This window comes from Ambystoma mexicanum, chromosome 5q (assembly GCF_040938575.1).
Source record: "Ambystoma mexicanum isolate Mex_15411 chromosome 5q, UKY_AmexF1_1, whole genome shotgun sequence".
NCBI lineage: Eukaryota > Metazoa > Chordata > Amphibia > Caudata > Ambystomatidae > Ambystoma > Ambystoma mexicanum.
In genome coordinates, this window is record NC_090933.1 from 660,780,072 (window position 1) to 661,356,787 (window position 576,716).

Sequence of the window (576,716 nt, forward strand, 5' to 3'; positions counted from 1 at the left end):
CCTGTGCGAGTGGGGTAGGTGTATTACTCGGGTGCGTGGGAGGTTTCACACGCGATTGGCCCTGCGCGAGCGGGGTTCCTGTATTACTGGGGTGCGAGGGAGGTTTCACAGATTATTGGCCCTGTGCGAGCGGGGTACGTGTATTACTGTGGTGCACGGGAACTATCACACGCGATTGGCACTGTGCGAGCGGGGCACGTGTTTTACTGGGGTGCGCGGGAACTTTCACACGCGATTGGCCCTGTGCGAGCGGGATACGTGTATTACTGGGGTGCGCGGGAGGTTTCACACGCGATTGGCCCTGTGCGAGCCGGGTACGTGTATTACTGGGGTGTGCGGGAGGTTTCACACACGATTTTGCAGTCAGAGCGGGTAACGTGTATCCAGTGTGGTGAGCGGGGAGTCCTACACCTGAATTGGCAGTGTGGGTCCTCCCAGGTGTCCCCTCTATCTCCTCCACGCCCCCTGCAGGCAGTCCACACCACAGGGGACTACCCTGAACCCATGGACATGTCCCGCAGACAGCCTGTCCACCATGGCCATGCCCCCCAGCCAGGCCACGTGTCACGTTGCACTAGTGATCACCAACTCATGTCCCCCAGCACCCCCACCCCCCATCAGTGAGGGCCACCTGCCAGCAGGCCCCCACTCATGTCTCCCAGCACCATCACCCCCCATCAGTAAAGGCCACCTGCCAGCAGGCCCCCACTCATGTCCCCCCAGCACCCCCAGCCCCTAGCAGTGAGGGGTACCTGCCAGCAGGCCCCCACTCATGTCCCACTCATGACCCCCAGCACCCCTACCCCCCATCAGTGAGGGACACCTGCCAGCAGGCACCCACTCATGTCCCACGTATGTCCCCCAGCACCCCCACCCCCCATCAGTGAGGGGCACCTGCCAGCAGGCCCCCATTCATGTCCCACTCATGTCCCCCAGCATCCCCACCCCCCATCAGTGAGGGGCACCTGCCAGCAGGCCCCCACTCATGTCCCCCAGCACCCCCACCCAACATCAGTGAGGGGCACCTGCCAGCAGGCCCCCACTCATGTCCCCCAGCACCCCACCCCCCAGCAGTCAGGGGCACCTGCCAGCAGGCCCCCACACATGTCCCACTCATGTCCCCCAGCACCCCCACCCCCCATCAGTGAGGGGCACCTGCCAGCAGGCCCCCACTCATGTCCCACTCATGTCCCCCAGCACCCCACCCCACATCAGTGAGGGGCACCTGCCAGCAGGCCCCCACTCATGTCCCCCAGCACCCCCACCCCACAGCATTGAGGGGCACCTGCCAGCAGGCCCCCACTCATGTCCCACTCCTGTCCCCCAGCACCCCCACCCCCCATCAGTGAGGGGCACCTGCCAGCAGGCCCCCTCTCATGTCCCACTCATGTCCCTCAGCACCCCCACCCCTGTCAGTGAGGGGCACCTGCCAGCAGGCCCCCACTCATGACCCACGCATTTCCCCCACCCCCCATTAGTGAGAGGCACCTGCCAGCAGGCCCACACTCATGTCCCCCCAGCACCCCCACCCCCATCAGTGAGGGGCACCTGCCAGCAGGCTCCCACTCATGTCCCCCAGCACCCCCAGCCCCCATCAGTGAGGGGCACCTGCCAACAGGCCCCACTCATGTCCCACTCATGTCCCCCAGCACCCCCACCACCCATCAGTGAGGGCCACCTGCCAGCAGGCCCCCACTCATGTCCCACTCATGTCCCCCAGCACCCCCATCCCCCATCAGTGAGGGGCACCTGCCAGCAGGCCCCCACTCATGTCCCCCAGCACCCCCGTCCCCCATCAGTGAGGGGCACCTGCCAGCAGGCCCCCACTCATGTCCCACTCATGTCCCCCAGCACCCCCACCCCCATCAGTTAGGGGCACCTACCAGCAGGCCCCCACTCATGTCCCACTCATGTCCCCCAGCACCCCAACCCCCCATCAGTGAGAGGCTCCTGCCAGCAGGCCCCCACTCATTTCCCCCACAACATGTCAACATGACCCACAATCATGGCCCTCATTGTTAGGCAGAAACCTGTGCAGTTCCCTCTGGGACCACTGCAAAAAGTTTAAGACTACAGGAGTTAGCAGTAAGCCCAATTGGTAGCAGTCCCTACCACCCAGATTTACCTGTAGCTGTGGCTGAGCAGTCAGACTTCTCTCAAGACGAGTGAGGCCATATTTGGAGTATACAGGATCGGGTAATTTACACAGTAGAACAAGCAGACACTGACCAGAGCTTGGGTGTAAAGATATATAATTATTTATTTAAAAACACATCTATGGAAAACACACTGGCACTAATATGGCAAACAACTTCAATCACAGTTACTATAAGTATATATCAATCCCATAACAATATTTTGACAAGTCTAGGTTCAACGGCACCACTTATTTGCAGACAGAGGTGAATGCTTTAACCTAGATGGCACTCTAGTATTCGTTAGAAAGGGAGAGAAAAAGGCAGGGTATGAAACCAACTCAGTACCAACACTTTAACGAAACAAATGCAAGGCGAGCAAGGAAGAGTCTAGTGTAAATCACAAAGTTCAGAGGCCAGGCCCACTCGGAGAGAGGCAAGGCGATATGTTCCAAAAGTACCACAGTGGAAATGCACTTCAAGTCTTTGTAGCAAAATGTCACAGAAAGGTTGGACCAGTTTTAGAACAAAAGTTTAAGAAGGTCTGGAGGCGACCCAATGGAAAGGTAAGGATTTAAGACACCTCACGCTAACCATTTCAAGGGAAGCCAGGCGGACACAGTACCTTGAGAGTGAAGAGACAGCTCCGGCGGGGGCAGTTGTTCCTGGTGGTGGATGCAAGTCGGGGCTTTGCCAGAAGATGAGATGATCTCGTCGTTGAGGAAAGTTGAAGATCGTTGCACGACCAGGGAAGAGACCAGCCGCGGAGTGCTCAATCACAAGGCACCACCTTTTGGTCGCGATACAGTGGTTAGTGGCTATCCGGTTGCCGGGGTGCTCAGCACGGGCAATTCGACCAGTAGACGTCCTGGAAGCGAAGAAAAAGCAATGGACTGGTTGTTTCCACCAGTCAGGGGAAGAAGACTCTCCAGCAGGGAGATCTCCTCTGTCGTTGGGAAGTGGTGAGTCGGTTCAGCAGGGCTCCACCGGAGGTGTCGTCGTTGCAGGTCGGCTCAGCTTTATCCTCGTCGGATTGTTAGGTCCTGTGGCGACTTCTGAAGTTCCAGTCCCAAAAACCCTGTTTTATGCAGAAAACCCCCATTCATTCAGCCTAGCTGTCAATCAAAGATGCTAAATGGTGAGCAGGGCGGCTCACCACTTGGGCCAATCACACCAGAGTGCGACTTGAGTTGGCAAGGCAACTCAGTCCAGGGTGCCTAAACCCCCTCCCACACCCCCTGTGGTACCCAGACAGAATGGCACCACTCTGGAGGGCTTCTGTGCAGAAGCCCGCCAAAAGTGGAACAAAGGGCTCAACCTTTGGTTCGGAGTTACAGAGGCAAACACATACGCCATTTTAAAAACCGAGTTCTGGCAGAAAATACCAACCGGTGGATTTATTTAAGACAAATAAACCGGCGGTATGTTAGAGACTAATGTGAAAAAGTATTAGCCTCCAACAATGGGAAGAATCCCATAGGAATATATTTTCAGTCGAATATAAAAAGTAGTATCCACTGCCACCAGCCAAAACTCGACGAGGGGGACTGGACAGTGCCCCCTCGAACAACAGACCCAGGGGTAGTCGAATTACCCCTACCAGTACGTCCACAATAGGATGATTTGTACTAGTTCTGTTAGTAAATTTAGGTCTAGTAAAGCCAATGGTGACTTTACATGTCCTGGGAGACAGTAGTCAGTCCCAGGGTATGGAGTCTATGGTGGGGATCCTCTAGGACACCCCAGTGTTACGGCATGGAGGGTGCGGTGTAACACACATAGCAAAACACATGAGGCCCTATGGAGTAAAAGACCCCATAGCCCATAGAACACATTGACATTCAAAGAAATCAACCACATTCATGTCCAAGAGTGGGAGGAAAAGAGTCTCACTTTTGGCAGGATGCAAAAAACAAACTCCAGAAATCCAGCAAAGCTGCTGGGGGACTCACTAGGTTAGGAAATTCAGCCTAAACAGAGAATTCTCCCTAACACTCATGGCCACCAAAATCCCACGGCACGCCACCCCTGCCCAAATAACCAACCAAGCATAAAATACACCCACATTCAAATGCCCATTACATGAAACAACCCAAATGGCATGTATATACATCAACACATGTCCCTCACACACACACAATGCCAGTGAATGTGAAATATATTGAACAAAAAATGTGGTGAAAGAAAATCAAATTACAAACAATGGACATAAGGAAAACAATGCAGAATGTCACATAATGATAAAAAAAGGAAATCATAATCCAAAATATATGAAATCAAAAATGTCTCCAAAGTCTCCTTCCAACAAAGCAAATCCAAACAGAAATGAAAAAGTAAAATCCATTGCTCCATGGAAAAATCAAAAAAGAAAATGCCAACAAATCCACATTCCAACTATTTACAAGGATGAAATCCTGGGTCCCTGAGCCCAACTGTCCAAATGAAACCTACAAAGATACACTAACTAATGATGAACTATATAGAAAAAAAATGAAAACCAAAATGAAACCTAACACTAGCTAACTAACTATTTACAATGGCAGCGGGCAAGTCCGATGGCTCACTTTTGGATGTCCCGGGCCAGGGCATCATCGAACTCCCGCTCAATGTCCTGGAGGCGGTCCTCTTCCATGGCCCCGAGGGTTCGATGACATGTTGGCCTCCAACTCCCTGCGAATTGCCTCGAGGCACTCGGTGTGCCTGATGGTGGTGTGCCTGACATGGAAACCCCAGAGGCAGGTGTGGGTGGGCAAGTGGGTCCTGGGGCTGGGCTGTGGAGCGATGGTATCCCAGTCAGGAGTCTTCAGTTCCAGCAGGGGTGGTCACAACAACTGCACCCCTGCAGATGGATAATGTGCAGTCAGCAAATAGCAGGGCACATGGCCAGCAGGCAGGTAGGCAGCAGCAGATGGCAGGTGGGAGTGTGCTCGGGGCTCTGGGGGGCAGCAATTCGGCCTTCTGGGCAAGAGCATGGTGTTCCGTGTGTTGTTGCGTGGCCAGCTTGATACGGAGTGATTTAGCACGTGAAAATCTTGTACGTCTGCGTGTAATCTGAGGAAAGGGCCTATTTGTCTGTGACGTGACATGCGCGGGCATTTCCATCAACACGGGTGCATGTTCATCATACACGTCCAAAAACTGCACGTCCGAGTGTCAGCTCGTGTAATTGGAGGAAAGGGCCTTAGCGCGTACACGCATAAGTGACACTGTACGTGTAGGCCGCTTTAAAAGGTACGTGTACGACCCCATTTCCTTGTACGTGCTTTTCATGGAGAGCGAGTGGGTGAATTCTGTACTTCTTGTCGGTTCACACGTGATTACTTCACAGCGTTTCAAGTTCGTACTCCCTGTTACCTCTGACAGCGTTCATATTTTTTGTTGGGCCTGTTTCCTCAAAAGCGTTCACTTCTTCTTTTGTCCTGTCTCCTCAAACAGCGTACAATTCTTCTTTTGGCGGGGGTGTTGCCAACGCGCACACGCACGTTTTTTTCACGTTCTTTTTCCAGGCAGACGGTGAGTCGCGCATGCATTTACCAACTGTGCTTGCCCCGTGTGTTGCATACCCCTTCAGAGGTCATTGTAGGCTGCATGTAACACGCATACGCTTCTTTTAGTGTTTCTGGGTGCCACAGCGCAGTGTGTGTTCATTTTTCCACGCACGTGGTCTATGAGGGGTTGCGTGCATGTTACTTTTTGTTTTCGGGGTGCCTGTGCGTTGCGTGACCCGTCATCTTCCCCCAGGGGTCACAGATAGCCTTGCTAGAGCACTAGGGTACGAATTCCATCTAGTGCCATACCCCTTTCACCCCCAATTGCCCAGGACAATTGTTTACTGCAACTCCCATACGCACAACAACATCAGTGCCATGGTTGTATTGATATGTGCTTGTGCATCCATGTCTTCCTCCTAATTTGCAGGTTCCTTCCTCATGTCTTCACAAGGCTGTCTCCTTTGCAGATGGAGATCATGTTGTATGCAGTACACTGACACATTTGCGTGGCAGCAACACTCTACAGTTGGAAGGGGTCGATGTGCTGGCTTATTCAGGTTGTAAGACTACCACTACTTTGACTTAGTACTGTCATGTCTTTTCAGTGTTTCATGGTGAGTTGCTGTATTGTGTTGGTGGTAAGTATTTGTTCATGTGTGCTGTTTTTTATTGATTACTGGGAGCATATTGTCTGTGGGCACTTTCCATTTGGGACAGTGCACTTTGTGACACTTGTGTCAGATGTTGTGCATTTCTTTGTTTGCTTTCACATTGCATGACATGCCATGGTGTGTTGGGTGGTGGAGCTGGGGAGGGGTTGGGTGACATGGTGCTTTTTTCATGTTCTATTTTGCAAGGGGGGAGTCATTCATGCAGCATAAATGTGTGTTTTTTTGTGACACAGCATTGTTTGTCTTTCAGCAGGTAGGGATGCACACAATGTAACAATTCCAGGTGACCAATCTCAGGCTGGTATGGTTGTGACAGTTGACTGTACCTTATGTCATCATCATTGATTGGCAGCTGGTATGTGCCAGGGCTGTGTGAACTCCACAGGGGTGTGATTTTAGGTGAAGTAATTAGCCACCAGCTGCATACGGGCTGCCTCACCACGTGCCCTTTCCCCTCCCATGGACAGCGGCCGTGCTTGTGGTTGGGGATGTGGGGGCACCACCATGTCCACAGGCAGGCCCCGGTGTGTTGCAACGTTGTGCAGGACACATGCTGCCACTATGATCCTGCACACTACTGGGGATGCGTATAGCAGCTGCCCACCAGAGCGGTCAAGGGACCGAAAGCGTGACTTGAGCACTCCGAATGTGCACTCCACTATGCCCCGGGTTGCAATATGGGCTGTGTTGTATTTTACCTCGGGTGGTGTGGTAAGGTTCTGAATTGGCGTCATCATGTGGGTGCTCAGTGGGTAGGCACTGTTCCCTGGGGAGGTGATGATGGGTATCATTAGTGGGGTTATGACATTACTCAGTATCTGACATGCATGCATGTGCAGGGGCATTTATACTCACCAAGCAGCCATGTATCGCCATGCCGCCCAGCTTCTAGGTCCCGGTTTAGGGTTGACATTCTGTAAATGGAACTGTCATGGGTGGACCCTGGATAGTTGGCATATACTGAGGTGATGATTCCCTTGGCATCACATACTACCTGCACATTGATGGAATGCCAGTGCTTGCGGTTTCTGTAGATATGCTCAGTTGCGTGGGAGGACGTAGAGCACATGGGTGCAGTCAATGGCACCTAGCACTTTGGGCAAGTGTGCCACCCCGTAAAAATCCTGGACGACAGCCTGCCTTTCTGCAGGTGTTCTGGGCAGGTATATGTGCCTGCAGACTGATGGGCATGCATTCATGATGGCCAACACCTGGTGCAGGCAGCGTGACTTTGTGGTCTCTGGGACCCCCCCCACTTTGGCACTTGTCTGCTGAAATGAACCAGTGGCCAAGAACTGCAGTACATTGAGCACCTTTTCCAAGGGGCTCAGTGCTTGGGAGCACAGGGTAGGTGATGTGCGGTCATCCTCCCACTCACTCACCAGGTCGAGTATTATGTGAGGTGGAAACCTGTACCTCCCATACACTTGGTCATCAGGCATCCCAAAAAGGCTGGTTCTGGGTGTAAAAATTCTGGCCCTGACTATCCTCCTCCTCCTCCTGTGGCATCCCACGACCACTGCTGCGAGGAACGGTATATTCATCTTAGAGTCTGAGCTTGTTTGTTGTTTGCGCGCACTTTTATGCTGTGCGGGTCCACGTACGCCTGCTTCCTGCTGGCGTGCGTGTTTCCGGATTAGCGTGTCTTTTTTGGCGCACGCGTTAGCCCCGTACGATTCCATGAATACGTGTTGTAGGTGCGCGTGTGGGTGTTCCGTGCATTTGCCTCCTGTACTTCCCCCGTGATGCCCACATTTTCACGTGTTGTTCCCCATTCCGCGTGTTACGCCCCCTGTAACGCCTACTTTTGTTGAGTGCGCTTCGGTATGTGCGCTTTCGCTGTGTGCGTAGCGCACGCTGTTTGAAGATGTGTGCGCCAGCGTGCACCACGCAGGATTTTAGCGCACATACATGGATTTACACACGCACGGACTTCCATCACGGACTTCCATGAATCGTTGTGCGCGGGTTTCGCTGCGATTTTCCCACTTGCGCTGCGATTCGCACGCTTTCGCACGCCTGCACGGGTATTTTCAGCGCATGTTAATTTCATGAATTGGCCTGACAATGTTGTTTAGATGAGTACATTCTTTAACACATTAAGTAGTTCACGATAGGTCTCCCGATCACCTCTGACATCCTGTTACCAACATGATAAACATAACCCCTTGTAGAGACTTTTCATCAAAATGATTATCAGATGTGATGTCATCAGTGATGTCATCAATGACATTTGTGAAGTCATCTTTGATGTCCTGAGTGTTAGTCTTAGCAGTGCACTGTGGTGGCGTGAGTTATGGTTGCTTATCTTACCATAACTCGCAAATTGCTGAGGTTTTTTGGTTTTACTTGTAACCATAACGTCCCTTTAACAAAGTTTTTTCATTGAATTTCATAGGTTTTTATCAGTGCAACTTAACCATAACGTCCCTTTAAAAAAGTTTTTTCATTGAATTTCATAGATTTTTATCAGTGCAACTTAACCATAACGTTCCTTTAAAAAAGTTTTTTCACTGAATGTATATATATATATTTAGTTATGGTTAAGTTGGTGTTTGGAAGAGCATTTTTTGGGCGGCTTATAACTTCGCTCCCTCTGGACGAATCCTCACCAAACTTTGTAAAAAAAAAGCATATGTCCCACTCTGAATTTATTTGCGAAGTTTGGAGAGGTTTGGTCCAGGGGGAGCAAAGTTATAGGCGGGGGCCCAAAACTTTTGTTTTTTCCCATAGACACAATGGGAAAAAACTTTGCGCAAGCCTACAGCCCAAACCGCTGGACGGATTTACACCAAATTTGCGGCAGGAGCGGGGGCTTGGTCCCGAAAGGGTGCTTTTGCAAATTTGGTGTAAATCCGTCCAGTAGTTTTTTTTAAATGTTGCTAGACGCTTTTGTTGTGTTCGATTTGTCTGCGGACAACACGGCTGTTCTGAAATGTTCGTAAATAAGCAGAATGGATTCGGTGTCAAGTTGAAAGTGTTCTAAGAGCACTCGTGGGGTCCTGGAATGTTCGCAGGGGGTGTCCTGAAGACGTTGTCTGTATTGTTCGTTGTCAAGCTGAAAGTGTTCTAAGAACACTTGCAGTGTCCTGAAATGTTTGTACATAAAGAAAATGGGGGTGTCCTGAGGACGCTGTCCGTATCATCTTCTGGCAAGTTGAATGTGTTCTAGGAACTTCCTTGTGTCTGCGGACATTAAAATGGTTGCAATGCTTGAATCTATGGGTGTGATATGCTGCAGTGGTTGTGGCCAGGGTATAGAATGTTGGGTGCATGGCCATCTGGCCATGCACCCAAGACTCTATGCCCTGGCCACAACTACCGCAGAATATCACACTCATATGCCATGCACCCAAGAGTCTATGCTCTGGCCACAAGCACCGCAGCATATCACACTCATAGTGGCTTATAACTTTGGGTCAAAAACAAATTTATAAGGAACATTGTTATAAGACAGTATAGGTGTGATATGCTGCGATGGTTGTATTTATCATGTTATACTTACTATTTGGTTTAGTAACGGAGTCCATGTTTTTCTTGTTAATTTATGTGATGAAAGAAAATAACATGTTAGTATTAGTATTTTATAAAGACTTATTACATTGTACAATCAACATTTTCTTTCTTTTTTTTGACCCTCATATTTAGTAGATGACAAACCAGAGTACTGTGCAATTTGCTCAGTTTCTGTGTTTGTTGCTAAAATCATTGGGTCTGTGGGAGAAAATAAAATCCATGTTGGATTAAAATAAAAACCTTTTGTGTTATGCTACAGTTTATTTATTTGTTTGTTTTCAGTGTTTACTTGTTGTTTCTGGCGAATGCTTTATACATTGGATTGTTCCAGTTTTTGGGAGCAGTAAGATATTAGGTATTTGTTTGGGTATTGTAAACTTTTGGAGCAGTTAGATACCAGTAGGCGTATTCGAACTGTTTATTTTTTTATATAATTTCGTAGTATTGATTTATCTGTTTGGATATTTCTAAATTTTGGGACGGTTAGATACCAATTGGCGTATTCTAACTGTCTGTTTTTTTCTCTATTTGAGTGGTATTAATTTATCTGATTAGTTGTTGTAGCATCTTTGGGCAGTTAGATAGCTTTTGGAATATTGTGACAGTTTATATTTTTTTACTACAAGTGTACTTAAGGTTTAAGTACAGTTTAGTTATCACATTTTGTTTTTAAGAACATTAAATAAGCATTTGTAAGATTTGCTGGTAATCTCTGCTTTAGAGTAATGGTACTATCATTACATTCAAACCATAAACATTTCTTTTTTATATATGCAGTGTAGTGTCCTGAATTGGTTGGGGCTCCTGCGTGGTAGATTATACCTATTGTTGTGAAGGTTTTCCTACCAAGTGATATTTGACCATGTGTGAATCCAGTCAGCTTGCAGTTGTTTTTGGTACCATCTGCATTGTAACGTAGAAGCATTAGTATTACGTATTTACTATGTGGTTGTATTGCTAACGTGGAGCGATTATCTGAATTGCAGGTCGAACATAATCTACCATGGTTTGCATTTTGTACAAGTTGCTGAAATGGAACGGATTCACAATTAGGTATTGATATATACACAAAGCGTTCATTGGGGATTTGTTCTTGTGTCACATTGTTGCAGAGAGTGCATGTATGTTTCCACATGTACGAAATCTGGAAGATTTCATTTATAGGTATGTTTTTCATTTCCACTACTAATAGTAAGTACATTAGAAATTCTTGTGGATCTTCCTGTGAGTTTATAGTGAATTTCACCATTCCAGCACAGTAGTCCAATTGTTGTCTTATTCCATAAACACTGTACGTGTTGTCAGGATTGTTTGCTGCGTTTCTGTGAAGTACTAACATTTGCATACACAATGGGTCTGTACTGTGTAAGTAAATGTTCTCAACAATTGGTGGTAATTGAAATAGAATATTCATTGCTACATTCGCGTAGCAACTTACACCAACTATATTTGAGAGTTTAAATGGACCAGGTAGTTCTGTATCTGAATGCTTTTTTTGGAGTTTGTCTTCCTTCTTTGAAGAAGTACCTGGTTTACTTTCCCCAATTGATTCTTTTTTGCTTGTGGCACTTGATGAAGTATTACTTTCTTTTACTCTCTTTGGAGGATTTGCAGTGACATCCTGTTGCTTTTCTGTTTGATTTATTTTTCTTTCATAATGTTTTACTTTTTGTGGAACAGAATATATGTTTAGATGGGGAGTGTATAGTGAATGAAGTCTACTGTATTCTAAAATGCACGGAATATCAGCGTTTATTTTACTTGCATCAAAGTTGATTAGAAATAGACTGTCAAGTGTACATAAGCGTGATAGTGCTACATAGCTAATGCCTTCTTTAAAGACTGTGTTACCAATGTCTATCAATGCTTTGTCTAGGGTAAGACCTTGTGATTTATGAATGGTGACTGTGTATGCAAGAGATAGAGAAAATTGTTCTCTGCGTACATACATGTCTTTGAAGAGAATGAATCGAGCTGTTGAGCATCATATTCTTTTTACTTCTGAAAGTTTGTCAAAGAGAATTTTGACAAACTGAATTTTGTTGTCACATGGGTATGTTTGAAAGAAAAAAAACTGTACCCAGTGCTCCATTAACTAGTCCTTGGTACACGTCAAGGTTACGTTTCAGCATTACTCTGCAATTTAAGGATAATTTTAATATCTTTTCCAAGCCTGCTGTTGTTGAGATTGATTTTTCTAAACTATTTAGTCTTGTTTTGCTTGGTCACACATGGGTAGTGTCATTCCATGTACATCTAGTTTGTCTGTGGCGCTAATTTCCATTATTGGTTGCATTTCTTTACTTAACATTATTTCATTGAATTTGAAACAGCTTGCAAGAGTTGGCATTAAGGCCATACAATTGACATTTTTGTGGGCTAATTGTTCCATAACATCTGTAGCACATGCATTATCACCATAAAGTGCATGAATGTGCCAGGTTTTACATATTGCTTCTGCTACTTTAGAAAGTACACCAACTCTCATACTTTTTAAGATGTTGGCATAAGTGAGAACTGCAGATTGGCGCATGTTTTCTGTTCATTCTCTGTATTGGAAATGTTGCCAAAGGTTGACATTTCCTATGTTGCCAACAGTTTTACGGCATAGTTTGTGTCCTAATGTTTTAAAAATAGGCTCACCTTTTACTGGTGTCAATTGAAGAAGATCTCCGAAAACAATAATGTGTTTTCCTGCAAAGAGCTCTTCATAGTTTGTTTTGGGTACTTCTTGTAATCTGAGGTGAATCAAAGCCAACATTAGGTTGGACACCATGCTCACTTCATCTATTAGTACATTTTAATTTGTTTCAATACTCTGTGTAGTTCATTGCAGCGTCTGCAGAAAGTTTGTAATAATCTAATTTGTTTTGGTGTTCTACTGGCAGGAGTAGTAATCGGTGTAAAGTGACACCACCTATGTTGTAGGCAGCTAAACCTGTGAGGGCAGTGACAACAGCTGACAGTTTGTTGTTTGTCAATTGTTGAAGGAACTTACTGATGATTTTGATTAGGAATGTTTTGCCAGAACCAGCTTCACCACTGACATACAATAGTATAGGTTTGTAATTTTGACAGGTGCATTCTTTGTTTTCATGTTGTACACCATGTGCAATTTCTTTTGTTACTTCTTGAAAAATGCGACATTGCTCATTGTTTAGCTTTGATTGTAGTATAGTTAAGTCTTCTTTATCTTCATACTGACACATGGTGTTTTCTACTTCTATCATAGCTAATTCTGCCTCATTTGTTATTAGTGGGTCTCCCAGTGGTTCTTGGCTTCCTGTGACAGAAGGTTGACTACTGTCAGGAGTGTCCTTATCTAGTTGGGCCTGGAGTTCTTCTTCGTGTTGCTGTTCATTGTGCAACATTGTTTTGTACTGTGCAAAGTTTACATCAGTTATACTGCTTTCATTTGCTTTGAAAGCGTCTTCATATGAGTCATGGTTATCTAGTATTTCTTCTTTTCTCCATGATTTAAAGAGTTGTAGCAGGGACATGTAATATACTTCTTTATGTTAAGGAGTCTTTAGTGACAATTTGATATGATTAATTAAATTTGGTTTGGTGAGTTTTACTAAGCTGCCTTTACAGTTTGTCACTTTGTGTTTACAGTTTTGTTCATCAGGTTTTATATTATTTTTGTATGTGTAGTTTTGGGCTATGTGGTATAGACACATGGTTTCCAAAGTGGTACTCCTGTTTGGGTAGTATGTGTCCAATAAATTGTTTTTTAAAATGTCTTGGCTATTGGGATCATGTTTGGCTATTGTTTCTATATCTTCGTATGATTTTAGGACACTTTTTCTAGATTTAGCTGGACCAAGACTTAGCCATACTATATTTGCAGATTTACCATACAATGCAGTACCAGTTAATCGAACAGCTTCTTCATAGGATCCACATTCTCCATGGGACGGCATTTTTATGGCCAAGCTGTATAATTTCTGAGACACTGTTTTATCTGATGACAGGTCATTCCAGAGGTGTTGGAGCTCTGTCTTTTCTGATTTGGTTAAGTATGCTGTGACATATTGGGCCTCATTACGACCCAGGCGGTAAGTTACCGCCTGGGCCGTGACTTGACCACCATGGCGTAAACTATGTTTACGCCATGGTGGTTGGCGGACTTACCGCCCCATTCCGACCTTGGCGGGGCGGTAAGTCCCCAATCCCCATTTACCCTTCCCCATTCCCATTTTTGCCCCATAGGGCATAATGGGAGAGGGGAAGGCGTTAATTACGCCACCGTAAATTACGGTGGCGTAATTAACTCCATGGTCCCTTAGCGCCATGGATTTTAACACCTGCTAAAAGCAGGTGTTAAAAGCGCCATGGCGCTAAGGGACCTCGTACTCAGGCGGTAAGGGTCGGCGCTGTTAACGCTGCCGTAAACCCCTTACCGCCTGGGTCGTAATGAGGCCCATTGTGCAACTGCAGTAGAATTGTCTGCAATGTACTGCACATCTATGTTTGCATTCCATAAGTGGGCAATGATTGCATTGTAATCATTGATATATTTTTCTTCTTCTTTTCTTTTTATGCAATATGTATTTTTAGGTGACTTACCTTTAACACTATGTCTAACTGAAGACATGAGGTTGTTCACTTGACCTGTATTTGTAACTGATCATACAACGTACATCTCCATGACGTCGAAACCAGTACTCTTTAGTACCACGCATATTTGTTAATAGATTTGTAAGATTTGCTTGTAAAACCTAATCTTTTTGTTGAACTTTTTGTAATAATTGTGTAGCTGTCATATTTTGAAAGTGTGATCCTGATTTTAATATGTGTGCAACTCCGTAACATAAAGTTGCTAGTTCACTTTCAAAGAGTAGGTGGAATATGTATATATATGTATGTATTCCACATTTTGTCGAAATCTGGGATCTTCAGAATATATTCGTAATGAGCGATATTCTGATGCTGATATTTGAATAGGTCTATCATCGTATATTCCTCCTTTGCCAGTCGGAAAGAGTAGAGGAAAAGCACGTGCTTCTATACTTTTTTCCCATATGCTGATTGGTGATCCTTTTGTTTGACGCATTTGGTATGTTTCCAGTGCATCGTCTATGGTGTCATTATAGTGCAATGGATGAATTGTATAATGGTCTAAAGTGTTTGATATTGTAGCATGATCTAGGAACTGAAATTGACCAGCTTCCTGTGTCTTTTGAATTATTTCAGTTGTATCTTTCAAGTTTTCTTCAATAATCATTTCTTTGTAATATTCAATATTCTCCTTAAGATATTGCAGGGCTTCTCTAACTTTATGTAAATCTACCAGTTGTTGCCAAATTGTTTTGTCTTTTGTAGGTACTCCATTTACCAAGATAATTAAAGATTGTTGCATTGGACGTTGCACTCCTAGAGTGTGCACGTTTTCTTTTAGATCTAATGGTAAATACACTACTTTTCCACGAATACCTTTCAGTAATTCAGAGGGAGGTAATTTTGCAGTTTTTGGTTGAAGGCGTATTATTGTAAGTTATTTGTGATAGCATGTAAAGGAGTTTGGTTGTTGTCAAGTTTTGTAGTGCAGTAACTGCAAAGTATTATGGGGTCAGTTATTTCGTATTTATTTTCTGCTATAAGGTAGAGAGCTAATTCAAACCATTTAGATTCTTCATTGTCTTTTATTTTGTATGATAGGTCTACAGTTTTTGTGTTACTTTTATAAAAGGTTCTGCGGCAACATACACACACGTGGTTTGGTACTTCAGCTGAAGTACTTTCAAATTTTAGTATTTCTTTTTTGTATGTGTGTAGTGAAAGGTTGCCATGTGCAGACTTGTTACGAAGTTGGTTTACAGCTAATTCATCTTGTAAGTGGGTTTCACTTCCAAAATATTTTGTCTGGATATAGTCGATTTCTTTTAGTAGGTCTTTTGCTGTACCATGTAGAAGAATGTTATTTAAATTGGCTAGTGCTAAAGCAGGACTTTTAGCATAGTACAGTGTATAAACTAGATTTCTTATACTTGCATGATGTGTTGATATCCTTTTGATATCATGGAAGGTTGTTTTGCAAGTAGGTCCTGTAATGCAGGCCAATGAATGTCCTTGTAGTCCTGTGTACTTGCGTACTGGACAAGCATCCATATTTTGCTGTAGTTTAATTTTGATTTTGTCTTTGCTTTTCACATATTGATTGAGGAATTGGCGTAAAGACTTGAACATTTTTTTGGGAATGTTACACATTGATGTGCATGGCCATTTGTAGACCAGATGTTCTGATTCATTTGAATGGAGGGGTAAATCTACGTTTTCAGGGCATATTTTTGTAGGGAGTACTTCTTGTTCCATTATGGTATTATTAACTTTTTCATAACCTCGACCACTGCTATGTATGGCAATTGCATTTGTTTGCTTTTGTTTGTACGTTTCTTCATTAAAGTATGGTTCTGCGCTTGTAGTGTGACTCCATTCACCTTCACAGATATTTAAGAAGTTATTTCTGTTGACATTTCGTTTATTGAGAAATCTTTTTTGTAATTTAGTTATTAGTTTTGTTAGTGGTTTTATTCTGTTTAACACTAAAATAAATAACTTTCTTTTGAGAAGAATTGCACTATAAACGCTTCTAAGATTACTTTTCACGATAGGTTTGAAGTGTTGAACCTGGTTTCTCTCCTGTTTTCATAAGATTTTGAAGGACTTTGTGACGGAACATTTTGGCTAAAATACTTTTCTTGGTATGCTTACTTTGTACTACATCAAGATTTATAGAAGAAGTTTTATTTGAAGTGATAGTTGATTTTCTGTTAATTGTTTTTTGGTTTGTTTTACTTTTTGATAGAGGAGGCAAAGTTTTTGTACTAGAAACTTCTTCTGTTTCACTACATGACTTTATTAGCTGTTGTGTTTCAACTTTTTTTTTCAAATTCTGCTATAGATGGATGTTTATGTTGGAGAGTTTTCTTTTCATTTGCTCTTCTTCTGTGTTCCTTTCTACGGAGTTGCTTTTTGGTAGGCATTCTTTAGGGTCTGTTGAAAAAAATACAGAAGGTATGGGTTGGGGTGTTCTGGAATGCATGTGTGTTGTGTGCATGAGTGTTTGAGTAAGATGATAAAGATGTATGTAATGGTGTGTGATTGTGCTTTGGGAAGTACAACTACTAGGGATGGGTATTCTTGAATTAATGTGTTACTAAACTGGGGTTCATATGACAGAAAAAAGTAAGCCAGTGGTTTGGAGAAGTAAAAATAGTATATCTAAAGCTATACAATTAAAACAGTTGTTTGTTCTACAACATCTAAATTCTGGCGGCTGAGTTGGGTAATTTGTGTGTCGAAAAATAAGAAGTTGTGGGCCATTCTGCCAGTAAATCACTGTTTAAAACGGGGGGGATTTTTGGTCAGAATGGTGCAGAATCTCTATTTTTAGGCACAGAAATAGCATGAATTAACATTACAGTGTGTTTGAGTAATAATTCAAATATTATGGTAACATTTTACTTTCTTTTTTTCTAAAATGAGGAGTTTGCTTCTTAGTTGTTCTTTGTACTTCAAATTCGGCTGCTTCTTTTCTGGAGAATGGTCTTCACTGCAATTGTAAAAGAAAGAAATTAGTAATTTGGTTTGTATTTAGCACTGTTTTTAATTTAGACATAGAGTTTTTAAATTGAAATGCTCAGCGCCTTCCTCAAAACCATTAAAACTATCTTATGACTAACTATAGGAAAGAAAATATCTTTACTATGGCTTGTGAAATTCATAATGTACCACTTTATACCATTATTCCTGTAACTAAGCTTTTCAACGTGAGTCAATGTCATAGCCTGCTTGTCCTATATAAATGTAAGTAATTATATACATTGAAAAAATTAAAACCAATTATGTGTTTGTACAAATATTATTATTTGAGATTTGATCATAGAGTGTGCATGTAATTTTGTTTGATTATATGTAGTCTATATATTTTATTTAAAAAATGTTGGTTTAACATTATTTGCGTGTGTGTGTGTATGAAGAAATTAAACGGTATAAAGGTTTGTAAGTCACAGTTTATTTTAGGACAATGAAAAAATGATTGTAGATTCATTTTACAGATTATACAAGGTAAAAGTCTGTTAGAACATGTGTTCATGTACTGTATAGAAAATATGCATACCGGTAGTTTCTGTTCATGCATATGGATATGGACGAAGCTGCAAGTAGAAATCTTGGAGACTTGTATAGTATTTCTCGTAGATTGTGCTTGTCAATGGTATGAGACTTGTATTCCGAGAGAGACACCGTACATTTGCAGTGCTGATCTATGATGATGCAGTACATGTAGAGGTTTTGGATTTGATTGGTGGATGGTCATGTGATTTCTTAGCTACATCCAATGAGGGAATGGTACAGAGAGTGAAGTGGAAATGGTAGAAGGGCTGTCCATGTTACGATATGTTTGCGGACATGGCGGTAGTTCTAGGACACCGCGTATTACATCCGGGGAATTTGGGGTGGGGAGGCATGCAAATGAGATTGAATGTAGCAAGGGATTGGTCGGTAAAGTTTAGTGAGTGTGTTGTGCTAGGAGAGGTTTTCTCAGATATTCTTTTTGCTGAGAGAAGAACAGATAGCTATGGCTGAGTGTTTCAAAAAACAGATTGTGTGGATTTTGGGAGACTCATGGATACATTGGTTGAAGGTGCATGCAGAAAGCTGTGGAGTATCTATAGATCTTGGATTCCCACATGTGGAAATGCACTGGCATGGAGTGCGTGGAATGAAGTTGTTGGACTTGCTACCTCTCTGTGCAACTTTGAAGATAGAGGAACATCCAGACATAATTGTAATTCATTGTGGAGGGAACAGTTTAGTACATGTGTCTGGAATTTCTTTGCAATTTGCAATGAAAGAAGGACTTCAGAAGATCATGGACATTTTTCCAAACTCCAAAGTTATTTTTTCACGGATTGCGCAGATACAAATGTGGCTTTGTTCTTTCTCATGTGGTCCACAAATGGAGAAAGCAAGGTGTAATGTCAATAAGGCTGTTTGTGCCTTCCTAAGAGATTTTGGCATGTCCTCTTTTCACAATGAAAATATTATGTTTCGTAGTACATACATTTTTCGCAGAGATGGAGTCCATCTTACTTATGCTGGCAATCAGATTTTTCTGAGTAATGTACAAAATGCATTGCAACCTTTTTTAGAAATACAGCATCCATTTTGATGTAGGTGTTAAGTATTTATAATTTTTGACCTACAAACACCTCCCAAAGGCTCTTTTCAGAGCCACCACTTGCTCCCAGAGAAAAATGCAATGGTTACCATAGGGTAGCACCCCAATTTATTTTATGTTCGCGAACTGTCCGTGGACTTTTAAGATATACAAAGGGCCCTGCTTTATTTATCTTCACTTCTATTTTTTAACTGTGAAAGGCGGCTCTGAAAAGAGTCTTATTTTTATTTTGAATTTCTGTTATTTTGTATTTTTTTTTGGTGTGTTATACACGACACACTAGGAGAAGAGGGGAAAGGAGGGTAAGGGGGGGACACCAACCACAGGGATAAGAAAGGGCAAGTCAACCTACTACGCTCTTCGCAAGATACAACCTGGCGAATGGGCCCAGTGTGGAATGAGTTCAGGTGTCGCTTCATGGTCGTGGTCCCAAAGCTGCAAGCACCATGCCTCCCGCCACTGAGTACCATTTTGCATTCATTGCAGGTGACAAGGTTCGCACGAGCCTTAGGAACATTCCCATGAACGGTAAACAACCGCCACACCCAAGAATCACACCGAGGGCGGGTAGTAGAGATTTCCTCTACCTCATTCTCGTCATCCTCTTCTTCCTCCTCTGTATCCTCACTCCTGTTCCCCTCTTCAGACCCTTGGGGAGATGGTGGTGGTGGAGGGGGTGGGGGTGGTGCTGAGGCAGATGTAGCTCCAGGTGGCAATAGTGGAGCCATGGATCTCATCGTCTTGGAGATGGAAATCTCAAAATCTCCAAAGTATGCAGCAAAATGCAGTGTGTTCTGTGGAATAGCCAGAAACACAATGAGAATGAGCTCTAGGGCGTGGTCTTTTATAGGGGTGCTTGTACGCGGTTCGTGGACATGCGTGCCGTCCGCAAGACAGATCGAACACCAAAGAAGGTTCAAAAAGTCACAAAAACTGAGTGGAAATTTAGGATTAGTATGTGGGATTTGTGGTATGGTGAGTTTTTAATGAGAAATATTGTGGATTACTTGGAAATGTACTTTTAAACTGTTCGGGGATACGAACAGTGTCCGCATCCAGAACACGCGATCAGCGTGGGCGCGGTCACATGATTGCTTCATGAGCATGTTCGCTAAGGAAGCGACCGTCCACAGGACACCCAATGTACGGACATTGTTTTGCGCATGCGTGTTGATGTTCTACGGACAGTGTTCGGGTCCTGAACTTATTAAAAGTGTGTCACATGTAAAACTAACAGTTGCGGACAGCCGTTTCTTCTTAGCACAGTTGAACTTACTTGCGAACAATACGGACAGACATAGCGTCTCCAGCACACCTCCATTTTCGTTTATTTACGAACAATTCAGGACACCAGGAGTGTTCTTAGAACAGTTTCAACTTGCTAGCGAACACTACGAACAGGCATAGTGTTCTTAAGGACACCTCCATTTTCGTTTATTTACGAACATTTCAGGACAGTACGATTGTTCTTAGAACAGTTTCAACTTGCATGAGAACATTACGGACAGATATAGTGTCCTCAGGACACTTACATTTTCGTTTATTTATGAACATTTCCGAACAACCGCGCTGTCCGTGGACACCTAAATTGGTTTTAACACAAAGAACTGAAAGTAATTACAACACAATATAAAAAAGTAACTTTATTTGACATATATAAACAATTTATGACTGAGAAGGTGGGGCAGAAACGGAAACAAAAACAGGAGAATTAGGGATTTCAACATAATTGGGATCAGGTGAAGAAGGGATGGAAATGTCATCAAGACGTTTTGGTCCATGGAGAGGGTTTGGGGTTAAATGAGTGGGATATGGTGAGGGGGGACAAGTACAGGTGGGACAATGGTATGTTGTTGGAAGTTTTAGGTGATCTTCCACAAAGTTCTTTAAATCGTTAAAATTTGCCATAAGTTGGTCCATTCTTTGGTTAATGTGTTCCAGAGTGTTATCCACCGCTTCTTTTTTTGTGGTAGTGGCAATTTTGCATGGTCTGTAAAAAAAAAATGTATATATATATATATATATATACAAAATAATATTTATTAATTGGTTTATATAGTAAAGTGTGTACCATTAGGTGCACTATCTTCTGCCATTTCATCTTGTGGGAAATGCCCCTCTAGCCACTCCAGAGTACTACACATTTCTGTGAGAAAACAAAAAAGTAATATTTTTTTTATCTAATACAGAAAGTTTATAAATATATGAGTAAAATGAAGTGCACTTACTATTTCAGGAAAGTATGTGATGAGTAGTCTGTACGTCTGGTCTTGCTCTTAGTTGTGGAGTGTCTGTGAGGTAATTATGTTGGAAGCCACTTTATCCTCTTTTGGTATATTCCATTTTAGAACATATTGTATTTAAATGAATGGTTAGTTTGTTACATATATGGGTTACATTTCTTAAGTATTACTACATATACTTTGTATGTGTGCTGCTTTGTGAATGTGTTAAATGTTCCTATGTTATGATATAACAATTACACATACCCCCCCCAGAGTTTTTAGGTGATGGTACTGTTGTTCGAACATGTGCGCGGACAGTCAAATTCAGTAGAAAGGGTTCAGTATGTTCCATATTACATGTACATAAAGTCAAAGTTATTATTTTTACGTTGTGCTACTAAAAAACTATGAAATTCAGTAAAAACACTTTGTTAAAGGGATGTTATGGTTCAGTTGCGCTAAGAAAAACCTATGAAATTCAGTAAAAAAACTTTGTTAAAGGGACATTATGATTAAGTTGCGCTACAAAAACCTATGAAATTCAGTAAAAAAAACTTTGTTAAAGGGACGTTATCAATTACATTTGTGATGTCATCTTTGATGTCCTGAGTGTTAGTGTTAGTAGTGCACGGTGGCACGAGTTATGGTTGCTTATCTTACCATAACTGCCGAATTTCAGGGGTTTTTCATTTTTGCTTTGAACCATAACGTCCCTTTAACAAAGTTTTTTTTACTGAATCTGATAGGTTTTTAGTAGCGCAACTTAACCATAACGTCCCTTTAACAAAGTTTTTTTACTGAATTTCATAGGTTTTTAGTAGCGCAACTTAACCATAACATCCCTTTAACAAAGTTTTTTTACTGAATATATATATATATATATATATATATATATATATATATATATAAATATATATATATATATATATATATATTGCCGGCACCGTCTGCAGTCTATTCACTACGTATAATCAGCCTTATGATTACTTGGTCTACTTGCGTTACTGCATCTGTACAATTATAAAATGGCTTTGCATTTTCTTAAGTGCTTTCCCACACGTGCAATCTTTATTTTACTCCCAAAATGTTGCTCAATTCTTTACTTCGCCATCAGATTCCATAAGGTCTATTTACCTTCTTCATTGGCATCTCTTCTGGGTACATCATTTCTGCTTCATGTGACATCAACATCAAATTCTCTTTCATTCATCTTCACACTTCTTCCGGAACTTCCTTCAGAAGACTGTCATTTCTTCGTGGGTACATCATATAGGGTTTTTTCAATGGATACTTTGTTTCAAGGACTCTTCGCGGTATAGGTACTTTACTGGTGGTGCACATTTCACAATTTCTGGCTGCCAACATATAGGCAAAATGGAAGCGGGACTTCCGGTAGAGGCACTTGGCTCCTCCTCTACACTCCCCCCCTCTGGTTGATTCATCAATCACTCTCCCATAAGTATTCACATGTAGACATCCTCGTCTGAAAAAGTGCTTCTTTGGAGTCCATATTTTTATTACTCCTTTAAGAGATAATGCTGATTTCACATGTTCATCAACACTCCAGGTCATAAGACTACATTGTCCATTTGGCTGCAGTAGATCCATCTTCCCACATAGTTCTTGTGGTTTCTCGGATACAGAAACTTTGTTCCCTCAGGTGCATGAATACTGGCCTTTATATAGTCTCTCATTTTTTCATCTGTCAGCTCTTTGGGTCCAAACCCTGACTTGACATCAATCACAATCTTCATTCCTGTTGCTTTCTTTGTTGTCTTCTTGCACTGTGTGATTTTATTATTCTGATCACACAAAATCCAAACATGATCATCACCAACAAGGCTCCAAGGTACTTGAAGATATTCACCATCCATTGTGGAGCCCATGAGAAGATCGATGCAAACCAGCTGTCATCTGCAATATCTTCTACTTCATCTTCCATCTTGACATGCAAGTTTGCCAGCATCGTTATAGCCTCTGTCAAGGTCACATTCTCTTCATCATGAGAAGGTATGAATGTGCAATATTATTCTCCGATTTTGGCACAAACACCTTCATCCATTGCCGTAATCATATCTAAAAAATATCTATTCTGAACAGCCATCAGTCTTATGGGTTTCAGCTCTTCCTTGATAGCATTGAATCCCTTTATGGTAGTGTTGATCGTCTGCAGGAGCTCCCATCTGGAAATCTGTAACCATTTAGCATTCACCATTGTCTGAATCCCTGCCATGAAAATTGTTGTGAATACAGCTGAAATCTGACTGACCAATCTATGTTCATATGGAATACAGTAAAAGGCTTTTATCGATTTAGCTGAGAAATAGTTCTCCCTCTTTGATTGAGGAATCCAACTGATCTCTTCTTTCTTATGTGAGCATCTGCTTTTGGAAACTCTCCAATGGTCAAGTCACTCTTCAGAATCACCAACCATGGAACATGAACAAGTACTATAGACCACAGCCCTCCCCAGTCATTAGGCAGCTTCATGTATGCTCTGGATCCACAGGCTCTGTAGTGGTCCATTATCACTACTGTTCCATCCTTAATTCCTGGTACATCGAAGATTCGACAGCACTGCTGATTTTATCCAATTCTTCTCATGCCACTGTTTCTGAAGCATAGCTCTGCAGTAGCCAGAGGCACTACCTGCAATGGGCCTCCTTTGTCCTCGACCTATGTCAGCAACTTTGCAAGCTTTGGCCGAGAGGTTTGCAGCACTTTTCCACACAATCTACAACTGCTTTGTGATGTCCTGTTACTGCCACAGCTCTGCATACAATTATGCCTTCTTCCCATCCATCTAAAGAAAGTACTGTTACCCAGATTTGCATCTGGCCTCTCTCCTCGCATCTTCGCTTTCTTCATCAGTCTTTGCTTGACAATTGAGTTTTTTATTTATTTCTCACCTGATTCCTGCTCCCTTCATTCTATGCTATTTGTATCTTAGTGTCATGATCCCAGTCAGTGGACATAATCCTCATTCAGGCATTCAGGCTAGGCAGGGAACATTAAATAAACCAGCAGGTCAAGGTTGGGTGGTAGACTGGCACACATGGCATTTACATCATTCTCAGCATACACTTCCATAGACTATTGTGATGTTTTACAATAAATTCCATACACTTAACATGGCCGCTGCACAATCCATTCATAAGTTGCAACACGTTTTATTCATATTGCGGAGGGAGCTATTTAAGCCCTGCCTCCACTGGAACACGTGATTCGTGTCTGATCTGCTGACAGCAGGTAACACTACCAGCGTTCCTCTCACAGAACGTATAAAAGGAGATAATAGAGACATTAGCTTCACAGCAATTTACAGAGTTCTGTAGTAAATAGAAAAGACTTACCCGACCAAGGTTATCTCTGAAGCGACTATCTTCCGTCAGATGTTTTACTCTCAGCCGCAGCATCTTCTGTCAGCAGTCTCCGATAGTAGTCGGAGGATCAACCGTCAGAAGTTTCACTCGCCGCCGCAGCATCTTCAGTCAGCAGTTCTCGACCGTAGTCACAGTATGTTCAGTCAGAAGTTTGTTCTGCATCCACCACATCTTCCTAAGGTATTTTTCCTCCACTTTCTAAAAACCTGCAGACAAAACAAAATGTATTTAATTAACAATATACAAACTTTATAGTTAAAAGATGAACAGGTTAAGCATTACGTGTCTGAAAGTTCTTCAAGATTTCACCTCACAGTTGTTCCGGCACTCATCCCTGAAGGCTGCAGTTACTCCGTATAGGCGAGCTCACATTTCATAAACGTTATCTCATTCTGAGTAACTCTGCAGTCCTTCTCAGCCATAAGCCCTTTTCCTAAATTCTGAAGACCTGCAAAAGAAATAGAAAAAGAGCAAGTTATTAGAAAGAGAGATCTCTCCAATGTAGGAATCTAATTTAAGCCCTCAATGATTACAGCATTTTCACCAGCTACTTACCCCAAGACTCATTCTTAAAAATAAAGACATTTATTTGACAAGAAGCTATAGAGTACCACAGCTACCTAAGTTCCCATTGTTTCTTCATTGCAACGCGCCCCTGAAGAAAAGCAGGATGGAGAGCGCCACAAAAAATAAACACAGGTGAGAAGGGAGGGATTAAAGGAGCACACATGTCATGCAGTAATATTTTAGTTAATAGATGTCATAGTGTTCTATTGTTGTTATTGTTGTTTTAAAACAGAAAGAGGTGTCAAGTACCAAGTCCACAGGTTGAGAAGGCATTATGCTCCCGAGGAGTCCAGGTAATTGCTACAGAACGCAAAGTCAGTACTTAAAATACTCCACCTGAGCGTAATGGAGAACACAGAAATAGACAATTTATCCAAGATTTTGGGAGAGGTAAGGGCAGAAGTCCATGCAGCTAGGTCAGAAACCAATTCTCTCAGGAGAGTGTTGGTAGTTAACAGAGAATGCACTGAGAAATTGGGTTGCTAATTACTACAGTCCCAAGCAGGACAAGCACCACTTCCCGGTGGTGCTCCACAGGGTCAAGTTTCTGCTCCTGGTCCTCTACAGATGGTTTTACCAGGGAACATTCCACTAGCATCCCCAGAAAGGTTTACGGGGGATCCAAGGCATTTTGCAGTTTTTATGAACCAATGCAATTTACACTTTCTGTGTAGACCAGAGATGTTTCCTTCAGATCAGGCTAAGGTGGCATTTGTGTTATCATATCTGGGTGGACATGCTCCTTAGTCAATCGAGATGACTCATTATTGAGAAACTACCCTGGTTTTCAGCGGGAGTTGGAGAAACTCTTTGTCCATCATGCTCAGGGACAGACCTTAGATAATGAGCTGCTCTCTTTACGCCAAGGTAACCAAGAACTATTAGCTTACATCGCTTCCTTTAATTGACTAGTAGCAGAGACTAATTGGCTTGTGGAGAAGAGAACACCACTCATTTATCGAGGATTACGAGGGGAACTCAAAGAAATATTGGCGTAAGTAGTGAACCATCCTACAGGTTGTGCTGAATTCATTGATCTAACTATACAATTGGATCATCGACTGCAGGACCGTAGTTCTGATCGAGCTGGATGGATCAGAGACTAGAGCAATCTATGTGTTTTCAAAAGACAGTGCAACTCGTGAAGTGACTGAACGCCACTTGGAGCCAATGCAGATAAGAGGTGTTCGGGGTCCCATTTCTAAAGAATAAAGTGACAAAAGAAGACAACAGAATGTATGCCTATATTGTGGTTCAGCCGGTCATCACTTGCATAATTGTCCAGTGAAACCGCTGTGAAACCAGTGGGAGCGGTAGACAAAGTGGACAAGAATATAATAAAGAATGAATTGATGGAAAATTCCAACACCCGACAAGTGTAGAGGTCGGCTTGTCGAGCCAGAAGAAAGAAATTCAGATCTCTCATTTCGTTGTTCCCGCTATCTTAAGTAGTGACCTTCTACCTTTCAAGATATATGCTCTGGAAGCATATGTGGACAGTGGTGCGATTGGGAACTACATGGATTATGAACTAGCAGGCAAAATGGGTATTAGTATGCACCCAACGGCAGTGGTGTAAAATGTCACCTCAGTGGATGGTATTCAACTGATATCTGGACCAGTGACGAAGTGTACTAAAGTTTGCACCTTTCTTTGCCAGGAGGGACATCGGAAAAAGATCTTGTTTGACCTAATTAGTGTTCCACAATTTAAAGTAATCCTAGGAATTCCATGGCTAGAGAAACATAATCCACAGATTGACTGGTGTGCCAGGACATTATATTTGCCGAAGAATGCAAGAACTCCTGCTATGTTCATGGCGGAACCTTTGGAAAAGAAGAAGGAACCCTTCACAAGAGTATAGAGATTTTCAAGAAGAACTTGACGAAGATCAGGCCAATGTGTTGCCTCCACATCGGCCATATGATTGTCAAATTGATTTACTCCCTAGTTCAAAAACCCCATGCAGTAGAATTTATGCCTTAACAGAACAAGAAAATATTAATTTGAAACATATTTGGGTAACTATCTTGCCAATGGTTTTATTCGGCCCTCTAAATCCCCCATGGTGTCTCCTCTGTTCTTCGTGCCCAAGAAGGAAGGGGACCTTCGTACTTGTATAGAATATCGAGCCCTAAACCAGATCACAGTTAAGAACAAATACCCCCTTCCACTCATCCCAGTGCTGGACCAAGTTAAGGATGCCAAAGTTTTTACCAAACTGGACCTTCAAGGAGCTTACCACTTAGTGAGAATCAAAGAAGGGGAAGAATGGAAAACTGGCTTCTGCACAAAATACGGCTTGTATGAGTACCAAGTTATGCCTTTCGGCTTATGCAATGCTCCAGCAGCTTTTCAGAACTTTATGAATGATGTCCTACGCAAAATTGCTAGATGTCTGTGCCGTAGTGTACCTCAATGGCATTCTAATTTATTCTAACTCGGTCCAAGAGCACATAACCCATATAAGGGCAGTACTTATGAAACTACGGCAACACAAGTTATTTGTCAATTTGGAGAAATGCTCCTTTCATGCGACCTCAGTGGAATTTCTGGGATTCATCCTGTCACCAATGGGTATTTAAATGGATAATTGAAAAGTTGAAGCCGTTTTGAATTGGCCATCCCCTACATCAGTGAAAGGAGTCCAAAGTTTGTTAGGATTCTCACATTTTTATAGACGCTTTGTTGCAGGATTTTCCCAACTAGTTCATCCAATAACATCATTATTGCGAAAGCACAAGACATTCTCCTGGACTAAAAGAAGCAGAAGAGGCTTTCCAAAACTTAAAAAAAAAACATTTTACCACTGCTCCCATTTTGAGACACCCACAACCTGAGCTACCATTCATAGTAGAAACGGACACATCCAGTCCAGCAATGGGGGGGAGTATTATTTCAGAAAGATACCGAAACCGGACAACTGCATCCATTGGCCTTCTGTTCTAAGAAGTTTTCAACCACAGAACTAAATTACAGTATCACAGATAAGTCATTATTAGCACTAAAACACGTTTTCAAGGAATGGAGACACCATTTATTGGGGGCCCGGCATACCATCACAGTTTTCACAGACCGCCGAAACCTGCAATATTTACGCAATGCAAAGGCTCAATCATCCTGACAACTCCGCTAGGCATTGTTTTTTATGGAATAGGATTTTGCTATAACGTACCGGCCAGGAGTGAGGAATGGTAAAGAGAATTCCTTGTCACGGATTGGAGAGAAAGAAGAGGTCCAAAGTACTTCAGATCCAGTAAACATAATTCCTGGAGAGAAGGTCCTGGGAGTCACTGGATCCTCAGAAGAAGACCTAAAGTCACAGATTCAACTCAGCATGACCATTTCAGAATTAGAGATGTGGCAGTCAAAAGGACCAAAGTTTAGCATTCAAGAAGGCTTACCTTATTTCCAGAGTCGCCTTTACCTACCAAATCAGGAGCTACAAAGGAAGGTCATGGTAGGCTACCATGGAGCCCCTCTAGAAGGCCAACATGGAATCGCTAAAACCACAGCCAAGATCAAAAGACATTTCTGGTGGCCAACATGGCACAAGGATATTATAGATTTCATCCAAAATTTTGAAATTTGTGCCCAAAACAAAAGCTCAAAGCAGAGACCTGCAGGACTTCTTCAACCATTACCTGTCCGACCAGTGCCATGGCATACCATTTCTATGGACTTTATTACTGAGTTACCCCCTTGTTTGGGTTATAACACAACCCTTGTAGTGGTGGACTTGTTTTCCAAAATGGCTCATTTTATTGCCCTCAAGGGGCTTCCCATGTCATCAGTTTTAGCAAAAGTGTTCCTAGAACAAATTGTGCGTCTTCATGGATTCCCATCTGCAGTGATCTCTGATAGAGGGAGTAAGTTTGTCTCTCAATTCTGGAAGAAATGTTGTGAGTTGGCAAAAGTTGAAGTACGTTTATCTGCTAGCCACCTCCCACAAACTGACGGCCAGACTTAGAGAATCAATCAAACTCTAGAACAATAACTTCAATGTCTTCTCCACCAGATAGATTGTTCTTGGGTGGATGTCCTTTGGGTAGCAGAGTATTCTTATAATAACTCCGAAGACACTTCCACCAGTTATACCCCTTTTTACATCCTTAACGGTTCGCATCCTCAAACCTCTACCTTCGATCCAACAGAATCCTTGGAAGTGCCAGCAGCACGGAATCTTCATGAGAACATTACCCAGGTACAAAAGGAGGTCCTTAGGCATTTGACTACAACAAAGGAAAGCCAAAAGAAATGTGCAGATAAACTTTCGAAGAAAATCCCCAGAGTATAAAGTAGGAAACAAGGTATGGTTGTCTTCTAAACACATTGCACTTAAGGGCCCGCGTAAATTCCAGCCCAGATTTCGGGGCCCATTCTCTGTGGAAGCCATTGTTCATCCTGTAGCAGTAAGATGGAAGCTACCAGCTCTCAAGCAGATTAATTCTGTATTACATGTTTCCTTGTTAAAACCAATGAATCCGGGGACCAGACTACAACCATCCCCAAAACCACTGATCATACAAGGTGAACCAGAAATCTTAGTAAAAGAAATCCTAGATTGTCAAAAGGAAATTATTCTACCTTGTGGATTAGAAAGGGTTTGGTCTACAGGAGAGGACTTGACAACCCAGATCAAAAATTAATGCTCCCAAATTGCTTGAGAGGTTTCATCAGACTCTCCCCACTAAGCCAGGGCTGGAGGGTCGATCTTTAGGAGGGGTCTTGGGGGGGGGGACACTGTCATGAGCCCAGTCCGTGGACATAATCCTCATTCAGGCTTTCAGGCTAGGCAGGGAACAATAAATAAACCAGCAGGTCAAAGGTGGGTGTTAGTCTGGCACACATAATATTTACATCATTCTCAGCATACACTTCCATAGACTATTGTGATGTTTTATGGTAAATTCCATGCACTTAACATGGCCAACGCACGATCCATTCATAAGTTGCAGCACGTCTTATTGATATTGCAGAGGGAGCTATTTGAAACCCTGCCTCCGTTGGAATGCACCCTTCACATCTGATCTGCTGACAGCGGATGGCGCTACCAGCGTTTTTCCTCACATACCTGTAAAAGGACATTATAGAGACATTAGCTTCACAGCAATTTACAGAGATCCACAGTTAATAGAAAATACGTACCTGACCAAGGTTATCTCCGAAGAGACTATCTTCCGTCAGAAGTTTTACTCTCAGCCGCAGCATCTTCTGACAGCAGTCTCCGCTCGTAGTCGCAGCATCTTCTGTCAGAAGTTTCACTCACTGCCGCAGCATCTTCAGTCAGCAGTTTTTGACCGTAGTCACAGTATCTTCAGTCAGAAGTTTCTTCCACAGCCACTGCATCTTCCAAAGGTATTTTTCCTCAGCTTTCCGAGAACCGCCAGACAAAACAAAAGGTATTTAAGTGACAATATACAAACTTCATAGTTATAAGAAGAAGACGTTAAATAAGCATTACATACCTGAAGGTTCTTCAAGTTTTCACCTCACAGTTGTTTCCACACTCATCCCTGAAGGCTGCAGTTACTCCGTATAGGCAAACTCACGTTTCATAAATGTTATCTCATTCTGGCTAACTCCGCAGTCCTTCTCAGCCATAAGCCCTTTTCCTAAATTCTGAGGACCTGTAAAAAAAAGAGAAAAAGAGCAAGTTATTTGAAAGAGATACCTCTCCAACGTAGGAATCTAATTTAAGCCCTCAATGATTACAGAATTTTCACCAGTTACTTACCCCAAGACTCAATCTTAAAAGTAAAGACATTTATTTTACAAGAAGCTATAGAGTACAACAGCTACCCAAGTTACCATGTTTTCTTCACCTCAACGCGTCCCTGTAGAAAAGCAGGATGGAGAGCTCCACAAAAAATAAACACAGGTTAGAAGGGAGGGATTAAAGGAGCAGACATTTCATGCAGTAGTAGTTTAGTTAATAGATGTTATAGTGTTCTATTGTTGTTATTGTTGTATTAACGCAGGACCCCGTGCCTGTGTTGATGTCAGCTCAATTTCCCCTGGCCCCGCATGAATAGTTCAATGGTGACCCCAACCACTTTAGGACTTTCATTAAACAATGCAAGCTGCATTTTCTCTGTCAACCGGCCTCGTTTCTGGACTCAACCACCAACAGCATTTGTGCTATCCTACCTCGGGGGTACCATTGCCGACTGGCCCAATCCATTGCTAGAGTCTAACGGCATTGTGCTGTATGACTGTGATGCTCTTATCACAGCAATGAATCAGGTTTTTGATGCCGATACAAAACTCAGGCTACAGATCTAGAGTTTCTCAACCTAAGGCAAGGGGCGCTGCCTTTCTTGTTATATCTGGCTCGCTTCAACCAGCTAGCAGCTGAAACAGACTCGTCAGAGGACAAAAAGGCTGTAGTCTTTTATAAGGGCCTTTCGGACGACCTAAAAGATGTCTTAGCCATCGTTGTGGTTCCCACAGGATTTGCAGAGCTATTGAATCTAGTCCTTCATATTGATGCCTGAAGAATGGAGCGCAAGGGAGAGAAGAAACAGTCCCCTGACATACCCTTGCATTCTGAAACGACAGTTCCTTTGCACACTGATATAGAATCAATGCAAGTTGGAGCCGTTGGAGGCCCTTTAACCACCAGAGAAATAGAGCACAGGAGGAAGAAAAACGTATGTATGTACTGTGGTTCGGCAGAACATTTCCTTTGGAGCAGCCCCAAAAAAACAGTGCGAAAGGCGGGAAACGCCAAAGCCCGGCAATAGTAGGGGTCCCTTTGCCAGATTATGTGCCATCGGACTCCTGTGCTCTTATCGCTTTTTCACCTTTGTCATTATTTTTTTCGCTTAGAGGGCCATCTGGTAAGACTGTCATGGCCGAGGTGGTTGTTCATTTAGGTGCCACCAACAACTATATGGACTTACAATATACACATGAAAACAGCATTCCCTTGGTGCCTAAGCCAGTGCCTGAGGCAGTTAAGGCAGTAGATGGTACCACCCTGATTTCTGGTATGGTTACCAAGCAGAATATGCCCTTACACATGTCAAGTGTAGGCGGGCATACTGAAGACATAGTCTTCCATTTGATCACAGTACCTCAATTCAAGATCATTCTGGTTGCGAAAGCACAATCCTTCTATAGATTGGATTGATCGCCTTACACAGTTTCCGTCGCCTAATTTCAGCGAAAAGTATTTTCAGTCCCTCGGGATAGTACAGAGCTACCCCTGTTTACCACTGCTTGATATGTACCCTCAGTCAAACTGGTCTCAACCGATGTTAGGACCACCGTGCCAACAGAGTACCACTCCTTCCTTGACGTCTTCGATAAAGGGAAGGCAGAGCAGCTTCCCCCACACAGACCCTATGATTGTCCAATCGTTCTTATTCCTGGGTCTAAAATTCCCACGGGCAGAGTCTATTCCCTAATGGCTCACAAGGATGAGGTTCTTAAGGAATATATCGATAAGGCTCTTCAGTTGGGATTCATCTGCCCCTCTCGGTCCCCGGCGGCATCGCCATTGTTCTTTGTTCCGAAAAGGTAGGTGACTTGAGGCTCTGTATTGACTATAGAGTGCTTAACAGCATGACCGTAAAAAAACAGTATCTCCTGCCTTTGATCTCTGTTCTTCTGGACCAATTGGGCACATCTGTGGTTTTCAACAAACTTGACCAGAGTGGTGCCTACAATCTGGTCCGTATCCAGAGAGGGGATGATTGGAAGATGGCTTTTAAGGCACGGTACAGGCTTTACGATTACTTTGTCATGCTTTTTGGGGTATGTAATGCCCCCGTGACCCTCCAAAGTTTTATGAACAATGTCCTCAGAGATATCCTTGATCGTTATGTCATTGTACACCTGGATAACATTCTGATTTATTCTCCCTCACTTCAAGAACACGTCAAGTATGTCAAGACAGTCCTCCAAAGACTGGGAGAATCACCTGTACATTAAGGTGGAAAAATGTGCATTCAATGTGAATGAGATCAAATTCTTAGGGTATGACCTCACAGCTCACGGGGTGAGGATGATCCATTCTAAAGTTAAGGCAGTCCTGAACTGGCCAGTCCCTATGACAACCAAAGCCTTGCAATCCTTCCTAGGCTTCTCGGATTTCTATCACCGGTTTATCCAGTCTTTTTCCTCTATAGTCGCTCCTCTCACAGCCTTAACAAGTTCCAATGTGCCCTTTTGTTGGACTCCTGCCGCACAATCAGCCTTGTCAGCCTTAAAAGTGGCCTTCACAGCGGCCCAGGTCCTCCAGCACCCTGATCCTGAGGCTACCTTTTCTGTGGAGGCTGACGCTCCAGTCATCGCAGTAAGAGCCATATTGTCTCAGAAGTGCCCGGACATGGGGAAGAATTATCCAGTTGCTTATTACTCACGAAAACTGACCCATTATTAAAGAAATTATATGGTTACTGAGCATGAGTTAATTGCAGTTAAAGACGCTTTTTCGGAATGGCACCACCATCTGCTGGGGGCTCATCACCCCATTACAGTCTTTTCAAATAATTGTAATCTTCAGGCATTCAAATCCATAAAGTGTTTAACTGTGAGACAAGCCCGGTGGCATTATTTCTTCTCTCAGTTCAACTTTAACATCACATACCGTCCAGCTCGGATACATGCCAAAGCCAAGGCTCTTTCCCGACTAGACTCGGGTACCACACTGCGTTCCTCCAGCACCATTCACATCCTATATGAACATGCTGTATGCTCCTGATTCCCTCAGCCGTCCCTCAAGGTACTCCTTCAGGAATGGGTTGCCCAGGACCCAAGACCTCCACGATTAAAACCTGGACGTTGTGAACGGTTTACGACATATCCAGGAGAAACTATACATCCCTGCTGGGAAACCATGCTCCAAAGCATTGCAGTGGGGGCACGACTCCTTGGTCGCAGCGCATCCCGGAAGGAAAAATACCTTAGACCTTCTACCAAGAGGATGTTGGTGGCTTCATATGACCAGGGATGTCATTGATTATGTGTCTTCTTGCTCTGTATGTGCCCAATGCAAATCGAATCCTGGATGGCCCATGGGGTTGCTAAAACCGCTTCCTGTGTCACACAAGCCATGGTACATGGTGTCCATGGATTTCGTAGTCGACCTACCTACTGTTCAGGTATTCAACACTATCTGGGTGGTAGTTGATTACTTTACAAAAATGGCCCTGTTTGTCCCATGTACAGGCCTACCTATGGCTCCTGTTTACCGTTTCTTTGACTTACCTTCGGTCCTGGTGTCAGACAGGGGGCCGCAATTCACTTCACATTTCTGGAGGGCCATTTGCGCTTCATTTCGAATTGAGGACTGGTTTTCGAGCGCATACCATACTCAAATGGATGGTCAAACAGAGCGCACCAACGGTAATTTGGAAAATTATCTTAGCTGTTTTTGCTTGCAGTACCAGCGTGCTTGGTTAACAGTACTCTGTTCGGCCTAATTGCATTATAATAATTCTGTACATTCCTCAATGGGCACATCCCCATTCTATGAGCTGTATGGACAGCATCCTTGTTCTCTGCCCTTAGAAGCTCCCTCCGGTCCAGACAATCCCGCCACTCAGCATTGTTTTCTAGATCTGGTCTCGGTTCACAAGTCAATCCGATCCCTCCTTGTCTGCACCCAGGCCCGGGCTAAACTCTTCTCAGGTGCCCATAGGTCTCAGGCCCCGAATTATCGAGTGGGTGCCCGTGTGCGGCTCTCTACCATAAACCTCAGGATTCCCAGTAAGCATTTCCTTCTTCCTAGGTATGTTGGGCCATTCAAGATCCCCGCATGTATCAATCCTGTGGCAATGTGCCTAACCCTTACATCCCACTGGAAGATACACCCTGTTTTCCACATTTCCCTTCTCAAGCCCTGCTCTTCTGCCACATGTCTGCCTGTCCGGCCCGCTTCCATCGCTGTCCATGGTTCTGAAGAATATGAGGTCACTGCCGTCCTTGACATGAGGGAGCAGTCCAGTACTAGGTACTACCTGGTGTATTGGAAGGGTTATGGTCCAGAGGACCGTACTTGGGAACCCTCAAGCACCATCCATGCTCCTTTGTTGCTGGCTTGTTTCCATGACTCCCAGGGTGTGGGGACCCTTTGGGGGATGGTCCTGTCACAAATCTTATGACATGTTCACCGTCTGGCTCTCAGTTGCCCTTGACTACCCATTTGGGGCTCAGAGTACCTGGTTCTGGGCTGGGTAAATGCCTGCGTTTCAGCTCCTGGAAGGTAGCATGGTGGTTGCCATGGTCACAATAGGCTTCCGGTAAGCTCAGAGGGAAAGCCACACTCCCCGCAAACATAACATACACAGTCATGTACGCTATATCCAGGGAACGGCGTACTCACGGATCCTATAAATCCAGAAGCAGCTACTGGGGTGATGCTTCTCATCTTCCTTTGTGTACTTCGTGAGGCTTCACACGCATTCTGTGTTACGCCTTGTGGCTGTTCTGTACATTTGGATTTCCTGTTGCTGACCCTGCATTTCGCTCCTTGGACTTTGCTCTTGGTTCCATCTCTACTGCTTACCTTCATGTTATTTCACCGCCCGCACTGTTACCATCCTCGGCCTGCCTGCTGGTAACCCTTTTGCTGATTGATTCTGTCATTGACACCGCCAGCTCTGTTACCGACCTAGGCCTGCCTGCTGGTTACCCTTTTGCTGATTAATTCTGTCGTTGACACCGCCCGCTCTGTTACCATCCTAGGCCTGCCTGCTGGTAACCCTTTCGCTGATTGATTCTGTCGTTGACACCGCCTGCTCTGTTACCGACCTTGGCCCGCCTGCTGTCAAATCCCTCGGGACTACTGGTAATTCAACACAACTCCCTACTTTTCCCAGCCCTTACCTCCTCTTCCTGGCCCTGTTCCTTGGATTCCTCCAGCACTTGGACTAAGGACGCTACGCATATATTGATGTACAGCAACCCGACACTAGTGCAACCCTCATTTTGCTCAGGTTAGCCCCCATACTAACCTACCATTCCCTTTGTTTTTTCACAAACCCGGATCTACCACTACATAAACATCTGGATGGCAGACCACTTGACCATCCTACCATCGTCCTCACAGTAAGAACTGCTCCTAACGTAGTGCTTTGGTTAGGGGATATTGTAGATTCATTGTCCAGTCTGATTCAGAAGTGGGTTTCTCTTTCACTTCCAGGGGCAGCTACTAGACAGGGGCCTTCCTTGTCTAACCTCCAAGGCTTAGAGGCTCTTCTGGTTAGCGAGTGGTTGCGCTGTTATTGTTCTTTACTACTGAGATTGTCAATTATTGGAAAGTATTCCTGATTTTCTACTTTTAATTCCAGCCTGGTGTCCTTCGGGCATTTTTACGTACTCCCCTTTCAAGTGATTTGCTCATCTATCCCCTGCTATTATTAGGGCAGTAGGGTGTGTCATTGGAAAGGACCTAATCTGGTTGAAAAGGGTGGAGAAGATCTGTATTCAGGGTGAAGTCGTTGTCGCTATATCTAGGAGGGCCTTCCGAGTGAGTACCCAGGTTTATTCCTACCCCTGTGTTAACACCATTGTGAAATGTGGTCTTGCTCTTGTCTTCAAATCTTACACGTAATCATCTTCTTCTGGAGCTGACCACTCGGTCACCCATTCCAAGGATGCTGTAACTGGAACTGATCTCTGGTATGACAGAGTGCAAGGCGAGTAAGGCAATGTTCTATTCCTATAGCTTGAATATTTTGGACTTCCCTTTAGCTCCTCAGAGGTACTTTTCCCACCTCTTTCATGTGTTGATACCACATGTTGTTCCCCAAATGTGCTGTACTGCCTAGATAATTATTTAACTCATAATCATCTTCACTTGTGCTTCTCTTAGGTCTCTTTCTTGCATGGAGGTGAAGAGGAAGTACCAAGCATGATTCGCACTCCTACCGCCTATTTTGAAGTACCAGGATAATTCACGACGAAATCTGCAATGTATGATGAGCAAATAAACCAGCAGAGAGCAGCAGTGGGGCTCTATCCAGTACCTATCAGAATAACATCACCTATTGAAGTACCAACACCTAAGAAAACCTGGACAGTAAGGTACCCATTGAGAAAACCATATTGACAAGTGAGACAGAATGATGATTGTCAGAATGTAATACCCAAAGAAGCTAAGAAGATACTGAAGGAAGATGAATGATGACAGCTTAAGAACTCAGACTGACTCACAAATAGAAGATATAATGACCTGAGAATAACGACAAGAGAGACGAAACACCATGGCCAAGTGGCATCCTAAAGCCTAAGGTGAAACAGTTGATGTCAAGCTGTCAGAAACTTTTGCAATAAGCACGATGAAGATATGCAGTCAGTTTAAACGTCTACATATGCAAAGTAACTGCAAGAACCAAAGAAATCGTGAGGCTTGCTTATGCTTAGTAGTAAAATAGATTGCGGCAAGAGCCACCTGTACATACAGCTACCTCAAGAAAGCATTTTACATAAGTATACTTCCACTACGCACAAGAGTAGAATCAACCAAAGGTTACTAAGGGTCTCAAGAAGAGTTTTGCAGCAAACAAATCAAGAATTGAGGACGGGAGGAACTCAGATGAGGGTAAACCATCCCAAGAAGCCAAGGTTGTATCATTGGAAATAGGCCAATGGTGGATACAATTAAAGAGAAGAGAAGATAGTATCCTGTTCAGGAAAGATCAAGATAAGCTACAGATGGCAGACGACTGGCAGAATTAAATCAAATACACGAAATTGCATGAAGGAAAGGCCGATTTCATGGTGCTGGAATCACGCGACCAGACAAGCAAGAAGGGATGGAACTTTCACACCAATGCATGGACCTTTGCCATGCCCAGACGCCTTAACGTTCCCAGACCAAGAAGTAGACTCGAGGCCAACCACAAGGAAATAATTGACACATGACCACTGAGGTGATGATTGATTGTATCTGTAATTGGAGGGAAGCTGGGGTGCAGACAAACTCCCTGCACCTGGCTGGTTATCTGCACGCTGCTAAGAGCAAGTGGAAAAGTATGAGTGGGGTTGATGCCAACCCAATCATAATGGACCATGTAATCTAGGGTCCTATAGTCAGTAGAACCAATGAGACATCATACTTTTAGTGATGTTTACAGTAACCATTTTGAAGGAAGGGCTTAGTTGCCCCACATGGCATTGTTTATCCATTCCCCTCTCCCCGTTACCATATACATATATAGTACCTATATAAAGTTACCTTCGTAGAACCAATCAAGTTGCATGCTAAATTTTAAGAGTTACACATCAGTGATGACGAGTTTTTCGTATAAATGTTATGTTTTTTCTGAAATTCATTGGAGTTGAAGTGAGAAGGAGGATCGAACGATTGCTGAGATACATTGAACTCCCTGTTTTTTGTACTTGTCATTAAACTGACTCTCTTTACCAAACTATTGAGTTGCCATTATTGATTTGGTGCATGAGTACAAATCTGTATTCCCATCCCATCTCAAGGGTGCTGCTACTCATCTTAAAGTGTTGTTTGGAAACCCCCAGTCCTATGGGCCAGCTGAGATCCCTACTGCACAGAGGGTGCGTGCATAATGCTCATGTAGTACATCAATAAGGGTCCTTCCTACAGGGGGAATCATCGGAACACTTGTCAGCGAAATGGGTGACTTCCCATGTGTCAATGGCGTAGGGGTAATCACATATGGCCTTGTTCTCTTTGCAACAGATAATTCTGAGTAAGTCACTGGAGTGGGAAGAACCAAAGTGACTCCTACCCTTTTGTGAGCAATAAAGTAGGCAGTGTGGTTTAGCAAAATCAGAAAAACAATAATAAATGCTGAGTACATATATATTATGCACCAATACATGAGACCCCACCACTGGCATCTCTCCACACGTCGTTTAGTCTGCTCACCTTCTGTTTCTGGAACTGCATTATTCTCAACAGTCCACATTGTGCCTGTTTATTACTTTTAAGGAAGGAAAAAAACTTTTTAATCAGACAATTCGTTAGATGCTTAGGAAGCTGAAGGATCTGTTCAATTATCGCCATATGTAACCTTCTAATCGCAGTGCCATTTTTAGGATCTTGTAGGGACACATCTACATTAGTACTATGCTAAACAGGAGCAGGATAGGCGTGGAGTATGTCTACAAAGACAGCGATAATTAGTATATGGGCATCGACATTTGATAAAACATGTGGTTTAAGCAAAGAGAAACTCAGTGAGAAATGCATCTGGGTACTGCTCCATTTTCCAATCATTGAACTCAAAGTCACGATCCATCATATGTAGCACATCAGCAGTGTCTAAAGTTCAATTCAACAATTCCTGCGGGTCAAGATCGTTTCTTTTTGCACTCTTGCTAAAATATCTATAACGAGTGTCCGGGGTGAGCCACAATCCAAATGCACAGTTGCATTTATTTAATCAGTAATCTTAGCGTCCTTCTTCCTCATCATCGATCGAGTCTGCACGTGTTGAACTTCTTCTTCTTGTCTTGCTTCCGAATCAACGGGTGCAGGTGCATTGGTCTCATCAGCATACGGCTTCACGGGTGAATCCAGGTGTGCATTTCTTGGACTTTTACTGCTGATGGAGTGGCATTTTCAACTATAAAGGGTCCACTAAAATGGGGCTTGTGCCACTTCCTTGTGAAGTTGCACACTAGGACTGGGTCTCCAATAAATACTTTGGGCACAGGTAATAGTTCTTTACATCCAGTTGCAGAATGGCCTTCATCTGTGTCCTGATGCCGACACCCCTTACGCTTGACTTGATATAAAATGACAGAGATAGCGGTCATACATGTTAAATACAAACGTAACTAATTTCCTAACAATTCTGCAGTCATCTGGGCTTCATTCTCATTCGCCTGCCTGTCACTAACTCGTTGGGTGTGAGGTGGTGGTCCGACCCAGGCTGATTCCTTAATGCATATAATGCAGGGGGCAGGCAATACAGCCATCCCTTCTTTAGTGTCAATTTGAGTTTCGCTATTCAATCTTTGAGAAGACTGTTGAGTCTGTCACATATCCTGTTCGCTTGCAGGTGATAACCAGAAGAAAACTTGTGTTTTATACTAAGCAATAAGCTAATCTCTTCAAATACTTCATTAGCAAAATGGGACCCATTGTCAGATCTCAGCACCTCACATACTCCCTATCTAGGAAAGACTTCTCAGACTAAAAACATTGCTGCTCAAGTGCCATCAGGGTGTGTACATGGACCAGCTTCAATCCAACTTGAAAAGGGCCACACCACCACTATCATATACCTATATCCACTACATACTTGCAGCATATCAAAATAGTCAATACGTAAATGCTGAAAAGGACTGTTCGGTCAAGGAATCACTCCTCTGATTGTTCGCAGTATGTGCCCAGTGGTAAACCTTTGACATAGGATGCAATTTACTATATAAAAGGCAATGGGCCTCATTACACGGATGGCGGTGAACCATGGCGCTATTAGCACCATGGTTCATGCCGGTAAAATACCGGCACTGCCTTGGTGGAAAGGGGAATTACCGCCCTATTCCAAGGTTGGCGGGGCAGTAATTCCACCTTCCACCATTGCCCTTCTCCATTCCCATTTTTGCCCCATAAGGCTCTATGGGAATGGGGAAGGCGCTAATTACGGTACCGCAAATTGCGGTACCGTAATTAACTCCCTGGTCCCTTTACGGGTTGGTTTTTAACGCCTGCAAAAAGCAGGCGTTAAATTCCCCAATCCGCAAAGGGACCTCGTAGTAAGGCAGTAAGGATTTACCGGTACCGGTAAAATACCGGTACCGGTAAACCCTTACCGCCATCCGTGTAATGAGGCCCAATGTGTTCTAACAGGTTCGGTACGAACCAATCCTCCGCAATAGCTGCTGCAAGGCTTTCCATAGTTAAATGCGCAGGGTAGTGCAGCTGTTCAAGTGCTACCCTTAATAAGGCTACAGGCATCACCGGCTTTCCATTGCTGTCCTGTCACCACAATGCATCGGAAGGGGATAAAGAACACCCCCTCTGTTTCAATAATTCATGCTCTTCTCGTGGAGCACTGCTTTGAACCTACATCAACTGTGTTCTTGACAAATGATGAAACCCTTTGTTTACAATAATAATCGTGAGCACTTTTTCCTTTACATCTGGAGTATCAAAACTAGAACTATCTGCTGAATATGCAACCCTTTTGGCCTCTTAGTCTGCAGCTTCATCCTGCATGAGATAATGTCAGTTCTGAGTATGTGCTGCACATTTAACTATTGCAATGGCTACTGGGGGTTGTAGTGCCTTGATAAGCCTGCCCAATAATGCTGCGTGCTGCACTGGAGTGCTATCTGCTTGGAGGGAGCCCCTCCTTTTTCAATGTGCTAGCCCTGCATGCACAGTTGATGTCACAACAGCAGAGTCACTCTACACCGATACTTCCTTCCTTGCCTGTTTCTTGAGCGTGACAATAAGCGCTACCAATTTTGCTGTTTGTGCGGAAAAGTGAGATGGTAGCCTTGCACTTGCTACCACTTCAAATTCCCCATTAGCTCTGTGCCTTACCACAGCTGAACCTGAATGCCTTTCCCCATCAGTTTGATCAATTTTTGAAGACCCATCAATAAAGAGAACCTCCTCCCCTGCTAGAGCATACTCCTTCACTCTTGGGATATCATCCTAGAACTCATCGTAATTTGAGCAAACATGCATTTGCTCACCCTCTGTCACAGGTTCGGCTAAAAACGTGGCAGGGTTCACTATTTTACACCTGACTATTTTAATGGCTGGATTTGATATAACTACCTCATATGCCGAAGTCCTCTGAGAAGTCAATGTACCCTTAGGTTTCTCCAAAACAGCAAACAAAGCATGCTCAACAAATAAAGTCATAGAACACCCCCTCACAATGCTGGTAGACATCTCAATGGCAAATGCGGCTACTGCCAGTGATTGTTCACAAGGAAAGTTTCCTTTCATAACTGTATCTAAAATCTCAATGCCAATGGTTGTACCCTAGTATAGTCCTCTGTGATTCACCGCTATCATAACTGTCCGATTTGTGTGCAAAAATAAGAAAGAATCCCCAAAATAGTTGGGAATTCCTAAAATTGGAGCTGTACAAATTGCTTTCTTCAATTCTTCAAACCCTCGCTCCATTTCCTCAGTCCAATCTATTTTTTCCTTATTAACTTGTGCTTTCTTCAGAGCCTGCAAAAGGGGTCTTGTGTATGAACTATAATCAAATACCCATGCTCTAACATAGTTGCACAATCCCAGAAACTGCTGCATTTGTTTTATCGTGTGCGGATTTGCTGTTTTCATAAGCAGCTGAGCTCTTTCAGGTGTGACTGTCTTCCCCTTATGTGAGAATAACTGACCTATATACAGCACCTCTTCTTGACAATATTGCAACTTCTCCTTGTCTACATCCCTTGCCTGCTAGAATAGCCATTAATTAACTGAATCGAATCTTGCCTGCACTCATCTTCTGTCGTGCTACAAACAAAATATAATCTACGTACTGCAGCACTATACTTTGCAAATTGATATTGCTTAGGTCCATCTGCAGGACCCTATTAAAGATCGATGGAGACTCACCGTACCCTTGGGGCAAATGAGTACTCTTCAGTTTAGTCTGGCGGAGCATAAATGATGTAAGGTCTTGAGAGTCCTTATGCAACGGGATTGAGAAAAACTAATCTTTCAAGTCAATCAACGTGAAATAATGTACCTCTGTGGGATACTACATAAAATCGTTGCAGGATTCTGAACTAAAGGAAGCTGTGCCTCTACAATCTGATTAATTGGCCTCATATCCTGAATTCGTCTCCACAACCCCCCTTTGATTTTTTCACATGTTACACAGCAGTATTACACAGTGACTCTGATGTCACTAAGATACTCTGTTTCATCATGGTTGATATAGTCTTAAAAATACCCTCATCCGCCTCTCGAGACATCAGGTACTGTCTTGCTCGAGGTAAAATTGCTCCTGGTTTCACATTAATCTTAACCTCACCTACCCCCTTCAACAGGCATACGTCATAGGGGCCTGTAGTCCATAAAGAGGTTGGTACTTTTTCCAAATCCTCAACAGGAAATGCAGGGCGCTGCCGCACTATCATCATTCGCTGTAGAATTTCTCTACTCTTTATTCTGATCCAATATGTAATACTCATCTCGAATACTACTTCATCATTTTATGGATCATCTCTGAACATATCTTTGTCTGTGATGTCAGTCAATCTATACCCTTCCCCAATGGCAATCACTGTTCTCTATGGCCTGCCTTCGTCATCGGTTCCTTCGAGCATGGCCAATTCCCCTTGCACTATGGTTGCATTTAAGACTACATGAATAGTCTGTCCCCCCTCTTTGTCCATATGTATCTGTGGTCTAAATAAAAACTCATCAGGTATTCTCATAATCTTTCCCACTAGGCCGGGTAGCCATGTCAACAAAATGTGTACCGATAAAGAAATTCTTCTGGCTCTAATGCCATTCCTCGCAGAGCCATTTCCCTGTAAACGCCATTATAAATTTGCCCAAGTTTAGATAATGTATCCCTGGCATGAAACACACTATGACTTCATCAGTGAAGGAAATTGTCATATTTAGCTTTGTCATTAAATCTTGACCCAGAATATTAACCAGTGTCTGCCTTGAATACAATAATGGAACAGACATGTCACACTCTCCTATACTAATAACTAATAAATACTGGTAAGATTTATGAAAACCTGTGTATTGTAATGCTTAATAAGGTTACAAATAATATATATGCTAAACCTGAACTGTTCTCTAGTGTACTCCTCATGAAAAAGACATACATCTGTTTCACCAAATTGACAGTAAAACAGTGAAATACCCAGGGAAGGACACCCCCATGTATCCATACACTCTCCTATAGAGACTGGTAATTCATCAGTAAAAGGAACTCTACTTATAGCTCCAGAGAAGCCTTGCACATTCATGGCATTTCCCGATAATGGATATTTTCCCTCTCGTATACATGAGCGAGTTGACCCAGTGTCTACTAAAAAAGAAAAAGGGTTTCCTCCTATAGTAACATCAACCCTTGGTTCCTCTTGGGGCTTTGGTGTTACAGATAGTACTGAACACATCAAATCGCCCTGTGAGCTGTCCTATTGTGGGTACATGCTTATCCCCGTACCCATAAAAGGGCTTCCTCCCACCACAGTGACACCCCCTACTCTAGGTGTTAATAACTGCCCCGAGTTTGCATTCTGCTGTATCTGCATGGGTGCGTGCTGTGACAGCCCTTGCGGTAGATTCAATGGTGCTAGCTATGGTTACAATGACTGTTGCATTTGTGGCACTTGTGCTTGATACACTGTCTGATCTTGGGCAAAACAATCCCTATTTTGTGAGCTATATGCTGGAGGATAAGCTGTCCCCCTCTTGATAATTGCACATGCTGTTTATACCCTTGGCTTCCACATGTTCGCGCAATGTGCCCTGTCATTCCACATGTCCAACACATAGGAGGAGCTCTTCTGACTAGCCCCCCCTTGTTTGAATCCTTCTTATATATTTGGATTATCATTCTGCATTTTCTGAAACCCATCTTGGTTATTTTGAAAACCACAATGAATACTCTGAAAACTACCCCTTCCTCTGTAGCCCATTCCTCTACCTCGCGGCGTGAACCCATTCCCTCCTTTGTCCATCTGACGTTGAGTATTCGCCTGCAATATACCTACTGCTTGCTGCATTCCCAGCCCTTCTCCGCTTGTCAGTACTGCCCCTTCTATGGCATACTTCAACAATTTCTTCTGAACTAACTTGACTTCCTCAGGTTTTCTAGCATCTTCCTTCTTCTTATTTTTCTCTTGTAACAGACGGCTGTGATGTGCTATAGTCAACTGTATCTCTGCCCAAGGCTTTGCTTCCATTCCCACTAATTTCCTGAGCTGTATCTGCACTGGTTCTGGCAATCCCTGACACAGAATGTGGTAAAATACTGGCACTGATTTCGCCCACGGCCCCCTCATTTCCAAAATCCAGCGTTCCTGAATACTTTGAATGTAAGCAAGCGGTTCTTCATCATCTTTCATCTTATGTGCCATAATTGCACCCGTATCTGACGTATCAGGATTCTGTACCCTGAGTGCTCACCAGACATATTCTCCACAATTATTAAATGGCACTCAGTCATGAGCTGTGTTCTGTGCCATGACACTTGAATAACGTGCTCTCGTCCAAATATCATCAGCCCTTTCCCCCAGAATGGCTGCTAGAAGAACCTTTATATCCCCTATGGCTAGAGTTTTTCCTCCTGTCATCTTTTCTAGCTCATAAATCAATTTTTCTGCACCTGCCGTTAAGCTGGAAAGTTTAGATCTTAAATTATCATTGTCCATTTGGGGCTAAGGGATATACTGCAGTCCTGCCCCTCCTTCCTCCAATAAAGGGAATTGCATTAACGCAAATCCGCAATCGGCTTCCATCGTCTGCCTATCCATAGTGAGGACAATGCTTCCTGATTGTCTTGTACCTGCCAATTACCTCAGCCTATTCACATATTGTGGCGACTATCCCTTCTAACTATGTGATCATCCCTTAGGTCACTTTGGGTGCACCATGAGATATGGCGTCCTATCCTTAGGCTACTCTAGTTCAGACCATCTCACTTCCTTGTCTGTCCCCAGATATCTCTCAGGCCGCATGCACTTTGCCCTCCTCCTCACAGAAGGTTTCCCTCTCTTCGTCTGACATATGTAGTCTGCAACTAATATGGCTCTCTTCTCTTTCACCCCTGTCTAAGGTCACCCTGTCTAAGGACAAGGCTCTATTCTCAAGACTAAATGGGCTTTCTTCTTCACTTTGTGATCAGGCAACTATAGATGGATCTCCTTTTCATCTGCTTCCTGATTCACCTTTTGACCTCATATCTTGATAGGCTCTCGATCCTATCTCAGATACACCCTATGTCAAACTTCTCCTCCAAGGTTATCCTAGATGGCCCTGATATTGTTCCCTGTGACAGGAGAAACTTCTCGATGTGGCTCCACAATATTACTGGACTTGGTTCCATTAAATCCCTATCATTGCGATCAATATCACGTTCCCTCTGTCTCCTTTTTCGCTCCATTTCTTTGTTAATTCCCTTCGCTTCCTCGCTTCCCGTATAACCCTTTCCTCTTCTTGCCTTTTCTCTTCCCTTCTTTCATCCTCCCTACGCTCTTCCTCTTCCCTTCGTATTTGCATTCTTTTATCCTGTAATTTCTTAGCTTCTTCCTTTTCTCTCTTCTTTTCTAGCCTATCTCATTCTTCAATTGCTCTCTGCCTGTTGTCATACTTCCTTTGCTCCTCTGATCTTTCTTCCTTTCTTTGCTGCTCCTCCTGATACATCTGCTCTCGTCTCTGTCTACTCTTCCTTTAGTCCTCATCTTCTTTCAATCGTTTTTCTCGTTCCCTGTCTTTTCTATCCTGATCGTCTTGATCTTCCCTTTGCCTCACTTCCTCAATACTTTTCCCATCGGGCTTGAGCAATATCTGTCCACCCATCCATTTGTTCTGTACGGGCATTACCATGTCAGCTTTATCCTTTTCTTCTTTCCCTCTCATAATCTCTCATTCTATATCTAGGCTCACATTTGGTCATTCACTTTTATCCTCTTTGTCTTATAAGATCGTAAAATCTCCTCTTTTCCTTTAGTCTTTTCAGAACTATCATTATTGCTGTAAGCAGCTGATTCATGCATTGTATTACTATATCTTGTTGCCCCCTTTAATTCCTTCAATGGATACACTCCTTCATTTTTTGCACTATCGCCATTTACTTCAGCTGAGGTAAGGGGAGCAGAAGTCTGAGCATGTTCCTCCCGACACTGATTAAGCATCCAGTCCTCAAGAGGCTGGTCTTCCCGTTCCTCCTCGTACATCTTCCAGAGCTCTAAAATAGCTAACCTATTTTCCAATGTCTTCCCTGTGTACGCAGTGTGCAAGAATGTGGTCATGTATTGCAAAACCACCTTTGACAGCGATCACTCTTGTGGCCATGGCATGAACATTTTATCGGTGGTCAGTCATAATATCGAGAAAAAAATGTCAAATTACAATAAATTTGAAAACTTAATATCAAAAAACAAATCGAATTCTTTATTTTTTTATTTATATATTTTTTTGGGGTTCTGCATGTAAACAAAAAAGAGGGGGTTTGGTGGGGGAGCCCCCCATTTCGAATAACAAATGTAGTAAGAAAGAAATTCAAAAAATTTTTCGACATTATTTTTTAGATTTTTTGACTTTTGACATTTTTGAATTCGATTTTATGACTATATACCCATTTTATCTGCTGTGCCCTTTAACCATTTGCGCTATACTGTTTGAGTTTGAGTGCGTGTTTTGGAAGTGTCTTGCACAGGTGCATCAGTGGAGTAACATCCCCCATTGTGACAAGTCTCAATTGACTGCAAATACTTACTGTTAATCACACAAATACGTTTCAGAGAAAAACAAAATATGAGCGCGATCCAACACTTGCCACTCAAAGCCTCTACATTTCAATTATCTCAACCTATCTGTTTCAGTAGGCACCAGCAATGACTAAAAAATAGGTAAGAACTTTTTATCTCTTCTTTAACCTCCCAATTTGCTCTTGTCACTATTCAACACTTTCTTTCAATTTCAAAATGCACAAACAGACAGACTAGTCCACTTTACACATATCTTGTCATGATACTCCTTTTTTCTCAGCCCCTAAAATACTCTGATTGGAGTTTGAGTCATTCCCTATCATAAACCTCTCTATGTGCCACCTAGGTACCCGCTTGGATTTTGAAATGACTCCTTCTAAAGCTCCTTGTGTAGGAAACCAGGCTTTACAGAACACTTCTTCTTTCAAACACTTCTCATCATATACTAAACAAACCCCTCTTTACTTTTCTACATTACCATAATCCCCATTCCCTTATTATGCCAGTCCCCTCCATCTACTGACCATTTGTTTTTCAGCTCATGATCCTTGGTATCAACCCCTCCTCCAATCGCTCACCATCTCCTTCGGCCCTCTCAGCACCTATGGAAACCAGGAGGGATTTCTTGAAAGAGGCACCCAACCCACCTGTATCAATTTTCTTGCAAGAGTTCTATATCAGCCACTCTCCACAGGAAACCTTGCGATCCTCCGGCTAGATTGCCAAGGGTGTCCGACTATCCGAAAACGTTAAAGTCTTACTAACCGACGGTGTCCTGTCAATTGGTCGACTGCAATTTGGTGACTGCAATTTGGTCGACACCATTTGGTCGAATGCCAAATGGTCGAATTTTTTTTTTTTAATTTATATATATTTTTTGTAGGTTTTCGTGTGGGGAAAGAAAAAAAAAAAAGAAAAAAAAGGGGGTTGGGAGGGGGGGGACCCCCCCCCAAAAAAAAAAAAAAGGGGTAAAAAAAAAAAAAAAGAAAAATTCGACCATTTGGCATTCGACCAAATGGTGTCGACCAATTGTCCTGTCGACCAAATGTTTTCGACCAATTGACTGGTAACCCTAACCGACGGGTCTGAACCATACTCTTTCTGCTACCAAGTGAACCTGTAGACCCTTTAAGATGAGGTAACAGTATCTGAGATGGATGGGGATGCAGATATTACTCTAACATCAATAATCAGACCGACTCAGTAAGTTGGCAAAAACATAACTGTTTTAATTGAAATTGTCTAAAACAGGGAGTACAATGGACATCAATGGACGCCGCACAAGCATTCTCAAACATGTTGCATAAAAACACAGCTTTATACTAAAAATGTGTCATCACTGTTGTCATACTACGTGCCAAAATAAGAAAACCTAAGGTGGATTGTGGTAGGCTTAAAGGAAACATCTAAGTATACTTTCTATGGGGTATGGGATCGTGATTGGATCTCTAAGGTCAGGTGGACAGCTATGCCCACCGCTAGTGCAAGTCATCTTCCATGTCATGAAAATACACAACCTTTCATAGGCTTTCAAACTATAGTGCCCCTCTACAATTGGTTAACATGCTTGTACCCTTCTGGAATATTCCATTAACAAGCAACACGCAAGCTGGCACCCCAGGTGCTTGAGAGTTGGCGTGGTCATGCCTCTCCACCCAATTAGTCAAACATCAATCATCACTTCTGCTGTATGCCATTCAAATAGTCCTTTGAACTTGGCCTTGCAAAGGATCACTGTGCCTGAGAATAAAAGAGAGTATGAGCATGGCCTTATCTTCTGGTCTCAGTGTAGCTTGCCCCAAGTCTATTTCCAACTTGACCATGTGACAGGAGACCGTGTTTTGAGCTTCTTCTTTGCATTTAATACTATTAAATAAATAAAACCTGGCACTTCTAGTTTTTTTCCATTACACCTCATACAGGATCTCGGCTCGCTTCTCATGTTCATTGTATCTTCTTGAATAGATAACCAGGTTCTTTGTGGCCCCAACTCTTGACACTGGGCCAGACAAACTTTCTAGAATCTTCCTTAGCCATCAGCTGTTTTATTCTACTGCGCCACACATTCTGCCCTTCTATTCACGGTGTCCAAGTTTGCTAAAATGCGTCGTGGAACATCCAGATTCTGTACACATACATATATATATATATATATTGGCGGCACTGCCTGCAATCTATTCACTAAGTATAGTCAGCCTTATGATTACTTGGTCTACTTCCGTTACTGCATCTGTACAATTATAAAACGGCTTTGCATTTTCTTCAGTGCTTTCCGCACGTGCGATCTTCATTTTACTCCCAACATGTTGCTCAATTTTTTACTTCACCATTAGATTCTATAAGGTCTATTCACCTTCTTCATTGGCATCTCTTCTGGGTACATCATTTCTGCTTCATGTGACATCACCAGTCTTCTCTTTCATTCATCTTCACACTTCTTCCCGAACTTCCTTCAGAAGAATGTAATTTCTTTGCGGGTACATCATATAGGGTTTTGTCAATGGATACCTTGTTTCGAGGACTCTTTGCGGTATAGGTATCATTACTGGCTTTGCGCATGTCGCAATTTACGGTTCCAACATATTGGCAAAATGGGGGCAGGACTTCTGGTAGGGGCACTTGGCTCCTCCTCTGCATAACAATAAACAGCGCTATGCTATGTTTAAGCAGAAGATCTATTCCTGAGAAGTGTAATGCAGGAAAGGAATATATACCGGCAAAGACCAGCTGGTCACTGAACTGCTGGCATTGAAGCACCCAACGTTTCGGTAAATGTAGCCTAGAGCCCCCTGGGTAGTGTAGTTTCCAAAGCGTATCTTAACGCTCTTTCACTGTCCGTGAGTCAACTAAGCCCAGATATTGGTTTACAGCAACATTAGACACAAGTCCCAAATGAGAGTGTTTTTTCTCTCTGCTAGGAAAATCAAACCACAGAGTTCATGCACAATAACACACTGAGTTCATGCACAACAACACACTGTACGTGAAGATTTGCCCCCAAGTGGAAACTGAAAGTAAAATTAAAATACACATGCTCTCAGCCTTTCACTCGATACACACAGTGGCTGCATATGAAATGAAGCTCAGATGTAACAATAAACAGCGTTATGCTATGTTTAAGAAGAAGATCTATGCCTATCTATATATATGTTTTACAGCATTTTGTTGTTTGTGCGTAGCCCCTTGGAGCGCTCACCGCTCTGAGTGACATCTCTTTCCACTCACAGCGTTCCTCCTCCGGAGGCTTCTGGTTTGCTTCCCAGATGAGATGGCCATTCTTTGCGGGCCCCACTCGCACTCCACATGCTTGTGGCTCCTACTCGGCTTCACTGGCAAGTGGGCCAGACTCTGCAAGCCCCACTTGCATTCCGGGTGCTTGAGAGCAAACGCCAGCAGCTCAACTTTTCTGCATGGATGTGACTTATGCAGCTCCATCTGCTTTCTCTGGTCAACGTAGGCTCCCACATCTGTGGCAGCCTATTGGCTTGACTTTTGCTCTGGGTGCCACAGGTTGTCTGGGACGTCAGCCGGAGTCCTGGCTTCCTCTCAGGTCCCACCATGGCTGCCTCCTCAAGATAAAGGCCCCTGATGTCTCTCCCAGGCCACCCTGTTGCTCTCTTTCCTGTTCCATGAGTCTCCCTTTATACACCTGCAACCACTTGACAGGTTGCAAGTGTGGATTTCACTCTGGGCTTGCCTGACCATAGTTAAAGGGACATGCCTGACTTTCATAGCCCTCGGCAGGCATCTTCTTAATCCCAGTACGAAAGTGGTGAAATTAAGATTTAGTGTTCATTACTATTAGTCGCCTCTTCCTCCTCCTAGTACTGCCAGATGTCAAATGTGGGGAAATGGGGGGCGAGGTCTTGCATTAGGCCATAAAGGTTGTGCTATGATATGATAGTTTATTTATATAGCACCTATACACAATGTGTTTCAAAGCACTTCAAAGCAAGGGAGGGAACAAGGGAAAACACAAAGACATTCTTACAGGCCATGAAAAGTAAGGATGTGAAATTAACTATTATACTCGGGCCGACAACATTTCAGATAGTGCAAGAGTTAAGACATAGATAAGGAAGAGAGGGGGAGAGTGGGAAGGAAATGGAACAGACAGGCGACTACCGTACTAGGCCTGACGACATTTCTGGTAGAGCCGGAGAAAAACAAAAGGTGAGGGAGAGGGGTGCAGAAAGGGAGGGGAGGAACAAAACAAGTGACTATCATACTAGGCCTGACGACATTTCAGATAGTGCTGGAGGGGAGTTGGGGAGGAAAAAAACAGTAATGGGAGGGTGAAGGAAACAGACGAGGTTTCTATCATATTAGGTCCAGGGACAATTCTGATAAAGTAAGTGCATAGAAGAAAGTAAGGGGAGGAGATAGGAAAAGGGAGAGGAGGAGAGAACGGAGACAATTGCAGAAGTCAGTATTAACACATAATGTTGCAAGCCAGGATACAAGATGAAGATGGGAAAGTCCTATAGAACAGTGGAGTGACGCAACGTATGCAGTGGGAAGTGTCACAGAAATGGAACATATATTTATAAAGTGAGGCATCATGCAAAGGTAAAAGTAATTGAATTGACTTTTTCTAGTCTAAAAGAGCACACAGGACAAGTGACACCTGATGTCTGCACTTACCCTTGCACTTGCCACCAACTGGCCGCACTTCTATTTATTGTCATTCATTTTGCTGTTATCCTATGTACTGCACTCCCCCCTCCTTGTTCCCCCTGCACTTTTCCCTTCCCCTCTCCTCTGCACTTGCACAATCTCAATGTCACTTGGCCTAGTAGGATCGTTGTCTCTGTCTTCCCTCTTACCCACTCCCTTGCCTCATCGCGCCTTGAAAAACATTTGTATAGGCGCGTAATCAATGCCATATCATATCATATCATTTGGCTTTCACAAAATTAATCAAAGTTGCGGGAAAGTATAAAAGGTGCACACCTTTTATACAAATCCATTTTTATTGAAATATTCCGTGCAGAGCAACATCGCAATGTGACATATTCACATAGGTTCATGTAGTCTAGTGGGAAAGGTCCTTGTCTGGAAGTCTAAAGTTTGAATTCTGCTAGCGTAGAATACACACTAAACTATGAATTCAAATAAAGGCAACAGACCAGCATATTATGGCTCGTGTATGGTGTCCATCACTGTCAGACTGTTCCATCCATCATCGTTTAATGTTTCTTCTTGTCAGGAGGCCCCTCCCATACCCAAAGGTGCATGTCTTCATTCCCTGGGACCCAAGCACACTGTCCAAGACAGTAAACGCATGCAGATTTTGAATTAACATTTTCATGGTGCATACGCAATACAATATATGTAAAGCGAATAATAAAGCAGCCAGGGCAGGCAGTTGTGTGGGCACCCTTCCAAGGTGGGGTACATATGTGCCCCCACCAGGATTGGGGCCCTGGGTACGTGCCCTGTTTGCCCACCCATAAAAACGTACCTGCTGAATGACCCGTTATGTATAGGAAAAGCCAATTTCGGGAAGCTTAAAACTTATCCAGTTTTTGTCTAGGCCCCGGATAATATGGCAACTGGCATGGTTAAGTTGCCTTTCATAGAAACCTGTGAAATTCAATGAAAAATCTTTATTTAAGGCAAACCCATGGACTGCTCATACCAAAGATGACAACAGAAATGTCATCATCAATGGCATTACATGTAACCTTACCAATATGAAGGCATTCATGTCTGTCCTTATGAGAAGTGCATTGTGGGGTCTACGAGTATGGTCGGATAGCTTACCATAAGTTGCAAACTTATATTTTTTTTGGCATTTTTCATTGCAACCATACAATCTATTTAGCAGAGTGTTTTCAGTGAATTTCAGAGGTTTTAACCATAACAACTCTTTGGGCCTCATTACGACCCTGGCGTTAACCATGGCGCTATTAGCGCCATGGTTGATGCTGGTATTTTACCAACTCCGCCATGGTGAATGGCGGAATTACTGCACCATTCCAAGGTTGGTGAGGCGGTAATTCCCCATTCACCATTGGCCTTTCCCCATTCCCATTTTTGCCCCCATAGAGCTCAATGGGAATGGGGAAGGCGGTAATTACGGTACTGCAAATTGCGGTACCGTAATTACCTCGAATGTCCCTTTGCGGGTTCCTTCCTTAACAGCTGGTAAAACCAGCCGTTAAGGTGGGGACCCACAAAGGGACCTCGTAATTAGGCGGTAATGGTTTAATGGCGCCGACACCTTTTACGGCGCCATTAACCCCTTACCGCCTGGGTCGGAATGAGGCCCTTTATGTTATGTTATATGGCATTTGTAGAACACCTAATGCCACTGATATGGCCTCGAAACGCTGTAGGTGAATGCCCATGGAGTCTGAAGTCCAAGGTATGAGAATTTGGTAAGATGTTTTTAGAATGCGTGTGTGCATTTTAGGCAGTATGAACGTAGGTGGGGGGCTGCTAAGTTTCTTCTAGAGACCCATGGAGAACTGGCTTGTGGATGGGTGCTGTGAAGGGCTGTCAGGAGAGTTTGCGAGTTAAGGATAATTGATTATGTTCCCAGCTAGATCAAATTCATGTGTAGGACTTATCTGCATTCTAGTGGCAGAAGTGATGTGCGATATGAGTTAGAGAAGTGGATGATTGCATATGTATGCGGGTCGGTGGACGTGCCTTTGGAGGGATTTGGCTATCATCCATTGAGATGGAGTGCGATACGTACCAGTGAGTCATGGCTGATTTCTACTTTCGGTGAGGGAGTGCAGTTCCTACCATGCGGGTCTACAGGAATCCTTTTTGTTCATGCTCGGAATTGTCTTGATGTCTCCCATTGTAACTCATTGATTGATTTAGAGGTTACAAGGACATAGGAAATAGTATGATGGTTCATTAATATGTGGTAGTTACATTAGGATAACATTACAGTGAGCGGACAAAAGGTAAGCATCTTTCAGTTAGCAGGTTCCTTGCGGAAGGAGTGCCGCCAATGACAAATCATGGTTGAAGACTAAAGTCTTGAGGTGTTTGTGGAAGATGGCTCCACCTACCTGTCTGTGGGTGATAGTTCACCCAAGAGTGGATTTGGTCAATCACGATGCAGAAGGGAAAAGCCAAGTCATGAGTGCCTCTATGCGTCGGATGATAAATGGTATAGAGCTCCATATTGTGGGTACTTGGACATAGAAGGAGGATCGCCCTATTCTGGTCGATTTGGTGAAAGGGATGACAAGCAGGAGAGCTATGCTTGATCTCAGTTTTCAGTTGGGTCTGTAGGAGGTGAGCTTCTGTTGTAGATATTCTGGTCCTGTGTTGGGCAGAGCATGATGGGTGCTGCACATAGCCTTGAAGGTGAACTGTAGCCCGACCGGGAACCAGTGAAGGACACACAAGGCAGGTGTGCTGTGGTCTCTGGGGCGTAGGGCAACAAGGGAGCCTGCATCACTTTTGACCCATTGGAGTTTTCTCAGTTTAAGTGCAGGAGCACCAAGGTATAGGGTGTTGGCATAGTCTGGATAAGAGAGGACAATGGTTGTGATTGCAGAAACTCTGTGGGGGTAGTGTGATAGTGTCAGATCGGAGTCCATGGTGCATCCAAGGTTCTTTACTGTGTTGGAGGTAGATGTGTGAGGGCCTAGAGAGGATGGCCAAGGTATGGGTTGTAGTAAGATTGCAGTCTTCCCGCAGAGTATGATTTCAGATTTTCAAGGGTTGAGAAGGAGGTGGTTAGCTGGCATCCAATGGTCGATATCTGTGAGGAATGTAGCGAGATCGGGAGAGGAGTTGGAGGGGTGCTTAGGGATCTTGAAGATGATTTGGATATCATCTGCGTAGTAGCAAGACAGGCCGTGTGAATGGATATTAGTGGGGAGGGGACTCAGGTAGGGGTTTAAGAGCAGGGGTGCAAGAGCGGTGCCCTGTGGCACTCAATTTGTGACAGGGTGGGGAGTCAAGGAGAAGGGAGGAATGTGTGTAATTTGGGATTTGTTGGAGACGAAGGAGGAAATCCACTTCAAAGATGCACCCCTGATACTGAGGGAGTGGAGTATGCCTATGAGGGTGCAATGATCAATGGTGTCAAAGGTCGCTGAGAGGTCGAGAAGGATTAGTGTGGACACAACCTTCTGAGCCTGAGGTTCTTTAGAGATAATCCCAGATGGAGTCTAGGCACAATTCAGTTCCTCTTAGGAGTTTGAAGCGGGACTGGGTGTGGTCGAGGAGGAGGAAAGATTCAGTGAAAAAGGCATAGTTGGGTTTAGGCTGTTTGGTCAATTAGTTTGGAAAGGAAACTGTTGTTTGAGATAAATCTGTAGTTGGCTGATAGAAGGGGGTCAAGGGAGAGTTTTTTGAGGAGTGGTTTGATGTGGGATATCTTCAAAACTGGCGGGAATGTGCCTGAAGTGAGGGATGTATTAATGATCGACCTTGCAATGCTGCCGGCACAGGTTTAGGAAAGGATATCTTTTAGAAGAGATGGAGGGCAGGCATATCCACAAGATCCAGAGGGATGGCTGCTAGCTAGGAGTTCAGGATGGGAGAGGGGAGGTGGGAGAGAAAGAAGAGAAGAGCGGGCAGTTGGCGAGTGAGTCTGAGAGCCCTGATGAGGGTCCAAGGGAACAGGTTGGGAGCAATGCTAATTTAGAGCCAATGGTGAGGTTCTTTTCCATTGAAATTGATGTATATAGTTTTTAGAAAATGAAAAAAGAAAGGAGTTGCTTACACACTTCTTACTTATGTTGTTTTTCTGGGTCAGGTGACGATAATAAGAGGTCCCGAAAGAGAGTAGAGAGGTTTTGTCAAAAGAGTGTATCTTCAAAGAAAATAGGGAAACGAATCTCCCAGGGAGAGGGATTCTGATTGCATGACAATCAGTAAACACAGGGCACCCATTGGATACTATGTATTAACCTAGGGAGCCAAGGGTAAAACCCACACAAACTCCTGCTTCTCTAAGATCACAACAGCAAGAATACATAAGCGAATAGAGGAGTCAAGTGAGGAGGAAGAATGAGAATACAAATTATACAATGCAAAATATGAGCCAAGAGGTCTAAGTGAGAGCCAATATGGAAAGGACAGGCAACTGATGTTTGCCCATACTTTTGAAAGGGGAAAGGCCATTTGTTTAAATAGAGGGAATGTGCTGTTACTTTTGGCACGGATAATTGAGAGCAATTTGCACTCAATACATTGCAAGAGTAGAATTTCCTGATACAAGGGATGTTAATTGCTCCATAGTGCACTTTATCTCTAACCTGGTCACAGCCCTAGTACTTTCTGAAAGTGAAAGGTTGAAGAGCCAAGGATTTGTTGTTATCCCAGTTGATATTGAGAAGATCCAAAAATGGGAGGAGGTGGGGGAAGTATATAAAGGGAGTCAATCCCCTTATAGGGAAAGGGGTAGATAAAGAGGGGCTGGGCACATTGAATGGGTGGGAGTTATAGAAGCCCTTGAGCAAGAGCCAGGTAGCAGACATCAAGCCCTTCGAGGGAACCAGAGTCCGTAGCCCAATGATATGGGTGCCTGAGGTCCGGCAACAAACTCTCTCATTAGTCTCATGGAATATCAGAGGTTTTGGTACATTGACGGGTGACACAAAGGTAACAGACCCTTGAAAGTGTTTTCAATCATTTGTGTGCAAGAAATGTGTGTGATGGGTGAGTTATTGTGGGATAGGTATGTATACTATCAACAAATGGTTGTTAGACGCAAAGCTGGGCAACCATCTGGAGGTCTATGTGTGTTTATTAAGCAGGGGGTGGGAATCAAAGGAGCCATGGTCTCGAGTGAACACAGAGGCATATTGGGAATTCATGTGGAGTTAAGCTTAAATGGTGCGTTTAAGCATATTGTGCTGATAAATGTATATTGGCTCAATACACATTGTGATATGGTAATTATGATGGCTGCCTTGGATGATATAATAGGAGCTTTCAAACTGAATCATTCTGCGTAAGACGTTCTAATGGTTGGCGATTTTGATCTGCCTCAGACTGTAGACTTGGAAGGTGGGTGGAGGGGAGAATCGCCTCATGCATCAACAAAATTTGTCCAAGGTAGAAGGTGGAGAGACTTTTGGGAAGGCTGGGCCTGTCAATCCTGAATGGGCAAATTAAATGAGATATTCCCACGAAACTCACATGGCACAGAAATGATCTCAATACATGGTTAGATTATGAAGTGGTTTCTGAAGGATTATTACATGTAGTAAAAAGTCTCAAAGTAATTGGTGACCATGACAAAGTAACGTTAAAAATAGATCTACAGATTCATAAGCCTGATACCATAAACTGTAAAAATCTGATAGTGAATAATCAAACAAATAGGCTAGGAGGAATAGAAAAGGCATGGATCAAATGAATAATACAATAAGAGATGTCTGTGCCACAACAACATTAGAAACTGAATTTTGGGAATTGCGAGTAGAGAAGTTCCCGATATTTGTAGTGAAAAAAGCTGCTTCATGGCCACAGTCTAGGAGCGAGGCTCGACATGCTAAATGCCTACATGTGTATGCCGAAGAGATTCAAGCAGGAAAAAGGGAGATGAATAGTACGATTCGGAAAATAAAAATAACAAAGATGGAAGGGCCTTTAAAAAAAAGGGCATAACAAAAAAAGCAAAACAAGCCCTAAAAAATTAGATAGAAAACACTAACAGGCCGATTCATGGAATCAACGTGCGCCGAAAAAACGGCGCACGCGTGTGAAAACGTTCGATTCGCAGAGAAACAGCGAAAATCGCAGTGCAAGTGCGATTATCGCACAGAAAACATCGCACATCAATTCATGGAAGTCTGTGCATGCGCGAAATGGGGGATGTGCGCTGAGAAAGTGCGCGGCGCACGCTGGCGCACAGGTCATCGAACGCCGTGCGATAAGGCCACAGCGAATTCGCACATAGCGCGGTGCACATAACAAAAGCAGGCGTAACATGGGGCGTCACACGCAGAATGGTGAACAACTCGTGAAAATGTGGGCGTCACGGGGGAAGTACAGGAGGCAAGTGCGCAGAACGCCCACACGCTCGCCTACAAGATGTATTCATGGAATCGAATAGGGAAAAACAGCGCACGGCCAAAGACGTGCACAGGCCCATACATGTCCGCCACACGAAAGCAGGCGGTAGCGTCCCTGCGCAGGAAAAAATTGTGCGCCAAAGTCCTACACGCGCGAGAAGGCCCACACGCGATCGGGCCTGGGGGAGCGTGTGCGTGTATTTCAGGGGTGCACAAGAAGTTTCTCACACGCGATTGGGCTGCGTGCGGGCATTTCAGGGGTGCGCGCGGAGTTTCAGATGCGATTGGGCTGCGTGCGGGTATTTCAGGGGTGCGCGCAAAGTTTTACACGTGATCTGGCCTGGGGGAGTGTGCGCGTGTATTACAGGGGTGCACGTGAAGTTCCACACGCGATTGGCCTAGGCACGTGTATTTCAGGGGTGTGCGAGAAGTTTCTCACACGCGATTGACCTCGGCGCGTGTATTTCAGGGGTGCGCGTGAAGTTTTACACGCGATCTGGCCTGGGGGAGCGTGTGCGTGTATTTCAGGGGTGCGCGTGAAGTTCCACACGCGATTGGCCTGGGCGCGTGTATTTCAGGGGTGTGCGAGAAGTTTCTCACACGCGATTGGCCTGGGAGCGTGTATTTCAGGGGCTCGCCAGTGTTTTCACACGCGATCGGGCCTGGGGGAGCGTGTGCGTGTATTACAGGGGTGCGTGTGAAGTTCCACACGCGAATGGACTGGGCGCGTGTATTTCAGGGGTGCGCAAGAAGTTTCTCACACGCGATTGGCCTGGGCGCGTGTATTTCAGGGCTGCGTGCGAAGTTTTACACGCGATCTGGCCTGGGGGAGCGTGTGCGTGTATTTCAGGGGTGCGCATGAAGTTCCACACGCGATTGGCCTGGGCGCGTGTATTTCAGGGGCTCGCTGGTGTTTTCACATGCAATCGGGCCTGGGGGAGCGGGGTACGTGTATTCCAGGGGCTCGTGGGTGTTTATACACACGATCGGGCCTGGGGGAGCGGGGTACGTGTATTTCAGGGGCTCGCGAGTGTTTACACACGCGATCGGGCCTGGGGGAGCGTGTGCGTGTATTTCAGAGGTGCGCGAGAAGTTCCACACGCGATTGGGCTGCGTGCGGGCATTTCAGGGGTGCGTGTGAAGTTTCACACGCGATTGGGCCTGGGGGAGCGTGTGCGTGTATTTCAGGGGCTCGCGGGTGTTTTCACACGCGATCGGGCCTGGGGGAGCGGGGTACGTGTATTCCAGGGGCTCGCAGGTGTTTTCACACGCGATCGGGCCTGGGGGAGCGTGCTACGTGTATTCCAGGGGTTTGCGTGAAGTTTTTCATGCGATCGGGCCTGGGGGGGAGCGGGGTACCACTCACCGTCTGCCTTGCGTGTAGAAGAACGCGTAGCCAACACCCGCTGTGAAGTAATAGCGTACCCCAGCAGATGGAGGATGTGCCGGCATCATCAGGCAGGGCACGTGCACGACGGCGTCGGTGGATTCCATCAGCCTGGATGCCGTCGTGCTGGCACAGGCAGTGGCGTCGGAGGCAGCAGCGGAGTCAACGTGGGAGGCATCATGGCTCGGGGCCAACAACATCGGAGGGGCAGGCATCGGCCGGAGGGCAGGAGGACCCAGGACGGGAAGTGTCTTCCGTGTGGCAGCGGTTGGGCCACCATATAGGTGCGGAGCGGCGGCGGTCGGAAGAGGCGCGGCTCACAATGGTCAGGGCGGAGAACTCCATGCGGAGGGCCCTGATGCGGGCCGAGTGCCTCGAGGCAATCCGCAGGGGGTTGGAGGAGGAGACGGCGTCGTCCCTGCGGACCCTCGGGGCCATGGAACAGGACCGCCTCCGGGACATTGAACAGGAGTTCGATGATGCCCTGGCCCGGAACACCATGGAGTGAGCCGCTGGACTTGCCCGCCGCCTTTGTATATAGTTATATAGTTAGTGTTAGGTTTCCTTTCATTTTTTTTTTATTTGGTTGCGATTGGACAATGCGCCACATTTTTGTATGTAGTTCAGTTTTTAGTTAGTTGTCATAGTTAGGTTTCATTTGGTTGGGCTCATGGACCCGGGATTATCTTGTAAATAGTTCTTCAATGGATTCTTTTATTTTTTGGTTTTTTTTCATCGCCATGGAGCAATGGTTTTTGTTTATCATTTACACTTGGATTACTTTTCTGACTGTGACTTTGGACACCATTCATTTTGATTGTGCTGTGTGTTTTTGATTTTTTTCATGGACATTCATCTTCTTTTGGTTGTTTTGCTTTGTGGTTTTTCTCATTTCATTTCCATTCAAGTTGATTTTCAATACATTTTTATTTTCATCCTTCAATGTGTCGTATCATCTCATTGCTTTCATGCATGTCATGTTGGGTGTTTTAACATTCACTTGCAGCCATTTTGTGTGACAGACATGTGTTCATTTGCATTATTTACATTGGGTGTGTAACATGTAATTGCCTTTGATATGTGGGTGGATGTGATAGTTGGTTGGGCCTTTTGGCAGGGGAGGATGGCCATTACGGACATGATTGGGGATTGTTGGGACCCAGGTGCAGGGGTGCATGGATGGGACATGGGCGAGGGCCTGGTGGAGGGTGCCCCTGCACTGCTGGGGGGTGCGGGGGTGGGGAACTTGAGTTGGACTTGGGTGGGGGCCTGCTGGCAGGTGCCCCACAGTGCTGGGGGGTGGGGGGAGGTGGGAGACATGGGTGGGGGCCTGCTGGCAGGTGCCCCACAGTGCTGGGGGGTGGGGGTGGTGGGAACATGAGTTGGACATGGGTGGGGGCCTGCTGGCAGGTGCCCCAAAGTGCTGGGGGGTGGGGGTGGTGGGGAACATGAGTTGGACATGGGTGGGGGCCTGCTGGCAGGTGCCCCGCAGTGCTGGGGGGTGGGGGAATGGGAGACATGGGTGGGGGCCTGGTGGCGGGTGCCCCTGGTGGCTGGAGGTGCAGGGGGACATGCGTTGGTGGGCAGTAGTGCAAGTTGACATGTGGGTTGGCTGGGGGGCATGGTGCAGGGTAGGCCCCTGTGGTGTGAGCCACCTGCAGGGGCCGTGGAGGGTGTAGAGGGAACACCTGGGAGGACCCACACGTGCAATTCACGTGTGGTGCTCCCCGCACACCCCTGTAATACATGTACCCTGATGGAATCGCGTGTGAAACTTCCCGCGCACCCCTGAAATACACGCACGCAGCCCAATCGCGTGTGAAACTTCCCGCGCACCCCTGAAATACACGCACGCAGCCAAATCGCGTGTGAAACTTCCCGCGCACCCCTGTAATACACGCGCCCAGGGCAATCGCGTGTGAAACTTCCCGCGCACCCCTTGAAATACACGCACATGCTCCCCCTGGCCCGATTGCGTGTGAAACCACCCGCGAGCCCCTGAAATACACGCGCCCAGGACAATTGCGTGTGGAACTTCTCGCGCACCCCTGAAATACACTCACGCAGCCCAATCGCGTGTGAAACTTCCCACGCACCCCTGTAATACACGCGCCCAGGGCAATCGCGTGTGAAACTTCCCGCGCACCCCTGAAATACACGCACGCAGCCCAATCGCGTGTGAAACTTCCCGCGCACCCCTGAAATACACGCACGCAGCCCAATCGCGTGTGAAACTTCCCGCGCACCCCTGTAATACACGCACCCAAGGCAATCGCGTGTGAAACTTCCCGCGCACCCCTTGAAATACACGCACACGCTCCCCCAGGCCCGATCGCGTGTGAAACCACCCTGAAATACACGCGCCCAGGCCAATCGCGTGTGGAACTTCTCGCGCACCCCTGAAATACACGCACACAGCCCAATCGCATGTGAAACTTCCCGTGCACCCCTGTAATACACGCGCCCAGGGCAATTGCGTGTGAAACTTCCCACGCACCCCTGAAATACACTCAGGCAGCCCAATCGCGTGTGAAACTTCCCGCGCACCCCTGTAATACACGCGCCCAGGGCAATCGCGTGTGAAACTTCCCACCCACCCCTGAAATACCCGCACGCAGCCCAATCGCGTGTGAAACTTCCCGCGCACCCCTGTAATACACGCGCCCAGGGCAATCGCATGTGGAACTTCTCGCGCACCCCTGTAATACACGCACACGCTCCCCCAGGCCCGATCGAGTGTGAAACCACCCACGAGCCCCTGAAATACACGCGCCCAGGCCAATCGCGTGTGGAACTTCTCGCGCACCCCTGTAATATACGCACACGCTCCCCCAGGCCCGATCGCATGTGAAACCACCCGCGAGCCCCTGAAGTACACGCGCCCAGGCCAATCGCTTGTGGAACTTCTCGCACACCCCTGAAGTACACACACACGCTCCCCCAGGCACGATCGCGTGTGACACCACCCGCAAGCCCCTGAAATACACGCGCCCAGGCCAATCGCGTGTGGAACTTCTCGCGCACCCCTGAAATACACACACCCAGGCCATTCGCGTGTAATACTTCTCGCGCACCCCTGAAATACACGCACGGTCGCGTGTGAAACTTCTCGCGCACGCGTGTTCCCGACACCCATAATACGCGTTCCCCGCTTTGCGTTTGCTGTTTGCCAGTCCGGTAAACTGGTACAGGGTTGGCGCAGCCCTTTGCGATGGTTTTGCGATCTTGATGGCTTTTCCTTGCGCAAGGGCGTTCTTGGGGGCGTAACTGGCGCTGCTGCAGGGTCGCTGCGCCACTCTGCGCCACGTCTGCTTTTGGAGGTGGGAATCCATGAATACGCTGTGTGCGGAAATTGATTTTATCGCACGCGGCTGGCGCAGACATTCGCACGGGCACGCTGTGCACCAGCCGCGTGCGACACTTTTGAGAGGAATTACATGAATCGGCCTGTTAGAGTCTCCCATTGCAGAGAGATGGTGAAGCGATGCTAGAAGCAGTGCTGAGCAAGAATACCAAAAATGTTTAGTCACTGGCAAATTGTAAAAAAAGAACATTTAGCTCAGGCAGTGCCAAATCCCATCACAGAAGTAAGCTGGGTGAATCACTTTTCCCAACTATATGCAGGAGCATTGTTTGAACAACATGAACAAGGGAAAATGAGATGGGATCTAGATATCTCTTTTGAAACAATGCAAGCCATCATAAAAGCTGGGTCAATCTCTCGTGCACCGGGTCCAAATGGACTGTGCAATTTAATCCTGAAACAGGAAGCGGCAGCATGGGTAAAGTAGCGGCACATCTTTTTCCAAAACGTGCTTTATGACAAAACGATCCCCTCAGTCTGGGCTGTGTCAATAATTGTACCAATACCCAAAAAGGGAAACCATACTGACCCAATAAATGATGGACCAATAGCACTGATCGACATTGAAAGCAAGGATGGACATTAGAAGCAAAATATTCGCTAGATGCCTCTTAACAGAAATGGAAGAGTGGGGTAGAGATCAGGGAATAGGTATAGATGCTATTGGGTTGTTGATTCAATCCCTAATCGATCAGGCAATTAAGGTTGGGGGAGACCTACTCTACGTGGCCAGTATAGATCTGAGCCTAGCTTTTAACTCTGTGGATAGAGCGAGGCTGTGGAGAAAGCCCACAGATTGGGGAATTCCATCACACATCTTAGATTCACTTATTCAACTGCATAAGCGAACAGTGATCAAAGTAAGACTCAATCAGAATGGAGATTTCTCAGTACCAATTCGTACCCATTGTGGCTTATGTCAGGGGTGTGTGCTAGCGGCATTCCTTTTTAATTGGTACGTGGCCGATCTGTGGGACTACTTACATAGTGTGGCTTTTATTTTCCCTAAATTAAAGGGAGACAGTTGCTTCTGTATTACCTATGGTGAAGATATATTGTTGTTAGAAAGCACTCAGGTAGGCCTATAGAGGCTCTTCTCGTGATTTGTAGAATACTCAGAACTAAATGGACTGACAATCAACCCAAAGAAGTCTTGTATAATGGGTTTTAAAGGCTTCGGAAATTAATTGAATACTTTTTGCTGGTCACTGAATGGACAATACGTCCCAGTGGTGAGCAACATCAAATACCTAGACTTTTTGCTGGTGAGACTGATTGAAATCAAAATATATAAAGAGACACTGTGGGTTAAAGTGTGGCAACTAGTAACACAAACGTCCTATATTGTGAAAAGGTTTTACAGATCTCAGGTCATTCTGGTCTTAATGTATGCCACAGATAGATTCCTCAAGACTGAGAGACTAGAACTAGACAAACATGAGGGCATGATATGGAGAAAAGTGTTTAGGCTTCCAAACTCTGTCCCCAGATCCTTGATCCGCTTTGAGCTTGGTCTAAATTTGCTCACATCAATTGCACAAGTAAGGACCATTCTGCTATTTCACGAGTTATTAGTTGCTGGGAAAAAACTTGATTTATAGTTTATTGGTGAGCCAAATGGCAATTGGGGCCATGGGAGGTCTATTTATAACCTTTAAGCAGAAATGTGAACTCATAATGGAACAATATGAGTTCACCTTAGACCTATTGTGTACAAATCCAGGAAAAGTAAAGCGGAAAACTAAGGAATTAGACTGGATTGCGATTGGTGATAAAAGGATGCAGTATAGCCTAACCAAGGAAATAAGTATTGAATGTAAAAAAAAATAGGAACGCTTATGAACTATCTCTAACAGTCACTATAGGGACACGTTTTTAAGATTCCAATTTAACGAGCTCTTAACTGCAGAGATTAAATTGGTACCAGCCATACAAGAATCAGCACAGTGTCGCTTCTGAAGTGCAATGGTAGAATCTCTTAAAAACCTAATGATAGAGTGTGGGGCGCTTCAGAAGCTTAGAGAAGAAGACTTTGATAAATGTGTTAATTCAACAGAGTCGCTCAATACAGGAAACTTCTGGACATATATTACCCAAGGCTTTATTGCCTCCCTCGTGATTGCAGTTGTTAATTATTTGATCATAATCAAGATCTCCTGAATGAAAGAAAGTGATGACACTAGTATAAGCAACCGAGAGAAATTAAAAGAAATACGGAATTGTAACATGCTGCTTATATACCTTGTTGAGTCATAAGTAAAAAGTAAAGTTTTATTTATTGAATTGTAAGGAAGGATTTTATCAATGTGAACTTTGTAGGAAATTAATTTGATGATTTTAGTATGAATTGTTTAAGTTCCTTCTGATTTGGATTACGTTATGAACATAATTGTCTATTTATTGCGTAAGTATGACTTATTTAAGATGTATAATTGCTATGAAATTGTTTAAGGTATTGCATATGTTTATTTTATGTGAGAAAGTTGTATAAGGTTTGTAATAAACCAATTTACAATACAAAAATAAAACAAAATTGGTTTATAGTATTTATTTCCATTAAATTTCATGTTTGCATTAATTGAAACTAACAAAAAATGTAATTGAAAAGAAATGTAATAAAATACTGGTGGGCATATTATTTAAAAAAAAATATTTGTTCTAACCCCTAATACCCAACCAAAGGGTTTCCCTTATGTAAAGGAGGTTTCTTTCCATGGCTATGTTGTGGAAGTGGTAAGAGAGAGTGTCACAAGGTGCTTGGGTGTGGGATAGGGAGGATGATGTGCAAAGAGGGTCCTTGAATTATGAGATGAGTTTGTGGATGTTGTTGGTGTTAGGGGCCTTTGTGATTCTGGTCCAGTAAAAGGAATATTTGACCTTCCTAACTTCTGCCCTGTAGGACATGATCTCTTGGGCGTACACAGTTCTAGTCTGTGGTGAAAGGTCAGCCTGCCATCAGGATTTTGAGTGAATGTAGGGCTGGGGTGAACCATCTGTGGCAGGAGTCGTGTCTGTTGCCAGAGAATCTGGCAGGGGTGAGAGGGCTGAGAGCTTCAGTGTACCACTGGTCAAAATGGTTAATGGAGAGCTGACCCACCTGGAGTGAGAAGGAGGGTAGGGAAGCAAGCAGGGAGTCAGCCAGGTCCAGGGTTACTTCGACCTTGTTCCATTGGGAAGCAGGAGGAGGGTCCAGAGTTGGTCGAGGGGGATGGAGGGTCTGCTGTCAAGAGGGTGAAGAAAATGGCTGTGTGGTCCATCCAAATTAGTGGCTGAGCAGGGAGAATGGTGATCAGTTCAGAAGAGCTGAAGATTCCATCTAAGGTGTGACCTGCAGAGTGTAAGGGGCCTGGTACCAGTTGAGTCAGGTGGAGGGATTCGAAGCTGTCCAGGATTGGTCATAGGGTGATGTGGGATGTCAAACCACATATTGAAATCCCTTAGCATGGTGAAGGAGGGTAAGTAATCAGGATGGCTGCCAAGGAGATGCTGAGGTTTCCAGCAACATTTCTGTTGTAGCCCAGTATAGTTGTATATGAGTAAGAGGCTGTGAGTAAGTGTAGGAGTGATGAGAAATTTAACTAGGAGGGACTCGCAGTCTGAGTTGAAGGGTTGTTCCTCAGAGGGTGAAATGGAGAGGCGGAATTTGTAGAGGATGGCAAATCCGCCTTCCCTGCTGGTTCTCGTGTGCATGATAAGGGTGTCGTCTGAGGGAAGGCCTTGTGCGCAATGGGCGTGATGTCCAGGGAGAACCAGGTTTCTGTAATGAAAAGGGTACCAGGGCCTTCAGAGGATATTAAGTCCATTTATGTTGTGGCGTCTTTTTGCAACAGTTCTGGTGTTGATAAGGATGCATGTTAGTCTGATGCTAAGATGCGCATTTGCTGTGAGGAGGATAGAATTAAGACAGGGACTACGGGAACGGTGCTGGCTGTCATGACAACTGTGAAGGGGCACAAGTTGTGCCACAAGCAGGCTTCCACCAGAACCCTGAGGGCCTTAAAACCACTGCAAAAGGGCTCCTGGAGCCAGTCCTGGCACCTTTGGCACCAGGCTCATATGTAGGAAAGAAGGGCTGTTCAAACTAGGTCCCATTTATGTACATGGGCCTTTAAATCCAACATGGAAGCACCCACACAGCCTAGTTCTAAGAACCAAGCCATGCGGTCTGGTGTTTTGGGTGTGGCAGGCCTGGAACTACTTTCCCTGGTACTACTTTACCTGGGCTTTACAAACCACACCCTGACTGCAGAACACGCTTCGCGTTATTCTGCAACCAGCAGCGTGACGCTCACCGTGTCCAGCTCCTGGTCTTCAGCATCTTCCTGTAGTCCTGCAAGAACAAGATTATTCTGTCTTACCTGAGAAAACACCATCCAGCACTCAGCATTCCAAACGGGCTGCAATCTATGGAAACTGAGAGAAGAAGAAACATCCCTCACCTGTGAGTGCTAGATTAAGGACTTCCGGCGAACCGCTACCACAGCTGCTGCTCGAACATCGTAACCTGCAATAACGAGAAAAGGAAAAACAATATTAGAACGCGTGCCCTTCCAAAACATCGAATTCCATCAGTCTTACCTGAATTCCATCGCACTACGCTTTGTTTCCATCCGGAGCACCACAGAAACATCTGCAAAGGAAAAAGAGACATATTCAGGTTCGCTTTCAATATTAAACAACCGCAGAGCACTGTACTTACCTTAACGGATTCCGGGAGCCTGTTTTTCATCGCGCTCTCATCCACTCACAGCACCACAGTGGCCTGCGAGGAGAAGAAAAAGAAAACACAGGTTAGCTTTAAAAGACAATAAAGGCGCTGCGCTTCGCGCTTTCTCTTACCTAGAAACGTGCCTCTCCATCCGGCATGCCAGCATCAAGACCTTCGCACCTGAAAACAAGGAGATAAAGACATTAACGAATTCCCACCATAAACAGAACAAAGACTTACAATTAACAAACCTACCTGCTTAGCAGCAGATTCAGGGTCACAGCAGGCCTGGGCCCAAGGAAGGCATACTGCACCAGTGAAGCAACTCGGGCAGCTCGCCAACAAATGTCAAGCGCCACTGCACAAGAAACGTAGGACGGATAGCTTACCCTACAAATAACTAAGGTGAGAAAAGAACCCAGTGGGAAGGGAATCGGTCAGAGGGAGGTGGGAGATTCACCCATTAGAGACAGTTATCACAAATCCTCCCTTCTGTAATTGCAGATTTATTATTCAGCACTGGGCAACTACGCATCTAGGGTTCCAGATCTCAGAGCCTTCCAGACGCCCCCAGGGATATCAGGTGAGCGTAACAGTGGCTGGTCTCAGGTAGGTGGTGCAAAGGTGGAGTAGAAAAGTGGGTAGGTGAGGGCTGGACCTGTGATGCCCTTGGGAGTGCCCCGTGGGTGATGGTGGAGTGTAGTGAAGGAGGGTTTGAGGGGGCCGGGTGAAGTAGAGTCTGGCAGTTGATGGGTGGTTTATACTAGGGGTGGCCTAATCTCTCTATTCTGGGGAGTGGTGAGGGACGCTTAGTGTTTTGTTGGTGTGTGTGAGAAGAGAACTTGTGAGGTTTGGGTCCTTAGGGAGTTGGCAGGTGTAATGGTTAATAGTGGTAGGGGGTGTTAATGGGCAGCAGGTAGAATCACTGTTCTGAGGTGTCGAAAGGGGTGTCGAAAGGGGCTGTGGCAGGAACTTTTGTGGGAGGAATGGTGTACAGGGCAGCGACTGGGGAAGTCATGCAGGATTCCTGTTGTGAGGGGCATATTTTCTATGGTTGGATATGGGATCGGGGTCTGATTTCCAGAGGAGTAGGGGGCTTGTCTGGTGTCAGTGTCTGAAGTGTTGTGTGATATGCCGGAGAGGGATTTCACTGGGTTGGGTGACTTCGGGGAGGCATTAATGTTGTATATGAGGGGGGAGGTCATGGGTCTGGAGGAGAGATTGGGTGAGGTGTGCAGTGAGAAAAGAGCCTGGGTACTGAGGTGTCTATCTTTTAGGGGGTTCTGGGGCGCCTGTGGTTGTTGTGTGAGGGTCGGTGGGGCAGCAGAATGAGGGGTTCATGCTTGGATGGCCCAGGCAGCATTTAGGGATGCAAAAGGTGGGAAATGACTGGGTGGACGAGAGGAGGAAATGTGAGAGCGGGAAAGTGCATCTGGAGGAGCAGGGGTCTGGTTAGGGGCTGGGTGAGGAGCAGATGGTTTGGGAGAGTTTGGTGAGAGGTCTGTGTAGAAAGGGGGGCGGGGTTGGTCATCTAAGGGTGGGGGATGTGTTCTCCCCAGGGGGCCAGGTTGAGGAGGGATAGGTGGTGAGTAGGGGTTGGGTCGGGATGATGGGGTGGAGATGTTTCTGGTGCACCAGCATGCCCCTCTAACTTTGAAGCTGCTCAGCATAGTGGAGGTCCTGCAGCCTCAGCCCTAAGGGAGGGAGCTGTGCAGGTGTGGAAGGGGAGCCACGAGTAGCCATAGTCGAGTGTGACATCCACGCTAGCTGTGTGCAGGAGGATCTCTTATGCGGTGTACTGCATAGGCGGCTGTGGGAAAGAAGATGAGCAGAAGGGCAGGAATATGGGTTGAGAGAAGCAGCGCCTAATCCCTGTGTAGAAAATATAAAATAAGCAGGTCTACAACACTATGCCTGTGAAAAATGATGCAGCGTAGTGGCACCAAACAGTCACTAGATTCACAATTACAGACCTACAGTACTATCCCTGTGGAAAAAAAATGCATGGCACAAACACAGTAGCCAGATTCAAGATTCCAGACCTTAAGTACTATCCCTGGGGATTAATATGCAGGTTATTGGCACAAACCAGTAGCTAGATTCAAATTTCCAGACCTACAGTAGTATCCCTGTGGAAAAGATGCAGGGTATGGGCACACAACTTTAGCTAAGTTCAGAATTACAGGCATACAGTACTATCCCTGTGGAAAGAGATGCAGAGTAGTTGCACAAACCAGTAGCTAGATTAAAAATGTCAGACCTACAGTACTATCCCTGTGGAAAAAGATGCAGGGTGCGGGAGCAAAACAGTAACTAGATTCAAAATTCCAAACTTCCAGTACTATCCCTGTGGGGAAAGATGATGGGTAGTGGAACACAACAGGAGCTAGATTCAGAATTCCAGACCTACAGTACCATCCCTGTGGAGAAAGATGCAGAGTAGTGGCACAAAGCAGTAGCTGGATTCAGAATTCCAGACCTTCAGTACTATTCCTGCGGGGAAAGATGATGGGTAGTGGAACACAACAGTACCTAGAATTCAAATATACAGACCTGCAGTAGTATCCCTGTGGAAAAGATCCAAGGGAGAGGCACACAACAGTAGCTAGATTCAAATATATGGACCTACAGTGCTAGTAAGGGTACAACAATTGTGGTTAATACAAAATACATAACTACAAAAGAGAAAAGCACACCCTTTTTTATGTTGCCTTTGTTGAAAATGGTAATTTAATTTAAATGTTTTAGAGCTCATATGGCTCATAAGATCACATTCGTCTTTATGGGTGCAGGGGAGAGAAAAAATGACTCTGGTATCTAAAAGTCAACAATAATATGAACACATCAGACTTCCTGTTGGTGATAGGGACTCCCGTCCCCTGCACACCATTCAATAGTGGAAAAGTAATTTTCCCCAAAAATTTAAATGATTCCAATAATTCAGTATATTCTCAATCTCTGATTTTTACAATTTTTACAGGTAAGTATTTCTAACTGCAACAATTTTTCAGAGAAATTCAATTTCACAAGTTCGTTCAAACTATTTTGTGATTGTTTTTGTCTGATTTCAGTGGAAAAAAACTTTCTATATACATGAGTTCCATTCACTCAGTAATTAAATTAAACATTAAAGTCAAAGGTAACACTTTTGAAACAAAATTCCAAAACAATCAAATCTACTAGGAGCTCAACGCGTTTCGAGAGATTCTCTCTCTCTTCTTCAGGAGAAAAAATTATTTCAAAATAGTTCAACAAGGAATATTCTCAACAAATCTTAATTTCTTAAAGGAGCATATTTCCAACAGGTTTAGTCCACAAGTCTTTCTTTGCATATTGTAGTAACCATTCCGTTGTGAAATCATGGAAACGTCTTATATTTATGTGATTATCCCTTCTTAGATGATAATCTGCAAATGGTATAATATGTGTATTAGTAGTATGTAAGTCAAGTGAATATCACGTTCATTATAAGTCACATAAGTACCAGCCATACCTGTGTGTTGTTGTAATTGTAAATCTGTTTAGGATGCCTGTTCAGGATTTCATGAGGAATTTCAACTGCATAAAAGTTTGGAGATCGAGGACCTAAAGAGGTAAGTAATTATAGTATAATTCTCAGAATTCATGAATTCAACGGAAATCATGAGGATGGTGAGGAAACTCACCAGTTCGTAGTTAACAGCGAGTCTCAAGATGTGTGCCCTTATTCTGTGCTGGATTCAGGGTTTCTCCTTAGATCAGTAACATTATGTGTTAGTGATGTCATCCACTGTGTTTGATATACAGTAGTACACTAATCATTCATCCCAATTACCTGTGTTAGCGGGCGCACGCGCCGCCAACGTGTCTCTCTTTCGTCCTGATTTCTCACAGTGAAGCCGGTAGCTTGGCAGCGTTCCGTACTGAATTCAATGTTTTCTCTCTAAATCAATAGTAATGTGTGTTAGTGCAATGTCATAAGTTATGTCTAGTGTGTATTAGGTAAAATAATTATCCCGATTACCTGTATGCGCGGACGCACTGGCCGCGGGCGTGTCTCTCCTACTTCCTGGTTTCTCCAAGTGAAGCCGGCTGCCTAGCAACACTTCAATATATGATCATGAGATCTCATCACATGGTACCATGGAATTCTGGTTATTGGAGTTCTTGTTATCTAGCTAACTGTTTGTGTATATTCTCTCAGTGAATGTTAGAGGTTGTGGATATACTCAAAATAAAGTTACATATAAAAGTGTAATTCTGCCATGTCATCAAGGATTTATTCATCCCGATCATGTGATGTTTGGGTTTTTGGTAGTTGTAGTTCTCAATCTCAATTTTGTGTGATTCAGTATCAGTGCTAGTCATAGTCTTTCTTACCAAACCTAATTGTATTGTAAGATCACCATTAAGGTGTGGAAAGTATACAAATCCATGGTGTATCTATGGATAAGTCAGTTGTTCATATGAGTACATTTTCCCGTAAGTGTATAGTTTGATCAGATACTGCAGACCACAGTATGACCAGGTGGTGATGTCCGTGGTGTTATGAGTACTTGAGCTGTACGTTAAAGTATAGATTGTCTTTCCATCATGTCACAGCGTCATTTACATTTATGTTATGAAGTAATTAACACAATTGTTGTTCTCATCCACCTCTCCAATTTACATTGATTTCCCAATATGTACATATTTTCATATTTTCTTTTCAAATTCTCTTGACACAGAATGTACATATGTTCTATCAATGTTATGCTCTGTTCACTATTATAGATTCACATCCATCGTTTTTATAGGAATACACTCAAGGAGAATTCTCCATTCATTCTTCTAGGCTCAAGGGCGTCTAACTTGCGGACCCAAAACATCTCTCTGCGTGATAGTATTTGTTGTAAATTACCTTCTCTTGCTGGTCGTGTTATCACCTCAAGGATCACAAACTTTAGTTGTGAGATTGTGTGGTGTTGTTCTTTAAAATGTCTGGTCACTGGTGATTTCATATTTCCTGTTCTGATGTTGGATTTATGTTCTGAGATACGATCTTTTACTCATCTTATTGTTTGGCCAACATAGTATTTGCCACATGGGCAAATCAGTCCATATATTGCACATTTACTGTCGCATGTAGCGTAATGTTGTAGGTAAATTTTCTGTCCTGTGTATGGGTGTCTAATAAGCAAGTCTTTTTGTACATTATTGCATTGGCAACAATTTAGACAGAGGAATGTTCCCTTTTTCGGCTTTGAGAGAAATCGTTGTTGTGCTGTGCTTGTTCTTTCTGCTTTTACTAATGAATCTCGAAAATGTCTCCCTCTGTTGTATGCCATTAGTGGAGGTTTTGGGAAAAGAGTGCAGAGTTGTGGATCTAATCTTGTGATTTTCCAGTTTTTTTGTAATGTCCTTTTGATTTGTGCACTCTTTGTAGAGTATTGAGACAAGTAAATTAACGGAGAGTTGTCTTTGTCATGTCTTTGTTGTTGTATTAAAAGTTCAGTTCTTTTCTTCAATTGACATTTTTCTTGAGCTTGTGTTAAGATGGATTGAGGAAATCCTCTCTCTTTAAATGGTGCAATTTGTTCGATCTCCATGTCCTTAAATGTCTCTTCCTTTGAAATAATTCATTTAATCTTTGAAGCTGACTTAGTGGTAAGTTATTTTTTAAGTGTTGTGGGTGATGACTAGTAAAAAACAGACTGTTGTTAACATCCGTGGGTTTCCTGTAAATGGTTGTTTGTAGTTTCCCATGTTCTGGATAGACCTTCACATCTACAAAGTTTACCGCAGGGGTTCCTATTTCTAGAGGGAATTTGATGCGGTTATTACATTTGTTAAGATATTCTAGAAAACCTTCCAACTCCTGTTTCGTTCCTTTCCAGATTGCAAAAATGTCATCTATGTGACGTCTCCACATTGCCAATTGCTTTGACCATGACGTTCACCAATAGGAAATCTGATGTGTTCATACAACAATTGTGGTGCCTTACATGATCGTTGCAGTAGACAGGGGGCACGGCCTGACAGAGGCACCTATGGTGAACAGGGAAACAGGTGATAGAGGAGCCCAGCCCTTAGCCAGCTGCCTGGTCAAGGCTGAGCTCGGAGAGGCCAATTTCTAGCATGGACCATGTGACCTGATGCAGGCTACAATCAGGGGAGGGCTGGCGGTGAGGAGAGCGAGGGGCTGGATGGCTAAGGAGCGGGCTGCAAGGATGCTGTGTGCTCAAACAGGGCCATCTTTTCTGCATGGGACAAAAGACCTGATGCAGGCTCCAATCAGGAGAGGGTGGGCAGGGAGGAGGATGAGGGGTGGATTGGCTGGGGTGCCGGCAGTGAGGATGCTGTGCAATCACACATGGACAGGGGGCTTGTGTAATGTTGCTGGGAGTCCTAGGCTACTCCTTGGAGAGGGTTCCAACCTGTGTGTGAACTAGAACCCACAGCTAAATGGTTGGGGAGCACTCTGCTACAGGCCTACCATTTTTACATGGGTCTCGTGACCCGATGTAGGCTCCAATCAGGGGAGTGTGCGTGTGAAGGAGGGGCGGGATGGCTGGGGAGTGGGCAGCGAGAATGCTGTGTGGTCACACAAGGCCCGGGGGCTTGTGTAATGACACCGGGAGCACTACGCTACTCCTTGGAAAGGATTCTCACCTGTGTGCAAGCTGGAACTCATTGCAAAATGGCTGGGGAGCACTCTGCTCCAAGCCCACCGTTTCCGCATGGGTCATACGACCCGATGAGGTCTCCAATCAGTAGCTGGGAGGTGGCCGGTGAGGCGGGAAAAGGAGGGATGGCTAGGACGTGGGCAGTGAGGATGTAATGGCGCTGGGAGCACTTTGCCATTCTTTGGAGTGGAGTGGATTCTCACCTGGGTGCAAGCTGGAACTCATAGCCTAAATGTTCCAATAGATAGACAGATTAATTGATCAATTTGCTTGTACCGTGTCAGCCAATGTTAATATAAAATGCAATGCTCCAAGAAAGACAAGTTGGTAGCTTAATTAGGTTAATTAAGTAATTTAGTTCCAAGCTGTTGTGATCTTCAGGTCCATCATGTCCTTAGGCAGAGGTAGAAGAAGCTTTCCAGATGGCCTGTCAAATTCCACATCTGTTCATGCCTGTGTTTTTGATTTATGGTTTCTACATGAAGAGGCCTGTAACTCAAGATGTTGTGACACTTGAATCTCTATTAGTGGAAAGAGTAAGCATTTGTTAATTGGGATAGTCACTCATGAAGCCAGGGTGTCTGTTCAATTCATCTGCCACTGTATTTGGATGCATTGGTAATCATGCATTATTCTTGCTTTCAATTCTTCAAGATACCTTCGAGCACAGTGATTGATAGGTCATCAAGGGAATAATTTAGTTCCAAAAATGCTTACCTATGAGGTGTGTGTATAATCTGAATTGTACTTTTATAATGCGCTTAAAACCAGAGATTGGTGTCTATGCACGGGATCAGGATTCAGAACTGTGTTGCACTTCGTTCTCTTGCTTCCAAGACAAATGTGTTGCCCCTGAGCTATCCCCGTCACCATGTCTTCTGATGGCTTGCCAGTGAGGATGCCTTCACTTCTGTAGTTGTTGGCCCATTTCCCCTACATAGCAGCCTCCCCTATAGTTTTTCATACACATAATCAAGTACATATTTGTTGGATGCACATATGAAACCCTCCATAATTCTGTTATCCTGCTCAATGAGGGTTACCTTGATTTTATCTGAAATTTAAATATGTAGCTGTTAGGCAGAATCCTGTGCAGTGCCCTTAGGGACCACTACACACAATTAAGACTACAGGTGGCAATACAAGTTTTACCTTTGGTACAAGCCTGTACTACTATGTTAAAGTGGTAGCAGTAGCGGAGCAGCCAGGCTTATCTCAAGAGTATATGAGCAGTAACAGAGATTACACAAAGGGACCACAATTACTGCGACTCAAGCAAACACTGACTCATGGTTTTAGGTAAAAAATATAAGTACATTTATTTTTAAATCATTTGTTATCAACACAACACTTCTATTAATTCGAAAACCACATGCAAAATATACTACAACTAACCAATTCACTTTATACAGTATTACTCAAGGTAAGTACCCTGTGTTTGAATGGACCGGTGTTATGAAACAGAACATGTTACCGTGGATACAATTGTGATCACTTTTTGACAGTTCGGTCTATTAGATAAATGCGTATCCGCGGCAAGAAATGCTACCGGGGCAAAAACACACTTAGCACCCGAGATACCCAGAGCGAGTTGGGGGCAAAAATCACAGGAAATATGTTAGTTAGGCAGACAGAATCGAAGAACACACATAGACAGGAATTCAAGAGTCAAAGGGCCGGAGCCAAAGTCAAATGGCACCGGGTGCCTGTTGTCGAGGATCACACAGACGGACAGTTCAAGATTCAATGTTGCCAAGAGTACTTTGATATTGTCAATGTTGGAAGCAAAAGTTATAAGAAGGAGGGAAAAGTAAGGACAAGCCTTAAAGTAGAGAAATAGGGATTTCTCCCAAAATTCCTCAAGCAGGACACAGTACCTTTCTCAAAGAACAAAGCTGGTGCCACAGCAGTTATTCCTGTTGGTTTCCCGCAGACCCACGCTTTCCTGCAGCTTCAGCACGAAGAAGGACGATGAAGGGGTCCGCACCACACAGGGATGAGGCCGGAAGCAGGGACAATGAATAAAAGGTGCACTCCTTAAAAACAGGAGAGGGTCTTCAGGTGGCTATCCAGACCACTACAGCAGTGTGCAGTGATTTCGACCACAAAGGCGACCTCTGGCTGAAGGAGATGAGCTGGTTATCCCCACCTGGCTCAAGGGAAGAAGACTCCGGACTGGATCTCCTCTTAGGGTAGATAGCTCAGGACTGCAGCAGGGCTTCACCGGTACGGGATAGTTGCAGCAGTCGACCTCTCCTCCACTTTTCGTCAATTCCTTGTAGTTCCAGTGGTGACTCTCTGACTTCCAGCCCAAGAAACCTGCCTTTTATGTGAAATTCATACAGCCTGGCTGTCAATCACCCAGCAGGGGGGTTGTCCAGCCCGGACAACCACCTTGGCCAATCATGACAAAGTACGCCTTGGGTTTCCTAGCATACCCTGTGCAGGGGGTGACTACACCCCTCCCTCACATTCAGCCCACCTAGACACCCAGTCGCCTTGAGGAGGGCTTCTAGGTAGAAGCCCGCCAAAAGACAGTGAACAAAGAAGGCAAACCTAGTTTGCCGTTCAAAGTAAAACACAAGAAGGAGTTTAAAAAACAGAAATGGCGAATAAACCGCACCGGAGCCAAACAAAAAAGGATTTGGTCAAGCGGGTTTAAGTTTGAGGCTAACACAATAGCCTACAATATTACCACGGTTATATAAGATAACCGCGGTAGAAATTTAGGGTAGATAACACTGCCACCAGCCATGTCTAAATGTTAAAAGAGCAAAACAATGCTCTAGGAGGTACAGATAAAACCCTTCCAGCACTCCATGTAAGATGGTTTGTACTGGATCTGTGGTTACGTTTGACTAAGTAAAGTTAATGGTAACTTTACCCTTTTCTGGGGGACATTAGTCACCTCAGAAATGGAGTCGTGGGAAGTCTGAACAACAACCCTGTGTCACTGCACTGAAGGTGCTGGGTGACACACACAAAGAAGGGGGCTACTGAAGTGGTGTACTTCAGAGCTCACAATCTTAAAAACATGTAAAAGGCACATAGCAAAATAGGTGTAAGAGTGGGGGAAAAGCTGACACTCTTACCAAGTGGAAAGAAATAACTCCAGAGATCCAGCAAAGCTGCTGACGGACTCACAAGGTAACAGAAATTAACCATAGAATGAGAATGCTCCCTAACAGTGGCCAAGTTAGACAGTTTTTATTTTGGCACTACATGGATCTCTTTTCGATACTGCACAGATGTAGTTTGCTTCTTGTCATCTTATCTTCTTTCAGTTTGATTGGTTGTCAAAACACAAAGAGGGCCATTTCAAAGAAACCATCTTGCACTCTTTCATCTTGTTGCAGAATTGGTTCTAGTAACTGAGATATTTTGTGAGGGACTTTCATCTCTCAATTGTATGTGACGACCAATGGCACATCATTGTGGGCCCCTTTTGCTCTGTATACCATGAGGTTACTGCAGAGGATCCTTGTTACTCCGTGGATCTTGTTGTCTACAATTCTGTGGTCGCATTCATCATTCATCTTAGAGATTGATTGTTTTTCAGATATTTGGTTGTTCCTTAGTGTTTGGCTGAATATCTTGGCATGCATATTGAGGTTTATCCCTGAGCGTGACTAAATATAGTATTATACTTTGTGTGCACTGGTTGGAAGCTCTTAAAATAGCTGACCTGTTCTGTTGATTTGTTATATATGGTAGTCTGTAACATGTCACATTTAATTGTTATGGAGGTGTTGAGGAAATTTGCATTTTCAGAAGAGGAGAATAATTTGAGATTGAAGACTGGGTGGAATTAATTGTGTTTACTGTAGAAGCTCATGGGGCCCTGATCCCCAGTGACCCAAATCACGAGGACATCTTCACGTTTGCACACTCTCCATTTGTACCATGAATAGATTTGCATACTGTGGCATCACCCGAGTACCCATAGCCATCCCAAATAATTTGAAGATGTCAGGACCAAATGTTAAAGAGTTGTTGGTTTAGATGAATTCTATGCACCTTCCTATAGGGTCAAGTGGATTGTCATAGCTGATAGTGTTTTTACATGCCTTTGTGCCATCAATGGCGGTAATGTTTGTGAAGAGTGAATCCATATCCCTGGATGCTAGAAATGCGATCCCTGATAGGGTGGCTATTGCATCCAGTTTGTTCTGTGGATCTGTGGTGCCCTTGATGTCACTGTGTGTCTTTCTCATGAATGTCTTCAAGAAGGTCTAAACTCAGCCAGATATGTCTTCAGGTGATGATTGGGCACCCAGCATGGTGCTCTTTGTGTATCCTAGGAAGCATGTAAAATGTTTCAGGTACTGGATTATCTTATAGCAGTAGTGAATATGTTCCTTGATTCATCATTGATTTCATTTGTTTGATTCTTCCTGCACCTTTGTATAGTGTCTGGTGCTTGAAAGTTGCCTTTGTGCTTCCTTTACACAGGCATCAGTGATCATGAAGATAACAGCACATCATTTGCTGGTTTTATTGTAGTACTCAGCTGTTTGGAGGTTTTATAACCTCCTTCTTTTTCCGTAGGTGTCTCTGTGTAATGCATTTAGCCAGTATTGTAGATGTCAAACTTTATTTGAAACCTTCAATGTTTCCAGGGTCTAATGGGAATGATGCTACTTGTCCTTGTTTGTGTAGCAGTTGTGGCCCATTCCATTGCTGTTCTGACAGTGTTCTGGCTTGTCATGAAATAATTCGTTCAGCCTGAGTCACCTGAAAAAGGCTTTAAGATCGATGCACAGTTCTATTTTGTTAGTAGGTTTAGAAAGGCAGAATGTGAGCCGCCATATTAGTACTGAATTACCTGGATGTTGGGGTATAATTTGAGAAATTGACAATGCAGTCCTGTTGTTGGATAGTGTCCCTTTACTCAATGCTCTTAAATTATAGTTTGCTGTAATAGTATTTCTCAAACTTTATCTCAGTGCTTCAAACTTCTTACTCTTGATGTTCAAGATTAATTAGAAGACCCAATTTCACAGGGGAATTACCATTGAAATCATGAGCAGTGGCTGTGTTAAGATTGCTTACGCTGGTGGTGGCACAGTTATTGTTGATTTAGAAACCATACATTGCACATTTTCAGTTGTTTTGTGCTACAACCATAACGTACCTTAAACAAAGGTTTTTTTTCCACTGAGTTTAATAGGGGTTTGGGGTCATAGTACCACCGTGTCCAATAAACAGAATCTTTTACTTATTTTCAAAATGTATAATCATATGTAATATAATATGTAACATAGTCTACAGGCATGGCCTCCAGCCCTGCCTGTTGGGTACTCTGGCTCAAGACTCCTCAAAGTGGCTAATGGGTCTGCAGGTCTGTGGCCACTAGCTATGGCCAGTGGCTACTTTACCCAATTTAAGGTTGGTGGCCCAAGAGGAGTGGCCATTTTGTTTGGGAAATTACCATCTGGTAATTCCCAAAAGTATCCGCTGGGCCCGGCCTCTGGCCAGGCTTAGTGGCCACTTTAACCCATTATGGATCTATGGGCCATGGACTGCAGCGATGACCTTTGGCAGCTTTGTCCAACCAAGCCACCCAAATTAGCCACACAGGCTACAACGTGTGACTACTTTTATCCCAATCCGAATCTGTGGACCACTGATCATGACCAATGTCCCCTTGGTCAGTGCATGGTCTTTGACTATGCCCCTAACCTCACCAAGCCAAGGGTAACGTCCATGTCCGCAGGCTGGGTGCACAAGCCAGATCCACTACTGGCTCCAGGTCTGCGAAAACTTGCAGTAAAAACTGCCTTTTTTAATCAATTTGGGGGAATATTGTACCACTCTGTGATCACACTTATATTGCCTTGGGTTAGGGTGTCGCTTAGGGAGTTGCAGATTGCCCTTTTTCAGGCGTATTGCAGCACAAGTTCTCAGCGCCCTGTAAATGTTCTCCAAACCACAACGGCAGCCTTTTTATACAAATGTCAATCTCCCAACAACCTCATTAGCTGTTTTTCAACTTGCCAAACACGCTGCTCTTTACTGGGTCAGGCAATACTCACGCGTGGCCTCCAGAAGTGTATGTGTGGAACTGAACCAGAATTAGCCAGTTATAGGACAAATCTAACAGCATACTTTTTTTAACAGATTTAGCTCTTTGCTAAAGTTTGGTGGTAGCCTGTCCAACGCTTGGGGCAGTAGGTGGAACAGAATATGTGTCTAAGGAACATGAGTTGGAAAATATATGGTTTGGGATCACTCGCATCAATGCATCTTGATGGTGTTAGGGGGGATTTTCATTTTCTGTGCCAATTCACCTCAACCTGAGAGACCCCCAGCACATTTGCTGGACTCTGGGATTATTTTGATCTGTTCTCGTGAACTCCCTCATTCTTTAAGCACTGACATGGGAACCCTGGTTTACTGCTTTTGTGTTTTATTTTTTACTTCAATGGAGTCAAGCTTTCTCCATGTATTTTACTACAGGCATCTGTAACTGACTTTTGCAGCACACAGTACCCTATGTGCAGTGTTGCTGGGGGTGTCCATTGGATTTCCTTTTTTATTGTATTTTATTTTCCCATGAGAACACATGTTCTCAAGTGTATTAGGGTATCTTTTAGCTTACTCACCTTTTCTGTTGTGGGATCAGCACACACCGGCTTATGTGAGGTGCTGGGGAGTTACACTGTAACTCTTTTCCAACTACTCCTGTAACTTTTTAGTTACAGTTACTGACAAATATAAATATCTGATGGCAGTGGTTAGATGTTCAACCATGTGTATGTAATTCACTCGCAGGCTGCTTTCACAGCTGCAGTGAAGCCTCCATGGGTGACCATTTTCCCAAAATGTCCACAGTCTTCTTTTTTTCACAATGTTTTGTTTGTAAGTTGCTTCTTTGCCCTTCTTCTACTGTTCCAGGTGTGGGTGGGTCTTCTTTTTTTGAGTCTTTTGCAGTATTCCTTTGTGAAGCCCACCATTGCTCCAGTGTGTCTGCTCAGGCAGGAAGTGAGGGAGGATACGGAAACTTTGATGGCCTTTGTCTGATGATATGCCTGGCTGAATCCAGTTTGAACTGGGAGGCAGGCAATACTGGAGGACATGAATGGGTTCCAACATAAAAGGTGAGGCTTTTTGGACAGAAGGCAGAGTCAACCACTGGGACTGAAGATCGGAAAAAGATGACCAGAGATGCCGGCAGCACTTCCAGCATCTGCATAAGCCCCGCGAAAGCACTGATGCTGTCCTGGCCCTGTTCTTGAATTGTCATGGAAGCTCCGCCTAGGATGACTTCCTCATTTGGGATGGTGGGCAGAATCAGCCTCAGGACCACCTTTAATTTGAGCCATACCCCGATGTCCTGCAACATTCCTAGGTTGCAGAACCCCAAAGCATGGGGTACCTCGATTATCTTGGAGTACATCATCTTGCTGTGGACAAATCTCACTGGAACTTTGGTGGCATCCATGTGGACCTCCAGAAGCAAGAATCCTCTCTGCAAGAATCCCCTCACCAGAGTGCAGGACCGAGTCCATGAGAAGATTCCAACTGGCATTGACTGTTCACTCCTGGTGCTGATAAAAAGGCACCAAAAACTCAAATTGACCTGGGAGTAAGACAAATCTGTTGCTAGTGAGTCCCTCTCTTGAACATTGCTGCAGGGTCCCATCCAGAGTCCCTCCTTTTGTCCCCACGACCAAGGAACAGGAGACCGGGTCTGCATCCATGTATCGTGAAATGATCCAGCTGCATCATCTTCTTCACTCTAAGGTACTGTGGGGCCCTTGGTGAACTTATCTTGAGCCATTTTTGTTGCTCCTTTGTAGTTGGAGTGCTGTTTCTGCTGTAGAGGTGTTCACCCAAATTCAGTCGCCCAGGCCTAGCAGCTTGCGCCCCTGCAGGGAGGCTTCTTCAAAGCCCCTGTGACCTTTTTAGACCAACTAACTTGCTACATAACTGTACTAAGAAGATTGTCATCAGTGCTGCTGCATTCCTATTGACTTTGGCAGTGCTAGTTCACCTGCAGTAAATCTTCCATTCCTATAATGCTTGTTTCCCTCCAGAACCTGTAACTGAAGAACTCTTTTTTAGTTAGGGCAAGACTGCCTAAGCCTTACAAAGAATTGATACAGTGTTGCTTACCTTTTTATTTTGGTTCTTCACATTCTTGATTTTAGCTATAACAAAGTATTGCTGAGCTATTTAAAAAAAGTGCTTTTACTTACTTGATTAAATCTGTGGTTACAAGAGTACATTGTAATTTACTCACCTGCTTTATTTGTTCTCATTATCCTGATGTGCATTTGATATTAGTTGACACAGAATGTTTCGACTTACTTATTTGTCTATATGTAAAATAAATTACTATTTTTGATATAACTTTGAGTGTTTAAGTGTTTCTTTGGATCTATGTATGTTCGGCTTTCATTGTACTGATTTACAGTTCACATTCATCTTCCTAAAATAAGCCTGGCTGCTCTGCCACTCTACCAACCTTGGGAAGTGCAGGCCTATGTTAGAAGTTGGGGCTCTGAAACCTAAAGAGAAGTCTTATAGAGTCCAACCCCAATTGGACGTAACTAACAGATGGTGCCACACAAAACATTCCCAAAATGTAAATTCATGTTGATGCGTCCTATGTTAGACATCTATCTTTCGCATTTCCTATGGATTATAGGTTTCACCTTAACGATAGAGTGACTAGCATTCACAAATGATGGCTCTGAAATCAGCCATAACTCGCCCACCACCATGAACTGCTTATCATACCACAAATGACATCACATATGCTATGCATGTACCATCACTTCCCACATAGCACGGGGAACAGCCATAGATAAGGCGTAACAGTAGTATCCCAGACTGTGTGTGTAGAGCTTTACTTATGATTTGATGAACAACATCAAACAAAGCCTAAATGGACACATACGACTATATTAAAGAGGCAGATCCATGTGATCACTGCGACCAGACACAATTGTGATGGCCGAAAATGGCGACTTTTTAAATTCTTTTTAATTTAATTAAACCCCCTTTACACCACATAGATATGCGGGGGAGACCCCCACATCCCCCTCATATTACTATAATATCCCATACCCCCCCACATATATATGTGGTGTAAAGGGGGTGTATAAAAAAGTCATGCTTTTCGGCTATCGTAATTGTGAGGGCGACATTTTGGGCCATTACCAAAGAGGCTATGTTCCTGGCTAAGTAGTGGGATGTGGTTAGTGGATGGTGGTGGCCGAGTTTTACTTGTTTTTGGAACCATAACTGGTACATTTCTGTCATTCTAAATGGTTTCTGAACCACAACATCCATTCAACTAAAGGTGATTCATTGAATTTCGATGTTCTTATCAGAGCAGGTCAGCGTTCTGCAACCTTTGGCTGTCGAGATTGAGGACTGCAATTCCCATCAGTGCTAGCCAGCATAGTCAATGTTCCGGGATCATGAGATTTGTAGTCCAAAGCATCTGGAGAGCCAAAGTTTGTAGACCCATGCAGTAGGTTAACCAGAAGTGAACTTAAAAGAAATGTCTGTACATGTTTATAATACTGTACAATAAAATGGTATGCAGTTATGCCTAGAGGAAATTGTGCTTGTCCATTCCCTGGTAACCTCAAAGAGCCCTGCAGCGGTTAGATGGCACAGTGCATGGAGCATGTCCTTTGACCATGCCCCATGTGCTGGGCATGGTTTCGGGTCATGTTTTGCCCACCTCAATGAGACCAGATGTGCCTCGCTGCCATAGCCTGCAACCACAGACAAATATTTGTGTGGCCGGCACAGCGCATGACCTTCAGCCATAGTCCAATCACCTCTAGGAGATCAGATGTGCCATATGGGCATGGCAAGTGACCATACCCAGGACACCAAAGAGGTACTGAAAATACAAACTGGGCAGCGGTCATGCCCTTAAGAGCAGCCCCCAGGCTCTTCCAAGCCCATGGTGGGCGACTCTACATAGTGCAGTTACTGCACCCCACTTTAATTCTGGGAAATCAGTAATTACGCTTCACTGAAATATACAAAACACATTTTTAAAACTCTAAAGGTGCCCTTGCTGTTGCTTTCCTAACATGCGTTATCGCCCCCATCTAAACTCCGAAAAACTGTACTTTGAGGTACGTTAGGCAATGCTATGGCACGCTTTAAAAACATGACAGGGCCCTCTGTAAGCCTCTCTCACAGTCCATTGGTTTTTGATGCACACCGCTGTGATCCACTGCGAGCCAGCGCAATAATTTGCCGTTAATAGCTACTAATGGGCGGCACTTCGAGAAGCTCGCCTAATCAGACAATCATCGCAGCACCACTTCCAGCACGGCAATCTGCTACCAATAGCTTTTCAGATGTTTTGCAAGCAAAGTTTTCTGCCTTAAATAATTAAACAACGCAGCAGCTTGTGGTATGTTCTGGGAATGACTATATATAGTTGGTGACAACAAGGGGAAGCGCTGATGTGACTGGAGCTTGGTAGCATTAAAAATACTCCGAGCTTCCTCTGTTACCTCGACTGGTGTAAAGTTGGTTCCCAAGGTAAAAACTAAGTGGTCTGCTGGCATATGGTGTCACCTCCATTTGCGCGCTAAAAGCTGGATGCAGTTTTTGTGAAACAGATGTTGTCGAGCGCAGCAATGCACAGCCGAGTCTGTTGAACAGCTGGGAATCCTCGGTGACCCATATAGCTTGAAATAAACATGGCCCACCGCTTGGCAAAGGGGAAAGAAAGCAAATTTCCATTTGTGAAGAGCTTATCAAAATGAAGAATAAATGATTTTAGCCATAAACTGATTTGCGTCGCAGGAACTCTCCTCCCAATAGCGCGTGTGATGGCCTCATATTATTGCAAGCGCCCTTTGCCAGATGAAGGCTGCAGTTGAGTTGATAGATGGTGCAGATGGAAAACAAGCATCTGCCTCAATCAAGGGAGAAGACCACAGACAAGCTTGACGGATATTATCTGGCAAGGCTCTCCTTGCCGGGGCGCGCGCGCAGCCGCCACAGGACCGGAACCACTGGCATCGTCTGGTGTTGTCCTTATGTGGTTACTTATGCGGTTACTGACCATGAAGAGTGATGATTAGTGTGCACTCTCCAAGGAGGAGCGCTGCAGATGCTCCGCCTGATCCGCTTCCAACTCACTCCTGTATGCACCGCAACAGCCGGGATTCGCTAGCAACAGAGCAGTTGGAGATTGTTTTTCATGGTTCAGCGACATTTGCTCTCTGCAAAGTTTTTTGTTTTCACAACAACAAAAGTGGAATGGGTTCCAACTTCTTGAGAGCAATTTTAGTTGCATCTGTTACTTTTGAATGAGAAGGGAGAGTGGGTGCCCCTTTGCACTATGTAGCTTGCATGCCTGGGTGAGTCATCAATGGGGGAGATGGCCTGGGAAGGATGGAGATAGGGTTCTATTATTGACCAAAACAGATGCTGAGCTCCTGACCTGCTCATGAAGTTCACCAAATGTATGTCATGCCTAATGAATTTGACCAAACCAAAAACATCTATTTTATAACAAAGTACATACCCCATACTTTCCTCATTATACAAAAACACACGCTTGCTATGTCAAAGGTGGGAGGTATACACGTTTAGAGAAGGTGAAGGTTAGCATCAGCATGCTATATCATTTTCGGTGAAATAGTGAGTGATATCTCCACACAGTGTCTGCTGAGATTGATTTCCAAGGAAAAGGTCGACCAAATCTTCATCGATAAGCATATATGTAAACTGTATACATGATAATGACATCTGATAAATGTTACTTAATGAGGCAGGAAGGAAGATTCTATTGAGTTCATAATATCATGTCACTGGCAGTGCAGGGAAGAAGTGGGCCTTCACATGCACGGCACTTTCTGCAGTAACTTACTGTCGGTGGCGCATTGCTCTGAAGACTCTGCTACTGGGCCTGCCAGACCTGGGGCTATGCCTGAGTTTTACGGTAAATGAGCTCCACCACCACTGGGAACAGCGGTCACACCGCGACTATGTTCCATAACGTGTAATCTCACAAGATGAGTCTGGCCCTCACCATGTCACAGTGGCTCATTTTCACGGGAAAAAGCCGCCAACATGTGTTTGGTGGGGGTTTGCTTTAGTAGTAATAATGTGCTTATTGAATGAGTGAGTTATGATTGATTGATTAGTGCACCGATCAATGGAATCCCCAAATGTACACACAGTGAGTGCCAAAGTTCCGCATTAAGACTTCCCGCAGCAAAAGTTAAACTGAGTCAGATCCAGGTGGGAGCAGGGTTTATCCATCAGCCTTTCTAAGTGAACCAGACCACGACTGTTAATGCCAGGATGAAGCTGGATCCAGTAGGGTGATAAGAGTACGTGAACAGGGGTTGCAATTTTGAACAGTCAGGAATTCAGTTTACCAAATAAACCGAAAGGGAATCTTTGATTCCGCAGCTCATCTCTTCACAAAGATCCAGCAGCATATTTGTATGGATTGAAGGACCTGGCATGGGTTTGTGGGTCTGAGATACTGTTATGTGTCCCAGACTCAGGCCCCTGCTACAGGATTCTATGTCTGGTTGGGCCAGGAGTGCAATAGGGGTGGGGGAGGAATTTTCGTTTGGGTTGGGTGAAACACCTCCAGGGGTTTACTGGCTTCCAAACAGGCGCCACAATACACACGATAGGGGTTGTTGGCATAAAGAAACTGTTGAAACTTTCTCATACCAACATGAGTTTATGGAGGACAGTATGCACCAGTCCCAACACTAACGTTTGACAGGGCAGGCTTCCACACAGACTAATAAACATTCGAGTTCGTTGAGAACCCTCTGGTAGGCACACATTGCATACATAGCTGAAAGCTCCCCATGCTCACCACCCCAGCATTTTCAGGCACAAACTTTTTGGATTTAATCAGTGAGGTGCCGCTTGATTCCTTGGGCGTAGCAAGCAAGGTACACACGTCTGTGCATATGCACTGTCACCTACGGAGGCAACCTGAAATGGGCTGGATGGAAAGAGCTGAATCTACATAACCGGTAGATTTACTATGGGGAGCCTTCCATTCCATGGTACCCAAATCAGTCTTGGTCCTGCCACCAGTGTGAACAGTCCTGCCCAAACTACTAACCACAAGGCCTAAACATAGCTAGGCTGGCTTGTATATCTATACAGACACGTGTAGAGTAGCCCACCATCACTCAGACCAGAAAAAATACAACCCACTAGGGAAAAAGACCCAGCACACCTCTTGCAAGTAGAACAAGTTTTCTTCTCATAAAAATACAAGTACATGCCATAAAAGAACTCTGCTGCCACAAAAACAGCATGAGTAATGGGTTTTAAAGGTACACAGTGTCACAAATGACGTACATCACATAGGTTACAAATCCAGGTAGATGGTTGGTGCGACCCTATACACATATAGCCTGCTCCAAACTGGATGCCAGGCGATTGGTCCCAGCAGCTTCTGTCCATCTCCTTCCACGTGGGGATCTTCTTCCGTCATCAAGTACGAAGACTCTAATTGGCAATTTGGCAATTGGAAATTGGCTATTTGGTTACACAATTAATTATTTCATAGCTTTACTTTGCACCTGGTACCAAGGACATGAGTGAGGCGGCTACTTTCGAGGGCATGATAACTTCTCTGAACTACATGAACCCCACTCCAACCCCACACATGCCAGAGCCTCCACAACTTTCCCACCTGCTGCACATTTGTTACCTTCTCCCCTGGCACATTACAGCACAAATCACATGAACTGATGGTGGGGAAGCCCGTCCATGACCTCTGATCTTCCTGATCGATTATCCACTTAACACTTGTATGGCCAGGGGCCTTGGACCGATCAGTGCACTCAAATGGTTGTTTCTTTGGCTTGGGGGTCTTGGGATGCTCTAACTTAGAGATCTGGACTGGTGAAGGCCTAAAGCCCCCACCCTTATTCTAGTGGGATAGCTCTTCAAAGGTCCATTCCGGCCCTCTCTTGGCCTTGCAAGGCAAATTCCGTATGGGTTACATGCACTAAGATAAAACACAATAAAGAACTGTGTGTCTTCAGGAAATTATCAATCTGCAGGGCCATCAGGGCTGTGAGCAGAACACACACCCACGACCTTCTAACCCTCAAGACGGCATGTGAGTGTACTGGCATAGCTATGGCACTAGGCCTCAATTTCAAGATGGCGTCTAACTTCTAAAATGAAGCTTCACTACACATGTGATACTAATACCAGAATTAACTATATTTCCACTACAATCCAGCATCTATGGGTGACACCCCATCCCCCTCCATTCTCCTAGCGCACCTACAACATCTCCTTCTACAATCGCCTCATCCTGAAGCACATAGGGGCCTGGGATTTCCGCCCCTGCTCACCAACACAGGACATGGTTGAGCAATTAAGACTTGATTGCACCTTTCAGTGGAAGGACCTGGGCTCACTTTCCTGTGCTGGTCCCCTTCTCCAATTGTACAGTTGCGCTAAGAATGATGGTATTGAAGTTTGCCTAGAGCATTGGTGAGGGGGCATAGGTCAAGGGCAATGCATTTGTCATGGAAGCAAGACAACGCAGCACAACATAAGCTTGAAAATGGTCCTGTGCTTAGGAACCAATCTCTGGTATTAAGCGCATTATAAAGGAACAAATATAATCATAATAATTGATAGTGTTAAAGAATAATTTAAAGCAGTATTTCCATTGCTTTTTTTAACTTGGTTCTTTCATCCAGAATTTTGTTTCTTATACACCACACATATTTTCTTCACCTGCACTCCAATAGGTAAACTCACAATTTTAATACTTTTAATGTCATTTGAAATGGTTGATGCACCTGCTGCAATAATCTCTGTGGAAGACGCAGGTCACTATTTTGGATTTTGGATGCCACAAAGCATTTCATCCTATTGCGACTGATACAAGGAGTAAGCCTGAGATAGTTTATGCTGTTCAGTCTTGGGGTTGGAAAAGAAGTGGCAAACATAGCTGTTAGTCAGCAAAAGCCCTGTGGGAACTTTTTCCCAGTCTGTAGCAGGCAAAAGTGGGAGCAGCAGTGTGCACCCACATGTGCTGGATGGTCGAAGAGAAGGAAGAAAATGTGTGGCAGGTAGCAAATATCCCTCATGACGAACACAAGCCCCCTAGCACTCAACTCACAAACTCGTTAATAGGATGAAACCCCATAGCCAAAGGCCATAGACCAGAGGATGTATACTAGAACTTTCCCTACAGTTAAGGATCATGCCCCAGGCAAGCCTGTCAAACTTTGAAGATCATCACTGTAGCTTCCCACTACTATTTCACTCCACTGTGATTTTCTCGTGGCTGTCTTCTTTCATTGCTTTACTCTGCTGTAATTTTGTGCTACGTGCTGCACCCTTTCTGGTTTCAGTTGTTGCTTTACCCACTACAGGGCATTCTGCGACTTGCCCCACAGTGACTCTGATCAGAGGTGCACCACTTCTAGAACACCTACATGGCTATGTATAAGGCTTTCATACTCTGCCCATCCCTGCCATAGTGGCCTTACATAGGATTATCCAAAAAATGTCATATTGAGTCCTCACTTAGGGTGAATCAGATCATTGGCTGTGGTGGAAAGGAAAAAAGAAAAGGATGAGAATATAACAGAAGCAGGAGTATGATAGGAACAGACACATAAACAGTAGGGTACAAAGGGCTGAAGGGGAGGGTAAATGCTTGTAGCATGGGTGTGAGGAATTGCATTCTGCTCTTCAAGAGTGCAAGGATGCGTAGGGGTAAAGTGGACCACTTAGCCCTCACATTTCTACAAACCAAAACACAATCATAAAGGTAAAACAGGGCCAGTTAAGATATATATCTCCTTTGCCTTTTGTGGTGAGGGAAGGATAGGCCCGTAAGAGGGGTGTGAAGGTGATCCAGTAATGACCCAAACAACACAGTATCACAGTCCAAAATGAAGTGAATGTCCAATCAAGTTTCTATAAAAACAATATCTATACATTAATCAAATGCACCATCTGCACATAGATCATATAGAAAATACTGTACAAAAATCCACCCAAAAGAAGAACAGAGAAGATGCATCAGTCTGGAGAAAGTAGCACTCTGAGCATAGTTCCATGAGTGGCAGGTAAATGACTATCCACAAAAAGGATATCTTGCATGAAAACAGGAGCAATCGTGACATAACCAATCTCTATGGTCCAAGTGGATTTAGGAAGCAGTTCAGAGTGAACAGTACCTGTATTTCGTTCTTGGTGGACTGACACAGTCAGACCCGGTGTTGAACGTAGATGGGAGTGGATCAAGCTCAGTTTGGGCATGTTGGATTGTGGAGGGCACATCAGCAACCAGGCATCGAGTAGGGTCGAAGGCGGGTGCTCTGTGCACTAGAAGGACGACTCTCAAGGTAGCAGGTTGAGGTGGTCCCAGGAATTCTTCACAGTTGGCCAGACATAGCCAGCCTTTAGCCCACGTTAAGGGATCAATAAGTAAGACTCCAGCGGTTCGAGTTGGCGAGCAACAGTAGTCGAAGTGGTGATCTTGGGTGCATCAATATACAACCGATGAGGTGGCAGTTCAAGACCTAGCTGGGTCGATATGTAGTTTTAACCCACAGTCAGAGTCAGCGTGTAGCTCTCCAGTGATTCGGTTTGGGACACAGGGTTGAGCAGTCACTTTGGGCCTAGCAGGTGACTGACAAGCTCTAGCTAGGACATGATGCAGTGTCAAGATGGTTGAAAGTGCAATCAAGTTAGAGGTGGTTGAGGAGTGCAGCAACCAGCGCCGGTGACTATCCTCTTGTTTCAGGGGTGGTCAACACAGAGCGACCGGTTCGGTGTGGTAGAACAGGGCACTTAGACTGGTCTGGCCCTCCGGTCAATGTGAGGCCCACTCAAGGGGACTTGAGGGTTGAATGGTTCTGTTCAGGGTCTGCTCTCCCAGCGCAGGAGATTCTGGTGCAGAGTGGTAGGTCCTGATCTATAGCAGAGGTCACTCCTGATGTGCCCTGGGAGTGGGTAGGGAACAGATATTACTTCTGTCTTGGATTCTTCACTTCAGGCTGAGGGCTTTGGGAAATGCAACTTTCCATGAGGAAGTCCAGTGAGATCTTGAGAGCGAATCTGTAGCCTTAACCCCTTAATTTCTAAGGACGATTATGCTCATTCTGTTTGTATAGAATTGCATAGAGCTCAGCATTTAAGGGGTTAAAGGATCCAAGAGGATCTGAGCGAATCTGTAAAAGGGTTGGGAGACCCCTTCTTTTAAAGGCAAAAGTCCTCCAGTGATTGGACTAAAGCTAAAGTCCCTGCTCTTGGAAGGAGTGGACTTTGCCATTCTGATGTCACACCCAAAGTGCTCTGGTCCAGAGGAAGTGAGGGGACTGGAAAGAGAGAGAGGGACAGTCAGAATCAAGATGGCGGAAGACTTCTGCCAATGACCAGAGCACTCCTGCCTATCATAATCGCACACACTTCCACTCTCACTGAGAACAAAGACCTTTAGAGATGCAGCACCCTGGTGTGTGGCTACTCCTTTTGAATTGGTGTGTTCCTTTGATATCCGGACCGAGGACAGCAGCCTGCTGTGTCGCTGTCTCAGGCAGAGGGTGTTACCTGCCCTCCCAAGTGATCAAAGAGGAGGCCCGGCCCACCAGGTTCTTGTCCTGCCATTTGGCAGGTTACACCCAACTGATCAGGATACACATCACCTTCTCACATGTGTGACATCCATTGGAATGTGTCAGCTGGAATCATAAGTAATACCATGCACTAAGCCTAACTTAATTTTAGTAATTATCCTGCCACTGTCATGAGCTACATATGTTCATAATCGTTTGGGTACAGGGTTGCATATTATAAATGACTTTTTGTCACTGTTACATGGGAAACAACACAGTATCACAGTCCAAAACCTCTGTCCTGCTCGGTACCATGGGTAGCAGATATGCAGTGACTCAGGTTACTGATGCAATAGGCCAACAATACATACTATGCTTTTAGCATGGAGTTGGAGAAAGGGGAATCAAATCAGAAAATGACCCCTTCTGAGATGGAACTCCTTGCATCATTGAATTATTCAATACAAATTAAAACAGCCAGGGAGTTGCACATTTGGCTTGCCAGAGGGCAATTCCTCACAATAGGTGTATGTGTAATTATTGGTAATGGAACAGGAAAGAAGAGATGCAAAGGAATCTTGATCTGTCAAGAACAATATCTGCTTGAAAACCTGATGAGTGTTGAGATTGATCAATCAATTTTAGAAGATGTTAGAAAAGTGCTCTGCCTCGCTTAGGAGAAGGCTATCAAATTATAATAATATGCATCCATCAGTACTGAGAAAATATACCCTGTAGTCCCTATCCGGGCTGTGTTCAGCAGCGTAAGAGAAGGCTACATCCACTATTCCATCACAAAGAAGGAACACATTCTGCTGCCTGCTGAATGTGAAGTCAGTATGTGTGACCCATTTATTCCCCTCTGAAATCCCACAGGTAGGCATTGTTATGGTGACAAATTAACAAGCTTGCAATATTGGCACAGCTGCTACATACATTAAATCACTCCACGCTGAAACCGCTAAGGCTTGTTTTGAACTTGTAGTATTGTGCCCCTGCCCTAAGTCTCAGGACCATAGTCTTCTTCCTCCTTCATCCCTGACTGACTTCTATTGAGGCATGGTTTGCTGCCAATGATCTCTGCTTTCATGCCAGTAAGACTGAGATCCTTCTCATTGGGACCCCTGCTGTGGGATGTTTTTACCCATGCATCTGAGCCCTACCTCAAAAACTGTGCAGTACTGGCATTGAAAACATCATGATGGCCAGAGATTCCCAGAAAATGCCCAGGGAAGTGCATGAAGAATGGGCTGCCACCCATTTTGCTGATGTTATGGGCACAGAAGGGCACTGCCTAAAACCACCATTGGACTACCCACACAGTAGCCTGAAACCATTGGGAATGGCAATGCTGATTGCCAAAAGCAACCTAGAATTGTGGGGAATTCATTTTCTTAAATCCCAAAAATGGGTGCATTACCAGTACTCACCACTATCAGAAAGCCGGCGTTTTAAAACATCACCAGATTTTTTTTTGTGTAAAACTGAATAAATGAACCCAAAGCAGGCCAAAGAAAGACTTACTGAGAGGTGGATACAATGTAAAGTTATATTCTGAAGTGACTTGAAGATTTATAACAAGACTGGCTGAGCTGTGGATTTCAGCAGTTTAAGTAAATTTGGACTGAAAGACACTAAAAATCTAAATGTTTAAAAGAAATGAGTGACCTACTTTGAGTGTCACATAGGTTGCAATTGTTTAAATGTCATAGTTTTAAACTTAGAATCAGCATTCTAGCTGCATATGTAAAAATTGTTAGTTTTATTTGAATGCAGAAAACTAGGTAACTAAAAGTGACATTAGCTGGGGTTTGGCTTAAGGAACTGAATTCTGCCCACCAGCTACCCCCGACAGGAGTTGAGACTTGCACAACAGCTGTGTTCCGAGGCCTAGCTGCTTTTTGCTGTTCCCACTCAAAGGGATATGACACTTCTCTGATTGAATTACCAAGTGACTGCTAGAGACTAAACATAGGACCCAGGCAGAGGGTTTATTGGGGGGAGGCCATAAATGGCTTCCTCTTGAACAATGGGCCTTCCAGGACCCAGGCAGATGCTTTATTGGGGGGACCGTAAAACAGCTTCCTCTTGGCAGAAGCTGGGAGGGGCAGGGTCTCTGAGCTTGGCAGAACTGGAAAAAACAGAAATTCAACCTTGTGCTGGGGGGAAACCACACCCCTTTGGGGCCAGAACATAACTCTAAAAAGATGGATCATTCATAGAGCGGACTTGTGAAAATTTTATAAATGATACCATGATTTTTCTGCCCACATTTTAAGAGGTTTTTAGAACCGGTGGTATGATCTGGGGGCAAGCTAGCAATTAAGAGGGTATTACTTAAAATGTATGCATGTTAAAAATCTGACACTTCATCAATTAATGTCCATACTCCTTGCGCACATGTGTGTAAATTTGGGTTAATGTCCGATATTGCAAAACCAGTTAAAAAGTGCAAAATGTTGCCATTTCTCAATGCAAGCTCTCAGGAAGAGCAGATTTGGACAGGGTATACCTCCTGTGATATGTGATGGGTGCATGTAATTTTAAACAAATGTGTACCTGTGCAAATATGTCTTTTGGGTCAAAATATAGATTGTGTGTAATTTGACAGGGGTGGGTTCTCTGTATCATAAACAAACCTCATCATGATGACACTTCATTTCATTCCCCCAATCAACGGGAAGAGGATGAAGTGGCCAATGACAAGTGGAGAGGGGTAGGGTCTAGAAAGCTAGCCTCTCCACCCACTTTCAAAACACATAAAAGCAGACAGTCAGGACAGATAGGGACATTCAATTCCATTTGCTGCAACGCGCTCTGCCGGACCACACAACATCCAGAAGATACTAGATTCAACACTTAGACTTTAAAACTCCAAAGAACTTGATTCAGAACTCAAAGCAAGGGCCTAAACCCACAAACTGAGAACTCTTCTCAGTGGGCCTCAGCATCCAGCAAACCTAACAACGATAGCAGCATCCAGGAGCCGTGCAGATCAGCGCTGGGTCCAGAGAAAGCTGTGCAGAAAGATCCAGAAGCAGTGCTGTACCCAGAGAAAGCAGAGCAGTATCCAGAACCAGAGGCAGAGCAGAGCTGACCCAGACCGCTGTTCGCAGAACTAGAGAGCTGACCCAGACGCTGTGCGCAGAGACCGTCCGTGGCGAGTGAAGAAAACCTGACCAGATCCGTGGCGAGGCCCATTCTATTTCTAAATATATTGTGAGTACCTAGCAGAACTGTGCAGAACCAATCTCTTAGTTAAAATAATATAATTCAATCTATTTTAATCTAACCAGAACTGTCTCCTAACTGTCACCTGTCATTTGCAAAGCTGTCACCTGTCATTTCTAGTTGCTAGCTGTAACTTGTCACTTTGAACTTTTAAAATTTAAAATCTGAAAAACGACCTTTACCATATCGCTCATATCTCCGTGAACGTTTGTCTTAGAGACTTGCAGTAACTTTCCTCTGAAAGCTGGGAATCTTGGCTTTTCAACGAACCGAGAAAAGCGCATTCCTATTCCCTATACTTTTGCCGCAATCGCGAAAAACGCACTCGCGAATTTTACTGCGATTTGCAAATTTCTCCACGTGCGAAAACAGCAGCTTCCTTGCTTTCATTTGCCAAAAATTTGTTTAACCTGCCAATCATTCCTAGAACATTGCTAAAGTAAGCCTGAACTTATTTAAACCAACTAATCCTCAACCTGAACCTCCAGAGGGAATTAAAATCATTTTAGCACATTTTCCAATATATTGCTATCACATTTTAAAGCATTTTGAGCCTGTGTAAAACTCATATCTATTCTCCTCTAAGCTTGCTGGGAAACTGGAACTCTGTATTACATTGTGATTGTATACCTGAACTGTGTGCTCTTCCTTCCATATCCTTACATTGTATAGGGGGGGTGAATTGCCACAAAGGGAAAGCAATTACCTTGTCTTTTGTGAAACCATATCAGTTTATCTTCTATACTGCATTTCATTCATGCATTTCCTTGAACCCTATAAAGCATTCTCTCCCACATTATTCTTCGGTCCCTATTTACCAGTGTGCTACCTTATCCATTTCATGCCAACTCCTTAGTGATTATAAAGAAGTGGGCTAGTGCCAGATTCTCCGTTGTTAATCTTTATCATATCAGATTAAGTGTGATATTCAATTATTAATTTATTATAAAGTGTGATATATATATATATATATATATATATATATATATATATATATATATATATATATATATATATATATATATTGTTTAAATTCTCAAATAAACCTTTTAACTTGCAAAACAGAACTACTTCTTGGCTCAGTGGGGTCAGGGGGATTCCAAGAGAGGGGTGTTATATAGGGGTAGTCATCCAGAACGCATGAACTGGACATAAAGATATATCAATAAGGGTTTCCATTCAGTATCCCAGACTAGGCATTGACTTAGCTGTAATGTTGAATTGAATCCTCTTACAAATTGGGGGCTCGTAGCCGGGGATTCCGGATTAGATCTATCACTTGTGCCGATTAATACAGTGTGCCAGCTGACCAGATACACATATCCGGTCGTATCATCACGCTGTGTTACGCTGTAAAGCACTCCTCAAAGGAACGCTCTAAGGAAAAGGTCTGTTTTGCAAAAATAAAATACAAACTTCTGTAAGTCAGGAAGGAACTCAAATTCCAGAATGACGACCTTGGTAGATATGAAAATAGCCAGAGAGCACTTCTTACATAAGCTATTTGTGAGAGGTGAGTGGACTCATCAGGACCAGACGGTCTGGTTGCAAGCAATCGCACCCCAGATCACGGAAACAGGGTCAGATATATGGAGAGACAAGGGTACGTTACATGTGGCCCTGAGTGAACTATATATGTCCTCTAAGGCCAAGGATGAGCACAACAAGATTGCCAGGGTAGCGGCATATTTATATTTACATATGGGAGCCATGCAGGACAAATGTGCTGAAGGCCAAGATCTGGCGAGTAGGCAACTGCTGGTATTACAGAAGGCCCAATCTGATCTGGACTCTTCTGAGCAGAGGCTGCAGAGGAGCCAGGAGTCAGAAAATGATAGTAGGCAGTATATCATTAAAATAAAAGAGGACATGGATATACTGCAACAGGAAAAGGCTGACCAGGATACTAGATTTCTGGCCCTGCAGAAGGAGCACCAAGACAGTTTGGACTCCTTACTGCAGAGCCAGAAAAAGCTGGAGCAACAATTAGACTTTAACAGGGCATGCACGGAGCAGGTAGCCGCCCTGCAAAGTCATCTAGATAGAGTGAAGGCAGAGAGCAACAAGCTGATTTTGAAAGACCTGGATACCCAGGCAGAGTTTGATGAAGAACGCCAGAAAGCTGGTGCCTTTCAAAGGCAGAGGGACGACCTGGTGGCACAAATGCAGGCTCTTAGTCAGGAAAGAGAGGCCTTAGGCCAGGAAGTCTCCCATTTAAAAAGAAAAACAGAAGAAAATCACTTGGCCCTCCAGGGGCTGGGTGACCTCCAAAAAGAACACCAGAACTTGTTAGAACACACCAGGAGGGTGGAGGATGCTCTGGCAAGAAAGGAGCAGGCCAATAGGGACACAGCTCAGGAGGTAACCCTCCTGCAGAAAAAACTGGCCCAGTGCTCCAGGACCAATCAGGAGGCACAGAGAGAGAATGAGGCTCTCTGCCAGCACAATGATAGACTCCAACAACAGGTAGCGATGCAGGAGAGACTGATAGAGTCTAGTAAGACCTTAACTGAGGAACTGAAGGCGCAGGCTCTTGCATTGCAACAGGGAGCAGGGGCGGATAGAGATGAGGTTCGCTGGGAAAGAGAAACTCCTGAGCATAACCCCAGGAGCCCTAGTACCAGAGGCCTTTATCTCTCTCAGTCCCTGGACTCTGCCACCCCCATGTCCCCTGGCGCACATGAGCACAGGGCCACAGGGATGGCAGATTACTATCAGGCAGAAGCATGGGGCTCATAGGCCAGTACCACCCAGGAATGGATGGGCACCCAAGCACAGTGCAAATTAATGGGGAACCCCAGGAGAGTAGGCCCATTAAGGGCATCCTGAAAACCTCTGCCCAGTTAGGTCAGTGGGGGGGTACCCATCAAATCCTGGCAGCAAGGAGGGATCTGAAGACTCCTCTGAGCGGTACAGGACACAGGAGACAAGGTCCCCACATTCTGCCAGCCATTACCAGGCTCGCAGAATCCGGGAAAACCTGGAAGAACAGACGGGAACCTCTGGGAGCAGTGCCTCTGAGTCAGAAGATGAATGGACCAGGGTTACCCGGACCAAAAGGGCCAATAAGACAAAAAGGGCCTTGCTTAAGGACCCCTTAAAGCAGATTAAGGCAATCAGGAGCGTCATCACGCCTTATCATAAGAACGCCAAGTATTCTGTTTGGGAGCACTTAGAGTTGTTTGAGCAAATGATGGAGACTTTCCATTTGAAGGACAGCCAAAGCTGTATTCAATATGTAAAGTGGACCTTCTCCCTGGAATACTCCAGTTTCTTTGCGGGGCTGGAGGACCAAAATCATTTAAGATGGTCCACCTATAAGGCGGCCATGTTTAAACATTTTTCTACTCATAGAAATCCGCAAGAGGCTCGCAAGGCAGCCTACAATTTACAATGTGGGGAGGATCAGGCCCCACAAGAATTTGTGCAGGAGTTAAAGCGTGCTTTTGCACAGACCACAAGAAGGGTGCGCACGATTAGCAGAGAATTTATTAATACGTTTTTCCATGCCTTGCCCAAATACATAATGACCCAGCTCGTGAGGGATTTTCACGAGAAAAGATCTTTAGACTGGGTCCTTGAACAGGCGACCCAGATCTATGAGGTGCAGAAGCCAATAGAAAATAAAAATAATGCGCCCAAAAACACCAAAGCCAACGACACCCCTGCTGCTGCCAAGGTGGCAGAGGTAATAGTCACCCCCGTTTTAGATTTGGAGATGGGGGGGCCTAAAAACCTACCTGCACCTAATAATGCTAGGCCCAGAAGGTCTCGGGCCAGTCACAGACAGGGAGCCAGGGAGGCAGCCCCACAAATGGGGTCCCTCGCTCTCCTGATTATGTAAGCCCCCGTTACAAGGGAAACAGACCCATCCTGGGTTATGTGTGGACTCCTCCAGCCCAAGGGGGGGGATCCAGCCAAGCACCTAACCCAGAGAACTTCCATCCCAACTTCTCACAGGAGGGCAGAAACTCACCAAACCCTGGGCAGAACTTCTTCCCCAGGTATCCACCCAACTTCCAGCCCCAAAATCCTCCACCCTTCTTTCCCCAATTCCCTGAGCCCAGACAACCGAATCCGGGAGAGGGGAGGCCAAGGGTGGAGGGGTATCCAAATCTTCCCAACCAGGGGTACTACCAAAGAAGGGATAGCTACCCTTCCCGGGATCAGCCCAGGGGAGAAAACAGGGCCCCGTATCAGCCTGAGCAGGTTTCCCAGTTAGAGCGCCAGGTTCAAAACATGGCGCGGGATCTGGGTCACATACTGAGGGCTCAGCAGAACCCTCAGATCGGCATGCCGGCGCAGAACGCACCCAACTCTGGACCTGGTGCTCCAGAACAATGACGGGGGCAGCACCCCGATAACACACCGGTTCCCAGGGAGGAGGCACAAGGGGAAGGGGGGGTGTAAAGCCTTGGAGGAAGCTTCCTTCCCAACTTGTAAACAGCCCCTGGAAACCCAGGAACCGGAAACAAAATATCTTGCCCCTGAAAGTCTGCCTCCTAAGGAGCAGAGGGGGGGTAGGAGAAACAAAAGACCCAAACAGACTCAGTTTGAGGAGGAGGTACAGATCTTCCAATTTGAGGGAGAGGGATCCTCAGAAGATCCTGGGAAAAGGATCTTCTCCTTCAGAGATGGGGGAACTCCTCCCAAGGAAAAATGGGCCCCAAGGGATTCCAATCCAGACTGGGGAGATATGGAGACTGAGCTACCGCCGCCCATCATCTCATCCCAGAACCCACAATACCAAAATCCCCTGGTTCAAACCCATCCTGGTGACTGCCTCCAAAAAGGGGGGGGGGCGGCCCGGAACCGGAGCCAGGGGAACCCACAATGGCTCTGATCTCCAGTTGCCAATTTTTTCTTTCAGATTCCCAAGGCTCTCCACAGAATTCTGCCCAAATCTCTTCGCTAGCGATGTCCAAAACCAGAATGTTAGCCCACCAGTTGTCCAAAAATGTGCATTATCTGTGCCCCCTTGAGGAGAAGGAGGGAAGATACTATGCCCCGGTACAAGTACAGGGGCAGGGTACAATTTTGGCACTGGTGGACACTGGATCTCAAGCTACCCATCTGTCCAGAAGGGCTTTTGACGAACTGAATGCAGGAAGGGGAGAGAATTACCAAATTCCTCTCACCTCTCTTCCTGGACAACTGCAGAACTTTGACGGGAAGGAAATTCCCGTTGAGGGGATTGCAGACTTGGACATTAAGATCAGGCGACACAAGGTGAAACACCCGGTCATAGTAGTGACTCCAGAGGGCACCCCTTGTTTAATGGGGAATGACCTCCTGAGGAGGTTGTCATCCTTAATAGATTGCGTAAACAAGGTCCTCTGGACCCAGACTAGCCGACCAATAAAATTAAAACAGAGTGTCAACCATGTTAGTTTAAACGGCACCTGCCACATGGTTGAACAAAAATCTGACCAAGTAGAATTTCACTTCCAGAACAACCAAATTCCAGGCGTGACAGTAATAGCAGTAGGACAACAGACTGGTGATGGGGGGTCCTCTCTATTTCTGAAAATCAACCTTCGTTCCAGTTTAAGGTGGTATTCCACACTGGAAGGAAACACCCTGAAATTCTTTACTAATCCACAATCAGAAACTCCCACTCCTATAGTCCAGAAAGATGTGAAATCAGCTCAGAGCCTGATTGATATTCAGCAAATTGGAGAGCAGTTGTTCTGCCCTGTTCAGTTAAATGATGGGAAGGACTCTGTTCTCGCTCGAGTGTGCGTGAACAATGGTAAGAACTTCATCAGCGAAGCCATGTTTCGCCAACTCCCAAAAGATCCAGCCATTCCCACCTTCAAACTGATAGACAAATGGGAAATGGACCTGGAAGCACCTAATTCCAAACATCTGCTGCCAAGCAGGTGTATGCTCAAAATCTCCATTGGCAACAAGAGCATAGTCCACAATTGTTGGGTCGTGCGAGACGTCCCTGCCGCCTTTTACTTAGGCAGTGACATTCTCAATCGCTTTGCCATTAGTTTGGACCTAATAAACTTCAAAGCTTGGTCCCGATTAGCGGATAATCCCATGGGCTTTGATGATCCAGAAAAAGCATTTAGGTCAGCTCAATTGCTACCTTATGCAGTTGAAATTCAGATCAAAGAGGAAGTCACCATCCCAGAAAGGACCTGACAATTCTCCCTGGAAGTGAAAGCTAAAAGAGGACAATATTTGCAAAACCCTGATGCTTACATACATCTAAATTGGATGACCGACATTTTTCCATTGATTTAGGTAATGAACTGTTAGGGCCAATCCCCAAGGACTGCGTTGACAGTGACAGTGAGGACAATACAACACCAGACAGGATTTTTACCCGGCATGGGGGGAACTTCCTGGTGTACACTTCCTGCCCCTATGGTAAGGAAGATGTGACTTGTGACTTCAGGAGGGATGAGGTGATTTTCCAGGTCCATGAGGGCTGCCTTTCCCACCTGAAGCCTCCGGTCCAAATCAGCAATCTGACCAGGGACTTCTCCACCCAGCTGGAGGAGGCCGCGGAGATAGCCAAACCAGAAGTCTTTCCAGGCTTCAGGCAGATGGTGGAAGAGAGAGTCAACCTAGCTGATGCCTGTGTGACTCTGGAACAAAAGCAAAAGTTGAAACAAGTTTTCTTGGATTTCCAAGATCTCTTTGCGGTAGACTCATATGACTGTGGTCGCACTGACATCCACACAACAACAATCCCCACGGACCCTGGCATGACTCCTGTGTTTGTGAAGCAATATCGCTTGCCTCTCGCATCAATGGAGTCCCTTACTGAAATAATTAAGAACCTTTGTCCCGGGGAATAATCCGTCCAGTCCACAGCACCTTCAATAATCCGGTGCTGGGAATATTGAAGCCAAACGGCCAGTGGAGACTCTGCGCCGACCTCAGGGAGCTCAACAAACGGGTCCATACTTCCCGATGGCCTCTGCCCTACATTGACCAAGGGCTGGCCCAGATCCAGGGGTCACACGTATCCACTGCAATAGACCTGACCAATGGATACTGGACCGTGCCGGTCAGTAGGGAGGACCAATACAAGCTGGCTTTTACCTTTGGGGGCCAGCAGTATACATGGACCCGGACTCCCTTCGGATACCTTAACTCCGGTAATGAGTTCAATATTTTCCTACATAAGGCCATGCCCGACCTGGGTGCGAGGGGTAACCTGGCTTATGTAGATGATGTCCTCATCAAAAGTTCATCTGTGGAGGAACACATAGCGGAGATCCGTTATGTTCTGACGCAGTTGAGGGCCGCCGGAGCAAAACTTTCCTTTCAGAAAGCACAGTGGTGTAGAACCCGTGTTAATTTCTTGGGGCATGAGATTACTCCTCAGGGTCTCTGTCCCCAGGAAAAGAAAGTGGAAGCACTTCAGAAACTGAAAGACCCCACAACTCTGCTGGAATTAAGGAGCCTCCTTGGACTGACTAATTACAGCAGAAAGTTCATTGAGGGCTACGCAGAGATCACCAGACCCCTGATTCATCTCCTGAAGGGGGGGGTCAAGTGGGAATGGGGTCCAGAACAAGCCGAGGCAGTAAAACAACTCAAAAGAAGCCTCTCAAAAGCGCCTTGCCTAGCTTACCCTGTCAGAAACAAGGAGCTCTTCCTGGAGTCGGGTGTAACGCTCACCTGATTCCCACGGAGGCGCAGGTCGTGGCAGGAAGGTGTCTGTGACTCGAAAGGTGATGTGCAGGACTCGATGGGCTTCTGGGGTCGAACCTCTTCGCACTGTGTGACGAACTCGTAGGGTGATGTTTCTGCAGGTGAAAGAATATAGGGGTTAATGGTCTGGGTTGTTTAATGTCTCTCTTCCTCTCTCTCCCAAGCTTCTCCGTAGAGCCCCCAGGTCAACGTGCTCACCTTAGATAGGTGAATGCTGGGCTCTCCATCTGCGTCTGATGCAGGGCGCTGTTGCCAGTTCCTTCACTGGTGAAACATAGGCCTCTTGGAATCAGAGGACCTTTACCGTCGTTAATAGCACGAGCAGTGAGTTTCCAGACACCTTTTTAATCTTTATAGTCTTTAGAGTCTTTAGGTGCAAGGCACGTTAACATTGAACAGGACTTCGTATGATGCTTTTCTCCCCTTTTGCTTGCAGGACTCTTGAGGAAGATGAAATAAAGCGCCTGGAAATGCGTGAGTAAATGCAAGCGCTCTAGCTGTTTTTTCCCTTGCAGCGTAGTTCGTGCTGAAGAGGCACCGGAGTATTTGCAGGCGTTCTATTGTGAAGAGCGCGATGGGCGTAAGTAAATACCTGTCTAATGTCTCTTCTTTTGTCTTTCAGAAGCTTGTTTGCAGCGCCGGAGTCCGCGGAAGGCCCGTAAGTAAATACGATGCTTTTATCTCCGCAGGTGGCGATGCAGCTTGAAGAATTCCAGAGTTCACGGAGTGCCGGTAAGTAATGACAATGCTTTTGTCTTCACAGGCGAAAGTACAGCGTGCCGAAATGACCGCAGCCGATGGATCAGGTGAGTAAGCACTGCGAGTTAAGACTGCCTTGCTAACCTGCTGTTTCTTGTCTCTGCAGATGCTGCTGTCGACTGGATACAGGAATGGTGAGTATGATTCTTGCAGATTGTGGAAGAAAGGCTGGAACAGACTCGGTGAGCGTTCTGCTGCAGATGCAGAATAACGCGAAGCACGTTTCATCAATCGGGTGTGGTTTAAATAGCCTTGGAGTGATGAGGCGTCTTCTTCCACTGCCCCGCCTAGGTAAGAAAAGAGTTCCAGTTCCAGAAGCTTTCCCCATGCTGAATCCAGGGAATGGAGCTGCCCCACCCAGGTAAGAAAGTAGTTCCTGTTTACAGAGGACTTCTAAGTGGCTGGTAAGTAAGCAGCATGGTCTGCTGCTGGTAGGTCCACCCAAACATCTGCACACATATTATGAGCGTGGCGCTTCTAGTGCCGGGACCGATGATTCTGATGAGCCTGGTGCCACCGGCGCCAGGACAAGTTCCAAAAGGTCCCCGTGGGGACCGGCTGGTGCCTAGGATTAGGGTTAGGGGCCTGCTTCCAAGGACGTTGGGCTGGTCCTGGCTCCTTGGAAGCAGTGATCATGACAACGGGTTTCTCTAATACGTGCTTGATGGCAGTATTTTACCAAAAGCATGACAAGGTCAATAAAGTAATCTCCTATGCGAGCAAAACTTTATCCTCTGTGGAGGAAAAATTCAACGATTCTGAGAAGGCACTCCTGGCAATGGTGTGGACATTGAAGAATTACCGCCTGTTTATCCAGGGGGGACACATCATAGTGGAGTCTCCACACGAGCCTCTGCAATATCTCCAAAGTGACAGAATCCGGGCCGGAAATGTGAGTAATTCCCGAATTACTTCCTGGATTCTGTCAATGCAAGGCTTTCCTGTGGAGGTCAGATATGGCCAAAACAAGAAGAGTCCCCTTGCGCAAGGTCTGGCTGACTTGCATGATTGTGCCAGAGAAAACTGTCTCGAGGACGAAAGTCAAAAATTAAAGGACAACATGGAGGCATACCTTAATTCCCCCCACAAAGTCTTTGAAGAAGACAAGTGTGAGGGAATGCCCACTGTATATGTGGATGGATGCTCTTACCATGTTGATAGCGACGGGGAGAAAGAACTGGTGGCCGGCGTAGGGAATGCATGGGTGAATGAGTCCCCAGAACCCTCCGCTGGATACAAAATTGGTCCCCGAAGTAGTCAGGTGGCAGAATTGATGGCTGTGCATCAGGCCATCCTCACTGCTGTCCAGCATCAATTCCACGAACTGGTCATAATCACAGATTCGGATTATGTACGGAACGGGTTCGTGGAGCACCTGGTTAATTGGAAAACCAGAGGCATGTTATGTGCTAACAACAAACCCTTGAAACATGGGAAGTTGATCCAAAACATTGATGATCTGGTCACCTCGAATGAGATGACCATCTATTGGAAAAAGATCAAGGGTCATTCCAAAGTAGAGGGACCAGACAAAACTGGAAATGACTTAGCTGATGAGCTGGCCAAAACCGGGGCCATCCAAGGGGATCTAATTGAGATTGAGTCCCTGTTGAGGGAAATCCAGGTCACTGCTATCACTAGGTCCCAGACAAATGCTCACAGTGATCTTTCAACTGCCCAATGGAGCAAGGAGACCCCTGATGCTGATTTGATTACAGCTCAGAAGGGGGATCCAATTATTGGTAAGTTTTACCAACACCTTGAGGACCCTGAGAACTTTCCCCTGACGGATACCGATTACATTGGGAAAGAGGACCTAAGAGTGTTGATGAAGTGTCCAAAAATGTTCCGGACCCAAGACGGTTTGCTGGTAAGGAAATCCAAAGCTGGCCACGATCAGTGGGTGGTTCCTACCTCATTCCGAAGCCTGATGTTAAGTCACGCCCATGATGCGGCCACCGCCGATCATAGGGGGTTTCACACAACACTGGAGATATTAAGAGAGGTTGCCTACTGGCCACACATGGGCCAGGACCTCAACCAATATTTGAAGGGTTGTCTTGTGTGTGCACAATTTCAGCCAACATCCCTCACACACCGGGCGCCTCTCCAAAAGAGGGGGATGACACTGCCATGGTCAGATTTACAAATCGACTTTGTAGGCCCCGTGATTCGCTCTGCTAGGGGGAATAAGTACATGTTGACTGTGACATGCTTGTTTACCAAGTGGGTGGAATTTCTCCCAGCCCCAAATTGCAAGGCAGAAACAGCAGCTGCCCTGATGATTAACCACATCTTTTCCCGTTTTGCTCTACCTCAAAGGATTGAGTCAGACAGAGGTAGCCACTTCACCAGTGAAGTAATGACAAAGATGTGGGAGATACTGGGGGTCAAAAGGAAGTTGCATATTGCTTACCGGCCAGCTTCTTCTGGGGCAGTAGAGAGATATAACCGAACCATTGTGAGCATATTAAAGAAGTTTGTGGCAGATTCTGGGCCAAGTTGGGATATCCGATTACCTCTGGTCCTAATGGCCATCAGATCTACCCCTTCATCTGCAACCAAAATGTCACCATTTGAGTTGATGACTGGGCGCAAGATGGTGCTTCCTCAGCATTTGCTCTACAGGACCCAAGAGCAGACACTGATAAATGCCTCCACAACTCATGAGTATGTGGAGAATTTAAGGAAACACCTTCAACATGCTTTTGCTTATGCTCAGCGGAATCTAGAAAGATCAGCTGATAGCATGAAGACCCACTATGACCTGAAGACTTCCAGGAAGGAATATCAGGTGGGGGACCGTGTCTATTTATACAATTTCCAAAGGAACCAGGCCAAACAGCGAACATTTTTGCCTACATGAAAGGGACCCTTTGAGATTATAGACAAGATCTCCCCTGTGGCCTACAAGATCTGCATCCCCAAAGGCAGTTTGGCAGAGGGGGAAGACAAGTGGGTCCACATTAACCAGTTGAAGTGTTGCCATCCCAGGCACACTCTGCAACAACTGGAGGAATCCTCTGGAATCCTAGAGGGTACTGTCTCAGATTAATTCAGTTCTAACTTAAAAGATCCTACATATCGCCTATCAAATTCTGAGTTTCTCAATGTATACCATCAACTATATCAATGGTGAGGGAAAAATGTCTATGAATAGGTATTGCCGCTCTTCCTTTGTTGTCCAAGGAGAAGGAAAACCTGCAGGCTGGCCAAGGAGGACGATCCGGAGACAGGGAGCAGAGACGCAAGGGGCCCAGTGTACCGCCCAATATTCCCATCAGGACCGGCGAGGAGAACCGATCGATCAGTACCGGATGGAGGAAAAGATGGAGGAAAAGATGCTGAACTGTGCCATCTATTTGAAGAAGATGAGGAAACATCCCAGGTCTTGCGAGTTCCATCAGTGAAACAGAATGGCCATCGCAAGAGGGGGGCTTGTGGGATGTTTTTACCCATGCATCTGAGCCCTACCTCAGAAACTGTGCAGTACTGGCATTGAAAACATCATGATGGCCAGAGATTCCCAGAAAATGCCCAGGGAAGTGCATGAAGAATAGGCTGCCACCCATTTTGCCGATGTTATGGGCACAGAAGGGCACTGCCTAAAACCACCATTGGACTACCTACACAGTAGCCTGAAACCATTGGGAATGGCAATGCTGATTGCCAAAAGCAACCTAGAATTGTGGGGAATTCATTTTCTTAAATCCCAAAAATGTGTGCATCATTACCAGTACTCACCACTATCAGAAAGCTGGCTTTTTAAAACAACACCAGATTTTTTTTTTTGTGTAAAACTGAATAAATGAACCCAAAGCAGGCCAAAGAAAGACTTACTGAGAGGTGGATACAATGTAAAGTTATATTCTGAAGTGACTTGAAGGTTTATAACAAGACTGGCTGAGCTGTGGATTTCAGCAGTTTAAGTAAATTTGGACTGAAAGACACTAAAAATCTAAATGTTTAAAAGAAATGAGTGACCTACTTTGAGTGTCACATAGGTTGCAATTGTTTAAATGTCATAGTTTTAAACTTAGAATCATCATTCTAGCTGCATATGTAAACATTGTTAGTTTTATTTGAATGCAGAAAACTAGGTAACTAAAAGTGACGTTAGCTGGGGTTTGGCTTAAGGAACTGAATTCTGCCCACCAGCTACCCCCGACAGGAGTTGAGACTTGCACAACAGCTGTGTTCCCAGGCCTAGCTGCCTTTTGCTGTTCCCACCAAAAGGGATATGACACTTCTCTGATTGAATTACCAAGGGACTGCTAGAGACTAAACATAGGACCCAGGCAGAGGGTTTATTGGGGGGAGGCCATAAATGGCTTCCTCTTGAACAATGGGCCTTCCAGGACCCAGGCAGATGCTTTATTGGGGGGACCGTAAAACAGCTTCCTCTTGGCAGAAGCTGGGAGGGGCAGGGTCTCTGAGCTTGGCAGAACTGGAAAAAACAGAAATTCAACCTTGTGCTGGGGGGAAACCACACCCCTTTGGGGCCAGACCATAACTCTAAAAAGATGGATCATTCATAGAGCGGACTTGTGAAAATTTTATAAATGATACCATAATTCTTGTGATTTTTCTGCCCACATTTTAAGAGGTTTTTAGAACCGGTGGTATGATCTGGGGGCAAGCTAGCAGTTAAGAGGGTATTACTTAAAATGTATGCATGTTAAAAGTCTGACACTTCATCAATTAATGTCCATACTCCTTGCGCACATGTGTGTAAATTTGGGTTAATGTCCAATATTGCAAAACCAGTTAAAAAGTGCAAAATGTTGCCATTTCTCAATGCAAGCTCTCAGGAAGAGCAGATTTGGACAGGGTATACCTCCTGTGATATGTGATGGGTGCATGTAATTTTAAACAAATGTGTACCTGTACAAATATGTCTTTTGGGTCAAAATATAGATTGTGTGTAATTTGACAGGGGTGGGTTCTCTGTATCATAAACAGACCTCATCATGATGACACTTCATTTCATTCCCTCAATCAAGGGGAAGAGGATGAAGTGGCCAATGACAAGTGGAGAGGGAAAGGGTCTAGAAAGCTAGCCTCTCCACCCACTTTCAAAACAGATAAAAGCAGACAGTCAGGACAGATAGGGACATTCAATTCCATTTGCTGCAACGCGCTCTGCCGGACCACACAACATCCAGAAGATACTAGATTCAACACTTAGACTTTAAAACTCCAAAGAACTTGATTCAGAACTCAAAGCAGGGGCCTAAACCCACAAACTGAGAACTCTTCTCAGTGGGCCTCAGCATCCAGCAAACCTAACAGTGATAGCAGCATCCAGGAGCCGTGCAGATCAGCGCTGGGTCCAGAGAAAGCTGTGCAGAAAGATCCAGAAGCAGTGCTGTACCCAGAGAAAGCAGAGCAGTATCCAGAACCAGAGGCAGAGCAGAGCTGACCCAGACCGCTGTTCGCAGAACTAGAGAGCTGACCCAGACGCTGTGCGCAGAGACCGTCCGTGGCGAGTGAAGAAAACCTGACCAGATCCGTGGTGAGGCCCATTCTATTTCTAAATATATTGTGAGTACCTAGCAGAACTGTGCAGAACCAATCTCTTAGTTAAAATAATATAATTCAATCTATTTAAATCTAACCAGAACTGTCTCCTAACTGTCACCTGTCATTTGCAAAGCTGTCACCTGTCATTTCTAGTTGCTAGCTGTAACTTGTCACTTTGAACTTTTAAAATTTCAAATCTGAAAAACGACCTTTACCATATCGCTCATATCTCCGTGACCGTTTGTCTTAGAGACTTGCAGTAACTTTCCTCTGAAAGCTAGGAATCTTGCCTTTTCAACGAACCTAGAAGCGCATTCCCATTCCCTATACTTTTTCCACAATCGCGAAAAACGCACTCGCGAATTTTACCACGATTTGCAAATTTCTCCACGTGTGAAAACAGCAGCTTCCTTGCTTTCATTTGCCAAAAATTTGTTTAACCTGCCAATCATTCCTAGAACATTGCTAAAGTAAGCCTGAACTTATTTAAACCAACTAATCCTCAACCTGAACCTCCAGAGGGAATTAAAATCATTTTAGCACATTTTCCAATATATTGCTATCACATTTTAAAGCATTTTGAGCCTGTGTAAAACTCATATCTATTCTCCTCTAAGCTTGCTGGGAAACTGGAACTCTGTATTACATTGTGATTGTATACCTGAACTGTGTGCTCTTCCTTCCATCTCCTTACATTGTATAGGGGGGGTGAATTGCCACAAAGGGAAAGTGATTACCTTGTCTTTTGTGAAACCATATCAGTTTATCTTCTATACTGCATTTCATTCATTCAACCTTGCATTTCCTTGAACCCTATAAAGCATTCTCTCCCACATTGTTCTTCTGTCCCTATTTACCAGTGTGCTACCTTATCCATTTCATGCCAACTCCTTAGTGATTATAAAGAAGTGGGCTAGCGCCAGATTCTCCGTTGTTAATCTTTATCATATCAGATTAAGTGTGATATTCAATTATTAATTTATTATAAAGTGTGATATATATATATATTGTTTAAATTCTCAAATAAACCTTTTAACTTGCAAAATAGAACGACTTCTTGGCTCAGTGGGGTCAGGGGGATTCCAAGAGAGGGGTGTTATATAGGGGTAGTCATCCAGAACACATGAACTGGACATAAAGATATATCAATAAGGGTTTCCATTCAGTATCCCAGACTAGGCATTGACTTAGCTGTAGTGTTTAATTGAATCCTCTTACACTGCTCCCTCCTAGCCCCCTACCCTCTGGCCTCCCTCTTTGGTTTCCTACAGTCACCCTCTTGTGAGGCAAAAATCCTTGGTGTCAGCTTTGACTCCTCTCTCTCTCCTTCTCTCCTCACATCACAGACCTTGCCAAGAAGGCCCACTATCAACTGCACCTCCTCAGAGGCATTCTCCCTGTCCTCACCTTCCCCTGGAAACGCAATGTCTCGAGAGCTCTGGTCCTCTCTAGGCTGGACTACTGCAACAGCTTCTTCTTCAATCATTATCCTCCGTTGCCCCCTTCAACTAATCCATACCACATTTCTCCTGCCCTAAAATCTCCCCACGGGCACCCGGTTGCTAGTAGAATCAAGTTTAAGACCCTCTGCATCATCCACAAGGGTTACTGGGGTCTCGGACCCTGCTATATTCAACTCTCTCTCCATAAATACCTCCCAGGTAGAGCCCTTTGATCTTATAGCTCCATCTCTCTACAGATTAGACGCTTCTCTAAGCAGGGAGTGGGGGTAGATCTCTTCTCTCCTCCACAGGAGCCTCCCTCTGGACTGATCTCCGTGCCCCAATCAGGCTTTAACCGGATCTCCTTAAGTTCCGGACACTCCTCAAGACCCTCATTTTCTCTTCTTCCTTCCCTCTCCCTGCTAATACGCCCGTCTGCTGCAGTGATTGGCTGACTAGTTCCCTGTGAGTCCTGCAGGGTACCATCCTCTTCCCCCCTCCTCCACCCCAGTTTCACCTGCATCCTCTCCTCTTTACTCTACATTTCCCTTCCCAACATAACACTTTGCATTTCGTGTAGACCGGCAACCCCCCCACCCTTCTTATTACTGCACTTGAATGATCCGAATGTCACAAGTCCTAGTAGGACCGTTATTGTTATCTTTCTCCCTTATTCCTCCTGCCCTTTTTTGTCTTGTGATGCCTTGAAACAACTTTTGTTGTATAGGCGTCTTACAAAAATCCAATAAATAAAATCAAATAAATACATTAGAAAAAAAACAATTAGGAACTAGTCAGATTAGTCAAGGAACAGCATTAAAATCTTTCCTGTTACTTGTTTATTCATTCAATATAACACACTACTTACCTCCATGCCGACAACATTTATGATGTTACAGAATGTCAATAGGATCTGTAGGTGGCATTCATCTGACATTTTAGTCTCACGGTTAATGGTGGTATGAAAATTAGATCATATGTTATTCCACCATGTATTACCTATTACAGAAATTATAAAGCTGGTAGTGGGTTGGCCATGGGCATATTGCATACTTGATGGGGTGAGTGGTGACAGGTGATGAGCTGTGGTGAGATCACTTATCGTTCTAGCTGCATGTTTTGCTGAATAGGTGTGTTTTCAACTCACTCCTCAACTCCAGAATATACTGTGCAAAGAGAAGGGGTTGTATAGAGTGAATATATGGATGTGAGGTGTCTTCCGCTAAATAATGTATATCTGGATTGCAGCTGGACAACTGATCTAAGATTTCTAGATTGCTGGTGGATCTGAATGTACTATTGTTTGGGCTTTCTGGAGCTTGCAAAGAAGCTTTGCCTGGAGGCTTGGTTATGGCATTTCTGGTCATGATGATACCACTGCTGGTACCAGTGTTGTTTTCTGATTGAAGTAAGACTCCATATTGAGTAAGACTCCATAAATCTAGTCTTGGTGCCGGAAGGACATTTATTTTATTGAGTTTTATTTTGGGGAGGAGGGGATGCCTACTCTGTGTACCTTCCATACTGGCATACTGTATGCATACATCTGTGTTACACAGTTTACAAGATATTAAGCATGGCCCTATGTGAATTTACACGTTCTGCTTGAATGTTACACACAAACATGTATGTCACTTTGTCAATTATCTGAGAAGCACAGACACATGTTTGCTAAACCAGTGTTATTCAATGAGTAAGAGAGAATCCCGGTTAGCACTCTTGGAGGCAGTAAAGAGAAAGAAAAGAAAAGCACCTGCTAAAGGCAGCTGATCAAAATTTGAGAGTGGGACATAAAAACCCACAAGTCAGGATAGGCTGACAGGGATAAACCAATACCCAGCCACAAGTCAAGATTGGTTGATAAGGATAGAAGGGTGATTTAGATGGGCTTGATAGGTTGGCGTGTACACTATATAATTAGGTAAACAGGAGAGCACAGGACACAGATCACAGACAATCCCACATGTACAATTGCAACACAAACAAGTCCCAGTTTCACTGTGCCAAGTATAGAAAAATAAAAATTGGGAGTCCAAGTCATTTGTATGAAAGAACAGCCTTTAAAGTCCAGGTTTTAGTACAAGCAACAGCCTAACACGTGTTTCGAGCCTTCCACGGCTCTTCATCTGAGGCTTAATAGGGATACAGCCCGAAATTTAAGCTGAAGGGACAATGCCCAAAAAGTACTCTGAAGGCTTCGCAATTGCGGTTAAAGCTGGTCGGCTGTTTAGACAGACTGAAGATATCAATGCTCTGGATCCCACAGGTAGCCAGGTTTTGTGCTTTCAATAAGCCATATGGGGCCAAGCGTGGAGGCCTAGCTTAATCACAAGGCTGAACTGCCTGGGTGAGAGAAAGCAATCAACTAATTTAATAAGCTTAACTGCTTTGTTGAGAAGATGCTTTGCCCTACTGAGCCCTTCCGTGACCTTCATATCGACTATGCTGATATGGGAGTAGTGCAACACATTCAGATAATTAATAGTAGTTTTGCGCCCCTTCTTCTGTTGGGTTGAGGCTGGTCCATTTTCACACCCACATGCCAAAAACATGGCCAAAGTTCTCTTATGAGAAGTATTTCTCTGATGGGGAGTGTGTGAAGTATTATGGTCAGATAACGGCACACACTTCTTCAATGAGCTGTTCAAAGGAATAACAGCTCTATTAGGCGTAAAGCATGAGTTGTGTTCTATTCATCATCCCCAGGCCAACAACTTAGTCAAATGGATGAACAGCCTCCTGAAGGCTAAGTTATCAAAATTGTGTGTTAGCCTCAAGAAGAATTGGGTCCATTGTTTTCCCTTGGCCCTTTTCAGCCTGCGGACGCAGCCCTGTAAGGATCACCATTTGTCCCCTCATACAGTTGTGACAGGGAGATGAATGAATATGCAGGTGTCTCCAATTAGGAGTACCTCTGATGCTCACAGGGCTGCATCCATCTTGGAGGAGTTTAAAGAATATCTGTATGTCTTGATGTGCTCAACCAAGCTTATTTCTCAACAAATAACACCACAGTGAATAGAAGATGATACCAGCGCTTCGCCTGATTCTGTGAGCTTGCCGCCCCTCGAAAACATATCAGTCTGTGTCCTGCCCTGGGACAGTCCAGCACCGAAATGCTAGGCAATTCTCCCCTGAACAAAAGTTCCAACAGCAACTCCAGGCACGTGTTTTGGTCTGGTTGGACCTCATCAGTAGGGTGAAGCTGTGCCTCTATAAGAATAGTGAGCAAGGGATGAACATGGCAACAGCAATGGACAGCAAGGAAATCCTCTGGAGTCCCCCTGCCCCCCTGCAGCACCAACACCGCCCTTCGTGCACCGGGTGAACCATTGAAAATCTGAGAAGGGATTTGAAGTTACATCTTTGGCTTCATCTAGTTCACTGCCTATTAATGAAGCTTCTAAAAACAGATATGCCAGTTGAAGCATGAAGTTCAATTGTTCAATTGTGTCATTCATTATGGAAGTTGAAGGGGTCTTGGAGTTGAACATTAATGACATACATAAAGCAGTGATTTCACTGGAAAGAGACATCAAGTATAAAGTAATATTTTACTCTAAAGTGGAGGATAAACATGTAACTGATATCTACAAAAGAGGACAGCAGATTGATGTGTTATATTCCATCACTGAGACTCAGAGGGTCAGACTTTATCATCACAGGGTGTGAACTCTAAAACTAAATTGAAAACTAAAAAGATAAAACCCACCCAATCCCTCATTCTAGTTATTTCTCATGAGTGTGATGTCAACAATTCTAACAAGTCTGCCAGCAACAAAGAAGATAACTGCCATGTTAATGGACTCTCCAAGTTGGACTCCATCATGACAGGTATTGCTGCAATTAGGCAAAAGGTATTGCTAGACTGTGATAAAAGGCCTATCTTTCAACTTCTGAACCCCAAACGGAAACTGAGACCAGACCTTACACTGAGGATTGTAAAGTGAATGGATGAAGCAGAATCTTCCAGCCTACAGGTTGAAAAAGTTTGTTAAATATACCTCCAGTCTGCATACAATATACACTAGTTCTAAAGGGTGCTTCTAGGTTTACAGCTGACAGACTAATTGAAACAGCCGTGCCACTCCTAAATAGGAGCGTGTGTTGGCTCAGAATCTCAAAGGGATGGTCTTCTGTCAAGCATTGCAAAATATTAATGGCAAGGGGGTGCCATGGCTGAGCAGAAATTAAAACATATGAAGGAGATTGTGTGGTGCTCAGTTTCAGATTTCCTACTATGGTGGGCCAAATAAATGATGCCACTTCTGATGATAAAATGTGTGCAATCATTTTGTGGAACATCCTAAGCCTTAGTGCAAAAATGGAAGAAAGGCTGAATTTATCCATCATTATGATATCATTATTTTCCAAGAAACATGACCACTAACTCTCTTGTACCTTTCAGGTTATTTATGTGTTGTTGTATTCCTGCTGTTTCATTACAGCTTGGAAGACCAAGAGGTGCCTTAATGGAATGGATTTCAGACATCCTGTCAGTTATAATGCATCTGCATCCATTAAGTATTTAAAATATTTTTATTTTTTATTTTTTATTGTGCTGTAGCCAAATTTTTACTTTTAGCACACTAGACAACATGATACATACAAAAGGAATAAAATTAAGTCAATTTACATAATCAATTACTCAAATAGAACATGAAACATAAACCACTAAAAGTAAAAAAAAAAAGAAAAATGAAAAGACATCAAATCTCATAGCAAACTACATTTTACAAAAAACCCCAGAAAGACTGAAGATCTCTGGATTCCATCCCTTTCCTTCTCTCGCTGGAAAATCTCAATCAGTCATCAATTTGAGTTCCTTTAAGGTTCTGACGACCTCTACAGACAGACCAGATTCATTGTCTGAGGATAGTCTGCCTCAGATGTCATTGGTGTTTAACCAAGATTCATCATGGACAAACCTGCTAAATCTTCTAACCCGCAAACTCCATGTGCCCGGGCACTTAGATAGTAGGTGTTTACTAGTCTGGACTTCATTGTTATCACACTTATCACAGGTGTGATCTCCCCTTCCTTATCTCTGGTGGCTAGTATCTCTAGAGTAGGGAGTAGATTTAACCGAAATCTCAGAAAAGATATTCTTAAATATGAATCAGTTGAATTTTTTAAGTAGGCAGGCACTACAGACAGTCGCTTTTCCATCAATGTAAAGGAAGCTGATATCTTAGCCTTCCTCATGCTGTCTATAGTGCCGATCCAGTCACACTGCTTCATTTTCTCTTTCACTTTTAATGGATTATGAAGAAGAAGGTCAACACCACACTCAGATCTAGCCAGTATCTCAGAGCATTTTTGCTTAAATTTGACCAAAAAACATTTTTTCCAGATTGCAACTCAAGAGCCACTTCCTCGAAGAGCGAGCTCGTTGGTGGATCTTAAATCAATCTATAGAGTGCCATCCACTTCCATTCCATCCACGATCTGAGTGATGAAAGGCCTAGTTCGTATCGAAGGCAGACTATCGGTACACAGTCCGGCAAACCTAAGGTTCGTTTCCACAGCTTGGCTTCAATTGTGTCCCATTCTATATCCATGGCTATAGAGTTGTAATCCAAGCCAAATAGAACTATTGGAACTACCTTACCTATTTAGAATCTCAGGAGCGGGAGTATAAAACATTTACAGAATTTAGAATTGATTTTTTTCATTTGAGCTCCCAACTTCACCACTATTAGGTCAATAGATAGCAACAGACTGCTCTTTGTTGGAAAAGATCTAAGTGTGCTCCCAAGTAGGTTAATTCCGAGAAAGTTTCTATTGATATCTGGTCCAAGTTCCAGGCATAGTTCTTAACTACCTTTCTCGGTTGTTTAAATATTAATATCTTAGACTTCACAGGATTGATTGTTATTTCGAGCATCGATTTCTAATGCGGTCGAGAGACGCTGTAGCCCAACTTAAGAGTAATCCAGGACTACAACGTCATCCGCATAAGCTAACCAATTAACTTTTGTATTTCCAATAGAAGGTGATATTACGCCCATTTCCTGCAGCCACCTAAATAGATCCGCCATATAAAGAATGAACAGAAGGGGAGCTAGTAGACAACCCTGACAAACACCTCTCTCGATCCTGATCAGGTTTGACAGTAGGCCAGATCTACAAAGCCTCACACGCATAAGCTTATTATAAGGTAACTCTCTCAGGATCGATAATAGACTAGGAGGATTCCGCCAGGCGTCCAATTTCTTCCACAATAGGTTCCTATCAATTGTGTCAAGAGCCTGGGAGGGGTCGATCCAAGCTCCAAAAAGGAGGGGGCCACACTTTTGGAACGAAATCGCAACAAGACAACTCAGGACTAGCCGATTGAGTGATGTAGATAAACCCTTCCTAAAGCCAGTTTGCTGCCTTGGTATTATTCCCTTGACTTTTGCCCAGGCTTCCAATTCCCCTAATGTGAGACCGGTAAAGATTTTGCTGTCGGCATCTAAGAGGGAGATTGGGTGATAATTTGAAGCCAGTAGATGGGTATAACTATGGACTGTTTCCATGAGTCTGGGAATCTCTGTAGAGAAATGATGTTATCAAATAGTTGTTTTAGAACCCGTGCCCAAGTAGGTGGGTCCATTTTAAGAATTGAGTTACTAAGACCATTGGGACCCACCGCTCTGGAGGCTGAGGATTTCCTTATTAACAGTTTGAGGTCTAAGTTGGTAAATTGAAGGGACCACTTAATCGTTGTATTCCTCTCAAAGGCTGATGATTCCGGGGAATCATAAACCTTAGTGAAGTGCTCAATCCAGGCATGTTCTTGTATAACAGAATCCTGATTTTTGCCTGAGTTACTTCATTCATTCCCACCATTGTCCAGAAATGTCTAGAATTTATAAGGAAGAGCGCATAAAGTATTCTCTCTCCATCTTGCTGGAGTACAAGGTGCCTATGTGCTCGGAGCCAGTTTCTGTAGATGTTATTGAGGTGTCTAACACCTTCTCTATAGGATTGTGCCTCTAAATGAGATCGCTTTAGCTTTGCATCTTGTTGTCTTAATTCTTTCTTTTGTGCTATAATTTGAACATTGAAGGTATTTTTATGAATCCTATGTGGTTTCTGAAGGTGAGGTTCTAATGGAGCCAGCTTAGACAAAAAGAGAAGAAAGCCCCCAGGATTACAGCATTCCGACAGTTGTTGGTCAGAAAGTTGGTTCACCATTTTCATCAATTCATGATTGAGCAGTTTTCCCCCTTTATCAAACTTCCTGACAACATTTCCTGCACAGTTAGAAGACAACTCATGATCATAAACCAATGCCCCTAGATCACTATCATAACGCAGGGTAGCCTTTAGCATTACATGATCATCACTATTTCCATCCCCAAATGAAAACTAGAAAAGCTGTCAAAAAATGTTCTTGAGGCAAAGAAATAGTCAATCGTTGAGAACGATGTTCCCCTGTGCCAGGTTGGCTTATTGGAAATATCTCCCCAGATGTTACCATTGAACATACGGAGGTCCCACTCCCGCATGAACTCTACCCACGTTATTCCATTGCTGGTCTTCTGTCGAAGATTTCCCAACTTTGGATCAAGTGCAGAAATACATTGTGAGTTTAAATCTCCAGCAATAATGAGATCATCTGCCAGATCTTGCATGGAACACTCCACTAAACCAAGTGAAAGGGCATGCAAGAAGTCACATAATGAGTGGGCACTGGGATTCCAGTACACATTTACAATTATCCAGCTCAAACCCACTTTGACACCTCTTTTTGTCACTCTCACCATAAGGATGCCCTGTCTTGCATTCGATAGTATAATAGAGGTCTTAACACCTCATTAGTACAAGTCACTAACAGACCCCCCATTAGTCTACCCCCCTCTGAACCCAGCGCCAGCTGCTGAAAGATAGAAAATCCTTCAATCCCCACCAGACAGGTTAACCAAGTCTCTTGAAATATTATTAAATCAAATGTCTTCAATATTTGTGTTTTCCTTGGTTCTTGAGAGAAGGAGGCATAACATCTAGTATTCCACGACAATACATTGATCTGTTTCTAACCTAGAGTTTCTGCTGTGTCATGCCCATTTTGAGGAATACTTGTGAGATTATCTCAGGAACCATTTCCCACATTTTCAGTGGACTTGATGTGTTGCCCTCTATGTTTTTTACCCCTGCTAACTGTTTTTGATTCTCAGGGTGCAAGAGTTGGACAGTTGTTGGTACAGGGCATACCTGGGAGATCCTCAGTCCTTTTGGTCCCATGCCGCTGCCTCTCCCAGGATTAATATTTAGATATTGGCATTTAAATCAAATAACCATACTGTAGGGTGAACCATTAATGTATTTAATTGTGGTGAAATATCCCCCAATAAATTACGTTATGTCCTTCCTGATTTTGTTGGGGAGGTCTTAGATGAGATTGGGACAAACAATAGGAAGGGATTTTTTCTAACTATAGTGGTTGATCGGAAAATGAAGTATGGGGCAGTCTGCAAATATTTCTAGAATTGGAGGAGTAAAATCCACAAGGGAAGATTTTAATGGATTTAGTAGGAAAGAGTGGTCTCTATCAGAACTTAATCGGATACATGCCAGCAAGGGGTATGTTCATTCATTCTTCCAATACACCTATTATTGTGTCATAATAAACTGTGATTGGTGGAGAGTGCACAACTTACTAGACCAGAATGTGAACACTTTCCCCTGCATCTGCCTTTGTCTGTGGAGAAATGTTTTTTTAACATTATAATCACCTTCCTCCCCTCTCATAGTGGCCTACATCCCAAGAAGATGAAAGGGAGAAAACAGTCCCAGAAATGCCAATTGTAACATAGATAAGTCTTGCTGCATTAACATTCACTGTCAACCTCAGACTATGTGATGGTTTTCAACAATAAATCCCACCCTATGAATCTCCCTATGACCCCTTCAAGGAAGGGTGGGCTGACGGAGTAGATTCCCATTTAGAGGATACTCATGCCAGGGGAATTTTAGAAAGGAAATTAAACATAAGAGGTAACAGGCCCGATTCATGTAAAAGTGCGCAGAGATCCTGCAAAGCCGGAGTGCCGAGAACGACTCTGCACGGGCCGTCACGCAGAAGAAAATCTGCTCGCTATACATATTCATGGATTTGTTCACGCAAATCAACCCTATGCGCAAGTCACGGCTGGAACACTCATGAAACGCCCACACGCAGAGCCTATTCAGCCATGGAACCAGTCCTTTGTGCACTCCTTGCGCACAATGCAATGCACCCCAGAAAAACTGCCTTCATGCCCCGACAACCAGGCCAGCACCCCGCTAGGGGTGCATGGGGTCCCCCGTCACTGTGCCCAGCACCCCCTCAAAATGCGTCCCTCTTAACTCCCACATTATCCTTTGTTCCTCCTCATTTTTCGTTTTCCATCCCCTGGTCTATGCAAGCCACACCCATGCTCTGCGAGGTGTATCACGTAAGGCACTCAGCAGTTCGCAGAGACTTGCCCAGCCTGCACAAAGTGTCTGCAGAGTATGAAAAAGTAACACACAATTTCTGTCTTCTTTATCTCCACTCCACTTCATTCCCTGGTCAATCCCCGACCACCTTCTCCTGCCAGGCTGCCTCTTTCCTCTCTGTAACCTCCCCATCACAACGCTCTTCTGCTGACTGAGCTTCCAACTCTGGTCTCCCACATCTTTCCCAACTCGTCAATGTGATTGATATATTACTTTCAGCTGGGTATCCAGGTCCAGAAAGTGTTGTGGTTTATGTTATTTATTTAATTGTATTACATGCTGCAAACACAAAGGCAGGAGGGCGTGATGCATAAACACCACGGACATAACATGAAACACAAGAAAGGATCACTAGAGAGGCCTGACACATGGGTTGTAAGGGGGGCCATTCAAGCAAGTATGTTTTCAGAACCTTACCAAAGCATAGTAAATTGCTCTCTAAACGCAGGGCTCAGGGGAAATAATTCCAAATTGTAACCACTGTAAAGGCAGAAGATTAGCCATTTGCTTTTGCCCTCTTGGGGCGTGGCCGATTTGCCAGCATCCTAATGCTGGATCGTAGTGCTGTGTTCAGCTAGTAGATAGCTTCTTCAGGCAATCTGGTGGTGCACCACAGATCACCTTCTGAACCAAGACATCCATCTTAAAGTGAATTCTTGATCTAATTGGAAGACTAATGGAGTGTTTTCCGGTGCACTGTAATTCCCCTCGGTGTAATTATTTTATCGTACGGATGGCATCATTTTGTAAAATTTTAAGTTTGTGCACATCTTTCTTGCAAGCTCTGCCTAGCAAAGAATTACACTAGTCCACTCTCGATAATATAATAGCTCTAGCTAATGTTTCACTATTTTTGTCAGAAATGAGAGGTCTCATTTTTCTCAGAAGCCTCAAGTGATAATGCGTATTGTGTATTGTCCCACTAACTTTGGCTTCACCGCTCACAGAATCATCAAAATATTTTCCCAGGGTTTTAACCTTTGGTTGGGTTTTGATATCACACCCAGCTAACATAAAATGTGAATATTTAGAATACAGTTTGTCTCTCATACATGTTGATCCAAATATTAATAGCTATGTTTTAGTGTCATTTACACACAACCATGCGTTTTTCATCCTAGTGTTTACTGTTTTAAATACAGCATTCAGTTTTGCAGTATCCTGGTTGTATATTCCCTCCAATTTCAACAAAAGCTGCATATCATCAGTCCAGTTTGTGAAATGAATGCTCTTATCTTCCAACATTTTACACAGAGGTTTTATATACAAGTTAAATAGGGTGGGTGACAAGCATGCTCTCTGCGGAAATCCATAGTTGATAGAGGCAGACTCGGAAGTAACATCACCCCTGTCAACAGCAGACACCTTATCTGTCAATGCCGCCAATATAATGTTATAGTCTAACAAAATAAAGGCCACTGATAAATCAAGTAAAACCAGCAAGCCACATCCACCGGTGTCTACGATATCCAACATATCCGACTGTAGATCGTTCAGGGCACTTTCTGTACTATAGTGTGCTCTAAAACCTGATTGTTTTTGATGGAGGATTTTATTATGATTTAGCTGACACTGAAATTGGATAGTGGACATTTCATCTTTTTAGGAGAAAAGACTTGTTTGTAATTGGGCACAAATTAGCACTGTCCTTGGGGCTTTTATCAGCTTTTTTGACAAGCAGAGTTACCATAACCTTTTTGATGGCTAAAGGAACTTCATCATACTCAAAAGATGAATTAATCATAAGTAGACCACAAATATGTTTATTTTCCAAGATTATTTTAAAAGGAATAATATCTCCCAAGAAAGTGGTTGGGTGCCTACTGCCTATTACTTCCATCAAGTCTTTCATATCAGTACTCCAAAACATAAAAGGCTGCTTCCCTTCATCTAAGTTTCCAATTTGGTCACAGATTGGTTTGAAAGCTTGTGAGGCAGGAAGGGAGTATGGGGGTTCTTAGCCAAAAAGATCCAATCTTTTCTCTAGCAACGAATACTTTATTAGCAAATTATTTTGTATTTGGATACAATCATCTTTAGATGGTGTGAAAGAACGAGGTTGTTGCCTAGGTTTTTCAATTTGCTTTAAGATATTGAATAGTTTTTAACTCCATCATTTGCACAATTTGTTTTTCAAAAAAAGATATTTTTTTGTGTTTTCAATGTATCATTTTTATAGATGTTCTTGTGTTCCTTACATGCATTCTTATGTTCCTAAGCATTTGTTTTCTACCAAAGGTGTTTTTCCTGTCTCTTTAATTTCCTTAGCTCTTTTAGTTCTTTAGTGAACCAATCATTGTTAGACTTTATTTGCTTAACTACCACTGTTTTTAATGGGGCACACAAATCCAAATTTGAGTCATAAGAGAATCATAGGTCATTGGTGTGTCTTTATCTGAAGTATGCTCTATTGCAAGGGAAATTCGCTTATTAAGGTCTGGTGTAGTGATTTTCTTAGTATTTCTTAATTGTATCATATTTAAAGGAGGAGGGTTAATGTTATATGGTTCAAACAGTGCGTAATCATTCATCCCCCAGAACCTCTCCGCCGATGTGACCAACAATAAAAGTCTCATGCTATTCATTGCACCTTTAATCCTTTCGGCGTATTACTCGCAGCCACAACATTCAAAAGTGCTGCGGCTGCACAATATAAGGGATCCTTTCCTGCCATTCAGCCAGAAACCTAACTTCTTCTTGACCGAATGAGTCACAGTTGGAGGCGCGCTCCTTCGCCATAAATCCTTGGAGACACGCTCCTTCACAAGCGAGGATATGCGGTCATCCACATACGTCATTACGCCTGGCCACATTGTAAAGGCCTTTCCTCGAATGCGCAAACAAACGCAGGGAACGAAACGCCACTGACTCAAATAATTTGAAACACGGCTCATGCAAGAATGCACAAACGATTAAAAACAAACTTGCACAGGGATTCCAAGATGGCGGACAGTAGGGAGTAGATGTACTGTCCACGGATCCCAACCTCTGAGGAGCTACAGAGCGGTCCACCACCCCGCTATCTGTGGACGAAGCCCGAGCAGAGTGGCAAAGCTCCTGGGGCCGACTGGGGAGCGTTGTGAGGTGTGAAGAGCAGGGGGCTCTGGGAAGCTGTGCCCCGTTGGGTGGCAGCCCCGGGCCGGATCAGCGGACCAGTGCGGGGAAAAGATGGTGTGCCCGTCTTGCGGCTGACGCGAGAGGCCCGGGCGGAGGTGGGGGGTGCTGGACAGCCCCCGGTGGCAGGTGCTCGGCTGCGGGTGGCTGTTGGTGGAGAACGCCTGAGCTTGGCGGCCTGCGGCGGCTCGCGGGTGGTGGGCCGGGAACGGTGCGGACCTGTGGCTCCGTCCGATTGCTCGGACTGCAGGAGGAGGCAGAGGAGGTGGTGTCACCGCGGGAGGCGGCCGCTGGCGGCCTTGCGGCTTTGGCCGGGCTTCTTCCCCCCGACGGATAGAGAAGGAGAGACAGGAGCGGCCCAGGCGGATGACGGGCAGCGGCCTGGGTTCTGAGAGGAGGAGCGAGGCTGCCTGGAGCTCTGGTCCACGGCAGTGAGCGGGTGCTGCAGTGGACGGCTTGCAGGGGGGCGGGCGGGCCCCTAGGCCGTCAGAAGCAGAGCAGAAGGAGCAGGAGGTGGGGGCTGCTTCGGCTGCTCCTTCGGCCATGGAGGCCCGCAAAGAGACGATAGTGGCAGCCCTGGGGAACCCGGCTCCCCCCCATGAGTCTTACGGGCTAAGAACACCCCTTGTGCCTCATTGACTGTTCTAGCATGTATGACTGCAAACGGGGGCCTTCTGCATACAAAAGACATATATTGTTATGAGACCTGCTGCATGCCTGCACCCGGGAGGGGAGGCACCTGGGGCTACTTCACTAACTCCTGTATTTGATAATCACTGGCGTCGAGTCCCCTCCTGTGGCCTTTTGGTGTGGATACCCAACTGGGACACATTTGGAGCACGGCAGCTTAGTGGTGCTGTGGGAGGCAGGAGGGGAAGGAGGTCCGTGTTGCGGTGCTGAACCACAGGACGCGTGGTGCTGATGGGCTGCCCTCCATGGAGGGATTACCCCAGTGGGCGGCAGGGGAGTCAAGGATAAGGAGGAGCCAGTCCCCACACAGCGGGCTATAGTCTGGACAGATGGCCGCACGCCACAAAGGGAAAAGTGGAAAGTCATTGCAGCACCCGTGGGAGTCCCAGGGCACCTTCTGCTCGCTGTGGTTGGTGCAGGATATGGGTGAGGGCTCGGATGGTGGCACTGAGGATTCGGAAGAGAGGAGGGCAACAGAGGGGGCATAGGAGCTGTCCCCGGTGGTTAGACAGGACGTCCTGGGCGAGATCCAGGTGCTACATACCAACTTGGCAAAGATATTCCAAGATCAGTTTCAGCTGATGAGGGCAGACCTTAATGAGGCTCTCGGGGAGATCAAGCGGGACCTGAGGCAACTGGGAGAAAGGACTGATCTTCTGGAAAGGGGTCTCCAGGAAATAGAGAAGGATACGACCGCCAATAGTGAAGCCATAGAGTGCCTTGAAATGGCGACCTGGAGATTCAGATGGAGGACGTCGAAAACAGGTCGCGAAGAATCAATATAAGGGTGAAGCATATACCGGAGTCAGTCTCGGACAAGGATCTGAAACGGGAAATTCAGGGCATCTTCACGGACATTCTAGGAGAAGCGGGTCCGGATACCATTGAGTTGGATCGCATCCATAGAGTTGGCAGGCTTGTTAAGGGGCCCACCCCGAGACCGAGAGATGTACTCGCCATTGCTAGATACGCACAAAAGGAGGCGGTTCTCCAGGCTGCGCGGAAAAAGGAACCAATAGTGTACAAAGGCCAACAGATAGCTTTATATCAAGACTTGGCAAATATCACCCTAATCAAGAGGAGACAGATGGCGCTGGTGCTGAAGGTGCTGAAAGAGCGCGGCCAAGGATCTGAAACGGGAAATTCAGGGCATCTTCACAGACATTCTAGGAGAAGCGGGTCCAGAAACCATTGAGTTGGATCGCATCCATAGAGTTGGCAGTCTTGCTAAGGGGCCTGCCCCGAGACCGAGAGATGTACTCGCCGCTGCTAGATACGCACAAAAGGAGGCGGTTCGTCAGGCTGCGCGGAAAAAGGAACCAATAGTGTACAAAGGCCAACAGATAGCTTTATATCAAGACTTGGCAAATATCACCCTAATCAAGAGGAGACATATGGCGCTGGTGCTGAAGGTGCTGAAAGAGCATGGCGTTCACTACAAGTGGACATTTCCATTTTGCCTGCTATTAAATTGGGAAGGCTCCCAGAAACGGATAATGACTTTCCAGGAGGGAGCTACTCTGCTGCGGATCGACTTGGATGAGGACCCCTCGAGCGGTGTAGGGCGAGCCAAAGACAACAGGCCAAGGCAAAGGCCGTGCAAGTGGTCCACGGTGGGAGACAAGAGGAGGAAGGGCAAGAGAGAGAACAGCAGCTCCCCACGGGAAGGCGAATGGAGTGGGGTGGAGGGTGCAAATGGCAGTAAGGGGAGGCAGAGGAGCTCGGGGACAGAGGCGTAACATATTGGGATCAGTAAGGACGATGAGGCCCGGTGGGGGGAAAGGGAAGGAGCGGAGGGGGCATATGCTCTGGTTGAGTGGGGGGGGCGGTCTATCCCTAGGTTGGGATGGAGGGTGGTATGGACCGGGAGGAAAGGGGGGCTAGGCAGGGGGGGAGGTGGGAGGGGGTGATCTCACCCACAGTTGGGGTTTATGGGTGGAGAGAGGGGGAGGAGGGATGGGAGGGGGGTTTGGGGACACCGTGGTTGCCAATGGAGGAGGATGGAGCTCTGGGCTGGGCAGAATGAAAAGGAAAGGGGCAGAAGGAAGGGAAGGAGGTGTGTACCCTCCCCAGGAGGGGAAGGGGAGGTGCGGTAAGGGTAAAATGGGGGAGCTGCTGGCGAGCTGCTCCTTAATGCAGTATTTAGGTGGCTAACGCATAAAGTGAGGGGGCTGAACTCCCCCCTCAAACGAACAAAGCTGGAGCTGTTCACTAAGTCTCAAATGCCAAATGTGCTGGTGTTGCAGGGGATGCATTTATTAAAGCAGGACCAGGGTCGCCTGTGCCTGAGGGGCTTCCCACTGATATTGTTTGCATCAGGCCCCACGAAGAGGGGGGGAGTCACCCTGGCTTTTGGGAGGGGAGTTAACTTTAGACCCCATGATATCCTCAGCGACAGCAATGTCAGATACATTATGGTGAGGGGGGAGATATTGGGGTCTCAATATACTATTGCCTCGGTGTATGTCCCCAAAGTGGGCCAGGACCAATTCTTGCGGGATACATTGGGCATTTTAGAGAATTTTGCTAGGGGACAAGTGATATTGATGGGGGACTTTAATCTTGCCTGGGATAGGAAGGGGAACTGGTCCCGACATGAAAGGGAACGGGGCGGCGCTGTTGCATCTCCTCAGTTGAGGGCGAGATGGGTGGAGGCCGGGCTGCGTGATGTATGGCGTGCAATACGGGGTGAGGAAGAGGGATTTACCTTTCTATCAGATACCCATAGAACACAGTCCCGAATTGATTACATCTGGATTTCTGCCAGCCTGGTGGGGGGTGGAGGATGTGGAGGTGGGCCCCCTAGGGATAGCAGACCACAAGGTTGTGCAAATGACTATGCGGCTCGGGAGGCAGAGGCCAGGGGTATGGAGTAGGAGGCTCCCGGGGGAGCTCTTGATGGATGAGGCATTGCGAGAGGAGCTAGGAGACAGAATCCGGGATTTCTTCGAGAGGAACAACAGTTGGGACACAAGCCAGAGTGTGAGGTGGGATGCCTTTAAAGCGACCTTGAGGGGGTAAATCATCGCTATGAAAGCAGAGAGAAGTAGAGTACTGAGAGGCCTGGAAACTCAGCTGGAAAATGAGGTTGAAGTGGCCAGGGCACGGGTACAGGAGACCCCTACTAGGAAGTCACATAGGAAATATAGGTTGGCGCAAGGCCAGCTGCGGATCTTGTGTACTAAAAAAGCAGAAGAGGCTATGCTCAGGGTCAGGCAAAATTTTACGCTAGGGCCAATAAGGCAGACTCACTCCTAGCTTGCCTTCTGAGGGGACAAAGGGAGGAGAAGGTTATAACAGCAATTAAAGATGAGGGGGGAAAGAGGCTCACTCAGGCCGAAGAGATAAAGGGGAGGTTGGTAGAATTTTATGGAGCACTGTACTGTTCACAAAGCCCACACACACAGCCGCAGAAAGAGTTCCTGGGGGGTCTCCCTCTCCCGAGATTATCCAGAGAGGAAGGCGAGGATTTAGGCCGACCAATTACAGAGGATGAGGTTAGGGCCACAATTGCAATACTTCCCCTCAGCAAGGCTCCCGGGCCTGATGGCTACCCAGCCTCCTTTTGTAGGGCTTTCTCCCACCTCTTGGTTCCGCACTTAACGCAATTGTTTAACACATTTGGTGAGGGGGGTGGCATCACTCCTTCGATGGAGGAGGCCAAACTTTCTCTCATCCACAAAGCGGGGAAGGACCCGGAGGAATGTACCTCATACCGTTCAATTGCCCTTATAAACACAGAGGCAAAAATCTTCCCCAAAATTCTGGCGAAGCACCTGGAAAGGCACCTACCCTTTTTGATCCACCAGGACCAGTCAGGCTTTGTTGTGGGGAGGCAAACCACCGATAATATCAGAAGAGTAGCCCACCTGGTGGAGAAATCACGTAAGATGTCCACTCCAGCGGTTATTTTGTCGCTTGACGCCGAAAAGGCGTTTGATCGGGTGGAGTGGTCATTCTTATTTCAGGTGATGGAAAGGATGGGCCTGGGTATGGGATTTATAAAAATGGTCTCAGCTAACTATAGCAATCCCATATCGCGGATCCTTGTGAACGGGGAGATGTCCCAGCCATTTAGATTGGGGTGGGCGACCAAGCAGGGGTGCCCTCTCTCCCCTTTACTTTACGCAATATATCTAGAGCCACTGCTTTTGGCCATTCGTGAGGCGGAGGAGATTCAGGGAATATCATTTGGGGGGAGGCAGCATAAAGTAGCGGCTTTCGCCGATGACATGTTGCTCACCCTTCTATTAGGGCAAGCATAGAAATAAAGACCAAATTTGGTGAGCTATCGGGTCTACGAATCAATTTTCAGAAATCTGAGCTTATGAATTTGTCCCTAGGGAAGCATGAGGCAGAAGAGACACGGGCGACTTCCCCATTCAAGTGGAGCCCCACTGGACTGCGCTACCTGGGAGTCAGGATTACACCTTCTCTGGTGGGCTGGTGTGGGGTCAACTATGAGCCCTTGTTGTTAACAATCAAGAAAGATTTAAGAAGATGGGGCGCTCTAAGACTGTCCTGGTAGGGGAGGGGTGCCGTCCTCAAAATGCTGGTGCTTTCCCGGGTACTGTATCTTTTCCAAGCTATCCCCCTTCCAGTTCCGGAAAGTTTCTTCAAGAGACTAGATAAGGCGGCCAAAGAGTTCATCTGGGAGGGCAAGAGGCTGTGTTTATCCAGGAGGCTGTTAGTGGCTTCCAGAGGTAGGGGGGGCGTGGCATTCCCTGACTTTCGACGTTATCATGAAGCAGCTCAACTAAGGGTGATCAGGGAATGGTTTTCAGAAACCTATCTTAAGCACTGGGTAAAAATGGATTGAGCTGTAGCTCGGCCCCATTTGGGGGAAGTACTGTGGCTCCCGCATAGACTGAGGCCATCTCATCTATATTTAAGTGTGATTACTAAGGGAGTGGTGGATAACTGGGACAGGGCAGTGGAGAAGCGGGGGATCACGACCTTTCGTCTCCGTTCACCCCAATCTTCAATAATGGGGACTTCACACCGGGGCTGGAGCAAGGAGCATTTGTACAGTGGGACAGAGGGGGCTGTAGAACCTTGAAGGATATGTTTAGTGGAGAAAGGGTGAAAACATTCGAGGAATGCAAGCAGGAGTTTGGGGTGGGGGAACGGGAGAGACATCAATACTTCCAGATTAGGCATTGGGTAATGTCTGGGGAATTAAGGAAGGCACCGACGTGGGACCTCACGCATTTTGAGTGATTTCTCACCACTCATGTGGGGTCCAGAGGATTAATCTCAGATCTGTATAGACAACTAGAGCATGCAGGCCCAGTAACCATTTGGGCGTATATGAGGAGCTGGTAGCAGCAACCGGGGTTCAGCATGGGACAAGAGGGCTGGGAGAGGCTTTGGAAGATGATCCCAAGGGTGGCGAGGGCGACTCAGCTACAAGAGGCATGGTATAAATATTTGTATGGTTGGCACTATACTCCGGCTAGCCTGCACGCAATGTACCCGGCGACTGAGGCGAAATGTTGGAGGGGATGTGGGGACGTGGGCTCAACTGCCCACATATGGTGGAATTGTCCCATCATCAGGCCTTTCTGGAGCGGGGTTGCGCAGGCCCTCTCTCAGTCGCTGGGGGAGGGAGCCAATCAGGACCCACGGGAGATTGCACTGGGAAAGAGAGGGTTGGGGGGCGAGGAGGAGGGGAAGGGTAGAACCAAGGCAAAAGTTATCTTCACGCCGGCTGCGATGGCCCTCATCGCTCAGAGGTGGAAGAGCCCCACGATCCCGACGGAGCAAGAGTGGTTAAGGAAAATGTGGGACATAGTCTCGATGGAATGGGCATTTTATGCAGTTAATAACCAGCTGGAGAATTTCTCGGCAGATTGCAGAGAGACACTGGCCTACTTGAAAGGGGAATTCAGGGAGCAATGGTGCCCACAGAGACTCAAACTCTTGTACATTTACGGTTAATGTGTGGCAGGGGATACGGCTGGACGGGGAGATCCATTGGTGCTATGGTATGCTGTTTTTTTTTATTTGTGTTTGTTTCTTTGTCTTTCTCCTGTTTTTGATTATAACGATGAAAATAATAAAAAGAAGTTTAAAAAAAAAAACGAACTTGCACTGTGCGCTCGCAGCTCCATCACAATGCCTCAAAGTTCCACAACGCCATCATTTGACATGGAGTCACTGGCAAGTGTGGATCCCCGCCGCCACTATTACGGTACTGCAGACACGTGTCATTTACGACTAGAAAAGCCTTAATTAAGCGCGCAACGGGCAGTGCGGCTTGCACTAAAGTTCATGCTGTTAACATCCTCTGCGTAGTGCTTCCATTGTACTTCGCCATAAAACAACACTGTAATTGAGCGCTCTCATGCAGCACTGCATCATAAGTCACTGCAACGCCCCAGCATGCCAGCAAAATGGACACAGTACCTCAAACAAATGCAGCCTGCACCTCGACTCAGCTCCCAGCAGTCTTCTGGCTGCCTGCACAAGAATGTGCAGGACTTACACCTTGATGTAGCCCCCATCATGGACAATCTTCATCAATGGGGCTTAAGGATACTTCATCATAAAACAGCTGACTAGCTCTGTATTCATGGCTTGACTTCTCCTGTGCAGTACATGAATCACTGCCATATTTATCCTCTTCATCTCAGGAATCAGCAGGCCTTCTTCAGTATATACCCTCTCATTACTGGGACCTGCAGGCCTTCATCAATATATATTCTGGGACCAGCTGGCTCCTCCTGATCCCACCCTCGTTGCCACATGTAATATTGGAAGATACTGGAAGTCACCAGGAAATATGGATGACGCTGGAGGCTTGAGTATAAAAAAGTAAGTAGGTTTATTATAAGTTACAGGGCAAGTTGGGTGAAGGGAGGCAGGAGCTAAACAGTAGGCATCCTCTCAGATCAGTTCTCCCATTTTGAATCCCCAATTGACATTATTGGAACTCTGATGACCCATGGGGTTCGATCTGACATCACAACATTCCAGTGCCTGCAATGGTGCACACATTGCAGGCAGATACTACAGCTACCCATCTCACTTGTTTCCTATCAAGCTGAGGGCTTTCCGATTCATGGTCCTGGTGAGTTTGAAGGGATTTGCGCATGGGTCTGAATCCTACTGATTCGAGGTCGCCATGATAGACATGGCTCAGAGGCTGGTAATCGATGGATGAGCCTGGAAAATCCTCCATGCACCTTCTTTGGCGCCCGAATCACAGATTGTTGGTGTCACCCAGTCAACAGGGTTATTAGAGTCTCGTTGCTCAACTTTAAAATTGTCTGCCACTTTGACATTATTAATGTGGGTGATATAAATTGTGAAAACACTCCAATGTAGTAGACGAGTTTTGCTACAAGAATATTAATTGAAAGATACAACATTTCAGCAATTGTGAAGCTCAAACATTGTACATTGCACTGTGTGTCAATGTAAGTTGTTATATATTGGTATGAGAACATGATTGTTTACGAACTGCATAAGTGACATCTATCTCGGTTGAATACACTACAGCCATTGCCTGCAAACCTCTGCTCTCTAGACTTTGAAGTATGACTTCCATTAACTCTCATTATTGACTATGCTGGCATGGGCTGATGGGAATGATAGTCCAACACACCTTCAGAGTCAAAGGTTGAAGGCCCATTCACTACAGGCGCTGTGAGTTAATCACTTCATCAAAATGAACCATAGAGACTTTCCTAGTATATATGTACTGGTAGACATTGTATGTAATAGGACAGGGAGAATGAGGTAACAGAAAAAAGCATCTTGTCTTCTCAAAGCAGAACATTACTTTATATTAAAATTTGATATGTCCATGTATGGGCTCACTGTACGAATGGATGGGAGCACATTAATCAAATGAGTAATTCCTCTCGAAATACTTCCAAATTATGAATGAAGCCCTAAGCGAGGAGTGATCCTTGCAGCATTGTACCAAGTGACGTAATGTAATATGTAGGAGGACCCTTTTCCTTTTACATTTATTTTTGGTCATTACCTAAAGGGAAATGATTGAAGGAAACATTCCATCCTGTTGACATCTTGATAGAGAATACACCTGATGATAATCATGAATTATTTTCATACAGTTGTTGTTAGCCAGCAGCAGGAGATGGATTCTGTGTACTCAAACCCATGGCATAATGAGTTCAGTGGACAAAATTGATGCACCAAATAAATAGCATATCCGCATTTTATAAACGTAAATACTAACATATTACTTTAAAGAGAAACCTTTCTAGTGCTTGATGGGTTGATGTTGGGATTCCATCTCTCTACAGGGCAAGTTCTGTTAATGATTAATGTTGACAAATTGGGAGAATGTAACATGATTTCCGCTAAATTAATGTTTCCTTATTATATTGTTAAAACATGTTGAAGAGATTGTAACAACTCCCTTCAGGATTAACTAGGACTATTAAATAGAGTTAGGCAGAACATTATAAAGTAAAGGTAGGAAGATTATGGCCATGCCTACCACTTGCACTTTACTGCTGTGATACAAAAAGTGAAACATGAATTTGAACAATGATTTACCCGCTTTTACATCTAGTTCATAGTGATAATAATATGGGATGTGATAATATTACAGAATACATACATTATGTACAGATTTTCTTTGACATATCTTGGCAGATTTTCCAAAACTAGTGACTGTCCAGTAGATCATTGTTTCATATAAAGGAAATAATGGTGACTAAATCACATTTTAAAATGCACCAAATTCCTTAAAGAAAACATCCCAAATTGGTTCACCTTGAAGAAAGTAGGACATTTGAATGACATAGGCTGTTCTCTAAAACTAGTGCAAGCAACATTGATTGTAGTGTGCAAATATATGCCCGGTTGGTTATTATTGCAAGTATGTGATACTGGGACTGTTTACAAAGAGTGAATGTGGGTGCTTGAGATATGAACTGATGAGTTAGTTTCAGAGATAAACTGTCTGAAATGTTTATGTACCTAGTAATTTGAGAGGGTATATGATTAATACCAATATTAATATTTTGAGAAAAACATGTTGGTCCGATGGTGGTGGCTGGCCAACGTGGGGTTGAATAAGAAGGGTGAATGAACATGGGAACAATGTCTGAAAATAGTGCAATTTGGAAAGTCCAGAGTGGACCCTTGCAACAATAAAAAGAGTATGAGCTTGCAAAAATGCTTTCACTTGGAAGAAGGCTGGATAGCGGGGAAGCTGTAAAAAGAAATGTTAGAACCGGAAAGCTGGAGATGACACATGAAGCCCTATGTGAGTAGAAGTCCAGAAAGAGAAGTGTGCGTTAAGGGAAGTGCAGTGTCTCTGCCAAACCAGAGGAACCCTCTATGAGATGATTTATGGGCTTCAATGTGGTTCGAGCACTGTAAATGGCTCAGTGTTGCTGACCAACCTAGGGAACCAACCAAGAGAAGAATCATGGAAGTTGTGATTCCAGCACTTCAAACAGCATAGAGACACTGACAAACCAAGGCAACCAAGGTACAATTGATGTATGCACAGAGCGTGTTAATGAAGAAAAAGCCCTAAACCAAATAAATGAATCAATGAAGAAATGCTTTATGGAAGATGCAGTTCCAGATTCCAAAGATTGATGTGGCACTGGAAAACCAAAGGAATCAAGGAAGCAGTTGTGAAAAGCAGGACACACTGAACCAATCTTTAGTGACGCATTGATAAACTGGAGCAATATTGGGGCCCAAATGTGTGGTTTACTTTACTTTACTTTACATTTGTACCGCACACCAGGTACCCGCATGCTTACGGGCGCACACATTACAAAGACAACCCCAAAATAGACAAAAACAAGGTGGGTACATTACCACTCAGAATAGAGCAACAATGATAGGTGGATAGCTTTGGAACTAACAGAATAAAAGCGTTTTCATTAATTTTTTTAAGATGTCAGTGGACTTGTGGTCCGGTGGGAGAAAGTTCCACATGATAGGGGCAGCTATACTGTATGCCCCCTTTAGGGCTTTGCTGGTTTTGCAGTGGAGTGTTCTCAGTTGGTTGGTGTTATTGGATCTAAGAGACCTCAGACTCTGTTTCTCCAATACTCACTCCATCAGGTAGTATGGCATGCAAACCATGCAACATTTGTGGGTGATCAGTAGCCTTCTGATTTGAATTATTGCCTTCACTGGGAGCCAATGCAAACTCTGCCTGGCATCAGACACATGGTCCCTCCACTTAAGACCCTTAACCACCGTAACTGCACTATTCTGAATGACCTGCAAACTGTTGATTTCTGATTGAGGAGTACCAATGAGAAGACTACAGCAGTGGTCAATATTTGAACCCACTATGGCTCTAGCTATCGTTTGAGCATTATTTTCCCAGATGAACGGCCTGATGTGAGCAAGTAGCTTTATATAGTAAGTTGATGAGGATACCAGATTGCTCACCTGTGATTTCATATTCAAGTTCTGATCTAAGATTATATCTCAAGTTTGAACTTTCCTTTTCACCTCTATCTTGCAATTTGCAATGGTAAAGCAAATGAACAGTGGTCCTAATTTAGCCAGCTTATTGTCTGTACCCACAACAATACGTTTTTTTTATTATTAAGAGCTAGGCCATTCTGTACCATCCAAATATGGATGATATCATAGGCCTTATTGATATTACTCTCATATGTACTGTGTGACCCCATTAGTGAGATGGCACATTGAGTGTCTCCTACGTAGTTAGCAAATATAATGCAAGAGAAATTGAGAAACATGCACCCTGAGGCACCCCATAAATTAAAGATACTGGTTTGGCCTCAGCTTCCCCACTTGCTACTCTGCACTGTCTTTCACTCAGGAATGACGCAATCCATTGTGCGGCATGACCTGATAATGAGGCAACATCCTTTAACCTGGTGATCAAGAGTGATCCACCAGGTCGAAGGCCATGCAGAGATCCAAGATCATGAGAAGAGAGGCTTGACCAATATCCATGGATTCCAATAGCTTAGATTTCAGATCGAGGAGGGCCGTCTCGGTCCCGTGGTTTTGTCTAAAACCTGATTGAAACTTGGTCAAAATCTGATAGCTATTAAGATGTGAGGAGATTTGATTGTAAGCAACCCTATCCAGGATCTTTAAAAGAAAAGGTGTAGTTGTGATCGGCCTATAGTTTATCGGTGTCAGTGGACAACGGTCTGGCTTCTTTAGAAGGGGGGTGATCCATGCTTTCTTGAACCCTTCATGGACATAGTTTTCTGCAAACAAAGTGTTCACAAATTTGGTGAGAGCCAGTGTTAACATATATGAGCACTCTTTGATGATCATAGAGGAGCAGATATCCCCCTTACATCTAATTGTTTTTTAGCTGCATGATGAACTTGGACAACTCTACTTCCGAAATAGGCGAGAACTTGAATACATGCTGAGCACCAGACTTACCATGCGTCTCGACGTAGTCAATCTCTGGTTGCTTATTTATGGTAAGTTTTTTAGACTCAATAACTTTTTTTTTATTTTCTCTAATTTGCCCATCAAGGCATCCTGGATTGAAGCACACCACGCCTCATCTTCCTGCTCTCTTAACATTTTAAAGAATTCCTTACCTTCTGAATTCGAATTTACGATTCTGTCATTAAACTTTCTTTTTTGGCCAGCAAAATTGCAGTTTTATAAATCCTAACCACTTTTTTATACATTTACAAGCTTGGGACTCTTCTACCAGGCGAAGAAATATTATTTAATTTTTCGCTTTAAGCTCTTGAAGATCTGCATTAAACCACTTATTGTGCTTTTGCCCTTCATATCAATGTGTTTTCTTTAATGGCACTAGAGTGTCTGAGATTTTCTTAAAAGAGTCAAGGAAAGAGCTAGCCATCTTTTTTCAATGTCTTGGATTCAAGGATCTCTGAGGTGAGGGTTATAACCCACGGTTACAAAATTTCTGATGTTAGTTTCTTGCAGTTTCTTACTAACATCAGGACCTTACCATAGCCTATTTTTCTTGCAAAACATTCATTTTTAATCTGGAAATAAATACATGAATGATCCAACCAGGGATATGGCAGAACTTCAAGATCAGAGAGGTTCACATTGTGGGAGGCGTCCCAATCCAAAGTGTGTCCCTTTAAATGCGAGGGGACTCTGACCGATTGTAGAAACCCAAGGGTGCCCAACGCGACCTCCAAGGCCGCCGCTGTGGCGTCCGAGTCACTACCGAGACAGAGGTTAAAGTCACCCAATATTAACAATTTCATACTAGTTTAAGCAGTGGTAATAAATGATTGCTCAGCTGATCGGGGGAAATCGGTCCCTGCTACAGGTGCTCTGTATCAGAAGTAGGTTGAGGGTCATTTCAGAATGAATGCCAATTTTCACCAGTATCAATTGAGAGCCTAGTATATCTTCAACCTTGGCTTCCCTGATCTTTAGGTCTGATTTAAAAATCAGTGCTCCTCTCCCCTACTACCCTCCCGTCTATCCTGCCGCAAGATGCTATAACCTTCAGCAATGGCCAATCCTAAAAAGGGACCAGCTGCATCAGGGTTCCACGTTTCCGTGAGTGCGCAGATGTCTGTATTACATTCCTGAATATGTGTGGCTACTTCCAGAGCATAGTTGATAAGTGAACTAGTATTTAACTACATGATTTTTAGTGTGCAGGTGGATTGGTTAACTTTCCCACCAGCATTGTATCTAGGAGTTACCGGACTGAGCTCCCCCACAGAGAAACACTTGTGGTGCCATTATTGTTCTACATAACTGATTGCTGTATAATAATTTGGCTCTGCGCTCCAACGGGGGCATCATCTCCCGTGCCTCCCATGGCTCACCTTCCCTAACTCTCAGCTCGCAATGGTTATGGGCCTTCGAAGCAACCTCATAAGATGCATACGAGTTAGGAGGCATGGGTGGTGACGGGGTGCTAGCACTGTTAGAAACAGCGCTGACCATATGCAATCCCAATGGTAGTGTATCAGCTATTCACAGGATCAATGTGGTAGTACCACCTCGCGAAACAAATAGGTGGCTATTGGTTTTCAGCCTAGCAATAGCAGCATTAATGGCTTCCACTAGCTCCAGGATGCCCATGTATTTTCTATAAGATCCAGGGAGCAGGAAGTAAAATAACTTACCTCCTTCACTACCCTTCACAGAACGCCACAGACTGCTGGGGGTTCTTGTGCCGGCGCTCTCATGCCTGATCTGCAAATAAGAAAGGCGCGAGAACTACCAGAGCTTGTGGGGACTGTAGTTCAAAAGCCTTTATTTACGGGCGTCACGTTAACTTCAACACACACACTAACAAATTGATTTCAAAGTAAAAACCTGTCTAAAAACTGTAAAAAAACATGTGACTGATATTATTTCTTAGCGATCAATATTCACAACAAATTGCTAGTGCTAAAATGCACTCATGCTAAAATGCTAGAAGGGCAATTGAGCACTAAGTAAAATCAACAGAATTACAACAAAGCTCATTTATAGGCTACAAAGTTATCAAAGCCAAGAAGAATGTCTGCTTAAATATGGCCACAGACTGCTTGGTCTGAATACATCGATTAGTATCATATCAGAGACGGGGCCTTTCCATCCTTGTGATGCTCCATTGTGTTTTTCACATCACTCAGGGTGAATTTTAAGGTCAACTGATCTTCCTGTTTACTTTGTGACTTCCCAATTAAGATTCTATGATCCCTGACCATTATTTTGTCATCTAAATTGGTTTATACCTTCTTCGAGTGATTTCGCCATGTCCCCGGTGGAATGCTTCGTTGTATGACATTGCTGTTGCTTGTATATGCTGCAGTGACGTTTTTCAAAATCCTGTGCTATCCTTGTTTTCCATGCCTTTCATGAGTTCTTGCCACTTCTTTCTTGTATATGTGTTCCTATTCTTTTATCATGATTGCTTTATATAGGCCCCTTAGTTGTTTGATTTGCTCCCTACCATAACTTTCAATATTCTTTTAACCCATTTGTAAGTGAGCTGTTGGCCCTCCTGCACTCCTCATCCTACGGTTTAGTTTTGTTTACCGCCAAAGTCTTCATTGACTTATTAGATCTTGTAACCAATGGATTCACTTCATTGTTCATGTCTTCATAACATGAAACAATATCTAGATTGTTCATGCACTTGTTTGATAGGAGATTCTCTAATAATGGCAAAGTATTCTCATAAATTATGGAAAAATGTAACCCTTTACCCCACACCAAATACATTCACTATAAATGTTTTCAATATAAAACATTTGATATATAGGCATTCTAAATAAAGGATTCGATTTAAACGCTGTATACCAAATTATGAGGATGGTGCTAGTACCAGCTACATCTGCCCATTTTAACGATGTCTTTGCATTTCCCTCAATAGTTATTCTCGACTTCCCAGCTGTGTGTTGGACTTTATCACTACTGATGTTTATAATATTCAAGCGGGGTTCTCTGATCACTTTCTTCATGCTCGATGATATGAATCGATTTAACTAGATTCCAATTTTTTGATTGTGCAAGGACCTATTCAATCTGTTCATGGGGTCTACCATTTTGTGTGAGTATAATGAGTAAATCATGGCATTTAGAACATTTCATGGGATGTCTGATTACCCAGCTATGCATTTCAGGTTATGCAATGCTTCTGCTGCGTTTCAGCATTTCCTGAATTAAGTTCTTCAATGGATTTTGGATGTTCATGCTATTGTCTATATTGATGTTATTCGGATCTTAAGAAGAACCTGTGTTCCAAGTCAAAGTACTGGAAACGCTACAGGACTATCAATTATATGCAAAGCTAGAGAAGGTAATGTCCTATGTAACAGCTGTCGAGCTTTTGTGGTACATCCTAAGCCCTGCAGGAATCCGCTAACAATTGAAAGAAGGTAGAGTCAATATTTGAATGCCCAGTATAGAGCTCCATAAAGATAAACAGTCCTTCCTAGGCTTCCACATTTTCTATCGTTTCATTACTTGGTTTTCATCCATGGTCTCCACAATCACTAATCTGTTGCCCAATAAAGTATCTTTCCATTGGTCCACCCAGGGTAATACTGTGTTCACTCACTTAAAAAAAGCCTTTCCAATTGCACAGTCTCAACTCTTCAATTGGGATGACAGACACTTCTAATTTAGCTTTTGGTGAAATTCTATCACAGCAAGACCATGCCACTAATGTCCTGTGGCCAGTGCCCTTTTCTCACATACTTTGATTGAGGTAAACCAATCATAACTAGTTGATCCAATAGAGAGTTATTAGCAATAAAGGTGAGATACTGTAAAATGCTCTTATGTAGAGCTCTTCTGCCAATATTGTTTACTTTGCTGCTCATGGCTCTGTTGTAAGAAAAAATAGGTGGGAGGTGTTAGTGAAATAGTGGGAAGGCAGATGCAGAGATATATAAGTCCTTCAGTGTTGATGTGTGCAGGTCGGATGCATGTTAGCCATGAAGTCAGTCCACTGGTTGTGAAATACTAAAGGAAATGGTTGTTGAAAGAAGATGGAAGGCTAGGTGCCTGATAAGTATAATAGAACTGGTTGATCGTCTGATGGGAGTGTGTGAAGTGTAAAGCTTATGGTAAACCAGAAGAAGGACTCAGACTACATTAGGTCATGTTATCAGAGTTTTATTAAAATAAACAGGAAAAATGCCTAACTGGCCCTATGGCTATGAAGGAGTTTCCCTGCCTAGCAAAACAAAAGCTAAGGGTGCTTGTCAAGTCCAAAGTAAAAATTCTTCTGCCCGAATCCTAAACAACTAACTGCCCTACCACTTTAAAAAATGCCAAACTAAAAGGAAAAAGGTGAGGTTAAACAATAGCCTCGGTAGGGCTCTGCCTAGCCTGGCTCTGTTAGACTTGCTTTCAGTCTTCTAAGTTCCTTTTTCACTACAGGATATTCTTCCCAGCGTTTGTATTAAGTTATGACTTCCAGTCTATCCTTTTAATAAAGAAAACTGTCTCTTGGTGCAAACATTTCCCTCCCTCCAGGATTGCTTGGAAAGAGACACTTTTACCTTCGAGGCATTGGGACGCGCTCAAAGTCCTCAAGTCCTTAGATAGGTTGTTTTCTTTCACCCAAGTTATTTCACATAGGGCAGATGTCCGCCTTGGCTTGTCAAATTTTTATTGCTACCATGATTTTCTCAGCTCTAATTCAAAGTGTTCATGGCCCTCTTCTTTTCCCCTTATGTAGGTTATTCGTGCTCTCTGGTGTCTCAGGCTCCTGTAACTTTGATAGCTTTCACAGACATAATTCACAATGTTCATATCCCTCTCAATGCCCCTTTCATAAGGTGTTTGTACACTCAGGTTTCTCAAGCTCCTGTAATCTGGATAGCTTTCACAGCCATCATTCACAATGTCTTCATCTCTCTCAATTCTCCTTGCATATGGCATTTGTTTGTTTGGATTTCAAAGGCTCCTGTAACTTGAATAGCATTCATAGCTGTCAATCACAATTTTCAAATCTTTCTCAATCCCCTTTGCATAGGATATTTGTATATTCAGGTTTCTCGAGCTCTCATAACCTGGAAAGCTTTCAAAGTAGTCACTCACAATGTTCATACCTTATAGTAGTTTACCGTAAACTCGTCTGCTTTCCCTGCTTCTACTTGGCTCTGTACGTCTGACGTGTGTGGAGCTTGGGGACTCAGACTCCCTCATATGCTCTGGTCTCGGCATATGGTCTCATCCTCCCGGCCCACCACTGCAAGCTAGTGGTCAATCTACCAGATAAAACGCAGGGGTTCACATCTCAGCTCCCTCTCCGACCTCAGTTCCTCGGTCGGGGAGAACACCAAATCTTAGGTGTCCAATCGCCACTTGTTTGCCCTCCTTGCTGCCACTGGATCTGCAGCCTAGCGTGCCTCGCCCATCCAGGACATCAATGATGTGGAGGCTCGCCTCTGCATAGTGGTTCTCTCTTCCCCATAGGCGTTTCCTTGCTTATACATGTCACAAGAATAAACAGAACAGTGTCCTTCTTTGCTGATCATGGTGTTCAGGCTGTGTTCAGAATTGTCTGTAGTCAATACATGTAAAGAAGGATCTTTGTAAAATATAATCTTTGCAGGAGATATTAAAGTCTTTTCCACATCCATAAATGCAGACAAGATGGTTTGCACCGGGGGTTCCGCTCTGGAATGGGAGTCCTTGTCCCCAAGAGGGGAGTCACTCCCAGTAAGGTCCCACTTGCCCATACCCCAAGGGAGGGTTCTGCTTAGTGGGATCACCTCCATAGCCTCACATGGGGTGGCTCCCATCTGGGGAGAAGAGATGAATTGTCCAGATTTGTCACAGGCTGCAATATTTTATTCATGACAAGTCAGTTGGGAGATGAGAAGGGAGGGAGGGGGCTTAGGGTTTTCTCACTTCCTCATTCTTGGTTATAGATTATTTTGAGAGTGAAGAGTTAACACATATCATGCTCCACATGGTCACAGACTGGCGTGAAAACTCCTGAGTGGTAGACTATACTCAAATTGAGTGTTAACACTAGATGGGTCAAACAGTTGCTTTTCCCTAATATAGAGATCAAGGTAGCCTTTGATTAGTGTAAATATTACCTCATAGGGATCCATCATCGTGTAGCAGTATTTATACAATGCAGACATTTGCCATTCTTGAGATCCAGCCAGACATTATGTGTAATGCAGATGTGCTGATCTTTGTATTTCACAGGTTTATTTTGTGGTCATGTATCGGCCAAGTACTGCCAACAAATAGGATGCATTCTGTCCAGGGACCTTGAACCAATGTGTATGGAACCTTAAGAAGAAAGGGAAGTTACCATTCTGCAACCTAAAAGAGTCATGGGGGACACATACTCATTAGAACAAGTGAGTCAGGCAATGGATAAAGAAGTGCTCCCAACTGGTTCATAGGAGCCATATTGCTCTATCAGGAAAGCAATCGGTTCCGATTCAGTGAGGCCAGGCAAAAGACTTCATCGGGTGGAAGGGCTTTTGTGAAGCAATCAGCGTGGAAATGTGGCTATTGTGTAGTTACCATTCTGAGCCATACGGGCAAACAGAAAGGCGTACCACGTCATAGAGTAATACCTAAACGTTTTCCAGCGCACACATTTATGATCCATGCCTAGATTTAGTCTGGACAGCTGAATTTGCCAATAATGACAATCTACACAGATCCACCCAGGCAACACCTTTTTTCTCTCTTGTGAGTACACCCCTTGCATATTGCCAAACACAGCACTGTAGGACCGTGGCTGTGAGGTACAGGTATGCCACATTTATCACTCAAGCCCTGCACGTCAAGACAAAGCCAAACTGCAGTATAAACAATTTACAGAAAGAAGAAGGGCAGATGCATTTCATTATCAAATAGGAGATCGGGTTTGCTTATCCGTGGGAAAATTACAATTACTTGGTTGCTGAACTGCAACCCCAGGTTAGTGCATCATTCTCTGTGTTAGCTATGGTAGGGGCACGGGCCTTTAAACTAGAATTGTTCACATTAAAGTGTATGCATCCTGTTTTTCATATGTCCTTTATAAAACAAGTAGCTAGTAACCTCCAGCAGTCCTCCCACCCCCACCAAAGAGTGAAAGGGAGTATGATTTTCAAAATATACTATACTCAAGACTGAGAAACTGAATCTTATGGTATTTAATAGACTGAATAGGGCCTGAACCAGGTGTCTCTTACCCCGAACCAGCTCACTTTTTACACCTTACTCGGCTTCTCTGTACTTTCAATCACTTGCTTCTAACTAAAGCCAGCTCTCAGGGTGGGGGATACCCTTTTAGGGAAGTTACTGACAGGATTTTGTAGCTCAAAGGAAAGGAAGTGGGGACACCAGAAATTGGTAACATGGTTTATACACCGTATGGAAGGATATTGAGGGCTCTAAGGGTTCAAAAATGGAGATAACTAAATAACGACATTTCCCAGAATGCCCAGAGAATGAGGTGGCAGCAATGTTGGGCATGGCCAGTCCTTCGCTTTGCTGCTCATTATTCTAGGAACTCAGAAGAGCAGAAGAGAGAGAGCGAGAGAGAGAGATAAAGAGTGGTCAGAAAGCACAAGGTAGGGAGCATGGGAACAAGGATTGTGGTGAATCATCACACAACATCAACAGAAGGGTCTGCACACATGCCCCCGTCCTGGTCTATAGATAACAAGACTCCTCAGATCAAGCAACGAAATAGACCTGGAAAAAAACATACCTTAAGAAAAAACTAGGGGGCTCGTCCTTCTCCCACCTAGCCGCAAAAACCTGGAACAACATCCCGAAAGAAATAAGAAACACCAAAGACCACCTACAATTCAGAAAACTACTAAACACCTGGCTCTTCAACATCACAGATTCAAATTGAAAAAACTAAACAATCAAACAGGAAACGCAAAGAACAGTATGACAGAATTTAGGATGACATTAACAACACCCAGAACCGACTAAGGGAAACTCCTACTATAAAAAGAGAGACGACTCTAGACCGAATAGGACACCAGCAACACCCCATGGGGACAGAAATTAGCATCCCTAGCCAACTCCATCCAACAATCTCACCCACTCCACAATCACTACCAGGTACCATATTTGAATAGAGTTGTGTGAATGTTAGCAGTTGCCACACTTGAACCATGTTGCAGACATTGGCACCGGCCGAGCCCGGATGGAGTTGTGAATGATGGGAGGTGCCGCACCTGGACGTAATAGCAAGCGGTGGCATGTTCCATGCTTCAAAGGGTCTGTGAGCAGTAGCCTGCATGAGCAGATGGATAAGATAGTGAATGCTGACCACTGCCTCATGTGGATGGAGTAGTGTTGGTTGACCGATGCCGCACACTGACTAGATTGGGAATGCTCTCTGGGCTAGATTTGGATGGATTCACAAATGCCTGCTTGCCCCGCATTCAGACAGGTTTGGCGAAGGTGGCTGGGGCCTAGCTTGGACACGGTTATGATTGTGGCGGGGCATCAAGTGTGGAAGGGACTGTGGGTGTCGGCCAGTCCCAAATCTTGATGGAGGTGCAGAGATGCTTGCATGCCCCACCTGAAGAGAATATGGAAGTCTAGCACCTTGCTTGCGGACAGCAATGCCAATAACCAATCCACTAACAATTTCACCCCTCTGCATACACCTCTGCATCCCACCTAGCCGCAAAAACCTGGAACAACATCCCGAAAGAAATAAGAAACACCAAAGACCACCTACAATTCAGAAAACTACTAAACACCTGGCTCCTCAACATCACAGATTCAAATTGAAAAAACTAAACAATCAAACAGGAAACGCAAAGAACAGTATGACAGAATTTAGGATGACATTAACAACACCCAGAACCGACTAAGGGAAACTCCTACTATAAAAAGAGAGACGACTCTAGACCGAATAGGACACCAGCAACACCCCATGGGGACAGAAATTAGCATCCCTAGCCAACTCCATCCAACAATCTCACCCACTCCACAATCACTACCAGGTACCATATTTGAATAGAGTTGTGTGAATGTTAGCAGTTGCCACACTTGAACCATGTTGCGGACATTGGCACCGGCCGAGCCCGGATGGAGTTGTGAATGATGGGAGGTGCCGCACCTGGACGTAATAGCAAGCGGTGGCATGTTCCATGCTTCAAAGGGTCTGTGAGCAGTAGCCTGCATGAGCAGATGGATAAGATAGTGAATGCCGACCACTGCCTCATGTGGATGGAGTAGTGTTGGTTGACCGATGCCGCACACTGACTAGATTGGGAATGCTCTCTGGGCTAGATTTGGATGGATTCACAAATGCCTGCTTGCCGCGCATTCAGACAGGTTTGGCGAAGGTGGCTGGGGCCTAGCTTGGACACGGTTATGATTGTGGCGGGGCATCAAGTGTGGAAGGGACTGTGGGTGTCGGCCAGTCCCAAATCTTGATGGAGGTGCGGAGATGCTTGCATGCCCCACCTGAAGAGAATATGGAAGTCTAGCACCTTGCTTGCGGACAGCAATGCCAATAACCAATCCACTAACAATTTCACCCCTCTGCATACACCTCTGAAACTCTAACCAAACACAACCCCAAGCCTATAAGCAACTATCCGCACAAACTTCACTACACTGCAACAACAAAACAAACCACACATAGACTTGCACAATAGCACATGGCGGCTACCTACCGGAAAACACCCCAAGCCCAGCCAACGGTGTTAACCGGGTTGAGGTGGCCAACTGCACATCACTGCTCTCTGGCACTTTTCCAGCTTATTCCCACTAACTCACCCCCCCTCCCTTTTCAGAGCTACCAGAGGGCCAAGGGACCACTCCAGTGGTGATAGTGTGCAGTACAAATATCCTTTAACATTAACATAACATAAATAACTCCCTGCTTTTGGCCTTGGGTTTTAGCATAATTGCCCTCATTACAAGATCAGCAGTCCAGTAAATAAGTTGCGTTAATGCCATTACTGCCAATTCCTTTGGTGGTAACAGAATTACTTCTACTTTTACTGCGCTGCTGAGTTTTGCACTAAAAGTGAAGGATTTAGGTCATATTTACCACCAAACTCGTAATGCTGGAAATATATTCGAACAAGACTACAAGTCTTGATGGTGAACCCTTATCTGTAAAAAGAGAATAGACATAGAGGACGTCTATTAAGTCAGTTGTTTGTAAAATATTGAAGAAAGGGTAATAAGCGAAGGGTCACTTACAGCAGTTAGCAGTTGTCCAGGTTGAGGTCTTAACCGGAATGAAGATCCCATGCTAGGAGGTAGTGGTAGTATTTTGCAAAAAAGGGGTCTAGGAGGTACTCAAAGCTAGATCGCTAGGTAAAAAAGAAGAAAAAGAAAAGAGAACAACTCAGAAAGAATAATCAGAGTGATAACGCACAGTTTGCAGAGGAGTTCTGGGGAATCCTGAACCAGGCGGGTTTAAGAAGTGGCACTTACCTAATGCTAGACAGCGTTGCAAAGTGGAGACCGGAGACCGACGGGTTACCCGACTCCATTTGCAGCGCCGCCGCTGTTTATATGCTGAAGGATGGTGTGACGTCATCACGCGCATGCGCGTGATACGTCATAGTCGTCACCATGTAGGAAGTCTAAATTAAACTTTAACTAGAATACCTTATCTAGGTCTCATGATGTTAAAAAAAAAAAAAAAATTAAATTAAAAAAAGGGGGGAGAAAGAAAGGGTACAATTACGGAACCTATTCAAACAAGAGGTGCTAGTAAGGAACCACGGTGTGTTTACAACGTGACATCATCACGCTCACGCGTGCATGACGGCATATGTAAACAAACCGGGTTCGGTGGTAATGGGAACCTCTGTCCGAAAAGGCAATAAGTAAAGGTATCAAATGAAGCATATCATGCACATTAATAAGAGGATTAGATAGGTAACATACCATGGATAAATGGATCCATGGCTCCAGGAGCAGTTTCCATGAGTCTGCAAAATCGGACTCCGAACATATAATCTTACTGGAATTATAAGAGGTGACAGATGATGGTGTGACAAACGCACCGCGCACGCGGTCCGAGTCACAAGGAAATGATCCGGGCTCAGGTGTAAATGGGCAAAAGTAAAACATGTAAAGTAACTATACATATAATTTAGCAAGATATTTTATATGTAGGGCAGGACTACAAGAAAGAGGACCGAGGGAGGCCCAAGTGCACAGAGCATCCACAAGGATGCCTAATAGTGGGATAGTAAGGAATAAAGTAACTCATGGGTGTAAGGTGTGTTCCCCCCTTAGTGTGGTCTAGGGACCAAAGGTCCAAAAAATTGATTAAAAAATGTCACATCGTCGGCCCTCATTATAACAGGCAGGGTCTAATGAGTATATCAATGTTTAGTCAAGAAGTGTCTCAGACTTGGCCTAGTCAAAGGAATATGCGATGTAAGGTCATAAAATAGCAAAGGATGATAATGGCCATGACCATGGTTATACCAATATTAACAATAGGTGTTACTGGTTATATGACTCCTTGGTATGCAGCTCTACAACAAAACAATGTCACTCTGCCCACGGGCATGGTTCACAGTCTGCTAATAAAATTACTGTCATTTCGACCTTTACATCTCCAAAACAAAAAATATCCATCTGTCCAAATATATGGTTCACAGTCTAGTAGTTAGGTTATGGTCTTCCTAACTTGAACATGTCCAATATATCTAAAGGAAATAGTAGTGACAGTGGAAGGAAAGAGAGAGTTTGTTGTAGGTTTTAGATAAATGGACCTAATTAGTAGTCTTCATTCAGACCAAGAGAGGCCATTGCATCCAGTCAGTGTATCCAGTACAGTTCTTTTTGTACCAGTAATTTAGGTAAGTCGCCACCTCGTTGGAGGGGGTGTAACACTTCCAGTATTGCAAATCTCATCTGTGAGATATTGTGCTTATTGGTGTGCAGTCATAATGTCGAAAAAAAAAATGTCGACAGACAAAAAAGTCGACAAAAAAAGTCAAAAAAAAAAATGTCGACTTTCTCTTTTTTTAATTATATATTTATTTTAGGGGTTTGGGAGCTAAAAAAAAAGGGAAAAAGTAAAAAAAAAATTAAAAAAAGGGGTTTGGGGGGGAACCCCCCATATAAAAAAAAATGCATTGAAAAAAAAAGTCGACATTTTATTTTTCGACATTTTTTTTTCGACATTTTGACTGTCGACATTTTGTCTGTCGACATTATGACTATAAACCGTGCTTATTATCTCTAAAGTGCCGGAATACAGGTGACTTGACATTTTTAGTTCTAATCTGAGACTTATGTTCGGTCCATCTTTCCTTAGCTTTTCTACTGGTTTTCCCCACATAATATTTCCCACATGGGCATCTGATGGTATAGATGACATTTTTGGAGTCATAGGTTGCAAAGCTTTTTAGGGGGATATTGTTACCATTGTTCGGGTGCCTGATGTGATTGCCTTTTATAATGTTCGAGCAATGCTGACAATTTAGGCACGGAAAAGTATCATTTTTTAACTTCGTCAATGTCCTTTGTGTGGATTTCTTGGGTCTTTCAACTTTGATTAACATGTCTCTGAAGTTGCGTCCTCTTTTATATGCTAACATTGGAGGAGCTGGAAAAAGACGATTAAGGTTCGGATCTGATTTAATAAGATCCCAATTCTTTGTGATAATCTTTTTGACTTGGAAACTCTGTGCAGAGCACTTCAGTGTATAAATGAGGTTGGATTTAGGTTGTGTAGGTTGTTTGTTGAGTAAACATCGCGAGCATGTGATTCTGTCCTGGAAATGGCTTGTGCCACCACTTCTTCTGGGAATCCTCTTTCTAGAAATCTCGATCGCATGGTATCAAATTCTGTCTGGAGCCTTTCTGTGTTGGAAGTGATCTGTTTAGCACGTAGGAGTTGGCTGTATGGTAGATTTTCTTTCAAATGTCTTGGATGGAAGCTGTTGAAATGTAGGGAGCTATTAACGTCAGTTGGTTTTCTGAACATCAATGTTATTAATTCCATGTTTTTCCATTCCACTGTCACATCCGGAAAGTTCACCTGTGGTGTCCCAATTTCCATACTAAATTTGATCCGTGGATTGCAATGGTTTATATATTGCCAAAACGCGGTCAACTCTTGTTCTGTACCATTCCAAATGCCAAAGACATCATCAATATGTCTTAACCAGTAGTGTATTCTGTGTTTCCAATGTGGGTGATACAGGACATGGGTTTTCTCGAAATGGAACATAAAAATGTTTGCGTAAGAGGGGGCTACAGCTGAACCCATAGAGGTTCCTGAGATCTGTAAATAGTACTTGTCATTTAATCTAAAATAGTTGTTATAAAGTATCAGATTGATGAGTTCAATAGCAAACATTTTTTGGATCTGAATTTCATCATGTCTTAGAAGAAACCATTCTAAGGGTGCAATGCCTCGTCATGGGGAATTGAAGTGTATGGACTACTAACATCCATGGAGAATATTAGGGGAACCACAAAATTGATCTGCAAGTTGTTGATTCTCTGAAGAAAGTGTGTGGTATCTTTCAAATATGTCGGTATTTTTAGTACCAGAGGTTGAAGCGCAGTATCCAGGTAGACAGCCAGGGGTTGGGATATATTGTCAGTGGCATCAACAATCGGTCTAAATGGAGGGTCTTAGGAATTTTTATGAATTTTAGGTGATCCATAAAACACTGGAATATTGGATTTGTTTTAATCAAAAAGTCTTCCTTTTTATCTGAAATCCAATCCATTGTGCTAGCTTTCTCAACTGTCTTTTTGATGGTGGTACTGATGTTATTTATAGGGTCATTGTCCAACGGTAAATAAGTCTGTCTATCATCCAATAATTTGAGACAGCCCACATTGTATAGATTTGTATCCATGAGTACAAGGGCTCCCCCTTTGTCAGATTGTTCAATCGTAAGGGAAGTGTCGTCAGCAAGCTCCTTGATTATTTTAAGTTGGTGTCTCCGAATATTTTGTTGAGTAGAGGTCTCATATTTGATCTTCCTCAGTTCACGAGTGGTTTTGGTTTTGAATAGGTTAATGAGTAGATTATTGATTTGTGGATGGAAAGTTCTCTGGTTCTTCTTCTCTGGAAAATCATGTTCTTTAGCTGGAGTTGTTTGTCCCAGATTATCAGAGAAAATCCTAAATTCCATTTTACGTATTAGTTTGAAAAGGTTAACTTCTTCTTCAAACAGGTTGGTTGAATTCACAGGAATGAATGATATCCCAACACTAAGTGTGTCAATTTGAGCTTTAGAAAGCTGTCTGGAGGAAATATTTATGATCAATGGTGAATCTATTTGTTTTTTTGGCATAGTTTTCTTTGGCGCTCTTCTGGTTGGACGTCTCCTAAAAAAGGCTGCGCAGGAGTTGTACGAATGGATTTATCTATTATCCTTGGAGTTGGTATAGCACTGCCCGTCACTGTAGGAGTAGTGGTGGGATTTGCTAAGCTTGTATTGGGTTGTTCTTCTTGTTCCCCACTTGTGATATCACTGCTGTCAGTATTGTTATCAGGAGATGGTTTCTTAGGGACTCCAGATGGTCCAGGTCTTGGTTTGTAGTTACTTTAGTATTCTTGTCCAGTATATACTATTTCTCTGGCATAGTCTAGTGTGTCTCTCGGGAATTTGCGAATCTTCCGCTGCTCAATATCACATTTATAGCTGTCTAACTTGTTATTGGTGTCTTCTAAGATTGTCTGAAGTTTAGATGCAGATTTAAGTTTCAGGAGTTGCGTAGAAACTTCTTCGATCTCTTGGTTGATTGTATGGAGTGATTTAGCAAGTTCCTCTATGGTAAGTAATATAAGATCAAGGGAACATTTGTTCAAGATGTGCTCCCAACGTTTCACAAACTCCTTATTATCCTTACAAAGTGTCGGACGGAGGTACACTCTAAGTCCTCTCTGAATTCTTTTAGCCTTATAGTACTGGGTTAGAGCAGTAGCATGGAGTTTCAGTGAAAACTCTCTCTGAATAAGTCTTTCAAGTCGTTGGATGAGTATTTCTGGATTTTCTCTATTAGTAGCCTCAGTGCTGGTATCTTTAATGAAGCCTAAAATCCTAACAGCTTCTTCATCGGAAAAAGCTAAAGTAGTCGCTGCTTTATCTGTTAGACTGTTGATTTTCAAAAATTACATTTCAAAAAGAACGGGGTGCTCAGGTCCAGGGTAAGGTGTCAACCCCTCTTGGGGTAACAATACATGAAAGTGTAAGGATAGCACAACAATGGCACACCCTAGTAAAAAAGAAATGTGTAAAGTGAGTAGGAATAAGGTTAGATTTAAAGCATTTTGAGAATTAGGTAGAAAAGGTATGAGGTGCAGAGGAGAGAAAAGCAACCTTGACACCTAGGTTGCACAATATAATGAAGAACAAAATAAGTTCCCAAGCTGGGAACTTACGTCCCCTGCACACTTTCTAATATCTGGAATACCAGACCAACAGTTAATTTGATATTAAAAAATAATGTATCTTATTGAATTCAAAGAAATCTGTGGATTGTAGAAATTTCAGAAAAGCAAATTGTTAATGAAAAAAAGGACATTCAATCAAATAAGGTCGCAAGAACCAATCTTCATTTTTATTCTTGATGTTGAAGCTGTGAAAGGCCCAACGCGTTTCGAGTGGTACAACACTCTTCATCAGGGGCAAAACAATATTTCTAGGGAAAGATATATATAGTATATATATTAGAATTATACTTACATCCAAAAAGTTGTCAAAACATTTATATGACTCAATTTTATCAAGATATATAGTACAGAAATCTGAGCCTTGAGGGGATTATATATATGTCAAAGTCTATATATATTTTTAAATGTACAGAGTACACACATACCCATTAGAGAACATCTTGTCACCCATTCTTGTATCTTAAAAATTAAAGTAGAGTTTGTCAAATGATAGTGGATTCACTAAGCTATTAGTGTATGATCTGAGATTTCAAAGGAGAAGAAATGCCAGTAAAAAATTCTAACCTTGTGCTTTTTATGGTAAAAGTTCTTCAAGAGAACAAAGAGAATCTGGAACGGGAATCCCAGGCATTCATTCGAACCAGACTACAAGTCTTTATGGTGAACCCTTATCTGTAAAAAGAGAATAGACATAGAGGACATCTATTAAGTCAGTTGTTTGTAAAATATTGAAGAAAGGGTAATAAGTGAAGGGTCACTTACAGCAGTTAGCAGTTGTCCAGGTTAAGGTCCTAACCGGAATGAAGATCCCATGCTAGGATGTAGTGGTAGTATTTTGCAAAAAAGGGGTCTAGGAGGGGCTCACTACTAGAGAAGTGGACAAGGCCTGACAATATCACAGAGACTTGGTGCAGGGTGTCAGCAGCAGGGTGAACCCCACACATTTTGTGGCAGACAGCAGGGTTGGATTTGTTGATTTTCCGTTTTGTATGTAAAAAGCAGACATTCTGTCTTGGTTGAGGCGAGATTGAGGAATGCTGGATATCTAGACACACCAGTGAATGTCCTCTTGGTGAGCAGGCAAATGAAATATTCTCTCTCATGGTCATTATGTTGCTGAGGGCTTGATGGTCTACTCGTTCAATGCTGCACAGAGATAGAATGGTAGAAGGAGGGAGGGGTGGCCATCTATGAGGATGCATGATGTTTCTTCTGCCAATTAGATTGTGGCCTTCTCTGCCCTGCATCTTCGTTTGAAGCCTATTTGTGGTTCCAACTTCAGTGGCCAAATGTGGGACACTGACACACTAAGAGACATATGCTCAGTAGGTGCTAATAAAGGTGAGCAAACTAGTGAAATATGGTTTCATGGGAGTGTGCTTCCAAATACAATGGCCAGGAATGTGGCAATGATAAAACAAGGATGTCTAGAAAGCTTTGAGGTATATGTAGAAGGTGTTGCTAATAAAGAGAAGCACAGGTGAACAATTATGGAAGTTGTGGTTCTACTACCAATGACCAGATGTGTGGAGCTAATAAACCAAGGACATCATGGGTGAATGGATGCATGCAGGAGTCAGCTAATAACTGACAGCGAGTAAATGAAGGATTGCATTAGGAGGCTTGTGCTGCCAACTCCAATGACCAAGAATGTGGTGCTGACACACTAAGAAAACAAAGATCTAATTGGTATATGTGTAGTAGGCACCAATAAAGAGAAGGGGACCAGTGAATACTTATCGTATGCGAGTTGTGGTCCCAACTCCGGAGGCTGGGGGCCTGATTCACAGAAGGGTTTTATAATGGCACAATCCCATATGAAAACGCTCTGTGCTGCCGGCCCCAGGTTTGAAGTGCACACAACCAGGGTAATCAATGAAAAATGATGTATTTGCAGGAGGCACAGAAATAGGGGAGCAACCGAGTAGAAAATTGCCACATAGGAGTTGTACTGCCAACTCTAGTGGCCAGGCCTATGGTGATACTTCCCAAGGTAAGTACGGAAGAATTGATGTGTGCTCAGAATGAATTTACAAAGAGATGAAAGCCAGTCAAGTATTGTTTTATGGGAGTCATGTTTCAACCACTCCAAGAGTGCAGCAGCACTGACAAACCAAGGAGACAAAGAATTGATGTGTGGACAGAGAAACTAAAGAAGATAAACAAATGAGTGAAGAAAACGTCCTTATCAGAGTTATGGTTTCAACACTTCAAGCAGTGCAAGAGTGATATCAAACAAAGGGTACCAAAGAATAGTTGGTGTTTGCACAGAGGCACTAACTACATTACAAGAATCAGAAAAGAAGCTGCTTCACGGAAGTGATAGTTAAGTCACTGCAGTAAGAAAGGGGTGCTATATAATTCAGCTATATGGAGAACATAAGCATTACATGGGCCAAGAAAGTTGCAGTTAGAAAGAGCTAAAACAGCTGCATGAAACTAATGTAAGAGCACTTAACAGAAAGAGGGGACTATAGGGTACATAGTGGATAAGCCGCTTTGCTGTTTAATTTGCCTTTACCATTACTGCCTATTTGTGTACGCTTGCACAGGCTAAGCCACTTTGCTGTTTAATTTGCCATTACCATTACTGCCTTACTCTTGCATGCCAGCACAGGCTGTGCTACCTTGTACCACGCCATCCAATAGGCCACGATATGTCACTGCCTCATGCCAGCTGCTATCCCACCTACGTAGCTATCTTAGGATTCTTATCCTTTACGGTTGGCACTCCCGCCACTAGCTCTGCCAAGACACACCTCAAGCACACCCACGACTTCCATTCTACTTTCCTCCTCACCATGCCTCACAGCACTAACCCGCCCACCAATCCTTACTTCAATAACCCAGCTCTGTGGCTCAAGCACTTTGCCACTAAACCCACACCCAATCAACCCTGCACAACACAAGTTAGGAACACCAGACTTAGATCTAGGCTACCCCGACCTCTTTGCACTCAGCGCAGTCACTTGGCCCATGTGTTGCCCATTACACCCACGCTACCTACTCCTTCCGCCACTACCTTACCTATACCTGCACTCAAGGGAGCCCTTATCAATGCCAGATCTATTACGGCCCACGCCGTAGACATTGCAGACCTTATCACGGTACAAAACCTGGACTTCCTAGCCATCACGGAAACTTAGCTCCATGATGCCTCTGGCCCACTTCTCGCCTTAGCTCTACCTAAAAGTTATGCCATTATCAGAAATGACTGGCAATCTAACCTGTCGAAAGGAGGTGGTGTCGCATTTATACACAGCAACAGGATCTCCATGAGACTTATTGCCAATGCCCAATTCAATTCCGCAGAATCCCTTTCAGTGAAACTAGCCCTTTCACCTACCAACACAGCTACACTGCACCTTATTTATAGACGTCCAGGACCACTTGGTTCATTCACCGACGATGTCACATCCGCATTGTCCGCCAACATGAAGCCTAACTCACAGGTAATGCTATTAGGGTAATGCTTCTTCGACCCCAAGGACCACATGGTCACTGAAGTAGCAACTACCCTTGCCAACCTAAGCTTCCAGTAGTGTATCCTCTCTCCGACATACAACAAAGGTAGAACGCTAGATTGGTTAGCTGATCTGAACTGTAATACAACGATTTGTTTTATCGCCTGCGCCTGGTCTGACCACCACGTAATTACCTTCCTCATGCCAGCCACCAACCCCCAGCCACTGCCCATCATAGCCCCGGCTATACCCACGAGAAACAAAAAGGACGTCACCAGGGAGAAACTACTTCCTCTCATACTCCCCATCCTGAACACCAGTGCCGCACAGCAGAATGACCCTTCAGTCTTAGTAGACATATTCAACAGCACCCTGCTCAAAGCTATTGAGACTATAGCCCCTTTAAAAATCTGCAAAGCTAAACAACACTCCCACTTGAACTCCTGGTTCACCCCGCAGCTTAATACTCTACGCAAAGATAAGCGTAAGGCCGAAGCCCTCTGGAAAAGCCACCCTAGCCCGACTAACAAAGCTTCACTCTTGATCACCTCACTCAACTATAAGGAAGCTATCCTCCAAGCCAAAAAAGAAACGTACAACCTACGCATATCGCAAGCAGAATCTAAGACAAAATAATTATTCAAAATTCTCAAAGAATTAGAATCTCCATCACCAGCCCCTGACACTTGCACTAAAGACAGTACTTGGTGCAATAAGATACAAAATGCTCTTCTTAACAAAATTACGAACTTGCAGGCTAAAATTAGCACTAAACAAAACACCCTCTGCACCCCCCCATAAGCAAAACAAGGCTCCCTCAAACTACCACTTCAGCCTCTCCTACGCCTTTCAGCTTCATGCCACTCACCACCCACCACCCTTGAGGTTGAAAAAATCATCTGCAACCTGAAACCATCCAACTGCCAAGGGGACTCTTTTCCGGCACCTATCATTAACGAATCGGCCCATGACCTTTCCCCTTTCATAACATCTTTCATCAACTCCTCATTCCAATCGGGAGTGGTCCCTAATGATTTGAAGGATGCCTGGGTCATCCCTCTGCTAAAAAAACCTACCCTAGATCCGGAGGTTCCAACTAATTACAGGCCCATCACAACGGTACCGTTTCTCTTAAAAATCTTAGACAGAGCAGCTTACCTACAGATACAGAACTATCTGGAAACTAATAATCTCCTAGGCACTAGACAATCTGGCTTCAGACCCAAGCATGGTACGGAGAGAGCCCTCTTAGACCTCAAAACCCAAATCGAGGATCAAAAAGACAAAGGTAAACTAGCCCTGTTACTCCTGCTAGACTTATCCGCTGCCTTCGATCTGGTCAATCACCAAATCCTTTGCCAACACCTGAAAACTGCAGCCCACTTCTCTGATGACGCCATCAATTGGATCAAATCTTTCCTGGACAACAGACATATGAGAGTATTCTCCCCTTTGTCCTCTGCCAACCCTGCACCAGTCCAATGCGGTGTCCCCCAAGGATCGTGCGTATCCCCTACCATATACAATGTTTTCACTAAACCACTGTTTGATATGCTTGACTATCTGGGTGTCACCTACACTAATTATGCTGATGACACCCAGATACTCATCCCCATCACAGGGGATTACACGGTGGACTCGAAATCTCTAAACGACATCTACCTTGTCATCCAAGCCTGGATGGCTCAACACGAGCTGTGTCTAAATGACGATAAGACAGGGCTCCTTATCCTAGGTACACAACAAAGACTGAACTAAACCCTCTGTTCAGCTCCTTTAACATTGACGGTAATCTAATAAAAGTTTCCAAAGACACAAAAACTCTTGGAATCTATCTTGACTCCAACCTCTCCCTCCACAGACAAACAAACGCAGTCGCAGCCGCTTCTGCATATACCTGTAAATTAATTACAGCATGCCGTCCATTCCTTTCTACTCAGAACTGCATTACCCTTGCTAGGTCTCTGGTTATGCCCAAACTTGACTATTGTAACGCACTGTACCAAGGCACGAACCAATGCAACCTTGACAAGCTTCAGGTCATACAGAATAACGCCATAAGAGCAGCCCTCAATATCCCGAGATCAGCGCACATGTCAGAAACAAGGAAGACCCTTCACTGGCTGTCAGTCACCCAAAGGATCTCATTAAAATCTCTCGCACTGACCTACAAATGTGTGAATAACTTGGCCCCTACCTATCTATCTTCACGGTTCACTCAGTACACCCCACTTCGATCTCTAAGATCTGCCACGAGCCAGAGCCTACTGATCCCTAGGTATAAGCTTCAAACAGCTGGAGGGTCGAGCTTCCCAGTCCTGGCAGCCAAACTGTGGAACTCGCTGCCTCTCACTATCAGATCCCTGCCATCCTTGAATTCTTTCAAACACAAAGCCAAACTTTGGCTTGCCACCTCGACGACTATCTGATTTATTGATAATACTGCATATTAGACAATCTATATGTTTACTCTGCACTACGTTCCGAATAGGCATTCTGATTGTACCTCAATGTTCAATTGTAAACATCTATGTAATCTACTTGCTATGTAACCTTTGTTTCAAGACATGACCCCGGTAGCCTTCGGGCCTGGTTTGCGCTATACAAATAAAATAAATACAAATACAAAATACAAATACATGGCACAGAATGTGCACAATTCAGGGATTATGTACAGAAAATGTGGCCATGTCAAGTGAACCCGATACCAAAGCACTGAGAAGCTTGCACCAAGTGGAGATCAATTGCATGGTCAGTATTACAGTACAGATCCTTTACCACTCCGGTGCAGTGATGCTCAGACTAAACTCTGAAATGGCGCAGAGGATTGTTGTCGCCAGCGGGGAGGTTAATCCCTTTGCATCCTGTTGCAGGGGCACTAACAATATGTGCGCAACTGAAGCAAAACTGTATCCTGCAAGTTGAAGTGGAGTCACTCCATCACTCCACCCTCACAAGGCAGTCCTAGAGATCAGGGAATCTAAAATGTAATTACCCTAAGACACAGAAGCTCAGCGGCCCCTGATTAGAATTCTCTGAGAGCCACGGGTCTTTATGCAAGTCACCTTCCACAAGGGATAACTTCAATATCCTGAAAAACCCGAAAGGCCATAAGTAGATTCAAAACGAATGCAACCAAGAAAAACCATGAAATTATACTTTTTGGCGGACCGGATTTTTTTTCGAAATGTCAACAAGGAAATTAGACCTAATATATTACACAGAAAAGTAAAAGCGGCTGTTGATTAACGTCCATATTTATCATCATTAAAATATGAATGCAGCGCACTTTTACTCCAATATCAAAAAGACGATGAAAAACTGTAAAACATTTGAAGATCACAACGCGTAATAAAATCCACTTTCACTGCATTCAGTCTGCTCACACAACACAGCCAAAGCCAATTGGGTGTGCTTACCCCACGGATTTCTAAAGAAAGGATTATACGATGGTGGAGAGAAACAAACTCCCCAGGGTTGGAGCAGCACTTCAAGCGGCTTTTGGTCCTACATCAATGTCTTAGCTGTGAAGCACATTTGAAATGATTGCAATTTTTTTTTATTTACCTCGGTGTTTTCACTTTGAAAAAAATGCAGTTGGGGTTGGGGAAGACTAGAATAAAAGGCTTCTTTTGGAAGCGTTTTCTGAACTCTGTAGCCTTTGAGGATGCAAAACGCACAGCATCTGAAGAGTTATGAAAAATGTCCCAGCCATCTATAAAAGTGCTTAACGATGTTTGAAGAACAGTGCATCCACAGCTGGCAAGTAAGATTTAATTTTCACTACAAAAGATTACATTTCCTTCTAATTGATTCTGAAATCGTCTTATGCATCTTCAACTTGATTTGAGTGAACCTGTCTGGGTCATGTATATTGGCGCTGAGCCAAGCTCCCTCCAAGCTCTAAGAAGTTGACCTGCTTTCATGGTCTTTATTCATGATTCTACATCCTTACTCTTCATAAGTGCAGCTTGCGAGATTTTTGATTTATTTTCACTGTAAGGCCAAACAACAGAGTTTCGAAAAATCATTTACTCAATTATCTTTCTCTTCAATGTTCTTGAAGACTTAAATGTATTGTTTTTGTTCAGAGAGAAAGGCATGGCTGTCTCAGAGGTAGTTGTGTTTTGGTGATGGAGTGTTTTCACCATTTCTCTTGTCGTTATAGGTGATTAATTCATCAACATCTGATTTTGAATGCGATTCTAGCATGAGAGTCAAAGTGAAGATGTTCCCTGAATGGGTTGGTTTGTTCTTTCTATTTTGTAATTACTTAAGCAGCAGAATGTCATTTCAACAGGAAATGAGGGTGAACCTGTGGAGAAATTAGGCTAGTGTGCATAATATTGTCTGAGGGTGCAAAGTTTGGTATACAAATATGAGAATGTACCATTTGCGGATGCACGTATGGTGGATCCAGAAATGCATACAATACAGATAGACAAGTGGCAAAGAGGAGCATGTACAAGGAAGTGCTCAGTCTTCATACAAAACCAATCTATTCAAGGTGAGATTCAACATATGTGTGCAGGTGGTAAGTGCTTGGAGGTTTCAGGTTCTAGGAGGCTCATGAGTGCGGGTGGTAAGTGCTTGGAGGTTTCAGGTTCTAGGAGGCTCATGAGTGCAGGTGGTAAGTGCTTGGAGGTTTCAGGTTCTAGGAGGCTCATGAGTGCAGGTGGTAAGTGCTTGGAGGTTTCAGGTTCTAGGAGGCTCATGAGTGCAGGTGGTAAGTGCTTGGAGGTTTCAGGTTCTAGGAGAGTGGAAGAGCCCCTTCCAGGTTGAGGAGATGAAACTTGAGGGAAGCCTTCAACTCTAAGATGTTGATGATGTTTTTGAGTCCTGGATAGGGCGCTCCATTGGTGGAGGGTAAGGAGGGCAAAGGAGTGGAATGAAGCAGTTGCACAGATCGAGCGAGGGAAGGAAAGATTAAAATGGGTGACTGAGCAGAACAGACACATAGGATAAGCGGAGGAGCCAAATGCTATTGAATAGACCATGAATCTGTTTGAAGACAAGTACAAGGAATTGAAGGAGGGACCCATATTGCTTAGATAATGAGCTGGTGTGAAGGAGGTGGTTAGACGTGGTAGAAGATAGGGAATAATTGTACAGAGCACAAGTTACAAACAGTAAATCTCTTTGTGGAGGCAAAGGCATACATAGGGAAGCCAAAGATAAGGTTACAGCAGTAGCCAAGGTGACTGAATAACAGAGTGGAAACAAAATATGAACAAAATATCTGTCAGAAACAAGAGATGTTCTTACATTCTTACACAGGTAAGGATGTGTAAGATCATGAAGGCACTTATGGTTGTCTGTTCATTCATCCACATTTATGTTTCGACTGAGTTTTTTACCAAAATGTTTTCACTGGAAAAACTCATTGTTTTTTTATTTTTTATTTTGGCGGTTCCCCCTCATGCCCTGTCCCCTTTTATTTATTCCCTATTCTCCCACCACTCATAACTCTAATATGCCCTTACCCACATCCCCATATTTTTCAATGTTTTTTTTTCGGCAAAAATGTTTTGGTAAAAAACTAAGTGAAAAAAGGGTGATGAATGAACATCATACCGGTACTTATATGTATGGAAAAGCAGTTTAAAACTGATCCTTTGCTGAATGGGCAACCAGCACAGTTGTCTGCAACAATAAGACACGGTGGAGAATTTGGGAAGTTCAATAATCAGCCGAAAAGCAGCATTTTGGATACGTCCTATCTTGTGTGGCAAATCTTTACAGATGCACTCATAAAGGGCATTTGCATGATCTAAGTAGGGATTTATATGAATCCTCAACACAAGAGCATGAATATCTGAAAGAAAAAACCAAAGGGTATTTTTAAGGAACTGTAGCCGAAAGAAAAATACTCCAAGTAACTTGGTGACATGGAATGTGAGTGAAAGGTCAGAATTCCACATACATAAATGAGAGAGGACAAGTGTGTCTAGTGGTGAGCAGTAATAAGCAAGAGGGAGATGTGGGTCAATGCTGTTTCTGTGCAGTGACAACTATGGAATGCAACAGAGGGTACTCACGGAGCTATTAGCCTCAAAGATTCTGGTGATTCTGCTAAAGAACATGCACTCCAGGAATTTGAAATATTGGAAGAGAAGATGCGTGTTCTAATAGTAGACCCAGGATTTATTGAGGATAAGCAAAATGGTGGTTATTTTCATGCAAGAAAGGGAGATCCCAATTGAGTGAGATAGGATGAAGAGATAGGACAGATTGGAGTAGATGAGAGGTGCATGATATTTGACAGTTTGGGAAGCAAGGGGATCCACATGGTCTCAGGACGGTTTGGCTGTCGGAGAATGTGAGTACATTTTTGTGTGCGGGGTTGGGGAGAAGGTAGGCGGAGGGGTGGGAGAAGACGCTGGTTAAGGTGTCATTGATCTAAGAGATATTGGAGGAAATATATAGGCTGAAGATATTGGCAGATTGGGACGAGGTGCTAGATTTAGGGTGTGGATGGGCTCGTATTTCCTGGTGGGTTGAGGAAATTCTCCTGGGTGAGACATGGGATAGGAGATTAGGTTGGTGAAGTGGGTCAGTTTAGTTGCATCCAGAGTGGCATGAGAGTAGAGGTGGGAATGATGTATGCTGTTGCCCTAAGTGCAGATGCATGTCTATTTTGAAATTGTGAATCTGATGATCCACAGCTGGGAAACAGGGTAGATTGAGTAAATGTGTGTGCAGAGAAGATACATTTGACCATTCACACAGGTCACTCAGAGGCTGGGGCACATAAGCCTACCTTCTTTAGTTACATCTTCCATTACATGGCTTCATGTAACTATTGATAAGTTATTAAGACACAGGTACCCACCAGCTGTTCTCCGATAGTCACAGAAGGCAATCTTCAAAACAAGCATTCAACATTCCATGATCTGCCCATTCTCTCTACACAATAACATTCCTTCTCCCACTTGCTGGCCAGCAGGACAGTGAAGACAGGACACCACACCACCTACCCTTCCACATGTAACACACACACACTCAACAGTCAAACACTCAGTCATATATATAACACATCTTCCTCCCTTTCACAGACAGTCACTGACTGACAACGAACACACACGTCACCAACATCAATATGGAGACACATGACACACATACATGCTGACATGGGAGAACAAACGGGACACTACCAACCAAATACAGAAATTAATCAGCATCCTGCTGATTTCAAAACTGCAAAATGGTGGTTGGTACTTGTTGGAAGAGGGTGGTGATGTTGGCCTTGAACATTTGAGGGATTTAACATAAAAGACATGCAATTCCGAGTTGTCACCTACAGCATGAAAATGGAATGTGAGAGATGGTGGATGTGGTGAACCAGCCTTTGTGGGTGGTGTTGGAGAGGAGTGGGTTCGCTCCAGCATTGGTACTGGAAGCAGGATGCAGGGGGTGTGGCTATGCCACCACATATTTTGGAGGATTGGCATGCTAGCACAAATGACCTCTGCTGCTCCAGACATAGCCCTAAATAGAGTTTACTGTATTTGCAATGCAGACCAAGGGTAGACTTGTGACAATTAAAGGACAAGGTTTCTGTTTGTAGTGTAATTCCCTCCTAACCACTGTTGAAAATAATCTCCAGCAACATTTTAACTTTTTTTTCCTGCTGCTGAGTCATAAAGTGGTTGGGAGATTCTAACTGTGTTTGCAGATTTATTTAGTTCCTGGTTTTCTTAGAAGTCTCTAGCACCACACCTTAACTTCATTTTATAGCACGTGGTGGATTTTCTTTAAGACATCCTTATTCTTAGTGAGCATGATGTGTTAACATTTAGTCTGGGGCTGCATGTTAGTTGGTTACTCGTTTTTTCTCTTTAGTTCCTGTTTTTATCTGCAGCAGACCTTTTTGTATTGTAAATCAGCTAGCAATAACATCTATGATAAAACGTCACCAAAGCATCAGACAATTCTTGTATTTGGTATTTGTTGATCTGCAATCTGTGTTTGATTCAGTTTCACGTGAATTGTTGCTGAAAAAATGAGTCCTTGAAAAATGTCCACCTTACATTGTTGCACTCATTAATGCACTCTATACTAACACCAGTATCCAAATTAGATTAAATTTGGAAGGTTTTCTGTCAACCTCCATTAAGACCTATAGAGGGTTTCGTAAGGGTGCATTCTTGCTTCTGAGTTGTTTAGTTGTTTCATAGCAGATATTTGTAGAACCTTTAGTGATATTTTGTCAGACGCTCCCAGATTAGCCAGTAAGAAAATCCCGACATTGTTTAGGTTATTTAACCCATCAGGCCCAGGAGCTCCTGAGCTGCTTGACTTAATTGTAAACTGTAGAATGTCTTCTTCTTGTATCTGCAAGCAGTCTGCATCAAAAGTATGAGTAATTAGCATGGGTTCATCCAAATTAGGCCTAGCATACAATGTTGTGTAGTACGAAATGCAGTCATATTCCAAAACTCAATTTATTTGTACTGGTAGCTGGCTTGCATGATTTGCTATATTAAGTAAGCCCCAAATTTCCACTATATTTTTAGATCTGATCGCAGTCAGCATTGCTTCTCCATTACCTTGTTGGAGCCACACTTTATGCGCCTTGATCCAGTTTCTATATTTGTTTTTCAAAGACTTTATGACTTTAAATCTTGCGTGAAACAGTAATAGCAATGACAATTTCTTTTGTTTACGAAAAAATGCTTTCTGCTCATAGACCTTTTTGTCGAAAACATGCCTGGGTCCATAATAGTTGTGTGTGTTGGTCCTCGAAGACAACTTGTATATCTGTAGGGATGGGGAGTAGGCTTCACCTGTCCAACCCACACCTTTACTGGCATTCGAGATGTCACTATTAAGCCTTTGTAAAAGGGATTTTTTCCATCGGAACCCAGTTCTGGAATTGTTGGCTATCAATCTCGGTGTATAGCCAAAAGTATTCACACTCCGCCTCACTCCATTGACACACCAATGGGCAGTGAGCAAGTTGTGATTGCTATGAGATTGGTGTACTATCTCAAATTTGGGTATCAGGTTAACAGTGTTAACATCAACATACATGTAATCAATTGTTTACTTACTGGACCCCCTCTGCCAAGTGTGTTTAGCTGGCATATCACTTTCAAGGGAGCCATTCAACAATAGTAAGTTGCGATTTTGCATGAGGTTTTCCCATTTAACACATTCTCCATTTTACTTAGCAGTCAGCTTAGATAGACAATGCAAGTTTAGGTCACCCACAATCAAAATGTTTGTTACTTCATTAGCTAACACGGCGATGTTTAACAATTCTTCCACATCACTAAAAAGGTTTGCATCAGCCAGACCCACTGGATCACAGTAAACGTTGATCAAGGCAATTATACCAGAGGCATGTGTAATTTTGACCATTTGTAGGAAAGGATTAGGTACTACCCATTGGAGTATATGAAGTCCTGAGCCACATTTGACAGCCACCAACATCCCTGAGGTCGGTCTTCCCTTTGCCTTCTTGATAGCAGGTGATAATTAAATGTCATAACCATTCCATGTGGGTGTGCTAGCGAGCGACGTTTCTTGTAATGTTATTATGTTATAAACCAACAACTTTGTGTAATCTTCCAATAAGTGTAAGTAGCCACAGGTATTCCAACTAGCAATGGAAATATCGATTTGATGAGAACCACCCCTCAGTTATGAGGGAACATAATGATTTGTTTGAACTTGAGTAATTCTACGTAACCCACCACTTAGGAATTTTTCAGATTGGGGCTCATCATTGGCGTTATATAGTTTCATCACCGGTACATGAGCAGAAGCTATACATTTGCCATCAACCCATGATTTTTTACCATTTCCATAATTTTCTGGGTCAAATGTAAATAATTCCATCCGTGCTTGCCATAAAACATTATGGACCACATTGGAAGATATCCATAACCTAACTACTGACAAGTTAACATCACTCAGAAACTCCACTTGTGTGATGTCACTCGAGGTAACATCACCAACACTAGGCAAATCATTACAGATGGCCAAGATGCTGGCTGTAGATAGATCATACATCAGGAACGGAGCACCACGGCACTTAAAAATGAATCCAGATTATGTCTTGAATCCTTAGCACCAACCACTTGATTGTTTGATTGTAAGGACACCTTAACATTAGGCAGGTGCCGAGAGTCACGGATTAAATCAATGGTCTCAGCACTCCTCTCAGCCCTTTTACCAGATACATTGGTATTAAAATCGCTAATTGACCGCATTTGCTTTATTTGTAAGTAGTCGTCCATAATTCTATGGATTTCTGCTTTGAGATCTCCAAGTTTATATTCTGGGTTAGCAGGTATAATAGCTTCAAGATTCTTGGTTATGTCTGAAGTTATATTGTTCAAGGGATGACATGTTGGTAATGTGTTACCATAATGGGCTGTAGATGATGATATTATATAGTCCTACTTGTGACTCTAAATTAGGAGCCAATGAAGTAACTGTTTGGCTCAGTTGCGGACTTGAATGTTTGAATGCCATATATTAATCTAGAGATCTCCTTAACTCAGCCTTCACATCTTTTAAGATTTCATCAGAGTAAGGGGATTTATTGAAATCACTCTGTGTGGATTTAGAAGTAATAGTATCCAACATTGTGTTCTTTGCCAGTTGTTTCACACTACTCTGTTGTTGAGGTTGAGAATTTTCAGAGGAAATAGTGTTCACAATTGTCTGATGCGACAATAGTTTTGCGCTACGCTGAGTTTGTATCAAAGGCTGTTGCGTAGTAATTGGAGGAGACGGTATGTTTGTTGGAGTCTCAATCGTTGCTACAATGTCATTGAGAGGTGGATAGTCTACTTGTAAACTCATGTTTTTTTTACAGCGGCCTTTCTGTTTATCTTTCACTAGGTGTTTGTATTTGTTCAGAGCAAGATTGCCAACGCTGAACCCTCGAGTATTAAGAGATTTTAAGCGATTTAAAAATTGTTTAACATTGGCCCTGTTATTTAACACCAAGTTTTTTTTAATTTTTCCATTTGAGAAGAGGTTTGCTTAGTTCTATTCTTTTTACAATGTTGTCGGTTTCAATTGTTTGTTTTTCAAACAAATTTTCGATTGGCTTGCGATTGGCACTTAAATTATTTTTGGGAGACACAGAGTTTGACATTGGAAGAACCTGTGTAACCTTTTCAGGTTCTTCAGGACGGATGACATGCTCAAACAGTGGGAGTGTCTTAGTTTGTGTAATTTGTTTGTTATGACAAGTTGGCCTGGGAAGTAGTGACTGTGATACCGGATTAGACTCATCAAGTGTTTGGACACACATATTTTGTTCAGAATTTTAACATTCCAGGTCTTCATCCACAATGCAATAACATCAATCTTCTTTGTCTGTTCCAATTATTTTTAGATCTATGGTCTCAAACAGTTTTACTAAGGACATTATCATGGCACTCACAGTAATTTCTAGCAAGGGGCTGCATTTTTGGGGAACATCAATGGCCATGGACGAAACAGAGGAAGCCTGAGGAACCTGGATCTTCTGGGGAGTCGGATGCGCATAAGATCTCAAGCAAACCATTGAAATATCTTCCGAGTGGTCAAAACAAACTCAGAGATTGATATAAACTTATCTCAACATCCTGTGTGCCCGCCGTTCTCGGAGATAAAGGGTCTGCAGCAAGATTTGCATCATCATGACTATGTGTTAATAGCAGTCCAATCAATATCCACCTGCATGACTTTTCCCTCTCCTATGCCTGACAAGTGCCATGCAGAATCCCAGTCCTAGGCATTGGCCTGCATATGAATCTCTTGGAATTCCATACACACGAGTCCTTTCAAATGTTATTTGTGCTGGGGCAGAAACAGTCACAAGGGAGGTGTCACTTACATGTAATGACAATCTTCCATCAGCCCTTTGGGAAAATAAGCTCAGCAACTTTATGCATCTGTAATCAATCTTCAAGTCCCATCATCCAATCCAGCTAGTTGCTAGTAAGGTTATTGTACCTGCTACAGATATAAGTGTTTAACATGTAGGTCACTGGTTTGAACTGAAGATGAGCCAGGTTGAAGGTTGGGTAGACACGTTCATGTCTGATGTTGGGAGGTAGAAAGTTCTAAAGAAAGGGTGCTGTGGCACAGAAGTGTATGCCTCCGGCTCTGTTACTTTTGAATCGTGGAGGGAGCAGAGTGAAGCTGGCAGAAGATCGCAGAGAGTGCACATGATGTTTCTGGGCAATGCTGTTGTTTTGATATAGGGGGCTTCTATAATAAATAAATATAAAAGTACAAAGCTACTATATTTGTATTAGGACAAAACCCACGCTTCTCAGCAGGTCCGATATACCTCTAGTGGGACAGTATCACATTTTTGTCAGCTCTATACATTTCAGGGAAAATCATGGTACTTCTTGTGTGAGTGTACCTATCATGGAACTGTACTAGTACTCTTGACATGGCTACCATACTTTTAATAGGGCACTGGGTGTGAAATACCAAGGGCATTTCATCAGGGTGGGTGCAAGAATATATTTTGTCTTCAGTGATTTGTCAGGCTAGTCTGTCTGTTTACGGAGCCCGATTTGATGCTCGTGGGGCTACTCTGGTGCCAACCAGGACCATGACTGATCTTAAAATGGCACCGTTGGGAGCCATCTAGCATTGGTTGAGGGGAGATCACTCAGTGGCAACATGTTTGTCTTGGAAGTAAGATAACTCAGTGCAACACAGGTTTGAAGAAGGATCCCGCACTTAGAAACCAATCTCTGGTATTAAGCATGTTATAAAAGAACTATTAAAATTTTAATTGCTGTACAAATGCTCTTTGGTAATTGAATCCCCATTATGGCAATGCATGGCTCTTTTACTCTTCGTTTAGATCCTCTGCAGAGCAGATGTTTTATCCACTAGCACTGACCTGCAAACCCATTCTCAGGGAATTTCAGGTATTGAGATTTAGTGAATCCTAGGTTGTTTTGTGTGATTTCTGCATGCTTGGTGGTCGCATTACCGCAGATGCAGCACATATAGCAGAGGTGTTACATTCAGGGGCGTTGCTAGGGGGGGCTAAGGGGGCTATAGCCCCTGAGCTTTTGGTTGTAGCCCCGGATAGAATCTCAGGAGCTACAGCCAAAAGACTAGCTAGCCCCCAGTCCCAACAGTTCCGACATCAGCTTAGCCCCGGGTCTTTTCCAGACCTAGCAACTCCCCTGGTTACATTGCCCGATTCGGACCGTTCTGATGAATTTCATCCACCTTTTTGGGACAGTACCACATTTCTCAGCAGGACTGTGATGCTTTTAATGGACCATATTAAACTTTTTAGGGTGGGGAAGGGCATCAAATCACTTGCGCCCAAAAAACATGTGCCCTATTCACAAAGTTCCTTTGAATGTGAGCATCATAGGTGCGCATGTTCAGATTCACTATTTCATCCGCTTGTACATGCTGACTTCAGAAAAGGGATGCACATTAAAGTTCACGGAAAAGAAACACATTCCCCTGTGCTTCTATGGAACAAGCAGAGGGAAAGGGCAATGAATGACTAGGTCATTTTTGACTGGTTCATGCATCTTTAAAAACAACGTGTAACAGCTGCGGCTTGGGTCGCCGGTGTCCTGCTTACATTACCATTCCTCAAACAGGGATAGAAATGCTCTGTGTGTTCTTTCACACATCTCACAATGACAGGCCCATTGTCAGGGTGAAATGTATCTATTAGCATTCATGTGTGTGAAGGGAGTCCATGCATGCTACCGACACTAACGTGTGCAATTAACACATCATTTGTACTGCAGCTCAGCCCCCTGGAAATGCAGAGGCCACCTTTGTGTATACATTCTCAAAGTGATGTAAATTAAAACATGCATCTTTTGCACATTTGTACTTGCAACCCATTTTGCGAATTTGGTGCTAAGTGTTTAAACAAAATATTACAATTATTTGGTCACCTGTAAACTAAAGTACATTTTTGGTTCTTTATTAAAGAAACAGCGAGGTGCAATTCATTAGTAACTTAGACACTTTTGTTTCTTGGAGCATCACTGGCAAGAGAGGTTCTGACCTATTCTATTACGTGGTGTGTAGAGCAGTGTGTTTCGTTTGGCAGTGTCGGCAGGATTTACAGGATTTTTGGAGAAAGCTACGGTATCTGCAGTGTTTTCAGTCTTTTTATACTTTCTACTGGCAAGGAAGTACAATTGCATAAATCAACCACACTGGCACACAGCCTGATGCAGTGTGTGGAGCAGCGCGTTTCTTTTGGCAGTGTCGGCAGGATTTACAGGATTTTCAGAGCAAGCTACGTTATCTGCAGTTCTTTCAGACTTTCTATACTTTCTACTGGCAAGGAAGTGCAATTGCATAAATCAACCAAACCGGTGCAGAGTGTAGTGCACTGTGTGGAGCAGTGTGTTTTGTATTTGGTGGCTGTTGCGCAGGGAACTGGGTCAAGCTGCTGCTCCGCTGCACTGAGAAATTAAACAAACACTTAATGCACAATTATTTGTTGACTGGATTACTTGTGCACTGAAGGAATTTGGAAGTGCGGGTCAAGGAAATTGACTCAAAGCCCTTTTTCTTTCCTGCCTTTGTTTTACCTAAACATTGTCAATGTCTGTAGAACGATGTAATATCCTCCGAGGTAGTTTGGGTTGTGGGTCTTGGAATTCAACTCATAACCCTCTCTTCCACACCATTCTACTCTAACCCTTGGCCTTGCCATTGAATTACCCTGCAATTCTTGAATTGCTTGTTTGCAAAGAAACTTTGTAATTCGGGACTGCAGGAGTGTGGGCCTTGTTTGTGACCCCTAGCGTGCCTTTATTTTCTTTTTTTGGTGTTTGTTTTGAGTGAAACATTGTTAACTTTGCAAAAGCTGTGTTTAATTTATATTTTTGAACTAATTTCTTTTACTATGTATGACCTGCGCAGTGGGGCTGGTTCAACCAGCAAATTACTACCTTTACCCCATTATCCGACCAAGAGATGCTGCTTGCATTGTCTCTCCGACTACCTGTATCCCCTTTAGAAGGTTTGGCTGGGACTGGAATTGATACCTTAGGTACGGATGTTATTATTTCAGAGTTAACAGTGGGCATACCACCTTCTGCATTAGAAGAATTAGCCTCGGGTCAGGCTCAAGTGTATGATGGGAAAATTACGATTTAATTTTCTTTTATTAATAAGACCTATTTAAAACCATTGGCAACTGAACGAACAATGGCGGCCTCGTTTGACATACAAAGTGTCCCTTATATATTTTGTGAGGTTGAAGGCTATATTAACGTGGTGAGCACTCCTCCAGACATTTACCCAGATGCAGTACAAAACTCAGACTCATCCTTTTCATCCATTAATTCATTGCCCGCCTTTGTTACCCCTATTGGCAGCATTTAAACACTTGAATGGGGGCAATGACCTGTCAATCTCGGAAGGGTGGCTGAGATTAATGAAGTTTTGTGCATGCTGGTTTGGCTCGATGAAGGGATACAAACTAAAACCAAATCTCATGCAGTATTGTTAGAATCGTGTTTGTTCAAGTTTGAAAATGTAAAATTGTGTGCCACGGCCAAAGACGTTTTATCAAATTATGGTCAGGTAACCTTGTCCAGGGAACAGGCGATTAAAGAGACCCAGATAAATTAGGGGGATAGAGCCTCCATTAGACAGTGGACTATTATAGGTGGTTTAATGAGAGGTAGCACTCGCCTGACAGTTCTGTGTACAGAGGCTGAGGATATGTCATGTCCAATTCAACCTCTATATGCTTTCTCTAACATTAGTGGTGAAGTGGACACTAATACTTGTAGAGCTGTAAGATTTGAATAATTATGATTGCTGTCCCTCCATTTCCTCCATTACACCTGAGGTGGTGGACTTGACATGTGGGGAAAATGTAAATGTCAGAGATACTACAATATTGAATAGTTCTACTATGCAGATTACACCACTGAGTGCTGTACCCATAGATGTGGGGAGTGATCTCTTTTACCAATTACAAATCAGAGACCTCGTGCCTGTGAACAAATTAAGAAGATGAAAAATATACTCCTTCGTAAATAGAACAGGCAAGTGTCTAAAAACTTCATTTGTGCTTTTTCAAAGAAACCAGCCATTAAGGCAAAATTCAAGCCAAGAGATTTAAGCTTGGATATAGAGAATGCCACAAATGGCTACAAAAGCAATTACTAGCAAGAGGTTGGATGATTCTCAAGGGGTATTAAAGTCTTCTCAAACATCCCCTGAGAACGAATCAAACTTTACAGCTTGCAACTTGCAAAATAAGCCACAATTATCTCAAATTCAGACCATGGAGGCGAGTTCCTGTGTTCTTCCGTGGGTGGGCCAAGCAGTTAATTTACCCAATCATTATGTGTTTCGTTGAAACCAGGTGCACTGCAATACCTTGTTGGAAGTATAAACAATCAGCATTCTGGAATGCCAGCAATCGACTAAATGGGGTTACTAATGTCATCATTCTTTTGGGATTACCCAAACCAGTCCCTCCGAATGTTTTCAACACCCATTCAGCCACCAATTACATCTACTGGCTTTCATTCTTTGGCCTTTACATTAGTTGAGGGTGAAAAGGGTTTGATGTCTAAATCCAAACCTCTTTCGTTTCCTATATTAACGCCTCCAACTAATTTTCCTGTAGCTCCGATTTATGATCAACATGTTGACAATAGAGATGCATGTATTCATAAGAATGATGTATATAGTGCCATGAGAGAGCCCATCTCCCTGGGTATCAAGAGGAATCCTTGGCTTTTCAACATGTCACTGCACCATCCCTTGGGGAAAGGCAGAATGTAATTCTGAACTCCCTGGCTCTGCCACAACAAGGGTTTGGTGAGGGCTTACATGTACTCTTGCAAAGTGTTCTTCCTGTCCTGAGAGTAGGGATGTTTTTCTTAATCATACTAACGTAATAAGGTTGTTGTGCTCAATATCCTCATTACAAGCTTTGGCATCAGGGGACATTGAGCAAGTTTTTTTCATAGACCACTTTAGAACAGATCGTGGAATTGTTTATCTTAAATCTAGACTTTTGTTGGATCTGTTGATGAATGGACTTCCTGCTATTATGTCACTAGGATTTAACCTCTCATTATGTAAAGATCCAACTCTTTGTCTGAGTGAGGGTAAAGCGAGTGATCTCTCCCAACCCTCGTTAAAGGAAATGGTAATTGCATTAAGAAGAGAAAATAATCAATTGAGAGTATTACAGCAGGACAACGTTGTTGTAGGGCCTAAAGTAAATCAGAGGGATTGGTCTTGGTTTCCTGGGGCCTTGACTGCTAGGAAGAATTCTCAAGGCATTCAACTTCCCCCATAGAAAAAATTGGAGATTTGCATTAATCCACTTGTCCTCGGATACCAAGGGACACACTGTGTTAGTAACAGAACCTGATGTGGGTAGATAGTTGAAAAATAATTTCATTGGGTCACTGCAAGAGAGTGGTTGACACAATGTCTAGCGTTTGATGGTTATGAAATTAGTTTTCAATCTGCTAGAAAAGGAATATTTGGTCGGCCATCTGGCAGTTTCATTTCTATGGTATGTATATCAGAATTGTTTACATCATTAGTTCGACCTCAGTATTATGTGGGGTCTTATCAACTCACATTGAATTAAATCTTAATAAATCAGTACATATACCGATAATTAACATCTATTGGCATGCTGGCCTCATTAAACTTGTGATCTTTTTAGATCCCGTTGTGATCTTTGTTAGTAAATGGTCAGATAAATATATAGGAGGCCAAGTGGTACTGGGTGATTTAAAATCATAGTTGCTTGCGCATTCAGACAGTGACTGATCTTCCTGAAACAACTCAACGGAAAATACAATACAGTAAGGTCTGAGTCAGGTTTAGATCTTATGTTGTTAAATGGTCCTGTTTCTAGAGTTGTTCCTGGTTATTTCACCTGGAGCAATGGCTCTCTATTTTCTTGTTAGTAAGAATCTTTTTGACATGTGCACTCATTTGACCATTTGCGGCAGTGAGTTTAGTGACCATTGCTATTTGTCAACTGTATTTTACTTCGATTTTGGCAATCTTCACATGGAGTCCCCTGTTCGTCTCCTTGTAAAAGTCAATCCAGCTGGTAACAGGATTAGTTGGAATCCTGGTGCTGTCCATAAAGTCAGCCAAACTGTGTCAGCCTGTTTGACAGAGTTATTCATAGTATTCCACTTTTTGGGGTGGAGAATTGTGAGGGCTTTCAAAAGGAGCTGTTGCACTACGGTATGTTGTGGCAGAATGATTTAAAGAAATTCACTAAAAAACATCTCCATTCATATATCCACAAAGTGTCTAACATAAAAAGACAATGGGCCTCATTACACGTTAGGCGGTAAGGGTTTACCGGTATCGGTAAGGGCACCGGTACCGGTAAACCCTTACCGCCTTACTACGAGTTCCCTTTGCGGGACCCGACCTTAATGGCTGGTTTTACCAGCCGTTAAAGTAGGGTGCCGCAAAGGGCCCTTGGAGCTAATTACGGTACCGCAATTTGCGGTACCGTAATTAGCGCCTTCCCCATTCCCATTATGCCCTATGGGGGCAGAAATGGGAATGGGGAAGTGCCTTGGTGAATGGGGAATTACCGCCCCCGCTCACCTTGGAGTAGGGCGGTAATTCCGCCATCCACCAAGGCGGACACTGTAAAATACCGGCGGCAACCATGGCGCTAACAGCGCCATGGTTACCGCCTACAGTGTAATGAGGCCCAATGCGTTAAAAAATTAGAGCATTGAAATCTTTTGCAGTGTTAAGTCTTGAGTGCAAATGAACCTTAATCAAAAAAGAAAGGCAATCTCATAAAAAATGGTTGAGGGGTATTCAAACCCAGCACACTCAATCAGATGCAGAGAGTATGTTACAGGTTTTGAGAAAGAAAGATTCCAGATCATTCTGGTATTTAATGAATAACATGGAAAGTACCGAATCAGAACACATCATTTCTTCTGTATCAGAACAGCAATGGGGCACTCACTTTAGTAAAGTCTTTTCAGGTGTTGATGTAGGGGAAAATAATTTGATATTAAATACTATTGACCCTAGTAATTGAAAATTAACTGTTTATTCCCAAATGAATAATTATTCATTATTCATTTTATCGGGGATTCCTGAGGTTATTTTGAAGATCAGTTCACCAAGGGCACCTGGCCCGAATAATGTATCAAATTTGTCATTTAAAGGTAACCCTAATATTTGCGTGCTTATTTTGTATGCGTTATTCCAAAACATAGTTAATACACATACCTTTCCCAAATCCTGGTCTATGGCTCACATTTAACCCATTTTTTAAAAAAAGGCCCTCACTCCAATCCAGTGAACTACCGGCCCATACTAATCTTGGACGTGGATTCCAATGTTTTTTCAGCCCTCCTTCTACAACATCTGGAAGTGTGGCAGAAAATAACAAATAGGACTCCGAAATGGCTAACAAGATTTCAGGAAAATCATAACACTGTCCATAACGGATTTATGATGAAAGCCATTTTGAGCAAAGCTTGTTTGAGGAAATATGACTCAGTCTACTTGGCTTCAATTGAGTTATCCGCAGCCTTTGATGCAGTGTGCCATGCTCTTTTGTGGAGAAAATTGTAAAGGTGGGATATCACTCAGGGGCTTCTTCATCTGATTATTGGTCTGCACACTAACTCCAATGTTCAGGTTTTGTTAAATCGAGAGGGATTATTATCACGTAGTATCTCAACTTCACGAGGTGTTAGGCATGGTTGCGTTCTTGCTCCCTGCCTTTTTAATGTTTAGTTGTGCAACATAGGCAAGCATTTATATCAGGCAGCATTGGTGACACCTAACATTTCTACCTTGAAACCAATGTGGCACGCCTATGTGGATGGCTGTTTAATTTTTGATACCATTCAGATTGGTCTTCAGCGGCTGATTAATGCTTCTTCTACTTTCGATGTACAGATCAATTCTAATAGAACTTAAGTCGCTGATTGCACACATATGAAAACATTCAACGCATTTAATTGGAGAGTTGACCAGGAAGAACTTGAGAAGGTTGAAAGATTCATATATCTGGGATTCCTGATTTTTATGAAACAGCATCGAACGTTGGTTAATCAATGGTTGACACCTAGCGGGGTGGTATTATGTAACCAATTGAATCTGGTTGATTTCAGGTATGGGAGTTATTCATTACTGCCCTGTGTGAAATTCGATGAGGGAAACATTGTCCTAAAAGTTGTTGTATGGCACCAAAAGTTTCCCAACATGGGCGCTTAACTTTCTTCCAATTATAGAGGGCTATATGTGGAGAAGGGTCCTGCAGGTGCCAAACAGTGTCTTTTTGGCTGCTGTTAGGTATGAGTTGGGCCTTTTTTCACTTAAAAGCTGTTCCCTTTGGAATTATTTATCTTTTTATTTCAAGAGTTTGAGCTCAGTCCATGCACCTTGTCTTTTCACTGATCGGAATGTGATTATGCGGGAAGGTGGGGATACATTTATACGTGCATATTCAAAGTTGTGTATAGGACTTCTGCATGACTTGGGTCTTGCAAGTAAAGATCTGTTTGAAAATCAGACTAGAGTCAAAAACATACTGTGTAGACACGACTGGGCAACTATGATTGACATATTTCATCCATAGGAATCATTGCAACCACTTTGTCTTGACTTTAAATCTTTGGGTGTAATGGCCCCTTATTTAACTATATACCCCCATCGGTCTCTTAGACATTTATTTCTCATATTCAGATAGAATTAGATTTAAACAAGCAAGGTAGAGGTTTGTTATGACTAATTAAGTTATTGCCGGTTTTGCAATCTAAGTGGTGGAGTAGAAACTTTACAACATCTGTTGATTTTTTGTCCTGCTCAGCAAGGTAAACATGGAATATATTCCAGGTGATTTTTATCATTATACACCTTGGATTTTTGTCACTATTTTTGGCAATGTTGTCCTGCTGAGAAAACCACCTCTTTGACTGTAGCAATTACATGTTTACTTACTTCATTAGAATTGGAGTGAGATGTATGTTTACAATCGCTTTCTTTTTCTTTTCATATCTTAAATGAATTGTCGTGGAATCAAATGTATTTTATGATCATAGATGATCCTTATTATTTGATTTTAAACTGTCTTAAATTGTATAAAGAAATGTTTTAAAATTGTTATTAAATGTTGAATTGTAATGTTCTTTTTGCTTAACAAATTTGTTAAAGGTTATTTTTTGTAACCATAAGAAAATGTAAAAAAAAATAATAATTACATTTTAACTTTTTTTTACTTTGAGCATGTGCTGGCAGAAAAATGTCTGACCTCTTCAACCCAATGTTTACAGCAATATTTCATCAGCATGAAACTGTCATGATCTTTACCTGAATCACTCACCCGATATTCTCTTTAAAGTTCTGCTGAACCTGAATCACCCAAATACTGTAAACATTTAGGTGAGCAGGCAAGAATTCAGGATGGGTCAGGCAAAACATAAATTGTCTGGTCCCTGCTCTAGCTCCTGGGACCTTCAAGATGAGGATCTGTTTCTTTCTTTTTTACAATGCATGCTTGCATTACATGCACAACTCCCTAAAGGGACATATTTACATGGCGTACATATTTATATGCATGTCAGATATGTATAAACTCATGCAACATATGTAATATACAAGTCATATATCCTTACAGGGCCTGCGGTAGTGCCCTTGTACTTATGGTTAAGTTGCTCAACTCAGAGAGAGAGCACCTTTTCGGTGGTTTATAACATTGCCCCCTACAGACAAAACCACACCAAACTTAGCAAAACCAGTGTATGGCCCCTTCAAAATGATTTTGTGAAGTTTGGTGCAGTTTTGTTGAGGGGGGCAAAGTTATAAAGTGGTCCCAAAATGTGTGGAAATCCTCATAGACGCAATGGAGAAAAAAATGTTGGTTGCGCCTACAGCCCAAACCACTGAATGGATTTGCACCAAACCTGCGTGAGGAACGGTGGCTTGTATCCCAAAAGCGTGTACATCAGTCCAGTAGTTTTTTTTAAATGGCCAACAATAAGGAAAAAATAATTTAGTGATATCTGGATTCGGTCCACCGACTCATTTCCTGATTCGGGGTCATATGCGCCTGCTTATTAGTGTGGTGTGTCAAAACCTTTGAAACGGACACCATGCTGGACTTGTGAACAACGCCCGTAGACCACGGACATCGAAGTAAAAACATTAAAAAACACAACATTGCACTTGTCAAACGAAAAAATCTCTGGGGAGGTGAGGATGATGAGGATGGGATGGAACATGGCCATAGAAAAAACAAAAATTAGGTGTTTTTTCTTCTACGCAGTCCGTGAGCATTTCAGATGTTCGGGGACAGTCCTGTGATGTTCGTGAACATCAGGGACATCCATGGATATTTCTCAATTACAAGGTCGGTGAAAAGACATTTTGAATGGCTTATAACTTTGAAACAACTCAATGAAGCTGCATGAAATTTTGCTAAATTGTACACAAAATAGTGCTATTCCTTTTCGGACTGAGGTATAGCCTGTGGCCATGGGCAGTGGCCAGATTATCCGAGACATGACCAAAGCCATGACTCGGACAGTCAGGTTACTGGTCATGACCATGAGGGACCGGCAATGGGGTTAAAATGGGCATGATCACCTGGGACCAGCTATGTTGTGAGGTTTTTCGAAATTGGGAAAGGTTTGAATGGCAACAAATATTCTGCTGTGGCTACAGCCTGCAGTGCTGGACAGGATTGCAGAAAACATTTGCGCCCAGCATCAGCAAGGACCTCAAAGCATGGTTCCACAAATCTGTCATGTGTTTTCTTTTTTCTAAAGTCTCAAATAAGTACAAACAATGGTGATATAGCTTTGGTGCCTGGGCAATGAGCCTGGCCATGAGCAAGGACACATGTGTGCTCTGATTTGCTTATTGGGGCATGCGGCATGGCCGAAGTCCTAGGTTTGAATGGGAAGCAATATTCTGCTTGTTGCTACTGGTCCGGATTGCAGCAAACACTTGCAATGATCATCAGCGAGGACATTTAAGCATGGTTTTGCAAATCTGTCTTGTGTTTTTTTTTTCCAAAGTGTCAACATGTAAGTACACAAAACTGTGATATAACTTTGATGCATGGACAGTGGGCCTGTCCCCTAGCAATGAAGAATGACTACTCTGATTTATTAATGGGGCATGCAGCATGGCCGAAGCCCTCTGTTTAAATGGGAAAAGTATTCTGCTTGCGGCTGCAGCCCGAAGTGCTGCACAGGATTGCAGCAAACCTGCGCGATGTGCATCAACAAATACCTGAAAGCATGCTTTTGCAAATCTGTCCTGTCTTTTACTTTTTTGAAAGTGTCAAAAAGTAAGTACAAACACTAGTGATATAACTTTGCTCCTGGGCAGTCTCAGCAAGCACAACTGTCTACTCTAATTTGCCTATTGGGGAATGCGGCATGGCTGAAACCCAGGTCCCATGGATTGTGGAGACTGGCCATAGTTGAAAGCCATGTGCACTGGCCATTGGTCACATTATGAGGGTATAGTGGAAAGTGAACTAAGATACAGGGTATGTGCAGTGGATAACAGGGGTGGTGTGGTGGGGCTGGGGTCATGGTCGAGCCTCATGCCCTGGGCAATTCAACCATGACTTGCATCACCAGCATGTGCTGCTGATAATGACACACATCAGTATGCGTTGCAAAATGTATGTTTCTTAAATGAGGTTTACAGTTCTTTCATATGTCAAAAGAGGAAGTATTAATAACTTATACACAGTGATGTAACATCATGAAACATTTTCACTCATACAAACCAATGCTAAAGGGACGTTATGGTTAAGTTGCACTAATGAAAACCTATGAAATTCAGTGAAAAAAACGTTGTCAAAGGGACTAACAGCCAGGATATCAAATATGACATCACAATTGTTATTGATGACATCATTGATGACATCACGCATGAAATTAATTTTGATGAAAAGACCATACAAGGCAGTGTTTTTATAATATTCGTAACAAAATGTCATGGATGATCGGTAGACCTATGATGAACTACTTAATGCATTAAAGAATATAAACATCTAAACATTATAATGGAGTGTTGTTGATAATACAGTAACCTAATCATACATACACATAGGCAATGGCTGCAGCATGCACCATAGAAGTACATTATTTTTTTTTATCTGGTAATGCTGGAAAATAAAATAATGAATGCTACCTTATCAGACTTTTCAGTAATGTGAAACATGGAATAAATAGCTAACAATTCGAGACTTACTACACACTTGTGTTGTAACAGCCAATACATATGAATACCCACAATGCAGAAAAATCAGAGGAACATACAGGGAAACTAAAGTAAGGAAGACAGAAACAACAACACCAGAAGATGTCAATAACATTAAAGTTCATGTTCATGTATACACATGAATTGTGTGTTTGAGACCTGCTTATTTCCCTGTGTATGTGCACCATGAGCTGAGACCAAACCCTAATGAAAGTACTTTAAAAACATATGATAAGGTTAACGTCTAGATATATAGCATGGTTTGAATTGTCATGTTCTGACTGTCCGTGAACAAAAACACCTGGCCTAGATATGTCAGTGAGCAAACATAAGTGGCCTAGATATGTGATGTCATCAATGATATTTGTGATGTCATCCTTGATGTCCTGGGTGTTAGTCATAGCAGTGCACAGTAGTGGTGCAAGTTAATGTTGATTTGCTTACCATAAATGGTGAATTTCTGTGGTTTTTCGGGTTTTACTTGTAGCCATAATGCCCCTTTAACAAAGTTGTTTCACTGAATTTCATAGGTTTTTATTAGTGCAACTTAACCATAACGTCCCTTTAACAAAGTTTGTTCTGTGAATATATATATAATGGATGATGTTCATTATGTATATGTACCACTATAATATAAATAACTACCTCTCTATTCATCTAGCTATTTATCAATCTATATACATACATATTTCTTAATTAGACAAAAACATAATTTATTTGGAAGCATTCATTATCTTCTGATATTTTTTTTCAGGCAGAGATGGAATTAAGGTTTTGAAAAATAAGCCAACAGTCCCTTCAAGAATTCCTTATCTGCTCTCGTGTGTGTACCTGATTTGTAGCTTTTCCATAGAGAACAATGCACGTCAGAGCTTAATCTTTTGCATTTCAGTCTGAAAGGTTTCAATGGCACACTAGCTGAAAAGAAAGAAAAACTGTTAAGTTGTCATGTTTTTCGAAAGCTAGAACGGTTATTAGAATATCACGAAAGCTTGCAAATAAATGACTTTATTAGATATTAACTTGTAAATTTATACATTCACTGAAAACACATTCTTAAAGGGATGTTATGGTTTAGTTGCACTAATAAAAACCTATGTAATTCGTTGACCTTTTTTGTTAAAAGGACATTATGTTTGAAAGGTAAAATCAAAAAACAAAAGAAATTTGCTAGTTATGGTAAGTTGCACAATCACAACTCGTGCCACCACCATACGCTGCTCACACACAGGACATGAAAGATGACATCACAAATGGCATTATATGTTAATGCAACTTAATCAAAACATCCCTTTAACAATGTGTTTTCAGTGAATTTAATAGGTTTTTACCAGTGTAACCTAATTTACCCGCAACTTATGTTTACAAACTATGCACTTAACAATCATGCTCTCCCCCATATATTAGACATTATGTCTGCAGACAGCATTGCAAGTCCGCAAACGTACCTAGGGATAGTTGACAACAATACTAACTAAAATTACAGAGAGGCATAATATTTTTTATTTGTTTTACATAACATGATATGTTTTTTCAAGATCACAACAAAAACATGTTTTACATCTCTTACAATTTTGGAAATTGAAATACTGTTTTTAAAGTGATACCATCATGTTATGGATTGTACAATATATTGAAGGAAACCCTGTATAAACAATTCACTTCAACACCTGAAAGGCACTGAAGCACATTTCTCACAGTGAGGAAAACGTTTTAAAAATGCCAGTAAGTAAACAGTACCTTTTAAATTTAATTTATAAACATGCAGTAGGCAATTGTAAGGAGTCTGTTAAAATGTTATATAACTAAATATAAGCATTGTATATTGTAATAGAAATGGCAAGCACTCTAGAATTGTTAGAAATATACTTCCCCAAAGCAGATATAACGGAAGAAGAAGAACCTACTAATGGTAAATTATTTTATGTCATTCAAAATAATACAATTCTGTTACTTATATATAAACTATGACACTCAATTTGTTACATATCTTTCATACGTCACAATCTCGAACAACAAGAAGAACAGGTCAATCAAAGCCACTAAAAAAAGAACAGTTTAAAGCTAGATTGCAAAATATAGAAAATCAAATGAACCAATTGTATGTAGATTCAAATCAAATTAGAATTGCAGAATTGTGAATATATGTTAAAAACCATGTGATAACAAATATTGATTTTCATTGCCCTACCTGTACCTTTGGACGTTATCCCCATCAATCACCCCAGTAATTCCAAGTGGAAATTACAGATCAACTTTTTGATTACATTCCTATCCCTCCTTCTCCTAATAATGTATGTATACCACCTGAAAATGCCACAATTTTTGTTTCCCAAAGTGATTCTCCCTCCTTATCAGAATGGATTGCAATGTAAATATTTGAATGCATTTTTTAAATGACAATTTGAAGCCAACAGACTATATTTATTTATTTTATTTATTTTATTGTGCATTTGTAAGGCACTTACACATCAAGGAATTTGTGTTTTAAAGCGCCCAAAGGGCAAAGGGAGGGGAACAAGGGAACAGCAAGACAATGGTATATGATGACAATGATTAGTAAAATACAAAGGCAGTCCTCTTAGGCCTTGTGAACATTCTGAGTGTGCAAGTGCAGAGAGAGAGAAGGGACAGGGGAGGGGGCAAGTGCTAAAGGTTCCACAGAGGGGGATGTTCCAGAGATCCAGTTGCACATGCAACAGGTAAGGGCCAGGGAACCAGTTGCAAAGGCAACAGGTAAGTGCCAGGCAGTGACTACTTGCTTAAATGTGGGTCACCAGCCAATACAATAAGTGCAGGCCAGTGAGACAACGCAGGCCAGTGGTGCCCGAAGGCAAGTACGGGGGGGTGGCGTATGCTGCGGGTGATTGGACAGAAGGCAAGGACCCAGACTGATACATAAGGGCACAGGCCACCAATCACATTGATTGTTGGGTTTAGCATGGCAGGTAGAGAGGGAAGGAAGAGAAGAAGAGGAAAGTCTTGAGGTGCTTGTGGAACTTGAGGAGATTCGGCTCAAGACAGAAAGAAAGGGGGAGGCTGTTTCAGAGGAGGGAGCCAGCTGAGGAAAGGGAACGGCCACCCGTTCTCTGCTTAGAGAAGCACTTGACAAGCAGCAAATTGGAGTCTGAGGATTGGAGGGATGTGGAAGGAGAGTATTTGGTGAGAGCCAGTTACAGATAGTGTGGTTCCCAGCCCAGACAGCCTTGTGGATGATGCAGAGGGATTTAAGTTTGATCTGTGCAGCAACCGGGAGTCAGTGGAGAGAATTTAGGGCTGTAGAGATATGGTCTTTGGGCATTAGGCCAAGGATGAGTCTTGCAACCCTATGCTGGATTAACTGGCTGGAGGCAGAGCAGAAGAAGATAGATTAAGGGAGAGGCTGTTCCAAAATTCCAGCCTGGAGAGAACCAGAGGTTTTGAGAAATTCTCTCTCAGAGCTTCTGGGGACAGGTGAGGAATGGGAAGAGGCACCTGAGGAGATATAGTTGGAAATGGGCCTTCCTGGCAAGGTCCAAGATGTGAGGAATGAAAGATAGAGAAGAGTCGAAGATGACTCCCAGGTTTCTGGTTTCAGAGGAAGGAGAGGGGGGAACAAGCCATCGAGGGTGGCCAGAGTGAAGGCAGAAAAGAGGGAACAGGAGCCAAGGCTGTATGGCAGACAGGCAGTCAGAAATGATAGAGGAAGTCAGATGAGATGCCGTGGGTAGTCTGAAGAAGAGTTGAGTGTCATCTGCACAACACTGGATGTGCAGGGAGAAAGTGGAGATAAGGTGAGCAAGGGGGCAAGATAGATGCTAAAGAGCCAAGGCGGAAGCATAGAGCCCTGGTGAACACCACAAGTGGAGATAGATGGGGTGAGGAGAAAGAACCCAAGGTAACCTGGGAGGGATGGTCAGTCAGGAAGGAGGTCAGACAGCCCAGTGCCCACTCTAACATACCAAAGGTATCATGGAGCCGTTTTATGGGGGGGGTGGTTGACCATGTCAGAATCAGAGAAGGAATTGAGTAGAATAATAACAGGGGATGAGTTGGAGCCAGGAGAAGTAAGCAATTCTTCAGAGGTTTTCTGAAGATCAGTTTCCGTACCTCTGGTTGCTCGTAATCCAGATTGATGGTTGTGCAGGCAACCAACAAACTCAGTATGCTGAGTTAGTTTGGGGAAGACCAACTTCTCCAGAGGTTTCCCAAGGAAGGGAGTGATTGAGATGGGGCAGTAGTTGGCCAGACACAAGGGGTCGTCGGAAGGATTTTTTAGGAGGGGGAACACCAGGGAGTGCTTGAGGGAGGAGGGGAAAGACCCAGTGGCAAGAGAATGATTACAGAAGTGAGTGAGTGCAGGGCAAGGGAGCCAATTTTGTCCTTAATGGTTTTGGAAGAGCAGGGGGAGACTTGTTTGGAAGATACCTTCATAGAGCGGACTACTCTAGTGACCTTGTCTGATGTGATAGGAGAGAAAGAGGAAAGAGTGGAAGGAGAAGGAGGAGGGGCACAGGGAGGTAGGTGGATGGAAGGAAGAGAGGGAGAAGAGAGAGAACTCAGGATGTCCTGAGTTTTAGCAGAGAAGTGGGTGGCCAGTGCAGTACAGAGGGCATGTGAGGGAAGAGGTGTGGTAGAAACTGCAGATGGATTGGTCAGTTCCTTGCTGATTTTAAAGAGTTTGGCCATGTTGTTGGACACCCGTTTCAGGGCTGCTAGATCAGAGTTGTACCAAGTGTTACTGTTGGTGGTAGGTTTCAAATGGATCCTTATGACAGAGGCAAGAATATTGAGAGTGTTAGTGATAACTAGATGTAAATTGTTAATAGCAGAGTCAAAGGTAGAGTGAGTAGAGGGGGGTGAAGGTGGAAGCAAATGCAACAACTGTCACTCGTTTTATCTGACAAACAAAAATGGCAGAGCTGGGAGAGGTCACGTTAGAGGGCAGAGAGCTCAAAGTTGGAAGGAGAAAAGTGAGTGGTTAGGCCAGCAGAGCAGGGTGGAGAGTGGGGAAGAGAGCAAGAGATTTGTATGGATGAAGGCATCGAAAGTGTGTGCAAATGAGTGGTTATGACCGGAGGGGAGAATTGAGAGGGAGGGAGGGGTGCAGAGGTCACGGACAAGAGTGGTGGTCATGATTGAAGAATCCAAGTGGATGTTGAAGTCATTCAGAAGGAGGAGTTTAGAGGTGGAGGTCAGAAGAGAGCAGTAGAAATTGACCAATTCTGGGAGGAAAGATTAGATAGTGGCAATGGTCAAAGAGTAAGTAAGTGAGGGGCCAAGCTTTCAGCCCAGGCTTTAAAAGGAGGACTAGGGCTTGGTACCTATGAGCGAAGAAGGGACCCATTTAGGGAAAATCAAGGCTGCTCCAGCACCAGCACAGTTGGAGCAAGGCTTTGAGATGATCTTGTAGCCATCAGGGAGAAGGGAGTCAAAAGCTGTGACTGAGCGGGCATTGAACCACTACTCGGTGAGAGCGAGGGCATCGAGATCAAAGTCTTCAAGAGGAGGCAGATGTCAGAGGAATGTTTGATAGCAGAACAGGCATTAAATGTGGCTAAGTAAAGCCGGTCACCACCCTTAAAGGTTTTGCAAGGAGGGGTACAGAGGGGTGGTATGCCCATTGGAAGTGTTGAAGGAGGTGCTGAGAGAGAGGAAGGAGGGATTTCAGGAGTGGGAAGGAAGTCGATGAGAGATGGCAGGTACCGGTCAAAGAGGAGGAGATTGGGTTGAGGACCCTGAGCAATGATAGTGCCATTGTGATAGACATTAATGATGCACCTTGAGGATGAGAAGCCAGCCAAGAGAACTACCCATCTAGTGCCACTATTAATGGGGGAAGAGGAGGAAGGGAGAGAGTGGAGATTGGATGTGGAGTCCAAAGTTCTGGAGACGAGACAGAAAAGAGGATATCTGTGATTATCTGTCTGGAAGTGGCGCTGACATAGGTGTCTGCGATAGGTAAGCCAGAGTTAGAAGAAAGTATATATTTCTTTAACATTTTTATTTCAGACTTTGTGAGAGAGGAACGGTAGGTGATAGAATAGCAATTAGAGTAGATGGGAGAGATGGAGAGGAAAATAGTGATGGAAGAGAAGAGAGTAAAGGGAGCAAGGGAGATACTGCACAGTCAGAAGATGACACACCACGCGGCGTAGCAGCCGAGAGTAGACAATGATTAAAATGTGCACCTACATTTTAGCCAAAAAGCACTAAACAGCACAACATGTAAGTTGCAGCACATTTAAAAGCACACCTATATACATGTTCATGTCAGCAACACCGCACTGAAGTGGCATCACGTGGGGTGTGCTGATGTTCACAAACAGACCGCCACTTCCGCAGCCTCAGTGATGCAATTTTTATTGTTTCATGAACATTAGAGTGTGATACGGTCGTTGCAGCTCAAGAGAGTGATGCCACCCGGCTGCCAGGACGTTTAGGAACTACGATCGTGTCTGCGACATCATGGTGCACTTTTAATTAGTTTCTCACTTTCCCTCAGAGGCTCACCACCTCGAAACCCTGGTTCTCTATAGGCTGGACTATTGCAACAGCCTCTCTCTCAATCTTCCTACTTCTACTCTCTGTCCTCTACAGTTCATGCAGAACAGAACCGTAAGACTTATCCTTGGCCTCAAGCCCAGGGACTGCATCTCTCTGGTGCTGAAATCCCTGCATTAGCTCCCGTGGCTGCAATGATCAAATTTAAGACTCCTTTGCATAATCCACAAGGCTTTCTGGGGCCCTGGGCCTGCACTATCTACAACACTCTCTTCCTAAATACCCTCCTTCTAGGATCCTCCGCTTGTCCTCCTCCAATTCTCTGTGGGTGAGCTGCTTTCAATAACAGAGATTTGGGGTTAGATCCTTATACTCTGCAGCCTCAATGCCTCTCTCTGCCTTGAGCCAGAGCACCTTAAGTTCCAGAAAATCCTCATAACTTTCCTCTTCTTTCCCTCCTTCTCTCTCCCTCTCCCCTGCTAACCTCCATTTCTTTTTTCTCTCCACCCTGCTTCCTTCTTCTCCTCCCTAACTCTGTTTACTTTTGCTGAGTGGTTGCCTGGGTCATCTCAGAGCCTTACAGGTCCCAGCCCACCGCCCCACCAGTCTTTGAACTCCAGGACAATGCGCTATTTTCAGCATTTCTGGACTTTCAGCTTACGCTCCATGAGTGAGGCAACCTCACTGCACTTAACCCAGGGTCTTTTATACTGGAGGTGTTTGTTCCCCCCTCTTCCTCACACCTGCTTCCCTACGCATGCATGAACTATATGTACTAGGACTAGTAATGTGTGTCTGTCGTCTGTCTTGTCACTCCCCCACCCCCAACTGTAACACTTCATGCACTTGCTCTAGGAGAAATGCTGTTAGACCTAGTAGGCTAGTTTTCTATTTTGATTCATCCAGAAACTTCAAGGCCTAAGAATGATTACTGTATCACCTTGCACTCCACCTGTGTATAAGCAATGGATAAATAAACAATTACAATTACAAATATTAGGACAGGGCCGCAGTCATCACAGCGCACCAGAGTGATGTCACACGGGTGGGCTAACATTTGTGAACTGGCTGCCATGTCCTTGATGTCATGACACACTTTAAATTAGTTTGTGAACTCCATGGCTGCAGTCACAACTGCTCATCGGAATACTAACACCTGGGTGAGCTGACGTTCATGAACATTGTGACATGGTTGCGGACATCCGCGCATGTTATGATGAGATCATGCCCTTGTGGCATGATGACATGTCTGCGGTCGATGTCCTGCTTCACGGCCATTTTGAAATCTATTTTACACCCAGCCTAACAACTTTCAAGTTGAAACTTTACCCCCACACAACTGCTTCTAACATTCTTGTCCAACCTTTAACATTGTTTTCTGGCCTCCATAGTCTGCAGACAGGAGGAAAGAATACAGACAGTTCCTTCAAGTTGACCCACCCATTTATTATAGACATTCTCAATCTGGCAGAGGACAGGAGAATATCTGACTCTCGCAGAGCAGCAAGACTTGGGAGCTTTTGGAGAAGAGCAAAAAATGGCATCAGTCATGGACATCCCTCCACTTTAGGTGCTGCCACAACCACCATCTGGAGGACCTGGATAAGGGAACAGGGTCACTGCAGCAGATGAGGAGGGGGATGATGCATTAGAAGTAGTACCTTCTATGTCTGGGGTTTAGAGAGAATCCAGGGTGTGGTGGCTTTTTACTACCATTGGTGGATTGCCAAAGCCTGCCTGTGTGCACTGCCTTGAGTGTGTTGTCACACTCAGTCATGGCCAGAAGGGGCATTACTTCTTCTGCACCACATCCATTCATCGCCACACCCAGACTTTCCACCCGACTGCCCTGAGAAAGGCAGTCAGGACATATATCACTGCACCATCATTTTGCACTCCTGCCCATACCAGGACTATCTCAGTTGGCAAGAAGATTCCCCCTGGTGCATCAGAGCTCCCCCTGGTGCATCAGAGCTTATACAAGAGGAAGTTGGTTGTCAACTTCAGAGGACAACTGTCCTCTTTATATATTGCGAAGCCTTCATCTGCTGGGAGGAGCAATTCTGCAGCTCTTTCGAGGCCACTGTGAAGATGCATGAAAAAAAAATGGTCCCTTTCACTAGTCACATCACCAGTACCCTTTTTCAGCGCGATGATTATATTGGTGATAGCCACGCTATATACGTTTTTCATAGATAGATAGGTAGATCACCAGTACCTTCTTGCCTGTCCATCCTTTATAGTGGTTGGTTGGTCACTGTACCTTCTACCATCCCACCTCCCTCACTCCTTACCTCCTGCTGAAAGACCAAGAACAAACTAAAAAAAAAACATTTTAAAACAAAAAAATATAGGTTTCAATGGAAACCACCTTCCAACTTCTAAAAAAAAGTATTAAAGAAATACAAACATGTACAGTAGATCCCTATGGAGTCCACAATTAACAGACTGTCAAGAAATTGACAAGTTAGCCAGTCACTCCAATAAGGAGAAAAATAGAAACCCCATTCGTATATTTCGAAAAAAGTGATTTTTAATCAAGTTCAGAAGTATAATTGTCATGTCATTTCATAAAGAAACAATTCATACACATCAAAAGGTTTTCAAACATTTGAAGAAATCGTGTCATCTGCTTAAAGTTTTTTTTTTCAAATAAGAAGAACAAAGGAACACGGATAAATCAATCATAACAATCTTGTGAGTTTACCAACACTCAACGGTATAATTATTCATAATGAATTTGATACCAATTTGTATCAGAGCAACAAAGCATCAATAGAGTTGGTGCACCACTGATTCTTGAAACTCTAATACAAATAATACAATACACGTTTCGGGCTGCTCTTGCCTCTTTTTCAGGTGTAGATGTTATCCTTTTCATTATCAAGTGAGCTAAAACATAAGGGAAAATGGCTAAACACTAAACCCACATGCTTATTTCATAAAATGTTGAAATGTATTATGCACTAACCTGTAGTAACTAATTTCATGACCAGTATAAAGGCTGAAATAAAGGGAAATCAATTACCATTTTTGTGTCTCTTTTGAATTGTTTATAATTTTTAACTATAAAGGTAAGAATCATATATATAAATCCCACTAACCTTATGCAGTTGTCTCATATATTCCAAGGATGTTAATTAATACCAGTCAAAAAGCACCTTAAAGCCAATCGCTTTTTGTTGATTCAACCAGAATAAAAAAGGGGGAAAAATTGTACTAGTCATAAAGCTATACTCTTGAAAGTCCTTAAGTCATTATTCGTCTTGCAATATTTACTTAGTATACTATTGAAAGCTGGGCACAGGAAAGAAGGAAAGGCTATAATGACAGCTTACCGTCCTGTGCTGGCGTTTTCTGTAAAAGGGTTAACATCACACCATGCAAAGCGTGGCGCGGGACACTCTCTTCAATTGTTATCAATGAATGTTTGTAAACAGTAACATCCGTCAACTGTGATTACATTCGCTATGTGCGATTCAACACGAGTTGTCTTTTGCCGGGCTAATTGGTAAAGTATTTCCAATTTATAATTCCCCAAGACGTCTATATGCCAATGCAGTGCTAATTGTACTCACCTTATTCCGATTAGAAAACGCTTGACAACTGCTTCCCGTCCTGAGCAGGCATTATATTATGCATGCACTCATTTACGTGACTATTCATGTCACGTGAGTCGTGCTTCACACGCATTGTTGTCAATAACTTCTTAATGACGACGTTCATGTTCACATTCATTTCTTATTTGTGGCAATGGTCATATGTTGCAAGATTTAAAAGAAAAGAACATATTTCCACTTTACTCTTTCACGTGACTACTTCCGATGCGTAAGGTTCTATACATCACAGGCATTATTGTGGCAATAAGCCACGAGGTGGTGGGCCATTACCGCCCCAAGTAATGCCCCCGGGGTGAGTTATAGGCCCGAGCGAAGCGTGGGCCTAAACGGTGCCCCGGGGGCATTAGCTCTGGGCGGTATTGGCCCGCCACCGAGTGGCTTATTGCCATTAGTACCCCGGCCCGTTAGGCCGGGGTTCTAATTGCTTTTTTTTCTGTTCCAACAGAAAATAAAAATAAAAAACGGCAAAAAAAAATGGCTACCGCCATGGAAAGGGAAAACGTAGTGCGTTTTCCCTTTCCATGGTGGCCATCGGGAGCGGACGCGCTGGGAACAGAAGTGTTCCCAGTGCGTTCGCTTCCGAGACCAGAAGAAAAAAGAAGGTAAGTGGGGTCGGGAGGGCGGAAGCGAGGTTATTGGGCAAAAAAAAAAATCTTACCTGCGTCCCGGCGGGGGACGAAGGAAGCCTCCAGCCATGGAGAGGCTCGGAGCGGGGATTGTCCTGTTTCGAGCCTCCTCATTGGCTGAGGGGCTGCCACACCCCTCGCCGGGAACAGAGTAGCTGGCACGCACGGCGTGGATGGGAATACCATGTGGTATGGCTCGCAAATGAGCCAATCACCACACAGTATTCCTGTTCAGCCGCGCGTGCCGGGTACTAATGTGAGTGACTTGTTGATGACAGCGGCCATCTTTGCATATATTTAATTATTTACAATGTCATTAATTTATCACGTTGCAAGATTAAAAAGCAACTACTTCCATGTCACTCTGTGTATTGAGTCTGCCTGCTTTATGTTGATGCTGATGTTGATGAATAAAGCAGGCAGACTCCATAAGAATCTCCAGCATTTCGGCGGGCATGTAAATTCATGCCAGTGCAAATACTGCAGCATTCATATGGCACAGTGGAAAAAGGTGGCAGAAATTAAGTTTTGTTCCACCCCTCTTCTCTACCGTAAAAACAATTGAAAATATAGCGTGCTGTGAATAGAAGGTGTTAAAGCCTTACTCAAGGCTTTTGTGCTTTCCATTGACATTATACGACCAAACCATATGAGCTATCTTTCTGTGTATTTCCACCCACGATTTCCGTGGACTATACTATCCATGGAATGGAAGTGGTATCACCTCAATTCCATTTTTTGATACGTTTTATATTGGCTCTTAAAAGCGCATTTTTGTTCTAGTAAGAGTGTGGCATTGAAAGAATGGAAGGGGTGGGAACCACACAAGTAATTAGAGTTTTCTTAATTGAAGGAGTTCTTTGAGTCTCAGAACTTCTGGTTATCAACTTTTTACTGGAGCTGTCTGAAATTAATGATCCTATGACACATGGATCATAGAACATTATTGAGAAAAGAAAAAATGAGGTGAGATCACCTCATCATTACTGACGCTCTCAGTTGGTTCAATTAGAGCAACCATTATTTTGTGTTCTAATGTAAAAGTTCTTCACACTTACATTTTCTTTTTTTCATGTTCCAATGTACAGTTTTTCAGGAAGAAAACATGTAGCCATGTAAAAAGTGCAGGTAATGTTTTAATCCACATTCCTGTTATTCAGTTACATAAAGTGGTGCTTTTTGTTGGCAGAAATCAAATACAGTGGTCAGTCTCATGCATACAGCCAATGCGTTTCGGTATCAAGTACCATCCTCCGGGGTATGCAAACTATTAGTATCATTCATACAAGACATTATGACCATATGATCAAAAAGACCTTTATTTATATCATGGTTCATCATTATCAATTAATACATACCAAGTAATTTCAATTGTGTCCATGAGTTTCGTTGGTACGGTTAAAGCAAAGGAAAATCACAGAAAATAACTCAATCAGCAACTGTTATTGCATTATAACAAATGGTTTAAAAATAAATGTACTAGTCAGTGTTTGCTTGAGTCACAGTAATTGTGGTCTGTTTGTGTAATCTCTGCTACTCTTGAGATAAGCCCGGCTGCTCCCCCACTGCTACCACTCTGACATAGTAGTACAGGCTTGTACCAAAGGTAAAACTTGTATTGCCACCTGTAGTCTTAATTGTGTGTAGTGGTCCCTAATGGCACTGCACAGGATTCTGCCTAACACTGATGTACAGCGGTGAGGATTTGAAAGTAGAGTGATTACACTTAGAGTGCTGCTATTGCTTGGGTTCAACTAACCACAAGGCTAACACCACTAATTCTATTTAACTAAGAAATCATGTCAAATATTAGAAACTACACTGAAAGAGGGTCTCTTGAACTACACTGCTGAGGTTTTAAGAACCATGTGTAGAGAGAGGAGTCTCTCTGGTAAAGGAAAGAAATCTGAATTGATTGTAAAGTTAATAGGAAAACAAAGTCTGGACAGTGGGTCAGTAGGGCCTATCCCTCCAGCAAATGTGGATACTGATGTTTCTGATTCTGAGAGTGTTAATTTTGAAGAAGTAGATGAGTCCGTGTTAGGAAACCCTACAACTCTTTTGCCTGCTCAGAATGCACAACCTCTTTCCATAGGGACCCCCACAGGTCCTATACTTACTCATGTATTTACTGCACTTGAGAAAATGAGACTTGAATTGGAAGTGAAACCCATTGATGCACAAACTGCCATGAAACATCAAAACTTAAGGCTCAGAGAAATGGAGCTGAATCATGAAATAGAAATGAAAAAATTGTCTCTAGAAAATGCTTCTCTCCCAGAGTCTTCTAGGTATTCCAGCCCTAAGAGACCCTGTATGCCAAAGGAAATGATTGGTATGTATGAGACTAAACTTGATGTTTTGGATTGGTTAGCAATGTTTCAGTACAATCATGGGATTCAAGGTATCTCAGGGAATCAGCTGATTCCCTGGCTTTTCTCTAGGCTTCCCCCTGTTGCAAGTGATGCTGTATTGGAGTTGGGGGAGGAGGATAAATGGGATTATGGGTGTGTGAAGCTAGCATTAATAGCTAGATTTGGGAATACCCCTTTCCAGTATTTTAAGAGGTTTAGAACCCTCAAAAAGCATGATGGTAGCCCTTGGGCCACCTGGGTATGTGAATGTTTGATAAAATTATATGGTTGGGTTAAGGGTTACAAAGTGAACACTTATGACGGTTTGAGGAATCTTGTAATGTTGGAGTCTATTTTTGATGTCTGCTCTCCTGAGCTTAGACAGCACTTGGCTGATTCAAAGGAGATAGATCCTAAGAAACTAGCTAAGGCTGCTGACTTATAGGTTGCCAACAGGGCTACTCACAAGGATTCTGGGGCTACTCAGAAGAAGGATGAGGGGAAGCAGCCAAAGAAAGACAACAAAGAGAATTCCAATAATTCCAATCCAAAAGAGGGCCACAAACATAACCAGGGTAAGCCACAAGGTAAACCGCATCAGGCTAGTGTACCAACTGGTTCCACACCTGATGGAAGTCAGAGCAAACCCCTATTCCAAAGGGCATTTGGGAAATGCTCTGTGTGTAGGTTACCTGGCCATGTGAAAGGAGATCCCAGGTGTAAGGGTAAACCTTCAGGGATCAACACTGTCTCCTCAGCCTTCTCCCAGGTGTATGAAGTACCTATAGCCAGTGGAAACGTTCGGTTACTAGCTGATGAGCCCATGAGAGTCTCAGCTAGTGTTTCTTTAGTGTCCTTGGGTCTTTGGGAACAGCAGAACTTAGATGTCTATAACTCAATCCCAGATAATACTAAAGTGTATTACAACGATAGTGTTCTTGTGAATGGTCAGGAAACCCCTGCCATCAGAGACACTGGAGCCAGCATAACCGTGGTTGATGAATGTTTTTTCAAGGTGTAGGATGTTGCTAAGGCACCCAAACACCTAAACAAGTTAGCTGGAGGCCCTGTGCAAATGGTTCCCCAGTTACCAACTCTCATTCAGTGTAATGACATGACTGTCAGAATACCTGTAAGTGTGCAAAATAACGTACCTGGGAGGGTCCTGTTGGGTAATGACCTTAAAACTCTTGGAGTTGTGTCCAGTACCCCCCAGCCCCCCCAGCAGAAGGAAGCAGGAGCTCACTAGGTCTGCAAGGGAGAGAGCCGTGAGAGGCTCTCCTGGGGACATGATAGAGGAAACTATCACCCCAAGTCCACAGGACTTACTTACTGCTATTGCAGGTCAGAAAGAGACAAAGGGGAAACCCAAGTCTGCCAGCAAGAAACCAGCAAGCACTCCTCTGCCCAGAAGGACATCTCCACGACTGTCCAAAGTCACATCTGTGGCTTGTCCACCAGCTGAGGCTGAGTTTGAGGTTCAACCCTGTATGGTTCAACTAGATACTAAGGAATCAGATCTAGAAGAAGATCTTATTATGATAGGAGATATTGACCCTGTTGACCATCCTGAGCTGCAGTCTTTACTGGCAGAAGGTGGACCCAACAGAGAAGATTTCAGCAAAGGACCAAGAGAGTGTCCTACTCTAGAAGGTATTCGCCTACAGGCAGCTTCTCAGCTCAATGGGACTGAGCCTGGGAAGTATAGGTTACACTGGGAGGATGGCCTCTTCTACAGTGAACCAACTGAGTCAACCCCTGGTGACTGCAAGAGACTTGTAGTACCTCTGGTGAACCGACTCCAGTTTCTGTAGTTAGCCCATGAGGTACCTTTGGCTGGTCACTTAGGTTTTAAGAAGACCAAGGAAAGGCTCCCTCTTCATTTCTACTGGCCTAAGATGGGTTCAGAAGTAGACAAATCTGCAGAAGCTGCCACACTTGCCAAATGTCTGGTAAGAGTGGAGCCAAGAATGTGGCACCCCAGGTGCCTCTCCCAGTGGTGGGAGTTCATTTTGAGAGGATTGGGATTGACATTGTTGGTCCTCTTGACCCTCCTACATCTTCAGGCAACAGGTTCATCCTGGTTGTAGTGGACCATGCCACTAGATTTCATGAAGCCATACCTATGAGGACTGTTACGGCTCCGGCTGTGGCTAAGGCCCTACTTGGTATTTTTACCAGGGTAGCTTTTCCTAAGGAGGTGATATATGACAGGGGATCAAATGTTATGTGCCACTACATGCAAACCATGTGAAAAACCTGTGGAGTCACCTACAAGCTCTCAACTGCCTAACATCCCCAAATCAATGGATTGGTAGAGAGGTTTAACAGAACTATGAAGAGTATGATAGGTGCTTTAGAAGAACCCCTTAGGAGAAAGTGGGACCTTTTACTGCCATGCCTTCTCTTTGCATATAGAGAAGTCCCTTAGGAGGGAGTAGGATTCAGCCCTTTCGAAATTCTCTATGGCCATCCAGTCAGAGGTCCATTGGCCCTGATTAAGGAGAGGTTGGAGAGTGCTCCTTCCCCCGAGCCAGTCAGAGTGACTGGCTATGTGATAGGTCTCCGGAGGAGAATGTCACACATGATGGCTGAGGCAAGTGATAACGTGAAGGCTGGTCAAGCTCTGGTCAAGCATTGGCACGACCAGAAGGCTAACATGGTTGAGTGTACTCAAGACCAGCTTGTTCTTGTTATGGTCCCAACAAGGCAGAGGGCCTTGCAGGACAAATGGATAGGACCCTTCAAGGTTGTGGGTAATCTTGGAGAAGTGAACAATCTGGTGGACTTAGGCAATCCTAAGGAGGCTCCAAGCGTCTTTCACACCAACCGTTTAAAGGCTTATGACTCCAGACCTGACATAGGAGTTTTGCCTTTAGTTTCAGCCGAAGGGTATCAAAGAGCCGTTTTATGGGGGTGTGGTGGTTGATCATGCCAAAATCAGAGAAGAAATTGTGTAGAATAAGAACAGGGGATGTGTTGGAGCCAAGAGAAGTAAGCAATTCTTCACAGGTGTTCTGAAGATCAGTTTCCATACCTCTGGTTGTTCATAATCCAGATTGATGGTTGTGCAGGCAACCAACAAACTCAGTATGCTGAGTTAGTTTGGGGAAGACCAACTTTTCCAGAGGTTTCCCAAGGAAGGGAGTGATTGAGATGGGGCAGTAGTTGGCCAGACACAAGGTGTCGTCGGAAGGATTTTTTAGGAGGGGCACACCAGGGAGTGCTTGAGGGAGGAGGGGAAAGACCCAGTGGCAAGAGAATTATTACATAAGTGAGTGAGTGCAGGGCAAGAGAGCCAATTCTGTCCTTAATGGTTTTGAAAGAGCAGGGGGAGATTTGTTTGGAAGATACTTTCATTGAGCAGACTACTCTAGTGACCTTGTCTGATGTGATAGGAGAAGGAGGAGGGGCACAGGGAGGTAGGTAGATGCAAGGAAGAGGGGGAGAAGAGTAAGACTCGGGATGTCCTGAGTTTTAGCAGAGAAGTGGGTGGCCAGTTCAGTACAGAGGGCATGTGAGGGAAGAGGTGTGGTAGAAACTGCAGATGGATTGGTCAGTTCCTTGCTGATTTTAAAGAGTTTGGCCATGTCATTGGACACACGTTTCAGGGCAGCTAGGTCAGAGTTGTACCAAGTGTTACTGTTGGTGGTAGGTTTCAAATGGACCCTTGTGACAGAGGCAAGAATATTGAGAGTGTTAGTGATAAATAGATCTAAATTGTTAATAGCAGAGTCAAAGCTAGAGTCAGTAGAGGGGGGGTGAAGGTGGAAGCAAATGCAGCAACTGTCACTTGTTTCATCTGACAAATGTCTGCAAACAAGGTTGGCAGAGCTGGGAGAGGTTATGTCAGAGGGAGAGAGCTCAAAGTTGGAAGGAGAAAAGGGAGTGGTTAGGCCAGCAGAGCAGGGTGGAGAGTGGGGAAGAGAGCAGGAGATTTGTATGGATGAAGGCATCGAAAGTGTGTTCAGCTGAGTGGGTATGACCGGAGGGGAGAATTCAGAGGGAGGGAGGGGTGCAGAGGTCACGGACAAGAGTGGTGGTCCTGATTGAAGAATCCAAGTGGATGTTGAAGTCACCCAGAAGGAAGAGTTTAGAGGTGGAGGTCAGAAGAAGGGAGTAGAAATTGACCAATTCTGGGAGGAAAGATTAGATAGTGGCAATGGTCAAAGAGTAAGTAAGAGAAAGGCCAAGCTTGCAGCCCAGGCTTTAAAAGGAGGACTAGGGCTTGGTACCTATGAGCGAAGAAGGGACCCATTTAGGGAAAATCAAGGCTACTCCAGCACCGGCACAGTTGGAGCAAGGCTTTGAGATGATCTTGTAGCCATCAGGGAGAAGGGAGTCAAAAGCAGTGACTGAGCGGGCATTGAACCACGTCTCGGTGAGAGCGAGGGCATTGAGATCAAAGTCTTCAAGAGGAGGCAGATGTCAGAAGAATGTTCGATAGCAGAACAGGCATTAAATGTGGCTAAGTGAAGCCGGTCACCACCCTTAAAGGTTTTCCAAGGAGGGGTACAGAGGGGTGGTACGCCCATTGGAGGTGTTCAAGGAGGTGCTGAGAGAGAGGAAGGAGGGATTGCAGGAGTGGGTAGGAAGTCGATGAGAGATGGCAGGTACCGGTCAAAGAGGAGGAGATTGGGTTGAGGACCCTGAGAAATGATAGTGCCATTGTGATAGACATTAATGATGCACCTTGAGGATGAGAAGCCAGCCAAGAGAACTACCCATCTAGTGCCACTATTAATGGGTGAAGAGGAGGAAGGGAGAGAGTGGAGATCGGATGTGGAGTCCAAAGTTCTGGAGACGAGACAGAAAAGAGGATACCTGTGATTATCTGTCTGGAAGTAGCGCTGACATACGTGTGTGCGATAGGTAAGCCAGGGTTAGAAGAAAGTATATATTTCTTTTACCTTTTTATTTCAGACTTTGTGAGAGAGGAACGGTAGGTGATAGAATAGCAATTAGAGTAGATGGGAGAGATGGAGAGGGAAATAAAAGTGATGAAAGAGAAGAGAGTAAAAGGAGGAAGCGAGATACTGCACAGTCACAAGATGACACACCACGCGGCCTAGCACCCGAGAGCAGACAATGATTAAAATGTGCACCTACATTTTAGCCAAAAAGCACTAATCAGCACAACATGGAAGTTGCAGCACATTTAAAAGCACACCTATATACATGTTCATATCAGCAACACCGCACTGAAGTGGCATCACGTGGGGTGTGCTGATGTTCACAAACAGACCGCCAATTCCGCAGCCTCAGTGATGCAATTTTTATTGTTTCATGAACATTAGAATGCAGATACGGTCATTGCAGCTCAAGAGAGTAATGCCACCCGGCTGCCAGGACGTTTAGGAACTACGATCGTGTCTGCGACATCATGGTGCACTTTTTTTTTGTTGTAAATTTGGTTTTATTAGTTTTACAAATACAAGTTATGCAGGAAAAGTATACAATAGGTACACAATTAAGAATTTCACTATAATAAAGCAAACCCCCCGAATCCCTTGTGTTTTGCGTCCGTCACATGTAAGCTTTCTGCGTGTATAATGTTCGCACAACATCATAACTTTTTCCCCCTTTCCAATCCCCACCCCCCTCCCCCATGGTCAGAGCCTTTATCACTGATCATGCAGCATTCATCGTACAACAATCAGAATCAGAGTTTATTGTCGGGTTCACGTTATTTGTAAGAGTGTCCGTCGAAGAGTTCAACTTAAACGTCGTTTAGTTTGTTCCTTGCTCCTCCGCCATCAGAGTAAGCGCTGTGTTACGGGACAGACCGTCTGGTAGATATATGCTTTTGTATTCCACCCACAAGGTCTCAGTCTGTGAGAGTTTACCATGCAGCAATGCTGTTATGTGTTCCATTATACAAATGTTGGTGGATACATGGATCCATTCATTTTTCGTGGGGCTTGTGGGAGCCTTCCACCTCATAACCAGTGTTGCTCTAGCAGCCAGGAGCAGTTGCAGGGCTATGTCTTTGATCTTGACCCAGTCGTCTTCATCTTTCTCGAGGCCGAACAGTATGAGGTAGGGTGTGGGTGTTCTGGCAATGCCATCGAACTCTTTGATCCAGCCTAGAACTTTTGACCAAAATACCTGTATCCGGGGACATCTCCACCACATGTGCCAGTAGTCTGCCCTCTGTCCGCATCCACGCCAGCAGTCCGGACTTGCGGTCTGAAACATTTTGGATAATCTGACGGGGTTATACTGCCACCTGTGTAATAATTTGATTGCATGTAGTTTGTACTGATTTGAAATGGATATCCGTGTGGCTGCTTGGCATACGGTGTCCCAAAGTTCGGGTGTGAACTGTTCAGCGAAATCTTTTTCCCATCTGTTTTTTAGTGCGTCAGTGTTCACACCTTCTCCCTCTATCAATGCCCTGTACATATCTGATAATAGCCCCTTCATTTCAGTTCTTGAGTCTAGTATTTTCTCAAAGGGGGTGAGTTCTCTCATCAGTTTGGGCCTCCACATGGTTCTTGTCAAAACCCCTTTGAGTTGTAGATATTGAAATGTGGATAATGAGCCTATTCCCAGGGCCTCGGTCAGCTCAGGGAGTGAAATAAAGGCGTCTTTCCTTTGTAGTTGGCCTACTCTCTCTAAGCCCGCCTCGTACCAGTTTTGGTACCTTCCTACATCCGGAATGTGGTCGTTGATTCCTAGGAACCATAAATGCTCAAGGGGCTCGGCCAGGTGGTAATACCTTGCATATTCGTGCCATGCGTCCAGATGTCCCAGATGGTCATAAGTATTGGGTGATCTTTGAGTTTTCGACATATCCGTTTCTTGGGTGCCCAGAGCCATTCAGATACTGTGGCCGGCGAAAAGTAATGGTTATCCATATTGACCCACTGGATGTTTGTCTGGTCGCACAGGTGTGGGATCAATACTCTGAGTTGTGAGGCTTCATAGTATTTTTGGAGGTTGGGCAGACCAACCCCTCCCTTGTCTTTGGGAAGTATTAAAGTCTTACATGGGATTCTCGCTTTCTTCCCCTGCCATAGAAAGTGAAGCATGGCCTTTTTGATTTCAGTAAAGATTTCAGTAAAGAAGCTTTTCGGAATCCTAACGGGTAATGTCTGGAAGGGGTATAAGAAGCGGGGAAGTGATACCATCTTTATTGCGTTTAGCTGACCTAGCCAGGAGATTGTGAGTTTATTATCCCACCTCGTTAAATCTAGTTTGAATTGTTTCAGTATGGGGGAAAAGTTAGCTTCAAATAGGTCCTCTAAATTTCTCGTTATTTGTATCCCCAGATATTGCAGCTTTGAATGCTCAATATGTAGGCCGAGTGAGGAAAATTTGATGGTGTTGTCATCCTCTTGGCCCTGTAGAGGAAAGAGTGTCGACTTTGTTCTGTTTACTTTAAACCCAGAGAGTTTGCCGTATTCCTCTATTAAGGATAGAGCTCGGGGGACGGAAGAGGAGGGGTTCGTGATATGAAGGAGGATGTCGTCAGCATAGAGGGCAATTTTATATTCCATTGTCCCCAGTCGGACACACTCGAGCGTGGGGTCCGCTCTCATCGTTATTGCCAGGGGCTCAAGAGAGAGGGCAAAGAGAATCGCAGAGAGGGGGCACCCCTGTCGGGTTCCACGTTGGAGATTAAACCACTGTGAGTATTCACCATTCACAAATATAGATGCTTTGGGGTCTGTATACACCACATGCATTGCTTGTCTGAATTTATCGCCCAGTCCCACCTTTCGTAGTACCGCCTTTAGGAACCCCCACTCCACCCTGTCGAAAGCATTTTCTGCATTAACAGAGAGTAAGATCGGGTCATTCTCCGTATGCTGGGACGCGTGGATTAGGTGGAGGGTTTTGCGGATTGTGTCTGCCTCCTGTCTTCCTAATATGAACCCAACTTGATCAGAGTGTGTGAGTTGTGGGACAAGGGATCCGAGTCTCGATGCCAAAACTCTAGTTTAAATCTTTGCATCGAGGTTGAGTAGCAAGATGGGGCGATATGAGGCGCAATTTGTGGGGTCCCTCCCAGCCTTGGGGATGACAGTAATCAGTGCCCTGGTGAAAGAGTCCGGGGGTTTCCATTATGTCATTGAAGAGGAGTGTCAGAAAGGGAGCTAATATGGGCATGAAAGTTTTATAAAAGCCGGCTGTATAGCCGTCTTCGCCCGGGGACTTGCCCAAAGTCAGCCTCTTTATAGCAGCCTGGACCTCCAGTTCCGTGATTGGCGATTCTAGGGATTCGGCATCTGTGCCAGGAATGCAGTGTACATCTATTGAGGACAGGTATGACTCAATCTCTGATGGCCCTATGTCCACGTCGGAGGAGTATAATATTTCATAAATGTTGGCAAAGCATTCTGGAATAGTGGTGTGGGCGTATGGTGTAGGGGAGGAATCGTCTTTAATCTCTATTACTTTACGGTCAGCTCTTTGTTCACGCAGCCTGGCAGCAAGAAGTGCATCAGCCTTATCGCCTTTTTTCGTAAAATTTCTGTTTTAACATTCTCAGTTTGCGCACAACCTGTTCATACTCCACGAGTTTCAATTTGCTTCTTTTTTCTTTGGCCATATTCATTTTCTGCGGGTCTAATTCTTCATCCAATTTGGATTTGCTTTCTAACTGGCAGATTTCGGCTCGTAGCCTTTGTTCAACGAGGGCACGTTCCCTCTTTTTCGATGCACCTTCCCTTATCAGAATCCCTCTCCAGGTAGCCTTCCCAGCCTCCCACACCGTTTTTCTGGTCACTTCACCATTGTCGTTCGCTTTGAAAAATTCGGTGATCTCTGTCTCCATTTCTGTTCCGAAGACAACATCTCTTCAGATGCTCTCATTACAACGCCATTTTCCATTGTTTTTTGGCAAATCAGCCCACTGGATGTCCGTGAGGACCATGTCATGGTCAGACCAGGCGATCGGTATTATCTGTGCTTGTGATATCACCTCGGAGAGCTCCCTGGAGAGATATATATAATCGATACGGGTGAACTTATTGTGGGGAGCTGAATAGAAGGTGTAGCCCAGTTTTTCCAGATGGCGGACCCTCCATGCATCTATCATATTGTACAGCTCCATCATATGAGCCAGCTCGGAGAGTTCGGGCCTGTCTTGCTGCACCATATCGGGGTTCCCAGGTTTGCGATCTTTCGCCGGATTCGCCCATTGGTTGAAATCCCCTCCCAAGATAATGTGCCCTGTGGCTTCAAGTAGTATCTTAGGGATTGTTCTGGAAAGAAATCTAGATTGGGCTGTGGTTGGGGAATAAAGAGTAGCAATGGTGACACTCAGCTTACCCAACTGACCGTTCACCAGCATTGCACGTCCGTCTACATCCGACCATGTCTTGGTTAGTGTGAAGCCTGTACCTTTCTTCATGAGGATTCCCACCCCTCCCCTCCTGAACGGGCCCGACCCCCAAAACTTGAACCCAACTCGTTTCCCCAGGACCTGTCGTTCCGCTCCTTTTATGTATTTTGTTTCCTGTAATAGTAGGATGTCTAGACCACTTCTACGAAATTCCCGGGCCACAAGGGACCGTTTTGTCGGTGAGTTGAGCCCTTTGACATTGAGTGTCCCTACTCTTAGGGAGTCGAGCTCCCTTATGTTAATGTTTGCCATGTGATCGATAACTTTCTTTTATCTCAGATTGTGAGCTGCATCGGTTGTTCTGAGGTGCATTTGATATCGCTCTGACCCGTTTCCCTTCTTTCGGCCCCTCCTGACCCTCTCCCCTCCCCTCCCTTCTCCCCTGTCGAAGGCGTTCGAGTGAACCCTGTTGCGTAGATTGTTAAGGCGCTCTCTGTTTTCCAAATCATCGAGTTTGAGTTTAAACTCTTCTTCTTTGTGCTCCAGTCTCTGATCGAGTTGGATCTCAAGGGTGTCAATGGAGGCCTGATTGTTCTCTACCCCTTCGAGCCTGTCTTCCATATTGTCCAGCCTTTGGGTGATTTTATCTATCTTCCCCCCCCTATGTTGGCGCCCAGATTTTTAATTTCTCCTAGCAGGGCAGCGATGTTGCCTTTTGTTGCTGCGGCCAGGTCATTCGCTGTGGTAACGTTGTTTGCCATTGTAGACCTTGTTGGTGTATTTGGGGTGGCGGGGTGGGCAAAAGGAGCCACTTGTGCCTAATGTCCATGTAATCTCCTGGCAGTGTGGTCAGCCTGCCGGTCTTGCTGGTCAGGGTCGTGGGCTCTTTGTCCCGACAGGCTAGGCAGAGGAGGCACACGCCCCTGTGTTGGGGGCCTTACCCTCCGCGCTAGTTCGTTGTGAGTTTTCGCAGATTTGTACCTCTTCAGCGGTGGCGGAACAACTTCAGCGCCAGGCTAGAGTGTTGAGGATATGTTGCAGAGGTGTCAAGGGCAGTGGTGGTCTTGGTCCATATAGTCGGAGGAGGCACTCGCCCTGTTTTCAAGGGCCGTACCCTCCGTTTGGTATGGCTTCTATTGCAACAGGTGGGGTGCCTTTCCAGAGGCTTCACAGACGTATCTTGCGTGTTCTCGGGGGGTGCAGCGTCGTTCAATTATTGATTTGCCGCCTGTGCAGGGTAGGCATGCACCCCCTGGTTTACCTCGGGTGTTGCAGGGGCCCCCCTTTTTCCAAAATCTGTGTGGGCTGTTGGGGTGTCTCTTGAGGGGTACTTCGTGCCAGGCTGTAGTGGGGGGCCTCTATTGTGCGCAGAATTAGGGCACTGTCTGGCTTTCCAGTCCTCCTTGATCACCGTTGCCGTGTGGATGTTCTCTACTGATGGGCCCTCTGAATGTGCCAGGGGGTCTCTGGGGCCTCGTAGGTACCACTTTCGCAGGTCCGTGAGGGGAGGTGTTGATGGGGCACAAGATCTGGACAAATGGTGTCGTGTTCCCAGCCGCTACGGGCCCGCTTTGTGTCCAGGGCGGGATCGTACGTATTATACGCGGGTGTCCCCTACATGGCCCACTGAGTGCCCGTGTGGGTGGCCTCCTCTCGAATCCGCGCAGCGTCCCCTGCTATGTCCCCACCTCCACACTGGGGGCTCTGCGCCACAATCAAGGCGAGTCACGCCGCAGGGTCGAGCCGCGACAGTGTGCCGGGGGTCTGGATTGGGCCCATGGAATAGGCCCGTGATTTGGCTCCAACGCGGTCTGAGGGCTGCTGGGGGCTGTTGTCTGATCGCGTGCTGCCTCTCACCTTACTTCAACAAACGTGCCCCCGGAGCGCCGTGGGGCGGGGAGCGGGGTCACAATGGAGCACAGATGGCAGCCCACGCACTTCCGCAACAAGGTTCCTTGTTGCTCCGCAGGGCTTCTCCGTACTCCTCTCAATTTTGCGCGCCGAGGGAGGGATGGGGCCTCTGTGCACACAACGTTTTCACAGCGAAGGAAGGTCCGTTTTTCGCCAGATTTTTGGCCCGCCAGTGGGGGGTCGTGTCACACTGCCAGGTTCCAGTTTATATGCGCGGGGGGGCCAAAAAGTGGGGGCTCAGCACACTTCTTGGGGCTGCGTAACGGGAGCTCACACGGAGAGCTTCTACATCCGTGCGCCCCCTGGTGGCCAGTTCCCATGGTGCACTTTTAATTAGTTTCTCACTTTCCCACAGAGGCTCACCACCTCGAAACCCTGGTTCTCTATAGGCTGGACTATTGCAACAGCCTCTCTCTCAATCTTCCTACTTCTACTCTCTGTCCTCTACAGTTCATGCGGAACAGAACCGTAAGACTTATCCTTGGACTCAAGCCCAGGGACTGCATCTCTCTGGTGCTGAAATCCCTGCACTAGCTCCCGTGGCTGCAATGATCAAATTTAAGACCCCTTTGCATAATCCACAAGGCTTTCTGGGTCCGGGGCCTGCACTATCTACAACGCTCTCTTCCTAAATACCCTCCTTCTAGGATCCTCCACTTGTCCTCCTCCAATTCTCTGCGGGTGAGCTGCTTTCAATAACAGAGATTTGGGGGTAGATCCTTATACTCTGCAGCCTCCCTGCCTCTCTCTGTCGTGAGCCAGAGCACCTTAAGTTCCAGATCCTCATGACCTTCCTCTTCTTTCCCTCCTTCTCTCTCCCTCTTCCCTGCTAACCTCCATTTCTTTTTTCTCTCCACCCTGCTTCCTTCTTCTCCTCCCTAACTCTGTTTACTTTTGCTGACTGGTTGCCTGGGTCATCTCAGAGCCTTTCAGGTCCCAGCTCACCACCTCACCAGTCTTTGCACTCCAGGACAATGCGCTATTTTCAGCATTTCTGCACTTTCAGCTTACGCTCCATGAGTGAGGCAACCTCACTGCACTTAACCCAGGGTCTGTTGTACTGGAGGTGTTTGGTACCCCCTCTTCCTCACACCTGCTTCCTTACGCATGCATGAACTAAATGTACTAGGACTAGTAATGTGTGTCTGTCGTCTGTCCTGTCACTCCCCCACCCCCAACTGTAACACTTCATGCACTTGCACTAGGAGAAATGCTGTTAGACCTAGTAGGCTAGTTTTCTATTTCGATTCATCCAGAAACTTCAAGGCCTAAGAATGATTACTGTATCACCTTGCACTCCACCTGTGCATAAGCACTGTATAAATAAACAATTACAATTCCAATTACAAATATTAGGACAGGGCCGCAGTCATCACAGCGCACCAGAGTGATGTCACACGGGTGGGCAAACATTTGTGAACTGGCTGCCATGTCCATGATGTCATGACACACTTTAAATTAGTTTGTGAATTCCATGGCTGCAGTCACAACTGCTCATCAGAATATTAACACCTGGGTGAGCTGACGTTCATGAACATTGTAACATGGTTGCGGACAGCCGCGCATGTTATGATGAGATCATGCCGTTGTGGCATGATGACATGTCTGCGGTCGATGTCCTGCTTAACGGCCATTTTGAAATCTATTTTACACCCAGCCTAACAACTTTCAAGTTGAAACTTTACCCCCACACAACTGCTTCTAACATTCTTGTACAACCTTTAACATTGTTTTCTAGCCTCCAAAGTCTGCAGACAGGAGGAAAGAATACAGACAGTTCCTTCAAGTTGACCCACCCATTTATTATAGACATTCTCAATCTGGCAGAGGACAGGAGAATATCTGATTCTCCCAGAGCAGCAAGACTTAGGAGCTTTTGGACAAGAGCAAAAAATGCCATCAGTCATGGACATCCCTCCACTTTAGGTGCTAGCACCACCACCATCTGGCGGACCTGGAGAATGGAACAGGGTCACTGCAGCAGATGAGGAGGGGGATGATGCAATAGAAGTAGTACGTTCTATGTCTTGGGTTCGAGAGAATCCAAGGTGTGGTGGATTTTTACCACCATTGGTGGATTGCCGAAGCCTGCCTGTGTGCACTGTATTGAGTGTGTTGTCACACTCAGTCATGGCCAGAAGGGGCATTACTTCTTCTGCACCACATCCATTCATCACCACACCCGGACTTTCCACCCGACCTCCCTGAGAAAGGCAGTCAGGACATATATCACTGCACCATCCTTTTGCACTCCTGCCCATACCAGGACCATCTCAGTTGGGAAGAAGATTCCCCCTGGTGCATCAGAGCTCCCCCTGGTGGATCAGAGCTCATACAAGAGGGAGTTGGCCGTCTACTTCAGAGGACAACTGTCCTCTTTATATATTGTGAAGCCTTCATCTGCTGGGAGGAGCAATTCTGCAGCTCTTTCGAGGCCACTGTGAAGGTGCATGAAAAGAATTGTCCCTTTCCCTAGTCACATCACCAGTACCCTTTTTCAGCACCATGATGCCATCGGTGATAGCCACGCTATATACATTTCTCATAGATAGATATGTAGATCACCAGTACCCTCTTGCCTGTCTATCCTTTATAGTGGTTGACTGGTCCCTGTACCTTCTACCATCCCACCTCCCTCAATCCTTACCTCCTGCTGAAAGAACAAGAACAAACTAAAAAAACCTTTTAAAACAAAAAAATATAGGTTTCATGGGAAACCACCTTCCAACTTCTAAAAAAGAATTAAAGAAATACAAACATGTGCAGTAGATCCCTATGGAGTCCACAATTAACAGACTGTCAAGAAATTGACAAGTTAGTCAGTCACTCCAATAAGGAGAAAAATAGAAACCCCATTTGTATATTTCGAAAAAAGTGATTTTTAATCAAGTTCAGAAGTATAATTGTCATTTCATAAAGGAACAATTCATACACATCAAAAGGTTTTCAAACATTTGAAGAAATCGTGTCATCTGGTTAAAGATTTTTTTTTTAAATAAGAAGAACAAAGGAACACGGATAAGTCAATCATAACAATATTGTGAGTTTACCAACACTCAACGGTATAATTATTCATAATGACTTTGATAACAATTTGTATCAGAGCAACAAAGCATCAATAGAGTTGGTGCAACACTGATTCTTGAAACTCTAATACAAATAATACAATGCGCGTTTTGGGGCTGCTCTTGCCTCTTCTTCAGATGTAGATGTTATCCTTTTCATTATCTAGTGGGCTAAAACATAAGGGAAAATGGCTAAACACTAAACCCATATGCTTATTTCATAAAATTTTGAAATTTATTAGGCACTAATCTGTAGTAACTAATTTCACGACCAGTATGAAGGCTGAAATAAAGGGAAATCAATTACCCTTTTTGTATCTCTTTTTACTTGTTTATAATTTTTAACTATAAAGGTAAGAATCATATATATAAATCACACTAACCTTATGCAGTTGTCTAATGTATTCCAAGGATGTTAATTAATACCAGCCAAAAAGCACCTTAAAGCCAATCGCTTTTTGTTGAGTCAACCAGAATAAAAAAGGGGGAAAAATTGTCCTAGTCATAAAGCTATACTCTTGAAAGTCCTGCAGTCGTTATTGGTCTTGCAATACGTACTTAGAATACTATTGAAAGCTGGGCACAGGAAAGAAGGAAAGGCTATAATGACAGCCTCCCATCCTGTGCTGGCGTTTTCTGTAAAAGGGTAAACGTCACACCATGCAAAGCGTGGCGCGGGACACTCTCTTCAATTGTTATCAATGAATGTTTGTAAACAGTAACATCTGTCAACTGTGATTACAATCGCCTTGCGCGATTCAACACTAGTTGTATTTTGCCGGTCTAATTGGTAAAGTATCTCCAATTTATAATTCCCCAAGACGTCTAAATGCCAATGCAGTGCCAATTGTACTCACCTTATTCCGATTAGAAAACGCTTGACAACTGCTTCCGGTCCTGAGCAGGCATTATATTATGCATGCACTCATTTACGTGACTATTCATGTCACGTGAGTCGTGCTTCACACGCATTGTTGTCAGTAACTTCTTAATGACGACGGTCATGTTCACCTTCATTTCTTATTTGTGGCAATGGTCATATGTTGCAAGATTTAAAAGAAAAGAACATATATTCACTTTACTCTTTCACGTGACTACTTCCGATGCGTAAGGTTCTATACATCACAGGCATTATTGTGAATGACTTGTTGATGACAGCGGCCATCTTTGCATATATTTCATTATTTACAATGTCATTCATTTATCAAGTTGCAAGATTAAAAAGCAACTACTTCCATGTCACTCTATTGAGTCTGCCTGCTTTATGTTGATGCTGATGCTGATGAATAAAGCAGGCAGACTCCATGAGAATCTCCAGCATTTCTGTGGGCATGAAAATTCATGCCAGTGCAAATACTGCAGCATTTGTATGGCACAGTGGAAAAAGGTGGCAGAAATGAAGTTTTGTTCCACCCCTCTTCTCTACCGTAAAATCCATTGAAAATATAGGGTGCTGTGAATAGAAGGTGTTTAAGCCTTACTCAAGGCTTTTGTGCTTTCCATTCACATTATACGACCAAACCATATGAGCTACCTTTCTGTGTATTTCCACCCACGATTTCCGTGGACTATACGATCCAAAACATGGAATGGAAGTGGTATCACCTCCACTCCGTTTTTTGCTACATTTTATATTGCCTCTTAAAAGCGCATTTTTGTTCTGGTAAGAGTGTGGCATTGAAAGAGGGGCACGGGTTGGAACCACACAAGTAATTCGAGTTTTCTTAATTGAAGGAGTTCTTTGAGTTCAGAACTTCTGGTTAGCAACATTTGACTGGAGCTGTCAGAAATGAATGATCCTATGACACATGGATCATAGAAAATTATTGGCAAAAGAAAAAATGAGGTTAGATCACCTCATCATTACTGACGATCTCAGCTTGTTCAATTAGAGCAACCATTATTTTGTGTTCTAATGTAAAAGTTCTTCACATTTACATTTTATTTTTTTCATGTTCCAATGTACTATTAGTTTTTCAGGAAGAAAACATGTAGCCTTGTAAAAAGTGCAGGTCATGTTTTAATCCACATTCCTGTTATTCAGTTACATAAAGTGGCGCTTTTTGTTGGCAGAAATCAAATACAGTGGTCAGTCTCATGCATAAAGCCAATGCGATTCGGTATAAAGTACCATCCTCAGGGGTATGCAAACTATTAGTATCATTCATACAAGACATTATGACCATATGATCAAAAAGACCATTATTTATATCATGGTTCGTCATTGGGCCTCATTGCGACCCAGGCGGTAAGTTACCGCCTGGGCCGTGACTTTACCACCATGGCGTAAACTATGTTTACGCCATGGTGGTTGGCGGACTTACCGCCCCATTCCGACCTTGCCCCATAGGGCATAATGGGAGTGGGGAAGGCGTTAATTACGCCACCGTAAATTACGGTGGCGTAATTAACTCCATGGTCCCTTAGCGCCATGGATTTTAACACCTGCATGGCGCTAAGGGACCTCGTACTCAGGCGGTAAGGGTCGGCGCTGTTTACGCTGCCGTAAACCCCTTACCGCCTGGGTCGTAATGAGGCCCATTATCAATTAATACATACCAAGTAATTTCAATTGTGTCCATGAGTATCGTTGGTACAGTTAAAGAAAAGGAAAATCACAAGCTTCACTGCATATATCTGCAGCCACTGAACCCACAAACCTTCGATAATTCAAAGAGTGTGCCTGTTGAGTTCCATGATTTCAGCAATTTAAACAAGAAATGCAGCACTTTCTGCCCTTTCCTCCTCTCCAGTTCAACTAGTATTCTACAAAGAAAAGGCAAAGGCCTAATTGGTTGAACCTCCCAATGTGCACAGACATATGCCGATATGGGGTCTCTGCAGTCCTCTTTCCATTCAGGGCATGCTAAATGTGTCCAGATGGCAAGTGCTGTCCATCCGTGAACAGTCACATATATCTGCGGACATCGGGGAGGGCAGCCCTTCTTCCCATTTTACCTTATCTTTGCAACGGTCCCTGATTGTCTATATTTGAACAGTCACAGACCCATTCACCAATCACATCTAAAAACCCTACACATAGCCATCTCATCTTAGTTCAACAGTTCAGATGTATCTTTAAACTCTTAGATTGCATTTGTGCTGTGATTCAAAGCCTACTCTATCACAACTTACTTTAACAAGGTGTACAGATTTCAATTTTTACAGGATCTACAATCCAAAATCTACATCTAAGTAGAAATGCTACAGATATATTTTAACTTTCAAAAGAAATATTCCATTCTACCTTTTTTGATATATAATTTTAAGAATAACGTGTTAGTGTCCTGCAGAACATGCTTCACTACATCACTTATCCCAATCACTCCTGACAAACTGCTTTTAAAAGTAATCCTGCTTGCATAATGACTGATACATGTGCTACTACTTATTGCCATGCACAATTCCAAAATTAGGAATAACCAAGCTAGAGTACAACAAATAATTATGGGGCCGATTCATGGAACAAAAGTGCGCCGAAAATCTTGGCGCAAGCTGGCGCAAGCGTGAAAAAGCAAGCGCACGTGCACGCATGCGATTCATGGAAGGGCCTGCGTGTGTTTTCTGCGGGATGTGCGCCGAATCCGAGCATGGCGCGCACGGGCGCACACGTCACAGCAACATCCCGAATGCCGTGCGCAACACGCACAGCGAAAGCGCACAGCCTCGGCGCACTGTTAGGGAGAATTCTCATTGATGGCTAATTTCCCTCACCTAGTGAGTCCCCCAACCGCTTTGCTGGACTTCTGTAGTTTATTTTTTTCGACTTGGTAAGAGTGTGAGCTTTTCCCCAATTCTTACCTGTGTTTTGCCATGTGAATTTACTCTGTTTTTGTGACTGTGGACTCTGGAGTACACCACTTCAGTAGCCCTCTTCCTTTGTGTGTCACACAGCACCTTCAGTGCAGTGGCACAGGGTTCTCTTTGAGATTTCCCACAGACTCCATTTCTGAGGTTGACTACCGTCTCCCAGAAAAGGGTAAAGTTGCCATTAACTTCACTTAGTCAATCTACCACAGATCCAGTACACCCCATCTTCCATGGAGTACTGGAAAGGGGTACTTTGTATCCCCTTTTATCTGTAACTCCTAGAGCATTGTTTCGCTCTTTTAACATTTAGACTTGGCTTGTGGCAGTGATATCTACCCTAACTTTTCTACCGCGATTATATTAGATAAACGTGGTATTGTTTTAGGCGATTATATTAGCCTCGAACATAAACCCGCTTGACCAAATTGTCTTTCTCTTGGCTCCGGTCGGGTTTATTCGCCATTTCTTTTTGTTAAAGTACTTCTTGTGTTTTACTTTGCGCGGCAAACCAGGTTTGCCTACTTTGTTCACCGTCTTTTGGTGGGCTTCTGCAGAGAAGCCCTCCTCTTGGCGCCTGGGTGTCTAGGTGGGCTGAATGTGAGGGAGGGGTGTAGTCACCCCCTGCACAGGGTATCCTAGGAAACCCAAGTCGCACTTTGCCATGATTGGCTGAGGTAGTTGTCCAGGCTCGACAACCCCCCTGCTGGCTGATTGACAGCCAGGCTGTGTGAATGGGGTTTTTGCACATAAAAGGCAGGTCTCTTGGGCTAGAAGTCAGAGAGTCGCCACTGGAACTACAAGGAACCGAAGAGTAGCGGAGAGAACGACGACTGCTGCAACTATCCCGTCCCGGTGAAGCCCTGCTGCAGTCCGGAGCTATCTACCTTTCGTCGACCAGAGAAGATCCAGTCCGGAGTCTTCTTCCCTTGAGCTTGGTGGGGATAACCGAGCTGCACCATTGGAATAAGGTACTGTGTTCTGCTTGAGGAAACAGAGTGAACCCTTTTTCTTCATCTCCAAGGCTTGCCCTTGTCTTCCCTCCTTCTTATAACTTTTGCTTCCGAACATTGACAATATCAAAGTACTCTTGGCTACGTTGAATCGTGAACTGTCTGACTGTGTGATCCTCGGCAACAGGCCCCCGGTGTCACTTGACCCTGGCTCCGGCCCTTTGACTCTTGAACTCTTGTCACGAGTGATTCTCAATTCTGTCTGCCTAACTATAATATTGCCTGTGATTTTTGCCTCCAACTCCCTCTGGTTTTCTCAGGTGCTAAGAGTGTTTTTGCCCCGGTAGCATTTCATGTTACGGATACGCGTTTATTCAGTAGACCAAACTGTCAAAAAGTGATCGCAATTGTATTCCCGGTAACATGTTTTGTTGATAACACGGCTCCATTCAAACACAGTGTACTTACCTTGAGACATACTGTACAAAGTGAATTGGTTAGTTGTAGTATATTTTTCGTGTGGTTTTAAATTTAATAGAAGTGCCCTGTTTATAACAAATGGTTTAAAAATAAATGTACTTATATTTTTCTACCTGAAACCTTGAGTCAGTGTTTGCTTGAGTCACAGTAATTGTGGTCTATTTGTGTAATCTCTGCTACTGCTCATATACTCTTGAGATAAGCCTGGCTGCTCCGCCACTGCTACCACTCTGACATAGTAGTACAGGCTTGTACCAAAGGTAAAACTTGTATTGCCACCTGTAGTCTTAATTGTGTGTAGTGGTCCCTAAGGGCACTGCACAGGATTCTGCCTAACATGTACACACCAAAAAGGGGGCGGAACACGGGGCGAAACATGTGGAATGGGGACCAATGCGTGAAAAAGAAGGTATAACTGGGGAAGTACTGCAGGGAAATACACAGAACTCCCACACGAACAACACGTATTCATGAGATCGAATACTGGAAACCCGCGCACACTAAAAGATGCGCACAGGCGTCAACACGTCTCCACACGAAGGCAGGCGGAAGCGTCCCCGCACACAGTATGAAAGTGCATGCAAACAACAAACACGTATATACAGCTACGATGAATGCCCCATTTGTCGCAGCACTGATCGTGGGACACCACAGGAAGAGGAGAATAGCCAGGCCCTGCATTTTCTTGCCCTGGACCAGCCTTTTTGGGATGCCTGACGTCCAGGTCTATGGCAGGTATAGGTTTCCACCTCGTATCATCCTAGACCTGGTCAGGGAGTGGGAAGATGACCTTACATCACCCACCCTGTGCTCCCAAGCATTGAGCCCCTTGGAGAAGGTGCTCAATGTCCTGCATTTTTTGGCCACTGGGTCATTTCAGCGGACAACTGCCATAGTGGGGGTGGTCTCAAAGGCCACGCAGTCACGCTGCCTACACCAGGTGTTGGCAATCATGACTGTGCGCCCCTCAGTCCGCAGGCACATTTACATGCCCAGAACACCCGCAGAAAGGCAGGCCGTGGTCCAGAACTTTTACAGGGTGGCACACTTCCCCAAAGTGCTTGGTGCCATAGATTGCACCCATGTGGCCCTATGTCCACCTAGGGCCACTGAGCACATCTATCGAAACCGCAAGCACTGGCATTCCAACTACATGCAGGTTGGATGCGATGCCCAGGGAATCATCACCTCTGTCTATGCAAACTACCCTGGCTCTATCCATGACAGTTTCATATACAGAATGTATGCCCTGAGCCGGGCCCTGGAAGCTGGGAAGCATGGCGACACATGGCTCCTAGGTGAGTACAAATGCCTGTGCACATACATGCATGTCACACACAGACAAATACACAAACCCAACTAATCACAACCACTATCACCTCCCCAGGGGACAGTGCCTACCCTCTAAGCAACCACATGATGACGCCAATCCGAACACCACCACGCCACCCCAGGTAAGATACATCGCTACCCATATTGCAACCAGGGGCATAGTGAGCGCACATTCGGAGTGCTCAAGTCACGCTTCCGCTCCCTTGACCGCTCTGGTGGCCAGCTACTATATGCACCCCCAGTAGTGTGCAGGATCAATGTGGCATCATGTGTCCTGCACAATGTTGCAACACGGCGGGACGTACCGGTGGACATGGTGGTGCCCCCACATCCCCAACCACATGCACAGGCACTGCCCATGGGAGGGGAAGGGCACATGGCGAGGCAGCCGGACCCAGCTTGTGGCCACATTTTTCACCTAAACTCCTAAACCTGCAGAGTGTACACATGCCTGGCACATACCAGGTGACAATTGATGATGACAAAGAAACAGTCAACTTTCACAACCTTACCACCCTGAGAATGTTGCCAAGGACATGCTACATTGTATGCATCCCTAGCTACATAAACATAACCAATCCTGTGTGACCAAAAGGAACACATGCAATGTGTGTATCACCCCACCCCCTGCAAAACAGGGCATGACAATCACTGGTATGTCACCCAAACCCTCCCAACCCACATCACTCTCGTCTGCTACACCATGACATGGCATGCAACAGCAAAAGCCCAACACATGACCAATTACATATGAAGTGACATGTGATAAATGGAAAGTGGCCTGAGACAATGACGCCTGACATGGAATCAGATGAAATGACTGACCAACAAACTCCCACACATACCAAGTCATACACAAATACTTGCCACCAGTGGTAGCATCACCAAAAGACTGAATGCCTGTTCACATGCACATTGGGCAATCCAAATTCACTACTCTCTAACCCGTGTGCTGTGTGTGTCTCCTGCAACACTGCTCAGCACACAGCACAGTGAGCAGCCATTGTGTTGGGGATACACCTTCAGCATCACATAAAAAGGACAAACAAAAAAATAACCTTTTGACGCATGTACACGATCCCCAAATGGTAATTGATCATGCGCTGCACGGACACAGCGTGCCAGAGAAGGCAATCTGTGCGCACCTGTGGGCATGGAAGGGTGGTTGTACGTGTGGTGGAGCATTGTGTAACTGTGTGTGTCAGTAGGGACATGCACTCAATATATGCATGTGAAATCAAGTGACCCTCAGTGTCCTGTACACATCACATGCGAACATTGCCCATGTGTACAACCCAGCATGTCAAACCACAACAATCCCCTGACACCTGAAAAGTAAACACAACTCAAGAACAGCCATTGACCAGCAGAACACCTCATGTACATAGTACTCCACAATGACAATGTCAGAGAGTGCCCAAACACTGTAGCCCAAGCTTACTGTCCAACAACAAAAGGTCCTCCCTCATTTACACATCACCATGACCTTCTCAACAACTGTGTCTGGGGTATGTAGCCTTCTTCCTTCTAGTCTACCTGGCTACAGGATCCCCCTAACGCTTGGTCTCCATGTTCCACCTTGCGTGTAAATAGGGTCCAGCCCCCTCAGAGGCCACCTTGACTGGTAAAAATACCAAATCGCAGAGAACTCCAAGTAGCCAAACCCCCAAACCAGGGAAAAATCCTGTAGCCACCACAAAAACCCTGGAAGAGTTTCCAGTAGATGACTTGAAGGTGCAGAAAATGTCCAAGCACATGTCCAAGCAGAATGATAGAACAACCAACGTAGCACAGTTCAACAATGGTTCAACAGGATGGGAACCATTTTCAGTACACAAAATACAATGAGGATGCAACAACTGATGGGTAGTGTCACAGCTCCGGTCCCCAGGTGCAGGAGTGGCACAAACCAACCAACCCCTCTGTGGTCTGGTTGCCTGCAAGGTAAAACTTACACAGGCCTCTGAGACCCCAGCGGGAAAAGAGGGTCAGGGATATGTTGTTCGGACAGGCATTGGTATTCAGGATAACCGGACAGAGGGGCAGGAGAGGGGAGTTGGATTGGCAAGGTAGAGTAGGCAAAATCCAAAATACAACTCTTGACAATAACACATACTCAATCAGAGCAACCATGTTCTTCATGCACATTGTACAAAATGAGTCAAATGCAAGCCAAAGAGAGACTTATCTCTGGGGTGAGTGCTGGCCTCCTGCCTGCGCACTCTCAGGTCCGGTAACAGGAGCAGTTCAATGCTGCAAAGAGAGCGTGAGTTACTACTCTGTGTGTGTTTTCAATACACACACAACACCATTCATGCCTCAAACTAAGTGACTTCTCCACAAACAAACACTCTTGTCTGCTGCTGTGTTTGTATACTTTAGGTTTCCCCAGTGATTGTTCATACACTGTCAATGCAGTAAGGCAGGTGCACGTGGCCGTGCGGTAAATTGTAGACCAATGTGTCAAGAATAACACATGATAGAATGGTCCCTGGATGAGCTGCAAGACATGTATGGCGAGGTGCTACTTCAGTACAAGTCGTGTTCTGGCAGCTGCGGATTTCAATAGGTAGTGCACGTGGCAATTTGCACATGCAAATGATATGCACTGCACTCGAGTCTGTGCCTCGCTGGGTGCCCCCGTGTGCTGTATTAGTTTGTGGCTAGGAACGCGACTGCGCTAATAACTCCGCTTCTATGGAGCAAGGGGGACTCGAGGATATGGGCGACGGCCCCTGCGTGTGCCCCTGACAACTTGTAAAGCTACTTGGCATTTGTTCCTCAATGCGTCTTAGCTGTACTGTGCGCTTCTTCCCCAATGCCTGGCCAAGCTACCCAGCACTGGCACTACTTAGTATGCATGTGCAAGGGGCCTGGTGGAAGGTTGGCTGGGGTGTGGCCCCTTGTGCTGCTCACCTTGCTTGGAGCTCCTGGAAACACATCTGCTTCTGTCGGACGTCTGAGCACAAGCCCTGTGCTTCTGCTCGTGCACACATGCACACATGTGCACCACCCAACGTGGCCAGGTTTCATGAGTTCTTGGCCCCGTGTCTGCTGGGAAAGGTAGTCTGGAGGCTCATTTTCCTGCAGAAAGGGCATAAAAGATATTAATAAGGCTGGAAAGTTCCCTGAGTGTGTGTGTCTTCATGCTGGTTGTCACTGGGCCATGTTTGAGACCTACATCCGGACTCCTCCACCATCAGTGTGACTTTGACAGCCAAAGGGTGCAGGCTACTGTCTACAGCATGAAGTGCATCAAACACATATTTAGGCAAGAAAAGAACATACATCACAATCAACATCAATAAATGGACATATCAATCATGTACTCACCAAAATTGATTGCAGACATGCCGTGGAGAAAACCCACTTAATCCTCACTAGCGGTGTTAACACAAGTAGTACAGCAGCAGACAGGCCACAGATATGATGAAAGTCCAATGCCCTTGTGTAAATGGTTGTAACACCGAACCATCCTTGCGAGCCCATGGTTAGGGGAAGCAGGAGTGGCATATGTGAGTCAGGACCCCAAGCTGCAAACACATACACGGGACAAGCTTGAAGGGCCCAGCTGGAAAAGACAGTGGATGCTTTCAAAAGCCACAAAGCACCACACTGTCACATGAATGCACAATAGACAAGTAATTTTAAACTATATTAACTAATTAAACTAACCATAAAAAAGCTATATTAACTAATTAAACTAACTATAAAAATCAAAAATGGCCACATACGAACCAGGGGGGGGCATCCAGGAGGGGGGAGGTACAGGGTGCACGCAACACCCACATGCGATGATGTTGAGACAAAAAAAAAACATCCATGGGCTCAACGCCTGCACAGCCCGACCTGTGTGGGAGATAAGTCGTTGTCCTCATCACCCTCTGGCTGAAAAGGTACCCTGACCAACGTCTATTCGCAGCTTGCCCCTCGTCGGCAGCAAGTCTGTGGGACGGGTGAGCCTGGTTCTGTGCGGCGATGACATGCAGGTCAGCATGCAGAAACTTGCGTGATATGCGTGCTTCCTCTTGCAAGGTAACACGTGTAACACAGAGTTCTTCCTGCATGGCCTGGCTGGACAACTGGTACACCACCCGGCAAGCACATAGCTCAGCTGAGATGCTATTCTCAAGCTACTCCAACCTCTCCTCTGACCGCTGCATCTGGGACATCAAGAGCACACCCAGAGTAGATCTGAGGGATTCATAGTCAACCCTCATGGCCTCCATGTGTGCCTCTGCGTGAGCAGCAATTGCATGATGCAAAGACACCATTTCAGCCCGGTGCGCCTAGCCTGAGCGAGCGGGCCGTGGACTGTGCCGTCTGCTGCTGGAGTTCCATCTGACTAGCAGGGGGGAGCACGGATTGGGCCACACGTTCCATGCTCTCAGCGATGTTATCCATGGATGCCCCCTGGTGTTCTGAATTGGCAACCATGGCTTGCTCCCACTCAGTATACTCCAGTGGCGCGCGGCCACCGTGTTGCTGGGCTTGACACCTGTGGGGCCCAAGGAGCCGATGTCCTTGTTGGGTTGGCACCGCCCACAGCTGCTGGACTACATTCCTCCATTGATATGATGTCCTAGGCACATCAGCAACTGGTGTGGAGTGTGAACCTGTGTCCCGATCCACCACAGGCAGAGGTACCACCACCGTCTGCCCCCTCAGTGCAGGTGTCGTGGACAGAGGAGCGTCCACATCAGAATCACTCACCATTGACGAATGGACCTGACGCACATCCAACTCAACATTGTCGTCAGAGTGATCATCCCGGCTAGAATCATTGCCAGCCTATAGAAGTTGGTCTGGAACACACGTGGGTTCTCGTGGTCTACCACCCCACGACCGCCACTTGTGCTGGGTTGTTGCTGTGATAGCAACCCTGCCCCTGGCATGACAACACCATCCTCTGGCTCCATTGCATCATCATCTGAAAAGTGGAGAAAAAAAAACATGAGTACGCATGTCAGAAGCACATAAACCACACACACATAGACATCACATTGACAGCCAATACATGAAGCAGACATGTCACACACAAATGAGAACCTGGCATACATCCAGTGGCCTGGATATGCAAACACATCCCAAAAGCAGAAATGGATGTGTGTAAATAGCAAAGCCTACAAAAGTACAAAATGTAGTATATGAACTCCATCAGACACCACCTCTGTCAGGCACATGTCAGAGGCAGAAAAGACAGATGGCAACAAAAAGATAAAACACACCATAAGCATGTCTGAACTGCAAATACACAACTGCTGCAAGCAAATCCAAACACACAATGACACACGTAATATGCATGTAGACATGCATCACTAAAGCATCATCAGCAATATAGCTCCATCCATCTGCAGCTTGGCCCGTACCGGGTGGCATGGGCCATGTAGATATAGTGAATGTCCCAAGCAAAGCAAGGGCATGCAACCAGGCATGAGGGACCATAACGCCAAGTACGGTCCGAGCTGCAGGACATGAGGCCTCCACAACACCCCTCATGGCCTGATTGAGCACATTGGGCTAGGAATGTGCCCTATTCCATCATTCCTTGTGTAAAATCTCCACGCCCATGCCCCACCATATTAGCTAGGTGTGCCTGGGCGTACACATACTGCACAACAGTGCACCTTCAGGATCATGCCAGTTCAACATAACATGCGCAATGCAGAAATCTCACCAGCATTAACGTCAATAAACTACATATTAGTCACATGTGTAAATGAACACTTTGAAAAAAATGTAAGTGAGAAGTCGCAATGTTGCACTACACAACGTTGAAGCTGCTTGCATATGTACATGTGAAAGCATTCAAAACCACTCCTTTCCCCATATATTGTGAAGATGAACAACATCCAATACAGCAAAGCAAGCAGCTACAACGCTGCTTGCTTTGATGTATGTTAAAGTGTACACATACAAACGTGAAGGCAGCTGCACAGTCATAACAACCCAATTGGCAGGCTAAATTCAATCTGCGCCCTATCACAGTTGGAATAGGCCGCAGATTGACCAATCAACTTTGCTAGACAACCACTAGGGAGTTACAATACTGAGTACATGTGTCACAGGATGCACCTGTGCCCGTGGCATTCATGACAGAAAAGGGATGAAAATCTGACCATACATGCCAGGTCACATTGACATTGCAGCAGTGAGTAGGCATGTAGAACAGTGTAACACGGCTCAGAAGTGGGTTGATGCAGTGCAGAACATGTGTACATTATCCACTATCGACATGAACTAGTACATTATGATGTCTATCAATAAACGTGAAGGCAGTTGAAAGGGCAAGTTCAGGCATCACATGCAATGTGCATGCAATGGGTTGCACGGCTACAAGCAACCCCCCCCCCCAAGTCAAAATGCAGGGAGCCATTGCATGGCAGTGAAAGGGTGACCAGAGACCTGTGTATTGGCAGACAGTGTTGACTAGCGTCAATTGCATCATCTGAGTCAACTGACAACACAGCAGATGATAATGGGACAGTAAACAGGACACATGATGAACCCTCAGTAGTACACCCATGTGTGCAGAAACCACTACACCAGTTGAACAGAGTCAGGGGGCCTGAAACAGGAGGAGGCCTGTGCCCCACACAGTCTGTGACACCCTAAACATGTGTGTGATGCAAGACTGAGCCAGAGTGGGAATGGAATGGATGATCAAATGCCATGAAATGTTTGTCATCCTGGACATGTACTACAATGATCACCCAGTCAAGGACACATAGGGTGATGCATGGAATGCACAAGCTACTTGGCATTTGTTCCTCAATGCGTCTTAGCTGTACTGTGCGCTTCTTCCCCAATGCCTGGCCAAGCTACCCAGCACTGGCACTACTTAGCATGCATGTGCAAGGGGCCTGGTGGAAGGTTGGCTGGGGTGTGGCCCCTTGTGCTTCTCACCTTGCTTGGAGCTCCTGGAAACACATCTGCTTCTGTTGGACGTCTGAGCACAAGCCCTGTGCTTCTGCTCGCGCACACATGCACACGTGTGCACCACCCAACGTGGCCAGGTTTCATGAGTTCTTGGCCCCGTGTCTGCTAGGAAAGGTAGTCTGGAGGCTCATTTTCCTGCAGAAAGGGCATAAAAGATATTAATAAGGCTGGAAAGTTCCCTGAGTGTGTGTGTCTTCATGCTGGTTGTCACTGGGCCATGTTTGAGACCTACATCCGGACTCCTCCACCATCAGTGTGACTTTGACATCCAAAGGGTGCAGGCTACTGTCTACAGCATGAAGTGCATCAAGCACATATACAGGCAAGAAAAGAACATACATCACAATCAACATCAATAAATGGACATATCAATCATGTACTCACCAAAATTGATTGCAGACATGCCGTGGAGAAAACCCACTTAATCCTCACTAGCGGTGTTAACACAAGTAGTACAGCAGCAGACAGGCCACAGATATGATGAAAGTCCAATGCCCTTGTGTAAATGGTTGTAACACCGAACCATCCTTGCGAGCCCATGGTTAGGGGAAGCAGGAGTGGCATATGTGAGTCAGGACCCCAAGCTGCAAACACATACACGGGACAAGCTTGAAGGGCCCAGCTGGAACAGACAGTGGATGCTTTCAAAAGCCACAAAGCACCACACTGTCACATGAATGCACAATAGACAAGTAATTTTAAACTATATTAACTAATTAAACTAACTATAAAAAAGCTATATTAACTAATTAAACTAACTATAAAAATCAAAAATGGCCACATACGAACCAGGGGGGGGGGGGCACCCAGGAGGGGGGAGGTACAGGGTGCACCGCAACACCCACATGCGATGATGTTGAGGCAAAAAAAAAACCTCCATGGGCTCAACGCCTGCACAGCCCGACCTGTGTGGGAGATAGGTCGTTGTCCTAATCACCCTCTTGCTGAAAAGGTACCCTGACCAACGCCTATTTGCAGCTTGCCCCTCCTCGGCAGCAAGTCTGTGGGATGGGTGAGCCTGGTTCTGTGCGGCGATGACATGCAGGTCAGCATGCAGAACCTCGCGTGATACGCGTGCTTCCTCTTGCAAGGTAACACGTGTAACACAGAGTTCTTCCTGCATGGCCTGGCTGGACAACTGGTACACCTCCCGGCAAGCACATAGCTCAGCTGAGATGGTATTCTCAAGCTACTCCAACCTCTCCTCTGACCGCTGCATCTGGGACAACAAGAGCACACCCAGAGTAGATCTGAGGGATTCATAGTCAACCCTCATGGCCTCCATGTGTGCCTCTGCGTGAGCAGCAATTGCATGATGCAAAGACACCATTTCAGCCCGGCGCACCCAGCCTGAGCGAGCGGGCCGTGGACTGTGCTGTCTGCTGCTGGAGTTCCATCTGCCTAGCAGGGGGGAGCACGGATTGGGCCACACGTTCCATGCTCTCAGCGATGTTATCCATTGATGCCCCCTGGTGTTCTGAATTGGCAACCATAGCTTGCTCCCACTCAGTATACTCCAGTGGCGCGCAGCCACCGTGTTGCTGGGCTTGACACCTGTGGGGCCCAAGGAGCCGATGTCCTTGTTCGGTTGGCACCGCCCACAGCTGCAGGACTATATTCCTCCGTTGACATGATGCCCCAGGCACATCAGCAACTGGTGTGGAGCGTGAACCTGTCTCCCGATCCACCACAGGCAGAGGTCCCACCACCGTCTGCCCCCTCAGTGCAGGTGTCGTGGACAGAGGAGCATCCACATCAGAATCACTCACCATTGACGAATGGACCCGACGCACATCCAACTCAACATTGTCGTCAGAGTGATCATCCCGGCTAGAATCATTGCCAGCCTAGAGAAGATGGTCTGGAACACACGTGGGTTCTCGTGGTCTACCACCCCACGACCCCCACTTGTGCTGGGTTGTTGGTGTGATAGCAACCCTGCGCCTGGCATGACAACACCATCCTCTGGCTCCATTGCATCATCATCTGAAAAGTGGAGAAAAAAAAACATGAGTACCCATGTCAGAAGCACATAAACCACACACACATAGACATCACATTGACAGCCAATACATGAAGCAGACATGTCACACACAAATGAGAACCTGGCATACATCCAGTGGCCTTGATATGCAAACACATCCCAAAAGCAGAAATGGATGTGTGTAAATAGCAAAGCCTACAAAAGTACAAAATGTAGTATATGAACTCCATCAGACACCACCTCTGTCAGGCACATGTCAGAGGCAGAAAAGACAGATGGCAACAAAAAGATAAAACACACCATAAGCATGTCTGAACTGCAAATTGACCACTGCTGCAAGCAAATCCAAACACACAATGACACACGCAATATGCATGTAGACATGCATCACTAAAGCATCATCAGCAATATAGCTCCATCCATCTGCAGCTTGTCCCGTACCGGGTGGCATGGGCCATGTAGATATAGTGAATGTCCCAAGCAAAGCAAGGGCATGCAACCAGGCATGAGGGACCATAACGCCAAGTACGGTCCGAGCTGCAGGACATGAGGCCTCCACAACACCCCTCAGGGCCTGATTGAGCACATTGGGCTAGGAATGTGCCCTATTCCATCATTCCTTGTGTAAAATCTCCACACCCATGCCCCACCATATCAACTAAGTGTGCCTGGGCATACACATACTGCACAACAGTGCACCTTCAGGATCATGCCAATTCAACATAACATGCGCAATGCAGAAATCTCACCAGCATTAACGTCAATCAACTACATATTAGTCACATGTGTAAATGAACACTTTGAAAAAAATGTAAGTGAGAAGGCGCAATGTTGCATTACACAACGTTGAAGCTGCTTGCATATGTACATGTGAAAGCGTTCAAAACCACTCCTTTCCCCATATATTGTGAAGATGAACAGCATCCAATACAGCAAAGCAAGCAGCTACAACGCTGCTTGCTTTGATGTATGTTAAAGTGTACACATACAAACGTGAAGGCAGCTGCACAGTCATAACAACCCAATTGGCAGGCTAAATTCAATCTGCGCCCTATCCCAGTTGGAATAGGCCGCAGATTGACCAATCAACTTTGCTAGACAACCACTATGGAGTTCCAATACTGAGTACATGTGTCACAGGATGCACCTGTGCCCGTGGCATTCATGACAGAGAAGGGATGAAAATCTGACCATACATGCCAGGTCACATTGACATCGCAGCAGTGAGTAGGCATGTAGAACACTGTAACACGGCTCAGAAGTGGGTTTATGCAGTGCAGAACATGTGTACATTATCCACTATCTACATGAACTAGTACATTATGATGTCTATCAATAAACGTCAAGGCAGCTGAAAGGGCAAGTTCAGGCATCACATGCAATGTGCATGCAATGGGTTGCACGGCTACAAGCAACCCCCCCCCCCAAGTCAAAATGCAGGGAGCCATTGCATGGCAGTGAAAGGGTGACCAGAGACCTGTGTATTGGCAGACAGTGTTGACTACCGTCAATTGCATCATCTGAGTCAACTGACAACACAGCAGATGATAATGGGACAGTAAACAGGACACATGATGAACCCTCAGTAGTACACCCACCAGTTGAACAGAGTCAGGGGGCCTGAAACAGGGGGAGGCCTGTGCCCCACACAGTCTGTGACACCCTAAATATGTGCGTGATGCAAGACTGAGCCAGAGTGGGAATGGAATGGATGATCAAATGCCATGAAATGTTTGTCATCCTGGACATGTACTACAATGATCACCCAGTCAAGGACACATAGGGTGATGCATAGAATGCACATGGAGCATGAATGGGCACTCATGTCCCTGCGGAGCATCTGCCATCTGCACAGTCCAAGTGAGACAACCTGCATCAAGGACAAAGGATGTACCCCACTGTATGTGTCTGGAACATTGCATTGGGGAAGTGTGCATGTACACAGGAGCCTTGAACAGGCCATTGCAGTATTCCAACATGATACACACCAGTGCCATGGTGAAATTGGGATGGAGGGGCAAGGGAGCATGCCTACGTGGAGTAGCCACATGCAGGCAGAACACACATGCACGTCAGTCATGCAATGACATAGTCCCAGTGCTGAGAGGAAAGACACCCCAGGCTACATGCAGAAGGGCCAGTGAGCTGGAACATGGACCGGAGGGGAGCTGGGTGACTAGCATGTGGGTAGGGTGCAAGTGTGGTGATGAGGACAGTCCCCGTCTGCTCTACATGTCCAGCATGCTGCACAGCAGCCACACATCAGTGAAGCATTGCATGACTCGCACATGAGAACCATGTACACATGACATGTAGTGGCAGTCAAGCACAACACATCACACAAGCAAAACACACATGGTCTGCACAAACACGCGACAACACTCACTGGACGTCGTGCATCTCTCCCACTCCTTTGACCAATCCTGCCGGTATGAACTCTGCAAGACTGACTCATGCGAAGTGAGGTCTTCCTCTTGAGTTGGTGACTCACCGCCAGTCAACCCAGTCACGGCATAATTGGAGGCAAGCTTCGCCTTAGTACTGCGTCAGAGGTCATCCCAATGCTTTTTGCACTCTTGAGCTGTGCGCACCTCATGTCTGAATGCACTCACACAATCCGCAACTTGCTTCCAATGGGACATACGATGGACAGCCGTAGTATGACAATTCGGCCCCACTAGCATATCACGGTTGTGGTCCCGCATGTAGTCCACAAGGAAGTCCAGTTCCTGCACGCAGAAAGGCTTCTTCCTAGACGTGCCGGAGGCCAGAGCTGTGTCTGGGGTCCCAGCCTCTACTGCAGGTGCAACCTTCCTCCTCTTGGAAAGTGGTCTGGACCCTGACTGGCAAATGCCGCCCTCATCAGTATGGGCAGTGGCGCTGGTGGATTGAACCAAGGGAGTGGCAGGTGGAACAATGATGGAAGCCCTGACTTCCGTTGGTGGCTGCTGGGTGCCTCTGACTTGACCCTGCGCAGAAACATCTGCTGTGCTAAGGTCATTGACCGGGACTGTCCTGGATGGTAGACTCACAGCCGGGGTGGTGTCGGCTGCATCTGCCCATACACTTGCCGATACCCCACCCTCGGACAAGGCAGCCCTGTGTGCACATACCCTGTCCCTCCTGAACTCCTGGAAATCATCCAGGGACTCTTCAGGTGCCAACGCAGCATGCGCTGGCCCACACTGAGCCTGGGTGGTGGTGTCCACAGCTGCACCTGCAGCTACCACTACCCTTGTGCCCGTGGCAGTCAATGAAACGGACTGCCGGGTCACATGGGTGCCAGTGCCAGATGCAAGAGCTGCATCTCCCGTAACCACAGAGGGTGGTGGCATGACTTCACCAACATGTGTAACAACATCGTGCCAAACTGGCGCACCCCTGCCTCTTCCCCCTCTGCGGCCACCCTGGACACCCTAGAGTCCCCCTACTCCCTGGTCATCCCGGCCACGTCCCTGACCATACCCGCCATGTGCAATATGCCCAGCTGAGGCGCCCCGCACCTTTCGTGGCCTCCCAGCCAAGGGCCAGATGGAGTAGTGCTGGCACAGATGGAGTAGTGCCAATGGGAGGTGTACACAACAATTGTCCTGGCCAATTGGGGTGAAGGGGTGGGATACAAGATGTTAACAGCACCCCTGTGCACCTTCAAGGCTGTATATGACCCCCGGTGATAAAGTGATGGGTCACGCAATGCTCAGGCACCCCAAAACTGCAGTAAAACAGTGCATGCAACCCCCGGTAGCCCACGTGTGTGGAATTGACCTCCCACAGTACGCGGTGGCACCCAGGGACACGGAAAACACGTACGTGTGGGACACGCAGGCTACTATGACCTTGAAAACGGATACGCGATACACAGGGGCACCCGGAGTGGGAAAAATAGCGTGCGCGACTCAACGTCAGACTAGCGTGGTAATAAAAAACATGCGTATTCAATACCATTGCCAAAAGAAGAAATACGTCCTTGATCCACTGTGAAGTTGTGATGGCACGCGAAACAACACGAAGTAGCAACACACACGTCGGTCTCCACGAAAGGCACGTACAGCGAACTGCTGGCCCTGCTCACCTTTAACCCGTGCTGAGGGATACGCCCGCGCGCGTCACTTCACTTACGCGCTTAGGCCCTTTCCGCGAATTACACATATTGACACGCGGACGTGTTGTTTTTTCACATGCTGATTCACTAAGTACCCGTCATGAGGGAAACGCCTGCGCGCATTACGTCACAGACCCACTTACGCGCTAAGGGCCTTTCCTTGAATTACATGCTGACGTGCTATTTTTTCACGTGCCAATTCACTCCGTATCAAGCTGGCCACGCGACAACACATGGAAGACCACGCTCCTGCCCAGAAGGCCATTTTCCTGTCCCCCAGAACCCCAAGCATGATCCCACCTGCCATCTGCTGCTGCCTGCCTGCTGGCCACGTGCCCTGCTATTTGGTGCCTGCACGTCAGCCATCTGCAGGGGTCCAGTTGCTGTGACCACCCCTGCTGGAACAGAAGACTCCTGACTGAAGTTCCATCACTCCACAGCGCAGCACCAGGACCCAGTTGCCCACCCTGCCTCAGGGGTTGCCATGTCAGGGGGAACACCATCGGAAACCACTGGCAACCCCCAGCCAGAGAGGCAGAGGGCTACCAGCTTCAGTGCCGCAGAAGTTGGTATCCTGGTGGAGCAAGTCCTGGTGCATTATGATGCCCTCTTTGGAAGTTCACGTGCTGACAATGAAGGACGGAAGAGGATCTGGAAGGACATCATGGCTGCCATCAACGTGGAGGGGGTGGCAGCCCACGACATGCAACACATCTGGAAGCGCTGGGAGGACTTCAGGTCCAGGACCCTCAGCAAGGCCCAACGCCTCTTGAAGCAGCTCATGCAGAGGGGTGCCAAGTCCGCCTTACCAACATCCAGATGAGGGTCCTGGAACACATACACCCAGCGCTCTACCTCCAGGTCCTTCAGAGGCAGACCCGTCCGGAGTCGAGCGGTAAGTGTCCATGCGTACTGATTGGATGCAGTGCATGTTGAGGTGTGCTAGGAGTGAGGAGGTTGGACATATGTCTTGAAAGGCCCATGTATGGATGTGTATGTACAGGGACATGAGTCTGCCGAATGTGAGTCCAGTCATGTGTGAGGCACATCAATGGTGTATGTGTTCAAATGCATGATGCCCAAATGTATGTGTGGGTGCACATATGTTTACATTTCTGTGTATGTACTGTGGCATGGTTGTGGTGTGACACATGGATGCTGGTTCCACCTTCATGTATGTGCACAATGTACATGTGCGTGTGTGTGTGTGTATTTGACATGTGTGCCACTGTGATACACCATGGATGCATGTGACACCGACATGTAGGAGGCTGATTGGCAGATGTGACATGGATGACGATGATTTCTCTGCGACAGGTGGTGGAGATGTACAGATGCATGTATGTCTGGTGGCATGTGTGCATGAGTTTGGCACTCCCCGTGTTGCATGTGACGTCAGGCTAACCTTCGGATGCTCATGCTGTTGGATGGATGGTGCTGCCTGCTGTAACATTCCTGTTAATTTGCGCATGTGTGTGGGTTCAAATGATATGTGTGTTGGGGAGTATGATGCCATGTGTGAAGTTTGAGACTGCCACTCTTGTGCAACTGTCATGTGTGTATCAAACCATTGTACAGTGCCCTGATGCCTGTGTTCTGTCTCTCTCTGTCTGCAGCGGGTGGAGATAGTGCTTTGGAGCACAGCGGCAGGGATCCCACCGGCAGCCGGAGATGCAAGGCCTAGCTCCCCTCCCATGTTGTCATCTCATCAGGGAGTGAGGAGTCTGGTGCTGTGTCCACGGCCTCAGCTGTTGAGGGTAGGTCCAAGAGGCGGAGGCCGGAGGTGGACTCCTCGGCAGCAGAAGGGGCAGCTGAGACCCCACAGGGGCCTTTGGAGGGGCCTTTGGAGGAAGATGGCACAGAGTCATCCAGGTTGGTGCAGGGGTTTGGTTGAGGAGGAGGCCATGGAAGGCTGACGCACGGGGTCTGGAGGGGGGGATTACACTGGTGCTAGTGGTGCAGTCCAGGGGCAGGGACAGGAGGCAGCACAGGCAGCTGCGGAGGTGCCTGTGTGTAATCCTGTCCCCGATCCTGTGACTGCATCATCCCGAACCAGCAGGGATGCCTTCGTCCGGACCCGTTTTCAGGGAGGGGATGCGCACACAACAACTAGCCTTCCTCTCCCTGCAGACGTGGCAATCTGGGACTGTGTTGAGCCTGTCCTGGCTGGGGTGGCGTTGCATCAACGTGGCATTCGGGATGACGTGCAGGGTCCTCATGAGGACAGTGCACGTTATTTCGGATGCCTCGTTGACCGTATCAACCTACTAGGACGGGTCACCAGTGATGGGTTCCTCCGTGTGCTGGACCTTCTACCGACCTGAACCCCCTATGCACCAGTCGTCCTCCGTGCCATCTTCCTGCCCAAGTATCACCTGGGTGCCCTGTGGAGCTGCCCCTGACCCAGTGGCAAGGCTGGTGGAGGACACATCCCTGCCACAGTCGGGAGTCAGAGGTCCAGCAGGGGTGGCCACCACAACAACTGGACCCTAGCAGGAGGACGTGCAGGCATCAACAGGCAGGGCACATGCACAGCAGCAGCAGTCTCAAGGTGGGAGCTATGATGGCTTGGGTTCATCAACATCAGAGGGGCAAGCATCGCCCAGAGGGCAGGAGGACCCTGGATTGGGAGTGTCTTCTGTGTGGCAGCGGTTGGGCAGGCAAATAGTTGCGGAGTGGCAGCGGGCAGAAGAGGCACGGCTCACTATGGTCAGGACGGAGAACTCCATGTGCAGGGTGCTGAGGCGGCTGAGTGCCTTAAGGCAACTCGCAGGGAGTTGGAGGAGGCCATGGCTGCATCCCTGCAAGACCTCGGGCCAGGGAAGAGGCCCGCCTCCGGGACGTTGAAGAGGAGTTCGATGATGCCCTGGCCCGGAACATCAACAAGTGAGCTGTTGGACTTGCCCGCCACCTTTGTAAATAGTTCTGTAGGTGTAAGTTTCCATTCAATTTTTTTTCCTTTGGGACGCCCCGCCTTTTTGTATATAGTTATTTATTAGGTAGGATTTAGGTTAGGTTTCCTTTGGATTGTTGGGCTCATGGACCCTTGGATGTTCATTTGTAAATAGTTTTGGACCTGGATTTCATTTTCTTGGACCCATGGTGGGATACTTTTCTCTTTTTTAAACTCTGATTTTTTTCTGATTGACGGACCCATTGGAGCCATTTTACTTTGGATTTTATTGGTTACAGCATTCTTTTTTTTTCATTTTTGGACTTCCGGACTTGGAATATTTTTTTTTATTATTGTGTTCATTTGGTTTATTCTTCAATACACTTTTTTCTATTCTTTACTTGTGTGGTCATCTCTCATTTGTTTTGTGCATGTCACAATGTGGTTTTTCACAGTCATGTGTCACCAATGTGTGGGTCTGAGGGACATGTATTCATGGTCATGCTGGTTATTTATTTTCTATCATGACATTGGGAATTCAATGTGGAGTGGATGGAATGCTTGGTTGGGTGTTTGGACTGGGGTGGCGTGGGGTGGGATTTGGGTGGCCATAGGGGCCATGGGTCTCGAGTGTGATGACGTGTCGGGTGGGGGGACATGAGTCGAGGCCTAATGGCAGGTGCCCAACAATGGTGGGTGGGGGACATGAGTCACGGCCTGCTGGCAGGTGCCCATCAATGGTGAGTGGGGGACATAAGTCGGAGCCTGCTGGCAGGTGCCCGTCAATGGTGGTTGGGGGACATGAGTCGGGACCTGCTGGCAGGTGCCCATCAATGGTGGGTGGGTGGGGGACATTAGTCGGGGCCTGCTGGCAGGTGCACGTCAATGGTGGGTGAGGGACATGAGTCAGGGCCTGCTGGCAGGTGCCCGACAATAGTTTCGGGGGGACATGGGTCAGGGCCTGCTGGCAGGTGCCCGTCAATGGTGGGTGGGTGACATGAGTCGGGCCTGCTGGCAGGTGCCCATCAATGGTGGGTGGGTGGATGGGGTCATGAGCCGGGGCCTGCTGGCAGGTACCCGTCAATGGTGGGTTGGTGGGTGGGGGACATGAGTCGGGGCCTGCTGGCAGGTGCCCGTCAATGGTGAGTGGGTGGGGGACATGAGTCGGGGCTCACAGGTACATGGTGCCATGTGGGCTGCCTACAGAGCATGGTCAGGGGTGTGGGTTGTCCCCTGTGGTGTGGGCTGCCTGCAGGGCATGGGGAGGGTGGAAAGGGAACACCCAGGAGGGCCCACAATGCCAAATCGCGTGTAAAACTCCCTGCGCACCCCTGAAATACACGTACCCCGCTCGCGCGCCAGGCCAATCGCGTGTGAAACTCCCTGGGCACCCCCGGAATACGCGTAGGCAGCACATCCACCCTCCCCATGCCCCGCAGGCAGCTCATTCACCCTCCCCATGCACTGCAGGCAGCCCTTCCACCTTGGGCATACCCCACAGGCAGCCCACACCACAGGGGGGACTTTTTCTATGCAATTTACCTGGCACGTGTATTCCGAGGGGTGCGCGGGGAGGTTTACATGTGATTGACCTGGCGCGTGCGGGGTACATGTATTCCAAGGGGTGCGTGGGGAGTTTTACACCCTATTGGCCTGGCACAAGTGGGGTACGTGTATTCCTAGGGGTGTGCAGGGAGTTTTACACACGATTGGCCTGGTGCGAGCGAGGTACGTGTATTCTGAGGGGTGCACGGGGAGTTTTACACGCGATTGGCCTTGCACGAGTGGGGTACGTGTATTCTGAGGGGTGCGCAGGAAGTTTTACATGCGATTGGCCTGGAGTGAGCGGGGTACGTGTATTCAGAGGGGTGTGCAGTGAGTTTTACACACTTTTTTTGTGGTTGGGGGGCTGTATGCTGGTCCACTGGCCTTTGCGCCAGGTACTGGATTTGTGTGATGTTATTGGCGCATGGGGCGGGGATGGGGGCGTAACTGGCGCTGCTGCAAGGTCGCTGCACCACTCTGCGCCACGGCTGCTTATGGATGTATAAATCCATGAGTACCCTGTGCGCCGAAATGGGTTTTGGCACATGCAGCTGGCGCATACTGCCGCAGGCGCACTCTGTGCGCCAGCCACGTGTGCCACTTGTGCGCCGAATTCTATGAATTACCCCCTTAATCTTTTTTAAAAGGTAATGTTGCTTCTGTAAAAACTGTACACAATGCACATGAAGGATCTGATACACATTTAATTCAACATCATTTGTTTATTCAAATTTATTTTCAAACACGGATTACTTATAAGAATAGAAGATGCTGCCTAAAAGTGCAGAAGTGCATGAACCATCTTGTGAAAAAAAGCATTCAAATACAGTAAATATCATCAAATTATCAACAGAAAATACCACAATAATAAAAGAGCATCCATTAATACACACAAACACACCACTCACACAACAACCAACCAAGCATCCGTATCATATACAACAAAATATTGCACTAAGCACCAATAAATTTAAAACACATTGTGCCACTACTCTGTAATATCATGGAGCCAAAGTGATTGAACACCTACCAAAATAATTTTACCAAAACACTTATTCCCCCTCTGGGTATGTTTCAGACAGCATTTATCTCATTGCCTTCTCTTCTGTAGAAGCTATAGCAGGCCTTCATATTACATTGTAGTATACAACCTTGCATTTAACTTCACTTCAATTTAACTGTTTTTCTGTACTGCAAAACATGCTTCACTGCAGCACCTATCCCAATAGTTCATTAGTGTTTTTAAAAGTACTCATGCTTTCATGGTGACTGTGACATGTGCTACTACTTAAAGTAGTGCACAATTCCTTAATTAAGACTACCTCAATTACCAAGGTAGAGTACAACAAATAATGATATCTTTTTAAAATCAGGTGCCTTCTGTCAAAGCTATAGCAGGCCTTCATAATACATTGCAGTATACAACCTTGATTTTAACTTCACTTCAACTATAACTAGTTTTCTTTGCTGCAAAACATGCTTCACTGCAACACATTATCCCAATAGTTCACTATTGATTTTAAAAGTATGTCTGCTTGCATAATGACTGCTACATTTGCTACTACTTATAGAAACCACCAATTAAACTAATTAAAAACTACAAAAGAACTTCTAAACACATGCAATGTCATCATAGATATCTTTCATAATTTCTGTGCAGGTGAATGGTTTTACAACAGTAGCACAGAATCATACTTCAAAGAACCATGCACCCAACAAAGAACAAACCCAATTGCCATAACTACTAATGGAGGAGGCTATGAATCTGTAGGAGATACAATTATGGCAAAATAAACCATTAATTGAAAAATCTTTACCAACACATTTTCCATCAAATGCTCCTCACGTCAACACAGCTCATCCAGTGTATAAATTTACGTGTAGTTCAATTTGCAATATGCACCAACAGTTGTTCAAATGTTTACAACAATTTCTTAATCAATAAGGTAAAATAAAAGAGAAAAGTAGAATCAACATTTTACAAAATAAACTCCTGTGCAGAGCACATCCACACTGGACAACAAGGACATTCATTAACCTGCATTTCAGAAATAGCTGGTAAAAACACTTTCCATCACAAAACAATGTTAGCAAAAAACTGTTCTACAATGCGCAACCTTGTGCATAAATTGTATAATGCTAAGATTCCCGCTCTAGAACTACAAAAACTAAATGACAGTCTTATAAATGGAACATTCCAAGAAGTTCTGAGACAAATAGAACACATAGAAAGTAAATATTTTGGAACTGAAGAAGAATTGGAAAACACAATTAACTTAAATATTAACCAACAACGTTCAAACACTAACCTTACCAACATATACAAAAAAGAAATAGCAAGGATTGAAAACACATTTTCTGTTGTCACAGAACTTTCTCTAAAAATGTACAAAAAAAGTAGATATGTCCTACAAGATAATAGAACATGAGGAATCACAATGGTTCAAATTTGGCTTTAAGCAAACATCAGAAAATGGATACAAAATACCAGATCCCTTAATAGTTTGCACATACTGCAATTATACACTTGATAATAACCAAATGTAATCTCGAGCTGTCAACAAAGCTTAGAAATATTTCCACTTCCAAATGCTCTCCAAAAACGTAATCTATATGAGAGTATCATAATTAATACAGTACACCCATTCCAAGATATTATAAGTCTGCAGTCCAAGACTGCCAAATTGCCTCCAACAGCATTATTCAAAGGCATTTGTGGAAGATAGTATCTTTACCATTAAACCTTAATGAAAACATAGAAATGTGAGGAGTAGGGGAACCAGTATATCAATCTTTGATTGTGCTAGTTAATGGTTTTTCCAACAAAATACAAATACATTTGGAAACAACTAGTTGACTTGAATAAAATTAAAGAAGCCATAGAGAATCTCAAACAGATCAATGAATACTTCAAAGATATACTTATAGATGAGAAAAGAAAGAACACAATTATTTGAAGATTCACCACAAACTGTTCAATTTCAAGTTGTTGATACTATCACTATGGACAACATTCTTGACCTGTATACAATTCACCCACTAGAGACACCATGGAAGACATTATAAACATCTATGCGAAAAATGTTTAGAAGCATGTGGTTTTCCACTACTCTGCCTTACAGGAAATGGAGGAAGACATGATAAAAGAGCCATACAAATAGGTTCATCAGAATATCATTCTATACAAATGTATTCTAAACATCTACGATACCAGCAAAATGTTGAATACATTTTCCATCATTTGTTTGAAAGCGAACTAGCAACTCCATGTTAAGGAGTTGCACCTGCACGAAAACAGGAAGCCACTTTCTAAAAATGTCAGCTAGTGAACTCCTTCAAAAGAAAAAAGACAAAAAGGAAGTGTGGGGTCTGTGGGATATGTTGACCCATTCCAATGAGCCCCACTGCATCACTTTACAAATGGTGAAAGAAACAGCCCAAAATGGATGTGTTGACTCCTGCGTGTGCCAAAATCTTCAAAACTGCGTTTGGGTCACACCCAGAAAAAGGCTGCACACCCTGCCACACACAGTCAGAGGGGTGTAAACAGAGTTCTCACTGCAGGAGCTTGCCATTGGGCTCTGCCACATTCAACATGCAGCAAAGCAGCAGAATTGTGCTGAAAACCGAAAATGCCTTTTAAAATGTTAGCTTTACAACCTTAAAAAGTGCTGTTTTTGGCACTAGATCCATTCATTTCCATTGAATCATTGAGACTAAAATGGTAGTGCAATGTCCAGGATCATCCAGTGTGGCTCAGAGGAACCGGGCCTCATTGACTGACAGCTCTCTGAAATGTATCTAATGCTATCTTTGCAACAAGTAACAGAATCACCTGTGCAGAGAGAAACTCTAAACAAAAGGAGGATATATGTATCCTGACTGCAAACAATCCCAGCACTCAAGGGAAGAACTAGTGCTGACTAAAATGTGTATGTGCTGCAGAGGAAGATCGAATTTAAAGAAATCAGTTTAATGTGCTTTTTCATGAATGAAGTGCAAAATCACCTGTTGTGAAAGCATGCTTTTGTCTAAAGGCTTAATTCTTTAAGACTGTGAAAGGATTGCTAATGTAAAAATCCACCTATAAACTGTGTTCATTTTACATGTTTAAATGAAAGATTTAGGTGAAACTTAAAGTTAAACCCATTCTTGAGTTAATTAACTATTTAAAAAAAGAAATTCTGCTGGGACAGTCCTTTGCCTGGGAAAGGTTGACACTTCACTGCTGGCAGGAAAGGCTAATTGCTGTTGGGAGGTCTCACATACTCATGACAATGGGCTTCATTAGACATTCGTCTGGGCCCCAGGGAAAGACAATAGTAGGCTTGGACACTCATCCTTCCAAGGGTGGGGCAGGCAGCCCCACTTTCCAGAAAGAGGCTTCTCATTGAACTTCAAAAGACTTGCCATTTGCTCACACTAAGGAAGAAAAAAAAAGTAACATTTGATTTTTGAATTTAAAATGCTTATTTTGCCACTGAACCTCAAGACATTTAACTTGGTAGCAAGAATAAGTAAATGAGTGAAAAGTACATACATATAAATCTGAATTTATGCTAGCCAGTTGAAAACTTGGTAGAATTTCTTACTGCATAAGGAACAGATGCTATGAAGAATGACCTAGTGCGCAGAAACTGTTAATGCTGCAAATCCAATATTGTGTACCCATGTACTGGGGTGATTGCACATATAGGTACCGAATTAGGAAATGTTAGGCCAAACCTTTTATGGTTAAAATTGCCAAAATTCCACAGAAAGACAAAACCAGGTCCCACTGACTTGGGAGTTGGATGTAAATATGACCCACTAAATATGTAATTTATGTATCCAATTTTCTTAGAGGTCATAAATACATAAATATGTATTTGTGCGAAAGTTAAATTTTGATCCCAATAACCATGGGAGGTTTCCAGATCATATCATAAAACATGACAGCCCTTTCTGTCATCCAACTAGCCAAGAGCAAGGCGGCAACAGTGCTCTTGCCCAATCATAGTCTTATGGGTGTGGGTTTTAAGTCTGTCCCTACCATAAACTGAGTGATGTCATTTGGCCTGCTAAATAAGGGAACCTCACAACACAAGGACACACACTGATTCCTGACTGTGTGGTGCCCTATTCCTGAATCCTCCATCATTGTTCCTGATTCCAGATTTCTTTTCAAAGCTAAGGCCTCAGCATTGCTGAACTCTTTTTCAGCTAGGCCCAAATCCTTAAGCAATCCCAAAACTTAAGGGAAGCAATCCAGTTTGGCTTGCTACCATTAATGCTTGCCTACTCCAAACTCACCATCCCACTGATCTACAGTGTCCAGCAACCAGAAGGGCCAATCTAATCCAGTTCAGTCCAGTCCGAGGTACCGTCCAATTCACCAGAACCGGCCAGCTGACCTAATTCCACCAGAAGTGCCCTGCTGTTCTTAGATCCGATCCGTGATGACCAGAGCCCTTGATGGTCCAAAATCTTAAATTAAAGTGGACCATAAGTATCAATAGGAATCATAGTAAACCATAACATATATTGCCTTGCATTGTCCTATCCCAATCTATAACCTATCCCATCTTTAATTTAAGAACCTATAATATTGTCAGAACCATTCTTGCAACTCTGTCTGTGATTCTTAGTGTCAGCGCTGATTATCTTCATCTTGTTTTACTAGACCATAAGCCATTAGTGATTTGGATTAAATAAAGTAATTCCCATAAAGAAAACAGGGTATCCGCCATGTGAAGGCTTACAAGTGGCCATGTAACTGTGGAGATTCATGGGTGGCATTCTCTTTTTCTTAGACATTAATCTAGTTTAAGTTAAATCAACCTGTCATTTTAAAACCGATTTTCTGTTTTTCTCTGTCCTATTTTCCTGAAAACACCTCTCATTCAAACTTGTATAACTTCCGCAATTAAATAGATAGAGACCTAATTTCAACTCTGACTTAAACATAAGACCCGTAGCTACATCTCAACACAAAATCCGCATCCAATGTATTTGACCCGTTTTTCTTAAAAAAACATTTAGTGAAATTTAGGCGGAAATTCGTATTTCTGCAAAGTTTTATACATGTGATTTCCAACCTCATCTATTTCCATACTTCCATTCTGATTCAAAGTGTTTACTGTTGTTCATACTAAAGCTTATGATTGTTGGCATCTTTCCCATGTGGCTCCCATAGGAATTTATATTGGTTTAAGGATTTTTGCCCTCTTTTCATTGTTTTGCTCAGCCATTTTCAAATGTCATTTTGAAAGTGTAAGATTTCCAAACAGTTTTTCTCTCTTGTTTGTGGAGCGAAGGTTATCTTTAAATTTTGTTGATTGCTCTTTATTCTTGAATACCTTCTGCTTCCTTACATCTGTGTAGAGTTGCTTATTTGTGAGTTGAGACATTTGCAGGGGGAAATCTTAACTTAAATGCTATCTTTCCAACAAGCAAAAACTGTTCTTTTCTCTGTGTTTTATATTCTGTGTTGCTAAAAGTGAATTCAACTGCATTACCTACTTTCTTATTTGTATTGTCACCACATTGGTGATTGCTGTCCCATATATTACAACATATCTTTGATTCAAATTTTAAATAAATAAATACATATTACCTTTACCAACCAGCCTGATTCCTGGTCCATTGTGACCTGTGGGGGTATTTTGAGAAGGGGTGTGATATGAGTGGTATATCACTCAGAATATTGAACCTATAGACACAATAAAATAAGTATTTCATTTGCGCACTGCATAGTAGGCTGAGGCCAGGTATTGCCTGACTGAAATCCTTAACAGGTCAAGTATTACAAATCTTTTTGGCAAATATACATGGTATTAACGAATAATGATTCCGATGTCATCCTGATGTACACTGCATGTTAAGGAGCCTAGAACCCCACATGGTTGGGTACTCTCACTTGTGCAGAATATGCATGTGTTAAGATAGCCTGGAAAGTCCAAAATTACAAAGAGGTTCTGGAGCCAGTTCAAACCAGACTCAATAACAAAAGTAGACAGAGTGCAAGGCAAAACAGAGCTTTTTTATCATTGAAATAAAACAGGGACAGCATTCTTGGAGCTCTCACTCATTACCTAAAAACAATGGTTTATACATTCAACATTTGTCATGACTGAGATCCTACTGTAATCTTCGTTACCAAAAACCTATGGGGTACGGTGATTGTTTAGTGATGGTGATTGCATATACATTTTATAGTGTTTACATTTCTAATTGGGTAATGTTGTCTGATGGCTCCTCCTGAGACATCATCTCTGCAATAGGTAATTGGCTGGTATCTTACTTCATGGGTGGCGTAACATTGGGGGGTTTCATTGGTCTGCTTCATTCTAACTGACCTTGGACAACTGACAGGTCGTCAAGACATGAGCCAGACAGGAATAGGGGGCGAGAGGTCCACGGACTGATTTCCTTTCAATGAAAGAAGATGCCATCCCTCATTTCAAGGCCATGAGCCAGGGGGTTCTCTTTGTACTTGGCCTTGTGTGGCCTCTTGTGTCTGAATGTTTGTATAAGGTATAAGACAGGTGTCATATCTGTATGTTCGCTGCTAGTTAATATATAGTGTTTGTCAATTGTAGGTCACGTGTGATGAGACCATGTTTGGAATTATTTCACCCGTCATTTATTGGGATTTTAGTTAATATTATAATGTGAGTGTTATGGTTTATTTTACCACTGGGGACACTATTGAAATATTCTGCGTGGATTTCTCTTGGCTTGTAATTGTGTGCACCTGGGTATAAATGGTTGGTTGTGCTCTTCTAAACTTTAATGAATCTGGGTGTATACGTTTGCATCCTGTGAATTGTTATCTCATGCTTTCACTGCAACGTTCGGATACTTCCTTAATTCCTGGTAACCTTGGCTGTGGTTACAAGCTTCTTCAGGAACTGTGCATGGATCTGTATTTTTGGGATTTCTGCCTGTTGAGTGCTCATGAAGCCTTGAGGCCTTTTGTTTAATTAGAAGCGTGTTGTAGCTTCCATTTCGGAAAAGATGGGTGCCCATCACTTTTGTGTTTTTATGTTAGTGAGCTATATTAACGAGTCGTTTGTGTTGCATTCAGTTTATACATTATTTATGTTATTATTCTTCCTGTCTTTTGGATGCTATGTTAGTATTCTTCATGTATAAGTGAATATGTTACCTAGTGTATGCCTTCTTCATGTCCATCTTCTGCTGTACCTGCTTGGGATAAGGGTGGTATGTTTGTCCTTGTAAGTAACATTTCACACCTGTTTGTTATCGAGCTGGGGGAGGGGCAAAAGCTACAAATGACATGTTCCTCTGCCTCTCAACACATGGGTTGATTTACATGACTTTGTACACACTGCAAACTAAATAAAGAAGGAATAGACATAAAAAAGAGCAGTAGAACTCTGCTCTCTCGATCCTGTTAAAGTCTTAATATAGTTTCACCATTGTTTCTATTGCCATGCTACACTTCATCCAGGAATTAAAAGGTGTCCTCCACTAATAATCTCAGTCCAGACAAGCACTACACATCCACATGCTTTTGTGGATAAAATATGCTCCCAAATTTGGCCACAACAGTGGTGACACTGTTTTCCAGTTTATTGAAAAACACATTATCAGTGACATCCTTTCAGAAGACATACAGAATGACCTACAGACAGAAATCAAATGTTTCCAATGACATATGTTTGGCAAATGCTTCCGACATTGATACAGAAACAAAGGGAAATACTTCACCAAATGTCGTTTCAGAATCCCTAGACCATGTTGTACCAAAGGTCCAGTAAATAGATTCATGGTTTCTGTTAGGCACAGCATGAAAGACAAATCTCTGAAAAGCACATACAACATTAAAAGAGATGAAGCATCCAAATACATCAATGATACAATCCTATTATAGTACTCTTGTGGAATGTTAACATAGACTTTCAATACATTGCAGACAATTCAAATGCATTTGCAAAATATGTTACAGCTTATCTCACCAAAGCTGAGAAAACTGAGCTAAAAGACTTCTGGAATGACAGATCATGTGATAAAACATTGAGCAGAATAAAAAAAAATAGAAGTTATCAAAATGCAGCAGAGCGACCACAACCTTGTTAAATTGTCAATGTTCTGGGGTCAATGCGGTCTGAAACTTGAATACTCACACATTACAGAGGTTACATCAGGCAGAAATCAACTGCATTTCAAGCGTTCAGACGTAGCCACTCTGTGTGAACGTTACATAAAGTCATGAAACAGAGACCAAATGGGGTCCAATTATCTGCCGGTTTTGTTAGTATTTCAAGGAGCCACAAAATCAAGCCTCAAATCCCAATTCAACTCCAAAACCATCTTCAATGATGAAATTCAGGCTAAGAAGACTGACTTAAGAAAAGACATCAAAGCGCTATACTTCTTAAAAAGAGAAACGCAATCACCAAATGACGCCAAAGATACAGAAACTGGCTTAAATTACACAAAAATGCTCCAAACCATCACAAGGAAAGACTCCAGAGACCTATGGGCTCTCCTAAATGACAGCCTCTCACTACAAAAATCACTCACCACAAAAACATGGATAGCTTTCTTCAGTTCCTTATACAGATATAAATTCATCAGAAAAGGCATCATCGATCCCCATGCAATTGGCACATGCCTGGGATCTATGCTTGTCTAAAACAGAAATCACAGAGCTCATTAAAAAAGCAAGTGCCTTGAAAGCTCCTGGCCCAGATGGTCTCATGAACTGTATGCTCAAACAGGCACCTGAAGAATGGGGACCCTTCTGCATCAAACTAGTCCTTCTAACCGGAACAACTACAAACTCCCTAACTTGTGGAGAAAATCGGTGATAGTCCCAATTTTCAAGAAGGGATCGTGGGTGGAACCTAAAATCTACCACCCGATAGCACTCCTTGATGTTCTAGGCAAGATCTATGCCGCCCTGTTGTTTTCCGATCTTAAGTGCTGGGCGCAAGAATCCGGTCATTTTAATCCCAGACAATACAGATTTGTAAGGGGTGCTGGATGCACCCTAAACTTGTTTCTATTAAACATTTGCAAAGCCAGGGCCCTGCATAAGGGTCAGAAGACATACATTGCCTCGGTTGACTTTGTCCAAGCACTTGATAGCATGGATCAAAATCTACTGTGGGCAAAACTAGTGCAATGAAAATTATTGGCCCCTATCATGGCCCTCTACACTGACACCTCCATTCAGGTAAAACTAAACTTTGAGGGCATTCTGTCCAAAGACATAAAAAACAAAATAGGCCTCAAGCAGGATGCCCCCTGGCTTCAGAACTCTTCAATGTGTTTATATCGGACATTAAGCACACTTTACATGACCAAACATCCTTTGCTCCGAAGATAAATGGTCAAACTGTAGGGCAAATGTTATACGCTGATGACCTGATCTTACTAGACCAGACCAAAATTGGCCTACAGTGGAAGTTACATTTATTACATACTTACATGGAACGAAATGGCCTTCAAATCAACAGAGCCAAGTCAGCAATTCCGGTTCAGGAAAACACAAATGCAGAAGACGAAACCCGAACTGTACCTGGTATCTTGTGAAAGCACATTTGCTCAAATCACTGAACGAAGGATATCTAGGTATTACCATCAACTCGAGCCTCACAGATGCTCATCACATGGTGGCCCTGAAATCTAAAGCAAACATCTTGACTATGCAGGGTCGATTAATTCACCGTAAGTATGTCAAATCCTCTTTGGTTCCGCTACTGAATTTTTACAAGCAGAAAGCATGCCCCATCCTAACTTATGGCGCAGAGCACTTGTTATGTTTACCCTGGAAGCTCTGGGTGAAAGGAGAGGACACCCTCTGCAAGAAGGATTTACATCTGCCCCAATGCATTCCAGTGCATCTAATAAGACATGAGCTAGGACTACGGTCCCTATACGCAACAATAGCATTCTATGGTAAGACACTGTTAGCAGATTCTGCAACCCAATTTGACATCCTCAAATGCTCATCAGGCACTCCCACAGACTGGGTCTTGGACCAATGGTTCAAATGATGTTCGGATCTGCTTCTGGATGCTGTAATATCGAACACACTTTTAATGACCATTCCTGAAGCTGCCAAAAAAAAAAAATCTGGTCACACAATGAGATCATGACCCAACATGAAAAATCAAAATACAATCTATATCTGACCATATCCACAGAAACCAAAGCATCGAACAAATTACCAGGTTATTTGACAAAATGTCCAAGTCCAAAACATCAATGGATGTTGATTATTGGTGGCGCAAACTATGCGAAGGGAACAACTAACGCTTAATCTTCGCTCTAACAAAAATGCTGCAGGAAATATTTGAAACATCGGCATGGGCACAAAAAGCTAAATATAGCTACATAAAATCTTCTTAGAGAAACCGCACAGTGACATTATGAGGCTGACACAAACCATGATTCATATTCTATTAGACAACCTTCTCTCTTTGATTTGTTTTGTTTAATTTTTTCTTCTTAATATATTTTTATTTTCTCATTTTTTATTTTTAATATGCTTATTATGATTGTATGCATTTGTTTAGGCAGTTTACATTGTGCACATCTTGTATCTAATTGTTTTATCTGGATTGCTCAGTGGCAAAAGTTTGAAATAAAGCATAAGCGGAAAAATAAAAAAAATAAAAATAGGAAAAATCATCTGAAACCATTCTCTGTCTCAGCCTTGGTCCAGCATCATTGTGAAGATAAGTACTAAAATCCTACCATGAAATTGAATCTATAGGTACAGAAAATCGCAACAGCAAATATATTTTTAAAAATAATCTGCTTGAAACATACTATCTGAATAGAAGTACTGCTTTGGAAAGCATATGTTTGTATACCATAGCCCAAAACTATAAATACAAAAATATTGTCATGCCAAATGAGACAACTGGCAAATACTAAGTATTACATTGTGAAGGAAGTCCAGTAAAACTTAAAAACCCAGTTTAATTAACCATGTCAATGTATCCTTTAAATCTGCAGAGCATAGAGAATTTCATGACATTACCCTACTGCAACTATTCAAACTTTGGAGACAAGATAGTGTTAGGCACCATGACACATTTGAAGCTTCCTTGAAGGCAAATGAAACAAGTATGACACATGAGAATTTTAACCTGTACAAAGAAATGTTTGCCAATGAACGTCAACAAGAAGGAGAAATAGCAAGATAACTAGAGTAAGACATTTCTTTAGGGAGTCAGCCATCTCTTACAGGAAGTCGAGAACCACTTGGAGAACAACGCATTCAAAATGAAGCAGAAATAGCCATGAATACAGTAGAAAACACAATATATAAATCCAAACAATCTAAAGAAGATTTGCCAGTGCTCAAATCACAGTTAAATGAGGAACAACTCACCATTTACCTAGAAGACACTAAAGAACTTGCACTGTTTGTTGCCTTCGTTAGTTATTTATGTATTATTATTTATCTGTCTCTCCTCTGCTTCGCACTTTCCACTTCTCCCCCTTCCATGCACTTTTCCCCTCCCCCTCTCCCATGCACTTGCGCATTCTCAATGTCACTGGGCCTAGTAAGATTGTTGTTTTGTGCTCCCCTGTTCCCCTCCCTTGCCTTGTCGCGCTCTGAAACACTTGTGTACGAACCCGATAGAAATGAAATATCAATATCAATATCAATAACATGGATTAAATCAAGAAAATAATACTTACAATTGTACACATTACTAACTCCTTTTCCTTTATGTAGGTGTTGGAGCTGTCAAAATCTTCTTCATTAAAACAATCTAGACATTTTTAGAAGACAAAATAAATAACCTTCCAGCTGTAGGAAGTGTAACTTTACACCAACTTCTCCTCCTGCTAGTGGAACACCAAAACAAATTACAATATTACAAATTGTTCGCAGAAGCTATAACCCAAGTATGCAGAATTCTAGGACAAATTAAGTCCCTCTTGAAGGAAGCATGGTTTCCAACCTAATGCTTGCTTTAATTCATCTAAGGATGCAGGAAATCCTAAAAACTGGATGTGAGTAACTGTTTGCAGGAAAACATGTAATTGTCTTTGGAGGCCTCCTTCAGATTAAACCAGTGAAATGTGCCCAACCTGACCGCAAAGCATTATGGGTTTTGTATGATGGCACTGCCTTGTATGCCCCTTATGATTACAATGTTCTGTTGGATTTTGCTATGGGTATTTCACCCATAAACAATATGCACCCCAGCAACCTGTAAACCTCTACTTATGGCCCACCTGCTTTGCTCATCTTCTATGGGAATGCTGTCTCTGTACTCCTTACAGCCCATAACACCTTTACTGGTATAGGAGATATGCCCACAGATCCACATATCCGGCGCACTTCCTTCCTGCCCTCTGCTAAACCATTCCTTCAGTCTAACATCCTGCACTTCCTCCCCCACTCTTATGCAATCTGCCCCTACCCAAGCTACTTCCTGTCAAAGCTTGCAAGCAACCAAAGCCCACTAAGCGGCACTGATGCCCTGTCACCTACCTGCCCTAAGCCCATGAATGCCCTGCCTTCTGTGCTACCCAAGCTCATGAGTGCCCTGCCTCCTGCATTGCCCAAGCCCATGAGTGCTGTGCCTCCTGCGCTGCCAAAGCCCATGAGTGCCCTGCCTCCTGCGCTGGCCAAGCCCATGAGTGCTCTGCCTCCTGTGCTGCTCAAGCCCATGAGTGCCCTGCCTCCTGCACTGCCCACGCCCATGATAGCCCTGCCTCCAGTGCTGTCCAAGCCTATGAGTGCCCTGTGACCCATCCTACCCAAGCCCATGAGTGCCATGCTGAACATGCATCCCAAGCCCATGAGTGCCCCGCCACCTCTGCTACCCAAGCCCATGAGTGCCCTACCACCTGCCCTGTCCCTCGAACGACTTGCGCCTCCCAGACGTAAACCCATGACCCCTTCTTCCCCCCTCAGAAGCCCTATGATTACACAACCCAAGCTCTAGAACTTCCCGGCAACCCATTGATCTCCAACAGCTCTTCTACCCCATCACAACCAACCTCAGACTGCTTAGGCTATCCAAACAGACCTTGCAACCTCCATCACCCAAACACCTTCCCCCTACCATGAGTCTGCATGCCAAACAATCACCTCCTTGTGACCTGAACAAGCCACTTAATTGTGTCTTTATTAACATCAGATCCCTGGGTGCCCATGCTATAAAAGCTCAAGACCTTATCATCGACAACCAAATTGACCTACTAGCCATCACATAATCTTGGCTACATAGTGCATCAGGACCTATGCTCAGCATAGGTATTTCTCAAAACTACTCGATCCACAGAACCAACCATGCTAGTTCCATTGGTGGCGGAGTCACTGTCATCTACAAATCTGACCTCCATATCTGCTCCATTCCTCTGCCTCCTACTGAGAGATATGAAAAGATATTACTTAAACTTAAGACTAACCGCCAGACTTCTTTCACCATTCTCTTGCTCTACCAGCAACCTAAAGCCTCCAGCTCAACTGACTCTGAAATCCCCCTCCTCATAACACCCTTCCTCAAACCAGCCACCAAATGCATCATTTTAGATGACTTAAATCTGGGTTTCATTGATCCCACTGATCATAAAGCTAATATTGTGGTCCAAGCCCTCCACAGCATAAACTTCTCACAACTTGTCTCTGCCCCTACCCATATGAAAGGACACACCCTCTACTGGATATTTACAACTAATTCAACCATTGACATATCTCTCATCAGCCCAGTCCCATAGTCCGATCACCATCTGATTGAATTTAAACTACATCACTTGAACCCCCCAGAAAAACAACACCCGACCACCACCCATCCAAATCCTACCGAGAAGTACTTGGAAGCTCACTCATTAAACTATGCAACCCACCTTAGTTACTTGAAACACGGCCTCCCAACCGCAAGAGCCCAATGGCCCTCACCAACCACTATCATGACAGTGTCCTAGTCATGCTAGATCAATATGCTCCCATCAAAAACAAATCTCTCTAACATTTCAAACCCACTAGCATCTGGTTCACAGATGAACAGGTTCTGCTCCACAGACGGAAAAGAGCCATTTATCATCTACATAATAAACACCCTACCCCCAAGAATGACTCCCTACTCACCACCACTTCCAAGACCTACAAGGCCACTATTTTTGCGACTAAAACTACCTCCTATGACAACAGAATTATCATGACAAGATCCAATACCAAGGAACTCTTCGAAAATTAGAAAATCCTAGTTCAGCCTTACAAAGCGTGGTGCACCACTATTCAAACTGCTCTAACTACCAAAATCAATTTACGCTATAACAAAATAAAGACTAAGAAAGCCCTACTTACGGCCAGACCTATGCACCCGTCCATCATAATAATGGCCAAGCCTAGCCCCCCACCTCCCCTCTGAAGCCAGTCCCTAGCTTTTCCTTTCAACCTGTATCCCAAGTCGATGTTCTGAATACCAATCAGGCCCTCAAACCATCCAATTGCAAAGGAGATAGCTGCCCTTCCAACTTCATAAAGCTCTGCACCCCAGCCTTACCCCCATCATTACAGAATGTGTTAACTCCTCATTTAATTCATGCAAAATGTTGGGACCTCCCCTACATGTTTAGCCCCTCTTGACAAAATCCCTTCAAACTTTGTACAACCATTCATAGTTGGGTCTATAATCTTTTTGCAAACATTTTTGGGGATTTGTCAAACTATGCCAAAAGTTATAAGCTGTCCAAAAATGATGGGACCCCCTTTCATTTTGCCCCCTCTATGTGAAACGGCACCATACTTTGCAAAAACATTCCAGGTTGGATCAATACTTGTATTTCCATTTTTTTAAAGTTTTTTGAAGTTTTGTTGAACAGTGCCAAAGTTATAAGTCACCGACCCTGTAATGCGCAAATATGCATGGATGTCTCGAACATTTGTCAAGTTCGCGAACATCATAGCAATATCCACGAACATCTGTTTGCAGTCATTGCTTTTTCTGAACATATCCCATCCCATCCTCATCACCCTTCACCCCCCCAGAGGTTGGTTCATTTGTTCGACAAGTGTAATTTTGTGTTTTTGAATATGTTTTTACCGGGATGTTCGTGGTGGTGCCCATTTCAACATCTTGGACGCTCTTCACATTTTTAATTCACCAATCAAGGGTCACATATGATGTCTGCAAATATTATGTGGCTCATTGTTTGGCTCAGATGCATCTGCAGATGCCGAACCAGGAAGTGCGTCACTGCACCAGAAGGATCTATCACTAATTATTTTTTTACTTACATTTTGGCCATGTTAAAAACATCTACTGGATGATGAATACCAAATTCGTAACAGCATGCTTTCGGGACAAGCCGCTGTTCCTTGCACAAGTTTGGTGCAAATCGGTCCAGCGTTTTAGGATGCACCCATGAGCAAACATTTATTTAATTCATGTCTATCCAGATTTCTAAAGTTGTTGGACCCCTGTTTATACCTTTTCCCCCTTGACGAAATTGCCTGGAACTTTGAAAGATAATCCAGAGTTGTTTACATACTCTGTTTGCAAAGTTTCGTGAGAATTCGTTGAAAGGCGCCAAAGATATAAGCCACCCAAAAACTGCTCTGCGGTAGTGACCATGTAGTTATGGTTAAGTTGCTCATCCCATGGCCACAACAATATGTTAAATTTGAATAATATGGCTGTGGCCATTGTCACAACAATAGGTTTATTTTGGCTTGAATGTGTGTTACAATGTGGCTACTGGTCACAGTCTCTCTAGTATGTTTACTTTCAATTGTTGCCACAATGGGTTGAATGTCTGGAAGAATGTGGCTACTGGCTATGGGTATAATAGTATATTTCCTTTGGGTAGTAGTAGTAATAAGAATTTATGTCTAAATATAGGAATATTATTCTTGGTTATAGAATTGGAGTGTAGCAATGAATTAAGATGATGTATGGGTTGCATGCATTATGGAAAACAGGATTATAAATGGTGTCTGTTGGTTCTCCATTATGCATTTCACTGAATACCTAAAGATGCTTCATATTTTAGATTAAGCACTATGCACTTTGTATTTAATTGTTTACAAGTGAGGAAAGCTGCTAACATGTTGCACTTTATCTTATGAGCTAAATATGGTTCATTATTATAACTCCAATCCAGGGCTAATAATCCGACATTACCAATATCATGGATTTAGACATAGATACACAGCAATTAAAAAGTGGGCTGACAAAAGCAACACGAGTAAGCACAGGGCACTAGGCAACTGATCATCCACAGAGATGGATTGCTACTAATACTGTGCATTTGGGCTATTAAGCCACATAGGAAACACATACACCATGATGATTGGGAATGAATTTGGTTTGCATAAACAAATGTGCACTATGCACGGGATGAGCTATAATTGTAAAATGCATTGGCTCTTATTCTGCACATCTCTTTAAAGGGATGGCCTAGTAAAAATGTTTATTTAAAAAATAGATAGGCAACATAAAAAAAAATACTAGCATTCTCTTCTATTCAAGCTCAAAATTCGTAAAAGCAAGCACATGGGCGCATCCATTTTGTGAAATGGAGGCCCTCCTGTGCTGGCTTTTGCTTTTGCGGCACTAATGAAGGAAAAGCCAGCCAGCTATAGTAAACAAAAGGTACCGCTGGGTGGCTTTCCCTTCATTAGTGCTGTAGGCGGAGGACGGGGACCGGAGACCAGAGCAGGAAAGCTGCAGCTGAATCTCGGTAAGTGCTATTTTTTTTTTTTAAATAAGCACTAGTTGTGTTTTTTTTCAGGCAGAAACAACGCGGCATTGCGGAAAACAACTGCGTTGTTTCTGCCTGAATCTGCTTTCCCATTTGGGGCTCTCGGGCTCCTGGGGAGCCCGAGAGCCCCAAATGGGAAAGCAGATTTAGGCAGAAACAACGCAGCATTTAGCATTTCCCATTTGGGTCTCTCGGGCTCCCCACGGGGAGCCGAGAGCCCCAAATGGGAAATCAGCTGTAGGTAGAAACACTATGCGGCATGTAAACATAACCGCGTTGTGTTTCTGCCTGCTGTGGCTTTCACTTTGGAGCACCGGAGACCCAAAGTGATAGCCACAGCAGGCAGAAACACACGCGGTTGTGTTGGAAAATGCTGCAGTTTTTCTTTCCAAGTTTCTCAGGCTCCTCCGAGCCGGAGGAGCCTGAGAAACTTGGAAAGAAAAACCGCAGCGTTTTCCAACACAATAACGTTGTATTTATGTTTGCAGTCGCTTCAAAAGCAACCGCAAACATAAATACAACGTTTTTAAAGCTGCGGTTTTATTTCTAAGTTTTCCGGGCTCCTCCAGCCCGGAAAACTTAGAAAAAAAAACGCAGCTAGTGCTTATTTTAAAAAAATAAATACATAGCACTTACCGAGATTCAGCTGCAGCTTTCCTGCTCTGGTCTCCGGTCCCCGTCCTCCGCCTACAGCACTAATGAAGGGAAAGCCACCCAGCGGTAGCTTTTGTTTACTACAGCTGGCTGGCTTTTCCTTCATTAGTGCCGCAAAATTAAAAGCCAGCACAGGAGGGCCTCCATTTCACAAAATGGATGCGCCCATGTGCTTATTTTTGCGAATTTTGAGCTTGAATAGCTCAAAATTTTACGTAGGAAGTTTTAAAAAAGAGAATGCTAGTATTTTTTTTTTTATGTTGCCTATCTATTTTTTAAATAAAATGTTTTACTAGACCATCCCTTTAAATGCTGAGCGCTGTTAACCAACTATTGACAACGCGACAAACCATCCTGTTATACATACAAGCATAGACGAGTGTCAAATGAGAAACACAATGGAAAAGACCAGATATTGTTCTGGTATGCACAATGTTGCAGATTGACATATATCAAGAAATATGTGCTATCAACCGAATACTAATGTAAATAAATCCACAACACAGCCTGATAAGGAGGGCAGTGACAGAGGCTAAACCACAGTCTAAAATGGCCAACAGGAATATGCACTACTGGACAGATTGTTTGGTCATTTTTCCATGTCAAGCCTAAACCGACCAGGTATTTTACTGTAGGCTTTAGGGGGAGAAAGGTGTTGTGAACAAACGGCGAGGAAGCCGTGAAACGCATAAACATCCTTTGAATCACTTTGTATGTAACTATGGGAGTACCAAACTCTGCTGGTTTTTAGCATTTTCATGGTTGCTCAGAAGCAGATGAAGAATAAAATGTTAAATGCTTTGGACAACGAACTACTGTATCTTTTGGCTTATTACGGCTAAGAAGAGTGCAGATCACTAGTAATGATGGACAATTAGTAAGGAAGATAATAATTATGTATATGGTTGTGGCTATGGCCTGGGGCTAAATTGTTTGGGGTATGGCCGAAGCACATTGTTGTGGCCACTTGCCATGGCCAGAACAATATGTTTACTTTGAACAATATGGCTGTGGCTATTGTCACAAGAATATGTTTACTTTGGGTTGTATGGAGGCAACAATGTGGCTACTGCCCACCCATGTCTAAAACAGTGTGCTTACTCTGACATGGCAACAAGGAAATATCTGTGTTTCTTTGCCTGTAAAGAAAAGAAAACACAGTTAATTGTACAACATATTATGGAAGATATAAATACTTAAGGTTCAACACAAACGTTTACTTGTACTTGACCCGCATAATTAGTACATTGCATGTACTATGTTTTCTATAGCATTTCTGTGTGACACACTGATAAACTGTTGTTGTATTAACATGTTGTAATCATTGAGTCATGGAGAAAAAGTCCAAGGTGAATTGAAAAACCAATTTCTTTACATTTACTGTTAATGAAATTTACATTTTCTTCAATGTTTTCACAGTTGTTTTCAGACTGTTACATTATGAAAGGGAGACACATTTTGTATGTTTCGAAAGTAGTACATGGCAGTATGGGTGTATTAACTAATTACATAGCTGGTGATGTGTTTTAAGGGTAATGTAATATAGGAATATTTGTTTTGTGTGTTTGCTTAGGCTTGAAATATTTAGATACCCATTGGCGTATTTCAACTGTATAGCATTTTAAAACTATTATTGTGGTATTATGGATGTATTAAACAATTACACAGGTAATGGTGCATTTTAAGTATATTGTAATTAAGGAATATTTGTTTTGTGTGTTTGTTTATCTTTAAAGTAGTTAGATACCCATTGGTGTATTTTAACTGTATAGTATTGTAAATGTTAATTTAAAGTGTAATTTAATGATTACATTTTCGTTTAAGAAATATTAAGCAGGTATTCGTTTGATCTGCTGGCAACCTATGTTTTTTTAGCAATTGAAGTGTTGTTATATTCAAATAAACCACTTCTTCTTTTTAACATATGCAGTATAGTGGCCTAAGTTGTTTGTGGCACCAATGTGGTGTATTAAGCCTAACGGTTTGAAGCTTTTCTCACCAATAGATACTGTGTACCTTAAAAGGATTATTATTACATATTGGGCATGTGTATCTATTTGTATCTTAAACAGATTGTCTGAAACACAACATGAGCATAACATGCCATGATTTGCATTTTGGAGAAGTTGTTGAAATGGAATTAAATTAGAATTTGTTATAGATACATACACACACCATTCATTAGGGATGTGCTCTTGTGAAAAGTGGTTGCAGAGACTGCATCTCAGGTTTCTTTTTTTTTACTGAGATTATGGGGCAATATGCTATGGTTTCTGTTTGTTCTTGTTGTCTTTTTAGAGGTTTTCTTTTTTGAGGTGCAGGGTACATTTCCAGATGTGGAATCTACAGTGCATGCGGCTTGCTGCATTCTAGGATGCAAGGAATGTCAGTGTTGACTTTGTTTCCATTAAAGTTAATTTAGAATAGACCAGTGAGAGTATAAATCGTATGAAAGAGAGAAAATGGTTCTCTGCATAAAAACATATCTTTGAAAAGAAGGAAACATGATGTGGTGCAGGGGATTTTTTAGTTTGTTCAAGTTTCTCAAAATGAATGATGACAAACTGGACATTGTTTTCATTTGGATATGTTTGAAAGCCAACAACTGTTCCAATAGCTCCATTGACTAAGCCTTGTTCTACGTGAAAGTGGTGTTGTAGTATCACTCTGCAATTTAGGCACAGAGTTAATAGTTTTTCCAATCCAGCTGTGTTTGAGATACATTTTTCTAGGTGATTTAGTCGTGCTGTTGTTTGTTGACACATAGGAAGTGTAATGCCATGCACTTCTAGTTTGTCTGTGGAAGTGATATGTAATATGGGCCGCATCTCTTTTTTCAGCATTTTTTATTTGTTTAGTTAAGTGTTCATTACATCAGGGGCCAATATATTTTGTCCTTAGTGCTGATTTATTAATCTACCTTTAAAAGATGACTTTGCTTCTTTAGTAAGCACGCCAGTTCTAATGCTTTCTAAAATGTGAGCATATGATCTGCAGACTGACACATGTTTTTTGCAAGTTGTCGTAGTTGTAGTTGTGTTGTTGTAGTAAAAACGATGCAAAAGGTTGAAGTTGCCTATTGTGAGGACTAGGGGCTGGCATCGATGGGGACTGGCAAAGTTTGCCTATGGAACTGGAGGCTAACTGAAACTACAACTCCCAGCACACCTTGGGGCTGAGTGTAGTCCAAGTTACGCGCGCGTGACAGCTGCATTGGACTAGGGCAACCTTAAAGCTGGGAACGGCACGTAATCAGGTGTGGCTATTGTTGTTCTTGGGTGTGGTTTGAATGCAGGACGGCGTGTTTCTCCCCGGAGAATGAACCTTGATCATTGCAGTGCCTAGCAAGGCACAACAGAGGACCGGCCGGCGGCATTTGTTCACGGCGCTCGCGCTGTGCACGGAGCAGGAGCAGCCAGACTGGCGGACAGCGCACAGCGGGTTCTTCAGACACGGAGAAGAAACAGCTTGGCTGCGGGTTGATCAAGGCGTGCTACATTTCCTCCGAGAAGTCCTGCGGGGCTTCTCGGAGCTCAGATAAGTGCCTGTGCTATTGTGGGGTGGGGTATGTTTCACTCTGCTATTTCAGTATGCTCTTTTCACGGAAGTCATGAGAACAAAATGCTATGCAACTAGGATGTGACTCTTTACACTTATGTGGGTGACCGTGAACATTATGTTTTATGAATCTAGGATTCAATAGCGAGTGCTGCTAACTCGTTATACCATGCTATGAAATCCTTACCAGCTCAGTCTTTGCAGGGGGTAAAGTGTGGGGTTTATGTGTTGTTCAAGGTTGCCCAATTGGGTTTCTGTGTTGCTTCAAGCTTTCCCAATGGGCCATGTGTGTTTGTCCTTCATATATGGGCATGAAGTCCATGGTTTGTGCCATACCGCTTGCTATCACAATTGTTTGTCCATGCTATATGTTCACACATATTAAGGTGTGTCCAGTATGTACCGGTATTAAGGTATCAGTGTGTTGGTGTCAGGAGATTGGTCAGGGATTGAGTCTCATAAGGTCTTATAAGTTCAGGCAGATCTTAGATAGGGAGGGTTCTTTCCCGGTGCTTCCATTTACCTATCCAAACTAGGAGATTCCCCAATCCTCTATCCAATGTTCCTCATTCCCCTTCCCCATCCACAACCTCTCCCTAACTCCTCTTCCACCCATTGGCTGCCACGTGGTGTCATGTGAAAGTTATATGAGGCACCTGTGACAACCACGATGGGAGGGTCAAATTCATTCGGCTTCTGTGGTTCGGAGGAGAGTGTCGATTCTCTCCTCCATTAGTGTGTACTTTTGACACCTATGCTGTTGAGTGTAATACGGCATTCTTTGTAGCCCAATGTTTTAAATATGTGTTGCCCTTTCACTGGTGTTAACTGTAGTAGGTCTCCAAAAACAATAACATGTTTTCTACCAAACAGTTCTAGGTATTCAGTTTTTAGGATTTCCTGCATTCTTGGATGAATTAAAGCAAGCATTAGGTCAGAAACCATGCTTATGCCATCTACTAGGAGGACTTCCATTTGTCATAGAATTCTGCATATTACAGTCACAGCTTCTGCTGACAATTTGTAATATTGTAATGTGTGTTGTTCTTCTACTGGGAGCAGGAGTAGTCAGTGTAAAATTACACCTCATATTCAGTAAGCATCTAGACCTTTTGGGGCTATTACAAAATCAGAAAGGTTGTTACTTGTTTTGTCTTCTAATAATGTTCTGATTGTTTTCATTTAGAAGGTTTTGTCATAGCCAGCTTACCACTTACATAGAAGAACAGAGGCTTGTAATTTTAACAACTGCAAGTATTATTTTCATGTTTTAGTCCAAGTTCGATTTCTTCAGTGGCAAATAGGTAAATGGTGAGTTGTTCATCATTTAACTGTGATTTGAGCACTGTCAAATCTTCTTTAGATTTTTGGATTGATACAAATTGTGTTCTACCTTATTCATAGCTATTTCTGTTTTGTTTTGAATTAGTGGCTCTCCAAGTCCTTTCTGCTTCCTGTAAAATATGGTTTCTTCCCTTTAGGAGTGTCTTTATTTAGTATTGCTTCTATTTCTTCTTCTTGTTGACGCTCATTATATAAAATTTCTTTGTACTATTTAAATGTTCTTTTGTTATACTGCTTTCAATTTTCTTGAATGAAGTTGCAAATGTGTCATGGTTTCCTTACAATTTTCCAAGGTTTGAATAGCTACATTAGGGCTATGTGATAAAGTTTTCTATGCTCTGTAGATTTAAATGATAACTTGACATGGTTAATTAGACCGAGTTTTGAAAGTCTTACTAGAAATCCTTTACAATTTAATACTGAGTATTTGCCAGTTTTCTCATTTGGCATAACATTATTTTTGAGGCATTGTTTTGGGCTATATCATAGAGGTACATGTTTTCCAAAGCAGTACTCTGTTTGTGAAGCATGTGTTAATCAGAATATGTCTTGAGATGTCTTGGCTGTTGCAATCTTCAGTGGCTATAGATTTGGTTTCATGATAGGATTTAAGTACTCTTTTTCGTGATGAAGCTTTACCTGTTATACGAACTGTAGCTCCGGAGGTCCTGCATTCTCTATGTGACAGCATTTTGATACCAAAGCTTTACAGATTTTGGGAAAAAAGTTTTCTCAGATGATATGTCATCCCAAAGGTATTTTAGCTCAGTGTTCTTAGCTTTAGTAAGATAGGCTAGGACATATCTTGCAACAGCAGTTAAATTGCCTGCCATGTATTGTATGTTGATGTTAGAATTCCACAAGAGGGCAATGGTAGGATTGTAATCATCAATGTAATTGGATTATTTCTCTCTTTTAATGTTCTATATGTTTTTAGGAGATTTTCCTTTGGGGGTCATTACGAGGTTGGAGATAAGGGATTACCGGCACTGGTAAGGGTGCCAATGACGGTAATCCCTTTCCTTCGTATTCCGAGTTCCCTCTGAGGGTACTCTGCTTTTAGCAGGAGTTAAGTACGGGACCCGCAAAGGTACCTCAGAGGTAATTACGGTACCGTAATTTACAGTGCCGTAATTACCTCCTTCCCCATTCCCATTGAGCCCTATGGGGCAAAAATGGGAAAGGGCAAAAGGTGAATGGGGAATTACCGGTCCCTCCAACCCTGGAATGGACCGGTAATTACTCCATTCACCATGCCGGATCTGGGACGGTTTCGGAGGCAACCATGGAGCTAATTACTCCATGGTTAGCTCCAAACCCAGAATGAGGCTTACTGTGTCTAACTGAAGACATGAAACTATTTACTTGACCTTTGGTAAAAACTGGTCTAGGGAATCCGAAGCGACATTTGGTGAAATATATCCCTTTGTTTGTTTACCGACATCTGCAGTATTTTCCACACGTATGGCATTGGAAATTCATGATTTGTGTCTGTTTGTCATGTATGTCTTCTGATGGATGTCACAGGTAATGCAGTTTTCAATAAATTGTAAAACAGTGTCATCACTGCTCTGGCCATATTGGGGAGCATTTTTAATCCACAAAACATGTGGATATGTGTTGCTACTCTCAATTAATATTCTTTCCTCGCAAAGAAGTATTCTACTTCTCTGAGTGGAGGACATAGTTTATTACAGATCAAGTGTAAAATGGCAATACAAAAATGGTGAAAGTATCTTGATACATCAACAGGATCGAGAAAACAGAGTTATCATGAACATTTTATGTCTATTCCTTCTTTATTTTGGTTTGCATTGTGTAGAAAGTCAGCCGAGTCATCCCATGCATATTCTACACAACCGAGAGTAACAAAAAATGTGGACGGGCCTAGGCTCCTTAACATACAACAAACATCAGCATGTCTCAAACAGTATTCCTTTGTTCCACGCAGATTTGGCAAGAGATTTGTAATATTTGACTGCAACACTTCATCTTTGTCTTTTATCTTTTGAAGGTGTAGAGTAGCTGACATGTTTAGGAAACGTGTGCCTACTTTTAGTGTGTGTGGAATTCCGTAACATAGAGTTACTAGTTCGCTTTCAAACAAGAGATGGAAAATGTATTCAACATTTGCCAGTAACCTGGATCTTCAGAATACATTAGTAGAGAACAATATTCTGATGCACTGATTCATATGGGTCCTTCATCATGTCTTTCTCCTTTTCCTGTAGGAAAGAGTAGTGTAAATTGGAATCAGCACATAAAAATGAATTTATTAAATTATAGAGAGATCTGACTGAATTTCAACTGTATGAAAATTACGTATGGATGATAGTCTCAAGCAAGTCTTCCACTCGGTGGCATTACAGTGAACAAGGGCAGCAGGGGTGCATTGAAGTCCCCTGCACCCTTGTTCACTGTAATGTCAGCGATGGGTGCAGGTGTGTCCCCCACACCCACTGGGATAAAGTTTAAAAAAAATATTTTAAAAAGAAAAGACGTCCCTGCAGTGCTGGTTTCCATCCACGCAAGTGAAGGGAACCAGCGTTGCAAAGGGATGCAGGACACGGCAGCACACAAGGAGGTGTGCTGCCCACAGGTAAGTAAGGGTGTGGGTGGAGGTAAGGCGGTAGTCCAAAATGTCCAGAGGAGAGAAAACCGAAAGTTCTTTCGGTAAAATAATGTTTTTTTCTCCTTCCGACATTTCGGATTCGTACATATCTCGGTAATCCGAGGAAAACAATGTGCTTTTAAACATTTTTTCCATTTACTCATTGAAGAACCTTTGGCATGACACATTTGATATGTTTCTAATTCATCTTCCATGGTGTCTCTAGAATGTAGTATATGAATTTTATAGTGGTCAAGAATGTTGTCCGTAGTGATAGGATCAACATTTTCAAATTGACCCGTTTTTGGTGCATCTTCATATATTTGTGTTGTTTCTTTTACATTTTCTTTCTTCAGGCAAGGGTGCACAACATACAGCCCTCGGGCCAGATACAGCCCTTCATATCATGATTGTTGGCCCTCCAGCCAGTGGAGTTTTTTTAACATTAGAGAGAAAATGAAGCAACGCAGAAACAACACGGAAGAAAATCACCAAACCAAGTGTTTCATCAATGTAACTCTTGCTTAAATTATAACATTGGCCCTCATTACGACCCTGGCGGAAAGTGACTGACCGGACCGCCACAGCGTAAATAGCGTTTCCGCCATTGCACGATGGAGCAAAGTGCGGCCCATTCCGACCCATCGGGCACGAGCACCACGCCATGGCGGAAGTGCAAAGTCCGCGATGGCGGAAATGACCCCAAAACGGCCCACACCGCCGCCGTACGGCACCCTAGGTGCAATACCGCCACCCATCACAGCGGACACCGCAGTGTGCGGCTTCCGGAAAGTACGGTGACCGTAAATATACGGAAACGGAAGTAAAAACATGGGCCCGGAACGGGAAACATCCCGCCGTACACCTATAAAACCACAAAAACCACACAACCACTAAAAACACTACCCTGAGACACACCCCAACCCGTCATCCACCCTAGCGAAACCAAGAAAAATGGGAAAAGTAGCGAAGAAAGCGTGCGACCGCAAGCGGCAGGTCCACTTCTCCCGTGAGGAACTCACCGTGCTAACAGAGACCCTCCAGGAGAATGCTGCCGTCGTCTTCTCCACGCAAATGACCAGGACGGCACTTGCGAACAAGAAGGCCATATGGGCTCTGGTGGCACAGCGGGTAAGTGCGGTGGGGACCGCACCCCGCAACCCACAGCAATGCAGAAAGCGATGGGACGACCTGCGGATACGCGTCCGCAGCATACTCTCTGCCAACCGCAACATTGCCACAGCCACCGGGGGAGGTCCTGAATCACCCATCAAGTTGACCCCCTGGGAAGAAATCTGTGCCTCCACCATCGGAATGGAGAGCATAGAGGGAGTCGGAGGGATGGAGAAAGGAGTGCAGACATCCGAAGATTCAGGTAGGTGGGCCAGATAAAACAATGCTAAATCCACAATGTCCAATCATGTGAAGTACCATGTGTCCACATAGTGCAACAGAAACACATGTCCAGGAGAACGTCCACACACATCGGCCTGATAGCGCACTTTAAAACTCACAATAAATACATAAATAATTAAAAACCCCTAAAACACCCACTACACGTGCAGCAGGCACACCCTAACTGCAGGCTGCCAAACAACTGCACCCTCACTCCACACACAAATGAAAGCACCTCCAAGGCCCCGACCCAAATCACCCTCAGGTACCACCCCAATGCATGTGATACAATGCCATTCCAATACCCACAGACCCATTAATAACCCTCGCCCTCCTTTACTCCACCACAGGGTCCGATCCAAACGACGAGCATCAGGACACCCCTACCAGCACACCTGCAAAGAGGGCCAAGACCAACGGCCAAAGACCCTCCACCTCAGCTGCACGCATCAAGACACGGCAGCAGCACAAATCAGGTGGCAGCACAGAGGAGGGAACATCAACAGGCACCCCAGCAGCCAGCATGCCCACAACACCACCACCACAGGTCCCCCCAACGGATGCCACAGAAGGCACTGCCTCTGGTGGCAGCAGCACCATAGGTGACACCCCATTGATGGCAGCATGCTCCGACACAGAAGACGGGGATGTCGAAGTCAGATCCATCCATGACCTGTCCCAATCCCCCTGTCTGTCCCATCCCGTACAACATGAGGATACCACGCAGGGGCACCCACAAGACGACGACTGGCCATCCCCCACAAGCCCTGTGGCAAGGCAACATGAGGTCAACAGCCCCTCTGTGACACCCCCGCAAATGGCCATGGCCCAGCAGAGGCAACAGTCCCTCGACCAGTTAATCGTGCAACAGCAGCAACTGGCCACGCTCCTCAAGGACCATGCCGATGAATGTGGGGGCACTAAGGCAGACATAGAAACATCAACTGAGACACTTAGGGCAGAAATGGAGAGAAGTACAGAGACACTAAGGGCACAAATGGAGAGTGGCACCGAGAGCCTGAGAGTCCAAATGGAGAGAAGCACCGAGAGCCTGAGGGGGGAACTGCATGCGACGTCCAAAGACGTATGTGCCGAACTTGCCGCAGTGCGCCGTGTGCTCACTGAGCTCTCACAAACCCTTAGGGACATGCATGGACGTGAGCAGGCAGAGACATCATCCGTTGCAAGTTCCGTCCAGGGCAGCCCCCAACGTAGATCTGGGAGGAACCTGCGCTCCACAGGCAGGGGTGCCCCTGATACCCGCAGAGGGGGCTTGCAATAGCGACAGCCCACTGACAATGAGCATCTTTGGACACTGGTGTTCGGGGGGAGGTAGGAGGGTGGAGGGGGTGTGTTGGGCTCACTTGGGTGGCGGGTCGATAGGGTGTTCAACATGATATCACATATGCCATAAACAGTGCACGATCAACCAATGAGATGTGTGGACAATGATCTTTGTGTACTAGGCCATCATAGGCGTACAGTCCATATTGTGCATGTACCAGACACACACAGTGCCACGAGTCCCGTGTCCATGTATCAGCCACCAGGCGTGAGTGCTAGAAGCATGCATCAATGAGATGCTGACGAATGTCACGGCCCTCCGGTGCCTCGCAGACTCCTTGAGGTGCTGCCACATCCCCACCCTCATCATGACCATCTTCAGGTGCTTGCAGTTCTGCGTCAGGGGGCATGGGCACATTTCTACGTACGCACATGTTGTGGAGCATGACACATGCCATGACCATCTTTGCAACCTTCTCATGGCGGTACAGGAGTGCCCCGCCAGACCTGCTGAGGCAGCGGAAACGAGTCTTCAGTAGGCCGAATGCCTGTTCAATGACTACACGGGTACGTGAGTGGGCATGGTTGTAGTCCTCCTCATGCTGGTCCCGTGGGTTCTGGACTGGTGTGAGGAGCCATCTCTTCAGTGGATACCCAGCATCACCTGTATGTGGACGATAAACGTATGATGTGGAATGCCATTGCTACGTACGCACACCCCCCCCCCTTCCTGCCAGGTCATTGCCGCATCACATACCCCACATCATCATGCATGAAATGAGACTCACCGAGTAGCCAGGATCTGTTCCCTGCGTGTCGCTCCATGTAGCGTGGTATAGTAGAGTTCCTCAAGACCATAGAATCATGGGTTGATCCAGGGAATCTGGCACAACAATGTGTAATGATCCTGTTGGAGTCACACACCATTTGTACATTCAGGGAATGAAATTGTTTTCGGTTGCGGTACTGGGCCTCCATGGCATGTGGGACGACCAATTCCACATGGGTGCAGTCGATGGCACCAATGCAACCCGGTATGCCGGCAAGTGCATGGAATCCCACTTTTGTGTTGGTAATATCCTGCTCCGAGCGTGGTAGAGAGATGTAGTCGTCTGCGTGCTGCAGGAGGGCATCGAGCACTTGCAATAGTGTCCGTGACAACAGTGGCTGAGAAATGCCATGCAACTGTCCGACTGTGTGCTGGTAGGTGCCTGTGGCCAGGAAGTGGAGTACAGACACCACCTTCAGTAGGGGTGGGATGGCGGTTGGGCTATCTATCATGCTGACAAGGTCAGCCTGTGTCATGTCTACAATGGCGGCTATGGTGTCCCGGTCCAAACGGTAGAGGGTGTGGATCTGCTCATCAGTGAGGTTGAACGGATGTGCTCGGAGGCGTGGGATTGCGGGCTGCCTGCGTGGTGGTAGTGGCTGTGCTGGCGGCCCTTGCTGGCCCTGCCTTGGCCTCCTCCTCCTCCTGCGTCTCCTCCGTGCGGCCGGTTGTAGTTGGTGTTCGTCTTCTTCTTGGAGTTGGAGTACTTGCAGTGCTATCATGTCCCCCAGGGCCAACATCGCGAGTCCTGCCGGTAGCATTTCGGAGTGGGTGTGGTTGTGGGAGGAGACTGGGTGTGCAATTTATGTGTTTTCAGGCTGTATGGCCTCCACCTGTGGTGATTCATTCCACCTGTGCAAGCTGCTCTCCCCTTTGGCCGAGCACGTCCCGCACACAACGCTGCAATTCGAGGAATGGCATCTTGCTATTGCAATCATGTATTTGTACCCGATGGCCGTGTAACATTGGTTGATATGTACATTCGGCTATGGTCCCATTGTTTCACATACAATCTTTGCAGTCGCGAACAGACTTGTGATGGGTCAGTGGAACGTAGTACTCGAGTAACGGTGGGCCCCCATGCATCACTGTACCGAGTTGCACCGACGGGCGGGGCGTCCCATTTGTGGGTGAAGGCAGTTGCCATTTTCACACACAGCCGCACTAGATGGATTAATTTGTGATTTCAAACGGCCACAGATGCCTTTTCGACGTGATGTTGCAAATGAGGAATTCGAAGGGCGGCGCTTTCGGTTTCCAGCTAGCGGCGAGGAGATGCCCACAGGTCTGACTGCAAATATAACGTTCTATTGTTCAATGTCCTTGAGACAGGGGTCATGGCGAGGATGCAATGATTGATATGAATAGTTTGAGATGCGCAATAGCGACGTGGGCGATGAGGCCGGACGTTCCCAAATACATGTTACTTCACAACACTGGAATTACGGGCTGGGGCACTGTGGATTTTGCAGGCTGCATAACGCACAGACTCAATGGATATTTCTAATGTTATGTGAGTAAATATTCAGGCGTTTTTATACCGGGATGAGGGAATGATGAATGGATGCATGGGCAGGTGATTTGATACAGAGTTTGCCATGTACAGGGCTTCTTGGAATCTATCCGCCTCCCCTGCGCTATGTGATGCAGGGCTGCCATATTGGGACCATCGTCTATCTGGCCTTGTTGAGCCCTCCCTGTCTCGACGCGCCTTCAGACACTTGTGTCCATGCACGTTAACATTCCCATCTGATGGATTCTGTTTTCACAGACGCATGCACAGGTACACTCATTTGTGATGGTGTTTACACCTCGATATAGATGGTTATGAGTCGCAAGTGGTTTTGGGGTGGTGATGATCCTTTGGAGTGGGCTAGCATGCATATGGCTGTGGATTTAGTGTGATCATTGAAGTGAGTAGTTCGAATGTAGTTCTGATGGCCATTCTGTTCTTTTTCTTTTCTTTTGGTTGACAGGTATCTCCTCCCCTTTTGCCACTGCCATCTGTATGCCACTCCTGCAGATGGCTTTTGCTCCCGACACCTGCTGCTTCGTGTTAATCAGTGGAGCAGCATTACGATCTTATGGGACGATCGCCAATGGGCCACATGCCCTTACGCAGTACTAGTGGCTCGGAGCAACATTTCGGCCTTTCAGCTGGACTAGTGCCTCCCCATTGGGACGGCCCTGCGGTTCTGTGCGCTTCCATGTTGCCTTTTCGTACGTGAATGTGGCTCTGTGTACCATGATGGAACAGGGCGTCACACAAGTAGTAGCTGGTCATTTCTTGCGGATGCAGCCCACAATGGTGATATGTGTTTTGGAGTTCATGGCCTAATGGCTGTATGGGCTTGGTGATTTTGTTGTGCATTAAATTTCTATTCTGATATGGGCCGTGTAGCGTTCTTCTTTGCGAGTGATGTGGCATATTCCTATTTGGGGAGCGATGTATTGTGAGGAGATCTGCATTGGGTTCCAGCTTCGGAGTTTAGTTGCGTGGTACTGTGCTGGGCGCGTTTGCCTACGAAGCCCAGTGAGGTCAGGGATGGGGGCTGCCAATATGACTGTTTGAATGTTGTCATGCTCAGGGGCGGGGGATTGGGTTTTGTGTAACAGATGCCGGTCAGCCAGGTGGACTGGTGGAATGATGTGATTTTCGGAATATTGCTGGTCACAGGTGCCTGTGTTTGCGTGCGTTTCTGGGGGGGGGGACTGTGGTCATGTCCATTGGGATGGCTTCTGTATTCGTGCCATCTGTGCCCTGCAGCTCCCATTGGCCCCTCTTGTGATTCTTTTGTTCGTTGGCAGGCATGGATGACTAGTACATTTCACTGGTTGCATTGTGTGACTTCATTGCACCTACGGGGAGTTGTACTTTGTGGGCAGGGAGCGGTGTACAGGCACTCAGTGGGGCCGTTTACGGTTGATTCGCGATGCCGTACTTCTCACCATGGCGGAATGGTACTTTCCGCCATGCTTGATGGCGTTAGGTACATGTCCGCTAGGGTCGGAATTCGCGTACCCTTGCGCCATGGTGGTATTTACGGTTTGGCATGGCGCGCGCGCGCGTACTTGGTGCAGTTAGCGTTGGCGTTCACTACGGTGTCTTTAATGGCTTCGTACTTTGCGGTGACGGGTCATAGTCGCACCGAGCGCTATTCGATGGCGGTATTGCATTTCCGCCATCGTTTTTCGATTTCCGCCAGGGTCGTAATGAGGCCCATTGAAAATAAGTAAGGCCTTGCATTTTCGACAAACAGTGGGCCTCATTACGACCCTGGCGGATGGACCATGGTGCTAATAGCACCATGGTCCATGCCGGTAACTCTCCGAATCCGCCATGGCGGAATGGGGAATTACCACCCCATTCCGAGGTTGGCGGAGTGGTAATTCCCCCTTCCACCATGGCCCTTCCCCATTCCCATTTTTGCCCCATAGGGCATAATGGAAATGGGGAAGGCGCTAAGTACGGTGCCGCAAATTGCGGCACCGTACTTAGCACCAAGGTCCCTTTGCGGCATGGTTTTTAACGCCTGCAAAAAGCAGGCGTTAAAATCACCATCCCGCAAAGGGACCTTGTAATCAGGCGTTAAAGGTCGGCGCCGTTTACGGCGCCGTAAAACCCTTAACGCCTGACTCGTAATGAGGCCCAGTGAATGCAAAGTGTTTTTGGCAAAATGACATATAAATTGCCAATTTCTTATGTTGAAGAGGCTGTTTCCAAAGATGTTTTAAATCTCCTAAAACACACACTTGCATTTTAAAGCGACATCATCCCAAACTCTTGCAAGGTAAAATGTTCTTTCTTCAGATGATTGTATTTAATTTTTGGTATTGTGTTTATGATAAACGTTACAGTACACATGGAACATGGCAATGGATAATGAAACTACATGCATTTTTTCTTTAAAAAGCTGCTCAAAATAAAACACAATCACAGTTAGGGTATCAGTACACCTTCAAGTTATTTTGTCAGCATCCTTGTTTGCTTAATCACACACCTCAAGTACTTTCCTCTAGCATACACTACTGTTTTCATTATATTTCTATGAAATATTACAGGATTTTCTCAGAAAATTAAGAAATAGAACAATGAAGTCAAGAAATACATTTCAGAATGCGCCTTTCCTCACTTCATTTGAAAAATGTTCTGGCTAGAAAGCCTGCAGGTTCCCTTTAGGCGGTCCAGGCCACCACAGAACGGTTACAAATTACATCTGGCCCTCTGGCAAAGCCAGTTGCGCACCCCTGCTGTAGGGCTTATTTAACTTTGTTTAAGTGAACTAGTTGTTGCCAAATATGTCTGTCTTTTGTTGACATGCCATTAACTAGTACAATCAAAAACTGTTGTACTAGTCGTCCTACTCCTAGTGTTTCCACATTTTCATTAAGGTCTAAAGGTAAGTATACCACTTTGCCACAAATGCCTTTGAGTAATTCTGATGGAGGCTTTGAATGGGTTTACTGTTTGAATTAAGATACTCTCATATAGATTAAGTTGTTGGAGAGCTTTTGGAAGTGGACATAATTGCAAATTATTATCTATAGTTTGAGATATGATATGATATGATATAGCATTTATAACGCACCTGTACACAAGTGTTTCTAGATGCCACATTTGATTATCATCAAGCTTAGTATTGCAATATGTGCAAACTATTAATGGATAGGTTACGTTGTATTTATGTTCTGCTGTTAGATATAAGGCTAATTGGAACCATTGTGATTCCTCCTTGTCTTCTATTTTGTAGGACACTATTTTAGTGCTTTTCTTACAGAAAGTTCTGCAACAACAGACACATACTTTGGAATTTCAGAAAATTTGTTTTCAAATGTTGCTATTACCTTTTTGTATGTGTATGTAAGGGGGTTAGTGTTAGAAAGATGTTGGTTAATGTTTTGTAAATGAACTGTGTTTTCTAGTTCTAGTTAATTTCTGCAATATTTACTTTGTATGTGATCTATTTATCTGAGGAGTTATTCTGCTGTTCCATTTAGGAGATTGTGATTGAGTTGTAGTATTTCTAGAGCAGGATGTTTAGCATTGTAGTCTGTGCACAAGGTTTTGCATTGTAGAATGGTGTATTGCTAACATTTTAATGTGATGGATGGTGCTTTTTACAAGCAGTTCCTGAAATGCAGGCTAATGAATTCCTTCGTAGTTTAATGTGGATGCACACTTAGCAGGATTCCATGCTTTGCAAATTGTTGCTTCTATTTTTGTCTTTTATTTTAACATAGTGATTGAGAAATTGTCGTAAACATTTGAAAGACTGTTAGTGCACATTGTATATAGAGCTCATGTCCATTTGTACACTGAACAACTTGTGTGGACATAAGGAACATTTGGTTGAAAGTTTGTTGGGGAAGAATTTTCTATTATGATTTCTTTTGCCATAGTGGTGTCTGTAGTATTTTATAGCCTCTTCCATTAGTGTCTATGGCAATTCAGTGTGTTTGCTGTTGTTGCTATGCTTCTTAATTGAAATATGGTTCTGTGCTACTGGTGTGAAACCACTCACCTGCACAGAAGTTAGAACATGTGTCTATGTCCACATTGTGCATGTTTAGAAGTTGTTTTTGTATTTTTTAAATTAATTTAGTCAGTGGTTTAATTTTGTTTGAAACTAATATAAAGAATGTTCTTTTTAGTTTGAATGTGCTGTCTGTCTTCAAGTATTAGTTTTCTCTGGTCATTTTTAAATGAGGAACGAAACTTTTCAGATCTTTTTATGAGATTGCTAAGAACCCTATGTGGGAATTTGTTTTGTAAAATTAATTTTTTGGAATGTTTTTTGTGGCAACATTCACATTGCTAGAAATAGTTGGTGGTTCATTTTTAGCTGAGATTTCTTTACTGCACAATTGGTTACTTTTCATTTTATAAGCAGGAGCAATAGTTTTGTTAGTAGTGACTGTTGTATTTTGCTTTCGCTTGTACATTTTCTAGAGATTGATTTAGTGGAGGGTCAGTACATGACTCTCCCACTTTTATCTGCTCAATCTTTTCTTTGTTTTCTATGGAGCTGAGTTTTAGTAGACATATGCAACTCGAGATACGACTCAGATCTTGCCACCCTTAAACCTAAGTGCAGGGTGGCTGAGAGGAAATGGCATGCTTCCGGTACATCCTCTGACAAACTGGCCTACCACCTGCTCCAAAGGCAATACCGGCTCTCTGTCAGCACCAGGAAGAGAGTCCACATACAAGTCTGTGTCTCTACGGCATCCAACAACTCGGCCAAACTCTTTAAACTCTGCAAGGAGCTGGCCAATCCTGCTGCAGTCTCTACCTCTCCTGTCCCCTCCAAGGCCCGCTGCATGGCCCTGGCTTTTCATTTCATCTCTAAAACTCAGGACATCCTGTCCTCTCTCTCTGCATCTCCCCTGTCCCTCTACTCCCTGCTCTTCCTCTAGCCCTTCTTTGGCCACCTCTTCTCTCTCCTTCTCTGCCTTTCCCCTGTTCTCCCCAGATGAGGTTTCTAGACAAGTCTGATCTATGAAAGTCTCATCAAAACAGCTTCAACCCTGTTCTGCCAAAACCATCAAGGACTACATTGACACCATGGCCCCTGCTCTGGCTGACTTCTGCAATCACTCCTTCACCACAGGAGTCTTCCCTCCCCCCCCGAAGCACTCCGTTGAGCACCCTCTTCTTAAGAAACCCACAGCTGACCCCTCCTGCCCGGTTAACTATCGCCCAATCTCCATCACTCTTTTCCTGGGCAAACTCCTGGAAAAACTGACCATCTCCCAACTTAATCTTCACACTAAATCTGTTGGTTGTATCCATGGCCATCAGTCTGGGTTCAGAGCTGCCAGAAGCACGGAATCCCTTCTCCTCAACATCCATGAAGACATGCTCTCCAACCTTGATTCCAACACCCCCTATGTCCTCATCTTACTTGTTCTCTCTTCTGCCATTGACATGGTCAACCATTCCATTCTGCTCAACTGTCTCCATGATAACCTGGGTATCACTGATCAGGCCCTGGCTTGGCAGACCTCTTTCCTCTCTGATCGACCCGCCCAGGTCCAACTTGGGTCCTTTCTCTCCTCTCGCTCTATCTCTACTTGTGGTGTTTACCAGGGGCCTAACCTCTCTCCTTGGCTGTTCAACCAATACCTGGCTCTCCTTACCCACCACATTGCCGCTCTCGGCCCCAACTTTCAGTGCTATGCGGATGACACTCAACTCATTTTCAGGCTCCCTTCTGCCACTTTTCTCCTTCTCTCATCTCTGACTGTCTGTCTGCTATCCAGGAGTGGTGTGCCACCAATGATATCTACCTTAATGCCAATAAGACCGAGATTCTCCTCATTGGCACACCTGCTCCCCCCTTTCCTGTCACTCTCTGGTCGGTCTCTCTTGGCCCTCTTCCTGCTCCCACTTGTGAGGCTAAAAACCTCGGGGTCATCTTCAACTCCACACTCTCCTTCTCTTCTCACATCTCTGATGTCTGTAAAAAATCACACTACCAGCTGCACCTCCTCAGAGGTATTCTTCCTTTTCTCTCCTTCCCCCAGAAGCTCACTGTCTCTAGAGCTCTGGTTCTCTCTAGGCTGGACTACTGCAACAGCTTCTTTCTAAATCTGCCTGCTTCTACTCTCTGCCTTCTGCAACTCATCCAGAACAGGACTGCGAGACTTGTACTTGGCCTTAAGCACAGGGATCGTACCTCTCCAGGACTGAAATCTCTACAGTGGGTCCCAGTGGCTGCGAGGATTAAGTCCAAAACCCTCTGCATTGTCCACAAGGCCTTCTGGGATCTGGGGCCTCAATACCTTCAACTCTCTCTTCCTAAATATCTTCCTTCTCGAGCTCTTTGCTCATCCACTTCCAACTCCCTCAGGGTTAGTCGCTTCTCAAAGCAACGAGTTGGTGGTAGAGCTCTTTCTTCCACTGGGGCCTCCCTCTGGAACAGCCTCCCTGCCTCCCTGAAACTTGAGGAGAACCATCTCTGGTTCCAGAAGCACCTAAAAACCTTCTGCTTTGCTTCTGCTTTCTCCCCTCCTCTCCCCTGCTGAACTCCTGGCTGAAAATGAATCTGCACTGGTAGCCTGTCTACCCTCTGATCTCAGGCTCAGGTCCCCTCCCCTGCCAGTTGCACCTCTTCCTGGCATCCCACGCACTTGGGGGATTGTTTTTCTGTATCCCTGCAGCCCCTTACAAACACTTGACACCTGATGTCTGCACTTACCTTTGCACTTACCACCAGCTGATTGCATTTTTAATTGTTACTTTTAATTCTTCTTATTATTTTTACTGTTGTTTCCATGTACTGCACTGCCCCTCCCTGTTACCCCCACACTTTTACCCTTCCCCTTCCGAATTCCCCTGCACTTGTGTGATCTCAATGTCACCTGGCCTAGTAAGATGGTTGTCTCTGTCTCGTCAATGTTCCCCCTCCCTTTCCTTGTAACAGTTGTGTATAGGCAGGCTATAAATGCCATATCATATCATATCATTGATTTGTATCACTTGGAGAAAAGGAATTGTATACATTAATGTTGTAAAAGGGTCCTGCATGTATTATTGTAGAGGGATGAGGAAGAGTGGTGTATGGACAATGATGTGGTTTCAATTGGTTGCTGGGGCGGGGAAGATGGGTGTTGGAGTAATAATATAGATTAGTGTTGTGCAGTGGTATGTGGAAGAGAACTTTGTAAATAATGGGAGCTATATAGTGAAACATTTGTAGAGGAAGTAGCTGTAAATCTTTGATGTAGTGGTATGAGGAAAATGGATGGTAGGATAATGTAAAATAATGTGATTTAACTAATAGTATGAGGCAGGGGGAAATGGAGCAAGGAATGTATTGGTGTTAGTTAAGTCACATGAGGGAGAGTGTTGTAAGAATAAACATAGGTAACTCTTGGATACAGGGATGAGACAGAAGGGTGTTGGAGTATGATTTGTTTTATATATACAGTAGGAACAATGCTCTTTTGATCACAAAAGAAACATACAATAGAAAAGAAATCAGATGTGCCATGAAGCAGTGAGCTTCTTACAATGGGGTGAGTTTGAGGGACATTCTGACCAGATTGTGGAGGGGAGTTAACAGAACAGTTACCATGTACAATACATAAGTAGACATACACAGATTAAGGACAATGAACTTTGATAGTTTTCACGTGCAGGTAGGCGCTGTGGCTAACTGTGCTCGGGATGTGATCATGATGGGTGAAGTGCTAGAGTGGAGGAAGGAAAGGACAGAGGCAGGTTAGAGGGGAGGAAACATGTAGGCCAGCAGGCAGATGAGAGGTAGGTTAAGAGGGTAACTCGAAGGCGAGGAGGTAGGCTTTTAGTTTAGTGTTGAACAAATCCATATGGACTGTTTCACAGATGTCCGGGGAAAGAGAATTCCATGCAAGTGAAGCAGGAAGAGAGAAGGAGCAGAAGCAAGAGGAAGCACAGGGAGGATGAGGAGCCACAAGTGTAGTGAAGAAGGGGGAGGAGAGATTATGGGAAGGCTTCTAGAGTTTGAGAGAGGGGGATAGATACAGTGGTGCCTTACTGTGGATCGATTTGTTACCCAGGAGTAGAAATTTAAATCTGGCCCAGTTTTGCATTGTCAGTCTTCCAGACTGATGACAGTACGAGGAAGTTTGCGTGAAATGAGGGAGTTCAAAGAGAGTCCTGTTAGTGAAGTTAATGATCTGTCGAGGGAACAGAAAGCATAGTTGGGGAGACCAAAGTGGATGCTTGCTCAGTAGTCCAGCTTAAAGAAGACAAGAGGGGTTAAGAGATGCTTGGCTGTGTTGAAAGGAAAGAGGTGCTTGATTTTGCTAATATTTAGGAGGTTGAGGTGAGCTGCTGTTCCTGTTTTGGAGATGTAAGTAGAGAAGGTGAAAGCAGAGACATATATGATGTCAGGTTTTCTAGCTGAAGAAGAGTAGGGGAGAGTGTCAGGTAGTAACTGGATAGGCGAAAGAAGGGATGAGAGAGAGCTTTTGGCAGGAAAGAAGAGCACCTCTGTTTTGGTAGAGTTTAACATCAGGAAGTATGCAGCCATCCAATATTCAATGGCAGAGAGAGAGAGACAGTTTGAAATGTTGTTATAGAGATCAGAGGACAGTTCACGAAAAGAGAAGAAAATTTGGGTGTTGTCTGCAAAGATTTGGCATGAGAACCCAAAGGAGGGGATTAGTGCCCCAAAAGCAGAGTGTAAAGAGGAGTTGGCGCAAGACAGAGGAGCCACTACATCTGATAATATTGATTAAAATTGTGTAGTACGATGTGTAAAAGGAATTTATAGATAATGTTAGGTATGTAGTAAATCATTTATAGAGGAACATATTGTAGACTTCTGGTGTAGTAGTATGAGGAAGAGGGTTGTGGAGATAAGGGAAAACATGGTGTTTTGGGTATGAGGTAGTGTGAAATATGATAGAATATAGTATGAATGGATAGTTTAGGATAATAAACAATACAGTTATGTTATTATAATTGTTGTAACATATATGGCATATTGATATGCTTTGTATAAATGGAAGAGTGCTCTTTCCTCTCTACGTTTCTTTGGTAATCTTCGTCTTTCCATAAAATGTAAAAGAAAGGTAGTTGGCAAGTGTGAAAATTGTGCACAGGTATAAGAAGTAGGACATAGCATTCAATATGGAATTAGCATTAATTAAAAAATCACTAATAAAGTATTGCAGTGGCTGCTGCAGTGATGTATGTTTTGCAGCATAGAAAGCCACTTGCAGCTGATGTGAAGTTAAAGGCAACATTGTAAAATATAGAGGCACAGGAAGGTCTGTTAGAGTTTCAGAGAAGGAAGGCCATTTTTACCAAAAGATGTAATTATGTGTTGCATGGTAGGTTGATCATTAAGGTACTTCTAATTATGGAATTGTTCCTTGGTACAAGTAGTAGGACATGGCATTCACCATGGAAGCAGAAGTACTTTTAAAAGTAGTAATGAGCTACTTGAATGGGTGCAGTGGTGAAGCATGTTTTTGTACCATAGAAAACCACTTGCTGTTGAAGTGACGTTAAAGGCAAGGTATTTTGATATAGCATAATACTAGTAAGTTCAGATAAAGGTTTCACAGAAGGCAGGTCATAAAAAAATGTCAGTTTTTGTTGTGCTATACGTTCATAATTAAGGTACTTTTAATTATGGAATTGTTCCTAGATATAAGTAGTACGACATGGCATTCACTATGGTAACAGAAGTCATTATAAAAACAGTAATACGTTACTGGGATGGGTGCGGGAGTGAAGCATGTTGTGTAGCTTAGAAAACCCATTGTAGTTGAAGTGAAGTTAAAGGCAAGGTTGTTTAAGACAGTGTAATATGAAAGTCTGCTATAGTTTTGACAGAAGGCAGGTCATTTGTTGGAAGATATTTGCTGCACTGTAGTTTGATAACAGAGGTACATTTGATTATTTGCAAACACACAGAAGTTACATTTCTAAAATGCAAAAGAAAAAAGAGGACTAGATAATATTGGAATGGGTCATGTTGCAATTGTGTGGTGATATATATATATATAATGTACATTTGAGTTACTATGTATGGAGAAATAGTTTTTAAAGCACTAGTATTTGGATAGGTGCTGCAGTGAAGCATGTTTTGCAGCACATAACTTAAGTTGTTCTTCAGGTTATATTACATGAAAAGTGGAATTAAATATTATGTTTTAAACTGAAAGAATACCTGTAGTATGTCTTTTTAGATGTAGACAGTGAAATGGAGAAGCCGTTGAATCTGTAAATCGAAATCTGTAAAAGTTTGCACAGTCGGTTGTGATAGAGGAGGCTCTGAATCAAAGCACAACTGCACTCTCACAGTTGAAAGATACATCTGAACTGTTGAACTAAGATCGCAGGCTTAGATGTAGAATATTTATATGTGATTGGTGGATGGGGGTGTGACTGTTTGAATGTAGCCAATCAGTGAGTGTTACAGAGATAAAGGTATAAAGGGAAGAAGGGCTGTCCTGTGCCCTGACGTCCGTGGACATACGTGACTGTTCACAGACAGATTGCACGTATCATCTGGGCTCTTTTACCATGCCCCGCAGGTAAAATAGGAATGCAAGGACCGCGCACATCACATATGTCTGCGGATGTCAGGAGGCTCATCAAATTAGGCCTTCTCTCCATGAAGAATCTTGCCACTAGCTACAAGCTGTTAGTATTAGTATTCTCGCTAGGCTGGACTACTGCAACAGACTCTTTCTCAACCCTCCTTCCTCCACTCTCTGCCCTTTGCAACTAATCCAGAACAGGACTGTGAGACTTATCCTTGGCCTCAAGCCCAGGGAGCATATCTCTCCAGCCCTGACATCTCTCCACTGGCTCCTGGTGGCTGAAAGGATCAAGTTCAAGACTCTCTGCATCATCAACAAGGCTTTCTGGGGCCAGGGCCCACATTATATCCAACTCACTCTCCCAAAATACCTTCCTTCTCAAGCCCTTCGCTCAGCTACTTCCAACTCTCTGAGGGTCAGAAGGTTCTCGAGGCAGAGAGTGTGGGTTAGATCTCTCTCCTTTGCAGGTGCCTCCCTCTGGAATGGCCTTCCTGCCCCTCTCAAACTTGAGCTGGACCACCTAAAGATCTGAAGCAACTCAAGGCCTTCCTTTTCTTCTCTGCTTTCTCTCTCTTCCTCCCCTGCTGACCAACTGTCTGTGGCACTGACTGGTTGCTTAGTTACCCTCAGAGTCTCACTGGGTACCAGGCTCCTCCACGATTAGTCTCCATGCACTGCCTCTGGGCCTACCGCACACTTAGGGGCTTTAACTGTAACCTCTACAGTCCCCTGCATCTTGCACTTACCCAAAGCCATGCTGCCCTGGCTGCACTTACTCAGAGCAATGCTGTCCTGATTGCACTTCCTCCTTCTCTCTCCTGACACTTCCCCTTCTCCCTTCCCCCTGCACTTGGTGTAGTCAAATTTGCCCGATCTGAATGACAGAAGGTCTAGTAAGATCGTTTTTTTCTTGTCCTCCCTCGGTCTTCCCTCCCTGGTCTTGCTGCGCCTAGAAAAACATGTGCAAAAGCGTGTTATAAATGACTTATGATATCATATCATATTATGTTTAATTTGGGCTGAAAGTCTGCATCAATGTCGCTACTGGCCATGGGTACAATAGTGGGCTCAGATAGACATGGTAGCAAGATAACATATGTGCTTCTTTGTATGTCAAGAAAGGAAATTATAGTTAGTTGTAGAACATGGAATTGAAGATATACATATGTAAGGTTTTTACACATACATTTATTTTCTAAGACCCTCATAAGTAGTACATTGTATATACTATATTTTCCATAACATTTGTGTGTCATACACTGTTGTTGCATTAACGTATTGTAATTTTTGAGTCATGAGGGAAAAAAAGGGTGGAGTGAAAAAAAAAATGTTTGTATATTTGTTTTTAATACAATTTACATTTTGGTCAACTTTTTAAAGTTGAAACTAATGTTACAAGTGTATGAAGCGTGATGTATCGAAGGAATTTGTTCCTTCCCCACAAGTGGGAGCCTCTCCCTTTGAGGCTAGGGAGGTGAGCCCACTTTGCAAGGCCCTCCCTAGGGGACTCCCATTCTACTGAGGAGCTCCCTCTGCCATTCCCCAGGATGGTATGCATGGCACTTTCCAATGTGCAAAACCATATTAAATTCCAAGACTTGTTTGAAGAGAAAGCTAACGTGTACCATGAAAACTAATAAAGAGAATCTATCCCTTTAAAGGAAAACCTCCAATTAACTGTGACGAAGAGGTTGAAGGAGTTCACACCAAACAAAAGCAAGCCAGAGGAATACATACACATGCAGGGGAGAACCCCTGCAAGCATAACACCTGCTCTGAATGCGAGAAGCAAACGTTGGAGAGCCGGCGGGTGCTGATCCTGTGAAGCTGAGGAAATGCAAAGCCAATATCCGGTGTGGTTGTGACCACTGAAAGTTGTGTTGGGCAGGCTGCCAGTATAATGATGCCAATATAACAATGCTGAAGGGCCACCTAATGGTTTAGTTGCCAGAAATGATACCGGGATGCAGAGAGAGTGGAAATAAGAAGACACTGCTAAGAGCGAATCAAGAGCAAATCGTAATGTTGAACCTATCCGCAGCCTTTGACACAGTGGATCACAATATCCTACTGGAACATCTAAAGATCATAGGGAGCACCTCAGCAAGTGCTATTAAATGGTTTGTTTCCTTTCTTTCAGGGCAAAAACAACATGTGCAGAGGCGTGGCTTTCTTTTGGATACCATCATGCAATGTTGTGGAGTCCCCCAGGGATCCTCACTTTCACTGTTGCTGTTCAATCTGTACTCATGCCCTCTGATTGATATCTTGGGAAGCCACAAGACCAGCTTTCAGTCCTACGCTGATGACACCCAGGTGTTCATCAAGATCGATGACATAAAAGACTCCCTCGCACAGGCCAGAAGGTGTCTGGGAAAAGTTGGATGATGGATGGCCACTAATTGGCTTCAGCGTGATCCAAATAATTCCGAGGTGTTCATATTTGGACCAAAGCATTTGTAAGGCGACAACAACAGTGCCCCTCAACCCTCTTTTTTAGGTTCAGAACTGCAATACTTATCCAGGGTAAAGAACTGGGGTGCAATGCCACATTGGGAGGATAGCTCAGGGGCAACATGCTCACCTTGGAAACAAGACGACATGCAGCACCACAGGTTCGATCCCGGGGTCCACGCTTAGAAACCTCTGAGTATTAAGCACATTATAAATAACCTATCATATCATATGGCAAAGCGACCTGGGTTGCGAAGGTCAGGCCGCAGTCAAAGTGCAGGCAGTTTTGTTTGTAATCTACAGCCTCTTCAAAAGGCCCTTCCCTATGTCCCCCAGAAAGATCATGCCACCGTGGTAGGAGCCCTAGTAAACTCGAAGTTGGACTATTGTATTGGTCTACTAGCTGGGGCTATTGCCAAACAAATCTATTGATTATTAAAAGTACAGAATGTCCAGGTTAGATTACTATTTTTTTTAATTATTATTTGTATTAGTTGAATTAAATCAACCTTTCAAATATAAACAAAAACACAAATATAAACAAAACACACTATTTACATTAGAATACAAAATCCTATACATGTTATTTACATTTGCATAAAACAATATTTCATTCCAAGAAAACAAAACAGAAATTTGCAATAAACTTGTGTGCTCATTTGATCAATGTATAATAAAATCAACAAGAAATTTATAAGCATTTTGATTAATGCTTTTTTTTCCCTTCTTTTTGCTAAAAAGTCATTTATGTATTTCGAAAAAAATTGGTCACGCCTATTTGGTCAACATCAATGAGTTTCATTCTCAGTAGACTCCAATTCCAACGAGATAAAAAAAATTAACAGTTGCAATTTGTAAAGGTAAGTAACAGGCACCCAAAATTAAAGACCAACATAAACCCTGATTAGTTAGGCAGAGATATTTACAATGTCTTGTATAATGTATTCACGCAATGGCCGTAAGGTACAGCATTCTGTGATAATATGTGCCAGTGTCTCACGAGTTGCCTTCAACAAACAAAAACGGCAGAAATTGTCATTTATAGCTATTTGTTTCCGCTTGGCTTGCAAATCCCTGGTGTTCCACAAATTAAAGGGTAATCTTAGTATTCCATTACGCAGTTTAAGTGAGGGACATCCGACCAAATAAGGTGGTAAGGTTCGTAGTTTTTTATGTGGAAACCGGGCCTCTTCCATATTGTGGTATGAAAGACACAGGGTCCTGGTTATTATCCAATCAAGCTAAAACAGTTTTAATTTTGCTTTGTCAGGATTTTGTATCAATAAATCTAAGGACACATCTGCCGAATTTAGTATGAGATAGACCTTCGTGATCCATTGTTTGATGAATGCATGATTAGTGGCAAATATATACTTTGTCAAGGTTTTCAACAAGACGTTTAAGAGAGTCAAAATTAAACATTTCCTAAAAAGCACACACAAACGCCACTGATATATGGCATGTATTGAAACCAAACCCAATTCATACCTTATCCAGGTGGCAGGTATACAGTTTGGAAGAAGTAAAATACGCCACCAATATTTTCCTTCCCATTTGTCAAACTGAAAAGGTGAATTAGTGGGTAGTGTTTCCAGGCCATATAAAAGTGCTGGGATCGTTTTCATATTCCAAAAACATAGAGCGGGCTTGATGGAAAATGTCCCATACTTGAACATTATTATTCTGGCTTGTGAGATGGATGTTTTTAGTTTTGCCTCTAATTGTGCTATATGGCCTTTTGCGTGATACTGGCCCTCAAATAATATACCAAGATAGGTATACTGGGGGACCATTTGTATGGGTGATTGATGAAAAGTCCAGACAAATGATAAAGGGCCTTGGCGCTTGGGCGAGTAGGCAACAATTTGTGTTTTATTTAAATTTATTTTCAACTCGTTTCTTTGGATATAGTTATAAAACGCGTTGAGCAAGCGCTGCAGACCTAGTTGGGTCTTTGAGACAAGAATTATATCATCTGCATACATGAGGGTTTGGATAGGTTGATCATTTAGTTTTGGAGAGTCTGATATGACATCTATCATAGCCAATCTAACGTCATGGATGAAATAATTAAAAATTGAAGAGGCTAAAAGACAACCTTGCTTGAGTCCCGAAATGTATTAATCTGACCGGATAATAATCCGTCTAGGGTTAGCCTAACTCTGATGGAGGTTTGAGAGTGCAGTGAATGAATAACATCATACAGTGTGGCCGGATAGTTGTCTTTGCAGAGTTTGGAAAGCAAAAGAACTCGACTCACCGAAACAAAAGCAGCATTGAGGTCAACAAAGGCAAAAAAAAAAACTGTTGTTTAGACATGTGACATTGTTGTTTGACTGCATTTAGGGCAAAGAGATTAATATTGGTAACCATACCAGCAACAAATCCTGTTTGATTAGGATCAAGGAGCTGGGCTTGTAGAGTCCAGGTATTAAATTCAATGAGGATTAATTTGGCAAAGATTTTTCCTGGCGCATCCAATAAGGCAATTGGCCTATAATTGGCTGGCACACTACGATCCCCCTTCTTGAAAATGGGGACGATTGTAGAGGTTTTCCAGGATAGGGGGATGGTGCGAGATGTTAATATTGCCTTAAAGATGGAATTGAGGATGCCAGCCCATTCCTCTGGGTGGGTTTTGAACATCGAGTTTGAAAGTCTGTCTGGACCCATCGCCCTGGAGGAGCTAATCTGCATGATGATAGTGCGAATGCTCTCTATCGAGAATTGTAATTGCCATGCGGAAACAGATGTAGGCATACATGTCATTCTTGCAAAAACTGGGTCAGCATACAGTGAGGAAAAATGGGAGGTCCAGATGGATTCTTGGATGCCATAGATTTGTGCATCTCCCTGGAGTTGACATCTACAATCATTCAATAACTGCCACATAGTGGCAGAGTTTTTATTGACCATGGCATGTTGCATTACTTCACTATCCCGTTGGACTTGAGCCGCCTTAATACTCTTTAGCCAGTTTTTGTATCGACATTTGGCTGTTTTTAGATGTTTCCAACAGATTGGATCTTCCGAGGCTGCTAATTTTTTCCTTAAAGTTTTATATTCTGCTTTGATACAGTGAATCTCTGCATTACACATGTGTGGATGTCTGATTTGATTATGCCGCAAAACAGTAATTGTCTTCCTGAATGGTTGTAAAAGATCTAAATATTGTCTAGTGTGCTGTTGCATGATATTATAATCCACACTATTCTGCAAGTCAATTAATGTATCCGAATTCCACCGGAGATGATTTCTTGACAAGTAAACTGTTGCCTCTGTATGAAAGTTTAGTTTGTCTTTCGCTATCACAAAATTTCAAGAGGATTGTACAAGTAACAATCTATGGTCACTATGAGATTGATCAATGATGTGCAATTTATTTACATTTGTAAACAATCGACTCATATAGATATAATCAATTATACTAGAGCTAGACCCACACTGCCATGAGGGTTGGGGAGGGATATCTCCTTTGATGGAACCATTAAGCATATAGAAATAATGGTCCTGCATAAGATTGTTCCATCTCCAAGCGTCCCGCGTGCAGCCAGAGGGCCTCCAACAATCCATGTTGAGGTCACCTGCAATGATGGTGCCTGAGATTGTGTTGTTCATCTGAATCATATCTAGAATCTCAATTAGACCATCATATGTCACCCAACATGACTGCAGTGTTCCTATAGATATTGATTAATGCTTACCTGCGTGTGACTGACCACCTGGACTAGTTGAATCTGAGCCCCCACGGAGGACCAAAGCTTAACATGCAGACCACTGGAGATTTAGACTTACACCAGACGCCCTGAAGATGGTCTGCCTCCACTAGGAAGCGCAGGAAGTAAGGTGATCTCATAGCCATCCCATAGAATGCGTGAAGTCAGCCAGGTTTCCTGCAATGCTATAACTTGGCAAAAGTTGGGCAACTCGGTAATGGAAGATTGTAAATGAGAATTGCCCCTCGTGTTCCAACTTGCTATTTCAAACGTGGCCGAGGTAAGGCAGGTTGATGGTTAATATTGTTGAGTGGAAACATTTTGAGCACTGACATGGTCCTGTTTCACTCCTTGATAAATATTTGGTCTTATCTGAGTGTTTTGATTTTTAGGATGAACACATGCTGGGTCCTCTGCTAAAAGGAATCGCATATCAAACAATTGCATCCTACAACTCCAAATGGAATCCTGCACTAATCCCGATGGGAGCCATAGTCTCACAATTGTGCATGTTAAATCCGAGATGAATTCTACTTGGTCAATGTCCCGTGTTGATACATTGCATAGCTCAGGCATATCTCCAAATATATGCAGAACACTCTGGCGATTCAAATCGTAAGATGGAAAATTCCCATCTCGACATTTCAAAATAAAGGTATGAAACTGAGCTCTGCATGGATGTAAATGACGTGACACTGAGTTCAAATTGGATTTCTGTGGCATCCATTTTAATTGTGAAATGTCAGAACTTGTTTTACAATAAACATCACCTGTATCTTCGTGGGGATGTTGTTCTTCGTATAAGAAGTGTTGCACTTTTTTTCCACCCACAGGGGCTACCCCTGGTGGCACCAAGTTTTGCATCTTAACCATATTGGTGGCCAATTAATCGTCTACTTTCTGTTTAAAATTCTCAAACACATGTTGTGTCAGTAAAGCATCTGGTAAAGATACATACACTTTTGGTACAGAGGCACCGGAATAGTTATATTAGGTATTGCAGGAGATACAGCAGGAACTGATGGCACTTCATTAGGTTTGACATGGACTGAACCGAACAAAACAGCGTTTTGTTGCTTTAATGCTGAGAGTTTGTTCTCGGCCTCCGTATTTCGCGCTATCGATAAAACTAACTGTGAAAAAGGAGACAAAGAACCACCTGAACAATCTTTGTTACTTAGTCCGCTACTGACTGGGAACACCAGGGGCGGGTTTGCCGGTGCTATTAGAACTAGTGTTGGAATGGGTGCTGTTCCAGCTGTTCCAGGCACATTCTTTTGAGAAGTGGCTGTTTTACTCAAAGCTTTGAAGTGTTTTTTTAGTGTGTTTAATGTTTACCATATATATATATTTTATTAACAGGGCAAGAGGTTTCTTTTGAACGATTTTAGGATTCCTCGCTTTAAGGGCCTCTAGATTACTATTTGGGGTAAAAGAAAACTTCCCCAATATCTGACCTAGGCCGGTCTAGTCACTGGCCGACAGTGGGAGATAGAAATAAGTTCAAAATTGGCTGCATAATATTTAAATGCATGAACAACCTAGCCCCTGGGTACCTGATGGATAAACTAAAGCAATATCAACCAGCACAATCCTTCAGATCAAAGGACTTGTATCTGCTGTCTGTCCCCCCAAACGTGATGTGTTTCCAGAGGAGACTGTGGATTCTCAGGATTCAGAGCTAAACTGTGGAATAGTCTCCCATTAGAGTTAAGGAAATCAGACTCTCTGGTGTCATTTAAAAATCTATCTGTTTAAATAATTCCAAGAATATGTTAACGATTAGAGGCTTGCTGATGACACGATTGGTGACGGTATCATCTCCTGTTCATTTCTTTCATCTGAGACTGGATACAAGTTGGTTCATTGAGCATGCGTTAAAATACCTCAATCAATCAATCAATCAATCAGTCATTCAATCAATCAGAGAAACATAAGGGATGAGAAGGTCCCAGGAAACTACAGGCCTTGCAATATTGGAGGTAGCAGGGAGTATGGGAAGACCGGGAAGCCACCAAGGACTCGTTATATAATCCAACGAAACCTTAAAAGAAAAGTTGATGAGCTTGAACTGTAGTATTGAAAGCAAAATCCATACCAAAACTAACATTGAGAGAGAGATCAGTAAAAATTGGGTAACATTGCCCTGGGAAGGGTCCAAGGTACCCAATCATTCAAGAAGCACAGAGCAGAACATTTGAAAGAGAGAACACTATGAAACAAAGATAAGACAAGTCCATAGGATGAGAGAGGCATAAGAGACACCAAAGCAGAAAAGGGTGAACTATACTACACAGGAAGAAAAGTACAAATAAGAAGTAGTACTTCACAACACTACCCAGAGCCGATTTATCTGGATCAAGGGATACAACAAAGACCAAGTTGGGAAGTATGGAAAGCAATCCCTGAAGAGGAGGGAAAAGCCAAAATCTGTGTAAGAGGGTTAGAAGAATGTATGCACTAGAAAACCAGAGATTATCTGAAAATTGTATGTTAACAAGAAAGTAAAAGAAGACGAACACAAGCACAACCATCAGAAGAAGGGAGACATTCTCCTGATCCTATTTTGTTAACATAGTGGTAGGGTCAGTTAGTATTCATTTTGGACAGCTCACTTATTCATTTCGGACATTTCCTGATGACTGACGTGCAGCTTAGGTATTTACATAGGTAGGGAAGTCCCACATACCTATAGGGAAATAGTGATTTTATTCTTATTCTTTAATAATGAATTTTTGGAAGTGTCTGCATTGTCTCCGAATACTCCTTCTGTCCCGCCATATATGGTGTCAGGTATGGGATGCTAAAGTTCTCAGATAGAGAAAATGTCCACCCTACCATGGTTATATGACAACACCTATCGATAACCACCCATCAATAGGACTGTTAGGTATGAAACCTTCCATAGGAGAAAAAAAAACAAGTTTTCCTAGCTGAAAGTGTAACATCTATGGCCCTTAACTGATGATTCAGACCAGGGAGAAGGAGTAGAAAACAATTCAGAAGAAGCTGGGAATTCAGACGAGTGAGAGGAAGCAGAAAGTAATTAGTCAGAGTCTTCTTCCTCCTCGTTTATTCCTGACACCAAGATGAGTACCCTCAAGTTCCTTCTGGACCGTTCAGTAGATCATCAGATCCAAGTGGAACGGAGACTCCAGGAGGGGCTGGAACATATACAAATGATTCTGTCTCACTGGATCGATCCCCATGGCATACTGCAACCATACCAAGAAGGGGAGGATCTGGGGGCATTTTCTTTTTTTACTTTGAGTGATTGGTCACCCAATTTAATTGGGATGAGGGCTTAAAAACCTGTATCTGGCCCCCTTACTAAAAGGAGAATTGCAAGCCTCCTATTAAAATGCCAACCCACTAGGGACTACCCCTTTTCATGAAATCAAAAGGGCGCTGTTAGTGCGGTTGGGGCAAACAGATGGCTTTTACCGGTTAAATGTTGAAATATCCATCTTTTAGCTAATTAAAGTAGCTTAGAATTGGCTGGTCGGGTACAGAATACACCTACCCAATGGTTAGGGAGAAAAACCCTGCCTGTGGTCCCGGATACCTTAGCTTTAGAATAATTCATTAGCACCCTTCCCCCAACTTTACAAAGAGGGTTATTGTAACAACATCAACCCTTGCGTGACATGACAAATTAGGTAGCAGAAGCCCACACTGAAGCCACCAAATATTGAAAGCATCTTGGGAAACCTGTAGAAATAAAGAGATATGAAGTTATATCTCAAGTTTAATTCACCAGAGAAGTGGCACAGAACCGAGACAGGTCCTCCCCAAGAAATAAGGAAGAAATCTCTAAAAGAAACCCCCCATGCCATTAACTAGATCTGCCTAACACGGAAAGAAAAAGTAGGAAAAATGAAAGTACCCCTACCCGCTCTCGTGTTTCCACAATCCATGGGGAATGGGGTTCAGCCATGCCGCATTCACAGTAGGCAATTAAAAGCACACATTTGTCCTTGCCCAGTGCCAGGCCCACTGCCCAGGCAGCAAATTTATCTAATCATTTGTTGTACTTACTTTTTCACACTTTCAAAAAAGTAAAACACAGGACAGATTTCCGGAAGCATGCCTTCAAGTCATTGCTGATGCTCCTCGCGTAGGGTTAATTCAATCCCGTCCAGCACTTCACACTGTAGCAGCAAGCAGAATAATTTTTCCCATTCAAACCTAGGTCTTTGGCCATGCTGCAGCCCCCAACAAGCAAATCAGTGTACACATTTGTCCTTGCTCAGGGCCAGGCCCATTGCCCAGGCACCAAAGTAATATCATGATTTTTTGTACTTACATTTTGACAATTTAGAAAAAATAAAACACAGAACAGATTTGCAAAACTATGCTTTTAGGTCCTTGCTGATACTCCATGTGAATGTTTGCTGCAATCCTTCCACGCCCTTCGGGCTATTGCCATGAGCAGAATTTTCTTTCCCATTCAAACCTATCCCGATTTCGAAAAACGTTACCACTTTTGCCGGTCTATGGTGGCCATACCCACTTTAACCCCATTGCCGGTCCCTCATGGTCATGGCCAGTGGCCAGATTGACCCGGGCAATCTGCCACTGGCCATGGCCACAGGCTATATACCTCAATCACCAAAGCTATATTGTCTTTTTTTACCTACATTATGACACTTTTCAAAAAATAAAACACAGACGTATTTGCAAACCCATGCTTTCAGGTCCTTACCAACGCTTCGTAACAAAACAAACATTTTAAGTGTCAAAATGTACATACATAATATAGTCATATAACTTAGCCCCCACTTAACAAAATTAATTCAAACTTTGCACAAACATTCAATGTGGGGTCTATAATATTATAAGCCACCTGAAAATGTTGAGACCCCCCCCTCTAATGTTGCCCCCTCTTGACAAAATCCAACCAAACTTTGCAATTAAATACAAATCTGGGTCTGCTAGATTTTTACAAACATTTGTACAGATTCGTCAAACAGCACCAATATTATAAGACTTCAAAATATTTAGTTTTGCTCCCTCTTGGCAGACCAGCACCATACTTAGCAGACCCATTCAGGGTCAGGTCTAGAATGATATTGCAGAATTGCATGCCATTTCATTGAGTAGGGTCAAAGTTATAAGCCATCCAAAAACTGCTTTTCACCAACCCTGCAATTCAGAAATTGGAATGGAGGCCCCCGAACATCTGAGATGTTTGCGGACTTCAGGGATGAAAAAAACACTATTTCTTTTAATTTTTATGGCCATATCCCATTCCATCCTAATCAGCCCTCACCTACTCAGAGATTGTTTCATTAGTTTGACAAGTGCAATGTTGTGTTTTTTATTATGTTTTTACTGCGATGTCTGCGGACAATAGCAGCGTTCCGTGAATTCAACATGGCGAGCGTTTCAAAATATCTGACGCTTCTCACGTTTTTCACCACCCAATCAGCAGCCTTGTGCAATGTCTGTGGACATCACGCCACCCCGATAGGTCCAGAGGTGTCTGTTAACTCCAAATCAGGAAGTGAGTCTGTGGACTGAACCCAGATATCACACATTTCTGTGCCTACTTGTTTGCTGTTTTAAAAAGAACTACGGGACGGATTTACACCAAATGTACAAAAGCAAACTTTTGTGACCAAGCCGCCACTCCTGGCACAAATTTGGTGAAAATCCATCCCAGGACCTAGGCTGTAGGCTTGAGCAAAATTTATTTTTTATTGTGTCTATGAGGATTTCCACAAATTGTGGGATCCTCCTATAACTTTGCCCTCCTTGACAAAACCACACAAAACTTTGCAGAATCATTCCGAAGGGCCCATATACTTTTTCTTTTACAAAGTTTTGTGAGAATTCGTCCAAGTGGATGAAGTTATAAGCCTCCAAAAATGTGCTCTTCCTATGTGTTGAGCACCTCAACCATAACTACTGGCCCCCTACCGCATGCCCTGTAATATATAAATTCACTGAAAAAACTTTGTTATATTATTATTTTTTGTACCTATATTTAGACACTTTGGAAAAATTAAAACACAGGACAGATATGCAAAAGCATGCTTTCAGATCCTTGCTGATGCTCCTCGCGCACATTTGCTGCAAATCCATCCAGCACTTCAGGCTGTAGCCATGAGCATAATTTATTTTCCCATTCAAGTCCATACCGATTTCGAAACTTTTGTACGGATTTGTTAAGCAGCACCAAAGTGATAAGCCTTCCAAACATTTTTGGCCCCCCATCCACCTCTAGTTTTGCAAAAGCTTTTAAAGTTGTGTCTATATTTGTATTGCACTATGTCATGCAGTTTCATTGAATGGCACTAAAGTTATAAGCAGTCTTATAACTGCTCTTCACCATCCCTGTAATGCACATATATGCATGAATGTCATTGAACATTTCTCAAGTTTGCGAACATCACAGCAATGTCCCCGGAAACTGTAGACATCAGAAGAGAACAAACACTGAATTTGTGGCTTTTTCAGGGCATATCCCACCCATCCTCATCACCTCTTACCTCCTCAGAGATTGTATCATGTGTTTGACAAGTGTAATGTGTTTCTGAATATATTTACAGCAATGTTCATTAACTACTGTCACATTTCAAAACTTCGTGCCCGTTTCAAATGTTTTGACGCACTTCATGCTTCTCAATTGAGTAATCAGCAGCCACGTATAATGTCCGCAAGAGTTTTGCAGCTCTCTGGTTGATCCAGAAATGTGAATGTAGAATACTCCACTTGAGCCAAAGCCTACATTCCAGAACACCACCTAGTAACCATCACTTACAGTTCTGAGCCACTTCAGCAAGGCATTGTGGGTATGCAAATTTGCCCAAATATGAGCCTTTTTCTCCAGGAAATTGTATTTGTCTTAGCGAGCAGTGCTACTATATACATAGTTTAATCAACAGAAAATAGATATTTTGCAAGGTGGCATGTCTGATCCCACTCATCACCTGCAGATGGCAGGCCAAGTGCAGGTAGTACCTAACAACAGTACAGAAGGGCTGTTTTGTAGAAATTATGTTTCAGTTGAAAGAGCCACAAAACGTCTGACACAAGACCTCCCGATCCTAGGAAGCTGAACCAAGGAATGGACAGTGACCTAACTAGACAACATGGAACTATCAGGAGGCAACCCCAAGGCTCATAGAAAAGGTCTCCTTTGACCGAGGAGGCGAAGGGGCCATCTCTTAGTCAGAGACTGAAAAGAAGATCCCAGAATCCCAGAATGAGCAACATCCAAATAACCAAGCAAACAAGGAAATGTGAAAGGGCACTGAAGTGCCTGCTGTGAGCAGAGAGGAATGGAAAGTGTCCAGACATTGAGTGGAGCCTTTCTTCAGGAACTCTGCAAAATTCACTAGTGTAGGGATGGATTTTGAAGAACAGGTTTGGACTTTTTTGTTGTGCCTTTATGGCAACATTCTGTTGATTAGATTACATGAATTGGCTTAGGATGGCATAAGAGTAGATTTATTTCTGTTGTCCATCATTTTGGATTCTTCGCTTTAGGGTCATGCCAGAGACCAGTGTTGCATAAGGATAGGGTTCAGATGCCATGGGAGAGTTGTGAATGCTGAAACGAAGGTCTGGGAAGAGACCTGTTGAGAATTTTAAAACAAAGCACAGCTACGACTGTTAGTCCCCTGGTGTACATCTTGAGAGAATCAAGGTGCACAAGGAAATTACTGTAAATGCTATAAGACTTTTTTCTAGAGAAATATTTTTTGTATTGTTGCAGAAGAATAGAGATGGGCATTGAAGAGAAGGTTTTAAACAATTTTCTTTGACCAAGCGCGTGGGACTTTTATGTTACTAGTTTAGGGTAACCAGGATGCTGCAGACCTATAAATATTAGATTTTACTTTATTGTTGGCCATATCCTTTGGTCCTTACTTTGTAGACTAAGGCAACCCTGGATGGATGAGAACTTATTAGAATAGATTTTGGACCTTTATAATTGCTTATGAAGGAAACATTGGGAGCATCAAGTAGTCATCATCTAATGTAATACTTCCTGGCACAATCTTAGCTGGAAGTCCTTCTTTAGATGTTGAATGTTCCTGAGTACTATTAGTATGTGTTAAACTCAAACACTCACCCTGTATGTTGCTATACTTTTTCTCTATGCTTATCCTTGCCTCGATTTTGCCACAGTGGTTTGGAGGTGCCAAGTGCATAGCTACGTACATGCCCCGATGAGGCTAATGGCCATTTCTGCATGCCGTGTTCAGTGGGTATATTGGTTGGCTAGGAAGTGTCTGGAGCATGGTGAAAGGTTTTGCCCAGGGCATAGTAGTCACTGGGCATGACCATAGACAGTATCCAATTAGCATACCTCTAGCCTCTGCACAGTGGATGAATTGAGTTACTTGCAGGAGCCTCGAGCTCGAATCACACGCATGTGTAGCAGTAGATTCCTCCATATGCTCCTGGTCTATATCTGACAAAAATGCCTCAGCACTGTGACAATCGGTAAAAGAGTGACTCTGACCATCTAGCACCACTCAAATAATTGCTGTAATACTTCAGATTTATCTTCCTCGCTTTCTCTTCAGCCATCACAAAAGTCCTTCTTTTTTCCAGGACATGTGGTCTCATGTCACAAAAAAAACATTATGTTATTGGTCCCAGAGTGCTATTTGCCCTTTCCTTTTCCAAGGGTATTTGGGGTTCTAGATGTAAAAGTGTAACCACATTTTTCACCAAAAAATCCATTGGATAGCCCTTCTCCATGTCCTCATGTTCTCAGGAAATCCAGCTATACGCACATTGTTTCCCCTGGAAAGGTTTTCCTGCTCAGAAAGTTTGAGCGTCAACTTCTCATTTTGAATTTGGAAGTCTCTGATCTGATCAGCCATTTCTGGGGCCTTTTCTATCCACTTAATTTAGATGAACCTTCCTAAGTCAACTTTAGAAGCCAATTCAACATATCTCTCCTCTTAGTTAATAAGCTTGGGTTTGATTTCTGAAAAGTCGTTTTTCTTCCCTCCTTTCATTTTCTTTGGTATTATCTTCCCCTCCTTTCTGTCTGTTTGCTGGCTGTACTGTTTCAGGATGGCAGGAATCAGACATGTTGAGCGGATGGGTTTAATTTGTATGATTGAAAAATATTTGAACTAACGGTGTGGCACCTGATTTATTATGAAAGTGGCATATCTTTTAAGTGTGTGTGTGTATGTGTGGTGAGCATGTGTGGTGTAGGGATGTTCTTTCTAGATACGCATTATGTGTGATTTATTTTTTATCGTTTCTTTTACTTTGTTCTTTTTACATTCTTCCTTCAATTTATTGAGAATATCACTTAGAATGGTGGGGTAATACCGCATTGCTTGTTGGTTCTCTTTATTGCCAGCACCACATTGTATCTTATGTACTTGGTTTGGTTTTCTTTGTGTGATAAATTGTAAAATGTATAAATAAAGATTTTTTTTAAATCATTTGATAATATTTTACGGATCTGCGTGGTTTTTCCGTCGTGGAAAAGTCTGCAACAGAAAGGTTTGCATGACAAATGTGCGAACCACAAAAGGTTTGCACATTTCCCATATCAATACACATTCAAAACCACTACATACCCACACCCCCACCCATACCCCCAACATAACCAAACCCTACTTACCTTTCCTTCACGCTGTGTCCCTGTAGCGCCAGTTCCCTTTCACTTCCGTGATCAGGAACCGGCGCTGCAGGGTCCTTTTCTTTTTTGATTTTTCGGTAGCAGCAGGGGTTTCCCCAAAAACCCCCGCTCACTATACTGTAAAGTATAGCGAGCGGGGTGTTGCGGTGGACACCCCCGCAACCCCTGTTTTTTTGTTGTTTTTTGGGGGTGTTTTTCTTTTTTTTTCTTTTTCGGGTGTGCTGTGGGGGTGTCCCCCGCAGCACCCTGCTCACTATATATTGTATAGAATAGTGAGCGGGGGTTGCAGGGGACAACCCCCCAGCCCCAAGTCTGACCCCACCAAAATACCTAAACACAGACTACAAACTTTTTGTGGTGTTTTTTTTAGGTCTTTTGGTGGGGTCGGGCTTTTATAGTCGGACAAAACGTACAATACCTATTTTCCTTCTAACTAGGACTTCCCTTCAAGTTAAAAGAATATTTCGTCTAAACCTTAGAAATAAATCTCTACCTTTGTTAGGTTACTTTTATGAATGTCTACATTGTCACTATCTGGGGTAGCAGTCATTAGATGAGTGGTTTTGGACCAATAATCCCAAATATTTTCAATTGTGTCAAATAATGTTAATCCATTTGTTCATTCATCGCACATCCTTAAGGAGAATAATTATTACTCTCTAGATTTCGCTGAACACCATATTGTGCATTTTCAGAAATAGTGAATGTGAGGCACATAAATGATTATGCTTTCTCCTCTGATTTGGCTTCTGTCCTGTGTCTCACTGCAGCTTGCTTTTCAGGCAGTGGAACCAAAGAAAATAGTTCACTCACAGCTGGCCCAACTGGCCCTAGCCCAGCCCGTCTGAGGGCTAGTCCCCAATAATCAGAGAACACACCATCATTCAGTATCCCCCACACTTCAGATGAAAAAGCTCAGCAGAAGACAACACATTGATGGGTGCCAATTAACAGGAGGCCAGACTTCCTGCATGACCAACAAGGTGTGCTTCTGAAGGGGGCGACAAGGTGACATGATGCGCCACACAAAACCTATAAATAAAGACTACCAACACGGTGCTCGATTTGACAAATAACTAATATCGAAATAGTAGAAAATGCAGAATTCAGTAAGGAAATGTGTGGATCCATATTTTATGCAATTATTGCGAATAACATTGTAAATCCTCACAATTAAATATACAGCAGCTGTGAACACATCCCTCCAAACTGTACCTTAAACAGTGCTTCCTTTCTCCATTCTGAACTTTGGGGTCGATAACATGGCCTCCAACTTTTAATGCAAATTGTGTTTGTTTATCTGCTATTGTTTACATGGTACCTTCGCCCTTCTGTTACCCGAGGCTACTGGCCTGGCATCACTTAAAACGTAATTTAGTAAATAAGCCGCACTTTCCCTGGAGTGCAAATGAAAGGGGAAGTTGTAGTGAACAGCTAATGTAAGCAAAAGGCGCCTTGGGTGAAGCCTAAGAGTCATTCCTTTCAAACCAGCCATAACTTCTGGTGCTTTTGGTCCTGAGGCAGCAGCAGCCAACATTGTTTAAAAAGCCTCCCTTATGGTTCACTCATTAATTAACTGCACTGTTTGTTGATTCCAGATTGAGTCACTTCGCTCTCTGGAGAGCATTTTTGCAAACTCTGTCATGGCCTGGTACAGAATTTCATCTTCAGGCCTTAAAATCCCCCGATGGTGTTTTACTGGGACATATAGGAAATGAAGTGAAAAATTGAATGTGTCAGATAAAAACATTTCAAATTCAGATGTAATTTTTGAAGATAGTCCCCACAGGATAAGAAAAAGTACCTGGAGCAAGGTTTGACTGACAGGAGGTCTGTGGCACTCTGAGAACAAAACAAATGGTATGCAAAGAAGATAGTGAAGCCTCTGCTGCCAATTACTCGGAAAAGCATTTTAATTAAGTTGTTTGCCAATTAACGGCTCGTTTTTAGTGTCCTATAAATATTTAAACATGTATGATAAACTTTGTGTCTTATTAGCACTCTCGCAAATGGTATAACATGTTCTTGGGGAATCACTCGACATAGATTTAATAATCTATGTAGTAATTTCTATTTGCAATTCTCATGAATAAGTAAAATGGTGTCACTTCGGATTTCTGTGTTGGTTTATTAATTTACATACACCCAAATGCTACGGAAACATGATGCTCTTGTTACACATGCGCCTGAAAATGACCTCTGTAATATTCGCAGACTTTGTATATGTTCAGAAACACACTTTATTAAAAACATGTGACAGCTAGAACCTGATGTTCTAATGCTCTGAAGAATGCTGATGACCCACCTGCTACATTTCTTCTAGAAACTCCAGTCTGGGGCACATGATGGCGACCGGCCACCCCTTCCTCCACCAGGATAGAAAGCACACTGTAGCGTGCTCCACAAGCCACTTATTCATTAAAACAATGAACCCAGTGGGTAGAAGGTGGTTTGCATCGCAGATACCATTGCTGGTCTGCCAACTGGATACTTGGGCACCACCCCAGTGACTGCTGATGTGGATGCATGGTCTTAGGCAGAGAGGTCATATTAGGCATGGGAAAATGGGGCATTTGCCCAGGGCCCATCAATAATACGGGGCCATTAGTGTCCCAAATTGGTGTTGCCTGCACTGCAGACGTCTTACAGCAATAGTTTCGATATTACGGCAGTGAAACAAGTGCCATGTTGTTTTGAAATATTACACCAAAACCATGTCCCCTATTATTGCATTTGAAGTATGGCAATACAGCTGTTTCAAGTAGATGATGGTGAAGAGAGGGTGATTTATTCTTACCTGCAACAAGTCGCACCTTGTGATCTTGGGCAAATAGTATAATCAGAGTGCTTGACTCATTGGGGAAAAGGGAAGTGGTCAGCTCTTCAAAGATAAGGGACTTATTGCAGTGCAGCTTTGCGATTTGGGGAAGACACAATAGTTGCCAAGCTTTTGTGTTACATGAGGAGGAAAGAAACACACTCATGGCTGAAATATAGACCTGTTATTGCAATGCATCTTTGTGATTGTGGGAAGCTATATTCATACCTCTTGTGTCCCATGGTGGGTGGGGTGGGCATGGGAGGAAAGCAAGCAAAGGTGGAAGGATGCATTACAATGCAGCCTTGGAATGTTGAAATATGAATTTTTGGGGGACAACCATGGGGAGGAAAGGGAAGCAGTATTCAATGGGAAGTGGAAATATTCAATGTAGTATAACCTTGTAATATTTGGCAAGCAGTATGATCTGATCCCTTAAGGTCTTCTTTTAGGGAGGAAATAAATTGCACAGAAGTTGATCCCCTAAATGTGGAGACATCTTTACATTGCAGCTTTGTGATCTGGGGCACTAGATTAATAATTCTGATGTTTTAACCTGTGGCGAACAGCCTTCAGCAATGGTAGGTATAGGGATTAATTTCTGTGGTGCCTGGTGATCTTTGACAAACTGTACATTGCTAACCCAATGCTTTATGAATTCTTAGAAATTAAAGTTAGTGGTGAAGATGATGGTCTATGTTGTGGAAACCGAAGGCTGGTGGCGATGGTGGTTGTGTGGGAATCCGATTCAACCACTAGCTCAAGTATCCAAAGGCCCAGCCAGGTACCACCTCCAGGCACCATAAACTAGTAACAAAAGTGAACCTTTAGAAAGCAGGCCTCAGAAAATGTTGCCTTAGGCACGTCAAGCCATCAACATTAATTTGAAGTTTAACACATTTAAAGCATCCTTAGCTTTGACCATCTTTCACAGCTCTTTTTAAAAGTATTATTTATTATAGGGGAAGTGACATGAATCATTTCTTGAAGAAAATAAATATATCAATGGAGAGGACATACCAACTTAAAAGAAAAGTGAAATACTCCCAGAAATTAGCCATCCAGTTGCCTTCTGAGCGTCGCCATCTTTCCCACTGATTTTGATGGCGCCATTGCTCCTGTTACAAAGGAACAAGGATACCTTGACTGATCACTGCAGGGCACTTCCTACTAGAATCAGAGTCAAAGGGCCTCATTACACGGTAGGCGGTAAGGGCTTACCGGTACCAGTATTTTACCGGTACTGGTAAACCCTTACCGCCTTACTACGAGGTCCCTTTGCGGGTTGGAGAATTTAACGCCTGCTTTTTGCAGGCGTTAAAAACCAACCCGCAAAGGGACCAGGGGGAGCTAATTACGGTACCGCAATTTGCGATGCCGTAATTAGCACCTTCCCCATTCCCATTATGCCCTATGGGGCAAAAATGGGAATGGGGAAGGGCAATGGGGGAAGGGGGAATTACCGCCCCACCAACCTTGGAATAGGGCGGTAATTCCCCTTTCCACCAAGGCGGTGCCGGTATTTTACCAGCATGGACCAAGGTGCTAATAGCACCTTGGTCCACCGCCGTCCGTGTATTGAGGCCCATAGACTCCTATTGCAACATATCAGCAATGGACTTGGGGAATTGGAACCATATTTTAACCCCCGAAGTGCAATGATACAATAATGGTAAAACACATTTTTCTTACAGGACAGTTTGCTCGCAGCCCATTTACTCGTATTTTATCACATTTTACCACAGCATATAGATGGAGGATTGGGTTTCAGTATTTACACATGTGGGCATATACAGGGGGCTAGAGGGGTGTCTCCCTGCGCATTTCTGTGCTGTAAACATGTTGTAAAATGTAGTAAAACAAATTCCAGAAAATGGGCATCATTAAATGGTTGCGAGGAAATTACATTAATCCTACAGATATGAAGTTTACTAAATCACAACTAGTTCCCGCGTAATGATATTTTGATCTTCTTTCCACTATTATTTCATTCTTCTTTGCTTTTCTTCTCCTTTATGCTATTATTATTTTGTGCTTTCCTTACTTTTATGTCATTATTTCAATTTCCAAATTTATTTTATGCTTTGTCTCTGTTCCTTCCTTTTTCCCTCTCTTCTTTCGTTTTGCTTGTTTTTCATCTCCTTCCTTTTTTCTTTACTTACTATTATTTTATATTCACAGATGTATTTAATTCATTTCAACTTGTCATCTTTCCTTCACTCACCATTTATTTATTTTCTTCGTTCCATCTGTCTCTGTATCTTTTTTACTTTCATTCTGTTTTACTCTCCATTTTTGTTTGTAATGTACTTTTTCATTCCACATTGCCTTCTTTTGTTTATTCCATCTTTCTTTCTTCGCTTCCTTTGTACACTCCTCTTCCCGTATGTTCCTTCCTTTATTCTTGTTTTATGTTTCAATATTTCCTTCCATATTTCCTTCCTTCTATGAATCATTCTGTCATTATTCTTTTCTTTCCTTCCAGCTTTCCAGCTTTCTTTCTTTTTCATCTTTCATTCTTTCTTTCCTTCCTCTGGATTCTTTCCCTTTCTATCCACTTTGATTTATTACACCTTCCAATAAATGTTCTTTCTTTCTTTCTTTCTTTCTTTCTTTCTTTCTTTCTTTCTTTCTTTCTTTCTTTCTTTCTTTCTTTCTTTCTTTCTTTCTTTCTTTCCATGAAGAACACTAGCCCCACCACGTTTCTACTTTTTTTCAGGTGTCTTCTTCAGTGCATGTTTCATCTGGATGTTGCCTTAGTAAAAACGATCAATTTTACTGGAATCTTTGGCAATATTTTTTCCGGAAAGAAGCCTACATTTAATTCCTGTCAATAAAAATTAGGAACAGAGTAATCATATATCAGGTCTTCCTATGGCTGATAGTTAAGTATTCACACTCATCCAACATTGAATCAGATGAAAGCTAGAAGTATTACATCTGAAAAAAGAATAATAGATGTACTGGTTCTCACTGTAACTAAAACCTTTCCTTGTATGTCTCTTTTCGCCCACCCACGGTGAATGGATATATTTCTGTATTCATTTATTTGTGTTTAGTTCTTAGAACTTCCCACAAAATTAAACACCAATAAAAATATAAATACATACCGCCCTTCAACGAGGTCCCTTAGCGGGTCCCTCCTTTAATGCCTGGTCTGACCAGGCTTATGGACGGATCCCGTTAAGGGACTTCAGAGCTAATAACGGTACCGCAATTTGCGGTACCGTTATTAGCGCCTTCCCCATTCCCATTGAGCCCTATGGAGGCTCAAATGGGAACTGGGAATGGCTTTTTCAATGGGGATTTACCGGTCCCGCAAAGGTCGGACTACACCGGTAAATCCCCATTGAACCTCACCAGTGCCGGTACCGTTATTGGAGGCAGTCATGGCGCAAATAGCGCCACGACTACCTCCAATCTCGGAATCAGGCCCAATAAGTCCAAAAAGAATTAGACATAATACTGTTTGGGTCATTTACAAATTTGTTTAAATTACATAAGCACACAGGTCCCAGTTTTCCACACTCTTTTAACACACGCTTTGCTGCTCTTGTGCTGGAGCCTACATATACGACAGAATCTAGAATTTCAGGAACATTTGTTTGGGGGCCACATACCGTAAATACTGGCAAGCTATTAATGCAGAGCAGCAGGATAAGTCTTTGTGCTGCTGGGTGAGGACACTGCAACACATAGGACTGTGGTCTCTGGAATATGTGGAGTACTCTAGACACATGTTTGTATCCTCTCAGGTTACCCACATGAGTTTACTGTCAATCGGCCTCTTAGCTAGATGATAATGTTCTCTTACATCACTTTGAGGAAACCAATCAAGAAAGGTCAATATTCATAGTTTCAAAGTTACCATTTCAGTGGGTTAGTTCAGATCCATGATTAATTCCGACTTTAGTTTACATTGGACAGGCATGAGATACCACAGATTTCAAATAAAATGCTCCCCGTTTTTTCGTAGTATGTCCACTAAGAGAAATCAGCCCAAGTTCCAAACGTAGGTATACAATAGGCATTGCAGATACTAAATTTAATATTATACACCAAAAGAAACCCTCCAATCAGTTCAACCATGATATATCTATTATATTTAGCACCTCTAGGCCGTACATTTTAGTCAGACATAAACATTGTTTATAGAGGGTTAATTTACCCTCAATCTAAAAGCCCCCAGTGTTAATAGCACACTTCTTAAACATAAATATGAGCTGTCGGGCTTTCGTTTATTTTGACGAGAATTATCTGATGGTAACCTGCTCGTGCACTCATAGCAAGGCCTAGATATGGATCGATATTCACATAATCTATACTTTCAACGTTTTCCTTGTTATTAACATTATTTGGGTTCCCTCAGAAGTTCGTTTTTATCAGTATAAGATCTAAGTTCCACCAGCATCCGCCTCATCCTGGTATATGCACTGTGGAAAGTTTGGAAAATCCCCACAGAAATCACCTCTGTGTGTTACTTTGACTAAATATACAAGCCACTTATAAAACAGTGTGATACCAGAACATTTAATTCAAAGCCCCCTCTCCTATCTTTGAAGGCTCTCAAAACGAAGACTGAAATATCCATCGGGCTCAAATGATGATGCTGTAGTGAACAACAATATTACTTATGCCACAATCCATTGCTTTTTAACTTTAAAGGAAAATGCCTTCATAATTGGAATGTCTTTTTTTATAGTTACCCAAAAATAGTCTTCCTTGAGAGGTACAACTTCCCGACGGTATATTATTCCAAGTTGGATGAATGCAAGCGACATGAAGTCATAGAAAGGGCTGATACATTGTTGCTCTGATAATGCTATTTACTTAATGGAAGGGGATAGGGGGGTGAGCCAGGAGCCCACCCCAAGTGCATTGGTGCCCGGATGCCGGTAGGCCCCTTCCCCACCACTCCTTACCCACATAGACGGCGGCCTCTGGGACACAGCAAAGGAGAGGAGATCTAGTGGCAGCTCCAGCAGAGATGCCGGAGAACACGCAAAGTTGGCGGCATTCCTGCCGAGGGATGCCGCCAAGCAGCACAACACTGGCAAAAGATGCGTTAGGGGCACGAAGCACCAAATGGGTGCCCCGCTAATCGCCAACATCGGCGAGCAAAGGAGAGCAGCTCCAGCGGACAGATTTCAGCTGGAGTCCCCAAAGAGAAAAACCATTAACCGACCAGGGATTTCTAATTAATATATAAAGGCCCCATGAAGGCCTGAACCCTAACCCACCAAGGAGATTGTATTAATAAATAACGGCCCCACAGAGGCCTTTACCCCCTACACCACCACGGATATAATTCATAATTATTGTTATTTAAGGCCCTGCTGTCCTTCAATGTTCCAGCGTCCCAGGACCCCAACAGGGTCCATGTTGGAAAAGTGGCAGGGCTTATTAGCCCTCCTATGATTTCTCCTTTCACACCCCTTGGTGGCAGGTAAGTGATTGGACAGGGTAATTAGCCACATTTGGGAGGGGTGGGATATTTAAGGAGGTGTGTGTGAGTGTGTATGTGTGGATGAGTTGGGTATGGACAGGAGGCAGTGGAGGACGTCTGTGAGACCAGTGGAGGTGAGAGCAATTGGAGTATGGAGGCTATTGGAGGGGGTCTGTGAAGTGCGTGCGTGAGAGAGGTGTGTATTAGAGGTAAAGAAGAGTAGAAGTAGTGGTGGACTGAAGTAGTGGTGGTAGTGGTAGTAAGTGGAATAAGTCAAGTAGGTGGTGGGAGTAGCAAGTGAAGTAGATAAGTGGTAATGGGTAGTAGAAGGGTGTGCAGGGCACCATATCCTTGGGTGTCCCTGGGGTCTGACAAGGGGCTAGCAAAAGAGGTGAGAAGGGCACGATATCCCTGGAGGTCTAGTGAGAGGAAGACAGAAGAAGTAGAGAGGTAGTGGTAGCAGCAGAATAGGAACAGCAGTGTAGCGGAAGAGCGACAGTGAGTGGGAGAACAAAAGTGGCTATTGTCATTAAGTGAGATAAGAAATTATAACAAGGGGAATGGCAAGAGGTGAGGAAGTAGAGGGAGAGGGAAAAGGAAACAGGTAGAGGAAAACTTGGAGATACAAGTGGAGTGGAAAAGGAAGTAAGATCGAATGGTGGAGGTGGAAAGGTGGAGTAAGAGATTGGAGGGACAGTGATGTGGTGGGAGTAGAACTTAAGAGATAAGTATAGAGAAAGGTCAGGTACGAGAGGATGTAAAATGCTGAGCATGATGCTGGGTGAAAGAAGGCACCATTCCCTATTCCCTTAACCATGGACAGGAGAGGGAAAGTTAGAAGTTCCCAAGGGAGTCTGGTAGCCATAGTCTCAGGGCAAACACCCAATTTGTTTAGAAGAAGAAAGACAGATAGGTGTTACCGATCAGTAGTTTACTAACAACCTGGTAGGCATGTCTGGGACTGGTCAAGAGCGGAAAGGGCCAGCCCTAGCACCAACATTCTCATCCTATTAGGCACTCAAGACCCAGAAGAGAAAACCAGCCAATTAAATTCAATAAATAACAATAGACTTTTCCAAAGAGCCAGTGTGTTTATTTGTGGCGGGCCTCCCCGTCACACTTACAATAACACATTTTATTTATGTATTTATTTACGTATAATATAGCCTATTAGGCTTCTATACAGTCCAATCCATTCACAATTTAGTACAACAATATAAAACAAGTCCATGAGCATTACATTCTTAAATTACTACAGTGTACTCATTCAAGCATCACGTTGAGGTGCAGAGTGCCTTATTAATCAATCAGCATTGTAAAAACAATACAATGGCATCCACACTGTTCCAAAATTCATTCATATGATAGATGAGGCATACATCATCTCCATCAAAATGTGTCGGGGTCACCTCGAAAACCTCACCAAAATATTACAAAAGTAGTCCAAGAAGGAGTGTACGGTGCAAGAAGTAACGCAGTTTTATTCAGGGCCCCACACGTTGCTGGGACAGCAAATTCAAACAGATCGCAGAACATAACTGTGTGAAAAAGCGCTGTCAAAGAAACACCCCTAAGGTCAGAACTTTTACACAATGCAAAGTACTTAGCATTTGTGATCGTGCAACATTTAAAAAAAGGTAGCAGGCGCTCCTCTCCAGAAAGAACATGGCATGATAACCTGTTCTGAGATGAGAGTTTGCAGGACACGTTTTTTGCTCACTGTGCCTTTCACAGATGGGAAATAACCATTTGCATATCAGTCTTTGTCCCGCGCACATGGGCAGTCCCGCACTGAAATGCTATGGCAATTCCTCTCTGAACAAGAGTACCAACAGCAACCCCATACACGTGTTTCAGCCTTGTTGGGCCTCATCAGTGAGGTGAAGCTGTGCCTCTCTGAGCACAGTGAGCAGGGAGTCCACGTCTGGTTGCCCCCAGGTAACTCATGGTGACCAACCCCAAGTTCCTTGCAAATACTTCAAAAAAAGATAGCAGGCGCTCCTCTCCGGAAAGAACATGGCATGATAACCTGTTCTGAGATGAGAGTTTGTAGCACACGCTTTTACCTTTCACAGATGGGAAATAGACGTGGACTCCCTGAAGGAAAAGTGGTAGCTTTTGTTTACTACAGCTGGCTGGCTTTTCCTTCATTAGTGCCGCAAAAGCCAAAGCGAGCACAGTGGCGGGCATCCATTTCACAAAATGGATGCCCCATTGTGCTATCTTTGAGCTTGAATTGCTCAAAAGTTTACATAGGGACTTCGAAAAAAAAAACGGCAATCGTTTTTTTTATGTTGCCTATCTATTGAAATAAATTTTTTTGGGCGAACCATTCCTTTAACAACAGTTTACAACGGTAGCGGGCGCCCCTCTCTCGACAGAACAAGGCCTGATAACCTGTTCAGTGGTTATTAACCACTTGAGAGTTCGCAGCCACTGCTTTTACTCACTGTGCCTTTCACAGATGGGAAATATCCATTTGCATATCAGTCTTTGTCCTGCCCAGGGGCAGTCCAGCACCGAAATGCAATGGCAATTCCATCCTGAACGAGAGTACCACCAGCAACCCCATACCACCAGCAACCCCACTCCCTCTCACTGTGCTTAGAGAGGCATCAGCTTCACCTCACTGATGATCCCCAACAAGGGTGAAACACGTGTATGGGGTTGCTGGTGGTACTCTCGTTCAGATTGGAATTGCCATTGTATTTCGGTGCTGGACTGCCCCTGGGCAGGACAAAGACTGATATGCAAATGGATATTTCCCATCTGTGAAAGGCACAGTGAGTAAAAGCAGTGGCTGCGAACTCTCAAGTGGTTAATAACCACTGAACAGGTTATCATGTCTGTTCTTGCGAGAGAGGGGCGCCCGCTAACCTTTGTAAAACTATTTGTTAAGGAACCTGGGATTGGTAACCCTAGGTCTCCTGGGGGCAACCAGACGTGGTCTCCCTCTCACTGTGCTTAGAGAGGCATCAGCTTCACCTCACTGATGATCCCCAACAAGGGTGAAACACGTGTATGGGGTTGCTGGTGGTACTCTCGTTCAGATTGGAATTGCCATTGTATTTCGGTGCTGGACTGCCCCTGGGCAGGACAAAGACTGATATGCAAATGGATATTTCCCATCTGTGAAAGGCACAGTGAGTAAAAGCAGTGGCTGCGAACTCTCAAGTGGTTAATAACCACTGAACAGGTTATCATGTCTGTTCTTGCGAGAGAGGGGCGCCCGCTAACCTTTGTAAAACTATTTGTTAAGGAACCTGGGATTGGTAACCCTAGGTCTCCTGGGGGCAACCAGACGTGGTCTCCCTCTCACTGTGCTTAGAGAGGCATCAGCTTCACCTCACTGATGATCCCCAACAAGGGTGAAACACGTGTATGGGGTTGCTGGTGGTACTCTCGTTCAGATTGGAATTGCCATTGTATTTCGGTGCTGGACTGCCCCTGGGCAGGACAAAGACTGATATGCAAATGGATATTTCCCATCTGTGAAAGGCACAGTGAGTAAAAGCAGTGGCTGCGAACTCTCAAGTGGTTAATAACCACTGAACAGGTTATCATGTCTGTTCTTGCGAGAGAGGGGCGCCCGCTAACCTTTGTAAAACTATTTGTTAAGGAACCTGGGATTGGTAACCCTAGGTCTCCTGGGGGCAACCAGACGTGGTCTCCCTCTCACTGTGCTTAGAGAGGCATCAGCTTCACCTCACTGATGATCCCCAACAAGGGTGAAACACGTGTATGGGGTTGCTGGTGGTACTCTCGTTCAGATTGGAATTGCCATTGTATTTCGGTGCTGGACTGCCCCTGGGCAGGACAAAGACTGATATGCAAATGGATATTTCCCATCTGTGAAAGGCACAGTGAGTAAAAGCAGTGGCTGCGAACTCTCAAGTGGTTAATAACCACTGAACAGGTTATCATGTCTGTTCTTGCGAGAGAGGGGCGCCCGCTAACCTTTGTAAAACTATTTGTTAAGGAACCTGGGATTGGTAACCCTAGGTCTCCTGGGGGCAACCAGACGTGGTCTCCCTCTCACTGTGCTTAGAGAGGCATCAGCTTCACCTCACTGATGATCCCCAACAAGGGTGAAACACGTGTATGGGGTTGCTGGTGGTACTCTCGTTCAGATTGGAATTGCCATTGTATTTCGGTGCTGGACTGCCCCTGGGCAGGACAAAGACTGATATGCAAATGGATATTTCCCATCTGTGAAAGGCACAGTGAGTAAAAGCAGTGGCTGCGAACTCTCAAGTGGTTAATAACCACTGAACAGGTTATCATGTCTGTTCTTGCGAGAGAGGGGCGCCCGCTAACCTTTGTAAAACTATTTGTTAAGGAACCTGGGATTGGTAACCCTAGGTCTCCTGGGGGCAACCAGACGTGGTCTCCCTCTCACTGTGCTTAGAGAGGCATCAGCTTCACCTCACTGATGATCCCCAACAAGGGTGAAACACGTGTATGGGGTTGCTGGTGGTACTCTCGTTCAGATTGGAATTGCCATTGTATTTCGGTGCTGGACTGCCCCTGGGCAGGACAAAGACTGATATGCAAATGGATATTTCCCATCTGTGAAAGGCACAGTGAGTAAAAGCAGTGGCTGCGAACTCTCAAGTGGTTAATAACCACTGAACAGGTTATCATGTCTGTTCTTGCGAGAGAGGGGCGCCCGCTAACCTTTGTAAAACTATTTGTTAAGGAACCTGGGATTGGTAACCCTAGGTCTCCTGGGGGCAACCAGACGTGGTCTCCCTCTCACTGTGCTTAGAGAGGCATCAGCTTCACCTCACTGATGATCCCCAACAAGGGTGAAACACGTGTATGGGGTTGCTGGTGGTACTCTCGTTCAGATTGGAATTGCCATTGTATTTCGGTGCTGGACTGCCCCTGGGCAGGACAAAGACTGATATGCAAATGGATATTTCCCATCTGTGAAAGGCACAGTGAGTAAAAGCAGTGGCTGCGAACTCTCAAGTGGTTAATAACCACTGAACAGGTTATCATGTCTGTTCTTGCGAGAGAGGGGCGCCCGCTAACCTTTGTAAAACTATTTGTTAAGGAACCTGGGATTGGTAACCCTAGGTCTCCTGGGGGCAACCAGACGTGGTCTCCCTCTCACTGTGCTTAGAGAGGCATCAGCTTCACCTCACTGATGATCCCCAACAAGGGTGAAACACGTGTATGGGGTTGCTGGTGGTACTCTCGTTCAGATTGGAATTGCCATTGTATTTCGGTGCTGGACTGCCCCTGGGCAGGACAAAGACTGATATGCAAATGGATATTTCCCATCTGTGAAAGGCACAGTGAGTAAAAGCAGTGGCTGCGAACTCTCAAGTGGTTAATAACCACTGAACAGGTTATCATGTCTGTTCTTGCGAGAGAGGGGCGCCCGCTAACCTTTGTAAAACTATTTGTTAAGGAACCTGGGATTGGTAACCCTAGGTCTCCTGGGGGCAACCAGACGTGGTCTCCCTCTCACTGTGCTTAGAGAGGCATCAGCTTCACCTCACTGATGATCCCCAACAAGGGTGAAACACGTGTATGGGGTTGCTGGTGGTACTCTCGTTCAGATTGGAATTGCCATTGTATTTCGGTGCTGGACTGCCCCTGGGCAGGACAAAGACTGATATGCAAATGGATATTTCCCATCTGTGAAAGGCACAGTGAGTAAAAGCAGTGGCTGCGAACTCTCAAGTGGTTAATAACCACTGAACAGGTTATCATGTCTGTTCTTGCGAGAGAGGGGCGCCCGCTAACCTTTGTAAAACTATTTGTTAAGGAACCTGGGATTGGTAACCCTAGGTCTCCTGGGGGCAACCAGACGTGGTCTCCCTCTCACTGTGCTTAGAGAGGCATCAGCTTCACCTCACTGATGATCCCCAACAAGGGTGAAACACGTGTATGGGGTTGCTGGTGGTACTCTCGTTCAGATTGGAATTGCCATTGTATTTCGGTGCTGGACTGCCCCTGGGCAGGACAAAGACTGATATGCAAATGGATATTTCCCATCTGTGAAAGGCACAGTGAGTAAAAGCAGTGGCTGCGAACTCTCAAGTGGTTAATAACCACTGAACAGGTTATCATGTCTGTTCTTGCGAGAGAGGGGCGCCCGCTAACCTTTGTAAAACTATTTGTTAAGGAACCTGGGATTGGTAACCCTAGGTCTCCTGGGGGCAACCAGACGTGGTCTCCCTCTCACTGTGCTTAGAGAGGCATCAGCTTCACCTCACTGATGATCCCCAACAAGGGTGAAACACGTGTATGGGGTTGCTGGTGGTACTCTCGTTCAGATTGGAATTGCCATTGTATTTCGGTGCTGGACTGCCCCTGGGCAGGACAAAGACTGATATGCAAATGGATATTTCCCATCTGTGAAAGGCACAGTGAGTAAAAGCAGTGGCTGCGAACTCTCAAGTGGTTAATAACCACTGAACAGGTTATCATGTCTGTTCTTGCGAGAGAGGGGCGCCCGCTAACCTTTGTAAAACTATTTGTTAAGGAACCTGGGATTGGTAACCCTAGGTCTCCTGGGGGCAACCAGACGTGGTCTCCCTCTCACTGTGCTTAGAGAGGCATCAGCTTCACCTCACTGATGATCCCCAACAAGGGTGAAACACGTGTATGGGGTTGCTGGTGGTACTCTCGTTCAGATTGGAATTGCCATTGTATTTCGGTGCTGGACTGCCCCTGGGCAGGACAAAGACTGATATGCAAATGGATATTTCCCATCTGTGAAAGGCACAGTGAGTAAAAGCAGTGGCTGCGAACTCTCAAGTGGTTAATAACCACTGAACAGGTTATCATGTCTGTTCTTGCGAGAGAGGGGCGCCCGCTAACCTTTGTAAAACTATTTGTTAAGGAACCTGGGATTGGTAACCCTAGGTCTCCTGGGGGCAACCAGACGTGGTCTCCCTCTCACTGTGCTTAGAGAGGCATCAGCTTCACCTCACTGATGATCCCCAACAAGGGTGAAACACGTGTATGGGGTTGCTGGTGGTACTCTCGTTCAGATTGGAATTGCCATTGTATTTCGGTGCTGGACTGCCCCTGGGCAGGACAAAGACTGATATGCAAATGGATATTTCCCATCTGTGAAAGGCACAGTGAGTAAAAGCAGTGGCTGCGAACTCTCAAGTGGTTAATAACCACTGAACAGGTTATCATGTCTGTTCTTGCGAGAGAGGGGCGCCCGCTAACCTTTGTAAAACTATTTGTTAAGGAACCTGGGATTGGTAACCCTAGGTCTCCTGGGGGCAACCAGACGTGGTCTCCCTCTCACTGTGCTTAGAGAGGCATCAGCTTCACCTCACTGATGATCCCCAACAAGGGTGAAACACGTGTATGGGGTTGCTGGTGGTACTCTCGTTCAGATTGGAATTGCCATTGTATTTCGGTGCTGGACTGCCCCTGGGCAGGACAAAGACTGATATGCAAATGGATATTTCCCATCTGTGAAAGGCACAGTGAGTAAAAGCAGTGGCTGCGAACTCTCAAGTGGTTAATAACCACTGAACAGGTTATCATGTCTGTTCTTGCGAGAGAGGGGCGCCCGCTAACCTTTGTAAAACTATTTGTTAAGGAACCTGGGATTGGTAACCCTAGGTCTCCTGGGGGCAACCAGACGTGGTCTCCCTCTCACTGTGCTTAGAGAGGCATCAGCTTCACCTCACTGATGATCCCCAACAAGGGTGAAACACGTGTATGGGGTTGCTGGTGGTACTCTCGTTCAGATTGGAATTGCCATTGTATTTCGGTGCTGGACTGCCCCTGGGCAGGACAAAGACTGATATGCAAATGGATATTTCCCATCTGTGAAAGGCACAGTGAGTAAAAGCAGTGGCTGCGAACTCTCAAGTGGTTAATAACCACTGAACAGGTTATCATGTCTGTTCTTGCGAGAGAGGGGCGCCCGCTAACCTTTGTAAAAAAAAAAAAAAAAAAAAAAAAAAAAAAATTCCTTTAACAACCACTGAACAGGTTATCATGCCTTGTTCTTTCCGAGAGAGGGGCGCCTGCTACATTTGTTGAATTCTTTGAAGGAACTTGGGGTTGGTCACCCTAGGCTATGTGGGGGCAACCAGACGTGGACTCCCTGCTCACTGTGCTTAGAGAGGCTCAGCTTCACCTCACTGATGATGCCCAACAAGGCTGAAACACGTGTATGGGGTTTCTGTTGGTACTCTTGTTCAGAGAGGAATTGCCATAGCATTTCGGTGCTGGACTGCCCATGTGGGCGGGACAAAGACTGGTATGCAAATGGAAATTTCCCATCTGTGAAAGGTACAGTGAGCAAAAATAAGATGGCTGCGAACTCTCAATGTGGTTAACAACCACTCAACAGGTTATCATGACTTGTTCTTCCGAGAGAGGGGCGTCTGCTACCTTTGTTGAATTTTGTGATCATGCAACATCAAAGAGATCTCCCCACACAAAGATTATTGGACTTCGCAATTTGAACCCTTATAGAAAAACATACATAGTGTTCAATAATTGGGTCCACAAGCCTTCCCACACCACCCTCAATTACACATGTGAGGTCACAATCCACCCCCAATTACCGCAGCACATAGTTAAGTCATTGAAACATTTGAGATGACAGCAGAATTAATTTTAATTAACTGCCCTGGTTGCCTCATCCTGATTTTCATGAGAACAGCTTACCACCATGTCACCACCAGGGCCTTGAACCACGGACATATTACTACACAAATGTTGCATATCGGGGACACTCTAAAGCTCTTCCCAGGGAAAATTTTCTACGGGGCAATTTGAAATCGCTAGAAGATCATATTTCATAAATGATTTTGAATTATAAAATGGTCATGTATTCATTGGCGGAAACTGTGAGCTGTAAACTGTGAACTCGAAAAAAAACAAGCACTGTATACTTCTTTTAGCACAGGCCTGGGATCGCAGATTCTGCATTAGATCACCAGCCAAAGCTGTCTTTGGCGTACTCAAATTGCTAAAGCACGTTTTATGCAAAAACAAGCTTTTATGGCCTATTTACCGTGTTTCGTTCTACCACTACGTTTGATTATGCTTACCTGTGCCCTCATATTTATGGATTTGTTTATTAAGCATTTTCTTCCACAGATAGAAAGGAGAGCCCCCTCCTCTTTTATAGTGCTACTCCTGCAGCTGATACTAGCATTCCTTTATACCGCGTTGAAATGTCATCTTCATTACATTATTCACCCTTTTTATTAATGTATTAATAACTTAATATTTGTGGGCCTCTTCCTTTTTAGAACGTTTAACCAATCATGTCATATCTCCCCCAGTCTTCTCCCAACCATTCAGATCTTCCCCCAACCATACACACCCTGACCCATCCTTAAGACATTGAATCCAGAACTCTTTATAATTTTCAACATCTGCAGGCTGCATAAAAATCCACCCCTCAGGATCCTCTTCTTCATCTTTCCCATTATTTTGTTTCTATTCCTCATTTCAAAACCTTTTTGTCAACACTCAAGGGTAACATCAACTGTCCTTTTTGCATGTTAAACTTTACTTTTAAAATGTTCTTTAAAACACAGAAGGTTATGAGAATGAGAACAAGCATGGGGACAGTCACTCAAAAACAATCCAGAAAGCCAGGTGGGTACCCATGTGAAGTTTCTACCCAGCCAGTCCTTTGCTTGCACTCCATTGACTTTGCTTGTCATCTTTGCCTGGATTGTCTGTATCTCTTTTATGGCTGCATTTAGAGTTCCATTTGAGGCCTCACCATCAGGTTGGGCCATGCATCAACTTGTCCCGAATTTAGCGCATACACCTACTTTGATGGCTGATAGGAGGTACAGGACAAAAGGATTCTGAAGGGCCACCAAGCGCGGGTCCCTCATCTCCTCTTTAATTGCATTCAAACCTTTTGCTGTTGAGTTTGCCAGCTACAATAACTCATATCGAGTCAGCTGCAGTCATGTTGAATTTGCTGCAGTCTTTACTCCTGGAACCAACAATGAAGTGAAAAAGGTGGCAGTACTCATTCGGGATAGCAGCCAGGTTTTCGGTGCTCTTTCTTGAGAAATCATTGCTTTCTCATTTTCTTACCCTCATCATTTTTTGCTGCTCATTTTGCTGTGCCATTTTTCCCTGCAGTGCAATCATCATGGCAGTGCTATTTTGAGGCACCACTAGTGCAGGGCTGTGCAAGGTGACAGGAGCACATACTCCGTTCCTGTCAGGTGGAAGCTGGGCATGTGCTTTGGATATGCAGGTCCACCAGAAATCCATCAATGCTGTTGTTCCCACATCAGCACTGCATTCTTCACCACCTTTGCACAGCTCAAATGAGTCCCCAGAAAAACAGACCCACTTGACCTGAAACACAATGGGAATCATATAAAGCTCGTTATGTCAACTGGTTGATGTTTTTCATGTAGCCACATTAAAGTAGGCACATATTGTCCCCAAGTTATTTGGCAACTTTCATTCACCTTGGTGGCCACTTTTTGCTCAAAACCCACCAAACATTCAGGATTACACTGCATTATTCCCCCTCCCATTTGTCCCCATACCATACTGCTCCTTCTAACCACATAAGTGGCCTTGTGTGACACCATGGGACACTTTGCAATTTGTTAGTTGTGCACTGCAATATTTTATTGTCTCTTATTTGTAATTCTCAGGGTTTAGCACCCTCAGTGACATACTCTACCATCATAAGGCAGGTTTTAGCATTTGTTTTAATTTTTAAGATATTGTGCCTTATTCCAAGGTTGGCTGTAACCTGCCGATGACCCAAAAAAACTGAATACAGCACCTGACTTCCCGGTGCCACCGGGACATTACAAGTCCCAGCGGTGCAGGAAGTCAGGTGTCAGATTTTGTATGTCCCCATACTCCTCCATGGGAATGTGGAGACGGAAGCACTGGCACCGTTGCTAACTGTGCCGGTCCTTCCGTGACAACTCTACCAGGGCCGATGTGCCCGGCAGGGTCAGACATGTTGGGTGCAGAGGCCCCTGCAGGCAGACTTACAGTGTGGCAGTCCAGAAACAAGAGTACTGGTATTATGAATCCTTCCTCCGCATAGGACACAGCTTGGGGCAGGTAAAGCTTGGACACTGCAACTACGTGTGGAATGTTAGAGCAGATGTAGCCATTTACTCTCTCTCTTCCAACACGCATCATTTCATCATACCAAATGTTTCCCGTTAATGAAATATGCTCCCCTTCAGTGCCATTTTGGAAGTACTACCCGTTCATCAAATTTCTTTTCCCTATCTTTCTTTTTCCATTCATATGGGTTTCACTTTTTTCTTTAATAATCAAATACAACATAAGTAATAATACTATACTAAAACATATTAACATCATTACGCTCCAGAACACTGAAAATGTCTTTTTCTTTGCTACACACTTTGTATTATAAACCTCTTCAACTTTTCCTGGCTTTTTTTGCGAACGTCTGTGATGTGAACCCATCCTCGCCATCCTTCAAGCTTGACAGCAGTTGTTGTTGAATAAATGAAGGTATGTGGGCCAGTGCACCACTCATCTTTCCATTTTCTTACATTGTTCCTCACAAGGACATTGTCACTCAGATAAAGAATTGCTGCTTGTGGAAAGTTTCCGTTTGGGTCACCTGTTTGTCCAGATTGGTTGTTAGGCCTCCTCTGCAAGGACATATATTTAAGGGACTTGGTAAATTATTTAAGAAACATATCAAATCCCCCCCAAGAATAGCAGAGGAAGAGTGAGCATCAGATATTATAAGCAACAGTGAAATAGGCGCATGCAGTCTCCGTCCTGTAACAATCTCATGAGGAGTCAGATAGTGATCTCCTCCAGGTGTATTTCTCAGAGCAAACAAAGCATGAGGCAACCAGTGCACGCATGGTTTTTCAAGTGTTTACATAAGCTTAGCTAATCGTATCTTCATCAGTCCATTCATCTTTTCCACCAAACCGTTGGCTTGAGGATGGTAAAACCATGCATAGTTTATGCTTCATTCCCGCAGTGTTGTTATGTCCTTTATTAAATCATTGGTAAAGTGCTGCTCATTAACAGAACAAATTTCATCTGGATTCCCCCACCTTGGGAACACCTCCCTCAAAAGAAATGTTGTCACAGTGCGTGCATCACTGCGGGCACAGAGACATGCCTCAAGCCAACTTAAGAATGGAAATACAACCACAAGCAGGTACTTGTAGGAAGTACACCTATCTTGCATATCAACATAATTGCTATGCAAGTGCTGGAAAGGGATCTTTGGGTCACAGTAATGTCACCTGTACAACTCTCAAAGTGTGACCTGCCAGTAACTTCTGGCAGGTCATGCAGTTATTTACATACTCAGTAACATAGTCAAACAGATTTGGCACAAACCAGTCTTCACTTATCCCTGTATCCACATGCTCTTTCAATACGTGGGTAGGATAGTGAAACTGTTCCAAGGCCAATTGTAACAATTCCTTTGGCATGACAACCTTTCCTGTGCTATCATGTCACCAAACCAGGTCAGTTGGGGACAGAGAACATCTTTGTATTTTCCACAACTCCTTTTCAACATCTGATGCTTCTCCCAGCAACTCAATTATCTGTAATATTGGGGTTGCATTAAAGTTTTCTAGCAATGCATCTTGTTCTTTGCTAAACTTTAATGCTAGTATTAGAGGTATTTTTTCTTCTTCGCCAGGAAACATCACACATGACTGCTCTGGCATATATGCTGCTTCTTTTGCTGCTCTGCCTGCTCTTTTGTTTCCTAGTGAGATAATGTCTTGCCATGCTTTATGGGCTCGGCACTTTCTTAATGCTAACTCTACTGGGAGCGGTAACATTTCTAGTAGTTTACTCAGTAATGCTGCATGCTGGACTGGAGTGCCATTGCTTCTTTTAAACCCTGTCCTTTCCCATCTTGCTAACCTTGAGTGCACTGTAGAAGTGACACTATAAATTCTTCACCTTTGTGTGTTCTTCGTCTGTGCCCCAACACTGCGCAACCTGAATGCCTTTGCCCCGTGGTCTGGTCAATGCTGGAACTTCCATCAAAGAAAATCAAGCCCCCCCTTCGATCAGGTCTTCCTTAACCAGGGGGTTACCTTTGCTCTTGTCAATGCATGCTATGCAGTCATGTACATAATCCTATTCTTTTACTCTCTCTGCAATGAACTCTGCTGGGTTTATTGTCCAGCACCTCACCCCTTCTGTTGCTGGGTTTGTTAGTATTACTTCATACCCTGAAGATCTCTGACAAAACTACTCCACATGCCATAGGTACTATGGAAGCGTTCTCAATAACAAATGCAGCAGCAGCAAGTGCCTGCTCAAATGGGAAATGTCCCTACATCACTGCATCCAGTGACCCACTGTAATATGCAAGTTGCTTGTGTCCCTGTCCCTTTTTCTGTGTCAGTACCGCTGTGATTACTTTTCCATCTGAATGTGAGAACAGGTTAAACTTCTCTTTGTAATTGGGTGTTGCTAAAACTGGGTAATGTGCTAACTCATGTTTTAGCTCATCAAAGCTTTCGTCCATGTCAGCTGTCCATTTTATGTGTGTTTTGTTTTTTTGCATTTCTTTTAGTGCTTGCAATAGTGGCCTGGTGTATGTGGAATAGTCAAAAATCCATGCTCTGCAATAATTTTACAAGCCCAAAAACTGCTGTATCTTCTTTACTGTTTTTGGTTGTGGAGTTTTGTGTATGGCCTCTACTCGATCTGGTGATATTTTTACATATTTAAGTAACTTTGGGTCTCACACTAAGTTAATAGGGGAATCCAGACGTGGACCCCTTGCTCACTATTCTTAGAGAGGCACAGCTCCATCCTACTGATGAGGTCCAACGAGACCAAAACACGTGTCTGGGGTTGCTGTTGGTATTCTTGTTCAGAGGAGAATTGCCTAGCATTTCAGTGCTGGACTGCCCCTGTGCAGGACAAAGACTGATATGTTTGGGATATTCCTTCTCTGTGAACGACAGTGAGCTAAAGACTCTGTGTAAGTCTCTCGTAACCAGGACTAATGTCTGGTAGAGGGACTCCCAGGACCCCCCTTCTTAATTTGCATATGTAAGACACTTTGGGTCTTACGCTAAGTTACTAGGGGAATCCAGACGTGGACCACTTGCTCATTATTCTTAGAGAGGCAGAGCTCCACCCTACTGATGACGTCCAACCCGACTGAAACACGTGTCTGGGGTTGCTTTTGGTACTCTTGTTCAGAGGAGAATTGCCTAGCATTTCAGTGCTGGACTGCCCCTGTGCAGGACAAAGACTGATATGTTTGGGATATTCCTTCTCTGTGAACGACAGTGAGCTAAAGACTCTGTGTAAGTCTCTCGTAACCAGGACTAATGTCTGGCAGAGGGACTCCCAGGACCCCCTTGTTAATTTGATCCTGTAACAAATGCCACACTGCTCCCTTTGCTTTCTTAATCAAATAGATAGCTGTATTGCAAGGTGATGTATTATGCTTTGCTGCCATAGGGCATGCAGTGTCTCGTATATGCCCTCATCTGCTTCTCGAGAAAGTGGGTACTGCTTTACTCATGGCAATAGTGCTCCCTCTTTTAACTTGATGTGTACTGCCCCTGCCCCTTTAATTATTCCTGCATCATGGGGTCCTGTGGGCACAAACCTTTGGGCACTTTTTCCAAGTCATCCTGCAAATAGTGCGCTTTCTTTTCTGTTATCTTAGTCATCTGTGGCACTGCCCTTTCTTTTATGTGTACTGGACAAGGTATGCTCAGTTCAAAAACTACCTCTACTTCTTCATTGTCTGTCATTGAAAACAACTCTGTGTCACGTATTCCTGTCAAATTCAGTGTAGGATCAATCCATGTCGTTCTCATCAGTGGTAGCCAGTATAATCATGTCTTTCCGTACCACTACTTCCTCGAGGTACAATAGAGTGTGTGTGCCTGAGCTAACCAAGGAGTGACACTGAGGCCTGAACACAAATGTTTTGGACAGCCGGGACACCTTCCCCTAAATCCCTGGCAACTATGTGTGTGGGTATCCCTCTCATTGTGTTGTGTACATAGTATGCCTGGATCAATAGAGCCATCCGAGCCGGATAGATTCCAGGTATGGTGCACACCATCTGTTTCTCTAAAAATGAAATTGTGGCGTTCAATTTGCTGAGTAGGTCCCTCCACAGAATGCTGATTGGAGTGTCTATTGAATACAGCAAAGCTGCTACAATATGCTGTGACCCTATTGTCAGAGGTAAATCATATGGAACAGGAATTTTCTAAATTGTCCCTGAAATGCCTTGTGTGTCCAAACTGTTATTAGATAATGGAAATCATTCTTCCTTAAAGCATGATTTAGTTGCTCCAGTATCTATAAGGAAGGAAAGCCCCCTCTGTCATATCTGAACTGCTACCTCCGGTTCCTTCTCAGGGTCTTCAGTTACTGCTAGAACAAGACACACTCGCACTCCCCGTGGGCACCCCTATTGTGAAACATGTTCACGGATTACGTAAAAGGACTACCACCCACCACTGTCACTCCTGTGTATTGGAACATGGTATTCTGTCCCAATATTTTTACCCCTTCTGCTATCTGTGTCTGTACTGACGCCTGGAGTACCCCACCGTTTCTTGGGTTCCTGCCATTTCCCCACTGTGCACTTGTGCTAGTCCCTGGGTAGAAATACCTTGTGTTTGTGTGGGCTATATCTGTAGTTGCTGTTGTTACGGCATTACCTGCACCTGTTGAGGGGTCTGCTGTTGTGACAAACGCTATCTGGATGCAGCTACAGCGCTGTGGATCTGCAGCGCGGCATCATTTACCTCCACATAACATGGAGGGTTTGGTAACTGAAGACCGCGGTCTAGTGTTTCAGGCTGATACAGGCGAGTCCGTGACCACGCCCCCCGACTCGCACAACGCATATCCGGAGCCCAGCCCGACGCATTGCTACTCTAGCTTGAGACCAGCTACGCTTCGAAAGTCTGCTTACCTTTTTCTATAAACTTTGCAGACGTTTATTAGAATCTAAGATCCTTCTATCATCCGTATGTGACTTCTGGTTTTGTCTTTGATCTACGCTAGCTTCCCGCTTTGGAAATTCGCATAGGGTGACTGGTTTACTTCCGTGTAAGCTACGCAGAGGAAAGGATTCCTCCGGTAGCATTTGCTCATCTACGTGGTACGTGTGTTCATTGTCACCCGATGCATTGCAATCTCCTTCTTCTTTGGGACAACTAGAAGTTAATACTTTAACCCTGTTTCCTGGTGTGACATTAGGCAAGCCCATAGAAAATACCCGGAAGGATTTATTACGCATTCTATTCTCTCCTCGGGAGGAGCCTTCAAGATCAATTGGCCCAAACTGTTTCTCTCTGGGGGTAAGGTTCCACCCTAGTTGCCCGGGAATATCTGAGATCTCTCTTCTGGGTTAAGATCTTTCACTAACTATTTTGTTCGTACTTGCAGCCCCTCAGTCTCTCTCTATTACCACTTCCCACTATTATGTAGCGTGGTGCGCCATCTCCAACGTCCGGTGCCCATCTTTCTAGAAATCGGGGTAAACATCATTCCAATCTACTCTGGTAATCTCTCTACTTTTTTTTCCTTCGCTAACATCTTTCCTCTGTTCCTTATCTTTTCTTTTGTTCTACGAAATGTTTATAGCCACTACTGGACCAGAGAAAGTTCCATGCATCACTGAGGAAGCAATAGTCCCGACCACATCCGGAGAGCTGCTTTCTGGAGACTTCGAACTCTAACAGCTCTGCGCAGGTTTTTTTCCCCCTATGGGGGTTTTCCCTTCATTTCCACCGCCCGCCTGCATAACCCCTGGTTGCTGCTGCTGCACGTTTATGAATGCGGGTTGTTGCTGCATCTGTACAATTCTCCACTGATGGTTGGGTGGCACTTGAGTGTAAGCTCCTGACTACATTACTGTGGCCACTGGAAGCCCTCCTTGCTGAGCTTGTGGAACAACAACTGATCCCTGCATATGTATTTTTGCTGGTGTGTTCGGAACTAATTTGTTTTCTGCTTTGGTTGCATTGTCGACTGTTTCCTTATCCTTCTCATACTTCCTTTTTCAATAGTGTACAATTGATGCCTGTATCTCAGGCCACCCCTTTTCCTGAATTCCCACTATCTTTTCTAGAGAGACCTGCACATCTGTTGGGAGCCCCCTCACTAAGATGTGGTAAAACACAAGTATTTTTTCAACCCATGACTGTTTATTTTCCTGTGTCCACATTTCTTGTATGAATCGTATGTATTCCGCAGGGTCCACATCAGGCTTCATTTTACAAACCAATATAGAACCCATGTCTGACGTATCTGGATGCAGCTCTCTAAGAGCCGTCCAAACATGTGCTCAATAGTTGTTAAAGGGTGCTCCATCATGTATATTACAGCTTAATTGTACCCCTACATATCAAGCCTGTTGCCATATTTTATCACTTTTCTCCCCAACTAATACTGCCAATAAATATTTCATATCTCCTATGGCCAATGGGATTCTCGCTATCTCCTTTTCAAAAACAAAAATCCACTTCCTCACCTCTGCCATTAATGAAGGTAGATTGTAAACTAAATTGTCCCTGTCCATTGTCTGCCATGGTATTCAATAAACATCGCCCCTTGCTTTCTGCAACAGGGGCATCTGCATGCGTGCTCTACATTTATTAGAAGTTGTGATATTTTTGCAACTGCTATTCTGGTTTTCCTACTATGAAGCCTATTTCCTCAGTCACCCAGTGATTCTTCCCTTTCCTCCTCTTCTCTCTCATCTCTTCTCCTTTCCCTTCTCCTGTCTGTCAGACTGTGTGTGTGTGGTTTTTTCGTCATTCCCCTGATCGCTGTCACCACTGTCTTCCCCGTCCGACATGGGTCACCACTGTCTTCCCAGTCCGATATGATGTGCCTTTCTTCTGCCATATCAGTTACACTATGATACGATATGATTTATTATTTATAGCGCACCTATAGACGAGTGTTTAAAGACCTGACGAGGCATGGGAGGGGAACAAGGGAGGACAAGACAATGGTCTTACTAGGCCCAGTGACATTGAGATTGTGCAAGAGTATAGTCCGAGTCCTGTCCCCATTTGTCTATTTTAAAATGTATGCATCCTGCTTTCCACCCCTGTTTGTTGGCTCCCTTCTCATGTTCCTTTCCATTCTCCTCTATTTCCCTTTCCGTTGCTTTTTCTGCTTCCTGAAGCACCGTGAGGAAGTTGTTGTTGCATGCTCTTTTTTTATGTAATTGTATTATTTCCTCTTCCCTTTCTTGTCCTTGCCAATGCTTGGGTCGATTTAAACTTTCTTTTTATGTATTCCTTCCTTGTCTTGAGACACTTGTATAGGATTCGTATACCCTGCAGCTGGTTTTAATAACGGGTATATCATATGGGGGAGGGGGGAGACGGTGCACTTCCCTGCTTCTTTTCCTCTTTCCCCTTCTCCGTCTCTTTTTCCTTTTCTTCATACAGTTTCCGAAGCCCTAGGATATCCTGTCTCTTTTTAAGCTTTGTCCCTTTATAGGTAGCTGCCAAGTACGAACACATACTTTCTATAATGTCCCCTCTCCCTGCCATTCTTTATAACACTTTCCCACTGTGTTGTGTGCCCACTCAAAATGATACGTTGATATTAGATCACGATAGTAGGGCAATTTTCTGCACATATAACGAAATGAGGCATTGATACAGTAGGACCTCATTGTCCCATCCCTAATCCTTTTATATTGAATTATTCTTTTCTCCCTTTTTCTCTCCTTCCCCTTATTATTTGAGGCCTTTAAACTCTCACTCCTTCTTCAGGCAAGCCCTAGTTATATTCACTCTGACCTTTTCCACAGGCCTTGCCCTTTCACACCTTGCACTCAATGCTTACACATACTGGCCTTCTTCACAGGCCTGCCTTGTTATATCGTATTAGTACAGAAATAGCCTTCTACCCAGGCCCACCACCTTTACAATGAGGCCCTACGTTAGTATGTTAGAAAAAATGGTTACTCCTCGTCTCCCTCAACTGCATCAGTTACTTGCACTGCGAGGCTTTGCGCTATTTACAAGTTATTTCGGCTCTGGCTCTTCTGTTTTTTCCACAGCCAGATCAAACGAATGCTACGACCACTTTCCACAACACTAAAAACAAACCTGCTGCTACTCACAAAACACGTCCGTGAATATACCCCAAAAGAATGATTCCCCAAAGGAAAGAAAATGACGCAACTATACCAATTGCCTGCACTAAGCAAAACTCTTGTATAACAAGGTCTGCCACTTACTCCTGCATCCTATACTCCATAAAAGACATCCCTCCTGCTACTTGCACTTTCGTGCACGGGTACACTCAAGTATCCTTTTGGTAGATTATTCACTCCTCTGGACCTCGATTCTCCCTTTAAAGGCCTGCTCTTCAGTCGGAGTGAAAGCATTGCTGGACCAGGCAGACCTTTGGGAAGTGGTGTCTGCTGACTTCTTCTGGCTCAGGCTCTTAGTACTGGCCAATAGACACTGTACTGCACTCCTCCAGGAGCACAGCTGGAATCTCCATGTCTCGGGCAAATGCTGGAGATATATCTCGCTGGGGCCTCCAAAAATGTGTCGGGCGTCACCTCGAAAAGCTCATCAAAATATTACAAAAGCAGTCAAAACAGGAGTGTACGCTGGTGCAAGAAATAACATTGACGGCCCCAGATGCAGCTGGGACAGCAAATTCAAACAGATGGTGAAAAAGAACTGCATGAAAAGGTGCTGTCAAAGAAACCTCAGAGAGTGACTTGGCTTGCTGGCGATTCAAATGTTTATATCCTTGAATATATGGCAAAACGGAAGACTCTCACATTCTGGGAGTTCGCATAGGGTGACCAATCTGTTGTAATAAAGGGAAGATCCTTCTGTCGCATTAACAATCTTTCAGTGTAGATTGACACTAGCAGTTGTGATGGCACAGATGAATGCGTCAGTACTGCCTTCTACCCCAACCCTGCCCCAGTACTGCAGGGGTGAGAATGTTACAGACTGAGAAATCTTTACCACCCCATGAAACCTAGGGGTGGTTGATAATATGTGTTACATCTGACCTCCATGAAATAATATGCTTAGCTGAAGTAAATACATGCAATCTGCCATTAAGGATTAGTTAGGTTGTGTGACACAAGTAAGTACTAAAGATAGTGGTAGAATGCATAAATAGTGTGCAGTATAAATAGTGCAACACAGTATAGAAGGAGGTTCCTGTCTACCAAGAAAGGGACTCACTACACAGATAGGACAGATGGATTGTAGGTAGATACGATGCTGAATACAAAGGCAGGGATACCATTGTATCGCAGACATACAAGATGAATAGACGTGACTATAGGTCGCCAATATGGAGACAGAAAGACAGAAGTTCAGCCATTTTTCTAACACAGAGGCTTCAGCAGGTCTCAGAATTAGCAAGGCCTCAGAACCCAAGATTCTGAGCTCACAAAAAAGTATGTATTCTAGAAACTCATCCAGAGCCCAGACAGTAGCTCATGGCCAGAGCCAAGGACAGAAACTAGGAAGGGAGTAATAGATTAACAGAACACAGGCACAAGATAACAGTTCCCAGGAGGATGAGCGGTAGACTCCCAAGATTAATCGTTTTTAATTCATCACAAACATTCATTGATGTCCAGGTGTACAAGATTAGTAAGCCAAGTGACTATAGGAAAGTAACTGACTAGTTTCCCCAGTGGCCACAAAGAACACAACATGCACCTTAGTATTAGCTAAAGCCTTAATAAATTGAAGGACATCAACTCTCAAACATGGTACCCTAACACGTGATCCAGAGACAAGAAACACTGGCCCTCATTCCGAGTTAGGACTACACCATGGAGTAAATAGCTCCATGGTTGGCAACCATGGAGCTATTTACTCCATGGAATACCGGCATGGTGAATGGAGTAATTTCCGGTCCATTCCAAGGTTGGATGGACCGGTAATTCCCCATTCACCATAGCCCTTTCCCATCCCCATTTCTCCCCCCATAGGGCTCAATGGGAATGGGGAAGGAGGTAATTACGGCACCGTAAATTACGGTGCCGTAATTTACTCCAAGGTCACTTTGCGGGTCCCTTAATTTACTCCTGTTAAAAGCAGGAGGTAAAGAGGGACCGGCAAAGAGAACTCGGAATACGGAGGTAAGGGATTACCGCCATCGGTGCCCTTACAGGCGCCGGTAATCCCTTACCTCCAACCTCGGAATGACCCCCACTGGCTATTCATTGCAAGCCAAATACAGCTAAGAAACCTGCAGAACTCCCTCATTACAAGTGCAGATACCAGACAGCACACAAGGCCAACTACAAATGAAAAGGAAAGCCTCATTGCCTCGGGGTGACCAGGCGAATACTCTAATTGGAATTATGGCAGACTGACAAGGACTCTTCCCCCCCACTTGTGTCTTGCTCATATCTTGACGGCTTGTCAAAGTGTCCTAGATTGGTAAGCTAGATGCCAACCATTAAGTAGTACTTGTGCCACAGCACCTATGATGGATGATGCCAGCCAATCAGCTGTCCTTGCAATGATGTATTAGAAAGGGATTCAATAGTAGGTTGGGTCAAGGCGGAGCCATCAGACGTGCATCTGAGTCCTACATCATTAAGTATTATTCTGACTAATTGTGTGATCTAGGGCACCCCTTTACACTTGGTGGCATAGGATGGTTCTCTAACCATTATCCGACTATCGAGTGCTCTTTGCTGCATTCCTTTGGACAGCAAAGGTGGTCTGTGGAGAGCAGAGATAACGTGCACTTGAGAATAGATTTTAGAAGATACCCACATTCACAGAAAGCACTGCCCAGGTTGTCCCGATGGGTGTGGAGGGAGCAGGCAGATAGAGGAGGTTCGACATTGAAAACCCTTAGAAGATCCGTGGATGTGAGTATGAAATGTTCATGCCAAAACTGGGAAGTTTGGGTTTTTGTGTGTTATTGATTTATGAGAAATAGAGATGATAAAGGATTGAATACCTTCAACAAGGGTTGCGGAAGACCACATGGCAAACATCTATACTGGGCAGAGATAAAGAGACACATTCCCTGAATATAGAGGGAGACAGCTGTATTTTGGTATGTTTTCATGTTTGCTGGTGCAGGTCCTGTGTTGTGGGTAATATAGAATTGTAGAGGTGTTTTTCTTTGCATTGGTAGAAGAAGGGAATTGGTGCTGTGGACCAGGAGAAGGGGTCTGAAGCGTGAGCAGCACTGTGTATTATTGGGGACTTGGTCTCAGAGAGAGACGTAGGTGTGGTAATAGTGGGGGCACTATTGTGGAAAGGTATTTGAAAAGGAGTGAAAAAGGTGAGCGAGTCTTAATGCAGTGTTTATCGATATTTTGTAAGTTGCGTTTTATACTGTTATTATGGTGGATACTCCCATTGTTCATTTGTGTACATTGTTACCCTGATAGAAAATGAAAATGATCAAGTACCACATTGAGTTTGTTAAAGACACAGCTGGCAAGATCGTTATTCCATGGCCTAAAGACGACACTCATCTGAAGATGGTGCTCCAACACATGTGCACATATTTACATGCCACACACAAGGGAAAACAATTGCAGAACAATTTGGGTGTGCTCGAGCTGTGGACACATTTTCAAAGAAGCGGAGGCAGAGCAAAGTATAAAAGAATGAATGCTTAACCTGCATGATGGAGTGGTCACATAACTCACAGCTCTTCCTCCTCCCAAACTAGTGACCTGCCCTCAATTGCACAGGGATTATAACCATTAAAGGCTGCTGCAGGATATTCCAACCACATATATGTACCGCTATCATTAGTGATGAGGATGGTATGCGAGGATTGAAAATAGTCTGGCAAAGGCCATTGTTATTACTGGAAGAATTTAACGTGCCTCGCAGGGTGCAAGCAGAGTTAACAGAAGTGGATGAGGAGCATCAGAGAGCAAAAAGCACGCAGGTAGAAAAAGACAAGACAGCAATTCTGTCAGATAAATGTATCGTAGGGCAAATAATATTGAAACTTGATGTAAATGGCATTGATGAATGTAACAAAAAGGTGAGGAAGATAGAGTGTTTTGTTGATTAATGAAGAATAATCCTGACAAATGAATGCCATTGAAGCAGGTGTTGTGTGACCTGCTGCAGAAGTATTTAATATTGTCAAACAGGTGGTTGTGTAAACTGGTACAGAAATATCCTGACAAAAACCTTTTAGTTGAAACCAATGAAGTAAGGGAATGTTCTAAGTTGCTGATTAGATGTTGTGGCAGGACGTTTATATCCTCAAGTTGTAACGTTGTAACTTTGTATTATCAGCGATGGAACCAATAGAGAACTGAAGTGTAACTTTCTTATAATACAGGATCTCCTTAATCTTTTTTAAAACTGTTGATCAAAATCCTGTTTGAATCTGGAGAAGGGGAATTCACCAGGATTAGAAGGATAAACAGTTGTTATTATGTGAATGTAACTGTTATATTTGTTGGTGTTGAACTGCCATGTGTTGCCTTGTTATGTTATGTATGTTTACGTTTGAGGAACATAATCCTTTTGTTAAAGTTTCATTTAGTTCATTTTAGGCAGGTTAATACTCATAAGGGACATGATAGTAAGGTGTTTATCCAACCTTTTGAGTTAATAAAATGGCATCTTTGGAAAAACCTTCACAAAGTTGTCCACTTCACATTTCTGACACCTCATAGAGGGCAGGGATGTATTGGAAGAGGTAATGTGTGGGACATATGGGAGAGATTCACTTAGAATATTGGAGTTTGAGGGTAGGGAGAGCAAAGTAGAAGAGATACCAATGGATGAGAAAGATGACATGGTGAGCACGGAAGAGGAAGCTACATGAGCCACATATACAGACACAGGAGAGAGGTAGCTTTGGATTTGGAGGAGTCAGTGATAATACCAGAGCCCATTAAATAGCCATGGCTTATGGGGATTATCTCGAGAAGCTCAGAGCAAAAAACACCATATGTAACTAGACTAAGAGATTTACCAGGGTGTAAGAACGTTTATATGGCTGACATGCCAAAAAAGACAAAGGGTGTGACTGCACCAGCCCACAGAAATGGACTGACACAATTCTCATTTTTACAGAAAGTTAGAAGACTAACAATATATACCTTGGCCACAGACAGATCAAAATAATGTTTTGATTTATAAATTATCATCGCTCACAGCAGTGGCAGGGAAGTGGATTTGTGAGCTAGAAAGAGAAACTGCTGGCATGACTTTAGCAGTAGGATATATGAAAAGCCTGTTTGCTGCCATATTTGGAGAACAGTCAGAAGACATTTTGGAAACAGTAGAGAATACTACGGTGACAACACAAAATACCCAATATGAAGGTGCCCCTTTTAACAATTGTCTTGCTGTTGTTTGGAGGGCACAGATCAAATAATGTTTTGATTTATAAATTATCATCGCTCACAGCAGTGGCAGGGAAGTGGATTTATGAGCTAGAAAGAGAAACTGCTGGCATGACTTTAGCAGTAGGATATATGAAAAGCCTGTTTGCTGCCATTTTTGGAGAACAGTCAGAAGACATTTTGGAAACAGTAGAGAATACTACGGTGACAACACATAAATACCCAATATGAAGGTGCCCCTTTTAACAATTGTCTTGCTGATGTTTGGAGGGCACTCAGAATACAATACCCCAAAACATCAGACATGAGTGAAATAATGACACAGCAATATGTGGCTAGATTTAGACCCAGCTGCCTACATTCAAGACATTCCTGCAAAATGGCATTTAGAAAAAAGGGAAGCTTGGCAAAAAATATAACAATTTTGTATAATTTTTTACGTTAGGGATTCCCCGAATAAGTGCAAAGACACTTAAAGAATATTGTGGGGATTGAGGCAAAACCATGGCCCAACATCCAATTTACCATTGCCCATCATTGTAGATTGAAACAAGAGAAGGACAGAAAGAAAGTTGAGGAAATAAATATAAAAGAAGAAAAATTGGTCCAAAAGAAGCTGTCAAAATTGGCAGTAGAAGGAGCCATATCATCAAATGTTTGGGAGAACCAAATCATGCAGAAAGCACAGCAGATGCAGCCAGGGTTAAATGGAAACTTTGCAGGAAGAGGGCAATAGAAAAATGACCCTGGGGGAGAAAGATTGCACCAGAAGCAGATTGTTTGGATTTCAAGGACTGCAGGCAAAAGGGTTTAAGGGGGGCAACCACGATTTGGAGGATCTCCAGCACAGTGCTGGAAATGCAGGAAACTGGGAAATATTTCATGGGTTTGTAGAGGTAGCAGAGGCATACAACAAAACTGGCAATAATTTGGCACAAGATGCAGGTCAGCGTACCCACCACAATATAGTGCTGCACCACCAGAATAGAACATCCAAGATTACATGCAGTATTAGCAAACATAGGTGCTGCAAATGCCACAATTACAAAAGGGAGTTCAATCCCAGATACAGCAAACACAAGTGCAACCACAAGTACCCCAGAATTCCCTAGTACAATGGGATGCAAATGTTTTGCTGCAGGCATCATCAGTACCTGGATTAAGGGGGGTGACAGTAGTGGGTGTGAATCCCTTTACGGGAACAGTACTGAACATGTATCCACAATAGGACAGCCCAGAGACAGACTTGACATGTCCCATTCCATCGATTACCACAGGCATACAAGAGGAACCAAGGGTCAGAGTGACTTCTTGGTTGATACGGGGCAATGAGATCCTGTGTTAGAGAAGGAAAGTTCCTAATATCAGCAATATCAGTGGATGCATAAGGATTCTCCGGGGCTATGACAATGGTTCCTTTTACAGACAAATTGCCCATAACCAAAAGAGAGCATGAAATCGCTATGCCACTGTTGTATTCTCAAAAGACACAAGTGAACATATTAGGGAGAGATTTGATGAGTAAACTAAACATGACAACTTCTTTCACTGAGGAGGGAATAATGGGTTCCACACCAGGCATTCGTTATGTGAATGCTCATGAGTTCATCTGAGCATTTAATGGTCAGAAAGCACAGAGAGGGTGCCACTAAACCCAGAGGTATTCCTTTATGGAGAACAGATCTTATTGGCATGGCTTCCACGAATACAGGACAAATTGTTGAGGTTACGACTGAATGCTTGTTCAGACCAGATATACCCACGCATGAGGAGGAAGGGCAAATAATTACAATTGAAATATAAGCAGCAATAGCAAAGAGAGGACAGAGTGATATTACATGGAGAGTGATATTACATGGAGTAGATGGTGCTGGAGTGACATGGCGCACTGTAGTAATGCATGACTCAACACACAGACTAACTGACATGACTGATGATTCAGTGATCTTTGAAATTTGGTTCACATATCATTTGCACATAGAGTGCAGAGAGGCTCCCTAAATAAATAATTGTTGAGGAAGGTACCGTCATTTGTGCAGGAAGATTTGGCAAAGTAACTTAGTTCATTGTGGACCAGCGGTCCATATAGTGTTGCCTTTTAAAAGGAGAAGGAGTAGTAAAACTAAAACTAAAGAACTATGCAATTTTACCACAAGTAAAAGAGCATCCCATGTCCAAGGTAGTTGATGAATGTATCTATGAAATCATTTCTGCCTTGGTGCGGTAGGGTATATTATTGCCTTCAAAATTGCCATGTGAAATGGCAGTGTACATCGTATAGAAGGCACAATGGGGTCTTGGAGATTTATACAGGATGTATGTCATGTAAATAACATTGTTGAAGTTGAATTCCCTTTAGTGCTGAACCCAGCAACAATATTATGTAATATACCATCTACAATCCAATGTTTTACAGTCATTGATTAAAAAAAATGCTTTCTTTTCCATTCCCCTGCTTGAAGGCTCATGAAATTTTACTGTGTTTACCTATTGCAGAATCCAATTACAGCACAGCCGCCTCCCTCAGGGGTACTGTGATTCCCCCAGTGTCTTTAATCGAGTGCTGCAAATGGACTTATTAGTTTGCAATGCAACACAGGAAGAGTGCAGGTAGGACTCCTGCAAACATATTGATAGTTTTGGACAAAGAGACATTTCAATTGTGTCAGGAGGAAGCATTGTCTATAGGTCAGGTAATATCAAAGGAGAGGAGGACATTGACACCTAAAAGAGCAGAGGTTATTAGCAACACAGCCAGACCAAATATCTTGAAGGGGATCCAGCAGTTTTTGGTACTCTGCAACTATTGCAGCCCATGGGTCTTTGACTACAGTACATATATGAGGCTGCTTTTAGAAGGATTGAAAGAAGCGCACAAAGAGAGGAGAGATATGGCATGGACAGGTGTGATGATAGAGGCATTTGATCAATTTGAAAAAAAACAATCATCACAGTTCTCATGTTAGGGATCCCAGATTATAATGAAGACTTTCTATTATTCTCCCATTCCAATGTAGTCGGTTGTACTGATGGCTGTCTTCACACAGAAAACGTCATTGCGACACAAACCACTGGCTTATCACAGCTGGATTTTAGATCCAGTAATGAGAGGCCATTACCGATGTGAACAAGCAGTAGTTGCAGCAGCCTTTGGAATTTAGAAGTCAGCAAATATTACAATGGACCATTCAGTTACATTATGTGTAGTACATGCTGTTTTTGTAATTCTTGAAAAGCCCAAAAGCACATTGACTAAACAGAGAATATCAGGCTACGACATCATAATCTCAAATCCATTGAACAAAATGTTTAGGTGTTGCACAGTGAACCCGACAATGTTCATAGCAGAACCAGTGGAAGAGGGAGATTATGTACATGATTGCAGCACCTGTACTGATTTTTATGATAACCTGCCTTACATCAAAGAAAATTCCCTCAGAGGGGGGATAATTCTCTTTGTTGATGGGCCATCAATGATTGACCAGAGCAGTGGATTACGACATAGTCAGACAGTAGCAGTGAGGCAATAGAGAATGGAAAGTTTCTAATTGTTAAAAGTGCAATGTTGCCAGCACATTCTGCAGCGCAAGTGGCAGAGTTGGTAGCCCTGATTTTAGTGCTTGAGGAGTATGAGGATAAGTGAGGAGTGTGCTATGACTCTGCCTATGTGATGACAACAGTGCATTCAGGATTGTCACATTGGAAATGAAGGGATCCAGCATGCAGACAGCATACCAGTACAGCATGCGCTCACGAGAGGTGCAGACATGAGTTCTTGCAGCAATGAGGCTGCGGAAGCACTAGCCAAAAGGGCAGCTTATTTTCCTGAGATACTATACCTCACAACTGCCCCAAATGCATAAACACATACATGTAATATGTTGATGACAGAAGGTTAACACTGATTGTGGATTTGCATGGAAATGCCCCACCGGAAGAGCAGGAATTGTGGGCAAAGAGGGGGTGCTCATTATCCCCCTCTGAATACCAGGATAGCACAAGGAAACCCATTATGCCTGTTGAGTTGCTTGCAGTAGCACTGAAGCAGCTCCATTACCCGGTACATATCACTAGACAATGCATTGCAGAATCGTTTTCAGATGACTGGTTTGTCCTCAATCTCAATGAGCATGTGACTCATTTTATTATAAATTGCATGACGTGTCAGAAATGTACTGCTGGACATACATTGAGAATAATAAGAGGAGCACTACCCCGTCATTCTCAACCATCTCTACATTTGCATATCGACTATGTAGATATGCGTCAAAATTGTAATAGCTACAAATATATGATAGTAGTCTTATACCCATTTTCCTGCTGATCAAAGCAGGTCCATGCACACATCCAGATGCCATCTTGGCTGCAAAATTCATTGATCAAGAGGTGTTTCCCAGATGGGGAATATGCTAAACTCTGATAATGGACCACATTTGTAAACATAGTGTTCAAACACATAACATGCCTTTTGGGAATAAGACATACATTCTCATATGCTTACCACTCACAAGCAAAAAGGATTTTTGAGCACCTCAATGGCCTCCGGAAGGAACGCATTGCAAAAATTAAAGCTGCAATCAGCCAGGCTCTGACTACCACCTGACATCTCAAGAGCTGATGATAGGATACAGAATGACTGCCCCAATCACTCCTCCCACATGGGCTCAAACTGATGCTGAGAATTCAGCCACTGTATTTGGGAAAAGAAATACATGACTATTTGTTGGCTATAACTAAATCTCTGCAATGTATGTTCAAACAGGTGTAGGCGCGGCAGTGGGGCTCAAGAGCCACGGAAGAATTAAACAGACATATTGATGTTGATAAGTTGTTACAACTCCTCCAGCTATATCCAGGGTATTAGGTTCTTTGTAGAAACTTTGTTAGGTGATGGCATAAACCTAGGTTTGAGGGTCCGTAAGTTGTTGTAGTGGCCATATCTTCTGCAGTTAAAGTAGATGGATGGCGAGTGTGGCTTCATTTGAGCAAGAGCCATTCATTCTTCCATCCTACCCACTCAGCCCTATTCATCCTTTGAGAGCCTACTATGCAAATTGCTCATCTCTCCTTCCTCCACCTTGACCCTTACTACCATCTACCGGCCCCCAGGCACTTCTTCTCTGTTCCTCTCTGAGTGAGCTGATTTCTGTTCCTCCCTACTCTCTACCACCTCCAACCTGCTACTACTAGGTGACTGCAACATCCACCTAAACTCCCATTGCAGAGCAACTATCCTCTTCACTGACCTCTGCTCCTCCCTATCCCTCTCCATTTGTCCCTCTAGTCTCACCCATTCCACTGGACACACACTAGACACCATCATCCACTCCAATCTCGCTCTCTCTACTCCCCTTGTCAACCCTCTCTCCTGGTCTGACCACTCTCTCCTCACCTCTCACCTCGGTCCCTATGGGCCTGTGACAACTCCTCTTGAAGCTCTGCCACACTCATTCACGAACATCTGTCCGATGAAACGAGTGTCAGCCACTGCCTTCTCTTCCACCTTAATTCACTCTGTCCCACCAAACACAGACTCTTCCACTGATTCTGCCATCAGCAACCTCTATCTGTCCATTACCAACACCATTGACATGCTTGCCCCAGTCAAGAGGATCCGCCTGAAACCTGCCTCCAAGCATAACACTTGGTATGACTCCGAACTTATAGACCAAAAATGTAAGTGATGGGCTGCTGAACGGAAGTGGCACACTTCAGGCTCACCCTATGACAAACTGGCATGCCGCATGATCCAGAGACACTACAGAATCTCCATCCGTGCCAAAAAAAGAGCACACATTCAGGCACAAGTGTCCAATGCATCCAACAACACGGCGGAACTCTTCAAAATCTGCAGGGAACTTGCCAACCTAATTGCAGTATCTTCTGCCCCTACTCCCTCCCAGGCCCTCTGCAATGCACTTGCCTCTCACTTCACTTTCAAAACCCAGGACATACTCAACACCCTTGTCACTCTTCCAACCCAGCCCTTCCCCTTCTTCCCCCTACTATTCACTCTCCACCTTCTTCCTTCGCACCTGTTTCCCCTGAAGACGTCACCAGAGCTATTAACTCCATGAAGGTCTCTTCCAAACAGGTTGGCCCATGCTCTTCCAGAACCATCAAGGACAACATCTCCTCTCTCACCTCTGCTCTTGCTGATCTCTGCAACCACTCCTTTGCCACTGCCTCTTTTCCATCCTCCCTCAAGCACTCCCTTGTGCGTCCCCTCTGCAGACCCCTCACTTATGTCCAGCCAACTGCCGGCCCATTTCTATCACCACCTTCCTTGGGAAACTGCTTGAGACGTTGTCCCTCCCCCAACTCATCTCACATACCAAACTTGTTGGCAGTCTACACGACCATCAGTCTAGATTCGGAGCATCAAGAGGCACGGAAACTGCTCTTCTGAGCACCCATGAAGAACTGCTTGCATCACTTGATTCCAACTCCCCTGCTCTCCTCATCCTCCTTGACCTCTCTTCTGCATTTTACACAGTGAACCATTACATCCTCATAAAAAGGCTCCATGATACCCTTGGTATCTCGGAGCGGGCACTGGACTGGCTTATCTCCTAACTGACTGTACCACCAAAATCATTTGGGGCCCGTTCTCCTTCCCTACTTCTGTCTCTACCTGTGACATCCCCAGCGCTCCATTGTTTCGCCCTGGCTCTTCAACATATACCTTTCTTTACTGGCCTGCCTCATTGCCTTCTTCTCCCCCAACTATCAGTGCTATGCTGATGACACACAACTCTTCTTCAAATTTCCTACTGATACCCTTTCACCTTCCTCCATCCCTGACTGCCTCTCGGCCATCCAGGCCTGGTGCACTGCTAATGACCTCTGCCTCCATTCCAGCAAAACAGAGATTCTCCCCATTGGGTCCCCTGTGCCCTACTTCTTCCCTTCTATCTTGCCTTCCTCCATAGGCTCTCCCCCTGCCCCCTTCTCTGAAGCCAGGAATATGAGTCATCTTTGACTCCTCCCTCTCCTTCATCCCTCATGTTCAAGACATTGGGCCTCATTACGACTCAAGCGGTAAGGGGTTTACGGCGGCGTAAACAGCGCCGACCCTTACCGCATGATTCTGAGGTCCCTTAGCGCCATGGAGGTTTAAACACCTGCTTTTAGCAGGTGTTAAAATCCATGGCGCTAAGGGACCTTGATGTTAATTACGCCACCGTAATTTACTGTGGCGTAATTAACGCCTTCCCCACTCCCATTATGCCCTATGGGGCAAAAATGGGAATGGGGAAGAGTAAATGGGGATTGGGGACTTACCGCCCCGCCAACCTCGGAATGGGGCGGTAAGTCCGCCAATCACCATGGCTTAAACGTAGTTTACGCCATGGTGGTAAATGTACGACCCAGGCGGTAACTTACCGCCTGGGTCGTAATGAGGCCCATTGTCAAGAAGTCCCACTTTCACTTCTTCCTTCTCAAAGGTACTCTACCCTTCCTCACCTTCTCCCAGAGACTCAATGTTACCCGTGCATTGGTTCTCTCCTGGCGAGACTATTGCCACAGCCTCCTCCTTAATCTTCCTTCGTCCACCCTGTGACCCCTCCAGTTAACCCAGAATAGGTTAGCACGGCTTATCATTGGCCTCAAGCCCAGGGACCGCATCTCTCCTGCCCTTCAAAGACTTCACTGGCACAAATTGTTCTGTAAAACAGCTAAAGGTTTTACCTCCTAGCTTGCTCTTGGCTTGTAAGCCCATCTTGCTGTACATACCTAACAGCACATGATGAGGAGAATGGGACCCACACAGAGGCTTTATCAGCCTTAAAGGAACTGTACACTAAGATGGTGTCATAGGTGGAAGACATTAAAGATATTGACTGGTTTGATTACCTGGTTGGCAAGCACATACACAATATTACAGGCCATATTGGTACTGGTCCTCAAAGCTATCTGTGTCTTGAAAATAGCACTAAACCTATGTCAAAATGTTGGTAAGAAGTCACTGGAAATGACTATAATAAATGTGGATACACAAGTACATGAATATACACAAACAGATGAATTGCCCAGGATGAACCCTCTAGTCTTTCTTATTGGACCTCAAGGGAAATTGTCTGAATGTCCTGTTCACCCCCACAATTACAGCGAACACTTTGGATTGTGAAGCTGATGGGGATTGTTGCTTTATGAAGGTGGCAGCTTGAATGGGGGAGGTGGGGGGAGGGAATTATGGCTACCCAAAGATGATTATAATGTAATGAACAGAAGTATGGGCATGGTCGGAAATTCGACCAGAGGGGGGAATGTGATGGCAGATGAATGTGTCTGTACTTCCTTCTGCCCCAACCCTGCCCCAGTACCGCAGGGCTAAGAAACATTGCAAACTGAGAGAGCCTTACCACCCCATGAACCTAGGGGTGGTTGAAAATATGAGTTAAAGCTGTGATCCATGAAAGAATATGCATAACTGAAGTAAATACATGCAGTCTGCAATAAAGTTAGGTTGTGCGACACAGGTAAGGACTAAATGTAGTGTAGAATGCACAAATAGTATGTGGTATAAATAGTGCAAGGCAGTATAAAAGGGCAGGAGGTTCCTATGGACGAAGAAAGGGACTCACTACACTGATAGGACAGGTGAATTATGGGCAGATACAATGCTGAATAACCAGGCAGGGGTACCATAGTATGGCAGACGTACAAGATGAATACACGACTTTAGGTCGGCAATAGGGATATAAGAAGATTGAAGTGCAGCCATTTTCCGAACACAGAGGCCACAGCAGGCCTCAGAATTAGCAAGGCCTCAGAACCCAATATGCTGAGTTTACAAAAACACATGTATTCTAGAAACCGTGCAGATCCCAGACAACAGCTCATGATCAGAGTCAAGGTCAGAAAACAGTAAAGGGAGTAATAGATTAACAGAAATCAGTCATGAGATAACAGGGCCCAGGACGAGGAGCAATAAACTCCCAAGAATAATGAATTTTAATAAGAGCACAAACAACCATTCATGTCCAGGTGCACAAGATCAGTAAGATAAGAGATATTAGGGAAATAACTGGCTAGTGTCCACCATGGCCACAGACATGCATGTTAGAATTAGCTAAAATCTTAATATATAAAAGGAAATCCTCTCTCAAACAAAGTACCCCAACACGTGATGTAGATACAAGATGCACTGGCTATTCATCACGAGCCAAACACAAATAAGAAACCTGCAGAAATCCCTTGGTACACATGCAAACACCAGACAGCAAACAAGGCCATCTAAAATGGAAAGGCAATGCCTCATTGCCTTGGGATGACCAGGAGTGTTCTTTATTTGGAATTATGGCAGACTGTAGAGGTCTTTCCCCCAACTTGTGTCTCACTCATATCCTGATGCCTTTTCAAAGTTGGTAAGCTGGTGCCAACCAATAAGAAGTCCCGTGCCACACCGCCAATGATGCATGATGTCAGCCAATTAGCTCACCCTGTAATGTTGTATTAGAAAGGGTATCAATAGTAGAATGGGTCCAGGCGGAGCCATCAGATAGGTATTGACTAATAATGTATTTAAGCCATATAGGTCCTATATACCCATGTAATTTGAACTACTAACCGAGCCAACTTCCCCATAGGTTTTGTAAACTAATAGGTATAATGCGACATCATTGCTGATATAATTGTGGTCCAAAACTAACTTGCTGTCATTGAAAATGTCGAGAGCTAAGAGAATGAGATGCTTGCAGGCTGTCCCAGCTAGGATTCATTGTTTGAATAAAGCTGGGTTTTGACATCCACCTGAGTCCTCCATCATTGAGTATTATTGTGACTAATTGTGTGATCTTGGGCACATCTTCACACAGTACTGCATGCACAATTCAATGAGTACAGTATTGTTTCCATCAATATGCACTCAATAGGGGTGTAGTTAGGTAGAATAAGCAGGGTTTGAATGCTAGAACGATCCAATAGCATAAGCGTAGACATGACAGATGGTGCCCAAATATCAGCCCCATACAATAGCATTGGGTGGACCTTAGCTTGATACACCAAATTAAACTAATCAAAGATTACCCCACATTCTGGGCTGAAAATTGCTTTAGCCCTGTGATCACAGACTGAACCCTAATCTGCAGCCTCTCCAAATGTGGGTCCCAGTCAGATGATTAACAATAGTTGAGCCGAGATATTCATCTGTACACACTTGCTCAACTTACTTGGGCCCCATATTAATGCAGGAGCTCAGGTAGTTCTTAGATATTTTTAGGGTATAATTTCATAGATTTAGTGATCATCAGCCCATTTGTTTCACAGTAATGTGCTAAACAATCAAAGGCGCTCTGCCGTCCCATCTGAGTCAAATCAAGGAGAATCAAGTCATCTGTATACCCCAGCCAGGGTATTCTATTCATCCCCTGTCTGAGGGGTACGGCCGACTGACTCATCAATGCTTCAGAAAGGTCAATCAGATATAAGTTGAATAAGAGGGGTGCTAAAATGCACCCCTACCTCTGACCAACATGGGTCAACTGGATCACTAACATTGCCAAGCTCCCAGTTTCACCGTAACTGTGGTTTTAGCGTATACGGCAACCAGAATTCTTTACAAGAGCAGCGGAATGCCCCAAGCTAATAGTTTATTCCAAAGCCTATCTCTAGAGACCACTAAAGTCCATGTAAACCTCAAGGACCTGACACTTATGTATTTTCCATTTGTTTGTACCACGTAAACCCCTTCTGGAATTTAGGTATGATTTTATTTTCCGTAACCCAAATATCGAGTTCTGAGAGCAAGACTCATGCAAATACATTAGAAGTAACTTACAGCATAGCTAATTAAGCAATAAGCCCCGAGCAGGGGGGCATTACCCCGTAAGATTGGGGTACTAAAAGCATCTTTTTATGTTTTCGAAATGATTTCCATTCTCCATTTCCATTGTGGCCATTGAAAATATATATATTTTTTAAAAAGAAAATGGCACCAAGGAAAGGGAGAATGGACTACACGTAGTAACTTCTCCCTTTCCATGTTGGACATTTTTTAAATGGCCGCTGCGTGTCGCAGATCGGGAGCAGATGCACTGGGGACAGAAGTGTTCCTAGGGTGTTGTCTTATGAAAACGATCGACAAGAAGGTAAGTGGGGTTCGTGGGGAGAGGAAAATCTGTGTATGGAGGGATTGGGAAGGGGGAGGGGAGAACTGACCTTGTTCCCCGGTGGGGAAGATGGCAGCCTCCAGCCCGTTTAAGGCTCAGGGCAACAGCATTACTGCCTGGAAATCCCCTTGTTACCACCCTCCTCATTGGCTGTGAGGCAGCCCCCCCAGGTACTACTAGACAATAATTTGTAGGGTCAAATCTAGTGCCCTTTTTGGGACAAGGTACTATAATACTTTCCTATCAAGTTCCGTGAAGAATATTGGTAGCGGAAATGTATTCAAACAATTTGTCAAGGAGCCAGCTCCACCAGTCTGGATTTTGCCTTGAGACTCTGCAAAGCATTGCTGAGGCCATCCGGTCGAGGTGCTACTGAGGCCTAAAGGGAGGAAATCATTTTACTGATCTCACAGAAATGGAGATTAAAATCACAAGAGGCAGAATCAAGGTCAATTGAGACTAGTTTGTTTGATCGCTTTCCTATGTTAGTGCGCAGGTAATCCTGCCAGTCAGTCTTGCTGACGTCAGAAAAAACACACCTAGTTTGCATATTATCACAAGCTAAGTCCCAAAAGAGTGTATTGTTGTTAGATAAGATAGCAGTGGTTAGTTTACCTCATTGTATTGCTTAATTTGCTGCCAATAACACATTTACAGATAATGCAGGAATTCCAAAATTACATAATTAAACGTCACTAAAGGGAGTTGTAGGTCAGGTAGAGAGGATGAGGGAGGGGCAGTGGGAGCTCCCTCTTTAGCAAGTAAGTTAAGTTTAAGCTGACCTTTGAAGAGATACATAGTTTGGCTGGCTTTCATTGTTACAGGCAACACGTTCCAGTAGAGCAAGGCAATTAGGGAGCAAGTACAGAAGTGAGAGGAGGTATTGGGGCATGCAACAGAGAGATTGAGTGCAGAGAAGGAATGGAGGGAACAAGACGGTGACTGAATAGATATGCAATGAGACATGTACTGAGGTGCAATACGTTGATAACTTTATAGTCTAGTAAAAGGAACTTGAAATGGGAGCAGTTTTGCTTGGAGAGCCGAACAGAATTTTGTCAGTAGGTAGAAGTGGGGGTGGATGTGGATGAGTTGAATAGATTGTGCAGATAGCAGAGTTGAGGACTTTATCTATATGCAGGAATGTGCATAGAGGAGGGCCAGAGAGTAGGCTTGAGCAGTAGTCAGATTTATTCAGCCCAAGGTTGGATATTAGAGTTTTCGAAGAGTGGTTAGTAAGAAAGGGATATGTTTCCTGAATGTTGAGGAAGCCAATTCCTGCACTGCCAACCACCTTCTCGATTATTCGACCCATGAAGCGTGTGTTATTTGAGGCTTTCACCACTACTTTCTCACCCCCATTACCCCTTTGGCTCACTCACACCCTGACACAGCCCTTTCCAAGATCCACTCTGCTATATCGGATACTCTCAATGTTCTTGCCCCTGTCATGAGGATCTGCTTGAAGCCCAAAGCCAAGTGCAATTCCTGGTATGACTCAGACCTTGCCACCCTCAAATGCAAGTGCAGGGTGGCTGATTAAAAATGGCGTGTTTCTGGTTCTTCCTCTGACAAACTGGCCTGTCGCCTGCTCCAAAGGCATTACCGGCTCTCTGTCTGCACCAAGAAGGGAGCTCACATCCAAGCCCGCATCTCTGTGCCATCTAACAACTCGGCTGAACTCTTCAAAATCTGCAAGGAACTGCTCAATCCTGCTGCAATCACTACCTCTCCTGTCCCTTCCCAGGCACTCTGAATGGCTCTGGCTTCTCATTTCATATCTAAAGCTCAGGACATCTGTCCTCTCTCTCTTCCTCTACCCCTCACCCCTCTACTCCCTGCTCCTCCTCTTGCCCTTCTTCGGACACCTCTCCTCCCTCCTTCTAAGCCTCTCCCCTATTATCCCCGGACAAGGTTTCTAGACAAGTCTGATCTATGAAAGTCTCATCAAAACAGGTTAATCCCTGTTCCTCCAAAACCATCAAGGACCACATTGACTCCCTGACCCCTGCTCTGGCCGACTTCTGCAACCACTCCGCCACCACTGGAGTCTTCGCATCCCCCCTGAAGCACTCCTTTGTGCACCCCCTACTTAAGAAACCCTCTGATGACCCGTCCTGCCTGGTCAACTATCGCCCAACCTCCATCACTCCCTTCCTGGGCAAACTCATGGAAAAGCTGGCCATCTCTCAGCTTAATCTTCACACTGAATCTGTTGGTAGTCTACATGACCATCAGTCTGGCTTCAGAGCTGCCAGAGCACAGAAACCGCTCTCCTGAACATTTGTGAAGACTGGTCTCCAACTTTGATTCAAACACCCCCTTTGTCCTCATCTTACTTGATCTCTCTTCTGCCTTCGACATGCTCAACCATGCCATCCTGCTCAATTGTCTCTGTGATAACTTAGGTATCACCGGTCAGGTACTGGCTTGGCTGACTTCTTTCCCCTCTGATCGACCCTCCGAGGTCCAACTTGGTTCCTTCCTCTCCTCTATCTCTACCTCTACCTGTGATGTCCCCCAGGGGCCTAACCTCTCTCCCTGGCTGTTCAACCAATACCTGGCACTTCTTGCCTACCACATTGCTGCTCTCTTCCCCAACTTTCAGTGCTATGCAGATGACACTGAGCTCAGTTTCAGGCTACCTTCATCCACCTCTTCCCCGTTTCTCATCACTGTCTGTCTGCTATCCAGGAGTGGTGAGCCGCCAAGGATCTCTGCCTTAATGGAGCACACTGCACTGGTCTACCACTGGAGGCACTCGGCGCAGGTCTACCACATGAGGCCTTCCCCCAGAAGCTCACTGTCTCTAGAGCGCTGGTTCTCTCTGGGCTGGACTATTGCAACAGCCTCTTTCTAAATATGCCTGCCTCTACTCTCCGCCCTCTGCAACTCAACCAGAACAGGACTGCAAGACTTGTCCTTGGCCTCAATCCCAGGGATGATTGTATCTCTCCAGGACTGAAATCTCTGCACTGGTTCCCAGTGGCTGCAAGGATTAAGTGCAAAACCCTCTTCATTGTTCACAAGGCCTTCTGGGGCTTGGGATCTCAATACCTGCAACTCTCTCTTCATAAATATCTTCCTCCTCGAGCTCTTTGCTCATCCGCCTCCAACTCCCTCAGGGTCAGTCGCTTCTCCAAGCAACGAGTTGGTGGTAGATCTCTTTCTTTGGCTGCGGCCTCCCTATGGAACAGCCTCCCTGCCTCCCTGAAACTTGAGGAGAACCATCTCCGGTTCTGGAAGCACCTGAAATACTTGCTCTTTGCTTCGGCTTTCTCTTCTCCTCTCCCCTGCTGAACTGCTTGCTGAAACTGTACTAGTTACCTGGCCACCCTCTGATCTCGGGCCCAGGTTCCTCGCCAGTTACACACCCGCACTGCCTCCCTGGAAATCCCTGCACTTGGGGACTGTTCTCTGTATCCCTACAGTTCCCCACCAGCACGTGACACTTGATATCTGCACTTACCGTTACACGTGCCACCAGCTGGACCTACTTCTCTCATTGTTTTATTATACTTTAGCCCATGTATTGCACTGCCAAAACCCCCCTCCCACTCCGCACTCTTTCTCTTCACCCTTCCGCCTTCACTTGCGCGATCTGAATGACACCTGGCCTAGTAGGATCGTTTCTCTGTTTTCCCTCTGTTTCCCCCTGCCTTGCCACGTCGCGCCTTGAAACATGTGTGTATAGGTGCGTTATAAATGCCATATCATATCAAGTAAGTACAGGTAGCAGGGCAGTGATCATTATGAATTATTGCAGTCAGAGTTCGCTTAAACAAAACCTCAAGGTTGTGAGACTTCGGCGACAGAGCAAAACAGTCAAACAGGAAGGAGATAGCAGAAGGGGGGATAGGGATGGCATTGCAAGCCGGGAGAAAGATAACATCCAATGTGAAAAGTTCAGCATCAGGCAGCCGAGAGCCATCGAGTGACAAATTGCAGTGAAGTAGTTGGTACTCCATTCCGAGTCAGCTGGAGTGAAAGAGGGAAAGGAGAAAAAGATTTGTGTGTCATCAGGAAAGCGGTGATAGTGAAAGCCAAAGGTCAAGATAAGTCTTATTAGGGCAGAGGCATAGAAGGTAAGGAACAGAGGGTCAAGGTCTGATCTTTGGGGGACACTAACAGCGAGAGGTGTGGGACCAGATGCTTATGAGTTCCAGGAGATATTAAAGCATCAATCTTCCATGTAGTAGATGATCCAGGAAAGAGCCGTTTTTTTTAAGCCCAGGCTCCTGCAGAGTGAGGGTGTGAGAGGAGAGGCTGACAAAGTTAAAAGCATCATAAAGGTTCAAAGGTTTGAGTATGTAAGGGAATTTGGAGTAGTAGGCATCAGAGAGAAAGTTAGAGGTATGCATGAATGTAGTCTCGGATCACATTAACCGCAATGCACTTAGTGATCCAGTTGAAGAACACCTACTACAGAACATTTGAATAATGGGGAAGGAGAGAAACTGGGTGATATTTTGCCAGGATAATTGGGTTAGCAGAGGGGTAGGACAGCTGCAAAAGGAGGCAGGGAATATTCCAGCAGAGAGAGGTAAAAGAGCTCAGAGAGACAAGGGCATGCGATTGAGATAAGGGCATCATCACGGGTTGGGCGGAGCGGTAAAATACACTGGTTACGCAATTACTGCCGTATTACGCTCTGCCCAATCCCAAGTGTGGGCAGAATGCTAGAGATTTACCTCCAGCTTTCTGCCCATTTTCAGTGCTATTACTGCCAGATGTAGAAGCACCAAAAAGCCCCATATGGTCCAAAGGACTCAAAATAAACAGAGATTTACAGCAAAACCACGACACGGAATGTGGCACAAATTGCACGAGACCGAGTTGCAGTAACGGTAATAGCATTGGATGGCATACCGGCACATTTACCGCCGGTGTCCTGCACAACTTGCGATGAGGCCTGACAATTTGGGGACCAAATGGGTCGATAGGTGCACAAGATTGGCTGCCACTGCAAAGTGTCTGTGCTAACTCGATAGGAGAGGTAGAGTAGACATATTTGAGAATAGAAGTGGTAGGGGAGAGGTGGTGGAAACAAGGAGATTTGGGGAGGGAGAGAAATTAGGCTCTCGGGGTGCCACACATTTTAGTGAATTTAGAGGAAATGTAGTAAGCAAAGTCGTTAGCAGAACAAGAGGCAGTGATGAATATAGGCTTAGGAGAAGTGGGCACATCTTGGAGGGCAGATGAAAGTTTGTGGGCTGATTATGAAGGGAAGAGAACAGGTCTGCAAAGTAGTAGGATTTGGCATAATCCACTGCAGACCTCAGGGCATGGGAGTTTTGCAAGCTAGGAGTAGGGTAACACTCAATGATTTGCGCCAGGGTAGTAGCTCATGATGCATGTTTGTTGAGAGGTTTGACATCTCAGAAGTGATCCTGGGTTGAGGCTGTAAACAGGAATTGTGAATGTGTGAGTAGGATAGTGTTGCTCAAAGGGATAATGCATAACAATAATAATAAAATTCAAAAGGAAAATCTGAAAAAGCACAGTCAATTGAAGAGACATGACTAGGGGAGACAGATAGGTCCTCATATCATCCAGGTAAGGGTCAATAGATTCTTACCTGAATTTTCTCTTAGTCATTGAAGAGGGAGAGGAGGATTAGATGGTGGAGGGACAGAGTGGTAAAAGTGAACAATGGGGTGCTCAGAGGGAGAGGAGTCAATGGAAAGGTCAGTGGAGGAGAGTTGATTAGAGAGAAAGACAAGGCCAAGAGAGTTTCTACTTCTGTGGCTAAACCGGTCGTGGCGGGAGTACAGAGGTTGGTCATAAAGGAGGGAGGGAAGAACGTTCAAGGAGATTGCTGCAGAGGGCTTAGGAAAGTTAAAGTCCCACCGCATGATAATGGGATGTTGGCAGGAATTGAATAAAGGCACATTTTCAGATCAGGGATGACGGAATTGTGGGGATCAGGGGTCGGTATTGAGCCAGAACAGTGAAAGGATCAGGAAGGATGAGTTAAATTGAGGCATATTGAAAAGAGAAAGACATGATGTCAGATGGGGAAGGGGTGCATTGTCGGTGGCCTTATTGATAAGGAACCTCTCACCACCAACTTTACCAGCAAGTGACAGAAAAGTGGGAAAAGATACCAGAGTCAGTTTGGAGAGCCACTAGTGTTGCAGAGTCCTTAGGGCAGATCCAGGTTTCTGTTATGACAAGAAGTGAACGTTGAAGGTGATAAGAGTCAAATTGATCAGTGATGTAAGAAGACTTGTTGCAGAGGAATTATGTATTCCAGTGGCTTAGCGAAGGAAAGAGCGAGGCAGGGAGTGAGGCAGCAGTTTGACCGATTTGAGACCTAAGGTCATGAGAGAATGGAAGGCAAAGAGAAAATACAAAGAGGAGTGGAATGAAGTCAAGGTGCATAATGGATGGTTGAAGAAATTGGCATGTGAAGTTAGTGTAGGGCACAGCAAAAAGAGAAAGAGGGTAGATGGTTAAATGGAAATGGAAGGGTGTATGGCTGGCTGAAAATAAGCAGGTGTAATTTCTATGTTTGGCTAGAATGGGGTGATAGGTAACAAAAAGGCAGTTAACAGGCATGAAACAGTAATGTTCCTTGGTCTGGTGAGGTAACACAAGCTCCACAGTAAATAGTGGATTAATGTGTGAACCGATGCCTATGTTTGGGAGCAGGGGTGTTGTCCTTCAGCCCTTTCCAAACCTACTAGGCCAAAACAGGGAATTACCCGTTGCTGCTTCTGGCCCTCAGCTGCATTTGCTCAGCCTTGATGCCCCAGAAGATACTCAATTAAGGTGGCAGTGCAACAAACGACCCTCTGGATGAACATCCACTTGGTCAAATGACCATCTGGGAGCCCATCACAGTGCTCAAGATGACTTCCAAATTTCCAGCCAGGATGCAGGCACGGTCCTGGGTTTTGTATGCACAGGGAGTTTTGCTTTGCAGGCAGGACCCTCAGGTGATGCACGGTATCCTCTGGGGAAGCAGGTGTGCCCAGAAAAACTTGAAAATGAATATCCGTCAGTCAAATGACCCTCTGCGAGCGAATCACATTGTTCCAGATGGCCTCCAAACTTCCAGCCAGGATGCAGGCGTTTTGAAGGCAGCGTCCTCTTGCTCAATAATATGCTTGTCCCTTGATCCCTCTACTATGCTTTTACAAAGACTGATTGTGTCTTGGGTTTTCCCACACCTTTTTTCTGCACCTAACCGATTTGGATTTTTCCAAGGTTGTGAATGATCAGCTCTATCCTTCAACACCCCACTTTTTTAAATCTCTCCTTTCTTTCCCTTTGGGTGCTAAGAAGTGACCACATTGGCAGTTGGTGCCTTCTAACCGATAACGAAAGAGAGAAAGAAAGAGAATACGAGACAGAGAGAAAGAACAAACATAGAGACAGCGAAAGAAAGAAAGAAGGAAAAAAGAAAGAAAGAAAGGAAGAAAGGAAGAAAGAAAGAAAGAAAGAAAGAAAGAAAGAAAGAAAGAAAGAAAGAAAGAAAGAAAGAAAGAAAGAAAGAAAGAAAGAAAGAAAGAAAGAAAGAAAGAAAGAAAGAAAGAAAGAAAATTTAAATGAGTGATGAAAAGAAGATAATGCGAGAACGATTAAAAGAGAACAAAGAATCAAAGAAATTAAGAAAGTAAAGAAAGAGAAGGAAAGCATGAAAGAGAGAGCATTAGAGAGAGACAGAGAGTGTTAATTAAATACTGTAAAACAAAAGAAAGAGAGCAACACATTTCTGCATTTCCTTTACAGTGCATCTTACTTGCCCTTATCCCCGAGTTACCCCATTCCCTGTAACTGTGAATTCGCGGAAGAACGTGACGTCCTCTTTCTTTTCAGTAAGTGATATGTAGCTCTATGCCTCCCTTTGCTACTGATCCTGAACCAGGTAGGCTCTTCTGCCGTCTCTAAATGAAACACTTAAGTACTTCTTTCGCTTCTAAATTGCGTTCTGGACGATTAAACCCCCTCGTCCCAAATGGCGCACTTCAGATCTGGACATTCTTAAAATGTTACTAACCGAGTAAACGTACTTTTCCTCGTACCTTTGAAACTTCTGCTACAATTGACTATCTTTTTCGATGCAATAATGAGTTTCTTAAAGCTAAACACACATTTTCTTCCTTCTGAATTGATTTTACGAGTAATACACAAAAGATTATTGCTGGCTCTACTTGTATTGTTCTTGTTGCTGACAGTTGCAAAAAAAAACTGTTTTAAGAGAAGTTTACTACTACTAGAACACTGGGTACATTTTAGCTCTGAAATTATCAGCCTAAGTATTGGGGTGTATGTTAGTTTACATAATGTTCTTTGAATCACTCTCATGGTCCTGGGCAACCAGGGCCCAGAAATGTCTCAAATTCATGGTGGCTGCGTTTTGGACATTTTACAAAATAAGGCACTTTAGACCTAAAGTTATATGCTTCCCCCTATCTGTTTCCTCCCATAGTTTGAGAGCAACACTGGATAGTTTGGGCTATGGAGGGGTGTCCTTAATAGGATAACTTGCTCCAAATTTAAATAGCTATTCCTCTCAAGGGCAGAGGTAGGTTAGGAAATTCCAATTTGGCGGGCGAGTATTTTCATCTCTTAGGCATCCGTTTTAAACATACTGAACATTCAGGGGCAATCAAGTTGTCCTACATGAAGAAAAGGCCCCCTCTTTAGGCTTCGCTGTCTGTACACTCATTGAAGAAGAGGTGGCACGTACCATAGTGCAGAGGCTATAGAGCAGAGTATCAACAGAGAAATCACAAGGAGGCACACAGCACTGGTCTACCACTGGAGGGATCTTGCACAGATCTACCACTGGAGGCACCCTACACAGGTCTACCCTGGAGGCACCATGCACAGATCTACTACTGGAGGTACCTTGCACAGGTCTACCACTGGAGACACTGCACAGAGCTGCCACTGGAGCACACTGCACTGGTCTACCACTGGAGGCACTCTGCGCAGGTCTACCACAGGAGGTACACTGCACCAGTCAACTGCTGAAAGAAGCAGAGGTTTTGTACAAAAGAACATACTTGTTACCATAAGCGTTCCCCTCCCAGTAGTTAAAGTTTCTACATTCTCTCTAAAGCCTGGATGATTTTCTGTTCAATTTGACTTAGGGTGAACAAGCCCTTCTTTTGGTTGTTTTCTATGGGCAGTGGCAACATATAACACGATTTCCCGCCCCCATAAATCCTTAAGATAGTGCCAGCTTTAGGAACCCAAAGGCAACTAAGGTGACGTGGCCATCATAAATGATTCACTAACTTGTTTATTATGAGCTGGTGTCAAATATGCAAACCGATTTTCTGCGAAAATATATTGCCCTCATTATGTTGCTGGTTAATGGACATCCCCACGTTTCAGTGGTACTGATGGAGAGGTGAGAATGGAGGGGGTTGGGTTAACTAGAACCATAGATGTAAGGGAGCCTGAATGGGACCATAACAGGGGGAAAGATCAATGCCTGTTTAGAAGAAACATCCTATACTTCCTTCTCCTGGAACCATAAAAGGACTAGCCCACAAGAAGGACCGACACATATTGCATAATAGGAGTTTACAAAAGCAACGTCACACACTTAACATTCAGTTTAAGGATTCAGAAACATATAAGAAAACAAGCATGGCCTACAATTGGAAAATAATTATAATGTACATATCAAGCGATGAAGTGATTAAAATACACGTACCAATATGGAAATCTACAGAACACAAGTAGAAGAACATTTCAAATTGTATACATCATCATACCCTGTCACTTTACCAATCTAAAACATGATGGTACCCAAATCCTTAACGATCCAAAATAATGAGCTAAACGCATGAAGATAGCAATCAAAATAACGAAATAGACAATGAGCAGAAAAGAAGATGTTGCCAGAGAAGAAAAAAGGTAAATGCTATAATGTCTATTAGCAATACTAATTTGCTTTAGTTACACCATTTCAAGTCAAGTAAGCATAAGGAAAACAACTGCACTAGTGCAAAGAACATTTTCCCTCAATGCATTGTATCACCCAGACAATGGACTAGGACTAGTGCAAACATTGCCCTTGTGCAAAGAAACATTAACACATCGGTGTTTTGCGCAACAGCTATGTTTTCCCTGGTGATAATTGCACTTACACAGGTGCAGAAATTCTGTAATAAGAAGTTCTTTCTCATAAATATTGCATCCAACTAGGATCACATGGCAGTGCCCATGCCACAGCACTGAACACTGGGAGCAGAATAGTAAATATCACAATGTGCCAAATAAAGCACAAATCTGAACAAGGAAAAACAGGTACAAAAAAAGTCAGGTTGGTAATGATGGAACAAGCAGGACAATGTGATGCCTATTATAAACAAAGGGACATACACATGACTGCCTGTGTATTTCAAAGTTGATGTTGAATAATTTAGCGTTTCATATTCATCAAACTCAATCGAAGTTCTCTCCAATCCCTGCGAATGACACATAGGGCCTAATTTACAAAATGTTTTGTACCGTGCAAAGTGAGTTTGTGCCGTAAAAGCACACTTTGCACCGTGCAAACAAACAATTTCCAATTCACAGTTCGTACTTTGCATTGGCCCTTCTAAATTTGCACTGTGCAGAAGCGTTTTGAGTGAAGAACTAAATAGGAGGCGGAACATGCAAAATCCCCCTTCAGGGCGGAAAATGAGGAAGAACATAGGCATGGGGAAGGACGCTCCATGCAAACAACAAACATGCCCCATAAAGCACTATGGGAAACCCTATTCACAGAAGCTATGGCGTAATTGTCTGGAGTCCAAAGAAGAACACACATCTTGCAATCTTACCGCCATCCGCTACAGGCCGCAAAGCACAAAGCGCAATGAAAGCTCACTTATAAAAGCACAATGCAGCCCCAATGAACATAGATTCCCACAGTACCCTAGCCTGGATTGCTAGGACTGATACTATTACATGGAAGGAGGAGGAGGATGCCCAGAATATTCCATCCAGTGAAAACATTATTCAGGATTCCAGATGAGGAGGTGCATGGAAGATACCATGTCCCGCCCCATGTCATCCTTGACCTGGTTGGGGAGTAGGAGAATGGCCTGGTATCACGTCCCCCATATGCTCACAGGCTGTGCCACCTCTGGTGAAAGTGCTATCAGCCCTACAGTTCCTGGTTAAGGGTCATTCCAACATACCACAGCCATTGCAGGGGGTATATCAAAGCCCACACAATCAAGGTGTCTCCATCAGGTCTTGCGCTACAACCTTGTGAATAGGCACATTCACATGCCATGCACAATGTAGGAACAACAGAAAGTGTGTGAATTCTATGCATTTGAACACTTTCGCCGGGTACTGTTTGGGGTTTAATGGCAGCACCAGCATCAAATGAATACAAAGGCGAAGTTAGGCCCAAATGTGCAGAAATACATTATTGTCATGGTAAGGATCACTGGCAGATGGAAAAGCCAGCCTCAAAACTTCAACAATTCCAAGGTGTCTAGTGAACTAAAACATATGAACTTCTGTGGTTGAAGTAAGGAATATGTAAAAATGAAACTGGGCTGCAGAAGGAAATTTTAAAGGCACATTGTGAGCTGACAGACAAAAAGGCCATTATTTTATGAAGTAAAATGAAAGGCAGTCTTTCATTTTCAGTTGCCACATTAAAAAGGGTGTTTTAAATAAAGGGAAATCCATGTTCTAATTGAACTTTGCATGTGATTGATAAAGCCAGGAGTTAAAGGCTTATTCTACATGTAAAGCATGGCAGTTGCAAACACAGAAACTGCTATGTCTAAAAGTGTGTTCATTTTGCAGCTTCAAATGATTTCATGAAGAAAAATGTTCCCTTGCCAAAATGAACATATCACAAGGAGAAACATGAACAGTGACAGAGAGATGCAATTTATTTAAAATAAATAAAAGGTCTTGTGTGTGATATAAATGTAACATTCAAAGTGCACATTATTTGTGCATGGAGAACAGCTCTGTGTGTAGCCCAGAATGACCTTTCTCATGAGATTCGAAGGCCCAGGCAAAGGGACCTTCCCCTTTTGCATGCTCTGCTTGCTATCTATTGAAAGACCATTTTGATGAGATTTCAGAGCAAAGGAGAAGACCTGCATACACTCTTCATGGGCTGAACTTTGTAAAATCCTCACAATTCAAGAACTTTTGTGGACCATCCCTGGGCTGACTGAGGGATGGCCTGCATCAAGATTGTCACATGATGCCAGAGACCCCTCTTGCCAGAGAGATACAATCTCTTCATCATCCTTTAGCCCGGAATTTGACTTCACAACAATGATTAAGTATTTTACAGCAGACTAAAATCAACAATTGAGAAGGCAGAGACTGGAACAGATACCCAGGGCATATGTTTCTAGCAAAATGAAACCCTGAACAAGAAATGAAACCTATTGGGGCTGTTTGATGTTCAATGATGTTTGTCTCATTAACTTTGGAATTGTGATACTTACAGAACTGGGACATGTTTAATTTTAAAGTTTATCACAAGCCTGTTATGTTGATTGAATACCTATATAAATTTGATTTTATGAATCCCTGCTACAACCTAAAATGTGTTTCTAGCTCCCCAAAAAATGTCACAAGACCAAATGTTGGGGAGGTGTTTGGTGGCTTAGTGAATCATGTAACTGTCTGTAAAGTTTGGTGATAATTCCGTTCAGTATTTGTGAATAAAGTGTGAAAAACTGCTAGTAAGACCTGCAACCTCTTGCCGAAATGGGGGTAATTTGAATAAGTCTGCAATGATTAGAGGAACCCACAAATATATATGTTGTTATGTTTATTTGTAAAACACAGGTTTTTGTCATGTAGTGACTTTTTTCGTGAAAAATGTAAAAGTGTAAAATGAACACTGTGGTGGGTGGGTACATCCTTCCCATCAATTCAGCTTCATCACTGCGGAGGCCTAGCCAAAGAGAGGGGCTGGGCCTTGCTGAGGAGTGATTTTAGGGGTCTAATGAAAATTCAAGGCTAATCAGTTAACACCTCCTAATTTGAATATTTCAGAGGTATGGCTTCGAGGGTAAAAAAGGCCTTGCATAATGGGAAAAGGGAGAACTGCTTAAAAATCATCAGGGTGAATACTGAAAGAAGGTCGTAAATTCAAACTTGCCATGGCAACTGTATAAACATCATCTAGGTGCAACTATTAAAAGCTGGATGGAGATTTAACCTTGCCTGGGAGACAGCAATTGGAAAGACCAAAGAGACTGGGATTTTTGCAAGGAGAGCAGAAGAGAGTGATTAAGGTTGGTGGCTATTCTTGACTGAAATACCTGTCCAGATCCCTGTGCTTTCCCAAGAGAGGGTCCTGAACCACTGATGTGTTTTCCTGAGCACCAAACCCAGAGATTTCCAATGTAAGTCGCTTGTCCAAGTGTGGGGATTTGTTTGATTTAATACATTCTCCTCAGTTAATGGGTAAGGGTATGGCAGTTGATCTTTGGTATATCTGATAAAACATAATTAAATGAATTCCCCTGTAGCCAAATACCATGGGGTGATTCTGTTAACATTTGAAATTAACACATGGCATTCCCAGTGCACTTTAAAAACTATAGTCTGTTAATGCAATTGGGTACACCTGTTCTTTCTTGTCAACCCCAGACTTCCTTAAAGAAAAGGGATGTCCTTGACTACAAACAAAATTCCTAACTGTCACAGTTCCTCAGACCTGACCTTTATGCAGAGGGGTGCTAAAGGTAACTGAAGTCTGGGTTTTGGTGCTAGGTAGAGAACTGCTTTGCTAAGTGAAACCAAGTGAAATTCCTAATTGAAAGATGTACACTCTCTCCTGAGAGTGGGGATGGGACCCAAATAGAAGAGAGATTTTGTATAACTTCAAGGTGATAAAGGAAGAAGGGTCCTATCAATCCAAAGTATTATCAAATACCTGTTGTAATTTCAAAACAGCTATAATTTTCAAGTGTGCAGGGAAATTATGCGTACAACACCCTGGACGTGTGAAATTGCATCAGATTTAAAGCTATGCCTTATCAAGGAATGATCTAGTAATGTTCCAAGGTATTGTTTAATTTTGACAGAAAGGGGTTCATGGGACTGGAGGTTTTAACTATTTAGTTGGCCTGTGTTAAGGTACTCCTAACGGTACAGGGATGGGGTCAGCTGCTTCTTCTCCTATGAAGACTCTTGAGGTGCGGTCAGAAAGGAAGGATTTTATCCATGTGGTGGCTTTGCTGGAGAAGTGGAAATTGGTGGATAGGGTTGGCATAGTTTGTCATGGTCGACCAAGTCGAAGGCCGTCAAGAGGTCTAGTAGTAGTAGAATGCGCAGTTTACCTGAGACTCTGATAGAGTCCATTGGTTTTTGAGGTCTAAGAGGGCAGTCTCAGTACTGTGTCTAGGACAGAAGCCTGATTGTCTGTCTCCTAACAGGTGTATTTTGTACTCGTTCTCGTGACATTATGCTCCCCACTAGTGGTTTCCAGGTAACCTTAGAGTACAAAATATATGCTGTGCGTCAATGATAAATTGACATGTGGTATTAAATGAGATGGATTCTGAAAGAATAATTATTTCTAATTTAGGCATATAAGAAAAACAATCATTGATTTTGCTGCTTAAATATACATTCAGTTCTTTGTCTTTGCTCAAACCAACATTAAAGATAAGCTTCTTTTCTATGTAATTTGTTCCCTCTATTACCACCTCTTTCCCCTTGAAGCAGCTTGTAAGTACCAAAATATCTAATGTCACAAATGTTACATCCTTCTTGTTCTTGCTTCCAATGTTGTATAGTGGGAATATTGTGTCTCTCATTCTTATTGTCCTCAGGTGGTCAGTGATTCTGTCTTTCAATTGTCTTACTGTACTTCTAACATATCCTGTATGACATACACAGACAATAGCATAAATTACATATATACAACTAGAATTGGTTGATTCTGATTTGGTTACTTAGCAAATCCCCATACCCTTTCAGATCATTCAAAGCATATTTACAATTATTGCAAATACCACATTTGAAAAGGCCTGATTATTGTGGAGTAAGCCAGATGTGTTTACGTTTGTTTCTGGACAGTAAATTACTAGGAGACAACTTTGTTGTTATGGTTCTTGCTTTTGAAAATGTAATCACAGGGGACTGCTATATATTTTTGGATGTCTCGGTGTGCTGTGAGTACTTCCAACTATTTATTCAACTATTTACAGATCAATTTACTCTGTGAGTTGTATCTGGTTATAAACTTGACATGCTCATTGTTATTGCCTTTCTATTTGTTCCTAGATGATAGTAATTAAGAGCTCACACTTTTATTCTCTTCTGCTGCTGTTTTCTGGCTATTGTCCTGCCATACCCTCTTTCCCTGAACCTTTCACTGATTAGTTTGGAGACAGACTTGTAGTCTGGACTCAAGCTGCAATTCCTGTTTGCCCTTAAGAATTCTCCATTGGGAAGGATATTGATAAACTCATGTGTCTGACTACTATTACTATGTAAGATACTATTTGCTTTTGATGGTTGACATAATCTTTTAGTCTACAGCTTTTTATTATACACAAAGATTTTTATGTCTAAAAAGGTAATCATTGTTTTACTGTATGTGATGGTGTACTTGATAACAAATGTGTATTAGTTAATTTTGTTTCATCTCCTTTCCAAACTGGAAAAATGTCATATATAAATCTAATCCACATTACCATGTGGTATGTCTGATGACAGCATGTGTTTGTTACACATGTCCCATGAAATGATTGGCTAAAGTGGGAGATAGCCTGGCTCCCACGGCGACACCTATCAATTTCTTAAATAGTGAGCCATTGAATAGAACATAATTGTTCTTCAAAGTTATAGCTAGTATTTTCAAAATCATCTGTTGCCAGATTACTAATACAATTTCATGTTAGCACTAGAGCAAACTTTGCCCTGGTGCCAACATGCATTGAAAGTGCAATTTTTTACACTAGGGCAATGTTTGCCCTAGGGCCTATACCTTGCAAAACTTGCACTTGCCATGGTTCAAATGTGCTCTAATATGCCCACATTGTTTTTTTGCACCAGAGAAAACTTTTCTACTGCTAATACGGTACACTTTTGCACTGGTGCACTTTTGCACTTGCACCTGTGCAAAGTTTCTGTAATCTCGTCGTAGGTGTTCATGAAAGTATGAGGCTGATCGATTGTGATCAAAACTATCTTACAGCTTCCTTGGCTAGTTCATGTTCAATAGAGGTGTACAATACAACTACATCTAATGTGACCAGAATGTAGTCATTATCTCATTGTTAATTTGTTAGTTTTTCTAACACATGCATAGAGTCCTAAAATGATAATAATTACACAATTGAGTTAAGATGGCTGTCTAGTAACTCTGATAGGGGTTCCAAGAGTGAACTAATACCTCTCACTATTGGTATCATAGAAGGGATATCCTTGTAGTCTTTCTACTATTTTTGTGAGGAAATTAATGGTGGGAGCAGTTGGGTGAGAGACCCATACAATGTTTTGTTCTTCATCTACTATGACACCAATTTAATGCCAATATTTAATTTTACTTTGTAACAAATTGTTTAGATTATTTAGAACAGTCAGTTCTGTTTTTCCATAGCAACCTAGTGTGTTTAAATATTCAGTACCTGCTCTGAAGTACTCTGTTGTATTCATCACCTCTATGTTGTCATCCTTCTCAACATTTTTATAGTAATTGAATCCTGTTACAAACTGTGTAAAGCTTTCTGTTTATGCGTGAATACATTGTGAAAGAATCAGTATTTCCTATGTTAGTCTTGTTTTTATATGTGTATATTTCATTGGTCACCAGATCAAAGAAAGTGTCTATTTACTTTAAATGTATTTAATGTGCTATGGTTAATTAAAACCTTATATGCAATCTTTCAACATGATATTCATAAAATATTCTTACTCCATATTACAACATCACAAACCAGTATAAATACATTTGAAAATGCATACAATTTATCACTGAGCTTACAAAAAATAAAATGTTATCACAATTCAAAATCATAGAATTGCAACACTTAAAATTCTTTCCATATAAAATATGTAGCACCAGTGTATACCAGAGAGTGAGCCGCATATATAGCAGCCCAGAATTGGTCAAAATTAATCATAGTCAAATTGCTCACCAAGTCCTTATAATCCCTATTACAATAAAGGCTCAAATCTAGACACATAGTAAGCAGATGTCTTTCTGTGTCTATGTAATTTTCACAAAAACAATATTTCCTACATTCAAAAGGGATGGATCTCCATGGCCCAATATACTCATAACAAGGAAGTATGTTGAAACAAAGGAACATAATAAATATTTTAAAATCATAATTCCCATCTTTCATTAAATACTCACCGGGTTTTGCTATATTAAAAATGTGTTCAGTATAAAGTTCATATCTCGTTTTAGTATTCAGATGTTCTATTGAGATTATCATGTCCCATGCAATAACATTCTTTTTCACTTAAAGATCAAATCAAGGATCCACATTATAAAAGTCAGGGGAATTTAGGTTAATTTTAGGCTAATATTTGGCTTGGGAGGATAGCTAAAGGGAAAGGTGCTTGCCTTGGAAGCCAGACGACACAGAGCCCCACAGGTTCAATCCCCGGGTCTGCACTTAGAAACCTCTGGGTATAAAGCGCATTATACATAACATATCATGTCATGTCATTGCAAAAAAGCATTCACGGTTAATTGCAGTTTTCCCATCAGGGTACGCTTATTTCCTAATCATGTAGCATTAGCAATAATAACAAAGAGACTATCATGATCAGTTGATAGCATTATGTTGTTATATAGCTTGACACATTGTATTTTCCTCAGAGAAGAGAGTGACACCATACCCAACTCACACCTTATGACCTCTTTTGGAACCACAATTTAGAGTTTAAACACTGGTCTCCACAGCTTACCTTCAAGTTTATCAAGCCATACAACATATTTCTCTCCAGGAATTTCCAGAACATACAAAATATGTAGGTTTCAAGAAACCCTTCTATTGAGTGTCTTCCCCTTTTAGTGAGATATCTTTTAATGACATTCCATCTATTAGTCATCTTGCCTGATAAATTGCTTCCTACAACAATATGGAGGGACAGTTTACAATAGGCATTCCCAAACAAGGATGCATTTTCACCACCTCCAAATGTTCTTTATTAATCCTCCACAATAAAAGGTTTTCCTTTTTTCCTGGATTGTGCACCGAGCATCATTGCCTTGGTCTTTTTTATGTTAATACTAAGTTAAGTCTTCGTGGCATAGTTACTCAACGCATCCAGCAGCCTCTGTAACCCAATAGGAGTCTTATCAATGATAACGGTGTCATCCTCATTGGATAGCCATTTGATTTCTACTCCACCGGCCTTGGGAGGGCAACTATTAATACCGGGCAAGCTGGAGTTCATGTCATTCACATATAAGTTATACAGAACAGTGGTGATCAAACAGCTCTGTTTTAAACCTTTGTTTGTATTTAAAGGAGATGTAAGACATTCACTTCTGTCAATACAAACAGAAATCGTAGTGGCTGAGTACATAGCCTTGATTAAATGTAGCACCAAAGGACAAATACTTTACTTTACTTTACTTCTCTTTAATACATTTATTCTGTGCAGCCATAGACCCATGAGTGTGAGGGCGCGGACAAGACTGACAAAACGAAAGACAGAAAGCTGTCCCAAGATGCAGGAGAGAGAGGAAGGGCATGATGGCGAATGAGAGCAGAGACTAATTGAAAAGCAGGGTCTTGAGCTCTTTTTTGAAGGTGCTCAGAGACGATGAGTTTCTTAAGTGAGTTGGCAGAGCGTTCCAGAGTGTAGGAGCCACACAGAAGAATGCTCCCACTTGGGCTTTCTTAGTTTTGCACCTAGGCTGAAAGAGGAGATTTTGTCTGTTAGATTGTAGGTTTCTATAACAAGGTTTTTCCCTAATGTGTTTTTGTAGGTATAGGGGTATAGTTCCTATACGGCACTTACAGGTAATAACCAGAAGTCTGAAGGAGATACGAGCCTCCACAGGGAGTCAATGAAGTGACCGTTGTGCTTCTGTCACATGGGAGCGAAAGGAGAGACCTGCTACAATGCTCACTGATCCATTCTGTACCACCTGAAGTCTACTGGTGGTTGCTTTGTTGGCCCCCGCCAGTAGATTGCAGCAGTAGTCTAATTTAGAGCCTATTATAGCTTGCGCAATTGCCTCTGTGTTCTGTTGGGAGATGGATGGTCTCAAGTGAGTCAGCAATTTGATGTAATAGAATGCGGATGCGACCGTGCTGCCCACATAGGCCTTCATATTTAATGACTGGTCCAGTACCGCTCCAGAGATTTTTACTTTTGGGAGGGTGGGGATTTGAACGTCCCCCAACTGGAAGTGTTTATATGCCGGGTTAAATTTGGCTAACATTCCCTCAGAACCCAGTACAATGAGTTCAGTCTTTCCCTGGTTAAGGGCTAAATAGTTTTGCATCATCCAATACTCGATGATGGAGAATATTCGGTTGAGTTCGATTTCATCCAAATCATGCTGTCCAGTAAGCGGAATGACACATTGCGTGTCGTCAGCGTAATTAGAGAAACATACTCCCTCTTGTGCAAGATATGCAAAGAATGGAACCATAAAGATGTTGTAAATGCAAGGTTATAGGCTGGCACCCTGTGGGACCCCAAAGAACAATCGGTATGGCAGGCGCCTTTGCCACATTTGCGCAAACCCTACTAATTCTATTAGATAGAAATGAAAGCAGCCTTTTAGAGGTGGCCTGGAAGCAATTTGCCACTGACATAAGCCTATCGGCCAGAATGGTACGGTCGACCAAGTCGAATGCCACAGATTGATCTAAAGAGATGAGTAGTGAGATCTGCTGATTGTCCAGTCTCTTTAGAGGTTGTGACGTAAGTTCCAATAAGGAGGTTTCTGTGCCAAAACCTTGTCTGAATACTGATTGAAGAGGGTTAAGGATAAGTTGAAGATTGAGGTGTTGTGCTATTTGGGAGTATGCAACCCGATCCAATATTTTAAGCAGAAATGCAGTATTCGTTATTGGCTTGTAATTGGCAGGGACACTCTGATCCAAATTAGGCTTTTTCAACAGTGATGTTACCAAAGCCTGCTTCATCTCATCCGGAACAATGCCAGCGGCAAAGGATGAGTTGACAAATTTGCAGATGGCATGCACCAGTGTGGCAGGGCAGGCTTTGATGATAGTTGAAACGTAGGGATCGCCTGTGCAATTGGTTGCCTTGAGTTTAATAATAATTGAGGCTAGTTCCTCCTCAGAAATGGGGGTGAAGTCTAAAGTGGTGATATCGTTATTTCTAATGAATGTATTGCCATCGCTAAGGATCCCCATGGTGTCAATAGCAGTCTTTTTGATAGCTATACCTTCACAAATCCCTTCCAATTTCTTTGTCATGGCATTCTGGATGTCAAGACACCATTTATCGTCTTTGATGATTGTGGACACTTTGTATTGAGCAGTTAACTCCTGCTCTTTTAGGATTTTGAACAATTCCCTCGAGTTGGAAGATGCTTGAGAAATTCTGGCATTGTAATGCGACTTCTTAGCTTCTATTGTGGCTATTTTGTATTTTTTAGATGACTTTTTATAGTATTGTAGTGCTGAAGGAGATTGATTCACTTTCCAGACATAGAATAATTTGAGAGAAGTCAGCTTTGAGAGTTTGAAGTTCAGTAGAGAACCAAGGATTGGTCCTTTTGGTCTCCACAGATTTCATCTTCCTTTTGAGAGGGGCTAGTGTATTGACCACCAAATCTAAAGTGGACTTGAGTTTCTTGGCTATGATAACAGTGGCATTCGTCTCCAGGATCGGCGGAGCCTGTGGTATTTCCTGAGTCAGGTGTTTAACATTATTTTGTAAAATAGTTTGGGTAATGTGCGATTTGACTTTGGCGAAGTGGGGCACAGTAATAGAGAAGTTTACAAAAGCATGATCCGACCAGGGGCATGGGGCCACCTGCACATCATGATAAGGTGAGTTGATAATGGATACCCAATCAAGGGTATGACCCAGAATGTGAGTTGGAACTTGAACCAACTGACTGAAGCCCAGGTCAGTGAAGGATTGAGCAAGTTCAGTCGCTATTAGGTCATCTGCATGGCCCAGCCATTAATTAAAGTCTCCCAACACTATGAAGAGAGCGTTGGGCTTCAATAGCGGGAGTAGATAACTGGATAGTGCCAGGGTGAAGTTACCTGAGAAGGTGGGCGGGTGATAAATCAGTATGAAGTTAAGCGTTGTTTTAGTATTCATGCCGATTTTTGTGTGTAAGAATTCAACTCTGTCAATGAGATGTCCCTTCATCTCCCAGGCTGACAAAGAGTTTTTCAGAATAAAGGCTACTCCTCCTCCCCTCCCTATCACTCTATCCTGTCTGAGCATATTGTACCCATCTGGAATAACTAAGTGCAATGAGGGGCCGGCAGCGCTGGAGCCCCGCGTTTCCATGACGGCACAAACATCTAGTTTATGACTATGAATGTAGTCAGACACCTCGTGTGCATACTTAATCAATGATCTGGTATTGAGTAGCATGCAGGTCAGTGAGCCGATAGGGTGGGGAGTGTGGCATATAACATTTCTTTCCACCATGGGTAACACTAGTTGGAGAGGAGAGCCGTCAGACACTGAATTAGGTTCCATAGATGGCATGTTAGCAGCGCCGTGGTTGAGAGCAGTCTGAGAGAAGGGGAGGGGGAGCATGAATGCATGCCAGGATAGCAATAGCATTGGGTATTAGAGGAGGCAGACTTACTGTGGGAGTAGCAGGTGAGGCAATCTGGGAACTTCCTGTAATCCCATCCTGTGCTGCGAAACCTGTATTTTATACCAGAGCCTTTCACAATTAATACAATTGAAAGCCCCACTATAATCTATAAAATACAGATATAAACTACCTTCTTTGTGCCGGACAGTATCAGATATAAGATAATGAAGTGTGAACATGTTGTCGAGGGTATGATGTCCGGACCTAAATCCAGTTTGCTGGTAGGGGTAAAGATTATTCTCCTTAACTCATTTGTTAATATTTTTCAATAACAACGAGTTACAGATCTTGCAACATGTATCAGACATTGCAAGTAATATGTAGTTGGAGGGAGATTATTGTATTCCTTTTTTATGAATGGGAATTAAAAAATCTTCTCCAACTCTCATATATCACCACTTTCCTGTATGGAGGTGAATAGTTTAAATAGTAAAATTGCCAATTTCATCGGATTATGTTTAATTACAACATTCGCAAGCCCATCTGGTCCAGGGGCTCTGGAGGATTTTATTCTAGTGATCACCCTCATAATATCCTCCAAATCAAAAGGAGGAGGGCTCAAGTGCCCCAAACAGGAGCTAGCAATAATTGGTGTTCAACATGTTCTACAAAATAATAACATTGAACACAACCAACCCATTCCTCTGCAGTAATATCATTGACTTCACTAAACATGTAATCTACAGAATATTGCCTATGGAGATAGCAAAATCTTCTAGGGTCATTAGTCTTAAGAATTTAAAAGATCATTCGCCATTCAGCATTATTTACATCACATTTATAATAGCAAAGCCAATTCTTAAACTGTGTTCTAAGGGTGGTCATCGCACACATTTTCTCCCCATTACTCATCGAGGTAGTTTGTTTACCCATGTGAATGTTCTGACCCAACATTTTTTTCCTAGCATATATGGTGGCGTCATAATTATTTTTATGTTTTTCCCTGTTTATTGCATGGTCCGACATTTAGGTAAAGTCATAAGAATCGAATCAAGCATATTACAGGCACTATCCATGGCACTCATTAATGTCAAGTCATGGGCTTCCATTTGTAGCGACAAAATCCTCCTCTCATATCTGTCAAGATTTCGGTTGGACCATGCAATTCTATTACCACCTGCATTAGCTTGTTAATTCATGTCTTTAAGCTGATGAAACTGTTTGACCATTCCATATAGAGTAGGTTTCAGGATTTTATGGTCACTGAGGTTAGTATGTTGATGAGCCATTTGTTTCATAATATTGCATAGTTATTCACTTAAAAATATATAATCAACATGAGAAGTTGCGTGTCATTAGACCAAGTGCACAACGTTATATGGTGAGAAAGATTAAGACATTTCAAGCTCAAATTTCTAAGCACCTCAAGCCATCTCATACCATTTCTTACTTGGATGGGATTATTGTGATTTTTTACCAAATCAGTAGCATGAGGTATCACAAATGAGCCACATACCTGCAATCAATCATCCATGAAGGTGGATGCCAGTTTGCAATAAGAGTTCAAATCTCCCACTACCATCAGATCAGATTTTGGGGACTCCTCTATCCAACCCTCCATGGTGTCTTCAACTAATTTCAATATACACTCAATACAAGCATCCTCAGGAGGAGAATACACATTAATAAGAAGTAACTCCCAAATAGTTGTACCGTATCCTGATGTAATGCAATTTAAGAAATGAGGTGACCTGCTATATGTACAATATTCTTTAAGCACAAGGGTATTACTAACACCTATACACAAACCTCCAGTAGGACGTTCAACTCCAAAATGTGCTGCAGGGTTAGTTAGAATCTTAAATCCACTAAACCAAGTTGCTTACAATGCAAACATGTCACAATTAGAAATGTTGCTACACCCATCTGGTTTAAGGAAAGAATGATAGCACCTAGTATTCCATGACATGGACACAATTGTGTCACTAGTAAGTAGTCTTCATTGCCCATTATGCTGTAGACTTTCAATATGCCAAGATTCAATTTGCCTATTGCCAAAACAATTATGTTGTTGACTAGCTTGTGGCTGTATTAAGCTAGTTCTCTCCGCAAAATGGCACTAACATGGATCAGATAATTTAGTCAATAGCTTGGGTAAATTAGAATTATTGTATTTCTTACTAATCAAAATATCTCATAACCCTTCACACATTGCACAATAGCTCAATTTTCTTGGCTATATAAATCAGGTAGCTCAAGGTCACTAGAAGTAATCATACCTAGTTCTGGTGCAAGATGGAGCATTTCTAAAACATTGTTATGGTTAAGAAACAGACTATCAGCTGTCTTGAAGAGCTCCACAAGTTTCATGGATTTACCCAGTATCAATTCCTTACCATCATTCCCAGCAGCATTACAGTCAAGAATCTTATTAGGGTTATAACACACAATGGGCCTCATTACGACCCAGGCGGTAAGGGGTTTACGCCAGCGTAAACAGCGCCGACCCTTACCGCCTGAGTACGAGATCCCTTAGCGCCATGGCGGATTTAACACCTGCTTCTAGCAGGTGTTAAAATCCATGGCGCTAAGGGACCTTGATGTTAATTACGCCACCGTAATTTACGGTAGCGTAATTAACGCCTTCCCCACTCCCATTATGCCCTATGGGGCAAAAATGGGAATGGGGAAGGGTAAATGGGGATTGGGGACTTACCGCCCCGCCAAGGTCGGAATGGGGCGGTAAGTCCGCCATCCACCATGGCGGAGTTGGCAACTTAGCGCCATGGACCATGGTGCCAATAGCGCCATGGTCCTCCGCCAAGGTCGTAATGAGGCCCAATGTCTTTTCTAACAATATGCATAGCAACATCAACCTTCTTTCCCCCAGCAATGTTCACTGTATGATATGATAGGATATTATATTTATATTGCACCCATAGTGTTTCAGGGCACAAGGAAGGACAAGACAATGATCTAACTAGGCCCAGTGACATTGAGAACGTGCAAGTGCATGGGAAAGGGTAGGGGGAGAGTGGAAAGTGCTGAGCATGTGAACAAAAACAACAACAGGGAGTGCGGCCAGTAGGTGGCAAGTGCCTCAATTAGGCGCAGACAACGGGTGTCTAATAAGTGCAGGAAGGGGACTATAAGGTTGCAGATACAGGCCCAAGTGCAACGGTTGCCAGGAGGCAGTGCAGGTATGCGGCTGGGTGGGCAGTGGTTTGAGACCGATATCATAGGATAGCCAGGTGCCCAGTGCCAAAGCAGAGAGAGATCAGCAGGGGAGAGGAAGAGAGAAGGCAAAGGCAAAGAGGAAGGTTGTGAGGTACCTCAAGAACCAAAGATGGGTCTTCTCAAGTTTCAGAGAGGCAGGGAGGCTGTTCCAGAGGGAGGCCCAAGCTGAAGAAAGAGATCTACCACCAACTCGCTGCTTGGAGAAGTGAGTAACCCTGAGGGAGTTGGAAGTGGAGGAGGGAAGAACACGACTAGGAAGGTATTTCCGAAAGGAAATTTGAAAGTATTGCAGACCCAGGCCATGGAAGGCCTTGTGACAATGAAAATGGTCTTGAACATAATCCATGCAGCAACTGGGAGCCAATGAAGATATGTCAGGGCTGGAGAGATACATCCCTGGGCTTGAGGTCAAGGACAAATCTCGCAGTCCTGTTCTGGATTAGTTGCAGAGGGTGGAGATTAGTAGCAGGCAGATTTAGAAAGAGGCTGTTGTAATAGTACTGGCTGGTGAGAACTGTAGTAAGTGATGGCTGTCATGATGCCTACGCCCCCCGGGGACCCAGACCAAGTCCAGCAACCCCAGAAGCAGGCATCAAGTTATTCCAAGCAAGCCCAACAACCCCTTCTAGGGGCTATTTGGGTGCAGTCCTGGCGTCTGAGGCACCAGGCTCATATGGAGAGTCAGTCCTGGCGCCATAGGCGCCAGGCTCATAGATTTAAACTTACCTGATGCAGACCATGCTGCAAACTTACCTGATGCAGACCATGCTGCAAGAGCTTCAAGCCAAAAGAGGTTTGGAAGGGACTACTTTACTGAGGGACTATTTTTTTTACTCGGGTGGGGCTGGGGAGGAATACTTACCTGTGACTACTTTGGAGGCTATTTAAACCACGCCCGAAGAGCAGCACACGCTTCGGGTTATTCTGCATCCAGCAGTGTAACGCTCACCGTGCCTGCAAGTGTGCATCCAGTCTTCTGCCACGCCCGCCTCGAGTCCGGAGCTCCTAGAAAAAGGGAGAAAGAAGGAGAAAAGGTTAGAACAAGAGCAATACCTTTGATCCTTACCTGAATTCCTGATCCACCGCGCCTTCGAGCTGGAAGAAAGAAGCTATTTTATGCGCGCCGCCTCGCCTGCTGCAGCGCTGCGCTGAACTCACCGGCCTTCGCAGCATCTTCACATTCCACCGCATCCTTCTGCATGTTCCCGCCGCACTCCCCGGCCCCTAGGGGGAAACAAAAGGACAGCAAGGTGAAACAAAGGGACAAACAAGGGGAAACCTCCTCTCCACAATAGACTTACCTGATTTTACCGCCGGAGGCATTATTCCCCGAGACTTCATACTTTCTCTCAGTGCCTGAATAAGGGAGAAAACAACAGGTTACATGCTGACATTATTTTATCGAGCTGTGTTGGATAATACAAATCCTTACCTGAATATTACCGGTTGCCACGAGGAACTCTTCGCTAGGGTCAAGCTGCAACCTGCAAGGAATCGGACAAGAGTGAAAGTCAGACATTTGAACTCTTTTGAACTACATACTTATGGCATCTTGCCGGAAATCTCAGAGTCAATATTGTTCTGGAACTCACCAATTCCTTCGAGCCAGTGAAGCAACTGGTTATCTACGGGCCCCTGCGCTTAACGCAGGATGGAGAGCTCATCTTTCCAAACCATCAGGTGAGACTATAAGAGGGGACATCAAAGTTGATCAGTGAGGAGAACGAGTGGGGGGGGTTAACGCTCAATTCCACGGGTGGTTAATTCCCTTTCTCCATTTGCAGAAGAATATTCCTACGGGCCAAGCAAACAAGCTAGGTGGGCCAGACCAGTCCATCATCTCGGCACTACGCGTCACATTGGTGGAGACCGCAGCTGTCCAGTTCAGATCAACGCCCCTGTGGGAGCTAGGTGAGCGAAACAATGGCAGAGATACAGATCTTACTAAACAATAACTAGACGTATCTTCTTGAGTAGTTGTAAGCCTAGTGATGGTTTTACCCATACAAGCATGGCTATCATGAATCCATCTATCTATAGGGCCATCAAGCTTTTCCACATCCACATTCTTTTTAGCTAGTTATTTGGGAACAGAGGTCAACTCATACCTACTGCCCACACTAACAAAATTATCAGATTCACTATTCTTTTTAGGTAGCTTCAAAGTGGGCTGCTTACCAAGTAATGCTTTATTTTTCACACACTTTTTATTATTACGTTTCTGCCTTCATCTCTTTCTTTTGCCATGGGCAGAAGCCTCCAACACAGAAATGTCAGTGTCTGAGGCTACACTATCTATCATAATAACACTATCATGAGCATGTTAATCCACCAGCATAGGAGCTCCTATGTCAACCTGTGTATTTTCCATAACAGCACAACGATCACTCACTGATACATCAGAATGTATCACCTGACTCTTATTTAGATCCTCATAGTTATCACAGTTACTGTTATGCAGAATAAGATCAACCATTTTTGAGAGAATAACATTAAGGACACAATGCTCCTTCATGGTGGTTGAGCAAATACCAAAAAAGCATCTTACGTAGCTCCAATCTCATCCAGTTTATTAGGTGTACATATCAAATCCTCCTTGTGATTCCTTGGAGGCCAGGCTGTGATTTCTTTTCTTGCCCTGGCATTATGTAAACAGAGTTTAGGGGGCATAATTGTTTAGTCAACTAAAATGTATAGCCAACAGCTAGAGAAAATAGCCCACCTCAAGATGCACCATGCTCATCATAAATGGTTTAATATACAAGAGGGCTACAATCCAGACACATAATTGCACTTAAATAGTCATGCATACAAGCAGTGGCTGGGGTAACTCACCCAATGTTCCAGAGTATTAGTGAGACTCACCCACTCCCCAACTCCAGAATTGCCAAACTGCTGAATTCACTTTTCCTTCACTTCCCCTTCACACGCGCATTTGTGCTAGAGTGAAGGATTTCTTGGTCAGCAGCAGAATTCCAATGCCAAGCATGAATGCCCAGGCAGATGTAATCCAATGAAGAGTGCACAAGCCACTCTCCCAGCAATGGTGCAAATTCCACTGCCAAAGTGCTGGATTTACTTTTCCTTCACTTCCCCTTCCATTACATTCCTGGATGAGTATAGTGGTGTGAATGTAAAAATGTGTCTTTAGTTCAGTTTGTAGTGGCATGGTGTGATCAATAGTCAATTCTTAGCTAGTATGGCCAATTGATGCTGACACTCTACAAAGTGTCCAAGCAAGCACTAATTCAACCCACAACCTGAAAATCAGGTAATATCTGTCATGAAGATAATTTTAAGTGGAATTGTAAGTGGAACATAATAATTAATTACTCCATCATTAGGCAATGAGGTGTACTAAATTGTGCACTTCTTGTTTTCCAGGTATAACATAGTTATGTTATGGAGGCAGCACCAATGTTAGTTAGATTGTTTATTCAACAAACAAAGGTACATATGATACATATCCTATATAGGTGTATACAGAATTGGTAGGAGTCATAATCATTAACAGGTGCATGCAATCCCTTTATCTTTTACACCCTGAGGAAGCACTCAATGATGAGGGACCATGTGAAACACCTGTTGGACACAAGAAAACCATTCAAATAATCTATCTTGTTAGAGGATAAATTATCAACTTATTTTGTTTAATCATCATTTTGTTGTCTTTATCAGTATCTACATTCAAGATCATTGACATGCAAATCATTTTGTTAGCAATTATTACTTTAAAGAAATGTTTATAATGTGTTTTAATTATGATTAGCAACTGGGCAGAGGGAGCTAGCCAATCATATGGCTGGGAACACAGGCATAGACTGCCGGCATAAGCCTGCGTTCCAAGCTGCCCAATGGCCGGCTCCCCCGCCGCCATCTTCCCCCCACCCTCAATCCCCTTGGCTTTGCTCGGGCTGATAACTTGAGCTGCCAGGCCATTATTCCCTATTCCAGCTCCTGGAACGTGGGATGAATGCTGCATTAATTTTCATTTTATTTTGCATTATTGTTGTTTCATTAAATAGTACTATTTTGAATTGTTCTTGTTCAATCAATCTTGATTATTCATTCGGATCAATATATATATATATATATATTTTATTTATTACTCTTCATTATTTATTCATAATTTTATATATATATATATATATATATATATGGCTTGCACAGGCCAGGGACCTTTTTAGTGAATCTCAAGTGATGCCTACTTCAGTACCCTCCATTGGGTCAAAAAAGAATAATGCAAGTCTCAATCCGGAAATAACTTTACTCAGAGACATTGAAAAACTACGAAGAAGGGAAATCTCCAAATGGTGGGAGGAACATTCTTTACAAAACTATTTGGACACCGGGCGCATATCACGAGGATTACGAATTCTGACAATGCCCTCCTTTGAGGATCAAGATCCTGGCATGCTCCAGGAATGGGGAGATGCCAGTAAAGGTTGTTCAGCACACTTCCTTACCATCTTAGTCAAATATGCCAAATCAGACCGAGCAAAGGCATTGGAAGAGCTTGCGAAAAAGGAAACGGACCTCAACAAAATGTCGCATTCTGAGGAGGGGAAACAACTCCGTGTCAAAATCAATGAATCTTTACTCGTATATGAAGATGATATTAAGCAACGAAAGCATCGCAAGTTTATCAGGGATAAAATTGACTATGAAACAGGCAGGATCTTCACTTTTGCCAGAAGATTTGATTCACTACGCAAAAAACCAGCAATCCAGCCTACAGCTGGTGGTGATCCTGGTTCTATCTCGTCTGAATCAGATGTCTCCGTTTTTGAAAATGAGGAGCCTTCTGTCAGACAAAATTTTTTAGACGAGATGAGACTGCTATGCCAGGATGGGAAGAATCAGAAGCAACGCGGAAAGGGGTGAGGCAGAGGAAAAGGAAGAGGAAGGGGACAAAAATCACGAGGAGGAAAACAACTCGGCGAGGCCAGCGTGGGAAACGGCCCAGAAGCATGCCAAGAGAACAGGGCAACGCGCTCTGGGACCAAAAAATAACCAGTGACAATATGAAGCTGTGTCAAATTATCAATCTGTCCTCTCATGTCCTCACCAAAGCCCAAACCTCGGTCCTTTCGCTTGGACTTAACTTTTGCCCCACCAAAGCATTTGATTATTTCCAGTCACGCATTGACCTGGATAAATTTATCCGTAAGATCAGACTCAAGAAATGTTTTTCTTTAAATCCAACTGTGCCAAAACCACCAACACCTCGTATTGGCCACACCAACCTTCTGATCTCTGATATTCCATCTCTCATGGACCTGGCCTGTCTTGAAGATTCTGACTATAATCCCTCAAATGCTTGTCTTGCTGATTTCGACATTGACCCTGACTGGGATGTACGCACCAAACTCAAGGGTAAATCTAAATTCAATCCACAGTTCCCTGTTGGTGGATGCATTGAAGCATTCTATGATTTGTGCATTAGTGATTTCAGAAAACTACTGAGAAGTACCATCAAGAGCAAACACAATCTCACTTCTGCTCAACTCACGGCCATCGGCAAATTACAAAACTTGCCGAATATTATTATCAAACCGGCCGATAAGGGTTCAAACATTGTAATTCAAGATCGGGTACATTACGTAACGGAGGCCAATCGTCAACTCAAGGATCGACTGTGTTATGCCCAACTTTCGAAAAATCCCTTTTGTGACATACAGTCTGAACTTAAAAACTTATGCACTAAATGGGTTGACATTGGCCTCATAGATGATGATTTTGTTAAATGTTTGGCTCCATCCTGTTTCACTATACCTACAATCTATTTTTTACCCAAAACTCACAAATCTCTTGTTCATCCACCGGGCAGACCTATTGTTACTCTGTGTGGTTCTCTCCTTGAGCATCTGGCCCAGTTTGTTGACGAAACTTTATTTCCTATTGTGTCAGTTCTACCTTCTTATTTGAGGGATACTAAAGATTTTCTGCAACATATTTCTAACATACCCTGGGAGGATGGTCTGCTTCTAGCAACCCTTGATGTTGTCTCCCTTTATACCTCCATTGACCATCAAGTTGGTATGGGTGCCTGCAAATATTTCCTTGATACCCGCTCATTGAATTTTCACAGTCAAAGTTCCATGATTCTTTCTGCCTAAATAACAATGGTTTCTTGTTCGAGGGTTCCTTTTTCCGTCAGGAAGGGGCACTGCCATGGGTAGTACTTTTGCTCCTCCATATGCAAACCTGACAATGGGATGGTGGGAGGCCACTTTCCTTAGTGATCTACTTGCGTCTAGCTTTGCCACACATATTGTCGCCTGGTGGCGATATATTGACGATGTATTCGTCATATGGAAGAAGACCGAAGCTGAATTGCAATCATTTGTGAAACAGATTAATACCAACATGTCCAATCTGAGCTTCACAGAGTGTAACAGCATGACTGAAATTGTCTATCTTGATATAGTTGTGACCCTCGAAAGATCTGGCCTCCATACAGCACTATACAAAAAAACCCTCAAATACCGGTCTGCCCTTACATGCCGCAAGCTGTCATCCTACGTCATGTAAACATAGTATTCCATATGGTGAATTTATCAGATATCGCAGGAATTGTACAGATTTAGCATCCTTTGACCATCATTGTGCCTTGGTGGCTCCAGACTTTGTTAAGCAAGGCTATGAGCGCAGAATCATAGAATTAGCCTACACCAAAGCACGTGGACTATGCAGGGACCGCCTATTGTATGGCATTAAGCCTGCTAGAACTACTGTCAACGATGAACCCCGTCTGATTGTCACATTTGACAATGCCTCCAATCATGTTTCGCAAAATCATAGAGCGACATTGGCGGGTTCTCATCGTTGACAAAGACTTATGTCCTCTGCTTTCTAAACGTCCAACCATCACGTACAAACGTGTACCCTCGCTCAGGGATAAACTGGTCTCTAGTTTCTTGTCACCTATTAACACCAATCCATCTCTCATGAAATCACTGATGGAATCCCCCATAGGCTTTACTGAATGTTTTAAATGTAAGGCCTGTGCTCGTGCCACTGCATGTAAATCCTTTTTACATCCGGTCACCCAATGTAACCAGTTAATCAAGCATTCAATTAACTGTGATACCACTTTTGTGGTTTATGTGCTCTCATGTCCCTGCATGAGATGGTATGTCGGGAGTACCACATGTAAGCTTAAACTCAGAATATTACAGCACCTTAGGGCAATTAAAAATTCAGATCCCGCATACCCTATGGCCAAGCACTTTAAACAAGAACATAACAATGACCTTTCTCTCCTTAAATTCTTTGCAGTGGCACATATCCCGATCCATCCTAGAGGTGGGGATCGTGTGTTAAAGTTAAGACAGCTAGAGACCAGATTCATTTTGGATTTCGACACCAAGTTCCCTAATGGTCACAATCTCGACAAGGAGCTTTATACGTTTCTAGGCACATAAGAGAGTATTTTCCCCTAACTGTTTGTTTTGGATTGGTTTTCCTTCCGTTATCAATCCGTTTTTGATTACATTTAGTTGATGGGATTGTGCTTTCTCATTATCGAGTGTTTTTTCTTTTGTTTTTTGGGATAAACATGTTGTTCCCATTTCACTTATCAGTCCCTGACCTGTGCTCAAGTTTCACCCTTTCTCATTACCACCATGGTGGTTATATTACCACTAAGGTTTATAATTGGGATTGGCTTTATTCTTAGCCTTATTTTTTAAGCTGCTATATCCACGACCTAGCAGGACATTTGGCACTTTTTATTTACTTTTCTGTTGTAGTCTTTGGTGTTTAATAACTTGGCGCTTTTTGTCACCCTCTCCATCTTGGTTACTTGGTTGTTTCAGTTGTTGTTTTTGATTACATTACATTTTTTCGTGCGTCTTATACAAGATCATTTCAAATTTGCATGCTTCAGTCTAGGTATTCAGTTAGGCTTACAAAAGTGTACATCTATGTAAATTACGATACAATCTGCCATTTAATCTGCCATACTGCTGTTAATTATGGTTGCCTACGTGATTTTGCCTATTTGCACAATTGTCATGCTGCTTTTGATTGCCTTGCACTTGCACTTCATGTCAATATTGCCTATGTGATTTTGCCTATTTGCACATTTTTCATGCTGCTTTTGATTGACTTGCACTTGCACTCTATGTCAATACTGACTAGAGTATGAAATGCCCTTTGATTTATTTGTAAAAATCATTGTTGCCCTGTATTTTATTATCAGAATTGTAATTCTGATCATTTTATACATATTTTCGTATTCCGATCATTCTACAAGATTGATGGTCCCTCCATGATTAATTTATCGGCACTGAGCCGTTGGAACCGTCAATGATGACAATGTGATGCAAGGTTTGCTATCCTGCACATGTTTATGCTGCTATTTTGCCCGTTTGCACAAAGCTACATTTTACATACTTATGCTGCTATTTTGCGGATTTGCACAAAGCCATATTGTACATGGCATTATGTTGCCTTTTAGCCTGTTTTACAGTTGACTGATAGATTTTCATAAGCTGCAATCTTATCTTTTCAAGCGCACTATGCACTCATTTAATTATCAAATATGTATTGTAATATCTTGTTTTTAAAACCAGTAACACATGTTGGAAATTGAGGTGCAAGGGATTTGGCTCATATGGCTTTTTGTAAGGAACTTTTCTTTTGCCTATTGGGGGTACTTTTGCTCTTTATATTATAAGTGGGTGTAAGTGTCACACTGTTGGCTAAGTTTTGACTCTCCATTCCAACATGGTCGCCATAGAATCAGTCCTTGGTTGCACCTCTATTCCAACTGACATAGATGATGGACTACATGTCTTTTTTAACTGTGTCTTTGTCCTTTGTTGTGCTACGTGATCAAGCGCTCAGTTGAGCGTGAAACGCGTTGTAGGTGGGCCGTGCACTAGGCGTCCTGCCCCTGTTTGTCTTGATGTTTCCCCAGCCTTTTTTTCTGCACAATTGTGCAGTTTCTTACTATTAAAATAACTTCCTACTTTTACCGTGTGAGCTCTATATTTCTGGGTTCTCTTCCCTTTTGGGATTGTAGGACCTCACTGGGTCCACGGAGAGTGTGGTCCGTCCCCTCTCCTCTGGTTTCTTCAATATATATTATTACTCTTCATTATTTATTCATAATTATATATATATATATAACTATTGAATGTTTGGACTGGAATCCAGGTTGTATGGGGTGACCATTGAGATAAGTGATTATCTGTTTGAAAACAACCATCCTGAGTTTTAAAGAGTGGCAAGGTTGGACAGATACAGATATGTAGAATGAGAGGTTGTTGGGATCACCACTGAGTTTCTTTTGAAGGGTAAGGCTGTGATTGTTTCATAGCAGAAAAGAAAAACATCAATTGTGAGAGAGAGGCTGAATAGAGCAGAGCTATGAGTCAAGGTGACTGTTGCAGGTTTCTTTATATTTTGTGGTCCAACAGGGTCAGTCGGGTGCAAGAAGGGTTGTCAGAGCGAATGATGCAGAGACGTTCCATGAGACAGATTTGGGAGAAGTGGGATAAAAAAATTAGCATGAGGTGTAAGAAGAATGGAATGGGAGAAGAAAGGAGGAGGCAGGTGAGGTAGATGGGTAGAGGTAGATGGGTGCACTGGGTGTCATGTATTTTGAATTGTGTTGCATTGTACTTGTCATTTGAATAGCGCTACTTTAATGTTACTATAGTTTCAATGTCCTGTTCATGGGAACTCCCTCGGAGGACCGAGGTCCAGAGTTTTGGAGACCATAGAGTACGATTAGGAACCGTGTGTGCTTTTGGCCAAAAAAGGCATATGAGGGCTGGCCAGGCACTGGGAGAGAAGCAACCCATGCAGTTAGGCATGCAAATGGGTGCTGAGAGGAGTGGGGTGGCATCAGTGCTGGAGAATTGTTATTTGTTCGAAGTGTCCAAATTTGTCATAGGTCTGCACCTTATTTTGCTGTCAGAAGTGTTGATGTGGAGTCTGGTGTAAGTAGGTGGAAGAATGTATGTGAACAGCTTGACCGAATATTGTCGTAGTGCTTGTTGTATACTGATGTTTGTGGATAGCCATGCCTGCAGCAAGTGGAGTGGTGCGTTATACGTACCATTCCTCCATTGATGGCACTTTGTTGTCAGGGTGCCCACTGAGGCACTTGGCAGCTGCTGTCCGTTCTTGCGGCTGTGATAAAAATAGCAGCAGCGACATTCTATGACCCAACTATTTGCCACAGGAGGCACATTGCTTATGCATCCAGATTCTTCTAGGTGGGTCGAGTGGTGAGGCTACCCTGATATCAAACATTTACTGATCATTTTAAGTGGGTACGTTTACCAAGGACTGCCCATTGTGAGGGATTCTATGGAGTCATCACAAACACTGTACCTAATGTCTCCTCTAAGGTAGCCAGGGAAAGGCAGACACTTCCTGATCCTGACCCTGGGGGCGGTGTCAGCCGGGAGGATCACCTGGGAGGAGCAGGGCCCTACTGAAACAGGAAGACTTGGGATGAGATGCAGGACTTGTCTATCTCAAGGAAGGGAATATCATTAATACCAGCAGATGTAATGGCATGTTGTCAAAGAGAACTAGTACTCCATAAAGTTAATTGTAACAATGTGAGTGAAAACAATTATAACCGGTTATGTATTAAGGGTGAGAAAAGTTCCTACAAAAATTATAACATTCCTAGAAATAGGGAATCCTATGAGTCCAGGGAAAAGCTTGCAGAAAGGTCTTTGCGAACTATCAATCTGAAAGTGGAAAAACCTCAATCCTCTGTAAAACCAAAAATATATATTTGTATCCTTGTGATACTCCTTTAAGGAATATACTTAAGGAGAAAAAGGAACTTGGTGGGAACATTTTTGTTGACCAGACTGATTTTTGTGTTACAGACTTCAAGTCCCAGTATTCCTAGAGTTCTGGGGTGAAGAAGAGGGCTAATGACCCACACCTGAGGATAACTGAGAGGCATAAAAGGCCTCCTCAGGTGCAGACCATTAGACCAAGATGGAAGAAGGTGAGGCAGCTGAAGCAGAAGCAGCAGCAGCAGCAGGGGAGCAGAAGTAGAAGCAGTGTGGAGAAGAACTGGAGGATTAGCCAGGACGCCAGGACCAGAGTGGAGAGAGAAAATGATGCAGGTCATATAGGGTTGAGATTTCAGCTGCAGAGGTTGTGCAATGGAACGCAGTCCTTATTTGTGACTTTCCCCATTGTGAAGCATTTGGTGGTGGCAGGCGAACACCAGATCTCTGGGGAGGTTCCACTTGTAGAGGTCACGCAGCAGGAAGCGTACGTTTCTGGGACTTTGTGCACTGTGAAGCCATCAGAGGTGGCAGGTGAGCACCAGATTGCTGGGTGAGCCTGTGTGGGACGCGGGAAGCCATGCTGTAGAAGAGGCTGGACTGAGTAGTGGAGCTGCAACATGGAAACAGCCAGGCAAATGGATGCACATGCCAATCCAGTGAGTTCACTATGCTAATGTGACACCGGAGCGCTCTGTGACTGCCCGTTGCTTGAATCCAGTTTTTCTTTTGAATACCAAACTGATATAAAACAAAATGATGATTGTGACACATACCAAGCTGATAGAAAACCGAAGTAGTTGGCAGAAAGAGACAGCAAAGATTCCATCTGAAGGAGGCGACTGTTGCATAGTGGGGTATCCTAAAAGCCAACCACACAAAGGGGCAATATATCCAAAAGGGAATTTGAACCATCATTGCCCTAGCCAAAAGGGGCTCACATGCATGCAATTGGTAAATAAGCAGTGTTACCTAAGCCAAAAGGAAATAACTAAACACAATAGTGTGTGTGTGTGTGAAAAATATTGCCCAGGTATAGAGAATGTTTCAAACCCAGATTGCCAAAGCCAAAGAAGTGTGAAGAAGAGAAAGAGCTATTATCAGCATTTGGTTAATAATATAAAGGTGGAACAATATTGGCAGCAGGGCTGCCCTTTTGATAAGAGAGGTTCAGGAGGAAGGGGGCAAAGCCTGTCTTAAGTGTGGCAAACACACATGTCTAATAAATAGCACAAGTTTGATTATTGTTCTCGTTGAAGACATTCTCAAATGTAATTTTGTAACGGAGAAGAAATTGTTAAAACCTTTGAAGTTGACCCTCACCACAGAAGTACTTAGAACTGGTAGTTTGTGCTAGTAAAGGAGTTAACCGGTCATATAACTTTGCACCAATTGGTTCTGTTTGGGTAGGGTAGTATACCTAAAAAGAGAGCTGCAATATTTTATCTTGGCCGGCAGGAGAGTATACCAAACCAAGAACATGTGTAACCATTGGTTCTGTTCTGGCAGGAATATACTGGAGCAGAGTGTTGTAGAAGTGGTAAACCTGGCATGAGAGTAAAACAGATGGAAACTCGTACAGTACTGTGGTCGGGTAAAGCTTAGGATTAAGTGGTGCAAACATATCCTGACAAAGACATTTGTTATGAAGCTGATGAAGTTTTCAAATATATCTAATTGATATCTATTTTGATAAAGTAGTTCTGAAGCTACAGTGGTGCCAAAATATTCCGACAAAGACATTTGTTTTGAAGTTAATTTAGTTCTGAACTATTCATTGTTAATGTCAGGAAGCTGTTTCACAACCTTGACTACAAGTGAAAAGAGTAAATCTTTGTTAAACAATTGTGAACCATCATTGGAAACCAAGTTGGAACTTAGGGCCTCATTACACGGACGGCGGTAAAGGTTAACGGTCACCGTTAATGGCAAAGGTGACCGTTAACCCTTACCGCCGTACTACGAGGTCCCTTTGCGGGTTGGAGGATTTAACGCCTGCTTCTTGCAGGCGTTAAAATCCAACCCGCTAAGGGACCTCGGAGCTAATTACGGCACCGCAAAATTGCGGTGCCGTAATTAGCACCTTCCCCATATCCATAGAGCCCTATGGGGCAGAAATGGGAATGGGGAAGGGCAATGGCGGAAAGGGGATTTACCGCCCCTCCAACCTTGGAATGGGGCGGTAAATCCCCTTTCCGCCAAGGCGGTGCCGGTATTTTGCTAATAGCGCCATGGCTCACCGCCTACCGTGTAATGAGGCCCTTAGTGTTGTAAAATTGGATTAGTAAGAGAACTGAATTTAACTATGTGTTGTGTCACAATATTTCCTTACCCTTTTGAACATTCAAAGCAAGGCCAACTTGACCCTGGACAAGGGGAGTTCACCCAGGTTATCAGAAGAATCAACTATTGTGTCATAAATGTTATATTTGTTGTTGTTAAACTGCTTTATATTTTCTTATTGACTTAATGTGTATATACATGTGAGGGAGAGAAACCTTTTTTTGCTAGTGTTTTCCTCCAGTTTATTTTAGGCAGGGAAATCCTCATCAGGGTAGTGATAGTGAGGCGTCCATCCAGCTAATAAAGTTAATAAAAATGACATCTTTTGAAAACCATCACAAAGTTGTCCACCTCACATTTCTGACCCCTCATACCATTATATGGCTCATATTTGTGCAATACGTACCCATCCCCCATTACTTCTAGAGCGATGCTGAGCTGGTTCTTGATTGCCCCTTGTGGTGTTGCATAGGGGAATCCCACCTGTCCTGCTGATACGGCATATGGCCATGGCAGCTCGACTTCTCATGAATTCCCGGCAGTGCATCCCAATCTATACGAATGCAGTGGTGGTTGCATTGGTGGTATCACAACACTGTGCTTCTACTGCTATTGTTGTGATATGCCTGTTTTCCATACATGTCTGGTGCAGTCATTCATCAATCCTGTGACAGTACATATATGAGCGCCATGGTCATGATACATGCATGATGGTGTGTGTGATCAGGGCCGCCTCGAACAGAGCAAGCACTGTCAGGTGTTTGGAGGTCAGTGACACAATGAAAGCAGCCAGCACCACCTAGGGAGACTATTCACATAGTGGCACTTGAGGGGAGGCAAGTTCATCATACGTGTATGAGGGTGTTTTAGGTTCGGGCTGCCGTGAACACCACTGGCACCATCAAGGGGTTTGGAGGTCAGTGACACCACGAATGCAGCCAGCACCACCTGGGTTCATATACTCGTGATTTGAAGAATTTGGGGGTTCTCAAGATAATGCTGCAAATAGCTATGTTTTGAAGGCTTTTTTGAAGGAGATGTCATTTTTGGAGTGGTGGATGTGAAAAGGAAGACTGTTTCCAGATGGTGGGTGCTAGGATAGAGAAAGGATAGAGAAAACCAAGCCGTCAACTCTGGTGGAGTGGTGCAGTGGAATAGCCAGGAGGAGAGATGAGCCTGATCTGAAGTTTCTGGGGGGCTGGCAGTGGATTATTTTGTTTCTGAAGGAACTCGGGTCCTGTATTATGGAGGGCTTGGTGTGTGATGCAGATGGTTTTGAAGGCTGCTCTTAGGCTAATTGTGAACCAGTGCAGAATTCTGAGAGCGGGTTGATCTGTCCTTTGGGCGCGATGGCAAAGAGCAGTCTGGCTGCTGCATTTTGGATACATTGAAGTTTACAGAGTTAGCATGCACGGACGCCGATATAAAGGAAGTTGGCGTAGTCCAGGCGCCGATGATAATTTGCCCTTATTGCTGAGACTCTTTTAGGGTAAAAGAGGTAAGGAAAGATTTGTTTTAGGATCTGTAGGTGGAAGTAGGTAGTTCTGCGGAGTTGATGTGCTTGGAGAGGGATAGATATGTGCCCATGGTGCATCTGAGATTTTTGACAGAGTTGGAGGCGGCGGGTGGGGCACCAAGGGCAGCCGGCCATGGTAAAGGTTGGGGGATAAGAGCAATTTTGCCACATAGCAAGATGTCTGATTTGCCTGGGTTCAGGATTAGTTGGTTGTTAGTCATTCAATTGTCGATGTGTGAGAGACAAGGAGATTTTGAAAATGATCTGCAGATCGTCTGCATATTTGTAGCAGGTAAGGTGGTGTGAGCGGATGAGAGCTGGCCGTGGGCTTAGGTAGAGGTTGAAAAGGAGTGCTGAGAGGGAGGCTCCTTATGGTACCCCTTTTGTGACTGGGCAAGGGGGAACAAGAACGATTTGTGAGTGATGATAGATAAAGGAGGTGATCCAATTAAGGGCAGAGTCTTTGATGCATGGAGTGAGGAGCCTGTTTCTCAGTATTGTGTGATCAATTGTATCACAGGTAGCAGATAGATCCAGCAGGATAAGTGTGGCAAGCCCTTCTGAGGCAGCAGTTCTTTTGAGGTCATCCCAGATGGAGACCAGAGAAGATTTTGTTGCACAGAGGGGCCGGAACCCCGATTGGGCTTGGTCGATGAGACTATTGGCTTCTGTGAAAAGTCTGAGTTGCTTATATGCATGCCACATGGTCAATTAGTTTGGCAATGAAGCAGTAACTTGATTGGGAGAGTGGGTTGAGGCTGGGTTTTGTGAGAAGCGGTTTTACATGAGAGGTTTTGAAGGCCTCTGGGAAAATGCCTGATGCCAGCGATTTAGTTAGAATGGAGTGGGCTACGCTACCAGCACAGGTGGAGAAAGGCAAGAGTCTCCATGCGAGCCTGAGGGGAAGCTAAGTGCTAGTAGGTTGCTGAAATCGGCCTGTGAAGGAGGTTTGAATGAAGGGAAAGTAGGTCGGGAGGGTGAGTGAAGGCTTGGGTTTGTGGAGGGTCCGGATGCCGATGCAGGATCAGAGCTAGTTTTGTGTTTATGGTATGGTGTCTTTCAAGCACAACATTATGAAAGTGGTTGGATAGTTCATCACAGAGGGCTTGTGAGCTCAGGGAGGTGAGGTTAAACAGCTGAGGGAACTGAATTTCCCTAGGATTTTGTCATTTTCACTGCATGGATTTTGGAATTGGAGAATCTGTTCCCATAATGTTATTTTTTTTTTGTTGCTTTGCTGATTTTGTATAAGTATGCCCTGTTCAGGCCATTTTGTTAAGAGGGGTGGGGGTGGTCCTCCAGGCTTTCTCTAGGTGATGCTTGAGGGTTTTGAATGCTTTGAGGGAGGGGGTGGACCACTTTTGGTGAGGGGTTAATCGCTGAGTAGGGTGACAGGATGGTGTGAGGGGGGTCGTAGCTATGGAGAGCCATAGGTCAAAGAGATCAATGGAGGGGTGTCCTTACTTGCTAGAGAGATCTGGATGTGTATGAAGTAGGGAATTGGCCAGGTCTGGATTGACAATAATTGAATTCCATTATTCCATTATTTGGTGATTTTAAAGGGGAAGTAGGAGGCCAAGTCAGTAGTGGTGAGAGAGGAGGAAAGGCGGCGGGATCATGTCTGTGTGGGGTGATTAAATGAGATTGACATAATAGAGGGAGCTAGCTGTATCCAGACAAGTGGTCAGCGCTATTAGATGATCTTTTCTAGACTGTGAAGAGGGTGGGGAGATGATCTTTCTGGTAGCTCTGTGAACAGTAAATCATGGCTGTTCACAGTGATGGATGGTTGAGGTGATCCATTGCCAGAGTATGGCAGGATAAACACAGAAGTTCCTCAGAGTTAGTTTGATAAAAAAAATAGTAATACCTAATTGAAACAGATTCATTAAAAAATGTTTACGCTCTATATAATTCACTAAAGAAGTTTGTGCAAACACTATTGAATATGCATAAATTGCAAATATAAAGTGCACAAATACAACCATATATCCCTAAATGAACACATAATATAGACACAAGAGACATAACCTCAACCACATACTCACACTCACTCAATCGGCATACAAGACATATCTTGTCATCTTCTGCTACCTGTTTTTCTTACTCCGCCCAGGCCTCTGGTTGGGGTGGCGAGACTGGTATACTCTTTCATTCCTCGTTTACTCCTTCTCTTTGCTAACTGTCCCTTCCTCTCATTTCCTTGTTTGAATATCACTTCATCTATTTTTCTAAACCTTTCTATCTTGCCTTTCTCATGGTTTACCCCCTTCCTGGTTCCCTTTCCTCTTTCTGTGATGAGCTAGACTCTCTCCTTTCTGTTCTTCTTCCCCCTCAGTGTCCTTTCTTTCTCATGGGAGATTTAAATCTCCATCTTTCATCTACTCATTCCTCCTCCTTTTCTCTTCCTTTCCTGGATTCCTATAATTGGTTCCAGCTGTCTTCTCCTTGCCACACATCTATGGCTCTTTGGACCAAATGTTCTCTTCCTTTCCATTTCCTCCCTGATTTCGTTCCTACCCTTTCCTGTTAAAGATCATCATTTTCTATCTCCCTCCTTTCCCCTGTCCTTATGCGTCCTCTCCTAGTTTTCTTTGCTCAGGTCATAATCTTGTAACCTTTAACTCCTCTGTCTTCATCCCCAGCTGGACTCCTAACTTCTCTGCATTCTCTTACTGAATTCTCTCTATTTTCTCCAGATAATGCTCTGTCGTTTCTTAAACTTTCTCTGCAAAACTCTCTTGACTCATTTCATCCTTCAAGACCATTTCATCCCCAGGCCTTCTCAGGCTTGGTTTTCTCCTCCGCTCCACTCCCTTCATTTCTCTCTGCATCGGGTAGAACGAAAATTGAAAAAAGACCCATCCAAAGCTAATCTATCCCATATTTCCTCTCTGCATTCCTTTTATGACTCTTCCCTAATCCTAGCAAAAAAATGACTACTCTTTGTTCATGTCATAATCTTGCAACTTTTAACTCCTCTGTCTTCATCCCCAGCCAGACGCCTAACTTCTCTGCATTATCTTTGCTGAATTATGTCTACTTTCTCTAGATAATGCTCTGTCATCTCTTAAACTTGCTCTGCAAAACTCTCTTGACTCATTTCATCTTTCAAGACCATTGCATCCACAGGCCTTCTCGTGCTTGGTTTTCTCCTCTGCTCTAATCCCTTAATTTCTCTCTGCATCGGGTAGAACGAACATTGAAAAAATATGCATCTTAAGCTGATATTTCCCATATTTCCTCTCTGCATTCCTTTTATGACTCGTCCCTACTCCTAGAAAAAAAATGACTACTCTTTGTTCACGTCATAATCTTGCAACTTTTAACTCCTTTGTCTTCATCCCCAGCCAGACTCCTAACTTCTCTTTATTATCTTTCTGAATTCTGTCTACTTTCTCTAGATAATGCTCTGTCATCTCTTAAACTTGCTCTGCAAAACTCTCTTGACTCTTTTCATCCTTGAAGACCATTGCAGGTTTTCTCCTCTGCTCCACTCCCTTCTTTTCTCTCTGCATCGGTTAGAACGAAAATTGAAAAAAGACGCATCTTAAGCTAATCTCTCCCAAATTTCCTCTCTGCATTCCTTTTATGACTCGTCCCTACTCCTAGCAAAAAAAATGACTAGTCCCAATTAATTCCTTCAAATTGCCCTCAACCCCACCATCTTTTCCATCTTCTTAATCAAATTCTTTCCCCCTCACCTGACCTCTATTTGTCCTGTTCCCTATCCCCATCTGCCTTTTCAGCATTCCACTCTGATAAGGCATCTAAGCTTGCTTCTTCCTTTTCTTCCCACCAGTCTTTTAACTTTCCTCTTGTTCAAGCTACCTCCTCACGTTCCACTTTCTCTCTTCTCACTGAACCTGGCACTGACAATTTCTTCACTCACACTCATCCCATGGCCTCTTCCTTAGATCCTCTTCCTTCTGCCCTGATCTCTAAAATCTATCCTCTACTCTTGTCTTTTTTGACACCTCTTATCAACTCTTTCCTCTCCTCTGCTACCTTTCCTTCATTATAAGCTTGCCACCATCATTCCTATTCTGAAATAACATTCAATGGACCCTTCTTCCCCTTTCAGCTATTTCCAATGTCTCGTCTTCCGCTTCTTTCCAAGATACTTGAATGGGTGGTTTATTCTCAGGTGTATGCCTATTTTGACTCCAACTCTTTACTTTCTCCTGCCAAATCAGTTTTTTCGCATTTCTGACTCTCTACTTTCAGCTCGCCACTCTAGATTCTCTCCTATTCTGAGTCGTATTGATCTATCTGCTGCTTTCAACACAGTGGATCTTCCTACTCTCTTCTCAACTCTTTCTTCTTTTGCTTTTCTGGCCCTGTCCTTCACTGGTTTGCTTCCTACCTCAACGACTGCTCTTTTTCAGTCTCCTGGTCTGGCAAATCATCTCCCACCCTTCCATTTCTATATGGGTTCTGTAAGGGTGCAAAAGTCGGAGAGTGACACACAGGTGGCATGATTGTTGACATACACTTTTATTTATTCCAAAATAAAGAGAAAACATACCTCTCCCTAACTCTAACAGGGGTTTCCCTGCCTCAACTAAGAAACTAAGGAATCTGTCAGAATGTCCAAGTAAATGAAAAAAGAGTGCCCGTCATGTCAAAATGCCTACTTCTATCCCTTATACCAGTAACTAAACTAAAGAAATACTGGATCTCTTCATTCCAGAAAAATGTCTCCTTTCTTCTGGACAATGGGTCAAGGTTCCAATTGGCAGGTTGGAACTGCATATGAGAGATTGAGTCCCTTCTCCAGGTCTCAATTCCTTTCCACAATGCCACACAAAGTTTCAGCATGAGGTGATGTAAAGTTCTCAGTTCAAACTCAGAAGTTCCAACTCAAACATCAATCCTTATTGCTCATAGTTTTCTTCACTATTGGGTTCCTAGAGAAGGCAACCCTTCTCCGGGTGTCTTGGTGTCTTGTTCTCTGTAGTTTCGCAGGCCTTCCTCAACTTTGCTTCACAGTACATGACAACAGGGGGTATGGCTTCCTTCCCCTGATCTCTCTTGGCTTTTATAAAGCTTAACCATTTCCAAATTGGTCCTTCCGATTGGTCATTCAGTTCTAGAACGACTATTTTATGAACATGCAATTCCTCTCTAGCATTCATTTAAAAACCAAAAAGTAAAACCCTTAACCAAACACCATATTTAATCAGTAAAATTCCAATTTCTAGACAAAAGGAGACAGTTGGTGTATTACATGGTGAAAATAATACCATCAAAAGAAATGTTTTTTCTCCAACTGCAATGGGCCCCAGTGCTTAATTTCCCCACAATACTGCTCCATGGAGGGCTGGGGAGCAGGCCTGCAGTTTATATACCTCTAACATATACACAGTTCCTCTTCCCCAAAATGTTCTAGCAAACTCTTGGGTTGCACCAGCATGTGGTCTTAATATACAGTGGTTACATTCTATCTGCATAGTCCATGATCTATTGGCTGTTATCCACACCCCTAAGTAATCAAAATGTCCAACCTGTTGAATAGTTCCCCCACTCGTTATATTCAATATGCATCTTTTTCTTTAATTTCTTATGACACACCATTTATTGTTGTGTTTATTTCATTGCATAGTTACCACAAAATGTTTTTACGCATTGAAGTTGCCTTTTTATTCCAATTGGAGATTGTGATATCAACACCACATCACCTGCATAAAGCAGGATTCCAATATTTTCATTATTAAGCCTTGGTGCATCACATTCACAATTGTATATCATTTCAGCCAAAGTATTTATATACAGGGAGAATAATAGAAGCGACAGGACGCAACCTGCCCTATTCCTTTATCAATGTCAAAGGCCTGGGTGCACTCGCCTCCATTTCCATATCTGATCTTAGCTTGGGTGTCCTCGCATAAGGCATTGCATTGACAAATGATATCGGGGCTTGCAATTTACACAGAACTGATCATAAAAGGTCTCTATCCACTTTATCAAACGCTGCTTTAGACTCAATAAAAACAATATACAGAGACATATTCTTTTGGGTTCAGTAATTTTCTTTCAACGCTCAGATGAGAAAGCAGTGTTCCACTGTGCCCAGTTTATCTCTAAAGCCCACCTGTAATACGGATAAAATGGCTGATTCTTTAACCCAAGACTCAAGTCTATTTAACAATAAATGTTAGTCATACTATCGATTAACGATATTGGGCTATCATTTCCTACGGAATACCTATTCCCTTTTTTCAGCACATATGCAGCTAATGGGAATTATCCCAGTCTTATCAATTAAGTTGAAATAAGATTGTCATGTGTGGAATCCAAATTGCAGGTTCATCCACATATAACTGAACACATATCTTTTCTGGCCCGCATGCCTTCCCTTTTTTTATAGAATATAAAGCAGATTTTACTTCCACTTCTCTAAAAGGGTTTTTTGAGCTACCTTTTTGATAATCGTTCATTTTATATTCTGTGGAAGATTTCATATTGCTATATCCTTTCTTAAAAAATGTGAGCCAAATTTCTGGTGATATTGTTGACAATGACGTTCCTGAACCCTTACTTCCATTCCCTGTCGCAACTATATTCCAAAATGATTTCTGATCTTTTCGTTGAACAGCATCTTGGAGTGATTACCATACATGTTCTACTGTAATGTTCTTTTTGTACTTCAGTAAATCTTTAAACTCCTTTTTTTCAGGAATCTCTCTTAGATCATTACTATCATTAATAAGCTTTACAGGCATGCAAAGGCGCTTTAGCTCTTTTGAAATCCTCATCAAATCAGCAATTACTGTGGTTTGGTGAGTATGCTTGCCTACTAGTACAAGTAACCAAGGGTACAATTGCATTTACCACCCCAGCATTTATTGTAAACATATTAACATTGTTCAGTGAAAATTGTAGGTTTAAAGTTTCAAAAACAGGTACCATGTTAGTATAAATATGTGGTTGTTTTTCATTCCAAACCTTATTGCTCCATTTTATAATCCATCTAACTCTATTTGTTTCATTGCCAGTGTCATTATTATTATTATTATTATTATTATTATTATTATTATTATTATTATCATTATTATTATTTCCACGGTTAAGAGAAAGTGATTAGCAAAAGGCCACGTGGGAGGATATAGGGATAAAAGTGGATGAGGAAATAATTATCAGGAGGTGGAAGATGATGAACATTAATAGGAGTATGATGGTGGTCATGATAGATTAAGCGGAAGTGAGATTTGGGAAGAGAAACAAGGTAAACCCTTTCTGGGAGATGCCAGTCATTTTCAGGAGATAATACTGGATAAAGAGGTGAAGAGGTGAACAGAGGTGGTTATCAGCAGGTGGCACTGAAAAATATCAGGAGGGGGACTGTGAAGAATATTAAGAGGGGGCAGGTATTGAACTGCAAATTACTTCAGGGGTCGAAACGAGATGTCTATCAGGAAATCATAGCAAATAGATATCTGCATCTGGAAGGAGCTGTATATGAGGGAGTAGAAAGAGAAAGAGAATATCAGGAACAAGGGGGGAAAAACACTTGTTTAGTTATTTGAGGGCACAATTTGGGAAGAGTGAGAATCCAAAAAAGGTGCCCCAAAGGAGCAAAGCTGGGGGTTTGATAGTGAAAAACAGAAGGGAGAGGTACATAACCGAGATTCAAGAAAGGTGGTGCCCAAAAGGTTAAAAGGGGGAAAAGCAATGGAAGAGGGGAGCAGAGATGAGATATGGCAAACAAAGGAGGAAAACATAGAAAATCAGGATACGGATTTCGTGAATATCCTAAAAAGACAAATAGAGATAGAGAGAATCCAGAAACAGGTGAGTGCAAGGAGGGCAGAAAGTAAAGAGGACTGGACCTGGTTTGTGGATTATCTCACCTAAGAGACAGGATCAGTGTGGTCGGCCACCCACTTACCCTGACACCCTCTCCAGGCCGAAAGCAGCCACATTGAGAGCTGCCATGTTCCCTTTGAGGGCCCTCAATGGGGCCACAAGTGTGGGCTCCGACAAACACAGGAGGGAGTGGGAGTCAGACTATGAAGAGAGAAGGAGGATGTGGGAATTCCAAAAATCAGAGTTGGGGATTAAAAGATGGGTGAGTTTGCATAAACAGAAATAAAGAGCACAGCCCACCCATGAACCTGAAGCCTGGCCTTGAACATGTTGGGGAGCACCGTGCACAACCATCTAAGGTTGTTAGAGCATCCTCTTGTTCTGGATGTTCACTGGGTCGATCCGAGTAATCTTGGCTGGAAAATCAGTCTTCTGAATTGGGAATCCCCAGAACCAAACTCATACTAAAAAGACAACATCATGAACTTTTAGTTTACTTTTGATTTGAAACTGAGTTCATCTTGAACATTCAGTTGATCCTGACACTTTAGGTGATTTAATTCTAATACAGTTAACTATTTTGCCTAATCATCCAACATGTTCACTATTAGTAGACTACCTTTGAGTTTCAGAGTTTGTCTGGTCAGTTGAGACCCAGCAAACACAGCAAGGCTTGTACTAAAAAGGGAAAGAATGATGATCAGAGGAGCAAAGAAATGCATGAAAAAGGTTGGAAAGAGAACTTGGATAGTATTGGCAATACAGAGAACATGGGCGATCGTAAGAAGGAGCTTAGTGATAGTACAGATTGAGTTAATAATAAGGAAAAGAAGGTAAGAGCATGAAGAAGAAGAAGAAGGAGGAGGGGAGAACATATGGAGATGTGAGACTATCAGCAGGTGCTTGGCAGAAGATGTGAAATCTTGCAGTCACTGATAAAGAGAGTTTGGAGATGAGCTTGAAGACTAAAGAGGCAGTTGGAAGTGGTAGGATAAAATAAGGAGGCTATAGGAGAACACCATGGAGTGACTGGATGAAGAAAAGAGGAATTCAAAAACATAAATAGGGGATTCAGGAAGAGCAGGGGGGATTTCAAAGAGAGCTGGAGAAGATTCAGATAAAAAGGGATAGTAAGACCCGAAAGATTCCGTCAGGCCCTGTTAGCCCTAGTCAGGGGCTAGAGGCAAGAGAAGGAATGAGCACTTGGCATGGAGTGTACTCAGATCCGAGAGGTGAAGGTGGGGACCAAGATCAAGACTGTAGAAATAAGTGGAAAGCAGGTCAGGTCAGCATATATGTAGTCAGAGGACCCTCTTCTGTGGCACTGCCAAACTACAAGGGACCTGCTTCCCCATCAAATCAAAATACCCCAAAAGAACCTGGAGCAGAATGCATGGCTCTACCTTTGCCTCCTCAAGGGGGCCACTGAAACCCATAGCCTGGGACAGACCTTGATGGAGACCTTAAGGTGGGTGCAGGAGTCCCAAAAACCTCAGACTGAGATACAAAGATGTGTTTTGGAACTCCTAGAGGCCCACAAGAAGAGGGTTCAGGAACCCATGGAAACCTGCACTGTAAGAGCCAGTCCAGGAAACTTGGTTTGAACGCTTTGATTCCCTGAGGGACACTTTTCTGTTGGTTAAATTCCTGAGACACTATCAACACCCTGGAGAGAATATCCATTCTGTCTATTTCGTTTGGTGAAGGCCCATTTTGTTTGATGTTCTAGCCATCCTTCGTACACGTGCTGCTACTATATTTCTGTTTAAGAGAGAAGTATAGACTGTCTGGTCATTTGATCCCCATCAGATGTGACATAGCTTTTTAGTCTCTTCCAAAACTTTGTCCATAAATGATATTCCATGGTCCATTAAAATGTAATGAGGTGATCCCACTTAAGCGAAATACGGTGCTAAAACCTTGTGTCATATTCCAAAATAGCTAGGATGTATTCACACCTACTTTTAGCGTATTAAAGAGTCCCATGATATCCATGTCAAATCAATCAAATGTCACTGCTAATGGATGAAGTTGGACCAGAGTATGTGCTTGCCGCTGGTCTTCTGATAGATGGACAACGTCTGGCAGTATTTTTTCAATTGTGTTGTAGATTCCTATCCAATGGTACCTACTTACGACATTTTGCAACATTATAGCCATTCCCAAGTGTGCAGCAGTTAAATAGGTGTGTGCTGACTCCATGATAGCTTTTTGTAAGGCATATATAGAGTAGTTAGTAACAGGGATGGCTGTCCTCTTTTGGATTAGGATCGACACAATATAATAGCCCTAGTTTCTCGCCTAAGAATACCTGTCCAGTCTTAATCTCATCCTCAATGTTACCCACCTGGTCAAGGGTCCGTCTTGAAGAGTGATGCATCTATCTGAGCTTAGGAAAAAGCTGGTGAAATCCAATTGCTCTGAATGCTGATGCAAGGATTATCAGATTCAGTTGGGCTCATAAATGTACTGGCACCCTTCATTCCATTGTCCTGCACCCTCGCTCCAGAATAGCGAACATTTTTTATCCACGGCCAGTCTTCTCCAAAAAAGTGATCACCCTTAATTTAGCATATGCAATTATCTCACGAATCAGTTGTTCCCCTTTATTGCCTCATTGGATGTTCATAATTTTTAGGAAGAAATTAATGCTAACTAGCCCGTCGTTGCATTGGTAATCCACATCTACCACCCCAACTCCCACATCAATGTATAGCTGAATAGGAAATCCTGATGGTTGCAATGTGAGCATAGCATTCTGGTGGGATAGCCACTTGGATATCTGTTTTTACCAGTGCTCAGTCTTGGGCTGGTATACATCAATCAAAGGCGCTGCAGAGATCTACCCCAGCGTACCGCTCTGTACCTTGGAATGGCTTGGGGTGGTATTGTAATGAAAAACAAGTCAATGTTTGTCTATTCATTCAGGTGTATAAATGTTATATTTAACATTGTGAGCAGGTTCCCATGCCTTTTTTTAAAAAGTCTTCCTTTCACAAAAATACATGAAAAATGTTCTTATAAAATCTTTCGATATCTTTCGGGTTCCTTAGCTACTTGTACTTTTATCTGGCCCTTGCTCCACCTACTTATAAATTCTGTGGTTCTCCTCTGTTTTCTATTCACTCTCTTTGTCAACTGGCTCTTTCTCTAACTACCCGTTATCATGTTTCACAGTCTATCTTTGCTTTTCTTTCCTGGATTTCCTATGTTGGATTGGCTGATCTTTTCCATTCTCTCTTGGACATGGATCTAATTCTTGCTCGCTTAACTCTTCTGGTGCCATGTTGTGGAGGGACTGGAATTTGGTTCACTTGGGATCTCTTGGGTCTTCTCAGCACCACATGCTTTATCTTATGAGATGTTAGAATTGCAGCTCCAATAAACATCCCTTCACTAGTTCACTTTCTTTCTGTGCCATCACTTCCTGTGCTAAACTGTTCACGTTGGTTCTCGTGAGACCTGAATGGTTATAACTACAACTTCCAATACACACTTCTTCCCTGCGTCACATGTTTCCTTCTCAGCACCTCTTGCACTAAGTAGTTTATGTTGTTTCTCTTGAGACTTCTAAAAACAACAACCTCTGGCTTGTGGCGTATTAGAAACATGACTTCTAACAAGAACGTATTAACTAGTTCACTTCATTTCTGACTCAGAACCTCTTGTGCTGAGCAGTTCGCTTTTGGTCATTTACGTCCTATTAGCATCACATGCTTTGACTTCTGAATTGTATGAGCCAGAATTTCCAATAAGCACCTGTTCACGGGTTCACATTCTTTCCTTCTGAGTATTTCTTGTGCTACGCACTTCACTTTGTTGTTTTTAGGTCTCTCAGCGTCACATGCATTTGCCCTATGAAATAGTACAACCGCAACTTCCAATAAATAGTTCTTCACTGGTTTACTGGTTTCTTCTAAGCAATTGTTGTGCTAAATAGTTCACTTTAGTTCTTTTGAATCCTCTTAGCATCACTGACCTTATTGTGTGAAGTGTAAGAGCCAGAACCACACTGCACTGTGAAAATACGATCAGTATATAACAGAAATTGAGTTTATTCTTGGGGGACACAGCTGAAACGTGTTTCGACCTCACGGTCTTCCTCTAGACTGATCAATGATAATCAATGATAAAATATACAACATGATAATACATCATTGAGAGGTAGAATGCATACTGATTGCATTTTCACAGTGCAGTGTGGTTGTGCACTTATTTTCTTGATTGTTACTTAGGTCCCTCGGGGCATGGGAACCTTGTTCACACATTAACCCACAGCTGTGCAATGTGAATCCTATCAATCAAAACTGACGTGCGCAGCAGGTTCAAGTCTTAAATTGCTCCAACTCTGTTTAAGAGTCAGAACACACATTAAACACCTTTTCACTTGTTTATGTTATTTCCATCTCAGCACCTATTGTTTAAACAGTTCACTTCGATTCTCTTGAGAACCATCAGAATTACAGCTTCCAATAAACACCTCTTCTCTTGCATTCAGTCTCTGAGCATGGCTGGCACGTTCCTCTCTATGCATCTCTTGCACTCTGTTGGACTACAAATTCTAACCTACTGTTCTCATGTCCCTCTGATTGTGCTGTTGGAAATGTCTTCTCTCTCTGCACCTCTTCCACTCTGTTCAGCAGTGTCTTGATTACAACTTCCAGAGTACATATCTATTGTTCCAATTTAAGCAGTTCTGGCACTTTCCCCTCTGTTTCAACCTCTTGCACCCCATTGGGGAACATCTGAACTACAACTTACACAATGCACCACTTCACCTGCATAACACCTACCCATGCTACTCAGGCTTCTCTCTTCTTCTTCTTCTTCTTCTTCTTCTTCTTCTTCTTCTTCTTCTTCTTCTTCTTCTTCTTCTTCTTCTTCTTCTTCTTCTTCTTCTTCTTCTTCTTCTTCTTCTTCTTCTTCTTCTTCTTCTTCTTCTTCCCCTCTCCCTCTCCCTCTCTCCCCCTCTCTCTCCCTCTCTCTCCCTCTCCTTCTCTCCTTCTCTCCCCCTCCCTCTCCTTCTCCCTCTCCCTCTCTCCCTCTCTCTCTCTCTCTCCCTCTCTCCCTCTCTCCCTCTCTCCTGTTGTGGGTCCCTCTTATGCTCAACTCTTAGCCATCTACTCACTGGGTCTCACTCACTCTCAGGGCTCCAGAGTCTGCTCCACAGGTCTTTCTCTCTCTGAGTGGTTTCTCTATTTCCCACCCAGTCTACCCCTCTCCCTGCAATCCATTGTGTCTTCACAGCCTCCTCTTTCTTGCATGCAAGGTGGGTCCAAGTTGCCAGCTTTTCTGATGATTTTTGTGGCTCCTCTGCTTTACTTTCCATATCCACTGCAAGTAGTGTTCACAAGCTCCTTCCCATGGGCCATGCAGGTTTCCTACTTTCCAGTAGTCATCTCCGTTGCAGGATTCCAGCAAGGCAATGGTTCTCCATAGGACTTGAGACTGCAGCTTGGCGCAACAGCATTATTCCTTATTGTCTTCAGTTCACCTCCCCTCCCCTTTCCATCTGTTGCTCCACCTACTTTTCTGTCCACCGTGGAGGCAACTAGTAATACACTTAAAGTAGCAACAGACTAACACATCGGTAGTGTGACTTGCTCTGGCAGTGCATTTCCCCAGAAAATGTACAGCCTCTTGTGCCCATGTTGACTACCATGTGTGCATGAACTTCTTGGCCGTTCTTAGTTGGTGGAGAGATTTGTCTGGTTAATTCCGATAACGAACGAGACTCCTCCATGCTAATTAGTTAGGCGACCCCCAGCGGCAGATCTAGTGCATGAATATTTATTTATCATGCTAAATCGAGAGTATCATTAACAATCCCCTGGAGTACTTAACTGGGATTACAAAGAATGAATACATTACGTGTACCTCTTTAATCTTTTTTCTTTGTCATTATTGGTCATTGTTTTACCTTGAATTTGGTTTATCCCATTTTTTCTTTTTCATTATTGGTCATTGTTTTACCTTGAATTTGGTTCATCTCTTTTTTCATGCAAATATATGTTGTTTGTCTTTATTTTGTCTGTATGATATTTTTTACTGCACATAAACTTTAACTGAACATTTGAGATACTCGTCGTGACTTCTTGCACGATATGAGGATATGATCATTCCAAAATAATTGTAACTTGTACAACGAATTGAGTTGTTCGCAGCATGCACCACTTTTTTCTTTATTGCATGAACTTCCTCTACTGCCCATATTCCCAAGCAGAACCATCAAATGCTCCGTTTAACCACTATTTACCAATGTTTAACCTGAACAAGCTATGCACGCTCTTATTTGCCGAAGTGCATCTATCACATGACCAAATAAATTCACAGAATGGTCACAGCCCCTTATGTCCACTGTCAATTATCACATGCCCAGGTAATTTAGACTCTAAGAGCAGGTGCGCCATGGACAGTAACATTATGCACACACACGCGTGGTCCTGATAGATTCTCTTAGACACATCATCGGGCACACGAGGGCACATCAGTGCAATGTTTTGACAAGACACGCAAGGTATACAGTAAAGATCAGAAGTGAAATCTAACCACAGAACAGGCAAAGAGCAGGCAGTGGAAGTGCACGTGTAAGAACATTTAAAGCATTTGTACACGCACAAAACAGAAACATCAGACAGCAAAAGAGCAATCTTCAGTCCCGCATTTCAGGTGCAGCCTTGATCAAAGAACGCGTTCAGAACTGCGTGTCTTCCTAGACGTGAGTGACACAATGGGCCTCATTACGACCCTGGCGGAAATCGTGGCGCCAAATGCACCATGGAGCACGGCGGAAAGCTGCCGATAGCGCCATGGGGGTTGGCGGATTTACCGCCCCATTCCGACCTTGGCGGGGCGGTAAATCCCCATTCCCCATTTTACCCTTCCCCATTCCCATTTTTGCCCCATAGGGTATAATGGGAGTGGGGAAGGCGTTAATTACGCCACCGTAAAATACGGTGGCGTAATTAACAACAAGGTCCCCTAGCGCCATGGATTTCTCCGCCCGGAAAAACCAGGCGGAAAACGCTCCATGGCGCTACGGGAACTCGTAGTAGGGCGGACGGGTCCGCCGCGAATACCGCTGGCGTAAACCCACTCCGCCAGGGTCGTAATGAGGCCCAATGTGCTGAGTGAAATCTCACCACTCTTAATGACACAGCACACACTATCATACTATAAACACTCCTTAACTAAAACCCTTAGGTGATGCTTTACTGCCACCTATGAGCAGAAACTATTGCATTGGAGTACAACTACAGAGAAATGCCATATGAGGAGGGATACACAGCTTGTAGGTGTCTTTTGGTTATTTACCCACCCATTGACTGACCATGGTCATGTTAATCCCTACGGCCTTTCCCACACACTTTCTCACCCTTCCCACCCAAAACACATCCTCATGGGATCTCTTTGAGCTCGCTTTAATTAAGCCTTACATCAAACGTTGAGCTCCAAGTGCCTGCCAGTGTTTTAATAAAGCAGTCTTTTCACAAGTTAATGACTTAATTGGAACTGTGAAGGCCCTACTGATGTAATAAAATTGTCTTAACAAGCTCTGTCTTTAGCCACTCCATTTAGAAGCACTGTGCATGCCCATCACTGACGTCCTATTGAAAACAAACAGCAAAGCCAGCAGTGTTGGCTTATGTATAATTATTAGGCATTTGCCAGGCACTTCTATTATATGCCCAGGTAATCCCACCATTTTGCAGATGCTACCTTCAATTTTCAGTTATTACCACTACGGCACTGCTTGGCAAGTGCATTTCCCTTGCCTACACAAAAGCCAAAATTATCGGCATTGCCAATGCTTGTTAGGTTTCAATTTAAGCTGTGTGATACATTTTAGTGGTGTGTGCACTAGGAAGCTGTGCGATTTCACCCTGCCTATAAGCACACATGCGACTTTATGTTCTGCATAAGTACAGCTCGTGTGCTAAGCATGCACAGCGTGTGTACTCATTAGTAAGTAGGCAGGTGGTTCGCTACATTTCACTAGTGACAGCATTTGTGAATGCCTGCATTTGCTGCCTAGCCTACACAGCAGCGAAAATGGTTTCAGAAACCCCACCTCAAATGTTGTCTTTTTAAGTTCTTTATACGTTTTTACTAGCAGCACTTGTATATAGGAACACCCCTTTGCAAGTGTTGAGTGATTTGAGTACATGTGGAGTATTCTCCATGAGCATTATACTGGAATTTGAAAATGACCTTCATGAAGTACAAACCGAAGCTGTTTGGTGTGAATGGGAGTGGGAGATACTCAATGAGGTGTACTAAGAGGATCCTCCACTATTTGCTGCGTAAACTGTTATCAGTTCAAAATGACTTCTTGGGCAAGATTGTGAATAAAGTTTTGTGCAGCATATATTTATAACCGTCCTTTAATGGGACAGAATACTGTGCTTTGATCAGAAGCACTCTACAGTAGCTTGATGCAGAAAGGAGTTATACGGGTCCCATTTTGCTGTGCTTTAGAAGAGCTGAAGCATGGTGGATGAATGCCCACTTAGTGAGGGCAGTACAATGTAACAGGTAATGGTGACACGAAAGAAAAAGCACAAAGCAAGGTCATGTATATATAGGATGCCCATTGTTACACATGGGAAAAGGACACTGCCCCTTTAAGGGCAGCCAAGGAGAAAGAGCGGGAGGAGAGACGGAAAGGGAGGGGCGAGAGAGAGAGAAAGTTAGTGAGAGTTGAGAGGTGAATAAAGTTGGTTCGCAGTGAACTCGGCTCCGTGTCGTTTGTAGGCCTGAGAGCGTACGTGTTAGGCGATCCTCTGCACACCAGGCCACGACACATCAGAACACTGCTCACATTCCCCCAACATCTCCTCCCAAGCTTCGAGGCTCAAGTGATTCGGTGAAGCCACAGAACCGAAGACTCCGTACCGTTGTACGGGCTCGATTGCAACCCTTTCTGCATTGGCAACTGCCTTGGAGAACGTATAGCAGAAAGGGCGGCCTTACGTCTCCACGCCGGTCACGTGATACGCTATGGCGTTCCCCATGTGATCTTGGTGGACGTCACATGATCCAGAGAAGTCACGTGACCCAGGGGCGATCAGTATAAAGGTCTGAGAGACAGAACGCTCATTGCTTCTCAGCTGGCTTCGGACACTGTTTGGCGTTACATCTTGCTCCTTGTTACCTTGATCACGGAACTCTATCTCGGACTCCCTTGGACACCCCTTGGTACTTTTGCTTGGAACTGTTTACCTGTTGCCGGATATTTGGACTGCACCTTGACTTGTCTTTGGATCATCCCTTGGTACCTTGCTGATCTTCTACGCCTTTTCCCTACTGGGGATTCAAGTCAAGCCCTGACTCCCACAGGTGGCTACCCTTCATCCACGCTAACCTGCGGTTCTACTATTCCAGGGACCGCCGCATCTAATGAGCCTCGAACCTCCCTACTAGGTTACCTGGGTCTCCCTTACACCAGATAGGTAAGACACTTTAGATTCTTTTGTTTACCTGCCTGTATTGTGATTGCCTGGTGCTTAACCTCCTTCCTTCTTGACAGCAGCATCGGTGTTCCAGAGGCTCCGTGGATCTGGGAAGACATCTCTCACCTGTGGCCTCAAGGGTCGCACAGCGGGTTTCTATTTCGTTCCCCTGTGCGTCACTTGGGGACGGAGGTCTCATCGGTCTACACGACACTCAAGTCAGAACAGTACGTATGAACGAGGTCCAACACTGGCGACGAAGCCGATACGACCCGTTGCGTGCCGGCAGCAGTTTGGAGGGCTTGTGAGCCCAGCAGTGCGAGGAGGGCCTGTGAGCCCAGCAGCGTTCAGGGAGGGCCCGTGTGCCCAGCAGTTAAGGAGGGCTCGTGAGCCCAGCAGACCAGGTGGGCCCGTGTGCCCTGCAGCATCAGGACCGGAGAGCCCAGCAGTGGTGGCCTGCCAGCAGCAGACCAGCCGACCAGAAGATCGGGGAGGACCGTGCGCCCAAGACTGGAGAGCCCGGTGGCGAGGAGCCCGACAGCATAGGACTGCCAGCTGACCAGCCGACCGGAAGATCGAGAGGCCCGTGCGCCCCAACTGCAGAGCCCAGCAGCGAAGAGCCCAGCAACAGAGGCCCACCGGCAGCTGGCCAGCCGACCAGGTGATTGAAGGGCCCGTGCGCCCGAGACTGAAGTACCCAGCCGACCGGAAGATCGAGAGGCCCGTGCGCCCCAACTGCAGAGCCCAACAGTAAAGAGCCCAGCAGCGGAGGCCCACCGGCAGCTGGCCCAGCCGACCAGGTGATCGAGGGGCCCGTGCGCCCGAGACTGAAGCGCCCAGCCGACCAGGTGATCGAGGGGCCCGTGCGCCCGAGACTGAAGTGCCCGGCGACGGAAGCCCGCCGACAGCAGCCCAGCCGACCAGGACCGCAGCGCCCAGCAGAGGAGGTCCCGCGCACCTCGACAAGAAGAGGACCGCGGACGCCAGCGACGAGAAGAGCCCGCGAGTCGGAAGAGGCCCAAGAGAAGCAGGAAGACCACGAGGGAATACAGCAGGCCCACACGTCACGGAAGAGGAGACCCGCAGGCTCGCGGCATCCACCCTCAAGTAAGGAGTCGGAAAGGGGTAGCGAAAAGGGAACCCCGAGTCTCCCACCCACGTGACACATCAGGGAACCAGTGAAATCACCCGAAGGTGACACCTGCAAAAGGGAACCCCGAGTCTCCCACCCACGTGACACATCTGTAGAGACACCCGAAGGTGACATTTGAAAGGGATAATCCCGAGTCTCCCACCCACGTGACACACCAGCAGACACACCCAAAGGTAACATTTGCAAAGGGGAACCCCGAGTCTCCCACCTACGTGACACATCGGTGAAAACACCTGAGAAAAAATTTTGCAAGAACCCGAAGGTGACATTGCCAGAACGCCACTCTGCACACAAAAAGCAGAGGGTGAACAACGTGCCCCAGTGGGCGAACATACAACGCAGCAGTTCAAGAGAACCACGGTGCAAAAGCCTACCAGAGCACCCCGAGCATCCGCGACGCAGCACTCCACGCTACACACCAAGATACCACCATGTCATCTGCAGACGCGGCAGACCCTAATGCACCACCACCACCACCGGGAGCTCCCTCCTCTCATGCAAGCCTAATGAGGAGACCTGCCCCGTTCACGCTAAACCCACACCATGACCAGGGGCAGAGATGGGAAGAATGGATGGAGGAATTTGACGACTTCGTGGGTGCCATTGGCACACAAGAACCTCCCAACATACTGAGCATATTTGCAAATGTCGCAGGGAGAGAAATCAAAAATATTATACGCACGATCCCTCCACAAGATCGCACCACATATGCAAGACTCCTGCAAGCCATTAACGAAAAACTGGTCATCTCACCCAACCGGGACTATGAAAGGTACACTTTCAACCAATGTGGCCAGCTACCTCACGAATCAATAGGGGAGTTCGTAATACGTCTTCAGAGGAAAATATCCAAATGCGACTTTGCTAACTTTAATGACGAAGAAGCCATTAGATTACGCATCATAGAAGGGTGTGTATCCTCGATGTTCCGGAAGCACCTCCTCAAGAAACCCCTATCCCTAAAAGAGGTGCTAGACCTAGCCAGGGTATACGAACGAGTGGACATTCAAGCAGCAGCCATTGAGAACCCAAAAAAGGGAGAAACCATAGCCGCAATTCATCCCTACGCCCGCCAGCCAAACACCCAACCAAGGACCAACCAGAGGTACCCGACACAACGAGCACAAGGTGACCGCCAATGCTATTGCTGCGGATTCGAATATCCACACAGAGGACCGTGCCCCGCCATTGGGCAACGATGCATGAGATGCGGAATGGAGAACCACTTCCAAGTGATGTGCAAAGAACTACTACCGGAAGGAGGATCAGCACGCCCACGATCTGCCCCTCGCACGATGGACGCACATAAAGAACAGCATCACCATGTGGACAGGAACGCACCTCTCGCGCCATCATATCAACGCCCAAACACAGTGAGAGCCTTGGAAGGACTTCAGATTGAACCAGACAGGAAAGACCACGAATTATACGATGCCTATCAGGATGACTTCATGCGGGAACTGGAACGCGAAGACACCCGCAGAGCGGAAGCACCAGACAACCGGGAACGTGACAGGGAGCCATACCCTTACCCCCCACCACACTATCCACCAAGTGGAAACGAACAGCCTCAATACCTGCAGGACGGCTACGACCGAGTGTATGTATGCCTTCTCAGCGTGGAGGAGGAGGACACCGCGGCTCCCAGAGTAACAATTCAGATGGGAAGAACCCAAAACAGATTTATTGTTGATACAGGAGCGACGGTCAACGTCATGAATGAAGACATCTATCGTGAAATAGCCTCAACATACCCCATCCAAGAGTCTAGGACACACATCTTCCAATGGGGAGCAACCCAACCCATGACATCAAAAGGGAAATTTCAATGCGACCTACGACACAGAGGCATCACAGTAACCGCCACGATACATGTGATAAGAAGCCCAGCTATTGGCCGCTGCCTTCTCAGTTATAGGACAGCTAACGCACTTGCCCTGATTGACCTACACTATGACCAGTCGGAGGTCATTGAAGGACTACCACTACCATGCGAATCCGTCAGGGCAATCATAGACAGACCATTGACAAAAAGAGAACTCAAGAACACTTTCCCCAAACTGTTCGAAGGGGTAGGGATGCTAAAAGGGCCATGCATCAAACTACACATAGACAAAAACGTCAGGCCAGTTCCACAACACCCACGGAAAGTGGGTTTCCACCTCCAGGAACAAGTGTCAAAGGAAATACAACTTCTCCTCCAGAACGACATCATAGAGAAAGCGGAAGGGCCAACACCCTGGGTGTCACCGATAGTAATTGTCCCCAAGGACAATGGTCGCCTTCGCATATGCGTAGACATGCGCATCCCGAATACTGCCATCCAGAGAGAAAGGCACCCAGGACCAGGATTGGAGGACATGCTAATCAGGTTAAACCAGGCGAGGTTTTTCTCAAAACTTGACCTCAACCAGGGCTACCATCAACTCGTCCTGGATCCAGAATCACGGCCCATAACCACATTTGCAACGCACGACGGCCTGTTCCGATACAAAAGGTTAAACTTCGGCATCTCATCTGCCGCAGAAATATTCCAAGAGACCATCAGGCGTCTCATAGCATCAGAGACGAATGCATTAAACTACAGTGATGACATCCTCATATTCGGGAAAGATCAAGACCAGCACGATAAGGCTCTCAGGAACATCTGCTCCATCCTACAAGATGCAGGGCTAACACTGAATGAGTGCAAGTGCGTCATTAACAGAACAAGTCTCAAGTTCTTCGGACACACATTCTCCAACAACGGCATATCTGCAGACCCAGACAAAATAAAGGCCATCACTGATCTTCGAGCGCCGACGAACACAGCAGAGTTACGCTCGCTATTGGGAATGGCGGGATATTGTGCGCGATACCTTCCAAACTACGCCACAACGACTGACCCGCTCCGCAACCTCCTGAAGAGGAACCAACCATTCACATGGGACGCACCCTGCCAGGAGGCATTCACAGCGATAAAAGAGGGACTCACCAACAACAAACAACTGGCATATTTTGATCCCAACTGGCACACCATCATCACAGTTGATGCGAGCCCGGTGGGGCTGGGAGCCATCCTAGCACAAACTGACTCCGCAGACAACAGCCACCATGCAATAGTCGCCTACGCCAGCCGAGCCCTGTCACACACGGAAAAGGCCTACTCTCAAGCAGAGAGAGAAAGCCTGGCCACGGTATGGGCGTGTGAAAAATACCACCACTTCATCATTGGCCGAAAATTTACCCTAGTGACAGACCACCAAGCCCTCCTATCTATCTTTGGGAACCCCAGGACGACGATGCCACCCCGCATAGAGCGATGGGGGATAAGACTACAGGAATACGATTACACCATCATCCATAAACCAGGAGGAGACGCAAACCCAGCGGACTACTTGTCCAGACACCCTCTACCAGACAAAGATGACACTTTGGCACATGAAGCCACTGAATATGTCTTGTACCTATCGTCAAATGCCATGCCGCCCACCATCTCGACCACGACGTTCGAGGAAAGGAGCAAAGCCGACCCAACGATCAGGGCCGCTATCACCCTCACCCGCTCCAACAAATGGAGGGAACGCCACTCAAATAGAACTGAAGAAGGAGACGTAGACCAGAAAGAATTAGACCGGCTAGCCAAAGTAAAAGATGAACTTATAGCAACAGACCAAGGGCTACTACTACGAGGAAAGAGGCTAGTAGCACCAAGAGACCTAAGGAAGACACTAGCAATGCTGGCGCACGAAGGGCACAGGGGAATGGACAACACCAAAAGGTTCCTCAGGAACTATGTCTGGTTCCCATATATGGACATATTAGTGGAGGACATGCTCAGACACTGCAGACCCTGCCAACTGGCAGCCCAAGGACAAAACCCAAACCCCCTCCAACTCACCACGCTGCCAACGAGACCCTGGCAAAAGGTCGCAATGGACTTTTATGGACCCGTAGAAGAGGGAGGGTATCTATTAGTAATAATAGACGAGTACTCGAGATTCCCGTTTGTGAAGCAAACACCCTCGACATCCTTCGCTGACAATGGGCCCATAGTGGACGAACTTTTCAGCGAATGGGGCATCCCCAATGTCGTGAAGACCGACAACGGGTCCCCTTTTCAGGGACGGGAATTCGCAAACTTCGCAAAACACCTAGGCTTCTCCCATCAAAAGATCACACCACTCTGGCCCCAAGCCAATGGGATGGTCGAACGGTTTATGGCCACGATCAAATTGACCTGACAAAAGGCAGTAGCGGAACAGACACCCCATCCGAAAGCCATCTGCAGCATGCTCCGAAGCTATCGGAACACTCAACATGATGCAACTGCAAAGCCACCCGCTGAACTCATGGTGAGATACCAACCCAGGACACGTATCCCACGATGGGAGGACTATACACCGGAAGAAGACCTAGCCATCAGGGAACGTGACGCTGAGAAACGAAGGAAAGCCAAGCAATGGGCTGACACAAGAAGGAGAGCAAAGGAACAACAGCTGGAAGTTGGACAAACAGTACTGGTCCGACAAACACAGCGCAAGAAAACGGACACTCGATACCATCCAGAGCAGAGAATCACCAGGGAGACCCCCGAGGACGATAAAGAAACCGATGAGGCTCATCGAACAGATGTAGCCGGACTGTTATGATAAGCACGGGGGAGGTGTTACACATGGGAAAAGGACACTGCCCCTTTAAGGGCAGCCAAGGAGAAAGAGCGGGAGGAGAGACGGAAAGGGAGGGGCGAGAGAGAGAGAAAGTTAGTGAGAGTTGAGAGGTGAATAAAGTTGGTTCGCAGTGAACTCGGCTCTGTGTCGTTTGTAGGCCTGAGACTGACCATGGTCATGTTAATCCCTACGGCCTTTCCCACACACTTTCTCTCCCTTCCCACCCAAAACACATCCTCATGGGATCTCTTTGAGCTCGCTTTAATTAAGCCTTACATCAAACGTTGAGCTCGAAGTGCCTGCCAGTGTTTTAATAAAGCAGTCTTTTCACAAGTTAATGACTTAATTGGAACTGTGAAGGCCCTACTGATGTAATAAAATTGTCTTAACAAGCTCTGTCTTTAGCCACTCCATTTAGAAGCACTGTGCATGCCCATCACTGACGTCCTATTGAAAACAAACAGCAAAGCCAGCAGTGTTGGCTTATGTATAATTATTAGGCATTTGCCAGGCACTTCTATTATATGCCCAGGTAATCCCACCATTTTGCAGATGCTACCTTCAATTTTCAGTTATTACCACTACGGCACTGCTTGGCAAGTGCATTTCCCTTGCCTACACAAAAGCCAAAATTATCGGCATTGCCAATGCTTGTTAGGTTTCAATTTAAGCTGTGTGATACATTTTAGTGGTGTGTGCACTAGGAAGCTGTGCGATTTCACCCTGCCTATAAGCACACATGCGACTTTATGTTCTGCGTAAGTACAGCTCGTGTGCTAAGCATGCACAGCGTGTGTACTCATTAGTAAGTAGGCAGGTGGTTCGCTACATTTCACTAGTGACAGCATTTGTGAATGCCTGCATTTGCTGCCTAGCCTACACAGCAGCGAAAATGGTTTCAGAAACCCCACCTCAAATGTTGTCTTTTTAAGTTCTTTATACGTTTTTACTAGCAGCACTTGTATATAGGAACACCCCTTTGCAAGTGTTGAGTGATTTGAGTACATGTGGAGTATTCTCCATGAGCATTATACTGGAATTTGAAAATGACCTTCATGAAGTACAAACAGACGCTGTTTGGTGTGAATGGGAGTGGGAGGTACTCAATGAGGTGTACTAAGAGGATCCTCCACTATTTGCTGCGTAAACTGTTATCAGTTCAAAATGACTTCTTGGGCAAGATTGTGAATAAAGTTTTGTGCTGCATATATTTATAACCGTCCTTTAATGGGACAGAATACTGTGCTTTGATCAGAAGCACTCTACAGTAGCTTGATGCAGAAAGGAGTTATACGGGTCCCATTTTGCTGTGCTTTAGAAGAGCTGAAGCATGGTGGATGAATGCCCACTTAGTGAGAGCAGTACAATGTAACAGGTAATGGTGACACGAAAGGAAAAGCACAAAGCAAGGTCATGTATATATAGGATGCCCATGATGAGGCTACTGGGTCTGAAATGTAGAAACAGTGGAAAGGCTGTGAAGGGAAGTGGGCTAAAACCATGATATGATCGATCTTTATTACAGGATGGGCAAGAAGGTATTAAAAGCAAATGAAAAGAGTGAGGCAGAGGATATGGCTCCTTAAGAACATTACCTTAATCATCTGCAAGTGCAGATGTTAGTCATCTCTGGCATTAGCAGTTTGGAAAGGCTACACTGCGCTGACTCCTCTCAAGAACTTGTGAAAGGCAATGTACAAATTCCACGTGTGGGTCTCCTTTTAACACATGTGATGAACATCTGTAGGTAACCTTTTGCATTTACATATGACCCAGTATGCCCATCAGTGAAATAGAGAATATGCGTCCTGAGGGGAATGACCGCCCTCTTTCCCCACAGGGCCCACTCTGCACCATTGCATGCAGGGAGGAAAGGAGGGTGGAGGCGGCAAGTGCTGCTGGTTGCCACAGATGAATGAACACACTTTACAGGGAGTGAAGCAACCCTACACGGAGCAGCAGACTGCCGGGACGGCAAATAACGCCCAAAGTCCCATCAGGCAGAGGGGTCTGCCTGAAGCTTGGTGTCCTCCATTATATACAACAAAATGCCGTTCTCTTTTTCTACCCCTTCCAGGGATGGAGATTAACTCTGGGCACAGTATTAAGCCTACAGACTTTTTTTTCTTCTTTTTTTTAATAACTTTATTTATTTGGCTTGACAACACGCGATTAAACAGAGACGCTCACAGCGTTACAAAATTACATGGCATTACACGATGCATACTTTACAGTACAGTGCTAAGATTTCACGCCCATCAAGGCGAGTAGGGGTCAGGGTGGGGCCACAGATATAAAATACAAGCGTCACTATTCACCGAGTGGCACCAGGGGGAGAAGGGGCAGAGCTAGAGGAGGCAGTGTCTGAGTTCGAGTTCATAATGGACACATAGCTGCGGAACTTCTGCCAAATGTCTCTCGGTCTCGAGTGCGCGTGCTGTAGTCCAGCCCAGGACTCCTCAGTATCATGTGCCCATGTGACTGTCCTAAGCCACTGTGCATATGTGGGTGCTCTAGGCCGTAGCCAGTTCATCAAAATGCAGCAGACAGCTAGTAGCATGCAGAGTCCAGCTAGTTTCCTAGAGTCGCGGCCCAGCTGGGGAAGGTCGTGAAAAAGGCATCGCAAAGGGGGAGGGTCTATAGTATAGTCCAGCATGGCAGATAGTGTGGAACATATTTTGGACCAAAATTGCGTTATGTCAGGGCAGAACCAGATCATATGGATGTAGGGAGCTTGGTCGGCTCCACATCTGGGGCAACTGGTGGGCAGATCGTTGAACATACAGTGTAGTCTGTCCGGAGTGTGGTGATATCTATGTAACACCTTAAATTGTATTAATTTAAATCGAGAGTTATAGGATATGTTGTGAGTGCGAGCACACATCCAGGACCAGCGTTCATCTGTAATCTCCACCCCCAGATCCCCCTCCCATCTGCTTCTCAGTTTAGTGAAGGAGGGTGCAGCTCTATTCTGGAGCAGGGTGTGAAGCCTTGACACCTTCCCTCTGAAGGAATCAAAAGATCAAAGTTCAGCAATTATGGGTTCATCCAGTGGTAGTGTGGGGAATTTGGGGTATCTGGCTTTGAGATTCCTCCGGAGAGAAGAGTATTGTAGCCATGCTGAAGGCCTTCGTTTGAGGGGGAGTGGGAGGTCTGCACATTCAATAAAGTTGCCCTGGTCATAGACCTCCCGAAGTGTCAAGAAGCCTGAGTCAGCCCATCGAGATACAATGGATTGTGAGACATGTGGGACATCCGGAAAGAAGTTCCAGAGGGGAAGGTCCCCGTGGAAGGGGTGGGGCATGTCCACCAGCTTCCAGATTTTAGAGAGAGCCAGGGATGTACTATTAACAGGGTCCGCCGAGTCCGGATCAGTCGTGATGGGTTTGAGAATAAGGGAATCTATTATTCGATCGCTGACCGTCAGTCTCTCCAGCCAGACATGTGGGGGTGGGTCCACGGTGTTAAACCAGTGGGAAGCAAATTGGAATTGGGCAACCAGCCAGTACCTGGTAAAGTTGGGGGCACTAAACCTGCCGAGCTCCGTATGTGTGGTCAATGCAGTTCATTTGAGGCGGACTGCGCCGGAGTGCCAGAGGAAGGTGTTGGTTATATGGCAAAGCGTCCGGAGGAAATCATCTCCTGGCCAAAGGGGGAGATTGGTGAATCGATAAAGTAATTGGGGCAGTACAACCATTTTAAGTATTCCTATCCATCCCGCCAAGGAAATAGGTAGTTTAGCCCAGCTAGTGGTTTTAGTGGCCAAATGTGTGAGGTATTTCCGGTAGTTGTCCTCGCGCAACTTTACAGTGTGACGGGAAACCACCACCCCAAGGGAAGTGAAGCTAGATTGGGACCATGTAAAACCCCCAAGGTCAGAAGGGGGTTGCGTGCAGTCTGTAAGAGGGAAAAGGATAGATTTAGAGCAGTTTATCTTCAGCCCGGATATGTATCCAAACCGGATCACATCCTCTAGAATTGGAACAAGGTTGGTTTCTGGGGAGCGGATATACAGGAGGGCGTCGTCTGCGTATAGGGAGACAATATCGGACTGGTTTGCGGTGTGCAAGCCTCTATGAACATGGGACTGGTGCATCATGTCGGCAAAAGGTTCCATAGCTATTGCAAAGATTAGGGGCGAGAATGGGCAGCCCTGTTGAGTTCCTCTGGCTATCTGGAAGGGGGTGGACTACATATCCTCAGTTCGGACCCTAGCAGATGGGCCGGTGTAGAGCAGCTTAACCCAGGATCGGAAGTTGGGGCCAAATTTGCATTTCTCCAAACTCACCACAGATATTCCCACGACACAGAATCAAATGCCTTCCGCTTATCTAAGGTGGCTGCCACTGCTTGCACCTCTGGACCGATCCTACTGATCACATTAAAGAGTCTCCTCAGGTTAAGGGCGGTGGATCTGCCAGGGACAAAACCTGCTTGATCTTGATGAATGATGTGGGGCATATATGAGGCTAGGCGTGTGGCCAATAGTTTGGCATATATTTTGACGTCAGAGTTAATCAGCGAGAGGGGGCGGTATGAGCCACATTGGGTGGGGGACTTGTCAGGTTTGAGAAGGACCGTTATCATTGCCTCTCAGAGTGATGGAGGGAGAGTGCCAACTTCGTATGCCTCCTCCCAAAGGGCCAGTAGATGTGGAGCCAGGAGAGCTTTGAAACGTTTATAAAAGTCGATGGGGAGGTCATCCGGGCCAGGGGCTTTGCCCGATGCCAGCGATTCAATGGCCTCTGTAAGTTCCTCAAGAGTGAATGGTCTCTCAAGAAGAATACTGGTGTCAGTGGAGAGGGCCAAGAGGGGGAGGCTATCTAAGTAAGAGTCAATCTCAGATATTTGAGCCCCATCAACTTTCGAATATAGTGAGGTATAGAATGTTAGAAATTCTGCGTTAAAATCTTGTGGTGATGTGGCTAGTGTTCCATCAGGTTTCTCTATCGCCGGTATGTTTGGGGCACCAAATTCTCGGTGCATCAGCCTAGCCAGTAGTCGACCTGGTCGTTCCCCCTCACCATGTTTTCTAACCAGACGAGGGCCATCCAGGAATTTAACCTCTCGTTCGGACAGACTACGGAATGCATCTAGCTCTGTCCCCAATAACGTTAATGTTTCAGGGGATTGATCCCAGGCATATTTGGACTCAAGGGTAGCTAGGGTCGATTTGCTGCTAGCAATATCTGAGCAGATTCCTTTCAGGATGCCACTACTTTTAGAGATGGCTATACACCTAATGTATGCCTTGAAGGACTCCCAGAGGGTGGCTAGTGATGATACTGAATTAGTATTCAACTCAAAGAATTCCTCGATGGAAGTGTCGAGTTCAGAGGCAAAGGCCTGATCGAGTAGGGCATAAGGCCTCAATTTCCACTGTCTCGCTCTGTTGTAGTCTTGCCCCCAGTTCAAGGAGATAATTACTGGGGAGTGGTCGGATAGGGTCCTGGGGAGAATTGCTAAGTGGGAGAGAGACCTGACCAGTATGTCAGAAACGAGCCACCTACGAGTAATATGAGTATGTGCGAGAATCGGGGTACATGAGCCTCCAGGCATCCACAACCGACAAGCGAGGAAGTATAGTTAAGATAGTGTAGGCTACCCTGGAGAGCTGACGGGGTCTGGAGCCAGATCTATCTAGGTTAGTGTCTAGTATTGTATTAAAATCGACGCCCCATATGATCGTAACTAGTGGGTAGCTCTCCAACACAGAGGCTAATTGTAGGTAAAAATCTGGGTCGTCAATATATGGGCCGTAGATGTTTAAAATGGGTACTTCTTGATTTTGCAATCTGCTGATGGTTAGTATATACCTCCCCTGCGGGTCCACCCTCGAGTGACCACACGTAAACTTAAGGCTTCTGTGTATCAAAGTCATGACCCCTCGACTTTGGGTGGAGTAATTGGTGTAGTACCTCTGAGGTCCCCACTGCTTAGAGAACCTTTCACATTGTTCAGAGTGGGCATGGGTCTCCTGCAGACATAAGATTTTAACGCTGCGGCGTTCAGCATAGAGTTGTATCTGACGCATTGTTTTGTGGTTACCCAGACCCCTCACATTCCAACTCATGAATGCTAAACTGCTATCCGCCATTAGTGAGGGGGTGTAGAATGAGCACTGGTCCACTGGGTGGCGGTGGACAATGCCAACCCGACTGGGGCCGACACGTCGTCCAGACCATATGTGTGTGTACTGATACTGCTGAATGTGTGACTTTTTTAACATAACTCCCAATCCCCTCACCCCCCACCCACATCCCTCCCCCAAACAGAGGAATAAAAACCCCATGTAACCATAACAGGAACCAACTTAATGGCATCAATGCCTGGGGCCTTGCTGGCTAGCTTGGCGGTGACGCCCCGGACTGGGGAACTGTGAAGACATTTTCATTACCGAACAATCAACTAGTAAATTTAGTATAAGCCGCATGGGTGAAGGATCGAAAGGTCAGTAGGAGAACAAGACCAACAATTATTGCATTCACGTGGAATGTGGCCTCATCTGAATGAGAGACCATCGATAGGCCCATTTTCAGGTCAAGGTTTGGTAGGCTAGGGTCGGGCTACCCCGACGCCATTGGAGCGGCGCGACATCAGCCCGCAAAATGTTCATCAATGAATTTTGAAGCTTCCACCGGGATCGTAAAGAAGAATGTCTGATTAGAGTGTTCAATTCTTAGTTTGGCAGGAAATAACATGTAGTATTTGACACCTAGGTCTCGAAGCCTTTTTTTGACTGCCACAAAGGATTTGCGTTCATGCTGCACCGCTACAGAAAAGTCCGGGAAAAGATGGATCCTACCCGGCCCCAGTCGTAGTTCTCCCTTGACTCTAGCAGCTCTCAGAAGAGCATCACGGAAATTTAAGATTCTGGCTATAATGGGGCATGGGGTTGCGCCAGGCTTAGGGTTTGCTGTTAAAGATCGATGGGCTCTTTTTACTGCAAACTGCGGGGAGAGTTTAGGTGAGTCAAGAACTGTCAGTAGCATTTGTTCTACAAAGTCTTCCATTGGTTTGTCGATGTTGTCCTCCGGTACACCGATTATGCATAGGTTATTGCGTCTTGAATGAGATTCTAGATCATCATTCTTTTTTTCTACCACCAATACTCGATTGGAGAGCGAGGAGACAGTGACCCGTAGAGAACCAAGCTCATCTTCCGTGGCCCCCACCCTTGTTTCAATCTGCGCCACCCGGCCATCCGTCTTTTCGATGTGTGCCTTTATAGATGAGATGGTGCCATTCATATCATCAAGTTTGGTGTGCAGAGTGGTAAACCCCTCGCAAATATATTCTAGCATATTTTGCGAGTCCTCTGGGGTCGGTGTGGCCGATGTTGCTGGGGCCTCATCCAAAGTCTCAGGTGTTGTCTTGGCAGAAGTCTTTGTGAACATGTTAATAGAGCTCTGCTTCTTCCCCGCACCAGCTTCTTTGGTCATGGTGTCAGCGGCGGAGGGGGGTTCCAGGAGTAGGGGCAGGGGCGGGTGGTTAGTGGTGTCAGAGCTCTGTCGCTACACAGCATGCAGTAGGATTTCAACGGATGCCCCGGTCGATATCACCACCAGAGCTGTGTTAGGACCACTCAGGCAGGGTATATTCTGGACCCTTCAGGGGCCAGCGGGCGCGTTACTGCGGAAGTAGTGTCTCCGCCCTATCTGTTGAGGGGGGGTTAGTATCAGGTGTTGGGGCCAGAGGTCTCTCCAGCCCGAGTGCAGGACAGTGCTGTATCCAATATGGTGGAGGGCCGGTGGGTAGCGCACAACCCCCGGTGGTCTACTGTAGAATATTGCAGCAGAGGCCAGACTCATTTGAGTGGAGTACTCGGTCTGGAGTATTATGGGCAATCAGCTTCAGAAGCCAGCAGACGCCGGATGGGCAGAGGGGGCGGGAGGGGGTTCCCTCCCGATACTGCAGTAGGGCTATTATATTGGTAATGGTTTTGCTTCCAGTAGTGGCCGCGGGGGCGAATAGTGGCTGCAGCCAGTTAGTTCTTGTAATGTTTATGGTCCCCTTAACTGAGCCGCAGAGTCAGCAATGCGGGTGTCTCCAGTATGGGGGTTTGCCCAATTGGGCCCCGGCAGGCCCCCCAACCCCCTACGGTGTCTTCTAGCTCGTGGTGTTCTGCTTCCAGCAGAGGGGGTGGGAGGGGCCGGGAGACCAACGCGGGCACCCAGCGGGGAACCAGCGCAACCCCGCGCCACTCCTCCAGGCCGAGCCCCCGCAGCTTGGGGCCCAGCGGGTCTCGGATTGTCTCCGCAGCGGTCCGCAGTGTCTCCCCGCAGCGCCAATTGAGGCCGACCGAGCGCCTCCAGCCGCCCCCAATCCCCCGCCGGCACACGGGCGCGAGGTAATGAGTCTGGTGCCCCACCCCCACACAGGCCACCGCTCCGCGGGACAGCGTAGTCGTCAGGCCGAGCCTCCCGGAGCTGCTGCACAGGGGGAGACAGTCAAGTTCCTACGCTGGCACTAGAGGACGCCGTATCTCAGCGGGAAAGGGGCCACGGGATCCACGGAGCGGCAGGGTCATGCAATACAGGTATACAAGCAGAATGTCAAAAGATGAGGACGATCTGCGGATTAAAGCCAGTTAAATTGTGGAACAGGATCGCCTCAGTCCGGAGCTCGGCACTCAGGCCCCCCGAAAGCACACAGACTTTGATGCAGTAACTTCCTTATATGTAGTAGCGTCCCTAGAGGGAGGCTGGGGGGGAGCTGGAGGGGTGGGTCCCTCCTCTGAAAACCTGGGCCCCACCTTGTGGCCCCCCTACCTTAGCTAGGCTAAGTTCTCTGCACTGTCTGCAGTGCTATGTCTGCCCGCACAGCACACACACAGGGCAGCAATCAATGCTGCTGCACAGCAATGAAGAGCTGTTAAGTTCACCCTGCAGCCAAGAGCAGCCCCCCATCCAGAACGCAGTGCACGAAAATGCTAATGATGGGTGATTGGTGACTTAATGGTTTCGTGCCCACAGTCTGATGGGAGGGGAGGTCAGTGGAGTGTGGTAGTTGGTGTGCACAAAAGCTTCTCTGTAGCAGTGCTTCTGACATTAGGCATTGCCCTTTTACAGACGGCCCCCCAACCTTTGCTGTGGCCCCCTCGCTGCCCCTCCTAAATTTGACTCCTGGTGACGCTAATGCTTCTATGACGGCAGGATGTCAGATTTTCATTCAACATAGTGGCAGTGCACAGTTGAGCTGAAGCACCGATATTTAGAGCTGCTTCACAAGCGGAACACTGTGCTATAAAGGATCAAACAGGCAGCATCTGCAGAAAGACCACTCTGTTAAAAACAACACAGTCCAATATTATCTGAATATACCTTGCTCAGAGCCAAGCAGGAGGATCAAACTGTGAGTTTGCTGAAAGTGCTTTAAACACATTTAAACAAATGTAGTTATAGGTTTTCAAATGTTATGCACAGTATGCACAGTATGTGTACTACCAAGACACTTGCAGAAGCTGAAAAATAACTGCAAGTATGTGAATGTCAGGTAGACTGTTCTGGCGTGTGTTTAAGTCGGAAAGAAGTATAAGCAATGTGGTCGTTTTCAGAGATTTTAAGTTGTGACCTGGTAGGTGTACAGTAAATGAAATCAGACATGGTGTTTAGGTTCACACCATACTATACGCTGGCACATTTAGACCTGCATTGATAAGGAGTACAGGAATGCACATGTTCACTTGTTACAACAAGCAGGACGTGTATACCATGGTTTTGGTGTTGTGTTTAGTATGTATGTTGAGAAACACGATTGTGCATAAAGTAGTGATGTTATTAATGAGAAAAGTGGATAGTATTTCTTTCTGAATACCAACGTGAGCAAGCTTCAGAATTTCCATATCCAGGGATTACTTTGCATGCAGACAACTAGCCTGCAGCAGAAAGGAAAACATGCACTGCTGCCGATTAAGTGGGTTCACATATATATGTTTTCTTTTTGTATTTATGCAATGCTTGAAATCAACCTTCTGAATCACAAATACTTACAAATTCAATCATCATGCAAATAAAATCATTTCACATTATTCCACCATAAACGATTTCATAATACCAAAAAGAAATCAGCAATAGTACTAAAATTCAACAGTAAAATGTCTAGCTAAAAGATACAATATAAAAATAATGGTTCAACATGAGGGTATTAACAGTATCCCATAGTAATATATCAAGTCTGCCATGTCCAAATCAGGCAGAGAAGGGCACGGCATGAATCCATCATCAGGGATTTTCAATCTGCCTCATCATCTCTTTCCAGATATAGAAAGCACTCGCAGTAAACACAGTTGACCTAGCACAATATATATTGCTCCAAAACTGATCAGAAGTGATAAAGTGCACTTGGTTTTTATCTCGGGCATACCCCTTGCTATATATCTCAGTCAGAGATCAACAACCAGTAAGTATTTGTCGTAGTTTCAATGTATAGTTTGCACAGCCTACATGTTCTTTGTTCGTGAGGGACCCTCCTCCTTCTACCCAGATGTTCCTTAGAGAGTAGGATGTCCAATCTTAGATAGGTAATAAAATGCCTAAATTGATCATTGACAGGCTTGGTCAAATAAGAACATGGCAGATTGGGGGTAAAGTTCTGACCTGCATATGTAAAGTACAGTTTTCCCCCCATGATTTAGTTAGGCTTAAATCAGTTTCCCAAACCGCTGCTTTATTTTTTAAAGACTGAAATACTTGTGGGCAGTCTAAAAATGGGGCCATACCACTCGCAGGCAGAGGACCATAAGTGATATTCTGGAGACTGGCCATGAAACCATTTGATGGTTTATGGTCAATACATCGATTTCAAATGCACCAAAATGCATTTCCATCGATGCAAAAGCATTGAATGCCTTTCAATCGAAATGCTATCTTTTACATGTAAAAGTGCATTTCCATCGAAACCAGTCCATCAAATTTCTACATGGACAAGTTTAGATGGATATGCACTTTTAAATGCAAAAAACATCATTTCCAGGCATTTTTTTGTAACGCTAAAACATTACATGGAGCTGTCCAGTGCTGAAATCTTCAAAAGATTTTAGCACTGGCCAGCTTCATGTAAGTTGCATTTTTTTGTCCCCCCCCCAAACCCCTGAACTCCCAAAACACCCCCTAAACCTAACCCAACTCAAACCCTAAACCTAATTTTAACCCTTGCCCTACACCTTAACCTAACTCTTATTCTAACCTTTGCCCTTTCCCTTACCCTAACCCTAAATGTAACCCTTGCCCTACCCCTTACACTAACCCTTACCCCATACCCTAACTCTAATTTTAAAATAAAATAAATCCATCGAATGTCTATCGATTTATATTCAATGAAAAGGCATTTCGATGGAAAGGCTTTTCGTTGGATATAATTTGATGGTAATGCATTAGATTAAACTGATTTTGATGGAATTACCAGATACCCGTTTGACACCTTCAAGGAACATTTAGCAACCAGGTTTTAAAAGAAAGTCCAAGCTTGCAGTGACTACGGTATGCCATAGTTTGCACCAAGATATTAGCCATAGGGAGCGCAGCGATTGAACCCCAATTCTAGCCTGAGGGTCTCAACTGGTACACATTAAGAAAAACCCAGGATTGATCTTAGTATTGGTCCTTCCAATATTTCTAACCAGGAGCTCTTACAACAGAGGTGTGATATACTGACACCATGCCATCCAGATTCCCTCCTCCATGCTTGAAAATATTTTTTCTTGTCACCAGGCACTTGCTCATGATCTTTGTAAAGAAAGTCACGATAGTACCTGATGCAGGGAAGAGAAGCATAGGTAGATATAATTGATAACCTCCTCAATCAGAGAGAAATCAAATCCCCAAGTAAAACCCTTAAATTTGGTACCTAGCCTAATTTGCATAAGTTTTGCTTAGGTTTATAATTAAGTCATTTTGACTGGCGTATAACTTTAAAGCAGCAATAGACCACTACAAACCAATTGGTGTCTGGTCCATAAGGATAGTGTCATCCGCATAGTTGAGCAGTGGAATGCATTCACCAACAATAGAGGGGGGGTAATTTCGAACGCTATAAATATCCTGTGCGATATCTGAAATATATAAATTAAAGAATATAGGGACAATCGTACAGCCTTGTTTTAACCCAGTATTGGTCTTAATAGGGGAAGTCGAAAGCCCCTTACGGTTTACCCAAACTCTAGCTGTGGTATTAGTATATAATGACTGTAGATAATATAACAATTGTGGATCAATACCCCATTCCTTCAATTTTCCCCAAAGGCGGGCACGATTAACCATGTCAAAAGCCTTCAAGAAATCTATAAAGCAGATATATAGACATGTATTATCACTTACAGCTATTGCGATAAGGCTTAAAATGGTACTGATATTATGGAAGGTCGAATCATTTTACGAAAGCCAGTTTGGCATCTGTGTAGCAATTGTTTAGATTCAACCCACTGATTTATTTTTTAAAGAAAATGGATGTAAACACTTTATAACTACTATCCAACATGGCAAGTAATCGGTAGTTAGACGGGTCTTTCTTCATACCTTTTTTAAACACTGCAATCAAAATGTAGGTCTTTCAACTAGGGGGAATGACACCAGACGTCCAAATGTCGACAAACCACTGATAAAGTATCTGTGCCCACAGTTTCGGATTGGCTCCAAGAATTACATTAGCAACCCATCAGGGCAAGGAGCTCTAGATTTTTTAACTGCCTTTATATGTAATAGGATGTCAAATTTATCAAAGTTATGGGTCCCATCATTTTTATAACTCAAGGTAACAACACTCAAGGGCCAAGAAGGAGCTTTATATTATGATTCACCAATACATGATACCCAATGTTGCATGGATACTGAGACCTTGTTACACTTTGTCCACTCTTTTGATGCAGCCCTAATGAATACCCAAAACTTCTTACCATTGTTGGTCCTAAGTAGCTGAAGTAAAAACAACCAATTAGCATTGCACAAAGTGTACTTATACATTCTCACCCAATTTTTATATTTAGTCGCCATACAAGTCAGATAAGTAAGTTTCTCCCAGTCAGTCAGACCAACATTTTTTTATATGTCTCTTTTTAGTCTTCTATACTCTCTTTTCTTATCTTGGTTTGCCGAATCATAAATCCCACTACGAGGCGGAGGTCCCAACCCAACATTCTGATGCAACGCTAAATAGTTAGCCAGACTCTGTAAAAAGCTTAACATGTCCTACTGATTCTTCATTAACCAATTTGTTACCATATCTGGTGTCAAAATCTGCAAGCGGCTCATATTTTATCTGGAAACCACTAGCTTTCCTGCAAAGTTAACCGTTCCACACAAACAGCTCCACCCGGAATAGGCGTTGTTCATGTGGATCATCCCTTAGGCGTCATGAACCGTCAGCCATCCTGCAAAGTGAACTGTGCCTCACAAACAGACTCGCCCTTGATTGATACTGTATATCAGCTACCCAGCTCAGGGGTCTCTTTAGAAAGTCGTGGATCAAGGATCATCAATCTCTCCATCCTTAGGAGGCATACAACCACTGAACCATGACCCCATCCTGCCAGGGCGCACTACTGTGGAAGGATACAAAGGGAGTCCTCGTAAATCCTCTAAGCCCAGACCGGCTAACTTGAAGGGTTGGCGTTTAAAAAAATTCAATATGCCTACGCCTAAATATGCTGTCATGATAGCCTTGTATAAACAAAAGAGGGACTCCAAAACGTGAGAGCCTTGGCCATGGACAACAGTAACTTTATCATTACCAACATCACAAAATCTCTTCAGAAAGAACCTAGAGAGGCCCTTTGTAACAAAATTCCCACCTTGCTACGCTTAAGATCTGGGACCGGGGTTGTCTGTTTTGCCGATCTGAAGTTTCTGCGTAGAATTACACTGGACAATTGGTGTGCCCAGGGCAATAGGGACTGCATTGTGGTAGGGTGTTGTGCCAGTACCCTTCCCCTCTCTTTGAGATTATGTAAATATCTGCCTATGGGCTCTTCAGACTTTGGACTGAGCAGCCTGGAAAGTGTTTCAAGGGGCATTGTTGGGTCTTCATTCATTCGTGACCTTTTCTTTGTCATATTGCTGCTTTTTCTTAATTATTTTTTATCTGTCCCCCGTTTTTCTTTTTTGTATGATTTCTTTTGTTTTTTGTGGTTTGTTAGTGCTTTGACGCCTGTGGGCATAAGGCGCTTCATAAGAATTCTAAATAAATAAATAAATATGACCTTTAGCAGACACAAACCTCAATAGCCTACCAACTGTAACATCAGCCCAAACAAGGTGATTCTGTTTAGCATTAACTGTGGGATTGGAGACCATATATGGTAATGTTATACCTTTGGACAGGGTGGTAGACCAGGATAAAGCGGCATGATCACTACACTTTTTAAAGTTAATATTCAATGTGCCACATTGATCCTCAAGCTGGTGGTCCATAAGGACATAATCCAAGCAGGAGGAAGTGGAGTTATGAGTAGTCCAAGTCGATTGCAGTTTTTTACCACTGACATCCTTGCAATTTAGACTAAATCATACATTTCAATGAGACTCCCCCACTTTATACAACGAGTGGTGTCAGTTACCACAGAGCCCAAGACTTTCTTAGAACTCACATAGCAGTCCCTATAAAAAAAATATTCACAGAGCCAGAGAGAATGAAAATCCCTGGCAATCATCAGTTGACCTTTGGGACATTTCTCCTCCCATACAGTGATCATATATTCAATATCATGGAAAATAGCACTGTCTATATTGGAACCTAATGAAGGCATATATACATTTAAAATCAGGATAGAGTGTAGTGTGTTTCCCAGGAGGGTAACAATGGCTATAAGTATGTGTTGTTACCCAGCTCTTGTAAAAATGGCTTAATATCTAGGTAACACCCTGCACCAATTGCAAGGCGACACACAGGCCTACCTCTCACCAATTGTATTGCCACTCTGCTAATAGTTTGAAAACCATCCAGCTGAAGGGGGAAGTGAGCCAGCTCTTTTGTAAGATAACAATTTCACATATTTTTTAAATAATATGCACCTGAGCCATACTTTAAAAAGGAACCATGGCCTCTGGTATTCCAACACAACAATTGTATGGTTTTGTGTTCACGGATGATTCAGTTACTTCCCAATTTCAAAGTATCCGCAAACCAGTGAACTATATTTCCAAGCACCGGTGGACATGGTTCCCGATGTGTAAGTGCATGCTTACATGGTTCCCGATGTGCAAGGCTTGCTCTTTCACTACCTTCCACCCCCAATAATTTTACTTGTGACACAGTTTCCTCCTCCAGTTCAGATACCACTTTCCTACACACAGTGAGTTCAAACCCTAAAGCGTAAAGTTCTGAAGTACAAGAGCACAGATTGGGGAACATAGACCAGAGTTTCATCAAATTGTTGCAATTTAAAAAGGGGCTATTCCACTTTGGATTCATTTCTGACAATTTAGCCCACCTTCCCACTGGTAAACGCTCCAATATGCCCGGATTGAGCGCACACACCACCAGTGACTGTTCATGATGGCACACTCCCAAGCCAACTGCCTCCTGATCAAGTTGGTCTTGGTTTGGGAGGAAACACCTCACAACTTCATCAAGTTGATGTCAGCTCCATTCATGGCAACCTGGTCTGTCTGTTGTAACCCCCAATACCCACGGGGCGGGTGGAGATTAACTTTTCTCAGGTGGAAAACGTGATGGCGGGCTGGATGCTGACTGAGGGATGTTGCTGCCCCCAGATCTAATGTTCGCCTTAGGGACCATAGCATCCTTTCTGAGCCATCATCCAGAGAGCCCTGTAGACGTGATTGCCTCACTTCACCTTCCCCAAGACATTCTTCCAACAATACCTCCATCTCCTCCCTGAACCTGTTTTCCAGTGACACTTTCACAGCAGACTTCTGATTGGTTGTTTTTTTGAAAGTTTTATATCTTCGCTTAGGCGGGGGGCAGGCTGAGGGGGAATTTCTTATAATTGATATTTCCGCACAGATAGCCTCCAATACATCACCCGCAGGCTCTGCCACAAAATAGACTGTATCTTGCTTGGGGAAGTTTCTGCAACGGGGAAGACATCCCTCAAACTTTGACTAGATTCTGGGGTTCTTGCTTTGAACTATAATTTCCCGGAGCAAAAGATAAGTCAACCGCCAAAGTGGGTCGACAAGTTTCTCCAGCCAACCTCAATTTGTCCAACCCTAGGGTGGCAAAAGGGTCTATTCCTGGATGACCTGTGATATTAACTCAGTCAGGTACATTAGAATCCCATTAATACTTAATTGCTCTTTACCTAAATTAGAGCATAGTAGCAAGAGTGTGCCCAGCTTTGCTTCCATTAATGCTGTAGACTCTGCAGGCGCAGCTTTTAAATTCTGTGGTGCGTTCTGCACAGTAACACCAAAGGGGCTAGCAGGCTCATCTTTGCTATCCACAAGAGGTATTCAGACGTTGTTAACAATTGTTCCAAATCAGGTGTGGCTGAGAGGTTTGAAGGCAAGTTATTGGCAAAGCAAAATCCACAGGTGCCATCGAATTCCTACTAATCACATGGCATAATTTCAAGAGGGAACCATTATTATCGAGCGAAGTGTCAAAATCAGGTCCATCTTCCTTTCTCTCTCTTCCATAATGGAGTATCAGACAAAGTTCCCTAGTTAATTGTCTTGGGTGGTGATGAGTTGCAAAAATAATCCTTTATAGATGGCTAAAAAGGGGACATATCCCGAGAGTAAATCCCCCTTGATTGTTTACTGCCAGGAATAGTACTATCCAGGGGTACTTTAGAGGGTTTATAGGTAGATGCAGTGCGTCCTCGTTTCCCCTTGGTCTTGGTGTTGCTACGTAAAGTAGCACGACGTGCGGCTTTAGGAGGCATAGAGAATTCTAAGTCCGGAGGAGCGCAAGTAGAACTTCTTAGTGTACAATTAATAATACATTTTATTTATGTTTTTGCTCCAGACCAGACTGCTAAGGACTATGGTAATTGACAGGCCATGCGGAACCACGCTCTCTCAAAAGCTAAGAAGAAAAACAGAGACCAAACAGTGCTCCACTCCCCACTGCTACCGTCTGAGGTCACTTATTGTTGACACCAGAGATGTTGAAATGCTAGGGCACTAGACACAGTTGCATAGACTGTGGTGTTCAACGCCCTGCTCTCCTCCTGCTCCACACTAACAAGCACTGTCACCAGCACTGTTCTTGCAGAAGCCACAAGGCATACAATTGGTTAGTAACTTGGGTAATCTAATAGCACAGCACAGCCCCCTCACAGTACCGCCATCCCAGCCTAGGGGCTTGCGCCAGCTCTACCGCGGGGTGCAGCTGCACTCACTGTGGGAACAGGGCCACTGTCAAGTAAGGTGTAGCAGCCCCCCAGGCCACCCGTCTCTCATGGTCAGTACCAGTCAAAGTTACTTCAGGTTCAAGAGCGTATAGTGTAGAGTACCAAAGGTCACGTAACGTTGTCCGGCAGCGGGCGCCCAACACCAGAACCAGTACCAGCACTCGGCGTCCACTTCCACTTCCTCCGACTTTTGCTCAGACGCTCAGAAGCACAGCAGCAGCAGCTCAGCAGCTTAGAGGAAATCCCTGGTAGCGTGACAACGTAGAACTGTCAAGCCGCACCACAAAACGGAGCCGCTTCCGACAGTGATTCGCCAAGCAGCAATTGATGCAGAGTCACTGGCTGAACATTGCAGTTTTGGGTTCACATATATGAGGTTTTGGTTCATTCTGCATGCACAAGCTTGAATTCTGACAATTCTGTTATCTTTACAATGTTGATGAAATGAATATCATTTAAGTGTTTAACATTAACATGTACAATTTCAAATATTGTGAAGCTACTGGTATTCACGTTAATGCAGTAAAGGATACTGCTTCACCAGGTAGCTTTTGACTGTATGGGTTTTACCGAGAAAGGGCTTGGAAGCCCAAGTGGATGTCTGGTTAGACAGTGGGAAACTGAGATTCCCAGTAAAAATTGGATATTTTACATAGTTTACCCCCTCACTTCTGCCATTCTGGATACTCCCCTGTGACAGCCAGTGCTTATGTGCCCTGCCACAATGAATGTAGAATGGGCCATCGAATTGACAATTGCATGTGACAAGTCTTTCAATTAAGTGTGAACGTTTGAGTGATTCAACCTGTAATGGTTGCATGTGAGATAATAGCCCCAACACGGTCGTGGTTATCAAACCAAACCTCAAAGAAAATAAACTTAATCAGAATGTAAACCCTTTTTCCTTTCAAGGTTCGATTTCTTCACTAATGTCCATTTGAAAGACATCCAAGAGCAATGTTGGTAGTTGCACTTCCAGCCACGCTTTTCAATCCCTTCGCATGACTGACAATTGTCATTCCTTTTCGCAAGTATCTAATGTTTACAGAATCTGGTGCAAAGTGGAAAAGTGTTCTTCGACTATGCAGAAGCGCTTTTCTCATTTCACATACACATCAGCATTGGGCCCTCAATCCAACTTGGCACCTCTGATGTTTTCGGAATTGTTGCCTTTTCCATTTCCATTACCATAATAATAATATTTGAAGTTTGATGTATTATTTAATTGAAACATAAGCTTTGTGTATTTTCAACAGGAATACAAACACTGATAACAGATTCAAATATGTTACCGCCTTCCTTTTGCCATTTTTTCCCCACTTCTCATTGTATTGGTTCCACGATTCGCCTTGCTTGTTGTTGTTGGAAAAACCTTCAAATAGCTGATCTCCAGAAAGCTAATACACAGTTCTTTAGAGACATTGACGCTCTGAATCCCTGTAAAGCTTTACTAAAAGCAATGACCACGACTGCTGACCAATTGGCACCAGTAAAATATGGTCTAAGTCATACTAAGCCTTCTGCTCCATGGTTCTCACCTAATCTCAGACTTCTTAAACAAGTCTGCCACAGGTCTGCACATAAATGGAGTATTGGCTATACTCAGATAGCCAAGCAGTAATACAAATGAGCTATTTCTGGTTTCCACACAGCCCTCAAAGGGGTGAAATCCCAATATTATGTGCACCACTTTTTTTAAGTCAATATATTCTTCCTGCAAGTATTTTAGAGCCACCAAGGAACTCTCCTCCCCTCCATCTCCCTCTGTTGATCCATCCCGCTCTCAAGTGACCTGTGACGCTATCCGTACTTTTTCTTTATTGAAAAAGTGTTTAGGGTTCACCATCAAAATGTCCCAGTTGGAACTGTTACTGAGGTCTCAACTTATTCAGCAGTCATAGTGATTGATTACAATATATTGGAACCTTTGCAGTTTGAGCCTTTTACACACAAGGTGGTTGCATCAGCATACTCAAATTCTCATTTCCCATTAGATCCAATTGCTTTGCACCTTCTCCAGTCATTAGTGCCAAATTCTGCTTCTGTATTCACAAAGGCTCTTTGTTATTCTTTTTCTATCACCCTCTTTAATTCATGCACCGATTTATCCTCTTCTGGAAAAAAAACATCTTAATTCTTTGGATCCAGCCAAATATCAGCCCATTTCACTTCTTTCGAGGCTAATGAAGCTTATAGAAATCATTGTCACTCCTCAACTTTCATGGTATCTGGAGTCTAATTCTCTTCCGAGTTCGGTGACGAGTTCAGTCTACCGCTGACCTCGCTGTGCGTGGCTGATGTGAGGAGCTGCTGCAACGGACCCCTGCTTTTGCTACTGCCACTTTAATTCCTGGGCCGGCCTACATATACTACGCTGGTGCGCGGAGCGTGGCACGGAGTTCGGTGACGAGTTCAGTCTACCGCAGTCCACCACGCGTCCGCCGCTGCACTCCTGCACTATTTGCCTGGCTCATTGGCTCACATCTTGCAACAAACCAAGCATTGGAAGCCTTGTGCAGTATGGTGACGGCGAAGGAGGGCCCGCAGACCCAGCACAAATCCTTGCTGTCCCAGAGAAAAGTGCCGCAGAGTCTCCTGTTGTTCTGGCTGAGTTAAATTTCCCTAATGAACTAATTGAGACTGACATAGAATGCGACTTGGAGGCTGTCAGTCGCTTGAAGAAAGGCTTAGTGCCTTCGTTAGCCGTGTAGTCGCTAACATCGCTGGGCCCCCCTCGAAGGGTTGAAGACTGTCCTAGCAGTAAAATCACTCATTGGTTAACTCCAGACATTTGCCCAGTCGAGCTGGTCCCATCATTCTCTCCCTCTGTGTATGTAGACGCCAACGATGTCGCGCAGACATCCCCCTTCGAACTGACTGATTCCGATCTGCTGGCAATCAACTTGTCTAATGTTCTAACACAGGATAAGGATTTGCTACAGTCACCCTTGATTGACATTCAAAGCGCAGGAAAGTCGTGTGCTTTTCCGTTCCTTTTACCATCGGATGGGGGAGTAAATACGCTGGAGGTGCATGGCGCCTCTAAAGTCGGAAGGGGTGGGATCCCTACAGATACAAAATCTGGGGAGGGTGGGCTCTCCGATCCTTCGTTATCAACAGACCCACTGACCTTTCAGCACGTGAAGCACGGCTGACAGCTCGCCTGAAAGCAGACTTTTTATCCACCTATGAATGCCTGAATGCCAGTTTTTTAGAAAACCAAACCGTGCAAAAAAACAAGTTGGAAGCAAAGAGAAATAGTCGCTCAGTGAGCTTATCCCACAATTCCACCAATATATCTGAAACCTCGACGTCGTCTTGCATAAGCAACTCTTGCCATCAAACATCTCGTGAAAGTGTCGAGTGTTCAGGCATCAAGGAAGTTGAGACAAGAGCCGTAATGAGTAACCCTAACTTGGATGGCTTGTTAAAAGAAAATACTGCTATGCCCAGTTCGACAAAGGTGGCCTCTGAGTCAGCTAGAACCGATCTACCATCTAAAAGTTCCATCTCAACGGCTGCAGGCATCCAAATCCATAACAATGTACTGGCTGCAACATCAATTGCCCTACTCCCTTTCATGAAATTGTACGAATCCTTACACGATGCGGTAAGCGACCAAATGTCTCTGCTGGCATCTGTTAATGCCAAGATCTCTAGACTTGAAACCTTTTCACAAACCATAGCCACAAGACTTGATAACGAAGCCGAAACATCCTTAAATTGGCAAAACAGATTATGTGATCTTGCCCGACAGTCAAACAGTGACAAATCAGCCTTAACCGATGCAGTAATCGAGTGCACAAAGTGGATGCACCACAACATATCCACAATAAAGAGACCAGGAAGTGACGGGCTCTATGTCCCGCCCAGTCAAACACATTTGGCAGAAGACAAAACCTTAGAGTCTGGCCGGTCTCCCAAAATTGCCGTGAGACTTCAGGTGAGCCTGCCCGTAGTGCGACCGCGGGGTGCCCAAATCACGAAATAATGGCACCAGAAAGGAGCTTCCCCATTCTGCAGAAAATGGGTTTGTCGGCGAGACACGCAAGTGAATGCCACCCATCTTCTGGGATAATAAACTCCACCCCTCAGCTGGTACCCGCTGACAAAACTCGCGATGGAGTTGTTTCGTCTGCTTTGTTAGAAGCGGGTCAACCTTCAGAGAAAGAGGTGGCAGAAGTAGATCTAGGAAACTTAATTGAGAAACTCTCTTTTGGGATCTTTCATAAGCCCACAACGTTGGAGAAAGTGAGTGAAAAGCAACCTCAGAAAAAAAAGATTTGTGATCCAAAACCATCTCATAAAAGCTCAATTCAGAAACAAGTAGCCAAACGTGCCCGAACAACGTGCAAGAGAAAATTCATACAGAATCTCTCAACTCTGCCGCCCCCTTCCATGTTTAACTAGCCGGCAAAAGTATCGGAGAACAAGAAGAAATCCAAACTTGAACCAGGGAAAATGTTACCAGTCCAACCCTGCGCCAAAAGAGCAAGAGAAGCCTCAGACACTGACAATGACGCATCTCCTGATGCCTCATTAGAGCTATGTGAGTACTCAACGTACTCAATCGACGATGACGACATCGATGAGGGTGATGAACCTGCGGCTGAGATCAATCCGGCACCAGTTAGAAAAGGCAATGAAATTAAGCCGCGGGAAGACCCAAATGACACCCCATCCCCAAATGGCGAGCAAGTAAACAAAAAAAATCTACGAATGTTTCCACTACCGATTACTAACAAGGACAATAAAGGGTCGATCCAAAATAAGGGAGTGACGGCTGAACAACTAAATCCCTTGTGCGGAAAATTACATCCGAAATTAACTAGAGCACAAGCCGAGAAACATTACAGAAGTGCAAACATGCCTAGTAAGAAACGAAATGAAGGAACTAATAAAGGTCCATGGAAAATTCAAATCAAAACGCCCTACCAGAACAAAAAGAAGTAAATCTGAACCGAAGGAATATTCTAAAATTGTTGCAGTGTATTCCAACGCTGCGTGCAACTAAATCCGAAGAAATAGCTGTAGTGGAATATATGTCTGAGGATTATTTGGACTGGGTAAATCTACACTTAAATTCTCGAACTCTCAGGTCGGCCATATTGGAAGCTGCTGATGAATTCCTGTTCTTTGGTTTTGAAGTATTATGTGAGGAAGCTTGCGACGGAGAAAGCGCACATTCGTCGCCAGTGCAGCAAACCCGAAAACGAAAAAAGAAGGAAAGAACTGTGGGCTCACATGAGCATTAAGCGTACGCCATGCTCAAAGGATTTAAAACAAAAGGGCCAATAGCTAAGAGAGGATATTATCGAGGGTAACCACCAGCTATTATCCTGGAATACTCGTGGTTTTACACATCTCTTTGATGATAAATGGCAATTTCCAGAGCAACTGTCCATCATATGCTTGCAAGAAACCTGGATGCGTGATTGCCCGGTGTGTGATGGTTATACAGTTTTCCTAAACCCTGCTGGAAAGAATCTCTTTGGTCGATCCTTTTCTGGCCTGGTCACCATGATTAAAAATAATATTGATTGGAAGATTGTATCCTCGAAAAACCTTAATATGTTTGTGCAAGTAACCTCAATCCAAAACTCACGGACATCTTACCCACGCAGTCAAGTGATACTGATCATCAACATTTACTGGAATACAGCAATGATTTCACAATCAACTTTCATTGGAGCAGTAATGTCGGCTGTCGACGAGTGTCTACTATCTTTCGAAGATCCCGCAATTATAATATGTGGAGATTTTAACCATGCCTGGCTAAATAGTCCAGTGGCAAAATGTATAACATCTGGACAAAAGATCAATGCTAGAATGCAGGATCGTGGTGATCGATGGCTAAACGAGAAGGCACTAAGAGAGTGCTCAATGCTGAATGGATCCACCCAGGGGGACATCCCCCCAGGTTTTACCTGGAAGCGAGGCGAGAGTAAGAAGACTCTCGATTATATCTGGGTGTCCAGGAATTTCCTACTACAAGTCATATCGCTTGAAGTAAAAAAGACGGACAAGAGCGACCATGACGCAATGCTGCTGAATTGGTTAAAAGTTCCAAAAACTGCATCATTCAAGTATCACAAGAGTGTTACTATAAATAATGGAGCTAACAGACTGCGATTGAGTGCACCCCAGTTGTTAATGTTGAAAAGTAACCTTGAAAAGGCAAATTCAAAAACCTCAAGGATAAACAACTCATTGTTACTGCACCATTTCAAAGTGAGGAACAACATGCATAAGGGGTTTGATGTTGAAGTAAAACATCCCTTCAATGCAACAATAAGTAGTGAAAAGAAAAAACTTTGAGACGATATAAGGCTTTTGAAAAAAGATCATTCAGGATGCGTCATCATGCAAATAAAAACAAGACGCCAGCACTACCGGAATTGGATCAAATCTTTCAATTTGACTCGTGTGCAGAACCAAGCAGAACAGATGTTAAAACTCATTATACTAAAAGACAGCAGACATATTTGGGAGATCATCAACACTGGCAGTTTGAATCACACATACTCAATGTCAAATGGAGTGAATGTAGATAGTTGGGTTGCTCATTTTACGCATGTATTCGATGACTACAACTGTATTGAGGTTCCATTAATATCCCTAACTACTGCAAAATGGAATGTGGCAGATTCCGCAGAAGACATGGAATGGGCAATCCAGAAGTTAGTCTTCCAGGGCGGCAGGTCCCGACAGAATATCCAACGTGATGCTGAAAACTCACAAAACTCTATGGGCCAACTTGATGAGTACACTCTTTGATAGAATTGCAACTGAAAAAGTCCTGCCGGATTCGTGGCTAAGGGCTGTGGTGGTGCCAATATTCAAAAAGGGTAATCGGGACGATCCTAACAACTATCGCTCGATTGCCCTTTTGGATACAATTGGCAAGGTCTTTGGCTCTTTTCTTTCAAAACGTCTGGCACTTTGGGCGAATGAGGTCGCCGTGGTTGATTCTCGCCAAGCAGGATTTACTAAAGGAGTCGGAGTTGAGTTAAATCTGGTCCTTCTAAACTGCTTAAAATTAGAGTCCCTGATGCGGAAGAGAAAGTTATACATTGCCTTCTTGGACCTGAGCCAGGCATTTGACAGCATAAACCGCAACCTTTTATGGAAAAAACTAAACGACTGCAAATGTCCAAGTGATCTTTTGGCGCCCCTGATTGCTCTTCACTCTAAGACGTCCATTACAGTAAGGTTAAATGAGCAAGGTGATTTATCAAATGAAATTCATACAAAAAGAGGTGTGAAGCAAGGTTGTCCTCTCGCAGCGCAAATATTTAAACTTTTCATCGCAGACTTACCAGTGGCTTTAAAAGACCTAAGGGTCTTCCCCCCCGGCAGTAAACGGGCAGAAAATAAGTTGGGTCATCTACGCAGACGACATCGTGCTCATGGACTCTACTCCAATTGGTCTACAGCGACTGCTAAAGGTGCTCCAAGACTATCGCTTGCAAAATGATCTACGAACAAACTCCAAAAAGTCTAAGATCATTGTGGTTGGCCAAGGAACGCAAGCAAGGTCAAGGAATTTTCAGTGGAAGATAATGGAAGAACACCTTGAGATATCAAATAGCATCAGATAACTAGGTGTTCTATTCAACAATTCTATTCGTGAGTGGGACTGGACGCAAGATCTGTTGACCCGGGTGCAAATGTTTGCACTACAGGGTGCAAAATTGCATGCGGCATACGGAAAATTTTCCTTTAAGCCAATTCTAACATTCTACCTTCAAAAGGTGGTGCCCGCGATAACCTTTGGGAGTGAATCAGGCTGGAATATCCCACAAGACGTGTGGAACAAGCTTGAAGGGAAATTCTGGCGTAAAGTGCTAAGACTGCCGAATAATTCCTCAGTTGCTGCAATACGATACAAGCTGTGTATTGAGTCGCTCTATGTATCGGTTCTGTGGAAATCAATCTCCGCATTTAGGAAAATGCGATTGGAGCCTCCAGCGAAACCATATGAAATAATGCACACAGTCTCCAAGCATCCATCTGCCTTTTTATTGAATGAGTGGAGGGAAAAGTTAGATCTTGTATTACATAACGCTGATGTGTCTCTTGAGACAGTAATGATGCACCCGCAGGTTGCAAAAAAGAAATTCATCAACAAAATTGGATAACAAATGAAGAAATTCGAAACAATCTGGCATCTTCCCTAGATCTTGGATGCGCCTTAAATAAACTCGATGCTCTGCCAAAGTACTTAGATAGATTTCCTTCAAGTTACCACAGGAACATGTTCCTACGTTTACGGCTCAATCTCTACAAAACCAAAGAGACACAAGTACTGAGGTGTGATCCACTTGTACAGGACGCCTCATGTCGATTCTGCAGTCAAGCGTCAGAATCCGTGCGGCACCTAATCATTGAAAGTGATGCGATTAGAGCTCAGAGATCTCTACACCTAGCACATTTTGCTCCCTTATCAGGAAACATGGACGCTTGGTGGTGCTATCTGATTGGAGGTTTTAATACTCAACTAACCTGTGCAACTGTAAATTTCATGGACGCTTTGAGGATAAACAACACAGAGTGATAGACACAAGATTCTGAGATTTTTTTAGACTTTTGTGATGAACTGTAACTTAAAGTTTCTTCTTTCTTTTGTATCAAACTGATGTTACATTAAAAAAATTAAAAAAATTAAAAAAAATTCTCTTCTTCACTCTTTCCAAACAGGTATGTGACCCTTAGGGGCAGAGAGTATGTGATGATATCTATTTTGGATTATATGGCTTTACTTCGGGATCACAGAGTTCAGGGTTTTGATTATCCTCGACTTTTCCGCGGCTTTTGATGCAATTGATTATCATATCCTTCTCAGGCGCCTGGAATTGGCTGGTATTGTCAGCCTCCCTCTTTCCTATTTCTCTTATTTTCTGTCAGAGCCAGTGGCAACAGTGTTCCTATTCCCGTTTCATTCAGCACCAGTGTCCATTTCTTGTGGTTTCCCCGAGGTTCTTCTTCAGTCTTTATCTATATGGTGATGACACACATCTAGTTGTCTGACTCAACTCCCCTGTTTATGACCCTCCTGATAAATGGAGAGCCTGTTAAAGGAATGGTTTGGTCAAAATTTTTTATTGTCCCTACAGGTCGGCCATGTGTTTTTAAGCCTAAGTCACTCGATTTTAGAAAACTTTCCTATGGACCTTACCCGAGTTTTCGTCCATTAAACGCACGCGAAAACAGGCACCAGGGAGCTGCCATTTTGTGATAATCCTATCCTTTCCCCCATCGCCCTGGCTGACCTGCTTTTGCGGCACTAAATCATATCCCCCGCCCCTGAGCCTGTCATCAGCAGACGCGTACCGCCCATTGCACAACGCCAAAGCACGTCTCGTGTCAACATTCGCTGTGCTTCAGCTAATGACGTGTCGCCATGGAAATGGCAGGACGCCTCTTTCCTCAATAAGTATAAACAGACCGTTTCACAACACACAGCAGCAGATTTTCGATTCCATGCCTCTCTCTGTGTTACTTTGAGTATTCTGTGACTCGTTTCTGTGCTCTGGTCAGCTACCTTTGTTGCTTGTAGCCCGTGTGAACAGATACCAGTACCACCGCTATCAATTATTTTAGTTTGTTTAACACACAATGGCTACAATAATGCCCTACATGTACGAGCCTGAGTATACCGAGGAGGAACTACTACTGGAAAGGGAAACACGCGAAAACGATGGGTCTTCGGACGGCAGTTGGGAGGACGATTCAACAGCTGAAGAGCCTGGACCTAGTCGCATGGATGGTGTCTCCACCTGGTGCACATGCAATCGGTGCGAGCTAATGCCAACCGAGTACGAGAACTGCTGCTGCTGTGAAAACTCGGGATGCGTGGCCTACATTTCTGAAGGCGAGCCACGACTGCAATGCATCACTGAGCTGCCAGACTTCAGGGCAGCCTGCCTCACACGGTCCGTGTTGAGGATAATGATGGTGCTTATGCACAAACTTCACAGACCTGTTCTTCCTCGCAATCCGAGTAACGAGTAAGTATACTCTGCTTGTCATGCCACTCCTATTTTATGGTCTTCTACTATATCCAAAATTACATATACATATCATTGTAATGCACAAAAGTCTTTCAATAGTGTGCAGTGTCTAGATAGCATTTGTCCGAGCAGAATGCCATTAGTTACAAGAATTGTCATTGACAACAAACGTTTATTAAACTTATCTTGGTCATTTAAAAACAGTTTGTTTCATTCCTTTTCACAGGTGGTACAGGCTAGTGGCCTATCGTTCCTTTACATGGTGGCTTCACGGGAGGCTTGGACACCGTGTTCGAAGAGTGATACCCGCCTGTGCCGTTCGTGCCATAAGAGAAACGTTCCCGAGTGACAGCGGTCTGTACAGGGGATTTTCTCTCGCTGTGCTGCAACCTGAACTGTACAATGTGCAAAGTTTTGTATTTTTGTGTCATCAAAATAAGCTACAAAATAAAACACCACATATATTTTAACAACGGTTGTTTCGATTTTTTAAATCAATCAAGTGTGTCTCCATTCAAGGATGGATGTCAGACATCTGTGCTCGGAATGGGTGAAGTTCAGGTCGCTGTGAAGCGGGGTGGTCACTATCTAAGCTAACATAATATATTATCAATAATACATGCACTAAATAACACTTGTTCAAAGTCTTTCAGTCGGTTATGTCTCTATAAAAGTCACACATATATCTATACTATCAATTAACATTGGATTATACAGGCCTTACGTCAAGGGTCTTGACCACTATAATACACTGTTTGAAGTGTGGGTCTGTGCTCACAAGAATCTCCGGTATGTGGCATTTGTTATTGATAGGCAACAATATACTGCAGTAGGGGTCTAATGTTAGTTGGGGATCTGCTAGGTGGGCATCATGGCGTGGTCAGTGGTCTGGCACATGAAGAGAATACCTTGCAGGGACACAGGGTCAGAATGGCAGTAAGTTTCCACTGGCGAGGGTGCTTGGGCAAGGACACGTTTGTGGAGATGAACAAGCCATGTGCTTGGTTCAGGCCGGTTCACATGCAGGACCGTGATCTCAGAGAGTGATGTGTTACATTTATTAGCTGTTGCAAATACCTCTGGAGTTTTCCAGTCAGAGTGGGAACGAGGGTGTGCTCTGCGAGCTGTACTATCGCAGTGAGGCCTGGTCACCAAAATGGAGTGGAAAGGTGGTACAAAAATGGATGACCCGTGTCCTGCTCAGTGTTCCCATCTACACGAATGTCATCCAAAGTTAAAATCACATAAGGGCAAGGGGCGAACCCACTACTGGAGGCACTTGGTGCGAGTTTCTACTGAGAAGTAAAGGATGAGAGGGGCCGCTCCCACACACTTGCCTGCACGCCAAAAGGCGGTTCACACCCGGGGATGAGCGCTGGCATTCGGGGCTGTGACGGGCGCAAACGGCCAAGGTACCAAACAGCATGTACACTTCAAAAGGTATCCCACGCCCAGGGGCCATCGCTCACATGGCCTCCTCAGACCCCGTGTCTCCAGGCAGGCCTCCCCTGAGGCAGGCCGCCCCCCTGCAATCCACATAGGTGTGTCTCAATTCAGCAGTCTTTCTGTGCCTTATCTGCACGCCCCAGGCCCATCCATCCCACCCCCTCTATCAAAGGCGGTTCGCACCCGGGGATGAGCGCTGGCATGGGGGGCTGTGACGAGCGCAAACGGACAAGGTGCCAAACAGCATGTACACTTCAAAAGGTATCCCACGCCCAGGGGCCATCGCTCACATGGCCTCCTCAGACCCCGTGTCTCCAGGCAGGCCTCCCCTGAGGCAGGCCGCCCCCCTGCAATCCACATAAGTGTGTCTCCATTCAGCAGTCTTCCTGTGCCTTATCTGCACGCCCCAGGCCCATCCATCCCACCCCCTCTATCAAAGGCGGTTCGCACCCGGGGATGAGCGCTGGCATGGGGGGCTGTGACGGGCGCAAACGGTTTGTTGGTCAAGGTAAGGCCATGTATCCTAGTCATATTTCGGTCATTTTTACATTTCAATCTATTTGCTATTACAGTACCCAATAGAGCTATGGTCATTGGTCTCATTGCTATTGACTTGAGTTTCAATTGTTATGCTATCAATAGATCTATTTATTTTCATCTGTGTCAATTGTCATCGAATTGCATCCTTCGGGGGTTCAGTCTATAATGTAAGCATTGTTCCTTTTCGTGCAAGACAGAACATCCAAGGGACGAGTCACATGTTCAGAGTTTAGTCACATAATTTAAAACATTTCTGTAACTTATGCAAATACTAAGCCGCACATGATGAACTGGTATAGTTCCGGCGACCAAAACAAACCTTGCATTGAGCATGGTATGGTTCATTTACTTTTTTATGACATTTTTATTCATCAAGGTTTTATAATAATCTTGATATTTACTTTTCAGAATTTTCAACAATGCCTGCCTGTTCGATTAGCGGTTGCCCTTCGAAGACCCATGCTAAATCTGAAGGCACTACAATGCATGTATTCCCGAAAACTGTTGATCGAGTGAGAGAATGGGTCAGACATTGCGGATATCCACTGGATGAGCTGGAAAGTAGAGTCCAACAAGTGTTTGAGGACAAGAGGGGTGATCGATACCACATCTGCAGCCGGCACTTTCCCTCAAACATGTACACCACATCTTGGGTAACAAAGAAGAATAAACGGCGATCGACACGAAAATTGCTCGCAAACGCTATTCCCACTCTATTCATCCACAATCCGCCACTGGTGATTCAAGTGTCCGTTTTTAGCTTTAGGCCTTGCGGTAGTGTGGAGGTAGCCGAATGGATTCATTGATATTTTAGGTGTTGTTTCCAATTTGTAATACTTTCGACATTGATATGAGTGTATAGCTTTTTGAATAATGACATTTATCAATATATTATTTTTAGATTTCATAACCCACAAACGAAATCTATATATGGGCACAGGGAACTGTGCTATATTGCGCATTACTCAAGTATTCTGTCTCCTTACATGGCAATTTTAAATATTGGCATTTCATTATCAAACAATAATTTACCTTTACAACTTCTTGACTATACCTTGAATCTGAAGCAAGAACATTCTACTTCCGTCACGTGCTCGCAGTTATCAACCACTTCTAGCGTGTATCAGGTAATCATACTTGGCTATTCCGCTACAGACTTGTTTTATGCATGTCAAGTAATACTTTGTATGTATCGTGTGATTATTTTACCAATTGTTTGGTTAGTGCTTTCCAATTGATATACAGCTTAATTGTCGTCCCCTGGTGTTTGTTTTCAGTTATAATTAGTGTTATCCATACTAATGCAAGTACTGTCTTTCAGGGAGATGCTGAAGCGTCCACCACATTGACAACAGCCCTAGATGTTCTTCAGCAGCCCGAGGTATGGATACTGACAGCTCAACTTATCGTGATCATCAGGACTGGAACACTTGTCGTTTGATTGTTCTACACCATGTTTCATTTGTGGAGCCATTGATATGTACCTCTGCGGTCGACCCGAAGCGTGTGTTTTCAATATTGTAATCCTTACTAATGCAAATACTATGTTTCAGGCAGTTGTTGAATCGTCAACCCACGCACTTGATGCGGAGCCTGATATTCAAGTAATTCCGGTGGAAGCGGGACCATGCAGATACGAATCGGCACAACAGCTTTCGGAAGTGCGCACCACATTGACAACATCCGTAGATATTCTTCAGCAGCATGAGGTATGGATACTGACAGCTCCATCGAGCATGATCATATAACGTGATTCCATTTGCTATACTTTGTTCCCTATTAACGCAAGTACTGTGTTTCAGGAAGATGATGGAGCTTCCACTACAATCACAAGATCCCAGTTAGATGATGCAGATGTAAAGAAATCGGAGAAATAAGTCGATTAAATCTGATCATTTTTAAATATTCCTTGATTCTTTTAGACAATGCAACATTTGTGGTTATCTCTTTATATGTACCTGTGCCGTCGACCCCAAGTGTGTGTTATGTTTACGATATTGAAAACCATACTAACGCAAGTACTGTGTTTCAGGGAGTTGCTGATGTCTCCTCTTCAATACAATCATTCGTGGCAGTCCATGCAGAGCCAGAGGTATGGATACTGACAGCTCCATCGAACTAGGTCATCAGAGCTCGAATACTTGTCGTTTGATTGCTCCACACAATGTTTAAATTGTGTTTGGCTATTGAGATGTATATGTGTGTCCGTCCTCACGTGTGTTTTATGCTAACAATATTTTCATACACAGTAATGAAAATACTATGTTTCAGGGAGTCAATGGAGCCTCATTCCGTGCTGTCTATGCGGATACAGAAAATATAGTCATTATAGCGCAAATGGAAAGGGAGACATGCGGATACGTATCGGAGCAACAGCGTGCAGATGTTGAAGGTTGAGTCAAAAAATTTGCAAAGAAAAGAAACAAAAATAAGGTTAGTTACAAACAGTTCATAACTTTAGAAATGTTTTTGTGCTGGGGACTATTTTATGTTTTTTTCAAGTCAATTGTACTATACTTTATCTTGTGTTTAAACTGAACATCCCTTTTCCAATCTGTCCTCTAGTTACCCGTGGGTCTACGAACTATACATAAACAGACAGTGAAGCGAATGAGAGATGTTGCTTGCCAGACCATTTACACTATGGAGGCTATGGAGGAACTATTAATTCAGACGCGGCGTGTTGAGACTCGGGATGCTCATGTCCAATGTACAGAAAATGAAATGAATGTGTCAGAGAATCCATCCGGCAAAGTTGTATTGGACCATTGCTATAGTACGACCGCACCACCGCAACAACATGATACTGGATGCATTGAAGATAGCTCTGAAGTAGTCGCAGATCAATTTACACAATATACACCCGCCAAAAAATTGCCACCAAAAAAGCTGCCGACATTGTTGTATTCTCCCATCAATGTTGAAGTAGCAGATGTTGAAATAACAGAGAATGAACCAGCAGCAGCATTCACTGACGCATCAGAACTTGATAGCAGGGATATTTCTTTCAAATGTGGTGATATGTCCTCAACGTCACAGGCCGAAACAACTTTGAGGCAGGATGACAGTCTAATGAAAGAGGACAAATACATAGTATTCGACAGTTGTTTGATGGATATTATAAGTATGCTGAAATGTGGGCATTCCGTCAGAGGGAAAGTATGTGGGAAGCCATTGATTCATGTGACTCGTCAAAAACAAGGCAGTAACGTCACAATACATGCCGCCTGTAGATTACATCATACGTTCTCATGGTCTGCACAACCGATGCTGGGGAAACTGCCAGCAGGCAATCTACTTGTGCAGCTGCATCACTTTTTAGTGGCTCCAGTTTTAGAAGGTTAAAGTCTTTCTTTCAGTTTGTGGGACTCCATTTCATTTAAAAAACGCAGTACTACAAATACCAACATGATTATCTGTTTCCGGCCATTAGTGATGCTTGGAAAATTGAACAATTGTCTCTAGCAAGTACATTCGAAGGCAAACGATTGAGGCTAGCCGGTGATGGACAGTGCGACAGCCCTGGATTTTCTGCCAAGTACTGCACCTACCACTTTCAGGACATGGATAGTAAGAAAATTGTGAGTTTGGTGGTCGTTCAGGTAACACAATGTACATCCTCAGTGGCCATGGAGAAACTAGGATTTATAAAATCAGTGGAATATCTGCAATCGAGTGGAATGCACATCAACCTCATAGCCACGGACAGACACGTTTCAATTGCCAAGACAATGAGAGAGGAGTTCCCACATATTAAACATCAATGTGACGTATGGCATCTTGCTAAATCAATCAATAAGAAAATCTTGGCTGCAGGGAAAAAAAAAGGTTTGGAAAGTATTTCAGAGTAGTCCCAGTCTATCAGCAACCATCTTTGGTGGAGCTCTAAAACTTGTGAAGGGTCAGTGGAAAATGGCGGTCACTGATGCACCACTGTACCAACGTGCACCGCTGGTCAGAAAACCTACATTTCCACCAATGTGAACATGGCCCTTTATCCCCAGTGGAGGCACGGAAGAAGAAGTGGTTGAATCCATCTTCATCGACAAACAAAGCCATTGAGAAGATTGTTTTCGATAAAACTCTACACAGGGCATGAGACATAGGACTCTACTTGCCGTCTTGGCCCATAACGAGAATCTCGGCCGTGAACAATCTAGGATGAAGGGTAATGTAAGGATGCCTCGCTACACTAAGGCCTTTTCAAAAAGAAGTAAGCAATGGGTGATCAAACCAGTCTATGAGGAAATGGAGTTCGACTTTGTCAAAAGCCTTATTGTTGCTGTATTAGAGAAGCACAGATATGGAATTTTGAACGTTTCTTTGCAGAGCACTGATCCATTGCCACCCAACATTGCCACTGTGCCATGTCCACCCAAAGGAGAGCTGGTTGTGAAGTACAAATCCCGGTTTAAATAATTGTAATACGATTTGTCTTTTTGTAAATACATTTTATTGTACAGTGTGCATACAAAGTACGCTAACCCTAACCCCTACCTTCACCATCCTGGGTGCCAAACTACCTGGGTGTCATCTTTGAATTCTCTCTCTATTCACCTCATATTGCTGACCTTGTCTATATGTGTATGTATATATTTTGCTGATGTAACTAATTTTCACAATCTCTTATAAATCCTGGGCACTGTTAACCGAGGGGAGGCTTGCGTATTGCAAATAATAAAACAAACAAACAATAAATCTCACTTTCAACTCAACTCCTCGGGTACTTTATACTTTCCCTGACCTTTCCCAAAAAATTAAAAGTCTCAATAGTTATGGTTCTTTGGGGCTTCAAAGCTCACAGACAACGAGGACAAAATTGGGTGCCTTAGAACGCGCCAAGCGAGCCGTTGCAGATGGGAGAGAAGCCAGTTCGCATTTGTACATTGAGGCGCACTACACAGATGGATTCGAAACTTCAAGTTCTCACAGATGGCTTTACTACGGGATGTTGCAAAGAAAGAATGTATGCTCATTTCTAGTGAAGGTCAGCGGCTTTGATTTTCAGCTCGCGCCCTGAAGAGGCCCACAACTCGCACTGGCAGTATAAGGTTCTATTGTTTTTTGACCTTGAGAGAAAGGGACCATGCCGAAAGAACTTCATTTAAAGGGTGTTTGGGGGGTGCAATAACGTAAGAGACGATAAGGCAGAAAATTCTTAAACTAGACCGAGTTTCATGTTAGTTCAGTATATGAAAAATCGTTGTCAAGAGCACAGTGGGATTTACGGACTGCATTACGCAGAGACACAATGGAAATTGCAAATATAATGTAAGTAACTCTTTAGACGCTTTTATACCGGAATGAAGAATTAATGAATGGATGCATGAATAAATGAATGAATGAAGAGCTTTGAAAACGTTTGTGGGATCATCCTTGTAGCGGGCACATGGGCATGCAGGTCCACATTCCACACGCATGTAGACAAAAAGTCATTTCTCATTGTGTACTAATTTATTATTTATTTTGTCAGTTTTCGCATTGATTTTAGAGCCGAACATACTCCATTGCACTATCCTTGAAAGCAAATAGTTTCAGCTCGGCCGTAATAAATAAAATGAATAATATTAATAAAGATCGGCTGGCGAGACTAATTATAAATTTTATGTTTTCAAAACAGGTATATACTTCCCTTTTGCCACTGCCACCAGTTTCAGACCCCGGCAGACAGTTTCTTCAACCGCCAGCTGCAGCTTAATGTAAACAACTGCACCATTCTGATGATCTTATGGGACGATCGCCAAGGGCCCATATGCCCTTACGCGGTACTAGCGGCTAGAAGCAACATATCAACCTTTACGCTGGCCTAGTGCCTACTTGATGGAACATCCTTACGGTTTAACGTGCGACAAAAGTGCTTCTTTGAACGAAAACCAACACCCAAGTGTACCATAAAGGAACAGCGCGTGACTCACGATAAAATTTTACGGATTTGCGGATAGAGATAAAAGAAAATAAATGACTATCGGAGTTCATATGGCAATTGCTGAATATTCTATAAACATTTAATGTCAAATAAATGTACTTTACCAAATTTACTGTGTTGCTGTTTGATTTTAAAGTACAGTTTCATATTCCGAATTTGTGAGCTGATCTGTGTTGGTTTCCGGGTTCTGTGTGAAGTCGCGTAGAAGACGAATGGGCGCGTTTGCCTACGCAGCACAGTAACGTCACGGAGAGAGGTAGGGAATATCAATGTTTTGATAATGTCAGGCTCAGGGGCGGGGGATATGATTTAGTGCCGCAAAAGCAGGTCACCCAGGGCGATGCGGCAAGTGATAGGATTATCACAAAATGGCAGCTCCCTGGTGCCTGTTCTTGCGTGCGTTTAATGGACAAAAACTCGGGTAAGGTCCATAGGAAATTTTTCTAAAATCGAGCGACTTAGGCTTAAAAACACATGGCCGACCCGTAGGGGCAATAAAAAAATTTGACCGAACCATTCCTTTAAGAAGCTATTGGCGATTTGATGTCAGGAAATTGGATGAAGCTTAATGGAAAGAAGACTGCCATCTTGGTGGTCGTTTCGCCAGATTCAAATGCATTTTGGAATACTGACTTCTGGCCTAAGTGCCTCGACTTGTGCCTGGCGCCAAGTGCCTCAATCAAGAGTCTAGGTGTGAAACTGTTACCAATGGGATCAAGAGTAGCGCAGATTTAATTGGTCTGCAATTCTGGCTTTCTCAAACTCAAACTTCTAAAAAATATTCTGCCTTTTATTCCGCCGCATCTGTGTTCTGCATTAGTTACCGCTTCCACTATGGGTTGCTTTAATTACTGCAATGGGATCTATCTAGGCCAACCAGATTTCTTAATCCACCGCCTTTAGGTTTTGCTAAATTCTGTTGCTCGTTTAGCCCTCAATGCAACTAGGCTTGCGCATACCCTCCATCTGGCCCGTCCACCTTTTCTTTGACTTAAACTTACTCGGTACACACCTTCTAGAGCTCTGCATTCATGCTCGCAAATCTTGTTTGAAATTCCACGATATCACAGAGCTCAAGCTAGCAGTCGCTCCATTTCAGTTCTTGCTCCGAAGCTGTGGAATTTTCTCCCCTGCCATCTGCGTGAGATATTAGACCATCACCTTTCTCACAAAGCTTTAAAAACATTTTAGTTTCATTAGTACCTTCTGGGCTGGGTCTCTTCTGCAGCCTTTTAGCGCCAAGATGCCTTTGTGCTGTGGTTTGCATTTTAAAAATCAAAAATAATATACAATACAATACCAAAAAGCACTATATGCACTCCACCCACCTTCACGGTTCACCTTTGTTCTCCCTTCCACACCTTAACTTCTTACTCCTCTCTGCGATTACAAACAAATGATTAATTGTTCATTTTTAAATACTAGGAATTGCTTTGAAACCTTGAACATGATAACTAATCTTTACCTTTTTACTAAAAGCTAATACAATTTTGCATCATATTACAGTTTGTGTACCAGTTGTATCTTTGACACATAACTGCATAATTCTTGGAACTCAAACTAAGAACATCAGCACACTGTTAATCTTAAAGTAAACGTGTTTGACAATTCGGTTCTGGCTAGATCGTCCTAGTTAATGCCTGTCATCTGGATGGGCTGCTATGTTTACCTACAGTATTCTAAAAGTACATACAATGAACCTATTTATTTTAATTATGTTTTATTAAGCTTAACCTTTGTTCAGAACAGCATTTAACTGTACATATGTTCATTCCCTTTTCACTAAATTGTAACTCGTTTATTTGTACAACTCGGTTTATATTTAAGTTTTGTGATAGCCATCTTTCCTCTTTACCAATTCTAATGGCCCTGCCTTTACTGGCGCCACTGTGTTCTGACTTTCATTTTATAGTGCTGTGGGAATTGGCATGGTATGTTATTTTATTTTATGTTATGTTATGTTCATTCATTTTGCACGCCGAAGCATCTTGGAGCTAAAATAAACCGGAAAGGCAAATGATCAACTGGCAGAAAAAAGAAACAATGAATCAAGTAGGTTTTTAACAGTTGACGAAAAGCAAAATGGTTGTCTGTAGACCTTAATGAAACTGGCAAAGAGTTCCACAATTTTGCGATAGCCACCGAGAATGAGTGGCACCCTACCCGCTCAAACCGATAGAGAGGAATCACGACAATACAAGAGCCCTTGGACCATAATGTGCGAGAAGGCAATTAGGTACAGAACATTTCCTGGAGTTATTCAGCACAAGAGCCATAAAATGCCCGACGCACTATCACCAACGATTTGAATTGCATACGCTGAAGAACTGGGAGCCAGTGCAACGATCGAAGAACAGGGTAAATCTGGGCCCCATATGGAGTGCCGGTACAAATACGTGCAGCATAGTTTTGGAGAAGCTGCAAACGGTGAAGAAGGTACAGGGGTTGGGCCAAAAAAAGAGAGTTCTAATAGTCTAGCCAACTTAACACTAATGAGGCCGTAACTAAAGTCCTTAGTCGAACAGGGAGAAACGGCAAAACTTTCCGAAGGACACAGAGCTGAAAAAAACCTGCTTTCCAAATGGCTCCGACTTGGACATTCATCAATAACGAAGCAGAGAAAATTACTCCCAGATTTTTTACATCCAAAACCAGAGAGGGACAAGTCCCCAGTTCGATGGGCCAAAAGGCCGGAGACCAAGCCAGAGCAGGCCCAGAGGCAGCCTGCTGAGGACCGCAAGGGGGATGCACCACCAGGACCTCTGTCTTTTCCCTATTTAGTCTCAGCCAATTGCTGCCCATCCACTTACTCACCGCCTCCAGGCAACTCCTAAACTGAGATGCGGGGTCCGGTTGGGTAGAATCCAAATGGACGATGATTTGCGTATCATCAGCAGAGGAGTAACACCTGAAGCCGAAGGTGCAGATTAGCAAAACAAGAGGCTGAATGTAGATGTTAAAAAGGGCCGGGGACAAGGACGATGCTCTGGGGACCCCACATAGCAGCACTGCAGCGGCTGATAAGAAGTAAGCAAGTGCGATTGTTTGGCTATGATCAGCCAAAAAAGAGACAATCCAAGCCAAAACTTGACCAGAAAGAACGGCCACTGTCAAACCATCCAGTAGCACTTGGTGGTCCACTGCATCAAACGCGGCCGATAAATCTAACAAAATGAGTGTTTCTGTTCCACCCTCATCGGCCAGCCGGCAAAGATCATCATACACAAAGACCAGGACACTTTCTGTCCGTCGACCCAGAAGAAAACCACACTGGAACGAATTCAGAAAAGAGGAGCACTCAAGGAAAGAAGCAGAGGAGAGACAAGAAATTCCAACAATTTCATACAGAACGGAAGCAAGGAGATGGGTCGAAAATTCACTGGAGAAGCAGGATGCAACAAAGGCTTTTTCAAGAGCAGAATGACGACAGCTTGCTTAAGCTCTGGTGAAATAGATCCAGATTGGCAAGAGTCATTAACCGCTTCTGTCAGCCATATAGAAATATAGGGAGAGATGTCTTTCAAAATTCTCAGAAGGATGACATCCGGAAATGGAGGCAGATTTTAATTTGCCAATTGCAAGCTCCACCTCCTGAACTGAGAAAATAGGAAATACCAGCCAATTACGATCCAAGGCACCAAGCGGAGGCTGTTGCTCAGGAGCCGGGAAAGCAGATGGACAGATCTTTTCACGTATTAAGTTTACTTTATTCATGAAAAATGCCGCCAGATCGTCACAGAAAGCCTGAGAGTGACCAAACTGCAAGGCAGTATCCAGAGGAGAAGAAAGTGATTGCACAACAGAAAATAATTCATGGGGTTGATTGAGGGCACTTTCAATTTTAAACGTATAGAAAGTGCTTTTTGCTGTCTGAATGGCAAAATGATAAGAGCTACATATGAATTAGCATTACCGGAATACGTTCTCCTCCATTTTTGCTCAGCCTGCTGTTTTTTTGCCCATAAGGCCTTGAGTTCATCCGAGAATCAAGGCTGAGAGGAGCGACCCCTCAGCTTCCGAAGGGTAAGCAGTGCTAGAGTATCAGCAACACTAGTAAACATGTTAGTTATTGTGGAAAGGTTTATTGCACCTGCTGCTTGGCATTGTGCCTGAATACTAGAAATAATGTTTGCATTCGAGGTTTTTTGCCAATTACAGCAATGTTGATATTTGGCTTCAGCCGGGTTCTGGAGAACTTGAGCCTGAATCAAAAAAGGTACGACCAAATGGTCGGTCCATAGAATAGGGAAGGGAGAGAAGACAGTAGCCAGGGAGCCCCTGGCGAAAACTAAGTCTAATGTGTTACCAGCTAAATGAGTTGGAGCAGACACCAATTGTGCCAAACCCACATCCTCCATAGCTTCAAAAAACTGCTTCTCGGCCATAGTAGTGGGACAATTAAAATGCAAGTTAAAATCACCTGTAAAAACCAGGTGAGGGTATCTAAGTTCCACGTTTATGGCAAAATCAAAGAATTGGTCACAGAAGGAGCCAGCCGCTCCGTGGGGAGGCGGTAGTCCACTAGGCTATGACGACTGAGATGAGTGGAGATGGCAATTTTTACTAAGAGAGCCTCCATTTTTATAGAGTGTGTCAGAGGAATATGGCTGATGGCCAGATCAGATTTAACAATCACTGCCGTACCACCCCCTGCCTGTGCTATTTGGCGGTCCACGTAGAAAATGTTATATAAATCTGAAAGAAGCTGAACCGGTGCCGGGCCAGAGGCATCATTCAACCATGTCTATGTAATGCATAGCACATCTGGAGCCAACTCTGGTAATAGATATGAGCAAGCAGCAGTATGATTGGCCAAAGATTGAGCGTTGACAAGTAGCCCAGTAAATACCTTTCCAGATGGATCTAGGGGAGGGGTTGTCCGGTCACCTAGGACGAACAAGGCTGTACAAGGCGCTGCTAATGCCAACAATTCCTCTCTAGACCACCTAATACAAGGCTCGACTACCAATTTATCTACCCATGGCACAGAGTGCGCACGGACGAGCACAGACAGATTTGTCTTTGGTGCAATTTCGGCACGCTAAGCTCATTCCCCGCTGCACTCGGCTGCTGCGCTTCCGCAATTGGTCTTTAATCCCAATGCATATGATGTAGAGGCTTCTCCCTGCCCACTAAGGGAAGGGAAATGGTAGACAGACTGCAAAGCATGTCTGATTGAAGGATTGGTAGTAGGTATCTCTGATGGTGGACTAGCCTACAGGGAACTCTGGAGATTTCCTGGTGGCCCTCTGCACCATGGGCTTGTTTTGTGTGGGTACCCTGGTTTCCTGCTCACCTTACCACCTTTCCCATCCACACCACCACCTTCCTTCAATCTTCTTGCCTTCCCCACATCCTTTTGGAGTAAAGAATTTGTTAAAAAGCTTCTAGTATGGTATTTATCATGCTCAGCATATCTTGTATGCCATTTCCAATGTTCTAATACTTTTTATTCTTATATAGAGACACATGTGCTTTACGATTCACCATTTGTAATTATGTTTACATATTTTCTTGGAGAAAGAACCCTTCCACCAGAAATGCTACTTATGGGATGGGTCTTCCTTGCTATATTTTCTCACGCAGGGTCATTTCGACAATTTTGAAGACCATGTCCAGGGTCACTTTTGCTTCTCAGTCCACCACTACTTGGCATCACATAGGACCTCATTACAAGGCAGTTGGTGAGCAGGTGCAAGTGGATCTCGGTCACATGGCCTAAACCCCACCCACCTTTTTAGCCCAGCCTCTTCCTTTCTGCTCTTAACTCTTAGCTCAAGGGCGTCTCTCGCCCGGGCCTCTGGAATGAACAGGTAGATGAACAAAATGACAATTCCTGTTTGGACCTGTTTGGACCGAGATGGCCCAGGGCCTGTACCCCTGCACAGACAACCTGGAAGATTGAGCCAACATGTTTTCTTCTTCCATCCCCACAGGCCTTTCCCATGATCACCAGGCAACGCCAATGTCAATGGCATTGCCCCTCCTCTAACGCATGCACTCCACAGTGCAGCAACCTCACCCACATCAGCCCTGAGCCCATATTCACCCCCTCACTCTCCACAACACAGAGGTTGATGTTCACCAACGTCCCCTCAGCTACACCCTTGCAGCAGACATTGCTGACCTCATCGCTACACATGACCTTAATGCCGTCTTCATCACCGAGACCAGACTGACACCCACCTCCACCCACATCCTAGACATCCTTGTTCCTGGTGGCTATAGCATCCAACACAGAGACCGGCCGAACAAGACGTACGGAGGCCTCACAGTCATTCACAAGCTCTTGTGGCCCTACACCAGACTTGGCGTCGACAACATTGGCTACTTCACAGTCCTCTCCTGCCATTTCCTGCTCTCTCTTATGGACACAGTAAATGTCCATCTCATCTACAGACCACCCAAACCCAACACCGCCTTCATCGGAGACTTCACTGACCTGGTCACTACAATGCCCCTCGTGCAGGCAAACAACATCTTCCCAGACAACTTCAACCTCCCAGGCAACAAGGCCACCAAACTGTTCCCTTATCGACACCCTCAGCCTCACACAGCACACGAAAGACTCAGCACACGAGAAAGGTAACATCCTCAGCCTAATAATCATTGTACTGTCTTCCCTCCACTACCGCTTCCCTCTCCCACTTGACTGGTCTAACAACCTAGCCATGCCTTTCAACATCCTGCACACCACCTTGGTCAAGCACTCCCAGCGGAAACCCATCAGACAAACCTTCAAGTCCTTCAAGAACTTCCTGGTGGAACCCCTCATGGAAGACCTTGCCAACCTCCACCTTACAGGGACCAAACACCCCCAACTGAACTGCGACACTCTACTGGAAGCACTCAATGCCACCAACTCAGCCTCCATTTACCGACACGCACCTCTGAAACAACTCACCTGCAAACCGAAACCGTCAACACTCTGGTACACACAAAAACTCAAACTCAGCAAAAGAGTAATCAGGAAACAAGAGAAAACCTGGCATTGCACCAGTACTGCATGCCACCTGGCGCTCCTCAAGGAGCTCAGAGCAACCCGTCAACAAATAATCAACGCAGCCAAGACCTCCAACTATCAGAACACCATAGCAGAAGCCGACAACAAAAGCAAAGCCTTCTTCAAAGCAGTCAAGCACTATGTCAACCCACTCCCCGACCCTGCCATACCGCACTACATCAACAAAATCCATCGCCATCAACACGTTCTTCATCGACAAAATAAGCAAGATTTGCCAGCACATAGACACCAGCTCTGCATCCACAGACCCACCTCACGTACTTCCTCACAAAATCTCCACACCCTGGACAACATTCAAGACACACTTGACAGAGACCTGGTAGAAACTCTGGCCACCCTCAAAGCCACATCATATTCAAACGACATCCTCCCAGCTTTTATCCTCAAAACCCTCCCTGCAGAAGCTCCCCTTCCCTACCTGGAGATCATCAACAGCTCCCTAACGCAAGTCACCTTCCCATCAATCCTAAAGACCAGACTAATCCTCCCTCTACTAAAGAAAATCATTGCCGCTCAACTGCAGCAACACCAGAGACGTCATTTCACCAAAATGCCTGGGGCAGCAGAGGTAACATCATACGACCCTTGATCTCTGATGACATCACAGGATCCCGACAACCTAGATAACTATTGCCCCATCACTCATCTTTCTTTCCTAGGTAAGATCATTGAGAAAGTCATTGCCGCTCAACTGCAGCAACACCAGAGACGTCATTTCACCAAAATGCCAGGGGCAGCAGAGGTAACATCATACGACCCTTGATCTCTGATGACATCACAGGAAGTGATGTAATTTGACCCCACACCAAAGTGATATCACGGGAAGTGATGGAACACGACCTTTCACCCTTTGGCAAAACAGGAAGTGGTATCACATTGTTGCTAAGTACAGTATGAATAATATGGTTATAAAATCACTATAATTTGATATACATTTCATACAAGAATGGATCGCCATATGTATCGTTAAGATCAGTGTGTATAGGCCCATTTTACCAAATTATTGTGAATGCAAGCAGACGTCCATGGCCAAATGATAATGATGTTTTATTATGTAGCACTTACGCTTAAGCACTTTATATAAAATACATACAATATCACCCAACCTGTGTTGGTACTCATTGATCGACCTCAGATGGATGAAAGGCTGAGTTGAGGTATTTAAGAACAGACTACATCAGTGATTCACCCACTGAAGTGTGCCTGAAATAAATGTTTAATGAGTCTAGCAATTACTGTATAAAATTCCAGAAAGACAAATGACTTGGTATTCCTATTCTTTCTTATTTAGGGTCACTGCTGAAAGTGTTAGACTTGTGGAACCCCTGTTCTTTTTTTGTCTTTTTTTAAATAAGAGGCCTGAACAAGAAAGCCAGCCACTCCAGAAGTAAAGATCCACATGGTGCTGGCCACAGTCCAGGAGCTTGATTTAAAAAAATAAAAAATACAAAAATATTGTATTTTTAATTTGTTTAGTAGAGGTAGAGAGGGAGACCACAGGAATAGCAAGGGAGACCTCAGGGGTCACAGTTGCGACCCCTAGTGATCCCTAAATGACATCCCTGAGCAACACATCAACACCAACAATCTCCTCCAAAGCTACCATTCCGGGTTTAGACCCAGATGCAGCATGGATACAGCAACCATACAGGTGGTCGACGATGCCCTCAACATCATTGATGACAGCCACCCCTGCCTCCTGGTTGTACTGAACCTCTCAGACGATTTCGACACAGTAGGATACCAGGCGCTTAAGGACACCCTACATCGGCGCATGGGAATCAGCCACCTTGTCCTACTCTGGTTCAAGTCCTGCCTCACCAACAGCCACCATTTTGGTCAGATGGACTCCTTTAGACTGCCAAATCTACCCATCACCTGTGGAGTCCCACAGGGTGCCATCCTCCCCCCAGTGATCTTCAATCTATACATGGAGCTGCTGGGAGCCCTCCTAGCTGCACAAAAAAACCACATCCATCAATTCACCGACGACACCTCAAGATCGACTGCATCAAAGACATCCATAGACTCAAAACCTGCCTCAAACTGATCCAGTCGTGGATGTCCAGTGTATACCTGAAAATCAATCCCCCAACACCGAATTCCTACACCTCAGCAACAACACTGAACACCCACAACCAAGCTCACCTCCTGTGCCAAGTCTGTCGGGTTCCACATCAACAACACTTTGCCTTCAAGACAGACAAAGCTAAGAAAACACAGGCAGCTCAGTTTCAGCTCTCCCTCAAGCAGAACGTCAAAACCTTCCTCCCTCTAGACAGTTTTAGGTCTTCTGTTCAAGCACTGGCCCTATCCCACATAGATGGGGGCAATGCACTCCTCAAAGGCCTCCCGTCGTCCTCACTTGTGCCCCTGAGAAGTGTCCTGCATATAGCTGCACACATCAACAAGGTTCTACGCATATATGACCACATCACTACGGCCCAAATCAACCTTCACCGGCTCCCACTGTATGCACAAATCACCTTCAAGTCTTGATGCATCATCTATAAGGTAGTCACCCCCAAGTCACTGAGCTACCTCATGGAGAAACTCAGCATCTTCGGTGGACAATGCGCCATTAGAAGCCAGGACACATGCACGTGAAATCCGCTGCTGCAAAAAGGAAAGGACCAGAAAACAAGCCTTCTGTGTCTAACCCGCAAGCCTATGGAACCTCCTCCACATCCGCATCAGACTCGCCCCCATGCTCCTACAATTCAGAAAAGCACTCCTGACCCTCCTCTTCAAGGAATCACTCCCCCTCAACACCTAGGCCATCAAATTGCCCCTTGTGCCACCTGACTCACTGGATGCCACCCGCGCCTCTCTTCCCTGCCACTCGGTACAGCTGTACCCCTTCTCTGTACCCCTCTGTATCCTACCCCTGCTGTTTATCTGTTGTGTTGTTACCTCTGAAGAGCACTCTGTTATGCATCTGTACTGTTATATACCTCTCTAAAGTGCTCTGTTGCTTCTCAAAGCTAGCTCTGTGCACAATAAATACAATTTTAATAATAATAATAAGTAGGGCGTTAAATGGTAAAAGTGGCATTAATTCCCTTGGTGGCACTGCAACCACTCCACCGAATTAAGCGTTCCAGGAAATGGGTGCTATTTCTGTTGGCGAAATTAGCATGGGTGGCATTAGCACTGGCAATATTACCATTGAAATCTGGTAGAATTATCTCTGGCACTAATTCTGCTAGCAGAAATACCACCAAAATACTGTCAAAAATGGATGGTAATTCTGTCAAAAAGTCAGTGCAGTTACCTTCACCAAACAGGTGGAGGTCAATGCATCCAGGTGAAGAAAATGAAGCCACAGGTACACCCAACTGACTCAAACAGGGTATGTAAAGGACACACCTTCCCCAAACTTATTTGTAAACATCATGCAGCCATGGCAGTTGCCAACAATGATATCCAGGGACTCCTACTCTATATTGACCTACACAGAATAGCACAACACCAGCAACAACTGGACCTACCAGGACCATGGTGGAGGAAAAGGAGGGCCGCCATCATACCCTCACCTTGGACGCTGACAGATGCACAATTGATAACACTGTAGCGCCACAACCGCCAAACAATTGCAGACCTCCTCACCCTTATCCAGCCTGAATTTGAGAGTACCATCAACATACCAACAGCCATACTATTGCTACTGAAGCTGGTATTAGTACTGCACTTCTGTGCCACAGGCACATATCAGCACACTGTCGGCATGCTGCATGGCATGTCACAACCAACCTATTCCAAAGTGCAGTGAGAACTGCTAGATGCCCTACAGAAACATGCGCATCAGCACATCTCTTTGACCAACACTCCTGCAGAGGTCCATGCCACGAAGGCCAGATTTTACACCACTGCCCACTTCTCCAATCTTATAACAGCTTTAGACTGCACACATGTAGCATTGGTGGTACCTAGGTATCAGAGCATGTGTTTTGAAACAGGAAACAGTACCATTCCGTGAATGTGCAGTGTACATGCAATGCAGACCTCACTGTGACCCACTGCTGTGCCCGTTTCCTAGGTTCAAGTCATGGCACCATGGTTCTACGAAACAGCACCCTTCCTCCTTACATGCACAGAGGACAGCCCACTTAGATCCTAGGTATGTAATCACAACTGTGACAAGTGGTAGTGAAGGAGTGGGGGGGTTAAAGATGCACATGTACCACAAAGTATCCTGAGGCATGATGCAAAACCCAGTATGCCATGCCCCTCCACACTAAACCACTTGGGCTGAAGGGACCACAAGTCCCAGAATGCATAGGACACCATAACTGAAAATACATTTGTGTGGCAGCGCGCCCCTTCCCCTACCCCTCCAGGCCAAGGTGGCCACCTATGGTAACAGAAAGGAAAGCACCCCACCATACCCTGTAGCACACAACAGTCCGGGGACCTACAAAATGACAGGCAAACACACTGCTGGAGGCCCAAATCAAATACACCATGATGGTCAAGTAAAAAGCCAGCACAGGCAAAAACATGACTAAAGAGGCACATCAAAGTGAAAAGCATGCACTAATTAGGACAGGGAAGTACAACCATTAACTATTTGAAAGCAATACAATTTCATTTCACTTGTAGGCAACTATGGCTAACCACTACTACCATGGCCCATGACCCCAATAAGGAATTCTGTTATGCCACATGGTATTGCCTACAACAAGGCTCACACAAGGAGCAGGGTATGCATAGGACACACATTTGGACTCTTGAAAGGTAGATTTTGGTGCCTCCATCAGAGGGGCACTTATGTACAGTCCAGATAAAGATGGAAAGATAGTCCTTGTGTTTGTGATGCTGCATTATATGTGCATCAGGAGGAATGTACCAATGCCTGCTGAGGAGGAAGTGGCACAGGCAGACTCAGAGGAGGAGGGTGACGAGACATAGGCTGGAACAGTTGAATAGGAAGGCTGTGCAGAAGGAAGGGATGGGCGCATGCAGCATCAATAATTGATAGAAACGTTTTCTGAAATCAATATCCGCAATACACATTGTAAATAGTCAATCACTACATTAAAATCTATAACACGACCGCAAAGACTACCGATCTTCACTCGTGATGCAAACTTCATTTATTAAGTATGTGAACCCCATGATATGATGTTATGATAGGTTCTTTATAATGCGCTTAATGCCCAGAGTTTTCTAAGGGCGGACACAGGGATCAAACCTGTGTTGCTTTGTGCCGCCTTGCTTCCAAGGTGAGCACGTTGCTCCTGAGCTATCCTCCTGAAACACCCCCTCAATCCTCAACACCCATACTCTTCCACCTGCCTCAACGTCCAACACCCATGCCTTTCCACCTCCCTCAATCCCCAACACCCATGCCTTTCCACCTCCCTCAATTCCCAATGTCATCTTCGTGTCAGGCAATTTATTTTTACGCCACTCTGTTGGCCAGAAGGTGCCTTTGGTGTCTGAGAGATGCTGCTCACTGACTGGCTATGGACACTCACTGCTTGTGACCCTTCTGTGGGGTAACAGGGGCAGAGCTGACAGACCCCAGGTGACGCACGTGTTGAATCAAGAGGAGAAGTGCCCTCTGCATATTTCCCAGGACAGATGATCATGCCTCCTCAAGATCCTACAGCCTCTGGCCCATCACAGTATTTGCCCTGTAGACTTTGATAGGTGTCTGCTCTGACATGCCATTTCCTTGGGTATTCTCCTTTTGGCTCTGTGTATGGCATCCCACATTGCCTGCGAATGCTGCAGGTGGAGCTCTATGAGCTCTTCCATCTTCTCCTGCCACTGCTCTATTCTTGTGAGCATCTCCCAGATGGCAGATAAGACATTACTGGACGGGGCAGCAGGTGGGTGAACAGGTGAGGTGGTGGGTGTGACATCACTCTCAAAGATTGCTGCATCGCCACCATCCGAGCATCATCACTGTCATCAGGCTGTGTGAGTGACTTCAAGTCTACACAAAACGGATCTCAGGAGACCCAAGGCCTGATGGGGGTGGCCTGGACTAGGGCAGGTGAACTCCAGCCTCACTCTTGGCCGGCAACAAAGAGCTGATGATGGAAACCGATAAATGGTGCCTAGTGGTAGTGGTCCCAAGTGGTAATCTTGCTTGACTTGACCCAGGCACGCCACTGGCATTTGAGGTCAGGGATGGTACAACCAGCAACAGAATTGCAGCTGAGGCGGTGATGGGTGCAGCAGCAGATGTTGGTGACAGGCAGCTTAGTGGCAGTGGCTGGTGCAGGGGATAATATGGGGTGACACTACTAGTAGATTTGGCAGCTGCTTACGGGTACACCTTTAATCCAGCTTTTTAAAATTATTTTATTGTAAAATATAGTTGTATATCAAAAAACCTTTTTTTACATCTTTCAAAAGTTCCATCCTGTCATGTTTTGAGCAAAATATGAGTGCAGGTTACATCGAAATCAATGCCAAGGTCAAAATCAGATTTAAAAGTCAGTGTCAAAATCGAGGTCAAAGTTAAAATCGGCATCAGATACAAAAATTGTGGTCGAAATCAAAAACGATCATCGCTTATAACTCAAGCCTCAAATCTCACAAGGCTAATACATTGATAAAGGTAGTCTATTACGGCAAAGGATAATAGACAATTGCGGCCAGACAGTAGTTATAACACCACTAGATATATTATTGTTCAGTGGTGCGTATTTCTCCATAAATCTGGACCTTTGAGTTATTGTTGCTGAGCAACCTATAACTAGATGTTTTAAACATTCAACCGTTTGTTCACAGATTCGACAATTGTTGTTAGTGGTGCCGGTTTTTTGTCAGCGGAATAATAGTTCCTTGGTTGGAAGTAGGTTTAAACGAAATCATAGGAACTGATTACGGTGGTATTTTGATGGAAATTTGATGAAATATTTTGCCGGTTCATGTAAGGGCGGTGCTTCGCTGATCAAAGGTAGACTAGTTTTGAGGCTTGCCCTTTGGTCAACAGTATTGATCCAGTCCTTACGGGCTAGCATTTTCTTTGCTTTGCATGGATTCTCCAACCGCATTTGTATGCATCTTCCAGCGTCAATCAGAAGAACAGTCAGTCTGTCGGACCAAGATTTCAGTTGGCTAGTGTTTGTTGCACCCTCTAATATTTTGTACGCTTTCGGTGTGTTGTCCATCAATATTTTTCTCCATAGTGAGACCTATTTCCAAATCACATGAGAGTGGAGTGATTGGAGCCCCAGTTTGGGTCTAATGGATTTTATAGAGGCACAATTGGGTTGCCCAAGGACCTTTCACCAGAATAGGCCTTCTAAGATGAGCCAGATGTGATGGCTGATGTTAAATCCTGCCTCGCTTCCAAAGGTTACAACAGCGACTACTTTTTGGCAGTAAAACATTATTACCGGATGTAGTGAAAACTTTCCGTAGTCAGCGTGCAGTTTTGTGCCTTGTAGTTTCAAACTGTTGATTTTGGAGGTCAAGTACATAACCCATCGATGCTCTCTGATGGAGTTGTTGAAATACACCCCCAGGTAACGGATATTGTTAACCCGTTACAGGCTCTCGCCTGACACGTGCCATTTAAATGACTTCCCTTTCTTTCCTGTTTTGGAGCCAAAGTTCAAGATTTAAGATTTTGCAAAACTGATCTTCACGTCGTTTTTGTTCAAATACAGTTCTAGACGTGAAAGCAGTCATTGAAGACCAACTTGGGTACGATCAATCAACACTAGGTCGTCTGCATAGGTAACCCAACTGAGATGGTGGTTGTTGATCTTTGGGGGAAAACAATGGCAGTTGATTAAGGCAACTGGTAGATCTGATATATATAATTTGAAAATTGTTGCAGCCAACGGGCAGCCTTGCTTAATCCCTCTCTCTGTGGGGATCTTATTGGTCAATTCGCCTTGGGTGTTGATTTTCACTCAAATAGATGTGTTCGTGTGGAGAAGCATGATAGCCGGAGTAAGTCAGGTGGGCATTTCCAGAGGATAAGTTTGTTCCACAACAATGATCTGTTTAGGCTGTCGAACGATTGTTGTAAGTCGACAAACGCGAAAAATAATGATTTGTGGTTGCGTAGGGTTTAAAGTTTTAGGATTGAAAGAAGGGATAGATTTAATTCAACTCCAACTCCTTTGGTGAAACCAGTTTGTCGTGTATCGATGATGTTGTTGTCCGAAGCCCACTTAGAAGGTCTACTTTCCAAAAAAGATGGAAATAGTTTGCCAACTACATCTGAGAGGGCAATCGGCCCGTAGTTGTCAGGATTCGAGCGATCACCTTTTTTAAAGATAGGGACAACTACTGCCGATTGCCAAGAAGTTGGTAACGTTCTAGTTGATACGATGTGGCAAAACAGAGCATGGATAAAACTGGACCATTCAGTGATGTTTTTTTTTTCAGCATTAGATTTGTTATCCCATCTGGGCCTGCTGTACCAGAGTTTCTCTGCACGCTCTTGTTCTCGGAGGAACTTAAAGGATTTTATCTAGTTCCGATATTGCTGTTGACGTTTCTCTTTCAGAGAAAAATATCCGTTGATGTTATTGGTCTTAATTTGTTTAATATCAACACGTAGTTGTCTCTTGGCATTTGCGACTGTTTTACTATATCAATGAATAGGTTTTTCATAATTTGCTCGGGAGCCGCTTGATTTTGTTTGAAAGTCTGACAATAAAGCTTGATACTCCACAGTGATTAGATCATTTTGGTTTGCAAGTTGAAAAGCCTTTGTTAAGCGTCTGATGTTATTGTTAGTCATTCGTAGTCGATTTAGGCCTTGATTTATTTCTAGATCCCCAGTATGGAGGTTGGGGCCTTTGTTAGCTGGTTCTGGCCAAGAAGATATGATTGCATCATGGTCGTTTTTGCCTAGGTTCATTGTGTAAAAGCATTTGATCTTGTTGGTAAAGTTATTAGATTCCCAAATATAATCACGGGTTTTCTTAAGACCCATCCTCGTCCAGGTATATTTCGCCGGAATATCGCCTATGGTCTGTCCATTAAGCATGATGACATTTCGAGCATTCATTTCGTTAAGACACAGCTTCTCTCTGTTAGAATTCGGGGTTGTACTCATTTCACTGGGTGATCCATGGGCATCTACCCAAATGGAATTGAAGTCGCCACATATCATGATGAAGATTTCCTGGAATTTGGCTATATGGTCATCGATTATTTGTCGGTAAATTGGCTTGAAACGATCATTGCCAGATTCCAGTACACATTTATTATCAAGAAGTGTGCACATTATTTTTTTTTCCCGTCATCGATTTTATCACTGTGGGCTGAACGAATATGCTGGGCTCAATGGAGTCGATTACTGACCAGTTCTCCCCATTTCGAATTAATATCAAAAGGTCAGAAAATGGGCGGCCAAGTATGTTCTTTTTGGCCTTATTTAATGGAACAGTAAAGCCGTCGCATACTGGAATATGTTGGAGCCACGTTTCTTGAAGGCAGATTACTGAAAAGTCTCTTTCCTTAATTCACATTCATTAAATAGGTGAGAGAAGCCTTGTTTGTTCCAAGATATCAAAGAGTGATCCTCAAATTGGATTCCATGGCTGCATAGCTAACTGTTGTTTGGGCTTCCAGATCTGGCGCTGTCAAGTCGGTTTGTTGAGTTGGTTGAATGGTTTTTGTTGTTGTGCCTCAAAGACGACTTGTCTTGCCTTGCAGTAAGCTGCTGACGTCTTTGCTCATGTCTTGTTAAATTTGATGAATGAGATGAGAAGTGGTCATGAAACATGGGCCTCATTATAACTATTGCAGAATGGGTTAACAGGTGCCGCTAATGGTGGCAGCACCATTAAACCCATTCCGCAATATTATGAGTCCCCCTCGCGGGACCCGATCTTGATGTCTGGTTTCACCAGACATCCATAGCGGGTCCCGCGAGGGGACCAGGGAGCTAACAACGAGCCGGTCGTAATCGGCCCGTTGTTAGCTCCCGCACCCATTCCAATTGAGCCCTATGGGGGCTCAAATGAGAATGGGGAAGGTCTGGGCCCGGGTTCCCTGTAGGAGGAATTACCGGGCCCTCCGAACTCGGAATGGCCCGGTAATTCCCCATGCAGGGAACCCGGACCTGATTTTGGAGGCAGTCATGGCGCCAATAGCGCCATGGCTACCTCCAAAGTCGTAATGATGCCCATTATCTCTTGGAGAGTTTTGTTTACGAAAGCTACTAATATTGTATACAAACAGGAGGATTTCATCTGTAGCAGCTAAAAGTGTGTTTTTGATCAGTGTTGAATGGATGTGTAGAATTACCTTATCGGCAAGCATTTCTGAGACGTACTCAACAATGTTGATATCCTCTGATCTTATGGTCCTGAGAGATGGAACACAGTACAGGAGCTTCATAATATTGTGTCGATTCAGATTTTATTCCTCTTTGTCGCCCAAAATATTTTCAAGTAGGATCTTTATTGTTTGAGATTGTTTTATGTTATGCTCAGATTGCGTTCTCTCTGTTTTTCTTTTTCCTTGTTTTTTCATTTGAGCTTGGGTGAATGTTGGATTCAGATGTAAGGTTTGGATGTGTGTTCTCCCTCTTGACGGTCTATTGGAACAAACAGAGTCCATTTTTGGATAAAAGGTTTTGCCTGATTTATTTTGTTGTTTAGATGCAGAGATAGGTTCCTCCACTTGGTTGTCATTTGCAGCTTCAACAAAGTGGATGGAACCACTTGAAGAGTCGCCATTTTGAACGGACTGGGGGAGGAATCTGAAGTGACTCCAGATTGTGCCTCCTCATCGATGGAATATGTCAATAGGTTGGCAAGGTCTGCTGAATTAAAGGTTGTATCATGATCTTGTACATCCAATCGTGGTCTTTTTTTTTTTATTTGCGGCCATCTCAAACCGTTTGGAAAGATCAGGTCCTTCATGTTTGAGATTGTGGTCCTGCCAACGAGGTTTTGCGTAAAGATGTTTTTGGCGACTTCAACAGGCAGAGGTGTGGTTAGATTCCTTATAATTTTTTTTGAGTTATTCGATTTTGGCTTCTTTCTCAGGGGCGCTGTATCAGCGGCTTTAGGTGCTGATGATTTGGCTTTAGCAGTGTCATTTAGGTGGCTTGGGGGGACTTTTCCAGATTGAGCTTGTGGTAGAGGAGGAAGCATTGTCTTCCTTGTAGGTGCTTGTGGAATAATCTTGGGATTGCTTTCAAGCAAAACCACAAAGTTGGCCCCAGAATGTATCATCTCTGGCAATTTGATTGGATGGTTAGTCCCAAGATCAATGTTTTTAGTTCCGAAGGCAAATCGAATGTCTTGTGTCGATGTCAGGATTGGCATAGGTTTTTTAACTTTCCTGCGTTTATCCACAATGTCGAACAAAAGAGGGGCAGACACACTTGATGGATTTGTTGGGGGGGGCATAGAAATGCCCAGTTTTTCAGCCAACAAACAGACGATTTTGGAGTGGTCATCTTTCTGGTGAGATTGGATCTCAGAGTTAAAGATGTAAGTCTGGGCTGGTGTTGTGTCCTTTCCGAATTTAGTTTGGGTGCAACTGGAGTTTGGAGGCAAGTTCAAAGGTCCACAGTTTTTCCGCAACCATTTTGCACACTCCATTACCCCTCCCGTTAAGTCAGCATTGTGAACAAATTCATTTCTTGCAGCATCACTAAGGCGTTGCTGCCATCGAGTCGACGTCTCAGCCTCTGTATTCAAGCGTTTTTCCAGGTGTTGTGAACATTTTTCCAGGTTGGTTAATTTCCCATTCAATGTTGCTAGTAGTGAAATTTTATTGTCAAGCTTATCACTGATGGATTCGCAAAGTTTGACAAAGGGGGCCATTGATATTGACGTGGTTGCCAGTACATTGTCGTGTATTTACAGGCTGGCGGCAGCTAACAAGATATGTTTACTTTCCAAGTTTAGAGCATCATTGTCATTTTTCGCAGCTGGGCGAGATGGAGAAGGATCTTTCAAATTTAAGAGAGCACTATCCTGTATGATTTCATCTGCAGCCTCTGCCAGTTGTATGTCATGGGCCTTGTTCATGTTTGATTTACAAATTGAGGCTATGGCATACCCCAATTTGATGGTGTTGGGGGTACTTGTTAGTTCCTTGTGAGGCTTAGTTGTCACGTGATATTTTCTGACAGCCGATATGTTATTTGTAGATAAGCCTCTTTGCTGAGTGTTGCTCCAGTCTGGGGACCTAGCCTTGACTCGTGAGTGATTGGCTGATGTATAATTTTCCTTAAGTCGACTCTTTGCATTGAGAAAGTTGTCTTTAAGGCGTTCTGCCAGCCGAACTTCTCGTGCCGCCGGATCGAAAAATGAATAACAACTTTGGGCATTTGCCAAATTGGTTGAAGTGATAGTAGGAGTCACAGATGACTCTTGTTTATGATATTTTGAGTCACTCAGAGTACTTGGTCCTGATGGTAAACTAGAGCTGTTGGACATGGTCTTATCAAGGTTTTTAAAATGGGGAAATTCCATTTTTTTCTCTGCCACATTAGAAGATGTGTTTGATGAGCCATCAAACGATTCTGATCCCAAAGCTAAGTGAGCAGGTTGACATAGGTGAAGGGGAGGGGCTAGATGGTCCGCCGCACTCACAAAGATATCTTCATGGCATATGAATGGAATGGTGGTCATGCTGAAGTCAATGCGATTTGGAATAACAAAGTTCAAATCCACACTATCTATTAATATGCCGTCTGCCTTTCTTGTGCAAGAGTCAGACTGGTTATCAGTTTCAAGGTCAAGGTCACTGTTAACATTTTCCAATTCGTTGACCACGTGGATTGTGGCATGGAAGAGTTCTGAATCAGTTATGTCCTTTTGACAAATGACATCAGCCAAGAACAGATTGGTCACAGGGATTTCAGGACTCATGTTAAGTGGCTGAAGATCTCTACTTTTATGTTGTTTGATTCAGACTCATTGGTGTTTAGAGTTGATGAAGGAGAAGGCAGCAAGAATGGAGGGAGGATAGTGAGTTTGCAGGGCAGATTACGAGAGCGATTAACGAAGCCATCACAAGATACTGCAATACATTCATCTAGGAAGAGGTGAAGTAGCAGTAGGTAAGTAGGTAAAAGATGATGGGCAGAGGACTACCGGGGGTCTCTAGGTCTAGCTATACAGCAACCCAAAATCATAAACGCGTAAACGCATAAGCACCCTTGCTTGAGCACAAAAGCACACAAGCTTCGCTTACTACTGATCCACTACATGCAGATACCAGCACAGAGAAAGTTCATAAAGCAGTGTAGAGAGAATGGATTAGTTGACAAGAAGCAGAGTTCCTCGTAAAAGAGAACCCTAGAATACCAAAATTCTACATACTCCAAAAAATACATAAAACATTAACCAAACTGCCTGGGAGACCGATAGTATAAAGCATTAATTAAGTTTTAGAACCCCTCTCAAATTTGCAGACGTGTATCTAAGACCATACGTCAAAGAATTGCAATCTTTCCTTCAAGTTACGACAACCATTATCACAACAATTGAAGGTATGACTCAAGATGCAAGCCTAGAAATGAGAGAGACACTATTAATAGAGAAACTAATCTGTCAATGACTTATAAATATCACAAAAATATCAGGATAAGAGATCCTATAAGTGGCTGCGTGGTTCTGCGTGGTTCTGAACATATACATTTATTTTTAAAAACACAGAATTTGTGGGTGAATTCCCAAATATATGACAACGGACAGGTGTAATTATATTCAGTGGAAATACAAGGTAAGTATCAACCTCTCCAATGTAGAGGTAAAGACTCCACATAGGGGCACAATCACATATGATGGTAGGATAGACCTACAGTTGAACGAGGTGCACCCGGGACGGAAAGTAGTCCAGGGCGTGGTTAACACAGGGTGTACACAACAATATCTACAGAACATACACGAAGGGGGGGTTTTACAGTTGTCACAGGAGATCGACACAGGTGTGTTTAGGCTATGTGGGGCTTGATTGAAACCTGTGTGTTGACTTCATCAGGATTGACACCAGTTGAGGTGATGTCCGTAATATCTGTGGGTGAGATAAAGTCTGTAAGGATCTCGGGAAGTTGTTGAGTGATTTAATGAATTAATAAATAACGGCTTAGTGGTGCCATGAGGATACATCACATGGTGTATCAATATACAGCTTACCTGCTGCTGCAAATAGCAATGGGGTGCTGTAAACAATCCTAAAGTGTTTACTGGATTGTGGGTGCGAAATGCACTTCGAGTTGGCTGTGGGTTCCTGATGGCTGGATTTCTCTCAGGGTCCCAGGGGCTGGAAAAATGGCCTGTGTAGGTCCCAGATCTAAGAGTAAAGTATGGACCATAAGGCGTCATTGCGGTCCGATACATTGGTAAAATTTGGTGATGGTTCCAGTTGTTGAACGGAAAATACCATAAGGAGTCATTTTACCCATTGGATGAGCGGACTCGGTGGCAGGTGCTCGTAATTGTAAATGGTGTAGTGACTCGATGTGGTGTATGTCACGGAGCGACATCTCAATGGGCTACAAGTGCCAGTAGGGGGTGTCTATAGAGGCACGGTATTTGAGAGCACCCAACTGGGTGGTCTTGACCAAGCCTGTTGTGGGTGATCGTCATTGATGAAGCTTCGTGCGGTGCGGTTGTCAGGAGAGAGGCCGGTGGTGCTGTGCCTAATACACTGTGGTACGACTGGCAACAGAATGCTTTTTGCTCTGTGAGGTGGTTTACAGGGGGTGGACTATGTGATGGGGTTGTGGCCATAGATTGAACAAATGCCGTATGTGCCGACAAGTATGATACTGGTGGTGGCAGAGTGGCTAATTATACGACTGCCTGCCTCGAGGATTTGCGTGATGAATAAGAAGCAATTCCGGAACGCGTGCTGCTGAGGATAAGCACGTGTGGGCAGATGTCCACAGGAAAAAACTTACCATGATCTGGCGGGTGCAGGCATCACCGCGGAGTCCACAGCATGGAATGGTTGCTGTGAGGCTTGGGTTGTGCTTCCTGATAAAGAGCAAAACCCTTCAGTGATGTGAAGCCAATGGGGATGTGGGGGCGATGTGGGAGGCGTGCCTCAACCAATCCCCATGAGCCATGTGACATTTCAAGGACACCCAATCAGGGACGAGCAGGGGGGTGAATGTGAAAAAGGTCCGAAGGAGGCCACGGACTACACTGGGCCCAGGCAATCATGGGACATGTGGTCCAGTGAGTGCAATCCCTCGATAATGAGTGGTATAGTGGTGGCGCTGCACGTAATCACAAAGGATTGTGTTAGTTATACATTGTTGGTGGTCTCAGCCATGATATAGTGGTCTGTAAGGCTGTATCAGAATGTATATGGTCAACATGGGTAGGTGCAATAGGGATGCACAGGTGATGATTCATCATGAGGATACGTTTGGTCAAAAATGCATGCTGTTGAGTGCAACTGAAATAATAAATGGAAAACAATTGCACAAGGACGTATTGCTCGCATAAAAATGGTTTTCATACATCAGTCTGTATTGGTTATATATGTTGGCCCGCCACAACAAGGAGTGCATACATGTTCTATGACTGGATAGAAACGCAGTATTTTTATTTTTTTATTTTTTTTCGTGCATTGGACCACGTGTGATTTCACAAGACAATGAGTGTGCCAAAAACATTTGTATCCTGATTACATCGTATTTTAAGGTGTTTTTTAGTGTTGAAACATAGTCTGTCCAAAAAAACACAACAACAAAACATCCCACTAAGTAATGATTAAACCGGCAGTGCCCAAACAGGTGACAGTTGCCCATTAGTGCATGCTTGGTTGACATAACAAGAGGTTTTAAATTCCCAAAAAGGGGGGTGTCGTCCCCCAGTGTTGGGGGCTTTTGTGTCTCTGTAGTGTGGGTCGCTTGGGTGGATGGATGGTTACTCCCAGAAGTGTTTCCATTCCACGGTTATGTTAAGACCGTTGCGGACTGAATCCACCCAAGTTGCACCTCGTTCAACTGTAGGTCTATCCTAACATCATATGTGATTGTGCCCCTACGTGGAGTCTTTACCTCTACATTAGAGAGGTTGATACTTACCTTGTATTTCCACTGAATATAATTACACCTGTCCGTTGTCACTTACTTTCGCGCTTATCGAAAGTTCTGTAAAATAATTGAGAATTCACCCAACAATTCTGTTTATTTAAATAAATGTATATGTTCAGAACCACGCAGCCACTTATAGGATCTCTCATCCTGATATTTTTGTGACATTTATATGTGTACCTACCTAGGTATATCAGGACCCCGCCAGGCGCCCTAATTTTTACCCTCTGTCAATGACTTTACAAGAAAGCTATTTCCAATTTCAAAACATTATATACAAACAAATGCATGGCAATGTGATGGCTGCAATACTAGCACCTAATGTAGCAAAACTATATGTAGAGATGCTAGAAATAAACAAACTTTTTGATGACACCAACCAATATAAAAACAATATTCATCTATGGAGGAGATACATTGACGATGTAGTATGGCAGAAAAATGTGTACGGTGGATGAACAAACAAGACCGATACCTGAAATTTACAGCAACCTATAGTGAAACACAAGTAAACTTTTTAGATGTTACAATCTTTCACAATAAAACTAGTAACAAACTATGGGTTAAACCATACCAAAAGCCAACAGACAAAAATGCACTCCTCAGGTTTGACAGCTTCCACCCAGACACACTGGGAACAACCTCCCCTTCAGGCAATTCCTCAGGTTGAGAAGAAATAACTCTAATATAGAACTGTATAAACAAGAAGCAGAACATCTCAAGGAGAAATTATTAAAGCAAGGTTATCCTAAAAGAATTGTGAAACAAGCCTACAAAAGAGGTAGTAACAACAACGAGGACAATGAAAGATTAGTCTTTGTGAGCACATTCACCCATCTATCTGATAAGATCAAGAAATCCATAATGAAGAATTAGAGAATCTTCAAGAAACAATAATCTAATTCCAACCCCCCTATGTTTGTTTTCAAACGCAGTAGAACTCTTAAAGCCAGACTCACAACTAATGACATAAGATTACTAGTTCAAAAAGAGAGAAATCTAACCGATATATGGGGGGTAGAAAAAGCCAAAGGACACACTTCATGTGGTAACTGTAGATGTTGTACATCTACCAAAAGGAGCGGAGAATGAGGTCTAGGCCTAGGATCATTATGGCAACAAAAATCTCTGACCAAATGCAACACCAAGATGGTGGTATACGCAATATGGTGCCCATGTAAGCTTTTATACATTGGAAAAACTGAGAGAACGGTTCGAACTAGAATTACAGAATATAAAAGTTGCATAAGAAACAAAGTCGAAAATGCTCCACTGGTAAAGCACTTCAACGAAAAGAACCACAAAGCAGAAGATATGTACTAGACTGTGATCTACAAATTACCAATAGGTAAAGACACAAGAATAGACAAAGAAAAAATATTCAAGAAAGCAGAGGAATTTATTTTTCTAACAAAAACAACCAAATAGGGCACAACTAAAATATTGAGTGGCTGCAAGTGGGACAATTTTACTAATCCAAATACCATATTGTTAGAGAAGGATAGGGCAATGGAGATATATTCGCACACATCTCGAGCAAAGGAAACATCTAGAGGTATAAGCTTGAATGTCAAGACACAAACTTGTATGTCTATAAATACTCGAAAATATGGGAAATGTACAACTGAACCCTTCATTACAAATGACTCAGTTCCAGTCCAGTACAAAAATAACGATAGAGGATGCTGATGTAATACATAGAAGCTAGCGTAGTAAGCAAAGATAACAACATACAAGCAACATTAGACAGCAATCAAACAACAAAAAAGAATAAAAGTGAAAACAAACCAACAAAAAATACAAGCCCCACAATGCCTTGCGAATAATAACGAAGCCACACACATTGGAAGTCATATTACATAACGTCAAATGAAATGAGATACCATAAAGTTTTTAAAAAATGAACAAGGTAAGCGACGAGGTAACAAGCTCTCCAGATTCATGATGGCGTAATTCTGAAGTTCCATGTTTGGAACAGGTAAGATCAGAAAGATAATAATTGAATATATGGTAGTTGTTCAAATATAGTGCAAGAACGCATAAGTAAAGAGGGACTTTCTCCACAGGTTAAAAGTAGAACACAGTTACTGCCACAGGGAGAATCACCATATAGCAACCTAGGAATCAGCAAGACAGAAGCTATACAACACACCAAGTAAGTTAACTTAAACAGTGATGCAAAGTAGCGAAAGAAGACAGAGCTATATAGTGATAAAGCTCCACAAATAAATACCACAATTAGTGTTACAAGGCTGTCTGTATATTCTTGCAGCACAAGAAATACCAACAAAAATCTAGTTAAAAGAAACCTACAAACCCCACGAGGCAGACTATGAGGAATGGTAGAAGAAATTCCAAGGAAGACATATGTTGGAAATAAAGCATGCAAATATTGCAAAACTGACTAAAGATAACAGATAGCAATGTACGTATTGTTCTAAATGACAATACATCTATTAATGGCTAATATTATCTTGATATGAGAGTAATAGACTAATAGGCAGAATGGAAAAGTCAGTTAGTCAATCAGTTTAAGATGTAGACATGCTGTTTGAATTGCAAAAACTGTAGCGATCACTCTTAATAATAAAGGATTGTCACAATGTGTTGTAACATGCTTGTAATTAACTGGCATAGAAAGACGACTAAATCAAATATTATATGACACACAGATAGATGGTAAAGTAACACAAGATATGTGTTTGGCTTGACTACAGGTGGACAACCTTAAAGACTTAAAGCTACACAGCACAAGACACAAGAGTCGGAGAGTGCATGCTAAATACGCTGACCTATGTGTACCTGCAATAAGAAGCAAAATGTAACTGTAGAATCCTAAGAAACACATAATAAATAACATGTACATATATATGAGTTGCAAGCATCCCTAATGTTTGCAGACAAACTAGCCCCTGAAGAAGTTCTAGAGATTGAGTCTTAAGCCAAGAAGGAATGAAACATGTTGGGCAGGCTGCATTATGTATTAATACTATAGAATGGTTCTTAATATAAATGAAATGTATGAAATCATTGTTCGAGACTCAGCACTTATGCACTTTATGTATGAATGAGTATGAATGACGAAAAGTCACACCCCGGAAGTGCACTGCAAGTGCTGTTTTGCTGTGAGGACCCGCTGGTGTGCTCCTGCCTGTTCCTCTACGGGAAGGTGCCCATGCACAAGAGGAAACTAATCATCTGATGTGCGGCAAAACGGGCTGCTGGACTTCATTCTCCAGAGTAATTATTCTGCATTCAACCTACTTGGGGACTTGTTGTCTTTGGACGTTGGGCTATGTGTTTGGCCCCCTTCTGACTCTCCCTAGCTCCATCATCCTAAGGAGCCTATACTCTCTCCTAAGGAGCCTGCGTATTCACTGTGTCTTGCATTTCCTACTATGCAAGTGCCCTCGTGATACTTACGTTCTTTTTTCTTTTTCTTCCTGTACGCAGATCCTCATCGTGCGTGACCCGCCCCCTCACATCCGCCCACCGTTCCTCGTTGTGCATTAAAACCGGGTGCACGCGCACCCGCGCGCGCACCCCGGAAGTGCACTGCAAGTGCTGTTTTGCTGTTCGGCTGTGCGGCGGGGTAAGGGGCGTAATTGTACATGTTCCATTAAATATAGTATATTATGGTCAAAACAGGTGCACAATTTTGTACATACTTGTGTGTAACTTTGGCGATTTTCTTGTTTGGCTGGGATATTTTCACGGGGATAGCCTGCCCTACTTTAGCCACCAAGAGTAAGTGTTTTTGAGAGCTTATTTTCTTGCTGTATATTTAACACATAAGTTGCAGTATGGTTAATGGCTTGCGAAGTGGTCGGAAGCTTCTAGAACCGGTATCTATAATACCTGGCTCTACTGTGAGCGTGGATATGTCTGCTGAGTGTGTGGCTCCACTAATTCCTCAAGCTCCTATGTTATCTACACCGGGCCCTTTAGAGTGTGAGGCAACGTCTGTTGATCTTGTAGCTACATCGGTACACCAAGCAACGATGTCAATAGATGAGTGCACTCCAGCAGTCCTAAAAACCAGGGTATTCAACGAAATGGGTGTAGCTCCCAAATTTGATATTAATGCTATGATACACTGCTCTGGTAATAGGGCTGACCCTTTAGTGAGAAACACTAAATTTGAGCTTAAGGATCTAAATAATAGTGCTCCAAGTATTTCCCCTGCAATTGACTTGAAACAAAGTAATGATATTGGACTATACAGTATCTCCAACATCTCCTATAAAGAAGAAACAGTTGATTGCTCAGTAATGGGTCCCACCATTGAAGCAGAGCTAAGCAAACATATTTGTCTCTCTCTTGGACCTTCAACTCCTGTGAATCAGAAATTGGTCGGGAGAGAAGATGTTTTCATGTTGAGTACTAGAAGTAAACTCAAACCCATTAGTAATCCTGACACTTTGAGTGGTGAAAATGTCAAACTGACCTGGGAAATGGATTTTGAACCAAATGAATCCTTAAATAAACCCATGGTTAGTTCACCTAAAGCTTCTAGTGCTCAAACTGCACTAAATGACCGGATGAACCTTGATATTAAAGAATTCCAATCGAGTTTGATTGGAAAAGATAAAGAGGCCTCTAATAATGATGTCCGCTCTGAGAGCATCACACTTGATGCACCATCTCTAAGTCCTGATTTCTTTGTCTTATCTAGAATTCTCAACTTACTGGATAAGGGCCATGAGTGCTCCCACTATGAAATAGGAATCATGAGAGAAGCTATCGCTGACTTATCTAACAAAACTAACAGAATTGAAGGCCTACTGTTTACTTGTGACGCGGTGGCTGCTCTAACTAATAGACTACCCAAGAAAAAGGATATGGTGGATAGTGCCATTCAATTTGATGGCCTAATTAACATACCTATGCAGAAAAGATGCTCTTATGCCAGTTCTGCTATCCCCAGATCTTTAAACTCAACCTGTACACAGACTGATGTTATTGTTGATGACTTGTGTAAAGTTCTGTCCACTGTCCAAACAATTGAGTATCATCTGGATAAAATGTATACAGAGTTTTCTGCAACTCAAGCAGTGATCTCTCCTGCTGTCACCGAGGTTGAATTCATGAACATATCCCAAAGTCCCGATAGCCCATCCCAGCTGATGGATTTAATTGATCTAGCGGGTGAATGTTCCATGATGGGAGACCCAAAAATGCCAGAAACTAATAACGGTGATCTCCCACTGAAACCTATAACAATTCTAACCCGAAGAGAAAAAAGGCTGGCTGGCAGGGCTTTGAAAAGGAAAGCTAAAGCGTCGGCCTTGGCAAAGAAACATGGGAAGGCCGCGCTAAACGCCCAAACCAAAGCTATGCCGGTTATTCCTGAGAACGACGCGGTGATTAATCTTTCTAAACTTGATGACGAATCAAGACAGTTACTTGATATCAAGCTCCCTAATAAAAGCAAAGAAAAAACAAATGGGGATAAGAAACAAAAGAGTATCCAGGAAATTGTTAATGTAAAAAGGAATGGTGTGAGGACTGATTGTTCCTCGAACCATCAATCCAGTCCACTCCCCTCAGGCATCTCTGGGGGGGGTTGCAAATGTCGCTTTCTCAATTCTACCCGATAAGCCATAAACAAACTTCCGTCTGCAAAGGGAAAAGTAAGGTTACGATACCCGGGGCTTGTCCCTCTCAGCCTGCTGACAACGACCTACTAGAGGGTTCTTCTACTGAGCCATGGATGTTGGGTGTATTGGGTAGGGATCCATTATGATGTCTGGAAGGTTCTAAGGTCTTAAAAGTTGACATAGGGCCTATGCCTTCACCGCCTAAAGTTATGTCCTGTAATGAAAATGAAGCTATAGCAACAACTGAATTGGTTGATTTAAATGTGGCGGGTTGTTCTAATAGGAGCCCAAAAGTGGACAACAATGAGTTTGAGTCCATTCTTGATCCACCGTACATACTTGGTTGGGAAAGTGACCCCAATATTAACGGCAAATTAACTTTGAATCGGTCATCCCTCCTAAAAGCGTTTCACACAATACCCTGCCTGAGAACCATAGTATCAGATGATATTGATTGGGTAAGACTAGCTAACAGATACAATAACAGGATGACATGTGGATTCTATTCCAGACTTATTATGAAACTTGTTTGGGAACAAAAAGAAAACTTTGAATTTATTGGATTGACCCCCTTTTTATTACAGTCTGATTCGGATGCTAGAATTTTCCTTGATAAACCTATTGCCTCCATAGTCACCAGTGACCATAATACGTTGCTAATGCAGCCTCCCCAAATCAGTGGTGATCTGGTTAAACAGTTATTAGCAATGGCTGCTGTATTATCAGGTTTAAATACACTACCTCATTCTACATTGGCGACTGTATCAGTGGTGCCACCCTAGCCCTGCTAACTTACAATCAATTGAATGTTTGTCATGGAACTGCTGTGGGTTGGCTAACCTGAAAAGATGGTGGGGATCCACCAACCCAAGTGAACTTCCGGCTATATTGCTATTACAAGAGACAATGCATGCCTCCCAGCTGTCGTTTGATGGTTTTGTTTGTTACTCCCAACCTGCAATCCAAGGAGAAAAGGGTATACCGGCGGGTGGTCTTGCAATTTTAATAAGTAATGCTTGTAAGTATCTAACGGAACTTGTCTATAAGGATCCGAATGTGTTAGCCATAGAAATAGCACCGGTTTCTCCGCAAGGCAAATTTCTCATCCTGTTGTGCATATGTTGGAATAGATCGAAGATAACGTTTAATGAAATCACTGACATTCTGGATGCTATCTTAGAAGGTGTTTTTTCTCGACACAATGAGGTTAGTGTAGTGGTTGGTGGCGATTTCAACTCTTCATGCTTAAGGCAAAAGCTTTGTCCGGGATACCAACCCTTTCCTACTGCGCCTAGTTCGGCTAGGAACGGGTTGAAATGGATAGAGTTTTTCCTTAACTGGGACATTCAGGTAATTCCTACTAATTCAGTGTACTATACATACACTTGGTCTAGGGGAGGTTTGTACTCACACAATGACCATTTTTTCACATCCTCGAATACTTGCCTCTTAGCGGACAGTGTGAATATCAAGAATCTGGGATTTGGTGATCATAATGCTATTTCAATACAATTGAAATTAGAGGGTTGGGGTTTTACCCCATCTCACTCTCTAAACGGTCAGATGGAATCCCTCGGTATGCTATCAACTTCGGAGCGTATTAGAGATGAATTGGGGTTGATCAAATGTTTGAATGTTTCTCTCCAGGACCCTGCAGGTGTTGACCAGTATATCACTAAAATGATTGAATTCCATCTGCTGGAAATGTCTAAGTATAGAAAACCGCCGCCGGTCGTTAGACCACACCGACACAAATTTAATATTGAAATTTACCATCTTAAGAAGACCAGAAATTATAAGTTACATAGATTATCTAAGTTGTTGCTTGATCCAACACAATATTTCATGCAAAGAAAAACTATTTTAGCTACACATAAAATTGCTGTGAAAAACCTAAAAACGCAGCTATACATGAATGACAACTATAATATGCTTTATCACATCTTGAAAAGTGATACACGTAAAATTTGGGCTTTGTTAAGAATGATAAATGGTAACAATGAAGGGTTGAAAGAAAATGCCATCTCTGCTGATCAGTGGGTCAGCTACTTCAGGCAGAAATATGAATTACCCACAACGTTCCTAAATTATCCTTATCTAGTGACCCAGAATAATATACCTATGTGCTCCCCTTGGAGCCTAGATGATATCTCTCGGGCCATTAAGAAATCTAATCCTTCTAGGGCCATGGGCCCTGATGGTATCCCAGCGTGTCTCTATAGATCAGATATACAGTTGTGGGCCATGATCTTGAAAAATAAATTTGATGCAGTATTTACTTCTCAAACTATTCCGAGCTCATGGCGCTCCGCGAATATTATACCTATATACAAACATGGCCCTATTGATGACCCCAGTAACTTTCGCCCAATTGCGCTAACCGACGCGTCCTCTAAGGTATTTTGTCAACTAATTCTGGAGGAACTCCATGTATTTATGAAAACTAATGCCACTCTTTCTAAATTTCAGACTGGTTTTCGCCAGCAAATGGGATGCACTCTTAATGCTACCATTATCGCCCATATTGAGTGGAATTCCAAGCATTATCACTCTGGAGCAGTTTACATGGCTGCTCTTGACTTGTGCTCTGCTTTCGATACTGTGGTAAGGGACCTCCTGTGGCTAAAGATGAAGGTGTTGGGCTTCCCTGGATATCTAATAGCGCTTATACACCTACTCCATATTGACACCACTTATAGAGTGCGCCTTAACAATGAAGGTATGCTAACCGGACAAATACCATCTAAAGTGGGGCTAAAGCATGGGTGTACTCTAGCAGCCGTATTGTTCAACTTGTATACCTGTGATATTGAGGAATGTTGGTCAAACAAAGTGATTTACCCAATTCGTATAGGTCGAACTAAATTGAACTATATTGGCTTTGCGGATGATATCCTTATTTTTGGCAAAACTCCTTTTGGCCTACAGCACAAACTTAATGCTTTCAGCACTTATGCCAATGCCCATAACTTGAAAATTAATCATTCCAAATCACACATTTTGATGTTTAAAGATGGCCATAAAAAAACTTGCACCTACACATGGTTTATGGAAGATACTCGGATTGCTATAATTCGAGAATTTAAATACTTGGGGTATCCACTTTCGAATTCATTTTCAAAGTTTTGGTGGAGAAATAAAATATGTGAAAAAATTAAACCCCTCATATCCCAAATGAGACTGATAATGGGTAAATACTCTGGGTTCATGATCTTGCCCGTTCTCCAATTTTACACCTTAAAAGTGGAACCTTCAATTCTCTACATGTTAGATATGTGTCTATATGAAATAGACGACATCTTAGATACACTTCAAGGAGGAATTTGGAAAAATATGTTAAGGCTTCCTCCATCCGTTCCAAATGATATAGTTCGGCATAAACTTGGTATTCTTCCATTGTCAGCTAAACGGAATTGGAGACTTTTGAGTAACTATGTGAAAATTCTGAATCCTCCTGCTAATTCATTGTATGAAGACTTGAAAGAGCATCTTGCTTTGGGTTGCATGAAATCTTTGTCAAAATATGCTGAAAAAATGAATGATCTAATGGGTCTTCTTGGTATCCTGAAGGAGGATCTAATGTTAGGTCTTCCTAGTTGCAAACAAAAATTATACCTTTACTACTGGAGCTGCCAGGCTGATAGAATTGGGTCCTATCGATCTTACTATAAGTATGCCCGGTTCAGAAGAAAAATGGGTGAGCGACCAGGATACATAATGCAGTTTCCTTCAGCCTTAGGTCGCAACTCATACCTAAGATTTAAACTCAATTTGTTTTATACTAATGAACGTTTGTGCAAATGGGGTACTGGTGAAACTGAATTTAATAATGGCAGCTGTCGATTTTGCAAAGAAATGACCATACTTGAGACTCTTAAACACCTAGTGATCTATTGCAAATATTTTGAAGACCTAAGACATACCAGATTTGGTGACTATATGATCACCAACTCTGTCCTGTCTCGTGAAACTTTATGAAGTAGATGTATGCTGGGTGAAAGCACAAAGTTAATATTGAAATTATTATCGGTTTTAACGACCATTGACTCAAAACTGATGGAGTGCATTGAAAGATAAGATGTATTTTCAGTCAATGTATTTGATATGTGAAGGATTGGATTATTTATTATGCAAATTTGTGTGGTATCTTTCGTATTGGTATTTTAATGTGTAAAGAAGAATGTTTTTGTAAATAATGTATTTGTAAAGGTTTTAAACCAAACACAATAAAAAAAAAAAATTTAAAAAAAAGTCACAGAGTTCACTCACATATCTATGATACATTTTCTGGTTTGTCTGAAATTGTTGATGTTTGTAAATGTGTTTTAGGTCATCCTGGTAGGATATATTACAGCGTTGTAAAATGATGGTACAAAACAAAAGATGTGTCCGAATAATCAATGTCTGACATAGAATATTTTGATAGAATTCGATTGACAGAATAAAAGAATAGAACACTAACAAAAGAAGTATAATTCTTGTCTCTGGGGATATGAGTTTAAGAGACTATGGGCCTCATTACGACCCTGGCGTTAAGGGTTTAACTGCGCCGTAAAAGGTGTTGGTGCCTTTAAACCCTTAACGCCTGATTACGAGGTCCCTTTGCGGGACCCGACCTTAACGGCTGGTTTTTCTAGCCGCTAAAGTAGGGACCCGCAAAGGGACTTTGGTGCTAATAATGGTACCGCAATTTGCGGTACCGTTATTAGTGCCTTCCCCATTCCCATTGAGCCCTATGGGGCAAAAATGGGAATGGGGAAGGGCCATGGCGGCATGGGGAATTACCGCCCCACCAACCTCGGAATGGGGTGGTAATCCCCCATGCCGCCATGGCGGACACCGGCATGGACCATGGTGCTAATAGCACCATGGTCCTCCGCCTGGGTCATAATGAGGCCCTATATAGGTTATAATACCAGGGGTACTCATAGAGCATTCTTAGCCCTGGAGTCTCTTCTTTAGTACTTTAGAGAGCTTTTGTACTCACCTGGTTCTAATTGGCTTCTTGCTCCCGCCTCTGCTGCTCCGATTCCCTCTATCGCTTTCATGTGAAGGATGATTGGCAATCTCTCCTCCCAGTGGGGTAAGAGGCAGTGGCTCCACTGGGCCACCTCCAGCAGCAGTCGTCTCACAGTGATGGGTGGTAAGGAGACTGCGGACATGCACCTTGAGGTCATTCCACCTCTTCCTGCGGTCTTTCACGTCCCGCTGCACAGTGGCCCCTGCCACTACCTTGTCCCTTATGTTTGCCCCTATTGTACTCTCGCGATGGACAGATGTTTTGCACTGATTTGCCCCAAACAGATCACCAGCATTGGCCATCATCTAATTTGACAAAACCTGAAGCTCTGCCTCACTGACTTTTGGTTTGCAGACCCTCAATTCTGGCATCCTCTTCTTGCCCTTGTCTCCTGCCATGCTTCCACTGGGTTTGGTAGCTGGATGGCAAAGGGAAATGGTGGATTGCGGATGGGTATGTTTTTTAAAGATGGCTGCCACTGAACTTCTCGTTTGTCAAATGACGCCACTTCCGCCCAGCAGTAATTTCCGCCTACGTGGCAGGCTGCATTTACAATTCAACACTGCCTACCATGCGTGCATGCCACTTAGCGCTTAGCGTTTATAATTACAATTAAATGCTGACTGCAATGCAAGCATGGTAGGCAGTGTTTAATTGTAATTGTAAATGTTGCCTACCATGCAAGCATAGTAGGTAATGTTTACTCAGCTGTACGGCGGAGTGCAAATGTGCAGGGCAAAGGGTGGTGTAAAAGCGGTGAATTCCGGCCTTTTGCCCTGCTCATTGCACTCTCCTGGGCAAATAACAAAAATTTGACATTGGGGAGCTGCCTACGTGTATGTCAACGATTTACCACCGTCAGATTACAAAATGGAGCAAAATCAGCTCAACGGTGTACACTGCAGGTAATCAACCTGTCATCAGGAATGCGTTGCTTACATTTGCGTCTATATTTCAGGGATGGAAGTGTGAAAGCAAAAGCACAGCTTATAATTTTGGGATCTGTAATGTGGCTAGGGGATTGAAAAAGTCTTTGTTTTCTTTGTGCTTTCCCCTGTGACTGACCTATAACTGGACTGGAAAGCCGTACGAGAAGGGTGCGACAGGGGGAGTGCACCTCAGTCTCCATCCCTCAAATTCTGAATGCATGATTTGCTCTGGAATGCCCATTGCGCAAGTGCGCGCACACCCACGTCCTAATTTTTACAGATATGGACACTGCCCTGGTCTAACCAACCAGTGATTTTAGTGGCTATCAACACAACATTACACCAATAATCTATAAACGTAAGAATTCTTGAGTTCCTACATGATACTTTCATGTATTGCCCTTGATTTCAGTAGAGTGGTTAACCACTGTAAGACTAGGTTGCACACTCAAAGCATGCCCAATCATGAACATGTTGTAATCAAGCCTAACTGAATGCACAAAAAGATGTGCTTGTGGGGTTTTTGATTTTATTGATGAAACGCACTCATGTTACCTTCTTGTGCACACAGTTGGCAAACAAAGGTGGATACATGTTTTATGAATCGATGCCTATGCTTTTTACTGACTAAATAAAGCCAAGGGCTTTTCTCAGTACCTGTATAAACACGCCTCCAACATACTTTATGACCTGTTATCTTCTTCACAAGAAAATAAAAGAAAATGCAATAATATGAATTTATATCCTCAACTGTTGAAGAAACTTACAGCTGTTGCCGCACAGAACTGCCCTCAATACGTGGGAGCACTCAGACAAATAGTTTGGTTGGAAGAACACCATTACAAGTATGGTGATGCAGGAAAAAACAGCAGTAGTGCAGTGGCGGCCTTACTAGAACTTTGATGGTGAGGCGGAGGAAAAACCTCCAGCACAATTACACCACCTTACTGCCCAAAAATTGCCAAATGGGTACAATTAATGCTGGCGGATATACTGCCAGTGGAAATTCCCTATTAAATCCTAAATTCGGACTAACACTGCCATACCAACACTTGTAATCTGCCGGTAATTTCCCCAGACCAAATGGTGGTAACAGAAATTCCATTTGGCAGTATTCTGGCGGAGCTACCTCTGGGATAAATGTATTACTAATCATATTTGAAGTTGCACTACCTTTTAGATTCTGTTTTATGTAAAAACTTTATTTAGAGCCTTTGTGTGGGCAATAACAGCACTTAATTACCCGAAACCCAAAGCAAAAGTCCCCAGCGCAGCGAGTGACATTTATGAGGCTTCAGGGCAATTAATTTGGGTCTCATTACAAGTTTTGCTGGTCTGGTAAGAACGGTGCCGGTAAGATACCGGCACCATTGTTACTGGACCAGCAAACTACGATCTCTGGGAGCGGGTGCCTTTTCTGAGGTCTGACCTGGCGGGCGGTACAGCACCCTGCTCGCAGACCATGTCAGTTGCACCAGCACCATTCACGAATTGTGCCAGTCCATCAGACCTCCTCATTCCCATTGAGTCCTATAGGACTCAATGGGAATGGGGAGTAATATTTTCCGGTGCCTGGGAATGGACAAATACTGGGTCCGGCGGGGCTGTAATGCCCCGGTAATTGCCCATTCCCGGGCGCCAGAAAAAAATATGACTTTGTCAGCAGCTGTGCCGTTTTTACCGGCACTGCTACCGCCAGACTCATAATGAGGCCCAATTGTCATTAATGCCAACTCCCAATGACTACAACACTATTACCACCCAGCCTGCCATGTGGAGAGTTGACATGTTTTGTCACCTGTTTTCAAGTGAACCCTAAAGAAAACACTTATGTAAGAACATGGCAGTGTAAAGACATGAGCAGCTTTCAACGACTCGGAAAAAGTACTGTTTCACTTCTGAATCACAAAAGCATTCGCGGGTGAGCAGAACATGGGAATGAGGGGATGCAATGTAGGAACCCCTGAGGAGATTGTGGAGGAGCAGCAACAGGCATGTCGGCGTATTCACCCATCGAGACTACAGCATCCTAAGCACGAGAATCTGGTGTGAAGAGTGTGGCCCAAAAAATAAAATAAAGGCGAAAGACTGCAGAAGAGACGAGGATGGAGACTCGGGGCCAGAGACTGGTATTGCGGACCTGTTCACCAAAAGCGTCAAAGGAATGTTGTGCAAATACCAATTATTTGCTGTATTCTATTGAAGCTGATTGGTGGAGACGTACCACATTTTCTAACATAGGCTCATAAAAAAAATATAGCTTTTACCCATGCTTTGATTCTGGAGCTAATTCCGTGTTAAAGTTCTGTCGAGAACGAGAGGGCAGTCTTATGAAGGGGGATCTTGTGGAAGTTTGGGTTTGCTGTAGTGGGTATATTTCTTTTCTGAGCTGCATGTGATTGCGCGTGCTTGCAGTTTAAACAAGCACCAAATATTTGTGATATCCAATTAGGGTCGGACTGGAACATAAAATTGGTCTGGGCACCAATGAAAAGAGCCCTACAAACACACACTTGTTACTTTTCAGAACATATTGTTTGAGTCCTACCCAAGGGGGTGTTTTTGGGTAAAATGTGTCGGAAATAATACTAGTGTCTTAACTTATGAAACTGGCCCACTCGGGCCAATTAAGTGCACTATTTTTTGTGTTTTTATTTTTTTATTAACTTTTGTATTGGCTGAATTAAATCAACCTGTCAAACATCCAAAACATAAATAGAATCAATACACATAAAGCCTCAAATGCAAATAAAATTATACTGTTCACTGTCCAGAACAACTGGCCTTTAGTAGAATCATGGTCTGGCAAATTCCGTCATTGCACTATTAGCCAGTTCGAGGCTGTTTTCAACATAAAATTCCCCAAATGCAACGCAAACTATTTTGGCTGAATAAAATTGGTAAAATGTACCTGAATCCATGCTAACCTCATTCCAGCAAGTAAGAAAAAGCCTCGGAATTAAAATAAATTGAGAAAAACCAACCAGATTATTAAATAAGAAACAACATTGTTATTCTGTGTAATAGGTGTGTTCTGTTTTGTAGGCAGAGGATGTTAAAGTAAAGTAGCTGAGCATTCTGGGTCTAACTCTCTGGGAGGTAGATTGGGCTGCTTCACATTGCAAGGCTGAAACATGCCTGGGGATGCTTTTGGTATGGACAATACGATACCGTTTACAAGCATTGACACTTGTCTATTGGGACTGTAATATTTAATGGGCATGTGAATACTATGCTATGTATGTGCTTTGAAGTTGTGCTCACACCTACAGTTTCAGCAACACAAGTCTAGGAAAAGATTTTAAAAATGTGGTGAAAAGCATCAAATGATATAATCACCATTTGGGCTTTGAGGTTGTCAAATCCATTACGGGTGATATAATGGTCACTTAAACCTTGCCTGAGTTCTGCTAGCATGGGTATTTCTCAATACTTGACCATGAGGTTCACTATAATTTCTCTGCTTCTTTCCTCCTTCTGACTGGCTGACGTCTGCTGGCTGCCCCTTCAGTCTACATCCCTTACGATCATGTCAGGGACTGCAACTAGGAACTAAGATTCGAAGCTGCTTGAGGTGTTTGCTCAGAAATTGCCAGTGTCCTTTGATTGTTGTACGTGTGTGGCGTGTGTGTGTGTGTGTGTTTGTGTGCATTTGGTATATGTTGCCTGTGGTCTTCCCTATAACACGACTTGACACCCGTATTGAATTCCATGTTGTCATATCAATTTGATGATTCATTCTGCCAGTACTTTTCCTCCATCTGACTGTGCTGCTGCACAGAGGGGCCTGGACAAGGACTCACACGAAACTGCAGCCTCTGACACCACCTGGGGTCCTCCCACACTCCCTCCTGGTCTCGCCTGACTTGCCTGGCACACCGCCTTCCAGCCTTTCAGTTCTGCAGTCTCTGGGGTCACCTGACGGACCGTGAGATCCCCTGGAAGGCTTGCCTGCTTCAGGTCTTCAGGGTCCACCTACCATCCATCATTGCAGTTCCTGCATCCAACCATCATGCTGCTGCACAGAGGGGCCAGGACTAGGACTCACCTGACACTGAGGCATCTGCCTCAGCCTGAGGTCATCCCTCCTGTTCTTGACTGACTTGCCTGGCCGGTGACTTTACATCTTCCGGCTCTGCAGTCTCTGGGTTCACGTGACGATCACGTGCCTTACGTGGTCCTAACCTGACCAGGGTGCGTTCCCCAGAATGTGCCTCCCTCTAAGGGTGACTGATACAAAGGTGCATTCTCCCCCCGTTTGATCCTGTCCACTCTTGGCAGCTCCTGGACCATATATCATTTTGACTCTGTCCTCTAAACATGGCCTATATTGTTCCCATGTTCTCTATTTTACTATTTCCTGGCTCTATTTGCCACGCCCTCTTTCATACCAGTCCACGGCTTTTTTACGGCCTACTTCCTCTGCTTCCCCACATACTTGTGATGGTACAAATCTTCTCTAACCCCCACTGTCCGTAGGTCTCTGGAATGTACCCTCTGCATGTAACAAATCTCACTCCATTCTCAATACTTTTCTTCACTCTACCTTTCATTTTCTATGTCTCGCGGATACATGGATCCCTCCAAATAACACTGTCACGTCTGCATCATTTCTTTCACCGCCTACGAATTTTGCTCATACCCCTTGCCTTAAGGGCAAGGGCGGGGCTGGTATACTTTTTCATTCCACTTAGTTGTTTGTTCCTCCTACCTCTCTCCCTTACTTTTCTTCCTTTGAATACTACTTCACTCATTTTTCTTATCCACTCTTGATTGAATTTCTTATTTTTTTAATGTATTTATTGCTTTGTAGTTTATTAGAAACTTTTAGCAAAAACAAGTCACATAATCAACAACTCCTTACTCCATTGACGCATTACCTGCCTAATTCTTCAAGCACAGACGACCTTGTCTCCCGTTTTTTTCTAAGTTATGCTTGACATGTCCCAAACTTACTTCAGAAATGTTACTGCCGCTATATTTAAGGACGTATTTTCCCCCTCAAGAATATTCCCCACTAGTCATCGGTTGACAACAATGCTGCATTTTCTAGGAATCCTCATGATTTGAGCTCGGTAGTGAGGATTAGGAAATGTCTTCAGGTATCCCTGGATTTCACCCAGTGCACGGATTTCGTGGGATAAGTTGTAGAACAATGTGTAGTTGTGTGCCTCTTTGTGTTTTCTAATCTAATCTGCCTCCCACATTTTCCTCATAACTTTGTTGGGGTTTTTAATCAGATCTTCTTTAGAGGAATTAAACTGAACCAGTAAATCAGTACAGGAGAGACCCCAGCATTTAAGCACACCATCTGGCTCGTTTTCAAGCTCATTTTTCATTAGCAGCAAAATTGCCCCTGGTTCCTCCTGTGAACATTGCCCCAAAAAAGTCAGCACCTTCCAAGTAGCCATCGCCTTCAGTGAGGTTAAACCCAGCTCCCGTCTGATAATCTGAATAGGTATGGCTTTGGAAGATCTAAGACCCTTTTCCATAAAAGGCCCTCTAAGAGAGCCCACTGTTTATCTGGAAAGGCTGCTAAGGTGTCAGTTCCATACTGCTGAATCCATATGCATGCAAATTGTATGGGCCAAACCCTTACCCTCACCAGTAATAAGCAAGAGCACACATTTGTCAAGTGTTGGCAATAAAAGGCTGTAGAATTGTATTGTGCAGATATGGTTATGGAATAACAATAATCACATATCATAATATCATCATACTTTTGGCCACTGGGTCCAGAGGTTACCCCCTCTGGCCCGTGCCGCCTTATTGTCCCACAACTTGTAGTGGTCACCGTACAGTGTCCTTCTTTGTTTTTTCTTTGTTCTTCTCCCTTCTTTTGTAGGGTGCGTGGGTTTTGTGGTAAAGAAACAAAGATTGGAGGATGCTGAGTGCACAGCGAACCTCCTGTTTGTTTGGGTCCCCGTTAGGGGCCACAACCAAGTAGTGTTTTCTTAGAGCATGCTGCTCTTATTATAAGACCCAGGGGAGCCCTGGGTCTTTGATGTGCATAGTGGGGGAGCTGTAGTCCAGCTCCCAGGCCGGTGTAGCCCACTGCCTATGCCCCCAGGAGGGGGGGGGGCAGGTCCTTGACACTGCACCCTGCCTGGTGGCTACCTTCCTGGTGCTTAGCACCTTGTTGCTTGGTGGAAGGATGAGGTGATTGTTCACACCTCACCCTTCCTGTGCTTTTATATGCTGGAGACAGTTCGAGAGACCCATGGGGGGGAGAGGAGCAGGCTTGGGGGTGGGGGCTGCCCCTCTCCCAGGCCTGCCACATGGTAACATCAGTCACCCTGCCTCGCCTTGGCCGGCCCTGCGGCATTGCCCATAACTGCTGAACCCATATGCATGCAAACTGTATGGGCCGAACCCTTACCCTCACCAGTAATAAGCAAGAGCATACATTTGTCAAGTGTTGGCAATAAAAGGCCGTAGGATTTTATTGTGCAGAAATGGTTATGGAATATGGAATAACAATAATCCCATATCATAATATCATCATATTTTTGGGCACCAGGTCCAGAGGTTACCCCCGCTGGCCCATGCTGCCACACACGGCAGGTTGCCGGCTGACCGTGTTCCCCCAAAAGTATCTCTATTGGCAACCCCTGGAGGCTAGGGTAGCTGTGATTTCTCGAAAGAAATGTTCCATGCCCTGGTTTGATAGGTGGCTGCCGTCTTTAAGAAACAGATCTGGGTCACCTAACGTGATGGCTGGGTGTTTTATGAAACTCAGGCCTCGTGCTATACAAATATTTTCCAGCCCCCTGTTCAATTTTCATCTACAAATGTCTATTGATTTGTAACAATTGGCCCCCCGCCATTTCTTTCTGGGCAGGAGGGCCGAGAATTAGATTTCTGTGTCCCTCCAGTTATGTGAAATGCCAGCTAAGGAGGAGCACATTTCTTCCAGTAGTTTTCTCCTTCCTGCAGACACTAGGTTGTTGCTCCCTAGATGTACTATTAGGAATTCTGGTGGGTCTATGCATGTGACCAGCTCTGCTAGTGTGTCGTGGATGTCTGCCCAGACAAGACCTCTGTATCCCCACCAGGAAGCTATGGTATTCCTAAAGGGTGGACCCTCTTTAGTTTCTTCTGCTCATCGGCCTGTCCTGAAGACGAATGAGTGGCCGACTATCCATGCTGATCAGAGTGGTGTCCTCTCCCCGGCAGTTGTTTCTGGAGGGGTGGAGAGAAAGAGAAAATGGGTGGGGGGCTATATTAGCTGTGGTCTGATGTATGTTTTGTAGCAATCTGACTTCCATCCCCCTATGTTTTTTAGTTGTTCTAGTGCCAGGCCTCCTTGCCATGCTGAGGTGGCGGCCCCGATTATAAAGGAATGGGTGCCAAATTCTTTAGGATCCCCTCCTGCTTTGCTGATTGCACGCGGGGCAGTTTTCTGCATCATCGATGCAGCAGATATTGATGGTTCTGTTGGACTGTTGGATGTCTACGCTGACGCTGTCTTGTCTGACCCTGGCCTCCATGATGCCTAACCCATTGTTGGCTTTTGTGCTGGAGGTAATGAGTTCCCTTACCCGGAAGGCCCCAAAGTACGCTAGAAAAAATGCTATTTCAAATAGCATGGTCTCATAGGGGTCCCAGCATTTGGCCTCCAGTTGCTCCACTATTTTTACTAGTTTGTTGAAATCTAAGGGGGGTCGGGTGTCTACCCGGGGTCCCTCTGTTCTGCCCCAGCCTTTCATGGCGTAGGAGGTCAGAGTGTTCTGAGTTGGGTCTGAGTCTCCCTGTATGTTGGAAAAATATGAAATTGCTTCCAGGTGTCTTTTTGCCCAGTCCCTCTTGAAACCCTGGTTGTGAGCCCATTTTAAAAATATTTCTATGTCTTTAATCGTTATTAATTCTGCATGGTTTAAACCTGTAGCTTTGAATACTGTTTGTAGGGACTTACTGTTTTGAGCTGCGGTAGTGCCTGCCAGTGACTTCTTGACCATTTCTGTTAGGAACTCCGTGCCAGGGTTCCTGTTCTCTGTGGATAGCATGATGTTGGCACCCGTTTTTGAGGAGCCTGGTTCTTGTTGGGCATCCTGGCTGGGCTCTCTGGTGCTGGCGCTGATGCTGTTTTTCTTAGGTTCCCATTATTGACCAGCATTCCGCTGTCATCTGTTTTCAGGCGTGTGGTGCTAGCTCCCGGACCTTGGCCACTGAAAGCGAGATAAAGCATCTGCAATATTATTGTCTGCTCCAGCGATGTGTTTTGCTTTGACCACAATGTTTTCCTGCAGTGTGACTGCTGTAATGGCTCATAGTACTTTCAGCACTAAATGGCATTTGGTAGATCTTCTGTTTATGGAGCCTCCCACAGCCATGTTGTCACAGCAGACCAAGAGTTCTGTGTTAGCTAGCTGCCTGCCCCAGATGTGTATGGTTAGCCAAATGGGAAACATTTCTAGGAGGGTGATGTTTTTTGTCCACCCTGCTGTTTGCCATGAATTGGGCCAGTGTCCTACCACCCATTCTGCGTCAAGTATGGCTCCAAACCCCCTGCTCCTGGCTGCATCAGTAAAAAGGACCCTTTTTGTCAATGTATTCAATGGCGTGTGCTAAAGTGAGGCCCCGTTGAAGTTTCTGGGGAAATTCCCCCATACTTCCAGATCTTGTTTTACTTCTATTCCTAGGATGTGTAAATGAGGTTTGGTGTATGATTTGGTTTTTAGTTCCAGACTTCTGGAGAATATCTTCCCCTGGGGGATTATTCTGGCTGCAAAGTTGAGGCTTCCAGCCAGTGACTGGATTTCTTTTACTGTGGCCTGGTCTTTAGTTGTCAGGCCTTGTATTTTTTCCAGCAGTTCTGCTATCTTAGTTTTTGGAATTCTGCATAGGCCCCGTGCAGAATCTATTTCAATACCCAGAAAGATTATGTTGGTTCCTGGTTTGGTCGTTTTCTCAGTTGCCAGGGGGATGCCCACTGTGCAGCCATTTCCTCTAACTTGGCCAGAGCGCTACTGCATTATTCAGAATTTACTGGTCCCCTTACCATGAAGTCATGAAGGTAGTGAACTATTTTGGCTCCTGATCTTTGTTTTTGGAATGCCCATTGGAAAAAAGAGCTGCACTGTTCAAATAGGCCGCAGGATACTGCGCATCCCATGGGGAGGCATCTGTCTATATAGAATTTGTTTTTGAAAGTGAACCCTAGCCATTGCTGAGAGTCTGGGTGGACTGGCAGTAATCTGAAATCAGATTCTATGTCCAATTTGGCCATGAGGGCATTCGTACCACACTCCTGTATGAGTCTCACTGCTTCTTGGAAGTGTGTGTAGGATACCGCAGATTCTGTGTGCAGGATGCCATTGTTCAGTGATTGGCCTTTTGGGTAGGACAGGTGGTGGATTAGCCTCATTTTTCCGGGTTCTTTTTTGGGGACCAAGCCTAGTGGGGAGAATATGAACTCAGCGAAGGGCATGTAGTCCCAGGGGACTGTAATCCTGCCTAGTAGTAGTTCCTTCTCAATTTTGGTCTCTACCATTTCTGGGTTGTCCATGGCTGATTTCAGATTTTTTGGGATTGTTTGTGTCCCTGTCCCTTTGAAAGGGATGATGAAACCATTGGTGAAACCTTACAGGATAGCCCTGCTGGTTTCTTTATCTGGGTAGTTCCTCATTGCATCTCTAAAGTTGTTAGGATTGAGGGGCATTCTCCCTGGTTCTAGAAATGGAATTGGTGGGGGGTGTTGCTGCTAGGCTTTTGCATTTTTGGCTGGGAGTTTGGTGCAATTGCTTGCTGCATGGTCACCGTTGCAGTTGGTGCACGATGTGTGTTTGTACCAGCATTCCTTCCCCCAGTTGCAGTGATTTTTCCCAAAGTTCCTGCATGGGATATTGGCTTTGGCGGAATGGTTTTTGTTCTGTTTGTGGGCATTAGACTTAGCCGCCCATGGCTGGTTCTTCCAAAAGGGCTGCTCTCCCTTGTATTTTTCATTTTCAGAATTTCTGGGGCCTTGTGAATTTCTGTTGTTTTTGGGTATTGCTTGGTTGGCCTCTTCCTCTGATGGAGGCTCGGCATTTAGCATGTATAGATCATTCTTTACCTCGTCCCATTCTGTGGGTGGCCTCTCTGACATACTCCGCCTGAATCTAATATCATATGCTAGCCAGGTTTTTCACCTTTGTGCTATTTTTACTTCTCTGATCTTGTCTGTGTATGCCCATAGTTTTCTACCATCCCTGGGGAATGTTTCCTCATAGATGGTTGCTTGGATGGCGAAAGATTGTAACCAGTTGTTCCAGTTCTGTTCTACCTGGGCGTTCCTAGCTATGGCTTTTTCCCCTATCTTTTTGGGATCCCTGAAAGCATCTCTCCCTTTGCGTTGGGCTTCTATAAGTGAAAAGATTTCGATGAACTCTTTTCCCCATATGGCTTCTTTGATTGTAATGTCAATGTTCCATGCCAGGCATCTTTTGTATCTGTTCCGGATTTCTGTTTGGAAGGATTTCAGCTTTAGGTCTAGTTGGCCACTGCTGATCATTAACATGTCTGCTGGGTTGATGCTGTTTCCCCCCGTCTGCCCCGGTGTGTTTGCACTGGGGTTTGCCCATGCTTTCAGTGCACCTGTCAGATCTGGTGATGCCGCTGTTGGCGCAAGTGGACCTGTAGCGGCTGCTGTTGTTGTTGTCGTTGTGAGGGGCAAGGGCACTGTTAAAGGTGGTGACATAGGTGTTGTTAATATTGTTGTTGGTGGTGGGGAGTCTATACTGATTTTGGGTTCAAGTGGAGTGGTGGGGCTTGGGGAAATGGTCCCACCTGGGGGAGGTGGCTGTTGACCCCTGATTTCAAGCAATAATTGTTACATTTCACTCATGTTTACACATAATTGAGACCGTTTTTTGTTTTTGTTACCTTTTCCCATGCCTTCTGTTGGCTTTCTTTTCTTTGTTGGGGGTGGGTCGTTCTCCAGACCTGGTGGCAAGCTTACCCCTTCTTTAGGTAGGCTATATGTTTTCCCTCACCCAGGCCCAGCCATAATGCTCGGCTGCTTCTATTGCCGCCAACAAGTGCAGTGATTTGGGCTTCTGTGGTGATGTTGTGGGTTCTTGTGGTTTTCGCTTGGGAGCCATTATTCTTTGCCTGTTTAGTAAAAGAATTGGAAATACTTTATTCCCTTTTGAACTTTGTGCGGTTACCTAACTGTCTTTGTGCACACGTGACTAATCATTCACCATTCAATTTGTTTGTTTGTGTCACAAAATTCTGTATACATGAAACTTGTCTATGCTGCTGCATGCTTTGGGTAGCTGGCTGTTGTTGGGCCTGTATCGTCCAACTTTGTTCACTTTATCTGCTATCCAGTTTCAGTATTATGGAAACCCCCCTTCAAGCAGTATCAGATGGCTTTTGTAACGTTAATTGGATTGTGAATAATATTGCCCAGGGCGTGTGGTGCTTATTTATCTACCTTGAGGGATAAAAGGCTGAGTTAGGCCCTGCCAAAATTTGAACCTGCATCAACAGGATCTGCACGGCTGTTGACACTGGCGCTCTACTCGCTGAGCCACTTGACCGGGTGTGGACAATGTGGGTCTGCAGATGGTTTTTGCAACTTTGAAGCTTTACGCACAAACCCCTTTAGAGCATAAGCATCCCTGTGCCCCTTTACAAACAATTTTTTGCCTGCTGTTTCTATTCAGACCACCCATGCTCCTGTTAAATTTTATGATTTGTTATAATTTTGTACCAGAAATTAGCATTATTGAGTGTTGTCCGTGAAATTATGCTTTGCCACTGACCGCGAGGCTCGAAACCCTGTCATCAGGTTTTTAGGCGGGACGCTTCACCTCTGTACTATATAACCTGGTGGCTACAAATGTTATTTTCTGGCATTTTACTAATCAGTCAAAGTTATCGCGGACCATGTTGCTATGTGTTGACTTGCCTCCAAATGGAAGCAAAATTAATATAGCTCCTTATTGTGGCGTACGAGCCCCCCCTACTCTAGATAGGGCGGCCGCGTACTAGCGGGCCTGTTTGTTTTGTTGCCTTGCCTCCAAACAGAGGTTTAATCTATTTCATTTAGCCGCTCTTCATGAGCGGCGGGCACCGCTGCCTCTGCCCGGTGCCGCGGCCGACTTACTTGAAATAATGTTGCAAAGTCACCGTGGCACTGGGTTCCTTCCTTTGCGCTTCCTCAGACCGCTCCTGCTGCAGTTTCACGACTCCCTGGATCACTCAGCTGGGCCTCTCATGTTTGTTTGTTTATCCATCTTAACGCCGAAGCAGGGGAGCCACAAGGGATTTACTGAATCAGTACAATGTTTCAAGAGAGAAAGTGGTGCTGCGTGTACGGCAAACACCAGAAGTCAAGTATTCACGATGCTGAGTGCACGGCAAACGTGTTAAAGTGAAGAAACAAAGATTGGAGGACGCTGAGTGCACAGCGAATCTCCTGTTTGTTTGGGTCCCCTTTCAGGGTCCACTAACAAGTAGTGTTTTCTTAGAGCATGCTGCTCTTATTTATAAGACCCAGGGGAGCCCTGGGTCTTTGATGTGCATAGTGGGGGAGCTGTAGTCCAGCCCCCAGGCCGGTGTAGCTGACTGTCTATGCCCCCAGGAGGGGGGCAGGTCCTTGACTCTGCGCCCTGCCTGATGGCTACCTTCCTGGTGCTTAGCACCTTGTTGCTTGGTGGAAGGGTGAGGTGATTGTTCACACCTCACCCTTCCCTTGCTTTTGTATGCTGGAGACTGCGTGTCTCTGTGTCCGTGGGGGGAGAGGAGCAGGATTGTGGGTGGGGGCTGCCCCTCTCCCAGGCCTGCCACATGGTAACATCAGTTACCCTGCCTCGCCTTGGGCAGCCCTGCAGCATTGCCCATAACTGCTGAACCCATATGTATGCAAATTGTATGGGCCGAACCCTTACCCTCATCAGTAATAAGCAAGAGCACACATTTGACAAGAGTTGGCAATAAAAGGGCGTAGGATTTGATTGTGCAGATATGGTTATGGAATAACAATAATCACATATCATATCATACTTTTGGGCACCGGGTCCAGAGGTTACCCTCTCTGGCCCATGCCGCCACACACGGGCAGGTTGCCGGCTGACCGTGTTCCCCCGAAAGTATCTCTACTGGCAACCCCTGGAGGCTAGGGTAGCTGTGATTTTTCGAAAGAAATGTTCCATGCCCTGGTTTGATAGGTGGGTGCCGTCTTTAAGAAACAGATCTGGGTCAACTAACGTGATGGCCGGGTGTTTTATGAAACCCAGGCCTCATGCTATACAAAATTTTTCCAGCCCCCTGTTCAGTTTTCGTCTAGAAATGTCTATTGATTTGTAACAATTGGCCCCCCGCCATTTCTTTCTGGGCAGGATGGCCGAGAAGTAGATTTCTATGTCCCTCCAGTTATGCGAAATGCCAGCTAAGGAGGAGCAAATTTCTTCCAGTAGTTTTCTCCTTCCTGTAGACACTAGGTTGTTGCCCCCTAGATGTACTATTAGGAATTCTGGCGGGTCTCTGTATGCGACTAGCTCTACTAGTGTGTCATGGATGACGGCCCAGAGAAGACCTCTGTATCCCCACCAGGAAGCTATGGTGTTCACTGCGTGTCTCTGTGTCCGTGGGGGGAGAGAAGCAGGCTTGGGGGTGGGGGCTGCCCCTCTCCCAGGCCTGCTACATGTTAACATCAGTTACCCTGCCTCGCCTTGGGCAGCCCTGTGGCATTGCCCATCAGGGTAGGTACAGCTTTTAGTCTGTAAAACTCCAGAATTGGGATCATTGAGAATTTACAAAATGTCCTTTTTATATTGAGTGCTATTCTCTTTCATCCACCTCGTCCTCTTTCTTCCTTTCTTGCTGACCTTGATTTGCTGTTATATATTCTTCTCCCACTCTCCTACCCAGTCACTCTCCTACCTGCAGATTTCAATCTTCATCTTCTAACTATGCATGCTTCTTTTCCACTTCTTCTACTTCTCAATTCTTTGCACTTAGCTCAACTTCCTAATCCTCCTTCCAATTCCTCTCTTCACTTAATGTTTACTTCCTTTTCTTGTGACACCACCGTCGTTGCATATCCTATTTACTCTTCCAACCATTCTCATCTTTCTTTTTTTCCCTCTCTTTGCGCTCCTTGCTCTCTCTCCCCCATTGTCTTCTGTTGTCGTGACATTCACTCCCTAAACTCCTCTACTTCTCTCTTTTCTCTCTCTCCTATTCTTGTTCCCACTAGCAATTTCTCCTCTCAGCAGAAGCTGCTTCTGTTCAACTTGACTTGGCCTTATGCTCCATGCTCGATCTCGCTCACCCTTTTCGTCTGTTCTCTCCCTCCAAGAAACCTTCCCAACCCTAACGTTCTCCCTCCCTTCTATCTCTTCACTCCTCACTAACCAAGGCTGAGTGCCATTGGAAGAAGTCTAGTGCCCCTGAAAATCGTTCCACTCTATCTTCTCTTCATTCTTCCTATGATTCTCTTTTTCTTACTGCTAAGAAACAGTATTTTTCATCTCTTATGTGTTCTCTTTCCTATCATTCTTGTGTTCTTTTCCAATCACTTAGCACCATTCTGTCCCCCTCTGCTCCTTATTCCTCTCTTTATTGTTCTCTCTCTGCTGCTGACTTTGCTGACGTCTAAAGTGACTAATCTTTGTTCCTCCTTCTCCTCTTCTTCTTCTCCATCTCATCTTTGTTCTCTCTACTGCCTTCTTTATTTCCCAGTCCTTATATTGCTCCTCCTTCTTCTTTCTCTCCTCCCAGTCTCTTTTCTTGTTCTATCTTATCTGATGCAGCTATGCATACATTTCTGGCCAGGGTTCAACATACTGCTTCCCCGCTAGATCCTATTCCCTCAGCTTTGAGCCATTATATCTATCTGCTCTCGGTCCCTTATTTTACTTCTTTAGTGAATCTCTCCTTTGCCTCCTCAATCTTCCCTTCTTCATTCAATCATGCAGTTATTATTCTCATTCTCAAGAAATATTCCTTGGATTCTTCCCTAACATGGAATGTTCAACCTATCTGCCTATAGCCTTTCTTATCCAGACTTCTTGAGTGGATTGTGCACTCTCAAATCTCCTCTTTTCTGCACCTTCCTTCTCTTCTTCCACCTCTTGAATCTGGATTCCGCTCTCTCACTCCACAGAATCTGCTCTATTACACTTTTCTAACTCTTTACTCTCCGCTAGACACAATAAACAAGCCACTATTCTTATTCTCCTCAATCTCTCTGTCGCTTTTGACACTGTTGATCACTCTATCCTTATCTCCTCTCTCTTCACTCTTGGCTTATCGGGGTCTTTCCTGAGGTGAATTGAATCTTATCGTTCTGACCACTTGTATTCTGTCTCCTGGGCATGGTCAACTTTCTCCTGCATTTCCTCTTCTCTATGGCGTACTGCAAGGTTCTGTCCATGGTCCCCTTCTTTGCTCTCTATGCACTATTCCTCGCTCTGCCCTCATCAGCTCCTTTAATCTATCTTGCCACTACTATACTGATGATGCTCAAATATCTCTACATCAGTGGCGGCTGGTGAGTTTGAAACCTGGGGGGGCGTACATTTCCCCGGGGCAATATGTGAGCGAGCGCACGCAGCGCGCGAGCCCACAACACCCAAAAAGGGTGTGGGGGGGTTTGTCCCCCTGCAAAAAATTTGAAAAATGGCAATTTACTGTCCAAAAAACCCACGGAAATATGACAAAAAGCATTAGGTTTTCCATACTAATGGTGGTACATTACTGGTACGTGTTGTTGGGTGTCCTGACCCACATTTGGACTATTATGCTGCAACATTTGGTGCTGTGGGCTTGGAAAATCCAAGATGGCCAAAAAGCCCACATTGCGCCAGAATCCAGCAGTTTTTGCGCACACCAAAATGTTCCCCTGACCTGCCACCCGCCAGTGCGAGCGTGATGGGCCAGAAGTTCCATGGGTGAAATGTGTGCCAAAGGAAAAACAGCAGTGCCGGTTGGCTCAGAAAGCACTTTGAAATCACCTTTGTTTCTCTGAAATGCAAACTAAAAATGCCTATTTTAAATATTGCAAGATATTAAAAAATCTCAATGAACACCAGCAGACATTTGGCAGAAGGTAGACTTGTGTGCATACAAAATCTGGAAAGAGAAATAGCCTAAAATAATGTTCATAATGAAACTGGCTGAGCTGTGGATGTCAGCAGCCTAAGTTAAATTGGACTGAAAGACGCTAAAATATAAATGTTTAAAATAAATGAGTGACCTACTGTTGGGTGTCACATAGTTTGCAACTGTTAAATGTCATAGTTTTGAACTTAGAATCAGCATTCTAGCTGCATGTGTAAAAATTGTAAGTTTGTTTTGAATGAAGAAAAACTGGGTACAAAAGTGACATTTGACTGAAGTCTGGCTTGAAGAGAGTGAATTCTGCCCGGCAACTACCCCCGACAGGAGTTGAAACTTGCTCAGCCACTCTTCCCAGGCCTGGCTGCATTCTGCTGCCTCCACCAAAAGGAGATGACACATCCCTGATTGGATTAGGGGAGGAGCAGCTGGGGACTGCAGGAAACAGAACAATGAGCCTTTCTTGGCTCAGGCAAATGTTAAATTAGGGGGGGTCGTAAATGGCTTCCTCTTGAGAGAAACGGGGAGGGGCAGTGCCTCTGTGAGCAACTTGAGTTGGAGGAAGTGGACAAACCAGAAATTCCACCATGTGCTTTGGGAAACCACACCCCTCTGGGCCAGAGCATAATTTTAAAAAAAGATGGATAATTCATAGTACGGACTTGTCAAAATTATATAATTAATATCATTATTTTGTGATTTTTCTGTGCACATTTTAAGAGGTGTTAGAACTCTGTACCATGTTCTGAGGCAAAACCCCATGAATTATGGAGATTGCAGACACGGGGTTCATGCTAGAAAAATGAAAATTTACTGGAATATGTGTAGAAAGGCGGTGTACATCTGTGTCATTTTTGGTAAAAATCCAATATTGGAAACCCAACCAAAAAGCGCAAAATGTTGTCATTTCTTAATCCAAGCTCTTAGAAACATCAAAGTTGGAACAGAAACTACCTTATGTGATATATGATGTGTATATGTAATGTCAACCACTTGTGTATCTGGGAAATGTGTCTAGTTAGGAAAATGATTTTCTAAGGTAAAAGCGAAGGGGAGTGTTTTTTTGTGTGCCATAAAGATGACACCTGATGACTCACTGCTCCCTTCTCAAATCAGGTCAAAGAGAAATCCTTGACCTATCAAATCATGAGTGGGGTGGGCACAGAAAGTTAGCATCCACACCCATTTTCAAAAGACATAAAAAAAGAGCCACTGGAAGCCAGACAGGGACATTCATTTTCCAACCTTCAACTGAATTCCTGCGCAGCACGCTGACGGAGAACTCCAGAATCCAGAACTCCAGAGATCCAGAGATCCAGAACTTAATTCCAGAACTTAAAGCAGAGAGGCCTGGACCACCAGCTAAATCCTTTTTCAGCAGGCCTTCAGAATCCAGCAATCCAACCAAACTATTCTACAGCCAGGCGAGCTGTTGGATTCTTGCCAAGAACTTTTGCCAGAACCGGTAGCAGACCCAGAAAGCAGTGCTGTATCCAGAGAGACCAGACCAGATCGCTGTGAGCAGAACCAGAGATCCAGACCAGACCAGCAGAGCAGAACTGACCCAGATAGCTGTGACTTCAGAACCAACCGCCTGGAGCCCAGCCCCAACCTGACCAGACCCTGATGGCCTATTTTAAATTCATAGTGTGAGTACTCAGCCAGAACTGTGCAAAACCAATCTTTTAGCTTAAAATAATCTGATTCAAAACATTTGAACCTGTCCAGAACTGCATCATAGGAATCGTGTGTCCCTTCTCCGATTTTGAACCTGTAAAAGTGTCATTTTGCCATTTTGAATCATTATTTCATTTCTGAAAAAACTACCTTCATAAAATCATCAGTATCTCTTGAACCGTTTGTGCTAGGAACGAGATTTAACTTTCATTAGGAAGCTAAGATTCCCATCTCTTCACTTGTCAAAATAGCAGCTTCTTGCTTTCCTTTGCTGAAATTCGTTTGCAATCTGACAATCATTCATAGAGCATTGCTAAAGTGATCCTGAACTAATTTAAAGTAGCTATCACCCACCCTGAATCTCTTATAGGGAATTAAAATAATTTTTAGCATATTTTTCCCTTCTTTGCATACCACCTTTAAAGTACTTTGCCTGTGTTTAAAATCATCCCTGTTTCTATAAGCTTGCTAGGGGGGAACTGAATTCGTATTGTACTGTGATTGTATTCCTGAAGACTGTGTGTGTTAGTTCCATCTCCTTACATTGCATAGGGGGGAGTGAACTGTCAGAGAAAAAGTGATCATATTATCTTTTGCTGAAATCATATCAAGTTTATTTTTGTACTGCCTTTTATTCATCTTTGCATCTCCTTGAAACCATAAAGCATTCCCAGCTACCTTGTTCTTTCCGTACCAACTCCTAAGTAATAAAATAAGTGTGCTAGTATAACATTATCCATTGTTGATCGACATTATACTCATAAGTGTGATATCAAATATTAATTTATTATAAAAGTGTGATATATATATTGTTAAATTTTCAATAAATCTTTTAATTTGCAAAACAATCCTACTTCTTGGCTCAATGGGGTCAGGGGGATTCTAGGAGAGGGGCGTTATACAAGGGTTCATCATCCAGATTATAACTTGTCATAAAAATATATAAATAAGGGCTTCCCTTGAGCAATCCCAGACAAGGCACTGACTTAGTGGGAATGCTTGATTGGAGTCATTAACAGAGTGGGGGCTCGTCCAGGATTCTGGATTAGAACTATCACTTGTGCAGATTAATACAGTGTGCTAACTGACAGGATTTATAAATTCTGTTGGATCACCACGCCGTGTTACACTGTAAAAACACCCCTCAAAGGAACGCTCTAAGGAAACGGTCTGTTTTGCAAAATAAAATACAAACTTCTGTAAGTCAGGAAGGAAATCAAGTTCCAGAATGACGACCTTGGTAGATATCAAAATAGCTAGAGAACACCTCTTACATAAGCTATTTGTGAGAGGTGAGTGGGCTAATCAGGACCAGGCGGTCTGGTTGCAGGCAATCGCACCCCAGATCACTGAAACAGGGTCAGATATATGGATAGATCAGGGCCCCTTACATGTGGCCCTGAGTGAACTATATATGGCCCCTAAGGCCAAGGATGAGCACAACAAGATTGCCAGGGTAGCGGCATATTTATATTTATATATGGGAGCCATACAGGACAAATGTGCTGAAGGCCAAGATCTGGCAAATAGGCAACTGATGGCATTAGAGAAGGCCCAATCTGACCTGGTCTCTTCTGAGCAGAGGCTGCAGAGGAGCCAGGAGTCTGAAAATGATAGTAGGCAGTATATTATTAAAATAAAGGAGGATATGGATATCCGCAACAGGAAAAGGCTGACCAGGATACCAGATTTCTGGCCTTGTAGAAGGAGTACCAAGACAGTTTGGACTCCCTACTGCAGAGCCAGAAAAAGCTGGAGCAACAACTAGACTTTAACAGGGCATGCACAGAGCAGGTAGCCACCCTGCAAATCCGACTAGACAGAGAGAAAGAGGAAAGCAATACATTGATTTTGAAAGACTTGGACACCCAGGCAGAGTTTGATCAAGAACGCCAGAAAGCTGGTGCCTTTCAAAGGCAGAGGGACGACCTGGTGGCACAGATGCAGGCTCTTAGTCAGGAAAGGGACACCTTAGGCCAGGAAGTCTGCCAATTAATAGAAAAAATTGAAGGAAATCACCTGGCCCTCCAGGGCCTGAGTGACCTCCAAAAAGAGCATCAGAACTTGTTAGAGCACACCAGGAGGGTGGAAGATGCTCTGGCAAGAAAGGAGCAGGCCAGTAGGGATGGGACTCAGGAGGTAACCCTCCTGCAGCAAAGACTGGCCCAGTATTCCAGGACCAATCAGGAGGCACAGAGAGAGAATAAGGATCTCTGTCAGCACAATGATAGGCTCCAGCAACAGGTAGCCATGCATGAGAGACTGATAGAGTCTAGTAAGGCCTTAACTGAGGAACTGAAAGCACAGGCTCTTGCATTGCAACAGGGAGCAGGGGCTGATAGAGATGTAATTCGCTGGGAAAGTGAAACACCTGAGCATAACCTCAGGAGCCCTAGTACCAGAGGCCTTCATCTCTCCCAGTCCTTGGACTCTGCCACCCACATGTCCCCTGGCGCACATGAGCACAGGGCCACAGGGAGGGCAGATTACTATCCAGCCAAAAGTATGGGGTTCATAGGCCAGTACCTCCCAGGAATGGATGTGCGGGCATCCGGGTATGGGCACCTAAGCACAGTGCAATTTAGTGGGGAACCCCAGGAGAGTAGGTCCACTAAGGGCATCCTGAAATCCTCCGCCCAGTTAGGTCAGTGGGGGGGGGGTACCCATCAAATCCTGGCAGCAAGGAGGGATCTAAAGACTCCTCTGAGTGGCCCAGGACACAGGAGACCAGGTCCCCACATTCTGCCAGCCATTCCCAGGCTCGCAGAATCCGGGAGAGCCTGGAAGATCAGACGGGTACCTCTGGGAGCAGTGCTTCTGAGTCAGAGGATGAATGGACCAGGGTTACCCGAACCAAAAAGGCCAATAAGGCAAAAAGAGCCTTTCTTAAGGACCCCTTAAAGAAGATCAAGGCAATCAGGAGTGTCATCACGCCTTATCACAAGAATGTCAAGTATTCTGTTTGGGAACACTTGGAGCTCTATGAGCAAATGATGGAGACTTTCCATTTGAAGGACAGCAGTAGCTGCTTTCAGTATGTCAAATGGACATTCTCCCCAGAATACTCCAGTTTCTTTGTGGGGCTAGAGGACCAAAACCATTCAAGATGGTCCACATATAGGGCGGCCATCTTGAAACATTTTTCTGTTCACCAGAATCCCCAAGAGGCTCACAAGGCAGCCTACAATTTGCAATGTGGGGAGGATCAGGCCCCACAAGAATTTGTGCAAGAATTGAAGCGTGCCTTTGCGCAGACCACCAAACGGGTGCGCACGGACAGCAGAGAATTCATCAACACATTTTTCCATGCTCTCCCCAAATATATAATGACCCAGCTCGTGAGAGATTTTCACGAGAAAAGATCTTTAGACTGGGTCATTGAGCAAGCCACCCGCATCTATGAGGTGCAGAAACTGGTGGAAAATAAGAATCAGCCCAAAAACCCCAAAACCAACAGCACCCCTGCTGCTGCCAAGGTGGCAGAGGTAAAGGTTGCCCCCGTTTTAGATTTGGAGATGGGGGGACCTAAAAACCTGCCTGCACCAAATCATTCTAAGCCCAGAAGGCCCTCGGCCAGTCACAGACAGGGAGTCAAGGAGGTAGTCCCACAAATAGGCTCCCTCGCTCCCCTGACTATGTAAGTCCCCGCTATAAGGGAAACAGTCCAATCCTGGGTTATGTGTGGACTCCTCCGGCCCAAGGGGGGGGATCCAACCAAGCGCCCAACCCAGGGAACTTCCCTCCACACTTCCCCCAGGAGGGCAGGAATTCACCAAATCCTCGGCAGAACTTGTTCCCCAGGTATCCACCCAACTTCCAACCCCAAAACCATCCATCCTCCTTTCCCCAATTCCCTGAGCCCAGAAAACCTAATCTGGGAGAGGGGAGGCCAAGGGTGGAGGGGTACCCAAATCTTCCCAACCCAGGGTATTACCAGAGAAGGGATAGCTACCCTTCCCGGGATCAGCCCAGGGGAGAAAACAGAACCCCGTATCAGCCTGAGCCGGTTTCCCAACTTGAGCGCCAGGTCCAAAATATGGCCCGGGATCTGGGTCACATACTGAGGGCTCAACAGAACCCTCAGATGAGCATGACACTGCAGAATGCCCCAAACTCTGGGTCTGGGGCTCCAGAACAATGACGGGGGCAGCACCCTGATAACCCACCGGTTCCCAGGGAGGAGGCATAAGTGGAAGAGGGGTGTAAAGCCTTGGAGGAAGCTTCCTTCCCCACTTGTAAACAGCCCCTGAAAACCCAGGAACCGGAAACAAAATCTCCTACCCCTGGAAGTCTGCCACCCAAGGAGCAGAGAGGAGGTAGGAGAAACAAAGGACCCAAACAGACCCATTTTGTGGAGGAGGTACAGGTCTTCCAATTTGAGGGAGAGGGATCCTCAGAGGATCCTGGGAAGAGGATCTTCTCCTTCAGAGATGGGGGAACTCCTCCCAAGGAAAAATGGGTCCCAAGGGATTCCAACCTAGACTGGGTAGATGTGCGGATTGAGCTGTCGCCGCCCATCATTCTATCCCAGAACCAACAATACAGAAAACCCCTCGTTCCAACCCATCCTGGTGACTGCCTCCAAAAAGGGGGGGGCAGCCCAGAACCGGAACCAGGGGAACCCAAAACCGCATCAATAGACTGGGTAGATGTGGGGATTGAGCTGTCGCCGCCCATCATCCTATCCCAGAACCAACAGCATCAAAATCCCCGGGTTCAAACCCATTCTGGTGACTGCCTCCAAAAAGGGGGGGGCGGCCCAGGACCGGAACCAGGGGAACTCGAATATCCTCTTTCAAGTTGCCAATTTTTTCTTGCAGATTCCCACGACTCTCCAGAGAATTCTGCCCAAATCTCTTCTCTCGCAATGTCCAAAACCAGGAAATTAGCCCACCAGTTGTCCAAAAATGTACATTATCTGTGCCCCCTTGAGGAGAAGGAGGGAAGATACTATGCCCCGGTACAAGTACATGGGCAGGGTACAATTTTGGCACTGGTGGACACTGGATCCCAAGCTACCCTTCTGTCCAAAAGGGCCTTTGATGAACTAAATGCAGGAAGGGGGGAGAATTACCGTATTCCTCTCACCTCTCTTCCTGGACAGCTTCAGAACTTTGACGGGAAGGAAATTCCCGTTGAGGGGACGGCAGATTTGGACATTAAAATTGGGCGAAACAAGGTGAAACACCCGGCCATAGTAGTGACTCGAGAGGGCACCCCTTGTTTACTAGGGAATGACCTCCTGAGAAGGTTGTCACCCCTAATAGATTGCGTAAACAGGGTCCTCTGGACCCAGAGTAGCCGACCAATAAAACTAAAACAGAGTGTCAACCATGTTAGTTTAAACCGTACGTGCCACATGGTTGAACAAAAATCTGACCATGTAGAATTTCACTTCCAGAATAACCAAATTCCAGATGTGACAGTAATAGCAGTAGGACAACAGACTGGTGATGGGGGGTCCTCTCTATTTCTGAAAATCAACCTTCCCTCCAGTTTAAGGTGGTATTCCACACTGGAAGGAAACACTCTGAAATTCTTTACTAATCCACAATCAGACATTCCCACTCCGATAGTCCAGAAAGATGTGAAATCAGCTCAGAGCCTGGCTGATATTCAGCAAATTGGAGAGCAGTTGTTCATCCCTGTTCAGTTAAATGATGGGAAGGACTCTGTTCTCGCCCGAGTGAGTGTGAACAACGGTGAGAGCTTCATCAGCGAAGCCATGTTCCGCCACCTCCCAAAAGATCCAGCCATTCCCGCATTCAAACTGATAGACGAATGGGAAATGGACCTGGAAGCACCTAATTCCAAACATCTCCTGTCAAGCAGGTGTATGCTCAAAATCTCCATTGGCAACAAGAGCATAGTCCATAATTGTTGGGTCGTGCAAGATGTCACTGCCGCCTTTTACTTAGGCAGTGATATTCTCAATCTCTTTGCCATTAGTTTGGACCTAATACACTTCAAAGCTTGGTCCAGATTAGCGGATACTCCCATGGGCTTTGATGATCCAGAAAAAGCATTTAAGTCAGCTCAATTACTACCTTATGCAGTTGAAATTCAGGTTAAAGAGGAAGTCACCATCCCAGAAACGACCCGACAATTCTCCCTGGAAGTGAAAGTTAAAAGAGGACAAAAATTGAAAAACCCTGATGCTTATATGCATCTAAATGCTTCTCTCCAACAGCAAGGGTTGGGGGTAAACCCAACTCCACTAGTCAATCTAGAACATGACACCATTCCAATAGAGGTGGATAACAGCGACTTAAAGAGTATTACTCTAGCCGCGGGCACCATTATTGGAATGGCGGTTGATGACCGACATTTCTCCATTGATTTAGTAAATGAACTGTTAGGACCGATCCCCAAGGACTGTTTTGATAGTGATGACAATACAACACCAGTCAGGATCTTCACCCGGCATGGGGGGATCTTCCTGGTGTACACTTCTTGCCCTTATGGTAAGGAAGATGTGACTTGGGACTTCAGAGGGGATGAGGTGATTTTCCAGGTCCACGAGGGCTGCCTGTCCCACCTGAAGCCTCCGGTCCAAATCAGCACTCTGACCAGGGACTTCTCCACCCAGCTGGAGGAGGCCGCTGAGATAGCAAAACCAGAAGTCTTTCCAGGCTTCAGGCAGATGGTTGAAGAGAGAGTCAATCTAGCTGATGCCTGTGTGACTCTAGAACAGAAGCAAAAGTTGAAACAAGTTTTCTTGGATTTCCAAGATCTCTTTGCGGTAGACTCATATGAATGTGGTCGCACCGACATCCACACAACAACAATTCCCACGGACCCTGGCATGACTCCAGTGTTTGTGAAGCAATATCGCTTGCCTCTCGCATCAATGGAGTCCCTTACTGAAATAATTACGAACCTTGAGTCCCGGGGAATAATCCGTCCAGTACACAGCACCTTCAATAATCCGGTGCTGGGAATATTGAAGCCAAAAGGCCAATGGAGACTCTGCACCGACCTTAGGGAGCTCAACAAACGTGTCCATACTTCCCGATGGCCTCTTCCCTACATTGACCAAGGGCTGGCCCAGATTCAGGGGTCACAGGTATTCACTGCAATAGACCTGACCAATGGATACTGGACCATACCTGTCAGTAGGGAGGACCAATACAAACTGGCTTTTACCTTTGGGGGCCAGCAGTACACATGGACCCGGACTCCCTTCGGATACCTCAACTCCGGCAATGAGTTCTACATTTTCCCACATAAAGCCATGCCCGACCTGGGTGCAAGGGGTAACCTGGCTTATGTAGATGATGTCCTCATCAAAAGTTCAACTGTGGAGGAACACATAGCGGAAATCCGTTATGTTCTGACACAGTTGAGAGCCGCCGGAGCCAAACTTTCCTTTCAGAAAGCACAGTGGTGTAGAACTCGTGTTAATTTCTTGGGGCATGAGATTACTCCTCCGGGTCTCTGTCCCCAAGAAAAGAAAGTGGAAGCACTTCAGAAACTGAAAGACCCCACAACTCTGCGGGAACTAAGGAGCCTCCTTGGACTGACTAATTACAGCAGAAAGTTCATTGAGGGCTACGCAGAGATCACTAGACCCCTGATTCATCTTTTGAAGGGGGAGGTCAAGTGGGAATGGGGTCCAGAACAATCCGAGGCAGTAAGACAACTCAAAAGAAGCCTCTCACAAGCGCCTTGCCTAGCTTACCCTGTCAGAAACAAGGAGTTCTTCCTGGAGACAGGATTCTCTAATACGTGCTTAAAGGCAGTATTATACCAAAAGCATGACAAGGTCAATAAAGTAATCTCCTATGCGAGCAAAACTTTATCCTCTGTGGAGGAAAAATTCAATGATTGTGAGAAGGCACACTTGGCAACGGTGTGGGCATTGAAGAATTACCACCCGTTCATCCAGGGGGAACACATAATAGTGGAGACTCCACACCAGCCTCTGCAATATCTCCAAAGTGACAGAATCCGGGTCGGAAATGTGAGTAATTCCCGAATTACTTCCTGGATTCTGTCAATGCAAGGCTTTCCTGTGGAGGTCTGATATGGCCAAAACAAGAAGAGTCCCCCCACGCAAGGTCTGGCTGACTTGCATGATTGTGCCAGAGAAAACTGTCTCGAGGACGAAAGTCTAAAAATCAAGGACAACATGGAGGCATACCTTAATTCCCCACACAAAGTCTTTGAAGAGGACAAGTGTGAGGGAATGCCCACTGTCTATGTGGATGGATGCTCTTACCATGTTGACAACAACGGGGAAAAAGAACTGGTGGCCGGCGTAGGGAATGCATGGGTGAATGAGTCTCCAGGACCCTCCGCTGGGTACAAAATTGGTCCCCGAAGTAGTCAGGTGGCAGAGTTGATGGCTGTGCATCAGGCCATCCTCACTGCTGTCCAACAGCAACTCCACGAACTGGTCATAATCACAGATTCGGATAATGTACGGAACGGGTTAGTGAAGCACTTGGTTAATTGGAAAACCAGGGGCATGCTATGTGCTAACAACAAACCCTTGAAACATGGGAAGTTGATCCAAAACATTGATGATCTGATCACCTTGACTGGGATGACCATCTATTGGAAAAAGATCAAGGGTCATTCCAAAGTAGAGGGACCACACAAAACTGGAAATGACTTAGCTGATCAGCTGGCCAAAACTGGGGCCATCCAAGGGGATCTAATAGAGATTGAGTCCCTGTTGGAGGAAATCCAGGTCACTGCTATCACTAGGTCCCAGACAAATGCTCACAACGATCTTTCACCTGCACAATGGAATAAGGAGACCCCTGATGCTGATTTAATTACGGCACAGAAGGGGGATCCAATAATTGGTAAGTTTTACCAACACATTGAGGACCCTGAGAACTTTCCCCTGACGGATACCAATTACATTGGGAAGGAGGACCTTAGAGTGTTGATGAAATGTCCAAAAATGTTCCGAATCCAAGACGGTTTGTTGGTAAGGAAATCCCAAGCTGGCCATGATCACTGGGTGGTCCCTACCTCATTCCGAAGCCTGATGTTAAGTCACGCCCATGATGCAGCCACCGCCGGTTATAGGGGGTTTCATACAACACTTGAGATCTTAAGAGAGGTTGCTTACTGGCCACACATGGGGCAGGACCTCGTCCAATACTTGAAGGGGTGTCTGGTGCGTGCACAATTTCAGCCATCATCCCTCACACATCGTGCGCCTCTCCAAAAGAGGGGGATGACACTGCCATGGTCAGATTTGCAAATCGACTTCGTAGGCCCTGTGATTCGATCGTCTAGCGGAAACAAGTACATGTTGACGGCCACATGCTTGTTTACCAAGTGGGTGGAATGTGTCCCGGCCCCAAACTGCAAGGCAGAAACAGCAGCTGCCCTGATGATTAACCTCATCTTTTCCCGTTTTGGTCTACCTCAAAGGATTGAGTCAGACAGAGGTAGCCATTTTACCAGCAAAGTAATGACTAAGATGTGGGAGATACTGGGGGTCAAAAGGAAGCTACACATTGCTTACCGACCAGCTTCTTCTGGGGCAGTAGAACGCTATAACCGAACCATTGTGAGCATCTTAAAAAAGTTTGTGGCAGATTCTGGGCCAAGTTGGGATATCCGATTACCTCTGGTCCTAATGGCCATCAGATCTACCCCTTCATCTGCAACCAAAATGTCACCATTTGAGTTGATGACTGGACGCAAGATGGTGCTTCCCCAGCATTTGCTCTACAGGACCCAAGAGCAGACGTTGATCAATGCCTCCACAACTCATGAGTATGTGGAGAATTTAAGGAAACACCTCCAACATGCTTTTGCCTATGCTCAGCGAAATCTAGAAAGATCAGCTGATAGCATGAAGACCCATTACGATTTGAAAACTTCCAGGAAAGTATATAATGTGGGAGACCGGGTCTATCTATACAATTTCCAAAGGAACCAGGCCAAACAGGGAAAATTGTTGCCTACATGGAAGGACCCTTTGAAATTATAGACAAGATCTCCCCAGTTGCATACAAGATCCGCCTCCCCAAAGGCAGTTTGGCAGAGGGGGAAGACAAGTGGGTCCACATCAATCAGCTAAAGTGTTGCCATCCCAGGCACACTCTGCAGCAACTGGAGGAGTCCTCTGCAATCCCAGAGGGGGCCGCTCCAGAGATATTCAGTTCCAACCCTAAAATATTCCACATATAGCCTATAAAATTCTATGATTCTTGAAAGCAAATTGTCTCCTGATTAAAAAAAATGTATATGTTCTTGTCTACTGATTTTAAAAAAAAATGTAGATGTTCATGTCTTTTGATTTATAAAATGTATATGCTGCCCCACTATATCAATAGTGGGGGAGAAATGTCTACTAATATGTATTTCCGCTTTGCTTTGTCATCCTAGGGGAAGGAAAACCTGGATACTGACCACGGAAGACGACCTGGGGACCGAGAGCAAAGATCCGAGGGGCCCAGGGTAACGCCCAATACTCCCATCAGGACCGGCAAGGAGAACTGATTGATCGACCCTGATGAAGCAAAAATGCTGAACTGTGCCATCTGCGGAATCGAAAGAAAATGATGCGGACATCCCAACGCGTGGATCAAAACATCCTTTGCACCCGACTCCCCCTCGACTCGAAATCGAAGCGCAGTCGGGCAGGGGGGCTTGTTGGGTGTCCTGACCCACGTTTGGACTATTATGCTGCAACATTTGGTGCTGTGGGCTTAGAAAATCCAAGATGGCCGAAAAAGCCCACATTGTGCCAGAATCCAGGAAAACCGTGTCGTTTTTGCGCACACCAAAATGTTCCCCTGACCTGCCACCCACCAGTGCGTGCATGATGGGCCAGGAGTGCCATGGGTGAAATGTGTGCCAAAGGAAAAATAGCAGTGCCGGTTGGCTCAGAAAGCGCTTTGAAATCACTTTTGTTTCTCTGAAATGCAAGCTGGAAATGCCTATTTTAAACATTGCAAGATATTAAAAAATCTGAATGAACACCAGCAGACATTTGGCAGAAGGTAGACTGTGCATACAAAATCTGGAAAGAGAAAGAGCCTAAAATAATGTTCATAATGAAACTGGCTGAGCTGTGGATGTCAGCAGCCTAAGTTAAATTGGACTGAAAGACGCTAAATTATAAACGTTTAAAATAAATGAGTGACCTAATGTTGGGTGTCACATAGTTTGCAACTGTTAAATGTCATAGTTTTGAACTTAGAATCAGCATTCTAGCTGCATGTGTAAACATTGTAAGTTTGTTTTGAATGAAGAAAAACTGGGAACAAAAGTGACATTTGGCTGAAGCCTGGCTTGAAGAGAGTGAATTCTGCCCGGCAACTACCCCCGACAGGAGTTGAAACTTGCTCAGCCACTCTTCCCATGCCTGGCTACATTCTGCTGCCCCCACCAAAAGGAGATGACACCTCCCTGATTGGATTAGGTGAGGAGCAGCTGGGGACTGCAGGAAACTGAACAATGAGCCTTTCTTGGCTCAGGCAAATGTTAAATTAGGGGGGGTCGTAAATGGCTTCCTCTAAGAGAGAACCGGGGAGGGGCAGTGCCTCTGTGAGCAACTTGAGTTGGAGGAAGTGGACAAACCAGAAATTCCACCATGTGCTTTGGGAAATCACACCCCTCTGGGCCAGAGCATAATTTAAAAAAAAGTTGGATAATTCATAGTACGGACTTGTCAAAATTATATAATTAATATCATTATTCTTGTGATTTTTCTGTGCACATTTTAAGAGGTGTTAGAACTCTGTACCATGTTCTGAGGCAAAACCCCATGAATTATGGAGATTGCAGACACGGGGTTCACGCTAGAAAAATGAAAATTTACTGGAATATGTGTAGAAAGGCGGTGTACATCTGTGTCATTTTTGGTAAAAATCCAATATTGGTAAAACAAGCAAAAAGCGCAAAATGTTGTCAATTCTTAATCCAAGCTCTTAGAAACATCAGAGTTGGAACAGAAACTACCTTATGTGGTATATGATGTGTATGTGTTTAGTTATGAAAATGATTTTCTAAGGTAAAAGCAAAGGGGAGTGTTCTTTCTGTATGCCATAAAGATGACACCTGATGACTCACTGCTCCCTTCTCAAATCAGGTCAAAGAGAAATCCTTGACCTATCAAATCATGAGTGGGGTGGGCACAGAAAGTTAGCATCCACACCCATTTTCAAAAGACATAAAAAGAGCCACTGGAAGCCAGACAGGGACATTCATTTTCCAACCTTCAACTGAATTCCTGCACAGCACGCTGACGGAGAACTCCAGAATCCAGAACTCCAGAGATCCAGAACTTAACTCCAGAACTTAAAGCAGAGAGGCCTGGACCACCAGCAAATCCTTTTTCAGCAGGCCTTCAGAATCGTGCAAGTCAACCAAACTATTCTACAGCCGGGCGAGCTGTTGGATTCTTGCCAAGAACTTTTGCCAGAACCGGTAGCAGACCCAGAAGGCAGTGCTGTATCCAGAGAGACCAGACCAGATCGCTGTGAGCAGAACCAGAGATCCAAACCAGACCAGCAGAGCAGAGCTGACCCAGATAGCTGTGACTTCACAACCAACCGCCTGGAGCCCAGCCCCAACCTGACAAGACCCTGACGGCCTATTTCAAATTCTTAGTGTGAGTACTCAGCCAGAACTGTGCAAAACCAATCTCTTAGCTTAAAATAATCTGATTCAAAACATTTGAACCTGTCCAGAACTGCATAATAGGAATCGTGTGTCCCTTCTCCGATTTTAAACATGTAAAAGTGTCATTTTGCCATTTTGAATCATTATTTCATTTCTGAAAAACTACCTTCATGAAATCGTCAGTATCTCTTGAACCATTTGTGCTAGGTACTTTCTATTCATTATACTTTTTCCGTAATTGCGCTCGACGCACTCAGAAAAAGTGCCGCGATTTGCAATTTGACTCAAATTTCTTCACTTGTCAAAATAGCAGCTTCTTGCTTTCCTTTGCTGAAATTCGTTTGCAACCTGACAATCATTCATAGAGCATTGCTAAAGTGATCCTGAACTAATTTAAAGTAGCTATCACCCACCCTGAATCTCTTATAGGGAATTAAAATCATTTTTAGCATAGTTTTCCCTTCTTTGCATACCACCTTTAAAGTACTTTCCCTGTGTTTAAAATCACCCCTGTTTCTATAAGCTTGCTAGGGGGGAACTGAATTTGTATTGTACTGTGATTGTATTCCTGAAGACTGTGGCCCTCATTACGACCCTGGCGGAATTCGGAAAACGATGGCGGAAATGCAATACCGCCATCGAATAGCGCTCGGTGCGACTATGACCCGTCACCGCAAAGTACGATGCCATTAGCGACACCGTAGTGAACGCCAACGCTAACTGCACCAAGCACGCGCGCGCGCGCCATGCCAAACCGTAAACACCACCATGGCGCAACGGTACGCCAATTCCGACCCCAGCGGACATGTACCTAACGCCATCAAGCATGGCGGAATGCACCATTCCGCCATGGTGAGAAGTACGGCATCGCGAATCAACCGTAAACGGCCCCACTGACTGCCCGTACACCGCTCCCTGCCCACAAAGTACAACTCCCCGTAGGTGCAACGAAGCCACAATGCAACCAGTGAAATGCACAAGTCACCCATGCATGCCAACGAACAAATGGACCTCAAGAGGGGCCAATGGGAGCTGCAGGGCACAGATGGCACGAATACAGAAGCCATCCCAATGGACATGACCACAGTCCCCCACCAAGAAACGCACGCAAACACAGGCACCTGTGACCAGCAATATTCAGAAAATCACAACATTCCACCAGTCCACCTGGCTGACCGGCATCTGTCACACAAAACCCAATCCCCCGCCCCTGAGCATGACAACATTCAAACTGTCATATTGGCAGCCCCCATCCCTGACCTCACGGGCTTCGTAGGCAAACGCGCCCAGTACAGGACCACGCAACAAAACTCCGAAGCTGGAACCCAATGCAGATCCCCTCACAATACATCGCTCCCCAAATAGGAATATGCCACATCACTTGCAAAGAAGAACGCTACACGGCCCATATCAGAATAGAATTTTAATGCACATCAATATCACCAAGCCCATACAGCCATCAGGCCATGAACTCCAAAACACATTTCACCATTGTGGGCTGCATCCGCAAGAAATGACCAGCCACTACTCGTGTGACGCCCTGTTCCCTCATGGTACACAGAGCCACATACACGTACGAAAAGGCAACATGGAAGTGCACAGAACCGCAGGGCCGTCCCAATGGGGAGGCACTAGTCCAGCTGAAAGGCCGAAATGTTGCTCCGAGCCACCAGTACTGCGTAAGGGCATGTGGCCCATTGGCGATCGTCCCATAACATCGTAATGCTGCTCCACTGATTAACACGAAGCAGCAGGTGTCGGGAGTAAAATCCATCTGCAGGAGTGGCATACAGATGGCAGTGGCAAAAGGGGAGGAGATACCTGTCAACCAAAAGAAAAGAAACAGAATAGAATGGCCATCAGAACTACATTCGAACAACTCACTTCAATGATCACACTAGATCCACAGCCATATGCATGCAAGCCCACTCCAAAGGATCATCACCACCCCAAAACCACTTGCGAATCATAACTACCTATATCGAGGTGAAAACACCATCACAAACGAGTGTACCTGTGCATGCGCCTGTGAAAACAGAATCCTTCAGATGGGATTGGTAACGTGCATGGACACAAGTGTCTGAAGGCGCGTCGAGACAGGGAGGGCTCAACAAGGCCAGATAGACGATGGTCCCACTATGGCAGCCCTGCATCACATAGCGCAGGGGGGGCGGACAGATCCCAAGAAGCCCTGTACATGGCAAACACTGTATCAAATCACCTGCCCATGCATCCATTCATCATTCCCTCATCCCGTAATGAAAACGCCTGAATATTTACTCACATAACATTAGAAATATCCATTGAGTCTGTGCGTTATGCAGCCTGCAAAATCCACAGTGCCCCAGCACGTAATTCCAGTCTAGTGAAGTAACATGTATTTGGGAACGTCCTGCCTTATCGTCCACTACGCAATTGCGCATCCCATACTATTCATATCAATCATAGCATTCTCGCCATGGCCCCTGTCCCAAGGACATTGAACAATAGAACGTTATATTTGCAGTCAGACCTGTGGGCATCTCCTCGCCGCTAGCTGAAAACCGAAAGCGCCGCCCTTCGAATTCCTCATTTGCAACATCACGTCGAAGAGGCATCTGTGGCCGTTTGAAAACACTAATTAATCCATCGAGTGCGGCTGTGTGTGAAAATGGCAACTGCCTTCACCCACGAATGGGACGCCCCGCCCGTCGTTGCAACTCGGTACAGTGATGAATGAGGGCCCACCGTTACTCGAGTACTACGTTCCACTGACCCTTCACAACTCTGTTCGCGACTGCACAGATAGTATGTGAAACAATGGGACCACAACAGAATGAACATATCAACCAATGTTACACGGCCATCGGGTACAAATACAAGATTGCAATAGCAAGATGCCATTCCACGAATTGCAGCGTTGTGCGCGGGACGTGCTCGGCCAAAGGGGAGAGCAGTTTGCACAGGTGGAATGAATCACCACAGGTGGAGGCCACTCAGCCTGGAAACACATAAATTTCACGCCCAGTCTCCTCCCACAACCACTCCGAAATGCTACCGGCAGGACTCGCGATGTTGGCCCTGGGGGACCTGATAGCACTGCAAGTACTCCAACTCCAAGAAGAAGACGAACACCAACTACAACCGGCCGCACGGAGGAGACGCAGGAGGAGGAGGAGGCCAAGGCAGGGCCAGCAAGGGCCGCCAGCACAGCCACTACCACCACGCAGGAAGCCCGCAATCCCACGCCTCCGAGCACATCCGTTCAACCTCACTGATGAGCAGATCCACACCCTCTACCGTTTGGACCGGGACACCATAACCGCCATTGTGGACATGACACAGGCTGACCTTGTCAGCATGATAGATAGCCCAACCGCCATCCCACCCCTACTGAAGGTGGTGTCTGTACTCCACTTCCTGGCCACAGGCACCTACCAGCACACAGTCGGACAGTTGCATGGCATATCACAGCCACTGTTCTCACGGACACTATTGCAAGTGCTCGATGCCCTCCTGAAGCACGCAGACGACTACATCTCTCTACCACGCTCGGAGCAGGAAATTACCAACACAAAAGTGGGATTCCATGCACTTGGCGGCATACCGGGTTGCATTGGTGCCATCGACTGCACCCATGTGGAATTGGTCGTCCCACATGCCATGGAGGCCCAGTACCGCAACCGAAAACAATTTCATTCCCTGAATGTACAAATGGTGTGTGACTCCAACAGGATCATTACACATTGTTGTGCCCGATTCCCTGGATCAACCCATGATTCTATGGTCTTGAGGAACTCTACAATACCACGCTACATGGAGCGACACGCAGGGAACAGATCCTGGCTACTCAGTGAGTCTCATTACATGCATGATAATGTGGGGTATGTGATTCGGCAATGACCTGGCAGGAAGGGGGGGGGGGGGGTGTGCGTACGTAGCAATGGCATTCCACATCATACGTTTCTCGTCCACATACAGGTGATGCCGGGTATCCACTGAAGAGATGGCTCCTCACACCAGTCCGCAACCCACGGGACCAGCATGAGGAGGACTACAACCATGCCCACTCACGTACCCGTGTAGTCATTGAACAGGCATTCGGCCTACTGAAGACCCATTTCCGGTGCCTCAGCAGGTCTGGCGGGGCACTCCTGTACCGCCATGAGAAGGGTGCAAAGATGGTGATGGCATGTGTCATGCTCCACAACATGTGCGTACGTAGAAATGTGCCATGCCCCCTGACGCAGAACTGCAAGCACCTGATGATGGTCATGATGAGGGTGGGGATGTGGCAGCACCTCAAGGAGTCTGCGAGGCACCGGAGGCCCGTGACATTCGTCAGCATCTCATTGATGTATGCTTGCTTCTAGCACTCACGCCTGGTGGCTGATACATGGACACGGGATGCGTGGCACTGTGTGTGTCTGGTACATGCACAATATGGACTGTACGCCTATAATGGCCTCGTACACAAAGATCAATGTCCACACATCTCATTGGTTGATCGTGCACTTTTTATGGCATATGTGATATCATGTTGTACACGCTATCGACCCGCCACCCAAGTGAGCCCAACACACCCCCTCCACCCTCCCACCTCCCCCCCGAACACCAGTGTCCAAAGATGCTCATCGTCCGTGGGCAGTCGCTATTGCAAGCCCCCTCTGCGGGTATCAGGGGCACCCCTGCCTGTGGAGCGCAGGTTCCTCCCAGATGTACGTTGGGGGCTGCCCTGGACGGAACTTGCAACGGATGATGTCTCTGCCTGCTCACGTCCATGCATGTCCCTAAGGGTTTGCGAGAGCTCAGTGAGCACACGGCGCACTGCGGCAAGTTCGGCACATACGTCTTTGGACGTCGCATGCAGTTCCCCCCTCAGGCTCTCGGTGCTTCTCTCCATTTGGACTCTCAGGCTCTCGGTGCTACTCTCCATTTGGACTCTCAGGCACTCGGTGCTACTCTCCATTTGTGCCCTTAGTGTCTCTGTACTTCTCTCCATTTCTGCCCTAAGTGTCTCAGTTGATGTTTCTATGTCTGCCTTAGTGCCCCCACATTCATCGGCATGGTCCTTGAGGAGCGTGGCCAGTTGCTGCTGTTGCACGATTAACTGGTCGAGGGACTGTTGCCTCTGCTGGGCCATGGCCATTTGCGGGGGTGTCACAGAGGGGCTGTTGTCCTCATGTTGCCTTGCCACAGGGCTTGTGGGGGATGGCCAGTCGTCGTCTTGTGGGTGCCCCTGCGTGGTATCCTCATGTAGTACGGGATGGAACAGACAGGGGGATTGGGACAGGTCATGGATGGATCTGACTTCGACATCCCCGTCTTCTGTGTCGGAGCATGCTGCCATCAATGGGGTGTCACCTATGGTGCTGCTGCCACCGGAGGCAGTGCCTTCTGTGGCATCCGTTGGGGGGACCTGTGGTGGTGGTGTTGTGGCCATGCTGGCTGCTGGGGTGCCTGTTGATGTTCCCTCCTGCGTGCTGCCACTTGATTTGTGCTGCTGCCGTGTCTTGATGCGTGCAGCTGAGGTGGAGGGTCTTTGGCCGTCGGTCTTGGCCCTCTTTGCAGGTGTGCTGGTAGGGGTGTCCTGGAGCTCGTCGTTTGGATCGGACCCTGTGGTGGAGTAAAGGAGGGCGAGGGTTATTGGTGGGTCTGTGGGAATTGGAATGGCAATGTATCACATGCATTGGGGTGGTACCTGAGGGTGATTTGGGTCGGGGCCTTGGAGGTGCTTCCATTTGTGTGTGGAGTGAGGGTGCAGTTGTTTGGCAGCCTGCAGTTAGGGTGTGCCTGCTGCACGTGTAGTGCGTGTTTTAGGGGTTTTTAATTATTTATGTATTTATTGTGGGTTTTAACGTGCGCTATCAGGCCAATGTGTGTGGACGTTCTCCTGGACATGTGTTTCTGTTGCACTATGGGGACACATGGTGCTTCGAATGGATGGACTTTGTGGATTTAGCATTGTTTCATTAGGCCCACCTACCTGAATCTTCGGATGTCTGCACTCCTTTCTCCATCCCTCCGACTCCCTCTATGCTCTCCATTCCGATGGTGGAGGCACAGATTTCTTCCCAGGGGGTGAGCTTGATTGGTGATTCCGACCCTCCCCCGGTGGCTGTGGCAATGTTGCGGTTGGCAGAGAGTATGCTGCGGACGCGTATCCGCAGGTCGTCCCATCGCTTCCTGCATTGCTGTGGGGTGCGGGGTGCGGTCCCCACCGCACTTACCCGCTGTGCCACCAGAGCCCATATGGCCTTCTTGTTTGCGAGTGCCGTCCTGGTCATTTGCGTGGAGAAGACGACGGCAGCATTCTCCTGGAGGGTCTCTGTTAGCACGGTGAGTTCCTCACGGGAGAAGTGGACCTGCCGCTTGCGGTCGCACGCTTTCTTCGCTACTTTTCCCATTTTTCTTGGTTTCGCTAGGGTGGATGACGGGTTGGGTTGTGTCTCAGGGTGGTGATTTTAGTGGTTGTGTGGTTTTAGTGGTTTTATAGGTGTACGGCGGGTTGTTTCCCGTTCCGGGCCCGTGTTTTAACTTCCGTTTCCGTATATTTCCGGTCACCGTACTTTACGGTAGGCGCACACTGCGGTGTCCGCTGTGATGGGTGGCGGTATTGCACCTAGGGCGCCGTACGGTGGCGGTGTGGGCCGTTTTGGGGTCATTTCCGCCATCGCGGACTTTGCACTTCCACCATGCCGTGGTGCTCGTGCCCGATGGGTCGGAATGGGCCGCACTTTGCTCCTTCTTGCAATGGCGGAAACGCTATTTACGCTGTGGCGGTCCGGTCAGTCACTTTCCGCCAGGGTCGTAATGAGGGCCTGTGTGTGTTACTTCCATCTCCTTACATTGCATAGGGGGGGAGTGAACTGTCAGAGAAAACGTGATCATATTATCTTTTGCTGAAATCATATCAAGTTTATTTCTGTACTGCCTTTTATTCATCTTTGCATCTCCATGAAACCATAAAGCATTCCCAGCTACCTTGTTCTTTCCGTACCAACTCCTAAGTAATAAAATAAGTGTGCTAGTATAACATTTTCCATTGTTGATCAACATTATACTCATAAGTGTGATATCAAATATTAATTTATTATAAAAGTGTGATATATATATTGTTACATTTTCAATAAATCTTTTAATTTGCAAAACAAACCTACTTCTTGGCTCCAGATTATAACTTGTCATCAAAATATATAAATAAGGGCTTCCCTTGAGCAATCCCAGACAAGGCACTGACTTAGTGGGAATGCTTGATTGGAGTCATTAACAGTGTGAAAGTGTGACGGTGTATTTTAGAGCAGCTTGTATTGAGAATAGCTGGCACTATGGTGTATGCATAACAAAATTCATTATATAGTCAGTAATGATGGAAACATATATGTTTGGCATGATGTGACTGGCAATAAGGAAAGTTCCAAGAAACTCTCCCAGACGAGCCGAGCCAGGAAGGCCTTTGGTAGAGGAGGGAAGGTGTGTCACGCATGTATAGGTATGTAATTATTCTGGCATAGGTGCAGCATGCCGAATAACCTTGTCAAAGCAATCCCAATGCTGTAAGTTGCCTTGTGGTAATGGGGGCTGCTGGTGGGTAACACTAGGTGCACAGTGCCTGCTCGTAATGCAGTGCAGTGAAAAGAAGTGCAATATTATTCAGCAGCTAAAAAGAGCACAGCACTAAAACTGAAAACAGCATCTAGCACTACCATCAAATGGCAGCAGCGAATAGCACTACCAGCAACCCCTAGAAGTGCACAGTACTGCAACCAAGCACCAACCAGCATCCAGAACTGCCACAGCCCCATGAAATACACTGCACAGCAATCTAGCAGCATCAAACATCACTATCCTCAAGCCAATTGACCAGCATTGCCATTGAGCTCCAGCAGCACCACACAGCACTCACTACTATGGACTTCCAGCACCACACAGTGCCACCTTGGACTGCCGGACTGCCAGCACACTGCTGGCAGTACAAGGTAGCGATGTGTGATGCTGGCTGTCCATTGTAGTGCTGTGTGGTGCTTCTGCGGCAGCACCACAAAGCCCTATGTTCGACACAGGCAGCATACAGAGACATACCATGAAGACTTGGCTAGCATAACACACCACTGCAAACTCATCATTACATGCAAATACCTGCATTGCCACTGAACACATCAACATACAGAACTCCCACTGTGCAAAAGCAACATCTGCATACAGCACTACCACTGAAGCCCTGAAACCAACAGCCGACAGTACTACAGTCCAGCCTGAGGACCCAATTAATCACAGTACTGCCAGTGAGCCCCAGAGCCGACAGCACAAAGGACAACCATCGAGCCACCACTACACACAGCACTGCAATACAACCCTCGCAACAGACACACCTACCGTCACCACAGCAGAACCGAGCAGTGCCATATCAAGCCGGAGCCACATGCAGCACCACAGGCCAGACACTGCCGCACTGCCTCTGATCCCCGAAGTCCACTGCACACAACACCTACACCTCAATGGAGCGGAGCACCACACAGCCCAATGCCATAGTCCATAATTAAGCACACCCGTGGGGCACCACCGGGGGCCCAGCATAAGCAAAATGCATACAATGGTCCCTGAGCAATAAAATGACCAGCCACAGGTCGGTGCAGTGCCACCCCTGCACAGGCGCACACAAGTACCCAAGGAGACTGAAGCTCAGGCCAGCATAACCAAAAGGCATACCTGAGTAGTCACGGGTGCAGTGCCACCCCAGAACAGGAGTCCATTAATGTATTAATAATACATTTGCCAGCCCAGCTGGCTCACTGGCGGAGATGCTGCATTTTATGTTTAGGCGCTAACAGTACATTGCGCAGCACTGCAGTCCAAGGCACAACGAGAATTAATCGGCCATGCAAGAAAGTTTACAAAAAATCATATTATGTACCAGAATTTTCGGCCATAAACCCTCAAAATCAATGATACATGAAAGGACTAGCCAATAGTATGTGCCGCATTCACAGGTAGAAATTGTTCATACATTTGATCCAATTGATTCCAGTTCTGTGCTCGGGTCGTTCATGCACTTGGCACTATTTGGAAAGTGATGCATTTGATATTTTGGGGTTCTGCTTCCTGGTGGAATCGGCGCTATTCGAGCACTCACCAAGCCAGTTCCAGTTGCCACAACTCAGGAGAGGACTGCGGGCCAGGGAGTCAGTCGGCGTCGTCGACTATGCAGATTTTGGGGGTAACTGCCTGGAACTGGCTTGGTGAGCAGTTGTTTACTTCGTTACGGTAACGCAGTAAACAAGCACTCACCAAGCCAGTTCCAGGCACCACGAGGAGAAGACTGCGGGCCAGGGACCACCGGAACGGCGCAGAGTAGTGGGGGTAGCGGGGCTGGCAGCGAGGCTTATCTGCTGCGAGGTGGGAGGGCTAGTATAGACTAGGGGCGAAGTGGCTCAATCAAACAAAGCAAAGCGGCTGGGCGAGAGAATACACCACCGGACCCCCATTGCAGACTTGCAGTGTATGCTTCTCCCTTGTGTAAGCTTGTAGGCCTGAAATGACAAGCTTATAAGTTAAGCATACACTGCAAGTTGCAACCCTGAACACGGGCCGTGCTGCGGCCCACACAAGTACACGACCAGCATTGTGCGGGCCGCAGCACATATTCAGGCAGGCAGGATTCTCGCAGTTACTATTAAATTAACTTACCTTTGTTAATCAATCTGGGGTGGACTCCGTCAGGAGGAGGGCAGGCAGCAGGCGAGCAGAGACAGCACGTCCGGTACCAGTCTCGTCTGTGGATGGGCCCGGTCCCTGGCTGGAAGAAGTCCACATCGACCAGCAACAGGGCTCGGAAAGAAACAACTAGAAAGGAATGTGAGGCACTGTGTGCCCATGACCCGACTCCACCCACCACACACCACACGGATTGTCATTGGCTGGCAAACAGCCAATGACAATCCATCCACAATCTGTTGTTGCTATGCGTGCTCCATAGCCCACAAGGAGGAGAGGACACTCTACGCTGTTTGCGTAGAATGCCAAGAGTGCAGGGCCACCCCTCCAGCGCCCTGCCAGCTTCTTGAATGGGTGAATGGTTACGTAGAGTGCGTGGAGCTACAAGCTCCACGCACTCTACATTGCCGAAAAGCTACTAAATAGGGACGCGCCCCGCCGCAGTAGCAGGCCTGGTGGACCAGGCCAGCAGGCAAGGCTCCAAGGCTGCAGAGCGGCAGATTAATAAATAAATAATTAATCTGCCGCTCTGCACAGGTTTTAAATGTGTAACTTTAAGAAGAGAAAGAGAGACTCTCTTCTCTTCTTCTTCTCTCTGTGGTGTGGGGGGCGGGGGGTGGTGCCCCCCGCCCAATGTAAGCAGCCGCCACTGCTCTACATTCACTCCACCTCTTCATAATACGATTTCCTCTTGTCTACTGCTTTTAAGTCTTGGATGGCTTCTGGATTTCTTCCCCTCAATCATTTCGAAAGCCAAGGTGTTTTTGTATCCACTCTCCTCCCCCACTCATTCTCCTCCTCCTTGTCTTCTTTTCCCACCTTCCACTCTTCCTTTCTCTTCCTACACTCATAATCTTGGGGTGATCTTTGACCCCTCTCTTTCCTTCTCTCTTCACATTTCTAATACTGCATCTTTATATTCTCTGCAGTGCCCACCCTTTCCTTTCAAATCCAGGCTACTAGAATCCGTATGTACTTGCTCACTTTTTATCGGCTGAAGTACTGTGTCCCTCTGCTCGGCCTTCCTGTGTCCCATCCTACTCTATGCTCTTTCTTTAACTCAGCTATCCGCCTACTCTTCCAGTTGCCACCTCTTGTCTCTGTTACTCCCTCCCTTCATTCTTCTTCCCTCGTTTCTTTTGGGCTCTCTCCTCATTCCCATTGTCTTTGCTTTGTGTAGAAAGCCCTGCGCGGTCTTGCCCCTTCTTATCTTTGCTCTCTTTTATCTTTTTATACGCCAACACGTTCTCTTCACTCTCAATCTGCTTCCACTTTCGGTTGCTAAACTATCATGCGCCTACTTCCGCTTTCGCTCCTTTTCGTTCCTCACGCTAATCACTGGAACGCTCTACCACTACCCATTCATGCTTCCTCTTCCTTTTATATCTTCTGCACTCAATTAAAAAAAAAACACCTCCTTCTGTCTCTCTCTTCCTCTTAGCTTCTGTTGTAACCCATATTTCATCATTTCCTATTTTAATTGTACTGTAGTAAAGTATTTATTGTCAAGCACTTTGGTGAAAGTGCTCTACAAATCTTAGAAAATACAAATCTAATAAATGGATGCATCACCAGTTTTTTACTTTAATATTCACTGTGCCTCTACAATGCAACGTGCTGTGTGATGCTTGCATCCCTAAATCTGGTCATTGATGGCTTTGTCAAATGTTCTCCTAAGTATTTAAATACCCTGTGAGCATGTTCACAGGGAATTGGTAGTTGAATAAGTAAATCACGTTTTCAAGTGGACATTGTGGTACACATGAAGCTGAACACTTAATTTGAAAGCAGTGTCTCGGTAACACAAACTTTGAAACATTCCATTAGTCTTTTCTTCCTTTCTTAGGACCCAGAAATGTTCCGATCCTTCTCTTGTATGCGATGCCTTAAGAACCACTGTCTCCATAGCTCCCTCCCCACGTATATCCCTCGTATGCCGAGTGCAAACGACTGTCAAGATTTAGGAGGCCAAACGTGTACTTTTATTAGATGAGAAGTGCCTTTAAGATGATTTTGTTTGCGTGTGCTTTACTTGAAATGTCTATCTTGTGTTCCAGCATCACCCATTGCACTGATAAATAGCACATGACAGAAAAGCAATTATGGCATCTTTGGATTGTTGCAGCTCAAATGCAGGGCCGCTTATTTGCAATAATGGTTACATTATTTGGGGAGCATCTATGCAGGACATAATAAATGACCCTCAGACATATTAAGTAGGCAGAAAAATATGGAGAGACATGCACGGTGTCTTCCTTGACTGCGTTAACCTGCATCTGCTATCGTATAGCGTTCTGGGAAATTAGCTTCGTATCTGTCAAAAGCTGGATGAGGTTCGGGGCCAGATGGAAAGACAGAAGGACAAACAAATCAATTATTCGAATCCCAGCTTTTGGCCTCTAGTTTAGTGTTGACAAAAATCTAGCCTCAATCTCACCATCATAACCCCTTTGAAACAGAGATTTATATACTGATTAATTTTTTGTTTTGTTTAATGAAGACTGATAGCAAAGTTTATTTCTTTGGAAAAATCATGCTTGACAGGCTGCGGGTGACCCCGTAGTCATGGCCACCGAATTAGTACGAGGTGGCATTGGCAAGCTCGGCCTTTAGATTTAGGTATAAATAGACGCCGCATTCAAATTTTGCTTTTGGGATTAAGGATTGCAATGCCTATATTTCTGTCTAGAATAAAAAGTAATGCACCCATTATTAACATGTAAAACCAACCTTGTTTGTCGTGCTTCCTGCACTGACTATCCAAAATGGCGGATCAATGGTTGTGTCTGACTTGTAATGCGTTGTGGCAGGTGTATGAGGTTCATTATCCTGAATTATCTATAAAGTTGCGAAAAATGAAATGTCTAAATGCACAAGGGCATTTTGCGAGATTCCTGACACAGTAGGACATAGAAATTAACACCGCGTATCCCTTTGTTTCTTGACTGTAATGGTTCTTTATTAAGATTGCCCCTGCCCGAATAGCTACAAAACACATTTCTCGGATAATGGCTTTTTTCCGCCATCTCGGTAATGTCAACAATGAAGTCAGATGAATGCATATAACCCGGCGCTGTCTCACACTCTGCTCATTAGAGCGGCAGTCAGCTCTTCATTAGAATGAATGGCATCTGATCCCGCGAGCCAGTCACAACAGAGGCACCTTCCTGCCGCCGTGTCATCCCGCGGATGACAACGTTGCCCATTATGAATGACACTCCACAATTCGTTGCTTCCCGACTCAAATTGTGGTTAATCTTTCATCCAAACTGTACACATGTGCCGCTTTAAGTGGGCGATCACAGCAAGTACCCGGTAATGCTGCAAGCACATGGAGACTGACAGAAGGTAAATTGCTTGTCAGGAGTTCTGTATTTCAATTCGCAGCATATTCCGCGCACGTTGCGCTGAAAGCTCTCCACAACAGCTGCTTTCATTGCTAACTATTTTTGATGTAAACGTCAATAAAGCTCCGGGCCCCTTCACATTTTTGGCGGGGACTGTCCATCTTTCCCTATGCAGGCTGGCAGCTCGAGCTTCGTTCATCTACTCTTAGGAGCATGTCATGTGATAATGGCCGTCTCCCGAGAGCGTTTAGAATGATTGAAAGCAATGTTCGGGACAAAGGCTTGCTGGCTCTGCTTGCCGGATAGGGCGAACAGTTCACTGCTTCCAACTTGCTAAATCCTTGAAGTTGCTGGGCGGGGCGCAAGTGAGACTTTGTTACACACCGTTGATATACGAGTTTACCCTTGCGTAGTAAAACATCATGTGAACCGTGTAATCGTGCACCATTCTACACCACGTGGATTGTCAGCAGCATTTGCTTAATGCTTCCACTTTTTATCTCTTTATTTATTTATTGGTGGACTCACGCAGGTAAATGTGCTTGGGCGTGCCATGTGCAAAGGCAGAGGAAGGGCCATGGGCGAAAGGAGCAGAAGTGGGGCGCAATTTTAAGGGCGGAGGACAACTTAATTTGTCACAGAAAACCCGTCGTTTTCAAGCAGACATTACAAAATGCTAACAATTTAAAAAATAACGTGCGTAAAACGGGTAAATCCTGATCTGCGATAGGTTTCCTGCAGTGTCTGACTCTTCGGTGCAAAAGGCTTTATGGAAGAGGTGACACGAGCATCTCACCATGTGAAATGTGCACACGATATTTGCATTTTTTTCTTAAAAAAGCGCATGACGAGTGCCATGACAGTCGTTCTATTTTCCAGAAGACTGCAGGCATTGCTTTAAATAAAATAAACATTTTTTTTCTGCATTCATGGCTACTAGCATCAAAAAAGTTGTGGTGTTTGCGAAATTCAAGTTTTTAATTTGGTGTGCCTTTGACATTGAGAGAAGAAGAGAACGATGAGAGGAAATGAAGGAGTTATGCAATCAAAGGTTGAGCTACCAAGCCGTAGAAAATATTCACTCAGCATCTGGCTTTTTGGCAGACCCCATCGGCAGTTGTGTCGGTGGCTTTGAAGCCGCCTCTGAGCCTGTGCAGTTGCCCATGGTAACACTACAGATGGGTCCAGAGCTTTCCAGTCCCGTTGGCTGCCATGTTCGCTATGTTCTCCATTGGTTTGAAAATGTTCACACACTCCTGTCTCTATTGTCAATCATACGTGTCTCGGTCCTCATCAAAAATTCTCATAACAGTCAAAAACAAATTGTGCTACTAAATTATGTGCATTTTCCTGTGTATCACAGATGTTGATTTTTTTCAAAACACAACAGTTAAATTAACCGTTTGTGCAGTTAACCTATGTGTTGTATGCCACACACAGAGGCTTCTCGCCAACACCTGATAAAAAGAGAAGATAAGACGCCAACAATAAAGCTGTAAGCATTTGCAAAACCAAGGGGGCTCATTTTCAAAGTCCCGAGAATGGAAAAAAAAATTGCTACAGACACACGTAAAAATGTTACTCCTGTCATAAAACTTTTATTTACTATCTGCTGTATTTTGGTGTTTTTTTAAGGCAGCAGGGCACAGCATGGGAATTATGATCCTGCCTCTCTTTTCCCCTCCACCTCCAAACACCAGCTGATGTTATGCCAGCATGATATTTTAATGTTTAGCAAAAGTAATGGGTTCCTGTGGGATACGCTTGTTTTTACACCAGAAAAAAAGCAGGTGGATTCCATAAATGCTGCCAGTGTGTAAATGGCAGGCAGCGTTTACTCTTTTTGCACTGCAAAGAGCAAAACGAATGGCATAGTTATGATAAATGGAACTAAAAAGTATTTCCCTAAAGCAAAGTAATGCTGAAAAACTGCACTGCTTCTTTCAAATGCGTTCCAAATGATTATTTTGTAAGGAGAAATGGTGTGCTGTTAAAGCCAGTTGATAAGGGTTCCCTCATGTAATGGACAGCACCCAACAAGAAATATGGATACTGCCTCAATGTTAAGTGGAGAGGGTACCAGAATAATTCCTTCCTTCATTCACATGTGAGTATGTTTCTTTTAATTAACCTGACTGGGATGTGCCTGGTGGATGCAAGCAGTTAGTTACTTGCTTCCATGAGAGATAGCACCCGAAAAATGGCACATAGTTTGCCACACACCAGCAACATTTTCTATCTGAATACTAAAGCCACATCCGGAAACTGCTGAGAACCTTTGTAAAGTATAATGGTCGGCTTTGTCACATTGGAACAATGTTTTGAAAGCTTAAGAAAACTGGCACCGGTTTCAAAGCAGGAATCATCATTAATGTTGAAAACAACACCAGCATATGCATCTACCTGCATTGTGATAAATCAAAATGTTGGCATATGTTCAAAATGAAGCATCACAGTGCACAATCTTTCTATTTTATTTGCAGTCTTTAAATTGCAAAATAATTCTTAGTCAGGATATGTTGAACAAAAAGGAGTGAAGTAATTGTAAAGTATTTGATCAAAATGACCTGCACTATTGACCGACAAATATTTTGGTTCAGAATGACTCAGGAAGTGAAGGGTGCCTCAGGTATTACAGGCACATCAGGAATATGTAAAAAATACATTCTGGAAACTGGATAGAAAATTAGTTATGCTTAAAGTAAATATTGACTCACTGTTTGGTAGTATGGACGAACAAACTAAGAGATGTTCTAAGATGGATGCCAAATACAAAATAGCATCTTGAGAGAAGGTGTTAAAAGACCTGAATCATGCTTACATAGTAGAAAGTCTTGGGCAGAATGTCACTGTGAAATAATTGAGTCTGGAGATTAAATTTGAAACATGACCGGGAAAAGCAGACATGATTGATGGTAAATCAGATAAGGCAAGGTAGTTACCAATTAGTACAGATCAGCTGAAATACTTGGCAGCGAACAAAATGAGCTAATTGATTTTTCCACAGTATAAGCTGCAAAATTAAATTTGGCAGGCCCTCGAGAAGCAGTTAAGGACTGTTGTTTGGCAGGAGTTAAAGGATGTGTAATTGTGTCCAGCTGGGCCTAAAATAATCTTATCAGTCTATAGGCCTCATTACAATAGTGCTTGTCCAGAAACAACGGTGCCGGGAAGCCTACCGGCACCGTTCTTTCTGGACCGGCACACTACAACGCTGCGGGTGGGAGCCGCCTGCCCGCAATGGTCAGACCTGCCAGACGGGACAGCACCCTCTCGCAGAGCTCTCAAAGGAGCACCGGTGCCGGTGGTCCTGTGTCCCCATTCCCATGGAGTCTTATTGGACTCCATGGGAATGGGGACTAACAAAATTACCGACACCTGACTTCCCAGCCAACAGACTTGGAATAGCTAGGTGGCACCAGGAAGTCAGGCGGCGGTCATTTTTTATGGGTCCAGTGGAAATCTCTGCCAGTAGCACTGCTAGGGTTACTGCCGGACCTGTAATGAGGTCCTATGTGTCAGTCAGCTAGGGCTTGTCAAGAGTGATTAATGTGGGTTTTATGAGTGACAGATAAGCCACCCAATCAAAGATAAGGAGGGTTTTTGTCTGGCTAAGAGAACCAATCAGATATGTATCCTAAATTTACATGAACGTATTGCATCATTGAAATGACCTGTATAAGGAAGCTCATTGCAGAAGCTATGTGTGTGCTTCTGGTGTGTCTTTTGAAACTTGTATTAAACATGACTATGAACCTACACCTGGTCATCCGTTCCTTTAGTGTTGTCCCAGTGCCAGAGTCCTCAGATGACAGTGAGCTTGATGAGATGCAGAAGTACCTTCTTTACACATCATGACAGTGCACAGGGACCCTAAGAAATCTTTCAGGGATAAGAACAGAGGCTTATGCTGACATGCTGACAGAGATGGTGAGATAACTGGAAGAGACGGGTGAGTGGCAAAACTGCAGTATGCTTTCTCATACCTTGACGGGGGTCTCCCATGACTGTCAGCATGGTGCACTTTGGTGTTTGTGGATTATGGTACCTATTGAAGGGGTTTTGGCAGTTTAAAAGTAATGGGGTAGTTTAAAAAGTAATCAATAAGTATTCAGTAAGTAATCAATAGTTTAAACAAAGTAATCATGAGTAACAGTAGCTTAAAAAGTAATCAGTGGTTTAAAAAGTAATGGGGACCTAGAAAATAGTGTAGAAAAGATAATGAGTAGTGTTTTTGTGTATATAGATAAGAGATAATGAGATAAGAGGCCCGTAGAGTCCTGGTTCAAGGGAATTTCAGAAGAAGTAATTATAGACTTCAGTCAAAGTAATCTAGACTATGCAGGGGATAGAACCATGTAAGATAATGACTTAAATCCCTATCAGGATATATCTAGGGGGAGAGATAATGAATAAAGCACTGAGTATTAATGTAAAAGAGCCGACTCCACTGTCTGTCTGTCTGTTATGTGTCTGTTTTAAATTAAGGTGTCAAAAAGCGACAATGAGTTGTAAAAAAGTTGAGACTAAGGGGGTAATTCATGGAACCAAGCACAGAAGTGGCGCACGTGGCTGGCGCACAGAGAGAGCGTGCATCAACACCCATTTTGACACACAGCGTATTCATGGATTTAAACATCCATAACCAGCCGTGGTGCAGCGTGGCACAGCGACCCTGCATCAGTGCCAATTACACCCTCAACCCTGCCCCGTGCACCAAAAACATCGCACAAATCCCCTACATGGCGCAAAGGCCAGTGGACCAGCATACTGCCCCCAACTATGAAAATGCGCTTAAAATGCCACTCAGCCCTCACGCGCCAGGCCAATCGCGTGTCAAACTCCCAGCGCAACCCTCGGAATACGCGTACCCCGCTCGCGCCAGACCAATCGCGTGTAAAAGTCCCCGCGCACCCCTTGGAATACGTGTACCCTGTTTGCGCCAGGCCAATAGCGTGTAAAAGTTCCTGCACACCCCTCGGAATACGCATACCCCGCTGACGCCAGGCCAATCGTGTGTGAAAGTCCCAGCACACCCCTCGGAATACACGTACCCCGCTCGTGCCAGGCCAATCGCGTGTCAAACTCCCCGCGCACCCCTTGGAATATGGGTACCCCTCTCGCATCAGGCCAATCGCCAGTCAAATTCCCCGCGCACCCCTCGGTGTCAAAAAGCGACAATAAATTGTAAAAAAGTTGAGACAAAGGAGGTAATTCATGGAACCAAGCACAGAAGTGGCGCATGCAGCTGCTTGCGCCAATACCCATTTTGATGCACCGCTGATTCATGAATTTAAACATCCATAACCAACCGTGGTGCAGCGTGGCGCAGTGACCCTCGCACAGGCCAATTGCGTGTAAAACTCCATACGCTCCCCTCGGACTTTGCGCACCCCGCTCGCGCCAGGCAAATTGCGTGGAATAAGTCCCCCCTGTGGTTTGGACTGCCTGTGGGGCATGTGGAGGGTGGATGGGCTGCCTGCAGGATATGGGGAGGGTGGATGGGCTGCCTGTGGTGCATTGGCAGGGTGGATGGGCTGCCTGTGGGGCATGATCAGGGTGAATGGGCTGTCTGTGGGGCATGTCCAGGGTTGTAGGGGTCTACCCTGTGGTGTGACTGCTTGCAGGGGGTTCATGTGGCTACTCACCACATGGGTGCACGAATATGGTGGTACGTGAAAGTGCTTATGGAATTGGTGGTATTGCCAATCACATGCACAGATGCCACCAGACAGACATGCATCTGTACATCTCAAACACCTGTCACAGTGCAATCATTGTCAACTAAGTCACATCTGCCAATCAGATACTCACATGTCCAGGTCACATGCATCCATGGTGTATCACAGTCGCACACATGTCAAACACACACATGCACATGTACACCTTGCACGTACATGAAGATGGAGCCATCATCCATGTGTCACACCCCAACCATGGCATAGCACATACACAGAAATGCAAACATGTGTGCAACTCCACATGCAGTTGGGCATCATGCATTGGAACACATACATCATTGATGGCCATCACACATGACTGCACTCACATGCAGCACAGGCATGTCCCTGCACACACTCACATCCATACATGGGCCTTTTCAGACATATGTCCAAGCTGCACACTCCTGCCACACCTCAATATGCACTGTGTGGAATGGGATAGGCCAGACACTCACCGCTCGACTCCAGACGGGTCTGCCTCTCCAGGACCTGGTGGTGAAGCACTGGGTCAATGCGTTCCAGGACCCTCATCTAGTCCATGGAAAGTTAGTCCCAGCGCCCCCCTGCATCCGCTGCACACAAGAGGCACCAAGCCTTCCTGAGGGTCCTGGATCTGAAGTTCTCCCAGCGTTTCTGGACGTGTTTTAAGTCGCGGGTTGCCACCCCCTCTGGGTTGATGGCAAACACGATTTCTGACCAGGTCCTTTTCCATCCTTCCTTGTCGGCACACTGATGTCTGAAGGGGGCATTATAATGCCCCAGGACTTGCTCCACCAGGATTCCAACTTCTCTGGCTGAGAAGCTGGCAGCACTCTGCCTCTCTGGCTGGTGGGTTGCCAGTGGTCTCTGATGGTGTTTGCCCCGACATGGCAACCCCCGAGGCAGGTGTGGGTGGGCAACTGGGTCCTGGGGCTGGGCTGTGGAGTGATGGAACACCAGTCAGGAGTCTTCTGTTCCAGCAGGGCTGGTCACAGCAACTGGACCCCTGCAGATGGCTGATGTGCAGACACCAAATAGCAGGGCACGTTGCCAGCAGGCAGGCAGGCAGCAGCAGATGTCTGATGGGAGGCTGCTCAGAGCTCTGGTGGGCAGGAGAATGGCCTTCTGGGCAGGAGCGTGGGCTTCCGTGTGCTTGTCGCATGGCCAGCTTGATGCAGAGTGAATCTGCATGTGAAAAAATCAGCACATCAGTGTGTAATTCGAGGAAAGGCCCTTAGCGTGTAAGCGCCTAAATGACGTGATGCACACAGGCATTTCCCTCAGCACGGGTGCATATTGAATCCGCACGTGCAAAAACAGCACGTCAGCATGTAATTTGAGGAAAGGCCCTTAGCGCGTAAGCGCACCAGTGACATTACACGCACGGTTGTTGCCTTCAGCACGGGTTAAGGGTCTAGCGGGGAAGCAGTTCCCTGTATGTGCTTTTCGTGGAGACCGTCGCGTCTGTTTACTCTTCTGGATTCACATCCAAATCCGTGGAGTGGGAGAGAGGATGGATTATGATGCATTTTCCGGTGAGCATAGATGCATGTTACTCAATGGCATGTGTGTTTGGTGTGTGTGACCCTCCCAGCTACAACTTGGGTCCTTCCTTTCATTTCATCAATGTCCCTCTCTACCTGCGGTGTTCACCAGGGGTCTTACCTCACGGCCTGGCTTTCCAAACAGTACCTGGCAGCTCTCGCCTACTGCATTTTCATTTTCTGCTACAACTTCCAGTGCGATGCTGATGATACTCAACTCCTTTTCAGGCTGCCCTCGGCCACCTCTTCTCCCTCCCTCATTTCTGACAGCCTCATTGCCATTTTAAATTGGTGTACTGCCAACGATCTCTGTCTAATTGCCAGCAAGACTGACATCCTCCTCATTGGTACACCCGCACCATCCTTTCCCCTCACATTTAGGCCGGCCTCCCTTGGCCCTCCTCCTACCCCCAGCTGCAAGGCCAACAACCTCGGGTCACCTTTGACTCCACACATTCCTTCTCCGCACACATTTCTGACGTCTCTTGAGATATATCAAGTTCTTGCTTGACCTCCTCAGGGGTACTGTGCCTTTCGTCTCTTTCACCTACAAGCCCACTGTCTTTCACGCTCTGGTTGTCTCAAGGTTGGACTACTGTGACAGGCTCTTTCAAAATTCTACCTGCATCCACACTCCGCCCTCTAACACTAATCCAGTACAAGACTGCGAGACTTGTCCTTGGCCTCAAGCCCTGGGATCACATCTCTCCAGCTCTGAAATCCCTTCATTGGCTACCAGTGTATGCAAGGATAAAATTGTAGACCCTCTAATAATAATAATAATTGTGCACGTTCTGCATTGTGCGCAAGGATTTCTGGGGCCAGGGTCCAATATACCTTCAACCATCCCTCTGCAATGCCTCCCCTCTCGAGTCCTTTGCTCCTCTACCTCACACTCCCTCCAGGTCAGTTGTTTATCGAAGAAACAAGCTGCGGGCAGACCTGTGTCTATGGCTGGGACCTCCCTTTGGAACAGCCCACCTGCCACATTGAAACTTGAGGAGAAACATCTCTGCTTCCAGAAGCACCTCAAGACCTTCCTATTTGCTCTTGCATTAGCCCCTCTTCTCCCCAGCTGAACTGTTTCCTCTCTTGGCACTGTGCACCTGGACACCCTCTGTCCTTCGGTCCCATGTACCTACTCACCCTGCCTCCCTGCTGCACTGCCTACAGGCCTCCCATTGCAATGGGTCCTGTACTTGTACCCGTACAGTCCCCCACGCTTCTTCTGCACTCATCAATTTGCCCTATCCAAATGATCTTGCACTTGCCACTTGCTGGCTGCACTACCACCTTTTGAAGGCCATTCTATCATTGGACATCATTTTCATTGTTTGGTCACCTCTGTATGGCACGTTCCACTTCTCCCCCTTCCAGGGACTTCAACTCTTTATCCCTTCTCCATGCACTTGCTTGTTCTAAATGTCATTGTGCCCAGTATGATTGTTGTTTTCATTTCCTTTTCTCCCTTGTTGCCCTCCCTTTGTTTGGTCGCGCTCTGAGCCACTTGTGTACGAGGGCAATTTTGATGAGATGTCATATCATGTCATATACATCCTTTGTCCTTGCTGCAGTGTGTCTCACTCTGACTGTGCTGATGGCAGTGGCTCGCCATGCACATGTGTGCACATTCATGCTCCATGTGCATTCCATGTATGCCCCTAGGTGTCCTTGACCGCCTGCTCATTGTAGTATGTCTCTAGGGTGATGCAAGTGTCATGTTATTTGGACAGCCAATTCATGCTCACTGTGGGTCTGTGTGTCATCACACACAACTTTAGGGTGTTCACATCTGTGTCGTGCACATGGCTCCCCCTGTTACATGCCCCATGTCTTTTTTCAACTGCATGCATGGGTGTACTAATGATGGTTCCTCATCTGTCCTGCATCATGTCCACTTCTCATTGGCTGTAGTGACATTTGACTGATGACATGCAATAGACGTATGCCAACACTCTCTGCCAATGTACAGTACTGTGGTGAACCTTTCATTGCCATGTAGTGCCTCCCTGCTATTGCCCAGAGGGTGAGTGTTTCACGGTATCCATGCTACATAGTGCATGCCATTTGCACACGATGGCTGCAATTGCCCTTCACTACCGTCACGTTTGGAGATTGACATCACTATGTACGTGTTGATGTTTGAAGTTGAGGGGGTACACATGCACTGCACCACACACACTCCTGTGCCAAGTTTAGCCCTTCAACATGCCAACACAATGCTGCTTTGTGATAGTGTCCTACCATGTATGTACCCATGTCCCTCCTTTCACTGTATCGAAATGCAGTAGCGTAGGTGCCTCCTGTGACACATGTACTCTGCATAGTCAATGGTTGTTGAGTGCTGCACATGAACATGCATGTTACATGTGTCATGGTGTGTTTGGTGTGATTGCCAGTTATGGCTATTTGTGTGTTCCCACATGCTTATGCTACATGCCATCTCTTTGTTGCCATCTCTCATTTCTGCCTTGGATATGTGCCTGCTGTGTGTGATGCAGGTGATGGGTTACATGCAAAAAACATGTGTTGGCTTCACATTTTGCACACATCCTTTTCTGCTTTCAGGATACCCTTGCATTGCAATGCCACTGGATGCATGTTGGGCTTTGAGTTGCATGTGACATGTCTGCTTCACGTGTTGGCTGTCAATGTTGTGATCTGTATGTGTGTGGTATGTGCTACTGACGTGTGTTCTTGTTTCTTTTGTTTATGTTGCAGGTGATGAAGCACTGGAGGCAGAGAATGAAGATGTCATCCCAGACACGGTGGTCAGTTCACATGACCAACCAGGCATGTGTGGTGGTCGTGGGGTGGCAGCCCACGAGAACCCACTAGTTCTCCAGGCCATCGTGTCCAGAGCGGACTCTGAGTCAGGCTCTGATGGATCCTGTGACCACTATGGTGAGCCGGCTCTGCATCATGACATGTCATCACCGGTAAGTGATCCTGTGTTGGATGATCTTCTGTCCGCAACACCTTCAGTAGGGGGCCAGGTGGGGTTGGGATGTCCGCCTGTGGTGGTTACGGGTGCAGGGTCACACTGCACACCAGTTGGCCATGTTCCTGGGGCATCAGGTCGACAGAGGGATGCAGTCCTGCAGCCGTGGGCAGCACCAACCCAGCAAGTACCACGGCTCCTTGGGCCCGACAGGTGTCGTATCTGACAACGCGCTGGCCGTGCGCCACCGGGGTCAACTGAGTGGGAGCATGCCATTATTGCCATAGCACAGCAACAGGGGGGAGCAGTTGAGATGATGGCTCAAGGTTTGGAAAGTGTGGCCCGTTCCATCCTCCCCTCTGAAAGGCAAGTACAGCTCCAGCAGCAGGCTACGCGGTCCACGTGCCTCTGACTCAGGCTGGGCATGGCGGCCTCTGACAGGGCGCACCTGGCTGAAATGGTGGTTCTGCGTCAAGCAATTTCTGCTCATGCAGAGGCACACCGTGAGGCCATGAGGGTCGAACACCAAACCCTCCGATCTACTCTGGGTGCTCTCATGATGGACGACAGTAGGCAGGCAGAAGACAGGATGGAGCAGCTTGAAAGAACCATCTCAGCTGAACTCCATCCATGCAAGCCGGGAGGTACTCCGTATGTCATGTGAGGCCATGCAGGCAGAACTCAGTCCTACACGTGAGTCCTTGCAGGAGGAAGCACGTGTGACACTTGAAGTAATGCATACAGACCTATTTGTCATTGCTATGCAGGACCTGGCTTACCAGACCCGCATGCTTGTTGCCGCTGAGGGGCAAGACGCGGATAGGCGTGGTGAGGCAACTGTGCCGCGTCCACCTTCTGATTTCCATCCAGAGGGTGACAAAGACAACCTATCTCCCACATAGATCGGGCCATGCAGGCCCTGAGCCCAGTGAGTTTTTAATTTTTTTATCTCAACATCTACACATGTGGGTGTTGAGGTGCACCCTGTACCCCCCCTGGGTACCCCCCACCCCCTGGGTCATATGTGGCCATTTTTAATTTTTTTGTTTTTTAATTTCCTGCTTTTTTTATTTTTTGTAATTTTTTTATCGGGCCTGCAGTCCTACTTGTGTGTACACCCCTAGTGGGTATTCCGAATGGCTTCTCCAATGCATGTCTGCACTTCATTTTGGTGAGTATTCTGTTGACTGTGCATTTCATCATGTTGCTTATGATTTTTTATGACTTGACTGTCTATGTTCATGCACTTCCTGCTGTAGGCGATACCATGCACCCTTTGGCTGTGTAACACACACTGATGGTGGGAGGGGTCCGTGTGCTGACAATGTTGCATTGGGACACTTGGCCTACAGTGATTTTGATATGCCACATGAACGCTGCACGCTGGGTTATCCTTGTGACCACGTGTTTCAACAACCCCCAATTCCTTGCTTCCCCTGCTTTGGCCATCTTGCAGCCCTGTCTAATGTTTTGTTGTGCCATTTGAAATATGTCTGCATTGCTTTTGACTTGACTGTCCTGTTTGTGGCCTGGACCTGCTCCCCCCTCCCATTGGTTGCACTTGGCCCTTGTGACAATCCGGCTATCCAGGAGGCTGGAGCCTGCCACCACTACCAAAGGGCCACAATGGAGGCCCTGTCTCCCCCTATCCACCCCTGTCCTCTACCCTTCTGGGTCCCTTGATTGTCCACCTGTTTCCCCTGCCCTCTGCCTGTCTTCACCTGCCCCCTGCCAGTCTCCCCCTGTCTCCCTTGCCCCCGCCAGTCTCCCTCTGTCTCCCCCTTCAACATCACACCCCCTCCCCTTCTGCACCCTCTTATTTCCCTCTGCCCCCTGTGTGTGCTTTCTTTCCCCCTCTCCCCCTTCCTGCCTTTACACCTTGGCCCCCTCCTCCCTTCTCTCCTCCCTCTCCACCACCCTTTCCCTTCCTCCTTATCCTCTGTCTGTCTTTTTACAGCACTACCCCAACTGCCGTCAGGCATGGTGTTACGTAGCCGCTTGTTCTTTGCAGACACTTCCCCCTCTGCATCCGTCCATCCACCCCCCACATTCACCTTTTTGAGTTGTATTTTGGCACTTACTTTTATCATCAGTCCCTCCACCACCGATTACAGGTTGTCTGTTCCCCCTTTCCCTTCTGTGTTTCATCTCCCCCTCCCCAGCACTATCTTGATTATTCATCGACCTTCCTTTGTTTGTCACTTGTTTTGTTACTCTCCTCATCTCTTCCCTCACCCCCCTCTCCTTATGAGACTCCTGCACTGCAACTATTGCTGTCAGGCATAGCAATGTTGATGCTGGTTTTCTTTACCCACATTCCCTCCCTAGACTCTCCCTTATTGTTACAAGCGCTTGTACTATCTACTTTGATTTGATTGTTCTTTTTCACATTCTGGACTGTTTGAAGGACTTGTATGAAGGTACTGTTATTCTCCCTTGTTCCCTCCCTCCTTGAGGCCCTTTGATGCACTTTGTGTGTAGGCCCTGTAAAGATTTTCAATGAGTCAGTGATTGCTCACTGTCTGCCATTGTCGATGTGGGGTACTCTGTACATGATATGTTCTGCTAGACAATGGCTGATCCTATGTTGGGTGTGATTTTGAGGTGTCAGGGGATTGGTGTGGTTTAACACACAGGGGGGTCCTTGAGTGCAATGTTCACATGTCCTGTGTACAGGACACTGAGGCTCACTTCATTTCATCTGCATGTATTCGATGCATGTCCCTACTAACACAAACACTTAGGCAACGCCCCCTCACACCAACTACGGCGACACCATGCACACACGTGCACCCAGATCTCCTTCTCAGGCATGCTGTGTCCCTACAATCCATGTTCACATACGATTAATTGATCGTCATGCATCACAAGGTACTATTTTGTTGATTGTACTTATTTTTCATGATGCTCAAGGGGTCTCGCCAACGCAATGCACACTCACTGTGCTGTCCGGTGAGTGGTGTGTTGCAGGGGACACACACGCAGCACACATGGTTTGTAATGCCAATTTGCTATTGTCCAATGTGCATGGCAAAAGGTATTCTGACTTTGTTGTTTGCACCACTGGTGGCATGCATTTGTGTCACAGTTTTCAGGGTGTGAGGTTTTGGTGAGTAATTTCTTCAGATTCCATGTCAGGTGTAATTGTCTGGTGCCTATTTATATTTCTCATGTGGCACTTCATGACTATTGTGTCATGTTTTGTGCATATGGTTTGATGTTTTGCCATTGCATTCCATGGTATGGTGTGGCAGACGGGGGTCAAAGGGGTTGGGAGGGTTTGGGTGGCATACCAGTACTTTCATGCCCTGTTTTGCAGGGGGGTGGGTGGGATATGCACCTTGCATGTGTTCCTTTTGGTCACATGGGATTGGTTGTGTTTATATAGCTAGGGATGCACACAATGTGGCACTTCCGTGGACACATTCTCAGGGTGGTAAGGTTGGGACAGTTAACTGTCCCTTTCTCATCATCCATTGTCACCTGGTATGTGCCAGGCCTGTGTGCACTCCGCAGGGGTTGGAGTTTAGGTGAAAAATGTGGCCACAAGCTGGGTATGGGCTGCCTCGCCACATGCCTTTTCCCCTCCCATGCGCAGCGGCCGTGCGTGTGGTTGGAGATGTGGGGGCACCGCCATGTCCACCGGTACGCCCCGCCGTGTTGCAACGTTGTGCAGGACACATGCTGCCACAATGATCCTGCACATACTGGGGGTGCATATAGTAGCTGTCTGCCAGAGCAGTCAAGGGAGTGGAAGTGTGACTTGAGCACTCCAAATGTGTGCTCCACTATGGCCCTGGTTGGAATTTGGGCTGCGTTGTATCTTCCCTGGGGTGGTGTGGTGGGGTTCCGTATTGGTGTCATCATGTAGGTGCTCAGAGGGTAGGCAAGGCCCCTGGTAAGGTGATAATGGTTGTCATTAGTTGGGCTTGTGTATTTGTCTGTGTGTGACATGCATGCATGTGCACAGGTATGTGTACTCACCTATGAGCCATGTGTCGCCATGCTTCCCAGCTTCCAGGGCCCGGCTCAGGGTGGACATTCTGTATATGAAACTGTCATGGGTGGACCCTGGATGGTTTGCATAGACAGAGGTGATGATTCCCTTGGCATCGCATACAACCTGCACGTTGATGGAATGCCAGTGCTTGCGGTTGTGGTAGATGTTTTCAGTAGCCCTAGGTGGACGTAGGGCCACATGGGTGCAATCTATGGCACTGAGCACTTTGGGGAAGTGTGCCACCCTGTAGAAGTCCTGGACCACGGCCTGCCTTTCTGCGGGTGTTCTGGGCATGTATATGTGCTTGCGGAATGAGGGGCGCGTAGTGATGATTGCCAACACCTGGTGTAGGCAACGTGACTGCGTGGGCTGTGAGACGCCCCCCACTATGGCAGTTGTCTGCTGAAATGATCCAGTGGCCAAAAAATGCAATACATTGAGCACCTTCTCAAGGGGCTCAATGCTTGGGAACACAGGGTGAGTAATGTGAGTTCATCCTCCCACTCAGTGACCAGCTCTAGGATGATATGAGGTGGAAACCTATATCTGCCATAGACCTTGTCATCAGGCATCCCAAAAAGACTGGTCCTGGGCAAAAAAATGCGGGGCCTGGCAATTCTCCTCCTCCTGTGGTGTCCCACGATCAGTGCTGCGAGGAATGGGTCATTCATCGTAGCTGTATATGCTTGTTTGATGTTTGCGTGCACTTTTACGCAGCGTGGGGGCGCTTACGCCTGCTTTCGTGTGGTGGATGTATTTGGGCGTGTGCATGTGTTTTGACGTGCACGGGTTTTCCCTATTCGATTCCATGAATACGTGTTGTTCACAAGCGTGTGGGCATTGCATGTGTTTCCCAGCAGTACTTCCCACGTTACGCCTACATTTTCACACTTTGTTCCCCATTCCCTGTGTTTCGTCCCCTTTTTAGGTGTGTGCCTGAGAAGTTGTGTGCTTTCACCATTCCTGTCACGCAAGCGTTTGGAAAGTCGGAGTGACGTGTAAGGTAAGCACGGATTTGGCGCACATCCCGGGAAAAACACACGCATGGCCTTCCATGAATCGCATGCGTACGATTCGCACGCGTGCGCTAGCTTTTTCACGCTTGCGCCAGCTTGCGCCACAAATTTCGGCGCACAATTATTCCATGAATTACCCCCCCCAAAGTCAAGAAATTATATTATTTATTCAGGGAAAGTGATTTGCACCAACCCAGAGATAAACAGGGAGCAGTGAAAAAGGTAGACGTTTGAGCAAACCATTGATGAACAAGCTCATATTTACTGTTTTGAGATGTTTTAAGGCTACTGGTAAAATAAAAGAAAAAAAAATGAAGTCAAAATAGTGTCTATTTTGCACCCTTGAGGCAAGTGAGATGAGGCAGCTAGAGGGTTAAAATATGTATACGTATAGAGTCAAGAGCCTTAACAAGCCAAAATGCTTTGCACTATAGAAATCTGATAAACCCATCATACCAACAAAGGTGAAAGGAAAATTGCACATAAGGCAATTGTTTTTGCTGATTACAACTGCGTAGTTGAAACAAAAAAGTAATTAAAAGAAGTTTTAAGACACAATCCGAAACTAGATTCCTTTTCTGCTTGCGAAAGTAAAGGGAATGTTATATATGACATATTTTTAAAAAAGTGAAGCAACACAGAGATATAAGCAATTTTGTAAGTGGTGCACAGTGCGCAGCAGGAAATAAAAGCTAGTGCTGACAGTGCACGATGAAAATGTATGTTCAAATCGACACTGCTGGAAGAAGCAAGGGCTTCTTCCAAAGGCCAAAGATAAGAATCTGACAGAGTGAAGAGGTAATGAAATAAGTTGCAGGAATTGAAAGCTGCGTGGAGATTTGGGAAAAGATAGCTTTTCAAGTCAAAGCAGCTGTGAACTAGCTTTATGTGCAGAAAGAGCAAATATACTGTTTTGTGTTGACAAGAGATGGCAAAAATGTATGTATATGTATTAAACAAATAAAAGAGAAAAATGAATGAAGATTTATGGAAATGTGACCAAAATTAGTAGGGCTGAAGCTAATCTATGTATAAATATGCAAGGAATATGTTTAGTGATTCATTTGCCTAGTTTTGGATCCTGAAGAAAGTAGTGCAAGAACATATGAGAAGGGTGACATACACAAAGATAGAACCTTTTGATTTGTTACTTCCTGACTGTTAGTGAAGAAAAGCACCTGGCCTACTTATGTCAGTGAAAAAAAGGGGCAGCCACACATGTGATGTCATCAGTGATGTCATCAATGAGATTTGTGATGGCATCATTGATGTCATGGGTGTTAGTCCTGGTAGTGCACTCTGGTGGCGCGAGTTATGGTTGCTTAGCTTACCATAACTAGCACATTTCTTTCCCGGTTTTACCTGTAACCATAACGTCCCTGTAACAATGTTTGTCAATTGCATTGCATAGGTTTTTACTAGTGCAACATAACCATAACGTCCCTTTAACAATGTTTTTGTTAGTGAATTTCATAGGTTTTTAGTGGGGCACTGTACCCAGAATGTTGCTTTAGCATAGTGTTTTCTGTAAAGATAATAGCTGTTTTGTACTGCAACGGAACCATAACATCCCGTTGACAACAATTTGTTACTGATTCCTTGGCTGTCCTCATGGTAAAGGTGTGGAAAGGGCAAATTATGTGGTGTATGTATCCATTTGCGCTACCCCTTCCTTTTGCGAATAGTGTTGGTGTATTTTAGCAATTACAGATGTACATGGTAAATGTTGGTGAGTGTTTGAGTAGTTTCTGTTTTTGTGTTAACATGCAGCATGAATCTGTTCCACACAGTAGTGGCCGAGATGACTACAGATGAGCAATATGGACGTTTCCAAGGGTGACTGCACCTGGTCGGCGTATGTGCAATCACACAGCAAGTATCCGCAGGACTCCATCAGTGGCTGCATCTTCTAATGCACTCTTAAATAGTTGTGAAAACGGTGGTGTATGCGTTGCACATCTATACCCATGCGTAGGTCATCCACTGTGTGCTGGTAGAACTGCCCCTGTCGCCAGCCCTACAGATGCGTATGGTAGGCTACTGCCTTTCAAGTACTCCTGCCGACTATGTGGGTGGTTCTGCAAACCTATAAATGTGTGGCAAAAGGACGCCTGACTGTATGACGCCCACTGGTAACCAAAGAACAGCAACATGCAGTATAACGTGGGCGTGTTAAATATCGCATTAATTTAATTTATGTGCTGCTTGCCTTTCAATGACCTGTGTAACAGACACATCGTGTCTGCATTGAGCAGTGTGACAGAAAGTGTCAAGAGGTCGCCTGCGGGTCGTACAGTTGAAGAAAACATGTAACTGCAGGTGGGACAGTTTGTAGTGAGTCTGCAAAATGACAAAGCTGGTGCAGCTTGGTCACGCACATACTAGTGCATATAAAGTCAAGTAAGCAAACAACAGAATGTGCAGAGCACAAACAATGTTAGCAGTGGATAGAAAAGTACTGTAGCTGCATGGGTCGCACAAAATAAATGTATTCCTGCTCCACAAAATTAAGCTGTGTTTCTGGTTGTTGTAAACATACTTGTATGCCAGAATGTATGCATCTCCATGAATGCTACTCCTAAGACTAATGGCATAGCATAAAGTGTTTATAGTGCATGTAACGACAACTGAAATGAAAGCACAAGGGACCAGTGAGCAGTTTACCGTCCTTCCAACAATTAGAAAGGGTGATTTCATTTACAGCATTTGCCACATCTGCTGCGGGCAACAAGAGGGGCACTCCTGTAGGGCAGCAGAGCTCTAAAACATCCTTGCAGACCATATGCTGCGCTACAGACCCTTACCCGGCAAAGGGCATTGTATTGTGCAGGTACTGCAAAGTGCTACTCTACAGAGGTACTTGAAAGTGCGTGGGAAGGGTCCTTCTTTGAGCATGACAATAACTGGCGCCAATGTAAGTGAGAGCCACCCAATAATTCAGTCTCTCGGGACATCCCCTGTCATATCCATGCAGGTGCTGCCCCTTCTGTACCGGGCCTTTCCTGCCGTTCCTTCTGTGGCGTGTGTCAGAAGAGCATAATAAATGGAAATGAACTGGGAAAGGAAAAAAGGAAAATAAAGAAAGCAGAGATGAACAATGGATTTACCAATGAATGGATGCAGGGCAGGGAGCGGGAGGCCTGGCAATGTGCAAAACACTTTAGTTCAATCGGTTGGAAAGGGGGTCACTGTAGAAAGAGGTTTCTTTACGTATTGCACAGTGTTGTGAAGAGTGTCAGTGTGCAACACTAAGTACAAAAATGTTTCAATACTTTCAAGAAGAGCACCAAGGCAATTTGGATGGGGTCTGCAGAAATCGGGATGGCAGGCATAGTAAGGTGAACGTTATAGCTGGGGAAATTTGTTCATGCTGTGAAACGCCATATGGCCATGTGTGAAGTACGCCTTTGGCACATGTAATACAAAGGCACCAATGTACTTCTTTGCAATGTACTGCGCTTTCTCCATTTGCGGACCAAATAAAACATGACGCAGCCACATCAGTGTCTGCATAATGCGATACAAAGTTATGCAAGAGATCAGAAACAAACGCATGACCTGGGCAAGTGCCTCCTTCAGAGCAAACAGCACTGAAACTTGTGTAACATGTTCAATTTTCTCTTCACAATGAACAACAATAATAGCGGCATGATTGCGTGTCACCAAAGTGTCACACAGACAAACCAAAATCAGTCACTTCATTGTAGGTATTCCATAGAAGTACAAATCCACATGATAGATTCCAAAATGAACAGCCACTGCACAGTGGTTTTCAATCACTTTCAGGCAATGTATTTTGAACTCCCCTAAAACCCGCACGCAGTGGCTCATGAAACACACAGCAATAAGCGCACCGTCTGCATTTCTGTCAATACATACACCATGTACCACAGTCTGTGCGTACACACCACACCCAGAATCCTTATTGACCAATCCCGTAGCCTCTACAGGCCCATTTCTACGCCTGTCATCTGCAAAAGAGGCGTAACTAACACGTGGCACCCTGCAACTATCGCGATATTCACTGACTTGTAATGCTGTGCGCACGCACGAGTGGGGAATAACTTTCAACCAGGGTAGGGGACATCCTTAGTTGTGACGGCTCTTGAAAGAGCCTTTTATTTTAATTTTATTTTTTTAAAGACGCTTCCATAGAAACATCTTTTTTTGCAGTTTTTATAAGTGATTTTGTGTTTTCAACGTCAGCTCACAATCTTACAATAGGGTCTTCAGTGCAGCCTGTAGATTGTGAAACAAAATGTCATTGCCACTGTTCCACAAAGACATGCCATTTCCTTTGAAAAGGTTTATATATCGAGTACCAATGTTCTCATTCTCACAGGAGAACATCCCAGCAGCACTCAAGAAGTCACACATGCTTCTGTTGATTAGACCCCTTCCGGCCTCTGGCTGGCAACAAGAATCATTCAAATACGTCCACACTATTCTCAGGGCTATACATGAGAAAAGCACCTTGGCAGTGGGAAAAATGCACTGCACTGCTTTTATCATCTTCTTCAGTTGACAGTACACACTGTAACAAGCTATGGAACCCAAAATGAAGGCTCCAAAGTGCACGACCACAACATGTACAGTTGCTGAAGAGGCCATGCATCGACATTCTACAAGCACTGTGTTACGAAACAGCATGATTCAACACTGCACCACAAAGTGTCCACTTCCTTCAAACTGAAATTGCCACAAAAGGCTTTTTTGAGGGCATACACGAACAGATCTTCCAGAAAGGCATCCATCATGACAAAAACTGTGCCTCTTGCCATGTTTGCCAGCCACATTGCACAAACTAATGTAAGAAATGATTGCCGCCCTTTCCTGTGATGCCCACCCTGCGCACCTGATTGGACATTGCCCACAGTCCCATTTCCATTGGCCACCATGTTGAGAAGAGCAGAATGTGGCACGTGCCTTTCCCCAAGTACATTGAGGGCCGCGCCCCAGTGAAGCAGGAGGAGTCCTTCTTCCTATTGGAGCTCTTGCCTATCACGCACACCCAGAGCACCTGATTGGACAAAGGTCATACTCCCATTTCCATTGGCCAGCATAGTGAGAAACGCTGAATGTGGCACGTACGCTTCCCCAAGTACCAGGAGGGCCGCGGCACAGTAAAGCAGCTGGACTCCTTATTTCACTTTCCACTCCAGCCATGCATGCAAGGTGCTAGGTCCTCCCCACAGAAAACACATAATAGTACAGGCTATGGGTAAATGCTCATGTCATGTGCACTGCACTCCCCATCTGCAAATCAGCTTGGCAGCTTTAGCACCGCGCACATATTTGCATGCATGGCTTCATAACGTTGTGTTTGGTATGCTGAACAGAATGAAGGAGCCTGTGTACGTTAGCCATAGTTCACATGTATGCTGCTGAGCACGGCCTTTCATGCTGCAATTTTTTACAGCACTCCCAAAAGCAAGGGGATTATAAGGGCCAAACTACAGGAAATGCACATGGTGGCATGAGGCTCCCTATTGTTGAACAGGGGCAATGATGTGCACCGTATGCTAATGTACGCCGACCAGCTCACTTCTGCTGCTGCTCCAAGTCTGCATTGTCCTCCACAACCATTGTGTAAATGTCACCAACTTTAAATGCAAGCAGACACCATCTTAAACGCTAGAGTTAAATGCTCATGCCATGTGCACTGCACCCCCCATCTTCAATTGAGCTTGCCACAGTACAGGCTATGGTTAAAAGTTCATGTCATGTGCACTGCACTCCCCATCTGCAAATCAGCCTGCCAGCTTTCACCCTGGGCACATATTTGCACGAATGGCTGCAAAACGGTCCATTGGGTGTTGCAGAACGGTATGTAGGAGGCTGTATAGATTAGCCATAGGTTACATGTGTGCTGCTGAACACGTCCTTTCATGCTGCAATATTTTAAAGCACTCCGTGAAGCAAGGAGTTAATAATGGGCAAACAATATGAAATGCACATGGTGGCATGTGGCGGCCTATTGTGCAACAGGGGCAATGAGGTAGCCATATGCTAATTAACACATAGCGGCTCTATTCCGCTGGTCGACCAAGTGCACAATGTCCTTCACAACCATTGTGTAAAATTCACCAACTTCAAATGCATGCAGAGTGCCAACTGCATGGCTGCAATAGGTTGTGGTGGCTGTTATAGAGGTCTACACTGTTGGGTGCAAGTGTTGTGAACGGTATGTAGGAGGCTGTATGTATTGGCCATGTTGTACATGTGTGCTATTCAGCATTTCCTTTCATGTGCCATAACTTACAGCACTTTTGAACGCATGGGTCTTCTAACGGCCTAACCATAGCAAACGCAAATGGTGACATGTGGCTCCCTATTGTGCAACAGAGGCAATTATGTACACTGTATCCTAATGTACACATAGCAGCTCAATTCTGCTGCTCTACCAAGTCTACAATGTCCTCCACAAACATTGCGTACAAGTCACCAACCTGACATGCATGCATACTGACAAGTGCATGACTACATTACATTGTGGTGGCTGCCATGAAGGCCTAGCCTGCTGGGTGCATAGCTTACGACCTACGGCCTTCGGCCATGCACCCAACAGTCTAGGCCTTGCCCACACCCACCACAATATAACAAAGCGTGCAGGCGAACATGTAGGCTTGTGCCACAAATCAGAAAGCCAACCTAGGCACCAGCACTTCTACCCAACCTCTGCACCCTAAAGCAGGAATACATGAACACATGTTCCACTTACCGTAATGCACAAACATACCACAGGGTCTGCCACCGCTAGTCACTTCCATTCAGAAACCATTGTAATAATGCCAACCAACCAACACAATCGTCGCAACATTAGTCCTGCTCTCCACACTGGACTACGTACACACAAGCAGTACTGCATAGTGCAATGCAACACTTGCTAATCCATGCAATGCACACTACGCAAGCACATGTAAGAACCACTTGCACCGTAACCTCTTCCATATTTACACCATTCCATTAGTGCACCCAGTGGACACAGTGCATGACTGGTCACTGCAGCATCTCCACCCATACACCGACAACTGCATGATGTTCTACCAATCACCACACCCATGCAACCAACGATATGTGCAATACAGCCAAACCACACACACAATTTGACAATGTGGGTCCGACTTTCAACCAGTCCACATACCTTTTCAACCAATGGACATTCTTTTCTGTGCAAGGGCTGAAGCCATGCATTAAAGGGGCTACGGACTTACCACACAAAGCACACCATAGCACAACCCTTCTGCAAATGTGCCTGCCACCATTCATCACAGAAAAACATCGCCGTTGCAGGTGGCATGCCATAGTGTAGGCTGCCTGCAATGACCACACAAGATTGTTGCCTCTTCAGATAACCACAAATTGGTGTAGAATGCCCAGATACCGCTGGCACACCACTGCCTTCTTCTAATGAGATGTGTCACTTGCAGCACTTCTCACTCCCCCACCCTTTCCATCCCTTCTTCCCACCACCAGATGCCATGAACTATATTTTCCAGGCCTGTTCGCCGCCACCTTGCCCTCGGAAACAACATGCCGGCGTTATGAAAATATTCACGCACAACACGTCACTGTACACTGCAGAGCAATCACATTTTTCACTGCGCGGCGAACAGGGAAAAGGGACGCCGGAGCGGAGGCAGATATGAGTACTTTTAGTGGCCACACAGTTACATACAAGAGGCCCAGCCATACACACAATGCATTAGGGGCTTGCCACACACACCACAATGCTGTCCTCCGATACACTATGACAGCATTTCCCAAAACCTTTGACGCACAGCACGTTTCCCTCCAGCCAACAACACGGCATACTGCAGGCCAATGAGACTTCGGTTTGCAGAGTGAACAGGGAAATGGGTCAGCGGAGGGGACCCAGATATCACAAATCTTTTGGGATGTACATTTCAGTCCTTTGCAACAGAAGTACTGGTCTGATTTCCACCAAACACACTTTCTGACCCAAGCCCATGTTCCTGCCGCAAATTTGGAGCAAAACCATCCAGCCGTTCGGGCTGAAGCCATGTGCAAAGTTTTTCCCCATTCAGTCTATGGAAAAAAAAAATTGGGAACCCCTATAACTTTGCCCCCCCCTGCACGAAACCTCTCCCACTTTGGCGAAAAAATTTAGTGTGGGCCATATACTTGCTTTGCAAAGATTGACGAGGATTCATCCAGGGGGAACAAAGTTATAAGCCGCTGAAAAAGCGCCTTTCATATGAGTTTAGCAACTTAACCATAACTACACGGCCACTACTGCGGGCCGTGTAATATATATATATATATGAAACTTTGTTGAGGGGACTTTATGGTTTTGCCCTACCAAAAACCTGTGCAGTTCACTAAAAAAATAATTTCAACCTCCCCTTTCTGTTCAAATTAAAACCGAAAACCCCCTGAAATTCGACAGTTATGGTAACCTAAGCCCCCAAGCCTGCCACCGCCTCTGTGCACTGTTACCACTAACACCCAGACCATGAAAGATGTCATCTCAAATGTCACTGATGACATCACTGATGATGTCACATGTTTAGTCCCTTTGTTTTCTTTCCATAGGAAGAACATTTTTAGGGTGGCTTATAACTTCGCTCACCAAACTTTGCAGAAAAAGTATATGGCCCACTCTTTTTTTGCAAAGTTTGGAGAGGTTTGGTCCAGGGGGGGGCAAAGGTATACGGGGGGTCCCAAAACTATTGTTTTTTCCCATAGACATAATGGGAAAAAACTTTGTGCACGCCTACAGCCCAAACCACTGGACGGATTTACACCAAATTTGCGGCACGAGCGGGGACTTGGTCCCGAAAGCATGCTTTTGCAACTTTGGTGTAAATCCGTCCAGTAGTTTTTTAAAAAATGACCAAAATGTAAGGCAAAAAATTAGTGATTTCTCCATTCACTTCGCGGACGGACTTCCCGGTTGGCTCCGCGGACAGTGCCCTGATTGGCCGAGCGGCTTGCGCGATGTCCGCGGACATCCGACGTGTTCGCTGATTGGACGGCATGGGGCGTGGATCGCGTCAGATTTTTGGTGGCGCCCAACATCTTGCATTCGCGGACGACCGTGGACAGCGAGGTGAAACTTGGTTTAAAAATTGTATTCTGTGGAGTGTGTTGGTGTGTAAGAGTGTTTGGGGAGGGTGGGGGAGTATGAGATAGGTGTAATGTATTTTTTTTATGTGCTAGACGCTTTTGTTGTGTTTGATTTGTCTGCGGACAACATGGCTGTTCTGAAATGTTCGTAAATAAGCAGAATGGATTCGGTGTCAAGTTGAAAGTGTTCTAAGAAGACTTGAGGGGTCCTGGAATGTTCGCAGGGGGTGTCCTGAAGATATTGTCTGTATTGTTCGTTGTCAAGCTGAAAGTGTTCTAAGAACACTCGCGATGTCCTGAAATGTTCGTACATAAAGAAAATGGGGGTGTTCTGGGGACGTTGTCCGTATTGTTCGCTGGCAAGTTGAATGTGTTCTAGGACATTAAAATGGTTGCAATGCTTCAATCTATGGGTGTGATATGCTGCGGTGGTTGTGGCCAGGGTATAGAATGTTGGGTGCATGGCCATTTGGCCATGCACGCAAGACTCTATGCCCTGGCCTCATACCACCACAGTATATCACACTCATATGCCATGCACCCAAGAGTCTATGCTCTGGCCACAAGCACCGCAGCATATCACACTCATAGTGGCTTATAACTTTGGGTCAAAAACAAATTTATAAGGAACATTGTTATAAGCCAGGATGGGTGTGATATGCTGCGATGCTTGTATTTATCATGTTATACTTACTATTTGGTTTAGTAGCAGGAGTCCATGTTTTTCTTGTTCATTTCTGTGATAAAAGAAAATAGCATGTTAGTATTAGTATTTTATAAAGACTTATTACATTGTACAATCAACATTTTCTTCTTTTTTTTACCCTCATATTTAGTAGATGACAAACCAGAGTACTGTGCAATTTGCTCAGTTTCTGTGTTTGTTGCTAAAATCATTGGGTCTGTGGGAGAATAACAATCCATGTTGGATTAAAAAATAACCTTTTTGTGTTATGCTACAGTTTATTTGTTTGTTTGTTTTCAGTGTTTACTTGTTGTTTCTGGCTAATGCTTTATACATTGGATTGTTCCAGTTTTTGGGAGCAGTAAGATATTAGGTATTTGTTTGGATATTGTAAAATTTTGGAGCAGTTAGATACCAGTAGGCGTATTCTAACTGTTTATTTTTTTTATATAATTTCGTGGTATTGATTTATCTGTTTGGATATTTCTAAATTTTGGGACAGTTAGATACCAATTGGCGTATTCTAACTGTCTGGTTTTTTCTCTCTTTGAGTGGTATTAATTTATCTGATTAGTTGTTGTAGCATCTTTGGGCAGTTAGATAGCTTTTGGAATATTGTGACAGTTTATATTTTTTTACTACAAGTGTACTTAAGGTTTAAGTACAGTTTAGTTATCAAATGTTGGTTTTAAGAACATTAAATAAGCGTTTGTAAGATTTGCTGGTAATCTCTGCTTTAGAGAAATGGTACTATCATTACATTCAAACCATCACATTTCTTTTTTATATATGCAGTGTAGTGCCCTGAATTAGTTGTGGGTCCTGCGTGGTAGATTATACCTATTGTTGTGAAGGTTTTCCTACCAAGTGATATTTGACCATGTGTGAATCTAGTCAGCTTGCAGTTGTTTTTGGTACCATCTGCATTGTAACGTAGAAGCATTAGTATTACGTATTTACTATGTGTTTGTATTACTAACGTGGAGCGATTATCTGAATTGCAGGTCGAACATAGTCTACCATGGTTTGCATTTTGTACAAGTTGTTGAAATGGAACGGATTCACAATTAGGTATTGATATATACACAAAGCGTTCATTGGGGATTTGTTCTTGTGTCACATTGTTTTAGAGTGTGCATGTATGTTTCCACATGTATGAAATCTGGAAGATTTCATTTATAGGTATGTTTTTGTTTTCCAGTACTAATAGTAAGTACATTACAAATTCTTGTGGTTCTTCCTGTGAGTTTATAGTGAATTTCACCATTCCAGCACAGTAGTCCAATTGTTGGCTTATTCCATAAACACTATATGTGTTGTCAGGATTGTTTGCTGCGTTTCTGTGAAGTACTAACATTTGCAAACACAATGGGTCTGTACTGTGTAAGTAAATGTTCTCAACAATTGGTGGTAATTGAAACAGAATATTCATTGCTACATTTGCATAGCAATTACACCAACTATATTTGATAGTTTAAATGGACAAGGTAGTTCTGTATCTGACTGCTTTTTTTGGAGTTTGTCTTCCTTCTTTGAAGAAGTATCTGGTTTACTTTCCCTAATTGATTCTTTTTTGCTGGTGGCACTTGATGAAGTATTACTTTCTTTTACTCTCTTTGGAGGATTTGCAGTGACATCCTGTTGCTTTTCTGTTTGATTTATTTTTCTTTTATAATGTTTTACTTTTTGTGGAACAGAATATGTGTTTAGATGGGGAGTGTATAGTGAACGAAGTCTATTGTATTTTAAAATGCAAGGAATATCAGCGTTTATTTTACTTGAATCAAAGTTGATTAGAAATAGACCGTCAAGTGTACGTAAGCGTGATAGTGCTATGTAGCCAATGCCTCATTTAAACACTGTGTTACCAATGTCTATCATTGCTTTGTCTAGGGTAAGACCTTGTGATTTATGAATGGTGACTGCGTATGCAAGAGTCAGAGAAAATTGTTCTCTGCGTACATACATGTCTTTGAAGAGAAGGAATCGAGCTGTTGAGCGTCCTATTCTTATTACTTCTGAAAGTTTGTCAAAAAGAATATTGACATACTGAATTTTGTTGTCATGTGGGTATGTTTGAAAGCCAACAACTGTACCCAGTGCTCAATTAACTAGTCCTTGGTCCACGTCAAGGTTACGTTTCAGCATTACTCTGCAATTTAAGGATAATTTTAATATCTTTTCCAAGCCTGCTGTGTTTGAGATTGATTTTTCTAAACTATTTAGTCTTGTTGTGGCTTGGTCACACATGGGTAGTGTCATTCCATGTACATCTAGTTTGTCTGTGGCACTAATTTCCATTATTGGTTGCATTTCTTTACTTAACATTACTTCATTGAATTTGAAACAGCTTGCAAGAGTTGGCATTAAGGCCATACAATTGACATTGTTGTGGGCTAATTGTTCCATAACATCTGTAGCACATGCATTATCACCATAAAGTGCATGAATGTGCCGGGTTTTCAATATTGCTTCTACTTCTTTAGAAAGTATACCAACTCTGATACTTTTTAAGATGTTGGCATAAGTGAGATCTGCAGATTGGCGCATGTTTTCTGTTAATTTTCTGTATTGGAAATGTTGCCAAAGGTTGACATTTCCTATGCTGCCAACAGTTTTACGGCAGAGTTTGTGTCCTAATGTTTTAAAAATAGGCTCACCTTTTACTGGTGTCAATTGAAGAATATGTCCGAAAACAATAATGTGTTTTCCTGCAAAGAGCTCTTCATAGTTTGTTTTGACTACTTCTTGTAATCTGAGGTGAATCAAAGCCAACATTAGGTTGGACACCATGCTCACTTCATCTATTAGTAGCATTTTCATTTGTTTCAATACTCTGCGTAGTTCCATTGCAGCTTTTGCAGAAAACTTGGAATAACCTAATTTGTTTTGGTGTTCTACTGGCAGGAGTAGTAATCGGTGTAAAGTGACACCACCTATGTTGTAGGCAGCTAAACCTGTGGGGGCAGTGACAACAGCTGACAGTTTGTTGTTTGTCAATTGTTGAAGGAACTTACTGATGATTTTGATTATGAATGTTTTGCCAGAACCAGCTTCACCACTGACATACAATAATATAGGTTTGTAATTTTGACAGGTGCATTCTTTGTTTTCATGTTGTACACCATGTGCAATTTCTTTTGTTATTTCTTGAAAAATGCTACGTTGCTCATTGTTTAGCTTTGATTGTAGTATAGTTAAGTCTTCTTTATCTTCATACTGACACATGGTGTTTTCTACTTCTATCATAGCTAATTCTGCCTCATTTGTTATTAGTGGGTCTCCCAGTGGTTCTTGGCTTCCTGTGACAGAAGGTTGACTACTGTCAGGAGTGTCCTTATCTAGTTGGGCCTGGAGTTCTTCTTCGTGTTGCTGTTCATTGTGCAACATTGTTTTGTGCTGTGCAAAGTTTACATCAGTTATACTGCTTTCATTTGCTTTGAAAGCGTCTTCATATGAGTCATAGTTATCTAGTATTTCTTCTTCTTTTCTCCAGGGTTTAAAGAGTTGTAGCAGGGACATGTAATATACTTCTTTATGTTGAGGAGTCTTTAACGACAATTTGATATGATTAATTAAATTTGGTTTGGTGAGTTTTACTAAGGTGCCTTCACAGCTTGTCACATTGTATTTACGGTTTTGTTCATCAGGTTTTATATTTTTTTGTATGTGTAGTTTTGGGCTATGTGGTATAGACACATGGGGGGTAATTCATAGAATTTAGCGCACAAGTGACGCACGAGGCTGGCGCACAGTGTGCGCATGCGAACCTCTGCACCAGCCGCGTGCGCTAAAATCCATTTCCACGCACAGCGTATTCATGGATTTCAGCTACCAAAACCAGCCGTGGCACACAGTGGCGCAGCGACTCTGCAGCAGTGCCAGTTACGCCCCCAAGAACGCCCCTCGCGCAGGGAAAAGCCATCAAAATCCCCAATCCAGTGCAAAGGGCTGCACTAACCCTGTACCAGCATGGCAAGCAGGGTACGTGTATTACTGAGGTTCGTGGGAAGTTTCGCACGCGATTGGCCCTGTGTGAGCGGGATACGTGTATTTCAGGGGTGCGCGGGAAGTTTCACACGCGATTTCAGCAGGGTACGTGTATTACAGGGGTGCGCGGCAAGTTTCACACGCAATTTCAGCAAGATACGTGTATTTCAGGGGTGCGCGTGAAGTTTCACACGTGATTTCAGCAGGGTACGTGTATTTCAGGGGTGCGTGGGAAGTTTCACACGCAATTCCAGCAGGGTTCGTGTATTTCAGGGGTGCGCGGGAAGTTTCACACGTGATTTCAGCAGGGTACGTGTATTACAGGGGTGCGTGGGAAGTTTCACAAGCGATTCCAGCAGGGTTAGTGTATTTCAGGGGTGCACGGGAACTTTCACACGCGATTTCAGCAGGGTACGTGTATTTCAGGGGTGCGTGGGAAGTTTCACACGCGATTCCAGCAGGGTACGTGTATTTCAGGGGTGCGCGGGAAGTTTCACACATGATTTCAGCAGGGTACGTGTATTACAGGGGTGCATGGGAAGTTTCACACGCAATTTCAGCAGGGTACGTGTATTTCGGGGGTGCCGGGGAGTCCTACACGTGATTTGGCAGTGTGGGTCCTCCCAGGTGTTCCCTGTACACCCTGCATGGCCCCTGCAGGCAGCCCACACCACAGGGGACTACCCTGCACCCCTGGTCATGTCCCGCAGGCAGCCCACCCAACATGGGCATGCCCCCCAGCAAAGCCACATGTCTCCTTGCACTTCTGATCACCAACTCATGTCCCCTTGCACCCCCACCCCCCAGCAGTGCAGGGCACGTGCCAGCAGGCCCCCACTCATGTCCCCTTGAACCCCCACCCCCCAGCAGTGCGGGGCACCTGCCAGCAGGCCCCCACTCATGTCCCACTCATGTCCCCTTGCACCCCCACCCCCAAGCAGTGCAGGGCACCTGCCAGCAGGCCCCCACTCATGTCCCACTCATGTCCCCTTGCACTCCCACCCCCAGCAGTGCAGGGCACCTGCCAGCAGGCCCCCACTCATGTCCTCTTGCATCCCCACCCCCCAGCAGAGTGGGGCACCTGCCAGCAGGCCCCCACTCATGCCCCCTTGCACCCCCACCCCCCAGCAGTGTGGGGCACCTGCCAGCAGGCCCCCACTCATGTCCCACTTATGTCCCCTTGCACCCCCACCCCCCAGCAGTGCAGGGCACCTGCCAGCAGGCCCCCACTCATGTCCCCTTGCACCCCCACCCCCCAGCAGGCCCCCACTCATGTCCCCTTGCACCCCCACCCCCCAGCAGTGTGGTTCACCTGCCAGCAGGCCCCCACTCATGTCCCCTTGCACCCCCACCCCCCAGCAGTGTGGGGCACCTACCAGCAGGCCCCCACTCATGTCCCACTCATGTCCCCTTGCACCCCCACCCCCCAGCAGTGCGGGGTACCTGCCAGCAGGCCCCCACTCATGTCCCCTTGCACCCCCACACCCCAGCAGTGCAGGGCACCTGCCAGCAGGCCCCCACTCATGTTCCACTCATGTCCCCTTGCACCACCACCCCCCAGCAGTGTGGGGTACCTACCAGCAGGCCCCCACTCATGTCCCCTTGCACCCTCACCCCCCAGCAGTGTGGGGCACCTGCCAGCAGGCCCCCACTCATGTCCCACTCATGTCCCCTTGCACCCCCACCCCCCAGCAGTGCGGGGCACCTGCCAGCAGGCCCCACTCATGTCCCACTCATGTCCCCTTGCACCCCCACCCCCCAGCAGTGTGGTTCACCTGCCAGCAGGCCCCCACTCATATCCCCTTGCACCCCCACCCCCCAGCAGTGTGGGGCACCTGCCAGCAGGCCCCCACTCATGTCCCTTTGCACCCTCACCCCCCAGCAGTGTGGGGCACCTACCAGCAGGCCCCCACTCATGTCCCACTCATGTCCCCTTGCACCCCCACCCCCCAGCAGTGCGGGGTACCTGCCAGCAGGCCCCCACTCATGTCCCCTTGCACCCCCACACCCCAGCAGTGCAGGGCACCTGCCAGGAGACCCCCACTCATGTTCCACTCATGTCTCCTTGCACCCCCACCCCCCAGCAGTGTGGGGTACCTGCCAGCAGGCCCCCACTCATGTCCCCTTGCACCCTCACCCCCCAGCAGTGTGGGGCACCTGCCAGCAGGCCCTGACACATGTCCCCCAGCCAACACATCATCACAATCTAGATCCCTGGCCCTTATGGGCAGCCTCCACATGCCAAACACCCACCTAAGTATTGCATCCACCCACTTAGAAATGCCAATTACATGGTACAACCCCAATGGCAAGTATCTAAATGAACACATGTCCGTCACATACACAAAATGGGTGCAAGTGATGTCAAAACCCATATCATGACATGCATGAAACCAATGAGATGATACCACACATCGAAGTTGGATGAAAAAAATGTATTAAAAGCAACATGAATGGAATTAAAATCAAACAAACGACAATGGAAATTAAAAAAGAAAAGCTGCATGTCTGTAAAATAATGAAAAACAACAAATCATAATCCAAAGGAAAGGTGTCCAAAGTCACAGTTCCAAAAATGAAATCCAAGGGCAAAACAAAAGTGAAAACCATTTCTCCATGGGGAAATCCAAAGAAAAAAGTAGAATCCAACAGTGAACTATATACAGATGAACAATCCAGAGTCCATGATCCCAAATGATCCCAAATGATCCAAAACTCCTACCTAATAAAAAGAACTATATACAAAAATGTGGTCCATTGTCCTAAAGGTCCAAAATAAAGAAAAAACCAAAGGAAACCTAATACTATCCAACTATTTACAAGGGCAGCGGGCAAGTCCAACGGCTCATTTTTGGATGTCCCGGGCCAGGGCATCATCAAACTCCTGCTCAATGTCCCGGAGGCGGTCCTCTTCCATGGCCCTGACGGTTCGCAGGGACGATGACAACTGGAACTCCAGGTCCCTGCGAATGGCCTCGAGGCACTCGGCCCGCCTCAGGGCCCTACGCATGGAGTTCTTCGCCCTGACCATCGTGAGCCGTGCCTCTTCCACCCGCAGCCGCTCTGCATCTATCGCATGGCCCAACTGCTGCCACACGGAAGACACTTCCCGTCCAGGGTCCTCCTGCCCTCTGGCCGATGCCTGCCCCTCCGATAATGAAGGCCCCGAGCCTTCATGGCTCCCACCTTGTTGCTGCTGCTGCTGTGCTGCTGCCTGTGCCCTGGCTCCTGCTGCCTGCACATCCTCCTCCAGCTGGGGTGCAGTTGTGGAGGTGGCCACCCCTGCTGGACGTCTGACTCCCGACTGTGGCAGGGATCTGTTGTCCACCAGCCTGTCCGCAGGGTCAGAGGCAGCTCCACAGGGCACCCAGGTGATACATGGGTGGGAAGATGGCATGGAAGACGACTGGGGCATAGGAGGTTCAGTTGAGGAGGGGGTCGGAACAAGGTCCAGGAAACAGAGGAATCCGGCCCTGGTGAGCTGTCCCAGTGGGTCACCGCGGTCAACGAGCCATGCGAGAAGACGTGCAGTCTCCTCATGAAAAGACTGCAGGTCACCTCGCATGGCACGTTGACGCAACGCCATCCCACCCAGGACAGGCTCAACCTGGTGCCGGATAGCCACATCCACAGGGAGAGGAAGGCCAGTTGGTGTAAGCCAATCCCCTCCCTGAGAACGGGTCTGGATGTAGGCATCCCTGCTGGTGCAAGATGAAGCAGTGACAGGATCAGGGACAGGATTGCACACAGGCACCTCCGCGGCGGAGTCTACAAATATAGTACCTTTTCAATTTTTACTTCCTGACTGTTACTGAAGAAAACTATGTGGCTTAGATATATCAGTAAAGGAAAAAAAGGGAGAGCCAGCCATGTGATGTCATCAGTGATGTCATCAATGACATTTGTGATGTCATCTTTGATGTCCTGGGTGTTAGTGTTAGCAGTGCACGGTGGCACGAGTTATGGTTGCCTATCTTACCATAACTGCCGAATTTCAGGGGTTTTTCGGTTTTACTTTGAACCATAACGTCCCTTTAACAATGTTTTTTTACTGAATTTGATAGGTTTTTAGTAGCGCAACTTAACCATAACGTCACTTTTAACAAAGTTTTTTCATTGAATTTCATAGGTTTCTATTAGCGCAACTTAACCATAACGTCCCTTCAACAATGTTTTTTTACTGAATTTCATAGGTTTTTAGTAGCGCAACTTAACCATAACGTCCCTTTAACAACGTTTTTTGACTGAATATATATATATATATATATATGTACATTCAGTAAAAAAACTTTGTTAAAGGAATCTTATACTTCACAGCGAAACCAAAAAACACTGCTCATCCCCATTATGGTAAGCTAAGCAACCATGACTCACACCATCTACGCGCATTGCTAAGACTAACTCCCAGGACATCAAAGATGACATCACAAACATCATTGATGACATCACCCATGACATCACATGTCTGCCTCACTTATTTTTGTGCATTGAAAAATAAAATGTAGCCCTGGTGGTTTTATTCACTGACAATCACAATATAAAAATTGAAAAGGTGCTGTATATCTAAACGTTACCCTTGTCGTGTCTTCTTAAAGTACTTTCCTTGGGGTCTGGTCTCAGCTCATGATGCACATGCATGGGGTAATAGCAGGCCTCAAACACACAATTAATTTGTCTACAGGAAGATAAACTTTCTCATGATGCTGTTTCTTTCTTCCTTAATTCAGTTTCCCTGTATGTGCCTCCCATTTATATGCATTGGGTCTTCATATGTATTGTTTGTACTAGCACAAGTGTGTATTAAGTCATGATTTGTTAGCTAGTTATCACATGTTTAACATTACACAATCACCCCTGACATCTTGCTCCCAACATAATACAAAGCACCCGTTGTAGGTAGGGACTTTGTCTCAACATTCTTTTCACATGTAATGTCATCAGTGATGTGATCAATGATGTTTGTGATGTGATCAATGATGTTTGTGATGTCATCTTTGATGTCCTGGAAGTTAGTCTTAGCAATGCGCGTAGATGGTGCGAGCTATGGTTGATTAGCTTACCATAATGGGGGAATGAGCAGTGTTTTTTGGTTTCGCTGTGAAGTATAACATTCCTTTAACAAGGTTTTTTTACTGAATGTACATATATATATATATGGCAGGGAAAGAAGACAAAGGGACTAAACATGTGACGTAATCAGTGATGTCATCAGTGACATTTGAGATTACATCTTTCATGGTCTGGGTGTTAGTGGTAGCAGTGCACAGGGGCGGTGGCAGGATTGGGGGCTTAGGTTACCATAACTGTTGAATTTCAGGGGTTTTTCGGTTTTAATTTGAACCAGAAAGGGGAGGTTGAAATAATTGTTTTAGTGAACTGCACAGGTTTTTGTTAGGGCAAATTAACCATAAGGTCCCCTCAACAAAGTTTTTTTTGTAGTTAATTTACAGGATTTTGGAATAGGAACTTAATCATGACAGTGTGCCAAAGAAGGTGTTGTGTGGAATGCACACTGTGATGATGTGATTTTGGGAGATATGTAGCATAATGTACATACTTGATATACATTTAACATAGAACATACAGAACCCCCTCCCCATTGATAAAAGAAAGGGACGGACTGAGCGCCTGTTTGCGGACGGGGCAGACAGGATCGACATTACCCAAAGAGGCGGGGGGTATCTGAAAATGTACTATTGTCTTACACAAAAAGTGTACAACGTAGAAAAAGGACATAACGATATTGTACGTAGTAATAAGTAAATATGGAAACCTGAAGATGTGAAAAGAAAAGGACACATTTAATAAGCATGTAGAATGAAATGGATGGTAACATAAAAAAAAGGATGCCTCCATCGTAATCACTTCACAGGAAGTTGGCAGGCTGGAACGGCTAGTACTTTGGAGTGGTGGGAGGAGTATTTTCTGCATGGGGAAATGTCTGAAGACAGCGACAATAATGGTACACATTGCTCTGCATATGCAAAGTAATGACCAGTATTTTATAGGCATTTAACATATGTATTTTTCTTTTTAACAGACCAGAAAAGAAAAGAAGAAAGGGCAACAAATGAAATAGAAGAAGATAGTTTTAAAAGGATTGAGCAGAAAATGGACTTATTGAACATGAATTTTAAAAGTTTACGGGAGTTTGTGGAGGACTCTGTGAGAGGAAAAGTTTGTTACCATTGCCCCACCTGTACCTGCCCCACTTCTCCATTCCCTAGTGAACCATCCCCAAACCTTGAAGATGAAAATAGAAGTTTTGATGAAATATCCATCCCTTCTTCCCCTCACAAATCTTCTCCTCATAATCAGCCCGTGTTGAATCCTAATTCCCCCATATTTGTGTCAGTGTCCGCTTCCGCCGCTATTGCTTTGGACTCAAGTGTGTGTGTGTGTGTGTGTTTGGAATGTTTTTGTACAGTAGTTGTAGTGAAAGAGAGTGAGGACATTTTTTTTTTTAAAAAGAGGTAAAATGTTCGCGAACAGCACGCCTGTTCGACCTATCCGTAAGGAATGGAATGTGGATGCTGTAAAGGCAGTACACCTACCCATAATAATGTCAAGTAAGATGGACTTGAAGTTTGACTGCACCATCTGTTGAAGTTGTGCGTACATAAACAGAAAGGGGTGTCCTAAGAACATTATAGCTCGCCGTACTGCTTGTAAACGAGATGTAACATGTTCGTAGAACACACCAGATGTCCGGGATGGCTGTAAATAAGCAAAGTTAGTACGTTCCAGCCAGTAAACGTGTGTGTCTCTTATTTCTTTGTGTTGCGAAGCCGGCGGCAAGGATCCCGTTGCGCAGCAATACAGCGGATACCCGCGTTGGACCGTTTTACACTTCCAACAAGCTGAATATATTGAAGTATTTATTTACAGTGATCTGAATTACATTGAAATGTAATTACATTAAAATGTACACTGAGAACGTGTCTAAACCGTAAAACACAACCTAATCCATAGGAATTAAACGTGTTAAAAGAAAGCTAACTTTTTTTTTTATTAGTGTCATAGTTTTCAAAAACATTTCACGAAGAACACTTAAACAGACACATACTGCGTCGGAGTGTTCACACCTCCGGACGCTGGTGATCCCGGTGCTCCAGGAGCTCAGGAGCCTAGAAGTATTGCAAACTTGTTAGAGTAAAAAGAAAGTCTCCCGGAGTTTGATTGTATTACGCCCCAATTTGAGCACATTGAGCCCGTCTGGAGCCCGTCTGGAAGACCCTCCCCTCGGTTCGTTGAATCTACACATCTCTCCTCCTCCTTGGGCTCTTGCCCCCAGCCGACCTCGAACATGGAAACGGGCACCCTGAGAGCACCTCATCAGGCTTCCCAAGTAAGTGACACGCTGGTCTCTCCACGAGACAGTTGTTTTGAAAAATCATTGACATTCGGCTGCAATCTACGTGCATCAGAGCAGCGCCTGGAGCAAGGGCCGGACTGTGGTTTGTTTGGTTCAGTCCTCCCTATATCTTCCCACCCATCCGTACAGCAATTGTCAAATAGAACAAATGAGTTTTGCAGCCCCATGGCGGTTCACACGTTCGAAAAATCCAATATGTTCTGCACAAACAAGGAGCCCACATGTAACTCTGTTGCCCACGTTGAAAATCCGAAATGGGACGGCTGGCTTGATGAATCCGAGCCAAACCCCTTCACTTGCAACAGAGATAAGTTTCTTATTCAAAAGAACCAAAGGAACTTGGACCGCCAAACTAGAGATAATAACCAACATCAGTGCAAATCATTGATTCCAACACTTAAAACTTTAACATGGAGAACAGTTAAAAAACGCACACATGATCGCACCAACGGCGACCTTTGTGTTACTGTACAGCACACATACGGTCTACCAGATAACACTCAAATGCATATTTCGGAAGTCACAAACCTTTTACCATGAACCGACTCGGAAGATCAGAGTGCTGCCTTGCCACATTTGCAAATGACTGCTACCGGTGACAAGTTGCCGCTATCCCCGGAGAAGTTGGTCGAGGAAACAAATGCATCTCGTCATGGTTTAAATAAACCACATTCAACTTGCCCTAAAAAACCAGAGCGCCACAATTCATTAATGGTAGCCGACCAGCTCCTAAAAAACTTGAAAGAATTGAACGCATCTATTTCCACGAATACAAAACCTAGACCGCTGGAACCTGAACAATTAAGCAAAGAAATTGTAGAGCCAAGAGAAGTGGAAAAACTAGTGTGCCCGACTTCTGAGCATAAAGCTCCTACTAGTCAGAGCCAATCAAATATTCCACTTAAAAGAAGAAAACCTGATCCAAGTACAACTTGTCTTGACGAGTCTAGAATGGTAACAAAATCTAAAATCACTTCTAGTAGAAGAAATAATCAGATCCCAACCAGCTCGGATGATTCATCTGGAGAGGCTATGTCGGATTCTTCATTCATGGAACGCGATTTCCCGAAAATACGCCGGTCACCGCCTAGACATCACAATACAATGCAACTAGATAGTGACCGGGAGATCTGTACCACACTTGTCGAGCAAGTAATTAACAAACTAAGGCCAAACTTGATGTCTGCTCTGACAATTACAGTGGCCCCGTTGCTAAAGCTTTACGAGCACTTGAATGAAGCACTCAGAGATCAAACAAGTCTCCTACTCACAACGAATTCTAAAATATCCAAAATGGAACAGGCCCTTTACGAACTGAAACAACAAGAATCGAATGGTCTCAAGAACAATGAGATGTTAAACGCTTTACTAAGAGATCAATTGAGAAATAACTCCGAAGATAAACGGCTCCTGACTGAAGTCGCACGAGAGGCTATAGCGACCCTCCAAAAGCACCAACTCATGAGGACTGACAATCCCGGAAAAATCGGTGCAAAAGAGTCACTTTGTTCCATCGACCCTACCAAAGAAAATGAAGTTCCTCGTGCCAGCTCTACTGTGCAAAGAGCACACCAACTTAGAGGAGATTCTGAATTGGCCTACAACCAGGAAGTTGTCGATTCTGACCCCTCTACTGTAAATCAACCAAATACAAACTTGTTCCAGAGCGATGTATTTACCACTCTTTTGAAAGCAACATCAAAAAGTGTTGCCCTGGTGGCAACCCCAGCAGATGTTCCCACTTCAGCACCCCCTGAGGGTGCAGCAATTTCTCAATTCGTAGCCTCAAACGAGGGTTGCGAACAGAATCCCCCGACGAAGAAACCCTTTGCAATCTTTGAAAAAAGAAAGCCTTCTGAGGTGGGCATTAAAACACGCAAACCCCGCCAGGTGCAGAAGCAAACCATGAAAACCAAAAACTTAAAAACCACAAAAAATGCAAGAGCTAAAAACTCAAATACATTTTTAAGGAACATTAAGGCTCTAAATGTAACAACAATAACAGAACTAACAAATAAGTCGTCGTACTCCGACACTGAAAGATCACATCAGAACCAAACCAACGATGACCACCAATCTTCACATACGTCAAATACTCTAAACGCACGAAACAGCCATCAAAGCGAAGACGACAGAATGATTGAACTACTAGCTAATTTGTCCACTCACGAAGTCGACCTGGAAAATGGATCTTCTGATGAAGAGTCAAAAGATGATGACATCTCGGATTACATCTCGGACGAGGAACCCGAATCGTCCCTGGCACATCTTCCCATGCCGAAAGCAGCAGTAGTAATGACTCCCAAAAGAACATGTACCTTTCCAACATCCCCAGCAGCAAAATCTAAAGATGCATCTTCGAACCCTGGCGACCAACCTAGATTCATGACAATCGCCGAGAAAAGAGATTGCGCCCTTAAGAGGCTGTACCCTGTAGTAGACTTAACTAATTTGCCAAATGCATGCTCATCCGAAGGAAAAGAAAAGGAGCCTCTGGAAGTCGAAGAAAACCGGCCTAAGATCACGACTGAAAACTTAAAACATCTACCAATTTCTCAAATCAATCCTTCCCAAGAGTGGAGAAATTACAAGAGATCTCAAGCAAAGGGAGATTCTCTTAAAAAAGCAAAAGCTCCAACTCACAAATCGGAAAACGTCTTTTGATTGAGAGAATATTTAGATCAGTTGATCCTCTAATTTTGAATAGATGCAATGTGCTACAGTTGCTTGGACACATTCCAAAACTATATGCTGTATCTACAGAAGACATAAAAATTGTCGAGTTTGTAGAGGAGTCCGCAACTGACAGAGTCTTACTGCACATCCCTTTGTGACTAATTTGCAATCTGATCTTAAACTGTAACTCAGAGCTACATTATCTTGGATTTGATATAAAAGAAGTGTGTGACGCAAAAATACCTGCACAAATAAGACCAGAAATGAGTAATGAATCAAATGAGAAGGGAGGTTCAAAAATTAAAGACGCAACCCGAAAGGGAACACAGCTCAACCTTCCTTTAGATCCCTTCGAACAGATGACCAGGACTCCGTTAATTGCGACAGTCCCATAAAACCAATCAAAATTACTATGAAGAATAACCTGAATGTACTAAATGGCATGGAAAAAGCTTCAAGACCGAAAAACGTCGACACGGGACTAGGTACCTGGAGTTGGCTATCTGCGTCCGTAAACAACTGTGAGGAGCTCTAACGCCAACCCGATACGCCAACGGACTCCTTATTGATAGGCTCCTGGAACACAAGAGGATTCAAGAACCTCTTCGGAAAATCGTCTAACGTACTTAAAAAATTGGATGTGATTTGCCTCCAGGAAACGTGGCTCGAAAAGTCACCCTGCGCCGACGGTTTTGAAATAGCTTTAAATCCAGCAATCAAGCAAAGTATGGGCAGACCAATGGCTGGTCTAATGATAATGGTAAAAAAATCGAAAAACATAAAAATAACAAGCACAGAAAATCCATCACCATACCTGCAGATTGCGACCATTGAACTAAATGTAAATTTACCTCACAAAATAACAACTATTCACATTATCAACATATATTGGCAGCACACCGCCACTGACGAATTGGATTTCCTAGATCTAATCTGTGACACAATTGACCGGACCTTAGAGTCCAGTGATATGCCAAACCTAATATTATGTGGTGACCTTAACATGGAATGCGTTGAGTTGAAACCTGACACTACAACAAATAACAATTCATACAGAAAATCGAAAGACCCCTATAACATCAAAGCGGCTTGGAACGACGAGATGGAAGATCGTGAAATGAATTTATTAAACGGAAACATCAGATGGGATATCCCTCCCAAAGCAACCGTGTCTCAAGGGAAAAAAGCCTCGATCCTTGACTACTTCTACGTATCAAATGCCATTGAGAACAAAATATCTGAACTAGTTGTGATCCCGACGGAACAAAGTGACCACAACTTGGTAACCATCCAAATCTCTGGCATGAGATGCACTGAAAACGAATTTTGGAATACGAATATAAGCGTGACGCCTGGTCGAAACATAGTACGAATTAACAGAGGTAACATCATAGATACTGCAACCATCCTTCATTCGAAAAAACAAACCCCTATTCGAAGCCCAAATTGAATACCCAAGATTACTGGAAAAATACATTGAATATAATCTGGGCCCTCAAAAAATAGGGTTTCGTCACCAGCACTCCTACGATCCGGAAATTGTTGATAGAAAAAGGATCTTAAGGAAAGCTTTACGAGATGCTAAGAAGAGCTCCACTTACAACTATCCGTTGGAAACAAAAAAAGCGAAAGCATCATATATAAGTTGGCTGAAAGGCCATAAAAATTGCATCCTACAAAATGATGCCGAAGCGATGACAAAGATCCTGACTGAAAAAAATTCAAAATCATTTTGGTCCTTAATTAACAATACAGAAGCCAGTCAAGGTTCCCTACAGGTTTCCACAGTCACCGAGACTCAGTGGATAGATCATTACACTGAGTTATTTAACAACCAACAAAAGGAGGGTCACGAACGCCTCGAACATCACAGCCCATGGGCCCTAAAGATTTCGAAAGAAAACATCCTGAAAAACATTAAAAATCTAAGCCTCTCTCAAGCTCCTGGCCCTGACGGCCTGACTCACTGGATGTTAAAGCAAAATCCGGAGGAGTGGACTGATTTTTGCTACAACTTATTCTGTAACATCTTAAAAGAAGGAAGAGTTCCAAAAACATGGAAGTGTGCTTTGATCGTGCCGATCTTCAAAAAAGGGGTACAGTCTTATCTTAAAAACTTCAGACCCATAGCCCTCCTCGACGTGATCGGAAACATTTATGCTACCCAAGTTCTTCACCAGATAACATCATGGATTAAAGACGTAGGAGCTGTTGATATCCAACAAACTGGATTCATGAAGGGCTTTGGTTGTTCCCTGAACCTCTTAAACATTTTAAAAATGGGCATGATGAAGAAAAAAATGAAGATCTACCTAGCCTTTGTTGACCTGGCTCACGCCTTTGATAGTGTCGATCGAGACATGCTCTGGGCTAAAATGATAAAACATAAATGTCCAGTCAGCCTACTGAAAGCAGTGCAAGAACTTTACTCTGACACGACCCTAAAAATCAGACTTGACCAAAAGGGCTCTCTATAAACGGCCATCCAAACATCAAGAGGCGTGAAGCAAGGCTGTCCGCTGGGAGCATGCCTATTCAGTTTCTTCATTCACGACGTTCATAAAGATCTATGCAAAGTAAGAGCCTTTCCTCCAAAGGTCAAAGGAGTCCATATTGGGCATATGCTCTATGCCGACGACATAGTCCTTATTGACTCAACACCGGTCGGCTTACAGCGAAAATTGAGGTCATTGGACATTACACCGTTAAAAACAGTCTAGAGATCAATGCCTCAAAAACCGAGATCCTCGTTCTCCAAAACCTAACCGGTGCGACATCCGCCAGAAAAGCAAAATTTAAATGGGACGTTGGAGGCAAATTGATCAGTTGTGTCAGTCAAGTACCATACTTGGGAGTTTTGCTTAGTTCAAATATAAATGATAACCCGATGGTACAAAGGATCAAAAGAAAATGCAAGCTTTTAGCCGTTCAGGGTGCAATGTTAAACACGAAGTATGGAAAATTCAGCATAAAACCGGCCCTTGAATACTACAAGGCCAAGGTTGTGCCATCGTTAATCTTTGGAGCTGAGGCTATGCTGGGGTGCCCCTACGAGACATGGTCTTGGTGTGAGAACACCTATTGGAACCAAATTTTGCACTTACCGAAAGGATCCCCCTCGGCGTGTACTCGATATGAATTAGGGTTAACATCCATAAACGCCTATGTCACATGGAACACTCTGGCACTATTTAGTAAAATCACGAGCCCAGAAAACCTCACACAATTCTCTATCTTGAAACATACGGAAAGTAAACTATCAACCGCCTCAATACAAGAAGAATGGGAGGATCGATGCTGGGCTATATTAGATCAAGTGAACGCTGACAGAGAGATGCTGATACAAAACCCAAATCAGGTTAAAAAGAAACTGTGGGACGCTGACTGGTCTGAAACCTGTGACATCCGAAATGCTCATCGTTGTATGAACCTCGCTGCACCTGAAGCAAGAGCTCGGGGATCGATACCGAGTTATATGGAACTATTTCCTTGTGTAAAAAAACAAAGACTTTATATGAAATTCCGACTGAATTTATTTTCAACCAAAGAAATCCTGAACTTACGTCAATTACCTCCAAAATCTATCTATCTGTGTCGATTCTGCGACTCTGATAATGAGACTTTAAAGCATTTGATCTTATATTGCAAAACGCTCAAACATTTAAGAACCAGGACAGTGACCGAACTTTTGAATGCTAGACCCAGTCTATTTGGAGAGGATTGGTGGAAAAGGATGTTCGAGGGAGCTGACAGGAAGCTAATTTTTGCCTTGGTGACTTTCTTGGAATCCCTAGAGAAGAGACTGTTTGAACTTGAGGCTGACTAAAGTAGTTGTACTTGCCAACCTCAAGACCTTTTGAGTCCGGAAAGACACATGTCAAATGACGAACTTGGAATAGTGTATTGCCTTTTCCTTTTCTTTTTGTTTAGTCTCTCCTCTATCTACCCAGTGTTCTTGCATCCTTTCTAATGGATTTTAATTTGTTTTTTTCTCTTTTTTAAAAGTTTGTAAACAAAATCATAAAAATAAAAAAATAAAAAATAAAAAATAAGCAAAATGGGAGTGTGTGAAGGACAGTATACCTGTACTTATGGGGTGCAGCCAAAATGGTTCCGTCTGTAGATCAGGCGCGGTGGCCGGCAAGTTCATAGGCAAACAAAATGGAGTTGTCCTAAGGACACTGGAACTGTCCGTACAGTGAAAATATCATTTATGCACATGCGCAGTACAACCGTAAGTATAGCGAACATCGCGCCTGTCCCTAACTGACTGTCTCACTTGTGTCGCACTTTGAAATTGTTTGAGAACCCGAACACCGTCCGTAGGACACTTGCGCGCATGCGCACATTTGGTACTCTGCATTTGCTATCCAGCGGACTCCCATTTCTGGCGCGGATGTGTTCAGGACGTCATCATGTGACTGCACCCATGCTGAGCGTGTGGACTAATTTGCACAGTTTGTGTGCTTCCGCAACAGTCCAAAATAAATTGTATACACAAGACAAAGTATTGTAGAGTGTAACAATATAATTTCACATATCCCAGACAATAGTTGACCTGAGGACTTGATGTGTAAAATTTTTGTACCGCTTTGCAGTGATGAAGATGGTCACGAGGCACACCCCTCCACCCCTACAAATGGCCACACCCCCGAACGCATCTTCATTCTCCTTCTGGCTATAGAAGATTGAGGTGTAATGCCTTTACTGCTGTAGTGACCAAAAGGAAACTAATCGGTATGGCTTCCATGGCTGCTGTTGGTTCATTAGCCTCTGCACCACCCCCAAACCCACCACCACCACCACCTCCCCAAGAGCCTGCAGAGAGATATATGGGTGAGGATGTAGAGAGCGAGGAAGAAGAAGAGGATCAGAATGAAGTGGAAAAACTCAGCAGTAGGAGCACTCGCTGGGAGTCGTGGGTGTGGCGGTTGTTTTCCGTTTATGGGAACGTACCAAAAGCATGTGCAGACCTGGTGAAGTGTAACCAGTGCGAGGTGGTGCTGAGTCGTGGGAGAGTTGGTTCGTACAGCTTTGGTACGACAACCATGAAGCGACACCTCACTTCGTTCCATACTGCGGACATTCGCAAGGTGGCACCATGTGAAGAGCGGAGTCGCTTGAGTTCCTCCACAGCATCCTCTGTGTCTGATCCTCCCACCACAAGAGATACTCCTGTGGGGGAGCGCCTCCCTCCAGCTGTCTCACAAGCCATTCACAATGCTGTTGACCCTTACCTTTCAAAAGGTGACAATAATGTGCAATTATTGTGACGCAGTACTCTGCAGGGGGGAGAGTTTTCGAAGTGCTTTTGAGGCTACGGTCGCAGAGCACCAGAAGATCTGCTCCTTACCTAAATAAGCTCACCCTATATCCTTCTCTGTTCACTTGCCCTTTCTTAACCCTATGGCTGGTGTCCCTTCCTTACCCTCCTTTGGCCCCTTCTCCTAGTGTGTCGAGTGCTGTGAAGCAATAAATGTGAAAACAACAAAAATTACCGCAAAGGCTCTTTTCAGAGCCGCCTTTCTCAGTTTAACGATAGAACTATGAAGTGACGGTGATAAACCCCCGCGGAGTGGTGGAAACGTTCGCAGACAGTCGTAGGGGAAAAAGGGAGGGTGCCAGCGGAGCAAACACAATGAAGTGGACGCTGGGAGTAAGTGGTGGCTCTGAAAAAAGCCTTTCGTGGTGTGTTGTATGGGTCAAAGACTGTGGATTGGAGAAAACGGATTGTCAGATAGGTTAGTGTGAATTCAGAAGAGGTTGAAATGCATTTTGTACATTGAGAAGAAAAATCTGATTGCTAGCATATGTGAGGTGGACTCCATCTCTGCGGAAAATGAAAGAGCTGCAAAACAAAATGTTTTCATTGTGGAAGGAGGACATGCCAACATCTCTTACAAAGGCACAAACATGCTTATTCACATTGCGTCTCACTTTCTCCATTTGTGGACCAAAAGCAGAAGAGCGCAGCCATATTTGTCTTTGTGCAATGCAGGAAAAAAGTATGTGACAATTTGGAAACATGTCCATGAGCTTTGCAAGTCCTTCCTTCATTGCAAATTGCAAAGAAATTCCAGAGACTGGCCCAAACTGTTTCCTCCGCAGTCAATGATAAGTATATTTGGAGGATGCTCTGTCAGTAAAGTAACACAGAGAGGTACCAAGTCCAGCCACCTCATGCCATGCACGCCATGCCAGTGCACCGCCACATGAGGAAATCTAAGATCTGCAGATAAACTGCAGCTTTCTGCATGCACCTTCAACCAATGTATCCATGAGTCTCCCAAAATCCAGATAATCTGTTTTCGAGCATGGAAAGCCATGGCTGTGTGGTGTCCTGTCAGGGAGAAGACGGTCTTACTAAAGTGCGCAGTTCAGAACACACCTACTGAACTTTATGGACCAATGCCCAGCTCCGCTCATTCTCATTTGCATGCGTCTCCACCCCTGAATCCCCGTTGGTGATACGCGCTGGCTGCGAAGTACCGCCATGTTCGCGGACATGTATAGGATCAGAGCGTGACGACGGTACATTAAAGTGTCATTCCCCTTTTTCCGCTTTAAGATGGGCTCTGAAAAGAGCTGTTTCTTTTTATTCTTGGCCAGATACCGTACAGACATCTGTTATTTTATTTATTTTTTTGTATTTTTTGTCCTTGCTTTACTCCTACAACCATTACAGAACCTTCTCTAAAGCAAACCTTACGTTCCAAAAGAACATCGCATTTCCCAAAGAAGATAGTGCAACACCATCTGCTTCGAAATAATCTCCATTGCTTGAAGCAATGTTATTGTGGCTGCAGAAAAACATACCAGCTCGTATCATGAATGCACGCATGCCGCGATTGATGATACACCTCCCAATACTTTGGTCTGGACAGAAAACAGAATTGTTGTCCCATTTCATTCTAGGCAGCAAAGCAGAAAAAATTACTTTTGTTGTTGGGAAGATGGTCATGAGTGCTTCAACCAACTGTGCCAAATCGGCCAAAAAAGTATGTGAACTCACGTATCCCAAATGGGAAGCACCGTAGTGCAAAATTACCACATGAGGAGTGGTCATTGTACGCATGTCTCTGCAAACTTGCAGAATTGCCGCAGCATTGCCATCAGTGTCAGCACTCCACACCACCTCTACTCCTCTGACATCGAAATGGTGTGCCACATGCCTACTCTCAGCATAGTGTTGTAATCCATGCACAAAAATGTCTCCAGTCACCAAAAACCTGACCCTCTGCACCTTTGCCATCTTCACTGTAGGCACCATCTTTCCACACAAAAGAGTAATGTGAACATCAGATTGGCTGATGCCTACAGTCCCCTTTCCATGCAGGATTTGCTGTAGAAACCCGTATGTGACACGCCCTACCTGCGGACAAGCGTTGCTTACGTGCGGCATGTAACTCTTACCCAGTCCTTCCACCCTTTCCACAGCGCTAGCAAGTCGAGTCCCTCATTGGACACAACTAAGCAGTCACACAACCATCCACCAATCACATTGAACATCGCTAATTCTAACTCCGTCATCAGCCTTTCACACTTCAAAATGACTCTCGATGATTGTGAATGGAAGTCGCATATCATTGCAAAGCACCGACTTCATAAGCTACTGTGCAAGTATTGCAAATTTCTACGTACAGCTCCATGCATGCGCACATGCATGAGTATATAATACAGGTATGTATATTGTAATCAGAGAACATGTGCAACCCTTATGATTTAATTTAGAGAAATTAATGGTGCTAAATGTGCACAGGCAATACATACCAACGTTCCCCCTTTTAAGTGCAAGATGTCCGATTTACGATTGACAAACCGCACGACTGCTTACTGTCTTCCGCATAACCTATACAAACGTTGCAAGCATGCCGATTTTGGGCGGAACTCAATTTTGTATGTGAAAATGTCGGAGTTGTGTACTGTGCTGACATCTCCCTTTGAGGGTCTCCCAATTTTTTGGCATTGTGCTTTTAATTTTCAAGTAGGAAATGTTTCCCAATCTACTACTGTGCCCTATCGCTTACAAACCTCTCACCTATACATAGTACACCGTGTAAAAAACAAGGCTTTTCCATTAACTTAAAATTGTTAGCAATTTTGAAGGACTTTCAAGTACCATATTGCAAATGCCATGGAAAGACTGCACAGAGTGAAGTGAAATGCACACATGCACTAGGTTGAAATATGAAAGTAGAATGCTGTGACGAAAGAAGCACAATTAATGTGTGCAGTATCATCACTGCTGTAAACACACTAAGGGCCTCATTAGGACCCAGGCGGTAAGGGGTTTACGGCGGCGTAAACAGCACCGACCCTTACTGCCTGATTCTGAGGTCCCTTAGCGCCATGGAGGTTTTAACACCTGCTTTTAGCAGGTGTTAAAATCCATGGCGCTAAGGGACCTTGTTGTTAATTACGCCACCGTAATTTACGGTGGCGTAATTAACGCCTTCCCCACTCCCATTATGCCCTATGGGGCAAAAATGGGAATGGGGAAGGGTAAATGGGTTAATGGGGACTTACCGCCCCACTCACCTCGGAATGGGGCGGTAAGTCCGCCAACCACCATGGCGTAAACGTAGTTTACGCCATGGTGGTAAAGGTACGACCCAGGCGGTAACTTACCGCCTGGGTCGTAATGATGCCCTAAGTCATTGATTTAGTTTTTTTGCCCCGCAGTGAAGACTACTCTCCTGAGAATCAACAGCATCTACACTGCAGACGACATACCCGAAGAAACCTGGTTATTTTGGGAAAAAATGTAAGTACAGTACTACCTTTATATTGTAACTACTCCTCAAAGAGGTTGTGTGGGTTATTTGTTTATTTTGGGCGCCAAAGCAAACATTGATTTCTAAACCATTCTACCTACAAATATCCATTTATTGAGCAAAGAATAACAGGCAAAATGGCTCACAAATCCCTGTATGTTTGGAACTCAAATAACATACGTAATACTTAGAAGGTTAGATTTAGAAAAGAAGTTGCTGCTGCAAGTTTATGGCATTTCATTAATTGATAATGGTTTTCGTCACAAGTAGGCCACTTTGTACTCTCATCTGAAGCACATTGTAGTAGTATAGAAACAATAAAGTAGCCTTACCAAATCATTGCACAAGTTCAATGCACATCGACATACCATGACAAAGACATTCCCCATCAGACTCATGCACACATGCACACAGCACACAGACATTGGACAACAGACCAAAGTATACCTTTTTTTTCAACAGATACCAAAGAATGCCTAACAAAAAGCAAATCCATAGAAAGGAACGCAAAAGTAGAGAAAATAAAAATAAAAGTGCCCAATGTAAGCATCCACCTGTTGTAGAGTTTGTAGAGAATGTTGGAACAAACCAGCTAATGCAGTTGGTTAGCAAAACAAGGGAAGTCTCAACTACCGAAACTTTACCTACTCCATCAAAATGTGTCACAAAACACAAAAATGTTGTAAAAAAACCAACTACCAGTACAGCTAACAATGCTCCTAATAATCCTGATAGTGTAACAAAAATGCATAGTAAAGAAAGTATTTTATCAAAAATGTTTCGTCACAGAGTCCTTCAGAATCTACTAAGAAGAGGACCGAAATCATCCTCACCCCTTAAAACCTACAGTAGAAAATTACTCCTACAAGGTCTCGTGGACAGTGCAATCCTTCTCAAAAGGAAGTTGTTTATATTAGTGTTAAATAGAATGAAAGCACTAACAAAACTAAGTACTAAACTACAAAAGAAACTGAGCAATAAACGGAATGTGAACAAAAATAATTTCTTACTTGTTTGTGGTGGTGAATGGAGTCACACAACAACCACAGAACCATATTTTATTGAAGAAGCATATAAACAAAATCAAACAAACACAATTGCCTTCCATAGCAATGGATAGGGTATGAGAAAATCAATACTACGACCATGGAACAAGAAACACTGCTTACAAATGTATTCCCTGAAAACTTAGAATTACCTCTCGATTCAGCAGAACCACACCGTGCAGTATACAAATGGCCGTGCACATCAATGTGTACCATTCCAAACAAAGCGTTCAAATCTTTACGTCAGTTCCTTAATCAATATGTAAAAGGTAAAGAGAAAAGTAAAATGAAAGTGCTGCAAAATATGGATATTTGTTCAGTGCGGAAATACACAGGACTAAAAGGACATTCATTAGCCTGCATTTCTGGGCCTATTTGCAAAAGCACCTTCCATGATATCAAAAGGATATCAATACATCATTCCAATGTAAGAAATCTAGTGTATAAAATATACTATGCAAAAAGTCCAGCTTCAGAATTAGGCAACTTAAATACCTCTCTTCTGCATGGTACACCCAAATACTTACAAGAAGAAATTGACCGTATTCAGAAAAAGTATTTTGAAAATGAGAGCCACTTACAAAATGCAACAGTTTTAGAACATAGTAGCAACAATTCTGCTCATAGCAACCTTCTACTACACACATAAAGAAAAGAAATAGTAAAATTTAAAAGGTCATCGGCTGAAGTACCAAACCATGTATGTGTGTGTTGCCGCAGAATGTTTTACAAAAGGAACACAAAAAATATGGACATAGCATATAAAATAGAAGACAATGAAGATTCCAAATGGTTTGAATTAGCTCTCTACCTTTTTAGCAGAAAACAAATATGAACTAACTGAACGCCTAATATGTTGCAGTTACTGTACTACAAAATTAGACAACAACCACACTCCTTCACGTTTCTATTACAAATAATTTGGAATTGTTTCCATTACCAAAAATCCTGCAGCAGCTCAATTTGTATGAGAGCATAATAATTCAAACAGTTAACCCATTTCAAGCAATTATACGCCTTCATCCAAAAACAGCAAAATTACCTTCCTCTGAATTGGTGAAAGGGATTCGTGGCAAAGTAGTGTGTTTGCCATTAGATCTAACGGAAAATGTAAACACTCTAGGAGTGGAACGTTCAATAGAGCATTCTTTAATAGTCTTGGTCAATGGAGTACCAACAAAGGACAAAAAAAATTGGCAACAATTAGTAGACTTGCACAAAGTTAGACAAGCATTGCAATATCTAAAAGAAAATAATGAGTACTACAAGGAAATAAATATTGATGAAAGCTTAAGGGAAACAACTGAAATAATTCAAGAGCCATCAGAAACTGGATAATTCGAACTTCTGGATCCTGCTACAGTATGCACTCTTTTGGACTATTACACAATTCATCCATTGCATTCCAATGAAAGCATAGATGATGCACTAGAAACTTACCAAATGCGACAAACCAAACGGTCACCAATGAGTATATGGGAACAAAGTATAGAAGCACGTGCTTTTCCACTGCTATTTCCACCTGGCAAAGGTGGAAGATACGATGATAGACTCACTCAGATTGGGGCGTCAGAATACCGTTCATTACGAATGTATTCGCAAGATCCCAGATTTAGACAAAATGTGGAATACATATTCCACCTACTCTATGAAGTGAATTAGCAGCAATATGTTATGGAGTTGTACACATTCTTAAATCTGGTATCCACTTTCAAAATATGTCAGCTACGCAGTACAAAAAAATGTTACACAATGAGCAGCAACAGGAAGAAGAACCTCACGCCCAACTAGATAAGGACTCTTCCGACAGTATTCAATCTTCTGTAACAGGAAGGCAAGAACCACTAGGACAACCACCAATAGTAAATGAGGCTGAAGTAGCTATGGCAGAAGTAGAAAACACCATGTATCAGTATCAAGAAGATACAGAAGACTTAACTGTACAACAAGAAAAACTTAACAATGATCAGCACACCATTTTTGAAGACGTAACAAAACAAATTGTACATGGTGTACAACACGAAAATAAAGAATGTACCTGCCAAAATTACAAACCTACACTGCTGTACGTCAGTGGTGAACTGGATCAGGGAAAACATTCTTAATCAAAATCATCAGCAAGTTCCTTCAACAATTGACACACAACAAACTGTCAGGTGTTGTTACGGCCCCCACAGGTCTAGCTGCCTACAACATAGGCGGTGTCACTTTACACCGATTACTACTGCTTTCAGTAGAGCATCAAAATAAATTAGACTACTACAAACATTCTGCAGAAGCTGCAATGGAATTACGCAGAGTATTGAAACAAATTAAAATGCTACTAATAGACGAAGTGAGCATGGTCTCCAACCTAATGTTGGCTTTGATTCATCTCAGATTGCAAGAAGTACTTAAAAGTAACAACAAAGAACTCTTTGCAGGGAAACACATTATCGTTTTTGGAGATCTTCTACAATTGACACCAGTGAAAGGTGAACTGATTTTTAAAACCTTAGGCCACAAACTCTGCCGGAAAACTGTTGGTAGCATAGGTAATGTTAACCTCTGGCAACATTTCCAATATAGAGAATTAACTGAGAACATGCAGCAATCTTCAGATCTCACTTATGCCAACATCTCAAAAAGTATTATAGTTGGTGTATTATCGCAAGAAGCACAAGTTGGATTGAAAAACTGGCACATACATGCACTTTATGGTGACAGTGCATGTGCAAATGATGTAATGGAACAAATAGCGCACAAAAATGTCAATTGTATGGCCTTAATGCTAACTCTTGCAAGCTGCTTCAAATTCAATGCAACAATGTTAAGTAAAGAAATGCAACCAATACTGGAAATTAGGGCCACAGACAATCTAGACGGACATGGTATGACAGTACCCATGTGTGAGCAAGCCACAACAAGACGAAATAGTTTAGAAAATTCAATCTCCAACACAGCTGGGTTGGAAAGAATATTGAAATTATCCTTAAATTGTAGAGTAATGCTTAAACGTAACCTTGACGTAGAGCAAGGGCTAATTAATGGAGCACTGGGCACAGTTGTTGGCTTTCAATCATACCCACATGATAGTAACATTCAGTTTGTCAATATTCGCTTTGATAAACTTTCAGAAATGAAAAGGATAGGGCGCTCAATTGCTCGATTCCTTCTCTTCAAAGACATGTATGTACGTAGAGAGCAATTTTCTCTAACTCTTGCATATGCAGTTACCATTCGTAAATCCCAAGGTCTTACCATAGACAAAGCATTGATAGATATAGGAAACACAGTCTTTAAGGAAGGCATGAGCTGCGTAGCATTATCACACTTACGTACACTTGACGGTCTATTGCTAATGAACTTTGATGCAAGTAAAGTCAAGGCTGATATTCCTTGCATTCTAGAATACAATAGATTGCGTTCACTGTACACCCCTCATCTGAAACAATACCCTGTTCCACATAAAGTAAAACGGGGTAAAAGAAAACTAAATGAAACAGAAATGCAACAGAATCCAACAGCAAATTCCGTAGAGAAAAGAAAAGAAGCTAAAGTTTCATCAATTACCGCAAACATAGAAGAACCAACTAGGGAATGTAAACCAGGGACGTCAGCAAAGAAGCAACAGAAATTTCAAAAAATGCACTCAGATACAGAACTTGCTGGACCATTCAAATTTGCAAATAAAAGTGGGGTAAGTTGCTATGCAAATGTAGCAATGAGTATTCTATTTCAATTGCCACCAATTGTTAACAATATTTACCTCCACAGTACAGACCAATTGTGTTTGCAAATGTTAGTGCTGCATAGAAATGCAACAAGCAATCCTAACAACACATACAGTGTTCATGGAGTAAGGCAACAATTGGACGACTGTGCTGGAACGGTGAGATTCACTATGAACTCACAAGAAGATCCACAAGAATTTCTATTGTACATACTATTAGTGTTGGAAAACAAAAGCATACCTGTAAATGAAATCTTCCAGATTTCGTACATGTGGAAACATACATGCACTCTCTGCAGCAAAGTGATACAGGAAGAAATCCCAAATGAGCTATTTGTGTATGTTTCCATACCAAATTGTGAGAGCATTCCATTTCAGCAACTTGTACAAAATGCAAACCATGGCTGATTATGTACTGTTTGCAATTCAATCGCTCCACCTTGCTTATTCAATCACATAGTGCCTACATAATACTTATGCTTCTACGTTATAATGCAGATGGCACCAAAACAACTGCAAACTGACTGGATTCACACACGATCAAGACTCACTTGGAAAGAAGACCTTTACAACAGTAGGCATAATCTACCATGCAGGAGCTTCAACCAATGCAGGTCAATACACTGCATACATTAAAAAGAATTGTGGATGGTTCGAATGTAATGATAGCACCATTACTCAAAAGCAGAGATTGCCAGCTAATCTTACAAATGCGTATTTATTGTTCTTAAAGCCAAAATTTACGAAATAATGTGTACTTCAAGATTTAAAAAAAAACGATGTGAAAGACTACAAGCAGAATACGCCAACAGGTATCTAACTACCCAAGAGGATGTAAGAATGACACAAAGAAATGAATATCACAGATTGTTGGGAACAAATGCACAGGTAGAATACGCCTACAGGTATCTAACTGTTGTTAAAAATCGGCAGGAAGGCAACAAACATAACATTAATGGAAAAGATGAAGGAAACAGGATATAAAAACGACACAAATGAATGAATATCACAAAGCTGTAGGAACAAATGCACAGTTAGAATACGCCTACAGGTATCTAACTATTGGTAAAAATCGGCAGGATGGCAACAAACATAACATTAATCGGAAAGATGAAGGAAACACTCAAAGGAAACAAGGAAGTAGTTAGTACCATAGTGAATGAAGTTTTTTTTTTTTAATCTGACAAAGATTTTTTTTCCCCAGACCCAAGGATTAGAAAAGCAAACACAGAAACTAAGCGCAATGCACAGTACACTGGTTTGTAAACTAAATATGAGGGTAAAAAAAAAAGGTAAACTGTCTATTAAGCAATGTAGTAAATTTTCAAAAAATGCAAAGACTAACATACCTGTTTCTTTTATCACAGAAATGGAAAAAGGGATACTTCCGCCAAGTACGATAACCATTTAAAAATTGTATGTGGATTCTGAAAAAAAGTAAGGAGTAAGTATATTGGCAGTCATTTTCTACACATGAAAATCTACACGTCTAATCTATGGTACTAATATGCTGCAGTGCCTGTAGGCTAACCCTTGCATCTTCGGTGTGTAACCTACCATGTACGCCTTACGACCAAGGTACAAAGAGTATAGGTCCTAGCCACAACCATCGCTGCATATCAAAACCATGGTCCTTGCAAATTAGCTACTTATAAATTTACTTTTCGGACCATCGTCTACAGCCATGCAGGCAAGACACTGGGGCGTCCACATAAAAAGTGCATTACACCACACCCATATTCACTTGTAACTCCACTGCTTATGACTTCAGTCTTGGGTGCATGGCCTTTGGGAAAGCAATCAAGAATCTGGGTCCTGGCTAGAAACACCAGAGCATATCAGAACCATTGTGCCTTGTCATTTTACTATGTACAAACTTGGTTTTGGGAGCATGGCCTTTGACCATGCTCCCAAAACGCTATGCCCTCTCCACAACCATCTTAATGATGTTGCATAGTACAAGTGTACCAATAGCTGTGATATGATGTAGTAGTTTGTAGCCACAGGTTACAGAGGTGAGTTTGAGGCCATAGCATTATGAATGTTTGGGGATACAGTATTCAAAATGCATAGTTACTTACAACTGCAGTTCTTATTACTTTGTTCAAATACTCTGTATCCTGCCACTACTACCACACCATTTGACATCCATTGTGGCATATAAGTACACTACGAACAAATGTACTTTTGGGGGCATGGCCTTCGTCCATGCACCCATGATTGCAGCCCCTGCCCACATCCGCCAGAGTGATGCACTACCACACCATATCGTACCCATTGTGCCTTGTAAGTACACTGCATATAACTGTGCTGTTGGGTGCATGGCCTGCACCGATGCACTCATGACTGCAGACTCTCCCCACAGCCACCTGACTGTTGTTCAATACTAGGGGTGTCTCTGTAGCTCTGAAATGCTGCACTGTTTGTTCGCAGGGCCTAAAATTGTTGGTGTATGGCCATACATTTCAATATATGGTTGTGAAGTGTCTCATAACTGCAGTGCTTACAAGTTTCCTGTTGGGTGCATGCTTGGGTGTATGGCATACAGCCTGCAACCATGCACCCAAAAGTACACATCTTGTCCACAACCACCGCAATACATGAAACCCATGTGGACTTGTAAGTGAAGAGGTTATAGCTTTGTTGTTGGGGGCATGGCCTTCCGCCTTGCACCCAAGTGTACACACACTCCCCACAACCAGGCAATCGATACGCATTAGTAAGGGGGTATCCATGGGTGTGACATGCTGAAGTATTGGTGACCAGGACCTAGAGTTTTGGAAGTAAGGCCTTCGGCCTTCGGCCGACGGCCATGCATCCCAGACTCTAGGCCCTGGCCTCAACCACCGTAGCATGTGCCACCCATGGCGGCGTACTGATGAATACAATAACCATAGGAAAAAGTATTGCAATTACGGCATGGTGTCAATTTCAATGTTCCCTAACACAACACGTGTCCTTAGAATTGTTAGAAGTTCCCTGTGCACTGCACGGACTGAAATTCTGCCCTTATTGGACCCCTCATTTTTTGTGCATACAAGGAAGCCATAGAAAATACATCATGAAGAAGGTATAAGTGTGTTATTGGGCGCATGGCCTTCAGCTGTGCACCCAACACTACAGAGTCTCGCCACAACCACCTCAGTGATGTTTGGTAGTGGGGTTTTTCTATAGGTGTGGTATCCTTCAGTGCTTCAGGCCAGAGGCTTCACTCCTAGCTGTATGTCCATAGATCTTACATGCGATGGGTGTGCAGTGGCTTCCACGTCTACTACTTATAACTTTGTTCTTGGGTGCATGTACTTATAACTTTGTTCTTGGGTGCATGGCCTTTGGCCATGCACCCAAGACTGCACGCACTCCCCACAAGTTGCCAATCAAAACGCAATACTATGGGTGTATCCATGGGTATGATATGCTGCGGTGGTTGTGGCCAGAGCCTACAGTCTTGGAAGTAAGGCCTTCGGCCTTCGGCCGACGGCCATGCATCCAAGACTCTAGTCCCTGGCCACAACCACTGTAGCATGTGACACCCATGGTGGCGTACTAATGATTATAATAATAATAGCCATCGGGGAAAAGTAATGCAATCACGACATGTTGTCAATTTCAATGTTGCCTACAACTACGCGTGTGCTTCCAACTGTTAGAAGTTTCCTGTCCACTGCATGAACTGAAATACTGCCCTTATTGGACCCTTCATTTTCTGTGCGTACAAGGTGGGCATAGGAAATACATCAGGAAGAGATTATAGCTGTGTTATTGGGTGCATGGCCTTCGGCCATGCACCCAAGAGTGCAGGGTCTCTCCACAACCACCTCAGTGATGTGTGGGAGTGGGGGTTTTTCTATAGGTGTGGTATCCTTCAGTGCTTCTGGCCAGAGGCTTCACTCCTAGCTTTATGTCCATAGATCTTACATGGGATGGGTGTGCAGTGGCTTCCAGGTCTAGTACTTATAACTTTATTCTTCGGCCATGCACCCAAGACTGCACGCACTCCCCAAAACTTGCCAATTGAAATGCAATACAACGGGTGTATCCATAGGTGTGACATGCTGTGGTGGTTGTGGCCAGGGCCTACAGTCTTGGAAGTAAGGCCTTCGGCCATGCATCCAAGACTCTAGGCCCTGGCCACAAGCACTGTTGCATGTGACACCGATGGCGGCGCTATAATGAATATAATAATAGGCATCGGGAAAAGTAATGCAATCATGGCATGTTGTCAATTTCAATGTTGGCTACCACACGCGTGTGCTTTCAACAGTTAGAAGTTTTCTGTCCACTGCATGGACTGAAAAGCTATCGTTATTACACCCCTCGTTTTCTGTGCGTACAAGCTGTCCATGGAAAGTACATCATGAAGACCGACCCCCAGAACAAATTCATTGATCAACCATGTCTTACTGTCTGAACCTTTCCCAACGGTCTGTGACACAGCAAAACAGTTTTATAAATAGAGCATATGTACGCTGGTTCTTGCTCCGCTTTCGGCGGATCCAAGATGTTGGCCGCATCCAAACAATCTGACGCAGAACATGTCTCGCAGCAGCCAATGGGCAGAGATGTTGCGTGGCCGCGGTCATGGCGCCAGCCCCTTAGCCAATCGGTATCTTGTCCATGGACCGAACAGGGACGTGTGACCGGGAAGCAGGCATAGATATCACTAATTTTTTCAGACCTACTTTTTGATAATTGTAAAGAAAAGTACTGCACGGGAGGTCACCAAATTTACAAAACCACGCTTTCTGGACCAAGCCCCTGTACCTGCCTCAGATTTCGTGAAGATCCGTCCAGCTGTTTGAACTGTAGCCGTGCGCAAAGTTTTTCCCCCGTTCAGTCTATGGGAAAAAAGACATTTTGGGACACCCCCTATAACGTTTGCCCCCCTGGACCAAACATCTCCAACTTTCCCAAAAAATTCTGAGTGGCCCACATACTTTTTTTGCAAAGTTTGGTGAGGATTCGTCCAGGGGGAGCAAAGTTATAAGCCGCCCAAAAAGTGCTCTTCCTATGGAAACAGCAACTTAACCATAACTACACGGCCACTTCCGTGGCCGTGTTATATATATACACACGTATATATATATATATATATATATACATATATATACATATACATAAGGATAATCCTTCCTTCTTAGGAAGAAAAATCTATGTTTTAGCACCCTGGGTTCCCGCTTTGGGAACAAGGGGTGCTAATGGCCTTTATCCCCATTATAGGGGCTGCAATGGACGATAATGATCCATAGCCCTCCTTATTTATTTATTTATTTATAACGCGCCAAAGCCCGCAGATATCAGGCTGTGTGGTTACAGTATTTGTTGAGGAAGATGAGTTGAAGGAAGACAGTTTACTACTTGCTGACAAAGGAACAACCTTTCTGAGAGCATTGTGGTAATTAGATTTGGTGTGGTGGCGCATGGACGTGGTCCCGTAGGAGGACTGTCCAGGTAGTCTGCGACTGAATACAAAATTGCACTCAGTGCATTTCACTTTGGTAGCTTTAGCCTTTGGTACACTCCCAACAGTAGCAAAGAATTGGCGAACCCATGATTCGATCTTGGTGCTAGTAGTAGGCACTTCCTCTACCTCATCTTCTTGGTCCTCTTCATTGTCTTGAAAGTACTGCACTTTTTTTGTTATGAAGGTCCTCCAGCTGGTGGTGGTGGTGGCTCTTGGGGTGGAGGGATGGCAATAACTGATACCATTTTTAAGATAAATAACAGTTTTGATAAAATTCTTCCAAGTATGTACTGTGTACTAGATTGGTAATGGATCATGAGTACGAAAAGTTGTAGGAGGTGTGCAAGGGAAATTTTGAAGTTGAAAGTTCCTAGATCAGTAGAAAATGCAGTTGAGAAGTGTCTTCGAAGCACGGATCCCATCATGAAGTTCGGATGCCTTTGCAAACACGTCACCATGCCGCATGCAAGTGTATGGTCACGTGGCACTGTCTAGAAGGTCTGCGATGAAGTCAGATGTTCCCGGACATCTATGGATGCAAAATTATTTCAAAAAGTTTCAAAAAGTGTATAGACGTATTAAAAATGATGCTACAAGGTGGGAAATGGCAGAGTTTTAAGGTGAAACTTTGTAAATTGGACAACAATATTGCTTATTGGCTAAGTATGATATTAGTAAGTTGTAGGAAAATAGAATGCACTGGTAAAATCCCATGATATTCACTGAAAAAACGTTGTTAGACATTATGGTTAAGTTGCACATCTAAAAACCTATGAATTTCAAGGAAAAAACTTTGTTAAAGGCACGTTATGGTTAAGTTGCACTAATAAAGAAATTCAATGAAAAAACATTGTTATAGGGATGTTATGGTTAAGTTGCACTAATAAAAACCTATGAAATTCAATGGAAAAATATTGTTACAGGGACGTTATGGTTACAGGTAAAATTGAAAAACATCAGAAATTTGACAGTTATGGTAAGTTAAGCAACCATAACTCGCACCACCACCATGCACTTCTAAGACTAACACCCAGGACATTTGTGATGTCATCTTTGATGTTCTAAGATGGTTGCCAAATACAAAATGGCATCCTGAGAGCAGGTGTCAAAAGGCCTGAATCACGCTTACATAGTAGAAGGTCTTTGGCAGCATCTACTGTGAAATAATTGAGTCTGGAGATTAAATTTGAAACTTGGCCGGGAAAAGCAGACATGGTTTATGGTAAATCAGATAAAGGCAAGGTAGTTAACCAATTAGTACAGATCAACTGAAATACTTGACAGCAAACAAAATGAGCTTATTGAGTTTTCCACTTTATAAGTTGCCAATTAAATTTGGCAGGCCCTCAAGAAGCAGATAAGAACTGTTTTTGGCAGGAGTTGAATGATGTGTAATTGTGTCTTGCCAAGAGTGACTAATGTGAGCTTTATGAGTTACAGATGAGCAACTCAATCAAAGATAAGGAGTGCTTTTTATCTGGTTAAGACAACCAATCAGATATGTATCCTGAATTTGCATGAAGGTATTGCATCATTGAAAATACCTTTATAAACAAATTGATTGCAGAAGCTCTGTTTGTACTTCCAGTGTGTCTTTTGAAACTTGTACCAAAGATGACTATGAACCTACACCCGGGTGTCTGTTCCTTTATTCTTGTCCCAGTGCCAGAGTCCACAGATGCTAGGGAGTTTGATGAGATGCAAATGGACCTTCTTTACAGTAGCATGGGAATTATAATATAATGGATTGTCAGCAGCCCTATTAAAGATCTGTTTTCAATCTGAGAGGGACTTTTTGAACTTTTTGCCTTTCTTATAGACGTTTGACTTTTCTCTTGACTTTTCCACTCTAATGCTGGAGGTAGTCTACTGCTGGACTCTTGCGAGGAACAACTAGCAGAGAGACACAGAAAGCTACCAAGGTATTAGACATTGCATGGGAGACAGAGACTGTGAAATCTAGAAGCTAGCTGGGCCTGCCATTTGAGGAGCCAGAGGAAGTCTGGGTGCTGGGGACTACCCTTGACAAAAGCCTTTGACCACATCTGTGCTGTCCTCAGAGGAGCACTGCTGTTTCCCTGGATGCTCCATTTAAATTGAATTGTTTTGGGAACTGCATGCCTTAATCCTTTCCATTAAATTGTGGGGAGGAGGTGAAACTGTGTAGATCCTTAGCACATTGAATTGAAGTTAAATCAATTAATTCCCATATAGAAAATCATGGGATGAGTGTTGTTTGAGTTTGAAATGAACAAAGGTCATGCCCAGTTTGTTAGAGCTGGTATAGACAATAAAGTACTTGGCTTGGCGGAGTGCGGCGAGTGTGTTGTTTGTGTTTGTTGCCCAGAGGAGCTGCAGCGACCAGTCCCTCTACTCTGTTTACTTTCTTGGAGGCGGACTTTTCCTTAAAAACACCGGACACACACGGAGCGTCGCGGAGTGCGGCGAGTGTGTTGTTTGTGTTGCTTGGGGAGCGGTGGGACGTGGGGAGACCGAGTTCGCAGTCTGCAATATATTGCAGGTAAGACCTAATTAAGCTCGTAGGAAGCTTATTTTGGAGCATAATCTTACCGTGGTTCGTGTTTATATCCAGGCGCTATAAACTTGTTTACATGTTCCAGCGTTCCTTATTAATTTCTGTGAAACTGTGGCCGTGACTGTGGGGCGTTGCCCTTTGAACGGCCTCAATTCACAGCTTAGATTCAACAACTTCCCCCTCGTGACCTAGCCGTGACTGCGGGGCAAGACCCTTTGAACGGCTTTGACTCGTGTACGTGGGGGCTGTGTCATGGAATGACTGTGCGACGACACGATTATAACTTTAAAATAAGGCATTGGCGTTATTATCACTTGATCCTAAGCGCTTGAAGAGTGTGGCTGCTGGATGCAAACCGGTGGATATTTTTTGCGATCCAAAATGTCCAAAAATTTGAAAATATCAAGTACGTCTCTGACTTTGAAATCCACACCTAAAAATATCACGAAAGTCAATATTTTTAAGAGAAAAGTGCATAATCAATCCTTACACACTGTCAATAAGAAACCCTGCGAAGGAGATATTCGCGACTTCTGCAAATTGAAGAAACTTAATAGTGAGAAGATCATTGACACTCACGATCCTTCCATAATGGACACACAACTTAGAACGGCTGTGGAGCAAATAACAACAGACATAGAACACATGCCGGTAAATCTGACAAGTGTCCACACTCCTCAACATAAACCTGAGAAATATGAAGTTATTAAAACTGTGTTACTGGATGTATGTCCAATTCCAAGTCAGTTAGAAGTGTCAGTCATTTTGATTGAAGATCAGGTTCAGTCTGACAATGTAAATGAAAGTGTATCAAACTCACCTAATAATTTAGAGTTTGATAATGTCTCTGATGGTTTAAAAGATGAGAGAAAAAAGATCACCCCATCAGTATCAATGAACAGTGAGTCACAACATGGGGAACAAGGGTCGATCTTGAATCCTGATTACCCGTGTAACAAGGAAAAAGTTATAACAACCCGACCGGTTGTTATCGACCTAGAAGAGAGAGAAGAAGGGTTGAGTTTACTTTTGGATGAACTGTCAGCCATAGCTTCGTCATCTATGATTTCGGACCAGAATAACAGTCTGTACAAATCGCCAAGCTTATATGACAATTCGGAAAACACTCTACACATGTCCTTAGTTGGATTAGCAAATGAAGGGAAAGGGTCTTCTTCCCTTAACAACAACAAGTCTCCATGTGCAAGATCAGCACAGGATCACAATATAATTTGTTGGAAATTACTCTTAATTCAATGCATATGACAATAGTCACATTAACAAAGCTCTTTGAATCTTTGGACTCCAAATTAGTAACACAAGCCAAGCAACTGGATCAACTAGTTACATGGATGAATAATTTGACGGTTAATCCAGCTTTTGTGCCTAGCAGTACAGATAAACTTATCTTTACTGCTGCGTCTAAAGCAAAGGCGTATTCCATATTACCGGAAATTAATCATGTGATTTAAGAAGTACTCCCTCAAGAGTCTTACATAAATCCATCCTGATTATTGAAAATGTGGCTGAACAATCGCAAGACCAGATTCAGAACGTTGTATGCATACCTGCCCAGCAAAAGGATGACACACCTTCCATTGCGCATACGCAAAAGACCAATGGCAAGTCAACTTCTGTTATAAAAGACAAGAAGTCTTTAGAGATTTCTAACACAGTAATGTATAATATGTTTCAAAATACCAACCTAACGAAAGACAAAACCAAAGATTTTGGCTCAAATCGCAAAAAAAACAAAAACCAGGAATGACTGGCAGTACGTTCGAGAGTCAACATTAAACACCTAATCAAACGGCTTATTCCGAAAATGAAAGACAACTCAAGGACATCAATTAACAAGGCCGCCAAAAACTTCAAAAGTAAAAGTATTGGCTTACCATCTGAAATCTCAGACAATATCGACAAAGACTATGTACCGTTGAATCAACTGATTGCCACCATAGAAGGTAACGAATTGACCAATGAAAAAATGAAAAAAGATGTGCGAATCGATCCAGTGATGGTTCAACTTCCGACTCAAGATGCTCAAGTTCAATCTTTAATAACTCAACAAGCAAGCCTCACCCAGGTGTTGATCCCCTGCAACCCAATTCCTACAACACATGTGGCTGGTGGCCCATCCCAGGGTGGCTGCTCTAAACAAGATGCACTGAACAGTGCCAACCAAGACGGAGAGAATTTTACAATACTGGCTGATATTAGATCCCAGATTGAGAATTCGATAAAGAACTATCTTGAGCTGCAACAATCAATGAAAAGCACATTACAGCCAAAAAATAATCGGCTGACTGTGCCAATACCTGCTATAAGCTCTTTTAATGTGAACTCTCAATCTTTACAACAGGATCAAGCCACTCAAGAATTCCAACAAGTCCGAGCAACTCATCAGTCTCAATTTGCCGTGTATCAACAAGCAGTGCAGCAGTTGTTACCAAGCTCTATCCAAAATTCAAATTTAAAGCTTGACACACCTGATGAGGGAAGAAACCATCTTCATTTGCAAGAGTCCATTACTCAACAGGAGATGAATGCCAAGTCTAAGAGTCATCATCTCCAAGGTAATTGTGAAAGACAACATCTTGACATATGCGAGAAACAGCATTCAAAAGCAGCTAATATGGACATGCAAATAGCGAAAGCAATTGAAAATTACTTTAGTTTGAATATGAAGCAACCATCACTGCCTAATAAATCAGCAATAGAAGTGGACCCAGATCTTGCAATAACTAAACAGCAAGAATCTGGAAAAAGACAGGAACCGGCTATTCGGAAAGAGAATAGTGTCAGGAGTGGGATTGGACTAAGGTAATAAATAAACAAAAATGGAATAATCATCATAGACTGATCCTCAAATGTCGACCTGCTCCATATCCGGACTATGTACTCAATCGAACGAGTATTCTAGCAATCTGAAGATATCGATGCCCTTCATGACATCACCTCATTGATATCGGTCAAGTCGAATTTCTCAAAGATCATGATCACTCTATGGTGAGACATTGGCTTCCTTCAAACCTGACAAGAAATGCGTTATGGCAAGCCCAAATGGAACTATTTGCCTTGGGATTTGTGTTAGCCAGAGATCCCATGTGTTTAGACGCAAAACGGAACATAACCCTAGAATCAAAAAATAACTATATGGAACAACATGACCAGGAAAACTTTATCCATTCTACAGACAACACTAACATAAACTCAGCCAGAATCTCTCAAGCTTCGACCTATGATGAAGAAGCAAAATTATAACAAAGAAATGAATCAAGTACAGTATCCTTAATCAGCTGGAATACATGTGGCCACAGCCATCTACTAGGCCACAGTGCAGATGTCTTACTACCTCATGACATTATATTGCTGCAAGAAACATGGCTAACCAAAAGACCTACGTGGGAGGAGCATACTGTTGTATTAAATCCAGCTATCTCAAGGCAGTCCGGAAGACCATCTTCAGGGCTGATGATAATCATTAGGAACCATAAGAACTGGAGTTTATGTGACTGGGCCTCCCCAAATCCCTATCTGCAATTGGTCAGATTGAATATGGGAGGTAGTGTTATTGCATTACTCAACATCTATCGGAATCCGAAAGGCATTGGGGATGATGATTTCTTTTTGGAGCTGGAACTCCTTTTGAACTTAATCTCAAGACGCATCCAATATCACCTCAATTATCGTAGCCGGAGATTTAAATTTGCAGCTTCTACCTAATCACAACTTGAAATACAACCTCACTTGTGTAAGATTGAAGACCCTAATGAAAACTCGGAAACTGGTCATGTGCAATGGTTCAATATCTGGCGATACAGTCCCCAATATTACCTGGAGTAGAGGAACAGCGTCCTCTATAATTGATTATGTTTTTTTGGACTCACTTACCTTCTATAAGGCGGTTACTTTTCAAATTCTGCAGCAAACAAGCAGTGATCATAATGTCCTGAACTTAAAATGGAATGTCAAAATGAATGTGCAAAATGTCAACCAAAATTTTGATCATATAGTGTCAACCAACAATGCCCGTTCAAGGCTGGTTTGGAATGGGAAGAACTTGGCTGAATACTGTACAACAATTGAAGTGAACATACATAGTGATTACACAGCACATCTTCATCTGTTTGAAGTTGTTTACAAGAATCGCAAACTTGACTTTGTAAAACCTAAGCACCAAAGCGACCTGATAGTACAACAAAAAAAAACGACTTTAAGGAAAAATAGAAAGGCAATTCTACTTTCTAACTGTGTTGATAAATATCAGAAGGTAAAGTCACTCAATTGCCAGTATACTAACTGGCTGAAAGGGCATCGCTGTGTCATGTACCAAAAAGATGGGGAATCCATGTTGCATAACAGTATGAATAAAAACACTGGTCAAATGTGGGCTCTGCTCAATGACGCCTTGAATTCAACACAAAAGGCAGCTCAAATAAATGGAGTGAGCGAAAATCAATGGATCAATCACTTCACTAACATGTATCAGAAAGAACTGTGTCAACCAAGTAATGTCGTTAGACAGAACTCCAACTATGTTGGGCTCAAAATTGAAGAAGAGGATGTACTCTTCTACATAAAAAAGCTCTCAAATTCACGTGCACCTGGGCCGGATGGTATGAGCAACTTTATGTTCAAACAAGCTCCGATACAATGGGCCAAGGTCTTGACGTTAATCTTCAATCAAATCATCAATAATGTCACCATTCCAGCTTCATGGAAAATGGCCATTATCATACCAATCTTCAAAAAAGGAGACCGCTTACTACCAAAGAACTATAGGCCCATCTCACTACTAGATGCCTCGGGCAAGTTATTTTCAAAATTCATCTTAAGAGACTTTAACAAATGGACACTTGAGGCAGATGTTAGAGATCCCTTTGAAACCGGATTTGTAGCCGGTATGGGAACTTCCATTAACCTGCTCACGTTAACAGCCATCATTGAGCACCACAAAGTAATCAAACAACCACTATATTTCATCTATATAGATCTACGAGCCGCGTTTGATTCTGTGTCACGTGAGTTACTAGTTCAAAAGCTAACTCGATTAGGATGTCCAAGTTACATTATACATCTTATAGAAGATTTGCACACAAATAACTCTATACAAATCCGTCTCACACATGAGGGAAAATTATCTCAACCTATTAAAACATTTTGTGGAGTGAGACAAGGGTGTACACTAGCATCAGCTCTTTTCAATTTTTTTATTTCTGATGTGGGTGAGTCCTTTAAAAATATTCTCATTGATCCACCGAAATTAAACAACAAGGCCATCCCCTTCCTGATGTATGCGGATGATTTGGTGTTTATGTCTAAAACACCGAACGGCCTCCAAAAGTCGCTGGATGCAATTATCAATTACACTAATGCTAACCATCTAAGCATTAATCGTAAGAAAACAAAGGTGATGATTTTCAATGCCAATCGCAAAACATCTAGAGCAACGATCAATTGGAACATTGAGGGAGAAAATCTCCAAATAGTAAGCCATTACACCTATTTGGGTGCCCAAATATTCTCAAAAGATCAAGCCATGATATACAAACAACAACAAGACAAGGTGACCACTTTTATTCAGCAATCCAAAATAAATCTAAGGAAACACGGAAAGTTCACACTGGCCCCGGCTTTATCGTTCTATAATCAAAAAGTTTCACCAATTTTGTTATATTCATCAGAATCGAGACCGGTCATGACTGACAAATTTTGGAACTCCTTGGAATCAAAGTATTGACGCAGTGTTCTCCAGCTGCCATCATCAACGCCACTAGTCATCATTAGACATGAATTGGGCCTCATTTCCTTACACTCCAGATATATATGGCTAATAATAGCGTTGTTCCGGAAATGCTTATTGGCGTGGAAAGCTACAACGGTCTTGGGAATACTGTCTAATTACATCTTTGGCTCTAAAGACAGCTTTATAAAAAAATGGCGAAACTTAGTTATTGATACGTTGGCTTTGATTGATGTTTCTCTCTCTAGCTTACTTCAAAACCCAGATAACATCAAAACAAGACTATTTGGAATGGATTGGAATAACACCAGAGCCAAATGCACAAAGTAGTGTGGTCATGATCCTACAACCTTCACATTCAAGAAGCACTCATTTCCAGAACGCTATCTGATCAAATCTCCATCTATCCAATATCGTAATGAGCTATTACGGCTAAGACTCAATCTATGGCCGACGAGACAGGCGTTGGCCCGTCGCAATCTTGTCAACAAAGAGCAAGCGTTCTGTAGATTTTGTCAACACCAAGACACCAGTGAAACATTGAGACATGTACTTACCGAATGTGAACTCCTTGTACATTCTCGTGTTAAATACTTTAAACACCTAACTGAACCATTTGGGGTTACAACATCTGACGTACTATGGAGAACTATATATTCTGGGATTTTAACAGCTGTGTCAATTGGGGCACTGGCTTTTCTAAAGGAACTGAAGCTTGAACAAATCCAAGCAGACTAACAGTATGATTATCATAGCATTGAACAAAAAAAGTGTTTCCAGAATAATGTTTGACCCCTCATCAAAAAGATATATATAATTTTGTTCTGTTTTGCTCTTTCACTTTTCTCTTTTTTAAATTGTATATTTTAATTCATTTGTATTGAAAAGTTGTATATTTCAACTATATCAATAATAAAAAAAAAAAACTTGGCTTAATCTACCTTTCTGAAACCGCTGCCTTCTGTACAGAAGGGGGGTGTGCATAATCCCAAAATGAGTAACCATAAAACTCTGCCTTCCAGTGAATATAGAGTGTGAAAAACAACATTTCCGATTTATTTACTTTCCTCCTAAATCAGAACCCCAAGGTCCTGCATTTCATTCAAATAAAAAGCCCAAAACAATTTCCCCTTTTAGTTCCTTTCTTAAATTTGCCTTTCAAATAAAAATTCCAAAAGCGCATCAGAGCCACAATTTTCAGTTAAAATTAGAAAATGTTATTGAGCAGCTAAAAGATGAGTTGAAAACACAGCAGCAAGAAAATGTAGAGTGAGAGACTCAATGTTCTGCACTGCAAGGTGAGCATAAAGCATGTGTTGAAAATCTGAGCTCAAGTCAACACAAATTAAATTAGCACGTTTTTCATAACAGAGCCTGCTTAAACAACATTTTCACATTTCAATCACACATAAAACTGAAAGCTGAAAACAGCCAGTTAATCATCAAAGTGATTGACTCTCAGGGCGAGTATGATCAGATTCACCAAGATCTAAACACCTTGAAACAGCAGTGAGAGCAGTTGAGGGAAGAAAATAATAAATTAAGTCAAGGGAATAGTGTCCTGTTTCAAGAATGCGTCAGTTAAGAATGGCAGTGGAGACAAGTGAGTCATGTTCTCAGGAACTGACTGACTGAGTAGGTTACAAAATGCACAATTAACAGAACATGTGAGACATGTAGAGATTGACCTAGAGCAGGCAACACAGGCCAAAATTGCGCAAGGAGAGTTAATTAGATTCCTGAAAAAGAAACGCTCTGCATATGTGCAGATGATGCAATGCCTCAAAGAAGGACAATTCGTCCCATTGTGAAGAGAACAAGGGACTAAGAGACTGATTAATGGCACAAAGTAAAGTGCTAGAAGCCACTCAAACACTGGTGTCAGAATTGAAAACTAAGGCTGCTGCATACCACCAATAGATAGGGACTGAGAAAAACAAACGTGAGAGGTTGAAAAGTGAAATAGCCAAATACAAACAGGCTTTGAGGCACCCTGACAAGCCAGGGTATGGAAAAGTGCCCTCTGATTACAGAGTGATGACCTCCTTACCAAGGACCTCAGGCCAACTCACCACCTCACATATACAGAGTGCATATGACTTCATGAATACCACTTCTCTAGAACAGGGAAACAAGAGGCAGTTGAACTCACCCAGGCCTAGTCCTACTGATCGAGAAGGTCTGTCCTTATCCTACATCGTTGAGGGTTCAGGATTACCAAGTAGAAGGAAAGGTGGCCAGACCAGTGGTCTCTGGGAGTTTATGATCAAATTATTATATCATTTGGTATTAAAAATGATAGGAAATGCATTGAATTTGTTAAGTGGACATTCTCCCCTGAATATTCCAGCTGCTTTGCAGTGCTGGAGGACCAAGATCACCAAAAATGGTCCACCTATAAGACGACATTTCTCAATTCATTGGAACCCATAGGAGGCCCCCAAGGCAGCATACAACCTGAAGTTTGGGGAAGACCAAGCACCTAGAGAGTTCATGCAGGAACTGTAATGAGCATTTGCACAGACTTCTAGGTGGGTGAACACCAATAGCCAGGACTTCATAAACACATGTGGTCCCAAAATACATAATGGCCCAATCAGTAATCGATTTCCAAGAGCATAGGTCCCTGAATTGGGTGATAGAACAGGCCAATAGGATCTATGAGATCCAAAAGCTATCTGAAAATAAGAATAAACAAAAAAACAAACAAGCCATCAAACACACCTGCCGCTGCAAAGGTAGCAGATGTGAAAAATATTACCCATTGGACTTGGAGACGGGGGGGTCTAAAAATACTCCTTCCACCAATCAGCAGAATGAGAGGCTGAGTAGACCCTCAGATCCAACCAAATTGGGTGGTACCCAGGCAGGATACCAGACCAACATGCCATTTGACCCTGCAACCTGCATCAGTCTGCGATATAAGAGTAACAGACCCATCCTGAGGAAAGAAATACTCCACCCCACAACCTAAACATCTTTCCCAGATACCCTTCAATCCCTAATTTCCAGAATAATCCTCCTCTCTCTCCCTGCTTTCAGGACAATTGATTCCCGAAACTGGGAGAAGGGAGACCTTGGATGTAAGGTTGTAATGGACCGCTGTGAGCACCACAAGGATCCTGTCTCTCCCCTACTCTTTACAACGCATACACGAAATTACTCTTTGCAGCACTAGATGCTATGGGAGTAATTTGCACAAACTTTGCTGATGATACTCAAATACTTATTCCCATCACAGGCAACCTTGAACAGGATACGGCCTGCATCAATAAAATCTACTCCCTCATCTAAAACTGGATGGCTAACAATAGTCTATTCCTCAAAGGAAAAAACATTGAGATCCTCATAGTCGGCTCTCCAGCCAGATTCAACAAGCACCACCCTGACTACACCTCCATAGTGATAGATGGCACCCCCATTACCATTTCTCACAAAGTCAAAACCTTAGGAGTACACCTTGACTCCAACCTCACCATGAATAAACATATCAGCGCTTGCGCCTCCTCAATTACTTATACTGCCAAACATATCACACTAAGCAGGCCTCTCCTCTCACTGAAAACTGCCTGACACTTGCCAGAGCCCTTATCCTAACAACAATAGACAACTGCAACATTCTACTGTTAGGTACCTCAAAAAAAACTTAACAAAACTCCATCTCCTCCAAAACAAAGCCCTTAGAGCAGCGCTGGGTATCAATAGAAGAGAACATATCTCACAACACAGAAGAGATGCTCACTGGCTCCCAGTACAGGGGATAATCCTGCTTAAAACTCTCACCATCACCCATAAATGCATATCTGACACCGCCCCATC